Source organism: Perca fluviatilis, chromosome 6, assembly GCF_010015445.1.
Source record: "Perca fluviatilis chromosome 6, GENO_Pfluv_1.0, whole genome shotgun sequence".
In the NCBI taxonomy this organism is placed as follows: Eukaryota; Metazoa; Chordata; class Actinopteri; order Perciformes; family Percidae; genus Perca; species Perca fluviatilis.
In genome coordinates this window covers 9,286,284-9,856,952 of record NC_053117.1, presented here as the reverse complement: position 1 = coordinate 9,856,952, position 570,669 = coordinate 9,286,284, and the positions used below count along the sequence as shown (strand labels likewise).

At 41.2% G+C, this 570,669-nt stretch overlaps 2 protein-coding genes, 1 long non-coding RNA gene and 2 pseudogenes across 5 annotated transcripts; 3 read left to right on the top strand and 2 right to left on the bottom strand.

Annotated features, from left to right (window-relative positions):
• The first annotated feature begins 86,399 nt into the window (after positions 1 to 86,399).
• zmat4a (zinc finger, matrin-type 4a) lies at positions 86,400 to 363,945 on the top strand. Of its 3 annotated transcripts, none has more exons than XM_039804092.1 (7): positions 86,400 to 86,629; positions 139,777 to 139,878; positions 179,808 to 179,897; positions 248,519 to 248,675; positions 275,231 to 275,452; positions 319,205 to 319,301; positions 363,712 to 363,945. In XM_039804092.1, exons 1-7 carry the CDS (start codon positions 86,543 to 86,545, stop codon positions 363,737 to 363,739), a joined length of 783 nt encoding a protein of 260 aa, XP_039660026.1. In that variant the 5' UTR covers positions 86,400 to 86,542; the 3' UTR covers positions 363,740 to 363,945. The 3 variants fall into 3 exon arrangements, with proteins under 3 accessions (XP_039660026.1, XP_039660025.1, XP_039660029.1); XM_039804091.1 differs by lacking the exon at positions 86,400 to 86,629 and adding an exon at positions 87,179 to 87,202; XM_039804095.1 differs by lacking the exon at positions 86,400 to 86,629 and adding an exon at positions 87,288 to 87,356.
• A 10,759-nt stretch (positions 363,946 to 374,704) lies between these two features.
• On the top strand, positions 374,705 to 377,450 carry LOC120560050. Its single transcript, XR_005639410.1, has 5 exons — positions 374,705 to 375,106; positions 375,401 to 375,478; positions 375,724 to 375,801; positions 375,887 to 375,970; positions 376,117 to 377,450. It is a non-coding gene; the product is annotated as an uncharacterized LOC120560050 (long non-coding RNA).
• A 37,815-nt stretch (positions 377,451 to 415,265) lies between these two features.
• LOC120560497 lies at positions 415,266 to 416,698 on the bottom strand (annotated as a pseudogene).
• A 64,508-nt stretch (positions 416,699 to 481,206) lies between these two features.
• LOC120560494 (putative nuclease HARBI1) lies at positions 481,207 to 488,754 on the bottom strand. Its single transcript, XM_039803070.1, has 2 exons — positions 488,171 to 488,754; positions 481,207 to 481,798 (listed from the first exon to the last, which is right to left on the bottom strand). Exons 1-2 carry the CDS (start codon positions 488,752 to 488,754, stop codon positions 481,207 to 481,209), a joined length of 1,176 nt encoding a protein of 391 aa, XP_039659004.1.
• A 47,873-nt stretch (positions 488,755 to 536,627) lies between these two features.
• Positions 536,628 to 539,475, top strand: LOC120560493 (annotated as a pseudogene).
• Positions 539,476 to 570,669: the final 31,194 nt, after the last annotated feature.

Sequence of the window (570,669 nt, the reverse complement as noted above, 5' to 3'; positions counted from 1 at the left end):
TGTCTGTGTGCATGGGTCTGTGTTGTTTGTCCCTGTCTGTTTTGGACCTGCGCTGGGTTGGTTTGAGGGTGGGTAGGGGACTTGAGGGGGAATTTACATACTGTCTTGACTATACTTCGTTCACCATGGCCTCTGCTGTATGTCATGTGTTGTGAAAATTCAAATAAAAAAAGAGTTGGCAAAAAAAAGATCTGATGACTCGCTGTGGATCTTTCTCGTCAAGAAACTCAAAATTAGAAAAAGTTCTTGGGCCAAAAGTAGATTCTGGGAAGCAATGGTGCCTTCAAGTTGGGTCGTGTTTACTGTGTTCTTGAATTTTGACAGGAGTCTGTTTGAATGACCCATTGATGTGGTATTCACAAGTTTGGAGGGGGAAGTAGGATTTTTTTAATGGCTTCAAGATTAGATTTTAAAGGGTCAGTAATCATAGAAAAACACATTTTTCCACTCACGTTTAATGGTAAATAGCCATGTAAATGTTTTTTTGTTTTAGTTGCTCAGGACATTGTATCGGGCGCCTGGGTAGCTCACCTGGTAGAGCGCACGCCCATATACAGAGGTTAACTCCTCAAAGCAGCAGCCGTTCGACTCCAACCTGTGGCCCTTTGCTGCATGTCATTCCCCCTCTCTCTCCCCTTTCATATATTCAGTTGTCCAAAAAATAAAGGCCTAAAATGCCCCAAAAAATAATCAACAAAAAAAAATGTCATTGATGCTACTGGTAGCAACAATGTTCTCACGTGTTGCGTTGCATTATTCAACTTAAATATATGATCTTATAAGATATGTTTGAAGGCAGCAAAAACGGATTAGAAACCCAGTTACCTGCAACATGGCCAAGGTATCAGCCTTCTCCAAGAGAAATCTGGCTGAGGAAATCAGGTTTCTCTAATCCTCTACCAGGATTATTTCTCATAGGCTACATGATGTTTAAAAAAGCTGTTTCCTAGAGAAAGCCAACAGTAACCCAATTCCTTAAGTGCATGTAAACTGTTTAGGGAACCCATGAACTTAGTTTCAGCGTTTATGGGTGATTTATGTCAATGGAAAAAGCCCAAAAGTGTAATTGAGCAAAACTCTTGAATTTCTGTCACAATAGAGTGATGACAGAGCTGTAATGTGCCATAGATCCACAAATCCTTGAAGAATTCATTCTGTGGTCCATGCCTTAAAAAGACATTGCCCTACCACCAAAGGAATAAATGAAAGCGATGTTGGGAAATAAGCAGTTTGGCATTAAAATGAAAGCAAAGTTGTGGAGGTTGGATGGATGGAAATTCACTTTAAACTCTGATGATCTGCTTTTAATTCTAACCTTATGCTATGCTTTCTTCTGTGATTGAAGATTACAATTTTGGTGGGTTTTTCTCTTATTTAACCATGACCAGACGCTTACACAGCTAACTTTGAATAAATTGTAGCTGTCAAAACATAAACCACAACCCTAAAGTTGGATTTGACAGACCTATCACCTAGTTCCATCATCAGGTCAAAATTTACTTTTGCTAATTAGCAAAAGCTAGCATGCTATCACAATACACTAGGGATGTCCCGATTAGCTTTTTTGACCCACTGATCCGATCCGTTTTTTAAAATATTGAATATCTGCCGATACCGAGTCCCGATCCGATACTTGTATTTGCTCAGATACTAGAGCTGCACACCATTTTTTTTTTTAAATAACTAAGTAAACAAAGTTACTCAAATATGTCTTAAGCTTAATACATTTAACTTAGTGCAGCAAATGAGTCTTTTCTCTCAACACCAAAACAGTTCTCTTTAGGATCCCACCCCCAACGAAGTTCCCCGCTGGACAACGAAAACTACATTTAGTGATGCCTCTTGTGCTTAATAGTCAATATTTTAAACTAAACTTAGTGACGCCTCTTGCGCTTAATAGTCAATTTTAGATTTTCTTCTTGTGTTTACCGATGTCGGCTCCAGGGAATAACTGCATGAAAGCATGGTTTCCTGGTGGAATCACGGAAGAATTGTGGAGTAACCCGGATTTTCCCCCGGGCACGTCTTTGCTGCGTTACTGGCTCTGCCATGGTTTAGTTCCGTCCTACACCACGCGCCATACCACAATGGGAGCGTCTCACAAGCTTGATGCCCGACTCGCAGATTTTAATGTCTTTACAAGTACTGTACAGAACAGTCATGCGTTTTTTTAAGCTAGTATCTACCCTCATCTCCAAGCACTCCTGCAGTTAAACTCCATTCCAAACCATTATGTTTTTCCACTTCGAAGATGAATCTCTCGTCGTCTCGTGGTGTTGACATATACGATATTGGGGTGTGTCTTTTTTTGGTAAATTGACTGGATACTCTCGCTGTTTCACTTCCTGGCTGGCTGTCCTAACGGCCCGTGGCTCGTGTGAAAATAGACCTGGCGTGCCATGTTGATTTGAAAGTGCCGACATCCAGGCAGTCTGGCGGTGCTTTTGTGGCGCAGGACGTGTGTGATTAAAGGAGGCGATCACTACAAGCTGATGTACATGATCAGAGTAAAGTAAACGTGGTGAATGCTGATCCCCGATCAGTTAAAAAATGCCAAAATCGTCTCCGATCCGATACTATGATCGGGACATCCCTGCAATAAACCAGTGTTACTCACTGCACAGCTCGTGACCCTCATTGCGAGCCGCATGAGGCATTTACATTAATTTAAAATATGATAATGCAATACACATAATACCTATAATAGTCAATAAAGCAACACTATTGAGATAGATGGGCTACAAACATGGGGCTGTGGTTGGTTTTGCATGTGCATTTCAAAACTGCAGAAGCTAACGCTAGACTGGAGTTAAGGATTAGAGACCTACCTTTGTCACAGACTTCGGGCGAAGCGTTCTCCTCTGCGGCGTTCTCCTCTGCTCTGTGGCCAGCTCACAGTGTCAACACTCAGTTAACAGTTCATTTGTAGACAATTAAGACACGGACATACCATTAACACAACTTGGTTGGGAAATGTCACGACAGAAACGCAATCCTCTGTCTCTCAATGAGTCGGTTTTCACCGCAAAAGTGTCTGCTTCACTTCCACTTTTGCAGACTCTGTGACGCAGGTAAGCCACATCCAACCCAGCCCAGCGGCCAATAGAAACCAACAGGTGAATTATGAGGTGACCCTTTATTTTAACTCACTTGCCAGTTTTAGTGGCCCTCTGGAGCACGACTATGACGAAAGTGCTGTTGGAAAGTTAATAAACAGCAGGCTGGTGTTGGATAATTTTAGGAACTTAAAACAATATTACATGTACAGTGCATTGCACTATAAGCATGCAACCTTTTTCATGTGCATTTACTAAATTTCTAAATATTGCTACTTAAAGGGGAGGAAACTGTCACCAATCTGGCAACACTGCTCACTCATTAAAAATTAATGCATTCCCTTCAGGTAAATTGGTTCCTGGGTCCTCGTATTGTGCTTGCTGGCTCACTGTCATGGCGAACTGGGACACTTGATGGAACTGAGCCACTGTTAGACATTTGTTTTACATGTGCTTTTTCTGCTATGACAAGTCCACATTTCTGCCATGAAATAGATTGTATATGTATTGTATATTGAATTATGTAATGACGCAGACACCTAAGCATCATTTTAGAGTTCATTCATTTTACAAAATCTTATTAGACTTTGCCTAGAGCAGGAGAACCAGTATGGGACTGAAATTGGAATTCAACTAACAGATATAAGATCCTTTACTGAGCCCCAGGCTTTCAATTCATTTTGAAGAATATTCTCTTGATTGATTGAACTGAAAATAAATGGACTCCAATCCTGCCCCGTGGGTTGTATGCCTCATTTGTTTCAGACATACAGTAAGCATTGGAATACTTTACACAAGACAATGTTTGACACCATGTAAATCTGCATTGGTTTGGGTTCTTTTTTAACCTTTGTGTTGTCTTCCCGTCGACTATGCACTAGTTGTCCTCTCTGTTTTGCCAGTTTATAAAACATGAAGTATAAATTATCACCCAATTCTGTATTACATCTTCTTAGCCATATTCTTTCCAACCTATTACCACTAGTTTTACACTTATTTTTTTAATATATGGTCAAAGAAATTAATTTATAGAAAATTATACCTAATTTCTGAGTTAAAAAAAGCTTAAATTATTAATTATTTTGACTAACAGTTGAGATCAACAGGAACACATGTTGATGGGTTATCACAGACTGGTATAAGTCAAAGTTTAGTCAGGATACTGTTTTGAAACCATTTCAATCTTTTTAATGGCAGCAAATAATCACACTTGTCCTCCTGGGCCAAAATTGACCCGGTCTGTTTTGGCTATTTATAAAGCATAAAGTATAAATTATCACTCAATTCTGTTTTACACCTTCTAGACAACTTCATTCCAACTCATTACACTTATTTTTGGAATTTTTGTTGAATAAACATGAAATAATACCAAATTTGCAGGTAAAATATGCGTAAATTATGAATTATTTTCGTTTTAGTTAAGATCAGATGAATCTATGTTTGTAGATAATCACTGACTGGTATTTGTCAGGATATGGTTTTAAAACCATTTTATTATTTTTAATGACAGGCAATAATCACACCTGCTGTCTTCCCAGGTAAAAAGTGACTTGGTCTGCTTTGCTTGTTTATAAAGCATAGACAATTATAATTAATCACTCAATTCTGTGTTATTGCTTTTATCCAACTTCATTCCAACGCATCACAACTAGTTTTATACTTATTCCTTTCTATGTATGGTCAACAGACCTCATTTACATGAAATTATACCTAATTTCTGAGTAAAATGAGTTGAGATCATTAGTTGTTTTGGATTAATGGCTGGTATGTGACAATTATTATATCCCCAGGTTAAAATTAACTGTCAAACAACGGAGAGCTAACAAAAGGAAAAAACTAATTTTACGGAAAATTGTCTTGTATCCATTTAGGAAAAGACACGTCAAAGGTGTTATAACAAGTTTACAAAGTGGTAGTTTGAAGTTGTGTCTGTGTGTGTGTGTGTGTGTGTGTGTGTGTGTGTGTATGTAAATTTTTTATGTCAGGACCAAGGTTATAATCGTTAACGAAAACGAACGAAATAACAAACTACGTGGGAAAAAACATTGTCGTTAACTGAAATAAAAATAAAAACGAGGCATTACAAAAAAACGATAACTAAACTAAAACTGTAATGTCTGTTTGCAAAGCTAACTAAAATGAAACAAAATTATCGAATAAATGTCCTTAGTTTTCGTCTCTGTCAATGTCTTTCACAGAGCAAATAACGTTATGGGCTCTATTTTAACGATCTGAAACGCAAGTATCAAACGCCAAACACAAGTAGCTTTGTGTGCGGATCTCGGGCGCTGTTGCTATTATACCAGCGGGATAAATGAGTCTTGCGCCCGACGCAAATCTAAAATGGGTTGGTCTGAAGTAGCTAGGTGTGGTTTGGGCGTAACGTGCAATAAGAGCTAGGTCATCTAGCTAGGCAGAGCGTCATCTCACATTCCCTTTAAGAGCAGGCGCGCTTGTTCCATGGCAGATTGCTATTATGACGGCGGATTTGCCTGGCGCACGCCAGCAGGAGCTGTCCGGGATGCAGCAAAGTAATAAATGCCCGTCTTGACCGGGTGGCGATGTTGCTGCGGCCTCTCGGGCGCATCTCCACAGTCTGGAGAGGATTGCTGCAGCCATGGAGTGTGGGCCTCCAAACGCACCACTTGCTCCTGTTGTGTCCCTTCCTCCTCCCCCAACTCCATCTCCGTCCACCCGCTCCACCAGGAGCGCATTGCCACTCCCGGATCAGATCCCGCCAGAGTGTCCAATCCCGCCGTAGTTCAACATCACGTCTCCTTAAGTCCTCTAATATTTCCTCATTTATGTCATCAACACATCCATGATTCATGGAAATGTTGTGTAAAACACAACAAGCCACAAAGAATGCTGCGACTTTCTGAGGACTGTACTGTAAAGTGCCTCCTGACCGATCCAAACACCTGAAGCGCATTTTCAGTAATATTTTTCCTTGTAATTATGTATGGCTTGCAAAAATGGGAATTGCTGCGTCCGTGTAGATAAGAGAAGCAAAGTGTATGCGCGTTGTGCACATGCTCCATTATGGCCAAGCATGCGCCCCTAAAATAGCATCTGAATAACGCGCCACCAAAGAACGTTTGCACCGGAACACGCCTCCTCTTTTCGCTGAACCGCCCCCGGGAGCGCAAATACATTCCCTAATTTACCGACGTGCGTCTGTGGAGTGAAAAGTCCGCTGTGCGTCGGGTGCAAAATAGGAATGATACATGCATCGGTGTACAAAGGCAATTGCGCTGAGTGCAAGATAGGGCCCTATATCTTTCAAAGTTGACATTTCCGAACATTGACCTGTTTTATTCAGTCTATGCCATAGACATATATAGTTTCCGACTGGGAACCCAGAAATTCCGACATTCCACGTCAAAATGAACACAACATAGTCCATGCCCCTCGCCTGGCATCATAGCGGTACTGAAAGTTGGAAGAAAGCGGCAGAGTTCCATTTGATTATGACTGTGTCAGATAAAAGCAAGTGGCTCGCAGTGGAAGGTGGTAAAATATGTGGACAATTTATTAAAGGGAAAAATCCCACGAATTTGAAAGTACATTTAAAGAAGCGTGCACAAGGAGGCTGACCTAGCTTACCTTAACAAGCAGTGACAGGGCAAGGATAACGCAAAGCCCCCTTCCCCCGAAACAGAAGCTAATTTAACCCCGGTACAGGGCATGGATGTATGGGGCCAGACAGCATGACGGAGACAACCGCAGGACAGAGAACAAGGAGGGCTTTCACCAGCGACCCGATAGCTGCTGATTAGTAAATACGCATGAACACTAAAAGCGTGAGGAAGCGTGGGTTAATATGTGTATTGATACTGGGATGTCTACACAACTGTGTGAGTCGATTGACTTCAAAAAGTTCAAAACACCAGTTTATGTATGTCTTCTTTAGTCTGTTGGCTATTTAGGTTTTTTCCTGGCACAGTTACTAACACATTTGCACTTACTGCTGCGTCTTGTGTAGATTGTTTAGATACAGTATCTCACAAAAGTGAGTACACCCCTCACATTTTAGTAAATATTTCATTATATCTTTTAATGGGACAACACTGAATAAATTACACTTTGCTACAATAAAGTATTAAGTGTACAGCTTGTATAACAGTGTAAATGTGCTGTCCCCTCAAAATAACTCAACACACAGCCATTCATGTCTAAACAGCTGGCAACAAAAGTGAGTACACCCCCATGTTAAATTCCCATAGAGGCAGGCAGATTTTTATTTTTAAAGGCCAGTTATTTCATGGATCCAGGATACTATGCATCCTGATCAAGTTCCCTTGACCTTTGGAATTAAAATAGCCCCACATCATCACATGCCCTTCACCATACCTAGAGATTGGCATGGGGCACTTTCCATAAAATCATCTCTCAATGCAAATCAAACCAGCTATTAGGCTAACCGACATAAAACCATGCCAATCTCTTGGTATGGTGAAGGGTATGTGATGATGTGGGTCTATTTGAATTCCAAAGGCCAAGGGAACTTTATCAGGATGCATAGTATCCTGGATCCATGAAATAACTGGCCTTTTAAAAATAAAAATCTGCCTGCCTCTATGGGAATTTAACATAGGGGTGTATTGATTTTGTTGCCAGCGGTTTAGACATTAATGGCGTGTGTTGAGTTATTTTGAGGGGACAGCACATTTACACTGTTATACAAGCTGTACACAGTGTAATTTCTTCAGTGTTGTCCCATTAAAAGATATAATGAAATATTTACAAACGTGAGGGGTGTACTCACTTTTGTGAGATACTGTATTACTGCTCATCATCATATGTACATTTTATGTACTGGTGTTATTGTTGAATACATTGTTAATACATATTTCTAAAATTGTATGATGTTTTTGTTGAGTTATTATTACACAATACGTTTTTCTGACCTTTTTGAATCTTGCCCCCAACAAATAACCCATATTACAAAAAAAGACTAAAACTAATAAAAACTAAACTAAAACTAAGCATTTTCAAAAAATAAAAACTAAACTAGCAAACCCGCTTTTAAAACTAATTAAAACTAAACTGAATTTGAAAACAAAAAGCCAAAACGAAATAAAAATAAAAAGTAATGAAAAATCCAAAACTATAATAACCTTGGTCAGGACAGCTCAATAGTGTGATATATTGCAGGTCTCAGCTCTGTGTGTGTGTGTGTGTGTGTGTGTGTGTGTGTGCGCGTGTGCGCATGTTCATCTGCTGAAAATCATAATGATCCATTGCCCAATTTCAGTGTGTGTGTGTGTGCGCGTATTTCCATGTGTGATCCAATAATGTGATCCATTACATGAGGTAGTTCTCAGCTGCTGTTTGTATGAATGCGTTTGTGGAGGTGGGTGTGTATGTGTGTACGTGTGTGGGTGTTTGTGTGTCTCCGCATGTGCATTCATGTGTGTGTTCATCTCCTGTAAAGCGCAATAGTGCCGCATTGCACCACAAACGAAATGAAAATAGTGATCATTAATTTTACTTGCGAAGAATGTCATTGGGAACCACCCATGTTATTTTTGGTTAATTTGGTAAAATAAATCCATATTTCTGATAAAGAAACTTTGAAAACGGGTCAAATTTGACCCGAAGACAACACAAATGTTAAGCAAAATATATAACACAGAAAGCTTTTCAGCATTTAACTGTTGAAAAACTAGAGTTGGCTGGTATGCTAGGTTACAGTAGAAATAGAGGAATGCCGGTGGGAACCCTGGACAGCAGGGTGAAGTGAAGAATGAGTCTGGAGAAAAGAATGTCTTGTGTTTCACTGGCCCTGAATGGGAGATTGAACTGCTATTTGTCCAAGCCTGCAGGGCTCATAATGAACGACATGGTGTTTCTGTTACGGCAACAGTATCAGGTCATAGATCAGCAGTGTCAGCAAAAACATTACTGACTGGGCTTCAACTGAGACGAGTTTTTGAAAGCTGAAACCAATAACAGGGTTTTAATACTGAAGCTGCTGAAAGTAAATGTTAACATTTTGAAATTGTACAGACATTTCAGTGAAAAAAACTCCAATGCTGCTTTTAAAGAAGGAAATGTCCATCAAATCGATGGAGAGAAAAGTCTAACTGGCTGATGTCTGGAATTTAATGAGAGGTCAACATCGACATGCTGATATCAGGCTAAACACAGAGTGAGAAAAACTAGCAGGAGTTGGATGTGATGTGGAACTGGTGTGATTCAGATGTATCCCAGGATGGATTTTGTGCCAATAGTAGCTCACCACAGAGAACATTTTCCATCCTTTCACTGGTGTAGCCTGACGTCGGAGAGGGAAACCCCGCATAAAATCACCGTTCCTACCTTAAAGGCTGACATTAATCTTAATTATGGGAAGGCATGGCACACATCACAGTACGTAGAGTCAAAGGGGTGTAGGCTATATAAGGACAGGGCTTTTTATGTGGAAAAAAAAACATGTTTTATGGTCCTTTACAGTTCTACTACACTTAAAGGACAATTCCGGCGCAAAATGAACCAAGGGGTTAATAACAGATGTGTACCCACTCGATTGTTCTCTTGGACATGTTTTCATGCTATGACATTTCCGAACATTGACCTGTTTTATTCAGTCTATGCCATAGACATATATAGTTTCCGACTGGGAACCCAGAAATTCCGACATTCCACGTCAAAATGAACACAACATAGTCCATGCCCCTCGCCTGGCATCATAGCGGTACTGAAAGTTGGAAGAAAGCGGCAGAGTTCCATTTGATTATGACTGTGTCAGATAAAAGCAAGTGGCTCGCAGTGGAAGGTGGTAAAATATGTGGACAATTTATTAAAGGGAAAAATCCCATGAATTTGAAAGTACATTTAAAGAAGCGTGCACAAGGAGGCTGACCTAGCTTACCTTAACAAGCAGTGACAGGGCAAGGATAACGCAAAGCCCCCTTCCCCCGAAACAGAAGCTAATTTAACCCCGGTACAGGGCATGGATGTATGGGGCCAGATAGCATGACGGAGACAACCGCAGGACAGAGAACAAGGAGGGCTTTCACCAGCGACCCGATAGCTGCTGGGACACACATCACAGTACGTAGAGTCAAAGGGGTGTAGGCTATATAAGGACAGGGCTTTTTATGTGGGAAAAAAAACATGTTTTATGGTCCTTTACAGTTCTACTACACTTAAAGGACAATTCCGGCGCAAAATGAACCAAGGGGTTAATAACAGATGTGTACCCACTCGATTGTTCTCTTGGACATGTTTTCATGCTAATCGAATGTGTTTGTAGCTTGAAAGAAGCTAGCGCGGACCGCTGATTAGCTTACAACGCTAGTATTCGGGGCAGAGGGAGTAAAAACAGATTGCTATTTTGTACCACTACAAAGGCTCAAAATATCACCAAACTTCAACGGTGGCATAATGAGGGTCCCTACAGGTTAACCGAAGCATTGAGAACTTTGTGTACAGACAGTTTAAAAAAAGATAGATTATAAAGACGATGGCTGGCGATGCAAACTAAAATCAAAAGCAATTTGCTCAATATATCCGAAATAATCGCACCAATGTAAAACATAACTTGTCTAGTGTAGCTACTTACTCAGTGGATAATTGTCCATCTGGTCCCTCCGGTCTGGGTCGCTTTCTCCAATTTATTTTCGGGACATGGAAAAAAGTTTCAAGTACAGCCCTGTTTGTTGTAAAATCTTCAGACTGTACAAAACACAGCGTCTCTTGGGTGTCGCGACGCAACAGGTCCCACTCCGTGCAACATAGACACTGCTGTCCGGTGGCCATAGCTTCACAATGTCCGCAGGTACACCACCAGTTTCCCGAAGTACGAGGCTGTGTGGCGGCATTGACTACCGGTAGCTCTCTCTCTCGTAGCCCTTTCACGGAGCTCCCGCAGCTCTTCATTCAATAAACTGTCTGTACACTTACAATGTTCTCAATGCTTCGGTTAACATTTAGGGACCCTCATTATGCTATCGTTGAAGTTTGGTGACGTTTTGAGCCTTTTTAGTGGTATAAAATAGCGATTTGTTTTTACTTTCCCTGTGCCCCGAATACTAGCGTTGTAAGCTAACCAGCGGTCCGCGCTAGCTTCTTTGAAGCTACAAACACATTTGATTAGCATGAAAACATGTCCCAGAGAACGATCGAATGGGTACACATCTGTTATTAACCCCTAGGTTTGTTTTGCGCCGGAATTGTCCTTTAATTTCAGACGTACTTTTTATCCTACTACATGTACTGTATTTGACAGCTAGTTAATAGTGTTTTGTAGTTACTAGATAAACTATCTAGTTAAACTATCCAACAGTATTTAAATTATTCAATGAATAGTCACTCACACATTTTGGGAAACAACCTTATTCACATTCTTGCCGAGAGTGAGATGACAAGATTGATACCACTCTTTTTCATTCAAGAAGGCCTGAACAGTCTGAGGGGCTGGCATGGGGCTCCCTCTAGTGCTACATGAGAGCCAGTGTCACAGCATTGATCATGCAGTTTACAGTTTTTCTCAATTGTTATGGCGATAATACTGGTACTTGAGACACATGTCCCAACCCCCTGAACCAATTCTGTTATAATACAAGCACATTTCCTGCAATACACTCAGATTGCAGTTCTAAACCACACTTTTTCAAAACACTACACACAATTCTCTACATTTGGCACTATCTTCTTAAATAACATCTTATTTACATCAACATCTTGTGTTCACATGCAACACACTGCCAATTAAAACTGCAAGCCTTAAATGTCCTACTATCCACTCTGACTCCTCACATGGGCAAACACACGTTGCACAATTGTTCAATTAGCAATCAGAGCTTTAGCAATACAGTTTTTCTTCATTGCTAAGACACATTTCCTGAAACCCTCACCCATTTTCTCAAAACTGTAAACACAAAACCAAATTCTCAAACTATATTCACAAAACACCTGACTCTGCTGGCAAAATCAAACAATGCTTTCTGATCATACACACAGCCAGTCAATAACTAAACACTACAGATCATTTATTAGACATTACCTCAACGATTCGAGAACACAGTGTCCAGGGCATGTCACAGAAAAAAATTGTTTATTTCATACAGTAAACACATTTTGCAATGAAAACAAAAAGTACATCACAACTTGTACAGTGAATATCTTGTACACTGAAAGTAGTGCAAGATACAAATACAATATTAAATGTCTGTTTACAGTATTAGGCACCCGTAGAACAATACAGTAGTCGTACTGTAAAAGGCCAAAGAACAAAGGAAACAAAATGAAAAGCACATGACAGTACACTAAAAAAATACTGTCAAAATCAGACATCAACATTCAATGCTCCTGTGCCACCTGTGCACTGGCTTATATGCTCTACGATTGGTTTGATCACCTCATTGGAAATGTGTACAATTTTGAGTCATGTGTAAACGATGACAACTGTGTTGTAGTTGTGTTTAACTTGTGCTGCCCGTGTTAACCATTTTGCAATACATTAGTGCATCACAGTGTGAATTGTTTTAGCGAGCGAGAATGTGTTTGGAGTTTTGCGAGAAGAGTGATTGATTTCGACAAATGGGTTTAGGCCACTGAGCATTTGGTTCAGAGAATGGGGTTTAGGGTTAGTTTTTTTCCCCCGATTGCTTACACACTTAAATCAAAAGTATTACACAATTATCAAAATTAAAAAAAAAAAAATTTTAAACAAAAAAACAAATACCATGAGGTGTCATAACTCAAATTACAATCTGGTTTAAGCACTATCAAAATGCAGCAGGTAAGTTCACCTGCCTTCAACCAAAATTAAAGGATTCAGAGGAAGGAGGGAGGGTGAAAGGGGAATCCACAGAGAAGGAGAAGGAGGTAGAGGAAGAGGTACTCCTCATTCAGGCCATGGAGGACGCCTGTGAACAGGTTGACTTGCAGCTGTGCAAGGATAGATTCGACATTCAAGACGGTTCTTCCCACGTTGTCTTGCCAATGAGGATAGATCGCCTGTGATGTTGATGAAATTCTCTGACCAGAGCCGGTTAGGCGAAGAAATAATGTCTAGTATTTTCTGTACTTTTTTAGATCTTTTGTTTTTGTTTGTTGTTTTTTCTGTAATTATGACCTGTACTGGATACTGCATTTTATGTTTGTCTGTTGTTTTGCTGAGCTAATGAAAATAAAGTCCACTTTCTAGCTTTTTCAGGAGCTTTCAACCACAACTAACGGTCTCAGTTTAAAGAACTCCATCTGCTGAGGAAGAGATTCAGTTAAACATATGGAAAATAACTAGGACCTCATGTTAGGATTTTATTGTTTGTTAAAATACCATTTCCAGGGTCAACAATAAACATTCATGCTCAAGTATGCAGTTGATTTCATACCAGTTCTCAAATAAGTTCTCCAAAGATTTAAAAAAAGAAAACCAATTCCATTATATTGGGGTGTAATACACATCTGTTTAATTTCCTAAACAAAAAAAGTTTATAATTATCACCATGATATGAGTGGTTATTGAAGGGAAATAAAAAAAAGACCTGTTTTAACAAAGTCTAAAGAAGATGAGAAGGAATTTGAGGTTATATAAATCTGTGTTTTTTTTATTTTTTTTTATAAAAATGACACTACACGATTACTTCCTTAAATAATTTGGATTTATCAGATTACATTTTGCCACAGGGAAAATACAGAAGTGATAGAAAGTTGACACAATTTCAATTTAGTGCTTTTTTTGGCTAACAACTGATCCACAATGTGGTAAACCCAAACAGGCCAAGGCTCTGGGCAGCTTAAACCAAATTATAAAATGATTCTCACATACTGCCTGACCTCAGGTCTGGTCTCTGGATACCAGCCTTTTCTTCACTCAGGCCAGGAGAGGATGAGGTGAGATGCTGTTGGACATTTACACTGATATTCAATTATTTGCTTGGCAGCACAGCAGGTTCCTTATTCCCCATTTGCTCCACGCCGGGATGCCAAGACAAACATGCAGCTGCCTGGCAGTTCTCCATCTCTGTGGGCTCGACTGGCGTACGACCGGCAACCCCCCACCAACTCTCCCAGCCTTCCCTGAGAGGTGACGGCCATGTGTGTTCACAGTGTGCTTCATTTTCTTTTCCCTCAGGTTAGGTTATGGCTTTTTCTCTGCCTACTGGAATCTTGTTTTAAATGGAAACAGTCCTGATTGCCTGCCTGTGGTTGTTGGAAAGGGGTGGCAGTGGTTTGGGTTGAAATGCTATCAAATGATGTGTGGAGGGGTGAACCCTGATGTATTTTCCCTCCTTTTCTCTTTCCTTCCTACCTGTTTCCATTCATCTGAAGAGAAGTGAAATAAAATAAACTGACATACATTGACTTCATATCAGGTAATAAATAAAATAAGTTTTTTTTAAATATATCTTTTTGTTTATTTTGTAATTTTAATAAAGTGCCTATATTTCTAGGTACGGACAAATTCATTTGAAGGTACAATCAGCAATCAAAGTGTTATTCTAAGCACCGTATAAACTGATTGACAGGTTCAACTACAAAATCTAAGTTATTCATGTTTTTGTCCTGTCTTGGGGCAGGGGTTGATGCATAGACAGTATAAGTGGAGCCAAAACATCAAAATAGCTGTTTTATTCACTTTAAAGCTTTAACTTTTTGATATTAATGAACGTCCGTTACATTCAAGCCATTGCCAAATGAGTTGCTACAAAGCTAATGAAGACTATCAGCTCCACACAACTCTCTCTGTATTTCTCAGTATGGCTGTGTTCAGAAGATTGGGTCGTCCAGTGACTTTCCCGTGCAGAAGCTCGAGTTAAGATAATTACCTTTTCTGAAGAGTCCATCATACTTTTTGAAATCCTCCGTGTCGCAACTGCGTGGAGGAAGGGTGGGGGCGCGTGCGCGATCACGGAAGGCTGCATCATGTGGACGCACCGACAGTGTTGTTGTCATTAATTAGAATTCCTCATGAGGGCGACAAACTATGCACTATAGCTTTAAACAAAAAACAAAACAAAACAAAGTATTCACTTTAAACATTGGTTAAAGTTAATCTTTTTTCTAATACACATGATGCTGAGTCAATCAATTAGTCATGATAAAAAAAAATGATGTATTTTTCCACAAGTCCACTATGTTAGCAGTTTTAAAGTTAGTTAGCTTGTTTGGTAGCTTGATGGATAGTTAATTAGCTAACATTAGCTTGCTCATTCCACTAGGGTTGTGTTGAAGTTAAAAAGTTTAAACACAATGTACTTGCTAGATCTAATCAAATAACTACACTGATTAGCATTGGTCTGGCTCACACCGTCTGTAGCTTCTAAAGAATTAATTAGGTCATTGCTGTTATTTAGCATAAATGTAAAAGCGCTGGAAGACTTATTGTTTAAACAAGAACCAGAGCCATTGAGAGCCATCCCCTGTCGAGCCAGACGTGATTAAGACAAAGAACGAGTATTGCTGTAGTTTGGAAACAATTGACACCGTCTCGATAAGAACCATGTGACCGGGAGTAGCCTCAAGACATTGATTGGGAACATACACCTTTCTTTTGAGAGACATCTGACCAATAGGGGAAGATTTTATTTGAGGAACGACCCAGGTTTAGGGAATAAATGTGTGATCCGGGGAATGTCTCAGGACTACAAGCCTGGGTCCCGACAAGGGCACAAGGTTCTGTAGTCCACTGTTTACAGTGTATTGTTTGTCATGTCGCATGGCTGCTAACTTGTGTCCCGACAGGGGAAGCATGTTTGCAGTCTGATGCTGGTAGTGTTTTATGTTTTATGTTTATTTGTGCCTTGACTGTCGTTTTCATGTTGTTTTTATTAAACCTCTTGCTTAACTTTCAATCCGAACCTAGCCTCTCCTTCGTCCTCAGAAATCTAAGAACACGTCATTTTAGTGAAATCTTAACAGTTGAAACAATTCCTTGAATAACTCGAATAATTCGATTACAAAAAATCCTCGAAGCAAAATTCTTTGCCTCGAAGCTTCATTAAATCAATGTAATTAAGGTTGTACGGCTCACTGTGTTTCCGCACGGAGGATTATTACTAGCGCACAAGAGGTTTGCGCTTCTGCGGACACAACACAAGCACAGACAGTATATAAACACAAGACTGATGGCCCAGATTACAAATGAAGGAAGACGAAAATAGCGAGGGTCTAAGAGAAGAGACAGGCGAGAGAAAACGACAGAAAGTTTGGGATCATTTTAAGCTGCAAACATGCTGCTACATTATCTCTGTAACAAACATCCAGTGTACTCATCCATTCCACGGAGCGAACCCGACACGAGGTAGCTAACGTCTGCTGCTCTCTGTTTACACAAATAGCCCACAGCATGCTACTCTGCTAATGGCGATGTTTTACACAACTAGCCTACAGCATGCTACTCTGCTAATAGCGATGTTTTACACAACTAGCCTACAGCATGCTACTCTGCTAATAGCGATGTTTTACCAAGCTAAAACAAAAGCTGTCTGTTTATTAATTTGCTTCTAATCTTTGGAAACTTAGCTGCTGCCGGAAACAAACCGGAAACAAACCGGAAACAAACCCAGTGTGGTATATTAGATCGAGCACTCGGTGCTCGACTACGTTGCACTGTCAGTGTTGTTACAGTGTGCTCGGGAAGTGTTTACTGCCCCCTGTTGGTTGGAGTCATGTACAAGTAAAGACGTGCTCGTACTGCAGCCTTGCCTCCGTGTGTATTATTAAATACATTAATAGCAGTCTAACCCACGAACAGTAATACTAAAGTAGTATGTGCGTAAAGCTACAACATGGTGTCAGAAGATGGTGTTACGGAGCAAGCCGAGGACAGTACTGTGAGCAAGCTTATTGAAAGTTAGCAAGCTAGCTAACAGACGGCGCGAACATGGAGCAATTCAAACCACCGTCACCGCTGATACTCACCGGCAACATAGCTGAGAAATGGCGCAGATGGGAGCAACGGTTTCGGCTGTATATGGTCGCTTCAGGTGCGTTGACCTCAGAAGAGACGGTCAAAGTGGCCATTCTCCTTCACACTGTTGGCGAAGAGGCACTAGAAGTGTACAACACACTCACAATTACCGCAGCCGGGGACAACGCAACGATGGAGGAAGTTCTTAAAGCATTCAAAGATTACTGCAGCCCACAAAAGAACGTTGTTTTCGAGCGTCACCAATTTTGGTCACACACAATGTCAACAGGAATAGCGGTGGACAGATTCATCACGGAGCTGCGCCAGAAGAGCAAAGATTGTGAGTTTGGTCGAAATGAAGATGACATGATTAGGGATAAATTAGTCTTCAACATAAATGACACTCGTCTAAAAGAGAGACTGCTACGTGATAATGAGCTCACTCTGCACAAGGCCATAGACATTTGTAGATCTGCAGAGCTTGCAAAAACACAAATACAGGCAATGCAGACTCCTGTCGCTCACGACACCTCAGTGGATGCATTAAGGAAAGCGACAGGGCAAACACGAACGGGTAGCTGGAACAAATGCAAAACAAGCATCAAAAAGCAAGCAACAATTGTCTGCCATAAATGTGGAAACAAGCATGAGCCTCGTCAGTGCCCAGCTTATGGAGCAGTGTGTCACAAATGTGGAAAAAACAACCATTTCTCGAAGGTATGTAGAGCTGGCACTGAAAAAAGCAGCAGCAGCTATAAGACAAAAACTGTAAATAATATAGAGAGTGAAGTGGATTCTTTATACATTGGCATGGTTCATAATGACGACAAAGAAACAGCACGCCAACCAAAAGGCACTGTGTGGCATGAAACAGCCATACTCCGAGGAGTAGCGATTAATTTCAAGCTCGACACAGGTGCCGATGCAAACGTGCTTCCCATGTCCATGTATCGGCAGCTACCAGGTCCCATGCAGATGAGGCCCACACAGACTGTGTTGATTGCCTTCGGTGGAGCCCGTGTGCCCGCAGATGGTGTTGTGTCTCTAAATTGCCAGACAACCAGAAGTGAAGCAGTGCTAGACTTCCATGTGACTAGCCAGGCAGACAAGCCAATTCTGGGCGGAGACGCATGTGAGGAGCTGCAGCTGGTGAAAAGGGTCGAGGCACTCACAGTAAAGTTGCCGCAGCCAGGTAAACCACCATCCACCCAAGAGGAGCTGATAGAAAGGTACGCAGATGTTTTCACAGGACTGGGTGAGTTTCCTGGAGTCCACCACATACACATTGACCCAACCGCCACACCTGTGATTCATGCCTGCAGAAACGTACCCCTCTCTATCATGGACTCACTGAAAGTGACACTGAAAGACTTACAGAAAAGGAAGGTGATAACACCTGTCAATGAGCCAACAGAATGGGTGAACAGTCTTGTTGCTACAAAGAAAAAGAACGGTGCTCTAAGGGTGTGTTTGGACCCTTGCGACCTGAATCAGGCAGTCAAACGCCAGCACTACTCCATCCCTACTCCTGAAGATGTGCGCAGCAGACTAGCTGGGAAATCCATCTTCTCCATCCTAGACGAAAAGGATGGATACTGGCAGATCAAGCTAGATGAGCCATCGTCAAAGCTATGCACCTTCAACACGCCGTGGGGTCGGTTCCGCTTCCTCAGACTCCCTTTCGGGATCAAGTCTGCCAGCGAGGTGTTCCAACAAAAGAACTGTGAGACCTTTGGCGATATCCCAGGTGTGTACATCATAGCTGATGACATGATAATTGCAGCGTCATCAGAGCAGGAGCATGATGTAATCCTGCAGAAAGTGATGGAGAGAGCAAAGGCAGCAAAGGTGAAGTTTAAGTCGACACAGTAAGATATATGGGGCATGTCATCACGGCAGCAGGCCAGAGGGCTGACGACACAAAGATTAAAGCGATTGTTGACATGCCAGCCCCAGAAGACAAACAAAGTCTCCAACGCCTGCTGGGAATGACAAAATTCCTAGCGCAATACATACCAAATGAAGCCTCACTCACGGCGCCCCTCAGACAGCTGCTTAAGAAGGATGTAGCGTGGCAATGGTGCTCACACCACAGCGCAGCGCTATAGACACTGAAATCTACCCTCACGCAAGCTCCAGTGCTGAGGTATTATGATCACAAGAAGCCACTAACGCTACAAGCGGACTCCTCAAAAGATGGACTGGGGGCCTGTCTGCTGCAGGAAGGTCGCCCAGTGTGCTATGCCTCACGAGCGCTCACAGACACTGAGAAAAGGTACGCACAAATAGAAAAAGAGTTGCTCGCCATAATGTTAGCCTCTGGAGGTCATCGTGCGCAAGCCGCTAAGCAAAGCACCAGCACGGCTGCAAGGAATGCTGCTACAACTGCAGAGGTATGATGTCAACGTCACATACAAACCAGGCAAGCACATGCACATTGCTGACACCCTCTCACGTGCTACAGCGAGCAGGGACGGTGAAAATGTTGACGAAAACCCCTGTGATGAGAGAGTTGTGTATACCTTGGACGCCACGGACGCCCTGAGTGAGGAAACGCTCATACAACTGAAAGAGGCAACCGCAGCAGACGGCGTGTTACAAGCTGTGTGTGAAAAACACACAAAAGGTTGGCCTACGAAGAAGCGTAGCCTAGACAGGAAACTACACAGCTACTGGCCGATGCGGCAAAACATCAGCATACAAAACGACATTGTAATGGTCGGAGACAAAATCGTCATACCCCAGAGCTTCAGGAGAGTGATTTTGGAGAAGCTGCACCTCGCACACCAAGGAGTACAGCGCACAAAAGCCAAAGCACGGAAAGTCCTCTACTGGCCTGGCATGGCACGAGATATAGAGACAATGGTGGAGAAATGTGTGCAGTGCCAGCAGCTACAGCCCAAACATCAGGCAGAGCCGCTTGTCCCACATCAAGTTCCAGACCTGCCATGGATGAAAGTCGGAGCTGACATCTTCGAGCTGAATGGTCAGTCGTATCTTCTGTTAGTCGATTACCTGACCAAATATCCTGAAGTGCTCAATATACCTGATAAAACGGCTTACACAGTAATTCAGAAAATGAAGTCAGTTTTCGCCAGGTACGGGATCCCCAGAGAGCTAGTGAGTGATCATGTCCCATTCGCCAGCTATGAAATGAAGTCATTTGCAGCTTCATGGGACTTCAAACTCACACATTCTAGCCCAGGTTTTCCCTCTTCTAATGGAATGGCTGAACGGGCCATAAAGACTGTAAAACATGCACTGAAGAAAGCCATGCAGACCGGCACTGATCCACATCTGGTGTTGTTGTCATTGAGGAACACACCCGTGACAGGACTGAACATGTCACCGGCGCAGATGTTGATGGGAAGAATCCTGCGGAGCACGCTTCCGCGCTCCAGTGCCGTGCTGAAACAGTCTACACCGCATCATATTCGCGACAGAATACAGGACCTACAGTCACGCCAAAAGCAACACTACGACCAGCATGCAAAGCCACTGCCGGCGTTGACCTCGGGTGACACCGTAAACATGCAGACACGGCGTGGTTGGGAGCCTGCAGTTGTCATCCGACAGAGAGATGAACCACGCTCCTACACCGTGCAGACACCGGCAGGAAGGATGCTCAGGAGGAACAGACGACATCTGAGGAAGATACACCCGAGTCTCTTCAGAGACGCTCGTTTTGATCAACATTTGGACTCTGAGGAACAAACTTCTCAGACGCGTGGGTCAGATGAACCACCACAAGACCCACCTTCACAAGATCCTTCCCCTGTGATCGAGGACAGCAGACCTACATGCTACACCAGAGCTGGTAGGGCGGTCAGACGCCCTGCCAGGTACAGAGACTGATCTCACGGACATCTCATGTTGTTATTCCATAAGTGTGCCTTGAGGGGTTTTAAAAAAATTAAATAAATAAATAAATAAAAAAATAGACACTAAGAGTAACACACACCTACAGTTGAAAGTATGGGGGTAAAGAAGTGTTCAACTTGAAATGTTTTATGAATGTTCAAAATGTTTATATCTCTTACCCAACAGAACGCTGAACAGAAAAGTGGTTTGCTGTGATTAATTGGAAGCCATTGTTTCATGGAAATCGTGCTTTATTGATCATTGAAATATGCAAGTTGACAAGTGGTATGTTTAATGTTGATACACCTGAGTTGATGGCTAAAAGTTTAGGTAGCTGATTTCATGCACCACTTTCCAGTCTTGGAAAAGAGGGATGTGGTATATTAGATCGAGCACTCGGTCCTCGACTACGTTGCACTGTCAGTGTTGTTACAGTGTGCTCGGGAAGTGTTTACTGCCCCCTGTTGGTTGGAGTCATGTACAAGTAAAGACGTGCTCGTACTGCAGCCTTGCCTCCGTGTGTATTATTAAATACATTAATAGCAGTCTAACCCACGAACAGTAATACTAAAGTAGTATGTGCGTAAAGCTACAACACCCGCATGGCTACTTGATATGCACGTGAATGACTATCATGCATTGTTTATTCTTTCTCCTCACCATAGATATGGCTATGCTCCTCCCTGTGTATCAGGCTTCTGAAAACGTGTCCCCCAGAACAGTGTAGTTGAATGGCCCTGTAAGCTTCGTACGGTCACATTTACCTTCAGGTCAGTGAACAGCTCTTTTGCATATCCAGTGTAAAGAGCCAGAGGCAAGAATGGGAATGGGGTGAAAAATATTAACATTTGGGCCACCAAAAATGTACTATTGTAATGTATTTTTTTTTAAGGGTCTTGGAATTTGGCAATACAAAATGTTGCTTTTTCTAAAAAAGGAAACCAGTTGTCATGGATTGCACAGGAGTCAGACTGGTGGTAAGTGAAGCGTAGCTTTAAGCCTGCTACAGACGGCAGGATAATTAGGCCGATTTTAGCCCCGATTCACCCCTCCCGACAATCTTATGGATGCTCCGATTATCGTAAAATAAATCGGATCAGATATTCCTGCCGTGTGTGGTGTGTTAAGACTGCTCTCGTCTGCTCGGAAGGACGTGGGGACCGCTCCGATCTCAAATCGGGGATATCCAACATGTTGGATTTTTTTGGCCCGATTTCTCCTCGTGTGTGGTGTCCCCCGGGGACAAACGAGCACGCAGCCTGTGGACTGTGGCATACAATAAAGTCGATGGGCATAACTACATCCACAACTGCAGTCCACCAGAGTACATGGAAACGAATATATGAACGTGTATTTCAACGATAATTAATCTGTGTAGTACGTAACAACATTTCTATGAGAAAAAACAAAACTCACTTCCATATCATGATGTAGCTGAGTATAGTCCATGCTCGCGTTGTCTCCACTTCTTTGACCATCGCCTTTTCTTTTGATAACGTTTTTTTTCGGTTAAAAACAAACTACAAACTATCGCCACTGCATCCGCCATGATTGTTTACTCTGGAGTCGCGTTTGATCTCGAGGGATTTTGCGAGATTTCCCGTCTGACCTGGGAATGCTCGGCAGTCAAATCGGTTCGTGTGTCATGTGTTGATTTTGCCGTGTGCTGCGCACCACACACTGTACGACCAAAAACTGTTTTTTTTTTTTTAAATCGCCGTGTGTAGGGTCTCTCAGGATTGGAAAATCGGCCGACAATTTTTAAATCGTCCTTTGTGAACCAGGCTTTATTTGCAAAAATCCAACAGATAGCACAGATAGCACAGATGACATGAAGGAGTCTAAGGGCTAGATTTATCAAGCCGTTTGCGCTAATTGGTCGCAAAGACGGACGTAACCGATGCGGGCTATTTACAAACAGGGCGCACTTGGGTAAAATCGCAGATTGTCTGCCACATGAGCGAGAAGAGACAAGTTGCGCTTTCAATATGCGTTCGTGGGAAGGTTGTGGGGAAAGTGGGAGTTCCACCCAAAAAGGTGGGAGTATAAGCGCAAAGTCCCCCTAATTATATATTTCGTGGTATTTACAAAGACGAGCGAGCCTCTATTCTGTGGGGGAAATTCTCCGCCTCTTAAAAGCAGGTCTAAACCAGCTGCAATCGAGTTTCCTCGTAGACCTTTATGCCGCTGGTGAAATGGCAACAGTAATTTGAGCAAGTCGAAGACATAGGCGATGCTGAAAATATTTTTAAACACAAGAATCACACTTTGTCAGTGAATACAACATCATTTAGCGTTACAGATCAAGCAGCCATGCAATATTAGAGTTACTGGAAGAAATCAAAGATGAAATTGAATCTCCCACTCAGCGTTCACATCCCATTCCAGCAGTTGTTAAACTCCTCCCTACATTACAAATATTGGCATCAGGATCATTTCAAACAGTCATAGCATCAGCAGTGGGAATATCGCAGTCTGCACTCAGCCATATCATAGCACAAGTACCGCTTTGCTACAGCGCAATTTACGGTATAGTGGGCGGAGAAAGACGCTGATTGCCTGATGGGTGTCAGGGTTGATAAATACTACGCAAAATGTGGAAGCATAGCGTGCGCTATTACCGAACTCGCGCAAACTGCGCTAGTGTTAGTAACTCTAGCCCTAAGTGTCTTGTAGAGACGAGACCAGACAATGAGTGAATGAGCCTGTGCTCCATATAAAGGTGGTGGACTAATGAAGTGCAGGTGGTTAACTGATGACGTGGCCTGATGAGGTGCAGGTGTGAGTGATCAGTGGCCTGATGAAGTGCAGGTGTGTGTGATCAGTAGTGAGGAGAGAGTGAACAGATGAGTGGAGTGAATGATGGTGAATGTGAATGAGTGGGAGGAGTGACCGTGCGTTCATGGACATCGGAAAAACGTTTTTCCGAGTGAAAACGTCACCATTCACGTAACTTCCTGTGGGAGTCAGAGGTGGGAAACTCGGGCTGGATTTTGATAACCGAGTTTCCCAGTTGGTGACGTGTTGTTGACAACTGACGTTTGATATAGGCGACTTTGGTTCACTGAACATTTTTCACTGACAATAAACTGTTTATTGTGGACAAACGCCTCTGCCAAGAAACATACACAGACATAACCTGTTTAAAATTATTCATAAATAGGCCTAAGTATAAAAAAAAAAAACAATCTTTTGTTATTGTGGCCTCCATGTTTTCACACACCTGATGCTCTGGGGTACAGCCAACCGTTGGTGGCAGTCAAAAAGTTGTTATGCCAAACGCCAATATAACAGAAGAAGAAGAACACGCATCCCGACCATGTGAACGCTGCCAGTCGGAAAAACAACGTAACCAGGGGGGCGGTGCCTGTTATTCCGAGTTGGCATGAACGCAGCATGAGTGCTGGTGATGGTGGGACCCTGACACCTGTTTTTTGTATACAAGCGACAGGTTTCCTTTTTTTTAGTAAACAGCAATAATAAATATTTACTATTGCTGTTTACTAAGTATTTCTTACTAAGTATTTCTTATCCGATTACTCGATTAATCGATGGAATAATCGGTAGAATATTCGATTACTAAAATAATCGATAGCTGCAGCCCTACATTCCACCCAACCTGCTTTCACTACAAACAGAAAATGAGCCTAACAAAGTTCTCACTCATCTGGCCAGAGCATTGTGCTTTCCTACTCTGTGACAAGAGTGTGTGAATGAAACAAGAAGTTTTTAAACTTTACTAATTTAGCGGCCGCCCAGCTGGCTTGTTAGTTAGCTTGCTTGCTAGGAGGCTCAGTTCTCAGTTCAGCATCATCTGTATAGAAAAGAATCACTTCATCCAATGTTTAAAGTGAATAAGATAGCTTTGCCAGCCTACTTACTGGAGTTCCACAACTACACATATCCTGTTACAAGAAAAACTCTGGCTGTATTTGTGTCCCCTTCAATAAATGCTCTTAAGAAATTTTGTTTATTCTCCACCCCATCTGTTAGATGAAATGTATGCCCATGAATGTCAAATAAAGTTTTGAAAAAGATGGTTGCTGTCATTTTATGTAGTTCTTATTATGCTGATGTTTGTTCAAAATTTAATTGTTCTGATAAGTTTGGTTTTAGTTATTTGAGGCTGTAAAAACTAGGGGTGGGAAAAAAAATCAAAAATCATATGTATTGTGATTTTTTTTGGCGATGATTTTAGCAATCGATTATATTCCTTTTTTTAAAAGAATGATTCACCTAAATATTTCTGTTCATAAGGTAGGCTACCACTGATGGCGACTATTTCATATCCATTTCCAGCATGACAGACCGAAAGTAGAAAATGCAGAAAATACATTTTATGTACTTCTTTACAAATGTGTCAGACTGACTGACTGATATGTGATGTGCATTCTTTATAGAAAACAATTTGTTTTTAGAAATGTCTCATGATATATTGTCGCTAGAATTATTATTTTCAACTTTTGTTTTTGTTAAAGAAGGAAAAATTGCAATATTCAAAACTATCAAATCGCAATACCTCTAGAATTGCAATTCAAATCAAATCAGCGAATCGGGAAAAAAGCATATCGTCCCAGCCCTAGTAAAAGTCATGATTGACAGCTGTGATTGACTCGCGATTGGTCAAGCAGGTGTATGGGCCCTATCACTACTGCGCAGACTCTGGCTCCACAATTACAAGATGACAGCGCCCATATCCAGGATATTTTGGTATTTTTCTACCTGGATCCTCTTTTTTATTTGCAATGTAATCATATCATAGCATCACTAATTTTGTCCACTAAAAGTACTGTTTTTGCCATTGACAGGCTCAGATTGTTATTATAAGTGTCTAACAACATTATGAAAAGGTTCCCTACAGACCTTTTTGTTAAAGAGCAAGGGGGCTTTTTCACCTGCCTCATTTTGCTTGACATCAATCCCCGCCCGGACCATGACGATAGCAAAGCTGATTTAGCCTCTCGTTTCACATTAGATTATAGAAACGGATGTAGGCTAAACACAAACGACATTTCATGCAACAACAGTGAACTGTAATTGGGCCCGTGTACTTTTTCGTTCATTTGATTTCCGATTTTGAAACGAAAAGAGTGGTTCGGAAGTAACGTAAGACTGCTCCGGTGAAAGCCTTGTTTTCATGAACTTCTGGGGCTAGCTGCTAACTAGCTCAGAAAGCTAACATCGAATTGCAGGCAGGTTGCTAATTAGCCAATGCTAAAAAGTATGGAAGTACTAGTTTCCCCTGCTTTCTATCAATATTCCTCGGTATTGTCTCTTGGTGTAGTTTGGTAACATGCTCGTAGACATGTAAATTAACTGTTGGCGTGCTAGCTAAGTCAGCGGTCAACACCTTTTATATTGTAACGTGAAAGCTCAGGCTGCGTTAGCTTCAGCTAAACCACAGCAGCAACTTGCACTACCCCGTTAAAATGCAACTTCAACCCTCAGATACAACGGTAATCACGTAGCGATTTTACTGTATCTAGACATCTGTATTTGTGTTCGACCTTTTGAAATACTTAGATTAGGTGTGTTGCTGTGTAAGTAATATCCGAGGAGCATCTCACATGATTGTGAATTCTACTGATCCAGACTGAGAAACCATTTAAAGACTCAGGAACCCTTTGCAGGTGTTTTGGATTAATTAGCTGATTAGAGTGGGACACTTTGAGCCTACAATATTGAACCTTTTCACAATATTCAAATTTTCTGAGGGTTTTCATAAACTGTGAGCCATAATCATCAAAATTATAACAAATACAGGCTTGAAATATCTCGCTTTGCATGTAATAAGTCTATATAATATATTAGTTATACCTTTTAAGTTGAATTACTGAAATAAATGAACTTTTCCACGATATTCTAATTTTTCGAGCTTCACCGTATGCTTCTGGTTCACCTGTTAATAAAGCAAAATTGCCCCTTTGTACACATGGTTTTAATGGAGAATTAATTCTTGCTGTTAATATGAAAGTCCATAACGAAACAACACACCATTCTACTTTTGAGGGCTAAATTAAAGGAAATATGGCTCGTTTTCCGTTTGAACACATTGTCATCAATATTAACAAGCTTTAAAATGACCCATTTTTCAAATTTGGATATTTCAAAATCAGAAATCAAATGAACGAAAAAGTACACAGGACCAATTACAGTAACTAAATGAAAACTTAACTGTTGCATGAAATGTCGTTTGTGTTTAGCCTACATCATCAGTTTCTATCTAATGTGAAACAAGAGGCTATATCAGCTTTGCTACTAGGCTCTTTTTTTTTCAAAAAACTTTATTATTCAAGTACAGATACATAAACACATTGAAAACATTAAATTCCCCGCAGGCTGCAGCGAGATACACTTGAAAACAATAGCAACAAACATGAACCGTGGAGCTTTACCTTTAAACATACTGAGTGCTTTGCCATGGTAAGTAACCTTACTACCAAAAGGACACACTTCTGGACCAATGAGGGGACTAATTTTTTCCTGTGTACATTAAAGGACCTAAATATCCTTAGAAGCATGGATGGCAGGAAAACCAGGAATGCCGAGCTCTTTAAAAAAAGTCACCGGAAAGTTGCACAAAGCGGAATACAACCGCAGCGTCCAACACATTCAACATGGTGGAAACATTTTTCAAATGCAGGAAAACCAACTAAGTTAGCAGCAACAGTCCTGCAAACTGCCCACACAAAGACTTATTGGAAGAGCTGCTTGGACACAGACCAGTGGCCTGAGCATAGGCCTTCAAGGTAATCTACTTTACTTGAGTTGCACTTTTAGACTTCCAAGCTAGTACTGTTATAATGCATGACGTTTTTTTTTTTTACATAAACCATTAGATGACTATTTGCGCTATTATATTATTTCGCCTACAACATTTAGTTGTAACTTTTCTGGAGAGTTCTAAGTGTGAGAGGCTTTTGTCCAATCTCTTTTTGTGCCTTCCAGACAGTATGCAGGAGGACAACAACAACATCCAAGATGTTCTGTGTCTCTTCTTGAGGAGCCTGCTAGAAACCCATTGGAGGACGACACATTTGAATAATCTGGGTCATGAGCAAGCACTCCTCAACCAAGTCGTGTCTCACCTCCCCCCTCTTTGTCTGGTAAATTGGAGGACAATTTTTCCCATCTTGCATTTTTAAAAGCATGAAACCTACCGCTGTGCTCATGACTTTTGGCTGGGGGTTTATTCACCATTTAGTGTCTAAAATAACAAGGAGCACCAAGCACTTATTGTTATTATCTTTCTGTCTGCACAAGTTTCACTGTCCTCTGCAGGAAGTAGAAGACCATGGCCCGCTGCTGACATTTCCTGGACAGGATGGAGTAGATCCAGAACAGTTTTATGCAGCAGTTCCAACAGAGCGAGGAAAGTCAGGAGCGGCTAGTGAACAATATTATTGACACTAATGCACAAATTTTCACTGATCTTATGGAGGAAATCCACAGCATCTGGCCTCCAGTTGCTCAGCCCCCCCCCACCTACACGAGATATGAATATCCCAGACATAGCCACCACCAACATTTGATCAGGATATATCTTTTAACGCCCACTTAAAACAAATCTCAAGAACAGCCTTTTTTCACCTGTGTAACATTGCCAAAATTAGGCACATCCTGTCTCAAAACGATGCTGAAAAACTAATCCATGCATTTGTTACTTCAAGGCTGGACTATTGTAATTCCCTATTATCAGGTTGCTCAAATAAGTCCCTTAAGACTTTCCAGCTGATCCAGAATGCTGCAGAACGTTTGCTGACAAGAACTAAGAAAAGAGGTCATATTTCTCCTTTATTAGCTTCTCTGCATTGGCTTCCTTTAAAATCCAGGATTGAATTTAAAATCCTTCTCCTGACTTACAAAGCTCTAAATGGTCAGGCACCATCATAGAGCTCATAGTACCTTATATTCCCACTAGAGCACTGCGTTCCCAGAATGCAGAGTTACTTGTGGTTCATAGTTTCTAAAAGGCAGACACCGTCACCACATTTACGAGTAAACTTAAAACTCTCCTCTTTGATAAAGCTTATAGTTAGGGAGTGAGGAGTTGCAGAGTTCGCCTAGACCGGCAGGGGAGGGTGTATCACTACAGACACGGCACCCCTTCTCTTCTCTGCTTCTCTTCATAGTCATCAGATTTCATCCACCAACCCCAGGTTTGCCTTGGACCAGCTCTTAGTTATGCTGTTATAGTTTTAGTCTGCCGGGGGACTTTAACCTACTAAGCTCCTCTCTCCTCTCTTGTTCCATCTGTGTGCATTCTTGTCCCAGAAATGCTTGTTACTAACTTAGCTCGGGGTAGCTTATTCCCCGGAGTCCTTATGTTTTTTCACCCTGCAGTTTTCCTTGGATTAGGGTGGCACCTAAATCATGGTTGCAGCTGTCACCGTAGTCCTGCTGCTATGCCCTGCTATGCCCTGCAGTGCCCTGCAGTGCCCTGCAGTGCCCTGCTACGCCATGAACTACTACAACTACTATTTCTAATCATAGTTCCATTATCTTTATTGTGACTATAATTGCCACTGTTCATCACACCCCCAACCGGCAGCGTCAGACACCGCCTACCAAGAGACTTAGTCTGTCCGAGGTTTTCCCTAAAAGGAAGTTTTCCTCACCACTCGAGGTTTCTTCCTAAAGGGAGTTTTTCCTCGCCACTGTCCCACTAAATGCTTGCTCTTGGGGGAATTATGGGAATTGTTGTGTCTTTGTAAATTATAGAGTGTGGTCTAGACCTACTCTATCTGTGAAGTGTCTTGAGATAATTCTTGTTATGATTTGATACTATAAATAAAATTGAATTATCACAACATGTGATTGAACACTTGAGATATTGGACTTGGTTTTTCCTTTTAAGTTTTTACATTTGCACTGAACCGAAAATGCACGTTTTCATTGTCACAATAAAAGACTGAAAATAAGATTGATACTTTGTTTATAATGAGTTAAACATTTAGAACTCTGACAGCCGTGAGTGCTGAGTGAGCAGGTACGAGTAGTGAGTTGTCATCTATGGAAAAAGATGGATAAAGAAAAAAGCTGTCGTGAGCTAAAAATTGAAAACGAAAGAGGGAAAAGGAGATGGCATGTCAAGGGATGTGACAGCAGCTAAATAACTGGATGGTGAAAGGTAGGATTTAAAGTGTGAAATCTGTGCTTGGAGCCGTGTAAATATTCATGTTAACAGACTTGTTAGCGTTTGCTAACACTGGGAATGTAGCAGCCAAATGGGGGTTTATGGCTAGCTCACAACATGCAAAACCGAGATGCTGAGCTGAAAACTGGAAAATATAAGGTAGCATGTACAATAAATGACAAGAATCTGGAAAACATAACTAATGCAATAACTCTGGTTTACCATGGAATCATGCATAGATTTGCTACCAAACTTGGAGGCTTGCAAATATTTATGTTAACAGACTTCTCAGACTAGCTAGTGTTTGCTAACACTAGCAGCTAAAGTGGGGTTTACGGCTAGCTTAATGCAAATCAATGTTGCTACATTTAGATTTTAGTTAAACCCTATGGTACCAATCCCATGAATGACCTATCTCAATTTTATATCAAAATTTAGTTTTTTGCTGCATACCCCTCTGACACTGGGTAGTTGCGCCTCTGCTCGAGGTCATGGTGCAAAAGACCCAAGGGTGAAATTACTCCGAATCATCCCTTTAAGAGTCTTTGTCTTCAATAGTGTTCTCCGTGTGGTAGCATGTGGTTTGCAGCGTCAGCCTGCAGCATGCTGTCTCAGTGATTGTCTCCCTCCGAAAACTCAATCTGAAACTCATCTTAAAACGTAACACAAGAAATACGCACTAGTCCAGAACAAAGGACCTTCTTCTTGTATTTACTTTCTTGCTCCCGCACCAGACACAACTGACCAATAAGCAGAGTGAACGTTCCTGCGTGGTTTGTAATGATGCATTTTGGTTCACTTGGAATTTTCTATGCGTGATATGAAACTGAACCAAGGAGAAATTGCTCGGCATAATGTAACAAGAATGTAAGGGGCTTGTACATTTTTATTTGTTGTATTTAACACACACACACATATATTTATTTATTTATAATATACATACACAGTAAATAGGCTATATATAGCCTTTATAGCAGGGGTCATCCACTACATTTTTCCAAGGGCCAGAACTTTTCTAAGCAGACACACACTCCGGGGGCCAGACTTTCAAATAAAGAAAATAAAATGTATTTATACCTAATATATATTTGGATATTTTCACTTTCTTACTAAATTAATGCAGTTTTTTTTTTACATGTATTAGTGTAAGCAAACTCCTAAAAAACATGGAAAATCCATAATGATAACTGGTTCCTTAACTAAAAAATGATCTCAGATTAGGAGGCAGTTCACTGAGGAGTGATGGTTAAAGGGGTGATAGAATGATTATATAGGGTATTTTACACTGTTCCTTAAGGTCTCCTAATGGGGTATGTAACATTGGTTGGGCTGAAAATTGCCCGAATGATATTTTATTAGGCCCTTAACTACCCTGTGAATATGGCTCTATTTGGAACAAGAGCTTTTCTTCCAAATATGGTATGCTCATGAATATTCAGAATGAGCTACGCGCTGATTGGTTTGAGCAAACTACATAGAAACACATGGGAGACTCTCATATTAAAGACACTGCAAAGTTATACATTGTTTATCGGGCTATTTCGTTATTAAATTCACTTCTGATACTTTTTTAAGCGAGAAATCAACTATATAAAGCTCAAATATGGGCCGTTTTACGAAAATTTATGTCTAATTGCAAATTTGGTAAGACTGTGTGTCGGAGTTCAGCCGCCGGTGCTGCCTCTTCGCCCGGCCTGCCTTCCTTCACAGACCCCGGCCTGCTATGAGGTACTTGGAGCTCGGTCACGGCTGCAGCCCACAGCAGGGACTACCAACACCGCTGCCCTGACAGAGATCCAGGGCCTTCAACTCCCCTCTTCCTGCTAGCTAAATGGCCCGTTGGGTGAGAGTGGAGAGTGAGAGCCCGGCCAGCGGAGCTTGTTACACCAGCAATCTGTTACCACATGTTACACACACATGTCACGCCACTTATACAAAATCTAATTAAAGGTCTTATAAAGCTAACAACGGTGTCCGATTTCAAGTTAATGAATATTTGTGAAGACAAAGTGTTTTGTTAGCTGTGACTGTCCCTTCAATCCTAGCTATGTGTAGCTACAAACCACGGATAGTTAGCTTCCTTTTCGCCTTAATTCGATTATATTTACAGTTTGAATTTCGTCACGCCACTTACACAAAATCTAACTATATGTCTTATAAACCTAACAACAGTGTCCGATTTCAATTTAATGAATATTTGTGAAAACTAGGTGTTTCGTTAGCTCACTGTCCCTTCAAACCCTAGCTGTGTAGCTACAAACCACCCACGGATAGTTAGCTTCCTTTTCGCCTTAATTGGATTATATTTAGAGTTTGAATTTCGTCACGCCACTTACACAACATCTAAATATATGTCTTATAAACCTAACAACGGTGTCCGATTTCAATTTAATGAATATTTGTGAAAACTAGGTGTTTCGTTAGCTGCGACTGTCCCTTCAATCTTAGCTATGTGTAGCTACAAACCACGGATAGTTAGCTAGCTTCCTTTTCGCCTTAATTCGATTATATTTACAGTTTGAATTTCGTCACGCCACTTACACAAAATCTAACTATATGTCTTATAAAGCTAACAACGGTGTCCGATTTCAAGTTAATGAATATTTGTGAAGACAAAGTGTTTCGTTAGCTGCGACTGTCCCTTCAATCCTAGCTATGTGTAGCTACAAACCACGGATAGTTAGCTTCCTTTTCGCCTTAATTCGATTATATTTACAGTTTGAATTTCGTCACGCCACTTACACAAAATCTAACTATATGTCTTATAAAGCTAACAACGGTGTCCGATTTCAAGTTAATGAATATTTGTGAAGAGTAGGTGTTTCGTTAGCTGTGACTGTCCCTTCAATCCTAGCTACAAATCACGGATAGTTAGCTTCCTTTTCGCCTTAATTTGAGTATATTTACAGTTTGAATTTCGTCACGCCACTTATACAACATCTCCCTAAAGGTTTTATAAAGCTAACAACGGTGGATTTCTAAGAAGGAATTCTAAGAGGAGGCTAGCTAGCTCTCATTGATAGAGCTACATTCAGCCGCAGGCTCTATCAATGAGACTCGTGGACAAGCGGCGTTTATTTCCCCAATAGTTTGTTTAAATAACTCAACACATTATGATTACACACATTAAAAGATTAACTGGAACCTGTGGTAACAGATTGCTGGCGTAACAAGCTCGCTGACCGTGCTCTCACTCACACACACCGGCATTTAGCTAGCAGGAAGAGGGGAGCTGCAAGCCCTGGAGCTCTGTCAGAGCACCAGCGTTTAGTAGTCCATTATCCAAAAACCGGTGACTTTGCGCGGTATGGAGTGCTGTGGGCTGCCAGTCGTGACGGAGCTCCAAGTACCTCATAGCAGGCCGGGGTGTGTGAAGGAAGGCAGGTCGGGCGGCGAGGCAGCAACACAGGCAGCACCGGCAGCTGAATTCCGACACACAGTTGGACAAAATTTGCAATTAGCCATCCATTTTCGTAAAGTGGCCCATATTTGAGCCTTACATAGTTGATTTCTCGCATAAAAAAGTTTCAGAAGTGAATTTTGTAATGGAATAGCAGAGATATGCGCGACCTAGATTCTGAAGACTACCTGATCTCAGGTCAGTTGTGTAGCCTATGTAAATGTTGGGGCGTGACCGTTCTCTTAATACACCCATGGGCTGACAAAGGTTCCGGTTTTTGGGAGGTTGACGTCAACTTCCAGCTTTGTTGGGATTCGCCCGTTTTCAGCGGCAGTTTCAAAATATGAGATTTTCATAGTAAAGGGGTGTCAGTGGGACTTTGAGCTTCTATGTATGTCCTACTTACCCACCGAACTGTCGTTATTCAACTATGACAGGGTAAAATCGGTTTTGCATTCTATCACCCCTTTAAAGTCTGTGATTGTGGAAACATCGTTGTAGTATGCAGTGTCCTGATTGGTGGAAAATGCTTGCAGAAAGAAAAGCCTGTTGTCAGGTAAAAATGTCACTGTCAAAGAGCTTGAGGCTAAAGGTTGACATGGAAAATCGCAGCTTTAATGAAGAATGGACTGATTAGTAGTTCGTCCTGTGTGCCTCATTTGAATTGACACACCGGTCTATACAATGCTGTTACAAAAGAATACAACCGGCATCATCAGGAATGAAGAACGAGACATGACGATGACGTAATTCACGTGGATATTAAGTAGCCACATGCATTTGTTTTGGTCTCATAATACATCCATGGATTTACTGCTCCAGCGGAGAGGATGGTGTGTTTAGCCAGCAGCTAGGTTTACAAGAATTTGTCAAAAACATTCCTGGCAATCTAAGATTTTGGGCCCTATTTTAACGATCTGAAACTCAAGTATCAAACACCAAAGCAATGCAAGTAGCTTTGTGGGCGGATCTCCGGCGCTGTTGCTATGATACCGGCGGGATAAATGACTCTTGCGCCCGACGCAAATCTAAAATGGGTTGGTCTGAAGTAGCTATATTACTCATAGGTGTGGTTTGGGCATAATGTGCAATAACCCAATCCGAGCGTTATCTCGCATTCCCTTTAAAAGCTTGTTCCATGGCGGAATCCTATTATGATGGCGGATTTGCTAGGCGCACGCTCTTAATACATCCATGGGCGCACACCAGGAGCGGTTCACAGCCGAGGAGACCGATGTTTGCTATTGATTTCTCTTTTTGACAAAATGTAAATAAAGAAATGTCACAAAAACATACTTTCCGATGTTTTGGGCTCACTCTCACTGAATCACGAGGTTATGAATGCATGGTGATATTTTTGCAATGTAGTCTAACATTAGACCGGAATTACCTCACTTTCTGTCTCTCCTCTCCCATGCTGCTGCTGGGGCATTTGGGTCAAGTGGCATCGGCACATGCAGTTCAACATCACATCTCCTTAAGTCCTCTAATATTTCCTCATTTATGTCATCAACACATCCATAATTCATGGAAATGTTGTGTAAAACAAGGTCATATTTTTCATGACTGTGACCCATCTCACCCCAGTAACACCATCATAAAGTTCGCTGACGACACCACACTTGTCGGACTCATTTCAGGGGGAGATGAGTCGGCTTACAGAGCGGAGGTCCACAGATTGGTCACATGGTGCAAAGAAAATAACTTGTCTCTCAACACCGGGAAAACCAAAGAACTAATCATAGACTTCAGGAAGTGCCATGCCGACCACCTCCCTCTTTTTATCAACGGGTACTCTGTAGAGAGGGTTCACAGCTTTAAATTCCTGGGAATCCTCATCTCAGACCGACTCACATGGACGGATAATACCACGGCAGTGGTAAAGAAGGCACAACAGTGCCTGTATTTCCTCAGACAAACAACGACCTGTCTGAGAAGCTACTGGTACTCTTCTACTGCTCCTCCATAGAGAGCATCCTGATGTACTGTGTGACTGTGTGGTACGCTGGATGCTCTGTAGCAGAGAGTGATCAACACAGCACAGAAGATCATTGGTTGTCCTCTTCCCTCATTAGAGGAAATTGCCAACTTAAGAATGCTCTCAAAAGCCACCAAAATTACGCAAGACTGTTCTCACCCTGGTCACCCACTGTTTGAACTCTTGCCCTCAGGGAGACGCTACAGATGTCTAAAAACAAGGACTAGTAGATTTAGGAATAGCTTCTTTCCCGAAGCCATAACAGTCTTAAATTATGAAGCTAAACTTCTTAAACTTTTTTAACGATGCGGTTTGCACAGTTACTTTATCACTTTAGAATATTTATTAACCACTTAGTGTAAGAGTGGGCAAGTTGTGTTCTTATGCTTTTGTGTTATGGTTAGAATGTGCTGGTAGGAAAGACGTGATGGTACGAATGATGTGTGTGTGTGTAATGAATGTGTCGTGAGATTAGTTTCACACATATACTGTATGTTTTATAATGATGCACCTTGATGATTGTTTACATAGATACTGTATGTTTTATGTTTTCTATGATGTACCTTGATGAGTTTTACATAGATACTGTGGGCTAGATTTATCAAGCTGTTTGCGCCTGTTTCCAGGAGCTAATTGGTCGCAAAGACGGACGTAACCGATGCGGGCTATTTACAAACAGGGCGCACTTGGGTAAAATCGCAGATTGTCTGCCGCATGAGCGAGAAGAGACAAGTTGCGCTTTCAATATGCGTTCGTGGGAGGGTCGTGGGGAAAGTGGGAGTTCCACCCAAAAAGGTGGGAGGATAAGCGCAAAGTGCCCCTAATTATATATTCCGTGGTATTTACAAAGACTGTCAGTAAGAGCGCCTCTATTCTGCCGGGGGAAATTCTCCGCCTCTTAAAAGCAGGTCTAAACCAGCCGCGGTCGAGGTTTCCTCGTAGACCTTTATGCCGCTGGTGAAATGGCAACAGTAATTTGAGCAAGACGAAGACATAGGCGAAGGCTGAAAATATTTTTAAACACAAGAATCACACTTTGTCAGTGAACACAACATCATTTAGCGTTACGGATCAAGCAGCCATGCAATATTAGAGTTACTGGAAGAAATCAAAGATGAAATTGAATCTCCCACTCAGCGTTCACATCCCATTCCAGCAGTTGTTAAACTCCTCCCTACATTACAAATATTGGCATCAGGATCATTTCAAACAGTCATTGCATCAGCAGTGGGAATATCTCAGTCTGCACTCAGCCGTATCATAGCACAAGTACCGCTTTGCTACAGCGCAATTTACGGTATAGTGGGCGGAGAAAGACGCTGATTGCCTGATGGGTGTCAGGGTTGATAAATACTACGCAAAATGTGGAAGCATAGCGTGCGCTATTACCGAACTCGCATAAACGGACGCAGCGCAAACTGCGCTAGTGTTAGTAAATCTAGCCCTGTATGTTTTATAATGATGCACCTTACTAGAGTGGCTCTACAATCTCATTGTACGTAAATGCAATGACAATAAAGGCATTCATTCAACTGCGCCTCGCCTGTAAAGTGGACGAGAGCAGGCAGCAGCAGCAGGACAAAAATCCACGGTAAAGTCGGACAGTTTGCATCCTTTTCCATCAGCCTGAACAGGAAGTCACAGAAACACTCAAATCCTGTTAGGTCCGATTCCGATTTAAATTAAATGTTATCAGACCCATATATCAGCTTGTACACAGTCTCCAGCTGTTTTATAAAGACAAAAAAAGTCAAAATGCTGTAGCTGTAATCTGGTGCTGAAGTTAAAACACAACATACTGTAGATGATCCGTAATCTGAACAGATTTACTCTCTCTGACTTCTAAACGTAACTATCAGCCACACAGGTGTTCTTTACAGAATTTTAGGAATTGGAACGTCCTTCAACATGGCGCGCTGAGAATGATTCCTGGGTCACAAGATGGAGGATCAAGGAGTCGAGGAGGTACAAATTTGGGAATTGGGAAAGGCCCAGGGTGGTGGTGGTAAGAAAATATTTTTTTAATTGTAGAGAGGAAGATCTGAATGAGGGACTAATGGCAGGGAATAGGGATCCTGGGAAGAATGGAGATAATGAAGAACCGGGGTGGCGTGAGCGTAGGCTAAAGCGTGGCAGGCAGGCAGGCAGGGTAGCTCAGAGGCTAGGTGGTTGCTGACAGGTAGACAAGTAGGAAGACAGGCAGGCGGGTGATGATCCACTGTGGTTGAAAACAATCTGGCAAAGAATGGTTGAAGAGACGGGGTAGATATTCTGCAAGCTGATGAGCTGATGGAAGGCAGCTAAGCAGACTGGGAGAGGCGATGAGCTGATTGCAGACAGTTGTGTGCATGATGAGTTAGCCAGGAGGAGGAGGAAAGGAGACCACGCCCACACCAACACACACACAAACAAAACAAGAAGAGAGAGAGAGACAGACAGGGGAGCACTGGGAACATGAAAGGGAAACAAAAGGAAACACTATTAAGTCTTTTGGGGCTAAGCTTGATTTATGGTTGTGCGAATGCTCCACGCAGTGCTTTCGCCGTAGCCTACGTAAGTGGCTGGAAGTTCATACTTGTGCATTGGTGTGTGCGTCAGTCTCTTTAAGAAAATAGCAGGTGCATTGGTGTGTGCGTCAGTCTCTTTAAGAAAATAGCAGGGCTGGCATGTGTGTGTGTGTGTGTGTGTGTGTGTGGGGAGTATGTGGTAGAGAAAGTGAGAGAGTGACAGCGATTATATTCGGAGCGAGTAGCGACTTGAGGTATAGTGAGAGAAACAAAGGCTGTTTCTCAATCTCAAGAATGCAAAGAACGGACTTGTGTTCTTGGGGAGAACGTTCTTGCTGGTTGTTCTTGGAAGAATGAACTCGCAAGTTCACAGGCACAGAAAACGCTGTTAACAGTTTGAGACGATGCGTTCATGCTGGTTTTGCGCAGCACCCCCAGCACAGAGGCTACCTGCAGGGCTCCAAAATAACAGCTAGAAATAAAAACCACAACAATATAACCACTTATTCAACTTACTTATTCAAAAGAGTGGAATTTGATCCCTACTATTATTAGTGTATTAGTTTAAGTCAGTTTAAATTAAAAAAAGAAGTAGGCCTATGCACTGGCGTGTCCTAGGTGTCCCTATTAGTGTTATGTGGAATTATCATTTCGATATTATTGTAGTGCACTGTATATGCTCTGGGACAACAGATGGAAATTAGCAATTCAAATTATAAAGGTTGGTGTCTCCCCTCTAGTCTACATAGCATGTTACCACTTTATGTACAACTGTTCATTTATCATAAAGACTGAAACTCAACTTCTAATAAATCAGAAAACAAATACACCAAAAAAAGAAAAAAACTGCTGTGCTGTGGCTGTGTGTGTGTGTGTGTGTGTGTGTGTGTGTGTGTGTGTGTGTGTGTGTGTGTGTGTGTGTGTGTGTGTGTGTGTGTGTGTGTGTGTGTGTGTGTGTGAGTGAGATGGCCGGCCAGCGAGGTTGTCAAGCCCGCAGGCGCTTGTGGAGTTTAAAAGGCAGTTAACCACAGGTTCCCGTTAATCTTATGATGCACATGTGTTGTGATATTTAAACAAACGATCCGTCAATGGCAAAATAAAAGCCTCTTATTTACGAGACCGGTCTGAGAGACCTCCAGCTTACAGCGGGGTCTCCGAGCATGACTGTCCAAGCAACGAGCTAGCGGCCCCGGCAGGCGCTAGCTGGCTGTCGCGTCACTTTATGGAGCTTCTCAACACCGAAAACTTTGAAGCAAATTGTCAATTCGGCAACGATTTTCGCAAGACTGCCTACACTACTGGTCTAATGTTTTAGAACACCCCAATTGTTTTTGTTTTTTATTGAAATGTTAGCAGTTCAAGTCCAATGAATAGCTTGAAATGGTACAAAGGTAAGTGGTGAACTGCCTGAGGTTAAAAAAAAGTAAGGTTACCCAAAACTGAAAAATAATGTACATTTCAGTATTTTACAAAAAGGCCTTTTTCAGGGAACAAGAAATGGGTTAACAATGTAAAGCTGTTCTGCAGCAATGGAGGTTGATCAAGCTTTGAAAGTTGGTGCTACCAATTCCCACAGGTGTTCCAACTTGTCTGGATTACTTACAACCCCCTCTGTTTGTATAAAAGTATTGTTGGAACACACTGTGGTACCATACCCTCTTGAGCATTATTTGATTGAGTACCCAAGTTGGTTACTTGCAAAAACATTTGAGACACAGCCAGTAAAGTGATCCCGACTGTTTTTCGCTAACGCCGCCATGTTAACCCTGCTAACTGCTAACGTTACCGGAGGACCAGGCAAGCGGGCCACGGCTGTATACAACGTGTAGCCTGTTCAGCGGCCGTAGCCGACAACGGTGAGTTATTTTAAGCCCAAGAGACGGGGGCTGTAAATCGGTAGCGATTGTTGCTGTAATTCTAAGCCAATAAAGGTTATTTTTAGCGGTTCCTACCGTAGCTAATTTTTTTTTTTCCGTCGGGTGGAAAGGACAGCGAGGTTGTTGTGTCTTTAGCGGTTCCTACCGTAATTCTAAACCGAAAAAGTGTGTCTGTCAGTTGGGTACAGAGCTCCGCGTGAGCATGGACTTTTATGACAATATTGTGTACAATAAGTATGTCAATATAGCCAGCATCTAACGTTAGCTACTCCACTGTGCTGTGATGTAATGTCTGGCTATGTGAGACAAATCTAGCAACATTGTTGTGGATGCTGCAGTCTCAGCATGGCAACCTCCATGAACTTAGAGTCTGGGGAGGAGCGGGCGGGGGAGACAACCAGTATTTTGAATTTGTACAGCAGTAACTATTTTAAACACTAGTTGTCAGTATTACATATTGCACCTTTAAGGCCACAGCTATGACAAAGAAAACAAACAATAAGCTTTTCATGTTTTAATACTGATCTTTTTGTTTGGGTGTGGCAGCAATACGCTGTCGTAAAAGATATAAATAGAATAAATATTAAACATAATACTGTATATGAAGTTATAAAGTTAAACTTATATTTGCCTTGTGTGTTTTTAGTATATAATAGATATATATATACTAACTATATAACAAAAAATTAGAACATGCTTAAGTGCAACCATACAGTAAAAATATTTTAGTTTTTTATTATTTTCACAGCATTGGGGTATGTAGGAAGTAAAGCCACTTTTAACACAAGGGTTAAATATAGCAGGTCAACAGGCTTTTTCTTTAAAGGAATGCTTTAAAGACCCTCACATAGGATGAAGAAGGAAAAAAAATCGTGGAGATATAACATATATATATATATAGATATATAAATAGATATATACATATACATAGCATATAATAATGTACAGATTTAGTTTACCTCAATAAAAAGGCATGATCTGCTTGACTTGCATGTCTTGTGGCCAGACTACCTTAAGATGGTGCTGTTCTCTAGCGTTACTGAGGACACTGTCAAATGTATTCATCACCCAGCACCATAGCCAAAGACAGAATATTGCCCAATCCTTATATGTCTTATTGTATCTCATTGTTCATGCAAAAACGACATGAGAAAGAAAGGAAGTAGAGGGCCACCATTAAAGATAGAATCCTTTGAGGTTTGGATGGATTGTCCCAGGATTCATAGTTTATTCATCATCATGGATGAGGGTACGTGGAGGCCCCGGGTCCCAAGTGTCCGAGCGATTGATATGTTTAACTGTGGACTATTGATCTGTTGTTTATGGAGATGTGGTGGTTTCCCCTCTTCTCTTGACTGTACCCTCCCCAGAGGACCATTGATCCTCTAACAACAAGCCATTCTGCTGGGCGAATTGTTAATCAGCAGCTGCATGCTCACCACAAGTGGAGGGAATCTAGGGTTAGTCATTTCAAGTACATGAATCTAGATCAGGGCTCACCAACTGGCGGACTCTGGTCCAAAATTGGACTGTGAGAGGCTTCCATTTGGACCGCGAAGCCTTTCGACACAACTGGGAAATATATATAAATTATGTGTATTTATCTAGCTAGTCATTAAAGGAATTTTCAACAGGCTGAACGAGGCCCAATCTGTAGACCTGTATGGGTCCTGCGACCGCCTGCAACTGTTTTTGGCCGGTGTGCCTCATTTGCACGGACGGAGTCTGTTGCGATTGTCAAAAGTGGAAATATTAAACGGCACTATATGAAACTAGACACAGACACTTAGAGGAAACTTATCCACAGTAGTCTCAGGGGATGTGCCCTGTATTTGAGTGATCTACACGACTCCTGTCTCACTCGCTAAGAATGCAGCGGATTTTAGGACAACATAAAAATCTCTTTACCTATGGAGAAATGGTAAAGGAGTGCATATATTATTAGTGACAATGCCCAGCTTTTGGTATATCTGAGATTTACAATGCAGAGAGGAAAGAGTTTTGTGAGGACACCCTAGGTGTCACGGCTACAGCGCATACCAGGTGGTGAAGACATCAGGCCATAAAAGAACTGTTGACACAGAGAGGTATCAGCCTGAAAAATGTCCATGTGTCTGATCTTATGGATCTCATTTGTGATTTTTTTTTTAACCTAGGAAGTTTGTGCTTCTATCTTTAAGCGATTATTAAGCTCAGGTCAGCCTAAAAGAGCACTTTATTTAGTTTTCCTTTGAGGAGGTTTTCTTTTTATGGATTGAAATAGATATTCAAAAAACCAATTTAAATATGGTTAATGGCACTTTGTTTTTCATTTCATCAGCCTGTTTGAGTTTAGTAATGATTTTGCATTTTACCAAAAAGCTTTAACAAAGCAGCCTGAAAGACAGAATAGAGCAGTGTTCTATCCTTTTGTCAAGGTCCTCCCCAAAACATAAAACAAACAAAACTTAAAACTAAGAACATTGTAGTCTGCTTTGTTAAATAAAAATGTTGACTAAACTGATTCCTTTAGTATTTGTAGGTATCGAATTGTTCGGACCTCAGCAGGGGCGGAGGGTTGACTTACTGGACCTCTTGCAATTTAAGTTGAATACCCCTGATCTAGATGATTCAGGTTACTGCTTTCGTGGTTCAATGAGTCCTGAAGAATTGTTGTTGGTTTTATCAGCGTTAATTACAGAACAATACAGATAAGAGATGGATACATTTCACTAATAACTGGTTCATATCTTCTTTAAAGCTGAGGATTAATATGTGTGATATGAAAGGGATGCTCGGAATGACAGACTTACAAAATAATTATCAGACGACTCTGCAGTTCCCCTCAGCTCTATGAAGTGCTTAAGCGTCTTTCAGCTCATTGTTTTGGTTTTGCGAACCACAGCTTTTTTTTAGTAACTGTTTACTTTGCTCTAAACAAACTTGAATAAAGAAATGTGGTCGAAAGCCCCGGAAAAGGCAAATAAAGGGACATTGAGTTAAGATTTTTTTTGTGGGTCTAAAGAAATATTTATTGTTTTCACTAGTATTTCCACCTCCACCTCTTACTTCCATATTACTACCACTATCAATAAGCCATATAATAAAGCTCATTACATATTGCAGCTGTCGGGCAGAAACCGTGTATCTCCATGATTCATCATTTTAATTTATTTTCGTGAATCAAATGCTATTAGTCACCCTTTATGTCTGTCTGTGTGTTTTACAAATATTTAAACAGTGACGAGGCAGGAGACTTTGTCTAAGAAAAATAGTTTAATAAAATGTTTTTAAATTAGCTTTCATCATTTCCTGTAAAGCAGCGGTTTTGGACATACAAGGTTTTCGCTGAACAGTGACAATATGTGGAAGTGTCATCGATTGAATGATGCACTGGATTTAACTCTAGATCACCAGTTTTCCATTGACAACCAGTGAACTATTGATAAGTTCTCCAATTACTAACACTCTATAACTCTCATTAGTCACTATATAACTACATAACAACTGCATCATATTAATCATATCAGAGCTGAACAACAGTCACAGGCCGATATCAACTCTTTACAGCCTGACGTGGGTGTGTAACCCTTGTAATAAACCCAGGTGATTAATTTTAGTCGGACTAGAGGCAGTGAGAAGCTACTGGCTGTTTAGGCTGCTGGCAGCTTGTCCAACGCTAAAACCTTTGTCAAGAGAATTGAAGTTCCATGTTGCTGATAAGGAACGATCAGCCCTCTGTCATGGCTGAGAGCTAGGGGATTTTCCCTTTCTGCCTCAGTTATCTTCCTTTGAGGTTATAATGAGGTTAGCGAAGGATTTGATGAGTGGTTTTCGCCTGGCGTTGTTTTCTTCCCTCTCCTGTCATCCTGGCAGAGATACTGAGCTTTAATCCTTTTCTTGTTTTTTTTGTCTGTCTGGCAAGGTGAGGATAAGTGCAAGGTAACAGCCCGAGGATGATTTTGAGTAAATGTGATCCACTATCTCTTCTAGCAACAACAGCAATGCCACCACCATAAGAGGCAACTATAGGAAAAAATTATGCCAAAAGCAAATTTGGTGGCTGTAAAACCATTTAAGATATTTAACAGCACTTTATTAAAAGTTTGAAAGTGGCCTCTTTGTTATGTTACCTGACAATGTATTGTTTAGAGATTTCCGGAGGAGGGTATTGTATTTTTTTTTTTAAGTCAAGGGTAGGGTCCAAAGAAAATATTATAAACGATGGGAAGAGTCAGCCCCCCCCTCCCCACACCAATCATTTTTGTACAGTCCCTTACCACTTTCTCTGTCCCACTTACTGAAGTCGTAATCTGGGATGCAGGCTTAAAACAGTGGGCCATTTGCAGATTTGACCCGTGACTGGCCAGTCCCATTAGCAATGTACAATCTAGAGTGCTATAACCCAGCAGGGCCCACAGTATATTCTCCCAGAGCTGACAAACTGACTGATCAGCACTCAATTTCCTGCTCCCAATTTCACAGGGGCTTGACCACTTTCCACCAGCCTAGACAAACTCAGAAAAATAGCGCTCAGCCAGGTTTCCATTGATCACAGCACTTCTGCAGATGAAAACATCATGGTCTGTAACTCCAAAAAGGTCCATCCAAGCTAACCACTCTCACTGCGATTGCTTTAGGATTTAAAGGTGTCTGGATCAAGAGGAAATGAACTGAAAAGTGCAGCTGTGTCAGAAGGAAAAAATATATATAGGTGTTTAAAAAAGAAGGGGCCGCCCCCTATAAACAAAAAAAAAAAAAAAAAAAAAAAAAACAAAAAAAAAAACAAGACCCACTTTTTTGGTTGTTCACCCCCGCTTTTTTTTTTTTTTTTTTGCTGACATGAAACATGTCTATGGATGCCTGACCTAAGCTCTGTAGCGTAAAGCATAAAGCTGTGCCTCCACTGCACTAAATAACTAGCATGCAATGGCTCTGTTAGCACCCAAGCTCACATTCTTAGTGTGCTTGCAGTGTTGGTGAATTGAGCATCTGTGCATGCATGCTTTGGTGGAGTTGTTAGACATGTACAGTATGTTCCAGAACAATGTGGGATGAGGTTCAATGCCTTGCTAGAGGGCATTTGACCAGACTCTTGATGAATATTGGCTGCCGATGAGGATTAAATCTATGAAGTTGCCATCAGGCAACGTAGCTATGGGATAAGTGTCAGAAGTTTGATGGAATATTACTGTTGGCTCATAATTGCTGGCCAATGTTGATTTCCCTCCCTCTGTTTGAGGTGATGGAGGGGGGTTGTACTCTTGGCTTATGAAATATAGCTCCAGTAGCCAGCCGTACAGGCCCACGTAGTGCTGCTGGGAGATGATCTAGCATGTATTTCCTAATAAATCACCCCACTGTACTGAAGGCCCAATGTGGCAGAGGCTCCGCAGACACTGTACAGATGCCAACAACACAAGCCAGACAATGCAGGAAATGGATGCAGGAGATCATTGGATTCTTAAGTCTACCCATATCACTGAGTAATCCATCAAGCAAGGAGAGAGGGCAAATGTCATTTAAAATGTTAGTTACTGTTAGCTGGGTGTGGGCATGCTATGTTTGAGGCACAAGTGTTTGAAGGGATGAATACTTTTTCAAACCCACAGTTTTGGACAACACATTTGTGTTACCTTGCTACATACTGTATGATCAACTTAATGTGTGCTCTGGGGAAAAGTGGCCTGTGTGCACTACTCATACTTTTATAAACAAATGACTTGTTAAGGGAATTCTTGAATAACTCAAAGATAATTATCCCGTTCATCTGCAGTTCCCCTTAGCTCTATGGAGTGTTTTGTGTCTTTCATCCCATTATTAAGTTGTTTTTTTGTGGCCACCAAATGGTTCATTCTCACTGCTCCCATCAACCCAGCATCTAGCAGCAGTTAGCCTTTTTCAGTGAAAAAGCTCTGATGAACCCACTGTTGGGCCCAACCAGCAGTGGGTTAAACATTATCTTTTGGACAAAAGCCTCAGAGCATCTGCCTCTGAAAGATAAGACCATGCGGTCGTCCTTAACAAAGGAATAGGGGCCTACACGTAATCCTGACAGCCTGTGCACCAAACTCCTACAGGTTACCACGAGGAAAAAGGTCGCAAAATGGCCGGGGAAGCCGGAAGTTCTGAATTCCCATTCGCTGGCGGACCCTGAACGCCCCAGGGGTCCTTGTCCGGTGGCTGGAAGCAAAATTACGAATCCCACTATGGCCATGCCAAGACCCGCCCTACGGAGCAGCTCGATTGGTTGGGTTTAGGCATTTGACCTTGAGTGGTTAAGGTTAGGATAGCCGATTGGTCAGGGGATAGGACCTGTACAAATGGGGTTACGTTACCTTGCGTAAGCATGGGCGCCTGGGCAATAAATGCTATTGAAGGACGGGTCTTGGCGTGGCCATAGTGGGATTCGTAATATCGCCGCCCGGAACTATAAAACGTTCCGACAACCACCTCTCGTTGTCTTTCCACAGTGACGTCCATCACTACAAGGAGGCACCGGCGAACGTTCGTACTGTACTTTAAATTGCTTAATTTTCCGGACAAAGTGGACTATTGGATCCTGTAAAACATGCACCTCGAGTTTTCACCTCTGCAGAAGAGTACACCGTTTCTCTAGAAGAAAATCACACAGACACCGCCTTTTCTTAAACCGTCGACCTTTCCCACCACTGCCCTAGGAGGAATGGCTCGTTAATCATTGACGAATGATTAAATCGTTTCAGTTCATCGCGGAAAATCTATGGACAAAACGAACGGACTGCACACTAAGTAACTTTAAACTTTAAAGGCTTTATTGTTCTGGGCAGATGTGGGACATGTAGTGTGTTTATTAATGTGTATTAATCTGTGATCGAGACCGCCGTGTCCCAGTTTCGCTGTAAATGTATCATTTGATCACATTATGGTTGATATGTTGTGTTGAATAATGTAGCTTGTGTGAAACGGTAAATGCTACATTGCTGCTCCTTCCACCGAGTTTAGTTACTGCTCAGCAAGATAATAAGCTCCGTTGGTCCGTCTGACTCATGGATGTATTAAGAGAACTGGATACAGTTTTCGGGGGAAAGCCCCTTAGATTCCAGTGAGAGTGTTCAAAAGCGCATAAAGCAAACACGGAGCTCGGCTCTTCCGCATTGTTGGCCCATGACGTCGTGATGGACACGCGCACTAGCAACAATTTGTTTGTGTCCTATGTAGACTGACGGAGCTGTGTTTATCTCCGCGAAGAAATCAGCTGTTAGCAAACCAGAGTGTGTATAATAAACAATCCCCTCATTGACAAAGTCTCAGACTCTGCCCTAACATCACATTGGGCCAGAATCCTGAGTGAACAACAGGAGTGTTTATTTTCTGAGCCCAGAAAATCAAGACTCCAAGTGTTACTTTTCTCTCTAAGTGTGTTCTTTCTTTCTCCTCGCATGCTAACCACACACACACACATAAGCTTAGCTAATGGCTAAACCCTAGTCATGTGGTGTGTAACAAAGCTTCATACACACGCCATTTTGAACAGCCAGCTATTCAGGAGTAGCTATTTTCGTAGTCTTTGGGCTAAACTACAAAGAGCAGATCTTGACCGCGTGGCTTAGCTAACCACCAGGTCCCGTTCACCCCATCTTTTGTTCCTTCAAAGATACCAGATAAATTAATCAAATTAATTAAGATCGGTATTTTAAAGGGAACACCACCAATGAGACTGTTTCACAACTCAGTTATTGGTCCCTGATTCCAGGGTGGTGCCCCGTTTCGATTGTTTGTCAATTTGGTAAAGTTATGAATACACGTATTCATAATTTTAAAGGTCCAATATGTAATATTTGTACTGTAATAAATCCAAAAATGCCACACCAATGCCTCATCAGATATTAAGGAAACATGTTAAACTGAAATACTATCTTTTCTGACAACAATGCTAATGTCAGTATTTTTTCTTTTTGAAATTTACATTCCGTGACGGAATGTATGTTTATGTTTTGATCTGTGTGTTGTTATCAACTGCCCAGTTTGACAGCCAGGCCGGGTTGCCAGATATACCTGTAAAAACCGTAAACCCAGCGCGCTACAGCTGTAATGGTAGTACAGCCATGAAAGCAGCACACAAACAAACAGGATCAACGGAGATAGATTCTACCCGACCTAAAAAAAAGAAAACAGCATGTTTCTAACAGTTGCGTGACCAGAGACGTAACACCCCCCTGGTAAATATTGGAGATGTATTTGAAAGATGGAGACAGCTTGGATCCCAAAAGGACGCAGAATTGGCTTATTTCCTCGTGAACAGTTAAGCATAGCTTCAGGCTAATTTATCACAGCCACTAGGGACGGGCATTTTATGTCATTTCAACAATTGTGTACTCACATTGAATTATTTAGCTAGAGTACCCGAGTTGGTTACTCGCAAAAACAATTGAGACATAGCCAGTAAAGTGATCCCGACTTGTCCTGGCTAACGCCGCCATGCTAACCCTGTTAACTGCTAACGTTACCGGGAGTACCAGGCAAGCGGGCCATGGCTGTTTACAACGTGTAGTTCAGCGGCTGGAGCCGACAACGGTGAGTTATTTTAAGCCACGAGAGGGGGGCTGTAAATCGGGAAGAGAGGACTGTGAGATTGCAGTGTTTAGCGATTGTTGCCGTAATTCTAAGCCAATGAAGTGTGTTCCGTCGGCAAGATAGCTAGTGGTATTTTTAGCGTTTCGTATTGTAATTCTAAGCCGAGGAAGTGTGCCTGACTGGCGTGTGGAGAGGACGGTGAGGTTGTTGTGTTTTTAGCGGTTCATACTGTAATTTTAAGCCGAAAAAGTGTGTCTGTCAGTTGGTTACAGAGCCCGCCGCGGCGAGGCTTTTATGACTGTCAATATAGCCAGCATATAACGTTAGCTACCCCGCTATGCTGTGGAGTAATGTCTGGCTATGTGAGACTAGCATCTAACGTAAGCTACTCTGCTGTGCTGTGGAGTAATGTCTGGCTATGTGAGACTAGCATCTAACGTTAGCTACTCTGCTGTGCTGTGAAGTAATGTCTGGCTATGTGAGAACAGCGTCTAGCAACATTGTTGTGAATGCTGCAGTCTCAGCCTGGCAACCCCCGTGAACTTCAAGTCTGGGCAGGAGGGGGGAAACGACTCTCCAGTATTTTGAATTGGTAGTGCAGTAACTATTGTAACCGCTAGCTGCCAGTATTACATACAATATTACATATTGCACCTTTAATAATATTGATAAAACATCTTTGAAAATTTGCCAATAACTGAATCTGTACCCCCCCAATTCCCAACACCACTGTGAACCCACTCTGATGTTAAACTCTACTGAACGTATTGAACTTGGCCCCAAACACCCTGAAACAGATATAAAGATATCTTTAGATGGCATTGCCCTGGCCTCCAGCACAACCTTAAGAAATCTTTAATCAGGACAAGTCATTTTGCTACCACATTGAACAACCTTCAAGAACTGCCTTTTAAATCTGCGTAACATTGGAAAAAACAGGCACACCCTATCTCAAAAAGATTCCGAAAAACGAGTCCATGCATTTTTTTCCAGGCTGGATTATTGCAATACCTTATCAGGCTGTCCCAATAAGTCCCTTAAAATTTTTGTGTTGATCCAGAGTGCTGCAGCACAAGAACTAGGAAAAGAGATCATATTTCTCCCATATTAGCTGTTCTGCACTGGCTCCCTGTAAAATGCAGACTATAATTTAAAATGCTTCTCCTCACCTACAAAGCTCTTAGTGGTCACGCACCATCATATCTTAAAGAGCTTGAGAAGAGAACACTGCACTCCCAGAATGCAGGCTTACTTATGGTTTCAAAAGTACAACAACCAAGCTCCTCTCCTGTGGAATCATCTTCCAGTTTTGGTTCAGGAGGCAGACACCATCTAAGAGTAGGCTTAAAACTTTCCTTTTTTTATAAAGCTTATAGTTAGGGCAGCTCGGGCTTGCCTGAATTCAGGGTTTTCAACCTGGGGAGCGAAGTTCACGTCCTGGAAAAAACAGAAGACTTTCACGAGGGAAAAGCTTAAAAGACAACCCACTCCCCAAAATAGGTGAAAATAATCGTTCAGGGGGCTCAAAATATGTTCGGAAAAAAAGAACTGTGTCTAGTTGTGCTACACTCTGGGGTTAAAGAACACAACAGAAGCGTTAAAAAAAAAGATCTGATTTCACTGGTACTGGGATTCGGGTTTCCTTGCATATGTGGATCCCAGCCCCCTTTGGCTTGGACCCCTAATTAATAATAATAATCAATACCAGAAAAGGGTTTATTGCCACAATAAGTTACACTTATGTAGATTGCTATTTGTGAATGGTGCATACATAAACAAATAAACAAACATTAAATTATGTGAAATAAACAATACATACAGAAAAGAGTATATATAGTGCTCAGTATAAGTGAATACACCCATGCTAAAGTCGACAAAAAAAAGAGGAATAAAAAAAATCTTTTGGAAATTGATCTTAATGCCTTAATTAAAAAAATGAGGAAAAATTCAACAAATTTTCTTTGTGAATAAATTATGTATCGTAAATAAATAAATGTTCTTCCTTAAAATACAATAACAGTAAGTACACAACCATGTTAAATTCCCATAGAGGCAGGCAAATTTTTATTTATTTCATGGATCCAGGATACTATGCATCCTGATAAAGTTCCCTTGGCCTTTGGAATTAAAATAGCCCCACATCATCACATACCCTTCACCATACCTAGAGATTGGCATGGTTTTATTTCAGTTAGCCTAATAGCTGGTTTGATATGCAATGAGAGATGATTTTATGGAAAGTACCCCATGCCAATCTCTAGGTATGGTGGAAGGTATGTGATGTTATTTTAATTCCAAAGGCCAAGGGAACTTTATCAGGATGCATAGTATCCTGGATCCATGAAATAACTGGCCTTTAAACATAAAAATCTGCCTGCCTCTATGGGAATTTAACATAGGGATGTACTTACTTATGCCCCCTGTATTTTAAGGAAGAGCATTTATTTATTCACGATACATTATTCTTTCACAAAGAAAATTTGTGTCCTTAGTAGGATTGTTCCTCATTTTTTTAATTAATGCAATAAGATCAATTTCCAAAAGATGATTTTTTTATTCCTCTTTTAGTCAACTTTAGCATGGGTGTATTCACTTATGCTGAGAAAAGGGGGGGGGGGGTTAAGAGTCAGTGTCAGTGGGGGTCTGGGGCCTTGTTGGTGAGGCTGACTGCAGAGGGAAAGAAATTGTTTTTATGGCGTGAGGATGGAGGGGAGGGGTTCAAACAGTTTGTTTGTGGAGTGAAAGGGATCGGCTACAATCTTTCCTGCCTGCCTCAGTGTCCTGGAGGTCTACGGCTCCTGGAGAGATGGCAAATTGCAGCCAATCACCTTCTCAGCAGAGCAGATGATACACTGCACTCTGCCCTTTACCTTAGCAGTGGCAGCAGCGTACCAGATGGTGATGGAGCAGGTGAGGATGCACTCAGTGACTACGTTTACAAGCTGTCAATTTTCGGGTTATGGTCGGGTCACTATTCGGGTTTCTGAAACATTCGGATTAACCCATTTACATGCGTGAGCAGAGAGAGTTACTCCTGTATACATGGCATTTGTAATCAATTGGCAATATCTCGATGTAAACGGCGACGCACGGTTAGCGTCTGGTTGTACGGACAAACCCTGCTTCGCGTAACTTTTCGGTCACCTTCTTATAAATCTCACTATCTCGGTACTTTCTGCCGTCAACAAAAGACATTGGGCCCTATTTTAACGATCTGAAACGCATGTATGAAACGCCAAACGCAAGTAGCTTTGTGTGCGGATCTCGGGCTCTCTTGCTATTATACCGGCGGGATAAATGACTCTTGCGCCCGACGCAAATCTAAAATTGGTTGGTCTGAAGTAGCTAGGTGTGGTTTGGGTGTAACGTGAAAATAACCAATCAAAGTGTGGCAAAGTAATAAATGCCCGTCTTAGCCGGGTGGCGATGTTGCTGCGGCCCCTCGGGCGCATCTCCTCAAGTCTGGAGAGGATTCTGCAGCCATGGAACATGGGCCTCCAAATGCACCACCTGCACCTGTTGTGCCCCTTCCTCCTCCCCCCACTCCATCTCCGTCCACCCGCTCCATCAGGAGCGCATCGCGCATTACTCCCGGACCAGATTCCGCCGGACTGTCCAATCCCAACGTAGTTCAAAATCACGTCTCCTTAAGTCCTCTAATATTTCCTCATTTATGTCATCAACACATCCATGATTCATGGAAATGTGTAAAACACAACAAGCCACAAAGAATGCTGTGACTTTTTGAGGATTGTACTGTAAAATGCCTCCTGATCTATCCAATCACATGAAGCGCATTTTCAGTAATATTTTTCTTTGTAATTATGTATGGTTTTCAAAAATGGGAACTGCTGTAGATGAGATTATGTGCGCGTTGTGCACACGCTACATTATGGCCAAGTCACCTCTAAAATAGCATCTGAATAACGCGCTACTGACTTTAGACTAGCGCCACTGACTTTAGACCAGGTTTTTCCTGGTCAGTGGCGGAATTGTTTTCTGAAACTGCAAAATAGGACCACATAACGTTTGCGCCAGAACACGCCTCCTCTTTTCGCTGAACCGCCACCTGGAGCGCAAATACATTCCCTAATTTACCGACGTGCGTCTGTGGATGGAAAAGTCCGCTGTGCGTCGGGTGCAAAATAGGAATGATACATGCGTCGGTGTACAAAGGCAATTGCGCTGAGTGCAAGATAGGGCCCATTATATTCATGGTTTTCACCACACTAATGAAGAAATTGGTTTCCTCCTCGCTCCAAAAGTGTGGTGCTGTGCTGCGTCTCGCCATGTTTACCTCTACTTCTTGTTTACTTCCGGTATACTGTGCGCAGGTTTTCTGGCGCATACAAGAAGTTCCCCTACTCAAAAGACCAAGATTCCTTGCGAATAGAACATGCGCAGAACACAAATCAATGTTCCTTTTGATGGGGATATGCCGATACGCGTTTACATGACCAAAATGTCGGGTTAGAAAAGGGGTAACCCAGGGATCATTTTCAGGTTTTTAAAAACCGGAATATGAGCATATTCGGGGTTTTGCCGGTGTTTACATGGCCGTGCGCGACCGGGTTATTGCTAATATTCCGGTTATTGGCTGCATGTAAACGTAGTCAATGATGGCAATGTAGAAGTGCACCATCATTGTCTTTGACAGGTTGAATTTCTTCGGCTGCCGCATGAAGAACGTCCTCTGTGTCACGCCCCTGCCTGCCATGACTTCCTCTCTGTGAGTCTGGTGTGTGTGTGAATGTGTTTTTATTTTATTTCATCATTTGTTATGGCTGCCATGTGTTTGGTGTGTTTTTGTTTCCTGTCAATCTGTCACACCCCCCCTGGTTGATTCTCCCCACACCTGACACCCATTCCAAATCAGCGCACCTGCCATTCATCCACTTTCATCATCTGCCTTTAAAGACCAGTCTGACTTTCCTCTTCCTGCTGGATATTTGCTTACTACCAGTATGCTATTTCACCAGCCTTTGTTATTTGTTCGAGGTCTAGTTTCCTGTCCTTGTTCTGACCTGTCTGCTCCGTGTTCCAGAAATAACCCATCTTCAGAATCCACTGCCAGCCCAGCCATCTCCAGACCCAGCACCTCCACTACCTGCTCAGCCATCTGATGTTCAGCTCCCACTTGAGGTCCTGGGAGATGATGGAGCCCAGGAAGTGAAAGCACTCCACAGTGTTGACTGTGGAGTCACCCAGGGTGATGGGAGCAGGTGGGGCTGCTTCCTTCCTAAAGTCCACAACCATCTTTACTGTCATCAGAGCGTTTAGCTCCAGGTTGTTTTGACTGCACCAGGTCACCAGGTGGTCAATGAGAGTCCAATGAGAGTGGTGTCGTCTGCAAACTTCAGGAGCTTGACGGACTGGTGACTGGAGGTGCAGCTGTTGGTGTACAGGGAGAAGAGCAGAGGGGAAAGGACGCAGCCTTGAGGGTAACCGGTGCTGATGGTCAGAGAGTCACATACGTGTTTCCCCAGCTTCCTGTCAGCCACCTGCAGGTGGAGTCAGGCACATGCAGCTGGGACAGCTTGTCCTGCAGCAGTACCAGAAGGATGGTGTTTAAGGAAGAGCTGAAGTCCACAAACAGGATCCTGGCATATGTTCCTGAGAAGTCCAGGTGCCAGAGGAGGAAATGAAGAGCCATGTTGACTGTGTCATCTACAGAACTGTTGGCTCTATAGGTGAACTGCAGCGGGTTCAGGAGTGGGTCGTGAGAGTTTTAAGGTGAGCAAGAACAAGGCACTCAAAAGACTTAAATAATAATAATAATTCCCGTAACCTAAGTAAAGACATTTGTACCATAAATTGATTCAGAAAAAGCAACAAAATTCACCAGACTGCAGAAAATGTAGTGTTTGATACTCAAAATGTTATGGGGGAGGACCCTGAGACCCCCCCGGTTATTATGTGTGTCCCCCCCCAATGTTTAAAGAAAACCTACGCCCTTGCAAGCAACAATATTTGTTTCTAATCTTAACTAGTTTTGGTGCCTAAACGTAACGTCATTGCCGAATGACACTCACTTTTTGTTGGCTAAACTCAACTGCCACAGACCCCAAGAGGATCCGACAGCTCACAGTTTTCTGTAGCCGGCTCCCAGTAACCTTTTGTCAGCTAAATCTAACTGTAAAGACCGCTTAACTTAACTGTCAGATGGTCGCCTAATTTTGTAAGATATCATACGAATTGGTGTGCATAAGTTCTTATACGATATCAAACGAACCTGTATACAATACAAGTAATAGTGGTATCAATATTTGTAGTAGTAGATGTGGAAGAATGACAATCACAATAGTAGTACTGTAGGGGCAGCAGTAGAATAACTAATAATACAGGAAGTAGTAGTAGTAGCACTAGTGGTATAAGGGGATGTAGTACAGTAGTTGCAGTGGAAGCAGTAGTGATACTGCAGTATCAGTAATAGCAGTAGTTCTGTGTTATATTCTCTGTAACAGAGCACAGTACTGTAGTGAAGCACTGCCGGTTGCAGTCCTCATTTTTTGCATTTTACAGAATTGAATTCCCTAAGATGTTCCAGGTAGAGATGACTTAGACGTTCAGGTAAACACATTTATCACAGCAGCAAATAAATGTCTTTACTATTGATTCATGCAGCAAAAGTAAAAGCAAGCAACCTTGTCTTTACGGTCTGTCTCAGTATTAAAGTGTGTGTGTGTGTGTGTGTGTGTGTGTGTGTGTGTGTGTGTGTGTGTGTGTGTGTGTGTGTGTGTGTGTGTGTGTGTGTGTGTGTGTGTGTGTGTGTGTGTGTGTGTGTGTGTGTGTGTGTGTGTGTGTGTGTGTGTGTGTGTGTGTGTGTGTGTGTGTGTGTGTGTGTGTGTGTGTGTGTGTGTGGGGGGGGGGGGGGGGGGGGGGGGGGGGTGGGTGTGTGTGTGTGTGTGTGTGTGCCTGTCAGCATGTATATCTGTGAATGTGCCTGTTCATTTAATGAGTGCACCTAAGTGGAATGTGTTTGCATGTGTGTTGTCATGCAAACAGCTGCACCATGTTAAGCATAGTAAAGCAGTGTAATGGCTGGAAACATGCCAGGTGTGTTTATGCACATATTCACCAGCCTGTCTTTCTGTTCCTAGACCTGCACATTAAATATGGCACCGATATAAAAAGTTCTCTGTAAGAAGAGACACATAAATCTACCACAAAATGCCTTTAATGAAGATGAATGTACATAAAGTAAAAACATTTAAACTCCATTACCTAATGCCAATAAAAGACTGGGGATGATAAATTCCTCTGTGCAGCTGAGAAACTCATTCCTTTGTCTTTTAGCCTCCCTTAAAAACGTAGCCAAAAATCAATCAAGGCTGTTTTAAGAAGTGTGATCTGCGTTAACCCTTTGCCATTTTGACGGCCTGCCGGCAGGCCCATCTACCTTTTTGTCTTTCAGAAGCTATAGTGGGCTCATATTTGAAAAATGCAAGGGGGGAAAAAGGTTAGATATTTTGAACAAAGGACAAGGCTGTTCAAGTCACTGTCATGGGCTGTCATACACTCTCAAAGCAGGTTGGAGTCATAGCTCCCTCAGTAGTAGCCACAAGCTTCATATTGTGCGTATAGGGTGATGCCTGTGACGACCGGCAGACTCTCACCCTTGAGGGGGAAAAGATGGGAAGTGCACTGCCAAGGGATCCTTGACTCAGAGTTGCGTGTTTGGGCTGGCAGTCTTATTTTGGGCTCAGAGTGCACATCTTCAACATAGCAAAGGGCTTGACTCAGACCGTAGAGTCTGTATGACAGGATTACCAGATCCATCCTCTTAGACCAGCTACATCCTTCTCTGTCATGTCTTTTAGTTGAATAATTTCAGCTGCAGCTCAATGTTTTGCTTTTACAACCTTAATGTTTAGGTTCAATCTCACTGCTCTCGTCAACACGGTTTCCACTAGCAGCAGGCAGCTCCAGTGAAAATGCTCTGATATACCCACTGTACCTGCTCAGCACCAAACGGCAGACAAGTTGGAGACAAGATGGTGAATGTGTAGCATTTAGCAGCTAAAGAGACAGATATATAACTTGGTGTTGGTGGAGACCAAAGCAGCTAAAAGCAAAATAACTTCATTTTAATGTGGCTCTGTGTTTGCCATATGTGTAAATAAAAAAAGTGTCATCATAATATGTCAATGTTTACGGTTTGTTGCACTGCCCCCAAGTAGCCAAAAAATCAATCAAGGCTGTTTTAAGAAGTGTCATCTGAGTTAACCCTTCGCCATTTTGACAGCCTGCCGGCAGGCCCAACTGCCTTTTTTGTCTTTCAGAAGCTATAGTAGGCTCATATTTGAAAAATGCAATTCTTGCAGAAATCCTCAAATGTCAAACGTTTTTGATACCAAATCACAGCATGGATTTTCTATGGTGTTCCTCAAGGTCTTGGTGGCTTAACGTGGTATTTCTCACTTGAAAACCTTGACACACAGTGCTGAGCTGCATGTCAAATTAATCCTCAGGTTCCCAGCTTTCAAATGCTGTATACCACTTCTATGTGGTATACAGCTGTCCAACCCTACCCTTCTGAAAATATGTCCATTCAAGTATACAAATGTCACTGATGCATTGAAATTTCATGATGCAGTTGTACGCTAACACACTTTCCTTGTGGTATCCCTGTGAAGGCAAAACACTTAAGTTCACAGTGGGCAACACAGCAAGAGGCTAAAACTGGGCTACTGTACAAATGAACAAAAACGGCGTTTGAAAATGCAGCGAGAGAAAGCATGGTCATTTATGGAAATGATGATTTATCTAAAAACCTTTACAGACAATAGACAATTCCAAAATGATGAGTGGCAGTCTTAATAAAACACTAACAAAAAACACACACTGAGAAAAATGTTATGTTGAATTTACTTAATTTTATTATGGTAAGTGGTTGCACAAAATAAATTTATCTAAATCCAGATATATTTTATAAGTTGAGTGTACTTATATTTTGTAAGTTGAGTTTACTAATTTTCTTGTAGTAATTTTAGATTTTATATATATATATATATATATATATATATATATATATAGTGCATTCAGATCAATTTGATTGTTTAATTTCTACATACTAAAATTAAGTTGAATCAATTTATTTTATCTATTATACTATCTTTTATTTATATATATATAATAAAGCAAACCAAATATTGTCAACTCTTACTTTATTTTCTTGATCCAAGACAAAGAGATCCAAGAGATTTACACTCTCCCAAAAAAGAGTGCCAGTAATGTAACTCAGTGGTAACAATTTCTTACATTGCTATCTTATAACAAAATGTACTATCAACCATTATCATAAAAAGCAATGTACCATTCATAACAAAAAAAACAACAAATGTACCAGAATAGCTGGAAGACCCGATGTGAGATTACAATAAACTGCAAACCCGTACATTGAGTCAATATAATACCCAATTTTCCACAAAACAAGCATCTATTTCACCACTCACTTTGTTCTTTACTTTGCAACATATTCTAGAGCTGCATTTCACATTATATTAAATGTTATCACCCCCTAAACACACAATAACAATGCAGCTTAAAAGGGTTCACAATAGCAGCTGAAAAAAGCCTACAATCCAGCACTGATTTTGTTCTTTAGTCCAAGGACTTGGAGGAAACCCTTTTCCACCCATTTGCAAGAGCACAAAATCTACAAATAACAAAATACACCAGTACTATACATAACAAAAAATACTATAGTACCAGAACCATCCACAGCTGGGACACATCACACACTGAGGACCTGATGCTGAGATTAAAAAAAACAGCAAACACTTGGATACAAAGAATACCGTAATAGAAGAAAAGACCATAATATAGCAAAATAGATTATATGCTTAGCTGAGGTGCAAAATTGGTGTATCAATATGGAAACCGACTTACTGAATACATCGTGATGTACATGAAACATGTGACGTAAACGTCCACTGAAGCTTAAGTTCCTCCAAGAATAAGAAAAATAGTGGCAAATGAAAACAAAGGACGCTGTAACCTTCCTCACATTAATACATGAAACTAACAAAAATGTTATAATTCCACCATGTTTTCCACATGGTTCTCCATCGTTTGAACTTTGACCAGAGCTCTTTTAACATCTTGTTGTGTCCTCTTTTTATGCAATGGTTTAATGGCACAGTCACCACCAACTGTTTCTCTCAAGGCGCTTAACTTCTAATATTCATATGGCGGTAGTGGATTGATGGATGGATGAATTTTGTGCTCCTATTTCCAGGATTGCAATTTTTATTCGAGGAAAGCCTTTCACCATCCATTTGCAAGAGCATTTTCTGAATGAATTCATAGTAGTATTTCAGCTCTTTGGGGTAAGCCATGTTCAGTACATACATGACTCCCAGCCAGAGATGTATAGTCCAGGTGCCAGAAAGTAGAAATCCTGTCCAGCAGCTGTCCCAACCATCACTAAACCAGCTCCTCTACCAGGTAGATGAGCTCGTTAGTGAAAACACCTGTTCTAGATGTAGAGGCAGATCCAAAAACATGGCAGGATTTTTACTTTCTGGCACCTGGACTATACACCTCTGCTCCCAGCATCATTGCACATGCTTGGGCTACAGATCCAATGTTGTCCAGAATGATTACGCCTTCAACATAAATGCCAATGTCATCATGAGCTCCAATTTCTCCACCCTTCTTGTTGATGACATATATGCCCATGGTGGATTTCTGCAGGTCTCTCTGGATGTCATCTCCTTCAATGTCCTGTATATTTGAAGAAAATAGGGGAAAAAAAGAAAACATATTTATGTAATGGATTTTAATGACATAAAATTCAAAATTTCTTTATATTTACAAAATACATTTATGCTGGTCAGTAAAACTATTAATCTTTTTTGTACTTTTGTCAGTTAAATAAAGGTTCATGTGAATGACCAAATCACATTTTTGTTTTTATTGTATTGTGGAAAATATTTAATATTCAGTAGGAAACCAATGGGCTTGGAGCTGAGACCCAGAAGTCGGCTTGAGAGATGGACTAACACGTGGTTGGTTTTGGTCTTTTAATTGAACAATAATACAAATTCTTGAATGCACCAGGGTGTGTTTAGAAAATGGTACCTGCTTGCAACACTGTGCGGCAAGTTGTTGATTTTTATACAAATATTCTCAAACTTATGGCTACTTATAAAAGGTAAAAATGAATTTTTTAAAATTGATACTTGGGCAAATGGTCAGCGGTAATGTTAATGCCTTTGTCATCAACGGCTTAAAACATAAAAAACACCAGTATGATCCTTACGATCCTCTGTAGTGACACGTTTTAGTGGCTAGAGCATTTTTCAAGTTTTGCAGTAGTTGATTTAAATAAACAGCAGGCTTCCACACTATCATAGCTCTAGACCCCAAAACACGACAGCATGTAGACATTGACAGGACTACAGTTGCCATTGTTGTGGTGTCAACACACTTATTTTGTTATGCATCAGGTTTGTTTTTGTTTTTGGTGAGTGTCCCTTTAAATCACATTATGAAAGCTATTTTCTTCTAATAACTAGTGGGTTAGTGACATTAGGATCTTAAAACATTTTCTATAATACAAGACAGTACATGTGAGTGACAAATGCAATTACAATGACATGTCTTTACACTGCCACATAAACTAGACAAACCACAAAGAGAGAAAAGAGGACAAAAATCAAACATTAGTGATGGTGTTTTATAGTCACACCAGGATGATCTGCATCAACTTTGATTACATAAAGCCAAGCACTGTAAAGAAAACTAAGTATGTGTTTAATGTAACTCATAGTTTGGGCCAATGAATCTCACATTAAGTCAACAGAAATTTGACTCAAAGGATTAAGTGTGTACTGGTACTTTTTTCAGCAATAGCTCTTCTCTATGAATTATTTCTTTTTATCAAATCAGATCACTACAAACTAATTTGTGTCCAAGTCCACATTTTAATAGTACCTTTATTATTACTATATTACTATAAATTCATTTTATTTATAAATTTATTTATTTACTCCTGGACTATCTTCTTGCAAGTGTGTTATTTCTCTGATAAATTACTTTGGAGCATTTCAGAAATTACATCCAAATTTAATGCTTTCAAAGTTTTAGTAGATGCTACAAGCAGACAGACAGGACATGTCATGTAAAGACAGGGGGAGAATGAAGTTTATGGAAATTGTGTGTGTTATCTTCCCGTCAACCTTGAAAAAATTTTTTTTTACGTTTTTGATCGCTGACGGCGAAATAATCATTTAAATGTAAGTATCTTTAGTGTTTGCCGTACATGTGTTATCACCGTTAATGTTTTACATAAATGTAAAGCTAACGCTTTAATGCTGGTACAAATTGCTATAGTAATTAGGTAGATACACCCGAGCTAACGTTAAGCTAACTGAACCTATCATTAACATTAGGCTGTTAGCTAGCTAGCCGAGATTTAGAAATTGGTGTGTTTATCAGTTGTAGCTGCAGGGTGGGAGGTAACGCTGCACCTTATTTACTTCACTATAAACGTTACATGAAGGCTAAAATGTATGAGTAGTTTCTCATGTAAAAAGTATAACGTTTCATATAACGTTACGTTATAGCATTCATAATGGTAAACATATTTTTCTTGTGTTTGCTGTCTTTTAACAGGGACAAACGGAGGCGGTCACTGAGGATGTGAAAGCAAAAGACAAGCAGGGAGACAGAGGCCAAAGAGAGATTTTGAATAGATTATTTGCTAAAGCCTATTAGAGATTGGCATTCTGAAAATAAATGCATTAAATTAACTGGTTTGTCTGTGTCATTACGTTTTTGGGTGTGTATATAATATAATATATATATATATATTTCAATGTCTATTTCTAACTGAATAATTATATTCAGATGCTACCTGTTTCAATAACTTGTAAGGTATAGAAGCTCTAAAAAGACATTAACGAAACGTGTATCTTTATTATAACATTTATTCAAACATTACTATATACTGTACACAATATTCAACATGAAGCGACGACCAGACTCAGCTGCTGATGATGGTGTTGCTTCCAGACTGCAGACAGAAGGAAAAAGCTTTAGGTTAGTCCAGTAGTTATCCAACCTGTCCTGGTAAGATTATAATTGTATCACAAATATAAGTAAGCATACTATAACATTAAGGTACTTAATGTAACTGTGTAGTGGTCTCCATTATAGTATAACTGACAACTGTTGACCATTTAACACACTTACACCTTTACTGTGTGGGTGTTTATCAATGGAGTTATGACTTTTCATATGTTGGATGTAGGATGTAGCCTTGTAGCTTGTGTGTCTATAGTGCTATTTAACCTTTCTCACTTGCAGTTTACTGCATATCATACTGCCTGTGGTAGCTCATTAGCTGGTAGCGTTTACCTTGTAGTTGCTGATCATATTTTGCACCGCGTTTGTTTGAAAGAAGCTAGAAGCTACTGGACAATGAGCTAATGTTACATACATGCAGTCAACTACAAGCTAATGTAAACTGCTACTGTAAGCTTAATGTAATTAAGATGAATTAATGCAATTCTCCTTACCAGTTAAGTGTTATGACAACTACAAACATGAACTCCCACGAATTTTTTATTCATTGACATGGGATAAATAAGAGAAAACGACTATTGCTTACATTAAAGCCTATCAGTGTCGGTAACGTTACCTACCTTAGCACGTTGCAGCAAAGTTGCCGACAGAATATTCTCTTCCTGCAAGCAGACTGACGCTGATTCATATTCTCCATCTCAACAAAAAAAATTTAACAGCACAGTTCACAGTTCCACATCCATTTCGTCCAGTGTTTTGAAATGCAGCGCGGAAGTGAAGGCGGCGAAACATTTTCAATGACGCAAGCACGCAATGACGTGCACTTGCTAGCCTGTTCCAATGTACATGCTCTCCGAATGCTCAGGAGGAGCCTGGCCTAGCCTCTGAAGGATCCTTCTTTGGAAGGACTAGTCCTACCAAGGAAGGATCCTTGACATTGAGAAACGGCTTGTATGTAGTTAGTTATGAAGCATTTGCATGTCTCTACTTTGGAGGATATACTTTCAACCGCACCTTTACGTTTTAAGCGAGTCAGAAACAGTCCAAGACTAGCTGCTACCACACAGTGAAGAGGAGCTTTTTTTTTTCTTTTTTTTTTTTTTCCTTACCCGTATTCCGCGAAGACCTGCCTCTGATTGGCTAGTGTTCGTTGCCTTTGTTGTTTTGGTTAGTTAGGTTTAGGTAAGAAATGGGATGTCACAGTCGGAGCCAATCAGAGGCAGAGTAGGGGCGGGTCTTCGCGGAATACGGGTGTCAAAAAAATAGATACCTTCAAAGAAACGGTAAAGAGAAGGACCTGAGTATAACTTAAATGTTAATATTAAACACACGCAATATCAAGGTTGTTTGCTTACACAAACCCACGACTTTTATTTATTGTTTCCTCATGAAGCACAATGTGATGATTATTTTCGCTTTTATAAAATCTGCTCTTTCTATTTATAGCTGTATAAGAGAGGTTAGAGAGAATCGTATATTCAGGCACTTATCACTCGTTCTAGTCTCTCTGTCATTTTTGTGAGTCGCTTCCCAGCTTTTCAACGGTGTAGTACAACGTCCGCTGGGGCGTATTGCGTATACGGAGCTGATTTCAACTGCCAGTGTAAAGGCGCTTAGCCTGAAATTGCTGTTGCTGTGTCTGCCACTCCGTGTTGTGTTTTGAATTAGGCTAACGGTATTTCAGGCATGCACCTACCTAGGGCTGCCATTATGTAGAAGCATGAATGATTGCTTAATGTGCTGTTTGGGCACATTAAGCAACTTTACCGCGCCGTGATTTCACAGGTGTATTTTGTCTTTATGTTAACACACTGACAATATTAGAAAACATGCATACAGCAAGTTAGGAATAAAGTAGCTAGCTAGTCTACAAGCCCAGACAGCAGGAGAATGTGAAGCTACAATTAAACTGTCAATTAACATTAGTAAACCTGTTTATTCAATTTCCACAAACTAACAAATACGTCTAACAAGACAAACACTGAATTCACCATGCATTTAACTTGAGAGCTATAAAGTTAGCTTAAAATGTTAAGATACATCTGTTACACTCAAGTTAACTTACTACACAACCAGCTAGCTAAGCTAGTCGCTCTAACGTTAACAAATGTTAATTTATCAAAACACAAACTGATAGCATTGGCTAGTGTTAACAGAAACCTGTTCAAATAAAAAATATAACACACCAATGATTATATATTGCTTACTTACCGAAAATGCAGAGCTATGGATACAGCATTCAAGGAGGGGATAACGATCAATCCGGAGCCTTCAGAACAAAGTGGAGGCATGTGTCTGCATAAATTAAATTTTACATATTTTTTTCTAATTACTTTTAATTGACTGAAATTAACTTGTTTTAAAACAAGGGCAGTGCTTTTGAAAATTAATTAACAGAAATATGTAGGATTTAATAACACATTAAAATCTATTAAATAAACCAGACTAAAACATGTAACATTTACAAGGGGTCAGAATCAGTTTTTTCAGTGCAAGTATCAATGGTTTTAACACATTTTGCAAGATAATGACTTGAAGGATAAAGCCAGTGGAAATGTACCACAATCATGATGCAACAAACATGTCTTGTGGGGAGGTACAGTATATTGAAAAAAGAGTCATAAAGGTAGCATACATGCTCAGTAATGTCCGTTACACAGCAATCTAAAGTTTGCTAACATTAGCTTAACATTAGCGGTATGGCATGGTATGTAATGTAAACACTGGGGTGGCGTGCCTGCCTGGAGCAGATAACCATATATAGAAAACCCGGCCGGTCTATGACATGACACGGAGCCGAGGGTAGAAAAAACTGTTGAAACCTGAATGTTCACAACAGTGGGAATCTGAGGTTTTGGCTCACGGGGATTTCTTTTAAATATGTTTACCTCATTATTTGAAGCTTTGGTCACATTTTTGGTCACATAGTTGTCCTCCGGTGAAATTTCACCCATTTTCAAAAAGGTTTTATATCATAAATGTGGATTTCAACTAGCCTGACAAGCCGGACCCACATCAAGATGTTGAGTCTGGGAGCTCATCATTGGCAGGGCTCAATCCGAAGGGCGGGATAAACGGTTGTCTTTCAAATTCCCTCTGCACTCATAGCCGACCAGAGCAACGCTAGTTGATAGATTAAATTTTTGCCGTATCCGGTTCGGCAAAACTCCAAACACATCTTCCTACTTTCCTACTTTCCTACTCCAATTCATACAGAGTCACGGCCAAAGCTGATTCGAAGACCAGCAGCAGAAGCCATCTTCTTTGTTTTCAAGTAGCAGGGAATTCACACGGAACCGTCGCAACTCCCACCGACTCTATACACGATGTGATTGGCCTGACCAGAATTAGTTTTTTCCAGCTCGCAAGCCAACGAAGAGTTGCTAGACTGACCCTGGCTGCCACTAGGGTGCGTCTATATTTCTAGGCTAGGAAAAAAAAGTCAAATGGTGCAGAAAAAATTGACAAAAACATCGGAAAAAGTGACAAAAAAAACATGAAAAGTGACAAAAAACAACTAAATCTTTACCCAGAAAAACCAAAGGTTGCATGGTTGGCAGGGAACAGCACAAGGCTTAATATGAACATCCAACATTGTAATATTATAGATATGACAGCAAATACAGAAAAGCATATATGTCTCTTTTAAGCTTGGTTAGAAATTGTGATTTGAATACTTCAAAGCCATTGTTACTCATATAAATGAGTTGTTGGTGACAAAAGCCACAACTCTGTCAACAGCTGCAGACCTCCACTATGATCACCTGAAAGCTCTTCATTCATCCGTGAGCATGTACCTTTCAGCAAATTGTGTTTTGTGCTTGTTTTCTACTAAACCCCCAGTGCTTTTGTCTGCAAAAGCATATTGTCTCATAATTGCAATGTGTGTGAGTAATTGCCTGGTGTGCTCCTGTGATGAACCAGGCAATTTCGATGAAGCACTCAAAAATGGAGCATTAGAGTGATCCAACCATCTACTTCCGCTTACCATATCTGCCCATTTACCACAAGGGTCTGTGCAGAATATAAATCACAGGCCCTGCATTATTTAGAGGGTGTGAGACAGAGAAAGAGAGGATACAATCAAACTCACTAGTCAACTGTGACCCTGTGCGATCAGTCAGGCAGTGGTCTGTGTTACATTCAGGGATCTTATTGTAAAGGAGGGGAAACTGCTAACCTGCTACTATATTTGACCTATGTGATCCAGGTAATAATTAAGAACACAGACCATGACCTATGTCTTGTGCGTTGCAATTACCTTTTTCATTAACACGATGAGGAACCAATGAATATAGCTACAGTATCTGCAAAGTCAAAAAATATCCATGCTGAATGTTTCTGCAAAACACTTACTGGCAACTTATTTAATTTAATTCCTATAATATATGGTTGTAACAACTATAGCATTATAAACATTTGTATGTTTACAGTTGCACTTGGTTAAAGTGGGAAAGATGGGACATCTTGGTTAAATACTGAAAAACTGAACTGTGACTCGAAGCATGAGACACAAGGTGTTTACTGTTTCAGTATTTCAACAGCACCTCTTTCCCTATTTACCATGTCAGCTGGCACAACAGAGTAAGTTGACACATACAGGGTTGACGAACTTGGACTGGCCTCGGAGGGCACCGTGAGAATTCCCATTGGCCCGGGCCAGTGGATTGGCTCGGAGTGTCAAGCCAGTGTTAAAACTGAAAAATAATATGGTTAGGAGAAAAACAACCTGTGGCAACTAGGGGTGTGAATCTTCACTGTTGTCACGATTCAATTTGATTCAGATTATCCTGTCAACGATTTGATGATGCATCACAATGCGATCAAATTTATAATATATTGCTATACATGGTTTTCATCAACAAATTCAAGCAGTCAGATATATATGAACTTTTATTGTATCTGCTCTTAAAAAAGACACTTCCTGAATGTAGCGGCGTCTGAACACAGCAGAGAATAGACAAAAGGTAAAAACCAAAAAAGCAGCAAACGAAAAATGAACAAGTTCCATCAGTAGGCAATTGGTCTGTCACTGCATCAATGCAGAATCGTCCAAGTCCGCATCGCGATGCAATGATTAATTTCAAGACCCCTAGTGGCAACCACAAGTCACTAAGAACTGTATTAAAAAAACTTGATAACTAGAGAAATGTAACGCTGCCGGCTATAACATGCGGTTATATACAGTTAACGTGCGATCACATGCGAACGGGTTGTGTTGCAAGTAAAAGCCATTCAGTTTGAATATTGCATTTCAGTATGGAAGAAGGCGTTCGTTATGCCCATTACGCTATCAGAGCTCTTATTCGAAGGCTGAAGTGTTAAACTGCATTCTTTATATTCCGCAGGGGCAACTCCACTGAAGTCCAAAAAGTCTGTTTCTATAGAATGGGAAAATGACCCTACTTCTCACTTCATTTATTACCTCATGGAATTGAGACACATGTGACCCTAATCGCTAGTTCCAAGTCTTCTTCAATACAGGATGTTTTTAATTTAATAAATTATGCTCTCATTTATTTAAAAATTGATGATCAAGCAGGGGATGCTTTAGGGCATGGCTAGACGCCCACCTGTCAATCAGGTCAGATACTTAGCAATGCTAACCATGACACTGTGTACACTGTGTTTAGCTTAGCATAGCGCCATTGCAACCATAAACAACACTGGCTTGGCTCTTGTAAAAAATTCTCATATCCGGTTTAAAAAAAAAAACAAGGGGCTGTATCCTACCGCTGTTAACTGATGCTACCTGTGTTGCATTTTGGAATATCGCATTTTAACCATCAGGAAGTTTCAGGATATGGTCAGTAATAGTCATTCGGCAGAACAAAGAGTTGAAGATGATGCACGAGTAACGAGTCAAAATCGTTGTCCTCGTTGAAACCTCACCTTCATATGTGAATCTCTGCCAGTGGCGGCGCCAGAGATGTTCTTTTGCTGGACGTTTCAGTGAGGGTGCTCTGAAATTTTGAGTTTCCCTTGACACAAATAGGCTAACGTTACACACACTCGCGCAGATGCCCACCCACCTCCGCCGCGGAGAGTAAAGTTCTTGCATGGACCCCTATCAGCTGACTCACCCACTGTGCGATCCCCTGGTCTAATGTCATGTAGGCTACAGCAGGGTGACGTTAAGCATCCTCAGCAGCAATCACGGCCGTGGTCAGCTCATCTTCCTCCGGCTGCTTTTCTTCGTCCCGGTTGGTGACAAGTTCACCATATCTCTCAGTCTCATTTACAGATTTTGATAAAGTCTCCACACCTTGACGTTTAGGGAGTAAAAAACTAGCGTTAGACTCACTTCTCTAATCCTAAGTGCTCCAAATATTGAGCTCTTCTTCTTCTTTGTGAATACGTTACTGCGGAAGTAAGGTCAAAAGTTCAATGTGTGCTGCACCCATAGGCGAATACGATCACCTGTGTTTTTTAGCCTACAAATAATCGGTTTGTTTTATTAATGTATTTATTCATTTTTCAAATATAAATTATACTATTTACACATTAACGATTTTTTATTTATTTATAAATCAACCACAGCAATTTCTTGGGGGTGCTAAGGGGGTGCTATGGCAAACCTAGGGGTAGCTACAGCACCCCCTAGCCCCTCCCTGGCGCCGCCGCTGATCTCTGCTGTGATGTATGAGAACCTTAAGTGAAAGAAGATGATTAATTTGTCAGGGAAAGGTACACTGATATGAATGCATGTTCATGTGTTTGTGAGAACCTTGCTGGCTTATCCCCATTTTCCCTGCATCAGTGGAACTCATACTTCACCTGTCAGGATCTGTCATCTCCACTGCTGTCAAGTCAGTTCCCAGAGCCCATTGTCGGCAATGTCAGGCCTGTGTGTGTGTGTGTGTGTGTGTGTGTGTGTGTGTGTGTGTGTGTGTGTGTGTGTGTGTGTGTGTGTGTGTGTGTGTGTGTGTGTGTGTTAACGTAACACCATTGTGACAGGCTGATTTATTTTTTACAAAGAAATGAATAATGTCACCCAGTCCAACTCAATTCACATATAATGGATTCTCTGATCTAAAATCTATACTCTGAAATCTATATTTGACTAAAAAAATCAATCTAATGTCTTCTGGGAAACATTCTACTCAACAGGGTATACAACCTGCAGCAAAACCTCACCATCAGCCATGTCCACACTGTGCATATTTTACACCTTCATGGATCTGTACATAATGGATCATAAGCATTTTAAGTAGAGCTGCAAAGATTAATCAATTAGTTGTCAACTATTAAACTAAATGCCAACTATTTTGAAAGTCGATTAATTAGTGAGTTGTTTTTTTTTTATGAAAAAAAGTAAAAAAAAATCTTAAATGTGAATATTTTCTAGTTTCTTCACTCCTTTATGACAGTAAACTGAATATCGTTGAGTAGTGGACAAAACCAGAAATTTGAGGACATCATCATTTTTCACTATATTAACACTATATTAACTAACATTTTATAGACAAAACAACTAATCTATTATCGAGAAAGTAATCAACAGATTAATTGACAATAAAAATAAGCGTTGGTTGCGGCATTCATTTTAAATGTGACAACCTTGTCAATGATTACTTTTTAATTAAAGATGGTTAATTGCGCTGTGTGAGAGCTGTGAGTTGTGTTGCAGCTACAGCAGAAGTGTCCTGACACCCACTGTGCAAACAGATACACAAGGTTTACCCCCCCACACTGTGTGAGACCATCCAAATTACGAGGATAATATTACAAAGATGTTTAATTCTAAACAGATAATTTGGGGCTGATGTATGGAGTTATATTCCTATCTTTAATCAAGAGCGCATTCTTTCAATTTGAGAGCATTTCTCACTGATATTACGTTCAGATTTTGTAATAATTTCCCTCAAAACCTTGCTCTCACACTCAAATAGTCACTGCTCGCGCTTGGATTTGCTCTGCTTGTGCTCAAAGTTTGTGCTCGCGCTTGGATTTGCCCTGCTTGTGCTCAAAGTTTGTGCTCGCGCTTGGATTTGCTCTGCTTGCACTCAAACTTTCTGCTTGGACTCAGATATGTTGTTGTTTGGACAGATTTCCTGCTCTCAGCTTTGAACCTTCTCCTCGCACTCAGGCTGATTCTGCTCACTTGCAAAGTTTCTGCTCTCGGATTTCTCCTGCGCGCTTGGATTTTTTTGTGTTATAACCCTATCAAAAGTCAACAACCAATAGAATGCCAGCTGTAGTGTTGACCAATGAAATGATCCCAACCCCGTTGAGGGTGCGTTCACTTTACTTTAGAACGTCTGTTGAGGGCGACTGTAACCTGACTGTAACCGGCTGTAACCAAGTTTATATATCCCCGCGCCGTTTATAGCTTTATTATAAGTATATGTCAACAATGTGCACAGAATGGTCGATGCACTTTCACCTGCACCCGTCAGGAAACGGGAGAAAGCTTTGAAGTGGGACGTATGAAGTTATGTCCACAACTACGAGGGTGAGTAACATAACTTAAGCACCTAGCTAGCTAGCTAGCTAGCATATGGCCTAGCTTGATGTCCAGAAACAAATAGACGTGGTTTAATGTACCCAAACAATGATCAATGATTACCAAATTTCTCTCTCATATTGCTCATCATAACCACTGAAAACTGTCAAAAAAATCTAACCCAAAGTCCAATTATTATGGACGTTATGTGACTGATAACTGATTGATATCTGATTGATCATTGTTTAGGTACATTAAGTTACCACGTTAAGCTTTTTCACGTTAAGCGTTAGAATGTCCCGGCTGCTGTTGAGGGAAACTGTAGTCTATAACTTCCTGAGCGACTGATCCATTTTTGCCCCCTTTACATAATAAATATGGCTATGAAATGGAACATGAAATACATAAATGAGGCAATACATATATAGGCATTAGTCATTATAGTTCAATAGCCTAAATACATATGTTTTACTTATATTTATTTCCGGGGACTTTTATTTATTCCGTCTATTTATATGCACGTTATATTCAAAGGAAGTTTAGTTATCTCACAGGCTCAGACTAAAAGCAGCAGCAAGCCTGCCTGACATCAGTGCATAGCATATCACTGCAAAGTAAATAAAATATGAATAAATCACGAGCGCGTTAGATTCCCAGGTCAGCTAGAGCGGATAAGGCAGCTCTGCAGACGGACCAGAGTCAGTCAGCACCGGGGGAGCGAACCGCGGGGACCAAGCTCACAGGGCTGGTAGCTAGCTGCTAGCTAGCTGCAGCAGCTAATATTAGAATATTAGACCCAGCACCGGAGGTCTGATCCCCATGATTTAAAACGAAAATCAAATAACCATTTGTTTTTTAATACCTGTTTATGAAATGAAAATCAAATGAACGAAAAAGTACACGGACCCAGTCTGTTAAGTACAATTTCACCACTAATAAAACAGATCTAGAGATGATATGCTTTATTTGCAACTTAAATGTAATTTTTTTAATTAATACAAAGCAAACTGAGCAGAAAGAACAAGTATTTTGTTGGTTTGTTTCTCTTCTTCCAGGTGTGACTGAAGTACCCCTGTTGAGCTGCATCACAGCTGCACTATGTGCATGGACCTGTGCCAGTCAGCACATTACTCACCTGTGTGCAGAGGACAGGCAGCAGTAGCACAAACCAAGAAGGTTGGCAAGTCTGATAATAATGCAATTGTAAAAATAATAATAATATAATAGTAAAATCATGTTACATACACTTATGTTTCTTGCTTAAATTCACAGGGTGCACAACCAGGCCTGGGAGAGAATATTACTGATGTCCACAAAACCAAATCAGAGAAGGTAAGGTAAGATAGTAATGATGTTAAAGCAAGCTATGTACACCTAATATATTACGTGTTGATGTCTATGAATCTGTCTTTAATAGGAGCATACTATACAAAGACAACAGTGGAGAGTTCCTGGATCGGTCTGTCCTCAAAGTGCCAGAGATCTACAAGGACTTCACCCTTTTCTGCACCATCAGCGTATAATCAAAGTGATAAAAGAGAGAACAAATTATTGTTTTCTCTGTTGACATGAATAGGTGCCTGTAATGTCTGCCCATATATTCAGTCAATTCAATAAATGTTGATAAGTATCACTGATATTTCTTAAATCATTGTAGTTTTTCAGAGCAATAAGATACAGATTATTAAAACCATGTTCACATTTGCAACAAATTAAAACCCTGATCAAGGCAAATTGTTTTTTCATGTTCCATAACATTTATAAAAAAAAACAGTACAATTAAATTTACCAGAGCTGACACTTGGTAAATAGCTTTAATTTACCTTGTCAAAACAATGAGTAATTCATAACAAATTGCACAATATTTGACACAAAACCTTAAAAGTGTATGGTTCATACTACGGTGAAGCAGTACAATGTGCCTATAGGATTTACTGTAGCAGGAACATTGATATTGGCAAACAGATGACCCAGGTTCAGGTGAGTTTGTGAGCAGGGTTATGAATAAAGATAAGATAAGCCTAGTGTTCACAAGAGGGATGATTCAGGTATGGCAACACAAATTAAGAATAATTCAATTAAATAGGAGGTATGTACAACTAGTAGAAGATAAATTAACTATACAAGAGCAATTAAGGTAAAGTTATGAGGTGGCAAGCTAAAGTATAGTCAATAGCATGGAGTCAAGTCAACAGTGTACACCAGAATAATATATACTGTGATTAAGTAATGATACTTACTGTTGTCTGTACTAATATAACAACACAAAAAAATAATATAGTATTTGATGCAGTATGGAGAACAACCAAGTCCCATATGAACCCAAGAGACTTTAAGTGTAGCTGTTGATGTTCACTACAAACAAAACTTGCAGATGGTTGTAGTCTGTAGCCAGTCATACAGTAGGTAGATCTGGAGCAGATGGTTGTAGTCTGTAGCCAGCCATACAGCAGGTAGATCTGGAGTAGCAGGGTGAATTCTAGCTATCATGGGTTGGTGATATGACACACACAGATCAACAGGGGTCAAGCCCCTCAGCCCCACCTGGATGAAAAAAAAGTAAAACAAAATACTTGTTTTTTCAGTTCAGTTTGCTTTGTATTAATTAAACAAATAACTGCTATTTAAGGAGCAAATAAGAAACCATATCATTTCTAGATCTGTTTTTATTATAGTGATAAAATTGAACTTAACATTACAACGTTTTATACAGATTGCTATGAATCTATTTTCAAACTAATGTTATATGAAGGAATTGTCAGGTGTAGCAGGGAGGAGTAGGGAATAGTGGACCCAAAATGCAGAGGCAGGCAGGCAGGCAGGAGAATGTAGAGGTGGAGGGTTTAATAGTCCATAAAAAACAAGAGCAAAAAACCGGACACCGGGAGACGCGACAGGAACACACAAACACAAACAATGATCTGACACTGGACAAGGGGAACACCAAGACTAAATACACAGACTAATGAGATAACACAAGACAGGTGACACAAGGGCTGGGAAACAGGTGAAACACATTAGGCAGGGCAGAGCAATCAACAAAAGGAGGGAAACACAAGACAGGAAGTAAAGTGGACAAGACAAGACAGAAAACCAGAGACTTCAAAATAAAACAGTAAACAGAGCACAAAACAGACCACCAAAATAAGACAAGACACCAAAACCATAACAGTACCCCCCCCCAAGGGACAGATCCCAGATGTCCAAAAAAACAAGAAAGGAGCAAAAGACAAACCAGGGAGGGAGGAGGGGGCCCGGAGGAGGGACGACCCAAAAAGTCAAACTAAATCAACCCCGGAGGGGCGAGGAAGGCACTGGAGACACTCGGGGCAAGGGAAACAGAGAGAGGCCAGAGGGAAAAGAGAGTCCTGGGGCACGGAGAACAGGGAGTCCAGGAGCACAGGGAACAGAGAGTCCCGGGGGCACGGGGAAACACAGAGCACTGGGGGCACAGGGGGCCACAGAGAAGGCAGAATCCCACAGGCGACCGGCGACGAAGGCAGGATGCTTCAGGCGGCCGGCGACGAAGGCAGAACCCCTCAGACGGCCGAACAGAACGGTGAGGGTTCGAGGAGGAGGCCGTCTGCAACGGCGAATCCCCTCAGGAGGACGAACAGGACGGGGAAGTCTCCAGGCGCGCCGTGTGAATGCCATACCCTCTGGCGGCCGGCGCGGGCCGTACCCCTCATGGCCCGGCGGCGCAAGGCCGTACCCCTCCTGCGGCCGGGCGGCGGCGTCGCACCTCAGGAGGCCGGCCGGCCGCACTCCCCAGGAGGCCGAGGCGGCGGATCCCTCTGGAGGCCGGGCGAAGGCGATACCCTCATGGCCCGGCGGCGAAGGAGAGTCCCCTGTGCCGGGCGGCAGGAGAGTCCCCCTGGCCGGGCGGCGAAGGCGATACCCCTCAGGAGGCCGGGCGGCGGGCGAAGTCCCCTCTGGAGGCCGGGCGGCGAAGGCGATACCCCCGGCCTGGCGGGGCGGCGGCGCATACCCCTGGGCCGGGGCGGCGGGGCGATACCCCTCTGGCGGCCATGGCGGAGCCGATCCCTCTGGAGGCCATGGCGGAGCAGAACCCTCTGGAGGCCATGGCGGAGCAGAACCCTCTGGAGGCCATGGCGGAGCAGAACCCTCTGGAGGCCATGGCGGAGCTGACCCCTCTGGAGGCCATGGCGGAGCTGACCCCTCTGGAGGCCATGGCGGAGCTGACCCCTCTGGAGGCCATGGAGGGGCTGATCCCTCTGGAGGCCATGGAGGGGCTGATCCCTCTGGAGGCCATGGCGGTCCTGGGAACCGTGTCGGCAGGACCTCCACAGTCCCCTTAGAGGGCGTATGGCCCCCCCCCCAAAATTTTCCTGGGGAGGCTCCCCGGGATGATGTCCAGGACAGGCAATGAGGGCTTAAGAAGGGTGCTAGCTAGGTGGGGTTCAGGAAGGAGGCTAGCTAGCCTGGGCTCTGGGGAAATGCCAGCTAGGCTAGACTCTGGGGAGCCGCTACACGGCCGGGACTTTAGGAACTCTGGGGAGCCGCTACACGGCCGGGACTCTAGGAACTCTGGGGAGCCGCTACACGGCCGGGACTCTAGGAACTCTGGGGAGCCGCTATACGGCCGGGACTCTAGGAACCCTGGGGAGCCGCTACATGGCCGGGACTCTAGGAACTCTAGGAGACCAGAGGACTCTGAGACACTAGAGAGCTCGGGGAGCTCGGGGACACTAGGAAGCTCTGGGACACTAGAGGACTCTGGGACACTAGAGGACCCTGGGACACTAGAGGACCCTGGGACACTAGAGGACTCGGGGAACCTTGGGACACTAGAGGACTCGGGGAACCTAGGGACACTAGAGGACTCGGGGACACTAGAGGACTCGGGGAACCTAGGGACACTAGAGGACTCGGGGAACCTAGGGACACTAGAGGACTCGGGGACACTAGAGGACTCGGGGAACCGAGGGACACTAGAGGACTCGGGGACACTAGAGGACTCGGGGAACCTGGGGACACTAGAGGACTCGGGGACACTAGAGGACTCGGGGACACTAGAGGACTCGGGGACACTAGAGGACTCGGGGAAGCCGCTAGCTGGCCTGGAGGCGGGGGAGCCGCTAGCTGGCCTGGAGGCGGGGGAGCCGCTAGCTGGCCTGGAGGCGGGGGAGCCGCTAGCTAGCTGGGACTCTGGAAAGCCGCTAGCTAGCTGGGACTCTGGAAAGCCGCTAGCTAGCTGGGACTCAGGGTGGTTGCTAGCTAGTAGGGGTTCAAAGAAGCTGCTAACGAGCCCGGACTCAGGGGAACTGCTAGCTAGCGGGGAATCAGGGTGGTTGCTAGCTAGCTGCGAGTCAGGGGAGCTGCTAGCTAGCTGCGAGTCAGGGGAGCTGCTAGCTAGCTGCGAGTCAGGGGAGCTGCTAGCTAGCTGCGAATCAGGGGAGCTGCTAGCTAGATGGGAGTCAAGGGGGCCGCTACACGGCCGGGACTCAAGGAACTGTAGGGGGCTGCTAGCTGGCCTGGACTCAGGGGAGATGCTAGCTGGCCTGGACTCAGGGGAGATGCTAGCTGGCCTGGACTCAGGGGAGATGCTAGCTGGCCTGGACTCTGGGGAGATGCTAGCTGGCCTGGACTCTGGGGAGATGCTAGCTGGCCTGGACTCTGGGGAGATGCTAGCTGGCCTGGACTCTGGGGGAGATGCTAGCTGGCCTGGACTCTGGGGAGATGCTAGCTGGCCTGGACTCAGGGGAGATGCTAGCTGGCCTGGACTCTGGGGAGATGCTAGCTGGCCTGGACTCTGGGGAGATGCTAGCTGGCCTGGACTCTGGGGAGATGCTAGCTGGCCTGGACTCTGGGGAGATGCTAGCTGGCCTGGACTCTGGGGAGATGCTAGCTGGCCTGGACTCTGGGGAGATGCTAGCTGGCCTGGACTCTGGGGAGATGCTAGCTAGCTGCGAGTCGGGGGAGCTGCTAGCTAGCTGGGACTCTGGGAAGGGACCGAACATCAACCCACGGTAAGGAGAACTGCACGTCAGCCCAGGGTCAGCAGAGCTGCACGCCAGCCCGGGAACAGAAGGGTTGCACGTCGGCTCGGGAACAGAAGGGTTGCACGTCAGCTCGGGAACAGAAGTCTGTTCGTGGGCACTGGTCGGCCTGGGGACACTAGACAGCACTGGGAAAGACACAGAGCGAGGTTCAGGCTCACCGTTAGGAGACTCCAGGAAGTCTTGAATCCAGTCTGGGAGGGAGCTCCGGAGCCAGGGATGAGCGGAGGCGTCTCGGCGAGCAGCCTGGAGAACTGCCTCCTTGGCCTTCCGACCTCTGGTGAACCTCCACTCCCCAACAGCACAAATAAGCCTGCAGGTGAGGTCACTGAGGTCGTATTCCATTGTCTCTGCTGGGTCCAAGGTGGTCAGATCATTATGTCAGGTGTAGCAGGGAGGAGTAGGGAATAGTGGACCCAAAATGCAGAGGCAGGCAGGCAGGCAGGAGAATGTAGAGGTGGAGGGTTTAATAGTCCATAAAAAACAAGAGCAAAAAACCGGACACCGGGAGACGCGACAGGAACACACAAACACAAACAATGATCTGACACTGGACAAGGGGAACACCAAGACTAAATACACAGACTAATGAGATAACACAAGACAGGTGACACAAGGGCTGGGAAACAGGTGAAACACATTAGGCAGGGCAGAGCAATCAACAAAAGGAGGGAAACACAAGACAGGAAGTAAAGTGGACAAGACAAGACAGAAAACCAGAGACTTCAAAATAAAACAGGAAACAGAGCACAAAACAGACCACCAAAATAAGACAAGACACCAAAACCATAACAGGAATGAAGACTAAATTCTGATGAACAACACACAACAGTGATGCAAAAACTGACACAAACAATCCAGTTTCTTGTGTTCTTTCAGTTATATTACAGTTTATGTTTTACTACTGGCTCTAACATGAAATTAGCCAAATCCCAGGAACATGGTTAACCAAACGAGGAAAAAATACAAAGTAGGGTCATCACATATACACATACTGTCCGTCATATGTCGTTCAATCTAGCTAGCTATACAATAAAGAACATATATTTGTTTCTGGACATCAAGCTAGGCCATATGCTAGCTAGCTAGGTGCTTAAGTTATGTTACTCACCCTCGTAGTTGTGGACATAACTTCATACGTCCCACTTCAAAGCTTTCTCCCGTTTCCTGACGGGTGCAGGTGAAAGTGCGTCGACCATCCTGTGCACATTGTTGACATATACTTATAATAAAGCTATAAACGGCGCGGGGATATATAAACTTGGTGACAGTCAGGTTACAGTGCAGCCGCCCTCAACAGACGTTCTAAAGTAAAGTGAACGCACCCTCAACGGGGTTGGGATCATTTCATTGGTCAACACTACAGCTGGCATTCTATTGGTTGTTGACTTTTGATAGGGTTATAACACAAAAAAATCCAAGCGCGCAGGAAAAATCCGAGAGCAGAAACTTTGCAAGTGAGCAGAATCAGCCTGAGTGCGAGGAGAAGGTTCAAAGCTGAGAGCAGGAAATCTGTCCAAACAACAACATATCTGAGTCCAAGCAGAAAGTTTGAGTGCAAGCAGAGCAAATCCAAGCGCGAGCACAAACTTTGAGCACAAGCAGGGCAAATCCAAGCGCGAGCACAAACTTTGAGCACAAGCAGAGCAAATCCAAGCGCGAGCAGTGACTATTTGAGTGTGAGAGCAAGGTTTTGAGGGAAATTATTACAAAATCTGAACGTAATATCAGTGAGAAATGCTCTCAAATTGAAAGAATGCGCTCTTGATTAAAGATAGGAATATAACTCCATACTGATGATGCCTGGTGGGGATTTTGGCAACAATTTCTGTAGTTAGAATGTTATGTAACGCATGGTGTCATGCAGTGGCGTAAGGCAGTTACGATGGGCAACAGCGCAGGTTATTATGACGTGCCCTTGTGCACACTTGTTACTACTTATGAAACACACACAAACACACACACATTGAACAAAATCAACATACATATTACTCAGCGATCATCTTTGCATATCTGTATATAACAAAAATCATTATTATTAAAATAAACTATTCATTTCAGGGGTGCAAACGTATCACCTTTCAGCGAAAAATCGCCGTTTCAAATCCTAAATAGGTAATTTGTGTGATTCAATTGTAAATTGTGTCTAATATTTATTTTATGATGAAATACCTGCAAAACAGAAGCAGAAACTTTGCAAGTGAGCAGAATCAGCCTGAGTGCGAGGAGAAGGTTCAAAGCTGAGAGCAGGAAATCTGTCCAAACAACAACATATCTGAGTCCAAGCAGAAAGTTTGAGTGCAAGCAGAGCAAATCCAAGCGCGAGCACAAACTTTGAGCACAAGCAGGGCAAATCCAAGCGCGAGCACAAACTTTGAGCACAAGCAGAGCAAATCCAAGCGCGAGCAGTGACTATTTGAGTGTGAGAGCAAGGTTTTGAGGGAAATTATTACAAAATCTGAACGTAATATCAGTGAGAAATGCTCTCAAATTGAAAGAATGCGCTCTTGATTAAAGATAGGAATATAACTCCATACTGATGATGCCTGGTGGGGATTTTGGCAACAATTTCTGTAGTTAGAATGTTATGTAACGCATGGTGTCATGCAGTGGCGTAAGGCAGTTACGATGGGCAACAGCGCAGGTTATTATGACGTGCCCTTGTGCACACTTGTTACTACTTATGAAACACACACAAACACACACACATTGAACAAAATCAACATACATATTACTCAGCGATCATCTTTGCATATCTGTATATAACAAAAATCATTATTATTAAAATAAACTATTCATTTCAGGGGTGCAAACGTATCACCTTTCAGCGAAAAATCGCCGTTTCAAATCCTAAATAGGTAATTTGTGTGATTCAATTGTAAATTGTGTCTAATATTTATTTTATGATGAAATACCTGCAAAACATTTGGCATTCCCATCAGCCTCAGCTGTACTTTACGTTCAGTGCTAATAAGCTACTGTTAGCGTGCTACAATGCTAAACTAAAATGGTAGACCCCGTACCCCGTAAAAACTCCAGGGTTCCTTTGTACTCTGGAAGATAAAGATGTTGCCCTGCATTAATGCATTGCAATGCAATTAAATGTATTTAAAAATGCATTTCACAACTTTGCACATCTGAACTGCCATAGGTGAAGCGAGATGTAACTGGTGAGTATCTCTCTTCCCACACAAATCCTTGAAGATGTCAGTGAGCTAAAATAATGAGGAATTTTATCTTAATGTAAGACAGTTTTCTGTTTTCTGTCTATTTCATCTCATCACAAACAGATCACACATCTTGCAGTAGGGATGATGTAGCTGCACTTGGTTATTTCAGTTGCTACTAGTATAATGCCACTGCTACTACATTGCACATATATGTACATGTTGTTCATATTACATATTACATTTATTCTGCAATATATTTATTGTCCTGCCTATGCACCACCTGTCTATACTTTGTATATCACATTGCACTTTTCTGTGCTTTTTTTGCACTTCTGGTTGGACGCAAACTGCATTTCTCTATCTTTGTACTTGACAATAAAGTTGAATCTAATCTAATATAAATTGGCTGTGTGTGTGTGTGTGTGAACATATTGTCTCAATTATTTTTGCATGTAAATACAGTAAATGGATTCAGTCAGTGCCATGCCAATGCCACATAAAACCAGTCCATTAAAACAGTTACTTCTTTTAAAGATAAAATATGATGAGTAAGACTGGCTGGCTTACAGTATGTTCCTGCTTTCAGGGTCACAGTCAGTTTGATGCTGTGGTATTGGTTGGTTGCTAGGGGCTACGAGGCAGAGATTGACTGATGGTGGCTTAATGTGGCAGCTCAAACTGTAAAAAAGAAAAAGAGGAAAGACAGGAGCCAAAACAGCATGCCAGCTTTAGACAGACACGTGTGCTGCAGGCTGACACGGAGGCTCCCCACAACAAACTGAGCCAGGTTAGAAAAGCTAATTGCAGCTACCTGCTGTGTTTAGAATAATATAACCACATTGTAGAGCACTTGTTTGAACCTCTGGTAAAGAGCCACTGTCTAAGGAAACATGACTCCTGCTTCTTTTCTCAGGGAGCCTGGTGAAATGGTATTCTATTACCAGAGGCAGGGATTTCACCCATAAATCCTCAACCTTTATGAATGGCCTATATTTTGCTGCTCATGCTTCATAAGATATCCCTCAGTTAGTGATTTTGCACTCTTATTTCAATGGGAAATATCTGCAAAAAATCTTTGCATTTATGTACTTTGTTGCTAAGTACAGCAGTTTGTGACAATCTTTATTAAAAGTGTACTGTAAAATGCATTCAACTTGATGCAAATATGCAGCTAACGTGCTAAGCCTAGGAGGTGGGAATCTGATTTTGGAAACGATGTAAAAAGGGGGAAGAATTAATACTCAGTGCTCAGCTACAACCACTCCTCCATAATGCATATCATGAATATATTCCACAACCGAGTACTGAGTAATGAGATGCAAAGAAATCTACAAATGAACAAAAATAGATCATCTGGCCCTGACACATTTTCTCTTTCCACAGCTCCATTTGGTGGCCAACATGCAGCTGTGATGTGAGAGCTCTTACCCGCTGGAAGCATGGGTGGCACGGTGGCGAGACCAACTCTGTTCCTTACTAAAAGGTCACAGGTTTGATTCCCACAGCAGCCTGCGCATCAGTTATCCATCAGTAACCAGGGGTGTAGCGCTGCCACTTTTTTTCTCCAAGTGAGGAGTATTCTCAGGTTGCATAATCCAGTTGAAATTGATTTATTTTTTAAGCTCTTAAAGATCCAATAATCATTAAAGTGTATGTCATGTAAGAGAGACAATAAAAACAAATGGAATAGTCAAAGTTGTTATATTGACATTTAACATGTGTTAATTGATTCACAACGTCAACTTGCGTAACATGCAAGAAAACATTCCACCTTAAAAGTTGCAGGTAGCTGCTGGCGGTAGCTGCTGGCGGTAGCTGCTGGCGGTAGCCTTTGCGGCACAGGGAATTAAATATTTTTTTTTTCAGTCCATGGCTAGCTAACCGTTAACTAGTAAATATGATAAAGCAGCAAAACATCCATTCATTTTATAGTTATAGCTGACTAAAGTATGTACACTTCGTAGGAACAGAGGTTAAATAACCTTCGAAGTGAGCAACAATTTAACGAGTGCGCTCCGGTACTTAAACAAATAGCATGAGACCGCTGTCAGTTCCCCTGCCTAGCACCTATACCCGCTGGCTGACTGCAAGACACACTGGATGAATGCCAAAAATGTAAATGTGGCGCACAGAAGCCCAAAAAGGATGTGCCATGTTTCCTGTTGCAAACATAGCTTGTCGTGACAGTCCAACCATCTGGACCATGGGCCCTGTGCTCAAGGCCAGATGAAAGACATTTGCCCGCTCTTTTGTATATTTTCTTTTCTCCCCCTCCACCGAATGCAATTCTGTACTGACCTGATATTGTGACCTAGTTAAAATATTCAGCAGTGGGGATATTTAGCAAATTGCATTTGCACATAAATGTTGCCCTACAGCTATGCACCGCCTTTAAACCTCAACCCACATTCTGAAGTAGACCTTGAAGCAGGAGGTGCTGGGGGCATCTCTAGGAGCTTGTCTTCTAACTATCTATTTCATACTCTTTTGACTCATCCTGTTTATGTAGCATGACAGCTGCTGCGCTACCTGCACACCACAAAGATCAGTAGTCTAAATGGTCCGATGAGGAGCATGGTGCCTAAGGGCTAAATAATTAGTGGGTTATTCCCACCATAGTCTACACTACAGCGACTTAATTACTTCGCCCACTGATAAAGATTGTTGCAATAATTCACCCAAACAAAAACATTGTTACTTTGGTCATCCCTCCATCTAAACATCAGATTAACTTTGGAATTGGAACAGGTGGACCAGGCCACAGCAGGTAAATTTGCTTCCATCCATGGACAGTAAAACAAAATACATTTATATTAAATGCACATAATGGATGGACAAATATTGTTGAATGCAAAATATCTATGTATTTTACATGATCTCATATTGCAGGGAGACCAGGGACAGTTGTAACACTTTTTGCAATTTTTAGCATTACATCAAAAACCATTTACACTGGAATAACCAATTTGTTATATTATAAACTTATATTCTGTCAACTGCTGAAACAATGTATTTAAGTGGTTTTATGAAATATGTACATGTTGCAAAATTGATTTTAATACAGTCTCTCCACTGTTACTACCGTCCCAGTGTACAGAGACGGTTGTAACACATGTCAGAGACGATTGTAACATGTCTAAAATATACATAATTAATCAATGATATACTCAAAATGGAAAATATTATTTATCAGTCATGTTATTGTGACTATTCATTTCATGTTTTTAAAGCTACATTGTGTAAGAATTTCTCCCATCTAGCGGTGAAATTGTATATGACAACCAACTGAATATTACTTTCTAGCCCCTCCCATTCCGATTGTGTTTTAACTGCTATGGTGGCCGAACCCAAAATTAGCTCTTAGTATCGCAGCTGTTCTAGCCACTCCAATTGGTCTTGTTGCTTTGCCTGTTTTTTTTATTACATATCAATGAGCACATATTTGTGAAAGAACAACGTTTTTTTTTTGCTAAGAATCAACTCAAAAAATTACACAATGTAGGTTTAAGTAATGATTACCTTTTTTTCATACTACATGACAAAAAAAGAGGCGAAGCTGTCAAATTATAATTTGACACCCATTTCTCTCTGTTGTTGAGAATGTTTGAGTTCATGTTTAAACTTTTTTAATGTGTTCTACCCATTAAATCATTGACTATGCATTATAGTTGACATTAAACATTTAATTTGCAATGCACAGTGCACATTTTACTTTTAATGTGCACATTAAAGGGAAACTATGCAGGTTTTTTTTAGCTTAATTTACCCTTAACTTAAAGGGGAAATCCGATGTTAAATGGGTTTTAGATATGTTAAGTATGACCCTCAACCACAAGATTGAGGGATTTCCCCTTTAACAGCTTCAGAGTCATTGGAATGGTTATATGACTTTTTCTGGGGTGAATGGGGGCCGTCTCGCTTCCCCCTAGCGTCTGTGTGCGGAAAAACCAGCCATGCAACTTTGGACTGTGTAATGAAGGCAAATAAACAGCAAAGAAATTGCCAAAACTGCATAGTTTCCCTTTAATACCAATATCTGCAACTCTATCCCTAACCTTAGCTAGTTTTTAAAATATAAAGGAAACTTGGTTGGTGATACTGGGACGGTTGTAACGCCCCGTTACAATTATCCCAGTATCACCAACCATTTTTTTCATCTCATGTGAACTAGCTTGACTGCTAGTTTGACACTTTCTGACTGCTAGCCATTTCTATTTTTAGCTTACCAAACAGTGTTATTCTAATAATACTTGTTTGAATTCATAGACATTTGATCTTATAACAGCATCCAAAAAAGTACATCAGAAAGAAAAGTAATTGTTTTACCTCAAAAACAACCTTTGGTAGATAACGCCATCAGAAAGTTTCAAATGTGGTTCCCTTTTTTAGCAGGAATGGAGGGAAACTAACTGAGCATGAGCACAGTGAGTGTCATCACTCTAGGTTGTTTCTGATTGGAGGAATTCAAGGTGTTACAACCATCCCCTGTTACAACTGTCCCTGGTCTCCCCCACTACAATTTTGAAGATGTGACGATGCTTTATCAAAGACATCACAACAAGTTTGGAAGCCAATCATATATGTCACTTAGACAGGTGTGATGTGGAATCCTGCCACCTCCAAAACTCCTTGAATTAACTTTTCAGTGAAGTAGATGACACATTGTTTGGGTAAAATGACCACTTTGTTACGGTTAGGGAGCCATAGCAAACGTGTTTGCACTTTTTGTTGAAAACCTGTGTCAGTACATGACTGCTGACTGAAAGGATATTGATGCATGACAAGTACGAGGTGTGTGCCTCCTCATTATTGTGTATGAACAGGGGTGCAAATAATACAAATCTGTGGAACTTTGACCAAAGCTGCACTAACCTTGTGGCTATTTGGTTAATTGCTGCTTGACTGAAAGTTAGACTTCCTTGTGTTTCTGACTTTTCCAGAACTTTACTTAACAAATTGGTCTCATATCGAGACCAGACAAAAATGTGTTCACTTGGCGAAATATCAGCACTCAGATGCAGCTCCCAGTAAAAAACACAGTTTGAGTCTCTGAAATATACCGATCTACTGCTAGCTAATGTAAAGCTACTCCAGTATAACTGGCTGATGCAGACATACACAACTCCTGTTAAATTGAAAAAAAATACAACAGTAATATAGCTGACCTTTGTGTTAAATGCAATATGGCTAACATATGCCCTTATAACATTTATGTACTGTGTCTGGGAGTGTGACAAAATTAAAACATTCTGGAGGGAGGTGATCAATAAAACTTTTTTCATCTTGTCTGTGAACATTCCACTTCACTTATTTTGAATATGATGCCTGCAACATGTTCCAAAAAAGCTCTGTCAGGGGCATGTTTACCACTGTGTTACATCACCTTTCTTTTTAACAACACTCAATAAGCATTTGGGAACCGAGGACACTAATTGTTGAAGCTTTGTAGTTGGAATTCTTTCCCATTCTTGGTTGATGTAAGACTTCAGTGGCTCAACCATCCAGGGTTTTAAGTTGTCGTATTTTACGCTTCATAATACGCCTCACAATTTCAAAGGGAGACAGGTCTGGACTGCAGGCAGGCCAGTCTAGTACCCGCACTATTTAACTACGAAGCTGTTAGGGTTTCAGCATTTTGCATTGCATTTTGTTCTGTTTCTGTTGCCGGTTTGTAGTGTTCTGTATGTTTCCTGTTTTTTCTGTACTTTTCTGTTCCCTGCCTTATAGATTTATGCTGTTTTATGTATCCTGTGGACTGTGTTTTTTGTGGTGTATATCCCTGTTTGGATTGTGTATTTCAGTTTCCTGTTTTATTGTGATAGTCCTGGTTTTCTGTCTTGTCTTGTCCAATTTACTTCATGTGTTTTCCCTCCTTTGTTGATTGTCCTGCCCCGCCCTGATGTGCTTCACCTGTTGTTCTCACCTGTTCCTGATTTACTCATCCCCTCATGTATTTAGCCTCTGTGTTCCCGTTGTCTCTTGTTAGATCGTCTTGTGTCCATCCCTGTGACTTGTGTTTACTCCTGCCTGCGTTTAGCCCGTCAGTTTTTGATTTTGTGTGTGTTCCAGTCTTTGTGTTGCCGCCTTTTGTTACCCTGAGTTACATCCATCTCCTCCCTGCCTCTCTCTGCGTTTGAGTCCACATTCCCTGCTCCCACGTCACAGAAGCCACGCTGTTGTAACACGTGCAGAATGTGGCTTGGCATTGTCTTGCTGAAATAAGCAGGGACGTCCCTGAAAAACACATTGCTTGGATGACAACATAAGTTGCTCCAAAACTTGTATGTACCTTTCAGCATTAATGGAGCCTTCACAGATGTGCAAGTTACACATTACTTTTGCTGCTGAGTGATATGTAATTGCTTTTCCAATGACTAATGTGTAATGACTGAGAAATTGATTACAGTTTTCAAGTTATTTGCCCAACACTGGTCAACAAAATTATTTAGAGCAGCTAAACCTGTCCACTTAAGCCAACAAAACTTGACAAGAAAAGGCTGAGCATGTGGACCTTTATCCTGGAAAATAATTACAAACAAATACAATTGAAAGGTGGAATAAAAAAAAAAAAATTGTTGGAGAACTTTTGGTATTTAGTCATAATGTTCTGAGAAGGGAAAAGTGGGACATGTGATCTCAACATTTCCAAAATACTGGCAACTATTACTATTATTCAGGGGCGATTCTAGGATCAGACCTTTAGGGGGGCTCTGCCCCTAATGAGAATGTGACATGGATACAGTGCCTTGCAAAAGTCAGTAATTTCATTAGCTGATAATCTCTGAGCTAGCTGCTGAACAACAACGTCCGCTAACGTTTTTACCTAACCTGACACTTTATAAATCACAGTAATAACGATCAATTTGACACATTGTTCTAACATTCAGCAAATTTAGTTGCTTATGTTTCAATTTGGGTTCTAATCTGCGCCATGGAATTGCCAACTTCTTCTCCGGGGACTACCAACGTTAAACTTCACAACCGCGCTTCTGCTCTCCCTCTGATAGATTAGATAGACTCAGCCAAAGGCGGGAGTCTGGCACAACCCCCTCCGATTGGCCAAAACTATGTTTCTGTTAACCCTTTCCTTGACTGGGTGCATGGCATTGGCTACAGCCACCTATGATATCAAACCTGTGTTAAGCCCTTTGAACCTGTAATTGTTTGTCCTCTGTCACTAACAGACAAGTTTACAAACTCTCACTTGAAGCACCAAAATTGATTAAAATAAAAAAGGGCACTGAGATGAAATTTAGGGGGGATTGAGCCCCCCTAAAAAGTGTCTAAAATCACCCATGCTACTGCTGCTACTAATGAAACTGAATTAGGCTATGATAATAATAGGCTGATAATAATAATGAAATAGGTTAATAAAGGTAGGCTGCTAATACTAAATGCCTCTTCATTGTCATCATCGGTCCTTGCTCCGCTCTGTAGCCTATGTATGAATAGTTTGGGTGCAGACCATGACATTTGCTGATGTGAGCTACCACTTCCTGATCAGCCTCAAGTGAGTTGACGCGGCTGATAAGCGAGTGCGGCCAATGGGAGCGCAGCAGGGCGGAGAGCAGCGGCAGATTGTACTACAGTGGAGAACTGCCGCCAACAGTAGACGCGTATCCCGCTCTGTCTGTCGCTATTCAGCATCTTCTGGTTAATGGATTATACAGTTTCCCTCCAAGTGCAACATCAGCTGGCTGTGTTCCCGACACACTTCTGCCAGGGCTACAGTGTGGAGTTACAGGTACATTTATTTTTCGCATTTCTCTTCTCAGTCCCGTCTTCTTTTCTCCTTCTCTTGAGAAAGAGCGGTGCATGCGTGCAGAGGAGTGTGTGTGACTTTATGGAGATGCTTTACTGCGGGGGGGAGGCATGGTTGTCGTGTTGCATGCAGATTTTTTTTTTTTTTTCCTCTCCGAGATTCTTGTTGCGTTCCGCCGGGAGACGAAGCGGAGCCGCGGGGGTCGCTGCACGCGCGGTGCGGTACACATGGGGGTTTAAAAGTCAGCAGAGCAGCCTGGTGGAGGTTGACCTCACGTCTCATAAACAGGTCCCGCATGCTGGAGAGCGGCCGGTCTCTGACGGGGGGTCTGGCCGGGGACACCCCAGGGGATCCTTACGGAAGTCCCCCCGAGATAGGCTGTGACCAAGACAGAGATCAGAAATGTAGGCTAGTAGGTAGTCTATGTCTTTATACTCTTCCAATCAGAGATTTAACTTTCAGCAAACAGTGCTATTAAAAGTCCTGCATCCAAGAGGCAAACGCATCTGTAGGCTACAGTTGCCTTGGAAATCTGTTTCAGAATTTCAAAATAAGGTAAATTCTGCAGTCTGGCTTTTTTTGTTTTTGTTTTTTGTTATTCTACTGTGGACAAACAGTGACGAATATGAAGCAAAGTAACGATGTCAGCATCAACATCCCATCGGAGGTTGCTCTGCATGCAGGAGAACGGCTGGTCGATTCTCTCAAGGTGACATTTATATATATCTAAGTGGATTAGAAGCAGTGATGTAGCAGCTTCCTCACCTCTGTGGAACACTTTGCAGTGCTTGTTTACAGCTCATAGGTATCCTAATCATATGAACTGACATTGTGGGTCAACTTTTCCTTATTTTTATTTTTTTATATATATATATATTTGGTTGTAGACTGGAGGTCATAGTTTACCACCTTTTTTATGTAGGCTATCATCCTTAATGGAATGAATGGTCTATCTGTATAGCACACCAGAAGAGAAAGGACTCCTAATAGATAAGTTGCTGTGCTCTGGAAATATACATTGTTAAACATATTAGGGCTGCAACCAAGGAATATTTGCATTATTGAATAATGTGTCTTTTGTTGTCTTGATAAATTGATTCATTATTCTGTTGATAAAATGTTTAAGAATAGGGACAGCTCTAAAACGAAACGAAACAAAATCTAAATTCAGTTCTTTCTCTCTTTCCATCGTTTACTTGCCATTCAGGACTTCAGTGATCATTTCCTTGTACAGAAAAGCAAAAATAGAAACTACAGAACAGGGTTGTTAAAGTCTTTGCTTTGATGTCCCTCAGGTGGCTCTTACTAATTGGATGCAACGTTATTGCTTTGTTTTCCATGCACAGCCCAAATGTTTTTTTTTCCTTCTTTCTACCTAGTGGGATGTACACTTTGATATTATAAATTAGGGCTGCAATTTTATTATTATTATTATTATTATTATTATTATTATTATTAAATCAACAACATTATAACTAGAGATGTTCCGATCGGCTCTGATACTGCCTAAAACGCTGGTATCTGTATCGGGAAGTACTGGAGTTTATGCACCGATCCGATACCACGTAATAAAGCCCTAAAGAAAATCTACGTTAAAGTAGTTTATTTATGTTCTTTTTCTGTTATAACTGACTGTCAAACTGGATAATAAAAGAAAGTTCTGTGGCATTCATTGTTTGTGTTTGTTCGTGTTTCACAAAGAGTTTAACCTGAGCCAGACCGACAACAAAGATAGAAATAATATCCCATCCATACAGGTAGTATACAATTGTTAAAACATAATAAAATATATGACACACTGGTATCGGATCGGTACTCGGTATCGGCCGAGACGCAAGTTCAGGTATCGATTAATCAAGACATCAGTTCATCGTTTGGTCTGTAAAATGTCAGAACGTGGTGGACAATATCAACATTTAATTTTCCCATGGTCTTCAAATGTCTCGTTTTTGTCTGAGCAACAGTCCCAAACCCAAAGCTATTTAATTTACTACCATAAAGACCAAGAACACCTGTAAATACTCACATTCGAGGAGCTGGAGCCAGTGAGTGTTTGTCATTTCTGCTTAAAAATGACAATTAATTGATTATCAAAATGGTTGCTGATTAATTTTCTGTTAATTTTTTCAAGTTTGCTGTATTTCAATGTTTTCCTAGACTATCTGATTTCTCTAAGGAATGCAGCACCACTGTAAAACAAACCCCAAAATATGTGTAATCAGCAGATGCATAGAAATGTCTTTTGAATACAGTAGGCGTTACTTTGTTCAAACCGTAGATATTTCATTTTAAAACAAGCCCTCCTTTTTTCCTAAAGCACCAGTTTAACACATACTTAAGATCCAGATATGGATGATATGTTTTATTCTGCAGCCTCCAGCATGATGGAAAAGAATAATGCAGCATTTCACCAACCAGGCGCTCTGAGCTCCATCTCAATCTGCCTAATTTAAAATTGACTCTTTCCCCACCATCTCCTGCTGTAAACCACAAGATGGCTCCATTTTGGCACCATGGAAGCTTTCTCAAAATATTTGCCATGACACAAACCTGTCTCTATCACTTCAGCTCTCTTCTAAGACACCACATGAGAGTTTGTCACTAAATAGCAACACGTTACAAGCAGCCTCAGATAGTAAAGCTCCTTCATCGACCCTTTCTTTAATGATTTTCCTGCGTCTTTGCAGGCCCTCCAGTCATCTTTTCTATTTTCGAAAAATTTAAAGAGGGGAGCAAAAATCTCTTCCATTATTCCCCAGTCTGCTGTCTAGAATTTGCAATGCCTATAAATAAAAGACTTTGAAGCTCAGTGCTTCGATGTCCTCAATAATTGTTTGCTTTTGTAAAGTTAAAATTGCCCTGCTTCTTTGTTGCTTCCATCGTTTTCTTGCAGCAGTTGTTTGCTGTTCCATCTCCATTACTTCTTTTATAAAAGGTCAACTGAGATGGGTCTGAGGATTTTTATAAATAGCACACAAAGAAACAAACAGCTCCAATAATATAGGGTGAACACATTCATTTTGACGTAGTGTAGAAGTGGTTTTGAAGCAAACAATTGAGCAGAGTCGGCCGCATCACAGAGGGAAATGTGGGCTTCATCAAAGGTGATGAATTTTTTTCCCTCTAGTCTTTCATAACAGCAGAATGGCAAATGTTGGATTTGCAGAACATGCTTCTTTTTTTAAACTAACATGCAAACTGCTTTTTTCATTTGTAGTTTCTAAAAGAGATATCCAATGAAGCATCCAGAAAGTGACACCTATTCTGATTGACAGCCCGAGCATCAAATACACCATGACACTTAAGTGAAGTCATTGCTTGGCGAGCTAATAATTCAACTCACAAACCTGTGAATGAGTTTGAAGGTGCATTTTTATCACCAAATGATGACCAAAAAAAATCATGCTTAAATAAATTAATAAGGGAAATGACCCTTTAGTTTTAAAGGAGTCCGCCATTTAATATTACACTTATCCAAAGTTTGGTGAATTGAGCGAGATAGATAAAAAAAAAAAAAAAAGAATGGTAAAATTTGATGCAGCACATGCAGAGGTATCAGCTGAATCCAAATCCAGCCCTTGGACTTGCAGATTGAGGCCTGGCAAACGTTGATCAAATGTACTCGTAACGTGCCTGAAGTGCTCACTGTGATCACGTCAAGTCTTTAAAGGTCAGGAGGATATAAAATGCAGTATATGAGACGGGGCTTAAAAATCTCTATTGTTTCCATGGAAATGCAAGCAAGATCTAATTTCATTTTTGTTAGCTGGATATGAACCAACCCATAGAAATAGGATGAATACATTGAACTGTTTGCCATGGTCATTTGACTAGTTCAAAAGAAAATGGCACACTGTGCATTGACAATAGAAATAGAATGAGATAACACACTTCAGCGCTCACAGTTCTTCGCAATGGCAACAGTACACATAAAACTGGCCACCACTCTGATCCGTCCGCTCTACTATTCTACCGTTCTATTTCTATGCACTACGAAAGCCCTGAAAGGCAAGGGGGAAAAAAATGAATAGTATCTTCTATGTAGGAGTTACACTTTTACTTCTTTATTAGGCTGTTTTTAAGGGCAAGACAGCCGTGCTCAAGGCTTAGTGCATGATACAAAGTGAATTGAAAGTTCGGCAACATAAACACAAGCCTTCACCGTCTTAGTTAAGTAGAAATATCTGCTGTGTAAAACATAATGGAACTGTGTATAGCCCTGACTTAGGTTAAAACATTGTAGATGTATGAGCACATGGCTAATTAATATTCACTGCATGTAGTCTGATGACTCATTCATGTGAATATTAAGTAGCCATGTGTTCTGCTGGAAGAGAGAAAAAGTAACTCGTTGCCTGAGCAAGCTGCTGAGTTTGAAGAATTTGCTTACTAAGAAACAGTTAGACCCAATATCAGACAACTTTTGTTTCAATATGTTTGTAGCGACTCCCTATTTGTGCTGTATAATGGCAGGATGAGAGCAGACTGAAATATTGGTTCTCTATGTTTATGCCTGTGGAACAGATGTAGCCAAAGTATTGGCTTGCTCACCGGTAGTCTATTGAGTACCGGCACTTCTGATTTTTGTCCACATGAGTACCGTACTGCGCACCGCCACCTCCTAAGCACCCCTAAACACATAGCAGCTTAACACTGAGAAAACGGCGCTGAAAATTTCTGTGTTAACAAGGATAATTGTAGTGGATAAGCATATTATTGTAACCCTGATTGCTAGGCCACTGTGCCACCGCCCGAGACTGGAGGACACCTGTGATTCAGTGCGCAGCCCACAGATGGAGGATGATCCGTCTGCCCCGACAACCACCAAATCCCGCACACCAGACCAGCAAGCTGCGGCGATATGAAGTCGAGATTGCGCGCAGCAGGACAACATACTGTATTTTACTCTGTGCAACATATAAGCACGCGCTCCAAAACACTTTTAATTGATCTTCGACACACTTGCACAACTTATGCAATAAGAAAATACTCTTTTTATGTCTGTGTCTTAATCAGTTGCATGTTTTCTTACTAAAAGGAGCTGTACACACAACCTTATGACAGCTGAATATTTCATCACTGTACTGTATTTAATCAAAATAATAACAAAATAGCCATTTTCATTAGCCACAAAATAGTGGCTAATGAAAATGCTGCGTCACTTTGGAAAAACAATAGCCATAGTGGCTGGTGAGCCCTGAAATGAAATGCATACAAAAACACATTTCAAGTCATATATTACCAAGACAGGCATGTAAATATAAATATATATCCAAGACACATGCAATGATCATGTCATGCAACTGCATGTACAGGCCACTTTTGGTCCAATTCAGGGACTGCTTATAGGCTATAACATTAGTCATGTTTACTTCACCGCATGTTATGAATTTGAATTTAGCATAATCATTATAAAGGCCGTGCTACATTGGAATCAGTTGAAAGCCTCCTGCGTCTGAGATGCTAGGGGACTTTTTGCGTAAATAACTTGCCAAAGGCACGTGACCAAGTGTCGTTTTTGATGTGCTGGGAGTGAGACCTGTTAACAGTCAGCTAACAGGGCAGTAGTAAAGTAAACATGATTAATGTTATAGCCTATAAGCAGTCCCTGAATAGGACCAAAAGAGGTGCCGGTACTCTAATTCAGCAGCATCCAGCGATCTTTTTTCTCTCTTCCAGAGAACACATGGCTACTTAATATTCACTTGAATGATGTCATCACACTACATGCAATGAATATTAATTAGCCATGTGCTCTATAGCCTAAATACACTGTCTTACCCAAGTCGGTGCTATACACCGTTCCCTTATCTACGGTGGCCCTGAGAGGCCACAACACAAAACAATAAGACAACACATGCAAATAAACCACAGCACGCACTAATAAGACAACACGTGCAAATAAACCACAGCACGCACTAATAAGATGACACGTGCAAATAAACCACAGCACGCACTAATAAGACAACACGTGTAAATAAACCACAGCACGGAACAATAAGACAACACTTGCAAATAAACCACAGCACGCAACAATAAGACAACACGTGCAAATAAACTACAGCACGCAACAATAAGACAACACCTGCAAATAAACCACAGCACGCAACAATAAAACACGTGCAAATAAACCACAGCACGCAACAATAAGACAACACGTGCACATAAACCACAGCACGCACTAATAAGACAACACGTGCAAATAGCCCACACCACAACGGAAGTGTTTCCAGGGGACACTTTTAAGTGATGCACACGTGCCTCAACCATTGGCTTTCCGGTACATAGACAGACCAAGGGGGTAAGCTTCGCTTCAGAACTCGAACCTCCTATGGCGCCATTTTGACGCTACAAAGAGATGTTGGTGGCATTGATTCTTATGGCGCTTTTCCATTACATGGTACCTACTCGCCTCGACTCTACTCGCCTTTTTTGGTTTTCCATTACGAAAAAAAGTCCCTGGTACCTGCTAACAGGTACTTTTTTTAGTACCTCCTCAGTCGAGGTTCCAAGCGAGCTGAGGCGAGCGGAGAAGGTGACGTGAAACCCTGCAGGCTACAGATTGATCGGAAAGAATCATCACTGATCACTGCATTGCTAGCAACAGACGGCATTTTTAAATAGTTTAACCAGCGGTGTTTTTTTGCTGCCGGAGGCTCCACGCAGAGCTTTCTCCATAGCATACAAGTGGCCTGATGTTTATACTTGTGCGCTGGTGTGTGTCGAGTCGCCGTGTGTGTGTGGGGAGCTGGTGAGCGAGGGAGAAGTGAGAGAGTGCCGGCGATTAGCTCCGCAGCGAGTAGTGACTCTAGAGTCATATAGTGAGAGAAACAAAGTGTCTCCCCTGTTCTTTCTGACCACGGTGGGAAATCTGGAGCAGGAGAAGTTAACTATCTTGTTGATTTCATGTTGTTTACGGAGAAGGAGAACCAGGAAATGAGTCGGGAGGGAAATGCAACGCTACCAAGCCACGTCCACGGCAGTCGCTGTGGACGACCAGCCACGCTGAGGCGGTACTAAAATCTGCAATGGAAAAGGGACGTACAGTGCGCCGAGGCGAGTAGAGTAGGTACCATGTAATGGAAAAACGCCATTAATTTCCCACGAAGCTGATTGCGGTTATTCAGTTCAACTTTTCATCTCCAATCCTATCTGTATTAGTGAGAAGTTGTGCTGTCCTGAGTTGAAAGCCTATTTTACGGCTTTATTATCGAGTTAAGCCGCTGTCCATTTCTTAACGTTCTGAAATGAAAACAATTTTTGAGCTACTCAATTCCGAAAACTTTGAAACAAATTGTCAATTCGGCAATGATTTTCGCAAGATATTCGAAATCTAAAGAGTTCATTTCTCGCCTAAAACGTATTCAGAAGTGAATTTAGTGATGAATAAAATGGAAAATTGTTAAAATTGTACTGTTGTTGGTCTGTCTATGTACCGGAAAGCCAATGGTTGAGGCACGTGTGCATCACTTAAAAGTGTCCCCTGGAAACACTGTTGTGGTGTGGGCTATTTGCACGTGTTGTCTTATTAGTGCGTGCTGTGGTTTATTTGCACGTGTTGTCTTATTAGTGCGTGCTGTGGTTTATTTGCATGTGTTAGCCTATCTTATTAGTGCGTGGTGTGGTTTATTTGCATTAGTGCGTGCTGTGGTTTATTTTCATGTGTTGTCCTATTGTTGCATGCTGTGGCCTCTCAGGGCCACCGTACTTATCTTTTAAAGTAGACATTTTGAGTTAACTAAGAAGGTAAAACCTTTTTGTTCATGTTGCACTTGGCCGCACTTTCAATTCCCTTTTGTATCATGCAATAAGCTTTCAGCATGGCTATCTCGTCCTCAAAATAGCCTAATAAAGAACTAAAGGTTTATGTCCCAGAAGATACTATTGGTGACCAAAACCTAAGTTTAAGTCTACGTACTTATGTATGAGTTACACTTGGGTTTTGGGCCAACAACTCTTTCACCAGTAACGGAGCGAGTTGGAAAATCAAACTTTACCCGAACCCCGTGGGGAGGAGGGTCACAACACCATGGCCACCAGAAAAACTCAGCAAAGATTGTTCTTGCTCGGGCTTTAACTTCTGGATATTCGGCAGCGTTGCCACAACGGACCGAATAGCTTCGCTCGCATCTTTCTCCGCCGCCATCACGGAACTACTCAAACTAGCGCACGACCTCAACGTCATCGCTCTCAGCCACTCCCTATGTTCGCTGATTGGACCGCTAAAGATTTGACCGGAGAAAACCCAAAAATATACCGCAAACTCAGACTTAGTACTGAAGGAAATGAGTGGAAGTACGTAGGAGGGCGGAGCCAGGCTAAACAATCACTTGTCTGCAGAAATAAATACAGTATGTTGTTCTGCGATTATTGTTGTTACTTTCTTTCATGTTGTCTCGATTAAATTTGGGCATCAATGGTCTGCACCCCCAGCCAGCTCCCCTTGCAGACTTGATGAGATGTGGATTTGGACAGCCATAGCCACTCCAGGACTTCCCTGTGCCTGTTAGATCTGTAAGTCTGCAAGCGTGTGGAAGTCCAGACATTTGGATTCAGCCACTAGAGTCAGGGACGTACCATTCTGATACACAGGCTGGTATCGGTGCCGATACAGATACAGATCAAGCTATTGGCCAGGTCCATGTTAAATACAGTTTCTTTGTAAATATTATTATAAAATTCAGTGCTTTCACTATTAGGGCGCTATTTTAACAATCTGAAACGCAAGTATCAAACGCCAAACGCAAGTAGCTTTGTGTGCGGATCTCGGGCGCTGTTGCTATTATACCGCGGGGAAAAATGACTCTTGCGCCCGACGCAAATCTAAAATGGATTGGTCTGAAGTAGCTAGGTGTGGTTTGGGGGTAATGTGAAATAAACCTATCAGAGCGTCATCTCACATTCCCTTTAAGAGCAGGCGCGCTTGTTCCATGGCGGATTGCTATTATGACGGCGGATTTGCCTGGCGCACGCCAGCGGGAGCTGTCCGGGATGCGGAAAAGTAATAAATGCCCGTCTTGACCGGGTGGCGATGTTGCTGCGGCCTCTTGGGCGCATCTCCACAGTCTGGAGAGGATTGCTGCAGCCATGGAGCGTGGGCCTCCAAACGCACCACCTGCTCCTGTTGTGCCCCTTCCTCCTCCCCCAACTCCATCTCCGTCCACCCGCTCCACCAGGAGCGCATCGAACATTGCCACTCTAATATTTCCTTATGTCATCAACACATCCATGATTCATGGAAATGTTGTGTAAAACACAACAAGCCACAAAGAATGCTGCAACATTTTGAGGACTGTACTGTAAAGTGCCTGCTGATCTATCCAAACACATGAAGCGCATTTTCAGTAATATTTTCCCTTGTAATTATGTATGGTTTGCAAAAATGGGAACTGCTGCGTCCTTGTAGATGAGGTAAGCAAAGTGTATGCGCGTTGTGCACACGCTACATTATGGCCAAGCACACGCCCCTAAAATAGCATCTGAATAACGCGCTACTGACTTTAGACTAGCGCCACTGACTTTAGACAAGGTTTTTCCTGGTCAGTGGCGGAATTGTTTCTCAAACTGCAAAATAGCACTAGGGAACGTTTTAGCCGGAACACGCCTCCTCTTTTTGCTGAACCGCCCCCGGGAGCGCAAATTAGGGCTGGGCGATATGGCTGAAAACTGTATCACGATATAAGTGTTTCATATCGGTCGATATCGATAATTATTGATATTTTTTATGACCTATTTAAAATAAGGACCAGGAGAAAAATATATTAAATTTAAACATTTTTATTTTAAACTTAACCTTCCTCTGATTATAATCCCCTCAGTTATAAAAGCAGAAATGTCAACACAACCATGGAAATCACTCAAATAATTAAAATGTAAACATAAGTCTAAAATCACAGTGAAGAAAGAATAAGTAAGAACTGCTTAATAAGGTGTAATAAAATGGTGCAAAGTGTTAAATATAAACATAGAGAAACCTGAGAAGAACTATTTTCTGCAGGTTCAGTGCTAGGTTGGTAACCTGGCTTCTGGACAGTGCTCAGCACGTCTGCCTCCGTTATTTCTTTGTAGCGTTTAGTAAGGCGCTGATGCAGAGTACCTCTCCATGGCGGTCTGCTGCTTGTGCGGTGTAGCAGCTGCAGATGTTGGACGTTGCTGGCGAATACGGCTGTGCTCCAAAGTGTGAGCGCGGCTAAGGTGATAAAACAAGTTTGCGGTAGTGTTGGTGGGGACGACGGTCAGACTTATAAAATCCCCAAAACTGCCATACTGACTTTTCCTGTTTTATCAACAATTTCCTCGCTCGCTGCGGCACTCACTTTCCACTTATCGCTCCACGCCGCCGGTTCTGTTATTGTAGAATCCAACACGAGACAGCGATGTGGCGCAACCAAACATGATACTGTTACATGATTGGCTGTTAGAGTGTCACTCCCTACGTTGCTAGGTTACCAGAGAGTGAGTGCCTTTGTTCATGCAACCAAACTTGCTTTGCAACTTCTGGTTTCTTCCGAAGAAGAAAAAAACAATATATATAAAAAACAAGTTATCGAACGTTTTATCGAACGCATTTTCAATTGATATTGATTACGTGTCTATCGCGATACATATCGTTATCGTTTTATCGCCCAGCCCTAGCGCAAATACATTCCCTAATTTACCGACGTGCGTCTGTGGAGGGAAAAGTCCGCTGTGCGTCGGGTGCAAAATAGGAATGATACATGCGTCGGTGTACAAATCATTGCTGGCAGCTGACTCATGTTACTTTACATACTTAACTTTGATACTAATGAGTTTCATGTGTTGAAATAAAACAATTTTAAATTTGGGAAGAAGGGTAGAGCTGCAACCATAGACTGTACACACAGATGGACGACATGACATCTCCCCAAAAAGGAAGCCAAAACATCTTGATCGCCCGCTGGTGCCAAAAACCTGTTTAGTCTTCAATGTGAAAAGAGCTGAACGACTGTTTAAATAATATATAAAAATATAAAACACAAACAAAAAAGTGTTTAACAGACTTTGGTATACATTAAAGGGCTCTTCAACACTAGAATGGGTCCTTGATGGAAGAGTGTAATCAGGGTTGAGGATGTGAATCATTTTCCTGAATCAGTCATCCTCCACCATTGATAGTGGCCTCATGTCAGTTACCAGCATATTCAGGATACCATCAGTCAGAACAGCTGTTTGCTGTGGTGTGCAGATCTTCCTTACAACATAATCACTAATGTTGGGTTGTTTCTTTCTGAAGGGAGAGAGACAATATGAGTATGCATAGTAGCACAGTTTATGTGAAATTAGGGCTGCAACTAACTTTTATTGTTGATTAATCTGTTGATTATTTTCTCGTGATGAACGTTAGCCACTGACTCTGCACTTTTCTCCTTCTTTGTCAGCGTCATTATAAAATGATGTGTTTCTGCTATCATTTACATTTATTCAGTCACAGTGGGCCGTAGACTCAGTTCTTAGTGTAAATCTAAGTGTCTTTCAAACCCCATCCCACAACTTCGCTGGTTTTCTGTTCAAGTGGACCTATTATGCTTTGCATATTTTCTAACATATCTACATTGTTATAATGTGGGATTTTTATGTTAAACGTGGCCAAAACTCCAAATAATGAGGTAAACGTATTTTAGAGAAATCCCTGTGAGCTAAAACGTTCAGATTTTCAACAGTTTTTTCTACTCTTGGCTAAGTGTTAAGTAACTCTAAGCCGGACTTCTATGATTGGTCATCTGCTCTAGGTAGGCAGGACTGGAGTGTTTTTGTTTAAGCTACAGCTGTGTTAACATTGTCGCATGTAGCTACATGCTAACGGCAGTAAAATGTGTAATCTTGGCCCAATTTCGGGTCACATTACTGCTGAAACATTTCTGATTGGGTAGTGTTTTTGACTGTAGAAAGTGCTGCTTCATTCCATTACAATCTAACGTTTGGTAACTAGTGATAAATATTAAGTAGTTGCATGCTAACATGAGATAGCTTTAGTCTTGGCGGCCAATGCTGGTCATTTCTCCCCAATTTTGATCACTTTACTGCTTGGACATGTTCAGTTGTGTAGTATTTGGTTTTGAAGCCTTTATTGGTGATTTTTCACGGTATAAAGTCCTGCTATACACTCAGTTACAGTAGCTCCAGCTAGTGAAACAACAGCGGAGGCTGCGGAGGGGAGCGCAGATTCAAGGTAACACTCTGACCAGTCAGAGCACACTGGGCTTTGTCGGGAGGGGGGCTTGAAGAGACATACGCTCGAACAGAGCATCTCATACAGAGGGTGAATACAGGTGCAGCAGCGATGGCAGTATGAGAAAAATGAAATGTTATCATTAGCAGGTAAACACGATCTGGTACAAACACAAAATACAAGTATTATCCTGAAAATTCTATATAATAGTTGCCCTTTAAGCTGCAGTAAACCTGATATCATCAATCAACCAGACATAATAAAAATAAAAGTTTTACTAGGCTACGTATTACTTACTATGACATAGAAACCTCCTTACATCCTACTATAGATGAGTGAGAATATATCTTAATTGTTTAAGTCAATTACTGCCCATTAGAATGCAGTATAAGGGGGAAAGATGGTGAGAGAGAGAGAGAGAGAGAGAGAGAGAGATGTTTCAGAAGGAAGAAGTTGACTGTTGCAGTATTTACTGATCATCAATAGTGGTCAATAAAAGCCATAGATCACATTAAGACCTTTTAGTAATGATCCACACATTGAGGTAATGCTACAAAAAATGAATTGGACATTTCAGTGGTTGTATTTTAAGCTACAGGAGAACATATGTTATTTTGTATTCCCTGATCGGTGGTTGCTGCACCAAGAGAGTCTTTTAAATCTTAGACGGAGTCGATATATGGATCTACACACTTCATCTTACAGTCAAGTGCTTTGTGAATGAGAATTAGTGAGCCTTTTACCAGTACTTGGTATAATCTAAGAGATACTGAATTTACAGTCTCTTGCAACAGGTGTGTGCATAGGCTGTAATATTTCCTTGACAGCAGATGATTTTCATTTTGAATCATCCAGCTTGATGTTGTGCCTGCACTGCAAAGAATTGATCTAATTAGGCTGACCAGTGTCAGAATTTTATTATCACACCAACTCAACATTTGCTCTAAATGTCTGCTTTGGTTGAACACCAAGCCAATTATATTACTGAAGTGCAGGCCGTCTGCCCAGTGCACATGTTAATGTTTTCACTCAGCAGATCTGTGGACGGCGCTTAGGTCACACTGCATGGGAATAGGCCACTTAGCAGCAAACACAAAGTAACTGCTCATTGTTTTGACCTCAAGGCATGGCATTACAATTTGGCTTGCCTTTGCCTCCCCAAAGCCAAAGCAAAATGATAGAGACAGAATGGGAGGCAGATCAGTGCACAGGGCTCTGGGATAGGAAGTACAGTCTCTGCTATGTGAGTGTGTAGCTTCACTCATCCATCCAGTCTGGCTAATTTACCCTCCCCCCCAGGAGCAATGTTTGTGCCTCTCACTGGCCCCGGAGCACCAGCTGGGCAAAATGCTGCTGATGATAGAGGTAACAGTTTCCAAAGACCTTCCAGGTCACAGTGAGCACAGGGAGGCCAGACAGCTGCTCTCATCCTTATATCTGCAGCTTTTCCTTTCTTCCTTACTAAACCACCTACCAGCAGGTAGTCTCATTTGTGCTGAAGATAACATTTTCTTAGCCAGATTTATTAAAAGACATGCTAATACTGAACTGCAAAATGACATTATGTGACATTTAGTGATCTAAAAGTCAACTGAAACCAAAAGCCCCTGGGCAATGATGGTCTGTTGTTGACCCAAACAATTAAGTCAAATGTTCACAATAGAGATGAACAAGCTTGCCAGATAAGGTGGAGCAGAACTCCAACAGAAACCTGAAGGAAAAGTATAACATCACTATACCAAAATTAACTGTTGGCGGTCACGAGAAGGTGGTGTGGAAATTGATTAATTGCAATAATGGCGTAAAAAAAAAAAAAAAAAAAAAAGTATAGTGAGGAAAGCACAACTACTCCAACTTAAACGATTAAATGGTTTCAGGGTTTCCTCTAGGACGTTTTCCAGCAGCGGTGCTGAAGTGAGTTTTATTTTGCGCTGTGGGAAGATATTGTCTTCTGACTTGGACTAAGACACATATTTGTACACAGTTGTGGAAGTCAAATAATGTTTAGTAAAATGTTTTTAGACTTTTCAAGATCCTCCTGGGCTTCTGAAAAAAAGGTGAAGATTATTGATGTTACTAACGTTAATGTTAATTGCCGAAGAAGCAAACAGTATTAGCTAGGGATCTGCATCTTTGGTCTAAGGTCAATGTGATACATTAAAGATACACATGCAGTAACTACCAATGGGATACGATCTGATTCACCCCTTATTGCGAGGCAGTGCAATTCTGTGCGTATTAAAAGCATATTTAGTCTATGGAGAACAAGACGATCAGACAGGTTGCCCGATCAGTAACTGCTTTATTTGGAGGTAAAACTAAGTGCATCAGTAATGTTGCTCATAATAGGCTTTTTTTTCACAGCAGACATTTTGACATGTAGGGAAAGCACAGGTGTTACTAATGAACGATGGCTCAGTTAGTGTCCCAATAAGTCAAGACAGGAGCTGTGTTCGGAACCATTCCCTTATTCTCTCACTCACTATTCCCTATAGTGTTTATTAAATAGTGACCTATATAGGGAATGACCAAACGAGATTTCGGACACTACACTGACATTTTCTAAACATAGTTGCGTCAGTAGATGCGCCAATATGTGTGCCGGTTATTTGTGTGATGGAAGCAGCTGCGCCCAGTATCACGTAAACAAACCGAAACAAAAATGCTTATAATACGTCCCTGAAATACAAAACGTGCACTCAGGAGGATAGTCAAATGTTTTATATATATATATCGCATGTTAAATTTCTAATGCTTAGAAAAGCCTGGTCCATTTTTCCTTTTCAGTTTTTGCGGATCCTTCTGCTTCTTCTTCTCTGGGAAAACCGCACTGTATTGTGGTATACGGAAGAAAATGTAGGGAACATCGTATCAGAGACGGTTTAGAACCGAGACGCCCCAACTCAGAGTAGTTTCCTGTATCTGAGTCACTTGGGCTCCGCCACGGGCCACGCCTCTTTAGGAGACTAGCGGCAGTGATCGTAATCACGATCACGATTTTGGCTTCCCACGATCAAATTCACGTGATCGAGCGATATTTAAAATTATTCAATCTGTTGATAGAATGCTCTGTATCAAAGTTTTTTTCCAAAGCTCCGTATTCCATTGTCTGATCACGTGCCTCCATGAGCCAGTCAGAGTTGTTACCTGCACCGCGCAGCTTAGTTTCTAGATGTAGACAGTCACAGAGGACAGAGTAACGTGAGGAAAATTCCACAACCGATAGCCGGTCATAAGTCGGTCCCGAGGTTTACCAGTAAACGCAAAATTTTTGTCCCGTCTGTTGTTTTTCAGACAACCGCAGCGACCAGTGCTAGTTTGTGTCTGTTAGTTCATAGCTTTAGCGGCAGACTGTTGTACGTCCTGCTGTTGGAATCCTCTCCAGTGAAATTCAGTCACCCTACACCGTTTAGCTGTCAGCATTTTAGCTGTGTTTAATCCAGTTACTACTGTAGCTAACGGTAGGCTAATGTTACCTGCTGTATAAAGTGTTATTAGTGTTTACTGTAGCTAGCTAATGGTAGGTTAACGTTACCTGCTGTGTAACGTGTAATTAGTGTTTACTGTAGCTAGCTAATGGTAGGTTAACGTTACCTGTTGTGTAACGTGTTATTAGTGTTTACGAGCGTGACATGCAGACATTTTCTGTTGCCTCTAACGTTTGTTTTGGTGCATCAGAGCGCAACGCAGACATTTAAGTGGCACCGTAATCCGCGTTGCTATTTCACAACAGCTGAAATGGCATACTGCTTCATAGTATCCTTCAACAAAGGAGGAATGTAGCACAATATGGATGTGAAAGCAGTTATAATTAGCCTATGTGACAATAATATTAGTTTTGGTTAAAATCAACAAATAATCGTGATCTCAATATTGATCAAAATAATCGTGATTATCATTTTGGCCATAATCGTGCAGCCCTATGTGAGTGTATTGATTCCAATGGGAGAAGTGAACCTGAACACAGATTATGAGCGATTCTTTCACTCCATAGTCGCCAAAATATATATTGGACGAATTTTTCACAAGCCACATATCTCCAGAACATTCTGACACTTAAATTGCATTTTTCAGACGGACGAATCAGGAGAAAATTAACTTTGTTTGAGATCTGTTTCTGTGTCAGGACCAAACTCTTGCGAGATCTGGCAACACAGAGAAGCTAACGTTCGTGAATGCCCTAACAAAACTAATCTCCGTAATGCTAAATATGTCTTTTAGCTGTGTAAATATCTAACATTAGCAAAAGAACATAGTAATACATTATTTAAACACAACTTTTCATCCATCCAAACAATGTTCACTACACATTCAAACAAGGCCACGCCCCTTTAGGAGACAGGAAGTGTGTACCGTTTCATACCATTGGCACTGCTTGAAATGCGCTCTTTAGCATAGAGGTTCTTTGATTGTATACACTCAAATTAGCTGTGTATTGTGGGTATTTTCACGAGACGATACACACGATTGTATTCACGAGATGAGACGAGACAAGATTTTAACACTATTTTAAAGAAAACTTCATTTAAATATGACTGGAAAAATAGTCTTTACTCAGAGAACCAAGGTTACAACCTAACTAAGCATAGTAGCAGTACTAGCAGCAGTAAACAAGGAAGTAGACTGCTCTTGTATTGATTTATGACCATTTTAAGACGAGGGGAGAACATTTATCTTTGTTTAATATCATTAAAAGTAAATCAAGTTTTTGCTTTCTGCTTCTATTCTTTAAAAATAGACAGAGGAAGAGAGCGATCTGCGCGAGTCAGCGCCACATTGAACTGCACGCTGCAGTCCGCGTGTGTGTGTCGGGTGGGAGTGAGAGAGAGAGTGGCCGTACCCTCTAATGTTCTATGTTGGGTTTTACAGGCAGCTTTGTACAATTGCAACTCTGCTACCGCTCTGCAAAAGTGAACTCAGAGTCATCTTTGACTAATGTGCAGGGGATCTTCTATGCTAGTTTAGAGGTCCAAGCCAGACTCGTCTTCAAAGCCAGATGTATTATAAGACCAACCAGGTCAGACTCCGTCTGCTGGCGGCTGCTCTGCACTTACGGCCGATATCGCGAAACAATTTTTACCTTGACGAGAAGTCTCGTCACATTTTAATCTCGCGAGATCTCGTCACACCTCTAGTGGACTAAATAGTGAATGAAATTAACCGCTGAGAATTCGAACACCACTACAAAATGGCAAACACACTATATAGCGCACTATTTCTGTGATAGGGAACGGTTGCAAACACAGCTAGAGTGACTGTGAGCCAGCATGCAAAATCAGCTGCTAAATGGGATTCAGTCATCATTAATGGTATTAACTACACCTGTGCTTTTCCTGCCCCGACATGTTTAAGTGTCTTTCATGTAAAAGGACCGTTACTCATTCAATAAGAAAACCACGTGTGTGCACAACTACGGCTAATACAGTATCAGTTAAAATTTTAACGAAAAATTCAGTCTATAAAAATCTAATGGTTCAACTTAATTTTCTTTTCCAAAATACGCTAAAGTTTGGCTAAGCTGGGGGTTTGTTTAAAAGTCTGATCTTCTGACTGCTTGGGCCCTATCTTGCACTCGGCGCAATTGCCTTTGTACACCGACGCATGTATCATTCCTATTTTGCACCCGAACCACAGCGGACTTTTCCCTCCACAGACGCACGTCGGTAAATTAGGGAATGTATTTGCGCTCCTGGGGGCGGTTCAGCGAAAAGAGGAGGCGTGTTCCGGCGCAAACGTTACTTTGTGCTATTCTGCAGTTTCAGAAAACAATTCCGCCACTGACCAGGAAAAACCTGGTCTAAAGTCAGTGGCGCTAGTCTAAAGTCAGTAGCGCGTTATTCAGATGCTATTTTAGGGGCGCATGCTTGGCCATAATGTAGCGAACGACGCGCATACACTTCTCTCATCTACAGCAGTTCCCATTTTTGAAAACCATACATAATTACAAAGGAAAATATTACTGAAAATGCGCTTCATGTGTTTGGATAGATCAGGAGGCACTTACAGTCCTCAAAAAGTCGCAGCATTCTTTGTGGCTTGTTGTGTTTTACACATTTCCATGAATCATGGATGTGTTGATGACATAAATGAGGAAATATTAGAGGACTTAAGGAGACGTGATGTTGAACTACGGTGGGATTGGACACTCCGGCGGAATCTGGTCCGGGAGTAATGCGCGCGATCCCTCCTGATGGAAGCGGGTGGACGGAGATGGAGTGGGGGGAAGAGGAAGGGGCACAACAGGTGCAGGTGGTGCGTTTGGAGGCCCACGCTCCATGGCTGCAGCAATCCTCTCCAGACTTGAGGAGATGCGCCCGAGTGGCCGCAGCAACATCGCCACCCAGCCAAGACGGGCATTTATTACTTTGCCGCATCTCGCATCGGCAGCTCCCGCTGGCGTGCGCCAGGCAAATCCGTCGTCATAATAGCAATATATTATATAATATTTTTTTGTCCTATGTTTTTGTGTCCAAGTAACTGATGGGAACATGAATCTTTAACATTGGTCCAGTATTAAGCAAGAATGCTGCAGTAGGCAGCGGTGAAACAAGCTACACAAAAGTGCTTGTTTTGCCACTGACTGATCCCTTTAGAGATAGATTAAAACCTCTTTAAGGGCGCTGACACACCAGGCCAATTATCGGCCGTGGGACAGTCTGGCAAGGTCAGTGACTCAAATCTGTTCGGTGTGTCCCGTGCCATCGTCCGTCTGGGGGGCTGTCGGCATTCATTTTGGCCGACCTGAAATGTTCGGTCGGCGGCAGGGCAGTCGGGACTCACCCGGAAATGACAGGATGAGGTGACTAGAGTCTCTCAAAATCTGACGAAAATCTTTTAAACTGACCTTTGTTGAGCTGAAATGAACACAGATTCAGCAACTGCACGGCCTATTTCTCGCTTAAAATGTTTTCAGAAACATGTTTCAGTGAACTATTTTAGTACAATATGAGATCGTATTCTGAACAGCCGCCATGACAGTCTGGCTTTGAATTTCCGGAGAAAACAAACCCATGTGACGCGTTCGTCCAATCAGCTGCCGGTTTTCATTTCTTGGGCAACATTACAGATTAGCGCCGCCTGCTGTTATAGAGATGTATTACGTCTCGTCTCCTCTCGTCTTTTTGGTCTGTTCTTTGGCAGTTTTTTGGACCTCGAGGACACGACTGATCATATCGACGGGGTTTTCTGTCAACGGTCGGCCATCGGCTAAATGTGTCTACACCTTAAGACCTTTCTGTTTAACCAGAAACAGCTCTGAAGTCACTAGCACTAAACCCACCAGACTCCATTAAAAAAGCAAAACTTTTAGCGTGTATAGAGCCAACATATTTTCACATGTAATCAAGTATCGGTAAACTATGTGTTTATTTCAACCAAAACTAGAGTTGTGATGGTTGGAAAAGTGGAAAGACTATCCAAAACGGCTTTTCATAGTTTTATTTTGTTTCTGTCGACTTTAAATTAAATGTATTTTACGACGCTAAAATTACTGTTTATTTACATGGAGTCTGGTGTGTTTAAAAAAAGGATCTTACTCTTTAACAGAAAGGTCAACCTCCTTTGAAATCCTTTCCATAATGTTGTCATACACTAAGAATATTAATCTGAGCCTGTCAGTGGCAAAACGAGCACTTTTGTGAAGGATAATACAAGCTGAACAATTTCCCTATTAACCTACATTGTAGCTTGTTTTGCCGCTTCCGACTGCAGCGATCTTGCTTAATACTGGACCAATGTCAAAGATTGTTGTTCCCATCAGTCACTTAGACACAAAAACATAGGAAAATAGAGGTTGAAAAAAACGGCAGTTACAATTTAAGGCCTAAAATAACCAATTTTGGTATTTTAGTACTTAATATTTCTAAATCAATTTCTGACGTTCATGTCCAAGATCACTTTCGTTGCCCACTTTTCGCTAATTTCTTCTCCCCATTTCCAACTTCACCTTGTTATCTGGCAACTCAGACAAACACTCACAATAGGAAGTGGGCGTGTCTGGTATCCAAGCCGAAAAGGCAGCCAGAAGTTGTTATCGGGTAAATATGTCCAAAGCTTGTCATCATTATGGACCTGAATTTTATCGCGAATCCGTTATAGTGATAATTTTTTCGTCCAGCCCTAGCTGCATCGCTTCCTGATTTCCCAAACTAAGGAGTGGGCGTGAGGCCCAAATCACAGAACATGCGTGCGTTAATCAGGCAGGAATTTGCGTTAACTTGTTATTATTGCGTTAATTTTGACATAGCTCATTTTTAAATGTTTTCACATTGAAATAATCAAAGTTGGTGGCAACACATTAACTAGGGGCTGCATCAGTACAGTATAAAAAGTCAAATAATAAAATATTGGTATCAGCTTCAGTTAATACACCCTAAACTAATAGAGATGAAATATTGTGTATGACAGGTGCACGGGTGTTTCTGACACATGCTACAATAAGTCAAATTAGTCATCATATTCTGGTGACACAGTGATTCAACAGGCATGATACTGTAATTGCTTACCTTCATCTCTGTACTATAGGCTGTGTGGCTAATGACACATCAGTGTAGATGATTAGAAATAATTAACAAAGCCTGCCTTTTGCTTGCTCTGTTATGGCAGTTTGAGGCATAATCTCATTTTATTTCACCCAGGATTGTAGAGCGTATTATACTTAGCGCTACAGACAGTTTGAGACTTTTAGATGGCATCTTTTTCAGCCTGAGGATTCTTGCCTACACTGGGTTTTACATTTATATCTGGCCCAAGATAGCTGCATTGGATGTCCTCCAAAATTCATGACCGACATGCTCACTTCATTCCTTATCATCATTCACTGTCAGCAACAGGTCAGCAAAGATAACCATTGATTTAAAGTACAATTCTTGCCATTGTACCATCAGTGAGTGATTCTTTCTACTGTGCTGGGCATTTAAAACTCATTTATTGCACTTGAAGTTAGGCAAAATGAGAAGTAATGTAGGTGGTGTATAGGACTTATCCCCAATCTAAATAAATATGACTATGATGACCATGACCTCTGACTACTTAATCTTTACTGGCTGGATAGATTGCAAATTCTGTTTTGTATGCTTTTATTTGCCACACATCAACACAAAAACAATGGATGATCCATTGATTTTAGAAATATATATCTGCATCTACGGAGCTGCTCCAAAGAAGTTTCTTTTACAATTAGTTACATTTTCTCTTTCAGCACCAGGTTTGCAGAGACTGGCTAAACTGGAATATCTTCTCTAACAACATTCAGCATCATATGTAGTCACATATCACAATATCAATGTAATATCGATATATTGCCCAGCCCTAGCTTTATTGATACTTTACATTTCCTTGTCCACGTAGCTTGAATCTTGTTCTGCTTTTTTAAGATTCGTGCCTGCCTTGCCATATCGTCATTTGTCTTAGTTAGATGGTCATTCAGGAACACATTTGTCCCCCGCAGCTTCTTGGCCTGTCTCAGTAGTTCCGTTTTGGCTTTTCTATTTACAAAGCGTATTATAATGTTCGGCTTGGCGTTACTGTCCTTCCAAGCAATTGTGTGACATGCTGAAATCGTGTTTGTTTGTCTATTAATACTGTCACTTTCAAAGAATGGAATCGCTTGTTTTTCCAAGGACCCTAGCTCACTCGGTTTAGCTTCTTCACCTTTTTTTCTTATCTGTCACTCGACCGTTGGTTTGATTTTTTTGTCCACTTCATCAAGTCATCCATTCGAGTATATAGTTCCATGTCATCTACTTGTCTCTCCAGGTCAGTGCAACCAATGTAAAAAGTTAGTCTTGAGCCCCCCGCTTGTAACATTTGAAGTCAGGCACAGTCTGAACAGCCACCAATAACTCAGACTTCTTCAAGTGTCCTGAGAAATATGCAGACATGAGCCTTTTTTTAACAGGATCTCATTATGACTTTTACTGCATTGTGTGCTTCAGCAGTTTTTGTGACAGTCAGTGTGTCTACATGCACAGCAGTAATTGGGGTATACTCTTATGCCGGTTCTCCACGTATACATGAGCAAGGAAGAATGGGAAGAATGACGAAGTAACTCTAACTCCGGTACAGTAGGTGGCGCTCTGCCAACGCACAACTGGCTTTTTCTCCTATGGCAACATTACACCGATTGGCCTCTCAATTAATAAAATTTAACAACTTAATGTTTCATTTACACATTCTTGTCACAGCGTAGGAACGCAGTGTTCTCGCCAGATGACTGACAACTTGTTCGGCTCATTATATAATAAGTAACGTTAACCAGTGTCAGGTGGAATTAGCAAGCTAACTTTGTTAGCTAACTAACATTAACGTTAGCCACAGCTGGGGCTGCTCGGCCCCTCCACGTTTTTGCAGATACACAACGTTGACAGCCCCGGAGATGGTCAATCTGTTTAGCGATCTCCTGATGTCCGCCGCTGATGGACCGCAGGCTCCATGTTGCAGATGGCCCGCTAAATCAGCCATCGCTGTTTTGTTGTATGGTGTCATAGCAACAACTACGACTTCAAAAACCACTGCAGCGGAGTGGGGAGGGGCAGTTGAAGCAAGCGCAGACGCTTAAGCCGATCATAGCCCGGTTAAGGTGTATATATGGAGCAATAACCCGGTTACTGAAGGAGTTCTCTACCTCTGTTAACCGGGTTATTAGAACTCTAATTTTAACCGGTCTAATGTATTTACATGGCGTATTAGAAAACAGCGTATTGCCTTAACCCGAATATAATAATTTTTTTAAACTGCATGTGCACGCACTGAGTAATTCAAAGCCACGGCTTCTCAGCGCTTCCCTCTCAAGCTGATACTCCTAATGTGTGGGGCAACTATGATTAATTGTCAGCTTTACTACATGTAACTGCATATGGAATGAATGACCAACTTCTGATTTATGAGTTACCGCTATCATGCGTGTGTACTCATTAGGGCTGTGCAATTGAAGCAACACTATGTAACTGTTCCCACTTCGTTCACCCTACAGGTTGTCTCATTGGAACTACAGCTTGTGCTAACCGCCATTTCGGTCCCCCTACATATTGTCTCATTGGAACTACGGCTCACGCTACCTGCCACTTCGGTCCCCCTACAGGTTGTCTCATTGGAACTACGGCTCACGCTACCTGCCACTTCGGTCCCCCTACAGGTTGTCTCATTGGAACTACAGCTTGTGCTAACCGCCATTTCGGTCCCCCTACATATTGTCTCATTGGAACTACAGCTCACGCTACCTGCCACTTCGGTCCCCCAACAAGTTGTTCTCATTGGAACTACAGCTGTAGCTAAAAGTTACATAGTGTTGCTTGAATAAAATGTTTAATCGTGATTGTGATTTTGACTCCTAATGATCACAAAAATCTGCTTGTCATGCCACGCACTCGTCTGAAAACATGTGGGGACAGAGCTTTTAAGGCTATGGCGCCCAGACTCTGGAATGCTTTACCAACTAGCATTAGGTTTGCGGAGAATGTGGATTGTTTTAAGGGACAAGTGAAGACTCACTTGTTCAGGCTAGCTTTCGGGTAGCCTATGTCTTTTATTTATTTGAAAATTGATTCTGTTGTACTTGTATCTTATTCTATTGACTATTTTTACCATGTTTTATTGTTTATGCACATTGTAAAGCACTTTGTGACCTTGTCTGTGAAAAGCGCTGTATAAATAAATTTTACTTACTTACTTACAAAAACCGAGTAATCGAGAAAAACAATTTATTTGGACGTTACGCAGTGTTTCCGCTATATACATTCGGTCCAACACTGAAGGAGCGATTGCCGCCGCTACTTCAGTATTTAAAATAGCGTTATGGGCACTGACTTTGATGAATTTACTGTTTATCAGACACCAGATGAGAAAAGAAGCTAACGTTAGCTAACCCTGCAGTCCCTCTGCCTTTGACTCCCCGCTGCAGGAGACATTGTAGTCCCGACACCCTGTAACATTATTCACTTACTGTTTAAACCGTTTTCCAGGTTAGTGGGGGTGGTTCAAAACCAACATAAAATAACATAGTAATGTTCCCTCAGCATTTTGTTTTGTTGTTAAACTGTATGTAAAATGAGCGGTGACGTTAAATCACCTAATATAAATCAATCTTATCGTAATTTTTCCTCTACATTTGTTCCATGTATACATTATATGGTTGTGTATTAAAACTATAGTGTGTAGTTTCTGTCTTCCCCATGAGGAATTCTAAGTAATGACAACAAAGCTGTCGGCGCATCCACATGAAACAAGCCTTCCGTGATTGGGCACCACCCCCACCCCTCCTCCACGCATTTGCTAGTAGCCAAGGAGGACATGGAGGATTAAAAAAACATGGACTCTTCAGAAGAGATAATTATCTTCACTCGAGTCGCCGGCACCAGTTTCTGAACATAGACATACTGAAAAATACAGAGTGTTTTGTGGAGCTTATAGGCTTAATTAGCTTGGTATCAACTAATTTGGCAATGGCTTGAATGTAACGGACATTCATTCATATCAAAAAGTTACGCACTAAAGCTTTAAGTTGTTGAATGATCACTATGTAAAGAAAGAACGGAAGTTGTGCAAATAAACAGCAAGAAAAGTGAGTGACTCCTGATGAACTGATAACAAATAGCTGTGGTGCATTATGCAGTAAAAAAGCACAAAAAACACACAAAAGACACAATGACATTTGAAAATCAAGCAAAACTAGAAACATTGGTACAAAGTACAGATTGTAGCCTTGAATTTGACTTTTTTGCAGTGATGTCTTTGCTGCTGCTGCATATATTATACGTACAACAATAATCTATTTTTGACCTCATATTGCCCTGTAAGTGATAATTAATCCCTGTTTGTCTGCCACAGTTTTTAATAGTTTTTTTGACTTGAACGGATGGACAGAGATTCCTTCCTTTTTATAGATCGATTATAGATAGATGTAGGCTAAAAGGCTCATATTCTGTTTGGATTCTCTTCTCTCCACACATCATTTCCTGTCATTGAATTGCTGCCCAGTGCCCAGTGAATACTGATTCATCCATTTGGCAGGCGAGACACTCTATGGAAAGTGTACTTAAGAACATTTTTCAAAGCTCTGACACAGAGTGCTTCCTGTTCCACAATGTATCATTGCTAATCTGTGACTTTCCACTATATGTCTTGTAGTTATTTATTTTTGGCAAATTACTTAACTGTCATTCATAGACCTGTTTAGTACTGGTTAAATTAAAGTCTCTTTCTCATGAATTATATAAGATCCTCTATCTCCTAAATTCAGTAATGACCCAGTAAAGTGGGGCTGTAGGAGTGCTTTAGGATCAGAGGTGTATAAAGTACTAGAGAGCCATACTTGAGTAAAAGTACAAGTGCTCTATCAAAAAAGTGACTTGAGTAGAAGTTGAAGTGCTCTTTACGCACCCCACTTTAGTGGAAGTACTTAAGTATTCAAAAATGTTTGTACTTAAGTATTAAGTAAATAGTTTGTTTTAGAATTTACTACTCAAGTACTAAAAGTAAAAGTACAAGTATTGTGTTATGTAGTTATTAAAGAAAGCAGTCAAATTTTGAATATCATATTGTTGGAGTTCAACTTTTTACTTGGTATTAAGGCAGTACAAGCTGTACATTGCTGGATATGAAGGAAGTTTCTGAAATAAACCCCAAAAGGTACATTAATGTCACAGCTGTTATAACTACTATTATCTGATATAACAGTGGGTTATTAATCACTTGTCAACAAATACTAAAATAAAATGTGTGATGTAGTGGAAAGTTAGCAAGCTAGCAAAACGGTCAAACAGCTTCACATCACACGGTCAAATGGTTAACATTCAGTACTCACTGCAGACTGAAACAACTCAGGAATAGCTTAATCTGCTGCAACAATAACTAAATATAAAAAGTACAAACTTACATTGTCTCTGACTTCTGAACGGGCAACCGTAATTAAAAGAATGTAAGTTATATAATAACTTACGTAATTATCGTATGTAACTAAGGTAGCCGTAACTACACACACTGTAACCTACACAGTCTCCGTAGCGTGAGGCATTCACAACGGTAAGTAACAATGCAGCACATAAAAAATGTATCGGAATAAAAGTATTAAACTCATTGAAAATATGTACTCAAGTAAAAGTGGAAGTAGGAGAAAAAAATAATAATCCAGTAGAGTACAGATACAGCCTTTTAGTACTTAAGTACAGTAGTGAAGTAGTTCTACTTCGTTACTATACAGCTCTGTTTAGGATGACCTGACATCGGTGGAATGTTACCTCGATTTTAAAGTGTCTCGTTTTATCTAACTAACCCTAACCCTTTACATGTTTGTAGCTCAGTTATGTTCATGCATTTAAGTATGACATGACATCTTCCAGTGATGATGTTTCAGGTATAAGATGGCTGTTTACCATGGAGCCCCTGTCTTGGTTTCCACACATAACTGGCTGGCTGGTTGCTGCTACCTATCTAATGTGAAATTAACAGTGAAATTATGAATAAACTGAAAATGAAATGTATACTTGTTTCAATACGGACTTTGGGCTCAGTTTCTGTGAATCAGTGGTGCACTTGGTGTGGTACCAGTGTGGCCAGACATGCAAAGTGCAGTTATGGTAGAGTTGGAAACACTAAAATGCCTATTTTCCTCTCTTTTTAAAGGTCCAATGTGTAGGAATTTCTCCCATCTAGCGTTGAGATCATATATCGCAATCAACTCTCTCGCACCACGCAGTTCAAAGTACGTATTACAGCTACGGTAGTCTTCACACTTCAAAAAGCCGGTCTCTTTTCAATATCCTTTTTCTTTTTATGGGCAAAGAAGAAGACTCCTGTTCCTGAAATTTGGATTTTGAATACATGTTGTCCTCCATGTTTCCTTCTTCAAACTTGCCGGAGCTGGGAAGCTACGATACCCATTAGCAGCATTAGCAGCACCTGTGAGTTTATCATGCGACAGTGAAAATGCGAAAGCGAATGCAGTATGTCCTGTATGTCCCTTACCGGCTAACGTAGTTCAAGATGGCGCATAAATATGGAGTCTACCCCAGTTCATGCAAATGCAAATGTAAAATTTCAAGCCAAAAGGAATACTTTAAGTAATAATACTTAAGTACTTAAAGGAATATTTCACCGCTGGAAAGCTGAATATATCTTTAAATTGGGTCACTTATGTAGTAGAAATGTGAAAAAAAAATTGAAATTGGTGCCTTCTAGGCCGAGAAAAGCCAGAAAATGTGTTTTGGTCTTATATGGACCAAATCCCAGAATGCACCTGCTTCGTTGCTTTGAGTCCACTCCCAAGCCACGCCTACCGCTTGACAGACCCGGACAGACCGACAGAGGCATTCAACTCAACTCAAGCGTGTTTTATTGTCATTTCAACCATATACACGAAACAACGTCTCATCGTGACTCAAGTGGTGTTACACATTTAACATATATAAAAACGACCTTATATAAAAACGACATACGAAACAGGCTACATTTAGTACACACACTTTATAGGCTCCGTAAAGTTCAGCTAACGCATACTAACATTAGCGCTTGGTGGGCTGTAAACACCGAGCATAAACACAGCCGTGAATTAGTGTGTAATGTAGAATGGTCGGCATTTAACAGTCACAAACTCCACCAGCAGTTAGCAGTTAAATGGATACAAATCACCACATTTCTGCGCCACTCGGTGTTAACACAGCCCACCTCTTTTACCTGGCGACAGAGCATCTCTAGCTCGGAGGGCTAGCAGGCCTGGTAGCTGGACAGTCCGGTACACTATTCAGGCATGTTTCCACAACAAAAACACAACAGTCTCTGAACTCACGTTGGGAGTGTCGTTGAAGTTGGATGTAGTCCAGTTTGTGGTCTAAATGAGCAGAGCAGGATCTAATGAGCAAGCAGGATCCGTAAAGTTCAGCTAACGCATACTAGCATTGGTGTAGCTAAACACAGAGTGTAAACACAGGCGTGAATTAGCTAGAATGTCGAATGGTCGGCATTTAACAGTCACAAGCTCCAGCACAAGCTGTAGCAGTAGCAGTAGCAGTAGCAGTAGCTAGTTGGATTTTATTTCTACACCAGTCCACCTCCACGGGCCGGCGAGAGCAGCCTGGTAGCTGGATAGTCCCGGTTCCGGTACACTGTTGTTCAGGCATGTTTCCACAACAAAAACACAGCAGTCACTGAACTCACGTTGGGAGTTTCGTTGAAGGAGGATGTAATCGAGCTTGTTGTTTAATGAGCAGACACTTGCAAGCAGGATGGCTGGGACAGGTGGACAGCTAGCGTTAGCTTTCCACCTAGCCGATGAGGATGTCCCCTAGCCGGCTAGCGGCATGCTGACGCGAATACCGTCGCGGGGAAGGCGAAAGCTCACGTAGTGTGCCGAGTATTCCGTCTGTAATAACGTTTCCTCCATATTCTCCGATCTGTACCGATGTATCCCGGTGGTACACACGTCCGGTAGTTTGAATGCAGATAATTGTTGTAAATGTTTTCTGCTGAAAACAGAGAGCCTGTTTAGTGAAGATTCAAGATGGCTGATTCATTCGGAATACCTCGGCCAGACTCGGCAGTCCAACCCCCTGTGGGCGTGTTGAAAACATACGGAAGTAGATCCTACTACTGGCTGTAGTCCTTTGCCTCTGGCCCAAAAATCTTCCAATGACGCAAAAATCGTCATTTTACGTCATCGGAAGATTTTTTCCAGGCCCCAAATGCAGAAATCTCTCGTCTCAGGGGGACATGAGGAAGGGAGGCACGGTCATTCAGAAATACTATTGGGTTTCTACTGATACAAAGCTGAATGCTAAATCGGTGAAGTATCCCTTTAAGTTTGTGAACGGGCAACACAGATTTTGATAATGAACAACTAAACATGTTACACACGGTACCTTTAAAGCACTGTGTTCTGTGCTACAGCTCTCTTGACAGTTTAATGATGGAAAAAACAGCCTAGGACTGATTTGCTACAACAGATTCTCACAAAATGAATCTGAGGTCTCTGCATTGGAGGTGCTGAATCCCCCACTGAATTCAATAGCACTTTAAATTAACTAAGGAGGAGACACATTTGGTTTCTTATTGCTCTGGTTCTTGGAGATCATTGCTCAATGAAGAAACGGTCTAGTGTAGGGCTGGGTACCGAATGTCAATACTTTTATGGCACCGAAAAATTATTTATCTTTCGGTGCCAAATTTCGGTTCCAAAAGCGTTTAAGCGCGCAAGCACAAGCTTATCGGTCCTCTCTGCATATTTACACAGAGCGGCGCTCTGACCAACACACACAATTTTGATTCACAATTAAGGTGGAAAATAAAAGCTTTTTGTTGATGTTGAAATGGATTTTAAAACATATGGTATTGAAAAAAGTATCGTTAGGAACCGGCATCGAAACTGAGGTATCGAAATTGGCACCGGATCGAAAGATTTTGAACGATACCCAGCCCTAGTCTAGTGGTATTAGGCAGAGCCAGGCATATCTGCAAAGATAGTGTTGTGGTTTTAGCCAAGGTAGCAGTGGTCTGTAGGAATGGCAAAGTCAGTCGGCCAGTCCACCAGTTTGGTCCAGACTGAAATATCTTGACAACTGGATAAATTGCCATGAAATATTGTACCGTCATGGTTCCCAGAGGATGAATGCCAATGGCTTGTTTGATTCTCTGACTTTTTATTAGCAGCATAGACCTCATTTCTCCCATTGACGTCTGGAAAAATCTGTATATACAGAGTTTTAGACCATGCCTTAGGCTAACCAGCTACGACATGATTCATAAGCATACAACATTTGAGTGAAAAAACGAACAGAAAATCCCCAAAAAGTCAAAAGGTACAAGGAACTACTCATCCCATAAACCACCACGCACCACTGAATAAAATAGTCGAAGCCACAACAGCGAAAGAGCCTCTTGAACAACTTCCAATCCGACGACAGCCTTGCACACTTTTTCCTCCAAAACCTACTGATTTTTATGTAGTGAATGTACAGTTAATAGCAGTTCTTTCAGTAGTAATTGTGTAATGATTGATATGACTCATACAGTATGAAGGCTACAGTAGCCTAGCCAAAGTGAACGCATAATGTTAACTAACGTTACCAACCTCCCTGCAAAACTCAACACAACTTTGTAGGTCTTGTATCTCATGCTGGCCCTTACAAAACCCACAAGCTGAACCTCGGACACACTACATTCAATAACGTGACCCGATTTAAAGTGGTTTTCACCCCTTTGGACACTTGTTCTCGTCCTTGAAAAAAGCCATCATGGCAGCCAAGGAGATCATGATTGCACTGATAAGTCTACCGTGCACAAACGCAACACGTTTTTTTTCTTCTTCTTTTTCTTAAAGATCGTACAGTGGACAGTAACGTTACAGTAGCCTACACAGTACAGCAGCAAAGACTCTCACGGACTTCCGCAGGGTTTAGGGTTTAACCAAACCGTCACATGACATGAGTTCCACCAATCAGAGGCATCACTGTGGGATTGTGGGATTGTTTAGGATTGTGGGTAATGAAGTACTTATCCAAGACATCGCGAATAAAAGACATTTATTTCAAAACAAAGTTGGCGCCCCATGAACCTTTGGCGTCTATATGAGCATATACAATCACTTAGTCATGTCGTAGCTGGTTTTAAGTCTACCATCGACGGTTACGATTTTATGGCCTATACTCTAGTTGTCAAGGGAGAAATTGCATTGTATTTATTTTCTTCTGGAACTGTGGGCGGGACTGTTGAGCTCTATTAGCAGGTTGACTTATTTGGTTTTGAGTGACATATATCAACAGTGATTGGATAGTATACAAAAAATAAATTGGTATTGCCATTCATGGTCCCCAATAGGTGAATCCTCCAGTGAACACAATGTTTTTTTATTTTTAAACACAATGCACACTGGCAGGGAGAGGTATTTCAAAACTGGAGTTTCTCTCTTTGACCAATCATAAAAAAACAGCTCATACCTTGACTTTTTCAATACCATGAAAACTGTTACCGGCCCATGCCTAGTCTGGTCACACCTATGTTTCTGCCAAGACGAGGCGCTAAAAGATCACATTTCAGTAGCTGTGGGAGGGGGGAACAGCGCACACTTTTTGGATTCCTATAAGTTCATGTGTTTCTTGGGGCGATGAGTCAATATTTGGCATTTAGTCTCAAAAAGAAAACTGGGATTCCACCAGGCTCAGATGTGCCATGTTTCGGCTGTAACCGTGGTTTTGTTCCGTGCATGATACCACTCCGGGAGTGTTTCAGAAGAAGAATATGTTGCAGCTGTGTTTTCACACTATATCCCTAATTCAGATAGATATGGATAGGATTAAAATTTTGTGAATTTTAACCTTATCCATAAAAAGTGCAAACAGAGCTTTGAGCAGCCCCTTTTCTCTTTTATTGTTTTAACAAAAAATTATACTTCCTCTTTTAGAAAGCGAAATGGGCCTGTGACTGCCCTTCCAGTCGTTTAAATCTTGGCTTCAATGAAGTTAGTGCCATTCTCATGCACATGTGTAGATGCTCATTGATGAGCCTGGATCAGTACTTAGTTTTAGTATTGTTCATAGCGGAGAAAGCTGACTCACAGCTGTTAGTCTATCTAAACATGGTCAAGGTGATACTTTGGTTAGACCAGGGAGAACCGTCTCCGACAGTCTGTAGCAGGGTCAGTTACTTCATGCTTAATGCTGTCGTCTCTCTCACACTTCTCTTCGCTGTTGTTTCTCTTAAGCTGGCTCAATTGAGTGAAGCTATTGCCGTTTTAACTGGATAAGCTGCGCCTGCGGTCAATAGCTGCGACCGTCGGAAAAAAACTATGCTCTGTGAAGATTATAATTTATTCTGTTAATATTTATTATAACCCTAAAGCGTGATTTATGCTTCTGCGTTAAATCTACGGCGTGGCTACATATGTAGGTACATGGAGACATGGACCCTTCGCCGGACCCTACTGTGACAGTTTGTCTTTATCCGTTTCATGTTTTTCATGGGGTGCCAGCCAAGTCTCTCTCCTGACATCTTGGTTAACCTTTTATAGGGCACTCATTGAAATCTTTGGAAATTCTAAATTTTAACCTCAGAAAGCTAATGGGGGATGGTACAGGACATTTAAAAACAATATTTTTCAAGATCAATGAAGTTACCATATATGAGAACTTGACCGTCTAGGGTAAAAAAATTACAGAGAGTACATTTTAAAAAATATGAGAAAAACACACACAAACTGCAAGGAACATTTATTTAGAGACATCTCTGTTTTGAGGTACTGATACTGGCTTGACTGTCATACAAGAAAAATACGTATTCAACAAATACACATAACATTCAGTTCGGAACCGTTTCTGGAACCGATAACAAGCCCACTTGTTACAACAGTAACAGTCAAAATATTGCCAAATAAGAAGTAAATAAATAATAAAACTTCCACCTGACAATCAGGATCACATCATCACTGGTGGTGTAGTCACAGGTACCACGAGGGACAGCCTTCTTCTCCATCTCTTTGATGGGCCTGAGTGGAGCATTGCCAGTCCTGTTGTCCCTGGCTGTTCCTGTTCCACAATCTCTAGGCCACTAAAGTAATGGTCTGCAAAGATGGTTTTGGGGCTGGAGGAGGACATGGTGCTGGCCAAGACGGAGACTGTCTGGCTGGTGACACCCATGACTTGTTGTTCAGGTGTCAGTGGGACACCGTGGGCCTCAAGTGTAGTCTGCCCTTGGTATAGGATCAAGTCGTGATTGAAGCCATCCTGAGAAGCCCTGGCAAATAATTTAAAACCCCATTTGTCTGGCTTGGATTTTATGTACTGCCTCAGGTTGCCAGCAGTCTTGCCTTTGTAGGCAACCATTACCTCATCGACAGACAGGTCTCTGGCTCTCTTCTGAAGGCAGTGACCAGATAGTTGAAAAATGGCCGGACTTTGAAGAAGCGGTCATTGTTACCAGGGATCTGAGCATTGTTACTGAAGTGGACAACCCTCTTCAATAACATGAACTGCTTGGATGACATCAGGTTTGCAACTTGGGAGACCCTGGTCTCTATTGCCCAGTAATCATCAACGGAGGGCAGCTCAGCAATCCCCATGTAGATGAGTATAGCCACAAAGTTCATAATTTCATCCTCAGTGGTGGCAAAGGTGGTGTTGATGTTCATCTGGGTTGCATATAAATTGGTATATATAAATTCATGTTATGTGCGAGATTATTTCGCGACTGAAGTACCTGCTGAAATAATCAAATGGACTTTGGATGAAGTCAGGGGGAATGTGCTGGTATTCAGGCAGGGGTGGGTTTTCCAGGTCAACCTTCTTCCAGAGGGTTCGCCGGGGTTCTGGCTTCCTTTTGTTGGTGGGCCTCTTTGCTGTTGGTGCCGGCTCTTGATTGTCATCATTTTCGTCCTGGTGCTCGTTTTCATCCAGGTCCTCATCTACAAGCACCTCCACTGCAGGCCACACGCACTTCCTTTTGGCAGAAGGGCCATCAATGTCCTGGTTGTGAGTGGGTGGAAGGAAGTCGGGATCTGCCACATTGTTGTCTTCTTTCTCTGAGCTATCATCATCGCTGATGGCAGGGTTTACGGGAACAACAACGGTATACCTCTTCCCATAAAAGAGCCGAGCAGACAGCTGCAAAAGGAATATGATTTTAAGTCAATATTAAGCCAACTCTGATTTATTTGTTAAAGCGCCCATATTATACTCATTTTCACGTTCATAATTGTATTTTGAGGTTGTACCAGAATAGGTTTACATGGTTTAATTTTCAAAAAACACCATATTTTTGTTGTACTGCACATTGCTGCAGCTCCTCGTTTCACCCTGTGTGTTCAGGTCTCTGTTTTAGCTACAGAGTGAGACATCTCACTTCTGTACCATCTTTGTTGGCAGTCACACATGCACAGTAGCTAGGTAAGGATCACATCAGCTAGCTAGCTGTTTCTCTAACTTCAGTCAGTTGCAAGGCAGGATTAGCCGGGAGACTTCTTCTAAACGAGGGCACACTTCCAACTTTGCGTGGAATACCTGCAAAACAGGGACATGTAAGTAGTTTTTTTGTAGATTATGGTGAACTTGTGTGTGTTGTAGCAGTGTTTTGCCATTGAAAACAAGGTAGCATGCTAGCGGTTAAAATCAATTCACACAGTACTAGGCCTCACACTAACAATAAGCACCTGTGTATGCCATTTAACTATAATAAAAAAACATACATTCATAAGGTATATGTCTAAAAATGGACACTTGTGCCACTCATGCTAGTCTTAGGTGAACGGGGCATATGATCAAATATGGTGCATTTAGCGTTCAGCCAAACATTAAGCTAATTTTAAGAAATGCTATGCAAAAATAACAACAATCTCAATCTTTCAATCTAATCCGTTGAATGTGACGCGGCTATCCAGTAGAAGTAGACGAAAATCTTTCAAACTAACCTTTGTCGATCTGAAATGAAGACAGATTCAGCAACTGTATGCCGTATTTCTCGCTTTATGACATGACAGTGGCTTGAAATTCTCGAGCAACCCGACCCACGTGACACGTTCACCCAGTGAGCTGCCGGTCAGGGGCGTGGAGCATCAACCATGGACGTATGACGTCTCGACACCATGCTTCAGATGGATCTGTACTGTAATTTAACTGCTGCGCAACTGAGCTCTAGATCCGCCGACCCTGTGTACTGCCCTCCGTCCGTCTGGTTCCACTCAATCCTTATACATTGAAGTGCTCTCTCTAACTGATGCTCACTGGGACAGAATAAATTCATCAGTCTTGAAGGGGCGGTTCCGCTGGATTAGAACAGCTGATGCAACTGGTGATAACTTCCAAGTTGTCACAACGTGCACCTCTCAAAAAATTTAACCACTACCGTCATGGCGACAGCTTCTCATTTCCTGGTTCTCCTTCTCCATAAACAACATGAAATCAAGGAGAGGGTGAACTTTTCCTGCTACAGATTTCCCACTGTGATCAGAAAGCACTTTGTTTCTCTCACTATGAGTGTAGTTGGTACTTGCTCTGAAGCTAATCGCGTCACTCTCTCACTCGCTCTACCACACACACACACACACCAGCCCTGCAATAGATCGACGCACACACCAACGCACAAGTATAAACTTCAGGCCACTTATGTAGGCTACGCCGAAAGCTCTGTGGTGGAGCCTCTGCACAACCATAAATCAAGCTTTACCCTTCTTAGTCACTTGGAGATTGGTCACTGGTCAGGACATTTCTAATTCAGGGGGAAATGTCTCAACTAATAACACTTCTCCAGACTTTTCATCGAGTTTCATCATCAAGTCAAAATTTCACATATGTTGACACATATGACTGAATACCTGCAAAACTAATGACATTCCCATTGGCCTCACTGGTAAGCTGACAATAGCGTGTAATTTAAAGCACAGCTGTGCCTATGTACAACCTCAAAGAGCTGCTTGTGTGGCTGTGGATTCCAGTGATCTTTGAGCTGTGTTGTTTGATGTTGAATGAAACACCTTTTCTTTCATTCACACACAGTGAAGATGAAGAAAAGACTTGTGTGTGCTGCACAAAGGCTCACCATGCCATTACCAACAATCTGTTGGTGTGATGGACATTGAGGTGAAAATAGTATCAAAGTCAGTCTTCTTCGTCATGACAGCAACTGTGCATTGTGGTGATCAGAATTCCATATCTGAGCTGTCCTCAGTCAAAGGAGGACCTACCAGTATGAGTCCAATTGATCTATGTGGGTGTTTTTTTTTGTTTTTTTTATAGCTTTCCAGCTTAACAGCCACCCTGATTAATTACAACTGACCTTTTATAGCTGCTGGGCACTCACTGCTGTGACCTCCCATTCATCTCTGCACTCCTTCCCTCTCACTGTTTCATCAGCTTTTTCTATCCCCCCTCCAGCCTCGGGCTTCAAGCTTGCCTCGGCTGATTTGCTGGAGGCTCGTCATTGTCAAAGACAGATGGTAAACCATGTTGACTAGGTGTGAGAAACAAGCTGGCTTCCTGCTAATTTGATGATCCAATTAAAGCACTCTGAATTGTTTCCTCTATGACTTCTTTGTCCTGTTTCTCCTTCACCAAAGTGGCAGTACGACTTCTGTAATGAGCTCACGGTGCTGTGCTGAGAGAGCCTGAATGTAACAATGCAAAACAACAGCCGCTCTGATCAGATATTGATGATTGAATTGTGTAGAGAACCCCCTGTTGTTTTACAATGTGATGCCTTCCCTTATTCAATTACACTTGGTGAAATTTAATATTTTTCTTAGCATCTCATTTAGAAGAGAGTCAACCTTTTGCAATTACAGAGTTGTATCTGACAGTAAAATCCATTAGCTTAATGAATTGATCGCCAAGGAGAGTGGCATGTTAATTTAGTGAGCAGTGGTTGCTCTTCGGAGAGCTTTACTTCACACTGAGCAGGACTTGCTTTCCTTCCTGCGCTGCGGAGTGAGAGACACTTGGGGACAGTGATGCTGTCAAGTAAAGGGTTAAAATACCATTCTGGTGTATTGCAACTTGGGTCTTATTTTCGTAGTTATGACCATCGTTCCTTACCTTGCACAGCAGGTGCATATACAGGAACACACAAGAATAGTGGGTTCACACTAAAATCGTGTCAGGCTTCATGTAATGCATTTGTGTCCGAACCACCGTGGTTTGTAACAATCAGCGTTTGGAGAGGAGCTACTGGCATCAATGGGCATAGTTTAGGTGTGTTTGACAATACGAAGAGGCGACTGTTCAAGGTTCAACACCAATGGTGGCTCCTAAAGAGATTAGCACAGATGCTGCAATAGGTATCCATAATATCAGAACATGGAGAGTATTTCTTCATTGAAAGAAGAGCAAAGAACGGCACTGAAAGCTTTTCTCGATGGACAAGATATTTTTTCTCTGCTTCCGTCTGGCTTCTGCAAGATTCTGTCTAACAAACCATCTGGCGCGTCATGTTATTTCATTCCTGTTCTCAACAAGTTAATCGTTAAGTGCTGAGAATGCTTCAGGCTTCCAGCAATATTTCTAAGAAGTAGTCTGACAAAGCAAGACACATATGCTTATAAGAGCAGTACCAAGGTTGGCTAAAACTTATGTGGAAGAGAAAACAAAGGCTAACCGTAAATAAAACTAGCTAAATTGTCTACTGGAAACATCCATCACAGATTAGCACAGCCATTTGAGGTGTGCTCAGCTGCTTTTAGTAATTTAATACTTTATAATCATTGAATTCAAGATTTGAGGTGTAAAAGCAAAACAGGCTGTGCCAATCCCAAACAGTGTGGGCGTTCCTAAAACAAACTGTCCGTCTGACCCACTGCTTGTGTTGTTCTCTTTGCAAACACAAAATGGAGAAAACTAGTGAGCGGTGCTGAACAGATAATCATGACACCTAACCATCTGAATGGATAATTATAACACCTAACCATCTAACGCGTGGAAGCACAGGCTCTTTGGTGACTTCTGTCTTTTATTAAGTTAAGCTTTTATCTCAAGTGAGGGAGCTGAGACACTGCAAATTAATAAGAATTCTACAGTTTATTTTAGGATAGACTATGTAAGTCTGACACACTAGGCAGACGGCAAATAACTAGTGCCAATAAAGGCCAACTGTGGTGTTGCCATGCGTTGCCTGTGTCTTGGCCAAAACGCTGCAAGAAGTCTTCCTGCGGTGGTAAAGCGGAGGGACGGAGCAGCCCGCTGCAGATGGCTGGCTAGTTAGCTAGCTTGCTAATTCCACCCATCATGCCTTCATGCTACACTGGTTACAAAAAATGAGCCAAACAAAGTTGTCACTCATTTGGCGATAGCAATGTGCTTTTCTTATGCTGTGACAAGAGTGTGTGAATGAAACATTAAGTTGTTAAATATGACTAATTTGCTCACTGGCCGTCCGACTGGCTAGTTAGCTAGCTTGCTTGATAGGGGGCTTTGATGTCAGTCTAGCATCAACCACAGTGTAGCGGGAGATAGAGGTCTATGCTTTTTAAATGAAGTTTTACGATATAGGAGAATATTTTTTTTTTTGTATATTTTGTAATGTGTATGTAAATCTTTTAACACTAGCTCCGCCAGACACTAGGGGTTGCTAAGCCATCACACCCGAAGCCCAAGAGCATCTGTATCTTTATATATCCTTTTGTTTGGCTGATGGGCCATTAATAAATCATCTTTTTTCAACTCTATAGCGCTGCGTCAATCTCTATACAGCTCCCACACACCATAGACAGCCAGATAGTCTAACAGCTTAAACCCACACAAAAGTGGTAGACTCTTACTCCTCATTTCCACCAGATGCGTAACGTCTGCGGACCGGCTCCGCTGCGTGTCTGCTGCGTGCTCCGTGGTATTCAAACGTCATGGGCACTGGACAGGAAATTGACAACTGCGTCGGGCTTTGTGCTGCGCCGGGTGCAAGATAGGGCCCAAAGTCTCAAAGGTTATTATGAGCAACACCAGCAAAAACATTTTTCATTGGTTCTTTCTGATGTTTTGAGTTGTAAGCAGCATATTACTTCCAGCGTAAAACATAAAAGACTGGAAACAAATGGTATACTGTATATAATCATGATGCAAATTATTACATTTTCACTATTTTCATTTTCTAAAAATAAGTTTCTATATTCCATTCATTGCCTCAATGTGCAGTAAGGCCATCATTGCAAATCCATCAATTCAGCTATGGAGGACAAGGTGGACGAGAGTACCAACGTTAACCAGCGCTACTCAGCTGCTCAATCAGATTATTCCCTCTCACTGCCACTTCTGGGGAAAAAAACGCTGAGGGTTGACTAGTGGCAACGGTGCAGGACACACCGCAAAAACTAGGGCAACTGACACTCACCAGCTGCCAAACAAGCTAAATAATGATAAAACATTATAGGCTTTTTGTGCTGTAGTTAAGTTGAAGTTGGCTGCCTGTGCTGCATGTTTTCTCATTAGTCCCTGCCACACCAACAGGATACTGATTTGAAGCAGATCATCAGTACAAGGTCGTCAGTCAGTCATCCTCCATTCAGCTACTCAATCTCTGTGTGTTGTTTTCGTCAGAGGAGGGAGGAAAGATAAATTGTGTTATGGAGATGTATTGTGTTGGATACAACTCAATGTTTCGGCTACAGCATGGCGATGCATTATTGAGACATACTAGGGAAATAAACAAGCTGTTTGTATATTATCTGTTTATTTCACATTCGCAGGATCCGGGCAATTCAGGTGAAAATGCAAAGTTAACAATGAAACAACTGGGAATGAACCCTTCCTCTATCTGTGGGAAATACAATCTAAAATAAGAGTTATTTCCCAGGCTGCTGCTGCTGCGTCTCCTTGTGCTGCTGCTGATGCTTCTTTTTCAAAATTTAGGTTGATTAATCATTCATTTGCAGCATCTGTGTACCCTTGCTAAAAAAGGCATTGGGCCCAACACTGGCGCAAGCTGATAGAGCTCTCAACGCCGCTCATTTATGTTGTTTGTCCTGTAGAATCTGAACAGGAAACCACGCTGCTCTCGAATGATTACAAGACTGAGAAGGAGAACGGCGTCACTGATTTATTTATATTTCTCTTGTTCCGTAGCCTATTGTCTGCAGACACATTGCCCCCTGACATGTTTTATCCTTGACCAGTCAGTCTGGCTGTGGCCTGTGTGCTGCAGGGTAGAGAGCAAAAGTGCAGTTGGTCAGAGTTAGGGGTGGGGGAAAAAATCAATACAGCATAGTATCGCGATATTTTCTGTGGCAATACCGTATCGATACACAGACGGCAAGTATCGATCTATTATTATACAGTATATGTGTTGGTCAGTTTGTCTGCTTGACAATCCCATTTTGCAGCAATAACATTGAAATGAGATGAACAAAGAGAGAAATGCATATTTTTAGATGAACATTTTTTTGACAAAGTTTCCTTTTGGGGACAAATTTGAAGTTTATAAAGGTTATAAGGTTTATATAAGGTTATAAATTGCAATATATCGCAGAAAATTGCAATATGTTTAAAATGGCAATAATATTGTATTGTGACATAAGTATCGTGATGATATTGTATCGTGAGGCCTCTGGTGATTCCCACCCCTAGTCAGAGGTAGAGTACATCCTGATGTAACTCACTGCTGAGTAGGATTGGGCATTGAGAACAGGTTCCAAATTTAAACCGTTTCAAAAATTACGATTCCAATGGAATCCTTTTTTAATTGGAGTCACTTCCAGGCACTTGTGTTTCAGCCGTTGGAGCACAACAAGCGGTGCTCTAAAGTGTGGCTTTATTTTACATTGAAAAAGCCTGGTAAAACTGTAAATCACCATTGTATCAAAACAAAATTCCTCCTTCCAAGTTCCTCTTATCTGTATAATAAGAACATGACCCATTTCAACTCCACAATAAGAGCCGGAATTGAAAGGAATAATCGGAATTGCAATGCATGTCCTTATCAGCAAAGTGTTTAAGACATGGAGAGAAAACCTTGCTAAAAGTTTAGCCTTCTGCTAACTGTAGCTATGAGCTTTACCTGCAGCCGTGAGCTAGCCACAGCCTTGATCGTTTGGCTACAGTTAGCAGAAGGCTAAACTATTAGAGAGATAGAGAAAATGTTGCTAGTAGTTTAGCTTTCTGCTAACCTAAGCTGCAGCCACATGCCTTTGGCTATGATTAGAAGATGATTAAACTATTAGCAACATTTTCTCTCCATCTCTGAGAAAAAAATATTTACACATTTTTTCATTGCATTTATTGTCAGACTCTCTTTTAAACTCTCTTTTTGATAACTCAGTCTTCCTCTTTTGGGTTGTTTTGCTGTGTAGGCAGTTGTTGCCACGCTGAAATTTTTCTGCAGGATTTTCCGCCATTGAATCAGGCTTTCACTAGTATTGCATGCAAGACCTATGAATATCCACAGTGCTGTGTTAGCAATGTAGTTAGTGTTGACGAACTGACCGAAGAGCCGTTAATTAACCCGAGTCGTGTCACTGAACTGGGAGAATCGAGTGCCATACGTCAATGAACAGACTCACTCCTGTTTTTTTTTTTTAACCTCATTAGCACCTCCACTGGAGTGGTGGTAGAATCAATCAGGAAATGGGCTACCTTGAGCAACACGATTGGACCGAAAGAGTTGTTGAAGAGTTGTAGATTGGAGACCATGCACCAGGCTACTGAACGAGACCGAATGAAACCGTGCAACTGCTCGAGTCTAATGTAATCAAGCGGTGTCTTGGTTCTCGGCAAGTTTCAGTTATTAACAAAGCCTTGTTTCTAGTGCATCTTAGATGATTGTGTTCATGGCAATTCACACATTTTTGATGGGGATGTACATCACATACAAATGCACGTCACGTTATCTTGGTAATTATGTTAAGTTAAATGTTATAAAAGTGAATGTTGCAGGCTGCATGGTAGGTAGGCACGAGGAGGTAGGCTACTGAACGAGACTGAATGTAACCGTGCAACCGCTCAAGTCCAGTCTATACTCGAGTCTAATGTAATCAAACGGTGTCTAGGTTCTCAGCAAGATGGAGTTATCAACCAATCCCAGAAGCCTTTATTTCTCATGCATCTGAGATGATTGTGTACATAGAAATTCATAGGCTACATTACCGATGGATATCACATACAAATCGTCATGTGATCTTGGTAGTCATGTTAAGTTAAATGTTTGTTACATGGTAGGTAGGCTGTCACGAGGAGACCGCGCACCAGGCTACTGAACGAGACCGTAACCGTGCCTAATGTATGAGTCTATGTAATCAAACGGGTGTCTCGGTTCTCTGTAAATTTGAGTTATCAACCGATCCCAGAAGCCTTTATTTCTCGTGCATCTTAGAATTGTGTTCATGGAAATTCATAGGCTACATTACCAAGGGGAAAGTATCATATCACCTACAAATACAGGTAACGTTATCTTGGTTGTTATGTGAAGTTAAATGTTAGAAGTGAATGTTGCTACATGGTAGGTAGGCTGTCACGAGGAGACACCAGGCTACCGAATGTAACCGTGGCCAGTACGTGAGTCTAGTGTCGGTCAGTATGAGTGTATAAATAGTATGTCAGCCTATTTCAAAGACTTGGAGAGCAGGAAGTTTGCAGTTTGAGGCTACATGTCTTGGAGCGACTATGGCGGGGGAAGTAAACGCGCGATCACCAACCTCACTTGGAATTACATCTTACTGCCAAAGCTGCTAGAAACAAACTAACTCAAATCTTACGGACTACACCTTTAAGTCCATGTCAAGTCCGAGTCCAAATGAGAGACCGGCAAGACAGAGAGAAAAAAAAATCCTCTTCAACATTTACCTTACCTTTACTTACCTGTTCATAATTTATGTGATGTGAAAGACAGTATATATGCTATTTTAGGATGATCATTTTGCATTATTACTTGTAATGATCAAAAAGCAAAAGTGCAGAATAACAACACTGTTGACAGAATTAGGCCATATTATTTTAAGTAGAGCAATTTCACATAAAGCTAAAGTCCAACTTCACACTTCAGATGTTGAGTCTTTTTTATTCTGGTGTAACAAGAACATTCTGGACTGCCAATGGAAAATGTAACAAATAAGCAACACAGGTGTCACAAAAAATGTATATGTTCCAATTCTTGAACTTATTACTTGTCCTGAAGAATCCATAGTACAAAGCGCTTGCTGACAATGTGTCTGTGGCCCAAATGAAATGATTGATGCCTGATGATTGAGGTATATGACGCAGCCAGGCTTATACCAGGTGACCAATGTCACTGCCTGTTCTAAATAGAACATGTGGCGAGTCCAATGGCGAAGTCAAATCCCAGTGCAAATACCAACGTGTCCAAGACAAATCCGAGACGATAGAAAAACATCTTGGACTTCTACAGCACTGCCTCAAAGTTATAGCACACGTCACATCACTTAAAGCTGCACTATGGTCTAAACAAACAAAGTAACTGCTGTTATGTTAGATTTTAGTGCTGCATTTGATTTTCAGCCCAGCTGCGACCACCTTGATGATGAGTTATCTTTCCTCTAGAACACAGAAGGTCTTTTATAATGGTAGTCTATCAAATGACAGTAATTTAGCATGCGGTTTACTTTAAGGGAGTTGTTCGGGTCCACTTCTGTTTTAAATTTTTATTAATGACTTGTCCTATACAGTGAAAAATGCTGGTTTAACAATGTATGCTGATCATTGCACGTTATATTATGCAGCTACCACATGTCTTAAAGTATATCAAGGTAAGTCTGCAAATTGAAAGTTATTCATGATTGGATCTAAACAAATAAACTAGTCTTAAATATATAAAAAAACGAAGATATTGTTTTTGGATCATGACATAAATTGGCTTCCAAACCCAAACTGGAGTTATCTATATCTGGTGAACCTATCCAACAGGTTGACAAAGCTAAATTGCCTGGCATGGTTCTAGATAGTCACCTATCTTGGACTCTATGGACGATGTTGAGTGATGTATCCAAATCATTAATTTTATGTAATTTGGACTATTGCTCGGTTGTATGGTCATCTGCATCTAAAACAAATCTTGCAAAATGACAATTACAAGGGCTGCTAGAGGTGCTCTGTGAGAACTAGCACTTTGCAATCCAGCCTCTCTTGGCCCACCATTGAAGAAAGGATCTCCTTAAATACATGTTATACATATGGCTACATTTTTAAAGTTGTGTTATTAATTTAAATAAGCCAACATTTTTATTCAACCAAATTGTTTACTGTAATAATACGCATAGCCATAACACCAGATTTGCTAGTAATGGTCATATCGTTGTACCTAGCCTAAGGACTTGCTCATTGATAAAAACTGTTATGTATCGAACCATAACAAACTGGAATAATTTATCCTTTAATATCAGCATGATTAAATATAAATAATTTTTCAAAAAGTATATGCAGAGGCATCTGTCTGGTAACTGTATTATTGTGCGAACAGGTTTTAAATTGTGGGTTATTTATAATGTGTTAGTTACTGAGTGTGACTGTTTGATCTCTTGTTTAAGGTTACTGTACGTGTGCATGTTTGTGGGTGTACACCTGCATGTGTATGTAGGTGGGCGTGGATAAGTGTATTTCATATTGTGATTCAACATATATTCTTGCAATGTAATGTCTGTGATGTAATGGGTATGTATTGTGTGTCTAGTGTGGACCCCAGGAAGAGTAGCTGACTTGTACAACATCAGCTAATGGGGATCCTTTTAATAAGCAATAAACAATAACTGTTCAACTTTCAAATTCATCTATTTTCACTCATTTGTCCTTTACTTGAAGACTATGCTGTAATATGTCTCTCACGTATAATTGTTACTGCACCGTTAGCTCCTGACAGAAAACAACATGGAAGTAGCTCCAACCCAAAGAATGCATCATTTATATTAGGGCTGAACGATTAATTGCATTTGCAATAATATCGCAATATGTTAAAACGTGATTTCCTAATCGCAAAGGCTGCGATTTTATTCGGGCTCGAGTCCATACATGCAGTTAATGGATACAGGCACGCAGAACTGAAGGCTTGGTTAGCAACGATTAGCTCTGATTAGTGGTTAGCTCCGGTTATCTCCGGTTATCTCCGTTAAAAAGGAATGGAGGAGCTGCCACTGAGAGGGGTAACAACCAGAATCTGGTAAATGACGTTCGGGAAGCTTTTACAGCAGCGTGGCCGCGGTGTTTCAGTGGTTTTATTAGTACAGTTAATCCCACGGCAAGAGCACCAGCAACTAACGTAACGATAGCCTCTCTGAGCAACTGCAACGTTGATGGTGTCATGCACACGGAACGCAACTTCACGAGGGGGAGGGGCTGGAGGCAGTTCCTCTGTGTGTGTGTGTGTGTGTGTGTGTATGTATGTATATATATATATATATATATATATACACACACACTCACCTTAAAGATTATTAGGAACACCTGTAAGATTTCTCGTTAATGCAATTATCTAATCAGCCGATCACATGGCAGCTGCTTCAATGCATTTAGGGGTGTGGTCCAGGTCTAGACAATCTCCTGAACTCCAAACTGAATGTCAGAATGGGAATGAAAGGTGATCTAAGCAACTTTGAGCATGGCATGGTTGTTGGTGCCAGATGAGCTGGTCTGAGTATTTCACAATCTGCTCAGTTCCTGGGATTTTCATGCACAACCATTTCAATCAGGAGAGACTCTGTTGCAGATATGCAAACGTTTAATAGAAGAAAAACAAGTACACAGACATAAGTATTTGGAACGTATGTAGTTTTTTGGAGATTAGTCTCCATTGGAAGGGTATCTATACAATTCTGTGGTTTAGGAAAACCAAACACATCCCCCAATGGAGACCAGACACCGGTGGCGGCAAGGGAAGCCGGAGACGAACAAGAGCCGACAGCCAGGAGAGGACCGAGAATGCCGTCCAAGGCCGGGAGGAGAAAGGGGAGGAGGCGGGTCGCACTGAAGTCTGAAAACAACTGACAGAAGCAGGAGAGAAGACAGCTTTAAAACTCGGTAGTCAGCCGTGATTGGTTAGAACATTAGCGCCAGACTCTAAGTGGTTTACACCGTAACACCCACCAACCGAATCAAGGGTAATGCCGAGAAATTCCAGGCGGGTATCGGGACCAATAGTTTTAGCCTCCGACAGAGGCACGCCAAGTGACTGAAAACAAGCCCGGAGTTTGCCAAGGGACGAACCAGCACGATCCCGAGGAGGGTCAACGAGCAGAAAATCATCCAGCAAATGAAGCACGGTCGGCACCCCAACCCTGTTAAGCAGGATTCAACACAGAGCCTCCGATATGTGGTTGAAAATACACGGGCTACTCCGACACCCAAAAGTCAGCCGCACCCCGAAATAATACTTAGAATCCCATCTAACACCAAACAGAGGCCACTGGGAAGGATGAATGGGCACGATCTTGAAAGCGTCAGTGACATCAGCCTTAGAGAGCCAAGCCCCGTTACCAGCCACTTTAATCAGCCTGATGGCATTGTCAACAGTAGCGTAATGCAGAGAAAAAGATAGCAGCAGATATGAAGGAAAACGCAATTGGGGTACGTACAAACACCTTCATTAAAACTATTACAAATGGGAGTATAACTGGGATTATAAACCGGACGCCCACGGGAATCCACGCCAGGAACCGGAGTACTCTGAGAAGCCCGTCGCGCCGGACCAGCCCCGGCTACATCACGCTGAAACGCCACTCAAGGGCAGAGGGAGGCAAAATGGACGGCAACGCCGCAAGTCACACATGCCAACGCCGGGGAACCCCCCGCGACCAAGAGCAAAAGCTCAGTGTCAAGAATGGACCAGTTCAGGCGGACATTGGATCGGGCTATATACATAGCAGACTTCCTGGCAAAAGCCTTGTGGTACTGATAAAACACGTTCCTACCATTCCTCTAATTAAGATCAGCGATGAGCGTCAGATCCGCATCAAACGCTTGTCTCCGGTCCGGATAAACAGAACAAATCACGTCCCGGTAGATCCCGAAAGCCACTAGAAACTGCCCGATCGACAGCTCTTTAGAAAGCCTGGGATCCGCTGATTTAAACACCGCAGAGAAGTTCCCCCCGGAGACTAGAGACCTATCGCACTCCGGTGACGGTAAAATAAGGCTCACTAAATTAATGTCCTCCCCCTGCAGAATTTTAGATCTCATCCGGGCCGAGACATTAGCAGCTTCGGAGACATAAGGCCTACCCATAGCAGACGAGGCCACGCTCGAAGCCAGGGAATACGAAACATCACCCGGGGCCGACACAGACGGCAGAGAAAAACTGGGTACAGGCAGGGCCGCAGAAGCCAACGCGGCATCAACAGTCACCGAAGCGCCGGCAGTCGTGGAGCCCTCCACAGCCAGCAGCCTCGCATCCAGAGACTGCATCAATCTGCCCAGAGCCTGTAGAGACTCGAGAATAAGGCCGGATTCAGAGGAACCACCAGGAACAGCAGCAGCAGCAGCAGGCCGGCGGGAAGACCCGCCACCGCGACGCTTCGGTGGGGCGCAGGGAGGAGTATCCGCCTTCCTGGTCCGCTTCCGACCACGAGCCGCCGCCGGTACAGCCAGCACGTCCCTCGGAGAGACACACGCAGCCACCTCCGCCAGCACCCGGACATCGGGCGAATCCAGCCCCGAAGCCGGAGTGATCCCACGAAGACGAAGATCCTGTAGCAAAGCCTCCGTCCCCTCCGAACGGGAACCGGGCATCCCAGCCAGGCGGGAGCTCCGGCGAACCCCATCCGGGGAATCGGCACCACCCACGGGAGAAACCCCCCGACCAGGATCCGGGACCCCCAAAGAACCCACACTTTTAGGCCCTTTAGTACCAGTTGGGCATCATTTAAATGCCACAGCCTATACCTGAGCATTGTTTCTGACCATGTCCATCCCTTTATGACCACCATGTATGTATTATTGATTGGTGTAAATCCTCCTTTTTCAACATTAATGTGGCAAAAACGAAAGAGATGTGCATTGACTTCAGAAGAAATCCCGCTGTCATTTCCCCGGTTGTAATGGACAATCAACCAGTTGAACTAGTGCAGCAGTACAAATATCTTGGGACTGTGATCGACAGTAAACTGTGCTTTGAGTCCCATGTTGATGCTGTGTGTAAAAAAGCACATCAGCGCATGTATTTTCTTCGTAAGCTTCGCAGTTTCAATGTCGACACTGTTTTTATGAAAATGTTCTACTCTTGTTTTATTGAATCAGTTCTTACTTTTACTTTTATTTGCTGGCACGGGTCACTTTCTATTAAAGAAAAAAATAGAATGCTAGGTATCGTGAAGGTGTGCAGCAAAATTGCGGGCACACCGTTGGATGGCCTTCATGACCTATATAAGGCCAGATCTTTGAAAAAGGCGAGAGCCATCCTGGCTGATTCGAGTCATCCCTTGTGGGGTGAATTTATGTTGCTACCCTCCGGGCGTAGATATAGTCTGCCGCGATGCAGGACGAAGAGATTTAAAAGATCATTCATCCCTGCTGTTATCCCCATTGTTAATAGTATCCTGTGAATCCAAATTTTAATTATGTTATACTGTTGTTGTGTTTCTTTGTTGCTGTTTTGTATTTGTTATTTGTTACTGCTGGCTGTAATGCAAATTGCACCTCGGGGATAATAAAGTGACCCTTAACCTTAACCTTAATGTACCCACCCTCTGATGGCTGCTTCCAGCAGGTTAATGCACCATGTCACAAAGCTCGAATCATTTCAAATTGGTTTCTTGAACATGACATTGAGTTCACTGTACTAAAATGGCTCCCACAGTCACCAGATTTCAACCCAATAGAACATCCTTGGGATGTGGTGGAACTGGAGCTTCATGCCCTGGATGTGCATCCTACAAATCTCCATCAACTGCAAGATGCTATCCTATCAATATGGGCCAACATTTCTAAAGAATGCTTCCAGCATCTTGTTGAATCAATGCCACCAAGAATGAAGGCAGTTCTGAAGGCGAAAGGGGGTCAAACACGGTCTTAGTAGGGTGTTCCTAATAATCCTTTAGGTGAGTGTGTGTGTGTGTGTGTGTGTGTGTGTGTGTGTGTGTGTGTGTTTATATATATATATATATATATATATATATATAATATTATATTTTTACTTATTTAACTGTATAGTAAAGTTCAAAGACAGTGTTTAAAAAGTGCAATCCACATGTTTACATATGTTTATAGTAGTAAATAATAATCTAAATACTAGTAATTGTGGTAAAGCCACATATTTGACTTTATTGTATGACAACAGAGGCTCTAATGCACTTAATGTCAGAAATATGTTGGCGTATCCACAAACAGAAGTCTGCATTTATGAAAAGATATTAAAGCGTGTTGCAGTTTGTCATTCTGTGCAGTGCCTCAACTACCACCTATGTGTGTGAAGATTTAATGGTCACATTTTGTTTGGAAAACATTTGAAAGCATCATTTGTATGCAAAACTGAACAAACAAAATGTAGCATTAGCTCTAAAAACTATTTTCTACTCCTTATTTCATCTCGGTTCTCAGTGAAGACTATTCAAACTTGGAGAGAGTCTGCTTTTATACCCACATGACCTCAGTTCTCATCTGTCCTGCTGCTTCTAAAGAAGACGTGCCTGTGTAAATGAGGATGAGTTGAGCATGACTGCTTCCAAATATGAAATGTGAACCCCTAATGCTGGAAGCCGGGCTAAATTAGTAATAGAAAGCAGAGATGGCTCAGCTGTGTCTGTGGAAATGGAAATAACAGCTTTTAGCAGTCGTCTCTCTCTCCGAATCCCCTTTTCTCCAACACAGCAACAAGTTCAGCCATATATTTGAATGCATTTCCAGGAAAAACACTTTCAGCTTGATCTGTTGTTGTTATTTATTTATCATCCTAAAATATAATTTTGACTTGATGGCCTTAAAGTTTTAGTGGAATGTTTGATACATAATGTTTTTTTCTGACTCATTGCTCAGCCTCTGTCACTAACTAAAATGCTTTAGGTAATGAAATATTGATTTACACCCATGAAAGAATGACATTAGATTATTGTTTACTTTCTCTATTACATCTTGGTTGGTTTGTCTTAGCTCCCTACAGACCTACAAAGCAAGACTGTGTGACAGTAACAACAAAAATGAGATTGCTTTTTTTGTATGCTGTAGATAGTAAATCTTGTGGACATAACTTTAATACCAATTTCCATTTCAGCACTTATTTGGTTATTGAATGAGGTCAAGCGTGGTTCAGACTTGCAGTTTTAATAAAATTACAAATTTTACCTACATTTGCAGGCAAGGGATTCAACACAGTACCCAAACATCTCACATTTTAGGCTTTCGGAAACTTTCTGAAATTAATAAAAACTAGTGTGAATGGGCTGATTGCCTGGCTTGTGGTATTGCTGCTTGTAGCTTTCTCCAGAACCATTGTACCCAAAAATAACTTAGAGAAAGACCACATAACAACCCAACTGGGTACTACTGACTTGCTGCGTACTTCTACTTCAGAGGAAAACAACGTTACTCACAAAACACCGCAATTTTTCCAGGTTTTTATTGAAATTTATGCAGTGCAATGTCTTATTGTACTCTGAAATGAAAGAATAGAACAAATAAATAATTGAAGTTAAAAAATAAATCTTGGAATCATTTTATAAAACAAAATTAATTCTAAACTTTTTTCAGTGTAGTCCCCTTTGGCAGATATAACAGCTGAACACACTCGTGGCATTCTTTCTACAATGGAAATCAAATAATCTTCAGAAAGTTCTTCCCAACTCTGTTGCAGAAGTTCCCATAAATGTGTGGCACTTGTAGGTTGCTTTGCTTTCACTTTTCTGTCCAGTTCATCCCAAAGCAGCTCAATGGGGTTTAAGTCTGGTGACTGTGCTGGCCACTCCATGTTTTTAAGCTTACCATCTTGTTCTTTTTTCCCTAAGGTAATTCTGGCATAGCTTGGACTTATGTTTTGGGTCATTATCTTGCTGTAGGATGAACCCCTGACCAACTAGGCACATACCAGAGGGTACTGCATGGCGCTGCAAAATGCTGTGGTAGCCGTTTTGGTTCAGGGTGCCTTTCACTCTGTACAAATCACCGACCCTGGATCCAGCAAAACAGCCCCAGACCATCACGCTTCCTCGTCCATGTTTGACAGTTGATGTCACACACTGAGGAACCATCCTTTCGCCTACTCGACGGCGTACAAAACTCCTGCGTGATGAACCGAAGATTTCAAATTTTGATTCATCAGTCTATAACACCTTCTTCCAGTCTTCAGTAGTCCATTGGCAGTGTTTGTTGGCCCAGGCAAGCCTCTTTTTCTTATTCTGACGTCTTAGCAATGGCTTTCTTGCTGCAACTCGACCTATCAAACCTGCAGCTCGAAGTCTTCTCTTTACAGTTGAAACTGAGACTTGCTTATTACGACCACTATTAAGCTGTGCCTATCACGCAAGCTGTTGACTCTCAGAAACTTGTCTTCTGATTCTGTTTCTAAGTGCCTTTTGATGATGAAGAATACTGTACTCACTGACACCTTGATTTTCTTTGCAATTTCTCTGTAGGAAAGACCAACATTCTTAAGTGTTATGATGGTCTGTCTTTCTTCCATTGTTAATTGCCTTTTTCCCACCATTTCTATGGCAACACACTACTTTCTGCAGTACAATACTGTTCAAATAATGCTCAGGAGGGTATGGTACCACAGTGTGTTCCAACAATACTTTTATACAAACAGAGGGGGTTGTAAGTAATCCAGACAAGTTGGAACACCTGTGGGAATTGGTAGGACCAACTTTCAAAGCTTGATCAACCTCCATTGCTGCAGAACAGCTTTACATTGTTTATCCAAAAGGCCTTTTTGTAAAATTCTGAAATGTACATTATTTTTCAGTTTTGGGTAACCTTACTTTTTTTTTAACCTCAGGCAGTTCACCACTTACCTTTGTACCATTTCAAGCTATTCATTGGACTTGAACTGCTAAAAGTTCAATAAAAAACTAGAAAACTAAAATGTTTGACCAGTAGTGTATACCTTTTTTGTGCATGTTATAGGTTTACAAACTGCTTCAAACAGCTCTATTGTAGTCCAGACTTTACTTCCATGATGAACGTGCATCACTTTGTAAACACATTATAATGCTTGCCTAGCTGCTAGTATGGCACGCCCTCATACTCTGCTTCTGACTGGCTGGTAGTCCTGACCTAGGTATTGCACATGTGCGACTCTCAACAAAGATGGAATAGAAGTAAGATGCCTCACTCTGTAGCTAAAACAGAGAGCTCAACACACAGGGTGAAAAGAGAAGCTGCAGCAATGCCTAGAAATCTAGACGCACTAAATGTAATTTGCAGCCAGGGGGTCTAGCAACTCTCCGTTGGCTTGCGAGCTGGTTAAATCCAAACTCCGGCAGGGCCAATCACATTGTGTATAGAGTCGGAGGGCAGGTTTATGGCTGCTGCTGCTGGGAACAGCGGTCTTTCGAATTGTCTTTGGTCGCGACTCTGGAAGACTTGGAGTTAAGCTTTTCTTTGAGAAAAGAACAAAGAATGGCACCGAAATCATTCTTAAAAAGGAAGATGTGTTCAGAGTTTTGCCAACCGGATACGCCAAAAGTTTAATCTATCAACTAGCTCTGCTACCTTCTTCGTTGCTCTGCTTGGTTGTAGCGCTATCCTATTGCGTGCAGAGAGAATTTGACAGACAACCGTTTATCCCGCCCCTCGGATTGAGCCCTGTCAATGGTGAGTTACCAGACCCAACATCTTGATGTGCGTCTGGCTTGTCAGGCTAGCAATGTGCAATACAACAAAAAAATATGGTGTTTTTTGAAAATTAAACTATGTAAACCTATTCTGATATAACCTCTAAATACGATTATGAACCTGAAAATTAGCATAATATGCGCACTTTAAATTAGATTTAAAAGCTCCATCTTGAACATATGATAGGTAAATTAAAGTACATTGTGATGATATATGGCCTCTTCTCACTTGAAGTAAACAATTGAATGCAGGACTTCTTCTATCACTGCCAACACAAACATTCCCAGTTAGAGAAAGGATGAAAAGTAAAGCGATAATTGTTAACAAATTTAACACTTCAGCAGAGGTATTCATTCCCAGACAGGCTTAGTAGCTTGACTGCGCTGTTCCTGAAAAAAACAATGTTAACCGCAGTCAATGAGCTCGCTGCTATACAGAGGCTCGTACAACAGCGTGCTGTGTGTGACGTCTTTTGCGCCTGCGGGTCATTTCAGTTTCACAGTTCATTTACATGTCGCGTGTCAAAACTACACCAAAACTGTATTATCAAAACTGATATTGCTTCATTGGGTCCTCAGCAATACACTCGCCAAGTGTGAAGTTAGATTGGATGAAGTGTTCTCGAGATATTTATAAGACACCGGACATGCGCACACACAGAGGCGCCTCGCTTTATACTTAGATGTCATGCCTTTTCTGTTTTAAACTGGTCAGCACTGCATGTTCAGATCATTGCCACAAAGTGTGTCCAGGTCAGTAACCATGTCTGTGTTTGTCTTTTTCTCCAGATGAAGTCAACAGAGGTGGACCAAGGGCTTTTCACAGACAGCTACTGCAAAGTGTGCAGCGCTCAGCTCATCTCCGAATCCCAGAGGGTTGCCCATTATGAGGTGAAAGCGCCCCCTCACATTACCTTACATGACTCTGATACACTACACTCTATTGTAATGAATGAAAGGCTTAGGGTCGTGCTGTTTTGGCTGTCCCCCTGGAGACACTTGGCTGATCTATCCACCTGAGCCCTGCAGCTGACATTCTGCCAACAAACACAACACACCTGAGTTTTTTTTCTTAGTAGACAGCTATAATGGAAATGAAGAAATAATTGCAGTAAAAACTGAACTTAATATATAATTTAAGGTATGCATGCATCATTTTTAAAACATATGCATGCATTTTTTTAAAGGTGCCATGTATGGCTTTTTAACAGCAATACATAATTGCCATATTATGTTTATTGACTCATTACAGTAAACAAGCAAAGCCATTTACATGGTGTTGTACCATGCTGTCAGATCTTGATTGTATAGCAAATTGAGAAAGTGTGTAAATGTACAGGCTGCAAACATGACAGATAGTCCAGCAGTGTGCAGCCAAAAGTACTTTGTAATACACACATATTTACACAAGAATAATCAAGTCTGAACCATATTACGTGTGTGTTTTGTGGCCATTTTTCCTGACAAATGGCTTTCCGGTTACTTCAATGCTATGCAGTTGCAGCATCAAATGTTGGTATTTATTAACATACAGTAGCATTACTTTGTAACATGATGTGATTGTTTTTTTTCAGTAATGAGTATTGTAAGGAATCGCAATTTTATATTCAGTAATTACAGGGTGGCAGCTCACAAGGGTTCGCAGCTCTTCCTGTCCTTGTATTGAAGTGTCCATGAGGAAGACACTGAGCCCCAGTTCAGTTAAGCCTGATGGTTGAGCCAGTGCCTTGCATGGTAGCTCACTGGTATTGGTCTGTCAGTGTTTGTGTGTGTGAATATGAATTGTAATGGTCTTTGGTAAAAAAAATTATAAATGGAGCCCAACAGTTACCAATCCCAGTAAAGCTTATTTGCTGTTTTATCAGGAGTTAGATGGGTTGATATCAATTATGTCCAGTGTTCAGTGGACAGACTGAAGTTAGTCTCTAACAAAAGAAAAGAGATCCCTCCCACTTATTTACATGTTGTCTTATTAGCTTCTAACAGTGTTGCCAACTTGGCAACTTTGTCGACTTTTCAGACACTCTTTTCAAACTTTTCAAACTGACCAGCGACAAATTCAGCAACTTATTTAGAACAATTAATATAGCACATGTCATGAAACACACGGATGCTTTACACAAATAATGTTACAGGGGGACAAGGGCAAAGAAAATAGCAAGCCAACACAAACGGACTAAAAGGAATAAAAATGTCCGCGCTAAATGGAAGCAGGACGTAATTTAATGCGGGCTACTGACGTACAACCACATCAAGCATTTTAAAGTTATTTTATGAATGAAATAGACATATTACATACCTGAGGGCCAATTCGGGGTCGGTTTTGAATAATTTATAATCCCATAATTGTCTCTCATCTGTTAAAGTGTGTGACTCGCGTTATCACCCGTTGTCTTTCACTTTCCCAACGTTACCCTTTGTTGTAATCCTATTCCATTGTTAACAAAGAAATCTGTGACCCATCAGAATGTGTTGTTGTAGTGCCATCTACCTGCCACAAATCGGGAAAAAAATCGGACCCGGGCAGAGGCTTTACTAAAAACTATATGAAAATAGCTGTCACGGGGAGGCAAAGCTTCAACAAATCCATTCATGTATGTATAATAATTTAAGTCAATACTTGGACATGTCCCTGACTTTATTAAGTATATATTAGGGATGGAACAATATGCTTTTGTCCCGATTCGATTCTTTCACGATACATGGGTTCCGATTCGATTTCTATTGCGATTTTAATTTATTCTGATTCTAGAAGTTTTGTGATTCGATTATATTGAGCATTGCGATTTTCTTTTCCTTCTTTTAAAAATCAAAAGTTGAATAATACACTTCTAGAGACAATATATCATGAGACATTTCTAAAAACGCCAAAAAGAATGCACATCACCTGTCAGTCAGTGGGTCTGAGATTTATTTCATTTCAAGAAGTACATAACATGTAATTTCTGCATTTTCTGCTTTCGGTCTGTTTTGCTGGAAATGGATATGATGTAGTCAGCAGTACCGAATAAACAGATACAAATATTTAGGTCAGTCATCGGTAAAAAAATTGAAGAATGTCGATTGTTGGGAAAATAATCGATTATAAAAATCCTCACAAAAAAATAACGATACATACACGAATCAAGTTTTTCTCCCTCCCCTAGTATATACACATGTACATGTATGTAAATGATCCTTTCTAGAAGGTTTGCACTAGTTGTATATCTGCGTATACCACCATCTGATTCAGCTTGACACACAAAAACCAAACGAGCGACCCTGGTCAGCTACCTCAAGGGCAGTTTGAGTTAAGCAGCCAGTTGGTTTCCTTCCCTCATGTTTTGTCATGTTGTCAGGTAGTGGACCTTTTTTGTCTCTGCAAATGCTGCCGCTCACTCACTGTCAATTTGAGTTACAAGACCGGTGAGTCTGACTGCACTCCTGCATGCTGTCGGACATCTGCAGTAACAGGAGTTGAAGGGACTCATATGAACACTGTGGTCCACTCTTAAGTATTACACGGCTGCTTGTTTTTTTTTCTCCTTTTGAGACCGGAAGAAAATTATTTGAGTCAGTTTAGCATTTTTATAGATTTTTTTGTTGTTCCTGATAGAGAGCAGGTTGCTGTTGAGGTGAAATCTCATCAAAGAGAAATCAAGTTTTATTGATTCTATTTGACAGTGTCACTTTGTTGAAAGTTTGCGTTACTTTGTCTTTGAGTCAACTTTTCTTTTGCAACTCTTGACAAGTCAAACGGTATTTCTTGCAGGGCGCTGTGCTCACTGTGGTGCTGTGGAGTGCTATTTAAAGTAGTCCTAAGTGTCCACGGGTAACAGGAGAACTCCTTTGTTGTACAGGGTGTCTGCAGGAGACAGGAAGTGGACTGCACCAATCCAAATCAAATATTCATTTTGTTATTGTGTGGTGAATGCTGAATAAAGCACTCGGCCTGTTGCCTCCTGGAGACCGGGCATATCGGGATTCTGTTTTAGCACAGTTAGGGTCTAATGCATTGTGACATGTTTGGGTCATGGTGACGACAGCAAGTACAAAAAAAAAACTGATGGGAATAAAGGACGTGCAAACTTTTCTTTTCCATCCAATAGAGGAGGTCATTTTGCACTTCAGAAGATGATGTTCCAGTTTTATTCGCACAGATTTGTCTATAATTATTCCCTGTTGTGCTGTGCTTGATTGAATGTGCTTGTGTGGTTATTTTGTTGCAATAGCTGAAAGTAGAAAATGGCTGCAGTACGAAGTATGAATCTTGATATCTGGAATGGGGGAAAAAAATGATTGTATTTATTCCTTAAATCAAATGGATACATTTTTTTAAGGCTTTATTCCTTATCCCCCCATCAGTTTAAATATTTTTGGGAGACTGGTCATCCAACTCACACTAACGCGGTGATCTCTGATCTAGTCCCTTTAAATTTTAATACATGGCTTTACTTAAATCTTAAACTCCAAAGTTAAAGCAGTCCTTGGGTGACAGTAGAGACAGAAGATATAATTGATCTTTAAACCTTCTTTTCAACACATCAAAGCCAGTGCTCTTCTGCAAAGCGGATCAGAGCCGTCTCTGGTTTTACAGTTCAAAGACTCGTGTGGCTCATGTTAATATATGCATCCGTCTCTTTTTGCATGTGTACTGGATTGGGTGCGCTGTAGCCTCTCTTGACAGAATGCCCTGCTCCAAGCGCTGCAGGAGAGCCTCTTTTAAATCACTGCCTGTCACTTTACAGAATAAATAGAATGGGGAGTGACCTGGGAGCGAGGTTTGGGAGTAGAATGGGGAGTGACCTGGGAGCGAGGTTTGGGAGTAGTAATGTGTGTGTGCTGGCAGAACATGTGCTTTTTCAATTTGTGCACGAAAAAAACTAAGCAGAACAGCCAACATTTTATAAAAAAGCCAATATATTACAAAAAAGTGTTTTCCCTGGGCTGATGTGGAAAACGTTGTGATGAAAGCTCATGGAAACGGTTTTTGCTACTCAGAGAAAGTAGAATGAATAGTGACACAGGAGTAGTCCTTCAGCTAGGTTCGGGAGTAGTAATATGATGGTGGAATACTAATGTCGGGGAATCATTTTCAAATACATGGCAGTTTCTAAAAGCAACGGACTGTACAATACCTCTTTCTCTTATTTAAGTCAAAATCATCTAAGAATTTATCAACACTGATAGAAAGGATTACTGCGAGCCAATTAGTTATTCAGTTAGCTATTGTATGTAGCTTGGGTGTTTTTTTTCATGTTTCAGGGGGATCATGTATCCTATTTCTACGTTTTTTTTTTCTCTCGAATGAGGTCAAGAAATAAGACCATCCACACGCTGTGGAGTGGAGGAGGGTCTGGCTAGTCCACATAGCATTCTGGGATGGGAGAAAAACTTGTTCTGGTTTATTGGCATTTCTTTTAACCAATCACATTCGTCATGGGCGATGCTAAGCTCCGCACGGAGTCGCGGAGTTGTTCCTCACACTATTACTCTGCTGTGGTTCTCAGGTAAGATGTCAGAATGTTTAGTCAGGTTTACCATTGGATTACAGTAATACAGACTCTAGTTCATTTAGGTAATTGAAACAACTTTTATATGCTGTGTTGGTCTGCATCATTGTGAAAACATAGGTGAGTGTGGCTCCAAAATGAAAGTGATATCAAGATCCCAATTTTTTTCTGGAAACAGTTCAAACTGTGTCGTAATAGGGCTATGCAATAAATAGAATTAATCAAATTACAGACGATGAATCCTTTCCAGACCATAAAGGCATAGAAAACTTGTTTTCTCAATCAGCTTTTTACAATGAGTGATAGGGTTCCACATGATCACACCATTTTCCTCAAAAGTTCGAACAGTTGCATAGACAGTATATAATGGACCAACAGACCCCGTTGCTCTGGATGGAGACCAGTGAAGGCTATTAGAAGCACTTTTCCGGTGATGGCCAGCTTTACTGCGCAGCCTCCAACTGAGAGAATGTGACGTGAGCAACGTGTCTGAAAGTTGGAAGTCTTCTGGTAGCTGCGCCAAGAGAAATCTCAATCATTCCCAATCTTACAGAGACGGAGAGTGTACGTAAATGTAAGGAGATAACATGGGCACAGGCTAATTATTGCTAACGAAAATGCTAGTTAACATTAGTAATTAATCCTAAACAGCTCATGTAAGCCAAACTGCCTGCAAGCTTATCCTGTACTATACGGTAATTCCTCTACTATGTGACACAATCGTTAGCCTATTTTTACAAAAACGTCTGCTACGGAGCCATAACGTGAGGTACAAGGTAATGGAGCCTTTTATACATTGTTGTGTTTCTTTAGAAATAAACAACTTACAAATAGAGTCTTTAAACGCTTCAGATGTAAAGTTATTCGCAGTCAAGTGACCTAAAAACAAAATGGCGGTCAGCAGAATGCTAACAGGAGGTGATGGCCAGGTAGCAACAAAATGGCGCCATAGATGGCTCGAGTTCTGAAGCGAAGCTTACCCCCTTGAACAGTTGTAGTTATTTCACTTGAGAGATTTCTGTATTTGAGCCTTTCTATGTGCTCTCTACACTGGTTTGAAGTAGGCAGGGCTCAGTTGAAAAAAAGCTGATGTCCTGTACTGTACTTCCGTGCACCAATCACAATTTAGCAACATTTGAACTAAAATGTCAGTTGTGGGTTGTTTGCTTATGTTGCCAGGCCAATGGGTCCGTGTACTTTTTCGTTCATTCATTATTCTATAGACCCTTTGCACGTGACGTCACATTCTACTCCCGCGAATTATGAACGCCATGACGGACGGCGGAAGAGCTATTCTGTAGACAGACGGCAAGTCAAACGAGAACGTGTTCGCTGCTTATATACTGTGTATGGTTCGCTGTTCTTGTTCTCACGAGTCACATACACAATCTGCAGAGTAATCCTCACCAACACAAGCATGTGTATGTATTGCCTTTCTGTTTTAAATGACTGATAAATAATAATAATAAAACTTCCTCACCCAGCTAGCTGCCGTGCTAACCAGCTGTTCCTGCTAACAGGTCCCACATAACTATCATCGGTTATTCACTGACCTACACATCCCAAAAAGTAAGCCGTTCCCTTGATCATTTAACTTAACACGCATACAAAAAATATTGGTTAAATTAAAGATGACATGGCACGGAAACTAGCTTCAAAAAGGCCAAACAACTGAATTAAATGCGGGTCTGCGGAGCTCCTACCCCGGTTAGCCGACCAGCTAGCTGTCGAAATATCCACCGATCAACAGCGAATAGAATCACAGATAAGACGATGGCTAGATGTTACATTATGTGTGGTTAATACTGATCATAGACACTCCGTGATTTACTGCATGGATTAGCGTGTGATGAATTATTTCCCAGAGCTGGGATACATTCAGGCATCCATTAGAGAGTTGCATCGGCTCAGCCAGTGAACAACGGCACGTGCCTGTAGCTAGCTTGCCCTGCTAGCTGATAGCCGTTAGCTGCTAGCTGCCGTCCTGTGAGTGTATTCAGACAGGCTTCTGTGATAATCATCCCAATAACAATCCACGGTGGTGTGGCTATGTCCTCCAGGACGGCTGGGTTGTCACGTATTGAAGTGTATTCCCCCCTAAAAAAAAAAAACAGTAGTGTGGTAGTAGCTGCTAGTTGTAGCAAGAAAAGGTAAACAGTAGTGTGCCGATCGGAGCGTAGTGTGTGAAGAGTGAAGAGCAGATTTGTTTACAAGGGAAGAAGCTTGGAGTAACGTAACTGTGGAGAATATAGCAGATATACAACACACAGAAGAGCCTTTTGAGTTATATGGTCATCCTTATTTATTCGAATCAGAGTATACAGACGAAGAACTAGCCTCAAGAGTTGGAAAGAACGAGACAGACAGAGGGGCAACAGGCAGATGAACTTGCTGCTCCAAGCGCAAGCTAAAGCTAGCCTTCAGTAACTGGAAGACATAGCCACACCACCACCGCTCCATGGATTGTTATTGGGATGATTATCACAGAAGCCTGGCTGACGACACTCACCGGACGGCAGCTAACGGCTAACGGCTAACGGCTAGCGGGGCAAGCTAGATACCGGCAGGATCGAGACAGGGACCAGGGTAGGTGAATTTAAACAATGTCTGAAGAAGCCATGAAGAAGAAGATAGTATAATTATTATTATTACATTTTATTTAGTGTTATTTATTTGAAACTAATGAAACTTTCCGCTCGTCTACTACACTATTTAGCTTGTGCTTCCGGTGATTCTGCCGTCCGTCATGGGGTCGTCACGTGGTCGTGGTCACGTGTTTGCAAGGGGTCTATTTCGGAGGTCACATGGGAAATGAAAAATAAGTGATATATGAATTTTTACACTTCTGTATCACTTGTTAAATGGAAGTCAATGTCATGTTTTCATCTGTTTTAGGGATTGAAAATAAAATACTGAACCATTCAACAAAAGAAAAAATAATTTAAAAAAAAGCCATTTTGAACCGCGTTTGGGTCTATTTTTGACCTACTGTATGTTTTTGAAAACCAGACCCCGACATGACGTGGAGGGGTCTTGCTTCCCACTGAAGGTACTTCTTTTCCCAATAATGACCACCGTTCTATACATTATCCCCTTATTATACAGCTACTTGACAAAAGACAGAAACTTCACATAACATGTTTTTTTCATTACCATTTTTCTTGACCTCTGCTGAGAAACAAAGTTTGCCAAAAGCTACTTGCCAAAATGTAAACATTAACTTCACCTAATGTAAAAAATGTTTGTTACTGTTTTGCTCTCTGCTGATAAATAAAAACATTCTTTGGAACAAAGCTTACGTGATTCAAAAAGGTATTTTTTTCTTGACAGTGCTCAATTATACAGCACAATGGTCAATTATTCAAAAAGGTCTGACCTCCGAACATTGGTAAGGCAGATCAAGTGAACAGAGTATTTTACAGGATAACGAAGAGCACCACTAACAATAACAAAACAAAGTGTTTAATCCACCTTAATTATCTCCTCTAAAGCATTCAAGGCCTCAGAAGGGCCAGACACCTCCACAATGTTGATGGCAAAGTTGTCTGCCCTACACCTAACACACTGAGTGATTGATGCATGATTTGCATCCGATTATGGCTCTGCAGCATTTTGAGAGATCGGTTCCTTCACTGGCCCTGCAAGACAGAGATGAGAAGTACTTAGACACAGAGTTGCACCTGAAATTATTCTAATTATCATTATTGCAAATTATTTTTAAGCAAAACATGAATACTGGTACTCTCTGAGCAATATACTGTATTCATATAGAGATGCAGCCAAAATGCCACTTCAAATGACTACTGCAATGTCAAATTATTTAGCCACTGCATGACAAGTGTCTTTAGTACTTGCTGCGTATTGATATCCACGCAGCAGGTCTGGGAGTGCTCCTAAGAATTATTAGAACATACTTCGATAGCCTCCAGTTCACTTACTTTAGATTTGTATGGATTGTTATAAATGGTTAAATATTTTCTCTTAGGTTTTCCAAATTTATGAATGAATCAATCTTCCCCTTCATATCCTGCAAGTTTCAGTGCCAGAGAAAGCAAAGCATCACCTAACCATTTTCCAAGCTTGACTTTAGACAGTGGACTTCTGTGTATGCTTCTTTCTTCCCCTCCTGACACACTACTATTACATAGGCCCAATCAGAAAAGAATCCTGAACAAAAACCATGTATATGAATCAAAGAACTTTGGGGATTTTCTTCTGTGGAATTATGAAACAAAACTTGATTTTTTGAGCTAACTGGCTTGGTCTGGAGCAGGGGTCACCAACACGGTGCCCGCGGGCACCAGGTAGCCCCCAAGGACCACATGAGTAGCCCTCAGGCCTGTTCTAAAAATGAAAATTGAATATTGATATTATCTGTTATCAGTCATTGTTGATAATTATTGTGAGAAATCATTAACACGATCAGTGTCTTCACATAGATGAGTATCATTAATCATTAATAATCATATAACTAAAGGCAAACTGAGCAAATTTGTTATTTCAGAAGAGTGTATCAAACTGGTAGCCATTCATATGACTCAATACCCATGAAGTAGCTCTTAGTTTCAAAAAGGTTGGTGACCCCTGGAGGATAAAAAACTAATGAAGAAGTGCAATATGTTAAAAGCAAAGTGTGTGTCATGCACTAGGGCTGTTTTGCTCCCTCTAGCAGTGGAAACCAGTAGCATGTGAGGGAGTAGAGGAATCTAGAGGTAGAGGAATCTATTCAAATATTATGAAAGATTTAAGAAAACCTATAACCCATAGAAACCAGGATGTAATACAGTCAACCCCTCATGGTCTTTTTCCATGAGAAATGGATTACTATTTCTCAGGAACAAGACTAAGCCCTGGTGTGTGGCTAACATTTCCAGTAGGCAATAACAGTAAAAGAGTGCTCTTCTTAGTACAAAAGACATCATCTTAAACCCTTTATTGTCATAAAGGGTTTGAATAATGTTGATACTGCAGTAGTGATTAAAAGTGGCATTTTGGTGGTATTTTGTATTGAATTTGGAAAAAAAAAAAACATCTGTTTGCTTTAAGGAACACGACAACTTTTAGGGGAAGTAGCTTTAATTGTCTTGCGCCAGTTACCATAATTAGGTGTAACCGGTCCTTTCTGGTGTTGTGTTTAGCATTACTCAACTTTTCCTGCCCCAACTTTTCTGAGACATGTTGCTGTCATCAAATTTAAAATGAACAATACATATCCCCAAAAAACAATGACATTTTTCAGTTTTACCTAACCAACAAATGCAACTCTACATACCTCGGATATGATTTTGACTGTGTGGCCTTTGGGGGTAGGTCTGCTGTTGCGGATGAAGTGGTGGCACTGGCACCTTGATGAGCAAATGTGAAGCACGGTGATGGGGTGATAGTTGCAGGGCTTCGGAGGCTGCCCCATGCACCTCATATTGTTCTCTGGGCACCAAATCTGCTAAAATACTCATTGCCTGAGGGGAACACCACCATGTTGGAGGCATCTGTTAGGAACACAGTCGGTGGTGACACCTAAAATTTAATAAAACATAAACATCACCGTACGTTCAGTTTAGTGTCCCAAATTCTCTGTTGGAGTTTATACTATAATTGTAATGATTTTGTTCAAAACATTAAACAACCACATGTATAGTTTGATGCTGTGCTTTGTAATGCCCCTGCTCATAAAGTCATCTTTGTTGTGTGGCTAATGTGCAAAACGAAAAAAAGTCATGCTGGGCCGAGTTTAACCAAGGCCACTGGGTGTTTGGTGCCGTGGAAGGCCACAGTGCCACAAATGTTGCCCGCAGCACCCTGACACCATTGAAGAGACACGAGAAGATATAGCTACATTGTTCCTGCACACAACAACAATGTCACTAATTAGGCCTAAATTCACATTAAAGCACCTGCTGCTTAACAACAGAGCTCTTCTTATCATCATCATACCTGTCTGTCTTAGTTTTTGTGGCGCATGAATAACCGAGAGGGCTGGGAGATGTGGGAACAACATGATTCTGCACTTATTAATTCCATTTACAACACAATTTATGAAGTTGTTTAAAATGTTGTTCAATCTCATGTATTTTCTCCTATTTTCCGTAACATAACATCTTGCCTACAATTATATCTAGAGGGAAAGCCACATTGTGGCTATGCAAATTGTGAACGAGAGCGATGCTAGCTAGCATTCATGTTAGCAAATATTAGCAAATGTGGTCTTAGAAAAAAAGGGTTTTACAACAACAGAAAAAAACGTATTTCAAACCTTACCTGGAAAATCATTCCAATTTTATTGGTGGTCATGTCTTCTTATCGGAGGCTGACCCGTTTTGGCCCTTTAAACAACATGTAATAAATCTGATCCATGATATGGTTGTGGATATGAATGCGTACGACGGTGTAATTTACTTCGCACGACGGTGTAATTTACTTCAGGGTAAAGATAGGATCAGTCAAATGCAATACAATAGACGAACAAATAAATATTACAAATAAAAAAACGATCGGAAATGTTGTCCAATTTTCTAATACTATTATTTGATGACAACAGTACATTTGAAAAACAAAATACAGCCATTTCTGCTTTTTTTCTTTTAAACAAAAAACCAAGCTGCACCCTTTTTTAAATTTCATCTTTCATTCCGAAATAGAATAATGAATGAACGAAAAGGTACACGGACCCAATGGAATGTTTTTTCCAACCTTTAGTAATCAGTATTGAATAGGGGATGGGTCCGTGTACTTTTTCGTTCATTCGATTTTCATTTCATAAACAGGTATTAAAAAACAAAAAACGAATGGTTATTTGATTTTCGTTTTAAAACATGACATTTGAAATTGAAATACAATGCGTTTTTTCTTTTTCATTGTCGAAATGGGATGGGAGAAATTTAAAATATGCTGTGATTTTCATTTTCTATTTTATATAACAAAAATAAAATCACTCAAACAGAAACGAAAAAAGGCTTGTTTTTTTATATTCAGAGACCGGATGTTGTCATTTCCAAGGCAACAGCGCCAGCCTATAGCCTACCAGTGTTCAGCCCAGGCCAAAATTACTTTGGAAACCTAGCTAGCTATACTCTTGATAATCCTTGGGGGGAATTTTATTTCATAATGTCACATGTATTTATTACCCTCTCTCCCTGCCTCCCTGTCTCTACCCACCGCAGACAACTTCGCCCGAAGAGAGTTGAACCAGCGGAGCAAATAGACTTTCGGTTCACGGCTGTAACGTTACCGTTACGCCACCGTTAACAATCCCAGCAAACTTTCTGTTGCTGCCGTTAAGCTTGCTGATCTGGCAGAGAGTCACCGGGGGTTCGGGATCAGATCATAGGGATCAGACCTCCAGTGCTGGGTCTAATATTCTAATATTAGCTGCTGCTGCAGCTAGCTAGCAGCTAGCCACCAGCCCTGTGACCTCGGTCCCCGCGGTTCGCTCCCCGGGACTGACTCTGGCGTTACCCGCTCTATGATCAATGAGCAATGATCAAGGATTACCAAATTTCTCTCTCATATTGCTCCTCATAACCACTGAAAAACTAAAAAATCTAACCCAAAGTACAATTATTATGGACGTTAGCTGACATTAAGGGTTTCTGCTTCATTAAGGGAAATTGTAAGGAAAAAGCTTAACGTGGTTAACCATTAAGCTTTTTCACGTTAAGCGATTTTTTGATCACTGTTTATAAACAGTGATCAAAAAATCTAACACAAAGTCGTTATGGACGTTATCTGACTGATAACTGACTGATATTTGATTGATCATTGTTTAGGTACATTAAAGTTAAGCTTTTTCACGTTAAGCGTTTTAGAATGTCCCAGCTGCAGCTGAGGGAATCTGTAGCCTATAACTTCCGTTTTTTGCCCCCCTTTACATAAATATACATATGGCTATGAAATAGATCATGAAATACAGGCTTTAGTCATAATACTTCAATAGCCTAAATACATGTATGTTTTACTATGTATTTCGAGGGACTTTTATTTATTCCATCTATTTATATGCACGTTATATTTAAGGGAAGTTTGGTTATCTCACAGACTCAGACTAAAAGCAGCAGCAAGCCTGCCTGACATCAGTGCATCATAGCATATCACTATCTGCAAATAAAATAAAAAATGAATAAATCACGAGCGCGGCAGATTCCCAGCTCAGCTAGAGCGGGTAACGCAGCTCTGCAGACGGACCAGAGTCAGTCAACACCGGGGAGCGAACCGTGGGGACCGAGGTCACAGGGCTGGTGGCTAGCTGCTAGCTAGCTGCAACAGCAGCTAATATTATAATAGACCCAGCACCGGAGGTCAGATCCCCATGATCTGATCCCGAACCGCCGGTGACTCTGCCAGATCAGCAACAGAAAGTTTGCTGGGATTGTTAACGGTGGCGTAACGGTAACGTTGCAGCCGTGAACCGAAAGTCTGTTTCCTCAGCTGGTTCAATTGGGGAGAAGTTGTCTGCGGCAGGTAGAGACAGAGAGTCAGAGGGAGGCAGGGAGAGAGGGGAATAAATACATGTGACATTATGAAATAAAATTCCCCCCCAAGCATTATCAAGAGCACAGGTTTCCAAAGTAATTTTAGCCTGGGCTGAAAGCAACACTGGTAGACTATGCTGGCGCTGTTGCCTTGGAAATGACAACATCCGGTCTCTGAATATGAAAAAAAAACCTTTTTTCATTTCTATTTCCGAGTGATTTTATTTTTGTTATATGAAATAGAAAATGAAAATCACAGCATATTTTTAATTTCTCCCATCCCCTTTTGACCATGAAAAGGAAAAAAATGCCTTGTATTTCAATTTCAATTGTTGTATTTTAAAACGAAAATCAAATAACCATTCGTTTTTTGTTTTTTAAGTCTGTTTATGAAATGAAAATCGAATGAACGAAAAAGTACACGGACCGGGATGGAACGGTTCAAGTAAAACATTTTAACCGTTCGGTCCGCTATAGTGACAGCATATATGTATATAGATTTTAGATAAAAAGGCTTGCACAGAAATAAACTTAAAGGTCCCATGGCATGAAAATGTCACTTTATGAGTTTTATGTTTTTTTAACATTAATATGCGTTCCCCCAGGGAAATGGCGATAGGTGTAAACCGAGCCCTGGGTATCCTGCTCTGCCTATGAGAAAATGAAAGCTCAGATGGGCCGATCTGGAATCTTGCTCCTTATGAGGTCATAAGGAGCAAGGTTACCTCCCCTTTTTCTGCTTTGCCCGCGCAGGGAATTTGGCCCACCCATGAGAGAGAGACATCATGGCTTTCAAACGAGCAAAGTGGCAGTTGTTCAAGGCCACACCCCCACTCTCCACCTTGACCCCCCCTCATAAAAGAGACTTCAGATACAGTATTAGGGGACCACTAAGGACTATATAAAAGCATCCAAAGAGCAGCTGGCAGTTTTCTATTCCTGTAAATGTGACAATTTATTGCGATACATATGTATTTTCGGTCTATACCCTCCAGTTTAATATTTCTTGTATACGCATGTATACATTAGGGTCATTTGGAGACTTTTTTTCTGGAACTGGAGTTTTTGAATCGTGTTCATCATTTCGGGAAATATGCTTATTGGCTTTCAGGTGGAGCGTAAGATGAGACACCACTGTCATGTCTGTACATTATATGTCAAGTTACAGTCAGCAGCTGAGCTTCACATCCAACTCCCAGCAAGAAAGGAAATTTCCCAAAATGTTGATCTGTTCTTTAAATAGTGAGAGTGGTTCAACAGTCATATTAAGGTCACATTTTGTTATGTAATATGTATGATATAATAGCAGCAGTATAGTGTTGTGGACTGGCAGGTGACATGAAATGTCTTACATTTTACTGTTTACCAAAAAAGAGTTGCCGTTATGACAGAAATTATGTTGCTGACCGATTGGAAATATTGTTAATGTATGAAAAGAAACTTTTTCTAACAACTGGTAAAAATAAATGTGAAACTACACATGCTGGCCACGTAGGAAAATACCTCCCTGTATATTCCACCCTTGTCCTGGGTGTTTTGTTTGCTGTATTCCCACATTCCAGCAGTCCACTCAGGCTGCTGAATATGTATGAAGCTTTAGATGTGTGGAGGAGCCCACAGGGCCTAATAACTGCACTTGGCTCTGGCGATATCATCTGCCCTCAACGATGCCTGGATGACTGTCTCATCCTCAGTTTTCCCCATTTCCAAACACTTTGTGATTAGCATTGTTTCTGGCCTCTGTGTGTCATTCAAGGTAGTCTCAAATTGCCAGGACTATCTCCACAGCGCTTTGGAGTAAGTTCTGGCTACACCATAGATACATTCTGGGATAAGAGGAAAAATCGCTCTGGGTTGTTTGCATTTCTTTAAGCCAATCACAATAGCCTTGGGTGAAGCTAAGTGGCATGACAGTGGCTGCCGCAAAAGAGAACGACACAAAATATTTAATTAAGTTAACTGTTCATGCAATACAGTAACGTGAGCTACTTGAATTAGCTGTATTGATGGTTAAATGTAATCTGCTCATACCAGTGTAGCCCCATGTGTAACTGTTAATTCGTCCATAGCAATCGGAATATATACTTGTAGAAATATCCTCACAATATGCATATTTTGAATGCACATACACATAAAGAGAAAACAAATGTAACATTTTTATCACTTTTTATTTATTCCAAGGTAACCATAGAAGGCTTTTAAGTTAACATTTTATAAACCCTAAGCTTTTACAGCTGCCTCCGCTCACATCTGCTCAATGCCAGCTCGTAGAATGTGGGTGTAGGAAAGTGTGTCAGTTATTGACGAGCTAATCTGCATTTTCCATGCCCGCTCTGTTTGACCTTTACAAATATTGATTTTCGAAGGAGAGGATTAGTGAAGCACCGTAACTCAGTATGAGTACTAGTAGTTGCTTCCTGGTTCAGATTGTATCACTCTAAACAGACACAAAGAGGTATTTTTTTCAAGAGTGAAGAAAATAAATGTCTTTTTGAATTTAAGAATTTCTCCCCAACATGTAACTTTACACAAGCACTCAGCAAACATTTTTTTTTTTTTTTTAAGATAATTTTTTGGGGCTTTTTTAAACTTTATTATTTATTAGTGGATAGACAGGGAAAGGGGGAGAGAGAGAGAGAGATGACTGCTGCAAAGGACTCAGCCTACATGGGGTTAGCTAGAGGTCACCCCAATATATATTATAAGAAATGTATACTTACACAGCAGACTGACACTTCCTGAAGTTGCAGCGCTAGCGTTTTCTTTTTTTTGCAGCCCTGCTGCAGTCTGTCATAATTGAACGTGTTTGTCAGATAAAGAAAGAAACTAATTTCCATGATCCCTTTATAATTACTTCTCATGCATCATTAGCCCAGTGAGGTCTCCTAATAGTTTCAGCAGGTCGGTCAGAGAGTTTATAGATGCTTATGTCTGCGTCTGCAAGAGTGATGTCCACACTGCGCCCATCGATCATTTCCTGTCATTCCCATACGCTTTGGAGTTAATGGGATGGAAATATTTGCCATTTCTAGTGCTGACAGAATATAATCTACAGTAATGAAATGAGACGGAATCATCATGGTGCCTCTGATAATTGAAGAGGCTGGAAAGGGCTGTTCCAAAGAGCCTTTAGTGTGATCAGTGCAGACTGTAACACATAATCAACAGTAAAGCTACGTTGCCTTTAAATAAAAGTCCTCATTAAATTAAAATGAAAAAAAGACAAACCTCCTCAGGAATCTGTCTCCACGCCATGTGCTAGGAATAAAGTAATTAAAATGCTTCCAAACATGTTGGCACAAAGAAAAGTGGCCCAAAGCTTCTTGTGTAAGCAAAAACTGCACCGCTGAGATGCTTAGTCCTTTTTATTTAGTTCACTCAAATGCAGCGGCGTTTACACAGTTTAATTATGAGCCTGTCTCGCCGGGAAACAGAGGGGTTATTAATGGAAATAGTCCTGAGAGATCAGTTGTTAGTCTGCCCTTTAAAAAGTGGCCTTAGTGAGTGAGAGAGAGAGTGTGTGTGAGAGAGAGAGATAGGTGAAACAGTCCTTTCGGCTTTTGAAAGATGATTAAACGAGTTTTAAACAGCCCGGAATCGTTCTGACAGGGAGGCGATTAGCAGATGAAGCGTGTCAAATTTAAAGAGTGTGAGATTCCACTTGCACTTAGATTGAATTCTTTCACAGTTTCGGCATGACTCAGCTCATAATCCCAGGCATGATTTTAATTTGAATATAACACTCCCACCTCCCCTTTCCCTGTTCCTCGCCACATGTGCTTCGAGCCCTGTGAGGCACAAATTCAAAACAAGCCACATTTTCAACATTGTGAATCTTGCCTTTGGTGGCGTGGTAAAAAGGGATTTGTGGGACGCTATGATCATTTTGTGCATTACCTCTGCAAAACATTTAATGAGAAAATTGTAGTCATTAAGACATTTTACAGGCTTTGATCGAGCTATGTTGGTTTAGGTTTGCAAGACATATTTGTAGGACACATTTTGATGTTTTATTTAAATTTAGTAAATAACAATTGCCTATGCACATATGCAATTGTGTTATTGGTGATGGTGTGTGGTGGTGTAGAAAATGAAAACCTCAACAGAGAAATGAAAATGAAATACATCCTCATAGGTCCAAGATCCTCATAGGTCCAAGTCCAAGGGGGAGAAACCGTTGTTTGGAGAAAAAAAAATTATTTGGATTTTATCTACCTGGATGGGGCGCCCAAGTAGAACCATGGGAAACACTGAATTAGTGAGCTTTAGAGCTGCATGTAAACAAATTTGTAAACTAAAAAAGATTTAGGCTTTCAAAAAAGTCAGAATTCTCGCAGAACTCAAATACATTTTTTCACATGTGGCCCTAATCCTCTTCCATAGAGCTCCGTCCATGGCAATGGTCTGTTATACTTAGCAACAGACCGAAATTATACAGAAATAACAGACCGTAAAGTGATAGACCAATCAGAATCAAGTATTCAACCAAGCTATGTAATAAATAAAGGTAGCGCCATATATTATATGAATAAAAGAACTAAATGTAATCCCAAAATACACCCACGTAAATGTGAATATTATTCTTCATTCAAACTACTCCAAGAAGTACAATTTACTTTAAAAAATAAATAAAAAGTACAAGTAACTACCGTCTGGAGCCAAGCCCAGATGGAGGGCACATCAGCGAGGGCCTGGTGGCTGGGTTTGCCACGGAGCCCGGCTAGGCACAGCCCGAAGAAGCAACGTGGCACCTCCCTCTCCATCCCATGGGCCCACCACCTGTGAGAGGAACCGCTGGGGTCGGGTGCGCTGCCACACGGGTGGCAGTGAAGGTCAGGAGCCTCGACGGACCAGACCCTGGTAGCAGAGGCTGGCTCTGTGGGGGAAGGAGCCGGAATTTGCGCGGGAGGTGGAGCACTACCAATTAGATCTGGTGGGGCTTACCTCTACACGGTTCTAGAACCATACTCCTGGAGAGGGGTTGGACTTTTTTCTTCTCCGGAGTTGCCCAAGGTGTGAGGCGCCGGGCGGGTGTGGGGATACTCATAAGCCCCTGGCTGAGCGCCGCTACGTTGGAGTTTACCCCGTTGGAGTTTACCCCGTTGGAGTTTACCCCGTTGGACGAGAGGGTCGCCTCCCTACACCTGCGGGTTGTGGGGAGGGGGGGGAAACTCTGACTGTTGTTTGTGCATATGCACCAAACAAAAGTTCGGAGTATTTGGCCTTCTTGGAGACCTTGAATGGAGTCCTGCATGGGGCTCCAGTGGAGGACTCCATAGTTCTGCTGGGGGACTTCAATGCGCACGTGGGCGATGATGGAGACACATGGAGAGGCGTGATTGGGAGGAACAGCCTCCCTGATCTAAACCCGAGTGGTTGTTTGTTGTTGGACTTCGGTGCTAGTCATGGGTTGTCTATAACGAACACCATGTTCGAACATACGGATGCTCATAAGTGTGCTTGGTACCAGAGCGGAGGATGGGGGCATTGAACCCGAGTGGACAGTGTTCAAAGTTTCCATTGCTGAAGATGCGGCGGGGTCTTAGGGTCTTAGGTGCCTCACCAGTGGACACCGGTGGTCAGGGAAGCCGTCCGACTGAAGGAGTCTTTCTGGGATATGTTATCCCAGAGGACTCAGAGGCAGTTGCAGGGTACTGAAGGGCTGCAGCCTCTGCCGTGAAAAAGGCAAAGCAGCGGGTGTTAGAAAAGTTTGGAGAAGACATGGAGACTGACTTTCGGTCGGCACCAAAGTGCTTCTGGAAAACCGTTCGCCACCTCAGGAGGGGTAAGCGGGGAACCATCCAATCTGTGTACAGTAAGGATGGGACGCTGTTGACCTCAACTGAGGAGTTAATAGGGCGGTAGAAGGAGCACTTTGAGGAACTCCTAAATCCAACTAATACAATGTTAGAGGCATAGCTGGAGAATGATGGGGAATTGTCATCGATTTCCCTGGTGGAAGTCGCTGAGGTAGTCAAACAACTCCACAGTGGCAAAGACCCGGGGATTGATGAGATCCGTCCAGAAATGCTGAAAGCTCTGGGTGTGGAGGGGCTTGTCTTGGTTGACACGCCTCTTCAACACTATTGTGGAAGTCTTGGACAGTGCCAAAGGAGTGGCAGACCGGGGTGGTGGTTCCCCTGTTCAAAAAGGGGGACCAGAGGGTGTGTGCCAATTACAGGGGTATCACACTTCTCAGCCTCCCTGGTAAAGTCTACTCCAAGGTGCTGGAAAGGAGGGTTCGGCCGATAGTCGATCCTCGGGTTGAAGAGGAACAATGCGGATTCCGTCCTTGTCGTGGAACAATGGACCAGATCTTCACTCTTGCAAGGATCCTGGAGGGAGCCTGGAACTATGCCCATCCGGGCTACATGTGTTTTGTGGATCTGGAGAAGGTGTATGACCGGGTTCCCCGGGAGATACTGTGGGAGGTGCTGCTGGAGTATGGGGTGAGGGGGTCTCTTCTCAGGGCCATCCAATCTCTGTATTACCAAAGCGAGAGCTGCCTCCGGGTTCTCGGCAGTAAGTCGGACTCATTTTAGGTGAGGGTTGGCTTTGTCACCAATCCTGTTTGTAATATTTATGGACAGGATATCGAGGCGTAGTCGAGGTGGGGAGGGGTTACAGTTTGGTGAGCTGGGGATCTCACCACTGCTCTTTGCAGATGATGTGGTCTTGATGGCATCATCGGCCTGTGACCTTCAGCACTCACTGGATCGGTTCGCAGCTGAGTGTGAAGCGGCTGGGGTGAGGATCAGCACCTCTAAATCTGAGGAGATGGAGTGCCTACTCCAGGTAGGGAATGAGTCCTTACCCCAAGTGAAGGAGTTCAAATACCTTGGGGTCTTGTTCGCGAGTGAGGGGACATTGGAGCGGCAGATTGGTCTGAGAATCGACGCAGTGGGGGCAGTATTACATTCAATTTATCGCACCGTTGTGACAAAAAGAGAGCTGAGCCAGAAGGCAAAGCTCTCGATCTACCAGTCAGTTTTCGTTCCTACCCTCACCTATGGTCATGAAGGCTGTGTCATGACCGAAAGAACGAGATCCAGGGTACAAGCGGCCGAAATGGGAGGGTGGCTGGCGTCTCCCTTAGAGATAGGGTGAGAAGCACAGTCATCCGTGAGGAGCTTGGAGTAGAATCGCTGCTCCTTTGCGTCAAAAGGAGCCAGTTGAGGTTGTTCGGGCATCTGGTAAGGATGCCCCCTGGGCGCCTCTCTAGGGAGGTGTTCCAGGCACGTCCAGCTGGCAGGCCTCAGGGAAGACCCAGGACTAGGTGGAGGGATTATATCTCCAACCTTTGGGAAGTTTGGGGTCCCCTGCTGGAGCTGCTGCCCCAACCCTGGAGAGGCAGACAAAGATGGATGGATGGATGGAAGTAACTACCCACCTCTCAAAAAGCATTAAGTGTGAAAATTGAAATAATTATATTTTATGGGCTTTAATCAAGGTTTTGTGTAGGTTTGTAAGGACAGGTTGTTATCATATAGAGTATAAGAAGAAATGAGTCTCCTTTGTATTGCAGCACTCACACCCTATTTGCATTAGTCCAACTTTCATGAGAAATCATCTTGAAATCTACTGATGGAAAGAAGAACAAAAGCATTTCTACGTTCTGGGGAATTGAAATAAGCTATAATATTGTGAGCTGTCAAAAAAGAAAGTCAGTAGAGTGAAAAGTCCTCAGGCTTAGCGGGGAGAATTGTGCTTGAAACGCCCACAGAATCATAATATATTTACTATATAAATCTGTTTCTGACAGTTCATTGTTTCTTAGAAATATCTAAACCTAACTGCAGCTTTCATGGCATGGTCATGGGTAGACAGGTACAAGCAGACCTGTAAGTGTTTATCATCCACACATTGACAGGCTTGTTCTGTTTCTTTAGCTCTGCAGGTGACATTGTCAGTACAAAAAGTACAACTGAGGCAACAAGAACATCTGTATGATGTCATTTCTCTGGAAGCCAGTAAAATAGCTGCATTTGTGCTTTCTAATATGGGATGTTGTACAAAGCAGACGGGCCTGTTCTCTTTGATCTCTGAGTTTTTTTGTTTTTTTTTGCCGTCAATACTGTATTTCTAGTGGGAGTTTGAGAATTGACTGCATGGCCTACTTTCGTGACAGTGTTCTGTCAGCTGTCTCAGGGTTTGTTCCCTGCATTGTTTACCGATCTCTGCTCAACAGGGTTTAGCTAATGTAAAAGCCCAGTCATCTTCCAGTGGGCTGTCTCAGTCTAGAAATGGTTAAACCTTATAAAGGCAATAAAAGATTATGAATCTATCTAGTAATCATCTGAGATTTCATATTTGTTGTTAAATGCAATGAAGTGGCAGGGCTGCTGTTTATTCACATCAGACTGTCAATAGTAAATAATGAAGTTGGTTCCTGTTTGAGAAACAAATTGAACTTTCATTTATGCTCTGATTGCATTTGCTTGTGTTAGTATGAGCCAGCTGAAGTGTGGTGTATTTCCAATAGCGAATAGGTTGGCATGTATTAGCGTGACAAATGCAAGGCTACAGGGAAAAATGATTTGAAATGAGAGGTGTTGTATAATATTTCAGAATATAAGTTTGTGGATAAACTCCGTGAGATGCATAATTTTCAAGGGGGTCATCCGACTCAAAAATGTGGAAATTAACAGATAAAAATAAATACATAAATAATAGTAATGGTAATACAATGAATAATCTTACCAACGCAAAACAATCAGCATCATTACATCAACAAGGGTACAAGAATACATAAGGGCTCTCCTACAATGCAAACACACACACGCACGTACGCACACAGGCATGCACACACACACACACACACACACACACACACACACACACACACACACACACACACACACACACACGTCTGCACAAAACTAAAAAGAAATAAAGTAAATGAACACTGCCAAACAAAATAGCATTATGTCAAAGTACTGAGTTTACCTATGAACAATTTTTTTTATAAAAACAAGTTAAATACAATCCAAAAAAAACAGCAAATATAGTTGCGGTAAAGAAGCAAAGAAGTCATGATAGATAGTATACTGGTGAGAAGAGTGCAGGCTGGGAATATATCTATTCCCACTGGAGCTCAGCAGGAGCATGGATGCTCCTATACCCAGATACTTCCATTAGTCCTCCACCATTTCTCATTTCATGTACATTATACGGACTGAAACTGGCAGTGAAACCATTTTGAACTTTAATACAGCACAAATCCTGTAAGGGTTTCCTTCTGTGTATTCCGGCTTGTCTGTGATGATCTGTGCCATCCAAAGGGATGAAAGGAGAAAAAAAACATCTAAAGCTTTCTCTGGATAGACCTCTTGCCCCCTGCCGTTTAGGAGACATTTAGAAGACATGCATTTCACCAATGTTTTTACGACAAGTTTAGAAAATATAACTCCCAAGAGTCATGTGCAAACCGGCCTGCCATTCATGAGTCATTCCCCAGTTTATATGATTTCAAATCATTTTAAAAGCAGAAATATTGAGTAATTTGTTCAGATGTGTGTAAATCTATTTGAATGGGTATCCAAATACATTTGAAAAGTTAGAAATGCAAGTGTTGATTCATCATGCATTTGGGCAAATATGGTGAAAACGGTAGTCTCGTGAAATTGGTCTATTTTTACATAAAACTCCAAACTTGCATTGGTTGATTCATATTAACCACATGTAAACAGTGCAACTCAACATTAAGATATTTTTTATATGCACACAGTTGCCTCATCCAGCAAGACATGGAGCAACATTAACATTCATTTAGAGTTGTGTTTGTGTCCACCTAATGAATGTAGGTCCAATATTCACTAGAGCTGTAACAATTCAAAACTTTGCTGTACAATTAATCGTCTCAGAAATAATTGTGATTAACAATATAATTGTCTCTTTTGGTCAAATTTGAACAAATATTTATTTATTAATTATTTTTTTAAATAAATTAAAATTATAAACAAATCCCAGCATACATCTTTTGGTTATATATCACTGTCATGTGACCCGGATATGTAATAACGCATATACACAGCCTATGAAGTAAACCATGCCTCCTTAAAAAAAAAAATCTTTATTCTGTTTCCCCCCTTGTCAATTTTGTTGACGTGTATAGGATCAAGTGCCAACAACTAGAAGAGAAATACAACAAAGAAACAAAGAAATGGCGATTATGTAAAAAAATTGACAATTAGACAATTATGTAATAATTGTTACAGGCCTAATATTCACTCTCCATCTAGCCTCGGTCTAGTCTCCACTAACTCAAGAAAGAATCTGGCTATTTAACAGTTATATGCTCCACTGAATTCACCAGCTAGTCGCTAACTTTGTCTGTCTGCTGTTTGGTGTTGAGGCAGGTCAGAACTTTATTGCAGATACCATTCAGTGACTGTGTAACAAAACAGTAAAGTTGCAAGTCATAAAACAGAAACAATAAGCTGAAGGAAGCTAAAATGCTCCGTAAAGCTGAGGGGAGCAGAGTTGGGTAAAATTATCTGTAGGTTTGTCACTAGTGACACCTTTCTCATTACCCATAGTCATTTGATCAATTTTTAATATGAAAATATTGATCGATTCAGCTTTGAGATGTAATAAATCTTTCCTGTATTCCCCAGGCTATAGATTGTTTAAAGAAAATTTAAAAAAATTATAATTTAATGACGTGTAGGGGCATTTGTTACCTCTTTTTCACATTAAGGACCCCTAAACTAACACAAATTAGACCACGGACCCCCATCTGAATAAGACTTTGTCCCAGGGTCCCCTACCTGATACAATTTTTGCTTTTTAGATGTTTTATTACAGAAAATGAATGAAACTCATGAGTAAAATAGTCATACAATCTGTCATTGTGTTACTAATGGATGGAATTATAGTGTAAATAAACGATTCCCCTTTTTGGGGGGGATCCTGGGGACCCCTGGAACCCCTTCAAGGACACCTGGTGGTCCCCAGACCCCACTTTGAGAACCACTGCTCTGGAGTATGGTGTTGGATTTTGGATTGTGACCAACTTGAGTTCAGTGTTCAGGGCTACTTCAGCATGAACCACCAACTACATTTAAATATATAATATGTAATATTTCCCCATAAAAATGTCTAAAAATGACTATACCTATGTTATATATTTTGATGGGTTGTGTACTTACATTCTCCAAAATGTTTCCAACAATGTTCAAACCTAGATGAATCTGTAATTTTAATCAAGGACACAGACGATGTCATTTGGTCGCCAATGGCGTCTTATAACCGCTCTAGTGGCTCTAACTTCTGGTGAAACAGTGTTTTTTCATTAAAAAGTTTTTTTTTTTTTACTGTTGACTGAACTGAACTGAACAACACACCAGACTATTACTGCATCGGGTGGCAGTAGATAGCATATGAAAATAGCAGATTTTACACTGCTAAGCAGTTAGTTGTTTGATAGTTGTAAGCTGCTTTCAGCCTGGCTGTGTATGGTGTGTAGGGGCTGCTTATGGAACACATGGAGAGGGAGAGTGATGACACGTTAATTGTCCATCAGCGCGAACAAACAAGCGCTTGGGCGTCAGACGTGGAGGTTACCACTAAAGTGCTTGGTGGTTCTAGTGATGAAGCTCAGCGCAAATTCTTTCAGGAAGACGTCATTAACCCAATCACTACTCATTCTTAAATCAAATCAGCTGTTCAAGAAGTGACGCTGTCAGTTAACCAATCAGACTTGGCCATGAGATTCAAGGGCCAATCACAGCCTTACAACTCTGCTTTAAATCTGTTCTCTCCTTGTGCTGTCAAGCTGTCGTTTCAGGCAAAGCGGTCGACCCTCCTACTCCCCTGCCACCTCCGGTCGTTGTGTTTCTCCCAGCTGACCGCTCCGTTGCCTCTTCGGTCCGGTCTCTGGTCTCTTCGCCGCCGCCACCAGTGTCTGGGCTCCATCAGGGGGTTATGTTCCTATTCCCTACCCCTTTAAGAAGATTATTAATTCGATGGAGTCCAATCAATATCAATTCAAGTTCAATATCATACAGTTGTACAATAAATATCTTTGCATATCTGCAAATGAAGTCTCTCCTGATTGAATTAGCAATAAGGACAACAACTCCTATGATCCCATGCTACCTCAGAACGTCATCAAGAAGTCCAACTTTTGTTAGTATTTTGATTGAGAGACCCCATAGCAGCTTAAAATAACATATTGTACTGTTAATGGCCAACCCACTCTAGCACCTGAGCCACCGCACTTAAAGATTATTATTTTGGCAGTTTGTCTTTCTTTGACAGTTTATAGCAGATATTGATGGTAATAGGTGAGAAGAGATAAGCTAGCATCTGCTCCAGCCAGAATCAGTCTGGGAGGTTGTGATATATATACTACAGCTATATGTAGTTGTTACATCCCAAAATGCACAGCCCAGGGGAAATGGGGAGCAACAACAAATATTAAAGAAAGAAAGAAAGAAAACAGAACGACTCGTACTGTTAAACAGTTTATTTAAACGTAAAGTCCACTAGTAACACAAGACAACCGCCCTAAAAGAAAGACGGTGAAAAACAACCGGTCAAACTAAACAAGACTCTGACCCAACCAATAACGCTATCCCTCCACTGTGGGAGCAATGACAAAACAAATAGCACTACACAGCTCTGGATCACGAGAGAAACGACACAGCTTGACACAGCTTGACCACCTGGCCCACCGGCCCGCGTCTGCTCCTCCTTGCAGCTTTACGTTAGTACCCCTGGTTACTGAGGCGCTGCAGGTGTGCCTGACCTGTCAGGTGAAGGGGGCGGTACCTGGATCAGGACACAAGAGAGCAGAGGGAAAACACACGTAACAGTAGTACTAGTGTTTTATATTAGTAATAAGTTGTATCAGTACTCAGTGCCAGGCACGGCGCCAGGATTCCAGATTTGGATGGGCCATTTGTTATATTATATATATTATATGTGCTTACATAATTTAATTAAACATACTATTTATATGTTGTTGCATTGTAAAAAGTTTCGGTGCAAAGGACGGACCTATACGCGATCGCTCTCCTTGGTTCTGCCCAAAAGAAGAGCGCTTTGGAATCTCCATTACGCACCATACCTGGCTGTGCTATAGCGCATCTCTCCTAACCTAAGCCCTATAGACTGTAAAAGTGGTCAGGAATCTAATATTTCCCCAAAACATAGTTTAGTTCTGCTCGTATAACATGAGGCCGAATATTTCACAATTCTTTTCAACTGTTTTAAGTTTTCAACAATATACAGATCAACAACACTGCCCGACAGTTTCAATCAATACTCGGTCACAGAACATGTTCATTGACAACGTCATCTGTCATGTAAAACACGACTCAAGTTATTTCCTTACTTTAGTGTGATGATTCATGTTATAAACATGTTTAACAAAAATAAATAAATCGCATTAATAGCCCTAAAGCATTATTGGCCATAACAAGAGAAAACCATGAGGGAACAACAACTTGACAACAGTAACAAGCTGTTATAGAAATAGAACTGCGCCTGCAGCTTCTGTAGCGGGTTATGAATTGATTATTTTAATCCATATATCTCATATAACGACATAATACAATACAGGCAGAGTAGCCACATACCTTACTGTTATCCTCTGGCGGTCCTACACAGTTAAACTCAGCAGAAGAAGTGACCGGATACTTTAGCACTGGTTGAGTTGCGGGCTCATTCACGGAAGACCGATCCACAGGGTTATATGCATAGGGGCTATATCATCCACTCGCGAGGCAGAGGCAAAGGCATTAGCACCGGCGCTGGTCGCACTAGCCGCGCTGGCCGCGCTAGCCGCATTAGCATCCTGCGGTGGCCGAGACAAAGATGTGCTAGGCGTTGTGGATCTCAGTTCTCCTTCATCTCCTGGTTGCAGCGATGACTCTGAGACCGTTCGTGCACGTTTAAGGTACCTAAACAACGACTGTTACAACCTTGTCCTTTTCTGGAAATGATTTTCACACTCTCAGATCACTGGGAGCTAGCCTAGCATACCGACAAGCTACATCCGATCCGAACCTCACTGTCTGCTGTACTTGCGCAGAAACATAAAAATAGACATGACCAGTTTTTTTAAATTGTTTTTGAAAACTAAACATTTAGACAATTTTAGCACAAATTATGAGATTATTTGCCGATTTTTAATAATTCTTCACCAAATTATAATATATTAATTAATTCATGTTTTTTGAGGAAATGTTTTGGGTGGGCCTGTTTTGGGTGGGCCCATAACGCCGTGCCTGCTCAGTGCTGGCATGATTTACCAATGAATTCTGACATGTGAAAGTGACAGTGGAGCTGCATGGTGTCAGATTGATTTCTTATGAAGCACCTCTCTGAAACCATCTGAGGGGGTCTTACTGCGTTTACATGCACAGCAGGAACCAGGGTATGGTCCTACCCCAGTTACGTGAATAACCGGGTTATGTCAATTCACATGAGTATACATGAGCGAGGAAGAATGGGAAGAATGACAGGTGTTACTCTACCTCTGGTACAGTAGGTGGCGCTCTGACAATGCACAACTGGATTTTTCTCCTGTTTCAACTGTGTCAAAATCAAACTGACCGGCAACTGAATTAGTAAACCTTATGTTTCATTCACTGATTTGCCGAGACACAGCATTGACAGCCCTGGAGACAATCTGTTTAGCTCCCCAATAGAAATATATATATATATATTTATAGATAGAAATATATATATATATATATATGTATATTTCTATGTCCCCTTCTAGTTTTAGTGGCTTGTTGAACATTTAACTGATTTCTACTTTCTGTAATTCCGTTATTGTTGTTCGTGATATGAAGGTTTTTAGTTTCTAACCTCAATCCTGTTGTAATGTTACTGTTGTACTTCTGTTGTAAACCTGTGTGTTTGGGATTCTGCGTGTGTGTGTATTTTTTAATACGAGTTCTCATAGTTGTGTGTCTGATACTATGTAGCCAACACCAGCCCAACAATGAAGCGTACTGATGTTTTCTAGATATTCTTTCAATCATAAACACATTACAAACATTATACGTATACCGTATTAACTATACATATTATTGATTAAAATATTACTGACGTAAAACCTTTGGCATAAGAATGTGAGCTAAAAGCGTTACAGCTATCCATTTAAAACCTTAATGTCAGAAGCTAATGTTAGCCAACAGCGATATATTCAAACATCAACTTCCTCAATGTTAAATCAACTACATCCCATATCACTACACATAATCCTAAAACAAATCAAATCACACAATACTAAATGTTTACTGTTCCAGCTAGCTTAATTATCAAATCATAAAAGCTTTATATTGCAGAGCCTTTTGTCCTTCTGTACTCACGTCTCACGTACTTACTTTTAGTTGCAAGATCCCTATTCCGCCGGTAAAGGGCGCCAAAATATAAGTTGCAAAATTAAGAAATGCAACTATTAAACTACTAATTAAAAAGGCACTCATAAAATAAAATCTTGCAGGAAGTGGTAACTTTATTAATAGACCTTCTTAAGAGTTATTACCATGTTATATTTTAACTTGTAAAGTTGGCAGAAACTCTTTGGGTGATAAACGCGTTGGGTAAATGTTATAAAATTGTAATTGAGGGCGCCATGGTAGCTGGGTTAAGGCACCAACCATAAACCAAGCAACTGGCCAGGAACCTTTGTCGCATTTCATTCCCCATCTCTCTCTCCCCTAATTGCCCATTATCTCTCTACTGTGCTATTAGATAAAGACATAGAAATGAAATGCCTATAAATAATATATAAAAATAATAATAAGCAAGACTAATAGTCTACAGCCATGCTAGCAGCTCTGTGAGGCTGTACTTGAGCTAAGTGTCACATCACCATGCTAACACGCTTACAATGATAATGCTAGCATGTTGATGTTTAGCAGATGTAATGTTTACCATGTTCACCATGTTGATTTAGCTTGTGAGATGCTTAAACTTTCTAATGGTTTGAGGCTGATGGGAACGTCATTAGTTTTGTAGGTATTTGGTCATAAACAAAAGTATTAGAATGAAATTTTGATGCTAGATGAAAAGTTAGGAGATGTCAATCTATGTCATAGTTTTTTTGAGATAGTTCATGCTAAACTACATATGTCACCCTCCTAGTGGTGCTAGAGGAAAAGTCTGGGATTTACCAAAGTCAGTAGGATTCATCCTCTGTGGGCTTTAAATGTCTGAGCAGAATTCGATAACAATCCATCCCGTAGTTATGAGATATTTCAGTGTGGACAAAAGTGGTGGATTGACAGATCAACATTGCCATAAAAATATTTTATTCTAGTCTAAGTGCTCAAATAAACGGTATGTGAAGAGTGGTTTCTTCACAGCTGTATTCGGAGGTAGCCAATTTGTGGAAATCAATCATGTGCTACTCATGCCTTTTACCAGGTAAATGTGCTGCAGGTTGCTGATGTTAGGCAACAGTTGAACCATTCTCTCTACTCAGCTGCTTTGTTTTGAGAAGCTTTAGAAGAACTTTGCTTCTTTCTGTGCTGGACGCGTCAAATCCTTGGAGGTCTTTCTGAGTAAACATACTGTAATCCCCCCACAAAACCCTGCATGAGCCTGCTGTTTTGATGTAAACGAGTGATGATTCATGAGATAATGCCTGTACGAGTGTGGACTGTGGTGCTTTTCCCATGGTTGCATGCAGTAGAGAGCTTTGTTAGAGACTGGAGGGGGCACAGCAACAGTAGTCGTAATTATAACGCAGAGCCCTGGGCTGACTGGTAAGCAGAGAATCTCTGTGCCTGAATCATCCATGGGCAGTTGAGTAAGACAGCCCGGGTCCTGAGCTTACCTGACTTCAGTCAACTGTTTTTGTCTGACTTTCTATAATTAGAGGTCTCACTGAGGCTGCCATCACACAGCCAGTCTATTCCAAGTCACAAAACACTCAGGGCTGTTTTCGTAGAATACTCCAAAAATTACCACGGAGTAGCGAGGTGCATCTGAGTTGTATAACGGGCATCAACATGAGGCAGTTAGAGTGCTGTGATGACCGGAGACAGTACTAAAAATGGTGCACAGGACAGGCAAGCTTTTGGACTTCAAATGAAATAGAAACTCATTTAACCTTTATTTATCCTCGAGAGATTATTTAGGGGCGCCCCTTATTTTCAATGTCAAAAATAAAAAGACAAATACAGAACAACACAGAAAGTACAATCATAAGAAATATAGAAAAACAATAAAACATTGAGAATTGGAAAAACTTTTGATAAATAAATTAGGATAATAGGGATGCAAAAGAAAATACAATTATATAAAGCAGTTACAAGTAGAAGTTTGCAGGTTTAGAACCAGATTTCTAAATTAGAGGCACAATTGAGTTGATTTTAAGAAAGTGCTGTAATTTGTTCTAGGAACCGGGTGCACTTAAACTAAAAGCAGTTTTCAGACCAAAATATCTGACTTGTTGGCAAAACAGGCAAGTTAGAAAGTCTTTTAAAGGACCATTCCAGTGGTTTTGCATATGTATGCCAAATGCTACTTTCTGCATCCTCCTTCCATTAGTCCATTAGTCAGCACTCTTTTGTGCATACCTGTGAATAAACAACGTGAAACAGGAATGCTTTTTTATTTCACTCCAGTGAACCTATGAACCTTCAACCATTGGACGATCAAGGTCGGGTCAGGACAATTGTACCATATTAATCCCACCTGTCACCCTCTGCACACCTACAGTAGTGTATATACGCTACTCACCCAGATGTGCACCTTCTTCAACTGGCAAAGAAAGACGCAAGCTATGATTGGTCAGGATCCAACATGTATTCTGCCATGTCTCTTGGCAAAGTCCCTAATCTGACACAGTGATCAAAAGACAAGCATATTGTGTAGTCTGATCCTGGCATTACGGTCTTGATGTCTTGTTTTGATATATTGAGCCCTGAAATTACCAAGTGAAATTATTACACACACACTAGCAGATTTTTTCTTTCTTTCTTCATATAAGCCCTTTTTAATTTGAATATGAGTTAAAAAAATAAGAAAGAAAATAATTTCAACTGGCTTTATTGTTTGTTTTTTCTATTTACAATTTTGCATTTATATCATTGCACCAACTACTATGTGGTCTTAAGATATTGTAAAGTAAGACCCTTAACAACGCCTCAAATGCCTCAAATCGAAATTGTGGCGATATTGTAGGGTTGACAATTGGTGCTTTCACAAAATATGCACACAATAAGATTTTTGATAAATAATCACCCGTAATGTTTATAGTAAAGACAAGTAATAGAACAGCTAGAATAGTCTGGTAAGTTCAGAAAATTACATCACTTAAATAAAAGATATCAATATCGATACCTTTTATCAAATTGCTTCAAAGTCTTCATATATTATATGAGTCTGGACAGACATGGATCCAACTTGACTGGTTGGTGGAGGCATACAACTGCAAGGCTGTAATTCTAGTTATTAGTATAAACAGTGTGGTTATTGGTCATTGTTTGATGCCTGACCCTGATCATCAGCTTTGACTTTAAAAGATCCAATGGCATGACATTTTCACTTTATGAGGTTTTTTAACATTAATATGCGTTCCCCCAGCCTGCCTATGGTCCCCCAGTGGCTAGAAACGGCGATAGGTATAAACCGAGCCCTGGGTATCCTGCTCTGCCTTTGAGAAAATGAAATCTCACATGGGCCGATCTGGAATCTCCTCCTTATGAGCTCATAAGGAGCAAGGTTACTCCCATTTCTCTGCTTTGCCCGCCCAGAGAATTTGGTCCACCCATGAGAGAGAGATATCATGGCTTTTAGACGAGCAAAGTGGCAGTTGGTCAAAGCCACACCCCCATCCTCCACCTTGCCCCCTCCTCTCTCCTCCTCAATAGCTACAGACACAGAAATGGCACATACTAAGGAAAGTTCATTGTGGGACTGGCTCTAGTGGCTATAATTCTGCACCAAGGCTGAATTATGGGAAAGAGACTTCAGATACAGTATTAGGGGACCACTAAGGTCTATATAAAAGCATCCAAAGAGAACCATGTCATGGGACCTTTAACCTTATTCCAACATGACTCAATAATTCTTTTATGTATCATCACAGATGAAGAACAATCAGGCCCTGTTTCTTTGTACTGTATACAAAAAAAACATTGTACGGTGCTTCATAGTGCACATAATAAAAGTATTTGCATTGTGTTTTTATTTTCCTTCATTACATGACATCATTGATACTAATGCTGCCCTGATTCACATTCATACCAGGGCCTGCCCAGAAGAGCTGCAGCCTGCTGCTGACAGCTACTAAACAGCTACAATGGAGCTGTGTGGGGTTAAGTTCTGTGCTTTAGAGCACCTGGCTGGCAGCTGTTTAGATGGAACGAATGCACACTTATCCACTTTCTACTAGACTTTCTACCACACTACTGCCTCCTCCACATATTTATATCACTGGAGATCCGTTGTAAGTAGGGTCCGTTTTTGTTATTTCACACTAGAAACAAGGTTAGTTTTAGTTGCATGTAGTTTAACAGTTTCCTTTGGGAGTTCCTCTGGGAGTATTTGACCTTTGTCCTCCACAGTACCAACCCTGGCCTGGGGAGGGGCATGTCTGAGCCCACACTAGTGCTGATTAGCTCACTGATGTGGTAGTATTGCAGTATGGATTTTTCTTCAGCCCTGATCGTGTCAATCGTGCACTTAGCCTCACTCTCATACAATCACGTCCCACAATGTGCCAGTTTCAATATAGTTCTGTTTTCAGGGGTCATTTTTTATAATCACAGTCCTCAGACAATCAGCTGAAACAAGCAGCTATAAGTAGGATTGGGCATCGAGAACCGGTTCCAATTTGGAATCTTTTCAAATATTATGATTCCAATGAAGTGTTTCTTTATTGGAATCGTTTGGAAAATATGGTTTTGAATCCGATTTTTACAATTTTAACAGGTTTACAAATTTAACATGCACAAGTTTGGGTTTCCTTAGCGGCAAGGCGTTGTGTTGCAGCCATGGAGCACAGTAAGCGGCACTCTAAAGTGTAGCTGAAAAAGCCTGGTAAAACTTTAAATCACCAGTGAATCAAAATAAAAATGTCCTCTTATCTGTGAAATAAGCATGTGACCCGTTTTCAACTCCACCCCTCAAAGAATCGGAATCGAGAATCGATAAGAACCAGAATCAAATGGAAGAATCAGAATTGGAATCAGAATTGTTAAAATCAAAATGATGCCCAACCTAAGTCAGCAGTATACACAGATTCACACTAATAACCTACAGGCTCCCATCAGTTAAATGTATCCTTCATTAGTCAGCGCCTCACAAGTGCATATGTCTTCTCACTAGTGTACCTGCACAGTGTTGCCTGCTGTTATTCTCAGTCACTTGGGCCCATTCACTCCAAATCACATATACCTTACAAACCGCCAGGCCACTTTCCAAACACACTGTCCTATCTTTAAATGCATTGTTCCTGTCTCCCAGTCAATTAGTTCCCGTTCTCTTTAGTATGGCATAAAAATCAACATGCAGCGACTAACTTGTTAAAGTACACACAATAAATTGCTCCATCATACATGATAGTAAACTGGACATCTTTGGGAACATGTAAAGAAAACACTTTCTTTCAACATTTTATTACATTTCATAGACAAAACAATCGGTTAAGTGCGAAAATCATCGGCGAATTAATCATTAATGTAATAATAAAAATAATCGTCAGTTGCAGCCCTACAATGATAATCCAATTTGGTTTTAATTTTGTCAGATATTTGCTATCATTGGCCAGTAATGTAGTTGGAAAAGATGGATCAGTTTCTACAAGACTAAAAGTCTACAGCCATAGCAGCCACTCTGTGTGTGTGGTTGTTAAGGGCCGTCCGCACCAAGAACGATAACTATAACCATAACTATAACTATAACAGTGTGAGCATCCACACTGCTGAACGATAACGTTCTGCAACCAGCGATGTCAAGCACGCACTGCACGCTCCAGCTGATAATTATACATGATATACAGCAGACGTTGCAACGTATGATTACGTCTGTATTAATATCCTACATATTTGTGAATTCGGGTTCATTTTATGAACCAAAAAAGTCTGACTGGCGGTCCACGGGGCGCCAACACCGCTGCCTTCTCCAGGAAACAGCGGCGCACAGAGCCCGGGATGAGAGTGGGCAGGCGGTTTCCAGTTTTAAACTCAGATGGATTGTGATTGGCTGTCAGTGTTTCTATGTTGTCTAGAGACATGTAGATATACTTACACATTAATGTGTATACCAAATTGTATGGTTATCCATCCAATAGTTGTTGAGACATTTCACTAAAAACCACAAAGTAAGCTATTTTTTGCATGTAACGGAGCTCAACTATCTCTCAATAGTACGCTGCTTGTTTTACAGTTATGAAAGATGCATGCAGTAGTACAGGTTGACATTTAGTACAGTACAGTGGGAGGATGCAACGGGGGACCTGCTGGCAAAAACTAGTTTTGGATATAAACTCCCACATGAATGACATCAGCTTTCCAAATGCACACTTTGATTAAATTTTCAAATGAGCCAATTATGGAACTAGTCATAACTTTTTTTGAAACTTCTTTTTCTAGAAAAATAGAGACCACACCGGTTACATATTGGCTGCTGTAAACAATAACAGCATACAATTGTCTCCTGTCACTTATTGGCTATAGTTAAACACACCTCACAAACACAGTGAGACCCTGTATGCACAAAGAAGCATGGAGAGTGACCAAAACACATTAGGTTGCTATTCTATATACATGATGTAAGAAGAGTTGTCATGTTGACAATTGTAGGTTTTGTTGTAGACTGTAAAACTTTATGATTTGACATATTATGATGCTTACAGGGATGACGGGATGAACTCTTACAGTACATGCTCTAACAGAGGTGTTATAGATGTTCCCCTGTAGGATGGTCTTGTGTGTCCTCATTCAATGAACCATTTGTACAGTTACGAAAAGTAATGCACTGTAATTTGTATATATTCCGTGTATGTATTACAGTATGCACCACGGTAACTACAGCTGTATAAGAGCGCGAAGATCCATGTAGGCAGAAGGGCGGGGTGAATGGATGGGTCCTAGTCCATATCCACGACCTTCCACTTCAGGGATTGTTCAGGTTCCGCTGGAAATTCCACCGGATGTATTTCATTTTTGACGGATGTCCGTTACCTTCTGCTTTCTTCGTGTTTTAATTTTAAACTGTCGATTTCTGAGGACCGTGGTCAACTGCTCCTCATGTCTCTGCAGAGTATGTTGAATCTGAGTTTTCTATTGCATGTCTAAAACAGCTTTTGAACGTACACTTTCCACCAAAACAAGTTCTTTCTCAAGGCTATTTTGCAGAGGTGCTGTTGCTCCATGTGGCGCATAGCGCCAGCCAAGATGATTTTGATTGGTTTAAAGAAATGCCAATAAACCAGAGCACCTTTTTTTCTCCCATCCCGGAATGCTGTGTGGACTAGTCAGACCCTCCTCCGTAGCTCCATGGAGGGAGGTCTGGCAATTCGAGATGAGATGGGTCCTAAAACAAAGGGTTTTAAAGTTGGGGAGCGGAGTTTGTGTTCCAGGAGTACTACGTAAGGGGCTGGTGTTTTAATCCAAACCACAATCTTTTTTCTTATCTTAACTAATTATTTTGGTGCCTAAATGCAGGACAGTCACCTTTTGTCGGGTAAACTCAACTGCACCGGCCGCTGAAACGACCATAACCTCACAGTGCCCCTTACCTAGCTTACAGTAAGATCTCCTTTTTCATTCTTTTCTAACCTTTTTTTGGCTAAATCTAACTGTAAAGACTGCTAAAAGTAACTGTCATGTGAGCAGTCGTCACATAATTCAGTAGGATATCATATAAATTGTTGTGCATAGGTTTTTCATACAATATCATATAAACCCGTTCGTGAGAATGAGTTGCCTCGTTCAGGATTCCTTTGGGAAGCTTCCGCACTTCTCAATCCTATCTCATCCCAGAAAAAGTAGGAGCATCGGAACATCCTGAATGACGGAGGACCCAATCAAGTTCTGGGTCCAGGATATCAAAGATTTAAGAGTGAGCAACGATCAAGTAAGGAGACTTGCATGTACCCTGTAGGAAAATGTATGGTTTATGGTGGAGTTTGTGCCAGATTATTTCTTGCTCCCGGGAGCAAGCAAGCCACTAAACCTGGCTGGTAAATAATCTGGCAAATGAGTCCCCGTAATGCCACAGCCATTTTTATTTATTAATTTACCAAACAAGATATAAGGTGTTAATTAGTAAGTTTAAGAGGTGCTGGTTGGTTGATTTTGTTAACTTTTGACAGAGCCAGGGTGGCTGCTTCCAAAACTGAATATTCTGACCACCCACAATATCAAACTATTCCTTTAATGTGCAGCACTTAGTCCAAGACAGATCTACAGTAGCAGACTCCCTGGATATGTTAACATTGCCTTGACTTTGGGCAGAGTGCAAAAACCAATCGTAATTGCATATACAATAATATATAATCACAATTAAAGTAATAAATAAGTTGAATTTTAAATGTGCAAATATGAAGGCCAATATACACAATAGCCCTATTTCTGCAATGTCCACTGTAAGATGGTGAAGTGGAACATTTCTATCCAGTTTGGAGATGGAGTGTTTGCTCTGCAGAAACCCAAATAGCTCTCTGCTGCAAAGAATAGATGTCACCTCAGTGTCTAAAAAGGTACTTTAGGATGACATAACAAATAATGCGTTTGGGAACTAGTGCAATTGTTTGCACGTTTAAAAAAAAAAAGCACTGATATGATTTCCGGTGGTGAATCAAAGCCCAGCCTGCGGCAAATGGTGTCCCTGTGGTAGCTATTGGCAGTGACCTCACAGGAAATGTTAAACTGTGATCAATTGTCTTGTCCCTGTGCACCATGATGTGGGAAAGCATTTTATATATTTCATATCATTATCTCTTATCCCATGGCAAAAGAGATCAAAAAATCATATTTTTAGCACAGGAACAAACCATTTGAACAGTACAAAGCTGACTGCCATTGCTCAAAGAAAACGTTATTTTATCGTTATATTCTGGCTATTAAGTGGTAGGTAGGGGAAAGAATCTGAATTTCAAATGCTCTTATTTTTCTTCTTCTCTGTTCATACAGAGTATGAAACATCTCTGCTAAAGCAAGCATGTTATATTCAACGGGTAATGAAATATGAACTTTACATTCCCAAAATACAAGTAGAAAAGACTGGTGTTTTATATAAAGGCAAAAAAATGCTTTGTTCTTGTTCATTTGAACGAAATGTCTCATAATCAATGCAGGATTACTTGTTTAAAATAAACTGTGTTAATTAAAAGTATAGTCAGTTTAATGCTATGTATTCTTCATGCTTTTCAAACTGGGTCATTTCTTTCCTCAAAGAAGCAGCAGAGCTCACGTTGCGGTATCTCTGCCAAAACAAACAGACAGGCACGACAAATAGATTCCTGCAGCCTCACTCTCAGCCCAGGCAAGGGCGAGGCAAGATTGGTTCGTCTGTCATGCCCTTGTGAAGAGATGCCGGTGTCTGTCCTTCTGCGTGACAGAGAAACACACCGGGCACCTGTCCACACTCCTACATGCCTCACTAGACACTATCTTGTAACTATAAACTCTCATCTGTGGCTTCCCCCTGACGATTGGTACAATGACAATATCACGGAAGCTTTCCCCTCCTCTTTCTGTATCACTTCTCTTGACATGCAAAGCCTCTCCCTGTGAAGCAGAATAATGTTCAGATAAACTAATCTGTCCTTCCAAATCCTGTCGTGGCTGTACAATCAGATCCTGGGGGATCGATGGTCTGCTGGTAAAAAAAGGCTCTTGCTTCACCCTCAGTGAGCCGAGCACTCATTATCAATTAAACCCCTTGGCAGGGAGTGGCAGTGTGCACTTCATTTGACAGTCTTTTTCTGTTATTAATGGGACCTCTACCTGGCACAAACGGATGAAAGATCTTTGAAAAAGGAGAGTGTATTGGAAAGGGCAAGAAAGGCAAAGGGCCATGTTCAGGTAGAGCAAAGATTCTCTATAACTCAAGATCCAGTTGTATAAAACGGTCCACACTTCCTGTCTCCTAAACAGGCGTGGCCTCGTTTGAAAGTATAGTGAACGTTGTGTGGATGATAAAGTTATATTTGCATAATTTACTAATACTTTACTTTGTTAACATTAGATATTTACAAAACTAAAATCCATATTTAGCAGTACGAAAATTAGTTCTCAAACTTAAGTGGAGGTGTCTGAGTTGCCAGATTTCATGAGAGTTTGTTCCTGAGACAGAAACAGGTCTGGAACAAAGTTAATTTTCTCCTAATGTGTCTGTGTAAAAAAAAAAAAATAGTTTCAGAATATTCAGGAGATATGTGGCTTGTTCAAAAGGTGTCCAATATTTACTTCGATGATTATGGGCCTAAATAACCGGTCATAACCTGTGTTCACGTTTACTTCTCCCATTGGAATGAATACAATCAGGACCTGCCGCTAGTCTCCTAAAGAGGTGTGGCCGTGGCAAAAACCCACGTGACACAGATACAGGAAACTACTCTGAGTTGGGGCATCACGATTCTGAACTGTCTCTGGGTAGAAGGTAGAGTAAATAATGTGTGACTTTTTCAAATAATTTCCATTACAGACAGTGTGTAGGCACTAAACAAGTTTTTCATTACAATATCAATAGTACATGACGGTGATTACCCAGTGTTTATACTCCGCAGCAACAGGGTACTGACTCCACCAGCCTTACACATACTAACAGGTAAAATCACAAAAGGATTGCGCAGATTTGTGGCCCACTAAACCTGCACGAAAAAGACAAAAAGAAATGTCATGTGTAATTCTCAAAGCAACTGCAAAGGGTGAAAGTCACCCCTAACTGCGCTGCCAAGCAGATATATGGCGTCTCGGTGCTCCCCTGCTATTTGTATGTATATGATGCATAGATTTGGCACTAAATTGGCCAAATGAGCCTCATCGCAAAAACAGTCAAATTCATGACGATCAGCAATCAATTCAATTTAATTTACAGTGTCAAATCATAACAGAGGTTATCTCAGGACACATATAGAGCAGGTCTAGATTAGAGTTGTCAATCTTCCTCTATAATACCATTCAAATTCCAGTTGTTATTTTTTTTTTTTATATTCAAATAATATTCAAATAATTAATGCTCAAATGCAGCATGTTGTTAATATGGCCTTGAAGGGGACCTACGTCATGGTGAAACTGAGACTAGCTGTTTCTGTCCGCTTTTGTTGCTAAACAGGTAGTGTACAGTGGGTTTTTAGAGCTGTTTCGATGAAAACAGCTGCCTGCTGTGTTTAAAAAAAGACACAATAAGAACAGCGAGAGTTAACCAAAACAGTAAAGTTGTGGAATAGACAGCTAAACAGTGAGCTGAAACTCACTTTAAAGCTGAGCGGAGCTGCAGATTCAGGTGATAATTCTCTGTAGGTTTGTCATTACTGTAAAAGCGACTTTCATAGTGTCACATAGTTTTTCCAGTCATTTGATACAAAAATATGAAATATAGGGCCTTTAAAAACCTTGATTTTGTGAAGTGGGTTCAATATAAAAATCTACTCTCCCTTGGACCCTGCCCCCTTGCTCTCAATGTAGCTAACATAGTTATGGTTCTGTGTGAAATGTGCCAGGGAGGAGTGAGGGAGGGCATGGCAAATGATTATTAAAACATACTTTAATTGTGGCATGTATGCTCTATAAAGTGCCTTCTAATACATTCAAGAAAAAAACACAACACAGTTGTTTGATTGACAACTGTGGAGAGACATCATCACCGGGAAACATCAAAACAAGAATCTACCACTTAAATGACTTTATTACTAACTTTTTTGTCCTTCTCTCTCCTTCAGAGTCGGAAACACGCCAACAAAGTCCGGCTGTATTACATGCTACATCCTGTGGATGGAGGCTGCCCTGCCAAGAAGCTCAGAACAGACAATGTGAGTCCTGTGTGAATTATGCATCTTCTTGTCCGCAAAGTTTCATCTCAGTGTCAGTAATCACTGAGAAACATGCACACATCAAACCACTGAACTCCACACTCATATGGAAACCTTTAATATTAATGGATTTTCCTCCTTTCCCAAAAGCTGCCTGACCACCCCCTCCCCCTTCCCACACACACACACACTCACACACACACACACATTTTCAGACCAATGAACAATGCAACAGTGATGTTGCTGTGGTTTGATGCTAAGGGATGCCAACCGTTCATTAAATACAAAGACACATTGTGAGGTGTCTGGCCCTCTCAGCCCTCCCTGTCATGCAAATTGGAAGTACATGACATGTTTAAGAGACACAATTATGTGGCCTGTCACTCCCTGCTCAATAAGTGTTTGGGTGGTGATGTGTGTTGTTTGGTTCTGTTCCTCTGTGCCTCCACTGGGGAAAGACTAAAACAAGGTTTTTTACATCCACTTTGCTGCCCCCGCAAGCATCACAATGTTGAGATTACATGGTGCATGTTGAGATTAAAGTGCACATATTATGCTTTTTGGACTTTTCCCTTTCCTTTGATTGTGTTCTATATATCTTTTTTTTGTGCGTGTTAGTTTACAAAGTGAAGAAGCCCAAAGTCCACCCCAAAGGGACTTACCATCTCCAACAGAAAACATTGTTCACAAACTGCTCCACACAGCTCTTTTGTAGTCCAGCCTTCCGTGACAAATGTCTGCTCTGCCTTTGAGAAAATGAAAGCTCAGATGGGCCAATCTGGAATCTTCTCCTTATGAGGTCATAAGGACCAAGGTTACCTCCCCTTTCTCTGCTTTGCCCGCCCAGAGAATTTGGCCCACCCATGAGAAAGAGAGAGACATCATGGCTTTAAAATGAGCAAAGTGGCAGTTGGTCAAGGCCACACCCCCACCCTCCACCTTGCCCCCCCCCCTCTCCTCAATAGCTACAGACACAGAAATGGCACATACTAAGGAAAGCTTGTTGTGGGACTGGCTCTAGTGGATGTAATTCTGCACCAAGGCTGAATTTCGGGAAAGAGACTTCAGATACAGTATTAGGGGACCACAAAGGCCTATATAAAAGAGACTTCAGATACAGTATTAGGGGACCACTAAGGTCTATATAAAAGAGACTTCAGATACAGTATAAGGCGGCGCTGCATTTGAGAAAATGTTGCGCGTCAAGAAGCTGGCCGATGCCCAGCTTTATGCAAATGAATCGCGTTGAACGCGACGCGACTATCCAGTAGAAGTAGACGAAAATCTTTCAAACTAACCTTTGTTGATCTAAAATGAAGACAGATTCAGCAACTGCATGGCCTATTTCTCACTTAAAATGTTTTCAGAAACACATTTCGGTGAACTATTTTTGTAAAATACGAGATTGTATTCTCAACAAGCCGCCATGACACTCTGTTGAAATTCTTGAGTAGCTACACCCACGTCACGAATTCGTCCAATCAGCTGCTGGTTAGGGGCGTGGAGCATCAACCATGGCTGTATGACGTCGCGACACCACGCTTCAGTCGTGTCGGACATATGGATCTGTACCGTTACTTTACTGCATCCTGGACAGCTCCCGTTGGCGTGCGCCAGGCAAATCCGCCATCATAATAGCAATCCGCCATGGAAAAAGAGCACCTGCTCTTAAAGGGAATGTGAGATGACGCTCTGATTGGTTATTTTCACTTTACGCCCAAACCACACCTAGCTACTTCAGACCAACCCATTTTAGATTTGTGTCGGGCGCAAGAGTCATTTATCCCGCCGGTATCATAGCAACAGCGCCCGAGATCCGCCCACAAAGCTACTTGTGTTTTGCGTTTCACACTTGCGTTTCAGATCGTTAAAATAGGGCCCTTAAGGTTGGCATGGTGTGATGGAGGAGGTGAGGAGAGGCTGGAGTGGATGGACTCTGGTCTCCACTTTGATAACTGGGAGTTTGCCAGCTGTCAGTCTGGAAATCTGGGCTTCTGAACCAGATAAGGACACATCATCCAGTCTTGCTATTCTGTCTCTGTTTCACTGTACATTTTGATCCCCTCTAACCAATCACTCTATACTCTGCCTCTGTCTTTTTTTTTTTTGTTCTCATCTCCTCATCAGCCCTCTGTGTGCCCTGGTCACACGCCTCTGCTCACCTGTTTTTCCACCATTCCCTTTCCTCTTGCCCCTTATTTTTCTTTTCCTTCCTTTCCTCTATTGTGTGTTCCTTTCTCTCTATTTTCCTATCATTTCATTTTACCTACCTTTCATTTTCTTCCCCTTCCTCTACTTTCCCCTCCTTTTTATTTCCATTCCTTTCCTTTTCTTTCCTTCACTTTCCTCTCATTTCCACTGTTCTTTCCTGTCCTACCCTTTCCTGTACTTTCTTTTCCTTTCCATTACTTTCCTATTCTTTCCTTTGCTCTCCTCTACTTCGCTTGTTCAACTTTTCTAGCCTTTCCTTTCCTCTTCTTTTCTTTTCTATACTTAAATCTATGTTCCACTGTCCATTACATTACTATCTTAATCCTTTCCTCTACTTTTCTTTTATTTCATTTCCACAAATTTTCTGTAATTTCCTTTCCTATCCTTTGTTATCCTATCCTTTCATTTCCTTTACTGTCCTTTCCCTCTATCCCTTTGATTCTCTATACCCCTCATCCATTTTATCCTCTACGGTTGCATTGTTTTTCCCCTCCCTTTCATCCCCTCTCCCCTCATCCTGTCCTTCTTGTTCTTCCCCTGTCATAACCGTTCTCCTCCTCTTCTGCATTACCTGCTTTTATTTTCATTCATCATTTTTTTCCAAACCTTCCATTTCCATCTTTATCTTATCTGTCTCTTCCTTATCTTAGTTCTCCTCCTCCTCTCACACTTCACATCATGTTCCCCTTTTCCTTTCTTCTTCTCTTCCTGTACGTTTCCCATCTTTTCTCTTCACTGCTCTTCTCCCCTCTCCTCATTTTCCTTTCCGCACATTTCTACAAAAGGTCTTTCTGTTTCTTTGATTTGATTTTTGCAATCTCTGTGACAGAGAAGTCTTGTACTCTATCTCCTTCACACTGAAACCATGTGGGATCAGAGTGATGAGACTCGAATGTAGGAACATGGTCGTCTCACCTCATCATTCTTTCACTCTCCTTATGCTTCCTATTAGAGGTTAGATCGGGCCCAAAAAATCAAACCCGACCCTACCCGAGCCCGTGTACATTGTGTACCGACACATTAACTATAATTATGAGCCCGAGCCCAATTTAAACTGACGTTCTCAACTACAATTCTGAGTTGTTTGAACTACAGAAAGAATTATCTTAATGAATAATGCAACAAGGACGAAGCATGTAAACTGCGCTGTTTGTTTATTCAGAATGGAATGGATTGCAAATGGATCCGAATGAAGAAACGTAAAAAAAAACTCTGGGTAGAGGTGGGTATATACAGTAGAGGTGAACTCCTTGACGCAGCGGCCATGGGTTCGACTCAGACCGTGCTGCATGTTGTTCCCCCTCTCTCCCCCTTCATGTCTTCAGCTGTCCTATACAAATAAAAGGCCTAAAATGCCCAAAAATAATGTTTAAGAAAATAAAAATTTGTTTAGTGTTTAAAGTTTAAAGCTATAGTGCGTATTTTCTGCCGCCCCCATGAGGAATTCTAAGTAAGGTTATCGGCGTGTCCACATGATACAAGCCTTGCCAGACCGAAGCCCCCTCCCCCCCCGGCTTGAATGTAACCAACGTTCATTAAAGGTCCCATGACATGGTGCTCTTTGGATGCTTTTATATAGACCTTAGTGGTCCCCTAATACTGTATCTGAAGTCTCTTTTATATAGTCCTTAGTGGTCCCCTAATACTGTATCTGAAGTCTCTTTTATATAGACCTTAGTGGTCCCCTAATACTGTACCTGAAGTCTCTTTTATATACCCTTAGTGGTCCCCTAATACTGTATCTGAAGTCTCTTTTATATAGACCTTAGTGGTCCCCTAATACTGTATCTGAAGTCTCTTTTATATAGGCCTTAGTGGTCCCCTAATAGTGTATCTGAAGTCTCTTTTATATAGACCTTAGTGGTCCCCTAATACTGTATCTGAAGTCTCTTTCCCGAAATTCAGCCTTGGTGCAGAATTACAGCCACTAGAGCCAGTCCCACAACAAGTTTTCCTTAGGATGTGCCATTTCTGTGTCTGTAGCTATTGAGGAGGAGGAAAGAAGGGGGGGGGGGCAAGGTGGAGGGTGGGGGTTTGGCCTTGACCAACTGCCACTTTGCTCGTTTGAAAGCCATGATGTCTCTCTCTCTCATGGGTGGGCCAAATTCTCTGGGCGGGCAAACCAGAGAAAGGGGAGGTAGCCCATCTGAGCTTTCATTTTCTCAAAGGCAGAGCAGGATACCCAGGGATCGGTTTACACATATCACCATTTCTAGCCACTCAGGGACCATAGGCAGGCTGGGGGAAACTCATATTAATGTTACAAAACCTCAAAGTGACATTTTCATACCATCGGACCTTTTAATATCAAGAAGTTACAAATTAAAGCTTTAATGTTCATACCAAAATAACTACATCATGATGATGATTTGTGTAGTCATGTTTTGTCAGGTCTGTCCGCAGGAACAGAAGCACGTTTCAAAAATCTTCTAGGGGTTTAGTGGACATAATACCCCTCTTTCCTGTTAGGCTTTTAATATGAAAATCTGCCGGAAGTTGTGACGGTAGTGATTGGGAAAAAACCTAGGAAGGAAGTTTTGTATTACCCTCCCATTAAGTTAAGGGAAAGTCAAAGTAACTATATTACGTATATAACTATATAACCTATAACCTTTAGTATACAATATGGGTCAAGCACCACAAACACTGGATCCTACAGCTTCCATAATGCAACTCAGTAGTGTCTTTTATAACATCATCAGGGTTATTTTTTTAAACATTGGAGGGCTGTCTTCAAAACCACAGAAGACATTATACAACTGTGTTAAAACTCATTGTGAAGACTAAACTGAAGGTCATGTGTAAAATTAGTGGGGTGCCCCTTTAAGTAAACATTTAGGAGTACACTTAGCAATATATGCTTAATCTAGAGTGTTACATTATTATATTATTTTAATGTTGTTTCTGTGTTGGACCCAGTCAAATGTCAAAATGTTAATTTGCCTCTGAAATGTCAAAAAGGCAAAGTATAAAGTAGCACAGAATGGGAATGCTTAAACAAAGTAAAAGCCCCTTTAAAACTTTTAAAGTACAACAGTGAGTATGTTTACATGCACACCAATATTCCACTATTATTCCGAATATGACAATATTCCAAATTTGATACAGGACATGTAAACAGCATATTCCAGTTGGATATTTCAAATAAAAACTTTTTACGTATATAGCATTTTCCCGATTAAGAGGTGGGATATTGCGGTATTATTGAGGTTTTAGAAGCATTCTTTGGACAGGTATACAGCGCATTTGGAATATCCGTCTCATTCACTGTTCTTACCGCAGTTTACAGCCTCTTGCCTGTTTACGGCTTATAGTCAGCTCTGTGCATTGCTACAAACCAACCAGCCAACAGTTTGCAGGACTGCACACCCGATAAGAAGGAGAAACACAGCAACTTTTAAACATTATCAAAGACTTGGATATCAGTAGGTTTTTGGATATGCCCACACATCGCTACGACGACCTTTTCAAGTAGCTGCTTGAAGGAAGGAAAGAGGGACGCTGTGTTCACACGGTCCAACAAGTCCGCCAACACTGCAAAACTTTGAAAAAAATCGTATTTTGCACGGCTACATGTAAACAGGAATATTAGTTGAATATTCACTCTCATTAGCCATGTAAACAGCTTAGTCGGAATATCTTCTTTTTCGGAATAAGGGCAAAAAACTGAATATTATGTGCGTCTAAACGTAGTTTGTTTGTTTATATAGTTACTTTCCACCATAATGGGACATGAAACTCCACAGTAAATATTCATGGTTAAACATATTCATGCAGAATCATTCAGAACTTGGCCAATGGCCTCAGGTGGAAACAGTTATATATGTTTAATTTTTCCTCTGTGGCCTATACTATTACTACTTTGTATAACTGCTCTCAGTAACAACGCTGTTTGTATTTTGTGTATGGCTGTCAGGTAGAATGTGTGTCTGCTTTGTACTGGCTGTGTTAACAGGGACTGCAGGGTAATTGGTTTCTACATGGATTCAGCTGTTTTTCCAGAATCACTGTACATACTGCAGCATCACTGAGCAGGGGAGTTAACAGGAAAGGGCTCTAGTCGAGTGTTTGATGCTAGTTCATGTGAGGTGACCTTGATGGCTTGTATCATCTAAAGGCCTTGGTGTGGGGGAGGGTTGAGCTCAGTGTTTCTGTGCAAATCTATGATTTAAAAGGTCTGGGAGCTGCTTTAATCTTTTTAGAGTGAGAATAAGCTTTGAAAGGGTATGGCAGCAACATAAAGATCAGGTGGTTGACAAATGGGATGATTAATTAATACAAATGACTCCTTCTATTCACAACTTATTTTCAGTTCTGTTTTGAAGTAATATCCTAGCTCCTGGTGTCACAGATTAAAGGAGATCTTTTATATACTATATTTCCGGATCTTCGGAGTCTCTGCATCTGTGCTCTGCTGTCCAGCCTGTGCTCACAAAAGGCATATGAATAATACGACAATTTGTTAAGTAATTTTATGTGGTATAACATACTTTTTTTGCTTTTCGCGTATCATTTTATGCCATCGCACCGGGTTTTCAACTGTAATACCCATCCACGTCAATATACACACTCAGAGCCACTACTCCGGAAGTGAGGAGACAGGGGGTTTTGCTGTATAAGACCGTGACAATCCTTGTAGCGAGGAAGTCAGGTCAGCATATGGGTCCCAAAACACATAGTCTGGATCGACAACGGTTCATTTACCGGATAGTTCCCGCGCCGCCGGATGTTCCGCCGGATGTCTCTCCCCTTCCACTTTCTTTGTGTTGCCGTTCTAAACTCTGGTCGCTTTGGGAAACAACAACAACCTCCGAGCTAGCAAGCTACACACTGAAAATGGCAAGTTCTGAAGAAAATTTAGATTGTGCATATGGGAAAGGCCTGTATGGTTCTTTTGGGGAATGATTGTTAAGATTTACAAAGAATATGTTTAAGGCATTTACTCTCTAACTGGGACGTTTTGGGGCCTATTGGCAGGGAATTGCGATGGACAAAATACACATGGTGATACACTTGTAAGAGCAAATTACATTTAAACATGTATCCAGCTAATTTAAATAGCTGATGTTACTGTGTTGTGTAAACAGTTAATTAGGGCCCGAGCGCCGACAGCGGCGAAGGCCCTATTGAAACTGAAGGAATTATTAGGGCCCGAGCGCCGACAGCGGCGAAGGCCCTATTGAAACTGAAGGAATCATTAGGGCCCGAGCGCCGACAGCGGCGAAGGCCCTATTGAAACTGAAGGAATTATTCTTTCTTTCTTTCTTTCTTTCTTTCTTTCTTTCTTTCTTTCTTTCTTTCTTCTATTATTTTCCCGTCAAATGAATTGGCTTTTTGAGGGGCTTAATATATTCAAAAACTCACCAAATTTGGCGGTCGCATCAAGTCTGGTGAAAACTTACGTATTTTAAGGGTTTCGGGAATAGGCGCACAAAAATGGCTCGCTAGCGCCCCCTAGAAAGTTAAGAAAATTGAGCCCCTGCAGTGCGTTTAACGTAGACTCACGAAACTTGGTACACATATGTAACATGTCAAGATGTACAAAAAACGTCATTACAGCCATACCCTAAACCCAACAGGAAGTCCGCCATTTTGATCTCAAAGTTCGAAATTAGTGCGATTTTGGCCATTTCCACATGTCGTACTTTAACGAACTCCTCCTAGAGATTTCATCCGATCAACTTCAAACTCGGTCTGTACCATCTTAAGATGTTAAAGATGAAAAGTTGTTAAAAGAAAAACTTTTCGTCATAGGACGTGGCCGTGGCGGCCATTTTGTGCGCGCGTTCGCGCGCCAAACAGGAAGTGGGTGTAACTTCGAGTGTACCGTTGCCGATTACCTCGAAACTTTTCAGGATTCATAAGACTCCTACCCTGAGGACAAATAAAGGCCGATATTTACTTAAAGTCATAGCGCCCCCTAGTGGCAACAGGAAGTAGCCCTAAAAGTCAAGGTGCTATACTTTAACGAACTCCTCCTAGAGATTTCATCCGATGGACTTCAAACTTGGTCTGTACCATCCCAACACTTTACGATGAAAAGTTATTAAAGAAAAACTTTTCGTCAGACGGTGTGGGCGTGGCGTGGCGGCCATTTTGAGTGTTTAGCGATGAAAAAAGAAGTTGCTGTAACTTGAGTGTACGTTGTTGTATCTGCCCGGAATTTCTCACGATGGACAAGGGTCCAGGCCTGAGGACACCTACAGGCCAAAATTGACTTTTGGTCATAGCGCCCCCTCTGGCAACATGAAATGTGCCTTATATGACAAACATCATCCGATTTGCATGAAACTCAGAATGTGTGGTCTACTTGTGGCAAGTAGCTCAGGCCACGTCCCCTTTCATAACATTTGAACCGTTTAAGGTAGAGTCTTGTGTGAGGTGTCATTGAACTCAGCAGAGAGTTCCTTCTTTATTGGTGATGGTTTGGCCCGCCCCCTATGCATAAGCCACGCCCCCTTTCATAACATTTGAACCGTTTAAGGTATACCCTTGTGTGAGGTATCATTGAACTCAGCAGAGACTTCCTTCTTCATTGGTGATGGTTTGGCCCACCCCCTATGTTCAAGCCACGCCCCCTTTTATTACTAATGGCCCAATTGATGTAAACACTTGGGTGAGGTATCATTGAACTCAGCAGAGACTTCCTTCTTCATTGGTGATGGTTTGGCCCGCCCCTTATGTTGGAGCCACGCCCCCTTTAATATATGCTGACCCATTTAAGATAGAGTCTTGTGTGAGGTATCATTCATCTCAGCAGAGGCATCGTTTTTATTTGGTGATGGTTGGACCCGCCCCCTATGCTTTAGCCACGCCCCCTTTCACAGCTAATGAACCGTATGACGTAGAGTCTTGTGTGAGCTATCGTTGAACTCGGCGGGGAGTTCCCTTTTCATTGGTGACGGTTTGCGGCGTCCGAGTGCCGCGCAAATGCACGGTCGCAAGGAGCGGCGTCCGCCGGTAACCCCGACGCGCACCGAGGCGCGAGGGCCCGATCCATCGCTGCTCGCAGCTTTAATTCTTTCTTTCTTTCTTTCTTTCTATCACTGAATGTATTCTTTAGGAAATTTAAACACATTGCTGTTGCATTCAGTGCTTCCTGCTGTTACTTGAGAAGCTACTAACAAAACTTTTTGTTTTGTAAATTATCAGGACAACTGGGTGCTGGGTTGTAGTAACACATTGTAACACTGACATATAAAGACCTGTATGTGATCTGCTCTGAGCCTCCTCTTTACCTAATTGAGGACTTCTCATGCATAATTAAATTATCGCACATTAAATGCAGAAATGATGATCTCTAAATCATTATCACTTCATTTCTTTGTGGTGCAGCTATAAACTTAAGGCAAGCTTTCCAAGTTCATGACCTCAGAATAATTTCCTCCCTTTATATCAGGTTGATGCATTCCTTTCAACTTCAATATACACAAAATGCATTGTTATAAATCATGACATACAGTATGATTATTTACAATTATTTGTTTCATAGTTGATTCCCATGAATATAACCAGACTAAGGGTAGGGGGCCATGCTTCATTACCTTTACTTGATTGTGCATTTCAGCTAAGCTTCCAGACTGCTGAAGATGTGGACTTGTAGCAGCTGTGGACATGTTTCCCTAATCGTTCTTGACAGATAAATTAAAGTGTAAAGGAGAACACAACTAATAGGATTAAGTCAATGACCATATAGTCTGTGACCCTATTCAATAAATCAGCCTGTATTAAATTTGCCTCAGGATGTATTTTGTCTCAGCTGATGTGTTAGTCATATCTACAGCTTACATATCCCAGGATAAAGTTTGCTATAGCTAGAACCAACAAAACCAGAGCTATTTTAAAGCTCCCATATTGTAAAAAGTGATATTTCTGTGTTTTTAAAATAATTATAAAGCAGGTCTAGGTTATCATTGCTGTGTCACAACTATGCTATGTATACAGTACAGGCCAAAAAATTGGACACACCTCATTCATCCGTTTCCTTTATTTTCATGACTATTTACATTGTAGATTCTCACTGAAGGCATCAAAACTATGAATGAACAAATTATGTACTTAACAAAAAAGTGTGAAATAACTGAAAACATGTCTTATATTTTAGATTCCTCAAAGTAGCCACCCTTTGCTTTTTTTGATAGCACTGCAAACCCTTGGTGTTCTCTCAATGAGCTTCATGAGGTAGTCACCTGAAATGGTTTTCACTTCACAGGTGTGCCTTGTCAGGGTTAATTAGTGGAATTTCTTTCCCTTATTAATGGGGTTGGGACCATCAGTTGTGTTGTGCAGAAGTCAGGTTGATACACAGCCGACAGCCCTATTTGACAACTGTTAGAATACATATTATGGCAAGAACCAATCAGCTATGAAAAGAGAAACGAGTGGCCATCATTACTTTAACAAATGAAGGTCAGTCAGTCCGGAAAATTGTGAAAACTTTGAATATGTCCCCAAGTGCAGTCGCAAAAACCATCAAGCGCTACAACAAAACTGGCTCACATGAGGACCGCCCCAGAAAAGGAAGACCAAGAGTCACCTCTGCTGCTGAGTTCATCCGAGTCACCAGCCTCAGAAATCGCAAGTTAACAGCAGCTCAGATTAGAGACCAGATGAATGCCACACAGAGTTCTAGCAGCAGACACATCTCTAGAACAACTGTTAAGAGGAGACTGCGCGAATCAGGCTTTCATGGTCAAGTAGCTGCTAGGAAGCCACTGCTAAGGAGAGGCAACAAGCAGAAGAGATTTGTTTGGGCCAAGAAACACAAGGAATGGACATTAGACCAGTGGAAATCTGTGTTTTGGTCTGATGAGTCCAAATTTGAGATCTTTGGTTCCAACCGCTGTGTCTTTGTGCGACGCAGAAAAGGTGAACGGATGGATTCTACATGCCTGGTTCCCACCGTGAAGCATGGAGGAGGAGGTGTGATGGTGTGGGGGTGCTTTGCTGGTGACACTGTTGGGAATTTATACAAAATTGAAAGCATACTGAACCAGCATGGCTACCACAGCATCCTGCAGCGACATGCCATCCCATTCGGTTTGCGTTTAGTTGGACCATCATTTATTTTTCAACAGGACAATGACCCCAAACACACCTCCAGGCTGTGTGAGGGCTATTTGACCAAGAAGGAGAGTGCTGCGCCAGATGACCTGGCCTCCACAGTCACTGGACCTGAACCCAATCGAGATGGTTTGGGGTGAGCTGGACCGCAGAGTGAAGGCAAAACTGCCAACAAGTGCTAAGCATCTCTGGGAACTCCTTCAAGACTGAAGCTGGTTGTGCAAAGCAGTAATCAGAGCAAAGGGTGGCTACTTTGAAGAAACTAGAATATAAGACATGTTTTCAGTTATTTCACACTTTTTTGTTAAGTAGATAATTCCATATGTGTTCATTCATAGTTTTGATGCCTTCAGTGAGAATCTACAATGTAAATAGTCATGAAAATAAAGGAAACGCATTGAATGAGAAGGTGTGTCCAAACTTTTGGCCTGTACTGTAGGTAGAAATTGCTGCTACAGTGCCGTTATAGTTATTCCCCTAGTTATTCCCCGGCTGAAATGACAGTACAGAGATTCAAAGAGTTCAGATGTGGAAGACCTCGACACACTGACCAATCAGAGCAGACTGGGCCTTTTCGGGAGGGGGGTTTAGAGAGACGGGTGCTAAAACGGAGCGTTTCAGACAGAGGGTGAATACAGGTATATTCAGACAGACAGTATGAGAAAAATGTTTTTTTAACATTAAAACATGTAAAATGTTCTAGTAGGAAGCCCAAACACCTATTAAAACTACAATAAAGTGAATATCATTAAATATAAAAGCCTTGTGCCTATGTTTAATTCAATGCAAATGCTGCAACTTCAGGATTTTTTCTTGTCCGTTTTACTCAGTTCTATCCTAAAAAAATAATAACTATCAAGTTTACTTCTGTGACTGCAGTGGTAAACAGTAAACATGTCTTTATTAGGCATCCACCAAACTCGTCTTCAGCCACAGTACTTTCCATGTGACACCCATTGTTGACAGTGAATGTATTGCTTGTAACGAGATGTCATCCACCAGGACAGCAGCCTTCAAATCTGTCCATAGAGACATGCTCCCATCTGCGTATCACATATCAATTGCCGACTTCAGCTCGCTAATAGGCACATGGACCTCTGTAGTATGGGGACAGAAAAATCTATGGGTTGTGCAGCTTGATACAGAATCAAGAGTGATAGCCAAGGGAGGGATTTGTAACTGATAGAGCATCTCCTCTGAGCCTCAATGCTAATCAAATTAAATAAACCTTGGGGCTAATATCTGTTCCAGGGGAGACAGACGGCTCCCGTTTCATTGGGAAGGGAATGAGGGGGTGTGTGGGAGTTGTGAGTTTGGGGGTTTACTATCCTTAGCTGTTTTCTGCTACAGTTGCTCAGCTTCCCCTCTGAGAGTTCACTATCTGCAGCCTCCTGATCTGTCATGTGTCATTTATTATACTGTATATTTGGATAATGTATGAGTACAGTTTTATACCCAATATTTGACATTGCATACAGTAACGTTTGAAAACAAAGCCACAGAGCATTCACATAAATAAATGTATTTATAACTGCAATATCCATAGTTAAATTTAAGTATTGCATTTAGCACTTCTTTTTACAGAATGTGGGTCAGTCACGGAGGGACATATTTGTTCCGCTGATGTTAGGGCCTCAAGGATGTCTACTGGTCAGTTGGTTGGCTGCTATCAAATTTGCTTTGGCCTGTATGAAGTTACAAAATGGGAAAGTTTTCAGGTATTCATGGTTTCAGAAGTAATGGTCCCAGGTAATTTTCTGCATTGATAATGACAATGACTTGTAGTTGGAGGACTTTCAAGGCTTTGATGAACAAAAAATGAGCAAAGGTGTTAGAAAATCTTTGGTTTTGGACAAAGGTGCAGAGATGGATACCATATATGGAAAATCCCCCTCTTGTATTCCTGCTGGAGCACTATGTTGCATACCATAACCAGAAACGACCGTACGATTCTACAAAACCCCAGATTGCATTTTTTACATTTTTAGCCATGGTTCCCAATCACTTTGGTCTTCAATGAAATATGTCAATAACTGTTTGATGGATTGCAATGAATTTTCTTGGTCCCCAGAGGATCAGTCGTACTGACTTTGCTGAACCCGACCTTTCATCTAGCACTACCAGCAGGTTGACATTTATGGTTTTGAGTGAAATATCTCAACAACCATTGGATTGCCATGGAATTTGGTACAATCACAGTGTTTCCCACAGATTAGGAAAAAAAACTGAGGAGGACATGGAGTTGGATGCTGTCCTCCTCTCCTACTTCAATGCCTAATGAATCTATGTCTTTCTCTCCCCTGTCTTTCACTGGTTGAAGCCTGAACATATTGTAAACAAATGATTAACATAACTAATTACACTGGTCGGAATGTTCAGCTCTGTTTCAGACTGATACCTCCGGTTCAGACTGGTCCTCATCCTCAACGCGTGCCTTTTTCAGTCATGGAAAATAGTTTTAAATACTCATCTGGATTGAAGCAGCAATCAGTGTAAGAGTAAAACATGACAACATTATTTATAATACATTTATTTAATTCACAGCTGCTATATAATGTTTTGACCTCGACAACCCAACTGCATTTTACCGCAAACTTGCGACTAGTTAACTTTCTAAAGCAGGCGCAATCGCTTGTTTGCTAAGAGTCGGCTCTGTGATTGTGAATGTGTGATTGTGAAAAGGTGTTCACGAGATACCAACCTTTCGTGAACTTGTGAATTTCGCCAGCAGTCTTCTCTCCTTGATGGAGACAGACGCTGAGTGCACGGTGGGCTCGATAGTGTTTTAAGCCTCCAACGTCGCCTTACAGGCAGCTAACCCTCACTGTAACCTTAAACATAACCTTGCCGCGCTGCCTGAAAGTCGACATTGGGGGCTTAAAACACCAAACACCGCACGGTGGGAGGAGTTGTGTGTGTGTATGTGAGCGAGACACAAGTGACAGAGAGACAGAGGAGAGCAGGGAAAGGAAATGCAGAAGAACGTGTTTTAAATAGCGTTTAAAAAACAAATGAAAACGCAATGTGTGGCGGCCGGTATCGTTAGTGAGGCTCACCGCCACACAATAGTCTATGTGTGGGAAACACTGAATCCTTCATGTCCTCTGCAGGATAAATTGTGATTGTGGCCTGACTTTAATCCAAAACGATTAACATCTTACTTTGCACGGCAGCTGAGAATATTTATTTAATATATAAGCCTAGGAGGAAGGGGAACCTGTACTGTTAAAGTTTCTGTGCTTTGTCTGCTTTGTCTGTAATTTTCTTCTCTTATCCACTCAGAACACAACATCAGACCTGCCAACCTGTACGCATTTTGCGTAGTAGATACGCATTTTGACATCAAAAACGGTCTCATCAAAATACGATTTGTCACTTTAAACTACGCGAAAATCAGGAAACTGCTTTGAGTTGACTCGTTGACGTGCGGTAGCCGTCTCAGTCTAACTTGATGATAGTAGGCAGCTAAAATGTATGGCTAAAACAGCGACAAGCATGCTGGAAAAAAATAACTAAAGAGTTTGACCAATCACAGCGTCGGGTTCCTTCCTCTAATGTCAGGCGGGGATATCGGCTACTGATAGTAAAACGAAAGCATCAGATGCAAGTGTTATTCCTCCCTCATTCCCGTTTGGTTGGTTTTCCCCATATATCTATTCAATTCAATTTTATTTATAGTATCAAATCATAACATAAGTTATCTCGAGACACTTTACAGATAGAGTAGGTCTAGACCACACTCTATAATTTACAAAGCCCCAACAATTCCAACAATTCCCTCAAGAGCAAGCAGTGCGACAGTGGCGAGGAAAAACTCCCTCTTGGGAAGAAACCTCGGACAGACCCAGGCTCTTGGTGGTGTGTCGACGAGCCGGTTGGGGTGTGATGAACAGTGGCGATAGTAGTCACATTAATAATGGAACAGTGACTGGATGTAGCGGGAAGCTGCAGGGTTCAGCAGGACGCAGCATGACATTGCAGGGCATCGCTGAGCTCAGCAGGGAGTGCAGCAGGACCACGGCGACAGCTGCAACCAGGGTCTTGGTGCCAACGTTCTCCAAGGAAATACGCTGGGGGAAAAAAAAGCATAAGGACTCCGGGGAGTAAACTCCCCAGAAGCTAGGATTAGTAACAAGCATTTCTGGGGCGGGCTGCACACAAATAGTAATAGTAATAGTAACAGTAATAGAAACAGTAATAGAAAGGGAGAGGAGAGAGCAGCTCAGTGTGTCAAAGGAAGGAAGTCCCCCGGCAGTCTAGGACTATAACAGCGTAACTATAACAGGTAACTAAGAGAGACAGGTCATAAGGAGAGGTAGCTTTTTCGGGCTTAGAACTCTCCCCCCTGCCGGATCTGGCTTGGCTGGCCTGCCTCCCTCTACTTTGTTATGTATTATTAATCTAACAATTATGAAGAGAAGCAGTTGGGCCAGTTAGGTGAACACTGCAACTCCTCACTCCCCTAACTATAAGCTTTATCAAATAGGAGAGTTTTAAGTTCATTCTTGAATGAGGTGACAGTTTCTGCCCCGAACCCAGATCGGGAGCTGGTTCCATAGGAGAGGAGCCTGATAACTTAAGGCTCTAGCTCCCATTCTACTTTTAGAGACTCTGGGTACCACCAGTAACTCTGCATTCTGGGGCGCAGTGTTCTAGTGGGACAATAGGGTATTAGGAGCTCTTCTAGATATTGATGTTGTTGCTAGACCATTTAGAGCTTTGTAGGTCAAGAGAAGGACTTTAAACTCAATCCTGGATTCAACAGGAAGCCAATGCAGAGAAGCTAATACAGGAGAAATATGATCTCTTTTCTTAGTTCTTGTGAGAACACGCGCTGCAGCATTCTGGATCAGCTGGAGAGTCTTAAGAGACTTATTTGAGCAACCTGACAGTAGGGAATTACAATAGTCCAGCCGTAGCACGAGTAACAAATGCATGGACTAGTTTTTCAGCGTCGTTTTGAGACAGGATATTCCTAATTTTGGCAATGTTACGAAGATGAAAAAAGGCTGTTCTTGAGGTTTGTTTTAGATTGGCATTAAAGGATATATCCTGATCAAAGATAACTCCTAAATTTCTAACAGTGGTGCTGGAGGCCAGGGCAACACCATCCAGAGTAGCTATATCTCTAGATAATGAAGTGCGAGGTGTTTAGGGCCCAGCACAATAACTTCAGTTTTGTTAGGGTTTAACATCAGAAAATTATAGGTCATCCAGGATTTTAAATCCTTAATGCACTCTTGAAATTTTGCTAGCTGACTGGTTTCGTCTGGTTTGATTGACAAGTATAATTGGGTGTCATCCGCATAACAGTGAAAGTTAATTGAGTGTTTTCTAATAATATTGCCTAGAGGAAGCATATATAAGGAGAATAGAATTGGTCCAAGCACTGAGCCTTGAGGAACCCCATGGCTAACTTTAGCGCATTTGGAGGATTTATCATTAACATTCACAAATTGAGATCGATCAGAGAAATAGGACCTAAACCAACTCAGAGCAATTCCTTTAATGCCAACCAAGTGTTCCAATCTCTGTAACAGGATTGAATGGTCAATTGTGTCAAATGCAGCACTAAGATCTAGTAAAACAAGAATGGAGACAAGACCTTTGTCTGCAGCAGTTAAAAGGTCGTTAGTAATTTTCACCAGTGCCGCTTCTGTGCTATGATTCTTTCTAAATCCTGATTGAAAGTCATCAAATAAACTGTTGCTATGTAGAAAATCGCATAACTGATTAGCAACCACCTTCTCAAGGATCTTGGATAGAAAAGGAAGGTTAGATATAGGTCTATAGTTTGCTAAGACCTCAGGATCCAGGGTGGTTGGTTTTCAGAAGAGGTTTTATCACAGCTACTTTAAATGACTGTGGTACATAACCTGTTAATAGAGACATATTGATCATATCTAGTAATGAGGTGTTAACCACAGGTAATGCTTCTTTGAGTAGTCTCGTGGGATGGGGTCCAAGAGACAGGTAGATGGCTGTTAGCTGAGGATATCTTTAACATTAATTGTTGAAGATCTATAGGATAAAAGCAGTCTAAGTATATGTCGAGACTAGTCTTTATTTCTAACGACTTTCGTTTAAAGGTGAACCGTTAGAAGTTGAGTGTAAAAGGTGATGAATTTTATCTCTAATTGTTGTAATTTTATCATTGAAGAAGCTCATGAAGTCATCACTACTCAGAGCTAGAGGAATAGATGGCTCAGTAGAGCTGTGGCTATCTGTCAGCCTGGCGACCGTGCTGAAAAGAAACCTTGGGTTGTTCTTGTTTTCTTCTATTAGTGATGAGTAATAGTCTGATCTGGCCTTTCTTAGGGCCTTCCTATAGGTTTTGAGACTTTCTTGCCAATCCAAACGGGATTCTTCCACCTTGGTGGAACGCCACTTACATTCGGAGGTTTCGCGAGATTTGTTTTAATTTGCCGAAGTTTGGGAGTTATACCAAGGTGCTAGTTTCCTTTGCTTCATCATCTTCTTTTTCAGGGGAGCCGAAGGTTATCTAGACGTCCGTAGGCATGTCGTAATACCGTCTACAAATGCATCAATTTGAGAGGGACTGAGGTTAACATACAGGTCCTCTGTTATGTTAAGGCATGACATAGAGTCGAATGCTGTTGGAATATCTTCTTTAAATTTAGCTATAGCACTGTCAGATAAGCATCTGGTGTAGGAGCTTTTATCTAATTTAATATAATCAGGTAGTAAGAATTCGAAAGTGATTAAAGAATGATCTGATAATACCAAATTCTGCGAAAATATTATTAAATCCTCAATTTCAATACCATATGCCAGCACAAGGTCGAGGGTGTGGTTAAAACAGGCGTCGCGCCTTGTGCACACTCTGACTGAAACCGATTGAATCCAGTAATGAGTTGAAAGCAGTACTAAGGCTGTCATTGTCAACGTCCACATGGATATTAAAATCACCTACAAGAAGTACTTGGTCTGATTTAAGGACTAAACATGATAAAAACTCTGAGAATTCAGATAAAAATTCAGAATACGGACCTGGAGCCCTGTAAATAACAACGAATATAATTGGCTGTAATGTTTTCCATTTTGGATGTTGAAGATTAAGAACAAGACTTTCAAATGAGTTATAATGTAATTTAGGTTTAGGAGTAATTAGCAGGCTTGCATCAAAGATGGCTGCAACTTCCTCGGCCCCTCCGCCTGAGCCTCTAGGAATTTGAGTATTAATATGGCTGGGAGGAGTGGCTTCATTTAGACTAACATAGTCTTCATGGCCCAGCCAGGTTTCAGTAAGACAAAATAAATCAATTTTATTGTCTGATATCAACTCGTTTACCAGTACTGCTTTAGAAGACAGAGATCTAATATTTAATAGTCCACATCTAATTTTCCTATTTTGTTCTATTGCATTAGTTTTAATTCCAATTAGGTTGTTAAGTATAGCGCATCTTTTGTTTACCTTTGATTTAACCGATCTGAGCCGGGGGACAGACACCGTGCTTATTAGACCATGAGTGGGCGACTGCTCCAACGGAAGCACAGAGGGGCGCGTAGCACTGCACCTCTGATTACTAATATCAAACTTGGGTTGTCATGGTTTATGTCTGATAAACTCGTTCAGATTTTTTGATATGAGAGCGGCACCGTCCCAGGTGGGATGAATGCCGTCTCTCTCAATCAGACCAGGCTTTCCCCAGACCATTATCACACCATTATCTATGGGTTTCCCCAAGGGAGGACAGGGCTTGCAAAGGTAAACTGATTTGATGTAGAAAGGTGAAATTGTGAAATGAATTCATTTACGTAGCCTACCTGTCAACTTTGGAGAAATATTATTTATTTATATTCTTATTAATAAAGCCTTGCGTTTATAAAGTCTTGGATTTCGTTACAAAGGTCTTATATTGTTTTGCCTTTCCTATGATTAAGTTCATACCGTAACAAAATTAACTGTTACTAATGTAGGCTAATTAAAAACTGACCGGAGCCCGTCACTGGACGCACCGGACCGAGGCACAAAGTAAACACTCCTCTCTGACCGGTACCGGGGGGTTAGCGGTTAAACTGAGCGGAGGATGTGCGGTACGTGTCGGTGTCTGTCGGACCTTGGCTGGCCGCTCGGTACCTTCAGACAAAGCTCAAGCTAACAGGCTAACGGCTTATTAGCTAGCCAAACACCGAGCGGTAACATCTGCAAACATTGGCTCTGTGAGCGCATTAATCTGCTCGGTGTGCGTTTTATAACAAACGGAGCGAGCAGCCGCCGGACTCTAACATCTGTTGATCCGTGCAGGACTTCACTGTGAGCGGACTGTTTAGAGACGATGTGACCGGCAGGTAACGTCAAAGGTTATCTGCTACTGTAGCAGAGCTGCAAGGAAACGATGAACTGAGCTGTGTGTTTTCAGTGTTAAACACTGCTGCAGGTATCCATGCACGACTGTTGTTGGTGATTTCCAGAGGTGGAAGACTTACTCAGATTATGTATTGCAGTAAAAGTAGAAAAAACTGTGTTATAGAGTTACAAATTACTTGTCAGTTACAAGTCCTGCATTCAACATCTTCCCTATGTAATAGTACAAAAGTATTATCAAAATATACTTAAAGTACCAAAAGTAAAAGTGCTCATTATGCAGTGTAATTTATTTTATTGGATTATATTATGATCCAATTAATTGTATTGAATATGACCGATAAGTTAAATAAAATGTTTTATTTAATTCAAGTAGCCTACTTGAACATAATTATTTTCTAGGGTTTAAAATGTATACAGATTGGACACTTAATGGCACATTTATTCCACGTGTGTGCCGCCGTGTTCGTGAACCAGATCTTCGACAATAAATCAGTAAGTTGCTACTCCAAAAAGGTTGGCAGATCTGCAACATAAAAACTAGCTTGAATATTATTATCCATTTATCTAATATCCTAAATTTGGGGTAAATATATTGTGTAACTGAATACTAAATAATAATCCCTTAAAAGGAACATTCCGACTTACTGGGACTTTAGCTTATTCACCGTAACCCCCAGAGTTAGACAAGTCGATACATACCCTTCTCATCTCTGTGCGTGCTGTAACGCTGTCTGACGCCCCCAGCGCTGGCTCGGGATCCTGGAGGTAACCCGTTCCAACTAGCCTACTGCTCCGAATAAGTGACAAAATAACGCCAACATGTTCCTGTTTACATAGTTACATAGTCACAGCGTGTACAAATAATTCTAACTGGGAGATAAGAAACTAACCTAACAAACAAAAGAGCAAAAACAAATGACAAAAGACTTACCTCCCTAACTAACCAAAAAACAGGAGAAAACAAAATTAACACGCCTGGGGCTCCACCCTTACCAAACAAACAAAATCTAAACCAAAGTTACAACAAGTGTGGCCGGTTGGGAGATTAGGAGGACGAGGAATGCCTGCTGCCCACCGACGGCCGCCATCTTGGCTCCTTATATGAGGGTAGTATCCTCAGCTGCAGCCAATCACTGGGACGGGCCTGAACTTCTCCACCAATAACCTCCGGGCTATGGCACACACCTATTTGCATACGAAATGGAAAAAAAACAAAACACGGGGCACACACACACACACACACACACACACACACACACACACACACACACACACACACAGCAGACCAACGAAATATGACCACAGTCATAACACCCCCACACCCAAGAATTAAACCCACCCCTAAAAAGGTTTAATTCCTAGACGTCTGAGGAACATCTAGACAAAGCGTCTGCTATCACATTCTCTGTACCCTTTTTGTGGTGAATCTGCAAATTAAAATCTTGCAGAAGTAGAGACCAGCGCATAAGCCGCTGGTTAGAATTGCGCATATGTGCGAGGAAAACTAAGGGGTTGTGGTCGGTAAACACTTGTACAGGCTGTGAGCTAGACCCAAGATAAACTTCAAAGTATTGCAAGGCGAGTAGAAGGGCGAGAGCTTCCTTCTCAATAGTGCTATAATTAAGCTGGTGCTTATTAAACTTTCTTGAGAAGTAACAAACAGAATGGTCAATAGTTTGATCGTCCTCCTGCAAAAGCACTGCACCCGCGCCGCACGCAATGGCGTCAACCTCTAATTTGAAGGGTTGCGTAAAGCAAGGCGCAGCGAGAACAGGTGCGTTACATAGTAACGCCTTGGCAGACTCGAAGGCAGCCTGACAAGAGGGGGACCAAACAAAAGGTTTCAAAGGACTTACAAGACCCGTGAGAGGAGCCACCACATCAGAAAAGTTTCGACAAAAATCACGATAATATCCACACATTCCAAGGAAACGGCGCAACGCTTTCTTGGACTGTGGGACAGGGAAATCAATAATCGCCTGCACTTTTTCAGCCAAAGGACGAACCTGCCCCTGACCTACCTGTTTACCCAAATAGGTAACAGTGGTCCTACCAAAGTCACATTTAGCGAGGTTAAGAGTGAGGGAGGCCTCTACATCATCTAAGTAAGCTTCGCAATGTTCGATGCCAGATAACACGGTACGCATTAACCGCTGGAAAGTGGCGGGTGCATTACGCAACCCAAAAGGCATAACGGTATACTGGAGGAAAGTGTCGGGTGTGACAAAAGCTGATATCTCGGAGGCCCGTGGTGTTAAAGGAACTTGCCAGTAACCTTTTAACAGGTCCAGATTTGTCACATATTTGGCGGAGCCTGCACGGTCTAAGCAATCCTCCATCCTGGGGAGCGGAAATGAATCGGGTTTAGTAACTGCATTTACTTTTCGGTAATCGTTACAAAAACGAGAAGTATTGTCTGGTTTCGGAACCAAAACACAGGGAGAGCTCCACGCACTAGTAGTGGGAACAGCTAATCCATGCTCAACCAGATAACTCACCTCCTGCTGCATCATAGCCCTTTTTGTCGGATTTACTCTATACGCATGTTGCTTAATAGGTTTGTGGCCCTCCACGTCAATGTCATGGTACAGGATAGATGTTTGACTAGGATGGTCAGAGAAAAGCAACAGGTTATCCTCAATCAACTGTATAATATCCGCACGGGCCGAATCAGACAGATGGAACAAAAAACCCTCCAAGTTACTCAGTACCTCTGAATTTCTCAAACGAGCGGACGGCATCAAACCACTTTTCTCTGCCAAACCATCATCAGCCAGACTGTACTGAGGAAGAGCAGCGGACACGGACATCACGGGCGCAGCAGGAGATGGCGGGGAATCACTCACCCTGGAAAAGTAATGTTTCAACAGGTTAATATGACATACTCTAGATTTCCTTTTGAAGCCCTGAATGACATAGTCTGTGTCACTAATTTTCCTCTCCACCGTATATGGACCCGAAAACCGAGACTGCAAACTGGATCCAAGTAACGGAAGCAGCACCAAAACCTTTTCCCCTGGTTGGAACACACGGAACACACACTTTTTGTCATGACGACGTTTCATTTTGGTTTGACTTTGTGCCAAGTTGTCACAGGCTAACTGACACACATGATTGAGACGCTCACAAAAAGAACTGTCATAATCCAGCACATTATGCTCAGTTTTTGGAGACTCCAACAACCACTTTTCTTTAAGGAGTCGAAGGGGACCGCGCACAGTATGGCCAAAAACCAAATCACAAGGACTGAAACCTAAAAACTCCTGAGGAGTTTCACGCACGGCAAACAATAGAAGAGAGAGGCCCTCATCCCACTCTCTGTTCGACTCAAGACATAACTTACGCAATACTTAGGCTTGCACCTCTAGCTGTCTGTTTTTGGTCTCTACCTCCTTTATTTGGAGGGCTATGCGGAGATCCTCTGTGGTCATGTTACCCATGAGAGGATCCGTGACCGGCTGAAGTTCAACACCCGCAGCGAACATGCCAGCAGCCCCCGCTGCTTTCACCTCCGCCATCGGTGCGTCACCCGCAGCAGCAACAGCCACGTCAGCAGCAGATTCAGGTAGGACGCCCTGCTCCACCAACTCCGCACACAGCAACTGTTTAAGCTCCGCTTTATTGGTACTGTAAGACACATGTACATCGTAATACTTTGCCAACATCAACAGGTCTTTTTTCTTGCATGTTTCGATTTTAGCCAAAGAAGGACTAGCCACAAAATCATCCAGTGAAAACTCCATAATTCCCCCCACACACCAAAAAAACGCCAACCAGAACAAACAAACACCTACCAACCGAACGAACCCGGAAACAAAGCGCGACAACAAGATGGAACGAGCCCCCATTCATGTTACGCCCCAGTCTAGGGGTGCCTAGGACATGGAACATGGAAAGGCCCCATCTTCCCCGTCTCCCAAGTAGCCACAAACAAGTATTCGTTTAAATGACAACAAACTTATTTATTTTACAAAGAGAAATGATATTTACACAAAATAGATATATGATTAGACCTCAGGGTGAGCTACCAAAACAACAAACAAAACAATTCGAACTGGGAGATAAGAAACTAACCTAACAAACAAAAGAGCAAAACAAATGACAAAAGACTTACCTCCCTAACTAACCAAAAAACAGGAGAAAACAAGATTAACACGCCTGGGGCTCCACCCTTACCAAACAAACAAAATCTAAACCAAAGTTACAACAAGTGTGGCCGGTTGGGAGATTAAGAGGACGAGGAATGCCTGCTGCCCACCGACGGCCGCCATCTTGGCTCCTTATATGAGGGTAGTATCCTCAGCTGCAGCCAATCACTGGGACGGGCCTGAACTTCTCCACCAATAACCTCCGGGCTATGGCACACACCTATTTGCATACGAAATGGAACAAAAGAAAAAACACAGGGCACACACACACACACACACACACACACACACAGCAGACCAACGAAATATGACCACAGTCATAACACAAGGTCACTATGCTTTTACTATCTAGTAATTGTTGACTCTATTACTCCTACTCTCTGCTCCTCACCACAGGGCTTCAGGTGCTGCGAGCAAATCACTCAGCCCAAGTAGCAGAAGTAGCAGTGCTTCGCCTTTCTGAGAATATAGTTCCCAGTTTGTATACGGTTAGAAGACGGCTGTGTCTCATATGACCTTGTTATTTGTACACCCTGTGACTATACAAATCACAACATGTAAATAGGAAAATGTTGGCGATATTTTGTCACTTATTCGGAGCAGTAGGCTAGTTGGAACCGGTTACCTCCAGGATCTGACGATTAAAGTTAGGGGAAGATTGTGGTTACGTGGTGAGCCAGATGGCAGCCTGCTACACAAGGGCCACAGACTTTGAACAACAACCCCTTTGCTTCTCTGCTAAAATCTCCTTCTTATCTAACTTAAACATGAACACGAGTCTTGTTCTGCACCTTAGCTTGTTTAACAGGCGACCAAACAAACATTACCCGGATGTAGGCTACAGCGCAAGTTTACTTTGTCTCTCGTTACCTACAGAGTAACTATCAGGGCACAACTCCAGACCGAGTAAAGTTCACTAACGGGTTTATTCCAAAAACAGGTAACAGTGTCCAAATCAAAATCCAAGGGTGAGGTCCAAAAAACAGGCACAAGTCAGGAAAGGCAGAGGTAAAAAAATCGCTAGGCTAAAGACAGAGTCAAAACAGGCAACAGGTAAAAAAACTCACTAGAAAAACCCACCTGAATGCTGGAATGTAGACACTAAGGTTCTAGACAAACTGGCAACTAAAGCTTGTGAGAAGGGGGGTATATATTCTAATACCCCATTTACACGTATGTGGTTGTTTTGAAAAACGGAGACATTTCCCTTCGTTTGTGCCCTTCATTTACACGCAAACAGAGAATGCGCCTCTGAAAACGATTCTTTCTAAAAAACAACGGCCAGAGTGGACATTTTGGAAAACTTCGTTTGCAAGTTTGCATGTAAGCTGAGACAAACTGAGGTTTAGGCAGCCGAGGTTACAGGTTTGGCATGCTCTTGACGGCAATGACGTCATATATACACGGGTACATGTAAATGAACAGTCTTTTATTCGTCGTTCCATTCAGGCACTCAACTCAGCTAAGAGGAGGTGATAGCCCTTGCTTATATATATATATATATATATATATATATATATATATTTATATATATATTTTAATTACCCCTGTATTTATTTATCTTTATTATTATTATTATCTATTGCTTGAGTTTTTATAGTTATTTTTACTTTCATTATGTCTCCAACACAACTCTGCTACTATACTGCTACTTTTCATTCTTTAACTCAGGCTAAAGCTGCTGTTTTTATTGCTGTTTTTGTGTTAATTGTTGTTTGGTTTGTGTTGTATATTATCATGTGATGTCTTCCTGCTGCATACAAATTGCCCTACTGGGACAAAGAATAAACTGAACTGAACTGAACACTTTTCTGAAAACTGACAGTTATTTTTGAAAACGGAGAGGTTGAAATGTCCGTTTATGAACAGGGATGCAGGGAGACAATTAGACACAAGTGAAACACATTAGGGTGGGGCAGGTGATCACACAGATGGGAAAGTAGACAAAGACCGGAAGTGAAGTGACCTGGAATGAGAGACGGAGTGAATTTCAAAATAAAACGGAAGAGACAAATATAATAAAGAAAACAAACATGACATAGACATGGGTGTGAAACGTGACAGTAACGCAGTAACTTTTTTTCTTTCTTTTAATAATACAAAACTATTAACAGTACTGGTAAATAAAGAAAACACACTGACATTATGTTTGACTACAGAAGGGATGACTAAATGTGATTTCAATTGGACTTTAGAAAAACTTCTAAACCACCCTATTGTACATTAAATGTGGTTTGGCTTTTGAAGGATGACAACATTTGTGATCAAACCAGGGACAGCCTTACACATTGTTTCATCTTGGTTTTTTCAAGTGTCACAATACATTTATGTCGAGTCTGCAGTCTGACCTTAGGCTCTTGGTAAAAGGGCACATTGCCTCGATGGGGGAGGGCTCCACTTAAACAACACAGATGTGATGCGACCAGGCTGTGCTTAAAAGGTGGCAATGTCTAAAAATACACTCACCAGCACTGCCTCCAGAGACTGGGGGAGTGTGTACGGCCTGGCATGGCCAGCCGTCTGGACCTGGATGAGCTGATGGCATCTGACAACTGTACATGCTGCTGGTCATGCTAGTCGCTATTATAACCTGCTCTTATGCGGGGAGGGAGTGTCAGTCAAATAGTATGTTCTTGGGGTTTTGTAGTTTTGAGGCCTAAAATGGTTAAATAGCATGTTTTATGATTACGGACTCTGGTTAAGGCAGATTTTTGGACCAATCTGGTTAGGTTGAGATGATATTCAGATATACAGAAGCTGCTGAACACAATTACATTCACGTAATATTTTGTTTAAAAAATAAAAGAAACCTGGGAAACAAACAATGAGTAAACATAAACCTGTTCCATACAGGTTTATGTTTATTCATTGTTTAGCTCCCATTGTTTCTCTTGCAGTTTTGCCTGTTTGCCTGTTCAGCCTGTGGTTTTTACTCTACTGAGTGGTTTCTAATTTGTTATTGTAGTTCATTCAGTCTTCTGGCCAAATGTATAGACAGCAGCTGAATTCAATCCAAGCATTCTTATGCAAATGATCGGATATCAGATTTGGATAGCTGTATGAGAATTGCACGTCAGCTTTATGTCCTCAGTATGCAAAACAGTTTGAACATTCGCTTAAGATAGAAAGGCTTTTTGTCGGTAACTCATGTGCTCATGTGTGAATTTGTATATTATACATGTAGTGAAATGATGAGCGTGTTAATCGATTAATAAATGGACAGAAAAATCATCGGACAAATTTTATACTGTCAGTCATTCCATGTAATATCAAAGTAAATTGAACACCTTTAGATTTTTTGACTTTTAAATTTTTTTTAAATTGTCAAGACATTACATTGTGTTTTGGGAATGATTGTTGAGTAATCTTGTAATGAACACCAAAATAAAGGCTACGTAATAAAATGTTTAACACCACAGTCTTCAACTGTGTTGTGTTTGTGTATGGAGTTATATTCCTATCTTTAATCAAGAGCGCATTCTTTCAATTTGAGAGCATTTCTCACTGATATTACGTTCAGATTTTGTAATAATTTCCCTCAAAACCTTGCTCTCACACTCAAATAGTCACTGCTCGCGCTTGGATTTGCTCTGCTTGTGCTCAAAGTTTGTGCTCGCGCTTGGATTTGCTCTGCTTGTGCTCAAAGTTTGTGCTTGCGCTTGGATTTGCTCTGCTTGCACTCAAACTTTCTGCTTGGACTCAGATATGTTGTTGTTTGGACAGATTTCCTGCTCTCAGCTTTGAACCTTCTCCTCGCACTCAGGCTGATTCTGCTCACTTGCAAAGTTTCTGCTCCGGATTTCTCCTGGCGGCTCTTGGATTTTTTTTGTGTTATAACCCTATCAAAAGTCAACAACCAATAGAATGCCAGCTGTAGTGTTGACCAATGAAATGATCCCAACCCCGTTGAGGGTGCGTTCACTTTACTTTAGAACGTCTGTTGAGGGCGGCGGCACTGTAACCTGACTGTAACCAAGTTTATATATCCCCACCGTGTTATAGCTTTATTATAAGTATATGTCAACAATGTGCACATAATGGTCGACGCACTTTCACCTGCACCCATCAGGAAACGGGAGAAAGCTTTGAAGTGGGACGTATGAAGTTATGTCCACAACTACGAGGGTGAGTAACATAACTTAAGCACCTAGCTAGCTAGCTAGCATATGGCGCTAGCATATAGCCTAGCTTGATGTCCAGAAACAAATATATGTTCTTTATTGTATAGCTAGCTAGATTGAACGACATATGACGGACAGTATGTGTATATGTGATGACCCTACTTTGTATTTTTTCCTCGTTTGGTTAACCATGTTCCTGGGATTTGGCTAATTTCATGTTAGAGCCAGTAGTAAAACCTAAACTGTAATATAACTGAAAGAACACAAGAAACTGGATTGTTTGTGTCAGTTTTTGCATCACTGTTGTGTGTTGTTCATCAGAATTTAGTCTTCATTCCTTCATATAACATTAGTTTGAAAATAGATTCATAGCAATCTGTATAAAACGTTGTAATGTTAAGTTCAATTTTATCACTATAATAAAAACAGATCTAGAAATGACATGGTTTCCTATTTGCTCCTTAAATAGCAGTTATTTGTTTAATTAATATAAAGCAAACTGAACTGAAAAACAAGTATTTTGTTTTACTTTTTTTTCATCCAGGTGGGGCTGAGGGGTTTGACCCCTGTTGATCTGTGTGTGTCATATCACCAACCCATGATAGCTAGAATTCACCATGCTACTCCAGATCTACTTGCTGTATGGCTGGCTACAGACTACAACCATCTGCTCCAGATCTACTGTACGGCTGGCTACAGACTACAACCATCTGCTCCAGATCTACTGTATGACTGGCTACAGACTACAACCATCTGCTCCAGATCTACCTACTGTATGGCTGACTACAGACTACAACCATCTGCTCCACATCTACCTACTGTACGGCTGGCTACAGACTACAACCATCTGCTCCAGATCTACCTACTGTACGGCTGGCTACAGACTACAACCATCTGCTCCAGATCTACCTACTGTATGACTGGCTACAGACTACAACCATCTGCAAGTTTTGTTTGTAGTAAACATCATCAACAGCTGCACTTAAAGTCTCTTGGGTTCATATGGGACTTGGTTGTTCTCCATACTGCATCAAACACTATATTATTTTTTTGTGTTATATTAGTACAGACAACAGTAAGTATCATTACTTAATCACAGTATATATTATTCTGGTGTACACTGTTGACTTGACTCCATGCTATTGACTATACTTTAGCTTGCCACCTCATAACTTTACCTTAATTGCTCTTGTTTATCTTCTACTAGTTGTACATACCTCCTATTTAATTGAATTATTCTTAATTTGTGTTGCCATACCTGAATCATCCCTCTTGTGAACACTAGGCCTATCTTATCTTTATTCATAACCCTGCTCACAAACTCACCTGAACCTGGGTCATCTGTTTGCCAATATCAATGTTCCTGCTACAGTAAATCCTATAGGCACATTGTACTGCTTCACCGTAGTATGAACCATACACTTTTAAGGTTTTGTGTCAAATATTGTGCAATTTGTTATGAATTACTCATTGTTTTGACAAGGTAAATTAAAGCTATTTTCCAAGTGTCAGCTCTGGTAAATTTAATTGTACTGTTTTTTTTTATAAATGTTATGGAACATGAAAAAACAATTTGCCTTGATCAGGGTTTTAATTTGTTGCAAATGTGAACATGGTTTTAATAATCTGTATCTTATTGCTCTGAAAAACTACAATGATTTAAGAAATATCAGTGATACTTATCAACATTTATTGAATTGATTGAATATATGGGCAGACATTACAGGCACCTATTCATGTCAACAGAGAAAACAATTTGTTCTCTCTTTTATCACTTTGATTATACACTGATGGTGCAGAAAAGTCCTTGTAGATCTCTGGCACTTTGAGGACAGACCGATCCAGGAACTCTCCACTGTTGTCTTTGTATAGTATGCTCCTATTAAAGACAGATTCATAGACATCAACACGTAATATATTAGGTGTACATAGCTTGCTTTAACATCATTACTATCTTACCTTACCTTCTCTGATTTGGTTTTGTGGACATCAGCAATTTTCTCTCCCAGGCCTGGTTGTGCACCCTGTGAATTTAAGCAAGAAACATAAATGATAAGTGTATGTAACATGATTTTACTATTATATTATTATTATTTTTACAATTGCATTATTATCAGACTTGCCAACCTTATTGGTTTGTGCTACTGCTGCCTGTCCTCTGCACACAGGTGAGTAATGTGCTGACTGGCACAGGTCCATGCACATAGTGCAGCTGTGATGCAGCTCAACAGGGGTACTTCAGTCACACCTGGAAGAAGAGAAACAAACCAACAAAATACTTGTTCTTTCTGCTCAGTTTGCTTTGTATTAACTAAAAAAATAACATTTAAGTTGCAAATAAAGCATATCATCTCTAGATCCTATTTATTAGTGGTGAAATTGTACTTAACAGACTGGGTCCGTGTACTTTTTCGTTCATTTGATTTTCATTTCATAAACAGGTATTAAAAAACAAATGGTTATTTGATTTTCGTTTTAAATCATGGGGATCAGACCTCCGGTGCTGGGTCTAATATTCTAATATTAGCTGCTGCAGCTAGCTAGCAGCTAGCTACCAGCCCTGTGAGCTTGGCCCCCCGTGAAGCGCTTCCCCGGTGCTGACTGACTCTGGTCCGTCTGCAGAGCTGCGTTACCCGCTCTAGCTGACCTGGGAATCTACCGCGCTCGTGATTTATTCATATTTTATTTACTTTGCAGTGATATGCTATGCACTGATGTCAGGCAGGCTTGCTGCTGCTTTTAGTCTGAGCCTGTGAGATAACTTCCTTTGAATATAACGTGCATATAAATAGACGGAATAAATAAAAGTCCCCGCAAATAAATCTAAGTAAAACATATGTATTTAGGCTATTGAACTATAATGACTAATGCCTATATATGTATTGCCTCATTTATGTATTTCATGTTCCATTTCATAGCCATATTTATTATGTAAAGGGGGCAAAAATGGACGATCAGTTGCTCAGGAAGTTATAGACTACAGTTTCCCTCAACAGCAGCCGGGACATTCTAACGCTTAACGTGAACAAGCTTAACGTGGTAACTTAATGTACCTAAACAATGATCAATCAGATATCAATCAGTTATCAGACACATAACGTCCATAATAATTGTACTTTGGGTTAGATTTTTTTGACTGTTTTCAGTGGTTATGAGGAGCAATATGAGAGAGAAATTTGGTGATCATTGTTTAGGTACATTAAACCACCTCTATTTGTTTCTGTACATCAAGCTAGGCCATATGCTAGCTAGCTAGCTAGGTGCTTAAGTTATGTTACTCACCCTCGTAGTTGTGGACATAACTTCATACGTCCCACTTCAAAGCTTTTTCCCGTTTCCTTACGGGTGCAGGTGAAAGTGCGTCGACCATTATGTGCACATTGTTGACATATACTTATAATAAAGCTATAAACGGCGCAGGGATATATAAACTTGGTTACAGTCAGGTTACAGTGCAGCCGCCCTCAACAGACGTTCTAAAGGAAAGTGAACGCACCCTCAACGGGGTTGGGATCATTTCATTGGTCAACACTACAGCTGGCATTCTATTGGTTGTTGACTTTTGACAGGGTTATAACACAAAAAAAATCCAAGCGCGCAGGAGAAATCCGAGAGCAGAAACTCTGCAAGTGAGCAGAATCGGCCTGAGTGCGAGGAGAAGGTTCAAAGCTGAGAGCAGGAAATCTGTCCAAACAACAACATATCTGAGTCCAAGCAGAAAGTTTGAGTGCAAGCAGAGCAAATCCAAGCGCGAGCACAAACTTTGAGCACAAGCAGAGCAAATCCAAGCGCGAGCACAAACTTTGAGCACAAGCAGAGCAAATCCAAGCGCGAGCAGTGACTATTTGAGTGTGAGAGCAAGGTTTTGAGGGAAATTATTACAAAATCTGAACGTAATATCGGTGAGAAATGCTCTCAAAATGAAAGAATGCGCTCTTGATTAAAGATAGGAATATAACTCCATATTTGTGTCCTTTTGTAAGAAAACATGCAACTGATTAAGAAACAGACTTAAAAAGAGTAGCTTCTTATTGCATAAGTGGTGCAGGGGTGTAGAAGATTTATTGAAAGTGGTTTGGAGCGAGCGCTCGCATGTCACTAAAGCAGAGTCAGCAGCTGGCACACGCCCTGAGTGAAGTTTTAAACAGTCTGTTGTCCTGAGTTAACCATCCATTCCGCTGGCCCTCACCAGCGGTCCAGCGGTCCAGCCAGAAATGAAACAAGATAAAAACAACACAAAAATAGAAATACAATTAAATAACTATATACACCTTTATATTATACAGATGTGTCCATGATGGATAATTGCACTGGCACAGGATAATCATATCCTTTACAACCAATGTGTTAAAATGTAATTGTTTACTAGTTAACTGTTTTCTTCATAGACCTACCCTCTCAATTTTGCTCTCAAAGTGCACCAGATTGATGCATTTGACTTTAAAATGTACAATGTCCAGGGGCATGCTCTCCTCAATTTTTCTTCCAGTAGAGCAAGCCCCTGGACCCCCATAGAGGGTAAAAATGTAGTAGTCTGTTTTTTTCATACTGCAATATATATGGCAGAAAAATAAAAATTGCAATTAATAACAATTGTCCTTTAATGTTTTATTAAAAACGTTTCCATTTCATGAACAGGATTTGTTATTCGTTAACCCACTTTGCAACAGCCTTGGTTTGAAAGTTGTGATTAACGTGCATTCCGGTTCACAGAGTAATGCAAAATGATGTGCTTTGTATCACTGTAGGAAACCACTGTAGTCAAACCTTATAGGCGACTGTTGGCGATCACCAAGAAAGGTATAGACACAGGTTTAGCTCACAGCTGAAACTCAAATATGCTTCTAATAACACCACCTCACAGAATGATATCCTCTTGGATGCTCACAATTGCCTTGGGGTGCCTTTAGCATAGATCCCTGAACATCCATTGAATCGATGCCTATGCTTTTATTAAAATTAAGAAATAAACTTGAAATGCAATTGACAGTTGAATGTAAACCAGGAGGGATTGATGTTTGATGAAATCCCCCTGCACAGATGCAACATGAGGCAAAACTTTTAATCAAGAAAACAACACTCCACTTTTACACTTTCACTCCCAGGAACCATCACAGCTCTTTTTCTGAACACAGGGGACATGCTTTTATTTGTCTCAGGATGTTGTATGAAAGTTTTTCCAAAGACACCTATTAAAACTGTTGGGAGTTTGCTTCGATTGTACATTAGATGCTTTGTGCTGCCTTATTCCCAGGTTTCTGCCCACGTCAATATGGTGATGGTAGTCATTGCAGTACGACAGCACAGGAGGAGACTTCATTCTGACACACAGCTGCATAAGTAGGGGCTAATGATGCCTACACAACATGGTATTGATTTGGTTTAGCATGGCTCAGGGCAGGCTATGTTCCTTATACAAGCCTGTTCATGCATATTACATACAATACAATGTTTGCTAACTGAATACATGAGCTTTTGACAAATAAGCTCTTTGATTAATGTACTGTTTTACTATGGGTACATTAATTCAATTCAATTTTATTTATAGTATCAAATCATAACAAGAGTTATCTCATGACACTTTACAGATAGAGTAGGTCTAGACCACGCTATAATATACAAGGACCCAACAATTCTAGTAATTCCCCCAAGAGCAAGCATTTAGTGCAACAGTGGCGAGGAAAACTCCCTTTAGGAAGAAACCTCGGACAGACCCAGGCTCTTGGTAGGCGATGTCTGACGGTGCCGGTTGGGGGTGTGATGAACAGTGGCAATAATAGTCACAATAAAGATAATGGAACAGTGACTAGAAATATTAGTTGTAGTAGTTCATGGCAAAGCAGGGCGTTACAGGACGTAGCAGGGCACAGCAGAGCATAGCAGGGCACTGCAGAGCGTAGCAGGGTGCAACAGGGCATAGCAGGGCGTGCAGCAGGACCACGGCGACAGCTGCAACCATGATTTTGGTTCCACCCTAATCCAAGGAAACATGCTGGACAAAAAAAACAAACACAAGGATTCCGGGGAATAAGCTTCCCAGAGCTAGGTTAGTAACAAGCATTTCTGGGACATGGATGCACACAAATGGAAAGAGAGAGGAGAGAGAAGCTCAGTGTGTCAAAGGAAGTCCCCCAGCAGTCTAAAACTATAACAGCATAATTAAGAGAGACAGGTTAAGGACAGTAGCCTGGTCGGGCTAGAACTCTCCCCAACCGGATCGGGCTGTACTGGCCTGCCTCCCTCTACTTTGATTATATTATTGATTATATGGTAAATTAATCTAACGACTATGATTAATTTACCAGCCGGTAAGCCCGGGCTAGGCGGATGCTGCAACTCCTCAATCCCTAACTATAAGCTTTATTGAAGAGGAGAGTTTTAAGTTTACTCTTAAATGTGGTGACGGTGTCTGCCCCCCGAACCCAGACTGGGAGCTGGTTCCACAGGAGAGGAGCCTGGTAGCTGAAGGCTCTGGCTCCCTTTTAGAGACTCTAGGAACCACAAGTAACTCTGCATTCTGGGAGTGCAGTGCTCTAGTGGGACAATAAGGTACTATGAGCTCTTCAAGATATGATCGTGCTTGACCATTTAGAGCTTTGTAGGTCAGGAGAAGGATTTTAAATTCAATCCTGGATTTTACAGGAAGCCAATGCAGAAAAGCTAATACAGGAGAAATATGATCTCTTTTCTTAGTTTTTGTCAGAACACGCGCTGGATCAGCTGGAGAGTCTTAAGGGTTTTATTTGAGCATCCTAATAATAAGGAATTACAATAGTCCAGCCTGGAAGTAACAAATACATGGACTAGTTTTTCAGCATCGTTTTGAGACAGGATGTTCCTAATTTTGGCAATGTTTTGAATGTGAAAAAAGGCTGTTCTTGACGTTTGTTTTAAGTAGGCGTTAAAGGATATATCCTGCTCAAAAGTAACTCCTAGATTTCTGAAAGTAGTGCTGGAGGCCAGGGCAATACCATCCAGAGTAGCTATATCTTTGATTTTTGATTTTTTATATCTCTTTCAGCACAATAACTTCAGAAAATTGTAGGTCATCCATGATTTTATATCTTTGATGCATGCTTGAAGTTTGGGTGTCATCTGCGTAACAATGAAAGTTAATTGAGTTTTTCCTAATAATATTGCCTAGATGAAGCATATATAAGGTAATTTTAGCGTGCCTGGAGGAATCTTCGTTAACATTAACAAATTGAGATTGATCAGAGAAATAGGACTTAAACCAGCTTAGTGTGATTCCTTTAATGCCAACTAAGTGTTCCAATCTCTGTAACAGGATGGCATGGTCAATAGTGTCGAATGCAGCACTAAGGTCTAATAAGACAAGTTCGGAGACGAGTCCTTTGTCTGAAGCAGTTAGAAGGTTGTTAGTAATTTTCACCAGTGCCATCTCTGTGCTATGATGCATTCTAAATCCTGACTGAAAGTCCTCAAATAAACTACTGCTATGTAGAAAGTCACATAACTGATTAGCGACTACCTTCTCAAGGATCTTGGAGAGAAAGGGGAGATTAGATATAGGTCTATAGTTGGCTAAGACCTCAGGATCGAGGGTGGTTTTTTTCAAAAGAGGTTTTATCACAGCTACTTTAAATGACTGCGATACATAACCTGTTAATAAAGAGATATTGATCATATCTAGTAATAAAGTGTTAACCATGCGTAAAGCTTCTTTCAGTAGCCTCGTTGGGATGGGGTCTAAGAGACAGGTAGATGGCTTAGCTGAAGAGACCTTTAACATTAATTGTTGAAGGTCTATAGGATAAAAGCAGTCTAAGTATATGTCAGGTCTTGTCGTTCTTTCTAGCGGTCCTGCGTTTAAAGGTGAACCGTTAGAAGTTGAGGGCAAAAGGTGATGAATTTTATCTCTTATTATTATTATATTATAATTTTTTCATTAAAGAAGCTCATGAAGTCGTCACTACTCAGAGATATAGGAATAGATGGCTCAATAGAGCTGTGACTCTGTGTCAGACGGCTACAGTGCTGAAAAGAAACCTTGGGTTGTTCTTATTTTCTTCTATTAGTGATGAGTAGTAGTCTGATCTGGCAGTTCTGAGGGCCTTCCTATATGTTTTCAGACAGTCTTGCCAATCTAAACGAAATTTTTCCAGTTTGGTGGAACGCCATTTACTTTCAAGTTTTCGCAAGGTTTGTTTTAATTTGTGAGTTTATGAGTTATACCAAGTTGCTAGTTTCCTTTGCTTCATCATCTTCTTTTTGAGAGGAGCAACAGAGTCTAAAGTAGTTCATAGCGAGGACGTAGCACCTTCTACAAAATTGTCAACTTGGGAGGGACTAAAATTAACATAAGAGTCCTCTGTTATATTAAGGAACGGCATTGAATTAAATGTTGTTAGAATCTCGTCCTTAAATTTAGCTATAGCACTGTCAGATAGGCATCTAGTGTAGAAGCTTTTATTTAATTTCGTATAGTCGAGTAGTAAGAATTCAAAAGTTATTAGAGAATGGTCGGATTCTAAAGGATTCTGCTGAAATACTATTAAAATTTCAATGCCATATGCCAGCACAAGGTCGAGGGTGTGGTTAAAACAGTGAGTGGCTTTATGCACACTCTGACCAAAACCAATTGAATCTAGTAGTAAGTTGAAAGCAATACTAAGGCTATCGTTGTCAACGTCCACATGGATATTAAAATCACCTACAATAAGTACTTTGTCTGATTTAAGGACTACGCATGATAAAAACTCAGAGAATTCAGATAAAAATTCAGAATATGGACCTGGAGCTCGGTAAACAACAACAAATATAATTGGCTGTAATGTTTTCCATGTTGGATGTTGAAGATTAAGAACAAGGCTTTCAACGAGTTATAATTTAGTTTAGGTTTAGGATTAATTAACAGGCTTGAATCAAAGATGGCTGCAACTCCCTCTCCTTGGCCAGAGCCTCGTGGAATTTGAGTATTATTATGACTGGCAGGAGTGGATTCATTTAGACTAACATATTCTTCATTGCACAGCCATGTTTCAGTAAGACAGAATAGATCAATTTGATTATCTGATATCAGATCGTTTACTAGTACTGCCTTAGAAGACAGAGATCTAAAATGTAATAGTCCACATCTCATTTTCCTATTCTGTTCCTTCATTGCAGTGTTAGTTTTAATTCCAATTAGGTTATTAAGTATAGCGCCTCTTTTGTTTACTTTTGATTTAACTGATCTGAGTTGGGGAACAGACACCTTGGTTTTTGGGACTATGAGTGGGGGACTGCTCCAACGGAAGCACAGAGAAACGCGTAACATTGCACCTCAGATTACTCATATCAACCTTGGGTTGTCATGATTTATGACAACACACATTTTTTACCCTGTTGGTTCAATTGTAGCATGGGCCATAATAAACTAAGAAGTTCACTTTTGAGAGAAATGTTGCTTATTAAAATCCTCACAGCAGCTGAAAGAAGGAAACCTGAAATATATTGTCCCCTACCTAGAATTGCTGTCAAAGAGCCCTTGAACAAAACATTTGATCCCATAACTGCTTCCATGGAGCTGGCCTGTTGCCAAACAGTAGAAGACTATTGTTGCAACAATGCTACATGTTGATGTATAGCAGGTACTGCATTGTGCCGTGTTTGCCATCTTAGTTAATTGTGGTAGCATGCTAAAATTAGCAAATTATCAGTAAACACAAAGTACAGCTGAGGCTTATAGGAATGTTATTAGTTTTTCGGTTATTTGATCATAAACTTAATTATTAGACGAATAAGAATTTTGACCTGATGATGATGTTATATTGAAAGTTAAGATAACCATAATTGTTCAAATGTATCATCTTGGGAGCATTGATGAAAGTCTGACATTGTCATGACATTCTATCCTGTAGCTTTCATCTAGGAACCATGAATTTGCACCAAATTCAATGTCAATCCATTGAGTAGATGTTGAGATATTTCACAGGATAAGTGAAGACTTTGATCTGGGAAAATGGGAAAAGTCAGGGGATCACCAAAGTCATTAGGATTCATCCTCTGGGGAAAAAGAGAGAGAGCAAAAGGCCGCCCAGACAAGAGTAAATCTTGGACTGGCAATTAGTCGTTGTCGATTGCTTCACAAACTAAAAGGCTGCAAGTCAGACGGCGAGCTGGCCATCTTGCTATTGGACTAGCAGTGGACCAGAAATATTAGCTTTCATGAGTAATGTAATCATAACAAATGCACGTGTACAGCTGTATATATTTTTGACAGCGTTGTTTAACTGAATTGCACTCTGAAATTGTAGGAGGTTACTTTAAAGTGAATATTTTCAGGATTACCTAAACCCTTTTTAATCTTAAACCTAAACCTTTCCGGCAGGACAACTGAAGCACTTCTACTCTGAAGATGTCCATGATTTCCTTAATACAAATTGTATTTGTTGTGCTAATCAACACACAATTTTTTATCCATTATAATTGGTTATAAGTACAGACATTTACAGTTGGTTGGCTGAGTCGGCATTTGCCTGTCTAGTATATTCAACTGCCAGTTTCCATTAAATCAGGCCTGCAGCGTGGCCACCCGATCCGAGAGATGGAGCAGTCGCACTGTAGATGGCACAGGTGTCCGGCGCTGCCTTGACTGAACAAGAAGTGACTGCAGTCTTATGCTTCGTTGCCTCAACCTCTCCTGGAGCAATATCAAACAGATTGCACACTTGGCGTGCAGACACTTACAGCAAGTACACGCATTTCTTATAGCATGCATGCACACTAAATCTGTAGTATGGTCAGAGATAACCAGGGATGGAAAAAAAGGCCTCTGTAGGTTTAAGTTAACTGTGGGGTCGCGTACAGAAAATTACAATTCTGTTCTATTATAGGAGTTGCTGCTTTAATATTGATGACCTTTAATATAAGGTAACATTTGCGTAAATATATGGTGGTATCACTGCAAAAAAAAAAAAAAAAAAAATAGTAACTGCTTTTACCCTTTAAATGTTGTAATTCTCACCTTTTGAGAACAAAAATTTGCAAATGCTTGCAATATTTGAGTACCGATACAGCAGAGTCAAGGGCATGAATTGGTACATATATGTCAGATACAGCAAAGGCGCACAACGCAACAAAAAAGTGAAACAAAATTGTAAACACATTTAGATAAATAGAGCCAGATGTTGAAATAACAAAGTGAACATTACGAAAGGTAACATGAATAAAACTTGAATACATTAACTCGTCCGTAAACATTATTTCTGCCTGAGTCATGTCAGATAGATTTTCATTGGAAATAAAGACTACAACGATCCCACGCTACTTCACTGAGGCGGCTTTTGTTTTGATTGAGACTTGGGCTGGGCAATATATCAATATTATATTGATATCGTGATATGGGACTAGATATCGTCTTGGATATCGTGATATCATATGGTAAGTGTTGTCTTTTCCTGGTTTTACAGGCAGCATTACAGTAAAGTGATGTCATTTTAAGAATTTTCCATACTGTTCTAGCTATTCTATTATTTGCCTTTAACCACTTAGTCATCATATCCACATTATTGATGATTAGATTCTAAATTCTTATTGTGAAAATATTTTGTTAAAGCACCAATTGTCAACCCTACGATACCATCGCAATATCAACATTAAAGGTATTTGGTCAATAATATCGTGAAATCTGATTTTCTCCATATGGCCCAGCCCTAATTGAGAGGGACACTATTGTTACAGATGGCTGTACCGTGTAGAGTATCTAGCCATGCAATCCAGTACTCACATTTGCCCATAATGTATGTATGTTATTTGCATATTTCTAGTACCAATTGTTCATCTCAGTTAAACAACATATGGTGGTACCACATGTGCGAAACATACTGTACTGTCTGCATCATGTATCTTTGTTTCCAAGCTTCATCGCAATATCATTACATTACATGACATTTAGCTGACGCTTTTATCCAAAGCGACTTACAATTGCTATATCGCACGCCTCTGGAGCAACTATGGGTTAAGTGTCTTGCTCAGGGACACATTGGTTGATGTATCGCAGTGGGAATCGAACCCAGGTCTCCAAAGGCATGTGTCATATCCACTGCGCCATCACCACACATCGACATTAAAAAGGTATTTGGTGAATAATATCGTGAAATGAGATTTTCTCCATATGGCCCAGCCCTAATTGAGAGGGACACACACACACACACACACACACACACACACACACACACACACACACACACACACTCCGATTGGTGGGGATTGCTGTGAACGAAATACACACTTTCGGCATGATGCCTGTGTTTGGCTTCGCCGCTGCTGCTCGTTCCTCGTCCCGTCTCATTTTGCTTGTTTCCTGTGCTATATTGCTACTGAGTTTGTCAACAAATGTGTCAACGGTGTGGGTGTACGATCGCCAAACATTGCTGCTGATCCGATCCTCCATGGGGGAGTGTGGTGACGGATGTACCTGGAGTGTTACGGGTGAGTTTGCAGCCCCGTTCGTCTGTCCGTCTGCATCGGCTGTCTGTATGCGGCATGGGAGAGGGCCTAATACGACCTACGAATAAACGGCAGAGAAAGCGAAGAAAAAGGGCAGGGAGGCAGGTTCAGCTGAAAAAACTCCGGAAGGTGGGGGTCTTTGACTCCAAGCCTTCATGTCTTCCCTGACACCCCCAGAGCTCTGGTCCCGGCGCCTTGGAGAAAACCTGCCTCTGGCCGCAGTGTGTGTTCCGTGCACCTGAGGTCGCTGCCGCAAGCCTCTCTCTCTGCTTCAGGTGCTCCTGCATCGCTCAGGATGGGATTAATAAATGCCCGTTCAATTGCAAACAAGTCTCTTTTGCTCAGTAATTTATTTACTTCCAAAAACATGGACTTTATGTTGTTCACGGAAACATGGCAACGGGATTTGGAATATTATCACTTGAATGAGCTCTGTCCTGTGGACTGTACTTTTATCAGCACCCCAAGACTCATGGGCCGAGGTGGAGGTCTTGCTGTGGTTTTTAAAAAACATTTCATCTGCCAGTCAATGAGCACTGGCACATACTCTTCCTTTGAACTACAGATTACTAAAGTTGGTCGTTCTATTACATTTTATTGTATTTTAATTTATCGGCCACCTGGGCCAGTGGCATCTTTTCTTAATGATTTTTCTGATTTCTTATCATCCACCATTAAGCTGGACAAAGTGATTATTGTTGGTGATTTTAATATTCATGTGGATGATGATACTTTGTAAATATCACTGAATCTTTTAATTTTACTCAGCATGTCTTGGGTCCTAAGCACAGCAAGAGACGTACGCTTGATCTTGTTTTTTCTCGTGGTTTAAACATTAATAATGTTTGCATCGAAGATGTATTTGTTAGTGATCACAAATGCATCTCATTTGATCTTGTTTGTAATAAGGATCCTGTGCCTGCTAAATGGGCATCCTGCTCACATTTGATTAACCAGCTTACTGTTGAGACATTTTCAGCCGCATTTGACTCAAGCTCGGTTTTTATTTCGAATGATGTGGATGCTTGTGCAGTCGTTTCATGAACATTGCACCCTGCTGTTGAACAAAGTGGCGCATCTTAAAATTAGAGAATTGTCCTCTGTTAATACATCCCGTGGATGAATGACGCCATTCGCAGCTTGAGGCGTGTCTGTCGGAGAACTGAGCGTTTATGGAAAGCGACTCAGCTCCAAGTCCATCGCCTGTATCTTAAAGAGCTCTTAATAGACGTAAATGAAATGATCAAGGAGGCTAGAGCCTCTTATTTTACTAGGCTGATATCTGCCTGTAAAAACAATCCTAAAGCTCTGTTTGAGATTATTAACAACATTGTTTCCCCTGCCAAGTGTGCTGTCCCTGTTTTTTCAAATGTTGACTGCAACCATTTTTTGTCTCATTTTGTAGACAAGGTTAGAGCTATCAGGGCAGGCATAGTACCATCAGCAAACCCCCATATTGTTACTCATCAGAGACTTTCAGTACTGGACTCCTTCTGTCCCTTGTCCCTGAATGACTTAATTAAGTTAGTGGGCTCGATGAAACCTTCCCAAAGCCCTGGTGATATTTTACTAACATCTTTACTTTTAAAATCCATACATCTACTTGGACTATGTTTGGTTTCAATTTTAAATGTATCTCTTAAGCTGGGCCAGGTCCCTAGCTGTTTTAAGCATGCTGTGTCCAGCCTATATTGAAAAAGAGCAATCTCGATGCAGCTTTGTTTAAAAACTACAGGCCTATTTCTAAATTGCCTTTTATTTCAAAAATCTTACAAAAGGTTGTTGCGAGCCAGCTAAATAAAGTTTTGGATTCTCATAATATCTTTGATAAGTTTCAGTCTGGCTTTCGAAAAAAACATTCAACTGAGACTACTCTCCTTAAAGTCTCTAATGATATTTTGATGGCTGCTGATGGGGGTAAATATTCTCTTCTGGTCCTACTAGATCTCAGTGCAGCGTTCGATACTGTTGATCATTGCACTCTGATTGATAGACTGAAAACAATTGTGGGCATTACCGGATCAGCTCTGGACTGGTTTTCTTCCTGTCTTTCAGACAGGAGCTTGTGTCTATGGGAACATACATGTCAGACTCTGCTCCTCTGTCTTGTGGTGTGCCCCAAGGTTCTGTGCTTGGCCCCTTGCTATTCAGTCTGTATATGCTTCCTCTTGGTAAGATTATTGGTAGTTTTGAAGATATATCTTACCATTGTTAAGATGATGATATCCAATTATCTTTATCTGTTAGCCCTGATAGGCTAGACAAATTTGCACAAAATTGCACAATTGTTTAGCCTCCATTAACAAATGTATGGCTGACAATTTCTTGCAATTAAATTCTGACAAAACTGAGGTGATGATCTTTGCCCCAGACAACATTACCCCTAGGATTAGGCAGGCCATTGGGACTCTATCATTCTCTGACTGTAATGCTGTGCGAAATCTGGGTGTCATTTTTGACAAATCTATGTGTTTTAACTAGTCTGTGGTTCGTTCCTGTTTGTTCCAGCTCAGGAACACTGCTAAGATTAGATCTGTGGTTTCTAAAAAAGAGATGGAGATGCTTGTTCATGCTTTTATTTCTTCACGTTTGGATTATTGCTTAAACAAATCTTCCATGGACAAACTGCAAGTTGTACAGAATGCAGCAGCAAGACTTTTATCTAAGACCAGCAGGAGGTCGCACATTACTCCTGTGCTTTAGGCTCTTCATTGGCTACCGATTGATTTTAGAGTGCATTTTCAAATTTTAACCATTACCTATAGAGCCTTACATGGCCAAGCTCCCTCGTACATGCAGGAACTATTGCGCGCACACACTCCTGGTCGCTGTCTGAGGTCTTCAAGCCAAGAACTTTTAACTGTTCCCAGAACACGTTTTAAAACAAGAGGTGATCGTGCTTTTTCTGTGGTGGCCCCAGGGCTCTGGAACTCTCTCCCTTTAGCCTTGAGAGCTTTGGATTCTTTGGAAACCTTAAGAAAACACCTGAAGACTCATCTTTTTAGACAAGCATTTAATTAGCAATATTAGCCATATAGCTTTGTATGTGTTGTTGTTTTTGTTTTTTTGTTTCACTGTAAAGCTCTTTGTGACCCTTCTCAGTGTTTCCTTTAAGATTTTTTTCAGCAGTGGGACGTTTTTTGGTGGAGCTGTTTGTAGGGCTGCAGCTATCGATTATTTTAGTAATCGAGTATTCTACCGATTATTTCATCGATTAATCGAGTAATCGGATAAGAAATACTTTTGTTTTATTGAAGAGCAATAATGAACAATAGTTTGGTTAAATGTTTGGAAAAAGCAAAATTTGTATTGCCTACATTGCTTACAATATCTTATCTCAAAAAACTAAACATATTAAGTGCATTTAAGTGCCATATTACATTGTTTTTAAAAGAATTATTTTTTCAAATTATATCAACCTCATACTAAGGCATACATTAAAACATACATAAACATTACCTTAAGTTGTGCAACTTAACTTTCAGAACTACACGTTTCAACCTGAGACTGATCTGTATATAGGCCAATATGTAAATATTAGTTATACTCAACCTATTTTCATTTATATATTTGATTACAATGCTACACAGCTCTGTTACACTTATGCTAGTAGATCGTTGATCAGCTGTTTCTCCGTGGAGAGAGAGAGAGAGAGAGAGAGAGAGAGAGAGAGAGAGAGAGAGAGAATGGTGCGCAACAATCAGCTGTTTTTCCGAAGGGATAGTCAACACGTCAGCTCTTTAGATCAAATTGTGGACACCACTATGTATTTTCTTGTCTTTGTTTTTGGTAGTTGTTGTGTTTGGTGTAGTTTCATCGTCCATACGACTATGATTTACTTTTGTCGGGTCCGCTTCAGTGATTAGGTTAGACTCAGTGTTTTCTGTTGAGATGCTGAAGCATTGACATTGTGCTATTATTGTGGTAAGCTAGTTTGATTTTGCAGTATGCACACTGTACAGAGTTTTCGTTTTAATTACGTTTGAACTGATTCCAAACTTTGGACACTTTCTGTCGTTTTCTCCAGCCTGTCTCTTCTCTTAGCCCCTCACTATCTACGCTCCGGCATGTGTTGCCAGCAGCAGACTGAGCAGCGTCTGGTGTGCGACAGTAATAATGATCCATGCGGAAACACCATCCGTCAGCGATACAACGTTGCTAACACTGATTTAACGAAGCTTCGAGGCAAGTCATTTTGTATCGAGGATTTTTTGTAATTGAATTATTCGAGTTATTCGAGGAATCGTTTCAGCCCTAGCTGTTTGTTTAATAGTTGACTCGGAAGAAAGTGTTGTTGACAATAAACATCAACACAACAGTATATGGAGTTAAACTGGATGGGCCCAATAACCTCTGAATAGTTCTACTTGTTGTTAAATTGCATTATGTCAGCAGGAAAATTGAAAAGGTAACCGCTACAACATTTTTTGTACAGCCCTATTTCTGATACTGTGGTGGCAGAAATTTTGCCATGGTGGGCCGCCACTACAAAATCAACATAGAAGAAACACTGCTTCTTGTCTGTGAAAGGTGCTATATAAATATTTTTATTTTATAGTTTACTTTACCTACTTCATTCCAGGTTGCTCCAAATAATTTAAAAAACCAAAGGTATGCACAGCCACTATGAACAAACAGAGGATAATAGGAAACCAGATTCAAAATCTTTGAAAACAATGAAAGCGTTATGGCTGTCTTTTGTATTGCTTCTCAAAAGGTTTCAATAAATAAAGATTATGCCTAGGACACAGAATACGATTTTTGATGATTTGGGTGTGAATACTGATTGGAACAAAGTGTGTTCAGTGTTGCCAACTTGGTAGTCTCGCTTTGCCAGACCCTCCTCCAAAGCGCGCTGGAGGATAGTCTGGCTACTCACCGGAGAAAAGCAGCGGTGCCGCTGCAAAATAGGCTCGGAAGGAACTTGTTTTGGTGGAACGTGTACGTTTAAAAGTTGTTTTAGTCATGCAACAGAATACTCTGATTGGACAGATAGTCTAGCTAGCTGTCTGGATTTACCCTGCAGAGATCTGAGGAGCAGTTAACCATTCCTCATAAATCGACCAGAGTTTATAATGCCAAGACAAAAAAAGCCCAAGGCAACGGATATGAATGAAATCCGGCGGTTTTTCCCGGCGGCAACGGAGCAATCCTGGAAGTGGAAGTCAACGATATAGAAAACCAACTTGGTGAGATTTAGTGACTTTTCCGACCCTTATAGGGACATTATTTCTGAAAAGCAACAAGCGACAAATTTTGCGACTTTAGACCATCAAGGGAAATGCAGAATACATCATATTGTAATTGATTTCCATGCATGCTTCTCAGAGTAATAACAGTACACGGATCTTCTGCCATGTGCACGGGCGTCTCTCCCTCTTCTTCTGCTCCAAACAGCAGGCAGTTAGCCGACACAGCCACCAAGCTTTATGCAAATGATACGTGGTGACATCACCAATATGCACATGAGCATATGATGTCATCTAGCGACTTTTAGAAACTGTTGAGTATCTATTACATTCCATTCTCTAAAATCTCTGAACAAAGTGTCTCTCACCTGTTTTAATTAGTATTATGAATTTGTGTCATACATTGTTACACTGTTTATCCTTTCTGAAGATTTATCTGCGTGAACCCATGGATGTATTAAGTGAACTGGAAACAACGTTCGTCACGAAGCCCCGTTCATTCCAATGAGAGTTGCTTAGTAGCGCATGATGCAGTCATGGAGCTAAAAAATACCTGGATCTTTCGCATTGACATTACGATGGACATGCTCACTAGCGACTGGTTTGTTGGAGTTGTAGCAATGCAGTGCATTCATGAGCTTGTTTCTTGTAGATATAGAAAAAAGTATACGCGGAGAACTTGCCGCGCTCACAAAGGTAAACGTTTGCTCTAAGCTCTTATATTTTTTGTATTTTTGCTTACTTGCCTTGATGCAACATTTTAGCCACATTTACCTTGAAACAATACTCTAAATCTCATCTGTATCATGTGACATGAAAAAAAGCAGTTAAATATCACTTTAAGTCTTAGCACTAGCAGGCACATGCATACAGACTGTACACACAAAGCTGATTAAACATAAAACATAAAGGCACCTCAGAGTGTTTCCCATGAACTGAAGTTTTAATCTTCTTCTGTTTGAAAAATGAACTAAGGAGAGGATGATCTAACTGTATTTTGCAGATTCTTTTAGTGTGTGTGTAGTGTCTCCACACTTCCATTTCTCTTCCAAAACTGGTTTACAATTTAAATGTCCTCTGAGCTTCTTTACAAAGGGGATACATGTGAATTGCTGCTCTGAGAGGGAGGTGGGCCATTATTCCCAGTAAAGGGCTGTGATTTAGCAAAAACCTCACCTCGCAGAAAGCAGAACCCAGCAGAGGTACAGTACAGATTGTGAGGGTAATGAATTATTTGAAAAAGGACCTTTCTAAAAAGGAGTTAAACAATGGCTATAGAAACAAAGCCATGTCCAGCTACAAGAAGGTGTGAGAGATATGACAATGTTCCTCCTCGATTAGACTGGAGCTTTGTGCAATCCCCACATCACATGGGACCGTATTTCTCATTTCCCCTGTGTAAAGTTTAAATCTTCAGAGTAATGTTAATATTCCACATTCACTGGCTTTCACAGTGGCCCTTTTCAAGAGAATAGAAGGGGATGATCAGCTAAAGAAGCTGGTTTGGAATTAAGGGTTTTGCAAGTTCAAATCTCAAATCAGCTGAAAAATGGGTCAGAAGAAGCAATTTAACAGCAAATGCTTCTAAAAGTTGCATTACAAATGCTCATTAGTCACACTAGACACATTGCAATTTTACAGTCATAGTTCTGTAATCTTTATAGGTACTATAATTCCCACTGTTCATCATACCAACTGCTATAATTATTATAAATCATATTTCTGTATATCTGTATCGTTTCTCTGTGTCCCAACCTAGCCTGTTCTCATTAACCATATGTTCGAAAAGAAAAGCACTGTAATTCGTATGATTCCCACGTTTTTTTTTTTTTTGCTGTGTGCACTGCATTGAGTGCTGCTGTACAAGAACTAGCTGCATACTGCTCACTTTTTCTTGCCTAAACTTAACCGTAATCGCCGCTGAAATGACCAACAGCTCTGTACAGGTGCTCTGTACACGGCTCACAGTCGGCTCACCTATTCTCGGGTGACTGATCCACCAACAACAATCGGCGGCTCGCAGTGCTCTGTACCAGGCGCACAGTCACCTATTCTTGGGTTGCTGAACAACCAACTACCTGATGGAGCACCACGACCAGCTGCTGGCGGTGCTCTGTAGCGGCTAACCCATCCACTAACCACCTCTGATACGACGAGCTGTGACGGAGCTCTGTAGCCGATGTCACATGCCCAGACCGGCGGTCACCTAGTTTTCATATGATATCATATGTTTTAGTGTGCATAACGTTTCGTACTTTATCATACGAACCCGTTCATGAGAATGCGTTGCCCAACCGGCAGTGGCCGATGGCCGCCCACCAAGAGCCAGGGTCTGTCCGAGGTTTCTGCCTGTTAAAAGGAAGTTTTCGCTTGCCACTGTTGCACCAAATGCTTGCTCCAGGGAAATTGTTGAGTCTTTGTAAATGATAGTGAGATTATAATGATAGTGTGTGGTTTAGACCTATACCCCGTTTACACGTACATGGTTATTTTGAAAAACGAAGACATTTCCCTTTCCCGTTTGTGCCCTTCGTGCCCACACAAATGGAGAATTCGCCTCTGAAAACGATTCTTTCTAAAAACTACGGTCAGAGCGGAGATTTTGGTAAACTTTGTTTGCACGTTTGCATGTAAACTGAGACAAACGGAGGTTTAGGCAGCCGAGGAAGTGAGGAAGAGAAGAGAGAGGAAGTGATTCGTTGCTGTTGTTGCTATTTTCAGGATTCTGATTGGCTAACGTGGGCTTGAGCTTCTCGTTACACCGCCACCTACAGGTTGGGCATGCTCTTGACGGTATTGACGGCATATATACCCGGGTACGTGTAAACGAACACTTTTCTAAAAACTGACAGCTGTGCACAATGTTATTTTTGAAAATGGAGAGGTTGAAATGTCCGTTTATGAAAATAGGCGGCCAAGTGTCCTGAGATAACTCCTGTTGTGATTTGACATTATAAATACAATGTAATTGAATATAATTGAATTACAGCAAGAAGTAATCATTTCATTTGGTCTGTGATGTTTTCCACCGAAGGATTCCAACAGAACCTGTGTTGCTCAATACAAAGGTTTGGGCTTGAATGTGTGGGGTTTCAATTTATGTGATTTAGAGAACAGTGCATTCTTCTCTTGCAGCCCCAGTGTGGGATTTAGTCTGATAAAATGGCTGAAATGGGAGGTAAACATAATGCAGTGTGTTGCTTTAAATAGTTATCCAAGTCATTTCCAAACTGTGAATTCATTTAGGAAACTGCCTGGACCTCATCATCAAGGTGAGGTGTGACTGCAACAATGGGAAACAAATTTAGGTGACTATGTCAGCTTCATATGGTTCATTAAAAGCGCTGAGCATGTAGCTACCCCAGCTGCACGTTTTGCTGAGTTGGCGTAACTGATAACAATATCCTCTGAGTCCCTCAGCTGGGTCATCCACAGTGAACCTGCTGTTCACAATTATGTTACGTGGTGAAAGGCTTAGATAGGGATGAGCAAGGAATTGTTTAACCTTGTGAAAAGACAAAGAAAGGTGGCAAATGTTGGATTACAACAAACATGTCGACTAATGGGCCTCATGCAAGAACATTTTTATATTTAGGGCCCAAGCGCCGACAGCGGCGAAGGCCCTATTGAAACTGAAGGAAGTATTGTTTCTATTCTATTCTTTTTCCCGTCAAATGAATTGCCTTTTTGAGGGGCTTAACATATTCAAAAACTCACCAAATTTGGCGGTCGCATCAAGTCTGGTGAAAATTTACGTATTTTAAGGGTTTCGGGAATAGGCGCACAAAAATGGCTCGCTAGCGCCCCCTACAAAGTTAAGAAAATTGAGCCCCTGCAGTGCGTTTAACGTAGACTCACGAAACTTGGTAGACATATGTAAAATGTCAAGATGTACAAAAAACGTCATTAGAGCCATACCCTAAACCCAACAGGAAGTCCGCCATTTTGATTTCAACGTTCGAAATTAGTGCGATTTTGGCCATTTCGGGTGAAGCCGGCCCCTATAATATGACCACGCCCACTTACTCAGGCCACGCCCCCTTTCATAACATTTGAACCGTTTAAGGTAGAGTCTTGTGTGAGGTGGCATTGAACTCAGCAGAGACTTTGTTTTTAATTGGTCATGGTTTGACACGCCCCCTATGCTTAAGCCCCGCCCCTTTCATAACATTTTAACTTTTTAAGGTATACCCTTTTGTGAGGTATCATTGAACTCAGCATAGACTTCTTTCTTCATTGGTGATGGTTTGGCCCGCCCCCATTGCTTAAGCCACGCCCCCTTTCATAACATTTGAACCGTTTCAGGTAGACCCTTGTATGAGGTATCACTGAACTCAGCAGAGAGTTCCTTCTTCATTACTGATGGTTTAGCCCGCCCCCTATGATTAAGCCACGCCCCCTTTCACAAATGCTGACCCATCTAAGGTAGAGTCTTGTGTGAGGTATCATTGAACTCAGCAGAGACTTCCTTTTTTATTGGTGATGGTTTGGCCCGTCCCCTATGCTTTAGCCATGCCCCCTTTCACAGCTAATGAACCATATGACGTAGAGTCTTGTGTGAGCTATCGTTGAACTCGGCAGGGAGTTCCCTTTTCATTGGTGACGATTTGCGGTGTCTGAGTGCCGCGCGAATGCACGGTCGCAAGGAGCGGTGTCCGCCGGTAACCCCGACGCGCGCAGAGGCACGAGGGCCCGTCCATCGCTGCTCGCAGCTTTAATCTTATCCTGAATCTGTCTTTTTCTGTGTGAGATGTCAGATTCAGCAAACTCTCTGAACTGCACAAATTTGTGGTAAATAATTGCTTGTGTTAACTTAAGATCTTGTCACACCATTTAAAACAGCAAAACTTTACTAAACTTTGTTTTGAATCATTTATTTATTTTGAGTCAAAGTCAGCTTTAACAAACTTTGACACCCATACTCTGCGGCACTGAACTAACCACTAACAAACCACCTTCACAGCACTGGGGGGCCTACACACTCTCACAGATAGTCTATATTCACAAGGACTATGGTTAACTGCTCCTCAAATCTCTGCAGGGTAAATCCAGACAGCTAGCTAGACTATCTGACCAATCTGAGTTTTCTGTTGCACGACTAAAAACAACTTTTGAACGTACACATGTTCCACCAAACAAGTTCCTTCCCAAAGCTATTTTGCAGCGGCACTGGGGCTCCGGGGCATTACGATTGTGATTGGTATAAAGAAATGCCAATAAACGCACGTTTATCTCCCATTCCGGAATGCTGTGTGACCCTCCTTCGTAGCGCTGTGGAGGAAGGTCTGGCAGTGTGAGATTATCTCACAGGTAACTCTGCTCTCGAAGTTGATTTTTGTTTGTGCGAATCAACCTGACTTTTGACAAGTTGGGGGCAGAAACCAAGGGAGGCACTGGCCCTCTGATTGGTCACTTTTAACGCAATCTCACCCACACAGGGCCTCCTTGTGAGAAAAGAAGACAAGTTTCTATCTTTACAACTGTACAATTGTCTTGACAATGTAGGGCAACATAGTGTGGTAAATAACGGAATGTTATTGTTTAAGTTTATTTCGTCCATTCTGTTGTTGTTGTGTTGTTATGTGCAATGCTTTTGAAATGCCCGGAAAGTAATTTCATGTAGGCCTATCGTTGCCGATGTACCCAAAGCTAATATTAGAGCTAGCCTTAGCTAACATGGCTATTCTTACCCCAGCCACTGTGCGAGTGGAAGTTCTATATGTTAATGAATAATATATGTTTGTGTGAAATAATATAATTTGCTTGTGAGCATGTTTTATCATGCTTGCTACATATGACATAAGTGTTTTGACATTAAGTTCAAATTCTTGCTGAAGTGGTGCTTAAAATGATTAAAATGGGTGGTGACCAAGGGGCTGTGGCGGTCATAGAGATGGACACCAAACGACATTCCATTATAAAGCGATCTTTCACTGGTCTATGACAAAATTGGTGATTGTAGTTCTCTTATATACTTATCTTACATACTCTATATGTCATTAAAAAGAAGTCATCTGTTGCAAGTGGTTCTTGCTTGAGGATCAAAGTCTTGTAAGCATTCAGGGTAGAAGGTGTAAAGCCACTTTTACTATCACTTTTTTCTTGTGACACACTTTCTAGGCGAGTCCAGATAGGGTCTATTTTCTGTCCCTGTTGGTACTGCTTGCCATTTAATTTGAAGGTCACTTTATTGTTCGTGGCTGAAGCAGCAGCAGCAGCAGCTGTGACCACTGTGCCAGCCCTGCTTAGCGCTTCCCTGTAAGCTATGTTGACAGCAATAGACTGCATTGTCCACATGCTATGTTGGGAGCAGGTCCTTTTTTTCCTTTGTTTTGCAGGGATACCCTTGCACTTGGCTGTCCTATTTCTTGCGAGTGTGCCTTAGGGGAGATGCACATGAATAGTGAGTGTTCCCTGATCTCCAGATTTAGCCCAGGCATAATATGGTGCTTAGCCAGGCCAGGATCATGCCAACTTGGTTTTCCATCACCCTCAATAAGAAGACATCAGCATTGGTTGCTGTTTATTTACAAATGTATACATTGCAATTATCCTAGTTATCTTAAACAGCTTATGGTACCCTTCTCCTCTACCTATCACTTGAGACACTCCACACAACTTTTTTTTTCTGTCCCTGCTGTACGTTTCTCAACAGCTAAGAAAGCCTTTAGCTTTAAAGCCCCCTCAGATTGGAATAATCTACCTGTAAATATTCGGTCCATTCTATCCCTCCAGTTCTTTAAAAATGCCCTGTTCTCTTATTACAGTACCAACTGTACCTGTCTTTAACCCTCTATAACACCATAACATAACATCTCTTCTAATATTATGAGTAGTATTCAGTTTCACTTTTACTTTGCCACAAACTTGATTATGACTGACTGACTTTTTTATTTTTTATTATTATTTTTATTTTATTTTAGTTATTAGTTTTTTGCTTGTTTTTGTTGTCTGTTTCTGTTTTACTGTTGTGTCTAATTATGGTTGTACTGTATATTCAATTATTAAGGACCCCCTCGAAAACGAGATGCATCTCAAGGGGTTACTCCTAATAAAGAAATTTTCAACAATTCAGTGCTTAGCCAGGCCAGGATCATGCCAATTCAGTCCAGGCTAACCGAAAGCCCAACGCTATTACGCGATGTTCATACACACAGAGTAGTCAGGATCCGGTATAGGAGACTGCACTACTCAGTATGCCACGATGTGCCCTGCTATGACATGAACTACAACAACTACCTTTGAAGTCACTGTTCCATTATCTTTAATGTGACTATTATTGCCACTGTTCATCACACCCCCATCCGGCCCCGTCAGACACCGCCTACCAAGAGTCTGGGTCTGCCGAGGTTTCTTCCTAAAAGGGAGTTTTTCCTCGCCACTGTCGCAACAGCCACTGCTAATGCTTGCTCTTGAGGGATTTACTGTAATTGTTGGGGCTTTGGAAATTATAGAGTGTGGTCTAGACCTACTTTATCTGTAAAGTGTCTTGAGATAACTGTTGTTATGATTTGATACTATAAATAAATTGAATTGAAAATAAATTGAATTATTACCTCAAGCAGTGCAGCTTGTTGATTTCAGGACTAGAAAGAAAATGTTGCATCCTAGATGCAACATTTTCAAGCTTGAGCATGTTGACGCTGAGGCATTTCTGATACAGTGACGCTGTCCGTTTATATTACGCCACAAATACAGGCAGGCAAAGGCACGCTGCTTCACTTAAAAGCAAGATGAAAATGTGCAGCCCAGTGCTGACAGCAAAGAGAATTTACTGCTTGCAAATCAAAAAGATTATTTTATTACGCCTCGCATGAATGGGAATGAGGCAGACCCACCCCCACCCCCCCGTCCCTATCTCTCTATCTCATTCCTCAAAATGCAATGTCTCTGTCTCTGTCTCCCTCTCAGTTACATATGCAGAGAAGTGCAGCACAGCAGTATATTCTGCCAATGCAGAATTCCGATTATTTCTCACTATTGTGTTATGATTACACATAAATATGAAGCACACCATATATGACTTCTACAATATGGCAGAGGTTGGATATGTTGTGTTTCAGACTCGTGGGTTTTCTGGAACCAAAAAGAAAGGAAAAAAATCAGAAATGCCTCCACATTCCTAAACTTCGATAATCATTTATTTAATCATTACAATTATACTTGCTCTACTCCGCTGTGCTGGAGCCACCCTCTATCCAAAATACAGTACACTGATACAGCTACTTTCTCACCGGCAGGTCTGTATATTACACGGTAATTGTCAATCTAGCAACTTACACCTACCTACCGCTTCATTAATTACATTTCCCTGCAATTAGCTCCTCGTTTATCCAGTTTTAATTAACCATGAAATTATGGTTCCTTCCTATTTGGAGGTGGTGTCTCATCTCCCGGTGTATTTTGGTCTCTTTCTGAATATATATCTGCTCATTATAATGACATTCTGCAATCCAGTGGCTCTTCTTCTGCTACCCTGGTAGCTGAAGAAAGGGTGTGTGTGTGTGTATAGTTAGTGAAGGACAAGGCCAAGGGTGGAACGAGGGGCTGTGTGTGTATGTGTGTGTGTGTGTGCGCGTGTGTGTCAGAATGACTCAGTGAGTGCAGCAGTGTTCTTCTGTTATCACACACTGTGGGAGGAAGAACTGTGTCTTTGTCTTCTCATTCTCACACACACACAAACACACACACACACACACACACACACACACACACACACACACAGTGGTGATCTGCACCAGATTACAGCTCACTACAAATAGCATTTCAGTAAAGCGTCCAATTTGAAATTGCAGCATGGGACCCCCGCTGGTGTAACACATCCACGCCCACACCGACTTTGTTTACGATGTGATTTTCTCAACTCAAAGGTATTTTATTCCTTGAATGTATTTTAAGGTTTTGTGTTATCAATTGTTTAGGACTAGAAGTAAAAGCATTTTAATCAACTTTCAGCTCCAGAAGTGTGCTGTTAGAAGTTTTCTGGAGATGCCAATTTTTGCAAGGGGAAAAATGCAGCTGTGCAGCAGTGATGAGTCTGTCAGAACCAACAACTCCAAAAGTCACAAATATAACTTTGATCACCCTCACATCTCCTTATAAAAGGTACTGCTCATGTCGAGGGTCCTCGGAGATACTTATTTCAACACGATCGTATTACCTTGGCTGGATGTGACCTCACAATGAACAATATCCTAACTTAATTACAACAGGTAAAATATTATATAAGATCTTAAAGTTGAAATATGGCAAAAAAGTTTGTACGCCTTTCTTCGGGGGCAAAAGTTGGTGTAATAAAATCAAAATGTGACAAAGTGCAATGGAAACATACCTACTTTATAAATCATGTACTGATTATTTACATGATTTATATGAAGCAAGTCATGCTTCATTTGTCATCACTGAAGAGATGAAAAATAGCAGGAGACGAAAACATCAGATCTTGAGCAATGAGGAGACTGTAACCTTTCTTTTTCAAATGAATACATGAAACAAACATGTATGTCATATTTCAGTAATGTTTTCTACATGGTTTTCCTTCGTTTGAGAATGGACTTCTGCTCTTTTAATAATGTCATCTCATTGTGTCCTCTTCTTCTGCAATGTTTTAATGGCACTCAGCTGGGGAATTAACACCTCCTAAATAATCACATAACAGTTTTGGATGGGAATACACAAACTGTGGTTTAAATTTGCTCTACATGAATGGAAACCTGACTTTAGTGAGACAACCGCGCAGCTCCTGAGATGCAACGTCCCAGGAAAAAGACAATCCTGTCCAAATATTTTTGCCCTCAATCATCTTGTGCTACATCTTAATTAATAACGCACAACTGTAAGTACAGAAAATGGAAAGAGGTGGAACAGTAAAGCCTTCTTCCTATCACCTACGTACGTAAAGCCATGACAAATCCTTAGATTGGTTGAGGTTTAATGTTTATTCTGCCATTGTGTCTCGACAGACAAAATATTGTGTAGTCTGGTGTCAGAACAGTAACAAGCAGGGTGCGATTTTGATGGGGGGGGATGCGTGGGATTTCCCCCCTTTTTGGTCTGTATATCCCATATACCTTTACCATAGACTGATTTTGAACCACTGTATCGTGAGCAGCAGTTGCTGGTTATATTTAGCCGCTACAGAGCTCCGGGACGCCGGCTACCAGCAGCAGTTGTTTAGCCGCCAATAGGTGACTGCGAGCCAGCTTTAGGCATCCCCAAATGACGGTCCTTTCAGGGTCCATGGAAGTTGAGTTTAGCCAGAAAAAGTGAGCGTCATGCGATAACGGTTAACTTTAGGCACCTATACGACTAGTAAAGTTTAGGAAAGAGCATTTCCTGTGTGAAAGTATTTTGTTTTCGCTGCAAAGTGAATTTGAAAGCGCCATGTTTTATGTTGACACCGCATTGTGCTATTTCATTTTGAGATTATTTTCCATTGGATATTGAAGTTCATAAATTGGTGTTATGGCATGGCTGGCTGAGTGGCACTATATCCATTGTATCGAAAGTGGGATTTAATTCTTGCATGTTTTTTGCATGATCAAAACACATCCCCCCTGCTTTTTTTCACAAATTGCACCCTGTTAACAGGTGTGTTTAATTTTCATAGCAAAGATCATTGGATTTAAAGAGCTCCTCGGACAAGGTATAAAGCACTTGGTACAAGGCTCAGAGTGTTCTTGTCCTATACAAGCTCACTAACACTTTTTCTAGATAATACATTGGCCAATTTGACTTTGACACAACCACCATACATACATACAATACAAAACACATTAAAAGGGATAGTTAGAGTATTTTAAAGTGGGGTTGTATGAGGTACTGATCCATCGTTGGTGTTGGATGGCGGTCAACACGTCTCCAGTTTGGAGAAATAGACCGGAGTACCAACACGGAATCAAAGCAATGTACTGCTGTGTATGGGGCAGCAGCAAAAACGTATTTAAGAAACTACAGAAACCGACCTACAGAAACCGACCTCCTTTTGCAAATGCACGTGTCGCCCCCTGCTGGAATTCGGATAGAATGCAGGTTTAAGGCACTTCTGCATTTGCAGCACTTCACCGAACCGGATGCTTTGTCCATTAATATTATACAGTCTATGGTAATACACTGACTATGAATAAGTACCTCATACAACCCCATTCCAAAATATCCAAACTATCTATTCAAGCAATTGCACATAATACAGCTATCATCCCCTTCTAAGTATATCCTCTGCCCTCAGCTTATTTGGAGACCTGGATGTCTGCTTACTGTGATTCAGAACCTCCCACACAATGCCATTGGTTTCCTCTTGGGAGAAGCTTTTGTCTTGGAGCCAAACAGTTCTCTTCTATCATGAAAAACCAGTCCACTGTGACATGAATTCAACACTAGGAAAAGGAGGGCAAGAGGTGATTTCTCCCACCTGTATTAAACTACTGCTTCAAATCCAACCCTGTTTGCAGGTTTCATCATCAAACCATTAATTAGCCTAATCACTAGCCTCATTAGTGTGTTACATGAAATATATTGTGGTTATAGACACTGTCATGTTGGCTTCATCAAGCTGAATGTTTAAGTGGGGTCTAGGTGAAAAGACACATGACCCGCCACTGGTATTGCTGGGTAACTAATGACGTGGAAAACACAATGACTTTAAAATGTCACCTGTGTTAATGTAGTTGACTTTTACAGATGTTTCCACATTCTACGTGACTGTATGCAAAGGCTTCCAAAGTAAACAAACATTTTGCACCACTGGAATTTAATCATGAGTCATGTCATCTACAAACAGGGCCTGTAGCTCAGTCAAAGTTTCTTTGATCCAGTGTATCAAAGCATAAACAACGCTGTTGTTTTTTTCCCCAATTTCATAGTTTCAGCAGAGCATTATGAACGTTACATTTCAGTAATTTAATGCATTTCTCTCTCCCCGCAGTTACACTGTTGTAACAAAATTGGACAGAAGCTTGGTTAAGTTGGGAATTGGTATGGGTACAGATTAAATTATTGTCAAAGATGTTTTATCAATATTAATAAAGTTATGAATATGTGTATTAATTGACAAACAGGGCACCACCCTGGAATCAGGGACCAATAACTGAGCTGTGTTCCTTTAAAATACAGATCTTAATTAATGTGATTAATTTATCTGGTATCTTTTGAAAGGAACAAAAGGGTGAAATTTGAGTACAGACCTGTTTAACCAGCTAATATAATACAATCACAAACAACTGCTATTTAAAGTGTAATAGAATTTATTTAACTTTGTAGTCCAGCCCCCTACTCCTGGTAGCTGACAATGGCGGGGAACACTGATTTTTCAACACGTGTTACAGGCATGGATGTATTAAGAGAACAGGCAATTAGGGACACAAACAGGCTGTTCAAAATGGCGCATGTATGAAGCTTTGTTACACACCACGTGGCTATGAGTTAGCAATTAGCTTATGTTTGTGTGTGTGTGTGTGTGTGTGTGTGTGTGCAACCCGGTCTCACGGCAGTTCGTGTAAATGTCAACGTTATTCTTAATCTATTGATACGTGTTCACAGAGACGTTTTTCTCGTTTTTTACGTGTAAATATCACGTTATTTTCTCGGGGAAAGGACGCCGGGAGGCGGCCGAAAAGGAAGCTCCATAAGCCGGGAGGCGCCCGCGAGGCGGCCCGCGAGGCGGCCCGCAAGGCGGCCCGCTGGGGACCCACCACAATAACGGGATGGCGGAGGCAATGGTCCTGTTCTCTCTCTCAGTACAGTAACTAAGTTCTCCACAGTTGTAGCAATTGGGAGAAGCAATTGTAGCGTAACAGTTCAATAAGCTACATTATTCAACACAACATCAACAATGTCCCGTGATCTAGGACTTTCACAGAAATAGATTGGACTCGGTTGTCCCAAATCAGATTAATAATCAAACGCGCACCAGTAGCAAAAGTATTTATCAATGCAGCTTTACTGACATGAATAAACACATTGGGCCCTATCTTGCACTCAGCGCAATTGCCTTTGTACACCGACGCATGTATCATTCCTATTTTGCACCCGACGCACAGCGGACTTTTCCCTCCACAGACGCACGTCGGTAAATTAGGGAATGTATTTGCGCTCCTGGGGGCGGTTCAGCGAAAAGAGGAGGCGTGTTCCGGCGCAAACGTTACTTTGTGCTATTCTGCAGTTTCAGAAAACAATTCCGCCACTGACCAGGAAAAACCTGGTCTAAAGTCAGTGGCGGCTCTAAAGTCAGTAGCGCGTTATTCAGATGCTATTTTAGGGGCGCATGCTTGGCCATAATGTAGCGTGTGCACAACGTGCATACACTTCTCTCATCTAAATGGATGCAGCAGTTCCCATTTTTGCAAACCATACATAATTACAAAGGAAAATATACTGAAAATGCGCTTCAGGTGTTTGGATAGGTCAGGAGGCACTTTACAGTACAGTCCTCAAAAAGTCGCAGCATTCTTTGTGGCTTGTTGTGTTTTACACAACATTTCCATGAATCATGGATGTGTTGATGACATAAATGAGGAAATATTAGAGGACTTAAGGAGACGTGATGTTGAACTACGGCGGGATCTTGTCTGGGAGTAATGCGCGATGCGCTCCTGATGGAGCGGGTGGACGGAGATGGAGTGGGGGGAAGAGGAAGGGGCACAACAGGTGCAGGTGGTGCGTTTGGAGGCCCACGCTCCATAGCTGCAGCAATGCTCTCCAGACTTGAGGAGATGCGCCCGAGTGGCCGCAGCCGCAGCAACATTGCCACCCGGACAAGACGGGCATTTATTACTTTGCCGCATCTCGCATCGGCAGCTCCCGCTGGCGTGCGCCAGGCAAATCCGCCGTCATAATAGCAATCCAACATGGAACAAGCGCCCTGCTCTTAAAGGGAATGTGAGATGACGCTCTGATTGGTTTATTGCACGTTACGCCCAAACCACACCTAGCTACTACCATTTTAGATTTGCGTCGGGCGCAAGAGTCATTTATCCCGCCGGTAAAATAGCAACAGCGGCCGAGATCCGCCCACAAAGCTACTTGCGTTTTGCGTTTCATACTTGTGTTTCAGATCGTTAAAATAGGGCCCTCTATGTTCTAAATCTGACCAGAACAACAGCCTTCAATCTTCCTAGTGTGCAGTCCGTTCATTTGGTCCAAAGACTTTCCACGGTAAACGGAACGAAATCCGAAATCACTCGTCAGTGATTTCAAGGAGAAAACTGTCTCTCCCCAGAGGGGCAGTAGGGAACAGTTCCAGTCGACTTGGGGAGAAAACGTTGTTTCCTCTTCTGCATATATGAAACACAATGCATGTTTCACAGGATCCAATAGTGCTTCACAGTTTAGCACAGACGCCTGCGTGCTCCATGCAGCAACAGGGTTTTAATGGAAGACAATGAGAAGATGTGTGCTCAGAGTATTTATTTCCCCAGTCACCGGATGCGCCGTTCAAAGTCTGCTGACCAATGGGAATTCAGAATGTTCTTGAAGGTGTGTGAACTACATGCCTGTAGTTCTTAGACTTCCGACTATTTGGGGGACTTTTTCATATGGGAGTGTGAAATCTCCAGGCTGTCATAATTACGTGTAGGACCCGATCTCTTTATCTGTGCCACGTTTCCTTTGTCTCAGAAAGCAGTCAGGCTGTGGAGTTGCCTGTAGGCTGCAGTTGGACATGTGTCTAAGGCACATGTTGACCCCATGTATCCCGTTGTTTAAAATCAGTTCTTTGTTTAAAATCAAGTTTAACACTACTGCTGGTCCCAACAGTTATCTCTGTGTACAGTATGTATACCAAAGTGGTGGCCTTGTCCAGTGGACTTGTCATGTTGTTTCATGGTGTAATGTAGAAAACAGTAGGTTAAGATAGATAGTTTTGCTAATAAATGGGATCAGTTTTGGACTGGAAAAGTGTACTTCCCAGTAAATGATTAATTTGTCAATTAAATGGAAATAACTTATTCAATTTCTTGCCAAGAGTTAGATGAGAAGATTGATACCACTCGCATGTCTGTCATGTAAATGAAGCTATAGCCTGTAATTGATTTGCTTAGGTTAGCATACAGACTGGAAGGAGCTAGCCTGGCTCTGTTCAAAGGTAAAAGAAGAAAAAAAAAAAAAAACATATAACCTCTATCAACCAACATGTTTAAAAATTAGTCCAGCACATAACCCCCCATAAAACCACAACTTTCTGTTTTTACACATTGGCTTTTGTTAGCTTTGGACAGAGCTAGGCTAGCTGTTTCCCCCAGTTTTCAGTCTTTATGCTAAGCTAAGTGTTTCCTGGCTCTAGCTTGCTTTAAGTAGTTTTTCTGATGAAAACAAAAATGAAATAATTAACACAGCAACTAAATTAAAAGTTTAACTAGAAAGACTTTTACTTGCAGTACAAATAAAGTGTGAGATAGATTTTTTCCCCCTTAAAAGAGCAAGAATTGCAAGATGACTGAGATATTTAACAAAATCTTAAATAGTTACAAGGCGACATTTGTGTCACCTTCTTTGGACCTAATCTTGCCTTCCTTCCTATACTGTCCTTTCTACAAGTTTCTCACTTTTTTGTTCTTATTTCACTGTTTTTGAAGTTTTTGATACTATTTTGACCTATTCTTGCCTTACTTCCTTCCCTCTTTCTACCATCTTTTTCCAAGTTTTAGTCTTTTTTTTTTACAGTTTTTGTCTCTTTTTCTCATTAGCATTTAAATGTTTTTTTTTTAATTACAAGGCTGTTGTTAAGTAAATCTATCGCTGACAGCGCTGTACTGTTCCTGTTTATATACACTTTTTTTCTACAGAAAATGATTAGCGCTGGTCAGGGGGTACTTGACTTAAGGAAACAATTCAAAAGGGGTACATTATTGAAAAGTTTAATAACCACTGCTCTAGACAGTAAAGAAAATGTTCTCTGTATAGACCACAGGCTAATGCAGTGAATACTGCTGTCTTATTGAAAGTGATTGAGTGGTGCTGAGAGTAATTAAGTAGTGCTGAAATCACCTATTGGTTTGTTTGAGCAGAGTAAAAAGCAAATGCTGTTTAAAAAGCTCTAAAATAAAGTCAGTGTAAACTGGCAGCTGTTGAGTCCCGGCTCACATCCAGCATTCTTAATGAGTACAAGCAGTGTAAAGAGGGCTTAAATCAGACGTTTGTATTTGTAATTAGTTTGGTTACTGTCCATATTATTTTTGACAAGAGCTAAATACGTGTGTGTTATTGTGTTAACTCTCAATTAGACCCCTATTAGTTAACAAATTAGTTAAATCAATCTTGATTACATTAGATTTTGATGTAACCTACATTAATTCAAGTTCATCTGCTCTTCTCTATGAAAGATATAAATATCAACTTTTAAAAGCCACATTTTAATTCAGGGGTGCAGTCACCTAATTGTTGCTTCGGAGGGCAATACCTAAAGGTGCTTTACAGTATACGATATTCAGAACATTAATATAGCAGCAGACAATTATTTGCTATGTTACGCTAGTTGGTCTGAGATTAATGCAGGCATGTGATTGGTGAGAAGCCAGATTCAACCTGGCCTTCATTTATTTATGTAACATTTACTATAAATTGACCATTCAATGCGATTCAATTCGAGCCTCAATGTGATTGGCTAAAATGTTTACTTTTTCCTCTTAGAGATTAGCCTGACAAGAACTCACCACTGACAGGGCTAGGGGGGGAATAAACGGGATAAACGGTTGTCTTTCAAATTCCCTCTGCACGCAATAGGATAGCGCTACAACCAGGCAGAGCAACGAAGAAGGTAGAGAAGTTAGTTGATAGATGAAACTTTTGCCGTATCCCGTTGGCAAAACTCTGAACACATCTTCCTTTTTTAAGAATGACTTCAGTGCCGTTCTTTGTTCTTTTCTCAAAGAAAAGCTTAACTCCAAGTCTTCCAGAAGAGTCTTTCCAAGTGTTCCCAGCAGCAGCAGCCGTAAGCCCCGCCCACCGACTCTATACACGATGTGATTGGCCTGACTATAGATTGTTTTTTCCAGCTCGCAAGTCAACAGAGAGTGCCTAGACCGCCTTGGCTGCAAAATAATTTTGCTGCCGCTAGGGTGCGTCTAGATTTCTAGGCTATTTAGAGATGCCAGGAAAAGCTGGCCTCCTTTAAAAGTATGTGCGCAGTGACGGAGGGGGCGCTGTTTCGCTCCACTAACTAAAGAAGAAATATAATGGAATGTTTTGATAAGGGAAAGGGCAAAACTCAGTAAAGACACAGTCGTGCCAATCATAAATTTAGTTTTTCTTCATAAGAATATTTTAATAGGAAGGCCATGCTTCCTTTGCTACTAGAGATTGGGACTCTTCTTCTGGGCACCATGGATGTCTGTACCAAATTTAATGGCAATCCATTCAATATTGTTCTATTTCTCAAGACTGGATCAAACCGTTTTTTACAACATTTTACAACAGCATCTAAAGAAGGAATTATGCTCCTACATAGAGACATGTTAAACCAGTTTTATTCAAACCGCTGAATCGGCATTTGTCATTAGAACACGCTCTGGCAAATTAAAAAAATAGCCTATTGCATTATTAATAAACCGTATTGATGGCACTACAGCAGAGTTACTAGGTAACCCTCTGAGGTCTAAGGGCATTTTCATATGTCTTCTTAAAAGTACCTTTTTAAGGTATTGCATATAGCTGATCCCCATGTGTTTCATATCAAAATGTTCAGAACAAACATTTTTTTATAGAGCAATGTGTAAAGAGATAATTTGGCACTAAAGCTTGAACGTTGATGTTGGCTTTTTGAAAGTCCTCAAATTTCTTTTGAAAACAAACCTTAACTTATGATGTGTTGTACGAATTGTTTCGGTGCCAAACAAATGTCTGAAATGAAATTTTGTAATTGCAGTAGCGTTGCTGTTTTATGAATCAAATTGCTTTTCTAGTAGCTTAGCTCTTTCATTGATCAAGTAGTGTGGTAGCGTCCACACAAGCTACATTTCCCCGAGCATTTTCTGAAGCTCAAGTGCAGAGAAGCTTTCTGCTGCGGTCTGAAATGAAACTGCTAAGGATCACTGACTATGTTTACATGCACATAATATTCCGTTTTTTGCCCTTATTCCGAAAAAGACAATATTCCGACTAAGCTGTTTACATGGCTAATGAAAGTGAATATTCCACTAATATTTTTTCAAAGTTAACCAGCGGTGGCAGACTTGTTGTGGACCATGCGAACACAGCGTCCCTCTTCCATTCCTTCAACCAGCTTCTTGAAAAGGTCAGCGTAGCAATGTTTGCAAATATCCAAAAACCTGTTGATATCCAAGTCTTTGACAATGTTTAAAATTAGCTATGTTTCTCCTTCTTATCGGGTCTCCAGCCTTGCAAACTGTTGGCTGGTTGGTTTGTGTACAGAAACCATAGCAACACACAGAGCTGACCATAAGCCTGCAGTGAAAACCCTGATTGAGATGCATATTCTGAATGCGCTGTATACATGTCCAAAGAATGCCTCTAAAATACGAAAAATACCGGAATATCCCACTTCTTATTCGGAAAATGCTGTATTCGGAAAAAGGCCTTATTGGGAACATGCAACCGGAATATGCTGTTTACATGACCTGTATCAAATTCGGAATATTGTCATATTTGGAATAATAGTGGAATATTGGTGTACATGTAAACGTAATGACTGACACAGATGTGTATGTCATGTACATGGATGTTTAAAAAAAAAATACCTTTGATGTAGTACTGTACTTTTGCAATGTTGCTGTAACTTAGCTTGCTTCATTTCTTTGGGGGGTAACTATAGTGTATTGAAGTAGGGATGGGCATTCGATTAAATTTTCTTAGTCGATCGTCGGGAGAATTAACGATCGACTTATCGATAAATCATTAATATTTTTATATTAAAATTAATTATTTATTTAACTTTTTATAAATTAAAAATGCAATGAAAATACAAAAATACAGCGTGTTTTTCCTCGATGAGATCTTAATTACAAGAAGAACAACTTGTGGCAGTTAAACTGGAGGTTATAGATATAGATTATAGATATATGCGCTGCGGTGCTCTGAAGCAGCAGAACCTGCAGCTGCGAGCCGGCGTTCTTAAACAGAGACCCTCGTTTGTTCCAAAATAATAAATAAAAAGAATCATGTTAAATAATAACTTAACCAAAAACATAATAATACTTAGCAGGGCTCCACACTAACTTTTTGCCTTGGTTGCACTGGTGCGCCTAACTTTTTTTATTTAGGTGCACCAGCACAAAATTTAGGTGCACCCAAATTTTTCCTTGCATCGCCGTAACGCTGAATGGCGATACACAATATATAGCTCTGTATTTTTTTTACAAAGTGGGTTAAATGTTCAGTTTTAAGTCAAAGCCACTTTTCACAAGCTCTTTTATTAAAACAGATTGTGATTAAAATAAAATGCAAAGACAGGGTTTCCTTTACCAGTTTGAAAATATACAGCTGCAACACATGTAAATGAAAGTTATCTAAAAATATAAATATATATATATATATATATATATATATATATATATATATATATCTGAGAAAGCTCCTTCATAAACTTTCAGCAACAATAACAGACTGATTAAAAGAGAAAGAGGACGCCCGGATAGCTCAGTTGGTAAATATAGAAGTTTGACTCCGACCTGCGCCCCTTTCCTTTATGTCATCCCCCCCTCTCTCTCTCCCTTTTCATGTCTTCAGCTTTCCTATCAAAATAAAGGCCGAAATCTTTAGAAAGAAAATAAAGAACGAGCGAAAGACCGAGGGAGTGCGATGGACTGAAGTGTATGCTAGGCTACTCAGAGAGTGACGGCTGACTCATTAGCGGCGTTACACCCGTCTTGTGTAGGCTATGAAATGTCTGTATCGTCACTGCGCTGCATTTTTATGAACTATGATCCAGCAGGCTCCGTCTTACACGCTATTACTCAACCAACTGAAGTTAGTTGCATTTAATAACTTCTAATGTGTTTTTCGCCGTGGCGGCCGCAATAACAGAGAGTTACCAGCGGAAACACTGGTACCAATACAGGTTTCCCTCTCATACTTAACAATATACAGCTGTGTTAATAACAATTAAAACTGTAGACAAATGTCGGGAGTTTGGATCAGCGGCGCTGTGTCTCTCCATGTTGCAGGTGAGCCGGCCGGTGTGTGAGTGAATGGGGGGGGGCTGCGCGGAGGAGAGATCCAAACACAGGCACGGCTTTACAGAAGGAATGGGTCATGTAACGCAACATTAAACCATATCCATATAAATGACATTGCTTCGTTAGTGGAGAGGCAGCGGATGCGAGGACGTTAGGTGCACCGGTGCGACCTAGGAAAAATCTTAGTCGCACCCTTACAAATTTTGGTCGCATTTGCGACCAAATTGGTCGCACTCTCGAGCCCTGCTTAGATCTGACGGGTTTTGTGAAAATGTAACTCAAAACTATCCAAGGACAAAGCCTAATAACAGTAGGCTAACTCAGATACAACTTCTCCACCAGTCTACTGATGTTTGTTGAGAAAGATAAGCATGTTGACACGATCTGGGGTCAGATGCAACCGCTACCTGGTGACCGTCAGTCCAGTCGCCGAAAACAGCTGCGTTGCCAGGATGCACAGATCCGCGCTAAATTGGCAAGCCCGGGGAACCTTATTCCGTTCTTTTCGTAGTGAGTTTCTACCAGTCTGGTGATGGTACGTCGTGACGAAATGTGATATACTGGTTCCAATATCCATGTCAATGAACTTGCAGGTCCCTTGGGTAATTTTCTCTGCTCGTTGTGCATCGCAGCTCCTCCGTGCTAACACCGAGTTTATGCTATGTTGAGACTGAGAGCAGGATGCACCGCGGGCGCCACCAACATTAACCAGGGTCGATACACTTTGTTTAGTGGTAGACTACATCATGTGAGTCGTGGCCGTGTTGTACTTATACACGGCATCTCAGTGTTTGCAGTGAACTAAGTCTTCTTCTTTTTTTTTTTTCTTTTTTTTTTTATCAAAATGGTCCCACACCACATTTAGCCGTGTCCTCTTCATGATTACTTTTGAAATCAAAAGGGAAACTCGCAGCCAGGTAACTGATTATGGAGTCAAATATTGCCCCCGGGTGGTCAAATGTTTAATTGCTGACACACTGTGAAATTAATTTAATTGCTTCAAGACTCACACTACGCAACGCAACCAGCATTAGTTTAATCGATAACACATTAACGTGATCGACGAAATTCTTAATAATAAATTATCAATCGAGTAATCATGCCCATCCCTATAGTGAAGCTTCAATTATCGTAGAGTACCTGGTAGCTTAGCAAACTACACTTTCCAAGTAGCTTGCCTAACACTGGTAATATCCAATTTGACAACGTGATTAACTACGCCGTGGGTTACACACAATAACACCGGGAACACACTGCAGGCGTAAGCGTATAGCAGCGTAGCGCAGCTATTTTTATTTCTGCGCCCATGTTATCCAATCTGTCCGGCGTAGGCCCACGCGCTGCAGCGATGGTTTCGGCATCTCCTCTATTTTTTTACGCGATACGCGACCAATGTCAAGCCAGGCAGGACATCACATACAGGAAGACCACAGTGCAGCCGGATATTTTACCAAAATAAACACATTTCAAAAAATAAAAGGGTTTACGGTGAGACACGCGGTCAGGCACGCGAACAGAGAGACGACGGACGGACAGTGACACACACACACACACACACACAAACACAGCCACATATAGGCTACAATTACCACAGTTTTCCCCACTCATCCTGTCTTTTTATATCATAGAGAGAGAGAGAGAGAGAGAGAGAGGAGAGAAGGTTTGTGACCGGCGCGTAAAATACGCGTCCAGTGTGAAAGGCCAGGCACATGATCAGGCACTTATTTAAGCTACGCGACACTTACGTGGGGCGGTGTGTTCCCAGTGGGGTTTGCAGCCCGTTCACATCGCTTTGTGTTGGTGCTGCTGTGTGTCTGTTTGACTGACATGGACACACATGCAGCAACAAGATGAAGCTCTGCATTCACACAAAACCCGGCAATGCGGCACCTTCCCGCAGGGTTGTGCAGAGGTGTGACTGTGGGCGTGTTTATTTGTGTTTGTTTTTCCAGTCACTGGTTTTAGTACGTAACCGAAAGCAATCAGAAAATAACTTTTTATTTCTCTGATTCACGGCTTTGTTCTTACCAGCACGGCTCGCTCTCTTTATTACCTCACTAGCTTTCTCAACCATTGCTTTTGTCTCTCTCTCTCTCTCTCTCTCTCTCTCTCTCTCTCTCCACAACTATGAATGCTGTGTTTACAGACACCAACGATAATGCTACTTAGTATACCTTAAATAAAATAAAAGATAAAAAGGGATCTTGAATCCAGAGACATTAGTTAGTGGCCTACAAAAAGCTACATTAGCAGAAACATATAAAAAGTCTGTAAAGTATGTATATCATGGAGGTGAATGGGCTCATTCTCTCTCTCTCTCTCTCGTTTGTCTCAAGCTGAGACAGTTCACCTGAAGAGACATGCACACACATTTCTCCACGCTCAGGCCTGCTGTTAATTTACTATATCTGGTAGAGTACACCAGTTGGAGGTACAGACATCTAAATGAGGTCATGGAGTTCACTTTCCTCTCCTCTTCCTTCACTCTGAATATCAGCCCTTTCTTGACCCAGCCTGCCTGGCGAGGCTCTGTTTTCCTCTCCTCCCTCTTACTTCTCAGCAAAAAACTGTAGCATCCGTCTCTCAGTGCGTGGCGGCTTGCTCTGTTTCCTCCACATTTTCTGAGAGTAATGGGTTTTGTTGCAGCTTGCACAGATGGAGGCTCAGAGAGTGGTCCACCATCAGCTGTATTGGGCCCACTATCATCCCTTAAAACACAGAGTCGACTCCATTTGCATCCCACTAGGATCTAAAGACTCTAGGCGATGGAGTGTTGCATCCCTCCCCTCATCTGAATCAGAAGTGGTAGAGATTAGTGATGTGTTCAATGTCCAGCTGCCTCGCTAGAACAGTATACCATGCTTTCTACATAATACATTTGATTGATTTGATCATGTTTTAAAAGCTCCCAACGATAAATAAATTACATATTGGATTCCGTGTTGTATCATTGATAAGATGTTACTGTGTTTTTTTAGGGCAGCGACAAGGGCGACGTGGACAAGAATAAGTGCTGCACGCTGTGTAACATGTCCTTCACCTCAGCAGTGGTGGCACAGTCACACTACCAGGGTAAAATCCACGCCAAGAGGCTAAAACTGCTGCTGGGGGAGCAGCCTGCCATCACAACCAAAGGTATAGCCCCTGTTCAAAATGCATTGTGGTTATAAATGATAAAGGAGCTACAGTACATGTATCCAAAGGGGATTTATTATTGAGAAGAAAAATAACAAAGGAATGAGATACAAGACGCCATATGTGTTGACAATGTTTGGCGGTGTTGTTATGTACGTGTGAAGTGAAGTAGAACCTGATTTTAAATAATTAAGTAGCTTTCAGTTCAGACTGAGAATGTGTTCTCCACACATCTCTGCTACTGTTGACTCTGAGCTTGTATTCTAACAAATACCATTGTCAATATCTGAAATATTATTGTCCAGTGTACATATTACTGTACAGTTGCACAAGTGCTCTGAAATGTCACATACACACAGAGGTGCTATACCTATACAGCAGCATGACCACTGGAGGAACACATTTACTGTAGTTATTCCAATAACTGAGCTTCTTTTGTGTACTTGTGTTTTGAGTAATTTCTTTGATATGATTGCTTAATACGTTTTGGCGTGAGAAGTGCACTATTAAATTCACACCTTGGGCGCCTGGGAGCTCACCTGTAAGAGCGTGCGCCCATATATAGAGGTTCACTCTAGAGCTGTAATCGGGCCTTAAAAGTTAGGCCCAACAAGGCCCGAGCCCGACAGAATTCGGCCTGAGCCCGACAAGTACATTTTGATTGACAGCTTTTTAAAAGCCCAAACCCATTTAAACTCCACCCATCCATCCATCCATCTTCGTCCGCTTATCCGGTGTCGGGTCGCGGGGGGAGCAGCTCCAGCAGGGGACCCCAAACTTCCCTTTCCCGAGCAAAATTAACCAGCTCCGACTGGGGGATCCCGAGGCGTTCCCAGGCCAGGTTGGAGATATAATCCCCCCACCTAGTCCTGGGTCTTCCCCGAGGCCTCCTCCCAGCATTTACAGCCCGACATTATTCAAATGTGCGCACGCACACAGCTCTTTTGCCTTTTGTCAAGAATGAGTCATTTATAATTTTTTTTACATCTTTTATTCATGACTAACTAGGCTATAGGCCACTTGGAAGTTGGAACAAAGAAATAAAGTAAGTCCTCCAGAGGCCAGCCTCCGTTTCACCTCCTCAAAAAAATTCACACCCTTAATTTGTACCTCCACATTCGTCATGAACTTTATCAAAGCTATACCAGCTCATGGAAGCAATTTTACATTATGATGATTTCCACTTTTAATTCTGATTCTGTTTATCGATTCCGTTTTTTTAGCAACTCTCGATTCCGATTCTTTGACGGTCTGCTTTTTTCACAGAAAACACGTTTATAAAAACTTCTACGCAATTCATATTCATTCATAGCTCTTGAATATGTGTGTGGCCAGGATGTTGTAGATTTTTGGGGGACAGTCGTCAGCAAAATGCTGACAAATGGGCAATGTGTAGGCTTCTAAAGCCCACATCCTCCACAACAGAGAAAGATAGTCAACAAAGTCTTGCTGATGCCAGATTATGTCGCTGATCTTTCTCAGACACGGTGTAATACTCCAACACAGGCTACATTTTCTTTCACTGTAAACAAACACACATGCGCACGGCACCCTTTGACCCCTTACAGTCCTGCTCACCATTATTGGCACCCATGAAGTTTAAGTACATAATGTGGAATATCTCCTGAAAAAAAATTTATTTGCATCGACGCATCACTAAATAAAATAAATTATGCAAATTATTTATGTTTATTTATATGTATTATATGTGCAAATTAATTAATGTAATGTGGAACTAATGTAATGCGGAACTACTGTTGGATACGAGGGTTCTAGGGGCACCTAAACTGTAGCCCCGCCTTAGCTCTGAAACTAGCCGAGCTCCTCCGCCTACATGCAGTTTTTTGTTAGGTCGACGGTCCAGTGAGCGAGATAGCAGCACGAATGGACGAGTATGGCGAGTGGTAGCGACCCACAAGAGTTCCCCGCCTCTTTAAGATCGCAAGTTTGGGAAAATTTCAAGACTGTATGGCTGCAGCCTGGAGCCTTGCCCTCCCGCCTGGTGCCGACCCCGCCTCGAAAACATCGGTCTTCGGGTCAGTTCCAGAAGTAGGCTACAGGTGAGAGAGTGGTGGATAAGACAAGGACTGTGTGTCGGCGTTGTTCAGCAGTTGTTGGGTATGTGAGTGGAAATACATCAAACATGCTAACGCATATCCGACGCCATCACCCAGATGTGCCAATCACTGGAACAAGACAAAAAAAACTGTCCAACTTCTCCTCCCTACAGTGCTTAACCAGCCTTTAGATACAAATAATTAAAGTTAAATTAAAGGGAGAAGAGCTTGGATGTTAAACAAGAGCGTATTCATTATTTTACCTACTGCTACCGGGTTTTGACTGGGAATATGACTGCTGGGTTTTCAGCGCATTCATGTGGAATTTCCAAGTGGGTCACTAGTCATGGTGAGAAGTTGTGAAGATTTAGTGAACAAGTGAACTAACATTTCATCTGGATCTGGATCAAGGTAAGGTATCACAACAAACGTCGACGTCATCCACAAGCGACAGCAGCCGGCGGGAAACAGGGAGGCGGAAGCTGCCTTCACTCTCCTACCCATCGGCTCTATAGCCTAGTTTCTTTTACATTAATATAGCGTTTTTAAAAAAACCATGTAGTAAGCATTTAGCTTCACGCTAAATTATTAAGACTAGATCAACCGGCTAAACCAACGCTAGCCCCATGGCTGCCTCTACACTTGGCGAGTCACCACTCCCACACAAAATTTCCTCATTTTTAAAAAACGCAAATAAAGAAATTGCTGACCTCAAGGAAGATGTTCGCCGACTCTCCAAGGACTTAAAGACCAAAGATGCTTTGTTAAGCGCCTGCTTGGACGTGACTCATAACCAGTCGCTCCGGATCTCATCGCTCACGGCGGCCTTTCAGAATACAGCGCTATGGGACCCAACCGCCAGCCAACACCTGTCTTCTTGCTCGACACCGGTCATCACACCGGTCATTAAGTCATCCTGGACTGAGGTGGTTCACGGCCAAAAGAGAGCCCCGAGTAGGGCTCCATCGCTTCCTGCCCTTAGCCTCTCCAACCGTTTCATCGCCCTGTCGGAATCTGACCTAGTAGTGGCCGATGTGGTTTGCCGGGCTAGCCCCGCTTCAAAGCCGACTGACCAGCCACCGTCACAGAAGAGGACCGCTACCCCGTGGCTACAGCTTCTGAGGGAAGCGGTAGCCAGATGATCCGGTGGCGTACACTGCCTGGACCGGCCACACGACAACGTTCCTCAAAAACAATCTCCCCAACCGAACGGTAAGCAGTCGTCCTCTTATTTTCCTTATCCATCTGTACCCGACATTGACTGTTTCGCTCCCGTCACCGGCCATCCCCCCCCCACTCCTCGTCCGCTCTTCCCCCCAACCACAGTAATTATCGGTGACTCCATCACCAGAGATTTAACGTTTCATAATGCTGTCACACACTGCTTTCCTGGAGCCAAAGTTGTGGATCTGACACCCTCATTCCCGACCTCTATTAAACGCATCGTGGTCCACTGTGGACACAACGACATGTCCTATCAGGAATCCGAACGCACAAAGAAAGAGTTTACCACACTCATTGAGGCTTTAAAAAGCACTGGGAAGTCGGTTTTTATCTCGGGCCCACTCCCATCTCTAGGTCGCGGATCCCGCCTCTTTAGCAGGCTACTTTCCCTTAACACCTGGCTCCAGCTTACATGCAGCATTCACAAGCTAGGTTTTATTGACAATTTTAATCTGTTGTGGAAACGTGGCTCCCTGTACAGCAGGGATGGGACCCATCCCAATACACGCGGAAACCAGGTGCTCCGTGAGAATTTGCACCACGCCTTGCACACTCAGAACTATGATTGACTGTGCTCCTCTGTGCTTGCTCCTTTGGAACAACCACCCGTTCATAATCCCATAACCACGGTGTCTGTTCCCCGACTGAGATCGATTAACATAAACAAAAGAGGTGCTATACTCAACAACCTAATTGGAATTAAAACAACCACTGCACTGACAGAACAGAATAGGAAAATCAAATGTGGACTATTAAACATTAGATCTCTGTCTTCTAAAGCAATATTGGTAAACGAATTGATATCAGATAACCAAATTCATTTATTTTTTCTCACCGAAACATGGCTGAGCCACGATGAATATGTTAGTCTAAATGAAGCCACTCCTCCCAGTCATAATAATACTCAAATTCCTAGAGGCTCAGGCCGAGGAGGGGGAGTTGCAGCCATATTCGACTCAAGCCTGTTAATTAATCCTAAACCTAAACTAAATTATAACTCGTTTGAAAGCCTTGTTCTTAATCTTCAACATCCAACGTTGAAAACAGTACAGCCAATTATATTTGTTGTTGTTTACCGCCCACCAGGTCCGTATTCTGAATTTTTATCTGAATTCTCTGAGTTCTTATCAAGCATAGTCCTTCAATCAGACAAAGTACTTATTCTAGGTGATTTTAATATCCATGTGGACGAGACAGCAATAGCCTTAGTACTGCTTTCAATTCACTACTAGATTCAATTGGTTTCAGCCAGAATGTGCATGAGGCCACGCACCGTTTTAACCACACCCTCGACCTTGTGCTAGAATATGGACTCAAAATTGAAGATTTAATAGTATTTGCGCAGAATCCTTTATTATCAGATCATTTTTTAATGACTTTCGAATTCCTATTACCAGACCATAAGAAATTAAATAAAAGTTTCTACACTAGATGCCTATCTGACAGTGCTATAACTAAATTTAAGGAAGATATTCCAACAGCACTTAACTCAATCAATGTCGTGCCTTAATATAACAGAGGACCTTTATGTTAACTTTAGTCCCTCCCAAACTGATAACTTTGTAGACGCTGCTACGGCCTGCCTACGGACAACTTTAGACTCGGTAGCTCCTCTCAAAAAGAAGACGATGAAGCAAAGGAAATTAGTTGGTAATTGGTATAAATCCCAAACTCGCAAATTAAAACAAATCTCACGAAAACTTGAAAGTAAATGGCGTTCCACTAAACTGGAAGAATCTCGTGTGGATTGGCAAGATAGTCTGAAAACCTATAGGAAGGCCCTCAGAATTGCCAGATCAGACTATTACTCAACACTAATAGAAGAAAATAAGAACAACCCAAGGTTTCTTTTCAGCACTGTAGCCAGGCTGACAGAGAGTCACAGCTCTACTGAGCCATCTATTCCTGTAGCTCTGAGTAGTGATGACTTCATGACCTTCTTTGATGATAAAATTATAACAATTAGAGATAAAATTCATCACCTTTCGCCCTCAACTTCTAACAGCTCACCATTGGGCGCAGGAGGACTGGAGAGAACGATAAGACTTGATACATACTTAAGCTGCTTTTATCCTATGGACCTTCAACAATTAATGTTAAAGGTCTCTTCAGCCAAGCCAACTACCTGTCTCTTAGACCCTATTCCAACGAGGCTATTTAAAGAAGCACTACCTGTGGTCAACACCACAATATTAAATACAATCAATATGTCTTTATTAACAAGTCATGTACCGCAGTCATTTAAAATAGCTGTGATAAAACCTATTCTGAAAAAACCTACCCTCGATGATTTTGATCAGGATATATCCTTCAATGCCCACTTAAAACAAACCTCAAGAACAGCCTTTTTCCATCTTCGTAACATTGCCAAAATTAGGAATATCCTGTCTCAAAATTATGCTGAAAAACTAGTCCATGGATTTGTTACTTCTAGACTAGACTACTGCAATTCCTTACTATCAGGTTGCTCAAATAAGTCCCTTAAGACTCTCCAGCTGATCCAGAATGCTGCAGCCCGTGTTCTGACGAGAACTAAGAGAAGAGATCATATTTCTCCTGTATGAGCTTCTCTGCATTGGCTTCCTGTGAAATCTAGGATCGAATTTAAAATCCTCCTCCTGACCTACAAAGCTCTAAATGGTCAAGCACCATCATACCTAGAAGAGCTCTTAGTACCTTATTGTCCTAGTAAACACTACGCTCCCAGAATGCAGAGCTACTTGTGGTTCCTAGAGTCTCTAAAAGTAGACTGGGGGCCAGAGCCTTCAGCTATCAGGCTCCGCTCCTGTGGAACCAGCTCCCAATTTGGGTTCGAGGGGCAGACACCGTCACCACATTTAAGAGTAAACTGAAAACCCTCCTCTTTGATAAAGCTTATAGTTAAGAAGTGAGGAGTTGCAGCGTCCGCCTAACCGGCCCATCTGCTCCTCTTCGTAGTCATCAGTTTTATTTATCATATAATCAATAATATAGCGAGAGTAGAGGGAGGCAGGCCAGTACAGCCCGATCCAGTTGGGGAGAGTTCTAGCCCGACCAGGCACCTCTCTTTAACCTGCCTCTCTTAGTTATGCTATTATAATTCTAGACTGCCGGGGAAGTTCCTTCCTTCCTATGACACACTGAGCTGCGCTCTCATCTCTGTTTTCACTTGTTTCCTTTTGTATGCATCCTGTCCCAGAAATGCTTGTTACTAACCTAGTCTTTATGTTTCTCTGCAAATTCCCGGCTGCGTCCGCCGCATCCACCCATGCTCTGCAGCGCCACGTCATATCCCGCAACGCCCTGCTGTGATGTTCATACGCACAGAGTAGTCAGGATCCGGTATAGGAGACTGCACTACTCAGTATGACACGATGTGCCCTGCTATGACATGAACTTCCATGATGACCTTCAAAGTCACTGTTCCATTATCTTTAATGTGACTATTATCGCCATCACACCCCCAACCGGCCCCGTCAGACACCGCCTACCAAGAGTCTGGGTCTGCCGAGGTTTCTTCCTAAAAGGGAGTTTTTCCTTGCCACTGCTAATGCTTGCTCTTGAGGCAATTACTGTAATTGTTGGGGGTTTGGAATTTATAGAGTGTGGTCTAGACCTACTCTATCTGTAAAGTGTCTTGAGATAACTCTTGTTATGATTTGATACTATAAATAAAATTGAATTGAATTGTTAAAAAAAGCAAATACAGGCTACTCTTTTTGCACTTGCAAAACTTTTAACGTTTACTTTAAGTTTTTATTTTTGTATTCCTCCTGAAAGTGACTGTATTTTGTGGTTGGATTGATCGCCTACATCTGGCTTCAGGTTGCACCAAAAATTTATTTTACTTGAACATTGCGGTGTTAAACACTTTTAATAAATAACTTTATTGAAATTTGTTTTGTGTAAATTGTTAATAATTGAGCAATGGGAAAAATAATCGAAAAATTAATCGTTAGATTAGTTGACTAATCGAAAAAATAATCGCTAGATTAATCGTTTAAAAAATAATCGTTTAGGACAGCCCTGAATGAGAATCACCTGTGATAAATTGTTTGTGCCCATGTGACAAGACTTAGCCAATGAATGATGACCTCCGTGTTTTAAAAAGCCACCTGTTATTCCCTGTTCCTTTGTCACAATGGTGAAGACAAAGGAGCTGTCTGAGGACATCCGAAGGGCTATTATTAGCAGACACAAGACTTCCAAAGGCCATGTCCAAAGACCTTGGTATCCCTGTTTCAACTGTGCGTAATATTATTAAGAAGTTTGCCAAGCATGGAACTGTCAAGAACCTCCCTGGACGTGGGGGGGAAGAGAAAAATTGATGAGAGAAGTCTTCGAAGGTTGGTGCAAATGGTGGAAAAAACACCACATCAAACATCCAAAGACCTGAAGGCCAACCTGGAACAGTCATGGTTTCAACAAGTACAATATGCTGCACACTAAACCAAACCGGGCTTCATGGGCAAAGGCCAAGGAAGACAGCATTGGTGAGGAAAAGACATGAAAAGGAACGACATATTTGCCAAAGAGTACCTGGACAAACCGCAATCCTTCTGGGAAAATGTTCTGTGGACAGATGAAACAAAAATAGAGCTTTTTGGCAATGCACACCAACAGTATGTTTACAACCGGCGCAATGAAGCCTACAAGGAAAAGAACACCCTACCAACAGTTAAGCATGGTGGAGGATCCATAATGCTGTGGGGCTGCTTTGCTGCATCTGGTACTGGAGGCCTTGACCGTATCACAGGAATCATGAAATCAGAGAATTAACAAGAGATTTTAGAGCGAAATGTCCTACCCGGTGTAAGAAAACTTGGTTTGAGTCAAAGATCATGGGTCCTCCAGCAAGACAAAGACCCAAAGCATGCATCCAAAAGCACACAGGAATGGTTGAAAAGGAAAAAATTTACTGTTTTGTATGGCCAGCAATGAGTCTTGATCTCAATGCGATTGAAAATCTTTGGGGTGAGCTGAAATCTGCTATTGGGGGAAAAGAACCCTGCAAAAGTCTAAGAGCTTGAAGAAATTGCAAAGAAAGAGTGGGAGAAAATACCAGCTGAGACGTGCAAGAAGCTTATAGATGGCTACAAGAAACGTTTGTCATCACTGCCAAAGGGTGTGTTTTTTCTGTTTCTTCTTTTCTTTTAAGATAATTTTTTTATTACATTTTTCATTTTAAACAATAACAGAACATACAAACACATCTGAACAAGAACAACCCCCCTCCCTCTGCGGTCTTGAGGAAAAGAAAAAATAAAAAAATAAACAAAAACAGAAATCACACCTTGCCTAGTCGCTCTCCTCTAGTTCATGTGGTGTTGAGGTCATTAGGACTGATATTCGATGACTTGGCTTTGTTAATCCTTGCTGTAGAGAGCTCAAGCATAACTATGTCCAGGAAGTACGCCAACCACTGTTTTATACAATGTGAGTGGGGGGGGGGGGATGCCAGCACTGAGCTATCATTTTCTTGGTTGCGGTTGAGCCGGCTAGCCAAATTTTCTTCTGTCTAGTGTAATTTAGAGTCGTCATTAAGTAACAAAACAATCGGGTCAGTAGGAATTCGACATCCTATCACATCAGATATAATTGATGTTGTTTTATTCCAAAACTCATGCACCTGATCACACTCCCAGACGTGATCAGGTACTCCCAGATGTGTAGGAAAGTTCCAGTTTGTTCAGGTTGACAGAACGTGCAATAGGGAGTAGGAATGCCTTTGGAGACATATCTCTTCTGAGGAGTCCAATATGTCCTATGACATATGTTGAAGTGGATCTGCTGGTGATTTGGGTTCTTGGAACAGTGGGAAATGTTGTCCCAAACTGTTTCCCAATTAAATACATTCCCCTCCGGGCTCAGCTCTCGCTCCCATTTCTTTAGTATTGGGAGTTCTCCTACGGATACTTGCATCAATTTAGTATAAATCCTGGACACCAATCCTCTCGCAGGAAAAAAAGCTGAAAGGCTCTATGGTACACTTTAAGGTTGGGGAAGGCCAGGCCTCCCGTGTTCGTGGTACGTTGCAAGGTAGAGTATTTTAGCCTAGGTTGTTTACTATTCAAAATATACTGCCAGATTACGGCATTGAGATTCTTCCAGAAATGTATTGGTGGGGTTAAGGGGATCATTGTACTTAAGAAGTTCACACGAGGAACTATGTTCATTTTAACCACAGCAATCCTGGACCGTAGCGATTCCGGCAGCGCAGACCAATTAGTCAGATCTCTTTGAACACTACTTAGTATAGTTTGATGGTTGTCCTGGACAACTCCATGCGTGGATGGTGATGCCCAAATATGTAATTTTGCTTTGGGTTGGTATTGTATCACTAATAGCTGATCTCACCTGTTTGTTGTTCAACAGGAGCAGATTAGATCTATTCCAAATGATTTTGTAGCCGGAGATTGAGCCAAATTTGTTAAAGATCTTAAGGATTTTTGGAACAGAGTCCTCAAGGTCAGATATGTACAGTAAAATATCATCTGCAAATAATGATATTGAGTTGATATTGGATTTAATCTGGACATTACATATTTTATTTTGCCTTATGGCCTGGGCTAACGGTTCAAGAGAGATTGCAAATAGCATGGGAGACAGCGGGCATCCCTGTCTCGAGCCCCGCGCGATGGGGAATGGCTGTGAGTGCAGGCCATTGGTTGAGAGTATGGCCGTGGGATTTGCATACAAAGTATGTACCATATCAATGAATTTGGCTCCCAAACCAAGCCTCTCTATTACTTGCCACAGGTAGTTCCATTCTAGGCGGTCAAAAGCCTTTTCCTTGTCCATTGATAAAACTGCTGCCGTTGTTGGGAAATTTCTGGCTTCTTCTATTATATGGAGTAATCTGCGTATATTGTCTGCAGCTTGAGGCTTTGGTATAAACCCTGATTGGTCGGGGTGGACTAGCTTCTCGATAAAGCGTTCTAGGCGTAGTGCCCAGACTTTGGAATAAAGCTTAATATCAGTCCCAATGAGGCTGATGGGCCTGTAATTTGAACACTCCGTAGGATCTTTGCCCTTTTTGTGTATGATCGAAATTAGTGCAGTGTTGGTTCGTCGATGAAAGGTGCCCCTCTCAAAGGCCGAGATTAAAGTTTGTGTAGTGTAATCGGTAGCGATGCTGTAATGCTATGTGGCAAGGAATCCCCCGACACTGTTTCTTGATTATAAAGGTTTATTCACATCCAAGAAATCAGCATCAATTTACAAGCCCTGCAGAGCTCGGAGAGGACCTGTTTTCCCAATTCTCCAGTGGTCACTCTGGCTTTCTTTGTTTGAACATATATTCTATACTGTATGTAACATAGATGGGGGAGGAAACAATACTTTGATCAATGGCTACAAGCCAACTGGCTCTGTCTTGGGGCCCCACTGATGACGCATGCCAGATGTTTCCAGAGAGGTGTCTTCTGAAAGTAGAGTAAAGTTCATACGAGGTCTCCTGTTGAATCTTAGATACCAGTCCTAAATGTTCAGATAAAGCTCAAATACATGTTATATAGAATGATCAGATAAAATAGGATGAAAATACACCTCATTTGTAAAATGATAGGTCCTAGTGTGTCAAAGAACTGTAGTAAGAGCTCCGATGGAATTCCATCCAACCCCAGTGTTTTCCCTTTTTTAGCCGTTTTAAGCGCTGATTTAAGTTCCTCTAACGTTATAGGTTGACCCAGTTGTTCTGCCTCCTCAAGAAGAGGCAGGTTTAGCTCTTTCAGGAACGTTTGGCACTGCGTCGGATCTGGATTGCAGGAGGATTCATACAGCTTTGAATAAAAGGATTGGAAAGTGGCAGTAATCTCCTAGGATTCATTGAGATACCTCGGTGCGTGCGGATGCTGTTGATAGTAGCTCTGGACTCGCTTTGTTTTAATTTCAGAGCTAGCAATTTGCTTGGTTTACAGCCTTTAAAATAATAATTTTGCCTCACTCTGTGCATTATGAATTCAGCTCTCCTTTTTAGCAAGTCATTTAGCTCTGCTCGACTTGTGACTAAAAGAGTATGTGTACTAGATTTAGAAAAACAAGTCTTTGGGGGACTGCTCTAACGTTCTTCCAACTCCTCAATCCTTGCCTCTCTCTTTTTCTTCAAATTTGCTGCAAAGGAAGATGTGAAATCTCTATTAAATCCTTTAGTGGCTTGCCAGATGTACACCGGGTCCAAAACTGAGCCAGTATTAATTGATATGAACTCCGCTAGTTTGGCTCCAAATTCTGTATTAAAAGCTGTGTTTTGGAGGGAATTAATAAGGGAATTATTAAATTGCCACCTTCTAGATTTTTCTCCCAACATATCAAAATGGAATGTGGTTATCAGTGCATTGTGGTCAAACAGGATTGCTGCTTCCATTGCTATTGTGTGGAACATTGCCTTAAGTACACTGGAGCACAAAAATGAATCAATGCGGGAGTGGGTGAGGTGACGTGTGAAAAAAAAGGTGTAATCCTTGCTAGTAGGATTGTGCATTCTCCATATATCTGTAAGATCGTGGGATTCCACAACTGCATTAAACATGTCTGATATGTGTTTTTGGGCTTTCGTGTGGCTGACCCCTGATCTATCCTGATTTAAGTCTAGTACCGCATTCATGTCTCCCCCATTAATTAGTGAGTATTCATTGAGATTAAGTAATTTATTTAGTAAGTTAGGCGTGGGAAAAAGCTTTCATCATATGTAGCCGGTGCATATACTGAGACAAAGGCTATTTTCCTACTCCTTATCTTAATACATATATAAGTTATCCTGCCTGAGTCTGTGCTACTTTTCATTTTAGTGGTGTGCATTTGAGTGTGCATCTCCGTGACAGCAAAACAATGGAGCCCTTGTTTCTGGTGTTAGATGCAGCAGCAACTTTGAAATATTTATTTTGTAGATGATTTACATCTCTTTTACGCTGCCCTCCTTCAGTCCGATGATCCGGACGTTATTTCTTCTCGATCTATCTTCCAGTTCAGCCAACTTCAGCTCAAATTTCCTCTGGTCATCAATACAGGCTTTCACCGTGTTTCTCATCTGTCTGTTGTCCTTCTGCGCCTCGTCTAGTCGCTGTATTAAATCTCTTACTGTAGTTGCCTGCCTCTCCAGCTCTGTCCTGATGTGTTGAAGCGAGGTGTCAATTTCTGCCAACGCCTACTTCACTGCGATGCAGACCGCTGACTGAAGCCCGCTTTGTTGCCTTTCCAGAACCCTGGCCATGGCCTCCTCCATACGTGTGTCCGTGTTAGCATCCAAAACCTCGCCATGCTAGCCGAGTTAGCAGAATTCTTTGCTCGGTCTGCTTTTTCGCTCCTGCAGGCATTACTCAAAGTTACCGTGGTAACAAATGCAAAGATTGACATAAAAAAAAAAAGAATAGACCTGTTTTTAAATGATAATACGGAGATGGGGCGAAGAGCCTCAGCCCTGAGCAGCCATGCGAGTCGTCGGTCACGTGATCTCCTCTTTCTGTTTCTTCTTTAAAATTACAATATGGAAGTTGAAAAAACAATTTTCTTTACTTTGGACCTCCAATAAAAAGATCCTGATGATATAAATTTGGTACATTTCCATTTATTTCTGAAGATATTGTAGAGGTTATGCAAAAAAATGAAAGGGGTGTCAATAATGGTGAGCAGGACTGTATGTCATACTTCGCCAACATCATATCCAGTCAGTGGCATCTTTCTCCAAAATAGCATTAGGAAATCAAATGAACGAAAAAGTACACAGGCCCAGTTACAGTAACTACATCAAAACTTCAATGTTGCTGCATGACATGTTTGTGTTAAGCCTACATCATCAGTTTCTATCATCTAATGTGAAACAAGAGGCTATATCAGCTTCGCTACCAGGCTGTTTTGGCTTCGCTACCAGGCTGTCTTGGCTTCGCTACCAGGCTTTCTTGGTCCATTCGAGTGTATGGGGAGTGATGTAAGCAACAACAACAAAAATGGCTGACTTGGATGTGGGCAGGGCTTGATGTCCTTCCCACAGGCTGCAGCGAGATGCTCCTCCACAAATCGGAAACATTAGCTGTGTTCAAAACCGTTCCCTCATTTACTCACTCACTATTACCTATACAGTATAGTATTTATTAAATAGTGACCTATATAGGGAATGACCGAGATTTCAAGTACTACACTGAAAACATCGTTGCATCAGTAGATGTGCCGGTTAATTGTGTGACAGAAGCGGCGCGCCCAGCATTTTGTAAACTAACAAAATTACTTATAATAAGTCCCTGAAACAAACTGAGCACTCAGGAGGATAGTAAAAGATTGTTCACAGTATATGTTGCATGTTAAACGTCCAATGTGTATAAACGAAAGCCTGGTCAATTTTTCCTATTCAGTTGTTGTATTCATAAATAAATAACGACATAGCAAATTGTTACAACTGAAAAAAATACATGATACATGGATTTGGTAAATGTGAAGCCTCAGCTACCAGCCCCTCTAAAGCTCAGCAACAACAAGTTTTTTTCTTGTTTTGTTATCTAGGACAGAGCTGTTTTTCTCTGTCTAGTTGACAGTAGTATTGCTGGAACAGGTCTGGTCATGTATTGTATATTGGAATAATGATTTTAATCACGTCCCTAGTTATTTTCAGGGTACCTATGCAACTCATCAACTAAAGATACTTTGCTTGTTAGATCAAAGAGAAATGATTACCATTTTGGATGGTCAGTTGCCAACTTACTGTGTCTGTTTCCAATTAGTCTCACTTTGCCAGACCTTCCTCCAGAGCACTGCGGAGGAGGGTCTGGCAAGTCCACATAGCATTCCCTGGATGGGAGAAAAATTTGCTCTGGTTTATTGGTATTTCTTTAAACCAATCACAATCTTCGTGGGTGGCGCTAAGCGCCGGACAGAGCCCCGGTGCCGCTGCAAAATAGCCTTGGGAATGAACTTGTTTTGGTGGAACACGTGTACGTTCAATAGTTGCAACAGAAAACTCAGACTGGTCTAGCTAGCTGTCTGGATTTACCCTGCAGAGATGTGAGGAACAGTTAACCATAGTCCTCGTGATTTGACCGGAGTATAGAATGCTAACACAAAGAAAGAGGAAGGTAACGGACATCCGAAAAGGACATCCGAAAAATGTGACATCCTGCGGAATTTCCGGCAGAACGAGAGCAATCCCGGAAGTGGAACGTCGTGGATATAGACTATCGTTACAGTTACCATTGTTGGTGTGGAAGGCCCTTTAATCTTGTTTATGAAAATGTTGCATGCCATGTACTTTGGGCCCAATTACAATTTACTAGCAGCCCAACAAGCTGGTGTGTTTGGCTGGTTTTTCCAAGTCTGTGTGTGCGTCTATGTGTGTGTTATTTAAACTTAATCACCAACTGCTCCTTACCTTCGGGTGATTGAGGTCTGCTGCTGTTGTAATGCACTGACAGCTGCTCACCTTGAATCTACTTACAAATTGGCAGTTGTGGGAGAATAATGAGCGAAGGCCACGGGAAAACAGTGAATGAGAAACATGGTAAACATTATATTTTCAGATTGAACACCTGAGTCTCACCTGAGAGAATTGTGAGCAGTGTGGATGTGAATAGATCAGCCTTGACCTTGGTTTGTTTACTGTGGCTTGTTGGTGCTCCAGTTGACCGAGTCATTTATATGCACTTCACAGGTTTGTATTTTACTTTTTGCTCAGCACTACTTTTCTTTTAATTTGTTTGAAGTTTTCTGTTGACTGATAAGCTTGTGCATTTCTATAGTGGTATTATCTGAAGTCGCCCATTCTGAATGTATCCCGCATTATACTGCCTCAGCCACTGCAGCCTTTTTCCCTTCTAAAGTGGTGGGATTTAATCGGTAGATTTGCACACAAAGCTCTTGTCTTTGAGTTAATGTTTGTTGTACAGATTCTTAAAATATTTGGCTGAAAAAAGAATAGAATAATACCTTTCACTGCAGCAGCACCAGAATAGCAGGACAGAATATGTGAAGTCTGCAGAGCTACTTCAGGCAGTATTTGCAGTGTTGCAGCCACAGGGAAACTTGTTTCTGTTCACCCAAAATGAAATAAATTACAATAAGAGCCTACATTTTGACCTGAATCAGCCAGAAATTTTCAGCATTTGTCGGCTGCACAATTGTCATGGCCTAAAGTGCTGCTGATTCTGCTTCCTGTGCTGCATTTACAACCTATCATCCACCTGTGGGGTGTCAGGGGGATTGCATTGATCTCTCTCTGCTCTTGTTTTGGCTGGTTGAAATATTTATGTTCTTGTGGAGGTATCCAAACAGAGCCTGACACCAACTGTTTTATTCTCAACAGTGTTCCTATTCAATTCATGGCTAAACTACTGAAGTGTGTGTATAAAAAGCAGCATACTGCCACAAGAGTAAGAAGCCCTTTTTGTTTTTTTTTCACAGGTTAGGAGATAAGAAATGTTGTTCGTTGTGTGGAATAACTGCTACCCCTTGGAAAGTAGGGTTGGGTACCAAAACACAGTGCTAATATGGCACCGGTGCCTAAACGACCAGTATCTTCCTGACCGAATTAGCAGCGGTCAGGAAGCAAAGTTTATTTGCTTTCCATGACCTGCACAGCGTACAGAGGTTCCTCCTCGGAGACAAAGTGAAAATATGAGAAATTGTTTTGTTTCCTGAGTTATACAAGGTCTGTAGGCAGAGGAGAGGGTGGTGAGTAGAAAGCCCAAAAGTATTGCATTGTAGGAAGAGATAACTGCATGGATTCAAAGCACTTTGATGCCCTCTCCTCACAGAATCTCCTTAAATTTATAACTTGGTTCACACTAAATAGGTCTACTTTGTACTCCCTATCTGTCTGCATACAAAGGCCATGCAAGGAGGGGATTTGGCTTTTAAACACAAATCAGTGGTCTAAACGTGTGCAGGTGAAATGACATATTGCACTTCAGCTGAGAAATAAAATGTTGCATCGTGGCACATGGAAACAACGTATTTCTTTCAACCTTAGAGCGAGTGAAAGGGAGGTGTTTGCTTTGCCCTACTGTATATTTGATTTTAAATAGATTTTTGGTCTTCTGATATTAAGTAGGTTGGTCACTGATGAGCAAAATCTTCAAACTAAATCTTCCTAAAGCACAAAACAGAGCAAGTGAAAGCTGAATGAATACAATGAATGAATGTGAATGAGCTTTAAATTGGCAGACGACAAAGCCAACACTATATTTACACAGAACGGCATAAAGTCCAAGCAGCAGAGCAATCACAAAGTGAAAACTCACAACTCATTTGTTTTAATTCCTCACCAATAAAGCCTTAACAAATGCTGCTCTGTAGTTTATACAATTTGCACTTTTAAAATGAAGTTTAAGTAAAGCTGCCTTTTTGAAATGTAAGCTTTTCATCCAGCAAGAGTGGTACGCATCTCCCAGGAAACAAACCTCAATTACTGTCTTAGAACATGTGACGGACAGGGACGCTATCTGAATCAGAATCACTTTAAATTCCAAGTGCTATAAAGGCATGAGAATCTTTGTGCAGACACATTCTTGCAACATACTGGCACATACTGAATTTGGTATAATACAGCCTTTAGATTTAAACACCTCAGCAACTACAGGGGTGCCAGTCTTCCAAACCTTTAATGAAACTTGCGTGACTTGACATTCTGTCCTGCACTGGGTTGGGCAACTACAGACAACCCATGAATGGATGTGTCTGTCTCTCTGTCCCCCCAATGACTCCCTCACCTGCATCCCATTCATTCAGCCTCCCAGTTTATATACTGACCCAGTTTCATTCACATTTCAAAATGAAATGTGCTTCTTGCCTTTGCTTTCTAGCTTCTGTATTCTGTTAACTCTTATCTTTTATCTGAAACCCCATACCTGTATATGTCATTTGTTACCTGCCTGTTTTAGGGGCCGTCCACACGGAAACGTTTTTGTGTGCAAACGCACGTTTTGCATCGTTTGGGTCGACTGTCCAGACAAATCCTGTAAACGCACTGCCTGAAAATGCACTTTTTTGAAACCTGGTCTCAGGGTGAAAAAAATCTTCGTATGGATGGTGAATACGAATACGACCCCGTATCGATGATGTCATCGCCACACCCCTCGACCTCTTACCGCACTAGTGCTATTGGACGCCGGTCACACGACTGCGGTGGTCTCCATGGTCAAACCAGCTCACTTCATCTAAATACTTTGTCTCTGCTCCCTGACACTTCCCTCTGCCCTGCCGGTCCTGGATTCTACACAAGATATATGGCTAACGTTATGCAGCCAACGTTAAACATCGCTTAAGTAGCTGATGCTGTATCAGCGACATAACGTTAACGTTAGCTGCTATGGCTGTTTATAAAGTGGAAGTAGACAATTTATCAACTAGCTAGCTAGCTAATATGTCTGCTTATCAACTCCTTGAACGGATTATGGTAACTTTTACCACGGTTTATTGTAGAAAGGCTACCGCCAGAAAACCGTAGATTATCAAAAAGACATCATTCATGGATCATTGATGTTTGTTTGACTGCCGATGTTAGCTAGCAAAGCTAACGTTAACGCGCTAACGTTAGCTCTGCTAGCTAGCGCGCTGCAATCATGTCCGATGGCAGACAGAATTGCAAAATAAAAAGCAATCCAACAGCACATTATACAATGTAAACAAAGACACGTTTTCTTGCGGCGGCCTTTATAAAATGAGCAGTGGTGAAAGTTATTATAGTCCATGGATGTATTAAGAGAGCGTTAGTCTAGCTAGCCATGTTATGATGGGAAGTGGAAGTGACAATGCTCTTCTTCTCCGTTTTTTTGGCAAATTTCTGTAGCAGAAACAACACCGCCTATAGGCCTGGCATATGAAGTAGCGTATTGAGTCATTTACAAATGGATTCGTTTGGACGCAACTATTCTTGAAACGAATCCAGGGAAGACGGGTAAAAAAAAGATCGTTTTGGTACGTGTGGACGTGGCCTTAACCTCTTTGGGACTTTGGATTTCCAGCCTGACCCTTTGGATTTGTTGGCCTGCCTGCATGTAGGCCAATATATACAGTTTCACCTTGGCAATACATTATTGAACTTATCCTGTCTGCCTGCTTTATTTGCGTTTGGGTCAAATTCTGCATTTCCCAAGTCGTGACACGGTGGTGTTATAGCCCCACCAAGAATTACATACAGAATCCTATCTGATTTCTTTTATTCTTACTCTTATTATGCTGTTTCCCCCATTCTCCAGCTGGTCCAGTTTGTAGTATATGATACTTGAAATTTAATTTCAAATTCCAGATGTCCTCATATATTTATGTATGTACTACAAATTCCATAGCCACACCAATAAACAATTAAGCTCAAGCAATAAAAAAAATCTCTGCCACTGCTTAACATTTACGTTTGGTTATTTTGACTGAGAGTAGAAAGAAGCTTTACAGTAATCCAAAATTAGCTGTAAAATGCCCACCTTGACCCAACCATTCATATAATTTTGAAAATATGTTTATTGCAGATCAACATTGGGATCAGACTGCATTTGTTCATACAAGCAACATTTTTTACATTTTCTTATTCTTACAAAATAACGATAACAATAAGCAGCAACCAAGAACTTACAACTGTAATTATTTGGCGGATCATGAATACAATAATGATGAAGCACCATAGTAAACAATGAGACTAAGAGACCAAAAAGTAAAACCAGGAGTCAAAGGCGATAAGAAAAATTCCCTTTGAAACCGCTAATGCTGCATTATCAATATAAGTGACCCCTCATCACTCCGTTTTCTCCCTCAGACCCCTTAAGTGTTCCAGGACCGGTCCCCATGCCCTATCAAACGCATTCTCCCTCCCTGCAATCATGAATCTGATCCTCTCTAAGTGGAGGACTTCACACAGCTCTCTCAACCACATCTCAAATGAAGGGGCAGCATCTGACTTCCAAAATTGCAATATAAGTTTTTTAGCCAGTACCGTACCCAGATACACTGGCCATTTGTCCCTGCCAGAGTTCAAAGCAATGTCATTTGTGGACCCCAGAATGGCCACAAGGGGGTTGGGTATCCACTGCTTGTTGAAGGCTTTTGAGTAGAAATCAAAAACAGAAGACCAGAATGAGTGGAGGTTAGGGCATGTCCAAAATTGGTGTATGAGGGTGCCCTCTTGGTTTTTACACTTATTACAAAATACAGATACGCTGGGATACATCTTGCTTACTTTTACTTTTGAGTAATGCAACCTGTGTATTACTTTAAATTGTATTAGATTATGTCTCGCATTCACTGAGCACCTATGAATGTTCATAAGACATGAACCATTCATATAATTTTAACTTTAAAACTCCTATTGCAAAATTAGGTTTTCTCAACCAAAACGGAAATGGAAGAAGTGTGAAAGATGCTGCATTGTAAGTCTGTTTGCTAGATTGCTTTAATCTCTCCTCCTTTTTACTGTGTGTGCGTGCGTGCGTGCGTGCGTGTGTGCGTGCGTGCGTGCATGCACACTCTGACTAACCATCTACAAGGCTGCCAGGCTGAAATGTGGCATGTGTACTGTCTTCTTGACTTGATGATGATAAATCAGGACCATCAGGCTTGGATGATTCATACCCTGGTGTACTGATGATTCTCCCAAAAAAATGTTCTTCTCACACATCAATGTCAAAAAAATTGTGAGACTTCAGGAAAAAGATACAATCCTCTCAGAGTGGTTTTTAGTGTGTTGTCAGTGCTTGGCACTGTGTGTCCAAAGCTCATGAATTCGACTGTGCAGCAATATAAGGCACAATTTTAGCTCGTTGCCGCTTAAACCTATAATAAAGAGAAGTGAGGGCCTTTTCACAGAGTTTAAAGTGTCCTTTGCGCAGCAGGTGCTGCACTGATTCGACACCATCTGCCTCTTGGCAATGGCAATGAGCCCCGCCTTCTGAACTCAGCTGAACCCTCGATCAAAGGAGATAGGGGCGTTAAACAGTATGCCTCTAATGTGAGGAAAGGGTTTTATTCCTTTATGTGCCTGCTGGGTTATCTATGGGACTGGAAAGCTATCGTGCAATAACGCAGCCCGATATGAATGAAGAGTCTGTCACCTTGTATTGAAAGTAAATACTTTAGGTAAAACTGGTGGGCTGCTAGACGAATGGCAGGGACACACTGTCGTAACATCAGTAAGAATATTAAATCAGTGTGATTACACTACGCTGGAGGAGGATACTGCATGGAGAGGTTGCACTGATGATGATAAATGATCTTTGCTTAGGTCTTGTAATCATTGGCTATTTCCTGTGTGTTTGCAGAAAAATATTTGCCAGAGTTTCTCTTCTATGTTTCTCATTTTCTCTTCAATCTCAACTTTTCGGAATCTTTAACCGAAGAGATTTGATTTCGTTTTTAAATGTTGTTTAAACTTAAAGCTTTAGTGTGTAACTTTTTGATATTAATGAACGTCCGTTACATTCAAGCCATTGCCACATAAGTTGCTACAAAGCTAATGAAGACTATCAGCTCCACACAACTCTCTCTGTATTTCTCAGTATGGCTATGTTCAAAAGATTGTGGCATCCGGTGTCTTTCCCACGCAGAAACTCAAGTAAAGATAATTACCTCTTCTGAAGAGTCCATCATGTTTTTTTAATCCTCCGTGTCTTCCTTGGCTACTAGCACCTGCGTGGAGCATTAATCAAGAGCATTGAGTAGCCAAAACAAAATCACAAAAAGTCATGCTTAGATATTGCAGACCTAATTTTACTGTTTTTTATTTATTTTTTTGGCTACTTGGAGGCAACAGAAACAACACAGCACTGACATATCATCAGCCTTTAAGTTGATATGGCAAACTTGTTAGCAAACAACTTGTTTGGGAGCAATATTAGCATTCATTTACATTTACCCTCTTTACCTCGGATTTCACCTACAACTCCAAGTCCTTTTTTTAAATCTTTATTTCTTGGAAACAGAACAAGATATCATTTTCTAGAGATACACAATACAAGCAAGGTACCCTTACATTTTCTCTCGACGTACATTGTGCAATATAAAACTCATATAAGAGAGAACACTTTAGCAAATATATTACAACTCCAAGTCCTGCCACCTGCAGAAGTTCTCCCATGACTCTGCAATGGTAAACGGCATCAGCGAGGATGTGGCTGGGTCGAGGGGCGTTGTGGACTCCTTCGTTAAGTGTTAGCTTAACATTAGCAAGACAAAGGAGTTTTTTGTGGACTTCAGCAGCCAAACAATAGCCTCGTGAGACCGTCCTGATCTTGCGAGCCCCAGTTTTCCACTCGCAGATCAGTCTGGCATCTTGAGATAGAGAAAATTTGGAGCCGTTCGCCAAACGAACGACCAATCAGCGTTGGTTTTGAGGCGGGTTTAGGTGGTGATAGACAGATGGTTTATCCAATCAGCTAACCAGTATTTTCAGACAGCGGTAGCCCTAATTCTGTTAGCTGCTCGCTAATGCTTTTTTCTCTTGGATCCTTCTTTTGGAATATGGGCCGGGAACCTGAAAGGGTGCCTTTTATTCGTAAATTCTCGTTACACAAACAGCAAATATCCTTTACCGACATGTTGCTTGCTTGCTGAGCTAACGAGCTATGCTTTGCCTGCAGCAGCAGGGGCTTGTGGTTGTATTTTCATACGCTTCCTTGATCTGATTGGTTGATTTGGCCCGTCAATCACCAACATAGGTGATAGACAGATGGTTTATCCAATCAGCTAACCATTATTTTCGCCCCTTCCCAAAAGTTCTCAGATGGATATGCCGAGCAAATGCGAAGCAATCCATCTGGCTGAGTCAGGTTAGCCAAACAATACCCCCTAAACCAAATTTCATCCATGGGGTGGATATGGACTGCACAAGACTACAATCTGGACGACAAGCAGGACTGGGCTAAGGACACTGAGGCTGGACAACAAGCAGCTAGGCTAAGAACACTGAAGCTGGACAAAAGCAGGACTAGGCTAAGAATACTGAGGCTGGACAACAAGCAGGACTGGGCTAAGGACACTGAGGCTGGACAACAAGCAGGAGTGGGCTAAGAACACTGAGGCTGTGTACAAGAAGTGCTAGAGCCGCCTCTATATCCTGCGGGGCCCGGGATCATTAATTGTCCTTGTACAATGCTGTGGACCCTGTTATTCTTCTGCTGTGTGCTGGGGCAACAGGGCAGGGACAGTTAACGCCAGCACAATCAACAAGCTCATCAGGAAGGCTGGCTCAGTCCTATGAGTGGAGCTTGATTATTTGGAGGTGGTGTCAGAGACGAGGATGTTGCGCAAGCTGCGAAGCGTCATGGACAATTACTTTCACCCTCTTCACCATCCTCCTGTGGCCAACAGACATTACAACTCATCCACCTCAGGTCGAGGTCTCGTGGCCTACACTGGATTTTTATAGTTTATTACAACTCAACTCCTTGCTGACTCACAGGACATAATGTGCAATAATGGGACATTAAAGGGAATATTTTGACATAATCATGAACAATCTGTAGTCTCGCACTGCCAGACCTTCCTCCACAGCGCTGCAGAGGAGGGTCTGGCTAGTCCACACAGCATTCTGGGATGGGAGAGAAACGTGCTCTCGTTTATTGGCATTTCTTTAAACCAGTCACAATCGTCATGGGCTAAATCTGTATTAACAATGAACTTACACTAACTACCTAAGATCTGGCACTGCACTAACACATATGTATATACATTTCTATATACATATATATAAACCAACAAGGACTCAGTGAGCTGATACTGTGATTTAGTTTTTGAACCTTTTAATTTGAAATTTTTTTAATTGAAAGTATTACAGAACTGTTCACTCTATGCAGATATGTTTATAGGTCACTACAAAGACTAACAAGTAATAACACCAGGCCAGTATTGTCAGGAGATGTGTAATGCGTTATATGTTTCATCATCTAAATGAGACAAGAGTTACATGAGTAGATTGATACCCTCACATGACATGTACAATAACTAGAAAGCTAGAGCCAGTAGTTGATACGTCGAGCTTACCCTCTCATTTCTACAAATTAGATCTATTTAAATATATAAAATTTCGACAAAGCTAGGTTAGCTGTTTCCCTCTGCTTTCATTCCCTATGCTAAACCGAGCTAATCTCCTTCAGGCACTAGCTCCATAGTTCGCTCAATACTGTTGTATTACTTTAAGTGGTGATTTTTCTAATCTAACTAAATTGAAGGAGTATGTGTCTGTCTGTCCTTTGTTTTTCTCGACGGTTCATCCGATCGACCTCTACACTTGGCAGCTGTATTTCTGAGTGACGACCCAAGGAAGTGCAGTGTTGAGTTTGAGCTCTTGAGATCTACGGGAAATATTTATTATGCATTATGTACACACTGTGTAGTGTATAGAGAGGGGACCCCTATTAATGGCATGCTTGGTACAGCTCGCTCTCCATCGCTTGCTACAGTACATTCAAGAACAGATGAAGAAAAATAAACTGGAAATGTTATATTGTAGCTAGTCTGGAATAACGGAAGTACATTTCAAGGATAATTGCTGGATGTCCCTCACCTTCCCATCTCTGCGCGTTGCCGTTCTCAAACTCTGTTCGCTTCGGGACACAAAAATATATTTTCGAGCAAGCAAGCTACATGCTAATAATGGCAGGTTTTGAAGAAAATTTGGATTGTGCAACAAGGCAGGCCTGCTTGGTTCTTTTGGGGAATAATTGTAAAGATTTACAAAGAATATGTTTATGGCATTTACTTTCTAACTGGGACATTTTGGGACCGATTGGTGGGGTTTTCTGTGGACGAAGTACACATGGCAATACAATAGTAAGAGAAAATGACCATGTATCCAGCTAATTTGAATAGCTCACGTTACTCTATTGTGTGTACAGTTAACTTAATTTTATATTTTATGTGGATATTTTAAATTGTGTTCAAATGTTCCACCAAAACAAAATCCTTCCCAAGAATATTTTGCAGAGCCATCGCCTCTGCGTCCAGAGCTTAGCACCACCCAAGACAGTTGTGATTGGTTTAAAGAAATGAAAACAACCCAGAGCATTTTTTTCTCCCATTCTAGAATGTATGTGTGGTGTAGCCAGACCTTCCTCCACAGCAATGTGGAGGAAGGTCTGGCAATGCAAGACTACATTGTAGCAAACTTAAACATTTCAAACATCAGCAATGTAACTTTCGGAACGAACGCTTTTGTTCCCGGAATTAGCGTGGTTACAAATAGCTAGCTGTTAGCAAGTGATGCATATTGTTAAGGGTCGCAATTATGTCATGGCAAATGTATTGTGTGAGCGGTTCTCGAGAAAGCTGCAAGCAGCAATACTCGAGGCCAAGCAATCATCCTGTTCTGAACGGGCACTGCAGTAGTAATAATAACAATAATAACAACAATACTTCTACTAATTATAATATTAATAATAACAATAATAATAAAAATAGTAAAAAGCAGCAAGTACAGTATAAAGTCAAGTTGTTGTTTGAAATCCTAATTGCCTTCTGTTTGTTTTTTATCATCCTCACAAAGTAAATATTTCACCTTCTTTGAGTTTTCCACAGCCTTTTAATATTCTCTTTTACATTCTGTCATCCCTTGCTCTGCTCTGCTAGGTAATTGCCTGACTGTTATTGTTCAAACCAAGAGCTGTGCTTTCAGGTTATGTCTCATATGCCAGAGGTGTCCAAACAGCTTTGATGGAGAATTGCACCTAGTTCTCTATATATGTCAATCTACCAACTGTAGTTTTCTCACTGACTAGCAAAAGAGCAGATGGAGCTCCTGCTGTGTGTGGGGCACCTTCAATCTGAAGTTTAGTAGGTAGGCATGTTATGCAATGGCTAGTTTTAGTCCTTGGATTTAGTTGCTGAAGTGTATGGCGGATGCACACACCTCTCTCTAAAAGCATCTTTCTGTTTGAGCTGGGCATTAAATCAAAAACAGCTCCTGGGCTTCTGTAGCTGACCTCTGACATTCTTGCACAGGGGACTACAGGGATTAAATTACACTGACAGTTTACATTGGCCTATTAGTTGGAAATGTCACCCTACAGTATAACTGCAAAGGCACAGATTCAAATCCTACATAATAGCCAGTTGCTGTGGATGAGAACATTTTAATGTAAAATATAATGCAAATGTAAACTCTGCTCTGCCTGGTGCTCAGCTCTGAATCATTGAAGGCTGAACCCACAGTATAAACAGAGCAAATTGCTGACAGTTAAGGTTCTATACATTCTCTCTCTCCCCTATGTTTTTCACTGGAGTTGCCACTTTGAAATGTTGACTGGTGTAATGGAACGTAATGGGACAACACTAAATGTTGACTTAGGGTGGGCCGAGCACTCAAGGGTTAAAACTGATTAAGTTCATAGCGTTGTTTTGTGTTGGGGAGCACTCAGTGCAACGCAGCACTCGCTCAGGGTTAATACAGTCATTCATGCATGAAGGGACAAGTGGGCAGCCACGAGGACAGCAGGCTTTTTAATCGGTTTGCCAAGTAGAATTTAGGTTTTCCTCTTCAGGCGCTTAATGGAGATAACAGCTTGTTATTCAGGGGGCTGCAGTAGCAGTCATTGTCACATTGCTGCTGATGAGTGCTCATTAAAACCTTTACATTGTTCTCTGTCTGCTGGCTACAAATCTCAACTTGTGTTTTTAGGTTGTGTTGACATGCCATTAGTAGTCTGCATTCTTGTTACAAATGTGTAAAATATGTATGTTTTAAAGCAGTACGCAGTAAAACTATTTTATTCTTAAGCAGTATTTTTCCTGCATAGAGAACTGAGAGGTGGCCATCTTCCTTAATTTCCATGTGAAAAATATAACACTGTCATATTCACATATCCTTTGCACGAGTTACATTGTATTAAATGGCCAACTGCAATTCTTAGAATGAAATAACTCAACCACGGTGCGAGGTGAAAAGACAGCATACGCTAGCAGGATGATAGTTAAGTAGCACTGGTCATTAAAAGTATAATTCACATCACAAACAACATCAATTTGGTTGGATGTTACGAACCCATCCTGGGGATCAGTATCAGGTTCGATCCAGGCATATTTTAATGGATCGGTGTTGGCTAAGATAAAGCCAATCAAAATCGGATTCTTCCTTTCCTGAACTCCTATTGTGTTTTGCCTGCTTATGTCGCAGTGCTGCTCTCTTTAATCACATCTGAGCTCTACAGTGCAAGCATTTTGCTTCATATGTGAGTGTGTGAATGTGAAAAATTATTTGGTCGCACTGGTGATTTACACAGTTTTTTACATCCGGGTTGGCATATAAAAAACAAGTCACTGAGGCACGTGTCTCTTTTTAAACCAGAAAAAATCCCTGCATATCCTCAATTGTGTGGTTTGTTTTTGTTCCGTCAGAGGCATCACCCAGTCCTGTCAAGAGCTCCCCAGAAACGTCTCCAATGACCTCCCCGCGACAGCGCCGCGACTCTGACCGCTACTGCCAGCTATGCAACGCCTGGTTCAACAACCCAGGCATGGCTCAGCAACATTATGATGGCAAAAAGCACAAGAAGAATGCTGCTAGAGCAGACCTGTTGGAGCAGCTGGGCAAGACCCTGGACATGGGAGAGATGAAAGGTACGGAGCACTGTTGAAGTCATGAAATACTTTTTAATTCTGACTGTTGTAGTCTTTTTTTATTGTTTAGTGATATGAAGTGCGTCAAAGGATTTGGTTGAAACTCTACTCTTTTACATGTATTGTTAGACTGCAAGGTGGCAACTTCTACGTTTAAATGTAGGATTTAAGTTGGAGCAGTTAGGCACCAAGAAAGTGCATGCATATATTGGTAGTGAGCCCCTTTTGATAAAAATAATTCTATTTGTCTTGTGAAAAAATGTCCGCCTGAAGTTAATTCTTTACCAAATCACAAGATCATGCGAGAATTGCGGGATCACATAGCAAACGGAAATCCATCTTGTCAGGCTTCAAGCAATGCGTTTGTGTTCGAAAAGCAGCGGAATGAACCAACCAGCGTCCGGTGAGGAGCTACTGGCAGCTACGGGCATGGTTCAGGTGTGTGTGACGGCCGTGACTATTCGTTAAAAACAACGATGGAGGACTTGATAGACAGATGGTTCATCCAATTACCTGCCAGGTATTTTTTTATGTTTCCAATGACGCCTTCTCAGATGGTTCTGTGTTAACAAACCATATGGCGTGCCAGGTTATCGGACAGGACAGGTGTCTCTGTTGTGACCTGTGTCAGACTCACACTAGAGTGACTGATGGAACAACCCAGTCTCATGGCAGTACGTGAAATGGTCACGTTATTGAATCTATTGATACATGTTCACGGGAACGTTTTTGTCGTGTTTTCCGTGGTGAGAAGCACGAAAATGTAAAGTAATGTATTTAAATGGGAAGCATATGTCGTGTTGTTTCCCCGTTAATCGTCCCGTTATTGTTGTGCGTTCCCTGCGGCCGTCTCCCGGCGTGTGAGGCGTCCTTTCCCCGTTGTTTTTTTCCTTAACCCAACCACCGCCATCCCGTTATTGTCGCGCGTCACCCACGGCCGTCTCCCAGTGTGTGAGGCTTCTTCCCCCGGGGTGTGGCATTTGCTTTCCCCGTTAATCTCCCTATAGACCACTTTGTGCTGACCACCATGAAAAAAACTGTCCCCGTGAACACGTATCAATAGATGTTGGCAACCGTGTTGGATGGAACAGCCGTGACAGGTGTTAAGTAATGACGCACAGTTATGTTGACCCCAGAGCTTCTCATCCACAGTACAATGTACTTCAATGGGAGAAGCCATCCATGATCATTATGGTTCAAGCCACAAGCTAGCTGAAGTGTCCTTGAGCAAGACCCTGACACCCTGCTGGCTCTTGGGGTGCTGCCATCAACTGACCCTAACTTTTGACCTGCCTGTTTTTGATAGTTTTGGGACACGTTTGGGACTATTCCAAAAATGATCCTAGGTGAAATTCCTCATTTGGAGGTGTATTAAGTTATATTAAGTTAGATTTGGCCACTTGGGGACAGTGTAACAAGCTGTAAATTCAACATTACAGTATCATATATTTTTTTAACAGCTGCATATTTACACACCCAGCAGCATTAGCATTCATTTTGAGTTATTTTTCTGCCCACCTGGCAAATATTATCCCAATATTTCCTCTCCTTCTGTCTCTGGTTTGGTCTTAAAATGTGCTAATGGTGCTAATATGTTAGCAAACAGCTCCCAATTTAGACAGCTATCAGACATGGAGCTACATTAGCATTCATTTGGAGTTGTGTTTCTGGCAATCTTTTTCATCTTTTTTTTGTTCCTCCTTTTTGATGTCATCAAACTCATAAGAAAAATATCTGTCTTTTTAGCTGCTAAATATGTCACTGTTTTCACCAGCTAGTTGTCTGTCCGCTGTTTGGGGCTGCAGTGAACAGTGTGGTTAATGAGAGCATTGAGACTGAACCAAAAACAGTGGGGGTTATAAGATCCAAAACAATGTGCTAAAAGATGCTGATGCTCTGTAGAGCCGAGGTGAGCTGCTGGTAATTCTCTGTGGGTTCTTTACGACGAGACTTTTACATTGTACATTAACTGTTCATTTGACGTAACAAATATCAGGGCAGCTTAGCAAGACTTATCATCATTTAATTTTGCTATTCTACCACTTGGTCGTTGTTAGAGAACAGGTAAAATGTTATGTGAAGGATGTTGAAAAGAAAACTCCCGCTCACTGTCTAACTTCATGTCTGACTTTTAGATTTTTAGGAAAAATGTGCCTAACAATGGTCTAGTACCAAAACGTTGCCTACTCTTAAAGTTTATATATTTCTGCAAGTTAGACAGTGAGCAGTAGTTTTCTTTGCAACTTTTGACCTGCTTGTCCCCCTCCGATGCACCTGTCTCACGTTGTAGATGTGTGAAGTATTTTTCTGTACTGATGTAAAGGATGTTTAAGTGGTAATTCTTGTCAGACACTGTAGCCAATGATGTGATGTGTAATAATGATTAGTGAGAGAGACCAGCATTACAAATAGAAATAATTCTGATCATTTGTGAGTCCTCGAACTGGAAGCCCTCTTGACTAGAGCTGTCAGCTTGATGCCTTCTGCAGTCCACTAGCATGTCACAAGCTGTTAATTTTACAGAAGAAGAGGAGGAGAGAACATTCTTGCTTATCCTCTCCCAGTCACAATATGTCAATAACAATTACACAATATTATTCCAGCTAGTGGAGGGCCGGCTGCCAGAAGAGCAGAGTGTGCCCAGAGGTATTGTAAAGGGTATTGGCGCGTGACTGCATCGAATGGGAGAAACAAGTCCTCACAGCTGATTGGACACGGACCCCTAACTCCAGGCCTGATTGGTGCTTTATAACCATAGGTGTGCTGTGGCTGGTTGAGGGCAAATTGAATGGTTGCAGTCAGTTCAGCTTTGTCATGTTGGCTATTGAGGTTACATGATGTCTATTTCAGGTACAATACATTTGGCCCATGGTTGAACAACATCACTACTCAGCATATATAGTTCATTATAGTATAGTTTTTTTTTTCTTTTAAGGAATTATATTAGACAAACAATGATATAATTTGTACAGAACTGAATGTGTTTGAGCATTTTAAACCCCACTCCAACAGAGTCCCAACCCAGTTGTACCATGTCTTTTGTTCAGTAATACATGAGATAAATCAGTATATGGATATGCATTTCTACATACATACACCCATATACATGTCCACATGTAGAGTATATCAATATACCAATATGAATACATTATTTGACTGTGCAAAGCTAATGCACTGTGTGGGAGCTTTTATTTAGACTCAGTTAAGGCTTACATTTTTATTTTTTTTAAGGTAGAATTCAGATGTATTTACTAGATTTATTCATTTACATGTTTAATGATATATTTTGTTGGTAGCGAAACATATAGATAAATGTATGAGGGGTATAAATAGCAGTAGATTTAATTAGTAGATGGTACATTTTAATTCAGAAAATGAAGCCAATTATTTTCTAGCAACTTATAATATATATGTATAATCCAAATACAGATATGAATAATACTAATAATGACATGAAGAGAAACACATTCAGATAGTAGCTTCTTGAACTCGTATCTTACACATCTAAATACAGTATACCGTAATCGGCCATGTAACCTTTTCAAGAAGTTAGGTAGGTAGTTCTTCATTGCATACACCAACATGTATGAGGGTTTATGTCCATTTAAGCAGAATAAGTCTTCTAGAAAAACAGATATTAGTAGCCAGAAAATTGTTATCTTAGAGCAAAATAAGATTTGCAAGAAGCTGTCATTTGCTTAAATTGATCACATCTACAATCAATCAATTATAAATTGTGCAAATTTTTACTTAGCAATATACGTCTATTTTAAAGCGCCTGAAAACTTTGTTTTAAATTATTAATCTTCAACTTTTTGAAGCCACAACACTGGGAAAAGTGGGTAAGATGGTTTGAGCGCTTCAGAGTGGCTAGCGACCTGGATAAGTCATCAGACACTAACCAGGTGAACACGCTAATATATTGCATGGGGGACGAGGCCGATGACGTGTTAAAAGGGCTAACATTAACTGCTGAACAGAAACTGGTATACAGCTCCGTCAAAGACGGCTTCACAAACTTTTTCATGCCGAAGAAAAATGTGATTTACCAACGAGCTAAATTTAACCAGTGAGCTCAGGGGCCATCCGAATCTGCAGACTCGTTTATAACTGCTTTATATGCACTGGCTGAAGATTGTGAGTATAAGGCACTGCGCAATGAACTGTTGAGAGACAGGATCATAGTAGGCATTAGAGACAATGTGCTTCCACAGAAAATGCAGATGGAGAGCAGGCTGGATCTGGCAAAATCCATTAATATGGTTAGACATTGGAGGACATTAAACGGCAACAAACAGATCTGAGAGGAGATGCTACACATGCTATTTAAACTACAGTGGATGCAGTGCACACTAGGAAAGCGAAACAGCAAGCCTGGAAAAATAAAAGACAGCCAGCTAAACAGTACAAAGACAAGCACGAAGCACAATCAGGAGCAGAGCATAAGTGTGGAAAGTCGCATGCTGAATTCCAGTGCCCAGCAAAGAATGCAGACTGCCACAACTGTGATAAGAGAGGGCATTATGGCAAAGTGTGCAAGTCTACCAAAAGTGTTAGTGCTGTCACAGAAGATGACGACATATTCCTGGGAACCATTGATGCAGTAGAACATGCATGGACAGTAGACTTACAAGTAAGGCATACTAATGTGAGGTTCAAGATTGATACAGGGGCCGACGTTACTGTCATACCAGAACAGGTGTACAGACAGATATGCAGAGGCACTGTATACAACCTCACCCAAAGGTAACAAACCACTGTTTGGGCCAGGCCGTGTACCTCTCTCTGTAGTGGGTGTAGCCAGAGAAATACTTAAATGTGGTGCTAAACGCAGAGGACATTTATGTAGTGAAGCACCTGAACACAGCTCTGCTGAGTAGACCCGCCTCTGTTAGCCTCAGACTGGTAGCCAGAGTAGATAGCATCGACTTGGACTCTGTAAAACAACAATACCCAAAGCTGTGCTGCAGGTTAGGTTTAGTACAGCGGCAGTACACAATTAAACTCAGACCAGATGCCAAGCCTGTGTCTTTGAAAGTGTCCTTGATGGGAAAAGTAAAGCAGGAACTCCAGCGCATGGAGCAGCTAGGAGTAATGTTAAAAAACCTCAAAGTGAAATTTTCATGCCATGGGACCTTTAATGTTAATCAACGACCACCAAGGTTGGTGGAATAAAAAGACGGCAAAAGTACAGGGTGTAACGTTAGTTCTGAAGAACAAGAGGTTGTCACTGCCGAAGCTAGCATTAGCCATCAGATCGGTCCTGCTAGTCGACACTGTAACCCAAAGCAAGGGTCTTCATCACAGGCGGCAGAACCAGGCGATCTTGGCATTGAGAAACCAATTCAAATTGTCCTGAAGACCTTTCCTGCATGCTTGTTCTCAGGCAAAAAAAATACTTTCAACAGTGCCTGGTATGGTAGCAGAAGCTGCCTGCAATACTTCATCCAGGCAGACGCTGCATTCTGCTACCCATGCAGAAAGTTCCTGAGCACCCTCCTCCGCTGTAGACTAAACCTTTCCGCTAAGTGGACTTTGCAATTGGAAGCATGCAGTCGAGACTGGGAGGTAATTGAGCTTAATGTTATACTACACGATTTAGGCTCTTTCTAAGTTGATGCTTTGCTGTTCAAGAGGCCTAATGCTTCTTTTTATTTTCTGTATTAGCCAGTTCTGCGCAATGGTAGGCTAGTTGTCCATGACTTACCTGTTTCAATACCAAATCAAATATGTTATACGTGTAGACCTGTATGAATTAATTCAATGCTCATTTGGAAGATAATTAAGATAATGTTACATAATGACATTTATTTAATTTGTGCCCCCCCAAAAACAATGGCATGCCCGTCCGTGAATTTGTGTCTGGCGCCGGGTCTGGTATCTGATAATCCTGTTGGCTTTCTTCCTGCACCACTGGGTGTAGAGGTCCCCCATGGATGGCAGCTCCGTCCCAATCATGTGCTGAGCAGTTCTCGACACACTCTGTAGAGCCTTATGGTTGAGGCGGTTCAACTGCCATACCAGGTGGTAATGCAGCCAGTCAGGATACTCTCGATGGTGCACAGAGTATCCTGGAGCCCATGTCGAACCTCCTCAGCCTGACTAGCAGTCTTTGTGACGGTGTTGTTGTGGTGAGTCCAGGTCAGGTCCTCGCTGATGTGAACCCCGAGCAACCTGAAGATGCTGACTCTCTCCCCCGTTGTACAGTTGATGGAGATACGGGTGTGTCCTACTATCTCTCACTTCTTCCTATAGTCTACAATCAGCTTCTTTCTTTTGCTGACGGCAAGAAGGAGGTTGTTGTCTTGAAACTCAGATGTCAGGGCTCTGACCTCCTCTCTTCAGGCTGTCTCCTCGGCAGCGGACTTTATGATAGTGTTGGAGTTAGCTGTGGTGCTACGTAAACAGAGTAAAGGGTAGTTAATCACAAAGCTTTTTTTTTTTTTTTTTGTTTAAGAGCTTTTCTTCCAAATATGGTATGCTCATGAATATTTAGATGAGCTGTGCGCTGATTGGTTGAGCGAATTGCCATACACACACATTAGAGACGCGCGCTGATTGGTTGAGCGAATCGCCATACACACACATTATAGACGCGACAGAATCTCATATTCCAGACACTGCAATGTTTCCTTACCAAATTCACTTCTGAGACTTTTTTATGCAAGAAATCAACTATATAAAGCTCAAATATGGGCCGTTTTACGAAAATTGATAACTAATTGCAAATTTGGTAAGACGTGTCGGACTTTAGGAGCTCTACACAGTCTGACGAGAAAGCGGCAGCCTGCTGGGCTCCATACACAGCTCCATACTGCACTACCGGGGCTCCGCAGCCAGCTGCTGGCATAACTATAATATATTTACGGTTTGAATTTCGTCACGCCACTTATATAACATCTACCCCAATGTCTTATAAAGCTAACCGTTGTGTCCGATTTGATTTTAAGCCATTTTTATGAACGCGAGGCATCTTTGTAGGACGAGCAGCTGCTACCTATATGTCCCATTCAATATAATGGGGAAATATCGCAGCTAGCTAGCTCCACTTTCGGCATAACTATAGTATATTTACAGTTTGAATTTCGTCACGCCACTTATATAACATCATTCCCCAATGTCATATAAAGCTAACCGTTGTGTCCAAATTGATTTTTGGGTAAAATTGCGTGGGTATTGAGCTCAATCGAGCTCACAGCAGGCCGGGGTCTGTGACGGAGGACAGGCAGGGCGGCGATGTAGCAACCCAGGCAGCACCGGCCGCTGAACTCCGACACATACATTTTCGTAAAATGGCCCATATTTGATTTCACGCATAAAAAAGTTTCAGAAGTGAATTTTGTAATGGAATAGCAGAGATCTGCCTGACCTAGATTCAGAAGACTACCTGATCTCAGGTCAGTTGTGTAGCCTATGTAAATGTTGGGGCGTGACCGTTCTCTTAATACACCCATGGGCGTGACAAAGGTACAGGTCTTGGGAGGTTGACGTCAACTTCCAGCTTTGTTGAGATTCGCCCGTTTTCAGCGGCAGTTTCAAAATATGAGATTTTCATAGTAAAGGGGTGTCAATGGGATTTTGAGCTTCTATGTATGTCCTATTGTCTGTCGTTATTCAACTATGACAGGGTAAAATCGTTTTTGCATTCTATCACCCCTTTAAGTCGCACAAACAGCTGACTTCAGACTTGACTTGCCACTCGACCCAAAAGATTTCAGACTTGATTCGGACTCGAGCTTCGAGACTCGTCAACATCCTGTTTTCATGCAATTATTGCTTTTTAAATCTAAATTCATTCATTTATTTCTATTTTCTTTTATTGGCGCATACGTTGGGGAAACGTATGCAGGCCGCATGTCCCCTGCCCTTTGCCATAATGTGCAACGTAAAGCATGGACTATGCCTATGTGTGCACACTCAAATAAATGCATTGACGATGGCGACACCAAGTCCTCCCGGAGTTGTGGCTTTTGTCATTTGGGGTCCAAGCCCGAGGCTGGAAGAATCGGCGGTAGCGAAGCTACGCCGTTCGCACAGCAGGGCTGTGGAACCCTATTGTTTTCCTAAGGTTTCTTATTATTCTTCCGCCGATAAAACACATGCTACAGCCTAAACCGTACATGGTGGGGGGGTGCCGTTTTCAGGACTGGTCCAGATCACTGCAAGGACCTCGGACAAAAAAATTCAGCCACTTACACCACTAGGTGGCGCTATAGCAGAAAAAACGCGTTTGGCCTTATAACTCCCACACCGTACACCCGATATTCAAAAACCATACATCTACGCGTTCACTGGATCCAGCTGAATATAAATAGGCGTGTTATAGGCCACGCACATTTCCGCCCCCTTTTATGCGTGAAAATCACGATTTATCGTAAACCTGCTTTTTCGTACTCCTCCTAGACCGATAGATCTGGATGAAACTTGGTACGTAGCCTCTCCAGACAGACCTGACAAAAAGTTATCAAAAGAATTTTTGTCAGATGAAAATTTCGTGAATTACGCACAACCAAATTTGTGTAGCTAGCTACGAAGAGACAAACATTGCCATATCTCGGCCAAAATAAATGGAATCATCGTGAATCTTTAGAATCTTGTTTGGCATGACCCCCTTATGGACAATGGGTCATGGACCTTACCTACCAAAAAATACACACATGCACCACTAGGTGGCGCTATAATGACGTAAAACGTGTTTTTGCCTATAACTCCCACAGTCTACATCGCAGATTAGAAACCCTTATATCCACATGTTCCTTGAATCCATCTGAGTCTGATGACATAGGCCTCGCCCATCTGCGCTAAGAAGTTTTTTCGCAATATCGCGCAATGCGCAAAACCAACGTTTCAAACTCGTCCTAGGCCGTGCAAGATATTGGTACGAAACTTGGCAGTTAGCATCTCCATACGGACCTGACCTAAAGTTATCAAAATAATTTAGCTATAGGGGGCGCTATAATGAACGTAGAGGCCTTTTGGCAAATAAGTCAATGCATTTAAATGGGAATAATTTGCAATGAAATATCTCTGCTACAGTAAACGCTATCATCACAAAACTTGAGATTATTGTTGGACATGCCACTCTGAGGCTCTCCACCAGATTTGGTGATGATCGCCCTTTAGGGGGCGCTATAATTGAGGTAGAAGTGTTTTGGCCTTTGATGCGATGAAGAGGAAATTTGCAATTGCAATTCACTACAGACTTTGGACCTCGCACTTGGTCAAATTTTCGGACTTTTGCCTCACCGCCATCGTGCTTTGGGTTCTCCTTTCGCGGGCTCCGCTTCCGTGGGCTCTTAGCGTCGTGAGGGGCGACTCGTGCCAGGGGGGACTGGCGCCGGGGAGGCTTGGACCCCGTTCATAACTGCTTGCAGTTCTAGTTATTACTGTTATTTTATTGTAAAGGCATGATCACTCTTCTGAAGTCAGCTTCTTGCAGGATTCTGCACCAAAGGCTCCTTTCTACCTCTCCACTAATGTGAAGCCATCCCTATCTTTGGCTTCATCTCTTTTGCTCTATGGCTGTGATGCACTGTGTAAGGAGGAAATGGATTTGCCAACATCAACACAGTCATGGAGAGGCTGAAAATGTCAGCATGCTAGCTGCACTATTCAGCAATTGAGCTAATTAGCTTTTCTCTCCGGCGATTATCAATTAGTAATGAAGTGGCAAATCATCCTATCAGGCAAAACCAGCTCTGTGAGCCTGTGGAGAAGAAAATGGGACCGCAGCAGGCATTGCGGGCAGCCAGGCAGTCGGGATAGAGAGGGGAGGCAGGGGATGCTGATGCTGCTGGAGAACGCATCCACCATTGCCTCTATTTGGAGCTCTTTTTTTCATCTTTGCATCTCTTAATTCTGTTCTCTTGCCATTCCCTCTCCCTGACCTCCAGCGTTGTACACCTCCCAACTTGCTGAAAAATGTGCAGTCTGACTCTGAAGATATGATGAAATATTCAACAGCTCCCATAAAGGAAGAGGTGTCGTCATCCAGGGGTCTGCATATTGTTGTTGTGTATCCAGCACTGTGCAACTATGAGAAAATATATCCTTATTTTGCAGCACACTGTAAAATTGATTATTCTGTTCTTAAAGTGGACCTATTATATAGCATTTTCAGGTTCATAATTGTATTTTGTGATTCTACCAGAACATGTTTACATGCTTTAATGTTAAAAAAACACATAATTTTTCTCAAACTGTACCTGCACCTGTATTCACCCTCTGTTAGAGCGCCTGTCTCTTCAAGCCCCCGTCCCGAAAAAGCCCAGTCTGCTCTGATTCGTCAGCGCCTGTAATGTGACCTGAAATTGGGGAGAAATGACCAAAATTGGCAGCCAAGATTACAGCTATCTGGTGTTAGCATGCAGCTACTTAATATTTAGCAGTAGGCTAACGTAAGATTGGAATGGAATGGAGCAGCACTTTCTACCATTAAAAATCGGATAAAGACGTCTAAACAAATTATTACACAATGGGACATGTTCCGGCAGTAATGTGACCTGAAATTGGGGAGAAATGACCAACACTGGCTGCCAAGATTACAGCTATCTGGCGTTAGCATGCAGCTACCGTAGTTAGCATTGAACACTAACAGAATATAGCAGCACTTTTCACCATCAAAAATCACAGATAAAGGCTTTTAAACCAAATACTACATAACTGGAAATGTTTCAGGAGTAATCTGACCCGTAACTGGGGACAGTTTAACAACAATGGCAGCCAAGATTACATTTTTTACTGTCGTTGGCATTCAGCTACATGGTACAATGTTAACACGGCAGTAGCTTAAAAAAACACTCCAGTAGTTCCTCCCTGGAGCAGTAGAAAAACTGTTGAAACCGGAGCTTTCAGAACAGTTGAAAATCTGATTGTTCACAGGGATTTCTCTGAAACACGTTTACCTCATTATTTAAAGTTTTGGCCATGTTTAACATGAAAATCCGACATTATAACATTATAGATATGACAGAAAATAAGGAAAAGCATAGTAAAAAATAGTTCCACTTTAAGTCATTTTGGTCTTTCACGTAATAATATGCAAATAACTGTTAAGTTTGCAAAGAGTCCATTACTCTTAGATCTGTTTGATTTAATTGTGTGATTAAAGTCTGTTCAAAGTGAATAGTGTAAAGAAGAAATGTTTTATTAACTGTAACAGTGAGAACTGTAATGTTTGCAGAGTTGTAAATAGGATGGAAAATGAATATGCAGTAGACAGTCCATTAAGACACTAATGTGGACAGATTGTTTAAGCACTTTTCCCTGGTTATCACTGCAGTGGATTTAAAAGAGATAATGTTGTCTTTTTCTCAAAGATAATTTTGTTAATTCTTCTAGAAATTAAGACAAATAGGGGAAGGGAAAGGTATTTTAAACATATTTTTCTAAACTTTTAGTTTTACTAGAGATGCACCGATCCAACTTTTTCTCTCCTTCCGAATCAGGGTATCTGCAGATAAAAAGTACTGATCCAATATCGGTGCTCATTACCCATATTTAAAATCTGTATGCATCACTTTATAAAACTAAACGCAATAACTGTGTTTTAATGTGGCTCGCATATTTCATGGCAGATACCTGATGCGCTTAATTGTCAATATCAGAACTGTTACCAGTCCAAAATATCCAATTTGTACATCCCTATTTCTTACACTGATGCATATAATTGTTACATTTTAGAGCACAGTACATCATTCAAATGTAAGCATTGCTGGATTAAGGGGCCAAAACAAATGCTGTTGGTCCCCTACTTAGCCTTTGGCATTTGTTATTCACGCTAAAAGTGCATCTTTTGCCGTTTGTTATTCACACTAAAAGTCTCCTTTAGCATCCGGACTCTTGACGTCACTTTTGAAGCTCTGGGTCGTGACATACTGACTGACAAGAACGGAACAGTTAGGTTTGGGAAAAGATCGTGGGTAGGGTTATAAAATGTGAGTTTATGGGACACGCAGGACAAGAACGGGACACGTACCCCGGGCTCCTGGGTGAAAGCGTTGTTTGACCCATCCACCACCCCAACCTACCTCCTTAAGGGGCATTCCGGTTTTTCATACTACTCGCTCCTGTTGTCGCTCTTAATACTACGTCATCATACAGCGCCGCGGTTGCGCTGCTGCTCTGCCCGGTGCATTCCATACACAAGCTGAAGGGTGCTTTTTTCATTGTATCTGACGCTGAGAGCCACTGCCCAAGCGTCCATATTTTATGAGTTGGGAGTGAGAACGGGTTGACATTTTTTCACCCTCTGTGCCTGTCGCCTCCAAGTATCCATCAAGTGCAGACAACACAGCAGCTGCTTTACTCAGAAGATCCAAACATCTCGGATATATGGCATACTGTCCTTGTTACAGACACTGTACACAACACATACTTGCAGCATTAGCAATGTTGGCATTTGTTACAGTTATCTTACCAGGGCTCGTACGGGTGCTTGAAATTCTTGAAAATGCTTGAATTTTGATGTTGTGTTTTCAAAGTGCTTGAATTTTGGATAAAATGCTTGAAATTGTAACTGTATTTCTTTCACAACAAATACCTATCTGACTGAATAGTTTGTTTATTAAATGGAGAAATAAAATGTTGGAGAGCCTAAAATTAAACCTGCTCGCTTGTGCATGTATGACTACGATCTGCCACCACGCCAAGACCCACCCTAGGAAGCAGCGCGATCGGTTGGGGTAAGGCATTTCACCTCGATTGGTTAAGGTTAGGATTGCTGATTGGTAAGGAGAAAGAACCTGTACAAATGGGTTTACATTACCTTGCGTAAGCATCATGGACACCTGGCTAATAAATGCTATTGAAGGGCGGGTCTTGGCGTGGCCATAGTGGGATTTGTAATTCGGCAGGTTGTCGTTTCAATGAATGTTGGCTGGAAGATGAAAAATACAAATTATGGATTTAACGGGGACAAACCCTACCAGTTGCCTCTTGTCAAGTCTGCAAAAAAGACGTGCAGCTTTTCACAATGGGTAAGTCTGCGCTCTTGAGTCACATGAAGTAAGTTTCAAGTAAGCCAAATGAAGTAGCCTACCAGGGCTCTCAAGTCTCATGCATTGGGCGTGAGACACACACATTTCAACCCATTCACACGCCACACCTTGTATTTCTCACGCAGAGAAATTACCAGGATAACGGCCACCAAGTTGCGCCGCTATTTTTTTAAACAGTGGAACAGGTAGAGGAATCTAGTGAGTTCCCCATAGAGTTCAGAACGCCCTGCCACCACCCGCCGCGCTACCATTGGGCATTTTAGGTAAGGGCCCGCCCATTTTGACCCAGGCCTATAGTGAGTAGTGAGTGATTTTAATTCTAGCAGTTCATCCAATAAGCAGCCCGAGGAAAGCTTTGAGTGAAAGCTTCTCAGCCAATCAGCGGCTTCTACCCCACGTGTGGACTATTAAGCCTGCCCACACCAAGGGGGTAAGCTTCGCTTCAGAAATCGAACCTCCTATGGCGCCATTTTGTTGCTACCTGGCCATCACCTCCCGTTAGCATTCCACTGACTAGCATTCATTTTGGCACCACTTGACAGCAATTAACTTTACATCTGAAGCGTTTAAAGACTCTATTTGTCCATTGTTATGGCTCCGTTGCAGACGTTTTTGTAAATATAGGCTAACGATTGTGTCACATAGTACCGTATAGTACAGGAGAAGCTTGCAGGCAGTTTCGACTTACATGAGCTGTTTAGGATTAATTACTAATGTTAACTAGCATTATAGTTAGCAATAATTAGCCTGTGCCCATGTTATCTCCTTACCTACACTCTCCGTCTCTGTAAGATTGGGAATGATTGAGATTTCTCTTGGCACAGCTACCAGAAGACTTACAACTTTCAGACACGTTGCTCACGTCACATTTACGCTGTCTCTCTCAGTTGGAGGCTGCGCAGTAAAGCTGGCCATCACCGGAAAAATGCTTCTAATAGCTAACGTTTGCGCGCAATGAGACAGACACAGACCGTAGCTATCATCAGCTAGCTAATATGAAACGCAAAGCGAAGCAAAGCAGCTTGTTTTCATTTAAATTCAGCAAGAAACGCTCCGAGGAGAAAGAGGAGGACATTTTAAGTAACGCGGTTACAAGTGAAGAGTTACCATTCTGCTCGGCCGCACTCTCCCCATCAAGTCCTCCCATAGCCACCCCCTCACACCAGCAAGGCAAGTAGTGTCTTAACATTATTAGTGTCTGGCTGTCTGAATGCAGGGGGAACCTGAATACATTTTTTTTGGCTTATTTTAATTGGCCCATCCAGTTTTCTGGAGGCCCACCTACAATCAAAATCCTGGCGCCACTAGTGCCTGCCACGCAACAGCTGAGTGAGTGCGGATTTCAAGTTGCGGCTTTCGTCGCTGTTTGTGACTTTGCCTGAGATTGAGTGACAAATGTACTTGCCCTGTTTATCTGGTTGCCATGACTTCGCGAGTGATGACATCCTGTCACTGTTCCAGTTGAGGGGAGAGAGAGCAGATGACAGTTCGCTTGAGTTCAGTAGAGCCTCTTAATACATCCATGAGTAGAGCACACGGCTTTGTAGAGTCGTGTAATTATGACTTTATATACATGTACATAGCGGAAACCCTGTTGTGCGTCTGCCCTATTTCTGATACTGTGGTGGCAGAAATCAACATAGAGGAAACACTGGGTAGCTTTTGCGCCTATTATTATTATTATTATTATTATAGCTACATGTTGAATCGGTTGCAGGGCTACTTTGACAGTTTTATATTTTTATAAAGATACCCATTTTATAATAGGCCTACCCATAATACTTTTATAACAATACCCATAATAATTTGGAATAGTTTTAGTTTTTACTTTCCTTTTATTTTTACTGCACAACCTCCCGGCCCCCATTGTGAAAACCTTTGGCCTAGGCTATTTCATTATATTTTATCCAGACAATGCATAGTATTAATTATTGCACACACACACACACCCCCCAAAAAAAAAAAAAAAAAAAAAAAAAAAAAAACAAAGAAATACTGAATTAAATTTAAAAAATATATATTTGTACGAATGTATGTGTCATTTATCAGATCAGACTCCGTCCCCACCCAAACCCCTGCCGCCAAAATCTCACTCAAAACTTGAGAGCCCTGAGCCTACTGTACACGTTAGCGTCAGTTAGCGCCTATTTGTTTATGCTAGTAACTTCTAGCTAGGAATTCACAGGCTAAGTGACAGAGTACAGTGTGATAATGTAATGTTAGTATTATGTCCTTTATGGCACGTTCATTTGTGGAATATACAGTGTACATAGCCAAAGTTACATCACAGTAACTGTAACGTTAACTACCCGCAAATTAAAACCTGCAAACCTTAGCCCAGTGCATAACAACAATCGTTGATTGCTGAACAGAAATCGTGTCAGATGGCGTGTCATACAAGTAGCCTACTGTAAGGTTGAGGATGGCCTTATGCAATATTTACACTGCTCTATTACAGTAGATAAATGTATGTCTTGGCAATGAAATACATTTTTTTTTCAATTAATATAGGCGATTTATCAGGCAGGTGCCGGTGCACCCGTCAATACCCACCAGGTCCAGATTTATTGCGGCACAGCTACGGCCATGACAGCTGTAGTGACGAGGACCCACAAGATCTCGCGAATTCACATAGAATAGAACCACAAAACCAACAAGAGTTTGTTTCCATCCAGAGGAGTAGAGGGGAAACAACTCTGTGCTGTGTTTTCAAGGTGTAGTGCAGGGAAATATGATCCACCGTGAGCACAGTGTATTTTATTTTGAAAATTAACCAGATGTTTATTTTGTTTCTGTGCTCGACTTCCTGTCCTGCACTATCTGCCATGTGCTGAATTGCTGCGGAGCTGTCCGGCGTCCAGCAAAAATAGAAGCTCTGTGTATCTGCTTCGGAGGGCTGTGGATCTCCGGAGCTGTGCCGGAGTCGGAATGCAGCTGTTCCGCAGTCAGTGGAAATACACACATTGACTTTAATGGAAACCTAATGACTCTGCCGCAGTTCCACAGCCGTTACGCAGCCGGTGGAAATTGGGGGTGAGGGTTAATGCCCGACGAGGTGTCCATTAATACCTGACAATGGACACCTCGAAGGGCATGAACCCGCTTGCAAAATAACATTTTTAAAACATTAGTTTATATTTTTATTTGTTTTACAATCGAAATCTAAAGTTTATCCAAACAATAACTCTGTTTCCCTGGTTACGCCTGACGGTTTGACTAATACCTGGAACAATCATTCCCATCCATTAGGTTCTTATGCAATGCAAACGTTGTTCACTCCCCCAGGAAATAGGAAGGACCTTAGATACGACTTGCCTCCCTTAGCAACCGGAGATATTTATATTGTCCGCTCAGCTGATAGAACCCTTCAGTTTAGCTATGAGCCAGAAAGCTAACGCTATGCTAGCAAGATCGAAAGTCAATAACATTGTGTACAGTTGGCAATCAGAAAAATAATTTGACAGTATGTTGAACAACAAGACAAGCTATGTCATTGTCCCAAAAACAATATAACAACTTTTACGAACAATTTCATCCGCGATGTCGGCCGCAGCGGCTCAGCCTGATGTAGCGAGCGAGCTGAACAGTGAACGGGATGTGAGATAACGTTATTGTCTGTGAAACAAAGTCAGTCCAGAGGGGATGTATAACTTACTTCTTGCAGCCGGTGTGTTTTAGCGCCATCCTGTGGTGTTCAGAGGACGAGTTGGAAATAACGGATCCACATTTCCTTTTTGATTTAATGTAGCGCATTCAATTAGAACAGTAAACAGTCAGTTTCACCGGAACTCCTTTAGTAGGTGTCCTACATCACTTTTTTATGGACACCCTGCAGCCAATCAGAATCGAGTATTCACCCAGACCATGGTATAAAGGTTGTTGTTGCACTTCCTCAGAATTTGTTCAAACCTTGTCTTTATCAAGAATGTGTCCCAAAACCAAGGCCTGTAAAATATTTCTGTTTTATATCCTGTCTTCATATTTTTAGCCCTTGAAATTACTTCAGTTTTACAGCCTGAAAATCACATTATCTGGGAAGCAATATTTGGACATTAATTCATAGGCAGCCCAGACTTTGTAGGGTGGAAGACAAACCTGTCAATATGACTTAACCATTCCAAGTTTCTACGGCATGCCCTAGATTTGGAAAAAAAGACTGACATTAAGGGTAGCATAAACTTTTTATGCAAAATCTAAGAGGGTGCACCAACTGTTTTCCTGGATTGTGACCCAGAATGACCCAGCTGCATGTCATTTGGCTCAAATCCTCCCACTCAGTGCTCCTCTCCATAGCTGTCTTGCTGTATGTTACGTTATGAACCATGAAGAGAGGGCGATAATTCAGGGTTAGTGAAGTGAACCTGTCAAATGATTTTGTTTGGGGTAATTGTTTTCACATTGACTCAGACAGGTTAGATAGCAAGCAAAGACATTTTGAACATTTTGAAAAATAAAACTTATGTTTTCCTTAAATATCTGATCCTTCTGCTATTACGAAAAACAATTTTGGGTGTTAGCATTATGTCTTTTAATGTGACAAAAACACATCATAATTTTGACTATGTATTGGTAAATATTTTACGGTGGTGTAAGGTGCTGGAAAAAGCTTTAAAATGGACCTTGAAAGTGCTTGAATTTGACCTTGGAAAAGGTGTACGAACCCTGGCTTACTCTTCAGAGCATTTTAACATGTCTGTCACACAGTCTAGAATGTGAGCTCAGCCAGGATGTAGTCTGGTGATGCATAATCATAGGGGAGTTCTATATAGCAAAAATTTATTTAACAATAGGCAAACTGAAAATGACAAACATTAAAAGCTAGAGCGGAACTTTTACACATAAATGAACGTCTGTTACATTCAAGCCCCTGCCAAATGAGTTCACACAATGCTGATTGAAGCCTAAATTATACTATGCATTCTGTTTGGACCAGAACTGTCTGCGCAAGTTTTTCTACAGAAGTTAGTGTGTCTGGTATCTAGGGCTGTAGCAATATGCGATATGAAACCAAAATCGCCACACTCAGATCTACAAACCTGTGAGAAGGCAGAATTGCGACACACCCCTTCCACCTCCCAGAGTTATCCTTCCTGTCCAGATCCAATGCTACCACATCTTTAAATTACTATTAGTATTAGTCGTTTTGGTGCCTTATTGCCCTTTTGTTGGATAAATTTTGCTAACTGTAAATAAGGCTCAAAGCGAAGGGGGAGGGGGGGAGATTTTCGTCATAAACACCGATAATGCTAACGGAGGTGTAACGTTACGAATGGCTGCTGTTCTGACTCGGGTGCCTGGGTCTGTTTCCCGATGGTTCAGTAAACTGCCGTTAGCGTCCTTAGCACCGGAGTTAAGTGCTGACCGGGTTTGGATTGCTGTAATGATAGTGGCTGGCTACTAGCTGGCTGGGGGCTGACTGTGGATGTGTACCCGGGCCAGGGCTGTTGTCAGCTCTCATCCCGACTGAAGCCTTGCAGCACCGGGAGAGTGAGGCAGACAGACAGGGGTGTGCTAGCTGGCTAAATTACCGTTAACGTTACTGATGAATTTGTGGGTTAGCCCAGAGTTGTTAACCGTGATCAAAACAATCATACTAAAAATAACTGAGCGTGTTGAACGAAGTTGTAATCTTATGTTACCCACCAAGAATTAGCTAACGTTATAGACCAAGCATTAGCATTAGCTACTTGTCAACCAGCACCTTTATAGTAAGCTAACCTTAAAGCAACACCAAAGCACTTTTCCTCTTCGGTGCCCATGCAGGTTTGAAGCGGAATTGTTCATTACTGTTACCATTATCATTATTCTTATGTCTCATTCGAACGAGTTAGAACCACTGAAACGATTTTGGAAACATTATTCTAAGGTACCAAAGAATCTTTGGTGTTATATCGATCGATATTGAAATCAATCAATATCAATAAATAAGGTCTCTGTTGTATTACTGTGTTGCTAAGTGGCATGTAATCAATGACAATACGATGCCATGTGGCAGAAAAAAAGTTGTATTATGTTTACTGAGTGTAACTCTCTTCCACCTCCTCTGGCTCTCTGATTGGTTACACTGTATGTCGGTTGGTAACACTTTATAATAACCATCGCTAATAAATGGTAAATTGATAGTTAATTAAACTTAAATTAATATTATTTTACTGTTAACTAACAACAAAATCATAATTAATCATGTTTACTAATTATTAGTTATGCTTTAATTTGTTATTTTAAAAGTTTGTTTCACATGAAAACATTTTATATATTAACTTTGTGTAAATTATTAAGAAATCGTTTGTGAATCGTCAGTAAACATAATTTGGATGTCTAGTGTAAAGTTGCATCTGATGAAAATAATACCTTGTTAATGGTTGATAAAGACTTTGTAAAGCATCTATAAACATTATTTAGCGCTATTATCAGTGCTCAAATAATAAAATAATCATCTCTTTTATAGATCACCAAATAAAGATCTAATGGGGCCAAATTAATGTTACTTGATGCTTTAAAACCACATCTATTCAAAATCAAAAAGTTTAAATTTATAGACAGTTTACAAAACAATTATTAACCACTGACAAAGTATTACCAATCTATCTGAAGTTATGAACTTATTATTGTATATGACACTAAACTAATGATAAAATAACATTAATTATAACATTACTAATAATGAGTAAACATTATAAATCATCATTTCATTGTCTTTTAACAGTAAAATACCTATTAACTAAAGAGCCGACAACGGTGAGTTATTTTAAGCCAAGAGAAGGGGGCTGTGAATCAGGAAGATATGACCGTGAGTTTGCAGTGTGTTTAGCGATTGTTGCCGTAATTCTAAGCCAATAAAGTGTGTTCAGTCAGGTGGAGAGGATGGCAAGATACTCTTATTTTTAGCAGTTCCTACCGTAATTCTAAGCCTAGGAAGTGTGTCTGTTCATCGGGTGGAGAGGACGGCGAGGTTGTTGTGTTTTTAGTGGGGTTTTTTTTATGATACATTTTTTATTTATTTTGTATTTTTTGAACACAACATATAGCACAAACAAACACAATCGAACAGGAACCAAAATCCTCACCCACCCCCCACGGTCTCGAGGAAAACAAAACAAACCAAAATACAAGAAGACAAAATAAAAATCACACCTTGCCTAGTCGCTCTACTCTAATTCTTGTGGTGTTGAGGTCACCAGGACCGATACCTGTGCTGCTGCGTTTTTCCATAGGTCTATAGTCGATGACTTGGCTTTGTTAATCCTTGCTGTAGAGAGCTCAAGCATAACTATGTCCAGGAAGTACACCAACCACTGTTTTATACAAGGCGATTGGGGGGGGGGGAGCCAGCACTGAGCTATCATTTTCTTGGTCGCGGTTGAGCCGGCTAGCCAAATCTTTCTCTGTCTCCCAAGCAGGTGTAATTTAGAGTAGTCATTAAGTAACAAAAAAATCAGGTCAGTAGGAATTTGACATCCTATCACATCAGATATTATTGATGTTTTATTCCAAAACCCCACGCACCTGTTCACACTCCCAGACCATGTGCAGTTCCTACTGTAATTCTATGACGAAAAAGTGTGTCTGTCAGTTGGGTACAGCGCTCCGTGTGAGCACAGGCTTCTATGACTGTCATTATAGCCAGCATCTAACGTTAGCTAACGTTACTCCACTGTGCTGTGCTGTGCTGTGAAGTAATGTCTGGCTATGTGAGACAAGCGTCAAGCAACATTGTTTTGGATGCTGCGGTCTCAGCCTGGCAACCTCCATGAACTTCGAGTCTGGGGTGGAGGGGGTGGCGGGGGAGATGACTCTCTCCAGTATTTTGAAATTGTACTGCAGTAACTATTTCAAACACTAGCTGTCAGTATTACATATTGCACCTTTAAGTGGTACTCCCTAGACACAAACACCTGGGTTTCCTGGGTTAAAGTCTTGTGTTTTCCCCCTAAACATCTCCCGGGACACAAACTCTGCTCCCCCGCTTGAAAGCCCTGTGTTTTTTAGGACCAGTCCATCCACCTCGACCTCCTCCCTGCGCAGATCTTTGCGGCAGTGAATGTGGGGCATACAGTAATAAATATGTGGAATAAATATGAATTACAGAGCATTACTTTTCATAGCTACATGTACGATTGGTTCATGAGAACAACCTGGAATAAAGTGCTTTATGTGATTGAATAAATTACAGGTTAGGTTTAATACTGAACCCCAAATCTATCTTTTTAGTTTCAAACATTCAGCTCCTTTAAGGTTGAAAGGTAAAATCATCCAGAGGAATTATTCTCGAGTCTGATTCTGGCACAGGCCTGGGTAATAAGGGGCACTGACTGTAGTTATCTTAAACTAGAGGAATACAAAGAGATGATTGCTACCTAATTCTGTTTATTGCACAGGGATATAATTGAAGTCATATAAGAGGCTGGAACATCAGACATCAACTCTTTAATCTTCCTACACTTTATCTTCATCCAGCAGCTAAAGGAAACAGGAGCTGCAGCCTCTGCATCTGTTCTGCTGAGTGAAAAACCATCCCAGGTTTACCCCGATACCTGACAGTGACAGACAACCAGACATCTGAATACCAGACAGCAGGCAGCCACCAGTTCATTAAATGGGCCAACTGCTTTTTATATCAAGGGTTAGGGTTTGGTTGACGTCAGAAACATTATTGTCGGTCTTTAGCTCAGCAATAACTTTGCATACGTGTGACATTATACACGCTCAAAGTTTTAGAGCTATATTAGCTCTGTCATTTTCTGTTTAGACTCTAGCAGAAAAAAAAAAATAAAATATGCCTGTATGTATATGCTGTCATTTCCCTTGTTTTATTAATCATTCTTACTTGGGCTGTGTACTTTACCTAATGTTATTTTCAACACCAGCAGACGTAAAATACATCCACTTGTCATCTCATTTCTTGCCAGAGAGGATAATATTATATTTTTAATCATGTTAAGTAGACAAGAGCTTAGAAGAAAATATATTCCCATTGGGATCAGCAATTCTGAATTCTATTTTCTGAGTTGTGTTGTAGCATATGTTTATTTTAATCTGAAGGAAAATCTGCAGTGTGACTTTTTGACTTCTTTACTATTTTGACAAGTGCAGCAATGTGAGATTGAACTAAAGATGACAGGGAAGACCCTTGATTGGACAGAGTGATATTGAAAGGATTTGCCAGACTAACTGAGCCTTTTCAAGATGATCCAATCTTTGTTGCAGCCTGTGTTACAGCTGCAAGTCAGTTTATTGGACAGAGCTTGAGTCTGTATGTTCTATACAGTGCAACAAGAGACAAATGCTACCTGTTTTTGGTGTGAGGGAATGGTCAGCTTTTCTTTAGTTTTACTTTTGTCTGTGACTCCCCTTTCCATGTAATGACAAATGACTTGAGTGATCCGAATAATGAGAAAAGACTTGAGTGATCGTTAAACGTACTGTATGTGATACAAAGAATATGGTGATGGATATTAAAACACTACTAAAGCGCTGATGTATATTTTACATTCTGCTGCCTGCAAAATATGTGTACAATATGTTTTCTGTTTCTTTTTCTTTGTCTTTTCGCAATTTGGGTATCGTAATTAACTTCTTTCCCCAGATTTTTTATGTACACCCAGGCTGACACCACATGTACACATAGTTTGACTTTTATCAAAGAAGCAGATATTTTCTAACACAGTTGTAAATCTCATGGACTCATGATTCAACTTAGAGAGTTTCATGCTGATCTAAGCCGTAGAAGAACCAGAACCAGGGGCTCAGATCTTCAAATCTGAAAATTGCCTACTTTCAAATTGTATCCCTTTCCTTGAATTACAACATTTGTTTCTGCTAGGTTTGGTGACAATATGTAAAAATTAATCAAAGTACAGGAAGGAAAACATTAACTCACTTAAACTCCATGCAGTGCTACAGCAGCTGTTTTCATTCCCATCCATTACCGTGGCTGTCAAAAGAACCGTCCATTATACATCATGCCTGCTCTGCGTCTGGTGTGTGTCTTGTTCAAACAGGCCCTGAAGATAGTATCAGGGTGAGCAACATACAGTATATCAACAAAGTGCTTCTCCTGGTGAGGACAGCTCCTCAGAGACGCAGAATGTATTCATGTTGAGAGCAATTTGTTTTTTAAATGTGCAACAAACACATTGTACACATGCTCTACAGTACATTAAACCATGCCGACAGTTTTGATGTCATTACTTAGAATTCCTCATGGGGGCGACAGAAACTACGCACTATAGCTTTAATGCTGTACTAAATTAGTTTCTTTACAACAACATGATATGACAAACCAAAGATTATGTATTATGTAAGCCTATCTCATACTGTCGTACCTGCATTTACAACTGGTTAAGTCTAATATTTTGTAGTCTCACATTGCCAGACCCTCCTCCACAGCGCTGCAAAGGAGGGTCTGGCTAGTCCACACAGCATTCTGGGATGGGAGAAAAACGTGCTCTGGTTAATTGGCATTTCTCTAAACCAATCACAATCGTCTTGAGCGGTGCTAAGTGTCGGAGGGAGCCATGGTGCCGCTGCAAAATAGCCTCGGGAAGGAACATGTTTTGGTGGAACGTGTACGTTCAAAGGTTGTTTTAGTCATGCAACATTAAACTCAGATTGGACAGATAGTCTAGCTTGCGGTCTGGATTTACCCTGAGGAGCAGTTAACCATAGTCCTCATAGTGTAAAATTACAACACAAAGAAAGCGGAAGGTAACGGATATCCGGCCCGAAAAGAGTGACATGCGGCGGAATTTCCAACTGCACTGGAGAAATCCCGGAAATGGAACGTCATGGATATATTTTTGCATGTTTCTGCCATTTTTTGGAAAGAACTACCCTTGTAATCTTTCAGTTGCTAAATACCTTAATAAGAGAGTGATGTCATCTCCTACCAATCTTGGTTTACCTTGGTTTTGATGAATAAAGTAAATAGTGGTAGTCAAGTGGTCACTTCAGCTCATAGCAATTGGAATCATATGTGATTGTTCCAAAAAAACAGATACAGAACAGAGAAGCAAAGAGAGCTAAGAACTAACACTGAGGTTTGAGCAGTCAGCTGGCTCAAGTCATTATCCAAATGTGGAATATTTTTATGAGAAGATACAAGAGAACTTTATGGAGTTTAGCATGCTTAGTATTTGCTAAGAGGGCTTGATTAATCTAAAGAAGTGCCGCTGTGTATTCTAGGAAATTCCGTATTGTTCTTTCTCAGTAAAATACAAGAGAAGGATAGTGGAAATTAGCAGCCATGGTGTTCATTTTCATAGTAAATGTCGAAATTTAGGTTATAATATTTAACTTGTGTCATGATTAAAGCAGCGCAAACCACTGTAAGAATCCGGTATCACCATTACAACAGTTGCTTATTTTGTAACAGTAGTGCAAAAAAGCAAAAATGTCTTTTATCATCTATAAATAAAACGTTTTCATCATAAGTCCAATTATACATATGCTACCACGTTTTAGGGACTGTTCGTTAGATTTGTTCATTGAAAGATTGGAGTTGGTTCAAAACGGGGGAGGCACGTCAAATCATTTTCTAAGCACAAGTTCTTTATTTTGGCAATAGACATCACTTAAATGTATGTATTTAATATTTTTTTTGTTACAAAATACATGTTTTATCCCCTGTACATGACAGGACTCACTAAACTTGGTATGTTTAGAGTGGTTTTGAACCAGTTAAAGGTCCCATGCCATGGTGCTCTTTGGATGCTTTTATATAGACCTTAGTGGTCCCCTAATACTGTATCTGAAGTCTCTTTCCCAAAATTCTGCCTTGGTGCAGAATAACAGCCACTAGAGCAAGTCCCACAATGAGCTTTCTTTAGTATGTGCCATTTCTGTGTCTGTAGCTATTGAGGTGGAGAGAGGGGGGAGCAAGGTGGAGGGTAAGGGTGTGGCCTTGACCAACTGCCACTTTGCTCGTTTGAAAGCCATGATGTATCTCTCTCATGGGTGGGCCAAATTCTCTGGGCGGGCAAAGCAGAGAAAGGGGAGGTAACCTTGTTCCTTATGACCTCATAAGGAACAAGATTCCAGATCGGCCCATCTGAGCTTTCATTTTCTCAAAAGGCAGAGTAGGATACCCAGGGCTCGGTTTATACCTATCACCATTTCTAGCCACTGGGGGACCACAGGCAGGCTGAGGGAACTCACATTAATGTTAAAAAAACTCATAAAGTGAAATTTTCATGCCATGGGACCTTTAATGTAGAACTTCACTTTTGTCTCCGACATTACAGTGAGCATGTGGTTATACAGAACTGTGAATAAATGGATCGCCAATCCAAAGTTATACAGCACACGGAAGATTGGTTTATTTTTAGCTGAGAACACTGACCCAAAACAAGTTCACCGGTTCACTCCTCAGTGGATTGGCCATGCATCTGAATCTGCTTTCACACTTAAATCATCCACCCACAGCCACCCAAATTAATTATTTTCACTCCCCTCTTACCAGTCCATGTAGGCTATTTTCAATTATGTATTGTATTGATGTACGGGTGTTTCTTTAACAATTAAATTTAATGACTAGAGAGGCTGCTTTCAGTAGCCTAATTCTAAACGTTGCAATGCGTTTAAGCTTCTGAAATAATAAATGAAGTTGCTGTGTGGGTAAATGTGCACAGCGTCTCTCTTAAGGGGGACACACAGCAGCTGTGCTCTCTGCTCTGTTCACATTTTAAATAATGTAATTCATATTTTTTTTCATTAATTATGTATTATTTCACCCACTCTCAACCCATCTGCTATTAATCAGAATGTTGATTTACATGACCTGACCTGACCTGCCCGATCAGCGGATTAACCACTATATGTATGTATATGTTGACACTGATGTCAATACAATCTGTAGGAATTTGTCTGTGTGTCATTGGTCTACCGGTTTGGCTAAATTTACTCCTGCCCGCAGTGTTGTGTATTTGTCCTCTCTTTTCTCCCCCTCGCGGCAAAAAAATCTTCCGGTCCACTCAGTCTTATTAAATGTTGCTTGTGTGATAGGAGGGATGGCTGCATGCATCCATATTCTACTGAAGTGGACACAGTTTTCTTTCGGTAACGCGATTATTTGTGAGGAGAATTTGTGTTTTGCCTAAGAAATTAGCTGTTTGTTTGGTAATAGCTCTCACTCCCTCTGTGCTGTTTTCTTGTTGCATTATCTGTACTAAAAGCATCTTATTTTTATTTCAGAGCTGGAATTGACATGGTTAACATTGCCAGTACTTAACAGTCCCTCCAGTATTTCACGGCCTTTTTTTGCGATTGTTGCGGTCCAAAATGCCTGATTTATCGGCAGCTTTTGTAAAAAATTGCGATAAAAGTTGCGATGTCGGTGTTTCCCACAGATTAGAAAGCAATTTGTCGCTACTGGCGGGATACTTGGGAATTCTTGTTGGATGCTGTCCTCCTCTCCTACTTCAATGCATAACAAATCTCTTTCTCTCCCTGACCCTGTCTTTCACTGGATGAAGCCTGAATATATTGTAAACAATTTAATAACATAACTAATTACACTGGTCAGAATGTTTAGCTCTGTTTCAGACTGATACCTCCGGTTCAGGCTGGTCCTCATCCTCAACATGTGCCTTTTTCAGTCGCGGAAAATACTTTTCAATACTCATCTGGATTGAAGCAGCAAACATTCAGTGTAAGAGTAAAAAAATGACATAACATTATTTATAAAACGTTCATTTGATTCACAGCTGCTACATATAGTGTTTTGACCTTGACAACCCAACTGCATTTTACCGCAAACTTGCGACTAGTTAACTTTCTAAAGCAGGCGCAATCGCTTGTTCGCTAAGAGTCGGGTCGGTGATTGTCAATTTGAATGTGTGATTGTGTAAAGATGTTCACGAGATAGATGCCAACCTTTCGTGAACAGCGTCCGTCTCCCTTGATGGAGACAGACGCTGAGTGCACAGTGGCCTCGATGGTGTTTTAAGCCTCCAACGTCGCCTTACAGGCAGCTAACCCTCACCTTAACCCTAAACATAACCATTGCCGCGCTGCCTGGAAGGCAACATTGAATGCTAATGTAACAGAGTTATTTAGTGATTCCACTTGCCAGGGTTTAATCATCCAATACCAAGAGGTTTTCTTGGCATTCTGTATTGTGGTTGGTCAGTGGGCGTCTCCTCTGTAGATATATGCCCTTGTACGTGATTTAGCAATGCCAGTGCACATGGAGTGTTGGATTGCACCCAGTCATAAGCACATTTTAATTGTTTCTTTTAATAATATTTCATTTACACACCATGTTGATATGATGATGCATAAATACTTCAGTAGAATGTAGTGACGGCTATGTATACCTAAAGTGCTGTATGAAATGCTTATCTCGGGCAATGTACAGAAAGTGCTGAGGTCATGCTAGCTAGCTTAGCCGGCTAGTTAGCGTAGCATGCTAGGTCGCTAATTTGCTTTTGTCCATCTGTAATTAGAATGACTGGGTGTGTACGCTGTGTCCTACGTGGCTGACCAGGATATAATTCTTTGTTTACCAGGTACATATTGTTTTGTTCACATATTTGTTCAATTTAATGTCGTGTTGTGATATTATATATGCCATTGTACATGATTTAGCAGGCCAATGCACGAGGAGTGTGCCCGTGAATGACTGGGTGTGTACGCTGTGTCCTACGTGGCTGACCAGGATATAATTCTTTGTTTACCAGAATAAATCCGACAAGATTGAGAAGCAAGTGTGAAGTCTTCAATTATACACAACGCAGAGATCACATCGGTTGCAATGGTGCCGTGACCGTGCTTCTGGAATCATCGCATTGCGGAGGATTCGCCTGTTCCAGAAGTCGGCTGGTGTTGCGTAGTAGGGAGTGAGTCGGCTCACCCGAGCGCATTTATCTGCCGGTAGCGCAGTACCATCTTTTGCAACCAGGGGGGATATTGTTTTATTTACCAGTGGTTTAATGACTGTTTTCTTACCTTGTTTGTTAAAATAGAGCTGTTTTGGTGATCTCTTACCTTTCTGGGGGAAGTTTGGGGTTTCTAATATAAGAAAATAATACAAATATATATATAAATAAAAAAAAAAAAAAAAATTTTTTTTTTTTTTTTTTTATTTTTTTTGGGAAAAAAAAATTATGATGTTATAATATAAATATTTTTGAAAAGACATGTCTTCTGTTGGAGGAGTATAGTGTTTTATACAAAAGAAAGTTATTGAAAGAGTGTTTAATTTTGTTTTTGACTTGCAAATAATATAACATTTTTCTTTGTGCCATATTATGGCGGGTTTAAATGGTTTTGGAAGGGGAAGAGGGACATTTTTGTGTACTCCAGTATCGTCCACTGTTAAGGGTACAGCCAGATTTCTGTCTGAACCAATCACATCTACACCCATGCCTGATCTTGAGAATATGTCAGTTGGCAATGATACTTACTATGTCCCTTCACGTTCAGTGGGAGTTGGTGCGACCAACACTGAGAATGAGGGGGCTTCTGTGAATCTGATAGCAGGCATAGCACAGCAGATTGGGTTCGCCATTGGTGAGAGCATTACCTCTCATATAGAGTCCAAGTTGCACAGCGGAGCGGGGCCTGATGTTGCAGGGCACACAAACAGCTTAGGTGGGGCAGGCCCTTCTCTGGTGAACTTAGTGGTGAAGTCTGACATTAAAGAGCCGGTGTGCTTTAAGGGTGATGATTCAGATATGTGCACAGTTCATGAATGGGAGACGGTTCTTACAACATACTTTTGGAAAACGGGGACTCCAGTTACTGAGCAAGCTGAGGAAGTGATGAGCAGACTCAGGGGGAGGGCACGGGAGGTAGTGAGAGTAGTGATGCGTAGTAACCCTTCACTCGATCTTTCTAATGGTCCAGCCCCTGTCTTTGATACACTAAAGCAGCATTTCAGTGACACAGTTTTCTCCACCATGCCATTAGCTGATTTTTATGCTACTTTGCCAGCCCCTAGCGAATGCCCTTTTGAGTATTGGTTGAGACTGAACAGGGCAATGGAGATGGCAGAAGACTGTTTAAAGAGACAAAACAAGATGATTGATAATCCGTCCTGTGAGCTCACTGCCATGTTCATCAGACATTGTCCCGACCCCGAACTGTCTCTCATATTCAGGTGTAAAGCTTCACAGCTTTGGACAGCAGCTGAGGTTCATGAAAAGCTGGTTGAACATAAGAAGGATCAGAGGTACTCACCTTATTCAAAGACGGCCCCTGCCATCACCTCGCTACGACAAGAGGTCAGTTCAACAGCTCATCCCACAGTTCCTGATGGCGTGCTTCACAATGAGGCCAGCCTAGCCTCCAGTTCAAATCAGGCGACTCAGGGGTCCGCTGGGCAGCTGGAGCACATCATTGCTAGGTTGGAGCGTCTTCTTGAGCAGAGACCGCAGCAGGCCCAGTTTCAGGTCAGGTCAAACCCTCATTTCCAGAGAGGCCGAAGGAACAGAGCCAGGCCTTTATTGGACTGTGAGGTGTGCGGGGATGTTGGCCATGATACCCGATTTCACTGTAGGGCCGACCATCTCTGCTTTCTGTGTTTTGCGCCTGATCACACAAGTGCAATATGCCCTAAGTCTACAGCCGTAAAGCCAACTGGCGTGGTGCCCACAGGACCAGCCACCCCATGTCAGGAAAACTAGAAGGCCAGCATTTGGAGGGGGTGAGTGTTGAGCCTGTTATTGATCCCCCAGTAATGAGAGACGATATTGAGTCGGTTTACGAGAGTGTATGTGAAGAGTTAAAATTAACGAGTCAAGTAATAATACAGAACACACAAAGACTGCACCCCCACGATGATCTCTTCTATGAAAAAGTATTACTTGATGGCAAAGTTGAAGTGAGGGCAATGCTGGACAGCGGATCGATGGCTTGTTCTTTAAGCTCCAAGATGTGGAACAGACTTTTGGAGGAGAGACTGTTAAAGAATCCTTCATTGGCACCTTCAGATGTAATTTTGATTGGGTGCGGTGGGTCAAGGACGAAGCCTCTAGGAGTGTGTGAGCTGGAGATGGAGGTGTACGGCTGTCGTGTGGCCGTCCCCACACTCGTCGTTGAAAACCAGTGGGATGACCTCATTGCTGGCAGTAACCTCTTGAGATATTTGATTCGCCAGTTGAAGATGTCCAGTAACTTGTGCGATGACATGTCCGCCTCTGAACACAGTGAAGCTGAGAAACACCAGCTTTTGAGTCTGATCGCTAACGTGGAGACGTGGGCCGGCAGTGATGTCCCTGACAAAGTTGGGACTGTAAGAATAAAAAGAGCTGTGACACTGGAGCCTCAAAGTGAGCACTTGGTCTGGGGCAGGCTGCAGAGTGTGGGAAATCTCTCAGTTGGCAGTGCTGTCATTGTAGAGCCCACCACCGCAAGGTCAAGACACAGGTCAGTTCTGGTTGGAAAGACAGTGGCCCTGCTGCACAGTGATGGATGGCTTCCCCTGAAGGTGATAAACCCCCTAGAGAAACATGTGATACTAAGACGTAATGCCAAGATAGCAGACGTATATCCCTGCATGGCATTGGAGGACTTTGACTGCTTTGATGTGAGTGACACCTCACAGCATTGTGTGCAGCAGCAGACACAGGAGACAGCTGACATATTGACTGAGAGGCGGGTTGTGTCAAGCCTGACATCTGATGCTTCTACCATAGCTAACAGCTGTCCCAGAAATGGCGGATCCAATGGACATGGAAGCAGTCCCAGCTCTGTCTTACGTGACTTAGGATTGGCAGACATAGATGTGGATTCATGTGATGTGTCTGCCTCCTGCAGAGAGACACTTGTTGACCTGTTGGTCCAGTACCAATCCATCTTCTCAAAGGATAAGTTGGACTGTGGAAAGGCTACGGGCTGCCTTCATAGAATTCGACTCAGTGACGAAAAGCCTTTTCGAATGCCATACCGACGCATTCCACCGAACCAATATGAAAAGCTCAGGCTGGCTTTAGATGAAATGGAGGAACGGGAGATCATACGGAAGTCCAGCAGTGACTATGCTTCACCCTTGGTCCTTGTCTGGAAGAAGTCTGGCGACCTAAGACTCTGTAATGACTTCCGTTGGATAAACGCTCGCACCATCAAAGACGCGCATCCCCTTCCTCACCAGGCTGACGCTTTGGCAGCACTGGGTGGCAACGCCTACTTTTCTACCATGGACCTCACCTCCGGCTACTATAATGTCGAGGTTCACGAGGATGACAGGAAGTTTACAGCCTTTTCATCGCCGTTTGGACTGTACGAGTATAACCGCCTGCAACAGTCCGGCGACATTTATGCGGATGATGCTCAACATCTTTGGGGATCAGAACTTCCTCAGCCTACTGTGCTACCTCGATGATGTCCTGGTGTTTGCACCCACTGAAGAACTGGCAATGGAACGCTTGCGGATGGTCTTTGAGCGCCTCAAGGTTCACAACCTGAAGCTCGCGCCAAAGAAGTGCAAATTCCTGCAGCGATCTGTGAAGTTCCTTGGGCATGTTATTAGCGCTGATGGCATTGCTACGGACCCTGAGAAGGTGAGGACCATTGCTGCTCTATCAGAAGAGGATCTCATGGAAGATGGTACAGCTACTCCATCGCAGCGGAAGATAAGGTCGTTCTGGGAATGGTGGTCTTCTATCAGCAGTTCATCGAGGGCTGTTCCTCAATAGCCAAACCGCTGTTTGGGCTGACGACTGGGAACAAGTCCCCTCGTACGAAGAGGAAAAAGTGTCGACCACTTCAGCGAACACTCACAGCTGCAGACTGGACTGAAGAGTGCAGCCGAGCTTTCCATCAGCTGACGCAAGCCTTACTGGATCAGGTTGTTTTGGCTCATCCAAATTTCAGTGAACCCTTCCTGCTCTCAGTGGATGCGTCCTGTAATGGGCTTGGTGCAGTGTTATCCCAGGTGCCTACAGGTGGCTCAACAGCAAGGCCGATTGCTTTCGGCAGCAAGTCACTCACCTATGCACAGTCCAAATATCCGGCACATCGATTGGAGTTTTTTGCAATGAAATGGGCTGTCTGCGACAAGTTTCATCATTGGCTGAGAGGACACCAGTTCACAGTGTGGACCGACAATAACCCGCTGACCTACATTCTGTCCAAGGCAAAACTAGACGCGTGCGAACAAAGATGGGTCGCCAAACTTGCACCGTTTCAGTTTGATATTAACTATATTCCGGGTGCCAAGAACGTTGTCGCAGATGCCCTGAGCCGAGAGCCCTTTGTCCGACCAAGTGCACTCCATCGTCTGACAAGGGTTTCATACAAAGAACTGCTGGGTGAAGCTGATGCTGTGCATACAGACAAGGTGCAAGATGTGTTCCGCTGGTCTAATCATCCATTTGACACAGCCTCTGATGTTGAGCCTGTTGTTGGTTGCCAGTGTGCATTTGTTTCCCAACCTGGTGCTCTGTCTGAACAGGAGGTGGCCACCGTTCTTCAGTCACACAAGCTGCTGGATGCTGATGTGGGTTCCCGTGCGCTGCTGCTGCCACAACTCCCGCAGGAGGTGATGCCATCAGAACCAGCTGGCGGAGGAGTGCTGTCTCATGAACAGCTGATGGATAAGCAGAGGGATGACCATGTCTTGAGCAGAGTGATCTTCTATGTGGAGAGGGGAAGGAGACCCTCAAGGAGGGAGCGTGCAAAGGAGTCAGTTGAAACACTCCGGTCGCTGAGAAGTTGGGAGAAGCTGGTGATGAAGAGAGGTGTGCTGTATCGCATATCAAAGAACAACATTACTAAGAGGAAGACTCACCTGTACGTGGTTCCTACTTCGCTGCAAGCAAAGGTCTTGGATGGAGTCCATGATGGGGCAGGTCATCAGGGCCAACAGCGGACTTTGTACCTGACCAGGCAACGTTTTTTCTGGCATGGCCTGGAAAAAGATGTTAAGGTTAATGTTGCAGGCGATGTGTGCTGAGCAAGACTCCTGAGCCAGCGGCCAGAGCACCATTAGAGAACATCATCACGACTGAGCCACTTGAGCTTGTTAGTATAGACTTCTGGTCTGCTGAAGATTCTGCAAACAAGTCATTGGATGTGCTCGTCGTCACCGATCACTTCACCAAGATGGCACATGCCTTTTTGTGTCCAAACCAGTCTGCCAAATCTGTGGCTCATCAGTTGTGGAATAACTATTTCTGTGTTTATGGCTTTCCAAGACGCATTCACTCAGATAGGGGGGCAAATTTTGAGAGTACTCTAATAGCTGAACTCTTGAGTCTTGCTGGTGTTGATAAGTCCCACACTACGCCCTACCATCCTATGGGCAATGGATGCTGCGAGAGGATGAACAGAACCTTGGGCAACATGATTCGGGCTCTACCCCCGAAAGCCAAACACAGATGGCCACAGGCACTTAAGTCCCTTACCTTTGCCTATAACTGCAGCATCCACGAGACAACAGGTTATGCACCGTTTCTGCTGATGTTCGGGAGGATACCAAGACTGCCCATCGACATGGCCTTCAGCACGGTTCTGGATAACCCTGAGGTCATGAACTATGACCAGTACGTCCAACACTTAAGGAGAGATTTAAAGGAGGCCATGGCAATAGCACAGACGGCAGCTATCAAGCAGTTAAAGAGACATGCTGATTTGTATGATCGTAAAGTTCGAGGCGCACCTGTGGAAGTTGGTGACCGTGTCTTGCTGGCCAACAAAGGAGAGCGGGGCAAGCGGAAAGTTGCTGACCGTTGGGAGAATGCTGTTTACCTGGTGGTTGGGATGAATGCTGACAGCCACACATACAAGATTCAGCATAGCGACACTGGCCAACAGAAAACAGTACACAGGAACTTGATAACGCCAGTCAACTTCCTACCCCTTCATGATGCTGTCTCTGCAGACGGGATGTCTGACATGTCTGAATCTGATGATCTGAGTGATGGCCGTGATGCTGAAGTAAACACAGATACTTCATCAAGAGGAGCTGAGTACAGGACGAGGGTCTGGGTCTCGGCATTGCCGTCTGAGGGGACCAGCGACATGGGCTTGGCTGATGATGGTCAGTCCTCCAATGCCCAGGATGTGGAGCATGAGGGGCCAGTTGAGATGCCACCCCTCCCCAATGACCCAACACCACCTGATGATCAGGATGAGGAGTTGCCTGCTCCTATTCTTGGGGCATCGCCATCCCGAGAGTCAACTCGGTTGGAGGTTCTCCAGATCATGGATGTTGACAATGTAGTGCCCGAGAATAATAACAGACCTGTCATTAACCGCGCACGCACGCCCATCCTCACGAGGCGACGTGCGGCTGTTTCACTCTCAGTTGGAGGCTCATTGAGTCGTGTCAGGTCGAGAGCAGGCCGGTTATTTAAGCCTGTATCGAGACTAGTTGAGATGATGAATCAAATGTTAGTTTAGACCCGGTATTGCTTAATTAAGAGTAGGGGTCTATCTGTAAGTTTCCTTTTTCTTATGGGCTAATACAATTTTTTTTCTTGTGTTTTTTATGGTACTATGATGATATCTTGAGTGGAGGAATGTCCTCCTGATGTTTTTATTTTTTTTATTTATTTTCTTTTGAAAAGTTTTATTTGCTACACCTTGTGTGATGGTTTTGATGTCACGGGGTGTTGATGAGAGGCTGGCGAGAAATGGGTCTCTGTGTGTTTTTGTTTGTAATTTGAGGTGATTGACATCCACAATGTGTACTTAACATGTAACAGGCATGTTTTACCTATGAAGGGTCAGGGGTTTGGCCGGCCTCTTTCTCTTTTAATTCTTGTGAAGAATGGTCTTTTGACTGGATTGCTTGTGGTTACTCTATAGCAGGGTCTGCACCCTCAGAACTGTTTTTTCTTTTTCTTTTTCTTTTGTTGTGGTTTTTATTCATTGTAGCCCACACGTGCCTCAGAGTTCTGTGTACCTGGTGTGTGTTCAACTTAATGGTCAGGTTGTTTTAGGGATGTTGTACATATTTGTTTTTTTTCCCATTTATTTATTTTTTTGTTGAGTGTGGACAAGTGGAATTCAGCAGGGGGGAATGTAACAGAGTTATTTAGTGATTCCACTTGCCAGGGTTTAATCATCCAATACCAAGAGGTTTTCTTGGCATTCTGTATTGTGGTTGGTCAGTGGGCGTCTCCTCTGTAGATATATGCCCTTGTACGTGATTTAGCAATGCCAGTGCACGAGGAGTGTGCCCGTGGTAGGTTGGATTGCACCCAGTCATAAGCACATTTTAATTGTTTCTTTTAATAATATTTCATTTACACACCATGTTGATATGATGATGCATAAATACTTCAGTAGAATGTAGTGACGGCTATGTATACCTAAAGTGCTGTATGAAATGCTTATCTCGGGCAATGTACAGAAAGTGCTGAGGTCATGCTAGCTAGCTTAGCCGGCTAGTTAGCGTAGCATGCTAGGTCGCTAATTTGCTTTTGTCCATCTGTAATTAGAATGACTGGGTGTGTACGCTGTGTCCTACGTGGCTGACCAGGATATAATTCTTTGTTTACCAGGTACATATTGTTTTGTTCACATATTTGTTCAATTTAATGTCGTGTTGTGATATTATATATGCCATTGTACATGATTTAGCAGGCCAGTGCACGAGGAGTGTGCCCGTGAATGACTGGGTGTGTACGCTGTGTCCTACGTGGCTGACCAGGATATAATTCTTTGTTTACCAGAATAAATCCGACAAGATTGAGAAGCAAGTGTGAAGTCTTCAATTATACACAACGCAGAGATCACATCGGTTGCACTAAAAACACCAAACACCACACGGTGGAAGGAGCTGTGTGTATATGTGTGTGTGTGTGTATGTGAGCAAGACGCAAGTGACAGAGAGACGAAGGAGAGCAGGGAAAGGAAATGCAGAAGAACGTGTTTTAAATAGCATTTAAAAAAAAAAAAAAAAAAGAATAACGAAACGCAATGTGCAGCTGCTGGTGTTGATAGTGAGGCGCACCGCCACACAATAGTGTAAGTAATATGTGTGGGAAACACTGGATGTCTTTTGTATGTTTGTTGTAATGAAGTTGCGGGAGACAGTGAAAGTTGCAAAAAAAGAAGCGATTTTCTTTTATTTTTTGCGGGGGAACTGTATGAGCAGCAGCAGCCCGCCACTGCAGACAGCCGACAGGATTGAAACAGCAGCTGCTAGTCAGTAGAGTGAAAAACCTAACAGCTTACATTGATGTTAAAATGTATACTGTATATACATAATGCAGGAAGGTCTGAAATGTTTTTCACGTTCTTTCGCTGTATGTTTTGTTGGTAAATGTGAGATGTTCAAGTCTCGTCTTCATATCAGAAACAAGCTGTCTCTCACTCCCGCTTGGTCAATGGCACTCAGAGTCACATTATACTGACGTAAAGTCTGGCACGTGGGACTGCTGGGATTGGTTGAAGTCGCGGGAAACTCCAGTTATTGGTCAAATTTGCGGAAAAGTTGAGGTGATTGGTCAAAATTGCGAGTCGCACCAAAGTCACAGTGATTGGTTGAATTTACGTGAATTTGCGTGATCGCGACATCGCGAAATCCTGGAGGGACTGACTTAAGGAGATCGCACAGTATGTTACACTGGTAGTTACATTTTTTCCCCATTCACTGTTAAATGTAATGGTTGGAAAAGGTCAGCCTTTGCCTTTTATTTTCTCTTATATGCCATTTGTGTGAATAAAATGCTTATTTATGATGGAGGGAGGATCATGCTTTTTTCTCCGAGTCACTCAGGGAAGGTCAAGGAAAATATTCGTAAAAAGTATTGCTTGTATGAACGAACTCTACTCAATGTCGACCAGCAATACACATTATCATTTTCGGCTGTCTGAACTTCTCATGGATTTTCTCATTATATTGATCACTTAAGCCCTAATCGCATGGGATAAGTATTACCTGGTGACCTCCAGTCATTTGTAATAATTGCGGAGGTTGTCTGTGATCTTAATCCCGTGCGAATCGGTCATGTCTGTAATTTGTAAAGTAATAATTCCCCCGCAAATGACCTACCATATTTCGCTGAAAACGGAGGTCCTGTAATAATATTAGTCCGGTGCGAATCGGCATCTCTGCTTTGTCCAGGATTTGGCGGGGCTTTTTGTTTTTCAAGGTACCTATTTCCTTCTTTTCGCCTTTTATCCATCTTTGGCGAAGAATGGAGGTGCGTTGGAGTGTTTTGACAGTATTTTGGGTGCTGGGTCGTAATGGCTATACATCATATACAATTTGCAGAAAGAGAAAGATGAAAACCACCACAAGTGCGAAGACAAAAGGAATGATTAGATGGCGATGGATGAAATGTATAGCAGCATGCGGTAAATATATTTTTTATGTTTGTATCATACATCTAGAGATAACGACAAGACATCTCCAAGCAATAGCTTATCAAAAATAATGCACAATCAAGCGAGGGGGCTCACTTCATAATTAGAGGTTAATGTTACAGATAAATCAAGCGTAAAGCTTGAGCTAATAGATTTTAACCTGGTGAAATGTTTTGTTTTATCCATCTAACCGGACCCTGCTTGACACCACCCGGAGAAAAAAGTGAGAGAAAGACAAAGCAGAGGTCGCAGTTCGGACGATGACTGACTACCCGGTTGAGTATTGTTGGTGTGTGTTGTTGTTGTTGTGTGCGTGTGTGCGTGTCCGAGATCTTACCACACACAAACAAGCACGTAGCAAAGCTCACCCACCCAGGTTTCAACTGTTGCTTAATGTCAGTAAATTCGAGTAAAATCACAGGCTTCGCTTATCCCGTTCGAATGCGCCAGATGACACTCAGACGTGGGGGGTAATTTATAATTCACACGAGGTCCCTAGATAATACTTATCCTGTGCGAATAGGGCTTTAGTTTCTTTTGATACCTTGTGCTGTTTGTCAGTGCTCACTCCAAAACTCAAAATTTAGACAGTAGTCTAGCCTGTCGAACACCCCAACAGGCAGATGTGATTTAGCACGTTGTCCCCCTCTTTCTCACTTCCTGTGCTTTCCAGCTCTTCCTTCTATAGAGCCCTGCAATTGCAGTTCTCAAGCTGTTGCTCTCGGCTGTGTGTTATATTTGCTACTCAGCCTGATCCTAAAATAGATCTATTAAAGCCTGGCTGATCAAGGTCCTCTTCAAGGGGAAACAAAAGGCAAAGTCTGCCCCCGTGCACACTAACATGTTCAATTTAAACACCTGATTGGACCACAAGAAGGCCAGCCATTTGTTAACAGCTAAAACCTGTTCTCATCAAGATATTACATCTCTACCTACTGCCCATTTCCAAACTGTGTCCAATTTCAGAGACCAATCTTATCCGTAATTTGCTGAGCATGACTGTTTAATTGCTTCAAGGGGTTGAAAACACTTTTGAGTGATGATTTTATTCTGAAAGTCCATTTCACAAAGCAATCCATTATGATATGTCCCGCGGTTGCAACTTACCAAACAATTTGTTTCATACCGACTCAGATTTAGCATATGCTCTTTAAGCCTGGGCGCCCTGCTGCAATCAGAGAGGGAATGAGCTAAACTTGCACCATCTGACTGGGGCAGATGGCTGCTGGTTAATTTAGCATGAACCCTGGACCTGCACCACCTTTTTCCCTGCTCATAAACAGTCCCAGAGGACTATACTGCTGATCAGTCATACTGCCACCATGTTCCCAGCCAACGGCTCAAGCTATAGGTCTCAATTAGCTGAGAGACCACCAGAGTTTTACTACGGAGCAAACAAAATAACTCAACTCAGCACCCCAATCTGTGGCTTATTGGCGAGTCAATGTAGAGGTGAGTGTGGAGGATCTTTTCAGTGTTTATGTCAGGTCTTTATTATCATTCTAAATGTAATACTTTCAATAATGCCCTATGCCACATGCCCCTTTAAATAAAACAGCACATGCCTTCAGTAACCAGGAGGAGTGGGTGCCAGTTAGTAGTAGCATTAGCTGCTAAGCTAGCATTACTTGCCTTGTGCTGACTGCTCCTACTGTACTGTAGTACTGTCAGTGCACACGTTGCCTATCGAAAATCCAACTGAGGTTTTTCTAAAGTTGGGTCGGATCTGTGGTTGATGTAGCCAGGACCGGTGCATGTACTTCTGCCGCTCTAGGAGAAAAACAAATATGCCACCCCTCAATTTGCAACGCACCATAGCAACGACACCCAAAGACCAATATGCCATACACATTATGCAAATGGATAGTGCAACGCCGGCTTGCTCAAAGTGTCAACAATAATGAAGAATGCATGACGCAATATGCAAGCGCGGATCCATAAATAACGCACAAAACAGGTCTGCATAATAACTCCAACAACCTGGTTCCAAATTATTTACAGCAGAGTCATGACTATATAGTTTTCCAAATAATCCAATTACAGCTCCTCAAACTAAATACAGTGCAAATCTCTCCACCACTTTCTCATATGCTTCAAATACCTAAACCAGAGAGCAAATGAAGCTTACTTTTCATCACGATTTTGCTTATCATCAATAATATTTTCTTGGCCGCCCTTGCAGACCTGCCAACATGTACGCATTTTTCTTACTCGGCACGCATTTTGACCCTTAAGTACGCTTGTACGATTCACTGCTCTCTAGGTACGCATTTTGTTGCATCTCGCATTTCGCCGGTTTCAGTTTCTATGCAATCTACATCTATGACGTTGATTCTGCCGCTAAGCTTCAGTTTACGTCGTATTTACCAAACCTGCAGTTCGATGTAACAAAGCATTAAGTAGCCTACTTGTACTATGATACGGCTGAGTGCAGACTGCGATACTCACCACTGCTGATGCTATGACTGTTTGAAACTCCCACTTTCCCCTTCACCCTCCTGTGAATGCATATGCATGACACGGAAAAACGCAATTTGCCATTTTCAGTCCCCGCGACAGGCAGGTTGCGCTTTTACATCAGTGCCGCCTGTTTGTATATACCTCGCCATGCCTTTACGCACATGTTGCGAAACAAATACGCCTGAAGTGGGCGCAAAAGCATCAGTACATTTTTTAAAAAAAAAAAAAAAAAAAAAAAAAAAAAAAAAAAAAAAAAAAAAAAAAAAAAAAAAAATAAAAATAAAAATTTATTTTATTATGTTTATTTATAATTAAATTAAATTTAAAAAAAAATAAAAAAAAAAAAAAAAAAATTTTAAAAAAATAAAAATAAAGAAAAAAAAAACCCTTTCCCCCATAAAAAAGGGGAGAGGGGGGTAAAAAATTTTTTTTAAAAAAAAAAAATTTTTTTTTTAAAAAAATAAAAAAAAAAAAAAAAAAAAAAAGAAGGGGAGAAGTTTTGTTTTTTTTTTTTTCTCCTTTTTTTGGTGTTGTTTTTTTTTTTTTTGTGGTGGGAAAAAGAGGAAAAAGAAAAAAGCCGAACAAGCAGTGTTCCGAACACAAGATGTTGCCCAGTGGAAAATGCCTGTAAGATCAAATGAAGATAAAAGACATCAGATAGCATTTTTCTCTGCATGCTTCAGCTCCACAACCTGTTTTCATTTCAACAATTCCAACCTAACCAAATATATGAGACTGCAGAGCACATTGTTCTTCTTCTGCATCCTCTTCTGAGCTGTCTCTTTTCTCGACTAAGGGATAAGTTAACCAAAACAAACGAGTCTCCAATGACTCACAGACAGTGCCTCAGAAAGGGAGCGGTACAGTTGATCGAGGGGAAGCACTGCAGAGGCCTGAAGGCTCCCAGTGCTTAATCACTCATGCAGGGCAGCGCCGTGTGGGAAGAACCGCAGGTGGCTGGCAGTGATGGATACCAGGACCGCTGTATAATCTTTCACCTTTTCAAAAATTATTTGAGAAGCAAGCTGTCAAAGGGCCACTGCAGAGCAGACCCTCATTGCCTGCTGCAGAACTTTAATGTCAGCTCATGACTGCATCTGGGGACGGCCTTGCAAAATTGAAATCTCACTCCTGGTGGCGGCAGACTGACAGAGTGGTTATTGTGCAGCTTATCAGGAGGAAAGTGAAAGAGAGAGATTTGCCTCTCTTTCTCTCTCTCTCTTTGTGGGGAATATTGCCCTCCATCAAAATGTTAGAAGAAAACAGCTGACATCAATATCTGAGAAATAAGTTGTTGGAAAAAGGAACATTTTCAACATTACCTGCCACTACCCTGAAAGAGGAAAATAACTATGAGTTTCAGCAGCTCATTCCTTGGTGTGATGGTTTAGAGTAACAATCATTCATGGGGGAAATTTGATAAAGAGGATATGGAAATGTAATTCAATGATTGTAGGATGACATTTATATTCTTTTGGCCTTTAGCTCTGAGGTGTAGTTATGAGTTAACTTAATTATGAGAGCAAGGCAATCATGATGGCCATTTTTCAAACCACAATAAGATTAGTACAACATGACAGCGATTACACAGGGTGCTCATAATTTGTAGCAACAGGGCGCTGACTCAATACAACCATTATCACAGACACTGAGGACGTTGTTGGTGCACGATTTAAAAAAAATGAGACAACTTTTAGATCCCAAATAAATCAGACACCTCAAGGTCTAGGCATCAACCCCTGGTTGAGACCCTGAGTATAAAGAGTAGGAGAGTAAAGATGGTGACTACTAGACGTACAGTGCTATGCTAATATGCCAGCTACTAAGAACTGTTGTTTTATATGCTGTTAAAGTAAACAGCACTTGTTGAATATTCCAGCGTTCTTCTATTCACTAGCCAACACTACACACACATTCATGTCCCCCTGGGGATGAATTGTAATAACTTTGATACAGTAATTGACTTTCTAGCACCATCATCACGTCAAAACTAATGGCATTTTCATTAGCCTTAGCTGTACTTTATGTTAAGCACATGTTAGCATGCTACAGGCTGTTCTCAAGAACCATACACATATAGCTACGAAAAGTTAAGCACTGAAATTCGTAAGCATTCCACGTTTTTTGTTTTTGCTGTATGCACCACAATTACTGCTGCTGTATAAGAACGCTGTGGACCGTGTAGGGAGGAGGTAGGGGTGGATGCCAGGGAGCGGAGTTCGCTTCCCGGGGAAAACAAAGAACTTTAACCCAGGAAATGCATGTTCCTTGGTAGTGTTTTAATCCAAACCATGATCTTTTTCCTGAACTTAACTAGTCATTTTGGTGCCTAAACTTAACCGCCATGTCCGCAGAAAAGACCGGCAGCTAGTGGTGCCCTGTACCTAGCTCAAAGCCCCATATTCTCAGGAAACTCAACTACCAATTGCCACTGATACGATGGAGCTCTGTAGCCGGCATCTGTACCCGGCTCAAAGCCTCCTATTCTCGGAAACTCAACTACCAACTGCCACTGATATGACGGGGCTCTGTAGCCAGTTTCACAGAGCTCTGTAGCGGCTAAACACAGCTAGCAACTGCCGCTCAGTGTCTTGAAGCCGGCCTCTGTAGCAGGCGTCACGTGACCAGCCGGCAGTCGCCTAGTTTCGTAGGATATCATACGTATCGGTGTGCATATATTTTCATACTATATCATAAGTAACCATTCATGAGAACACGTTGCATGCTAACATGCTAAACTAAGATGGTGAACATGGCAAACATTATACTTGCCTTACTTTAGCAGGTATAATGTTTAACTTGTCATTGTGAACATGTTAGTATGCTATTGTTCTAGCATGGGAGGAAAAGGTAAAAGATCTAAAAAAAATAAGCTGAAAAGTGCAGTGGATTTTAGATTTGACGTGCTTAAAATGTCTCTTTCCAACCTTAAATCGACTAACAGACATTACTGAACGAGTTTCCTCAACTGAGACTGCCGTGGAATCGCATGAGAAACAACTTGAAGAGCTGGAAGGGCGACATGATAGACTAGCGTCCCAATGTATGCTAAAACAGGCCAAGCTAGATGACCTGGAGGAACTACAAAGCCATTTGAATTTCCAAAAAAATCTATGTAAGGCAAAGGATGCTGGAGGCTTTGCTTTATCAAACTTTAAACTGTGTTATTGGGCTGCTCATTGGGGTGATTGCGAAGAAACTGTTTTTACACATGTGAAAAATGGACTCTGTGCCTTCATATGACCTGTGGCTGGGAGAAATGTCGAACACACTACATTTGGAAAGACTGAGATACTATAACGAAGATAGAGGAGATGTGTTTGATAAGGTATGGGACCCTGTACTGAGATTCTTTAAAGGGCACGCTGCGGATGTTTTGTAGTGTCTCACTGTGAATATATGTATATGGGTATGTTTGAACTTTTTTTGTCAATCTCTTTTTCTTGCACTCTTCGATGTCCACTTCTTGTCCTTTTGACAAGACATCTTTTTTGTTATTTCATTTTTGACCATGTTTGACCAAATTCTGATGTGCTTTGTTCCGTTTGTTTGTATTTGTATTGTTTTTCTTAGATATATCAAACAAACATTAATCTTCACATCATATAAAAAATTCTAGAAGACACTATTCTTGCTTCAAATTGAATAATTGCTAAAAATGTGTTCAGGTACATGCATACACAAAATATGCATATACATTTCTTTATCTGGAAGAAAATGAAAGCATCTTAAAGTGTCTCAAGTACTAGCTTTCCGATTCATCCGCGGAATTAATTTCCCTGGGTTTTGAAATGCATGAGATTTCATTGTCTGCCTAATTCAAATTGATTTTTTCCACTCCATCACCAACAGCATCTATCAGCTATGGTAATCTTTAAAACACAAGAAGGCTTACCTACAGAGACTGAAATGCATCTGCAGGGAGGAAATGTTTTTGCAGGTCTATCTAGGTTTAATTATGTGCAGTAGAGTGAAAATCATATTATTGTATAATCATGTGAAAATGATTTTGAAATGTGTTTTTGTTTGATTCCAGGTCTTAAACGGAGCTATACCTGTGAAGTCTGCAGCGTCACACTAAATTCGGTGGCACAGTATCATGCACATCTGCAGGGCTCAAAGCACCAAAACAAGTGAGTGGATCACACTACTGTTCACTCCAGCAACAGAGCTAAAAGTGGAAATCACTTTTAACTATGAATGCTGCCTTATTTTTGGCCCAAAATATGTTCTATTCTTTGCTTTGATCTGCATCCTTGAAATCCCCTGCTTCTTAAAGTGTAACTCTCGCCAAAATGCACCCTAGGGTCTTTTTGTGACCATACCCAAGTCAAACTATCATTTAAAAGCATGACTAGGATGGAATCACCACTTTTAAGATTGACCGTATTGTTGTTTTCAGTCAAATGGCCTTTTGAATGGGAGTGCCAGGGGCACTATTATGATCGCATCAAAATCGCTATTTTTAAAACACTAAGAAGGCTCGACACAACATGAAACTTTGCTGGAAGTATCACCAGCATGAACTCGAGCATTGAGAACATTGTTTGTGTACACAGAGTTTACTAAAAAAGGTTTTGAACAACTCACTTTAGCAGTTATTGTTTACGCTATCCGCTATCTTGCCAGTCAAAAAGTGTCGATCTCCGAATGTGAATGAACGGACTCCATAGGAGGAAATGTCATTCTTATATGAGGCTCCTTTTTCAACTACAAGGTCAATATTGTTTTTCACTAACGACAAAACAACAAATTATCCGTGCATTTATATGGAACTACGCTTTAGGAGCTTTCCATCTTTACTCTCCTCCCTGTTACGTTGCATTCGGAGATCGACACTTTTTGACTGGCAAGATGGTAGATAGCGTAAACAACAATGGCTAAAGTGAGTTGTTCAAAACCTTTAGTAAACTTTGTGTACACAAACAATGCTCTCAATGCTCAAGTTCATGTGTAGAGCCCCTATACTTCGAGCAAAGCCTTCTTAGTGTTTTAAAAATAGCGATTTTGATGCTATCATAGTAATGCCCCTAGCACTCCCATTCAAAAGGCCATTTGACCGAAAACGAGAATACAGTAAATCTTAAAAGTAGCGTTTCCGTCCTAATTATGCTTTTAAATGAAAGTTTGACTCGGGTATATTCACAAAAAGACCCTAGGTTGCATTTATGGCGAGAGTTACGCTTTAAGGAGGCCTTTGCACTTCAGATACAGTGCATTACACACTGGATGCATAAATAATGAGAATATTGTAGAGAGCTGCCTTGCTGAGACAGACATTTCAGATGGGCCCATTTCGCTGAGGGCATCTTGTGATTATTTTCCCCCATTCTAATTCTAGAAATTCTAAGGGAACAGTCTCTAATTGAGCCCTTTCCTGCTTTTGCACTAGCTAACTGTTGGTATCAACAAGCTCTTACAGTATACAGTATGTCTAGAAACCAGCTATAAAACAAAAGCTAATTTCAAACAGGCTACTTTTTCAAAGAGATTTAAAACATTCATTTATTTTTAATGAAATTATACAATACAACTTAACATAAAACCCTGCTAAGTTCAAGATGTCTAAAACACAAACAGGCAACCAAAAAGTCTGTCAGTCAAAAAGGACATAAAAATGTCCTAGTTCCTGGAATGGGATTCTTCCCAACCGCACCATAGGTCCACTCTGCCACACCTTCATCTCTCATACATTAAAACCACGTCAATTAAAAAGGTTCCGGTGCAGGCAATTGGGGGAATAATTAGTCATGTCAACGTAAAAATGTAAAAGTCACTAAAAAAAAGCATGTAATTGAAACCAAGGAGGATGAAAACACAACACATAAAAGCATGCATAAAACCACAGTAAATAAATATTACAGCAATTAAAAACACACTTTTGCTCTGTGACACTTTTGAAAATCAATAAAAAAAAAACATTACATGGTGCATGTCCTGGAATGAATACCCCCTGTTGGTCAGTTTCTGGCTGCACAAATCCTCAGGAATGCTGGCATCAGGAGACGTGACATGCCGTTTAACAGCCCCTTGCTTTAGTCACGGATTCCTGTGCAGTCTAGTTGGAACCAGTGGGTTTCCATGCAGATTCCATCCTGTCGCGCGCACACATGCACACGCACGCACACACATACACGCACACACATACAGGGAACTCAAACCACACGCGACCCTCAAGCCCCCGCCTCCCCCAACCTTCCTGATTTCATCCACATAGTGTCTTGGGTCTATTTAGGTCATTTGTTTAATGCCAGTTTACACGGACAGAATAAAGGCTTATCTGCTATACAACACTAATATTTTATGTGTCTGGTTTCCTTTATCTACAAGACTGAAAAAGAATAACACAAAGTCATTAACTGTCTATCTAAGCCTAAAAGGAATTGGTGTAGAGTGGAAATTGGAAAAAGTGTTTTAAAGCGCCCATATTATGCTCATTTTCAGGTTCATAACTGTATTTTAAGGTTGTACCAGAATAGGTTTACATGGTTTAATTTTCAAAAAACACCATATTTTTGTTGTATTGCACAGCTCTCTCTCACTGCTGCAGCTCCTCTTTTCACCTGGTTTCTGTTTTAGCTACAGAGTGAGACCTCTTTTCTTCTTCTTCTTCTTCTTCTTCTGTACTCGCACATGTGCAGTAGCTCAGATGTAGATCATGTCAGCTAGCTAACTCTAGAGGCAGTAAAAGAGAGCCTGTTTCTCCAACTTTGGTCAGTTACAAGGCAGGATTAGCCTTAGAGACTTCTAAATGAGGGCGCACATGTAAGTTGTTCTTTTGTAGATTATGGTGAATTTGTGTGTATTGTAGCAGTGCTTTGCAATTGAGAACGAGGTAGCATGCTAGCGTTAGCATTAGCATTAGCATGCTAACGCTACGAGCTAACGGTTGTGGTTAGCCAGCTTGTTTCGGATTGTGACGTCACAATCCGGGCCGATTTTGACCAGCTCACCCGCAGACTAAAGGCAGGACACATTCAGAAACCGTATCTCACATTTAAAACAGCATGGATGGATTTTTTTCAAAGTTTGTATGTGTGTGGAAGCACCAGAGACACAAAATAACACCCCAAATCCCAGAAAAAGTGTTTTTTTCATAATATGGGCACTTTAAAACAGAATCATGGTTTGAAAGAGGGTAATTTTCAAACAGCCAGTGGCACGATTTTTTACCAGGTCACAACTCACATGATTTGACAAACCAATTGAGGTGGTTTAATTTATTCGTCAACCGTCAATTTTGTTGGCAATTATAACATCTTCGGCAGATTTAATCAACTGCCAATTAACTAATTTATTCTTTGATTTGGCTGGCCTGGCTCTTGGCTGATCTTAATGCTGGTGTGCTATTTACACATGGCCAAAGACGTCTTTTCTTAGGAAAAAAAAAACACTGCATAATTTTCTTTTGTCACAGTCTTCAGTGATATGCCATCAGCTTTGCCCACAAAGTGCAATTTTTTAGAGGGCCAAAAATTCACTGATTATGTGTGTTTTCTGAATCTCCCCGCAGTTTATCCAAACACTTTAGAGCTATTACTGTAACAGAAGTTGAATGAGCCTGAGCGAATCTCCCAATGACCTCTTACTCCAGCTGTCACAGCATGCCACATTCTGATTGGCTGTTGTGCATGTTAAGTAATAGTTGGGTAATTAGGGCAAATGAAAAAAATGGTCACACAAAATAGTCATGTAATGTCTGCCCCAACAAAGGGGGTGGTTAAAATGTCCTATTATAATAGACTATATGAGACCATTTACCACACAGTCTGCACAAAACAATACTTATAAATAAATAATATATTAATATTTAAAATAATATAACAAAATAATAATAATGAATAATTATTCCAGAGGTTAAAAGAAAGTGAATATTGGACTTGAATTTGTTGGGTGGTTGGACACACAACTCCAAATGAAAGCTCATGTTGCTTCTTGTCTGTTGGATGTTTAATTAAGCAATTGTTTTCTAAAACATTGGCCACAATGACTTTCTGCAGTGATAATATGTCAATGTTGTTTAAAGCTGGTTGCAATGACCCCAAACGGCCAAAGAAATGTATTTAACACAGGTTTAAAGAAATGGGTTTGGAAAAAATACAACACAGAACACAATCTAAATTTATTATTTTATTAGATTATTTTCATGTAGAAGCAGGATAAATGTGTGGTTATGCTTTATGTAGACCACCAATACAAACATAGAACAAATTGAAATCACAATGGCAGTATTGGTCAAAACAATTGCAATTATTCTCACATATTTCAATCGTGGTCAATTGACATCTGCAGTTTAGGATGTTTACACTGGTGGTTACTTTTTGGGATATGTGTGTGTGTGTGTGTGTGTGTGTGTGTGTGTGTGTCTGTGTGTGTCTGTGTTTGTGCGTGTAGGTCTGATTATCTGACATCAATATGAAGTTGGTCACATTGATGTACTACAATACTGAAAACTAAGCCCCACAAGCTGCATGGCTATAGGGCTGTTTTTTGCTAAGATGAACCAAGGGCAGAAGAGCGATGAGGAACTTCAATTTTGACTCAAGAGGGGAACAAGTTCATGACAAGTGTACTAATGAGAAGTGTGATCGATACTCCTGTAATGAGCCAGCTACATGAGTACAATAACCCTAATGTTTAAACCCTCTGATTTGCTGCTGGCATTAAAAGCAGGAAACTCTAACCTAATTGACTTTGCCTTAAGATTTTCAGGTTTGATTTAACTTCATGGCAAATTTATCTCCTCTTTTTTCCCTTCTCACAGTTGGGTTCTGCTCTCTCCTCCTCAGTTTCCAAACCCGAAGTAGAGAAAATAAGTCTAATTCTCCACTCAGCAACTAACAACCAAGCACACATAATGCAATGCAAACAGACAAGCCGACAGGTGTAAATTAGATGAAGATGCAGTAGTTTCAAAATGCTAGTTTTCGACTTTTGATGCTTGGTATTTGATAATTAGTAAAAGAGCAACTGAACACTGCGTTTAACCTTTACCACGCCCACTTGGATTTTGGGGGGTCTACGGTGTCTGGATTTGCTCTGTAAAAGGGAAACATAAAGTCATTAACATGGAGCCAGGATCGATTGATAGTGTAATGAAGTGAGTATGTACTTGCATGTAATTCTTAGTTTCATATAACATGTTACTTATAAATCCACTTTATCATAAACATTCAAACCAGCAGTGCTATTTGTGCTTGTGCTAGTGAGCCATAACGGTTCCATAGGCCCCTTTCAATTTCAATTATAAAACTCTACTCTATGCCAACTCTAATCCCAAGTAAAATTCTACTCAAAATTCTGCTTCCGCAGAGGAGCAGGCAGGACTGTAACGTGACTGATGAAATGATCATCATCATCGATTGTTTAATTACATCAAATTGCATAAAAGAATTGCAAGAAATGGGCATTAGTGGTTTTTAATAATATCTACTAATACTGTGCATTTATCACCAAGTATGATTTTAGTTTTCCTATTGTTTTTGTGGTTAAAATTGTGACAGTGAACACGACTGTGCTGTCCGCAATGGCTGCCACACACACTGACTTCTCCAGTAACCTCACTCAGCACATTGTCACCACCTGCACAAATGGATTGTCTAAATTAGCAAACTCTGGAAATAAAGTTTCTCACACAATAGCCATGATTCACTGCGAAGAACCATTGATCAGCAGGCTCATTTCTATACATCAACCTGTATGAGGTGCTTTGCATTCACCATTTATGGTTGAATGTGTGAGAAAGGCATTGAAGGAGAGAAATTAAACAATATTTTCCGATTGTTTCACTGCAGTTACATTCTAAAGCAGGCGTCTTCAACGTTTTTTAGGCCAAGGACCCTTTAGCTGAAAGAGAGACAGAGCTGGGACCACCTACTACATATATTGTATAATACTATGCAGCATATTAAAGTTGGTGGAGGGCTATTCATACATTGTTTTTATGTTGTGTTATTTTTAAACATATATGAATGCACAGTGTTTCAAAATTATGTATATTTACAGACATTTTAATTTTTTAAACTAATTAGCAAACAATTATTTGGCGGCCTCCCCTGTGGTAACTCTGAGGACCCTGTTGACGATCCCTGTTCTAAAGCACAAACCAAAAAAACATCAAACACTCAACAGATGATTTACTGTGGAGACATTCTTAGTTTTCTTTTCATTCATTTTCATTTAATTTTCCTCCTTTGCATTTCATTCATTAAATCCAACGTGCAGTTGTGAATACAGTACTATGCAGCAGTAAATGTCGTCACAGTGGGACAATACCACTGGGGAGCCTGGGAGCTCAAAATTGAAGCATTATTACAAGGCTAAGAGGCGATACTAATCAAAGATGTTCAATCAAACTTAGTTTGCAAACTATGTTTTCCAAAAACATTGGAAAAGTAGCTAAGACATCTCTGTGAGAAACATTTATTCTCGGATTAATGGCCTGTACCAGTGGCCTCATCCATGCATGACCTTATGTCTAGAGGAATTAATCAATAGAGCCGTAGGTTCTCCAATATAATATATTAGATGCATACTGTAAATGAATATGGTGACTATTATATATCAGTTTAAGCCTTAAAACCTCTTTCCCAGAATAATGAGCGATACACCAATATCCCTGTGTTAATGTACACTGTGTTTTATAATATCTGAGAGCTGGAGACATCTGTTGTATAATGAAACTCAAATTAGTAATAATTGTGTTTTCATGGTTATAAAAACAGAGAACATATTTCCTAAGGATGTGTGAGCAAGATCTAAAATAACACGAATTAGCAACTTTGTTTAAACCTCGCAAATATTAATTTGCTTTTTAAAAGTTTTGTTTGGATATTTGTAAAGTGTCACTGAGGTCACCAGAATGCAAATGCAACTCTAAAGCAAGGCTTGTTGTATTAACAGTCTCCCTGCTTCATGTTAAATCATATAAATGTTTCGCATCAATTTCAATTGTCTTTTTTTGCATTTTTTTACTTGTTTAAGGTTTTATCGATAGGTCAACTCAAGCTGACAGTGTAATTATTGGGCCATCACCTCTTACCAGGATAGCCATCCATCAAGGACCACAAGGCTACGTGTGTGTGTGTATTCCGCCTACGTGCAGAGTACAGATGTGCATACTGATATGTGCTTTAGATCAAACCATTCTAATGGCTGCAGAGCTGATTAGCCACATATGCCCTAACTGCTGAAGCATGTGAATCTGGTTCAGATCATTTGACCAGTCTTATGTAAAGTACTTGAAAGCAATACTTGATTAAAAGTACAAGTATCTTACCAGAAAATTACTTTGGTAAAAGTTAAAGTCTCCTTTTAGAATATTATATTATATTACTTGAGTAAAATGATTAAAGTATCTGATATTTACTGTACTTAAGTATCAAAAGTAATTTTCTGATATTTAATGTACTTAAGTATTAGAAGTAAAAGTAACAAAAAACTTTGATTATGAACTTTATGACCAAAGGTGTGTAACGTTATCTTTATCGCTACTGTCGTCGGGGTGGTCATCGTCTGTTACCATGGCGGCAGAGCCTGCACCAGGTGCTTCCATGACACTTATCAGTCATTATGCTTCCTCCTCCTCTTCTTTAGTTTTAGCCTATGTTTTTTTTTTTGCCACTTGGCAACAAACAGGCATTAGGTCACCAACTGGAATGGAGGGTGCATTATATTGGCAATTTAGGAGCAATGATTCGCCAAACCTGCTTTTTTCCAGTGTAACAAATTTCTTCTGATTTTATTTTGAAGTAACGACTAACTAGATGCTTAGGGAAAATGTTGTGGAGTAAAAGTAAAAGTTTCCAGAAATATAAATAACGAAGTAAAATACAGATAGGTAAAAATTCTACTTAAGTACAGTAGTGAAGTATTTGTCCTTCGTTACATTACAACACTGCATTTGACACAGCAGTTGAAGGGTTAATTTCCAAAGCCCTGTGCAGTATAACTGTTGGTTATAGTCAGTGCTTTAAGATAACCATTTAGTATTATTACCCTTCCAAGTCTGACATCCATTTATCTGAGACTAATGTTGTAGAAAGGCAATGCGACAGCAAATGTATTGTTTTCCTCACTGTTGAGTTGTTTTCATGATCTTTGGGCCCTTGAACACTGTTACAAACTTGACTGTACTATACAATGTCAGATACACATCAGTGAAGATGAATCCCTCAGTTCTGAAAAACAGCTGAATGTATCGACCCTGCCAGCAGAAAGCCTGATAAATAACTTATGTGAAAGATTTCTTAGCATCCAGATTTGAGATTTCTAGTTGCTCTGGCATATTTTGACAGTAAACCACTCATTTGTAGAAATATTCAGGAAATGGTAAGTCATAGATAATTCATCTCCAGACATTTTGCTTCTGTCTGATAATAATTAGCCACCATGACTGATCTACACACTATAAATTGATGTGGTATATCATCAATTCATGAAATTCCTTTACTTAAAAAGGAGGTTGACATATTATGATCACTTTGTCCTGTTGTGATTTCACAGCTCTTGCAATAGAATATCTGTTAAAAGGTCAACAACCATTCTAGTATCTCTGAGAGGCTGGATTTAGGGTCATTTTTCATTCAATTAATTTATAGTATCAAATCATTACAAGAGTTATCTCAAGACACTTTACAGATAGAGTAGGACTAGACCACATTATAATTTACAAAGAGCCAACAATTCCAATAATTCCCCCAAGAGCAAGCATTTAGTGGAGAGGAAACACTTCCTTTTAGGCAGAAACCTTGAGTGGTGAGGAAAACTTCCTTTTAGGGAGAAACCTCAGACAGACCCAGGCCCTTGGTGGGCGGTGTCTGACGGTGCCGGTTGGGGGTACGATTAACAATGGCAATTATAGTAAAAATAAAGATATGGAACTATGACTAGAAATAGTAGTTGTAGTAGTTAATGGCGTAGCAGGGCACTGCAAGGCATAGCAGGATTTAGCAGGGCACTGCAGTGAGAGAGGAGCTCAGTGTGCCAAAGGATGTCCCCCGGCAGTCTAAAACTATAACAGCATAATTAAGAGGTGGTGCAAGACAAACCTGAGCAAGTTCTATAAGGGTTGGTAGATGAATCTGACAACTATGAAGAGAAGCAGAGAAGGTTGGGCTAGGCAAACGCTGCAACTCGTCACTCCTCAAAGAGAAGAGTTTTAAGTTTACTCTTAAATGTGGTGACGGTGTCTGCCTCCTGAACCCAGACTGGGAGCTGGTTCCACAGGAGAGGAGCCTAATAGCTGAAGGCTCTGGCTCCCATTCTACTTTTAGAGACTCTAGGAAGCACAAGTAACTCTGCATTCGTGGGAGCGCAGTGCTCTAGTGGGACAATAAGGTACTATGAGCTCTTCTAGATAGGATGGTGCTTGACCATTTAGAGCTTTGTAAGTCAGGAGAAGGATTTTTAATTCTATCCTGGATTTTACAGGAAGCCAATGCAGAGAAGCTAATACAGGAGAAATGTCTTTTCTTAGTTCTTGTCAGAACACATGCTGCTGCATTCTGGATCAGCTGGAGAGTCTTAAGGGACTTATTTGAGCAACCTGATAGGAAGGAATTACAGTAGTCCAGCCTTGAAGTAACAAATGCATGGACTAGGTTTTCAGCATCGTTTTGAGACAGGATGTGCCTAATTTTGGCAATGTTACGAAGGTGAAAAAAGGCTGTTCTTGAGGTTTGTTTTAAGTAGACATGGCCCGATACCAGTTTTTGCTTCCCGATACCTGAACTTGCATATCGGCCGATACCGAGTACCGATCCGATACCAGTGTGTCATATTTTATTATGTTTTAACAATTGTATACTACTATCCCTGTATGGATGTGATTTCTATCTTTGTGGTTAAACTCTTTGTAAAACATGAACAAACACAAACAATGAATGCCACAGAACTTTCTTTTATTATCCAGTTTTACAGTCAGTTATAACAGAAAAAGAACAAACTACTTTAACGTAGATTTTCTTTAGGGCTTTATTACTTGGTATCGGATCGGTGCATAAACTCCAGTACTTCCCGTTACCAGCGTTTTAGGCAGTATCGGAGCCAATACCGATACTGATATCGGTATATTGACCATGGACGTACTAGCTTGAGACATGGGGAATAAGCTTCTGCACTGTGATGGCATTCGAACTCCGCGCTGAGGTGTGCGAGAACGCCTTGATCCTGAAGAAAAACAAAAACAGCGTTGAAGCTCATTTAAATAGTTTTAAGACAGCTGCTCCTGCAATAATGTCAATAAGTGAGGTAGTAGAATTGCCAACTATGAAGAATGCAACTGATCATAGACTCACTGGATGAGGACGTCCGACCTTCTCTGCTCCCAGACTGTAATGGCATTCAAACTCCACGCTGAGGTGTGCGAGAACGGCTTTTCTTAGACATTAGGGGCGCCAAGGAAAAAAGGTTGGGAACCACTGTCTTAGTGGACATGAGGTTAAAAAAAATAAAAAATGTACTGACTTACTGGCTGACACTGGACTAAATGCTTCAGATGATTCAGACCTCGTGGGTGAACAGTGAAGCGTTGAACGAGAACATCCAGAAACTGAAAAAGGAACAGGAAGGAAGGTTGAAAGACTTTGTTTTAAGCCCACACTTAAAAATATTTTATATTCAATTTGCATTGTGAGCAAAGTAAAGTAGAATAAATAAAAACATAAAATTACTGTCTGAAGATGCAGGACTATCTGGTTGTCTAATAGCGGTGTTACCCCCAATTTCCACCAACTGTGGAATTAATAGGTTTCCTTTAAAATCAATGTGTGTATTTTCACTGACTGCGGAACGGCTGCATTCCGACTCCGTCCCAGGTCCGCAGCCCTCCGGAGCAGATACGCGGAGCTTCTATTTTTGCCGGATGCTGAGAGCTCCGCAGCAATTCAGCACAGGGTAGGTGCGGGACAGGAAGTCGAGCACAGAAACTAGATAAAAACATCTGGTTAATTTTCTAAATAAAAATACACCGTGCTCACGGTGGATCATATTTCCCTGCACTACACCTTGAAAATGTTATAATGAATGGAAACAAACTGTTGGGTTTTGTGGTTCTGTTTATAGAAACTACATCCTGTTATATTGCGCGATCATACGTGATTTCGCGAGATCTCGTGGGTCCTCGTGACTTCAGCTGTCAGTCATGGCCACCACCGTTGCGCAACAAATCCAGAGCTGGTGGGTATTGAAGGACGGTGGAGCACGGAGCCGACACTCAGCGGAGCTGATCTGCAGACGTTCTCCAGTTGGTGGAAGTCAGGAGTTGGCCAGTTCTGGGGGTGCAAATAACTGGAGAAGCATTGCATTTTGTCCTGTGGTTGTTAAAAGAAATTCCAAAACCAGAAGCATTACAGCAACTTAAATGACAGAAAAAATCAAATACTGCCAACCATTCCTTGAAATTTGATGACTGAATTATACCACTGGATGAGCCCAGCTAACTATATTTTACTCATCCCTATGTGAGAGCTTAATCTTTGGCGGAGGAACCGGAAGCACCACTGTATCCTCTTATTGAGGAGAACATGCACAATGAAAGTAATCACAGTAAAATAACTATGAATACTAATACAGTTTACACAGCCAACTTAATTTTACTGGCATTAAATATAACACAAACTGTACTCACCCTTTTTCTTATCTGGCAAGGACTCATCCTCCTCAGGAGACAAATCTGACCCTGCCAATATTATATTTGTCACATATGGGATAGTTTACATTATACGCTCATTGTTCAACACAAATAAATTACCTTTAACATAATCTTCAAATTTCCTTCTTTTCTTCATTCTCTTTTGACTGTGTCCTCTTCAGTTTGAGCTGAGGTCTAATTATATTTTTCACACTCCTGTGAAAATGAAGAATGAAAACAAACACTACTAGCAATAGTAATACGTATTATAGGATTTTAACTGAAAAATAAATTGTAAAAACATGCCAGAAATAACATTCAAAATATTTTTTGTTATCACCTGATGCCACTTTGACTTTAACAAATTCAAAGCACAACCAGTCCTTCTGTGGTTGTAAAAGGCGCTTATGTGCCACAGACACGTGTTTTTTAGAGGTCATTGCACCCCTTTGGTCGCTGTGTTGATCCAGTTCAATGGCAAAACTCCTTCCATCTGCTGCCCATTCACCACCCAAACAGCCTGTGCATATACCATTGCCTGAAACACAATTAGATTATTCAATTTAGAACTACACATTTCCTTTTCTACATGATGCAAGTGCACTACTATTTTGAATAACAGTAAATATTACAGACGTTATTGGTGTTCATTTCCTGAGCTCCATTCCATGGAGAGGAAAAAGGACATGCCCTTGTTCACAAGGGAGACAAGCAACCTTCCGGTAAAGGTCTTCAGATTGCAATAACTTAGTCTTTGTCAGTTTTCTTTGGACATAGACTATGTTCAATAGCCTTGACTCACATGGCTTCTTTTAAAAAAAAAAAAAAAAAAGGTCTTGTGTCCTTTTGGCTCAGCATATCAGATACCAAAGTTCCATCTTGCATTTTTTCCTTCACAAATGCAAAACCTTCATTTTGAAGCATAAAGCAGTAGTCTTTACCTTTTTTTTTTTTTTACATATATAAAAACATGACCTTGTCTCTTGATGCCTCTTTGCATTTTCAATCATCCGCTTGGTTACTTGAGCAATTGGATTGTGGCTATTTTTGACCAATTTTTGTATTACTTGCACATGATTTTCAAATGGGAAACATGAGATGTCATTTAGTGAACAGTTGAAGGGAGAATCATCTTCATGCAGATGCAACAGGCAGTGCACATTGTAGACTGCAAACATTTTTCCATAAAAGGTCATCATACCTTTTATGCAGATGAGAAGGAATTTATTAAACAAAAACTTACAACAACAAAAAAAGTGTCCAGAGGTTGGCAGGCAGGAACACTACACAAATCCAAACAGGTACAAAGACCAGGAGGCAAACCACAAACAACTAGCAGACAAAGACAACATAGAGACTAAATACACCAGGTAACGAGGACTAACGAGGGACAGGTGACACAACAGGTGAAACACACCAGGGCAATCTCAAGGGAGGGAAAACACTGGAAATAAAATAAGACAAGACAGAAACCCAGACCGTCAAAATAAAACAGGAAACAGAACATACAGACACACGGGAAAACAAGACAGGAACTACAGCTAGACAAGACAAGGGAGGAAACACGGGCTACAACAGAAAACAGAACAAATACACAACATTAACAGGAAACAAGAACAGAACCTCAAAACCAACAGAAACTCAAACCCAAAACCATGACAATTTTAGGAGTTCCTCAGCATATGCAATATATATGAACGTTGTGTGTTCTCATCAGAGCTCAGCAGGATTGACAGAGCCACTGTCAATGTCAAAAAATGAGAATACACTTGTTGAAAATTTCTTTATTAGGAGTAAGCCCTTGAGATGCACCATCTCATTTTCGAGATTTAACAATTGAATATACAGTACAATCATAATTAGACACAACAGTTGACAAAACAGAAACAGACAACAAAAACAAACAGAAAACAAAAACAAACAAAAGAAAATAAAATAATTAAAAAAAAAAACAGTCACTCAGTCATAATCAAGTTAGTGGCAAAGTGAAAATGAAACTGGATACTACTCATAATATTAGAAAGTTGTTATGGTGTTGTATTGACTTAAAGACAGGTACAGTTAGTACTGTAATAAGAGAACAGGGCATTTTTAAAGAAATGGAGAGATAGAATGGACCGAATATTTACAGGTAGATCATTCCACATTATACACTTCACTTGAAACTACATTTCGAAGAACAATTGATCCAGGATATAAAACAAACTGTCGCAATTCAGTGGCTTTCCATTCATCCAGTTCACTCAAACCCCTGGGCTGCCTTGCAAACTCACTTGGCATGGATCCATTCAGCTTGTTGAGTTTTTTGGAGCTCTCATCTTTTTGTCTTGCAGATAGCCGGCACACTTTCAGACACCGAGACAAAAAAAACTAGAACACGTTTTACTACTCCTAAACAAATCAAATGCACATAGTCTAACACAAAAGAGCTCATGCAAGGTATGCCTGCATCTATGCCTATATCTATAAGTGGGCTTTTTCTAGTCTGATGATCTTCATACAGTACTTGACTGAACTCCTCGTCTGTTCTTGCTCTAAAGTTCTCATGACAACTCTACCTTCCCACTAGCCTTTGGCCAAACACCTTTCACAGCTGAAGTACCCATTGTGGTTTTTTTATGCACTTTAAAAATGATCTTGCTGGTGCATCACATATAAAAGGCCTTAAGGCTGATAGCATAAACTTTATCTTCATACTCCATCCCAACAGCTTTGAGATTCCAAAACTCTTCCAAAATTTCTTTAACAAAATCGTCCAAAGGACTTGGCTTCGCTTTTCCACATAAAAGTGTAACAATGAAAGGATCAAATTTGTGAAACTGTGCCAATATGGGCCAAAATTGAACACTGATTTAAAAAGTGGTATGCCATCAATGTTCACACACAACTCAACAAGGTTTTGTGAAAAGGATCGGCACTGTGCAATCTTTAGTCTAATGCCTTGTTCTAAACCGTAATAAATGTATTGCCCATTACGTCTAGAAACAGTTTTGGGGGTTGCAAGGAGGGTGCATGCATCCTTTGGCAGCTGGTGCCCATGTCTACGTAGGATGCCTAGTAGCTCCTTCAATGACGTTTGAGTGGTTGAATTACTTGTTGACAAAATCCTTGAATCACAGCCAAGATCTGGTGTATTATTATCACTCTCAGTGTGTAAACTCAGGATTTCAGGCTCAGAGTCAGAGGATTCAACATGCTCTGTGTATCCATAATCAGATGCGTTATCTTGTACAAGTTCTTGAAGTCCATCACCATCACTTCAGTCACTTGGTACTGAAAGATGAATAGCAAGGTTGTCAACACTGTCCAACTGAGCAATGGCATTAACTTCTGCTTTTCTTTTTCTCCAACTAGGCCATATCTGCAACAGTAATATAATTGTATGTTGACATTATAGATTTTTAATGACTGAAAATGGGAATTGATTTATTTTTATTTTTAAGCATATAAACAAAAAGCTTAACAGTGATTGCAAAGAAACTAGAATCCAAAACCCAGAAATTGGTTAATCAACTTCTCAATAATTATTAGGAGGTACATTTCCGTGCAGACATCATGTAGATGATGCTTGCTACAATTTAAATAGTGTATTCCTGGATTCTCTCAAGAATCTCTCACATAGCTAACATCCCTTTGTTGATATAATAATATAATTGAGATCTAAGGAAAGGGAAAAAAATATAACATATTGCATATGTAGCTATGGCGAACTTCACCATTTAGCTAACAATGGGGTTTTGTGCTTGCTAGCTAGAAGAAAAAACACGAAACTAACCACGTTTACTTAGCCTAACGGCAACATTGTTTCAGCTAGGCAAGCTAGCTAGCTGAGGTAACCAGGCACAAACTAGTTTAGAAATAGCCTAACAAAAGCATCTGAGTATGTTTTGAAATTAATTGATCTGGCTACCTGCCTCGATGTATAACTACAAAATAATTAACAAACAGTTTAAAATAATTATTTACCTTAATGGCTTATTAATAGCCGCAGGAATCTCACACAGATAGCTAGCTAACTGTCCGACATCTAGGTTTGGTGTGTGTGGACACTCGTGGTAGCTAGTCGCATACTGTCTTAGCTAGCTATAGTTACATAATTTAATTCACGTTTACCATAAAAAAAAACGTCAGGTTTGGTTGAAATAAGGTAAACCTCTATAACGTTACACTTATTTTGTCATCATAGCTAATTATTTTGTCATAGCTACTTACTACACAGTAGCTTACAACGCCTTCGCTTTCTGGAGTGAAGAGTGAGTGATCTGGCTTGATGGGTGGAAAAATACAGATTGGCGCACCTCCTCATTGCTGCAGCTTCATCATGATCGCTCCAGTTTCAATGTATTTTTTTGTAACTTAGATGGAATATGTAAAACTCTGTAAAACGTTTTTCTCCATTATTTTAGCATGTTAACAGACTTATCCGGTCTTAGATTATCAGTTTAAAACGTGGTATATTTGACTTATTCTGTCTTAGATGATCAGATGAAAACACAGTCAAACAGTCCGGCTGAAACTACTTAGTTGAAATCACGTCGTAAAACAGTCCAAGGTGGACCGACTTATTTTCAACCATATTTCAACTTTGAAAGACGGTAATTGTTTACTGGGAAAATGCATGCCAATCCAGTAAATTGTTGTTAGAACATTTCAGTAAAAACCAAACATGTCAACCTCATAATGGTTGTAGAGGAAATATCAGCAGACCACCAACATCAGTAGCATCTTCTGGGAACCATAAATGTTTATACAAAATCCCATGGCAATCCATCTAATGAAGCTCAGCGCAAATTCTTTGAGGAAGACGTCATTAACCCAATCACTACGCATTCTTAAATCAAATCAGCTGTTTAGAAGTGACGCTTTCAGTTAAACCAATCAGACTTGGCCATGAAATTCAAGGGCCAATCACAGCCTTACAACTCTGCTTTAAATCTGTTCTCTCCTTGTGCTGTCAGCTGTCGTTTCAGGCAAGGCGCTCGAGCCTCCTCCTCACCTGCCGCCTCCGGTCTTCGTGTTTCTCCCGGCTGACCGCTCCGTCGCCTCTTCGGTCCGGTCTCCGGTCTCTTTCTCCGCCGCCACCAGTGTCTAAGCTCCATCGCGGGTTATGTTCCTGTTCTCTACCCCATTGAAAAATATTATTGATTCGATGGAGTCTAATCTCCAAAAGATTTTGTACATTTCATATTATACAGTCGTACAATAAATATTTTTTGCATATCTGCAAACAAAGTCTCTCCTGATTGAAATAGTTAAGATATTTCATCCAAAAGACCAAAGTGGTAGACAGATTTACCGAACAACATTGTCACCCAAAGAGCCATTGTGTTAGCTTCGCTAAAAAAACATAATAGGAAGGCTTTGTGTTTCATTTTCACTGCATGGTGTACTTTTAAGTCAATATGGTGGGGGCCAGGGAAGATGACAGTTATGTGTAGGGTACTCTGACTCATGCCGTGTCCTCAGCCATACCAGGCGAACATACAGTAATATGTATTGTTATCAGGCAAGTTAAACCCAGCTGGGTGTACTGTCTAACAGGAGCAGCAGGATTTATTCTGTTTATCCTGGCTGTTTACTCTATGCTCAGCCCAGAGACATGAAACAGGATGGCATATTGTAATGCCAGAGCCTGGATGCACGCCTACCTGTTTCTCTCTACAGTGCCTTGTGTCTCTTCTCCATGGCCCCAAACAGAACAAGTGCCTATACTCTGATCTGTCCACTATGACACACAGTGCTTACACACATGCCCCTTTCAGAAACAGGCCCGTGGCAAAACACAGGCAGGCATATAGATTCTCCAGTTCAATTCAGCTGCGTGACATTTCCTCCTGTTATTCTGCATTTGCTTATTCGCTTTGCCCAATTTACTAACAGTTTTATTTGTGAATCTGTAAAAACGCATCTTATATATACACTCTACATATTATAATTTGATAGTTTATAAAGAGGAATTTACTGCAATTACACACACACTACACTGTTTTAATCTAATATGTATATTATATTGCTTCAGGCCATAATGTAGGCAGATAAAATGTACGGAAAATCTAATTATATTGTTAAATAACATTTAAATACAGTTTGGATGGTCAAAATGCATGTTGGGTTTGCTAAGAGAGTTTGGATTTATGATCTATTTATATATCATATTTTTAAATCTATCTATCTATCTATCTATCTATCTATCTATGGTCCTGTCTGTGGGGTATACTATTTCAATCAGGAGAGACTTCCTTGCAAATATGAATAGATTTATTGTTACATGACCAAATTATGAAATGTACAAAGTCTATGGAGATTAGACTCGATCGTATCAAATATGTTTTAAAGGGGTAGGGAAACCCAGACATATCCCCCGATGGAGTCTAGACACTGGTGGTGCTGATGAAGATGCACAGGAAACCCAATCGAGAGCCCCAAGGGGAGGTCAGCTGACGAAGACCCAGGGAACATGGGTGAGACGACTGGTGGTTTGGAGGGGAGGAGGTGGGTCGCACTGTGATCCTGAAACGACAACTGACAACCGCAGAGAAGAGGCCAGATTTAAAACAGGATGTCATGCTGTGATTGCCTTGTGAAATGCATGGCTGAATGTGATTGGTTTAACTGAAAAGTGAATAGCTGAATCTGAAACAGCTGATCACTAGGAGTAATGAGAAAACGTTATTGAAGTCTTCCTGTAAGAACTTACGCTGAGCTCCATTTGTGGTTGGTTGACCCAATAATTATCTGTGACTTTTGTTTTATTTATGTCCCATTTCTATTTCAAAAGAGGAAACGTGCAGAGCGAGCAAAATTGATCGGATAGTCAAAGCTGGATGTACTTCTTCCTAGATAATACTAATACTAACAAATACTACATGCTTGATAAAGATAACTATACTATACAAAAATAAGAGCAAGCCCTTAACGTAGCTTTTTTTAACGATCTCATCTTTTAAAAAAACCCTCCTCCTGGAATAAAGATCCATCCCTCTCATGAATTCAAGATGAATTCATCTTTATCATCATTAGATTAGTTTTCAAAAATGGTAGTATATTTCTGTTATGAATAGAATCATAAATACCAAAAATGAAGCCCAAGTATTCGAAGCATTTTATTCTCTTTAGATGCAAAGCACGCAATGGAACTTGCTCACCCACAAATGCATATTGGTTCATAGCTTTGTCCTCGCTAATGATGATTAATACCAAAAAAAACAGCTAAAGTTAGTGCTTCACCTCTAAAACTAAACAGTCCTTTGCATGGAACAGGTTTTTCAAACAAAGTTGTTAATTTGTATTTTTATAGCTCTAGTCAAACGATAAAAAAAAGCTCTCTTCTGTTTGTCACACTCTAGCTCGAGGTGATTTGTCATCCAGCTGATGTTGAATACATTACTACGTCAAACTCTCATTGTCATTCAAGAACAGCAACAACCTGCTATCACAATCTTACATTTCCTTTTTCTCAGATTTCAAAATGACAACCGGTGAAAAAAAATCAAGACAGCATGTTAGTTTTTAGTGATTTCCCACCTATTGACTACAATTGGCAGCAACACTGCAGCAACCCAGCAGTGAAGAATTCCTTTGGGTGTCATTGAAAGGTCTATCCACAATCTTCATTTATTGTTCTCTCAGGCATGGCAGTCGATGCGAGAGGCTAGCCTGGGGAGCAGTCAGCCCCGTGAGGCTCACTCCTGCCTGCCACAAATCACCCATCACCACCAGCATGATTCTTCCCTCCCATTCAACCTATTTCAAACAAGTAAAACATGCGCATACAAATGATCACATCTTCAAAGCGCGAAAGAACGCTCTCTAATAAGCCTTGACAGTTTCCCTCATTGCAATTCAGAAAACATATTTCTGTTTAAAAGGAACCAAGATTCAGCTGGTAGCGTTTGTTATCTGTACAGTATGCAAAAAGCTGGTTCAGCTGTGATGGAGCTACAGTCTGCTGGGAAATTGACTGGTGCTTATTTAGACATGGAAACAAAATGGCCATTGGGGCATCCGCAAATATATATTGTGTCTTATTTTAAAGTCAAGCTTCTGGTAACATTTGCATTTCAAAATCCAATACAACATAACTGCAACAAGGCTGTCCCATGTCAAAGAGAAAACAGGCTTTCCTTGGACTCATTTTAGAGGACAAACTTCAGTCATCTGTTGTGTTTTTTATATTGAATACCATTTTTTTTTTTTATTCTTGCTTTTTACAGTATCTGCACAGGTTGGTAGTGTGTGGTTAAGACAAGGGGAATATAGTGGTTATGGCAAATAAGCTAGGGTTAAGGTATTGGAAGGGTTAGGCAACAAAAATACTTGATTGAGGTTTAGGAAAAGATCATGGTTACGGTTTACAGGATTTTATGTTGATAAGGCAGCTTACCCTTACTGCACATATTATGCCGACTATTAAGATGTGTTGCACAACGGGCAGTGTGCAATTTTGCTGGCTAGTGGCAGTATCTGCATGCAACGTGAGCATGTCCATGCAGAGTGATGCAATAGTCTGTGTCAATGTACATCATGTATGTGTGTATGCACTATGTTGTGTTGAATTTAAACAGAAGATATTATTTGTTTATCCAAGAAATCTTTTCCTCGGGACAATTAAATCTATTTTATCTTATCTTAACAAAAAGGACAAAATTAACTGCAGGTCTGTGACTGGACGCAAACTCACAACATATCACAAGTCACACAATAAGAAGCTCCCTCTCCATCTGTCACCATACAAAGGCAATTTGTCATCTAGAATGTGTTCAAATGTCTCTCTCTCACAACTCTCGTCAGTGATAATTCATCACAATCTAATATTTGTAATGTAATATTTACATTATGAATTGAAAAGTACAGCCTTAGTAATGTTTGTCTCTGCAAGGCTTGTGCCAGGAGCTGGTTAAATCAAATCATGAAGTGGTATGGCAGAATGTCTTATTCCCACAAATTAAGACCTGCATATAAAATTCTGGTCAGGTACGGACACTTGCTACCTACAGGGAATGACACAACACGGGAGTAAAGTCCTACACTGCTTCTTTTGCTTTGTGTGTGTGTGTGTGTGTGTGTGTGTGTGTGTTCAGTAGAAACCGTAGTTTTTTTTTTTTTTTAATAGTAGTATTTTCGAATAGCCGTGTTTCCCTCCCTCATGTCCCCCTGAGACGAGATTTCTCTGTATTGTGGGTCTGGAAAAAAGCCTCTGATGGCTTTTTTGCCCAGAGTCTGGACTACAGCGAGCTAGTTCCGCATGTTTTCAACCCGCTGTCACTGTGAAGCGAGTGTCAGCCATCATCACCGTGTCAGGAGCTAAGCTTCAGCTCTCTCTTTTCAGCAGCAAACTTTTACGACAATTATGTGCATTCAAACTACCGCACGTGTACCACCAGGATACATTGGTACAGATCGGAGAATATGCAGGAAACTTTATTACAGACGGAATACTCGACACACTACGTGAGCTTCGCCTGCTACAGAGACGCAGAACGAGGGCAGGAGTATGAGGTAGGTGGAAAGCTAACGTTAGCCGGCCACCTGTCTCATCCATCCTGCTGTGTGTCCACTCATTAGATAACAAACTGGACTACATCCAACTTCAACGAAACTCCCAGTTCAGCAACTGCTGTGTTTTTGGTTTTGTGGAAACATGGCTGAACAACAGTGTACTGGACTATGCAGCTACCAGGCCTGCTAGCCCTCTGAGCAGATGCTGCTCTATCGTGTAAGAATCGTGGAGGTGGGCTGTGTTAACACGGACAGGTGCAGAAATGCGGTGCTTATATCCAACTACTGCTCACCGCTGGTGGAGTTTGTGACTGTTAAATGCCGACCATTCTACATTCCACGCAAATTCACGGCTGTGTTTATACACGGTGTTTACATCCCACCAAGGGCTAATGCTTCCAATGCGTTAGCTGAACTTTACGGAGCCTATAATGTGTGTGCACTGAATGTAGCCTGTTGAAATGACAATAAAACACATTTGAGTTGACTTGACTGTCACACTGTCTATTATGTCTGTAAACGGTAGGCGTGGCTTGGGAGTGGAGTCGTAGGGAAGCGAAGCAAGTGCATTCTGGGAGTTGTTGTCTTTCATCCACATGAGCCAAAAATACATTTTCTGGCTTTTCTCGGTCTAGAAGGCACCAACTTAAAAAAAAAAAAATTCACATTTCTACTACATGACCCAATTTAATACATATTCATCTTTCCAGCGGTGAAGTATCCCTTTTAAAAAACAATCCTCGAATCAGTTTTCAACTGTATTATCTATCATTTCACCATGTGGGGAATTGGCAAATTGGCGCCCCTGCTTGCTGAGAAGGTAGCCTACCGTGCACACTGCACAGAGAAGCTGTGAGAAGGGGAAAGGGGAGCGGGGGACAGTTCACCTCTGGGTTGAACGGGTTGCTGGGCATAGGCGCCAATATCGCTGGTGCTCCACTAATACTGAGCACCCACAAAGCTGATCGCAGTTATGTGTCAGTTAAACTTTTCATCTCCAATCCTATCCTGAGTTGAAAGAGCCTACTTTACGGCTTTATTATCGAGTCGATAGGGGTGTGTGTTCGTGTCGGCCGTCTGAAATGCAAACATTTTTTGACAACTTTTTTTTTTTAAAGGGCATGCACCCATGAGCACCCACGGAGGCGCCTATGTTGCTTGGTCTCCCAAATGGAACGGTTCGCACAAGGGGGGGAACGGGGGATGATAAGGATCTATCGGAGATCTACCCCAACTTTTGGACTGCTCTCAGGATTGCCCTTACTCTGCCAGTCACTGTAGCTCAAGAAGAGAGGAGCTTTTCAAAACTAAAGTTGATCAAGTCATACCTGAGGTCAACCATGTCCCAGGAACGGTTCAGGTTCATCAGTATCAATCATTCAATAGGGGAGCAGATTTCATACGATAACATCATTGATGATTTTGCATCAAGGCCAGACAGGTCAGGTTTTAGTTTTAGTTTGTGTTTTCTGTTCTTAGTGCAGTAGTGTAATTACCGGGGATTTCCACTGGATGCGTAACCGCTGCGGACCGGCTCCGCTGCGTGTCTGCTGCGTGCTCCGCCGTCCGTCAATACCCACCGGGTCCGGATTTGTTGCGGAACGGCTGCGGCTGTAACTGACAGCTGTAGTCACGAGGACCCACAAGTTCTCGCAAATTCAGGTAGAATACAACCACAAAACCAACAACAGTTTGTTTCCATCCAGAGGAGTAGAGGGGAAACGACTCTGAGCTGTGTTTTCAAGGTGTAGTTCAGGGAAATATGATCTGCCGTGAGCACAGTGTATTTTATTTTGAAAATTAACCGGATATTTATTTTGTTTCTGTGCTCGACTTCCTGTCCCGCACTATCTGCCGTGTGCTGAATTGCTGCGGAGCTCTCCGTCGTCCGTCAAAAGTAGAAGCTCTGCGTATCTGCTGTGGAGGGCTGCGGACTGGGACGGAGTCGGGACGCAGATGTTCCGCAGTCTGTGGAAATACACACACTGACTTTAATGGAAACCTAATGACTCCGTCGACGTTCAGGAGACGTTCCCCATCCAGTGGAAATTGCCGGTTAGATTGTCTTTAGTGCGTTTTCACATGAAAAACGTGATGAAGGATTTGTGCTATTTAAATAATATAAATAAAAGAGAAAATTATATTTCTCAATTGCACAAATCCTTCATTAGAACATTTGAAAAACTTAAGAGAATCAAGTTATTTAAATATTGCAATTACAACAGGAAACACATTTTTTAAGTTGCACAATTTCCACCTCCAACATTATCAAAAGACAATGAACACAATTCTGCACAAAATATGACAGTATAACTTATAACTTTTCTTTTGGGGGTCAATGTAGAACAGCCACTGGTCGCACTCTCTCTGTCACTTCTGACTGAGGTGCAGCAGTGAGCCTATGGCCACATCATGTAGTGGGCCAGTGCCTTGCATGGCAGCTCTGCAACCATGTATGTGAGTGGGTAAATGAGAGGCAAATTTATCATCGGATGAGTTGAGCCTTGAGAAATAGTGTTTTTGAAATGATCCGTCAGTGGGAAGCTGTGGGAAATGACTTGGAGCCCCTGGGGTTTTGAGGGCGCTGGAGGGCTAAATATTGAGCATGTACAGTGCATTGTGTGGGCTAAAGCAGGGGGAATTTTCACTGCCTATATTTTTCCAGCACTCATCATCCATGTAATGGCTCTGTGATTTACAAGAATGCACAGCCGGAGCTCTGCGAATAGCTGGGCCATTTGTAAAACCTTGCACCCATTAGCTTCTCAGTCTAGGTATTTTACAAGCCACTTCATGTGTGTGAAGTAAGCAGCTCCCAGGCATGACAATCATCACGGGTTGGGACAAAGGAAGCAACACGACAGAGAGAGATTGTCATCTTATTATTCAGCCTCATTTTCCCAGTCATCAAGCCCATATTCCCCGGTGCACAGAAAAATTACCCAGGGACCCAGTTGGCAGGCAATTGTCAACCTCCAAGTGGGGCAAGTGCCTGTCAATTCACCTGCTTTCTCTTTCTCCCTCTTTCTTCTGATGTTCTCCCTGGGGACTATTCATACTGAGGCTAGATGATATGCCAACCCTTGTTCATTTAATCCCCATTTTATTCATTCAACGGAGGGTAATTACATATTCACTTTGTTCTGTGTTTTATTATTAGAAATCATTCTCGCTGTTGAAAAATGCGAGTTTGTATGTATAGCACAGGGTTTGAGCAAAAGCATGCATCGTGATAAACAATGCCTTAAAACAAAGTGTCCTGTCACTACAACCTCCCTGTGCCCAAATCCCCCATACAATCATGGACAAGATCAATGCTGTTCTCATTTTGAAGTAAGCCATCCCTGCGGCTCTTTGGGTGGAAATGTCGGTCAGTCGGTCGGCCAGTCCACCACTTTGGTCCAGACTGAAATATCTTATATATTGAATGGGTTGTATACACATTAATGGTTCTTCTAGCGCCACTATGAGCTTCACCTTTCGGGGCTTTGAGTAAAATGGCCCTCATTTACGGAACGAACATGCAACAGAAAACAAGCGTAAAACCGGCGTACGGTCATTTCCACATAAAGCTCTGCATTTATCAATAAGGACATGAGCAGAGGCTACGATCAAATCTCACCTCAAGTTTTAACTTGTGTACGCAAGTTTTCGAGTCAGTGTGGACTTGCGGTGCAGCATATAATCAATTTACAGGAGAAGGAGAAGTCATCAGTTGATCCATTATCAGCAATGGCAGAGCTGGCTCTTTTAGAAGTGTTGTGATGCGTGGAAGGTAGAGGACCCGAAATGCAGGTGGAGGCAGGCAGGCAGAAGGTGGTTTGAACTCAGGAATTTAATTTAACAAAAAGCGGCAGTACAAAGACTGGAAAACTCTAGTGATGTTACCCGTGAATCCCCTGCTTCGAGGCATGTATCGAAAACATGAACCAATTTGTAATGAAGCTTTGTATCGGAGCTTGATTCGTTTTGGGATAATCACGTGACCAGTGACGTCCGAAGCTTCGTTTCACACACACCCACGTGACTGCTTCGAAGTTGAATTCAAAAGCTGCGCGAGCAGCGCGACACGGGGCTGGGGTTGTTGCAGTAGGAGAGTCAACAGAGTCAGGAGAGTTAGTGAATAGAGAGATTATTATAGCCAGTAAGAAAGTGTTTAGCCAGTAGAAAGTTCATAGCGAGTAGCCTAGCTTATAGTGAGTAGAGGGTTTATAAAAGAGAGTTTAGAGCGCCTTCTGCACTGCCTATCTCACCTATTTGGCTGAGGAGACAATGTTGCTCTGCGCTATCGTGAGGCTAATCACTAATCGTAAAATGTGTAAGTACGTGCAATGTGTTCTTCATTCATTTCCCTCCCAAATTGATGTATTTGTTTTCAAACACAAGACAGTTCACAACCAAAATCCTAACTTTATAGTTCTGTTTTTTTTGGCGGAGAAGGCAATTACATTTTTATTTATGCAAGGTCCCACATAGGCTTAGTTATTTATGTCATTATTTATTTATCAATGAATTCATACTGAAAATGTATTCATCTTCAACTCTAAAGTACGTACGAGTTTAGATTCTCTGCCCAAGCCTGCCCGACTTTCGGGCCGGGCCGTTATTTTCCGCCAATATCCTGGGCCGAGCCGGGCCAGGCCCTTGATCAAGCTTTTGTGTTTTTTACTATAGCCTAATTGAGTGGGGAGAAAGCTATGTTATAATCAGAAATAAGAGAATTACCTTTGAGCAAGTTTGGAGGAAAGTCGGAGGTATGGAACCATTTTAAACAAGTCGTGGGCAGTGACAATACATATGTGTCGGCTTTGCTGAGTGCATTAAGTGCGGCACGCTGTCGCCTAGAACAGCAAATAAAACGGGGACTTGGATGACGAACAGACACATGAAGCAGGCTCGCCGTGGCAGAAAAGATGACAGTCAGCCTTCAACGTCCTCATTTGTTACTTCTCCAAGCGGGATGAGAGGCAAGCCCTCACAGAGAAATACGTATTTTTTTTTTACGTTTCTTCATTCGGATCCATTTGCGATCCGTTCCATTCTGAATAAACACAGCGCAGTTTACATGCCTAGTCCTTGTTGCATTATTCATTAAGACCATTTTAAACAGATTTCTGCAGTTCAAACAACTCTGAATTGTATGAGAATGTCAGTTATAACGGCCCACGTATTAAAAAAGTGTCGGGTTGAAATCGGGCTCATAATTCCAGTTAATGTGTCAGGCCCGGCTTGGACACAACGCGCATGGGCTCGGGTTGGGTCGGGCTTACTCTAAAGACATTCATGGCTAATAACTGTGAAACAGTTTGTGACACAATGCTATCCCTAACTTCACCACCAGATGTCCTCAGAGTTCTGAAGCTTCGAGTAGTGAACCTTTTTTCGATACAATTGGGTTGAAAGCTTCACTGCTTCAGAAAGCTTCAGTTCGCCATCACTAGAAAACTCACGAAGCGATGTATAAACTGACGGGCAGGAACACAAGACACAAGGGAGCAAAACACAAGTCACAGGGAAGAGCACCAGACGATCTAACAAGAGACAAAGGGAACACAGAGGCTAAATACATGAGGGGATGAGTAAATCAGGAACAGGTGAGACAACAGGTGAAACACATTAGGGTGGGGCAGGACAATCGACAAAGGAGGGAAAACACAGGAAGTAAATTGGACAAGACAAGACCGAAAACCAGACTATCAAAATAAAGGGAAACAGGAAAAACAGACAGAACACATGAAATCAACTGAACACAGAAACTTGACACAACACGAGACAACACAAGGGAGAACAGAGAACTCAGGAATCAACCAAAACCTACACAATTCAGAATAACCAACAAAAACAGGAAACATTACAAGACAGGAACAGAAAACTACAGAAAAAACATACCAACACAGGAAACCTACAGAAACCAATGATACCGGCAACAGAAATGAACAAACAGGTAACAGAAATGGCACAAAACACAAGGCAAAATGCTGAAACCATAACAAGAAGACCTCTATACGCCGGTACAACAGTGCACACGTACGCACACGGACCATGGTGGAGCGCTCCATCGGATTGATTAAGGGCAGATGGCTCTGTCTTGCATCACCGGGGGGGGGACCCTACTATAGACGGCAGAAAAAGTCTGGAACATTGTTTTAGCCTGTGGGTTTCTGCACAACATCGCGCAGGAAAACTGGGTGCCATAAATGTAGCGATGGAACCAGATGACCCGATGCCCAGAGAGCAGTGTCCAGCACAGCCCCTACTGGGGGCTATACCAAGGAGACAGGATATTATTCCTCGCTTTTAAAGGTTTTCATTTCTATTTTAAAGTGTCATTAATGGCCACAAGTAGTAGTTTTCCAGCCCCTCTGCTGTAAGGAGACAGGGTCAGGGTAGTGGTGGTCCAGCATGGGGGGCGGAGGACACGCGCGCTCCCTCACAGCTCGTGGTTGCCTGGCTCTGACTCATGAAAAAAACACGAGTAAAATAAAAGACACTGCATAAACTCCGTTACTATATGTTTATTTAAATATAGGTACACCATGTAGGCTTAAGAGATTGCAATATAAGCCTTTATATTACTATTAGGACTATAGCATACATATGTCAAGGATGTATAAATTAAATAAACTTCAGCTGGAGTCCGATTTACCACAGCAACACTGTTGACCGCATCAGTAATCTCTTTCCAATTCCGCATTCTTTCTACAGCCTTTAATACCAGTTTTCAGGCTGCCAAATAATACATACATTAGAGCAAATGAACCTGAGATATCATTGTTTCAATCTCCACCTCTGAAAAGTGCCGCTTCTTAGCCGGATTACGTCTCGCCATGTCGTAAATTGTATGGGAGAGGCCTCAAAACCAAGAATATATTGGGGCGTGAAATTTAAATTAGGATCGTTTCCAGCTGCTGCATTTATCAATGTACGACCATTCTTTCTTTTGTTTATTTTTTGGGGCATTTTTTCCCTTTATTAGATAGTGACAGTGGATAGACAGGAAAGGTGGGAGAGAGATGGGGGATGACACGCAGCAAAGAGCCACAGGTCGGACTCAAACCCAGGCCACTGCAAAGGACTGAGCCTACATGGGGCACACATTCTTACTGGGTGAGTTAGAGGTCGCCCCAATGTACGACCATTCTTACTTTGGTTGGTGTGATACGAATGTTTCATGAATTACACGTGAAGCCTGTTGTAAGATGATTTCTGCGCTCATATCTGCGCTTGTTTCTACGTTAGGTTGATAAATGAAGGCCAATATAGCTACAAATATTGGATGGATTGCTAGGAAATTCACTACACACATATATGCCCCCCCCCCCCCAGGATGAATTGTAATTGGTAATCTCTTAACTTTTCATCTAGCAACATCATCAGTTCAAAATTTCAAGTTGTCCAATATTTTGGTTTATGACCAAACACCTGCCAAACTAATGACATTCCCATCAGCCTCTGCTATACTTTGTGTTTAGTGCTAATTAACAAATGTCAGATAAGTACCCCCTGGTTACATGTTACAAGAACACAAACCATTAATTCTAACTCAAATTATAAATCAACAATCACATATAGCACAATCAAAAAAATGACCTGAGACACATGAGGGAGATAAAACTTCATCACCTTCCTGAGGGCTGAGTAGCACCTTATCCTGTATATAGCTCAGCTGCTAAGAGACTGAGAGCTGTCAGCAGGTTCACCTTACATGATTATCTGATAGTTAGTCTTGCAATGCCAGACCCTCCTCCACAGTGCCGTGGAGGAGGGTCTGGTTAGTCCACACAGCAATCCGGAATGGGAGAAAAAAAGTGCTCTGGTTTATCGTCATTTCTTTCAACCAGTCACAATCGTCTTAGGCGGTGCTAAGCGCAGAGTGAAGCCACGTTGCCGCTGCAAAATATCCTCCGAAAGGAACTTGTTTGGGTGGAACATGTGTACATTCAAAGTTGTTTTAGTCGTGCAACAGAAAACTCAGATTGGACAGATAGTCTAGCTAGCTGTCTGGATTTACCCTGCAGAGATTTGAGAAGCAGGGGCATTTTTCAGCCTTTATTTTGATAGGACAGCTGAAGACATGAAATGGGAGAGAGAGGGGGGTTTATTTATTTCAAGATGTTTATTTTCAGCATGTCTGCACTTTTAGTGAACGTAAATTGAAGGTAGATAGCAGCTTGTTTGGCCGCTGCCAATTGCAGCAGCCTTGCTTAATACTGAACCAATTTAAAAAATTGTTGTTCCCATCAGTCACTTAGACACAAAAAAAAATGGGAAAATAGGTTCCACGTTGAAAAATACCGAAGATACCATTTACAGTAATATTGTTTTGTAGCACTCACAGCTTGTTACGTTGTTGTTTATTGTCCCCCTTAGATTGAGCATTGACCCTCTAGAAAAGCACTACCGGGCCCATTCGACTCCCTCCTAGACCATCCTGACTCAAACATTGGATGCAGAAGACGTAAATGTGCATGGGTAGAAGGCTGTTATACTACACATCTTTAAGGCACTGAGATATAGTTTGTAAAAGCTTTTCTTTCTTTTTTCTATTCTTTTTCTATTGCAAGAAGTTAAAGTCCCTTTTTGTGCAGCAGAAATAAGCTTCAAAGTCCTCGGTTATGTCCTTCAGTAATAAGTGTGTGTGTGTGTGTGTGTGTGTGTGTGTGTGTGTGTGTGTGTGTGTGTGTTTTGGGTTCAACATATCTCCACCCAGGGCTGTAGTCTAGCGGTTTTAACGTATTCGGCCATGACCGGCGACCGGCGAGGTCAGTCTGACATATGCCGATTTCATGCCGGTCAACGCTACAATTAACTGACAACATAAGTTATACAAGTTACAGTTCTCAAGGACGCACGCACACACGGACGTGACAGCACAGTCCCTTTTTCCTTTCTCTCAACTTTTCCATCGTGTGTAGCGTGTACCCGCTCGCGGTGTGAAGCGCGTGTCCGTGCTATTCTCGCACATGTAGGGAACCTCGTGAATTAACCTGCAACATGCCAGCTCTTTGGAAATTCTTCAGCTTGTGTGCAGAAGATAACAAGTTTGCAATATGCAACCACCTGCAAGGAAAAAGTAGGGCGTGGAGGGACGACACCAAAAACCTTTATGTGAAGGAAATGCAAGTGACCACAGTGTGAACACATCCATGCCAAAGTCCACTTGAAAATGTGGTCACTACAATTCTTTTGTTCTCCCATACGGTTTGCATCAGGTGTAAAAACCAACTGTACCAAAACACGGAAATTGACTCCAACTATCTATGAGGTCCCAGGGACATTAATGCCAAATAGGCTGTTTCACAATTATTTTAAGAGCCATAGAAAAAACATGCTCTACATATCCCAACAAGTTCAGTTGAATAGCATAAATCATTAATTTCGCACCACATTTGTAATGTATCAAATGTGTTGTTCCAGTATTAGTAAAATTGATATGTATCTTCAGCCATTTGATAGTCATGCTATTATTTAATTGTATTTAATTCCATACTATTCTGTAAAAAATAAATTACGCCTATATGTGTGTGTGTGTGTGTGTGTATGTGTGTGTGTGTTAAACAACCACCCTTGAATTTTCCTTGAATTTATAAACACAACAAAGTACTCAGGAGGCATTTTTGCATGGTGGATTATTAAATGTAAATCTCTCCAGCACTCCAGTACTGTACAGTAAAATAGTTTTGGACAGGTGACTCCCTCCATACAGACGACACAGACAATCATAAGATGCAACATAGCCGAGCGAGGCTGTTTATCACGAAGAGGGAATTAACTTCAAAGGGATTTGAAAATGTCCATGTGGAATGTAGGCTCGAGGATGAATTATGCATGAAAAATGCTTCACTAGAGTAATGTGCTGACACAATTTGTCACACGCCACATGAATACATAAGTTGCAGAGTAGCCACGTTCGAAGAGTTGATGCAGCTAGGTGGTGTGGTTTCTCTGGGCTATTGGAGGTCATGCAGTTGTGTAACCAACACTGGCCACACGGTGAATTACTTATGAGACCCTTCTTTGGCTTAAGAGGAAGCTGAGAGCTTTGATATACAGTAGCTTTGAAAAATTTAACTCTTGACTTTAAATCTGTGTGTGTGTGTGTGTGTGTGTGTGTGTGTGTGTGTGTGTGTGTGTGTGTGTGTGTGTGTGTGTGTGTGTGTGTGTGTGTGTAGAGCGTAGATCAGTAGGATTTTAAGGCTGGGTTTGAGGCTATGTATCATCCCCAAGTGTCTTTAAAGCCTGTCCTGCTGTCAGTTTGGGGAGGATGCACATTTGAGCACTGACATTTTGACGGAAAGGAAGGGAACCAGCAGCAAGGATTTCAGATACTCAAAAGTCTGGTTTCTGAGTTCAACAACTAAATCTTTACTTGCCCCTAGCACCAAGAAGGCCGTACATTTCTCAATGCTCTCACTTGACTGATTAATCTATTCAAAGTGCTCATCAGTAGTAAATTGTAAGTGTCAGACGCCATGCTGTGCTGGAGAGGAATTTATTAAATAACTTCCTCTGTAATCCGGAGGTGGTTGCTGATGAAGATGTGAAGAGTCACCACACACATGTGCAACAGCATTAAATGTTTGGCCTACTGACCCACCATTGGCATTAAGTGTTTTTACATGCAAATAATTACCTTGCAATAGGTCCTTTTCAGGTTAAGGTCTTCTTTGAGTTCATCTGTTAACAAGAACATTTAACTTGCTATGGCGGAACATTACTGTTGCCATGAATCAACTAGTTAACGGGATATTCCTTCTCTCTCTCTGAGCAACAGTAGCTTAAGAAATGATAATCATTTTATTAAACACTGCCACTGTCACTCAGCATTTTGTTGACACCAAAGGTACTCATAAGTAGGGCTGGGCAATGTGGCCTAAAAATAAAATCCCTGATTTTTTTCCCAAAAAATCTGATTTAAGATTTAAATCGATTTTTTTCTCACCCTATTTAAAATCAATCTGCAGATGACAAAGAAATTGTTCAAAATAAGTTTTAACTTTATTTTGTTTTGACTCATATAAACACACACACGCACACACACATGGGGCTATATATTCAACAACAACAAAACGGATGTGTGAGATAAAGCTGTTTTCACACATACAGGTAGCTAATTCACTTCTCGTTCCTCGCTAAAAGTTCAAATCATTGTCATTGCGCAACCTTGCCCCTATTTTCACCTGTTGCTGAGTAACATACATTAACATCCCATGGTGTCTTGAATGTAGCATACCTGTAGCAAGCTCCTTCGTAGTAACTAGCTGTAAAAACAAATGTCAAAGAGGAGCTCCGTGTTACAGAGCGGCGATTGCTAGTTGTTTAAGCCGCTACAGACCTCCGTCACAGCTCGGTCGTATCAGCAGCATTTAGTAGATGTGTGTGTATATATATATATATATATATATATATATATATATATATATATATGTGTATTATAATCATTGACATATATAAAATGGACCAACAGAGCCCGTTGCTCTGGACGGAGACCACTGAAGGATATTAGAAGCACTTTTCCGGTGAGCGCTGAGCGTTGCTGCGCAGCCTCCAACTGAGAGAGACGAAGTAAATGTGACGTGAGCAACCTGTCTGAAAGTTGTAAGTCTTCTGGTAGCTGTGCCAAGAGAAATCGCAATCATCCCGAATCTTGCAGAGACGGAGAGCGTAGGTATATGTAAGGATATATAGGCACATGCTAATTATTGCTAACTAAAATGCTAGTTAACATTAGTAATTAAACCTAAACAGCTAATGTAAGTTAAAATTGCCTGCAAGATTCTCCTGTACTATACGGTAATTCCTCTACTATGCGACAGTAAGTCGCTTGGTTATGACACAATCGTTAGCCTATTTTTACAAAAACGTTTACTACGGAGCCATAATGTGAGGTACAAGGTAATGGAGCCTTTTATACATTGTCGTGTTTCTTTAGAAATAAACAATGGACAAATAGAGTCTTTAAACGCTTCAGATGTAAAGTGAAAGTGACGTCAAAATGAATGGCAGTCAATGGGATGCTAACGGTGGGTGATTGCTTTGTAGCATCAATATGGCACCATAGGAGGTTTGAGTTCTGAAGCGAAGCTTACCCCCTTGATTATAATTAATGTTAGTCCCTGTCGCTGCCATGTTGTTTGTGTATCTCTAAAGGCAAACGCACGAGGGTAGGGCTGAGCCTGTTCAGAGCTACAGGAGCCCAGAGGGGAGCGTCGGCGGATGTTAAGGAGAAAATCTATTTTCATTTAAACAAATCTACGTTAACTACACATTCGAGTCAATCGATAAAATCGATTTATCGCCCAGCCCTACTCATAAGGTTGTGCCAGGAAGTGAAAAATAGTGAACACAACCATGATAAAAGGGTATCCATCCTGCAGTAAATATATGGGATTTAACTAGGCATCTTAGTTTGCTTTCTAATATTGAGCTGACACAGACTGTAGTACTCAATACTTACTAGAATGCTGTTGTTCCACACACTGTTTCAAAGAGGCTTACAATTGGCATATCCTTCTGTCAGTCAACATATCATGTGGCCTGACTATCTGAACATATGTTTGAAATTTTTAACTGTTGTAACTAGTTATCAAACTTTCACCAGTGAAGAATTCAAGTAATACAGGAGAGAAAGACACTACTAATAAAAAACCTACAGCCGGTTTATTAAAAAGAAATATTACGTGCTTTCACGTGTGAACAGATTAACATACGATACATGCATTTGTCATGACTAATAATTGTATGATAATTTATTGGAAGAGCTTTGAGACGGCCTTCACTGAGGAGGGACAGAACAACTTCTGGTTCAGCCGAGGACCGAGGAGTCGAGGAGCTAAATAAGGAATAATAAATAAATAACAATAAATGAGGGCCATGGGATATCCCCAAAGTCTCTGGAAACTTTCCATCTTGACTTTTCTACGGAAGTCATCATGTTGAAGAAGGGCATTTCCATCTCAAGTGAATGCATCATAAAATAACACAAAACTGAATATCACAGTACATCAAAATAAAGAACGTACATGTCACTGTCAACATAAATGTAAAGGAATGTAGTAGTCACAGACAAGTGTTCACCATTTACAAGTTGCCTTTGGTTCATCTAACATTAGTCCCTACATCTTGGTTAACATCTGCTGTTAATAAGGGGTGAATTACACCTGCTTGTGGTATAAACTTATTTCTTGACTCGTAACTAACCTCTGTGGTCGGCGTATTTTTTACTTTTTACTCTTCTTCATAGCAGAACTCCCACACCACGTTCAAAAAGTAACACACATTGCTGATGCAACAGCCAGCTTTTCCTCACAAGAAAGACACACTAGGTGAAGAGGCTACACATCTGTGTGTGTGTGTGTGTGTGTGTGTGTGTGTGTGTGTGTGTGTGTGTGTGTGTGTGTGTGTGTGTGTGTGTGTGTGTGTGTGTGTTGTCTGTTAAAACGAACTGGTCTGCAACGTTCGGAAACCTGCCAGTTCACTATGGTTCACACCAATGCGACGAGACGAAACGGTGTATCATCTCCATAGCAACAACTCCTTGTACTTCTGTCTAACTTCCGACTTTCAAACGCTTTTATTAGCTGGATATATAATTTGTTGTGTCTAAATACCAGAGGGAAACCCTCTGGGCCTTCAAGGTATTCAGTTAAGGCCTAAGAAAAAAAGAAGTTAAGAATTTGTGTACTCTTAAATTATTTATTTGTTTTTATTCGCTGAAAAAATAGTCTAGATTATTGTTAACTTGGACTCACTTATTTTTGGCAAACAGTGGTTCAATGTAACGGTTGGGGAAATGGACCAATCATAATTTTTCTTCTGTTGGTATCTGGGTGAATCAGTGAACCATCCTGGCGAGGCAGGGCCTTCAGTAGCTGGACCGAAAGTCTGTGTAATGCAAGTGAATAGGGGCATGCATTTGATAGTGACAGGTGTCTTAACCAATCATATTTTGATGTGTTGTGGGAGGGATGATTTCCCCACATCTTCCGGGTGCGTTCGTGAATACCTTCCACTAGGTCTTAGTTGAAAAGTTGTCAGCGAGTGAGGAAGGAGACTTCATTCAACGATAGGAACAACAACAAACAAGTATTGATTAACAGTTAGAGCAGTAAATGGCGGCAGTTAGCGAAGAAGACTGTGTGGCTGGATTAACTTCATTTTCAAGATTGCCTTTTACGGAAAAACTTGAAATCATCCAGAAAGGCCAACAATCACCCACTTTGCCAGGATTACTGCAAACTAGCAAGAGCTAAGCAAGAGTTGTTGGACTACTTGCCAAGAGTATGATAGTGAGCTGAGATGCCACCTGTCAATATTTAAGTTTTTTAACTGGTACTGTACACCTAGCAAAATCCAGATTGACCTGAAGAGTGCCACTGCCAATGTGTTAAAGTGATGGTTCGGAGTAATTTCACCCTAGGGTCCTTTGCACCATGACCTCGAGCCAAACACCCCCCAAGAAGCTTTTTTCAGCTGGGTCGAACATTGGGAGAGTTAGCGTTATCAGCTGAATAGCTTAGCGCAGGGGCTAATGGACCCAGGTTTGTATCTCGTAAATGACCCCACTAATAATGCCCGAAATGATACCAAACTTCTACACTAGTACATATATGCACTCATAAAACGATGGATTGGAAAGTTTGTAAGTACACCAGAAGTTTATGTAACTAACACTTGCCTGCTGGCTTCTGCTCTCTGCTGTTGTTGTTGTTGTTGCTGCTGGCAGTTAGACGAGTGCTTAGGGACGTCTACAAATTACAACACCGAAAAGAGATACAACAAAAAATGTATTAACTTTTTTTTTTTTTAAAGTAAGTGCTGTAGTATAACTAGCAGGAGACAAGTTATAATTGAGGTAAGTTTGGAGACATTACCTTATTTAATCATTAAAATAAATATTTTTGTTGTATCTCTTTTCGGTGTTGTAATTTGTAGACGGACCTAAGCACTCAGTAGCAACAGCAGCAGCAGAGACGAGAAGCCAAAAGGCAAGTGTTATTTAAATACACTTCTGGTGTACTTACAAACTTTCCAATCCATCTTTTTATGAATGCATAATTTGTACTAGTGTAGAAGTTTGGTATCATTTCGGGCATTATTAGTGGGGTCATTTACGAGATACAAACGTGGGTCCATTAGCCCCTGCGCTAAGCTATTCAGCTGATAACGCTACTCTACGCCAACTCTCCCAATGTTCGACCCAGCTGAAAAAAGCTTCTGGGGGGTGTTTGGCTCGAGGTCATGGTGCAAAGGACCCTAGGGTGAAATTACTCTGAACCATCACTTTAAGGGATGCAGAGGGAAGAAGACACCATTTGTAGCGGTCATGGTTAATAAGACAAGCAACATGAGTAATGTTACAGCGTCACACCCACACACACACACACACAACCCCGGCACACAAGAGCGCAGTCCATGGTTCAAGAACAGCTCAACGATATTGCTTGTATAGTTACTCGGGCTCGTTACTTTTTTGCTGTGCTGTTTTTGTATTGCTCATATTTGTGATATTGTGTATTTGTAGAGAGAGAAACATTTGTTACATTTTGCTTATTTGATGAATTTTGCATGATTCTTGCAATTTTTGGGTGGCATCTTAATGATTGAAAGCACTTATTGTAAGTGGCTTTGTAAAAAGCGTCAGCTTAAAAATGAAATGTAAAGTAAGTGATAGTATTTTAACTGATATTGGTGGGTCGTACAATTCTGTTAACAGCTGTAACTGTTGTGCGTATGACTGTTAAGCTGTGATCTTTATAAGTAATAAGCTACGTGTTAAATTATATGACGACGACGATGATGATGATGATCATCATCATCATCATCATCATCATCATCATCATCATCATCATCATCATCATCATCATCTTCACTGTTGGCCACTAGGTGGGGATCTGACTTCAGTTTTAAGGCACCCTGATTGTCAAGTAGCCTATATATCTGTAACTGTGATTTTAGGTTGACCTGGCTTTGTTCAATTTTGTGTTCTAATTCTCGGCCTTGTTTGAATTAACGTAAGGTATTGTTCAGGCACATGAGTCAGTATGAAATGGATACATTTGCCATTTATTTTTCTATAACCAGCTTTGTGTTTCTGGTTTTCCAAAATGACCTTTGTATATTGTACACATAAATATTTGTATGGTCGTGAAGCTATTTAGGGCAAAGAAACTTTTAATAAACCTTTAATATACAAAATTTCAATGTGACATAGGGCTCTGGCTATTATTGTTATTGCTTTGTTTGATTGTTTTTTTTTGCCACGTGTCCTATTGAAGGCCCAGAGTACAGGACCACAGTTCGCCTCTGCTAAATATGAATGTGGAACGTTAATGATAGTGAGAAATGCTTGATTCAGTTGCATTTTGAGTGATAAATCGGTGAAAACGTTTTATTTCTCTGATTCACTGCTTTGATTAAATGCCGCTTAGCACTCCCTCTCTTCAGTCACTCTCTACATCCCTTGACCATATAACGTTTCCGTGCTTGCAGGCGGCTCGTTGAGCCTCCATCTAAATATCTGCTATTCCGACCAGCTGACAGTGAGCCCACTAGAGGTGAACAGGGACGAATACACTGACTGCTGAGTGATCAAACCTCTGACTGGGCAGCCACACTCACTACAGGCTATGTAGACACAAACAAGAAGAATGTACGCATAGCTCTCAAAGGTGGCGTGTAATCCAGCTGTAGGCTGTGAGATTGTTCACTGGTGTAATGAGGTGCTAAATTAGACAAATTCAACTCTGCTCCTGAGACCTTCACACTCAAGAACATATTTTAAAGCCTCTGAACACCCTCACAGGTGATTTCATTTATTCTGGCTGATTAGACTCTGCTCAGGTTGTAGGTGGGCCGGAGCTTAGATGGGAATTTATTACGTCACAAATTCCATCTACTAATAAGAATTATAAAGGTTTCATTTGTCCTGCCCTAACAGGTGCAACAAAACTAACAAGAGACTCAGGAAGATATCAATCAATCAATCAGATATCAGTCTTTACACACCCACACAGTCCTGGGAAGAGGTCCAATTAGCCAGGTTAATGAAAACACCTGTGTGCGTGTTCAGGGCCTTTAAATTGGGATTGCCAGCATCATCATTTTATTTAAAAAGAATTGTTGTAATGTAATGATCAGTGTTGGGAAGGATACTTTCAAAACGTATTTCGTTACAGAATACAGAATACATGCCCACAAATGTAATTTGTAACGTATTCTGTTACGTTACTCAATCTGAGTAACGTATTCTGAATACTTGGATTACTTCAGGATTACTTCCACATTGAATTGCGTTTTATAAGTGTAGGAATGCGGCTATCACATCCAGCTTACTAAACAGGCCTATAATGGTGTGTTCTTTTTATTCCAACTAGCTGAATGTGTACCTGAACAAGCAGATAGATTATTGTATTGGTAGTCCCGAACTGCATACTACAAAAATCTAACCGCAGTCTTGATACCACGAGCTAATTTTAGCTAACATTAGCTAGCATGTAAAACGGGGCTAGTCAGTCTTTAAACAGCTCTGGAGCTAGTAAATCAGCACGTAGGAGAATGTAAAGTCGCACGTCAACGTTAAAATAGCAAGGTGACCAGTAAAACTACAGCAGACGACTACACCTGGCTAATTAAAAAAAATAGCTTACTTTAAGATGCTTCTTCAGGTTGGAGGTGGAGTAATTTGGACGCTGAAAGCAGGTTGGTTGCTCTGCACAGTTATATTTCATTCTCCCTGTTCGTTCTTTAATGTGAAATGCTGTTTGAATTTCCAAGATAGAAACTTATTGCTGTCCTGGCTCTGTCGTGCCGGTTCCGACTCCATTGTGACTGATCACGCAAATAGCTATTTTTTTCGATTTCATATCGGGGCTTCTGGAAAATGCATAGAGTTGCCTTAATTTAGTCAGAGTGAATAAACTCGTGAAACAGAGAAGTATCGTCATGTAATCCATTGATTTCAACAATGTAACTGTATTCTAAATACCAACGATTTAAATTGTAACTGTAACGGAATACAGTTACTCATAATTTGTATATACGTAACGCCGTTACATGTATTCCGTTACTCCCCAACACTGGTAATGATGCCTTAAAAGGGTAAAATACACCATTTGAATAGAGCATTGTGCTGTATGTTTCATCTGGGGAATTATGAAAAGAGGGGATTCCATCCACCAATCCTGAATGCACTACGACAGGATTTACTGCAATACAAAGCGTAGGATTTAGTGTACATTTATAGATATGAATGACACCAGAAGTGAAGAGCACCTCAAATTAAAGCAGCATATAAAACGGAAGCAATTCATTACTGGTATTTTTAGTAATCTCCATTTCTTCCCTATTTAATGCTTTTTTTGTGAGATGTTCTCCAATACCTGTCCATGTTAATATCACACCAGCCCACTCTACATTTCCATTATAATGAAAGTGGAGAGAGAAAGATGACTTGTATGGTTATATGTAATAAATGGTGTCATAAGAATACCTATTGAATCTTCCATTATTATATATTGTGTCCTTTAGAAATGAGGTTCATACATAATTCATTAATCTTATACATGTAGATATATGCATGTAAATAATGTTTTTAAGCTTATTTTATCACTAGCAAAGGTAATAATTATGCATGGGTGTGTGTGCTGGAAGACATTTGACAGGTTTACTTTGTGGATACATTGTGTACACAGTGCTTTGTAAAGCAGTGTCTGATAGACAGAGTGCTGTAGATAAATTGCAAGGAGATGTGAGTGAAAGAAGGGATTAACCCTTGCGTTGTCTTCTCGCCGACCATGTCCTCTTGGGTCAAAATAGAAAATTAACACTTTTTTGACCCATTTTTTCACTACCACTACCACCAACTTCTAAACACTGTTTTACACTTATTTTTGGAATTCATGGTAAACCTTTTGTATATGAAATTATACCTAATTTTTCAGTTAAAATGCTGAATTTATGAATTATTTTGACTAATATTAGAGGAACCTATGTTGATGGATAATCAGAGACTTGTGTATGTCAAAGTTTAGTCAGTTATTTTTTTTTAAATGCTATAAAATTGAATAAAACACTCAAAATTCAATGAAAGTAGTGATCATGAATTGTACTTGCGAAGAGCGTTGTTGGAAACCATCCATGTAAATTTTCGTTAATTTGGTTAAAAAGAAACCCATATTTCTGATAACGAAAAATTAAGAGATTTTGAAAATGGGTTAAATTTGACCCGAGGACAAGTGAAGCTATGCTAGTAGCTAGTTCTGTATATACACGTCCAGCAGACACAGAGCAACATTAGCATTCATTATTTTTTGTCCACCTAGTCTTGCATTGCCAGACCTAAAGTATCTCTACAGTGCTGTGAAGTAAGGTCTGGCTACTCCACAGATACATTTTAGGATAAAAGGAAAAAACATTGCTATTTCAATTAGCTGGATACATGGTTAAATGTAATTTGCTCCTACCAGTGTATTGCTATGTGTACTTCGTCCACAGCAATCCTGCAAATCGTTCCCAAGTAGATAGTAAATGCCCTAAACATATTGATAGATCTTTACAATCATTCACCAAAAGAACTAAGCAGACCTGCCTTATTGCACGATCCAAATTATAATTTTTTTGTGTGCAGCTTGCTAGCTCGAAGTTTGTTGTTGTTTCCCAAGGGATTTTAACAATGGCAACACACAAAGAGAGCAAATTGGCAAAGACTGACATCATGTGCGAGATGTCAGGCTTTATCCTGAAAATGTATTTACATTGATCCAGACTACTGTAGTACTAAGTCCAATATTCACTCTTCTTTTAGCTCTGTTTTGGTCTCTACCAGCTCATAAGAAACATATCTGGCTCTTTGGCTGCTAAATGCTCCCCCATCATCATTAGCAGAGCGTTTTTATGAAACCAGCTGCCTGCTGGGAACAAGATTGATAAAGAATCATAACTAACAGTTTGGCTGTTAAGCCAAAATAATGAGCAGATGCTAAAAAACTGGGGGGGAAAAAGGGAAAGGGAAATTTCTCTGTTCTTCAGACAGTTCTCTGTGGTTGCATCACTGAGCAACTCCTTTCACATTACACAGCCATTTGACCCATTGCAATATAAAATACTGATTAGTGCAGCTTTAAGCTTCCAAGCACAGACCTGAATGAGCTTTCAGACAGAATCCTGGAAGTACAAACTTACAACTTAGCTGTAGCCTACATCATCATGACCATTTACACACAACATGGTATGTTTGTCTACACATTGATTTAAAATTCCATACATAGCAACATCAGCAAAATCTGAATCCAGCCAGAAAAATGCTCCTCACTTAAACAAGGGAAAACTACTGTAGGGCTCAGGACTTAAAGTTCATTCAAAAACATTGAAGTGGTTGGAGGGGCACCCATGTGCATACTGTACCTGACAGCTTTAATGGAGATAGAGAAAAGGCTGATGGAAACACTATAGAAAGCTGTGTAACCTGACAGCGTTGTCAGGAGCCCACTGTGCTCTTCAGTGTATCAGCATCTTGTCATTGAACTGACATTACAACACATAGCACATGCTCTTTTTTTTTAATCTGATACAGTACTTTGACAATTTGTGAGATTTTCATTCAATGGAAGTGGGATGCCAAAAAAGAAAACATTGTTTCCTCTGTGGTAAAACAGCTGCCATAGCTTTATTTTTCAGAAACACACGTGTCAGTGGTGTAAAAGCTAATAAATCTCCTTATAGAAAACATAAAGATATAAAAAGGATTGCAAAGTTCCCATCCAGCTTTAAATCTGTGGGATACATATGCATTTAAAGCAGGAAGTTGTGCAGAATAAAGTCAATAAAATTGGATTGAAAGCCATTTATTATGCTTTTTATGCCTCCTGCTATTTGTACGTATTTTGTTCTTAATACCTACATTTTTGTGAAAATCTTCCAAATGCTTGGTATCATTCTTAAAGTTTAGGGTTAGAACTAGATCTAGTAGCTAAATAAATGTCAGTACAGTAAATCAAAGCATTTTGTCGGTTTATGTCTGATTGTATATTCTGCTGCACTGGTGCGTTCTGCCACATTATGCTTTCCAGCAAAATAAGCATGACAAGTTGTTGTGTTGTAGTTGCATTGTCCTCACGGGATACACACAGCAGGATGCCCCTTTTACAGGGGAGACTGATTATTCTGCTGTTCACCTGAAGACAACATACAATTCCCCCCTGCAGTGACAGAGGAAACTGCATTGATTATGTGCAGTAAAAATAAAGCAACAAAAACAATGCTGTCAATCTGTCATGTATCCGCCGCCGGTTACGCTGTCACTGTGTATCCCCACTGGGGCACACTGCCGGTTTCTTTATGATTTATTTCCATCTGTGCTATTAAACCAAGGGAGCACTGGTGATCCTGTTTATACTGTCTATGAGATAGACAGCCATTGGCTTGTCTTGACACAGTCCTTAGTGGGTTGAGTGATTGAGCCTGCGAGTATATCAGTTCTGCTAGCCGAGGAGAGATGGGGACATCGATTGTGCCATGATTAACTGAGAAGATGAGGCCATCTGTTGGTCCAGGCTGCTGGACCGATACATGAAAGGCTTCCACTCACCTATTCAATCACACAACAACGGGGATTAGATGGCAACCTTTTGACACCGGGCGTCAGAGGAAAAGAAAAGAGCTTTGTTGAACATGTGGAACAAAACCCTTATAAAGCTCACAGGAAAAAAGGAAAAGGGGATTAGACTAGCGGATAAAACCTGCTGCAGTACTCTTTATCTCTACCTTGTTGATTACACAATTAGCATATTGCTGATACGTATAATAGTAATTATTATTATTCAAACCATCACAATAGCTCCAGGTATCATTTCTTGAGAATTGCTCTGCCCAAACTAATTACCTCTAAGAGTCATTTAGTTTTTTACGCTGTTATAATTGAGCCATGAAACTAACTGGCAACTTTCTTTCCCTTTGGGGTTATTGAATTTTAGTTTCCATGGAACAGTACAGTTTGCTGATTTATGCAGCCAAGCACCTGAAGCAGTTTGCCCAGACTGCAGAACAGCTCTATACCTTAAAAGTCAGCCCAAATGTTCTGCAATTGTCCCGTGAGTGTTACCTTAGGGGTACACCAGAGAGAGATTAACCCCTGCATGCAGACTCTGGCTAAAATGCCTTGCACACCAAATGTGAAAACATCAATCATTGATCTCAGGTTGAAATAAAAAGAGGGCATGCAGATGTACCATGCAAGGCTCAGTTACTTTGACCTGCGTTGCTGCTTGCGGCTCAAAAATTGATCAGTGTTCTATATTTTTGATTGTGTTACAAAAAGCGTTTTCTCATCTGACACCCTTCCAGAACCATTACAAATCACTGTTTCAAAGATAATGTGATCTGACACTACTATTTTTAAGATTTGGTTAGGTTTAGGCAGGAATACTTAACAAATACTTGGTGAGGGCTAGGGGAAAATTGTGATTTGGGTTCAAATATGTTTTCTTGACCCGGACATTTTCTTGACCCATCCCCAGGGAGGTCTAGGTGGATAGACCTACCCAACTGTTTGGCTCTATAACAATGTCCCACTTCTTACTCTTTTGGTCTGTACAGACAAGAGGTACGTGGAGACACAAACCTACGCCGGACTCTACGGCGTAGCCTGACAGCGTTGCATTTCCCCCTACTCATTTCCTGGTTGTCCTTCTCCATAAACAACATGAAATCAAGGAGAGGGTTAACTTTTCCTGCTCCAGATTTCCCACTGTGGTCAGAAAGAACAGGGGAGACACTTTGTTTCTCTCACTATGCCTCTAGAGTCACTACTCGCTCCAAAGCTAATCGCCGTCACTCTCTCACTTTCTCCCTCACTCTATCACCCACACACACACACATGCCGGCTCGACGCACACACCAACGCACAAGTATAAACATCGGGCCACTTACATAGGCTACGGCGAAAGCTCTGCTTGGAGCCTCCGCAGAACCATAAATCAAGCTTTAGGCTCTTACTTTTATCTGTTATGATTCAAATCCAACGGAGTAAGAAACAAGCTGCGTGACGATCAAACAGGTTGTAAACTGTAAAGACAAAAGTTCAGCCAGATTATCGGTAGGCCAAAGCCAGGTGGATGTTTTGGATCATCTGGCTGCTCATGTTAAGTGAGTGTTACTACATTCCCAGATCTCATCAACTAATTTACGGTTACAATATTATTGGAGGAATGATGAAGGGTGACCAAAACCACTACCACAGTTATTTTTGGCAAAATAGTACAAATCTATGTCATATTATTTGTGAATAAAGCTAATAAGACATAACATTTTTATAGAAATAATTTGCTTATTGCATAATTTAACTGTAAATATGAGACTTGCTGTGTATTACTGACAAACCTAACCCTTTCCTCTCTCTGTCTGTCTTTCTTCAACAGTCTGAAGAATCAAATATGTGTCCAGTGAGCGTGGGCGAAGATAAAAAAAAAAAAAAACTATTGGATTGATGTCAGACAAGCTGTGGTCAGCTTGCCCTGCTTTTTCTGCCTCTGCCCTGCTTCTGCTCTCCTCCACATCATTTCAATATCTCTCTCTCTCTCTCTCTCTCTCTCTCTCTCTCTCTCAGCCACCCTGGCGAGGAGGAAAATAAAGAGATTTTTTTTTTAACACTAGCACTGCATCAATTCTCTCACCTGTCGGTATACAGTACAGTTTAAACAGTTTCTCCATCATTGACCTTTGACATTCCACTGCAGCTGTGTTTTTATCCACTGATAGCATTAAAGTGGATCTTTCTAAAAATGCATTGGATGCTAGGTACTTGAGAATATAAGGGTTGTTTTTTTAACTCTTTTTGTTTGCTTTTACTTGAATGAAACAGAGCATATTTATTTGAAATCAAAGTAAAAGATACACATTATTTAGCATTGTGGGCTTTATCTATAACTCAATCATTCTCTTTGCCCTCAGATTCTGTATGGTACACAGTGCAACTCAACTCAATGCTTTTATTGCATACATGCTTGCATCTGAGCTAAATCCCCTTTGTGTCTTAAAGGGGTTGATGGCAATAATGACACCGGTCAGACTCTTAATATATGTTGTAATGGTATTATCTTCTACGGGCTTGACTTCTGTCTATGACTCTGGTCTAAATAAGGAACAGACGATCATTTTTAAAGCTTTTAAAGGATAATTCTGATAATTCCGTTGTATAGAGCAAAAATCGCAGTATCACATTTGTTTCCGTAGATTTAGCCAACATTCTTATCAGTAATAATAACATTGCACCCACCAGGTTATTGCTGAGATACGACAAGGCAAGAAACACAAGCAGTGCTCACCTCTGATTGTATACCTCCAAGTAAACTGGTTTAGATAATTTTTAAACTGCTGGCTTGTTTACAACCTGACTTATTGTTTTGTTGTAGCGAATGCACCATGCTCCCAGATCTCAGAAATTACTTTGTTGGAGACATTTGTTTGTTACCAAACACAAATTATGCCTAAAGCTAAAAGAAAATTATACTAAGAAATGGATTCCTCCCAATTTAAACAGATATGAGAAGACATGATGTCTTCCACAATTTTTTTCTTTTTCTTTTGCAGTACAAGCATACAGCCTACTGTATGTGGTCAGCATTATAGGTTTAGAAATATTTCCTCTGGTTAAGCTGCTTTCATTTCAGCATGGTCTTCATCTCAGGGAGGTGTTTAGTGAAATTGAACACTGCTGTTGAGAGTCAAACATTGACATGTACTGAGTCCATTCCACTACAGAGTCTTGTAGAATGTGTTGGTAGATAAGGTAAAATGGACTGAAACCATAACTGTTATGGTTTCACAAAAAGAATATTGATATTGTGGAGTGTTTTAAAGGGTAATTCAGCTTTATAGATATATATACTATATCTATCTATATATATCTCTCTCTCTATATATATATATATATATATATATATATATATATATATATATATATATATATATATCTTATTTTAAGCTTATGTAGCATTCGGTTTCTTACATGTCATGTTAAGAAATTAAAGATGTTGACTTTAAAGCCAGTGTTGTATAAATGAGAACTATGAGGAAAATTATAAATGAATAATAAATTACTGTTGTGGATCAGATTACTTTGTAACTGCTGTCTGTTTACAGTATAAGTGAATTCTTCCATTGTTATTTTCAGTGCTGTGTCAACTGCAGAACTGTGTTGTGATCAAAATTTAGCTTTGACTCATGTTGTTCGAGCACTTTATTTTGCAGAAACCTCAAAGTCTATTACAGCTCGAATCTCTTGAACGCAGAGCTAGAGATTTGTACTGTAGAGAAAGAGAAAAAAAAATCATCACAATCACATCATGGACTGAAAACAAACTGTTGCTGGCTGATGTCAGAGATGCGAGAGACGCCACCGCCGAGGACATTCACAATAATTTATAGAAATGTTTTTTTAATATTGCAATTAAGAAGTGCACGTATGATTTTTTTATTGCAAGTCAAAAAAAACTCCATGAAATGCTTTGGTCAGCCTGAGTAATACTATTTCTGTGCTAAGGTTGCTTTGGATCAGTCGTTTTTCCTTCATCACAGGAAGTCCACCTCTTACACACCCTCTAGTCCCCTTGTGCTCTATTGTGTCTGAGAAAAGAATAAAAGACATTTGCAACTACACCTACTCTGCTTTGTATCATATCGCTTTTATTTCTTGTCATTTACAATAATTACAGTAATAGCAAAATGTTTGTCTGTATAGTAAGTTATTATAATCATATATATATATATATATAATGTGTTTAACATGTTACACACCAAGATGGAAAAAGCAGATTAAAATCCCTACATGACATACCCCCCGAAAGAACCAAGCAAGCCTGCCTTGTTGCACGATCCAAATGTTCTTCATAACCATTTTCAGGGTGTAGCTTGCTAGCTCTAATTTTGTTGTTGTTTCCCGAAATGAACAGAGTTTTGCAAGGTGAGGGACATCCAGACTAACCTGATTGTAACAGAGACAGTTTGACTTCACATAATGCTCTACTTTGTAGTTGTCTGTACTATATATGGATCCAGGTCTGCATGAACAATCATTCTGATTGGCTGATGATGGCCACGATGTATGTAAAATACCTGTATATAAACCCTCTCCGGGAATGTTATGGCTTTGTACAATGATGCACTGCGTGACAAATGTAAGTAAGTCAGACTCATAACCAATGTGTTATGATCAATCATCGTGCCACTTATACAGTAGAGAGTCTTGCATTACCAGACCTTCCTCCACAGCTCTGCGGAGGAGGGGCTTGCTAGTCCACACATCATTTCGGGATGGGAGAAGAACGTGCTGTGATTTATTGGCATGGCTTTAAACCGATCACAATCGTCTTGGGCAGCGCTAAGCGCCGCACAGAGCCTCAGTGCCGCTGATAAATAGCCTTGGGAAGGAACTTGTTTTGGTGGAACGTGTGTACATTCAAAAGTTGTTTTAGGCGTGCAACAGAAAACTCAGATTGGACAGATAGTCTAGCTCCGGCGGCAACGGAGCAATTCCAGAAGTTGAAAGTGGTGGATATAGACTATGCAGTAGGTGAAATGTCATCCAAGTTTTGCAGGTTGGAGTAGATACAGTATGTGCACAAGAGGTGGGTTTTATGGTTTCAATCTTTTATCACAGCATATACTGTATAATTTTATATAGTGAAAAGCTATTCATATACCATGTAGAGATAAACAATGGGAATGCCTGGATAAGCCACTTAATTAAATACCTGAAAAATACAACATTCCAAAATACAACAGGGATTAAAGTTCACCATTCGCTACAATAGATTTCCATCAAGTGGATTCCAGAGATGCCATGTATAAGATAAGTGTTGATAAGCTAGAGTGCAGAACTTTGTTAGATTCAAGCCCTTGCCAAACGACTACACTGATAAGCCTATCACTGCCAGAGAAAAGTTCTCTGTATTTCTCAGTATACCAGAGTTGTGGTGTCTGGTGGCTGAAATGTGCACGGCCTAGTGTAGTGGTTCTTCATATTGTATTTTAAATTATTAGAGCAGCACTTGTCTTTTTTCTTCCCTGTCTAAACACTGTCCATCTTCTTCTTATTCCTCTCTCTTTCTCACATAAACAACTACATAGATCTTTTTTCTCCACAGACATTTCACAGGTGGAACTATTAACATTAACCACTTCCAATTCTGATCCTACAGTTATTGCAGTGCGTCAGTTAGTGATCAGTTAACCCTTTGTTTTAGAAATAAAAATGTCTGCTGTGAAAATGGTCAATTCAACTTCAGTTTCACTTCAGAATTTTCTCACAGATGCTAAAAACAATTGCAACTCCTGTGGAGCTCCTTACAATACATTTTCCATTGAAATGATACAGCAGAGTTGAGCTCTGTGTCCTGACCCATGAAGATAGATTATTCTAATTAAGCTATGCAGACGGCCCATCATGAAGCAAGACTCATTAATTTACTCTTTTAACATTTGAATATTAGAATGGAAATGGGAAAGGGTCTCAAACTGGTTTCTGCATGAGGAGGCGTGTAGGGAAAGAAGCCAGAGTGTTATTATCTGAGGGGTATCTGTACTGACCTCAGATTAATTTATCAATGACACTTCTAAATGTGAACAAATCATAAGTCTGCAAGGGTAAGTCTAGGACAGTATAATTTTACTGATACATTTTCGCAAACTAAGAGGACCAAGCTTTGTTGTGTAACTACACTTAATCCTAATGTCATGCTGTAGCCTCCTGACTGCCCAAATTATAGCTGATGTGTAGGTATCTTTTTGATCTGGTTTCCAAAGATGGAAACAGATCATCTCTAATGTTCTACCTGAGCATGATAAGCTTGAGGAAGTTGAGTTGTAGCCCGCAGGCTGGAAAACATCTGAGCCAGCGACATTTGTGGGGATTGGTGCATTTATTCTCTGCCTACAAAAGAAGGGGGTGGGGGGTTATTTTGAGGACTGGTGCTAAGGTGAGTATGGGATCTTTATTAATTTTCCCAGCTCTTAAACCCTCATGTGTAAACACTCCCAGCCTGTTTGAACCATGGGAGAGAACAAATGTAAGAGTTTAGAGAAGAATGCCTCGATCTGGGCCAGAATCCAACCAATCTGGAGCGAGTCCCCTATGTATTCTTAGTGTGTAGAAAATATGGGCAATTGCTCTTTTCCAGGACTGAGAGAATTAGGGAGAGATTTAAAGGTCCCATGGCATGAACATTTCACTTTCTGAGGTTTTTTAACATTAATATGAGTTCCCCCTAGCCTGCCTATGGTCACCCAGTAGCTTGAAATGGTGATAGGTGTAAACTGAGCTCTGGGTATCCTGCTCTGCCTTTGAGAAAATGAAAGCTCAGATGGGCTGATCTGGAATCTTCCCTATGTGTCGTCATAAGGAGAAAGGTTACCTCCCCTTTCTCTGCTTTGCCCGCCCAAAGAATTTGGCTCGCCCATGAGAAAGAGAGAGAACATCATGGCTTGCAAACGAGCGAAGCATGGCAGTTGGTCAAGGCCACACCCCAACCCTCCACCTTGCCCCCCACCCCCTCCTCCTCAATAGCATTTAAAGCTACAGACACCGAAATGGCACATGCAAAGGAAAGCTCATTGTGGGACTGGCTCTAGTAATGTAATTCTGTAATTCTGCATCAAGGCTGAATTTCGGGAAATATATATATATATATATATATATATATATATATATATATATATATATATATTTATGTCTCTTTCCCGATTTTTTTTTTTTTATATATATATATATATATATATATATATATATATATATATATGTATATATATATGTATATACATAGACAGGGCATGAAATTAACAACCGCCCACCCGCCAAATGCGGGTGAATTTTGCAATTGGCGGGTAACACTGTCAATCTACCTGCCATTTTGGCGGGTAGCCAATGAGAATTGAGTGATTCAGATGCGTAACTATCGGTAAGCAGGGTACGCGGTTGCTTACGGGCCTGGTCCAATCAGAGGCCCGCATCACTGGAAGACATTGATTGACAGCCAGGGCTCCCTATCGCGCAGCCACTGACCAAGCGGGAGTGAGAACGGGTCAAATTCATTTCCTTGTGTCTGTTATGAAGACAAGATGTGTGTGTGACTCGAACATCTCACATTTGCTGTACGTTTTGTACAGCGACCCAGATAGCAAAAAATATCCGCAGGGCTTCTTTTTGCCGCCGGCCCTAAACTGTCGGCTATAGGTGCGTCCCGCTGGCGGGGATGAAACGTTTGCCGCCGAATATATGGAGTTATATTCCTATCTTTAATCAAGAGCGCATTCTTTCAATTTGAGAGCATTTCTCACTGATATTACGTTCAGATTTTGTAATAATTTCCCTCAAAACCTTGCTCTCACACTCAAATAGTCACTGCTCGCGCTTGGATTTGCTCTGCTTGTGCTCAAAGTTTGTGTTCCGCGCTTGGATTTGCTCTGCTTGTGCTCAAAGTTTGTGCTCGCGCTTGGATTTGCTCTGCTTGCACTCAAACTTTCTGCTTGGAACTCAGATATGTTGTTGTTTGGACAGATTTCCTGCTCTCAGCTTTGAACCTTCTCCTCGCACTGGGGCTGATTCTGCTCACTTGCAAAGTTTCTGCTCTCGGATTTCTCCTGCGCGCTTGGATTTTTTGTGTTATAACCCTATCAAAAGTCAACAACCAATAGAATGCCAGCTGTAGTGTTGACCAATGAAATGATCCCAACCCTGTTGAGGGCGCGTTCACTTTACTTTAGAACGTCTGTTGAGGGCGGCTGCTCTGTAACCTGACTGTAACCAAGTTTATATATCCCCGCCCGTTTATAGCTTTATTATAAGTATATGTCAACAATGTGCCCAGAATGGTCGACGCACTTTCACCTGCACCCGTCAGGAAACTGGAGAAAGCTTTGAAGTGGGACGTATGAAGTTATGTCCACAACTACGAGGGTGAGTAACATAACTTACGCACCTAGCTAGCTAGCAGCATATGGCCTAGCTTGATGTCCAGAAACAAATAGAGGTGGTTTAATGTACCTAAACAATGATCAATGATTACCAAATTTCTCTCTCATATTGCTCCTCATAACCACTGAAAACTGTCAAAAAATCTAACCCAAAGTCCAATTATTATGGACGTTATGTGACTGATAACTGATTGATATCTGATTGATCATTGTTTAGGTACATTAAGTTACCACGTTAAGCTTTTCGTTAAACGCGTTAGAATGTCCCGGCGCGCTTGAGGGAAACTGTAGTCTATAACTTCCTGAGCGACCTGATCGTCCATTTTTGCCCCTTTACAATAAATATAAATATGGCTATGAAATGGAACATGAAATACATAAATGAGGCAATACATATATAGGCATTAGTCATTATAGTTCAATAGCCTAAATACATATGTTTTACTTATATTTATTTCCGGGGACTTTTATTTATTCCGTCTATTTATATGCACGTTATATTTCAAAGGAAGTTTAGTTATCTCACAGGCTCAGACTAAAAGCAGCAGCAAGCCTGCCTGACATCAGTGCATAGCATATCACTGCAAAGTAAATAAAATATGAATAAATCACGAAGTGTAGATTCCCAGGTCAACTAGAGCGGATAACGCAGCTCTGCAGACGGACCAGAGTCAGTCAGCACCGGGAGGAACCGACCGGGGCAAGCTCACAGGGCTGGTAGCGCTGCTAGCTAGCTGCAGCAGCTAATATTAGAATATTAGACCCAGCACCGGAGGTCTGATCCCCATGATTTAAAACGAAAATCAAATAACCATTTGTTTTTTAATACCTGTTTATGAAATGAAAATCAAATGAACGAAAAAGTACACGGACCCAGTCTGTTAAGTACAATTTCACCACTAATAAAACAGATCTAGAGATGATATGCTTTATTTGCAACTTAAATGTAATTTTTAAATTAATACAAAGCAAACTGAGCAGAAAGAAGAACTTTTTTTGTTGGTTTGTTTCTCTTCTTCCAAGTGTGACTTAAGTACCCGTTGAGCTGCATCACAGCTGCACTATGTGCATGGACCTGTGCCAGTCAGCACATCACTCACCTGTGTGCAGAGGACAGGCAGCAGTAGCACAAACCAAGAAGGTTGGCAAGTCTGATAATAATGCAATGCTATAAAATAATAATAATATAATAGTAAAATCATGTTACATACACTTATGTTTCTTGCTTAAATTCACAGGGTGCACAACCAGGCCTGGGAGAGAAAATTACTGATGTCCACAAAACCAAATCAGAGAAGGTAAGGTAAGATAGTAATGATGTTAAAGCAAGCTATGTACACCTAATATATTACGTGTTGATGTCTATGAATCTGTCTTTAATAGGAGCATACTATACAAAGACAACAGTGGAGAGTTCCTGGATCGGTCTGTCCTCAAAGTGCCAGAGATCTACAAGGACTTCACCCTTTTCTGCACCATCAGCGTATAATCAAAGTGATAAAAGAGAACAAATTATTGTTTTCTTTGTTGACATGAATAGGTGCCTGTAATGTCTGTCCATATATTCAATCAATTCAATAAATGTTGATAAGTATCACTGCTATTTCTTAAATCATTGTATAGTTACCGCAGCATTAAAGCCATACGATTATTAAAACCATGTTCACATTTGCAACAAATTAAAACCCTGATCAAGGCAAATTGTTTTTTCATGTTCCATAACATTTATAAAAAAAAAAAACAGTACAATTAAATTTACCAGAGCTGACACTTGGTAAATAGCTTTAATTTACCTTGTCAAAACAATGAGTAATTCATAACAAATTGCACAATATTTGACACAAAACCTTAAAAGTGTATGGTTCATACTACGGTGAAGCAGTACAATGTGCCTATAGGATTTACTGTAGCAGGAACATTGATATTGGCAAACAGATGACCCAGGTTCAGGTGAGTTTGTGAGCAGGGTTATGAATAAAGATAAGATAGGCCTAGTGTTCACAAGAGGGATGATTCAGGTATGGCAACACAAATTAAGAATAATTCAATTAAATAGGAGGTATGTACAACTAGTAGAAGATAAATTAACTATACAAGAGCAATTAAGGTAAAGTTTTGAGGTGGCAAGCTAAAGTATAGTCAATAGCATGGAGTCAAGTCAACAGTGTACACCAGAATAATATATACTGTGATTAAGTAATGATACTTACTGTTGTCTGTACTAATATAACACAAAAAAATAATAGTGTTTGATGCAGTATGGAGAACAACCAAGTCCCATATGAACCCAAGAGACTTTAAGTGCAGCTGTTGATGATGTTCACTACAAACAAAACTTGCAGATGGTTGTAGTCTGTAGCCAGTCATACAGTAGGTAGATCTGGAGCAGATGGTTGTAGTCTGTAGCAAGCCGTACAGCAGGTAGATCAGGAGCAGATGGTTGTAGTCTGTAGCCAGCCATACAGCAGGTAGATCAGGAGCAGATGGTTGTAGTCTGTAGCCAGCCATACAGCAGGTAGATCTGGAGTAGCAGGGTGAATTCTAGCTATCATGGGTTGGTGATATGACACACAGATCAACAGGGGTCAAACCCCTCAGCCCCACCTGGATGAAAAGAAAGTAAAACAAAATACTTGTTTTTTCAGTTCAATTTAAGGAGCAAATAAGAAACCATATCATTTCTAGATCTGTTTTTATTATAGTGATAAAATTGAACGTTTTATACAGATTGCTATGAATCTATTTTCAAACTAATGTTATATGAAGGAATGAAGACTAAATTCTGATGAACAACAAACAACAGTGATGCAAAACTGACACAAACAATCCAGTTTCTTGTGTTCTTTCAGTTATATTACAGTTTATGTTTTACTACTGGCTCTAACATAAATTAGCCAAATCCCAGGAACAATGGTTAACCAAACGGAAGGGAAAAATACAAAGTAGGGTCATCACATATACACACACTGTCCGACATATGTCGTTCAATCTAGCTAGCTATACAATAAAGAACATATATTTGTTTCTGGACATCAAGCTAGGCTATATGCTAGCGCCATATGCTAGCTAGCTAGCTAGGTGCTTAAGTTATGTTACTCACCCTCGTAGTTGTGGACATAACTTCATACGTCCCACTTCAAAGCTTTCTCCCGTTTCCTGACGGGTGCAGGTGAAAGCGCCGACCATTCTGTGCACATTGTTGACATATACTTATAATAAAGCTATAAACGGGCGCGGGGGGATATATAAACTTGGTTACAGTCAGGTTACAGTGCAGCGCGCCCTCAACAGACGTTCTAAAGTAAAGTGAACGCACCCTCAACGGGGTTGGGATCATTTCATTGGTCAACACTACAGCTGGCATTCTATTGGTTGTTGACTTTTGATAGGGTTATAACACAAAAAATCCAAGCGCCGCAGGAGAAATCCGAGACAGAAACTTTGCAAGTGAGCAGAATCAGCCTGAGTGCGAGGAGAAGGTTCAAAGCTGAGAGCAGGAAATCTGTCCAAACAACAACATATCTGAGTCCAAGCAGAAAGTTTGAGTGCAAGCAGAGCAAATCCAAGCGCGAGCACAAACTTTGAGCACAAGCAGAGCAAATCCTAGCGCGAGCAGTGACTATTTGAGTGTGAGAGCAAGGTTTTGAGGGAAATTATTACAAAATCTGAACGTAATATCAGTGAGAAATGCTCTCAAATTGAAAGAATGCGCTCTTGATTAAAGATAGGAATATAACTCCATAAATTACATCAAATAGTTTTTTTGCTCCAAAGCCATTAGGGTTTATAACAGATTCTTGACTTTTGATTCCATGATAAGGTATGATTTAGGAAATGATATTTAAATTACTTTGAAACTCTGAATCGATTATACAGTAATATATGTAAAATATATCGAATTATTTATATAAACTCCTGGTTTATTTCTTCAACCCAGTTTCTGGGTTATTTATGTTGGGTTAAAATCGTGGGTTATTTTTTCAGAGAGTAACCATTTCTGGGTTATAGGGTTGGCTTTCTCACTCTCTCTCTCTCTCAATGTATTTTTAATTATTATATTGTCATGTCAACATTTATAATATGAACAATCACACTTGTGTGTTGTGTACATTATGATAAAACAGTATCACCATTTGTAGGAGAAATAAATTGACACACCCTCTAAACATGGATATATTAACTAAGAAGTAGAAGAAATAAGTTCATATATTAAACCCTTGCTCCTATAACATACACATCAGTCTCCCAGAAATTCAGAAGAAGAGGAAGAAGAAACACCTCCTGCCCTCTCTACCCCCGTAGAAGAAGAACGCCCCCCACCCCCGCAGTTGTTGGAATTTTGAATTTTCTCACAACAGTCGTTGGAAATAACCGCCGCCGCTTCTATCCGTTTTGGCCTGTGCTTCGCGTGAAACTTCGCTGTATTCAAGGTAAGCGATTATTTTCACTGTTGATGTAACGTAAACTTTTCTGTGTCCATGTCCCCGTTGCTAGTTTAGCACCATTTGCTGAAATAAATGACCATGGCTTAGCTAGCTAGTTGCTACGTTGAGACTAGCGTTAGCCGTGGTAGCTAATTCTGTGGTTGGCATGTAGCCACGGCTATCGCGACGCAACACAATAATTGACTAATGTTTAGCTACCAGCTGTGCCGTGCTTATCATATTAAACAGTGCTCTACTGGTTGAAGTAGTGAGAGTTAGTTAAGAAGTGGGTCAAGTCTTCGAATTGTTGCTAACCTCTAGCTATATTGCTATGTTTTCTCCAGGTTATTTTGAATGGACAGCTTTGTCGCTGATAAGCTAACTGACTGGCGGCTGTCTGAGCTGACAGAGAATTTTAGAGGTGAGCATTTTACTCTTACTGCCCTGACATAATCTCTCTATACCTAGACATGTTTCTTTAATGGGGCTTGAATGTGTCGGTGGAAGATTTTGTGAAAGTCACAACTTCTTCGACAGTGGGGTATGCATATCCATATAACCCTTATAGTTAATGATACTTGTGCCTTGAAATTCAATGTCTCTGATATTTTCAGATTATCTTACTTTTGGAAATATTTAAATATCTGGAAATTTAAATCTGTAATGTCACTTGTTTGTTTATTTACTGAAAGTGTTTTTTTTTTTACATTTACAGGCCATCCACAAACATAAAAGAGGCCCTGGCGCTATCATTGGTTCAGACATTCCCTGAATGATGGATCAGAAATTGGCTGTGAGTTTAATTTTCTTTCTTTTTTCTTTTTTTACACACAAAGATGTGAATGCACTATAATAAGCAATGGTGTCTAATGAGATGAAGCGGTCATACGAGACATAATATAGTGTATGTGTACATGTATAATTTTCTTTAATTTTGCTTTTAACCCTTATTTCTCTTATCAGTACCTGATGTGTGTTATCTCTACTGCTAAACTTTTCTTCCAGGAAATATGGTATTTATTTATTTATTTTATGTAGATTTCCAGAGACTCCAGAATGAAAACCAAGCTCTGAGGGAGGAGAACCACACCCTGAGGGAAAGCAATGCACGAGCAGGTGAGAATATGCACTCTTTCTTAAATTTTACTTTTTTTGTGTGTAATTTAGGTTCAAAATTACCATATGCCTTTTCATTTTGTAGCTTCGGATGACAGCGGCTCACTTCAAGAGCAGGTGAAGCAAGTTGGGACAATGTTGAAGACGTTTGCTTGCACTTGGCAATCAGGTAAACTTGCAAACACCTGTGGTTGTTGGTTTAATTCCCACTGGGGCCACCTGAACATGTAGTAGACCTAGATATAAATGTCATAGTTTAGTAGTTGTGGGACCAGGACTGACTACTTTATTCTTTTATTCTGGGAACCCCTGTAGGTGCAGATCGGACCCTAATGCTGCGACGTCTTGGAGAGTTTGGCGATGTTGTGCGTAGCATGGACAACAAAATGGAAACTATGCAGCAACATTTCAGTGCCAATGTGTCTGTTGGAGAGCCACTGATGAGGCGGTCCAGGTTAACGTTACGCGTTACCTGAAAGCATCTGACCGTGAAGGCGGAAAAAGGCGCCGCACAGCTGAGAGGGACCCACAGCCGACCCCTTAAACCTAGGCTGACTACTGACACCCCCGCATCACTGACAACTGGAACACTTTCTTTATCCTGCAGTCAGTAACATCAAGAAGCCGGAAGTGCCAGACTACACTCACCCAATCCACACTATTCTCTGTGGAAATTATTTTTTCTTCTTTTTTTATTCCCCATGACCCTGCCTTGAGGGCAGCGCCTTGGATGGATATGGGATGGTGAGGTTGTTTGTCCTTTATACAGGCGCACGAGGGATCACTGAAGATATGCCCATTTTGCGCTGCCTCATTCTGGAGATCCCGTAGTCAGGCTTGAAAGACTGATTATCATTACTTAGACTGTCCCGCAATTCTTAGCCCACTACCCCACGCAGACCCCAACCACTCCACACGTTCTGATTGGCTGTGTTCTCTACAGCCAGATTTCCTGCTGTTAATTGTGTTTGTTCCCACTTGTTGTCATGTGTAAATTTAATGTCAAAATGTATATTACCTGGTATCCTGCACATTCTTTGATACCAAAGATCTCAATTACTTCCTATACAATTTGCTGCTTATTTCATTGTTACAGTGCTTAACTATTCTATTTATAAATATAGCTTGTAAATCCTAGATTATACCTCTAATACTTGATATCTGCTCATTATCTGTTCTGGTACCAAATATTTTACTTAACGTAACTTTAGTATTGGCTTATTTCATTCAGTCAGTGCTTAACAATGGTATTATAGTTTGTAAATCCTATTTCATACCTGTTACTTGCACATTAACTAGTACCAACATTCTACTTTCATTCCATCAGTGTGCTTAACTGTTATTCTATTAAAAATAGCTTGGAAATCCTATTTCACCAAATATTCTACTTACTCTGTTAACATTTGCTTTTTTCGTTTTGTCACAGTGCTTAACTTTTATTCTGTTGTTAAATAGAACTTGTAAATCCTTGTGTCACAAGTCAGCATTGCAGTTATGTATGTCTGTTCTACTACTGTTTTTACCTCAGTATGTATGTATGTGTAAATATATAATATATATGTGTGTGTATTTAAGTGATCTGACACGTCTTGTTTCAATGACAGTTACTGTACTTTGAAATGTGGAATTAAAACGCCAAATGGAAATTTGTCTGGTTTGATCAATCATTATTCTTGATAAACTGCATGCTATAAATATTAAATATAAATAAATGAATATATATATATACACACAATAACCGGCGGCAGATCGCTCGAAAATAGCGTTTGCCTCCGACGGGCCGCAGAATGGCCACCTTTGGTATAACGGCGGCGGAACGGCGGTTGTCCCGCGGGCCGGCCTCGGAACAAAGGCGGTAGGAAGGCGGCAGCCGCTTTTAAAAAGCGGCTGCCGCCGGCGCACGTGTTTGCGATTACGCCATTCTGACGCTTCTACTGCCTCTGGAGCACCGCCGGTGGTCCGCCGACTCATTGCTATCTGGGGAAAGACCGTCAAAACATTTCAGACCGGCCTGCCAACATGTATACATTTAACATCAATGTGCGCTGGAACGATTTTCACTCTTAAGTCTCTGAAAGTTGCTGCTGTTTCATCTTGTCAGCTGTCGGGCGGGCCTGTTGCTCCGTTTCCCCCGCGACTGACGCGCGCGCGCGCGCACACACACACACACACACACACACACACACACACACACACACACACACACACACACACACACACACAATCACACACGGTGGATGCAGGAAAAAACGCAGATGAGACCTACAGGATGACCTAAATTGAGGACAACTACGCTCGTTATTGTAAGTGCAATGATGAGTTAAAGTCTAATATGAAACTGTATGAATGTGTGTCCCAGCCCAGGATAGGAAATTAACTAACAATGTAAAGATCAACAAGCCACTGACAGATATGTTCATATTTGATTCATTCAATAAATTATTATTTTGTGTCTTAAATCCACCAGCCGTTTTCATATTATCATCATCCTAAGCCTTTTTGGTAAGGTTCCTAGAAAATCACAGCCCAGAGTAATTAATTAATAGTACTAATTATTATTCTCCCCAAAACAAGTTTCCTTTTTATTTATATTTTTTATTTTTAAGAACTATACAAAAAAAGTTGCAACTTTTTTGCAACAACTCATGTGTTATGGTCCACATTCACCAGTGTTTTTTTTGTTGTCGTTGGTGACGTTGGCATCCGATTCGCAGCTTCCGATTCGGCAGTTAAGGGGAAATTTAAGGGAAACTTAAAACTGTCCGATTCAGCAGGGAAACACGATTTACATTGCTGATCCTCCGTTTTTTTAACCTATTACTGTATTGAATGAGTGTTAGTCATTACGATAAATTATTAATTATCTCTAAAACACACTTTTAGATTTGTGAAAGCTTTATTGTCTTTATGAGAACACAATAAAAGTAGGTTTCACCGTTTTTTTTCATATGTAGACCACATTGGACCAGGTCTATATCAAAAACCGCAATACCTAGACTTGTCAAACCTGGACTAAATTATCCCAGAGAGTCTAAGGAGTCTTAAAAACACAGTTTGAGATTTGTGAAAGCTTCATTCTATTTGTGAAAATGCAATAAAGGGAGATTATACTGTTTTTATTTACACATAGACCACATTGGACCAGGTCCAGATCCAAAACCGCAATACCTAGACTTGTCAAACCTGGGCTAAATTATCCCAGAGAGTCTAAGGAGTCTTAAAAACACAGTTTGAGATTTGTGAAAGCTTCATTCTATTTGTGAAAATGCAATAAAGGGAGATTATACTGTTTTTTTTACACATAGACCACATTGGACCAGGTCTAGATCCAAAACTGCAATACCTAGACTTGTCAAACCTGGACTAAATTATCCCAGAGAGCCTAAGGAGTCTTAAAAACACAGTTTGAGATTTGTGAAAGCTTCATTCTATTTGTGAAAATGCAATAAAGGGAGATTATACTGTTTTTTGCATATGTAGACCACATCGGACCAGGTCTAGATCCAAAACTGCAATACCTAGACTTGTCAAACCTGGACTAAATTATCCCAGAGAGTCTAAGGAGTCTTAAAAACACAGTTTGAGATTTGTGAAAGCTTCATTCTATTTGTGAAAATGCAATAAAGGGAGATTATACTGTTTTCTTTTACACATAGACCACATTGGACCAGGTCCAGATCCAAAACCGCAATACCTAGACTTGTCAAACCTGGACTTAATTATCCCAGAGAGTCTAAGGAGTCTTAAAAACACAGTTTGAGATTTGTGAAAGCTTCATTCTATTTGTGAAAATGCAATAAAGGGAGATTATACTGTTTTCTTTACACATAGACCACATTGGACCAGGTCCAGATCCAAAACCGCAATACCTAGACTTGTCAAACCTGGACTAAATTATCCCAGAGAGTCTAAGGAGTCTTAAAAACACAGTTTGAGATTTGTGAAAGCTTCATTCTATTTGTGAAAATGCAATAAAGGGAGATTATACTGTTTTTTTTACACATAGACCACATTGGACCAGGTCTAGATCCAAAACTGCAATACCTAGACTTGTCAAACCTGGACTAAATTATCCCAGAGAGTCTAAGGAGTCTTAAAAACACAGTTTGAGATATGTGAAAGCTTCATTCTATTTGTGAAAATGCAATAAAGGGAGATTATACTGTTTTTTTTACACATAGACCACATTGGACCAGGTCCAGATCCAAAACCGCAATACCTAGACTTGTCAAACCTGGACTAAATTATCCCAGAGAGTCTAAGGAGTCTTAAAAACACAGTTTGAGATTTGTGAAAGCTTCATTATATTTGTGAAAATGCAATAAAGGGAGATTATACTGTTTTTTTTACACATAGACCACATTGGACCAGGTCCAGATCCAAAACCGCAATACCTAGACTTGTCAAACCTGGACTAAATTATCCCAGAGAGCCTAAGGAGTCTTAAAAACACAGTTTGAGATTTGTGAAAGCTTCATTCTATTTGTGAAAATGCAATAAAGGGAGATTATACTGTTTTTGCATATGTAGACCACATCGGACCAGGTCTAGATCCAAAACTGCAATACCTAGACTTGTCAAACCTGGACTAAATTATCCCAGAGAGCCTAAGGAGTCTTAAAAACACAGTTTGAGATTTGTGAAAGCTTCATTATATTTGTGAAAATGCAATAAAGGGAGATTATACTGTTTTCTTTTACACATAGACCACATTGGACCAGGTCCAGATCCAAAACCGCAATACCTAGACTTGTCAAACCTGGACTAAATTATCCCAGAGAGCCTAAGGAGTCTTAAAAACACAGTTTGAGATTTGTGAAAGCTTCATTCTATTTGTGAAAATGCAATAAAGGGAGATTATACTGTTTTTTTACACATGAACCACATTGGACCAGGTCCAGATCCAAAACCGCAATACCTAGACTTGTCAAACCTGGACTAAATTATCCCAGAGAGCCTAAGGAGTCTTAAAAACACAGTTTGAGATTTGTAAAAGCTTTATTCTATTTGTGAAAATGCAATAAAGGGAGATTATACTGTTTTTTGCATATGTAGACCACATCGGACCAGGTCTAGATCCAAAACTGCAATACCTAGACTTGTCAAACCTGGACTAAATTATCCCAGAGAGCCTAAGGAGTCTTAAAAACACAGTTTGAGATTTGTGAAAGCTTCATTCTATTTGTGAAAATGCAATAAAGGGAGATTATACTGTTTTCTTTTACACATAGACCACATTGGACCAGGTCCAGATCCAAAACCGCAATACCTAGACTTGTCAAACCTGGACTAAATTATCCCAGAGAGTCTAAGGAGTCTTAAAAACACAGTTTGAGATTTGTGAAAGCTTCATTCTATTTGTGAAAATGCAATAAAGGGAGATTATACTGTTTTTTTACACATAGACCACATTGGACCAGGTCCAGATCCAAAACCGCAATACCTAGACTTGTCAAACCTGGACTAAATTATCCCAGAGAGTCTAAGGAGTCTTAAAAACACAGTTTGAGATTTGTGAAAGCTTCATTCTATTTGTGAAAATGCAATAAAGGGAGATTATACTGTTTTGTTTACACATAGACCACATTGGACCAGGTCTAGATCCAAAACTGCAATACCTAGACTTGTCAAACCTGGACTAAATTATCCCAGAGAGTCTAAGGAGTCTTAAAAACACAGTTTGAGATATGTGAAAGCTTCATTCTATTTGTGAAAATGCAATAAAGGGAGATTATACTGTTTTTTTTACACATAGACCACATTGGACCAGGTCCAGATCCAAAACCGCAATACCTAGACTTGTCAAACCTGGACTTAATTATCCCAGAGAGCCTAAGGAGTCTTAAAAACACAGTTTGAGATTTGTGAAAGCTTCATTATATTTGTGAAAATGCAATAAAGGGAGATTATACTGTTTTTTTTACACATAGACCACATTGGACCAGGTCCAGATCCAAAACCGCAATACCTAGACTTGTCAAACCTGGACTAAATTATCCCAGAGAGCCTAAGGAGTCTTAAAAACACAGTTTGAGATTTGTGAAAGCTTCATTCTATTTGTGAAAATGCAATAAAGGGAGATTATACTGTTTTTTGCATATGTAGACCACATCGGACCAGGTCTAGATCCAAAACTGCAATACCTAGACTTGTCAAACCTGGACTAAATTATCCCAGAGAGTCTAAGGAGTCTTAAAAACACAGTTTGAGATTTGTGAAAGCTTCATTATATTTGTGAAAATGCAATAAAGGGAGATTATACTGTTTCTTTTACACATAGACCACATTGGACCAGGTCCAGATCCAAAACCGCAATACCTAGACTTGTCAAACCTGGACTAAATTATCCCAGAGAGCCTAAGGAGTCTTAAAAACACAGTTTGAGATTTGTGAAAGCTTCATTCTATTTGTGAAAATGCAATAAAGGGAGATTATACTGTTTTTTTTACACATAGACCACATTGGACCAGGTCCAGATCCAAAACCGCAATACCTAGACTTGTCAAACCTGGACTAAATTATCCCAGAGAGCCTAAGGAGTCTTAAAAACACAGTTTGAGATTTGTAAAAGCTTTATTCTATTTGTGAAAATGCAATAAAGGGAGATTATACTGTTTTTTGCATATGTAGACCACATCGGACCAGGTCTAGATCCAAAACTGCAATACCTAGACTTGTCAAACCTGGACTAAATTATCCCAGAGAGTCTAAGGAGTCTTAAAAACACAGTTTGAGATGTGAATTTATTCTATTTGTGAAAATGCCAATAAAGGGAGATTATACTATTTTTTAAAAGCATAAAGGAATTAATATAGCACAATTGGACCAGGTCTAGATCCAAAACCGCCAACCACTTGTCAAAACTGGACAAGAATTATTCCAGAGAGACTAACGAGTCTTAAATACATTTTTCAGATTAGTAATGCTTTTATAGCAGGTCTGCTGTTGCTAGTTGACATTCAACGTATAAGTCCACGTCTCTCCATGTCATTTCTTATCTCCATGAGCAGGTCTTCCTTCTCACTTCTCACAAGAAAAGTAGAAACAGTTATTTTTACCTTTTGGAAAACAATCAAAATATCTTCAAAGATTTGCCAATGGTTTAATTTACTCTTCAAATCCTTCTCCTTCAACATAATTGTTGTTCTCTCACCTTTCCTCCATCTGGCCCTGTTCAACCTCTCTTACTGCTTCTGCCAATGTCATTTTCCTCACCTTAGCCAAAGCTTGCACTGTGGCCTGTGTTAGAGGCAACATCATTTAGACATAGTGTGATTGGTTTTCATTTTATCTATAAATGAAGACATTTTTATTACAAAGCTTTTTGTCAGTTCTTATTCACAGTTATGAAATCTTGTTTGATTCTCACATCTGCCGCCATTTCAGACCCTGCCCTTCAACTTCTGCCCACCAGGTGTCCATTGTGTTCCTACTTTGCCAGTCACCTCACAACTGCCTGCACTCATGATCTTCATTGTCCTCGTAGCATTGCTAACATTTTGTTTTGACTAAATCTGCCTGCCTGCAAATCATGCCTGTCTTAACATTTTGCCTGTTTTTCTCTTTTTTGTGTCTGTGTTATGCCTGCCGACAAAGTAATCTCTGTGATGAATATTTGGGCTTTTTGAGTCTGTGAATATTTTTAAATTTCCTATCGTCTTACTGTCACTATTACAAAATTCCGCTACAACTTTTTGTTGCTATTTTAATGTAAACTACAGATATTATTGTTCCTAGTACATGTAGAGTCATTTTACTAATACCTAAAACTTCCTATGTATGTTTTTCTATGGTACTTCCTGCTTACCCCTTCCTGCTTTCAAAATGCCATTTGCATGTTGCCTTTGCCTCAATTCCCTTACGCTCCAATACACACTGGCTGCGTGGTGTGAGCGTGGCGTTTTTGTTGCATGTCAGTTGCATGGCGGCTCTGTGGATTTTTCTGTCTTTACACACCAGAAACTTGTCTGACGCGGCGCTGCAGCTGCTGCTGCTGCTAGCCTTGTCTGGACACATGTATCTTTCCCATAAACATAAAAGTCAATATATATACTGATTTCATTACAGCAAAGACAACGTCGGCAGTATTGATGGCAAAATAAGCTACAGAATATTTCCTTCTGTACTGGTACAATATTTTAAAATCGATAATTATTTATTTTTTTAAATTACATCTACATCTGTATTCATGTCAAAACCTAGAGACTTTCAAACATCAACATGTAATTTATTAATATGGTTTTGTGTAAAAGTTTCATAAACATATTTTACGATTCTATTTTGCCTGGAAAGGCTTCCAAAACGCTTGTGTGATGCGTGAACAATAAGCACCGGTTCTAGCATGCTATGGGTAGGTGGTGGTGTGAAATTGAGAAAAAAAGGTTATAACAAGTTAGTGTAAATATCGATACCAAGACATCTAATTTAGACTGCTGTTATTGCTTACTTTGCTTATTTTTCTTTTAATTACAAAAATATATTGCAATTACAATAATATATTTAAGATAGACTGCGCTACAGTAACATATTCTGACAGGTCATAGATTTCATTTTAACACCGGAAAAGCCTGTTAATGTATCCAGCCAAGTCAAGGGTGGCAGGAGATATCTTTATAAAGGCCTAATGGTATTTTAATTTTATTTGAGAAGTTATATGCTGTAGTTGTGGCAGATACTTAGTTATGATACTGGTGCAGGACCATCACAGAAAAGAAGGAAATTAAACGAAGAACAACTAAAGGCTAAAAAGGAAAGTGAAAGACAACGGTCAAAACTGAGTAAATTTCGGTTAGGCTTTCGACAGATGGAGACAATTACGGGATTGTAAATGATTGAAAAACGTAACTGAATTGGCCCTCAGGTATGTAATATGTATTTCATTAATAAAATAACTTTAGATTGCATGATGTGGTTGTCTGCCAGAAGCCAACATTAAATTACGCCCTCCTTCCATTTAGTGCGTTCGTAGAAATAGTTATTTTGCTTTTCCCTTATCCCCCTGTACTTGTGTAAACACGGTAATGCAAACTCGGCAATCTACAGTGGACAACACAGCACCATAAAGAAAAGACCTTTACGACAGCAGGTGTGGTGAAAATATTACCACTTTTGTCCAAAGTGGCTGCTAGAATCAACACAAACTGAAAGTAACATATATCCACTTTAAGTCATATAAAAAAATGTTTTCATGAATATAATGTGGAACTGCTGTGGACCTACCTCTGACAGCAACACATTTAGGATGTATTTGATCCTGTCAGAAGACACCATGGTGCACACTTTATCAGAGAGTATGTCACAGCTGTCAAGGAAGTTTGACAGGTATTTCACAATCCTGTCCAGCTGGGTTTCATCATCAAAGAAGATTGGGACCCAGCGTTCCCCAGAAGTAAAGTGGGGTTGCTCCCCACCTGAGACAATGGCCTATGAAGTATGAATAAAAAAAACGTAATAATTACTCAGTCCTGCCTCTTTTATGAGACAATACGGCTACAGTGGTTGGTTTCTAAACACCCTATACATCATTACCCTACTCCGTCACTTCCACTGACAGTAAAAGAGCAGAATACCCCAAATGTGGCTTGCTCACCACAGTGGACAAGCATGGCTTTACCAATTATTATTGTAACTCCCTTTAATTTCCAATTAACATTTACTGCTGCAGGTTGCTGTTGAAAGTGGGGGGCTGATGAGACTATGGCTAAAGCTTATACGATAGCCATTATACACTACATTGGTATCAAAGAGATTTTCCTCTGTTGTAGTAGTACGTTTTAAGCATGATGGATCTAGCAGAGGAAACCAAGCCTTATGTTAAAATAAATAATTCAGCAGATTACAACTTTATTACTGGATTAACATTAATGCAGTATCTGCATACAAACTGGCAATAGACGCAGTCAAAAATATATATTCATTTTTTAATTTGTGTTTTTGTGAGCACCCTTTCATATATTAGATTTTATTACATTGCTATAGATTATTAATCAATAAGATGAAGTGTATTGTCCTCAATTTGTCTTACTCGCTACAACGTTTTCATAAATACTTTCCATAGCAAGTGCAAAGTAAGGAGATGTAAAGGAATTCAGGTTCATAAGATTAACAGAAAAAGAGGCTTACCCTCAATGTTTCATCTGCACCCATGTGGTCCACAATGAACTCAACAAGCTCTTCATTTCTTTTGCGCCTGCCTTCAACAGTTTCTGCAGCTTTGTCCTAAAGCAAAGGAAATTACTTGAAATGATTTTTCTGGTAAGATAGGAAGACAGGACTGGAAGAAACCAACTATCACATATCATTGTAACCACATTGTTATGGAAGTCTTTCTGTCTTCGACATGAACTGCACTTATCTGTTGAATTTTGATGTAAAACTGAGAATTTGGTTTAGAATTCAAGCCTGTCTTGTCCTCCTAGTTATCCATGCTCGCTTACCCTGACCAAAAGAACGTGGCCAACACGGGATGTAGACCTAATTTTTTTTCTGATGGCTGTCTCTGTGATGACAGTGTCTCCTTTTCCAGGGTTGTGACATTCTTCAAGGCCATCATAGAAATGCCAGCTTTTATCCAAACCCAGTTTGTGAAATGCCACAAAGTGATTTGCAGCAGCAAGGTGATATGTCACAGCAGCTGGCTCGTACCTTTGCGACAAACAGTATTATACAATAATTGTTATATTAAAATAGCAATGAAAGCCAGTTCAACAAGTGAAAAACAAATTCACCACAGCCAATCACTTGATGTGTACTGTATGTAAATCTTACTTTCCACCCAGAATTGTCACCAGATGTGGCAAGGCTGTAGGATGCTGCTTTTGAGTTAGGTGCCCTTTGTGGATTACTGAGACCAGTAAAAGGCATGGCAGTCCATGCACAAAGTCACGCTGCAATGTTGATTCACTTTCAGAGCATGTTCCAAGACCCCTGTTGAGATAAAAGGAAGAAAGAAATTATTGGCCTAGTAAAATGAAATGTAAAATGAAATATCACAGTATATTATATTTGTACGAAATCCTGATCTCCCTTGATAGTGAGGCAGGTGTTTTAAAAGGCCATGTCTGGGTATGCAGCCCAGTGTCATGGCAGTTCGTGAAATGGTCATGTTCCCATTTCATGGTGACCACCACGAAATAAATGAGAAAAACGTGTCCCTGTACACGAATCAATAGATCAAAATAACGTGACCATTTCACAAACTGCCTTGAGACCGGGTTGGGGTATGGCTTGTAATAAGTAATGTCAAGTTGTAAATTAATTATGGGTGATATTGTCCTGTTGCCTACAATTGTTTAACAACTTCCCATGGTTTAGGTGCTGAATATTTAAAATTCAATCGCAGGTTATTGTTGGTCTTCAGACCTTGATCATTTTATATGAAATGTACATTTGTGGAACTGTTGCAGTTACATTTTAGATTCACTTCGATCTATAATTAAAGAATACTGTAATACTTTCCTGCAAAGGAACAACTTTTAGAGACTCATTGGCCCACTTGTCAATATCACTCTGCAAGTTTCCAAAATCTGCACATCTTGAAAGATAACAAAACATAATAAAAACCGATTAGTAAATTAACTTAAATATGAACAATCTGTAAGATGACTACTCATACCAAGATATGTTTTCTTTGTAGAAAAAATTATGCTATTGCTAACAAGTACATATTTGGTTACTGGGATATTCGATCATTTTCATAAAAAAATAAAAATAAAATACTTACATGATATCAACAGAGTTGTACCTCCTTTTTTCGACTGGACAAGCTGCATTCAGGCATTTCTGCACAATTTCAGTTGCGAGTAAGAATTCCAGTCGGCAAGCAACCATGTCTTCCTTAGTCCCAAATGCGTTCCAAAGCTTTCCTTTAAACCTTCCGATGGCGTTCATCCACAGTAACTTTCCCTGTGACCACTGTTTTTCTTCAAAAAGCTTATCAACCTGAAGCAAGGTAGAGATCCACGGATCAAGGTTTGCATTGGTCTGTGGTCATTTTTAATCCCTGGTCTCCTTTTGATTGCCAAATGAAGTGTGTACAGGAGGTTGTCAATGGTGCAAGTGTTGGTCATGGACACTGCTTGCTGTCCTATGATACCATTTCCTCCCCAATGTGGACAGCATCCCTTCAGTTTTTCTGGAATGTGTGTTGAGCTGGTGGTTGTTTTATGTTCAGCTACTCCTTTTTCTGTTTCAAGTACTCGGGCCTTTTTTGCCAGAGGAGGGGGGCTGAAGTACTTAGATGTTCTCTTCCGAGTTGTACTTCGCTTCTTCCATGTTTCCTCTTGTGATAGGGGAATTGTCTCTGGGCCTTCGGATTTCTGTTTGTTCTTCAATTTGGACTTCTTTGGAAGCATCTGTTTTGCCAATTGAATTCCTTTAAGTCTTCCCACTACAAACTCATGTTGTAGCTGGAGAAAATCCCCTGCTCTTCGGTGCAATTTTGATGATAATGTCACCATTTTTGTAGTGCGGAACCAGTTCTCAACAACAGCATTACTGTCCCGGGTTTTGTCAAGATTCTTCAGCATAAGACCTGTCCAAAGAGGAACCGTGCCAGCATAATGCATTATAATTTCAATTAGTGCCTCACAATAATGAGGATTTGGCTGGCCTGCTCCCTCTGTTTCATCCTCCTTCCCTGCTTCCTCCTGTGCTTTCCTGACGACCCCTTCAATAGGAGCAAAGAAAGGTGATGATCTTGCAAGAGATTTTGTGATGTCTTCAAAAGCCGTTTTTTTGTCATCATCTGCATTTTCAAACCTGATGTTGTCCATCTTCTGTGTCTGTATGGCATCATGCAGTGCTAAGAGATGTTCCTTACACCCCCTAGTGTCAGTCCTTGATGCAAATACATATACCATAGACCTTGCAATTGACAATATCAGATAAAATGCTGTTGCATTTTGAAGTAGGGCAAAACAGTACAAAAAAAACTGTTTACTTTCCTTTTTGCATTGCACCTTGGACAACTTCATACTTATTAACTTAAGCATGTGAGCAGCACAGAGATGTATTACGGTCAGCTGCAGTGGCTGCTGCTCTTGGCATACCTGAAAGCAAAGCTTTAGGTATTCTGGAACACTGATCATATTGAATGCCTGCACTACTGCATGGATAATGTCCAACTGAAATCAGTTTCAATTTTTTGAGGCTTCAAGTGTTTGTGTAAAAGTTTGAAGTAATCTCGACGAAGGCAGGATAACCAGTGGAGGATTGTTGCAGTGGTTTGATCTGATGTCAGCATTTCTGCCAAAGGAACCACAGTTTGGGTTGTAGACTGACATGGAATGCAAAGTGCATAGTAAAGTATTGACTGGCTGGATGGGTGAGGTTTCCCAACTACACTGCCAGTAGCATCCAAATAGAGTAAACAACTATTATTCTTTTGTAGGTCTTGAAGAATGTGCAGCTGGGACTCAGAATAGGAATGCACAACAAAGGGAGACATTGCAATATACTGGATGTTACTGTGCTTCATTTTGGAGCTAGGGTTGTCCACATCCTGCTTTAGCTGAAGCTCAAAGCACTCCATATACACATTCCTGTTCAAGCGATTGTCAAGATTCTTCTCACTTGATATTTTCTGAAGAACTCTGACGGACTTAACGTTGTTAAGGTTTCCTGCTAAAAGTGTATCTTCATCTGCACTGAAGAGTTGTTTGGTGTGGACATGCATGGGAGTAAATTCTCCAACTTTTCCTTTAAGTTTTTGGCGCTCTGGTTGCCGACAGTGCCGTGTATGCTGTTCATCACAACCATGTGAGACCTTGCCTTGGACTTGGACATTAATATTTATATCGCCTTGTGTGTCATTAGGATTTTCTGCAATTGACAGAAGATAGGTAGTACAGCCTTTGAATTTACAAATAGCCCTGCCCCTCCAATAAAGCCCTTTTTGCCTTTCGCTCGAACGCATTGCATTTTATTGCTTTTGAATGACAGGACACAATATTTGTTGACAGTGGCTATTTTATGACTGATAATGTCAGTCCAACCTTTCTTCAATACCCGGTATCCTTCCCTATGATCCGGTTGAATTACAGACCATTCCTCCCTCGTCAGGCTAACAGAAAACTCTAGGGGGCAAGATGGCAGTTCTCTTTCAAAGGACAACCTTCTCTTTATCTTGTCCTTCTGTCCAGAGTCATTGGCACCCGTGCTACAGGAAGGACAGTACCATGGTGATATGGCAGCAATGTCTTCCACGCTTTGGTAGCCAATACAAACAGGATGAAACCAATCCTTGCAGAGACTACACTGAGCATATGGCTCACTGGGATTATTTGGTTGATTGCAAACACAAAATAAGGTGTCATCTGAATCCTCAATGTCTAGTTGTGTTTCCTCTTCAACGTTTTCCTTTTCAACTAGTTCTGTCCCCTCATCAGTGTTTTCCTTTCCAACTAGTTCTGTCTCCTCTTGAACGTTTTCCTTTTCAACTAGTTCTGTCCCCTCATCAGTGTTTTCCTTTTCCAACTAGTTCTGTCTCGTCTTGAACGTTTTCCTTTTCAACTAGTTCTGTCCCCTCATCAGTGTTTTCCCTTTCCAACTAGTTCTGCCTCCTCGTCAACATTTTCCTTTCCAACTAGTTCTGTCTCCTCTTGAATGTTTTCCTTTTCAACTAGTTCTGTCCCCTCATCAGTGTTTTCCTTTTCAACTAGTTCTGTCTCGTCTTGAACGTTTTCCTTTTCAACTATTTTTTTTTTTTTTTTTTTTTTTTTTTTTTTTTTTTTTTTTTTTTTTTTTTTTTTTTTTTTTTTTTTTTTTTTTTTTTTTTTTTTTTTTTTTTTTTTTTTTTTTTTTTTTTTTTTTTTTTTTTTTTTTTTTTTTTTTTTTTTTTTTTTTTTTTTTTTTTTTTTTTTTTTTTTTTTTTTTTTTTTTTTTTTTTTTTTTTTTTCTTTTTTTTTTTTTTTTTTCCCTTTTTTTTTTTTCTTTTTTTTTTTTTTTTTTTTTTTTTTTTTTTTTTTTTTTTTTTTTTTTTTTTCTCCTTTTTTTTTTTTTTTTCTTTTTTTTTTTTTTTTTTTCTTTTTTTTTTTTTTTTTTTTTTTTTTTTTTTTTTTTCTTTTTTTTTTTTTTTTTTTTTTTTTTTTTTTTTTTTTTTTTTTTTTTTTTTTTTTTTTTTTTTTTTTTTTTCTTTTTTTTTTTTTTTTTTTTTTTTTTTTTTTTTTTTTTTTTTTTTTTTTTTTTTTTTTTTCTTTTTTTTCCTGTTATCATTATACTTTTGAAAAGCAACAACATTCTTTTTCTTCTGCCTCAATAGTGCTCTTGATCTGATTAACCTTCTGTCACTGTGCCATACAGTGTACAGCCACTTCTTTTTTTTAACAGACTTATCATTGAAAACTCTCCTTGCCAAGCTTTCCCATAAGGGGCTGTTCCAAGTGATTTTTTTTTTAAGATCTCCAAAAGCAGACAGTTCAGCAACTAGCTTGTCCTCTCCTCCTGACTGTGTCCATAAATCAGGACAGCCACGTCTTTGCCCTCTTCTTAATTTATCCATTTTTAATTCCTGACAAATTAAGGAAACATATTTATATAAATTGTTGACTGTATAAAAATTATACATACACTAATACATTGTAATTTCGACCTTGTAGCAATGCAATTTTCCAGTACTGTATTTTTTTATTTGTCTGACCAATGTATAATTATGATATTGTTCTTGTTTTTTGTAAATGTTCAATCTGTGTAATGCTGGATAGAAAGGTCTGTAGCAACACATTATGCAATAACAGCGCATTATGTAATAAAACATCCAAATATTATTTCAGTATGTAATAACACCCAATGCGGGTGTTATTACATAATGAAGTGAATGTAATAAAAACCCTCAAGGCAATATGTGAGAAATTTCTCCACATTTTGTAAATAATTCTTACGTAATGCAGCGGTGCTTATGAAATGTGTGGGTTGCACTATTTTGAATGAATATGTAATAATATAAATAATAATAATAATAATAATAATAGTAGTAATACTGATAATAATAACAAGAATAATAAGAATAATAATAGCACTTTATTAGAATAGATAGAATCTGAATAACTCCATGCACGCCATGCAGAGTAGTTTTTGTATTGTGTGGCAACAACATGATTAAGGCGTGGCCCGCGTGATTAAGGCGTGGCCGCGTGATTAAGGAGTGGCCCGCGTGGCCCCTACCGCGTGGTAAAGACATAAGTAAGTCATGGCCAGGGTCTGCATGAGATACACATTGTAGTATAGGCTACTTAGCATAGTTAAGAAAATATTATAGATCCAATACAAAACTGACAGAAGTGGGGACTGAGAGAAAAATGCACAATTCAAAGAGACTGCTATTTCAGCACCGCGGTCAGCGCACTTAAATCAAATCTAACTGCTATTTCAGCACAACGGTTAGCGCTAGGGAGTTATGAGGATAGAAAAAAGGGGGATGTATTTCTTTCATTTTACTAATACTGGATGCCGTCTCTCTTCTATATTTTGTTTTAAGCAAAGCTTAAAAAAAAAAAATCTACAAAATCTGTATCTTCAAAAAACTGCTGACATGTCAAATAACTACAGATATGTAGACGGGCTGTTTCCTGAATTGCTGTCAGTTACATCCAAATAAAACCCACTATCAACCCTAAATAAATGAGATTAAACACCAATAAGATCTAAAACCTACCAGGTGATTGCAGTCCAGGTGAAGCTGTGCAGTAGGCTACTGCACCATCATGGTTAAAAAGTTTGCTGATATCTTGCGAGTCCACGTGTTAAATGCTGGCTTCGAGTTTTCAATATCTATATGGCCACAAGATAATTAAGGCGTGGCCCGCGTGATTAAGGTGGTTAAGATTAAAGTGGTAAAGACATAACTAGGTTATGTCCCGGGCGTGTATGTATATACAGTGCCTTGCAAAAGTATTCGGCCCCCTTGAACTTTTCGACCTTTTGCCACATTTCAGGCCTTAAACATAAAGATATAAAACTGTAATTTTTTGTGAAGAATCAACAACACGTGGGTCCCAATTATGAAGTGGAACGAAATTCATTGGCTATTTCAAACTTTTTTAACAAATAAAAAACTGAAGAAGTGGGCGTGCAAAATTATTCAGCCCCTTTACTTTCAGTGCAGCAAACTCTCTCCAGAAGTTTCAGTGAGGATCTCTGAATGATCCAATGTTGACCTAAATGACTAATGATGATAAATAGAATCCAGCTGTGTGTAATCAAGTCTCCATATAAATGCACCTGCTCTGTGATAGTCTCAGATGTCCGTGTAAAGCGCAGAGAGCATCATGAAGAACAAGGAACACACCAGGCAGGTCCAAGATACTGTTGTGGAGAAGTTTAAAGCCGGATTTGAATACAAAAAGATTTCCCAAGCTTTAAACATCCCAAGGAGCACTGTGCAAGCGATAATATTGAAATGGAAGGAGTATCAGACCACTACAAATCTACGAAGACCCGGCCGTCCCTCTAAACTTTCAGCTCATACAATGAGAAGACTGATCAGAGATGCAGCCAAGAGGCCCATGATCACTCTGGATGAACTGCAGAGATCTACAGCTGGTAGGGAGACTCTGTCCATAGGACAACAATCAGTCGTTATACTGCACAAATCTGGCCTTTATGGAAGAGTGGCAAGAAGAAAGCCATTTCTTAAAGATATCCATAAAAGTGTCGTTTAAAGTTTGCCAAAAGCCACCTGGGAGACACACCAAACATGTGGAAGAAGGTGCTGTGGTCAGATGAAACCAAAATCAAACTTTTTGCCAACAAACAATGCAAAACGTTATGTTTGGCGTAAAAGCAACACAGCTCATCACCCTGAACACACCATCCCCACTGTCAAACATGGTGGTGGCAGCATCATGGTTTGGGCCTGCTTTTCTTCAGCAGGGACAGGGAAGATGGTTAAAATTGATGGGAAGATGGATGGAGCCAAATACAGGACCATTCTGGAAGAAAACCTGATGGAGTCTGCAAAAGACCTGAGACTGGGACGGAGATTTGTCTTCCAACAAGACAATGATCCAAAACATAAAGCAAAATCTACAATGGAATGGTTCACAAATAAACATATCCAGGTGTTAGAATGGCCAAGTCAAAGTCCAGACCTGAATCAATCGAGAATCTGTGGAAAGAACTGAAAACTGCTGTTCTACACGCTCTCCATCCAACCTCACTGAGCTCGAGCGTTTTGCAAGGAGGAATGGGCAAAAATGTCAATCTCCGATGTGCAAAACTGATAGAGACATACCCCAGCGACTTACAGCTGTAATCGCAGCAAAAGGTGGCGCTACAAAGTATTAACTTAAGGGGGCTGAATAATTTTGCGCTCAATATTTCAGTTTTTTATTTGTTTAAAAGGTTTGAAATATCCAATAAATTTCGTTCCACTTCATGATTGTGTCCCACTTGTTGTTGATTCTTCACAAAAAATTACAGTTTTATATCTTTATGTTTGAGGCATGAAATGTGGCAAAAGGTCGAAAAGTTCAAGGGGGCCGAATACTTTCGCAAGGCACTGTATATGTGTATTATTTATTTATTAATTTATTTATTATTTATATATATATATATATAGATAGATAGATAGATAGATAGATAGATAGATAGATAGATCAGGCCAAAAGTTTGGACACACCTTCTCATTCAATGCGTTTCCTTTTTATTTTCATGACTATTTACATTGTAGATTCTCACTGAAGGCATCAAAACTATGAATGAACACATATGGAATTATGTACTTAACAAAAAAGTGTGAAATAACTGAAAACATGTCTTATATTTTAGATTCTTCAAAGTAGCCACCCTTTGCTTTTTTATTAATAAGGGGAAAAATTCCACTAATTAACCCTGACAAAGCACACCTGTGAAGGTAAAACCATTTCAGGTGACTACCTCATGAAGCTCATTGAGAGAACACCAAGGGTTTGCAGAGTTATCAAAAAAGCAAAGGGTGGCTACTTTGAAGAATCTAAAATATAAGACATGTTTTCAGTTATTTCACACTTTTTTGTTAAGTACATAATTCCATATGTGTTCATTCATAGTTGTGATGCCTTCATTGAGAATCTACAATGTAAATAGTCATGAAAATAAAGAAACACATTGAATGAGAAGGTGTGTCCAAACGTTTGGCCTGTACTGTATATATATATATATACAGTGCCTTGCGAAAGTATTCGGCCCCCTTGAACTTTTCGACCTTTTGTCACATTTCAGGCCTCAAACATAAAGATATAAAACTGTAATTTTTTGTGAAGAATCAACAACAAGTGGGACACAATCATGAAGTGGAACGAAATTTATTGGATATTTCAAACCTTTTAAACAAATAAAAACTGAAATATTGGGCGTCAAAAATTATTCAGCCCCCTAAGTTAATACTTTGCCGCGCGCCACCTTTTGCGCGATTACAGCTGTAAGTCGCTGGGGTATGTCTCTATCAGTTTTGCACATCGAGAGACTGACAACATTTTGCCCATTCCTCCTTGCAAAACAGCTCGAGCTCAGTGAGTTGGGAAGGAGAGCGTTTGTGAACAGCAGTTTTCAGTTCTTTCCACAGATTCTAGATTGGATTCAGGTCTGAACTTTGACTTGGCCATTCTAACACCTGGATATGTTTATTTGTGAACCATTCCATTGTAGATTTTGCTTTATGTTTTGGATCATTGTCTTGTTGGAAGACAAATCTCCGTCCCGGTCTCAGGTCTTTGCAGACTCCATCAGGTTTTCTTCCAGAATGGTCCTGTATTTGGCTCCATCCATCTTCCCATCAATTTTAACCATCTTCCCTGTCCCTGCTGAAGGAAAAGCAGGCCCAAACCATGATGCTGCCACCACCATGTTTGACGTGGGGATGGTGTGTTCGGGGTGATGAGCTGTGTTGCTTTACGCCAAACATAACGTTTTGCATTGTTGCCAAAAAGTTCGATTTTGGTTTCATCTGACCACAGCACCTTCTTCCACGTTTGGTGTGTCTCCCAGGTGGCTTTTGGCAAACTTTAAACGATACTTTTATGGATATCTTTAAGAAATGGCTTTCTTCTTGCCACTCTTCCATAAAGGCCAGATTTGTGCAGTATACGACTGATTGTTGTCCTATGGACAGAGTCTCCCACCTCAGCTGTAGATCTCTGCAGTTCATCCAGAGTGATCATGGGCCTCTTGGCTGCATCTCTGATCAGTCTTCTCATTGTATGAGCTAAAAGTTTAGAGGGACGGCCCTTCGTAGATTTGTAGTGGTCTGATACTCCTTCCATTTCAATATTATCGCTTGCACAGTGCTCCTTGGGATGTTTAAAGCGTGGGAAATCTTTTTGTATCCAAATCCGGCTTTAAACTTCTCCACAACAGTATCTCGGACCTGCCTGGTGTGTTCCTTTTCTTCATGATGCTCTCTGCGCTACACGGACCTCTGAGACTATCACAGAGCAGGTGCATTTATACGGAGACTTGATTACACACAGCTGGATTCTATTTATCATCATTAGTCATTTAGGTCAACATTGGATCATTCAGAGATCCTCACTGAACTTCTGGAGAGAGTTTGCTGCACTGAAAGTAAAGGGGCTGAATAATTTTGCACGGCCCACTTTTTCGGTTTTTTATTGTTAAAAAGTTTGAAATAGCCAATGAATTTCGTTCCACTTCATAATTGGGACCCACTTGTTGTTGATTCTTCACAAAAAATTACAGTTTTATATCTTTATGTTTGAGGCCTGAAATGTGGCAAAAGGTCGAAACGTTCAAGGGGGCCGAATACTTTCGCAAGGCACTGTATATATAGAAATGCACAATTAGAATCTGTCTGCTAGTTCTGCACTTAAAACAATATAAGCAGTATAGAGTATAACACATAAATACAGTGGACCAGCCTCCTCTGATATATAACTGTGTAGATGTGGTTTGTCTGTGTATAGGCTCTGAACTTTGACAGATTAACAGACTCAAAAAGCCCAAATATTCATCACAGAGATTACTTTGTCGGCAGGCATAACACAGACACAAAAAAGAAAAACAGGCAAAATGTTAAGACAGGCATGATTTGCAGGCAGGCAGATTTAGTCAAAACAAAATGTTAGCAATGCTACGAGGACAATGAAGATCATGAGTGCAGGCAGTTGTGAGGTGACTGGCAAAGTAGGAACACAATGGACACCTGGTGGGCAGAAGTTGAAGGGCAGGGTCTGAAATGGCGGCAGATGTGAGAATCAAACAAGATTTCATAACTGTGAATAAGAACTGACAAAAAGCTTTGTAATAAAAATGTCTTCATTTATAGATAAAATGAAAACCAATCACACTATGTCTAAATGATGTTGCCTCTAACACAGGCCACAGTGCAAGCTTTGGCTAAGGTGAGGAAAATGACATTGGCAGAAGCAGTAAGAGAGGTTGAACAGGGCCAGATGGAGGAAAGGTGAGAGAACAACAAATATGTTGAAGGAGAAGGATTTGAAGAGTAAATTAAACCATTGGCAAATCTTTGAAGATATTTTGATTGTTTTCCAAAAGGTAAAAATAACTGTTTCTACTTTTCTTTTGAAGTGAGAAGGAAGACCTGCTCATGGAGATAAGAAATGACATGGAGAGACGTGGACTTATACGTTGAATGTCAACTAGCAACAGCAGACCTGCTATAAAAGCATTACTAATCTGAAAAATGTATTTAAGACTCGTTAGCCTCTCTGGAATAATTCTTGTCCAGTTTTGACAAGTGGTTGGCGGTTTTGGATCTGGACCTGGTCCAATGTGGTCTATGTGTAAAAAAAAACAGTATAATCTCCCTTTATTGCATTTTCACAAATAGAATGAAGCTTTCACAAATCTCAAACTGTGTTTTTAAGACTCCTTAGACTCTCTGGGATAATTTAGTCCAGGTTTGACAAGTCTAGGTATTGCGGTTTTGGATCTGGACCTGGTCCAATGTGGTCTATGTGTAAAAAAAACAGTATAATCTCCCTTTATTGCATTTTCACAAATAGAATGAAGCTTTCACAAATCTCAAACTGTATTTTTAAGACTCCTTAGGCTCTCTGGGATAATTTAGTCCAGGTTTGACAAGTCTAGGTATTGCAGTTTTGGATCTAGACCTGGTCCGATGTGGTCTACATATGCAAAAAACAGTATAATCTCCCTTTATTGCATTTTCACAAATAGAATGAAGCTTTCACAAATCTCAAACTGTGTTTTTAAGACTCCTTAGGCTCTCTGGGATAATTTAGTCCAGGTTTGACAAGTCTAGGTATTGCGGTTTTGGATCTGGACCTGGTCCAATGTGGTCTATGTGTAAAAAAACAGTATAATCTCCCTTTATTGCATTTTCACCAATAGAATGAAGCTTTCACAAATCTCAAACTGTGTTTTTAAGACTCCTTAGACTCTCTGGGATAATTTAGTCCAGGTTTGACAAGTCTAGGTATTGCGGTTTTGGATATAGACCTGGTCCAATGTGGTCTACATATGAAAAAAAACGGTGAAACCTACTTTTATTGTGTTCTCATAAAGACAATAAAGCTTTCACAAATCTAAAAGTGTGTTTTAGAGATAATTAATAATTTATCGTAATGACTAACACTCATTCAATACAGTAATAGGTTAAAAAAACGGAGGATCAGCAATGTAAATCGTGTTTCCCTGCTGAATCGGACAGTTTTAAGTTTCCCTTAAATTTCCCCTTAACTGCCGAATCGGAAGCTGCGAATCGGATGCCAACTTCAGCGTCGTGTTGTGGTGCGCGTAGGCTACTCCTGATTTTGTCAGTCCTCTCATCTCTTATATGCTGTGGCATAACGAGCCAACACCAGACCCCTATGCAGTATTATCAAGGCAGGCCCCCTTACTACAGCACGTGATTACTGCACAATGTCCACGAGTAGGCTACCATGAATAGGACAGGACAGGATCATCATAGAGACACAGCAAGTCCTGTTTTTCAAAAAAAAACTGTCTGGTGGTCAAAAAAGTAAACTTCATGCCCTGCACATAGATATAATAGTATCCAAAAAGCAGCATGTCATAGGACCTTTAAGGAGCTTTGCTAAAGCACTAAGTTTACAACCCAACGGAAAATGTGCAGTCTAATTATATTCCATACAGATACCATCTTCAGTTAAATAAATGTGCTGAAACATTATTTAGCTTATCTTAGATTGGGTTATATAAAATATGCGAAAAGTAAAATACAATATACATTGTTTTTAATGTATGCATTTTATGATTTTTAACCTGGTTAAAACCAGAACACATTTTGCTAACTATCTTCATGCTTATTACACCTACTCATGGACCTGAAACATAACAATTTTAATAGTGTTGCAACACAAAATAAATCCAAGAGAGCAGAAGCAGTCTGATTGTAAGGAGGACTGAAGCTAAAAGCAGAAAATCTGTCCGAACAACAATATATCTTGAGTCCCAGCACACAGTTTGAGCAGAAGCAGAGCAAATTTAAACCCGAACAGTGGCTGTGTGAGCAGTGTGAGGGCAGGGTTTGAGGTTAAGAATTACAAAATCTGAACATGAAATCATTGAGACATGCTCTCAAATTAAACAACCATGCTCTTGAATAAAAGTAGGAATAAAACTCCATTTCACGTCAGTGTCATGCTCACCTGCTGACAGCATTCATGCACCAAGCAGCAAGGCAGCACAGAAGCCTGGAAAGGCAAGGTGAGAAAGTGTGTTTTTGGGCAAAAAAAATAAAAAAAAGTATTTCCTACTTACGAGATGCTGGCTTTTTCCGTACGAGATAAACTTTTAGGCTTAATTACTCTGTTTTGAGAGAGACAAGTCGAGCAGTGTGAACGTAACGTATGATGAAATCATATGATGAGATTGCATGTTCCGACCTCGTTTGGCCTGTTTTGGTAGTTTGGATAATCGCTTGCAGGCACTGGGAATGGTTATTTTTAACATGTAAATGTCAAAACTTCTCTGGGTGCCTTGGAACTATACTGCAGTCTCTAACTGGATTATGTTGCATCAAGCCATTACATTTTGTGCAACCAGGAATTAATTATTTTCTCCGATCTAGAGACCTGCACCCGCATGTACATTTTACTCCCCCTCTACCAGTCCCTTGAGCTACCTTGATTTTTAAATGATATATTGTATTAATTCAGGCCTATGACAGACTTATGATTAGAGAGGCTGCTTTCAGTAATTGTAAAATTGTAATGTCACTGCAGTTAATATCGTGGGACATTTAAGTAACAAAACTGTAATTATAAACTTGACAGAGGAAAAATAACTAAACTTTTAGCTTCTGAAATAATCAATGAAGTTACGCTGCTGTTTCTGGTGCAAAATACGCACAGCTTCTCTCTAAATGGGGACGCACTTGCCAAACAACTAAGCTGGTTCTGCTCAGCAGAGAAAAGAGGAGGAACGGGGGTACAACAAGACTCTTATCTTGATGTCCCCCACTTTGTTATGGTAATAAAGTGGTACAGTAAGCCAAGTGTTCTCCCTCGGCACTTGACTTACAGGGTGGGATCAGAAAGAGCGCATTATAGGTGGATGCATTAAAGGCTGTCACAATCATTATCACGTTCCTGACGATCACCAACTTTAAAGGGGTGATAGAATGATTATATAGGGTTTTTCACACTGTTCCTTATGGTTTCCTAACCCAGTAAGCACACATACGTCGCCACGATGTATTGGCGATGTAATCAAAATGCGGCGGGGATACATAGTAGATTGCTCGTTTGCTCACTGGCACGACGTCCCCGGGACGTCGCTGCTCTATGTTTCAGCGACATGTAGCCGCTCTCTCCGCAACGTGTATACATATATATATATATATATATATATATATATATATATACATCGTTCCAACGTATTTCATACGTCGTACAGATGCACTCATATACATCGTTCCAACGTATTTCATACGTCGTACAGATGCACTCATATACATCGTTCCAACGTATTTCATACAGTACAGGCCAAAAGTTTGGACACACCTTCTCATTCAATGTGTTTCTTTATTTTCAGGACTATTTACATTGTAGATTCTCACTGAAGGCATCAAAACTATGAATGAACACATGTGGAATTATGTACTTAACAAAAAAGTGTGAAATAACTGAAAACATGTCTTATATTTTAGATTCCTCAAAGTAGCCACCCTTTGCTTTTTTTGATAACTCTGCAAACCCTTGGTGTTCTCTCAATGAGCTTCATGAGGTAGTCACCTGAAATGGTTTTCACTTCACAGGTGTGCTTTGTCAGGGTTAATTAGTGGAATTTTTTCCCTTAGTAATAAAAAGCAAAGGGTGGCTATTTGAAGAATCTAAAATATAAGACATGTTTTCAGTTATTTCACACTTTTTTGTTAAGTACATAATTCTATATGTGTTCATTCATAGTCTTGATGCCTTCAGTGAGAATCTACAATGTAAATAGTCATGAAAATAAATTAAAAAAACGCATTGAATGAGAAGGTGTGTCCAAACTTTTGGCCTGTACTGTACATCGTACAGATGCACTCATATACATCGTTCTAATGTATGTTATACGTCGTACAGATGCACTCATATACATCGTTCTAACCTATGTCATACATCGTAAAGATGCGGGCTCATATACATCGTCCCAACATCTGCTATACATCTTACAGATGCAGTCTCAGGTACATCTTCCTGACATCTGTTATACGTAGTACAGATGTCAGGAAGATGTGCCGATCAATTGATCCTGCATTAATCCATTTAACAAAACTGGTCAGTATAGGTCACACAAAATTACTTTAAATAAATTTAATATCTTTACTAAATTGAATTGCTAAAGTAAGATAGATAAACCATACACAATTACTTATAATAATACATTTTATTTATAAAGCGCTTTTCAGGGTACTCAAAAGACAATTTACACAAGTTCAAATCATTATAAAAAATAGCACACTGTAACACATTAAAAGCTATTCTTGTATGTAGCTAGATTTGGGGATAATATCCTACTGTGGTCTAAAGGGCTAATGTACACACTACCTTGTGTTGTCTTCCCGTCAACCTTGAAAAAAAAAAATTATTAAATTTTTCTTCAACACATTTTCGCGCTTATTTCTACGTCCCATATTTTCGGATATAAAAAAAAATTGAAAACGGGTCAACGCAAGGGTTAAAAGCTTAAACCAGTGTTTTTTAAAGTCTGAGACTGTGGGCTTCCCCTCAGGCAAAGAGCTGGGGCACGCACATTCCTGGGAACGGTGTGCAACGGCTTGAGTTATGTTTTCTCTCATTTGGTGGGTGTGTCTCTCGATTATTGGCTGTGTAAACGTCACTTTCTCAATTTTTTTATGCCTAAGGGATCATGGTAATGTTATTTGGCTAGTTTGGTTAGTTGGCTTCTCGTCTCTGCTGCTGCTGCTGCTACCGGCCGGCAGTAAGAGTGCTTAGGGCCGTCTACAAATTACAACACCGAAAAGAGATGCAACAAAAATATTTATTAATTTAACTTTTTTTTTTAAGTCTAGTTTTTAAGTAGGTTCTGTAGTGTAACTAGCAGGAGACAAGTTATTGAGGTAAGTTTGGAGACATTACCTTATTTTATCATTAAATTAATAAATATATTTGTTGCATTTGAATTTAACTAGTGAAACAAAAAAGCAAAGACACATCAACTAACAGTTTACTTTTTACAGTTTATTTGCTATAAACATGAAACGGAAAAGTACCAATTAAATTATTGTGATATTGATAATTGTATTGATCTAAAAGTCAAATGTGATTCAATATGTCCATCGAACGTGTTTAGTCCCTGTTAAAGCCGATTATAAACCGCTAATGTCAGTTTTAGCTATGTATCGTTAGCTAGGCTTATGGTCAATTTAGCTTCAGCAAAAAGTAAAACATAAAGTGAAGTGACAGTAACTACATTAAGCTAACGCTAGCTTGCCAGGTAAACTGTTTTTATTTTAAGTAATCAACGTTATATAAGGATATATCAGTAAGAAAATGATGGGAACTGTGCGTGTTAAAATCCACTAAGTAGGCAAGGAGAGGGTTTAAAAGTTTAACAAGTATTTATTTAAGTAAAATCATAAGAGCATAAACCTGTACACGGGTCCGAGTTGAGCAGGCACACAGGCTTCTCTCATCAGACTGAATTTTCTGGCTTATACATTAATTCATACTAAATATCAGTCTCTAAGAGCATTTTGATTTGTTTATTAAAAGTTGGAGGAGTACCGTGGTTTAGACTTAGCCTCCCCTGGTTGGTGCACAGACTGGTCCCAGTCTTTTGGCACACGCCCTCTTCATCAGTTGTTAGGCAGACTTTAGCTATGCTGATGGTCAGAAAGAACAATGCGCCACTGTTGTCCGTCAAAGATTGAGAAGTAACTTACTTTCATGGTCAAACTGATATCAAACTTATATTAACTTCGTTGCTGCACTCTTGTTGCTTTCTGACCACCGTCATACAGTGCTGCTTTCTGCACGTACAACAGTATCCTTTTCTCATTTTGCATGACTAAGCTGTCACAGTGCTCTTCCACTAAACACACTAAACACACAATACTATTCAACTATAATTTGTATCCTCATACAGCACAGCCAGCTTGACTGATTATTTTTATTTCTTACAGAACAGGTGACGATGCCCATTGGGGTGTTTTGAAGGCTAACGTTAGCCAACGAAAACGGGCACCATCTAATAACTGATGTTTTATGACCGTTGGCACTCCGAACCCCATTTTCAAAATCAGTTGTTAACCAGATTTAATGTCGAGTGTACAGAAACAAACCACATTCTTACCAGTTAAAATGTCCTAAAACAAATTTTACATAGTGTTATTTTGGTAATAAGCAGGGTAAAAATAAAACATTATAATCACAATGTAATAAGTACGAACATTAGCCTGCCATTAGACGGCCCCTGAACCTCTTCACCTTTTTTAAATAAGATTTAACGTTAGTTGGCAGATTAGCTAGCCAGCTAGCTAACACTACATGCCAAATTTACCTTGATATTTTGATTCTATAACAACTCTTCAGCTTTAAATGTTCCCTGTTGAGGTTCAGTTCCATTTAAGCCCAAACAAAATCAAATTAACCGATATGAGAAAAGTATGGTGCGGCACTCAGTTACTGTTAGCTAGCTAGCTAAAATTACCGTTAAGGGATATCGGGTAACGTTCAATTAGCTAGCTATCTAGCAGCCTAACGTTAGCTAATGTTACTGGCCTGTACTGCAACTGACATAGCTAGCTAACTCTAAATTTACATTCAGATTCAGTCAGATTAGTACATATTACTAGCTAGAGCACGGATATTTTAATTTTAAATTAATGTGAAAAAGGGCAGCTAGTGCGATGTTAGCCTGATCTAACGGCTCTTTTTTTATCTAACGGCTCTAAAGTTAGCTACTTTAAACCACGACATGGCGTAACTTAGCTAGCACATCTTGTTATTTGTCAGATGAACACCAACTTCCAAATGAAAAAACGTCGAAATATTTGTATTAACGTTACGTTAAGATGAAATAATGCTTACCATGGGGTTTGACAGCAGCAAAGAAGCAGTCTCCATCCTAACCCTTCGTAGACTGGTAACTTTTTTTCCTTCCTTTATTGACTGTGGCGTGAATATGTTGCTGGGCAGAATTCAGATTCACTGTCCATCACATCAGCAGTGTGTATGTACAGTAAAGACATCCAGACGCTCAATAAACGATGCTTCCAAATGACCCGTGAACAACTGAGGAACTTGTAATACATCTAACATACATACCGTATTTTCTGGACTATAAGTCGCTCCGGAGTATAAGTTGCATCAGTCAAAAAATGCGTCATGAAGAGGAAAAAAACATATATAAGTCGAACCAGACTATAAGTAGCATTTATTTAGAATAATTTTTTTTCTTCATCTGTCAACTACACAATAGCACACAGAACAACAGGCTGAATACAGTAGGTGTCCGGTATGTTAACATAACACATTAACAGTTATTGAACTATACAAAAGCACACAGAACAACTAGCTAACAGGGCGTGGAGCATGGACGTATTAAAAGGCGTGGAGACGTAACTGCACCGTTGACAAGCCCCTCCCGACTCCTTCCTCCAGCTTTGGCCATCTTGCTTTCAGCCCGCGATTAGCCAATTAGCTTTCTTTGTTTTCTTCATTGCAGTATGAGTCACCTTTTCACCAGTCCCTCACAAGTTTCTCGCTCATTTCAAACTTTCTTTCTGCTGCTCAATTACCGTTTTCTACCTGCAGTTTGTTATCTCTTTTCTTTCTCAGTTGTCTTTTGGAGTAGCATTCTAGTTGTCACAAGCCTAGAGCGCCCTCTCACGGCTGTAGACGGTAATGTTTTCAGTATGAATTAACATGTAAAAACATGTTAAATTATATATATTTTGATATATAAGTCGCACCTGACTATAAGTCGCAGGACCAGCCAAAGTAGGAAAAAAAGTGCGACTTATAGTCCGGAAAATACGGTAGTTAATACATTGCTGCGATGTATAGATTTCCATCATAATAAGACGCTCAGATGCTCATTAAACGACACTTCTAAATGACACGCGAACAACTGAGGAACTTGTAATGCATCTAACAGACATAGTTAATACGTTGCTGCGATGTATAGATTTCTATCATAATGTAAGGGATTTTATTGTGTAACCTCTCAGTTGAAGCTTAAGAGGCAAGGCAAGGAGAGCAAGGCAGCTTTATTTATATAGCACATTTCAGCAACAGGGCAATTCAAAGTGCTTTACATAAAACATGAAAGAGCATTCAGAAAACAATTAAAAAAATTTAAAAACATTCAAAGTCAAGAATAAAATGTACAGTGCAGTATAAGAATAAAAAAATTAAAAAAAACAGAGAAACATAAAAGACAAGAATAAAATTTACAGTGCAGTTTAAGCACTGTTAGGTAGGCACTGTTCTAGGTACTATTAAGCCCTGTTAGGCAATATTAGGTACTGTTAGGTAAAACATTAAAACAGTTAAACTTTTAAAAGCAGATAAAATAGGTTATTTAAAGAAAGGCAAGATCAAAAAGATAGGTCTTCAGCCTTGATTTAAAAGAACTGAGAGTTGAAGCGGACCTGCAGTTTTCTGGGAGTTTGTTCCAGATATGTAGAGCATAAAAACTGAACGCTACTTCCCCCTGTTTAGTTAGTTAAGAGGAAGTGTCGTGGAATTTTTCCAATGAAGCAGCAAGGTTTAGTGATATCCATGATAAAATCAAAACGAATGACTGTTTGAGAATTAAACCAAAGTTTGGTCTTTGAGTATTTACAAAACGAATGACTGTTTGAGAATTAAACCAAAGTTTGGTCTTTGAGTATTTATTTACATTTGCAAATGGAGAAATACAGTTTCACAAGTACCGCAGCACGTCTGAAAAAGTCTTCTAACCTAAAGTCTAAACATCCACACATCATATAGTAAAAACCTCTGTTAAGCCACCCCTCTAAACGTATCTCTTAGCATGGCCATAGTTGAAAAGAGGACATCATTACAGTCACACCATTGTCTCACCTTCCCCTCTGCTCTCTGTTCCTAACATTAGCCTAAACAACAGTTTATCTCAGGAGACAGAAACCTACGTAGTTCTCACTGTCGTAAATAGTCATCGGCCTTCTCCACTTCTATCTAAGCAAAAGACAACAATGTGAGAAGCTTCAGGCTAGTAAAACTAAATAACTCTCTAGGCTATAGTTCACGGTTGCCAACTATTTCACTTGGAGCCTTTTGAATCTACACATGAAGAAGCTAAATCTTGTGGCGTTATAAAACAATCATTAAACGAAATGGTTAAAATAAAATTTGCCACCACAGAAGTTATAGTAAACAGCTTTTTATTTTGACGGGAAAAAGAGAAGTGGAAAAAGCTTTGTATTTTCTGACCGTTGAGGAAAAATAATGTGAGACGTGCAGTGGCCCTTGTGCATTCCTGTGTTTTGGCCCTATTTGTAACAAGAGCTTTTCTTCCAAATATGGTATGTTCATGAATATTTAGATGAGCTGCGCGCTGATTGGTTTAGCGAATCGCCATACACACACATTAGAGACGCGCGCTGATTGGTTGAGCGAATAGCCATACACACACATTAGATACGCGCGCTGATTGGTTGAACGAATCCCCAATACACACACATTAGAGACGCGACAGAATCTCATATTCCAGACACTGTAATGTGTCGTTACCAAATTCACTTCTGAGACTTTTTTATGCGAGAAATCAACTATATAATGCTCAAATATGGGCCGTTTTACAAAAATTGATGGCTAATTGCAAATTTGGTAAGACGTGTCAGACTTTAGGAGCTCCACACAGTCTGACGAGAAAGCGGCAGACTGCTGGGCTCCATACCCAGCGCAAAGTCACCCTTTGTGGATCCTGCACTACCGGGGTTCCGCGGCCGGCTGCCAGCATAACTATAATATCTTTACGGTTTGAATTTTGTCACGCCACTTATATAACATCTACCCCAATGTCTTATAAAGCTAACCGTTGTGTCCGATTTGATTTTAAGGCATTTTTATGAACGCGAGGCGTCTTGTTAGGACGAGCAGCTAGCTAGCTAGCTATATGTCCCATTCAATACAATGGGAAACGATTGCAGCTAGCTAGCTACACTTTCGGAATAACTATAGTATATTTACAGTTTGAATTTTGTCACGCCACTTACATAACATCTACCCCAATGTCTTATAAAGCTTACCGTTGTGTCCGATTTGATTTTAAGGCATTTTTATGAACGTGAGGCGTCTTGTTAGGACAAGCATCTAGCTAGCAATATGTCCCATTCCATACAATGGGAAACTATAGTATATTTACAGTTAGAATTTCGTCCCGGCATGTATATTACAGGTTCCCCAAGGTCTTACAAAGCTTAGCTAACACTTGTCGGCTCTATCAATGAGACTCGCGGACAAGAGGCGTTTATTTCCCCGATTGTTTGTTTAAATAACTCAACACACATATCAGATTAACTGGAACCTGCGGTAAGAGATTGCGGGAGTAACAAGCTCGCTGGCCGCACTCTCAGTCACTCACTGGCCGGCCAATTACCAGGAAGAGGGGAGGGAGAACAGCGAGCTGCAGGCCCTGGAGCTCTATCAGGGCAGCGGCGTTTGGTAGTCCAGTCACCCAGAGAAGGGTGAGTTTGCGCGGGTATTTAGCACCGGGCTGCCGGCCGGGATGGAGCTCAATCGAGCTCACAGCAGGCCGGGGTCTGTGACGGAGGACAGGCAGGGCGGCGATGTAGCAACCCAGGCAGCACCGATCGCTGAACTCCGACACACAGTCGGACAAAATTTGCAATTAGCCATCAATTTTCGTAAAACGGCCCATATTTGAGCTGGTTGATTTCTCGCTTAAAAAGTTTCAGAAGTGAATTTTGTAATGGAATAGCAGAGCTCTGCGTGACCTAGATTCAGAAGACTACCTGATCTCAGGTCAGTTGTGTAGCCTATGTAAATGTTGGGGCGTGACCGTTCTCTTAATACATCCATGGGCGTGACAAAGGTACAGGTCTTGGGATGCTTATGTAAGCTTCCAGCTTTGTTGAGATTCACCCGTTTTCAGCGGCAGTTTCAAAATGTGAGATTTTCATAGTAAAGGGGTGTCAATGGGATTTTGAGCTTCTATGTACATGTCCTATTTACCCACCAAACTGATCAGTTTTGCATTCTATCACCCCTTTAATGAGGAAAATATTGCTATATAGTGCTATAATGCTATAGTGCTATAATAGTGCTGCAGTCCGCTGTGTCCCCATTATCAGGCTCCGTTTCAGTGCTATGGACAACGCCCCACCAACATAGACACACTACTGAACCCTACACACACACACACACACACACACACACACACACACACAGAGAGCGCTGTTCATAGTTCTGAAACAACAGCGAACAATAGTCATATAGGCTCTGGACATTTTTCTGAGCTATTGTCAATAAAACCCTATTCCTGATGTCAAAATACTGAGTGAAGTTTAAAAAGAATGAAGAACAGACACTTCACTACTCACTGTCATGTAATTGACGTGCATTATAATTAGCCATGTGGATTTATCAAAGGGGTGGGTTTGTCTCGGCCAGCAGCTGAGATTACAAAAGTTTGACTGACTGCATACAGACAGCTTTCGTTTTAGCTTGTTGGTAACAACTTGCAGAGTATTCTGCTGTGCTTTCATTAAATTGAGGCAGTGGATGAGACTGAATGCAGACAAAGCAGATTTAAATATCACTTTTCAACATGTTGATGCCTGCTGAACAAGTGTATTGATAAAGTATTGGCTTGTTACTCACAAAGGTTTAATTCACTTACTAGGCTGTACCGTTAGTTGTCATCTTCGCTTCACTGCGGCCCTGTTCGCTGACTATGGTCTGTGCGTGTATGGAGCTCAGATATTCCCGTTCAGAAGGCCGTACATCTTCCAAAATGCAAAGTTTGACTCCAAATGAATTATGCTTGAAGCTGCATGGTATTTTGTCTGATTTACCATGGGCGTTTCTACCAGTATGACCAAAACTAATCAGAATGTGACTAAAGATGCAAATACGGGGGTTTGGTTTGCACTGTGCCTTTGGATTGTTACCTGCTGTGACTGAGTAATGTGAAAAAAATCACATTATTTGGCAGTGGACTCATTTGAAAGTGGAAATTATAAGGTTTCTGTCAGTATTTTTTTCATGCTTATATGATTAAAAACTTGAAGATATTAATCTTAATACATGATAAATGTATCCTAATGTTGCTGACCCCAGAGGTTAATGATGTATAATTTTACTTACCCACAACCCATTTGCTATTAATCAGAATGTTAATTTTTATGAACTGAGCCAGTGTGTGTGTGTCCTGGTCCTGGCTGTGTGTGGTGTATTTGGCCTTCTAAATGACTCCCCTGCAAATTTGAGCTAGCCTACTTTATTAAGCACTGCAATGATAACTGTGTAAACCCTGCCTGATGGTTGGTATTTGAAATAGGTGTTTCAGTATGGTATCAGTAATGTTAGTCCAAAAAAACATGAATCAATCTCTCTTTATCTTCCTCGCTTACTCGTTTGCTGAGTGGGATTCTGGACCTTGTGGGCGGGCGCTACTATGAAATAGAACCCTGCCGGCGCCTATGCACTTCCATTATGTTTGACAGTGGACTTTTATAGTTACCTGAGAAGGTAAAACATGTTGTTCATGTTGCATTTGGCTTTCAATGCCCTTTGTGTCGGGCTCTAAGCGTTTCATTCTGCACAGCTGTCTAAACCCTAATTTCCACCAGGCGCGTCTGCGCTGCATTCCGGGCACATTGGATGCCCCGCGAGCAATCGCGGCCATTCAAGTCAATGTTCAAGGAAGCGTGCATGAAGCGACACTCCGCTCAGTTTGGAGAACCGGACAGGAAGTGAAACAGCGAGACTATGCAGTCAATTTACTAAAACACAAAAATAAATTTTTTATATATTATGTCCTACGTAAGAGAAAACATCCCGTATGTAGGAGATAAAACCATGTACGTACGAGATAAACTTTTGGTCTTGGCCAACATTGCCCCCAAAAACAAACAAAAGTTCACCTTCGCTCTCAGGGCTTCTGTAGTGCACGGAGGTTTTGGTGATCGTAGCAGAGTTGTATAGTGCAGTTTGTCCAGGAATAAACACTGCAGCTTCTCAATACGAAGTATAAAGAAGTTCCCATGCATCGCCTCCCAGCTGCTGGGCAAAAGTGAAAGGAGAGTCTGTGGGATCACAAACCGCAGCTGAGTGTGCTGCTCTCTGGCTCTATACAGAGTCACAGAACCTCTGCTCCGCCTAGGTTGCAAAATGTGGATACATTTATTTATTCAGGGCTTTTTATTGGGCATCATCCTCACATTTACGCGCATGTTGTTGAACAAATAACTACACGCTTCAGGTCGTGTTCACGCCCATGAGCAGAAAGCTGTATAGCAGGGCTCATCAACTACATTTTCCCGACTTTCAAATAAATAAAATAAAATGTATTTATACCTAATATGCCTATCCTTGTTTGATATTTTCACTTTCTTACTAAATTAATGTTATCTATTAGTGTGAACAGACTCCTAAACAATATGGGAAATCTATAATGATAACTAGGCTACTTAATGTGACTATATGTAACTTTTTAATGTGATTTTTCATACAATGGTCCTAAATTATCTGTGACAGCAAACGAGACAGTGAAAAGAACGCCATTTATATATAGTTTTTTAAGTAAAGCCTATTTGGCTTGGGATTGGGCATGGGTTAGATTTTTCCTGCACAGTCACAGAATGATTTGCGGCAGATAGACGGCAATACAGTAACACTTTCTGACGGGTCACAGATTTCTTTGTAACACCGGATAGCCTGTGTTAGCGTATCCAGCCTTTTGAGCCAGGTAAAAGGAAGCAGGAGATTTCTTTATACGGGCCTAACTGTATTTTAATGTTATTTTAGAAGTTATCTGCTGTAGTTATGGCTGATACTGGGGTAGGACCATCACAGAAAATAAATAAATTAAACGATGAAACAACTAAAAGCTAAAAAGGAAAGTGAAAGACAACGGGCGATAACGCGAGTCACACTCGGTCGGGCTTTAACAGATGAAGACAATTACGGGATTATAAATGATTTAAATCCCACCCCGAATCGGCCCTCAGGTATGTCATTTGTCTATTTCATTCATAAAATAACAATGCGCGATGTGGTTGTACGTCAGTATCCTACATTAATTACATCCCCCTTCCATTTAGCCCGGACGTTTTATTCCTTTTACTTCGTATTTGTGTTGGCTTACTATTTTCTTTGCCCTTGTCCCCCTGTAGAGTTACTTGTGTAAAGCGTCCATGGGTTTCATGAAATGCGCTTTATGGACTGACTAAGAATGGACTGATAAGTAGGCTAGCATTCGTTTTGCCAACGTTCAGTAATGCTAAACCTGTATGCCTCATTTGCAATGAAACAATTGCTGTTGCAAAAGAATACAACCGACATCATCATCAAGAAAAAATAAGCGAACATAATAATGACGTCATTCATGTGCATTTTAAGTAGCCACATGGATTTGTTTCGGTCTGATAATACATCCATGGATTTACCGCTCCAGCGAAGAGGATGGTGTGTAGTGTTGACGAACTGACCGAAGAGCCGGTTAATTAACCTGAGTCGTGTCACTGAACCGGGAGAATCGAGTACCATTCGTCAATGAACCGACTCACTCCTGTTTTTTTACCCAATTCGTGCCGGCAGCGCTTTGCTCAAGCTGAGTGCGATCGGTGTATGCTCTGTTGTGTGTGTGTGTGTGTGTGTGTGTGTCATAGACAGTATGTGTGTGTGTGTGTGTGTGTGTGTGTTTGTTGCTGGTCTTCTTCTGCTACTGTGTGTGTATTAATCTAGCTCATTAGCGCCCCCACTGGAGTGGTGGTAGAATCAATCAGGAAATGGGCTACCTCGGGCAGCACGATTGGACCGAAAGAGTTGATGAAGAGTTGTAGAAGAACAGTTGCGGTGAGAGCTACTCTGTATGACTGTTCTCGGTGACTGTTGACTCAATTACTGAATGCTGTACTACTAACATTGAAAGCCAATCCCATGAGCCATTGTGATGTATCAGTGCATCGAATACTCTGCGAATAAAAGGCTGTGATATGATTGTGCTCTTTAATTTAGCCTATGTTTGTGTTTACAAAATCACCACTTTGCAGTATTTTGTGCATGACAACTGTTTAATAATGCAGTGCACGGTATGTAAATGTCACGAGGTGACCGGTCCTGCACTAGAACGAGTTGAGAAGTTAAACTCTTGCCGAATGAGAATTAACGACATGTAAGGTAGCCTATGGTTTACCAATTCACAACTCCCATTAGGCAAGGCTAGGGAATATTTCCATCATGAGAAGCTTACAGATTTTGAACATAACATCACCAAGTATTGATAAAGTGTTTACCTTATCGGCTACCTTAATGTGTTTAGTTGTGCAATTTTGAGCACATAAAAAGTATACAGTCACAAGTGTATACAATACAAACAGGTCAAGTAAGCTAGAGAGATACAAAAAATAAAATAATAAAAAGAAAGAAAACAACTCAATTTACATGAAGCATTTGAAAAGTACAAATAGTGTGTGTGTTCTAACAGCCTTTTTATTACAGCAACAGGATATAGTAGAAATGTAGTGTTTGATGTGAATGGACAGCTCTATGAAGTTAGTGTTTTATTTTGGAATTTGGACTTCTGGATGTAAATTTGGTCAAAATTACAAGCAGGTTGATTAAATAAAATTGAGAGGTGACATTCGTGTCATAGTTAATGAAACCAAAAAGTAAATTTTCCCAGCACAGGGTAAATAAGATCAGCTAAGTATCGAGACAGTTTACTCCAGAGTAATTTAGTATGAGGGCGTAACCAAAATAAATGCACAAGAGTTTCTCTTTGATTCCCACAAAATGTACAGTTCACATTTTTTAGCTTCTGTAAATAGTGGTTGGTTGGGTAAAACCTATGATTCATTTTAAAAGAAATCTCTTTGACTTTATTAGTCAGAAAAAACTTCTGCGGCAGAAGCCAGACCTTGTCTCCAACAAAACTGGACCAGTGTTATAAAGAGGAGGGTACTAATGATGTCATGTTGGAAAAAGTTGACGAATTCTTTTGTTAATATTCTTACAGTGTGGAGAGAAGCAACTTCTACCAAGATCAGTATCAAGTACATTACTTAAAACAGGAAGATTACCATCAGTCTTAAAACCTCTATAAAGTGCAATTACACCTGTGGGGATAGCATCGAAAACAATCGAAAACTCCCTAGGAGTAACAGGGATACCATACTGCTGAAGAAATTCCGAATAAGAATAAAGTTGACCGTCTTGGTTAAATAATTGACTGACCAACAAAATATTGTTATCAAACCATTGTTTAAAGAAAATGTATCTATTTTCAAACAAAACATATTTATTGTTCCAAATATAAAATCTGTGGGGACTAAAATTATGTTTGAAGATTCAAGACAAGGCCAATAACATTTGTTTATGAAAAGAAGCAAGTTTGAGGGGAATTCTGTCAATATTATAGTTACAGAACAAAATAAAATTGAGACCACCTAACGAAGAAAATATGTAATGGGGAATAAAGTTACACAGAGAAGTTGGACACCTGAGGTATCGCCTGATCCAATTGATTGTAAATGAATAATTTAAAGTAGTAAAGTCCAAAAAGTTAAGGCCACATTTACAGTGCTCATTCATTAGAACATATTTTCTTACATAATGAGTGCAGTTTTTCCAAACAAAGTCAAAGAGAAGTTTGTCTATAGCTTTACAGGTGTAGGTATCAACACTAAGTGAAAGTGCAGATATCCCTTCAGCCTTTGAAAGTAAAACCCTGCGTCTTAATGATATATCTCTTAAAAGCCATTGATTCAATTTTGTTTTTGTTTTTTCAATAATAGGATTAAAATTAATTGAACATCTCTGGGAGTCATTCTTATCTATAGTAATACCTTAATACATTACAGGATTCTTTACTGGAATGTTCGCCACTAAGTCAGCATTACAATCTTTTATAGCTAACAGTTCACATTTATTTAGATTCAAACGAAGACCAGAGGCCCTAGAAAACAATTCTATAATACTAATAGCTAGAGGAACTTCTGAGCTATCCTTCAAAAACAATGTTGTATTATCAGCCAGCTGACTGATAATGATAGTTCTATCAGCAATAGTGATACCCTCTAGATTGCTTGATTTAAGGTAAGTACATAGAAGTTGGGCTGCAAGTAAGAAAAGATACAGTGATATAGGGCAACCTTGACGGATGCCCCGTTTTATATCAAATCTAGGAGAGGATCCATGTTTAAGCTTAATAGAACAATTAGCATTGTTGTATAAAGTTCTGATGGCATTGCAAAAGAATTCACCAATTGATTGTGCTTCATCAATAATTGATGGAAGTACTATTTTAATTATTTTAGCAAAGGGCTAATATTTTGTAATCATTATTTAGGAAAAAAATAGGGCGCCAGTTATCAATACAAAGTACATCTTTATGAGGTTTTGGAACTGGCCTCTACCTCAATGGGCTACAGAAGGAATGTGAACAAGGTAATACTTTACACCCTTGACAAAAATTATCTATGTTTGTAAAAAGTCATGCCACTTTATGTGATTTGATTAACCTCCAGAAAACTTGTAATGATTGTTTGTGGTGGAATTGTTTCAGGTGGAAACAGACTCAGTCAGGGCCCTTTACAAAAGGAGTCTCAAACTAGACTGTTCACTAAAGGAGCTGGACTGTGAGCTGAGGAGGCTCCAAATAAAAAAAATTAAATTGGAGATCAATCAGCTGGAAAAAAAACAGATCTCAGTATGTTAACTTATTTAATCAAGTAACCCTTTAGTGTGAACACCATGAATATTTATTAATATAACTTTCTCTTGCTCTCTTTTTCCTCCCTATAGCCACATGACCAATAAAACAGTTTGAGACCTATCTGCAGTGTGAATGTGTTTTTATTAAGTAAAATATTGTGTTGTGATTGCATCTCTGACAGCTGCGCAAGCTGGGTGGTCAAGTGTGATGGGGTCAATTTCATCTGGGAGAAGCTGGTTTTGTGGTGGTACTCGCTCCTTTCTGATAGTGGCTATATTGTGCAGAATGGCCCATGCAGCCACTATCTGTGATGCCCGCCTAAGGCAGTTGAAACGTGCCTTTAGGATGCCAAAGGTCATCTCGATCTTGACCCTGGTTTTACTGAGGGCCACATTGAAGCGGTTTTGTGGCCCTGTCTGAGGGTCAGGATAGGGGGTTAGCAAAAACCTCTGGCATGCATAACCCCTGTCTCCTACCAACAGGCCATCAAAAAGCCCTGTCATAGAACAGAAAATGGAAAAAAAAAAAATAACGTTTTGCTGTCACAATTAAAATAAACACTTTAACATATTTTGTACTGTACCAAATTTAACTTGCCTTCCTCAAAGTGCTGACACAACATAGACTCGTGGAAAATTCGTGAGTCATGCACTGAGCCAGGCCATTTAGAATCCAAGCTTGTGATCATGCGTTCATGATCACAAGTCATCTGCAGATGAAATCTGTTAGTTACTATTCATTTAACCCTTGTGTTGTCCTTTGGGTCACTGGGACCCGAAGGACAACACAAGGGTTAAAGATTTATTTAAATTGCAAATAAAAATCATCACATATATATATAGTAGCCCTACCTGAACATTAAGGCTGTGAAAGGACTTTCTGTTCACATAATCTGCCTCATGTTCTCCTAGAGCTGTGGAGATTGCAACATGTGTGCAGTCCATTGCTCCAATGACTCTAGGGAATCCTTTCATATGAAAAAAATAAAATAAAAAATAAAATATATATTAAAAACCATTCTTAACATGTAGCTACTGTAGACTTTTGTATAATACTTAAGTGCTCTAAGTGCAAGCTGCTTTTTAAAGGAAAAAAAAAGATTGTGAAAGGTTAAATTTGTTCATGTCACCCTATCAATATATCTTACCGGCAATTTTATAAAATCCCTCTTTTATGGACATGGTCGATAAATGTCCAGGGAACACAATGAAGCTATTTATGTACCCCTGCAGTGCGAGGACCACCTTGCGAATGGTTCAACAAACCGCGTTTTTCCCTAGGTTCACCGCATCACCGACCGCATACAAGTATGTAACACTTGCGAAGAAACGCAACGCAATACATACCATTTGCGGTACAGTAAGTGCATGGCTTCGACGAGACACATTTGTTATGTGCGGCTCAAGAAGTTAGCAAAGATAAGTTATTCCTTCCGCGGAATATCTGTATCTTTCATACAAGTATCAGGAAAGTCAAGGGGATTTTGTCTGTCCCTAAAAACTCTTTCTCTACAAAGTGCTCGTCTAACAATTTGCGCTGAGATGTCCACAGGATTTGGAAGAAAAGGTGAAGCCATTGCAATGATTGCGAGAACAGAAGCTGGGAATGAATTACGTCCCCTATATGTTTCTTTGTACGACTACCTTCGAAGTCACTGTTCCATTATCTTTAATGTGACTATTATTGCCGCTGTTCATCACACCCCCAACCGGCCCCGTCAGACACCGCCTACCAAGAGTCTGGGTCTGCCGAGGTTTCTTCCTAAAAGGGAGTTTTTCCTCGCCACTGTCGCAACAGCCACTGCTAATGCTTGCTCTTGAGGGAATTACTGTAATTGTTGGGGCTTTGGAAATTATAGAGTGTGGTCTAGACCTACTCTATCTGTAAAGTGTCTCGAGATAACTGTTGTTATGATTTGATACTATAAATAAATTGAATTGAATTAAATAGACCAAAGCAGGCGACGGTACAAAAAGTGGTAGGCAGTAATCGTTGTCAGGAGTAAGGCAAAAGCCAAAAAACACTGGAGAATACACAAGGGAAATAACACTGGAGAGTGACACTAAGTACAACTACAGTCTGGCAGAGGTTGAGTGAACATTGGGAGAATATATGCAGTGGGAACTAGGGATGACGATAACTAATAGGTGATGCACATTAGGGATGGGAAGGTAATCACACAGGCGGGAAAAACAGACAAAGAGGGGAAGACAAGTGACCTGTAATGACAACAAACAATACATTTCAAAATAAAACAGGAAGTCCAAGAACACAAAATAAGAGCAGAGCAGGAATGTGACAGTGGATAGGCCTCCATGAACACACTGCACTACTCTGTATAGACCCCATTAAAATGACCTTTTTTTTTTTTTTTTTAAATCTCTTTATTGTTTTTTCCAAGTTAGCGACATTTGCATATACAAAGTGTTGTACAGATAAGTGATAACAAAAAGGAGCTTCACACCCATTTACTGGACCTTCCACACACCTGTCTTCAGGTCCCTATATAGCCCACCCACAAAAAAGAAAACGAGAACCCAGCACTCACACACAAACACACCCACACACACCAGGACAAAAAAGACAGAATAGACAAATCCCCCCAAAAAATAAAAAATAATAACATAAAAAATAATTATACAAGAGGGGATGAAGGGGATTGGCTCAGGGCTCAGTTAAGACTGGTCCGTTTCTATCAGTTTCTTCATTGATATCTAATGTGTTGACATGGGCTAAAAAGGGATGCCAGAGTTTGTGGAATGTCTTAAGGGAACCTCTTAAAATACCTGATATTTTCAAGCCTTACACATTGCAGTACCTCAACAATCAATTTGTTACGTGTGGGAGGGGAGGAGCGGGTCCATTTAAGAATGATGAGCCTCCTAGCGAGAAGTGTGGAAATTGCAATCACCTGCTTTGCGGTTTTGGACGTGATGTGTGAGGGAGAGATTCCGAAGAGGGCGGAGAGGGGGTTGAGGGGTCTAGGACTGTGCTAATTGTACCAAATACTGCAGACCAGAAAGCTGATAACTTGGGACAGAGCAGAAACATGTGCATGTAGTCGGCAGGCGATTGATTACACCTGTTGCACTTATGAGTTCTATCGGGGTATATTCTAGCTAATCTTGCGTTCGTAAGGTGAGCTCTGTGTAGAATCTTGCACTGTATAAGGCTGTGTCTTGCGCATATCGAAGAGGAGTGTACACGGTCTAATGTCTGTTCCCATTGCTCATCTGCTAAAGTGTCATCAAGATCCTGGCTCCAAGTAGTCCTTAGGGCGTCCAAACAGTTTGAATTTGTTTGAAATTAGATTATAAAGAATTTATTAATCATAGAACCAAAATGGAAAAGGTTGTTTTGAATATAAAGAAATAGTGTGTCGAATTTGAAAGTAGCGGAATAGGTGGCTATTTGGAAGGTCAAACTTTGCCGATAAATCTGAAAAAGAATAGAAAATGCCATCAGCATAGAGGTCATTGATAGTTAGCAGACCCTTGTTTGACCAGATCTGGAAAGCTGGGTCCAAGCAAGAAAGAAGAAAGGAATGGTTATGAAGGACTGGAGCTAGGCCTGAAGAAGTATGTAGGCCAAACTGTCTCCTAAACTGATTCCAGACTTTAAGTGTGTTTCTCACTATTGGATTCAAGGGGAATTGCTTAATTGGAGGTGGCAGTTGGGAGCAGACCACCGACCAAAGCGAGAAATGCAAGGAGGAAGTTTCTATATGGGCCCACTAAGGCTGAGTGCTCTGAACTTTATTTGTGTTCCAGAATGTAAGTCTACTAATGTTGCAGGCCCAGTAGTAGCGACGAAAGTTTGGCAAAGCTAGTCCTCCCTTAGACATAGGGAGCTGCAGGACTGTTCTCCTAATGCGCGCACGCCCACCGCACCATAAAAAAGCGTGTGTTAACTGGTCTAGGGAAGAGAAAAAGGACTTACTTATAAGTATGGGAATGTGTTGGAAGGCATAAAAAAACTTGGGCAGTACTACCATTTTCAAAATATAAAATAAGTTTGTAGACAAATAGGTTCTCAAATCCTCTCGGCACGGAGCCATATGGCCAAGGGTTCGATAGCCAGGGCAAAAAGCAATGAGGACAAGGGGCAACCTTGATGTGTGCCACGAGATAATGAAAAAAGGCGGGATGTAATACCATTAACGTTTATTGAAGCAACAGGGGACGTTTAAAGGAGCCTAATCCAAGCTCAGGGCTGAGACTATAGTTATTAAGTATATAAAACAGGTAATTCCATTCAACACGATCAAAAGCTTTTTCAGCGTCCAGAGAGAGGACAATTTCTGGCGAATCGGTGGGAGGAGAAAAGATTATATTAAGCAACCTCCTGGTATTTAAAAATGAGTGCCTTCCAGAAATAAAACCGGTCTGATCAGGGTCTATCAGAGCTGGCATGATTTTTTTCAAGCGTCAGGCCAGAGCTTTAGCTAAAATCTTGAAGTCTACATTCAATAGTGAAATAGGCCTGTGACTGCTACAAAGAAGAGGGTCTTTGTCCTTTTTTAACAGTAAAGTAATAGAGGCCTCTTCAACATGGGTGGTAGGTGACCTTTCAATACCGCTTCATTGAAAACTCTGACCAAGTAAGGGCAAGTACAGAAGAAAAAGCTTTGTAAAATTCTGTAGTGTAGCCATCGGGTCCGGGCAATTTGTTACTTTGTAAGGATTTAATAGCTTCTTTTATTTCGGAGACAGTTAAGGGTGCACCAACAGTAGCAGCAAGCTCTTCATTAACCTGGGGATATATTAGATGATCAAGGGGGTTAGGACCTTCCCAGTCTTTAGAGGAGGACTCAGAAGAGTATTTAAATGCAATTAATGCTAGGCACTAGTCTAGAAGCACTGGCTGCTCGAGCGTGATATGCAAGCAGTTTGCCCGCCTTGTCTCCCTGTTCAAAAAATTGCTGTTTTCGTCTGCAGGAGTTACCTCTCGATCTTACCCGTTGATAATAAATTATATTAAGATTGAAGCTGGAGCCGCTTTTTATAAAGTACAGCATTGGCAGAATATTGAATGTCAAGTCTTTGGATATTGTCTGATATTTCTCTTAATTTTGCTTGCTCGGACTTCCTAAAGTAGGATACAAAAGACATAAGCCGTATATAAGCCTTAAAGGTCTCCCACAGTGGTTGCTACTGATGTCTGGCGTGTCATTAACGTTGAAGAAAAACTGAATTTGTGAAGAAAGAAAATCAGAGAATGGGAGCAAATGGGAGTTGAATCTCCAGAATTTAGAGTTCTGACTGCCGTGAGGAAAACTGACTTCTATGGAAGTAGGGGTGTGGTCAGATATCACTATGCTGTGGTAATCGCAGGAAATTACGTTTTTCAGAGGCCTTTTGTCAATTAAAAAATAGTCAATTCGTGAATAAGTGTGATGGTGTGCGAGAAGAACGAAAACAATTTTCCGGTAGGGAATTTGGTCCTCCAGGGATCTACTAGGCCCAGTTGTGCCGCATGGAACTTTAATGAGTTAGCTGATTTTGACAGAGCAAGTCGTGAGGTGGAAGATTTGTCAAGTTCAGTGTCCAGAATTTGATTGAAATCACCACCAAGAATGATATTATGATCATTGAGATTAGGAATAGCAGCAAAAGAAGTATTTATAAATTTCTCCTCATCCCAAGTCGGGGCATATATCGAGGCCAGGATCAACGGAGCATTTTGTAACTTGCCTGATACTATTGCATATCGGCCGTTGGGATCAGAAATAACAGTGGAGGGTTTGAAAGCAATGTCCCTGTGTATAATAATAGCCGCTCCTCTAGCCCTCTTGGAAAATCTAGAATGAAAGAAGTGGTCCATCCAGGGCTTTTAATACGTGAGATTTCAGAAGTGCGAAGGTGGGTCTCTTGTAAAAAGAGAATGTCCCCTTTAAGCTGCTGTAAGTGCGAAATTACCTTATTGGCTTTAGTGGTATTGTTTAAGCCTTTGACTTCCAAGAAATGAAACGTACCGCCCTACCACTCACTGACATGGCATCCTAAATTGTAGTGTAGCTAGTTGCCTGAGCTGGAAAAGAAAAAGGGGGGAGGGGGGGATAAAGACACACACACACATACACAAAAATATCCCTCCTGCGAACCTTACACATTTGTATCTCCTTAGATACATTCCTAAGTAGCAGAAAATTCTATCCCTTCCAGAAAAAAGAAAACTGCCATCCCAGAATAATAACCCAACTCCAACTTTATAAGAGAATGGAAAGAAAAAAAAAGAAAAACAGAACTCACAACTTTACTAAATGAAACATACACACCTATCTCAAAGGCACTAGGGTGTATAAATTAGGGGGTTCGTATCCCCATAAGACTATATCCATACATGCACAAAAGAACAGTACCCCTAAAGCAACATAGTGGATGTGCATTTAAATATTGTAAACATCAGTTAGCTGAGGTAATTAAAGTTTGCATTGGAGAATTGGAGAGCAAGTGCATAGTACTATAGGGCACCTCAGAGATCCAAGGCCACTGTAAATAACAGTAGTAACCGCTATAGAGAGAAAAATAAAACGAAAAGAAAAAGAAGCAATTACAGAAATGAAACATCTGCAGCCAGCTCTAGTTTAGAGGGATTACCCACTTCTCGGCGTCGTTCACGGATGATAGCCAAACTCTGTCGCCGTCCTCCGTCATGATCACTAGCCTAGCAGGGTAATGGAGGGCAGGCCTGAGTCCTCGTTGGTATTGCTTGGCCATGATGTCTCGATAGGCTGCCCGTTGTTTTTATTTTGCTTTGCAGCCTTAGAAGCCATATCTGCGAAGGTCATACGATGTTCACAAGTTATATAAATTTGTTGCAAAAGCTGGAAAAGGGAATACGGATTTTTAGAGATGAAAGTATATAAAAGGGCTTGGGAACGGGAGTCAAACGCGTCTACTACTCGTCCGCCATCTTGTCCTCTCCTAATATGACCATTGATCCAGTCACAAATCTATGGAGAGTGAAAAATAGATTTTACACTAAATGATGAGCTAAATTTTTTCCTTTCCTGCCTTGGTCTGATAACCTGTTATAACTGTAATCATTATTATTAAATAATGCTTTGTGACTTTAGTGTTACTTTGTGACCTAAACTAAAATTCAAGCTACATTGTAAAGGTGACTTTAGTGTAAAAATAAATACTACTTTATAAATAAGCTAACAAATAAATATGACTTCAAACAGTACATTTACTAACAATTACTATGTAGTTACCTAACAAGATGTCATGAAATGAGTCAAGTGTGTCAGTTATATAGTTAAAACTTATTTTTTTTACTCACCTTTCAACGCTGATTTCAACAGTCACATCCTCAAATGGCTTGAGGATGTTGCAGGGATTTTGTCCCACTCAGAGGGGTTGTGAGGCTGGGGTTCACCAATGCCAGTATTGTGATGATGGCATCCTTTCTGTCAATTACTTGTTGAAGCATGTAAAAAGTGGAATTCCACCTAGTAGCGACATCTTGCTTCAACTTCAGTGGTTCAAGGCCCATTTGTACTTGCATGGCTCGTAGCCTCTGTGATGCCACTGTGCTGCAGTGCACATATTCCACAATTGCTTTCACTTTGGTAAATACTTCTTGAATTGGCTTCAAGGCTTGTTTCACTATCAAGTTTATTGTATGGGCAAAGCAGGGCACATACTTCCAGCCAGCTACATTGATGGCTGCTCTAATGTTGCTGGCATTGTCTGACACGCAGGCCACCACTTTCCCTGTTATTTGCCATTCTGCAGCAATCCTCGTCAGCTCTGATGCCAGATTGTCAGCTGTGTGTCTTTCCGACATATGGAAACAGTCTAGCAATGTGGAATCGAGTCTGAAGCCTTCATCTATGTAGTGGCAGGTGACACTTGCAGTGTTCCTTGAGGTCCAACAGTCCACACAGCTGACACATTTGAGATTTTGTCTGCTACCGTACTCCTTATCTTATGGAACAGCTGTGGCATATGCGTCCCACATAGGGCCTTTCTGTTTGGCAGTGTAAGATGGGTCAAGAGCCTTTGCAAAGCCTTTGTCCTCAACTACAGAAAATGGTTGAAAATCAAGGACAATCATTTTCAACATCTCCTCATCCATTTTTTTCTGTCTGTTTGGCCCCAGTGCCCGATGGGCATACACCCCAATGGACTGCTGCTGGGGTCGCCGAGCCTCACGTCGAGCTGGTGCATTCTGTATTCAGAGGTAGGAGCCGCTGGGGCAGGGGCAGCATCGCCTGCAGGTTGGTCCTCCTGTCTTTGCTGAAGCAAAGCAGTTGGATGTTTGGTCTGCAGATTTCTTCTATAGTCAGAGGTTGAACCTCCATGACGTGACAATATACTTTTGCATATTGTACACTTTGCCTTGTGATGTCCTGCTTCTTCAAAACGCTCCCAAATGTTGCTTCTCTTCCGAGATGACATCTTGCTACTGACCAGTGTTACCAGATCACGCGAGACAAATAAGCATCCAGGCCTGGGAAAACAAGCCCAAAACAAGCGACTTTTTCTCCCCCCTGAGCTTCAGGACAATGACTACAATAGGGAGTTAAACCACCTTTTAACATTATTTAACATTAGAAAACTGATGGGATATCAAATATAGACTGATGTACCAAGAACATTATATAGGCTACACAGTAAACCTCTGATAATTAAAATGTGCACACACAAATAAATATCATCCTGAATTCACAAATTCTTTATTATTGCAGGAACTGCAGAAGATCCTATTTTTAAAAAACTATAACCCAGAAACATGAGAAATTATTGATTCAACCCGCGACGGGTTGAATCCATTCTTTTACTCCTTTCTCTTTCTCCCAGTCTTTGTTGGCAAAAAGAGGTTGGGCTGAAGTTCATTATTTCCAGAAGGGGTTTGGAGTTTGTGAACTTTTAACCCTCTGAAATTGGCTACAACATTGCTGATTGCTGAAATGTCAATCCAGTCTCCACATCACATTATGATACCAAATTAATAATAGCAATCTCATAAACCTAAAAGGCCTTTCATTTCTTTGTTTTTACACAAGTGGAAGTTGCAGGTGTTCAGAGTATTTCAGGAATAAAATATATTTACATACATACCAGTTTACTTTTTCCTTTTTTTAGCAGTGGGGGCAGGTCTGTCCGAACAACAACCGCAATGTGAGCGGCAGCATTATGTCGGCAGGATAATTTAAAAGGCAACTGCGACTACATTGTGCGTCTGTCCTATTTCTGATACCGTGGCGGCAGAAATTTTGCCATGGCGGGCCACCACTACAAAATCAACATAGAGGAAACACTGCATACAGTTTAGTGTTAGGCTACTCTTTCCATAGGTCTTTTCTGTGAGAAGTTATGTCATGTGTTTTACTGTGATTGTTTTGTGCTCAAAAGGGGTGGGGAATAAGCACTGATGTGTCTGCTAGTTGACCCTTATGACCTAAAGACCACTCCTTGCCTTGACTACAGTATCCATGGTACCCAGATTGACAGCTAATAAAGTTACTGCATTGCCTTCACTGATGGGCTGTCTGGGTCTCTGTGGCAAAAGGGGCTGGACAGAAGTTCACAAACTGACAGGGGGCTGGTCTGAATATGACCAAGATACTTTGTGCCTTGATTGTCAGTCAACATTTAAGTTCTTATATGCACTTTAAGAATAATGCAAGCCCAGCACACACACACCTAGGCTAGGCTACTTTATGCATAAGAACCAACATTAATTAACGTTAATCAATGTAATCAAACGGTGCCTATGGTTCTCGGTCAAATCCACACAATAGCGTTGGGAAAGAATTTGAACCTATACAGTACAAGTAGGCTACATGTAATGCAATGCAATCTTGTTAGTTACGTTCGATGTTAAGAAGGTAGGCTGTCACAAGGAGACCACGCACCATGCTACTGAACGAGACCAAATGTAACCGTGCAACCGCTAAAGACTAATTTAATCAAGCAGTGTCTTGGTTCTCGGCAAGTTTGAGTTATTAACCAAGGCTTGTTTCTAGCGCATCTTAGATGATTGTATTCATGGCAATTTACACATTATCGATGGGGAAGTACATCACATCCAAAGACACGTCATGTTATCTTGGAAGTTATGTTAAGTTAAATGTTAGAGTAGTGAATGTTGCAGGCTGCATTAGGCATTAGGCAGGCTGTCAAAAAGAGACCGCGCACCAGGCTACTGAACGAGACCGTAACCGAGGGTACTGCATGTGTCATGGTTTTGGGTTTGAGTTTCTGTTCGTTTTGAGGTTCTGTTCTTGTTTCTTGTTATTGTGTATTTGTTCTGTTTTCTGTTAGCCCGTGTTTCCTCCCTTGTCTTGTCTAGCTGTAGTTCCTGTCTTGTTTTCTCGTGTGTCTGTATGTTCTGTTTCCTGTTTTATTTTGACGGTCCGGGTTTCTGTCTTGTCTTGTCTGTTTTACTTCCTGTCCTGTGTTTTCCCACCTTTTGTGATTGTTCTTCCTAGCCCTAATGTGTTTCACCTGTTCCCCTCTCCTTGTGTCAGCTGTCTCTCGTTACCTCATTACCCTCTGTATTTAGTCTCCGTCTTTCCCTTGTCTGTTGTCAGATCATTGTACTGTTTTTCTGTTTTTGGAGTGTTTGTTTGTTAGTTACCTGTTTAGTCTCTGTGTTTTTGGTCCCTGTTATTCCCGTTTTTACTTTAACGTGTTTTTGGATTTTCCATGGCCTGCTGTTTTGCTGGACACCTTTTGTTTGTATTTAGTTATTCATTAAATATTCAAGCTCTACTCTGCCTGCTGCCTCTGCTTTTGGGTCTACCCTACTTCAGAACCTGACAGCATGAGTCTAATGTAATCAAACGGGTGTCTAGGTTCTCGGCAAGTTTGAGTTATCAACCAATCCCTTTATTTCTCGTGCATAGTGTTCATTTTGTCACCTATTTTTAGTCATTCACATATCTTTTTTTTGTTAGTCAACTTTTAGTCGACTAAAAGTCTCGTCATTTTAGTCGAGAAAACGAGCAGCCTACAACGACATGAAACGGGCACTCTTCACATCAGGCCTTGGACTTAACTAACTGGACTTTATTCAAACAATACTTACACCCACTCTCATCATGGGCTCAGGTATCCTTTTCCGTTCAATTTACTTATTTTACTGTTTTCTTTTATTGCTGTTTATGGTTATTTTAGGCACAAGTGTTGAAACAATCTGTGTGGCATGTAAATATTATAATTTTTTTCTTTTTTCCTTTTCTCTTTTATCCTGACAAATTCATTAGCCATACATTTAAATACTGATGTTATTACTTTTGCACAAAATGATTGGGAGTACCTCGAGCGAGAATAGAGTTAATCAAGTTAATCAAGATGCACTCCCGGAAGAACAGGGGAGATATGGTGAGCCTGCAGTTTTCCTCAGTTGGGGAGGCAAACATAGGCATTGATCTTATTTTGCTTTATTATGTTCTGTTGTTATCCTGGGTAATTGGGGGTTCTGTTAGGGTTGTCAGGGTATGGGGCTTGTGCATCCCTGCATTTCAAATCCATTTCAACAGTTTTATTAGCTTGTTTCCATCATTTTACTATGTATTTTTAAGTGGAAGCACCCTACTCTTCGGAGTGAATGCTAGGCTGTGGTGCGGCGGATCATTTATTCCCACAAACATTACTGATAGATCTAGTAGACCATGAACGGGACACAGGAAAGTAATCGGAGTACATGAGGGACAAATGTAATTTTTATTTCATGGAATGTCAAGGGTTTGAATGGACCTGTAAAGCGAGCTAGAATATTTGCACACCTTAAATTTCTAAAATGTGAAGTTGCTTTTTGCAAGAAACACACTTAATGGTTAAAGACCACATCACATTTAAAAAAAAACGTGGGTTGGCCAGATTTTTCACTCAAGTTTCAGCTCCAGGTCACGTGGCGCAGCAATCATAATTCATAAAAAAACACTCTTCAACGTCACAAACATTATATCTGACCCAAATGGCCGTTTTATTATTGTCTCAGGGTCCCTTTATCACAAACCTGTCCTGCAATTTCAATGAGAAATTCATAGAAAAAGTAATCTCATCCATACCTGATTTAAACTCACGCTCCCTAATTTTTGGAGGCGACCTGAACGTACAGTTAACCCTTCCTTGAACCGCTCCAGCCCAAAGTCTAAAATCCCCTCCAAAATGGCTAAAACATTATCATCGTTTATGAACCAAATTGTATGTTTTGACCCCTGGCGCTTTCGCTTCCCTCACAGTATTCTCTTTTTTTTCACGTTCACCATTCATATAGCAGAATTACTCCCCTTTGTTAAAATCATAGAATATTCAACCATAATTGAGTCCGACCATGCCCTAGTAATATTAGATCTTTCCTTTCCACTTAACTCCGCCGACCGGCCCCCATGGAGATTTGATACTGCACTACTGACAGACGAAGGATTCTACCAAATGATCTCGTCAGCCATTGATAATTTCCTAGAAACCAACAACAAGGATAATATCTCCCCCTCCTTGCTCTGGCAGACTCTTAAAGTGGTAATAAGGGGGGATATTATCTCTTACACATCTAGGGTGAAAAAAGCTAGGAAACAACAACTTCTTAGTTCAATACTTGACATAGACCGTCAATACTCTGCCTCTCCCACTCCAGAACTCTATAAAAATAAGCTGGATCTTCAAACCAAATGTTACTTGTTATCGTCAGACAGAACATATATTGCTGAAATCATGAGGCTTTGTTGAAAACGGGGAGCTTACTACAGACCCCTCGAAATCAACACTACTTTCAAGGCATTTTATTCAAAACTCCATACCTCGGAAGCACCTAGTGATGATATCGATATGCAAAACTTTTTTATGAATTTAAACGCCCCTGTTATCAGTCCCGCCCATAAAGCAGAACTTTCGAATAACAGAAATTTTAAATGTGATTTCGGCAATGCAAAGTGGCAGGGCCCCGGGTCCCAATGGATATCCAATTGAATTTTATAAAAAAAATTTGAACCAAATTAGCGCCACTTATTCTAGAAATGTATAATGATTCGCTGGGTACTAGGGCCCTGCCACAGACGCTGACTGAAGCATCCATAACACTTATACCGAAGCCTGGGAAGGATAGAACACAATGTGGAGCCCATTTCGTTGTTGAATAGTGACATTAAAATTTTAGCTAAGGCACTTGCCCGGCGTCTAGAATCAGTTACAGATGAGGTGATTTCCCCCGATCAAACAGGTTTCATGTCTGGTCGTCACTCCTTCTCCAACATCCGGAGCCTTCTTAATGTGATATATTCTCCTGCATCCGGGGGGGTACCAGAAGTGGTTATCTCCCTGGATGCAGAGAAGGCTTTTGACAGAGTGGAGTGCGCATACTTATTTGAATGTCTGCAGGCCTTTGGTTTTGGACCAGTTTTTATTGCCTGGATTAAACCTCTATATGCCTCACCAAAGGCATCAGTGGTCACGAATGGGAAGCGATATGAATTTTTTTCATTATCAAGAGGGACACGTCAGGGGTGCCCACTAAATCCACTTTTATTTGCACTCGCTATTGAGCCTCTGTCCATCATGCTAAAATCATCCTCGGAAATAATTGGAATTTCTAGATGGGGGAGGGAACACAAGGTGGCTCTGTATGCCGACGACTTACTGTTGTATGTGTCTGATCTGGTGCGGTGTGTTTCCCACATAGTCCAGGTGTTGCATAGATTTGGTATCTTTTCGGGATATAAGACTAACCTTACAAAAAGCGAGTGCTTCCCAGTGAACAACCTAGCTCTTGCAATTCCACAAAAGGACCTGCCATTCCACCTGGCTAAATCTGGCTTTAGATATTTAGGAATCAATATTACACGGACTTTCCCTAAACTATGCAAAGATAACTCCATACCCCTCATTGATAAAAAAAAAAAAGATTTACAGAATTGGAGGTCCATTAATCTTTTACTGGCTGGAAAGATCAACTGAATTAAAATGAACGTGTTAACCCGATTCCTCTATCTTTTTCAATGTCTCCCTATATTTCTCCCAAAATCCTTTTTTCAGTCCATTGATAAAATTATATCATCAGTCATTTGGGGGGTAAAGCCCCTAGAATACATAAAAGGCTTCTTCAGAGACATCGATCCCAGCGCAGACTGGGTTTACCAAATTTGCTTCACTATCACTGGGCGGCTAATGTTCAGAAAATCATATACTGGCTTCATGCTCCAAAGCTGTCATGGTGTGAAATAGAAAATGAGTCATGCATTTTGGTATCCCTTCCTGCCTTGGTTACTTCGAGTCTCCCTCTGTCTACTTCACCCTATACCTCTAACCCTGTTGTTATCGATACTTTACGAATTTGGTCACAGTTTTGAAACCACTTCAGTTTAAGAGATTTCTCTCATCTGGCTCCTATCTGTGATAATCATCTCTTTGTCTCACCTAGATTAGACAACACCTTTGCCCTGTGGAATAGACTTGGCCTCTCCAAATTTAAGGATCTCTACAGCGAAGGTGTATTCTCTACCTTTAGTCATCTCTCTCAAAAATTCAACCTCCCCGGCTCAAGTCGTTTCCGATATTTCCAGATCCAACACTTTCCGCAAAATCTAGATTCAAACTTCCCCAGTGCACCTCAACCTACTGCTATGGATGACATCTTCCAAATTCCCTTCAATTAAAAAGGCCTCATTGCGAGAATCTATTCCATCATATCATCTCTCGGAGACACCTCTCTCAATACAATTAAAGGGAAATGGGAGGAGGAACTTGGGGATGTAATACCTGAGGAATCCTGGACTGATGCTTTGAACAGAGTTAATAGTACTACGTCATGTGCGAGGCTAGGTGTAATTCAGTTTAAAGTCTTACACCGTACGTCGCCAAGTCTAGGCTGGCCAGAATTTATCCTGAAGCACATGAGAATTGTAGCAGATGTCATGTTGCCACGGCAACTTTAACACACATGTTCTGGTCATGTTCTTCCCTCTCGGATTACTGGTCAGAGGTCTTCAGAATACTTTCACGGGCATTATCCTTAAATTTGCCACTTAGTGCCTACTCTGCCATCTTCAGTATAGTGCCAGCTGACCGACTGATTATCATCAGTATCAACAAAGGACATTATAGCATTTTCAACTTTACTTGCCCACCGAAGTATATTGTTGCACTGGAAATCCCCCATACCACCCAGCACCTCCTTACTGTACGTACACACCGCCGCCGACTTGAGCTGCAAAGAAGCTCTGGCCGCCCTGTCAAGGACGCTTGTCAAAAAGTACGGGGAAGCTGTTTGACGCTTTGGCCGCTCTGACGTGGCAGCATTCTTCGATCATTTTCAACACACAATTGAAGACAAAGCACAAGCAGCCACTGCACGGCCAATACACTGACACTAGAAGCCTTTTGTAAATTACATATATAAGGACAGAATTTGTATTGTTTGTTGGTCGCAGCGGTGTCTGTTAGCAGTTAGCTTGCTCGTTAGCCGCTGAACCGCAGCAGAATGCAGGCAGAGCGAGCAGCCGGCAGCTGTTGATCCGTGCAGGAATTCACTGCGAGCGGACTGTTTAGAGGCCATGTGACGGCAGGTAACGTTAACTGGTCCCTATACGCAAACAACATCATATCATAAATGATACGGGAACCCAGCAACGGCGATTATGAGATTTCCCTCCATTTTCATGGAACTAATGTCTTGGTAGGAACAAAAGTTTACATCATATGTTTCTCCAGAATCAGCCAGCGAGAAGGACGTCTATATTCCGATTGGTTGCTGCCGTTTGCCACTGCTTGCCGCTGAACTGCGTCATAGCTCATTACCATAAAGTTGACCAAAGTTCAACTTTCTGATTGATGCTCTGGACGCTCAAAATGCCCAAAACATGACGCTGACAGATGTGACACTCTTTGCTGCAGCTGAGAGAAGCAAGCTTCCATTGAAAATGAATGACTTCCGGTATCTTTAGAAGCTCAAGTCGGCGGCGGTGTGTACGTACAGTTATGGATGAGTGACTAGATCCTGAGGGGTGACGCACAATGTCGCACAGCAAGCACGGTCTCATTTATTTTCAAGCTTTACTTTCAAATTAGCTGCTCCCACCCTTTTTCCTTTTCTTTTTGTTTAATTCTTCATACCTGTTGAACGATACCTTCACCTATTAATATCACAACCTTTCTCTATTTATCTACTTATTTATTCTCCTTAGACTGGGATGCACTGAATGTTGTAGGGTGGAGGGAGGGGTGGGTGGGTGGGGAGGGGGATTTGTATTTATGTATTCTGTGAAAAATCCAAAAGTATTGTCCTTCTATATAACTGTCTTTCTGTACCTTGTTCTCAATAAAAAGATAGTAAAAAAAAAGAGAACTCAATATATCTTAGTCAAGTTTTAGTCAAAACATTTGTCTTTTTTTAAATAAATTATTTCTGAGATTATTTCTGATAACCATTTCAGTCAAATAGTTATATAAAAATAAATTATATAAAGTTACATACATATCGAGCCTCTTCCTTATTTCACCAGTAAATTCCTGTTAAACAACAAAAAACAACCACTGAATAGGAAAATGGTATTTTACAATAACGTTGAACGCAGCACGAGGCTGGGGAAGCGAGTTTGAAGTGAACGCAACATACGTGTTGTTTTTCAGACAACGGCAGCTGTGGACTGTCGTACATCCCCCCTGTTGGAATCCTACACAGTGTCATTATTTTAACCGTGTTTACTCCAGCTGTTAGCTAACAGTAGGCTAATGTTACCTGCTGTCAGGTGTAGTGTTAACTAGCTAACGGTAGGCTAACGTTACCTGCTGCCAAGTATAGTGTTACAAGCATCCCGTGCAGCGATGTTTTGGTTGCCTCTAACGTCTGTTTAGGAGCATCAGAGAGAAGCGCAGGCATTTAGTGGCACCGAAATCTGCGGTGCTATTCGGTCCGGTAGATAACGGTTGTTAAGGCACTGGTCGGTGCCGTATTAGCACCGGGTCTCGGTACCCAACCATAATAACAGCTGAATATTCTATCTCATGATAATATAAGGTACTTTATTTGTCACATACACGTACATGTAGCGAAATTCATTCTCTGCATTTAACCCATCCCTCAAGGGAGCAGTGGGCAGCCAATGACAGCGCCCGGGGACCAACTCCAGATCTGAGCCAGTGCCTTGATCAAGGGCACTGATGGAAAAGTAGAGACGGTTGTAGACGAACATGAATAGAGATTTTATCTTAGTTTTTATTTTATGCCAAACATTTTAGTCTTGTCTTTTTTCATAAACAATAATTGCATGTTAATTTAGTCTAAGTCAGCGTTTTTGGACATTGGCGCAGTCTCGTCATCGTCATGGAAAAAAAGGTCGTTGACGAACATATTTAGTCTCGTCTGACGAATTTAACACTACTCATGCATCTTAGAGGATTGTGTACATAGGAATTCATAGGCTACATTACCAAGGTGGAAGTATTTTATCACATACAAATACACGTAATGTTATCTTGGTAGTTATGTTAAGTTAAATGTTAGAAGTGAATGTTGCTACATGGTAGGTAGGCTGTCACGAGGAGACTGTGTAACAGGCTACCGAATGTAACCGTGATCAGTGCATGAGTCTAGTGTAATTTGTGTATAAATAGTATGTCAGCCTTTTTCAGAGACATGGAGAGCAGGACATTTGCAGTTTGAGGCTACATGTCTTGGAGCCACTAAGGCGGGGGAAATAAACGCGTGATCACCCACCCTGGTTTACCTGGGTGCTGTCCATTGTGACTTAGATCTGCAATACCAAAACTAATTGGAATGTGAATAGAGATGCAATTACAGGGGGGTGGGTTTGGGTCTCTCCCTGTGGAATGTTAACTGCTCTGAATGTTCGAAATGCTAAATACGCTAAACGCATTTTTTCCTTTTCACATTTTCTCAATTCATTATTATTCTGCGGGCCGGACTGAAAGCTTTGGCGGACCAGATGTTGCCTGCCGGCCACTAGTTGACAACCGCTGCTGTATAGATTCAAATGAGAGCGTATCTCTTGCATGAGACGTGCAAGTGATGAATGCTTCTTCAACACTTGTGTTTTCTGCTACTAGCTGCTGTTACTCACTGGAATATGTGTCATGTTAGCTAACTAGAGCTAACATTGTCTACCAAAAAAACGTTCTGGAAATGCAAGGATGAGTGTTTTATACAAATTCACCTCTAAACAGTAGTTTTACAGGAGGGGGAAATTGTTTTAACATGACTTTAAAATCGACATCCACCGAGCCAAAGCTTATGTTAACAATAGTTAGCTCATTCTTGTTTCCTAACTGCATCGCGTGTTATAGGAGCTTAGCTGGGAGCTTCATGGAGAAAGGTAAAGTTTATGTTAGCTGCCTTACAGCTGTCAGAGTTAGCTTTGACTTCATATATTACCTTCTAATAGCTGTATTCTTAGTAACGTGACAATCTGCAAGAAAAAGGCTGCTCATAAATCACTAAAATAGTAGTGACAGCACCCTTTGGCTTAGTTATTAATGCTGGTAGCATCGTAGCTAACAGTATTTTTACTTAGCCAGCTAGTTTATGACATCGTTTCGGCTGTGCTTTCTAATGTGGCGAGGAGTGGAATATTTTAAATATACAAATACTGGGAGGGGAAACGAAAGACAACTAAGCGGAGTAAATTAGGGACCGACAATGCCACCTGGGGATCCCAAGATATGAAAACCAAATTCTAATGGACACAGGTTCAAAACTGATGAGGCAGAGACAATAGGTAAAACAGAACAAATGTTTTTATTAACAAAAATGATTTAAAAGAAGACAACTGTAACAATACTAAAAACTCCAATGAAATACATATAATAAACTCAAAACAGTGGGCTGGGGCTTCAGTGGGGGCAGACTACGGGTAAGGATACCCCGTCTCCCTAGTCTGGGAGGGAAACACTACAACAAAACATGCACTAAAAAGAGTCCCAGTGCTTACTTGCATGCAATGGGAGCGAGGTTCCAAACCGGGGCCTAGCCGCCTACCTGAGGACACCCAGGCCACGCCAGAAAACAAGGAAACAAAAGACACTCCTGAAACAAAGAATAAAAAATTAACAAAAACCAACAATTAGTAACTAAACAATCAGAATCAGAATCCGAATCAGAAAAGCTTTATTGCCAAGTATGTTTACACACACGAGGGATGTGTCTTGGTATCGTAAGTGCAAATCACATTAAAACATTAAAGCAACATGCACAAACACACCGAGTCGCCATATGCGGCGCCATCTCAACTCTCTCCTAACTCTCACAACAGATACAGCATGACATTGGGAGAGGAGAGGGAAATAAAAAAGCCGCTCTCAGACTATCCTCATAAAGATAAGAACAGTGTGGGAACAGGAAAAAACAACTCAGCACATAAGCACACAAGCAATACATTTGCACTGCTGCACACCACATAACAGTACATTTGCACTGCTGCACATAACACAACATAACAATATAACATGACACGCAGTGGGGGTGGGATGTTGGGTGCATCGGGATGGGGGTAATGGAGTAGAGGTAGTCCAGGACAGGCAAACAGACATCTGGTCCTGCAGCCAAACAAAGGCGCTGGCCCCAGACCTACCCGCCTGACTGGGGGAAGAAGCGGTGAAGGCGCTGGATAGGGGGCTGGGGTGGTTGCAAATCTTTTGTATGTCAAAATGTCGTGTATGTGTAGGCCTGTTAAGTCAAGCTACGTCTGGCCCCCGTAATCTGGTTTACTCAGTCCGCAACGATTGTCATGCGATACACAGCCGTTGTCATGCGGAGTCAGCCCTGAAACAGGACCCGCACGAGTCAACAATCAACAGGTGTCAGTGGGAGTCGGGTGGGGAAATGAAGAGTGTGCCTCGCTGTAGTGCTCCAGGGGAGTGAGTATTCAACACCGGCCTTGGCCAAGGCCAGCGCTGGTTCAGGAGCGGAAAAGATAAGGTTGGAATTTTTTTGTCTTGGGGCGGGAGCCGGCAGTTAGTCACCCCGACTTCTCTGAAATGTCCCCTCTGGTCTCCGTTAACGATCAAATTTCCTTGCCAAAACTGTGAGTTTCCCCAAGATGTTGTCCAGCTTGTCCAGAGCTGACTGTCTCTCCAAGATGGTATCCAATTTTGGGCCCATGATAATCACAGTATCCAATTTGTGGGCTCATGGAGTTCAGAGTCACAATTTGAGTTCCGACAGCTCTGCCCACAGCTTCAACCATGACGGGCAGCCTGGTAATTTGCTCTGTTTCCGTCTTCACTTTAATTTCTCGATAAACCAGGGCAATGCCTGAGCCAATCAGCAAAAGACCTGTTATCATGGTTCCGAAATGAAAATATCTTCAATGTCCTCCACGGAAAGAACCGCCAGACACGCGACCACCCCCCGCCCACCTCCCACGCGTTCCATCGTAGCCAGCCGTGAACGAACGCCCCGGCAGGGCAGTCAGGTTCCCCCGAACCCGAGCTTCTTGTCGAGAATATGGTGTCAATTGCGCTGAGAGACCAGTTAATCAAATCCATAATTCGTAGTTTAGGAGCAGTGCAGAGAGAGAGACTCTAAAAGTACAAGAAACAGCAGACAGCACAAGACAAGATAGCAAGCAGGGTAGGCCTGGGAGGGAGAGGGAGAAAAGCGACCGCCTTCGTTGAGAGCAGAAAGAGAAAAAAAGTAAAACAGTGGGCATTTCTCAATACCAAGAATGCAAAGAACGGACTTGTGTTCTTGGGCAGTTCACAAGCACAGAAAACGCTGTTTGAGATGATGCGTTCTTCCGGTTATTGCTCAACACTCCCAGCACAGAGGCTACCTGCAGGGCTCCAAAATACCAGCTAGCAATAAAAACCACAACAATATAACCACTTTGTATTAAAACAATCTCCGGACAAGAAAACCTTATAATGCTACAACTATTGCAATAATATTGAAAAATAAAACTAATTGAGCTTTCATTTTATTGTTTATTTTAGCTCAAACACCCCTTACTTATTCAAAAGAGTGGAACGCGATCCCTACTATTATTAGCATATAAGTTTAAGTCAGTTTAAATTAAACAAATAGGCATATGTACTGGTGTGTCCTATGTGTTCCTATTAGTGTTATGTGGAATTATCATTTCTATATTATTGTAGTGCACTGTATATGCCCAGGGAGATGGAAATTAGAAATTCAAATTATAAAGGTTGGTGTCTCCCCTTTAGTCTACATAACATGTTACCACTTTATGTACAACTGTTCATTTATCATAAAGACTGAAACTCAACTTCTAATAAATCAGAAAACAAATACACCAAAAATATGAACTAAATACAAAATACAATGTAGGATATAGCCTATGGCATAATTTAAACAAGTCTCCCAGGAGAAACGGGTATATCTCATAGACTAATAATATACAGTCTATCTATGGTATATCTCTCCTCTGCCTGCTGCGCTGTGTGTGTGTGTGTGTGTGTGTGTGTGTGTTGAGTTTAACTCCGAAAAGACAGTTAACCACGTGTTGTGATATTTAAACAAACGATCCGAAACGGCGAAATAAAATCCTCTTATTTACGGGACCGGTCTAAAAGACCTCCGTCTTACAGCGGGGTCTCCGTGTGTGACTGTCCGAGCGCCGAGCAAGCGGCCCCAGCAGGCGCAAGCTGGCGGCCGCGTCATTTTATGGAGCTCCGAAAACTCTGAAAACTTTGGAGCAAATTGTCAATTCGGCAAAGATTTTTGCAAGACTGCCTATATTCGAAATCTAAACCGTTCATTTCTCGCCTAAAATGTTCTCAGAAGTGAATTTAGTGATGAATAAGATGGCGAAAATTGTTTTTGGGCTGTCTATGTACTGGAAATCCAACCATCATTGAATGCCGAAATGAATGTTGGGATACAGGTGCTGCGAAGTTCAAGGGGTGATAGAATGAAAAACCGATTTTACCCTGTCATAGTATATAACGACAGTTCGGTGGGTAAATGGGACATACATAGAAGCTCAAAATCCCATTAACACCCCTTTACTATGAAAATCTCATATTTTGAAACTGCCGCTGAAAACGGGCGAATCTCAACAAAGCTAGTTGCTTGCGTAAGCATCTCAAAATCCGGAACCTTTGTCACAGCCATGGGTGTATTAAGAGAACGGTCACGCCCCAATATTTACATAGGCTACACAACTGACCTGAGATCAGGTAGTTTTCTGAATCTAGCTAGGTCACGCAGATCTCTGCTATTCCATTACAAAATTCACTTCTGAAACTTTTTTATGCGAGAAATCAACCATATAAAGCTCAAATATGGGCCACTTTACGAAAATGGAAAATGAATGTTCTTCCTTTTTTCCGACTGTGTGTCGGAGTTTAGCGCCCGGGTGCTGCCCGGGTTGCTACATCGCGCCTGACCGCAGTGTCAGCAACGAGCTTATTACGCCGCCAATCTTTTACCGCGGCCCGCAGGTTCCAGTTAATCTTATAATGGGTATGTGTGTTGAGTTATTTAAACAAACAATCGGGGAAATAAACGCCTCTTGTCCGCGAGTCTCATTGATAGAGCCGTCGTGAGATGGAGTCCATCAATGAGAGCTAGCTAGCCTCCTCCTAACTCTGACATTCACAAAAATACATTCAATTGAAATCCGAAATCGGACAAGTGTTAGCTAAGCTTTGTAAGACCTTGAGGAATCTGTAATAGTCATGCTGTGACGAAATTCAAACTGTAAATATAATTTAGTTATGGCGAAAGTGTAGCTAGCTAGCTGCGGTATTTCCCCATTGTAATGAATGGGACATATAGCAAGCAGCTGCTCGTCCTACAAAGACGCCTCGCGTTCATAAAAATGCCTTAAAATCAAATCGGACACAACGGTTAGCTTTATAAGACATTGGGGAATGATGTTATATAAGTGGCGTGACAAAATTCAAACCGTAAATATATTATAGTTATGCCGGCAGCTGGCCGCAGAGCCCAGGAGTGCAGTATCCACAAAGGGTGACTTTGCGCTGGGTATGGAGCTCAGCAGGCTGCCGCTTTCACGTCAGACTGTGTGGAGCTCCTAAAGTCCGACACGTCTTACCCAATTTGCAATTAGCCATCAATTTTTGTAAAACGGCCCATATTTCAGCTTTATATAGTTGATTTCTCGCTTAAAAAAGTCTCAGAAGTGAATTTGGTAATGAAACATTGCAGTGTCTGGAATATGAGATTCTGTCGCTTCTCTAATGTATGTGTATTGGGGATTCGCTCAACCAATCAGCGCGCGTCTCTAATGTGTGCGTATGGCAAGTCGCTCAACCAATCAGCGCGCAGCTCATCTAAATATTCATGACCATACCATATTTGGAAGAAAAGCTCTTGTTACAAATAGGACCAAAACACAGGGATGCATAAGGGCCAATAAAATATCAACCAGGCCATTTTAAGCCCAACCAATGTTATTATTATAATGTTACCCATTAGAGTTAGTGTAATTTTTTTAAATACTGTATTATATGTATTTTAATCAGTTCTTGGCGAAATGCGAACTTGTGTATTGGGACAGTACTTTGGCAACACAAGATGACGTTTCACAGGGACACAAGCACACAAGTCAATAAAAGAACACATATTGGGAAACGTCCATATACTCAAGTGAAATAACAGAAATATATTCAAAGTAAACAAACTTAAATAAACTAAAGAAAAGAAAAGGCAAACCTAACAAAAACAAAGTAAAGCAGAACAGCAACAGGTGAACCTAAAACACAAAAAGGCACGTTAGTTGGGGAAGGGGGGGACAACTTTAAATCACCAAGAAAGAATATGAGTCACCCTACTCACCACCTTCAGCAGGCAACCACCACCAGGGACCAGCAAAAGACTAAACTGAGCCAGCTGAGGGCTTTTATACTGCACTTGGGCAGGGGGAGGAGCTAAGGGAGGAGTTTACTTGACTACTGGAGTTGCATTCACAACACCTCACTGTGGTTCACTACAATCTACCCCCAGGTTTTCACTCACTGCCAAGGCCTAAACACAGCAGAACCACTAAGCACAGGCCTCAGAGAGTTCGTAGCCCCAATAGCACTACTCTCAGCAGCCTGTGGGAGGTGGTAAAGGTTTCAATTCAATTCAATTTTATTTATAGTATCAAATCATAACACTAGAGCTGTTTCTCAATGTCAAGGATCCTTCCTTGGTAGGACTAGTCCTTCCAAGGAAGGATCCTTCAGAGGCTAGGCCAGAGTCCTCCTTAGCATTCGGAGAACTAGTACAATGGAACAGGCTACCAAGTGCACGTCACTGCGTCATTACATCAGTGAAAAACCACGCCTTCGGCGCTGCAATTCAACAGTGGTCAACAATGGATGTGCTAATCATTTGTGTGCTGTACAGCATCTTTGCTGAGATGGAAATGGAGATGGTGAGGGAGCATCGGCGACAGGCTGCCCGCAGGAGGAGGAGATTAATTTGTCGCCACCTCTGCCGTCAAAGACGTGGGATGGTAAGTGACGTTAAACATGAATAAAGGGTGAATAAGTAACATTACACTAATAAGCTAACGTTTCAACGATTCAGCTTTTCTTTTTTTTTACAACCGCTATTATGTTATGTCAATACATTTTAAACTCGTGGGAGTTAACGTTATTTGTCATCACCGTATGGAGAAACATCTTAAATGCTATAGTAGTATATGGTTATACTTAACTACTAGCTATTACTTAGCTACTACTTATATTTAACGTTACTATTATTTTGCTGTTTTTAAAAGTAGTAACGTAGCTAGCTAACGTTAAGCTTATTGACTGTTCACGTTCTAGCTTTTAAAACTAATGCGGTGGCAAAATATTTGATCAACATGTGATGAACAACAAAAAGGATAGCTATATTAAGTAAGAATTACAAGGTGAACAGATGCTGTTAATGAACCAGTATAAGGGACCAGGTTTAACTCGGGGGCCCGAGCAAATCAGTTTTGAGACGATGTTGAGATGTTTAATATTTTAACAAACATTAAATAAATGGCAAAACTGAAATCAAACTTTAACCTTCCTCTATTCTTCATGTTGTGCAGGCTCGGCATTACTGTGCCATCAATGCCACAGTGCCAGTACTCCAGAGGTACTATGGTGGGGAGGACACCCGCCCAGACTTCAGGCTGGGAAGAGAGACCATTCAGCATCTGATGGCGATCCTGAAGACAGACAGGCAGCATGGGTGGGGGCCGACCCTGGAGACACTCGTGTTCCTGTTCTGGCTGGCAACCGGTTCAGCCTACCGAGTTGTCTCCAGGGTCTTCTGCATTCCCCTACCCACGGTGCACAGAGTGGTCCACAGGATGGTGGATGAGGTGGTGGGTGTCCTCCCCCATTTTGTGCACTTCCCCCGCACACAGGAGGAGCTCCAGGTGGTCGGGGATGGCTTTGGCCGGCTAGCTCATCACCGACCATTTGACAAGGCAGCAGGGGCAGTAGATGGCTGCCATATCCGAATCAAATGTCCTGGCGGCCCTGATGGTCACGACTACAATAACCGGAAACTGTTCCCGTCCGTGGTGCTCCAGGCAGTCTGTGACCATCAGGGTCGCTTCATGGACATCTTTGTGGGTTACCCAGGAAGCGTGCATGATGCACGCATCCTAAAGAACAGCCCCATCTACACTAGGGGAGTTACCCCCTCCACCTGGGTATTTCCTCCTAGCTGATGGTGGCTACCCATGTCTACAGGAACCCCTGGCCCTTATCACACCATATAAGAGGCCAGTGAGAGGCATGGCAGAGCAAAGGTTTAATTACCATCATTCCAGAGGTCGCTCAATCATTGAGCGTGCCTTTGGAATGATGAAAACCCGCTTCAGGTGCATCTTTTTAGAAGCACTTGAAGTACATCCAGTGTTTGTCCCTAAGGTAATAAATCACTGCAATATTTATATAATTCTTTTTTTTAATCAAATCATAATACCCTACTCAAAACAACTGCTAAAGTCACACTACATCTTCCGTGTTCATGTTTTTTTCTTATCTGAAAAAAGTATTGTCTGCTTTTGCTCTGCCTTGTGCACAGGTGGTGACGGCGTGTGTAATTTTACACAATATTTGTGTCGGTGTGGGGGACGAGCTGGAAGAGGCTGTGGAGGAGGAGGAGGACCAGCCACCTCTGGAGCGCGATGGTGGGGAGAGCCGGAGTGGCGCTGCTTGGCGGGCCGTGCTGACCAACGAGGTGTCTGCACTGCATGAGGCACCTCTGGACCACGATTATTTTTCCCAGGTGAATAATTATAAGTGTGGAAGTTGACACATCCAAGTACATAAAAGAAAATAAAGTTTTGTTTCAATGACTATTAAGATATAACATATTTCAAAGTTACCAGTTGACAATTATCCTTAAACTACTGTAACCAACATATGAAGTCATTTAACAACATCATTGGTAAACACCCATACACAGTCAAGAATGTACATTAAGTACATTTAATTTACCTTCTTGATACAATATTAAATATACTGCAACAGCAGGACTGATTGGATTACCACTTGACTAACCTAAACTTTCTTCTTCTGTCTGCAGCCTTGAAGCAATATAACTGCACCAGCAGCTGATAGCCGGTTCTTGTTGTATATAGTTGTAAATGTTTAAGTTGTTGTATATAGTTGTAGATATGAGAATGTTTGACTGTTTGAATTGTTTTGCTTCATGTATATAGTTGTCAATATTGAAATGTTTAAATAAATTTTTTTGTAACCAAGATGAAATGAAATGAAATATTTGTTGTAGCTTTGAATACCTAACCACAAAACGTTGTAAATAACGGTGAAGATATTTTTATTCAATACATTGTTTTAGGCTTCACATGCTAGTTATTTGTTACTTACCGAGTTGTTTCTATTGCAGTCTAAAGAACAATAATGTTTTTAAAGAACAGACATAAGAGTTTATATTAAATAATAAAAAAAGGGGCAAAGACAAAACCAGTTAAATTTAATTTATTTTTCCGCCAACCTCTCCAACAACAACAAAAAACGATTTGACCTCTCTCTGGCCTCTGCTTCCCTCCTCTCATCTGCCTCCCTCTGGTACTGGATGTCCTCCTTAATGAGTTTAAGGAATGGATCCTCTCTCTCCCCCTTCTCTTCTCTCCTCTGTTCCCTGCTGCATGTGCCTCTCTCCTCCTCATCTCTCCCTTCCTCTACCTCTTGTCCAGTGCTTGGCCCTGGTTTGTCCTCCTGGATCGAGGCAATAAGGCAGGGGGGTGAGACTGCCGCAGACTGCCCTAATGCCTCGTCCATGAGGGCAAACCAGGGCCAAGTTGCTGCCGTTGCCTTCCCCTCCTCTGTCCCCTGACCTGTGGCAGGACACTTGCATTCCTAAACAGTGAAGATCAAGAGGTTGTTGTGATGATTATTACTACTATTGTACACAACGCTGCATCTAAACTTACTGTCAGCAGGCCCAAGTCTGTCATGTTTACATCCAAGGCTAACTTCAAAAATCACAAGTTACATTAAGATGTGCATAAACAATTATGTCCATACATTAATACCCAAAAGTACAATCTCTCCCACCTTATACTTAGTTTTTAAGTTGTCCCACTTCTTTTTGGCCTGGGCGTGGGTGACCCTCCCTCCGATCCCCATCTTCTCAATCATAACCCTGTGTGAATGAGGGGGGGAATAAAAAAACAGATTACACAGCTATTACTTCTGAACATTAAACAATAGTGTAGCTTCTCACCGATATCCGTTCGCCGCGGTGTCCCTACCCCCGGTGAACAGCTCCCTGTTGTCTACACGGAGGCACAGGCTTCATAGGCTGAATTGAAGAATCCCTTATTCTTCAATACGGGGCAAGGGAAAAGCATCCATCCTTACTGTTCAAAAGTCTGTAGTCCACACACAACCGAAGGCTGCCATCTTTCTTTTTCACAAGCACAATGGGAAAGGCAAAGGGGCTACTACTTTCTCTGATGACCTGTGCATCCAAAAGTTGGGGAATGTGGGCTTTCGCCGCCTCGTACTCCGAAGGGGGAATACGCAGATATCGCTGGCGCACTGGCACGTCATCTAGTAATGAGATATCATGAGAAATGAGGTTAGTACAACCTAAATCTCCCTCATAGGCTGAAAATATCCCACTATATTTCTGCAGTAGCACCCCATCTTGACACTGCTCTTCCTGAGTGAGTGTGGCTAAATCAACTGCATTGATCTTATCCTGCACTAAACTTGTGGTAGTCTGTGAAAAGACAGTAGCTGCTACGCCCTCTTCTACAAGGTTATCAGGGGAGTACCTAGGACTGTACGAGGGTACAGTACAACTTCCTGGGCCCCAACGTTGACAATGGGGATATACACCGTCCCTTTACTCATGTGAACCAAAGCTTGAGATGCCAATAGTCCAGCAGGCAAGCCACTGCTAAGGGGTTCAAACAAAATCAGGTTTACCAGATGTGGCTGCCACCATTTTCATAGTACCCCCTGGGACTCGGCAAACCCTCCCCTCTTTTACCTTTACACAACCTGAACGTGCGGGGCTTTAGTTTGAACCCGCTGACACTGTTGAAGGTCCTGCTGAATGGGCATGGGAGCCTGTAACACAGAAGGTAGGTTAAATAGATTAGGCCAGTAACATTCTTTGATGTTAATTCCTAGTACACCTGGGACTGAGGGCTCCCTATGTGGAGTATCTTGGACAACCAACACCCCCCGCCTGGTGTTAGTTTTGCCACAAAGCTGCACATCCAACTCTAGATAGCCCACATATGGTATTGCTAACCCGTTAGCAGCGCTTAACCGTAGGCAATTACAGGACCGCAGTTTTTCAAGGTTCAAAATGCTGCAAAAAGAAACTCTCTGTCATTGTTGACACTATTGAGCCAGTGTCCATTAAGCAGGGGACCTGCACCCCTCCCATTAGTACAGAAATATTTGGACATACAGAAACCAAATCTTTTGTGAGTAGCAGCCAAATCTGAGCCAGAGGAGCACCCGCCTGAACTTTGGCTCAATAGTTCAGGGAGTGAAAGTTTCCCTGGTTTTGGGGAAGTCATGTGGCTACAGGAGCTGGCTGTGGCTGTATGGCAGCATAATCTTCTCTGCACTCTCGCAAAGTGAGCGTGTTTTTGACACCTCCTACAAATCACTGTTCTCTTACCATGCCCTGATTGAATTCTACGGCCCTCCGTAAGGGCTGTAAGGCTCTTACTAAGGTGGGTATAGCTGCTCTTGCTGGTTCCTGAGGATTTCCTTCAGTTCACTCAATTTCGAACTGAAGGATGAGTTACCTGGCCCCTGGTGGTTGGGCTGGTAGTCAAATGCATTGGGAACCAAGCAGCTTCTGCCCCTTGTGCCTCCAGGCATCCCTTCTTGTTCCCATCTAATGCCCTCAGTACGGACATCTATCAAGGTGGCGGTAGGGTGACCCCGGACAAACAGCTTGAGCTCTCTGCGAAGGGAACAATCAGACACATGCTCAACAAATTGATCTCTCAACAACACCTCCCTATTGAGTAAACCATGAGGGGATTTTTGTACAACCTTTTCCATCAAACACATTAATGCATGAGAAAACTCATGTAAGGTTTCACAGTCTTGTTTCCTTGAAAAGATGTCTTCCTGCAGAGACACATGATTTCGTACACCCATAAAGTTATTTTAATATTGACAGGACCTTGTTTGGATCTTCCCTGTCCCCTGGAGACAGATATTTAATTTCCTCCCTTGCTTCTCCCTCCAGGTGATCATAGATGAAGAGTGCTTGGTCCGCTGGAGACAGGTGGCGAGCTCGTATGCAGGCATGGACCTCTTCGATCCACTCCCCAATGCCTAATCCTGTCCTGCGCCTAAACAGTGGGCAATTCCTGTCCCTGGGGAGATAAATCAGTCTCTCAGTTACCGGGGCAGGAGCTGAGGAGGGTCCAGGAGCTGAAGAACTGGTTGATGCTATACTTGGCCCAGGCTGGTTAATCTCCTGTACCCGCCGCATCTGTTGGTTCTCAGTTTGCAGTTGAGTGATCAAGTCTCTTAACTGGGTGATCTCCTCCTCCATGACAAAACAAAACAAAAGGGGTGAGAGACAACTGGCTGTGCCGGGAGCTGCCCCTTACCTGGTGCTGTTCTGCCAAACAAACCTATACAATACAAATAAATGGGGTTGTGGAAAAAAAAAAAAAAAGCAAAACAAAATTACCAGTCTCTGCCTTCAGTAATCCTGCCGACAACGCCAAGTGTGGTGAGGAGTGGAATATTTTAAATATATAAATACTGGGAGGGGAAACTAAAGACACCTAAGCGGAGGAAATTAGGGACTGACAATGCCATCTGGGGACTTGCACCCCAAGATATGAAAACCAAATACTAATAAGGACACAGGTTCAAAACTGATGAGGCAGCGACAATAGGTAAAACAGAACAAATGTTTTTATTAACAAAAATGATTTAAAAGAAGACAACTGTAACAATACTAAAAACTCCAATGAAATACATATAATAAACTCAAAACAGTGGGCTGGGGCTTCAGTGGGGGCAGACTACGGGTAAGGATACCCAATCTCCCTAGTCTGGGAGGGAAACACTACAACAAAACATGCACTAAAAGAGTCCCAGTGCTTACTTGCATGCAATGGGAGCGAGGTTCCAACCCGGGGCCTAGCCGCCCACCTGAGGACACCCAGGCCACACCAGAAAACAAGGAAACAAAAGAAAGACACTCCTGAAACAAAGAATAAAAAATTAACAAAAACCATCAACACCATTAGTAACTAAACAATCTTAAAACATATAGTCAAGTGAAATAACAGAAATATATTCAAAGTAAACAAACTTAATAAATAAACTAAAGAAAAGAAAAGGCTAACCTAACAAAAACGAAGTAAAGCAGAACAGCAACAGGCACAAACAAACCTAAAACACAAAAAGGCACATGTTAGTTGGGGGGGGGGGGGACAACTTTAAATCACCAAGAAAGAATAAACATGAGTCACCCTACTCACCACCTTCAGCAGACAACCACCACCAGGGACCAGCAAAAGACTAAACTGAGCCAGCTGAGGGCTTTTATACTGCACCTGGGCAGGGGGAGGAGCTAAGGGAGGAGTTTTACTGGACTACTGGAGTTGCGTTCACCTCACTGTGGTTCACTACACTAACATGATGTCATTATGCTAACTGAGTACCGTTAACCTTTACAACAGAGCCGCTTCACTACACTTGTTAGATAATGTTTGATTACAGAGTTCTCTGTTGATTTGTGTTTGTCGCCGTGTGCTCGTGGTGGAAAATGAATGTAAACAAAGTTGCGTGCAATGCGCCATGACTTAGGTCTTAAGGCCAGGCTAATGTTAGAAGTCCCTCTAGTGGACAAAGTGTGTAACAACAACAACCACATGCTTATAGTGGCATTGACAAATCAGGATGACATATCATGTACTACTCTCACAGTCTCTCTCTCTCTCTCTCTCTCTCTCACACACGCACACACACCAGCAGTTAATGTCCAGCATCAGAATGCAACCATCTTTATCCTTTAATTATGCGCAGCGGCCAATTATGTTTGTCAGCAACAATGAAAACACAGACTGCTCAATTGAATACAAAGGCAAATGGCTTGCAGTCGGCATTAATTCAACCACACTTATCAATTCAATATTAAGCCCAAAATAGTTTCTGACTCACCAATCGGTAGATTATTTGTGCATAAAATCCATCCGCCGCTCTTTCCTCGTGAAGACGTCAATCACAGCGTGGTAAAACTCGTCTTCACGGGCCTTCAGTTTGCATAGGCTCTGGCTCTCAATTGCCAGAATGGCAAGGGCTGAAAGACGAGCTTGCCCAGTCCGGTTCCAGCTGTATGTTTTGATCTGTTTCAGGGTGGAAAATGTGCGCTCCACCGAAGCTGTAGTGGCTGGTATTGTCAAGACCAGTTGCAGCAACTTTGTTGCTTCAGGAACTGTTGCTTCCAAGTCACGTTCTTTTAAAAAGTCAAGAAGCTGTGTCTGTGATTTGCCCCTTAGTTCTTGTGAGCCATGCAACCCCACAAGATTACTTTTTACCCTGACAAAGTCAAAGCAGGGACGGACTGACAATCTGTGCATTCTGGAAAAATCCAGAACGGCCGTCCAACCGACGGCCATCAACATAAAAAAAGTCTATTAAAGCGATATTGACAGCCAACAGCAGGGGGCGCAAATACAATCACTTATATGCTACGTGTAAAAATTAAACTGAAGAAGTAGAGTAGGCCTACATCATTAGACGTGAGTTAATTTCCCATCAGCAATACTGGTAAGTGCCAGGAGCAGGAAACATTATAGGGTGCCTTTATCCCTATCTTAGCAAATTGCATAGTCAGCTCAACATGAGTGTGCATCATGATTATGAAAATGATCGTGCCATTTAGTGCTGTCAAACTTAACATATTTAATAATTTCTGTTAGGTTAATTTGAAACATTAAACACGTTAGAAATGAATCGCGGGTTGACTGCGATTTCACTTCGTTATATATGAGAGGTTGTAGTGAGCTCAGTTTTGCTGCTAGGATGAAGACTATGGTATTAAATTAAACAGGAAAACATCAGGAATGCATTGGTACCATTCTAAACGTGCTAACAAACAGGGAAGGGGGCTAAATAATTCATCAAATTTAACCAAAAGTTTAACCAAAAAATCCTTGCTTGCACTTTCTGTGAGTGCAGTTTTTCCTTGTCTTTCATATTTGTGTTTACAATTGTTTAACTGGCAAAGACCTGGGGCCTGTTTCACAAAACTAAGATAAGGGATTAAGCCGGGATTTAAGCCTTGACTCGGTTTCACGAAAGCGGAGGCACATAAATCACCATGAAGATTTATTCTGTGTAGCTAGCCTGCACCTGACCAGGCTAACAGTCAGGATTTATTTAATCCTGGAGCCTTTTCTGATCACCCAGCAGTGGTTTTATCCTATTGTTATCAGCCTGGGGTTAAAAAAAAAGGGGGTGTTTTTTTTTTTTTTTTTAGTATTTTTATTATTTAAAGTTGTGACCATTATTTCTTTTAATAATTATTCATGTGACAATCATTGTTACTGTTATATTGCTGTATGAAGACTGCTGTTCATATTGTTGTTAGAAGTTTGATGAATATATTATGGCAGTTGTTGAGATAATTAGAAAAGGCTGATAGAGTTGCCAAATGTGTTTTAAATTAATTCTGTTACTAAGGGCAATACATACAATGCTGTACATTTCTATAGTTGACCAATGCACCTTGAATTATTTTAGTTGATTCATTTCTTTTTAATTCTTTAACAATAAGGATCATGTTTGTTCCACTTCCATGTGCGTTGTATTTGGCATTCTTAGCACACAATTTGTGTTGTCCAGTAAACTGGGACTATACTTTGGGAAGATTGTACATTTTAAGAACATATCCTAATTGTACAATCCTCCCAAATTATAGTCTTAGTTCACTGGACCAGTAACTATCTAGTGTTGTAGGCTACTGTACATTCATGTAACAACAGGGAGAGGACACACCAATGGTTTTTGACCTTATATTTTGCTGGGGGGATGAATATTCTGTTCCATTCATGTTTACAGTGTGCATGGAATTTATGACTTAATTATCTTTATAGTTTCCAGATTTTACAGTCCAATTTCTTTAGTGTCTTTATTTCCCATGTCGATATATACAGGGAGCAAGGCATATAATATGTAGAAAAGGAAACTCTTCCTCTATAAAAAATTAAAAAAAACGAAGTGTGTGTGGCAGATAATAGCGGACCGATTGAATTATAGTCTAAAAATATACATTTATGAACTACTGCTCTTAGCTAAAAAAACATTCAATGGGTCACTGTCATTTGCAAAAACAAACAGTTGTACACTTAGCATTAAAAGCGAGCAGTGGAAGTTAATATGACTTAGGAAATTTATATATTAGCCCATTAGAGAGAGAGAGGAACAGAGTGAAAGAGATATTTCCGCATAATATTCTAGCGTTGTAGAAAATTGATCTTTATGGTAAATTTCCTGAGTAACATTATCTTCTGCTTACTTTTAAGGCAAAGAGTACAACTGTTGATTTGTGCAAATGATTAGTAGCCTAATCCTTGAATGGTATGATTATGAATGGTATGTTTCAATTCAGAGCAGTGGTCAGTAAATGTATATGTTTAGGCTACTTACGCATTCAGTCGGTCCGTGATACAAATAATGTGTTTCACTTCATCATACTTCCACAAGAAGCTACTGCTCACTCTGTATAAAGTATGTACAATGCGTATTTTCCATTTTGGCATCAGTAAATCTGGTGTCAAATCTGTGAGGAAAGCCGTGGACGCGCATCTATCTGAATTACTTCAGCCTGGATCGACCTAGTCGCTCCTCCTCATCCTGGCTTGGCCCTTCGTGAAACGCACCAAGCCAGGATGCACAGATTAGACTAGGTCAAGCCTCGCTTTATCAGTTATCCTGGATTTATATATTCTGCTTTTGTGAAACAGGCCCCTGGTGGTTGTTTGTGAAAGCTTCACAGACAAAATTGATAGGGCCTAGCCATTTTCATAATTTCACAGCCTTAATATTAATCAAATTGTAATATGACATTGAGAAAATATTAAATACAGTTGTCGGGATTGTCGCCGATTACTTTAAACATGGCATGTAGATATGGAAGGTAAAATAAAATCATTTGGACCAGCCTTGAATTGGAGCTCAACCTGGTTGCTGCTGCTCTAGGGATGCTGCATTTGACAGTCTCATCCAGGAGATAGGTGCGTTTGGATGATTTGCTAAAAAAAGCAGAAGTCCCTCAGCTGTCTTGAAAAAGGTTCTGCACTCTGGGATGCTTTTTGCGGACTGGGCTAGAACCAGATTCAATTTGTGTGCATAGCAATGCGTGAATATAGCTTCGGGCACCTTCTCTTTAACCTTTGCCTGCACCCCATTTAGCTCTGAGGCCATGACAGAGGCTAAATCATATGTCTGCGCAACCAGTTTATCGCACCAGATGTATTTCTCTAATTTGCCCAATACATACTGCGAAAGAGCTGCTGCTCTCCAGTCGTTGCTGACATCATCAAAGCCAAGAAAGGCTTCTTTTACTTTACCTCCACATACATAACGTACAACAACAGATATTTGGGCTTTGTCACATCAGTCGACTCGTCCACCTCCACAGCAACAAAGGAGACCACATTTATATCACTCCTAATGTCAGTGAGGAGCACATCTGCCACTGAGTTGATCAGATCATTTTGTATTCGGTTAGATGTTCCAGAAAATACAGTAGATGTATGTAGATGTCTTGCTAACCTCACGTCTCAGCTAGCACATCCAGCAACTCAATGTCATTGCCCCTATTGCTAGAGCTAGCGCTTTCATCATTGCCACAAAAAGCAAGGCCACATTTATAAGATCCTTCAATACCTCTCGGTTTTCCTTTACCTCCTTACCTTCATTGTGGTAGGTTATATTCAGCCTCCTTTGCTCGTCAAGTGCAAGGTTGATCCAAGATTTACCGAAGGTTTACAGCGTAATTTGACACTGGATGTGAGCTCATGTCTTTTCATGCTTGGTTAAAGCTGCGGGCAGGTTGTTCAAGTATCCTGTTGAAGTCCAAACAGTCTGATTCGTTGAAAAAAGCAGGCAGGGATAGCAGTACAGCAACTTACTGTTAGCACAGCCACATAGCCAATCTTTTCTTCCATACCAGTGTACAACAACAATCGGAAATGTTTTTGTCCCTTTTGCTGCAGTAGTCCATCTAAGGCTATGTTTACACGGAAACGATCTGAAGAGAAAACGCAAAAGTGGCGTTGCGTTATCACTTTTTATTCTGCGTTTAGACGAGCGTTATGGAGGGGAAATCTGCGTGCATATGGTGACGCAAAAGTGTGTGAAATTCGATGTAGTATGCACTCCAGGTGACTACCACCACCAAGGTACCCACCTGCGTAGAACCTTCCTTCTACTTCTCTCCTTAGTACCGCGAAACCAAAACATGCCGAAGCGAACAACAAAAGCTCGTCTGGAAAGACGAGGAGGTGGAGTTGCATGTTTGTCTGATGATGACCGGCACAATTGACCGTGATAAGCCACAACACAGCACCCACGGGAGCACTACCAATACCCTGAGCCTCGCGGCCCTTCAGCCGCTGCTTGAGAGCGAGAGGCAGCGGGCAGAGGAGGCTGAAGCAGACCCTCCTCTGCCCGCTGACTGCTGACCTCTGCCCGCTGCCACTCGCTCGCTCTCTCTCTCTCTTCATCCGTAACGTTGTCGCCTGCTCTGGCTCAAATGAATAGCCTACATATCGTCATCGAACTATAACAACCTTATCCACATTGTTGAAATCATTTAAATATTGAGCCATTACATTGAAATTCTAACAGGAGCCTATAATAATATATAATATATAATAATGTCTGTAGCCTACTCCGTAACAACAGACGCCTTTTTCTCGTCTCTCTCCACACCTCTGTCTTCAGACTTTTGCGTTTTTACCCTTTAGACGGTAACGCGACGGTGGAGCATTTTTAAGATTTCCACTCTGGAGGGTGGTTTCACTTTTTTGCGTTTTTAAGCCCCAAAAACGCCGTCGCCGTATAAACGAAAGGCACATCCGATAAAATATTTTTTCGTTTTCACCCGAGAGCGTCATCGTGTAAACAGGGCCTAAGGCTGGTGTAGACCTCCCTCTTGCTACTCCTCTTTTGAATTAAAATCGAGCTTGGAGACATTCCTCAACTCTGTGATATTGGCCGATGATGTCATTTTGACTTTGAATTTCGTGGGGATTACGCTTACAATGTAGCTGGTGTAATGACGTTAGCTGCGCAAATTTCCAGTAATATCTCGATTTTATTTGGTCCATGTTTGATATGTAATGGAGATGATTATTTTATGATATTTAATAAACATTTTTATGTTTGAATTTTGGCAGGGTAGGCACGTCTCTGTTGCCAAAGCGGCGTTCTTTTCATGAGGAGGTGCAAGCTTTTTTTTTTTTTTTGCTTTTTTAAAATTATTTTTATTATTTTCTAGTACCATTTATCATACAGACATACAGAACAAATTCCACAATACGTGCCAGGTAATGTCAAGTGGTGCATAGAACAGATGAACACAAATTGAACAACAACAAAAAAACAAGGAAAACAAAAGAAACAAACAAACAAATCACTCCTTGCCTTGTCGCTCTCCTCTAGTTCTTGTGGTGTTGAGGTCATTAGGTCTGATAGTTGATGATTTGGCTTTGTTACTCCTTGCTGTAGAGAGCTCAAGCATAACTATGTTTAGGAAATACGCTAACCACTGCTTTATATAAAGCGAGTGGGGGGGTGGGGGAGCCAGCGTTGAGCTATCATTTTCTTGGTTGCAGTTGAGCCAGCTAGCCAAATCTTCCTCTGTCTCTCAAGCAGGTGTAATTTAGAGTCATCATTAAGTAACAAAACAATCGGGTCAGTAGGGATTAGATATCCTATCACATCAGATAGTATTGATGTTGTTTTATGCCAGAACTCATGCACCTGTTCACACTCCCAGACCATATGTAGGAAAGTTCCAGTTTGTTCAGGTTGACAGAATGTACAATAGGGAGTGGGAATGGCTTTCGAGACATATCTCTTCTGAGGAGTCCGATGTGTCCTATGGCATATGTTGAAGTGGATATACTGGTGATTTAGGTTCTTGGAACAGAGGAAAATGTTGTCCCAAACTTCTCCCAATTAATTGTGTTCCCCTCAGGGCACAGCTCTCGTTCCCATTTATTTACTATTGGGAGTTCTCCTATGGATAGTTGCATCAGTTTAGCATAAATCTTGGACACTAATCCTCTCACAGGAAAATCAACAAACCATTTAATGATTGGGTGCGCCTCAAGACTGTTTCCCCATGGCACTCTATAACATTTTAGGGCTGATCTTAAGCGCAGATAAAAGTAGAAGGATGTGCTGGGGACCTCAAAACTACCTCTCAGGTCTTCAAAACGCAACATACCTTTCTCATTGAATAGCTGGTCTAAAGTATAAATACCTCTGTCACTCCACTGCTTACAAGCAAAGGGTTTGTTACCAGACAGTAATTGTGCATTGTGCCATATTGGGGTATTCAAATGCCAGTTATTGGTGTAGTGTAGTTGCTCCTCCACCTGTTTAAAGTTGGTCAGTGTGTTGGTGATAATAGGGCCATGAGCAAGCATACACTTTTTTGGACACACACCTGCCACTTGCAGGGGCGGCTGTGGCTCAGTGGTAGAGCGGTCGCCTGCCAATCGGAAGGTTTGTGTTTCAATCCCTGGCCCTGCAGTCCCATGTCAAAGTGTCCTTGGGCAAGACACTGAACCCCGAGTTGCCCCTGATGCTGTACATCGGAGTGTAAATGTGTGTCAATGTTTATCTGATGAGCAGGTGGCACCTTGTACAGCAGCCTTGGCCACCAGTGTGTGAATGGTGAATGGTTCCTATACTATGTAAAAGTGCTTTGAGTAGCGCTATATAAATACAGTCCCAACTATGTTTGCTAGCCGGGCTGAGCGCAAATTTACATCATACACGCACCAATATTTGAATGCAAGTCACATCTGCGTCCGGTGTTTACATCAGACGCGCAGTAGGTTACATGCGACATTGTGTAGGATATACAGTAGTGATTTGGTGGAGACGATGTTTCTGTCTTTGAATCAAAAGCGCAGTAGGTTACATGCGACATTGTGTACGATATACAGTAGTGATTTGGTGGAGACGATGTTTTTGTCTTTGAATCAAAAGAAAGCCTTGTTCCGTTTGTGGATCCATATGTGTTCGGTATTTACTTTTTTTCAGACACGTCAGCGCCGCGGCCACTCTTGCGCGTCAAAGATGAATCATGTTGTTTTTAATTTAGGCATTGATAGTGCTTCTTTATTATTAATGCATACATAAACATAAAATACATGTCACTTTATTCTTTGTTTGATTTGTTGTAGTTGTAGTGTTTGAAACCATGTATAATACTAATACAGTCACTTTACTTACGTTACATGTCATTCTGTGCACACATGCATCAGTGTTTCTGATCTTTATAAAACAAATGCAAGCCATTTAACTCCAAATTTACAGTAGTGTCATGATAATTGAGTCTTTATAGCTCTGTACTGATTGGTATATTCTTAACTCTGGCCCTAATTCAGCTATCTCTGCATAAAGAATATTTAGAGCTTATTGCATCAAACCACTAATGCTTCTTCTAGGACGAAATGAAATTCTCTGTCTGCATACAAAGTGGGTGAAAGTTATCACCGAAAGTAATGAGCATGAATCAATTTTTAATGGCACATTAATAAAATATTTTTTGCCTCATAATTTCCTGAGGCCGAAACGCAGCCTCCTTAAACTTCCCTGAAGCCGACTGCGAGCTTTGCTCTCATTACCAGAGCCAGTTTTACATATGATGTTCAGGGAATGCAGGCGTTTGCTGTATGGCTCTCCACACCTCACCAATAGTATACACACACAAATATGAAGACACATATTTAAATGTGTTCAGACATTTGATGACATGGATACACCAAAAAAAAAGACCTTAGGAAAAGTAAATCGCTCTCTCAGCTTATCAAAGATAACACATGAGAAGAAGCATGTAGTGGGAACATAAATATGAACTTATTTTCTCATGTTTAATCACCAACTGATTGCAGCATTATTACCTGCGTTGCTACAGGTTTATTGGCCTTTACAAGTGGTGCTGCTGGCTCCTTTCAATGTAATTTCTTTCTCTTTATCCATGGGTCTGGAAGTTCTGGAAAGAATCGATGTCTGTGTGGTTGTTGTTTTTACTTTTTTTGTTTGGCTATAATTTTAAAGCTTGTCAATTTTAAATAGGGTTCAGTTTACAGTATACATGAAGTTCTGTTCAGTTTCAGTACTGTACATCTTATACAAACAGTTTTCAGTACTGTACATCTTATACAAACAGTTGTATAATGACCTCTGTGGCACTGAAATAAAATTATTAAAAGCCTCAGAACTAACAAAAGACCTTGTGGTGTGATTGTATGCTATGTTGTTTCCAAGTGTAACATGTACAGAGATATACAGTAGATGTATTGTCAGCCTGAATCACAAACTGGGGATCTTACTGACAGATTTGTTTTCCATTTATTGTGCCTTTGATATGTGAGAATAAAAGTGCAATACTCTAAACAGTTACTGAATTCTACCATTTGGCGCTGCCAGTGATGGCCTTTTCACAGCAGACTTTTGACATCTCACAGTAGGAAAAGCACAGGTGTAATTAATAAATTCCATTTAGCTGCAGTTTCAGGGCCCTGGTTTTGCTCATGCTGATTCACTGCAGAGGTTGTATATGTCAGAGGTGTCCAACATACGGCCTCTGGGCCATAACCGGCCTGCCAAAGGGTCCAATCAGGCCAACTCAATGACTTTGCAAAGTGTCAAAATTGCAGGGAAGTAAATCATTCCGATTCCAAATTCACCACTTTAATCTCAGAGGATATCCAAGTTATTTTTCCGTAAATTTACGAGTTTTTTCTCAGAATATTAACCCTCTCTTCCGGGTCCGTAAGATAATTTTTTTTCCTACAATGGCCTTGGAACACTGTCGTAGCAGAAGCAACTTGCGTTTGCCAAAATCAAGCTGACAAGAAACTCTGTGGCAGATAACGTTTCTGATTTTTCTGGGATGGTTTACTGGTCTGGCCCACTTGAGATCAAATTAGGGGTATGTTGCCCATGAACTAAAATGAGTTTGACACCCCTGGTATAATTCAATTCAATTCAATTTTATTTATAGTATCAAATCATAACAGAGTTATCTCGAGACACTTTACAGATAGAGTAGGTGTAGACCACACTCTATAAATTCCCAAACCCCAACAATTACAGTAATTCCCTCAAGAGCAAGCATTAGCAGTGGCTATTGTGACAGTGGCAAGGAAAAACTCCCTTTTAGGAAGAAACCTCTGCAGACCCAGACTCTTGGTAGGCGGTGTCTGACGGGCCGGTTGGGGGTGTGATGAACAGTGGCAAATAATAGTCACATTAAAGATAATGGAACAGTGACTTCGAAGGTCATCGTGGAAGTTCATGTCAGTATAATATAATGTCAATATAAGTGAAGCCAAAACATCTCAATTGCCCCCTGGTGGCTGGCTGCAGTATAGGTTATAAATCCCGCCTCCTCCATGTTAGCGAATGGGACATGGACCAAACTAAAAGGTCAAAGTATATGTCAAATACATTTTTCCCAAAGATGGTTTTGGTCATTTTAGTTAGTCCTTATCACGCTGATGTCTGTTCTAATCATTTCGGTACTTAGTTATAAAAGTGAAACATCATGATTGGCAGCAGTTGTGATTGATTTGCAATTAGCTGAGTGTAGGGCCGGGACTTCTATACCGCAGCTCCACTGCACGATCACTACTGCGCAGACTCTGGTTAAAAAATTACAAGATGGCGGCGCCGGTATCTGCCATATTTTGGCTTAATTTACCAGGGAAGGTAAATCAGGGTACTTCAAGGTACATCTGACCAGCCTTCTACCTGACTTCATTGGTGCCTTCACATGTCACTGCATAAATCTTGTACATAGAAAAATTATAATGTTCTCGTTGATTTTAATAGCTGATATACATTTTATTTTAAAGCTCTGGATTAAAATACAGTAGGATAATCACATTAATAAAGACATTCTGATTATCTTAATCATTCTGATTATCTTAATCATAATGTTGTAGTTGGATGAATTTATAATGGTTTTCCACAGACAACAAGAACAATTACCTGTCAGTCAACTGATCTGCATGGCATGCATCATAATAAAGATGAAAAAACACTGATGGTCTGACTTTCACTTTTGTAATCAAAAGCAAATCAGCCCCATGCATTAGTCTGAATACCTAATTGTGCAATTTTAATTATAGACATAAAAGAAATAGAAAAAATACATGGCAACGGCACAATTTTGTTTTTACTCCTCCTACATGCATCGCCCACAGTAGATGCTGTCCTGGGGGTCTGGACCTGTCAGGATGGCTTAGCGTTGCAGGTGTACGTGTGTGAGGCAGGGTTGCCTGTCAGAGCAGTATTCCGGTGGCTGCATAACATGCCATAACAACTCCCACACAAGTGAGGGCTAGTAGCCCATGCACGGCACCCTGACCTCCTGAGCCCCTCAGGGACACACATAGTGTACAGTGTATACCCATACAGTACCTTTTCTTGAAAGTCCTTAGTCCTTGCAGACTTTTTCTTTTATAAGGGGCTAGAATATTAGGTCTTACGATTGATCATTAAAATGAGTTGTCCAGATCCCTATGCAGTTAGCCATAATAGCCATTCTAGGGGTCTACTCTCTGTTTACTTTCAGTCAGACTCAGAGACAAAAATAATACATGTACAAATCATCTTTATTTGGAAAGCTGACCTTGTTTCCAACCATCTCTAAGATGAAGGTGGCGAGTGCAAAGTTAGCTTGACCAACAGAATCACGATGGCCAGATTTATGGGAAATATGTCCGGTTGATATGTATTGCAATTTTCTAAACTGCAGTCTGTGAGGGTCAATTTAGGCCACACATTTTGAGTAAATCCCAAAGTCAGCATACTAACTCACAATGGCAATGCCAACACGCTGATGTTTAGCAAATTAGCATTTACATCATAAACAACGACTTTCGATTTTGACCTGATGATGTAAAGTTAAAGGACCACCAAAGTTATTTAAATTCATCCTAAAGATAATTAGTGTTGACGAACTGACCGAAAGAGCCGGTTAATTAACCCGACTCGTGTCACTGAACCGGGAGACTCGAGTGCCATATGTCAATGAACCAACTCACTCCTGTTTTTTACTTCATTCGTGCCGTTGTGTGTAGCTGTTATTCTTCTGCTACTGTGTGTGTAGTAATCTAGCTCATTAGCGCCCCCACTGGAGTGGTGGTGGTAGAATCAATCAGGAAATTAGCTACCTAGACCGCGCACCAGGCTACTAAACGAGACCGAATGTAACCGTGCAACTGGCCAGCCCGCTCGAGTCTAATGTAACCGTGCAACCGGCCGGCCCGCTCAAGTCTAATGTAATCAAGCGATGTCTTGGTTCTCGGCAAGTTTGAGTTATTAACCAAACTTGTTTCTGGTGCATCTTAGAGGATTGTGTTCATGGCAATTTACACATTATCGATGGGAAAGTACAGTACATCACATACCAATACACGTCATGTTATTTTGGTAGTTATGTTAAGTTAAATGTTAGAGAAGTGAATGTTGCTACGTGGTAGGTAGGCTGTCACGAGGAGACCGCGCACCAGGCTACTGAACGAGACCTTAAGGTCGATATTCAAACGGTGTCTATGTTCTCGGCAAGTTTGAGTTATCAACCGATCCCAGAAGCCTTTATTTCTCGTGAATCTTAGATGATTGTGTACATACAAATTCATAGACTACATTATCGATGGATATCATACAAATGCACGTCATGTTATCTTAGTAGTTATGTTAAGTTAAATGTTACGTGATAGGTAGGCTGTCACCAGGAGACCGTGCACCAGGCTACTGAAAGAGACCGTAAACGTGCCTAATTCATGATTATATGTAATCACGGGTGTCTAGGTTCTCGGCAAGTTTGAGTTACCGATAGCAGAAGCCTTTATGTCTCGCGCATTTTGGAATTGTGTTCATGGAAATTCATAGGCTACATTACCAAGGCGAAAGTATTATATCACATACAAATACACGTAATGTTATCTTGGTAGTTATGTTAAATTAAATGTTATCAGTGAATGTTGCTACATGGTAGGTAGGCTGTCATGAGGAGACCGCCCACCAGGGTACCGAATGTAACCGTGGCCAGTGTGTGAGTCTAGTGTTGGTTAGTATGAGTGTGTAAATAGTATGTCGAAACCGAATGTAACCGCAACCGCTCGAGTGTTCCGCGATGTCTTGGTTCCTGGCGGAGGAACGCGATCACCCCCCCCCCATCCCACCCGCCGCCGAGGGCACGCGAACCGGTGACCGTATCTATTAACTCGGTAGGCCAACCAACGACCGTCCGGTTGAACCGACTCACGTAAAAGAGTCGGTTGTCCCATCACTAAAGATAATCCCTCTTAATCTTTACTTATGACCCACTAGAAGTGTCTGGCGGTGTCTGTATCAGGTTGATTCATAACCTGTATAAGTGAAGCCTGGTGGCTGGCTGCAATAAAGGTCATAAATCCCGCCCCCTCCACATGGGACATGGGCCAAACTAAAAAGTAAAAATACATGTCAAATACATTTTTCCTAAAGATGGTTTCGGCCATTTTAGTTAGTTGTTATCACACTGAGGTTTGTTGAAGTGCTCACTCAGGGCTCTCAAGTCTTACGCATTGGGCTTGAGACACACGCATTTCAACCCGTTCACACGCTCACACGCCACACCTTGTATTTCTCACGCGGAAACATTACCAGGATAACGCCCACCAAGGTGCGCCACTATTTTTTAAACAGTTGAACAGTTAGAGGAATCATGTGCTACCGAACAGCCAATCAGAAAATAGCATTGCTGGATCCAACAACAAGGTTACATTCTGATTCCAACGACACATTGTGATTCACGCGCTCGCTCGATACATTGATTCAGATGCTCGCTGAATTAGCTACAGAAGAGGATAGCTGAGCTGTCACATTGATACACATCTCGCCAAAGTGGCTACAGATTGATTGACGTGAGAGAAGACCATAGCCTATGAGTACAGTAAGTAATCTCATCATTGCTGGGGAATATGTGTCCAGGCAGCTGGTATGTTAGCTAGTTAACAAACCATCCAGCAAATAGACGGTACCGTAGGGTGCATTGTCTGCCCTATTTCTGATACTGTGGTGGCAGAAATCAACATATTTGAAACACTGCTTTTGCGCCTATTATTATTATTATTATTATTATTATAGCTACATGTTGAATTGGCTGCAGGGCTACTCTGACAGTTTTATATTTGTATAAAGATACCCATTTTATAATAGGCCTACCCATAATACTTTTATAACAATACCCATAATAATTTGGATATTTTTAGTTTTTTCTTTCCTTTTATTTTTACCGCACAACCTCCCGGCCCCCATTGTGAAAACCTTTGGCCTAGGCTATTTCATTATATTTTATCCAGACAATGCATAGTATTAATTATTGCATTTGTCTATTTCTAAGATGTCAGGGAAGAGGCAAATGAGCATTCTTTCATGCTTCGCTCTGAAGGATCAGCTCTGTAAAAAGGTGGCCAAGACAGAGGAGGAGACTGTGGAGAAGACAGTAGTGGACGCAATAGATGAGGCAGTGGAGGACACAGTGGAGGAGACAGCTAGGGTGTCAGTAGAGGATGAGTCAGTGGAAGAGACTGTGGAGGACACCATAGTGGACACAGTGGAGAACCCACTGAAAACAGGGAAAAAGAGAGGATTAAGTGGAACAGCCACCTATAGATGTTCCTTTAAGAAGGAGTGGTCAACCCGATGGCCATTCATCACAATGGGAACCACCAGCTCCTTCTACTGGTGCTCAGTCTGCAGACAAGAGAAGTCATGTGCCCATAAAGGCGTGAGGGACATAAGCAGGCATGTAGAAGGCCAGGGACATTGAGACAAAGAACAGGTTCTAAAATCAGCCAGCAGTGTTGCACAGTTGTACACACCAGCAACTTCTGTTGGAGGCATGAGTGTACAAGAGGCCAAGGTACATAGCACAGGAAAACCAAAAGGCTGGTGGCATTGTTTGATGAATTGTATTTTCTTTCAAATTGTTATATTACTATTGTTATTATTATTATTGAAAACATATCTAATGTTTTATGAGTTATTTAATCATCTGTTTCTGTTGCAGACTAGGAGGGCTGAGTTGAAGGTTGCCGTTGCAATGGTGCAGCACAATGTTCCATTTGCCGTTGCTGACCATTTCAGCCCCTTGTACAAAGAATTTTTTAGAGACTCCTCCACGGCTCAGAGCTTTAAGAGCGCAAGCACCAAAACAACGTGCATCATAAATGAAGCAGTGGCACCTCATTTCAAGAAGGAACTGGTGATGAAGATGAGAGAGAATCCCTTCACAAATGATACTGGTATGAGTTTAACAACTACCAGTAATTTGTATTTTGTTATCCATTTCTACATGCATGATGCATACAGGCATGCATGAATGTGCATGTAATAATAATAATAATAAATTCAATTTATTATTATTATTATTACATGCACACTCATACAATTTTTGAACATGTTGGTTTAGTTTTAGTTTTGTTACAGGTCTAGAGAAGATGAATCCCCTCACAGTAAGAATATTTGACATCAACAAAGTTGTGCACAGATTCCTTGATATGTCAACAGGTTCTCACACCCAACTCGTAAAATAAGGACGTTTGGTCAGGAGCCTTTCTCGTTCTTATTGACGCTAAAAGTCTCCTTTACGCTACAAGTGAACGCGCTTGGTCGGCACTATTGCCGTCCCTTTGGGAGGAACGGGAAGTGAACGGTCGGCACTATTGCCGTCCCTTTGGGAGGAACGGGAAGTGAACGGTCGACACTATTGCCGTCCCTTTGGGAGGAACGGGACAGTTGGGTTTAGGAAAGGGTCGTGGGTGGGCGTACGGTTCCGTGACACGCAGGAAGAACGGGACGGTTGGGTTTAGGAAAGGGTCGTGGGTGGGCGTATGGTTCCGTGACACGCGGGAAGAACGGGACGGTTGGGTTTAGGAAAGGGTCGTGGGTGGGCGTACGGTTCCGTGACACACGGGAAGAACGGGACGGTTGGGTTTAGTAAATTTTTTTTTGATTTGTACAAATGTGTCATTTATCAGATCAGACCCCCGTCCCCACCCAAACCCCGCCGCCAAAATCTCACGCTAAACTCAGTTCAAAACTTGAGAGCCCTGTCACTGTTTTTTTTTTTTTAGTTATTTGATGCTATGAAAATAGGGTGAAACGTCATGATTGACAGCTATAATTGACTCATGATTGGTCAAGTGTGTGTTCAATACCGTGGCGCTACCGCCCGATTACTACTGTGCAGATTCTGTCTCCAAAATTGCAATATCCGGGATATCTTGATTTCACTTTTGTACAGTGGGAGGAAGTGGGTGCGCGTCAACCTCTTTATATATGCAGAGACCATGCCCTCTGCCTGTCATGTCATCTCTGTTTAAAAAAAAATTTGTTCAATATACCCTTCCTGGATTTACCTATCCAATGTCTGGGATTGTATGCCATTGCATGAAAAGCAGATTTCAAGCACCCTAGACACCAGTCACCAACAGGCTCTTGTTAATTCAGAAACAAATGTTGCCAATTCATAATTGATGCGCCTAAAGGGCAGCAGGATGGCGTGCCTCCCAATTACATTTAATCTCAAACCCCCAGAGAGCTTGAAAACATTACTGAATCCTTCAAGATAATTGTAATAGCAGAGCACCACCAAAAGGAGGAATTTAACCTTAAGCTGAGGATGATTTCTTTCTGCTGTGTCTCGTTATGAAAACTGTTCTTAGGAGATCCATCAAGTGGTCGATAGATTACTGTCACATTTTCTCATAACTGCAGACAAAGGCATGTAGATCACAATCCATTTTCTTCTGGTTATTTCTTTTGCAACAGGAGGATATTCAACAAGTTTGACTACATTGTGCTGGGCTGTATGTTGCATGTACAGTAGCATGCGATTGCCAGCTGCACCTTTAGGATAGTAATGTAATGTATGCCTCTTTTCAGGCCCTCCCATAAGCCAAGCAATACATTTTTAATTAGCATTTGCTTCTTTTTTAACTTCTTGCTTGATGGTTGTGTGTGTGTGTGTGTGTTTGTTTGTGTGTGTACGCTTGTGTGTGTTTGTGTGCTTGTGTGTGTGCGTGCGTGAGGTAGGCTGTGTTGTGACTACATGCAGCTTATCTGCATGCAAGTGCACATAAGAGAGACTCCAAGCCACACTTTTGACGTACTGACTTAATCAAAGATTCCTTGACTACACTCATTAGGCACAAGTCTATCCCATCTTGGCCCGTCTCGTACTTGCTCATTCCCCATGGGCAAGACAGAGGGCTGCCCATCTCACCTATGGTGAGATATAGATATATAGTGATGAGTGCTATGTACTCCTGTAACCTGTAGGAACACTCAAGTTTCAGATATTTAAGATATATGTAAAGAAGATAAAAACTGTAGAAAGAAATTGAAACTGATCTTTCTTCAAGAACTCACTGACCCCATCGACAACCCCGTAGCCCCTCAGGGCTGTGTAAAAACAATTAAAGCTGCAAGCAGCGTTGGACGGGCCCTCGCTCCTCTGCGCGCGCCGGGGTTACTGGCGGATACCGCTCCTTGCGACCATGCATTAGCGCCGCACTCAGACACTACACATTGTCAACAATGAAAAGGGAACTCCCTGCTGAGTTCAATGATACCTCACTCAAGACACTACATCCTACAGTTCATTAGCTGTGAAAGGGGGCGTGGCCAAAAGCATAGGGGTCGGGGCAAACCTTCACCAATAAAAAAGGAAGTCTCTGCTGAGTTCATTGATACCTCATAGTGTTGACGAACTGACTGAAGAGCCAGTTAATTAACCCGACTCGTGTCACTGAACCGGGAGACTCGAGTGCCATACATCAATGAACCGACTCACTCCTGTTTTTTTTTCTTTTACTTCATTCGTGCCGTTGTGTGTAGCTGGTATTCTTCTGCTACGGTGTGTGTAGTAATCTAGCTCATTAGCGCCTCCACTGGAGTGGTGGTGGTAGAATCAATCAGGAAATGAGCTACCTAGACCGCGCACCAGGCTACTGAACGAGACCGAATGTAACCGTGCAACCAGCCAGCCCGCTCGAGTCTAATGTAACCGTGCAACCGGCTGGCCCGCTTGAGTCTAATGTAACCGTGCACCATGCACATCATGTTATCTTAGTAGTTATGTTAAGTTAAATGTTTGTTACTTGATAGGTAGGCTGTCACCAGGAGACCGTGCACCAGGCTACTGAAAGAGACCATAACCGTGCCTAATTCATGATTCTATGTAATCATGGGTGTCTAGGTTCTCGGCAAGTTTGATTTACCGATTGCAGAAGCCTTTATGTCTCGTGCATTTTAGAATTGTATTCATGGAAATTCATAGGCTACATTACCAAGGGGAAAGTATTATATCACATACAAATACACGTAATGTTATCTTGGTTAAATGTTAGAAGTGAATGTTGCTACATGGTAGTTAGACTTTCATGAAGAGACCGCCCACCAGGGTACCGAATGTAACCGTGGCCAGTGCGTGAGTCTAGTGTCGGTCAGTATGAGTGTGTAAATAAAATGTCGAGACCGAATGTAACCACAACCGCTCGAGTCTTCCGTGGTGTCTTGGTTCCTGGCGGGGGAACGCGATCACCCCCCCCCCGCTGCTGAGGGCACGCGAACCGGTGACCGAATCTATTAACTCGGTAGGCCGACCAACGACCGTCCGGTTGAACAGACTCATGTAAAAGAGTCGGTTGTCCCATCACTAATACCTCATAAAAGACTCTACCTTAAACGGGTCACCAGTTATGAAAGGGGGCGTGGTATGGGCTGAAATATGTGCCACCAGAAACTGAATTTGAATCATTTATATTTGAATTTGAATTGCTAAACTTGAATAATTGCATTGAAAAACTGAATTTGAATCACATAATTTGAAATTGTATTGTTTAATTTTAATCATTGCATTGAAAAACTGAATCTGAAGTATAATTAGTATATATAATAGTATAATTTGAAATTGAATTTATTCGTTTGTAACTGAATTCCAATAAAATTTGATCTTCACTGAAACTTCAACTCTCTATATATCCTCACATTCAGTTCTCACTATTCAGATTCAGATCAGCAAATTCAATTTCAAGTTACTGAGACAGACATCCGGGTACTTGGAGGATGAAGGAAGAGCAATCGAGCGCAGATCGATAGGTAGAGTTCAGTGGCGCAGATTGAGAGCCGAAGTCCCGCCCCTTCTGGTGGACCTCATGGGACCTTAAGTCAGAAAAAATATGAACGGTACTGAACGGGGAGAGGCAAATTATTTTTTGATCCCGTTTGAATTGAGCCATGGATTACAAATATGATGTTCGTCAATTTAAAAGATAAGTTTTCAATCGAAGAAAGTCTCAGTTACCCGTAGGTTTGTCGTAGTACCACTTAGTTTTGTGTGAAACCGCTCAGTGGACTACATCTCCCGTTTCACACAATCTACGTCACCTAGCTTGATGCTTGGTTTGCTCACTAGCTAGCTAGCTTAGATCTGTTCCACAAAACATGTAACGTTATCTTAACTGCTGTGTTTTATCCAGTCAAGTGTTTTCAGCAGAGAAGCAAAAGAACAAGCAAGATCCTCTGCTCATTAGAGTAACGTTACATCCCCGGTACGATACACACAGACATCGGAGCTTCAGCGCGACGTCATCCATGAAGTTTGTAGTCTTTATAATTACGTATTTTCACAGTCTTATACTTCAACAGTTTAACAATAAAAGGAGACTTTCTTCGGTTGAAAAATAAAGTTTTAAATTGACGAACATCATATTTGTAATCCATGGCTCAATTCAAACTGGATCAAAAAATAATAATTATCCCTCCATTGACCTTTGTTCATATTTTTTCGAAAGATAGGTCCCATGGACCGGAAGTAGAAGGGCGTGACTTCAGCTCTCTATACACAGGACTCCTCTTCGGCCAGCACATACGTTTTGGAGCACAGCCTCGCCTTGACCCAGAGACTCATAGATAATATAATCTACCTGTTCACAATGTTCAAAAAAAATAGGGGGGGGTGTTGGAGGGGGGGGGGGAATAATTAAAATTTTTTTCAATTAAAAAAAAAAAAAAAAAAAAAAAAACAAAAAAGGCAACCTTGGGCAGCCCCACGGCAGGCAAAGTAGTGTGACTATCCAATTTTGAAAATTTGAATACATGTTAATTAATTTAAACATTTGAATTGCATTGGTTTACTTTGTACATCAGCAAGCCTGCAATACAATGTGATGTAAGAGCCAGTCCCCTGAGTTTATACAAGATGTTTCCACATTAAAACGCAAAATAGTAAATTATTATTTGAGTCTATTTTTAATCAACTCTAATATCTGATCGTTTGTCTCCTTCCTTAGAGCGTTTATATACATATTAAAGTTAGTTTTGTTTGTGATTTAAAAGTGTAGCTTTATCATCATGTGCAGTAACAAACAAAACAAAGAGACTAATTCCTATGTTTATAAAAAGAATATTTATTATCAGTTCACAGATCTGAGTCCAAACAGAAATTTCACCCTTCTGAACTAAGAGGTTTTGCTTCAAAGTGAAGTTTAAACAGACTGAAATGTCCAGGCTCCCTCCTCCACTATTCATTCATTTATTTCTGCATGTAGTTATTTATTTAAAGAGACTTAAAATCATGTTTCGTCGTCCACAGTCCGAGTCCCGCCAGACTCCCTTTAGGAAACCTGTGATTTAAACTTCAGCAGGCTGTGACAGTCCGCTCCGCTGAGTCCTGGTTCTAGTTCTCCCGGGCTTCCCTTCCCTCCAGCCGTCCCAGCAGTACGGCCCGGCCGCCGGCAAACGCAGTGGAACTTCCAGCCGAAATCTACATACAGGTCGTCCTGTCGTCTTTGGCCGGTCCAATCTGGATCAGCGGGGACCGGCGCAGCAGCGAGGCAAAGCGGTGTTCCTGCCCGGGGAAAGAGACGCTGCCGCCGGCCACGGAACTCTCCACCTTCCGCTGCCGCCGGAGCTCAGATTGCAGGTCCAAGGTGGCATATATATCATAAAACACATTCTCACCTGTGGACTGTTATCCCTTGCTGTTTTTTTTTGTCATTTCTTTCGTTCCAACATCCAAAAAAAGTTTGGCATCTTTAGTGCTAATCCTGCGCCACTGAACTCTACCTATTGATCTGCGCTCAATTGCTCTTCCTTCATCCTGCAAGTACCCGGATGTCTATTACGTTAGAGGAACTCAAATCAGCGTTAAAAACAGCTAAGAAAGGGAAAACACCGGGGTTGGATGGAATTCCATCAGAACTTTTACTACAGTACTTTGACACACTAGGACCTATCATTTTACAAACTTTAACCTCGGCCATAGAGAGGGGCACCTTCATCAACAAACCAACACTGCACTAATTTCAGTCATACACAAAAAGGGCAAAGATCCTACAGAGTGCTCGAACTACAGGCCTATCAGCCTCATTGGGACTGATATTAAGCTCTATTCCAAAGTCTTGGCGCTACGCCTAGAACGCTTCATTGAGAAGCTAGTCCACCCCGATCAATCAGGGTTTACACCAAAGCGTGAAGCTGCAGACAATATATGCAGATTACTCCATGTAATAGAAGAAGCTAAAAACCTTACAACGGCAGCATTTTTATCACTGGACGCAGAAAAGGATTTTGACCACCTAGAGTGGAACTACTTGTGGCAAGAAATGGAGAGGCTTGGTTTGGGAGCCAAATTCATTGACATGATACGTACTTTATATGTGAATCCCACAGCCATAGTCTCAACCAATGGCCTGCATTCACAGCCATTCCCCATCGCGCAGGGCTTGAGACAGGGTTGCCCACTATCTCCCATGCTATTTGCGATCTCTCTTGAACCGTTAGCCTAAGCCATAAGGCAAAATAAAATATGTAATGTCCAGATTATATCCAATAACAACTCAATATTGTTATTTGCAGATGATATTTTGCTGTACATATCTGACCTTAAGGACTCTGTTCCAAAAATTCTTAAGATCTTTAACGAATTTGGTGCAATCTCCGACTATAAAATCAATTGGAATAAATCTAATCTTCTTCTGTTGAACAACAGACAGGTGACATCAGCTATTAGTTATACAATACCAACCCAAAGCAAAATTACATATTTGGGCATCACCATTCACGCATCGCTACAGCGAGTTGTCCAGGACAACAATCAAACTATACTAAGTAGTGTTCAAAGGGAGCTTGCCAATTGTTCTGCGCTGCCGGCATCGCTACGGTCCAGGATTGCTGTGGTTAAAATGAATATAGTTCCTTGTGTGAATTTCTTAAGTATAATGATCCCCTTACCAATCAATTTCTGGAAGAAACTTGATACCGTAATTCAGCAGTATATTTGGAATGATAAACAACCCAGGCTAAAATACTCTACCCTGCAACGTACCACAAACATGGGAGGCCTGGCCCTCCCTAACCTTAAAGTGTACCACAGAGCCTTTCAGTTACGGGCCCTCAGAGTGTGGATGGACCCCTCATCTACAGTCCCATGGAGAGAAATAGAGCAAAACCTCACTGGAAGTCTAAGACTGCAAGACCTTGCCTTCACAAGTGTGTCCAAAAAAGTGTATCCTAGCCTATGGCCCTATTATCACCAACACATTTACCAACTTTAAACAGGTGGAGGAGCAACTACACTACACCAATAAGTGGCATTTGAACACCCCAATTTTTCACAACATACACTTACCGGCAATTTCCACTGGATGCGGAACGTCTGCGGAACGTCTCCGGAACGTCTCCGGAACGTCGACGGAGTCATTAGGTTTCCATTAAAGTCAATCTGTGTATTTCCACAGACTGCGGAACGTCTGCGTCCCGACTCCGTCCCAGTTCCGTCAGTCCGCAGCCCTCCGCAGCAGATACGCAGAGCTTCTATTTTTGACGGACGACGGAGAGCTCCGCAGCAATTCAGCACACGGCGGCTAGTGCGGGACAGGAAGTAGAGCACAGAAGCAAAATAAATATCCGGTTAATTTTCAAAATAAAATACACCGTGCTCACGGCGGATCATATTTCCCTGAACTACACCTTGAAAACACAGCTCAGAGTAGTTTCCCCTCTATTCCTCTGGATGGAAACAAACTGTTGTTGGTTTTGTGGTTGTATTCTACCTGAATTCGCGAGAACTTGTGGGTCCTCGTGACTACAGCTGTCAGTTACGGCCGCAGCCGTTCCGCAACAAATCCGGATCCGGTGGGTATTGACGGACGGCGGAGCACGCAGCAGACACGCAGCGGAGCCGGTCCGCAGCTGTTACGCATCCAGTGGAAATCCCCGGTTAATGTCTGGTAACAAACCTTTTGTTTATAACCAGTGGAGTGACAGAGGTATTTATACTTTAGACCAGCTATTCAATGATGAAGGTATGTCAAGTTTTGAAGACCTGAGAGCTAGCTTTGAGGTCCCTAGGACATCCTTCTTCCTTTATCTTCACTTAAGATCAGCCCTAAAATGTTATGGAGTACCATGGGGGAACAGTCTTGAGATGCACCCAATCATTAAATGGCTTGTTGATTCTCCTGTGAAAGGATTAGTCTGTCCTACAAAGGCTAAGAGCAGTATCTCCAATTTTTAAACTGCAGACTGCCCGTACTGCAGTCTGCCTTGGTTTCACTATGATACTGCAGTTTGCCTTTGTGTCAGCATAAACATTGTTGCAACTGCTAGCTAAGTGGCATGAGGGAGTCAACTGTATGCTATAAAACCTCTCAGAGAAGAAAGGAACTGTCAAAATGGCTTCACATTTACGTGGAAAAATGCTGGTGAAACTTGCCTTAAACCACAAGGCACCCAAAAGTGGTAAGTTTTAAACCTCTCAACCCTTTTTTTGTCAATTTTGTCTGCTCTTTCTAGCTAGCATTAACCTTTTACAGCATTGTGATAGCAAGCATACCTTGGAGAAGACCTTAGAGAAATTACCTTAAAGATCAAAATGAATGTGTAATACAGACAGCTAGTGTTTAAAATAGTTACTGCAGTAAAAATTCAAAATACTGGAGAGAGTCGTCTCCCCCCCCCCTTCCTCCCCAGCCTCGAAGTTCACAGAGGCTGAGACCGCAGCATCCACAACAATGTTGCTAGACGCTAGTCTCACATAGCCAGACATTACTTCACAGCACAGTGGAGTAGCTAACGTTAGATGCTGGCTATATTGACAGTCATAAAAGCCCAACTGTACCCAACTGACAGACACACTTTTTCGGCTTAGAATTACAGTAGGAACCGCCAAAAACCCCACAACCTCGCCGTCCTCTCCACACGCTAGACAGGCACACTTCCTCAGCTTAGAATTACAATAGGAACCGCTAAAAATACCACTACCTTGCCAACTGAACACACTTCATTGGCTTAGAATTGGCAACAATCGCTAAACAGACTGCAAACTCACAGTCTTCTCTTCCCAATGTACAGCCCCCCTCTTGTGGCTTAAAATAACTCACCATTGTCGGCTCCGGACGCTGAACTACACTTTGTAAACAGCCATGGGCTGCTTGCCTGGTAACGTTAGCAGTTAGCAGGGTTAGCATGGCGGCGTTAGCCAGGACCAGTCAGGATCACTTTACTGGCTGTGTCTCAATTGTTTTTGCGAGTAACCAACTTGGGTACTCTAGCTATATAATTCAATGTGAGTACACAAATGTTGAAATGACAAAAAATGCCTGTCCCTAGTAGCCGTGATAAATTAGCCTGAAGCTAATGCCTACCTGTTCAGATGGAAATAAGCCAACTCTGCGTCCTTTTGGGCTCTAAGCTGTCTCCATCTTTCAAATACATCTCCAATATTTACCAGGGGTTTGTTACGTCTCTGGTCACGCTCCGTTGATCCTGTTCGTTTGTTTGCTGCTTTCATGGCTGTACTAACGTTACAGCTGTAGCGTGCTGGGTTTACGTTTTTACAGGTAGCCTATATCTGGCAAGCCGGCCTGGCTGTCAAACTGGGCAGTTGATAACAACACACAGGCCAAAACACAAACAGAAATTCCGTCACAGAATATAAATTTCAAAAAGAAAAAATACTGACATTAGCATTGTTGTCAGAAAAGATAGTATTTCAGCTTAACATGTTTCCTTAATATCTGATGAGGCATTAGTGTCATTTTTGGATTTATTACAGTACATATATTACATATTGGACCTTTAGGTATGTTTTTATGTTTTGATTTTTATGTGATTGGACATATTCAAACATTACAGTCATAGGTGAGTTTAGTGTGTGTGTGTGTGTGTGTGTGTGTGTGTGTGTGTGTGTGTGTGTGTGTGTGTGTGTGTGAAGGGCATCCTGCACACACCGTTAGTTTCACAATAATAGTAAATTCATCAAAATTGTTTCACTCAATAATCATTCTTGCTGTAATTTTATATGGTACCATCAAAAATAACAATTACACTGTGATCCTCTTCCAGATAATGTCAAGAAACCAACTTTGTCTTTATTTGATGAACTGATGGGCCAGTCAAAAGCCATAGAACACACCATCTCCGAAAATGATGTCGCCCAGGAAGTTGGAGACAGTGCTGTGACAGGCGCATCTCTCTGTGTCACTCCAGATTTAGGAGTGGATGCTGAGGTGGGTCAGCCAGATCTTGTGGACGATGCTGAAGGGGATCAGTCAGATCTTGTAGACAATGCTATGTCTTATCTTCTTAATATCCTTGAGACAGAGGAAACCTTTCAGATTTATGATGTGACAGGGCAGTCCTTCTCTGACTTTGAAGATGATGCAGCCACCCACACTGCCTCCAGTGGAGATGAAAATGAACCCACCTACATTCCATATTAGGATAACACGGGTGATTAAGTGATTGTATCACCTGAGCCACCCAAGAAAAAGTCCAGAGTCAGCATTTCACCGCCAAAGGCAAGTGAGCGACCATCATTGTCATCAAAAAACTCAAAAGATTCCCCCTCTTGGTGTCCCATGTGACATAAACAGATGCACAAAGCAATGAATTTTCAACATCTCACATGATAGGCGCAAGGAAATACTTGATGCCTACTGGTCCACAAACTTCCATGAACGAAAATCATGGATTTTCAGCAGCATCTCGAAGCGGCAACAAAAAAGGACTCAAGGACCAGCCGCCGGAAAATGACATACTCTTACCACTTCAAAGACGAGAATGGACAATCCCATGAAGTTTACAAGCTGTTTTTCAAAGCAACCCTTGGATACCAATCCCAAAAATGATCGATTCATCACAACGGCTGTGCAGTCAGAGTCGCTTGACTCAGTTATGTCATCAAGGGATAGAAGAGGGATGCATGTCCCCTCAAACAAACTGAACTACGGCCCAATAAAAGGATCAAATAGAATCATATGGGCCCTCCATTAGCCACTACAGACGCCAACATGCTCTGAAACGAAGATACCTGGCAAGTAACATAACAGTCAAGTTCATGCATGAGGACTTCATAGAGAAAAATCCTGGCCTAAAATGTTCATATGAGGCTTACCGCAAAGTGGTTGGAGAATTAATAATAATAATAATAATAATAATAATAATAAATTGAATTTATATAGCGCTTTTCATGGACTCAAAGTCGCTTAAATTGAACATTAGTTTTACAAAACTAGGTGAAGAAGAGTGTGAGAAATGTGTTCGGATTGAAATTCATGCCAAAGCATTTGGTCTTGATCAAACATTCAAAGCTACACAGGCAGGGCTGAACAGACCATGGATGGGACTGCAGCTAGTGACAATGATGACATGGAAACAGACACAGACAAACAGTCCAGAACACCTTTTGCAGACAAAGTGTCAGTGGAACCACACATGAGCATGCCACTGACTGTCCTGAATGCATGGCATGGATAAAACACAAGAAAGCAGCGAACAGCGCTAGACGTCATTACAAGGAAGATTCTGGCAAGGACTGGCCAGATGACTGGTCTGTCCGGAGCGCTGATCTTCAGAAAGTGGTGATGCTACCAAGACTGCCAGGTAACAAGACTGCGATATTTACCAAAAGGCTGGTGGCATAGCACGAAACATTCGCAACAGTGGGCACGCAGTCAAAGCAGATGATCAAGAAGAAACAGACACTGTCAGTTGTGTGGCATGAGGGTATTGCTGGGCGCAATGCTGAAGAAATTGCATCTGCTTTCATTACAGCACTGACGCACCAAACAGATCGTGACATAAAACATGCAGTGATCTGGGCAGATAATTGCACTGCCCAGAACAAAAACTGGAGTCTATGGAGCAGCCTAATGACTCTTGTAAATAGTAAGATGACATCACTGGAGGAAATTCTTTGAACCTGGCCATACCTTTATGAGCGCTGACTCCATTCACCATGTATCACGCACACAGATGTATGGACACACAGATGCACAACTCAGGTACGTAAAATGTCACAAAAAACAGTTTATTGGAGACTCACTAAACTCACAAGCAGAAGTTTCCAAATCGGCAGGCAAACGGGGTAATCCAAAAAACAGGCAGAGGTCAAAATCCAGGGAAACAACTAATTCACAAACAGGACACTAGGAAAACGCTTGAAGGCTGAACACAAAGGAAGCAGACGATCTCGCACTGGGGTAAGGGAAAGACTGACCTTAAATACACAAAACAGGAGAGACAATGAGACACAGGTGTAGCACATTAGGGCGGGGACATGTAATCACAATGGAGGGAAAAAAGACAAACAGGAAGTAACTAAGAACACTAACAGAAACCTTCAAAATAAAACCGGACATGGAAAGAATCTACAACAATGAGAACCAAAACGTAAAACAATAACTTGACACAGGAGCAGGCATGACACCATGGGGTGGAACTTGGCATGAAAAGATGCCCTGGGGGGGAACTTTTTGACTTCGATGATTTTATCAGAGTCATCAAATACTCAAATCTACATACTGAAATCATCAGACTGGAGAACAAAAATGTCCTCGCTTGGAAGGGTCGGAGTCAGAGTAAGCTCACTCAGACTGTTTCGAAATTGGCTGAGATGGTTGAGATCCAGGCCAGGAGAGGCTCCAAGGATCTATTCTTCAAGACCTCCCATGACAATACTGAGCACTGTAAACTTGACTTCCTGAAGAAGAACTTAAAAAAGAAAAATTACAAATTCCAGCTTGCCTCCGTGAGAAAGACAAAGGAGTGTCCCTTACAAAGAAGGCAGACATCATCAAGAAGCTGATCCCTTTAATGCCAGAGAACCGAAGACGCTTCTGGAGGGAATTGTCTGAGACTGCTGATGAGGATGTTGAGGATGCAATGGACTGAAATTGTTGCAAAAATACTGCCTTTAGCATGGTCTGAGCTCTCCTGACACCATGTCCCATGTCCCCCCTCTCTCTCTCTCTCTCTCTCTCTCTCTCTCTCTCTCTCTCTCTCACACACACACACACTATGAACTTAAATCAAAACTTGATCACTATGATCGATGCAAAAATAGTTTCAGCCCTGGCTGACAATAAGTTATATCGTATTGTATGAAATTTTTTTGACATGATGAATTTGTTGTTCCCATTGTTTTGATTGATGTATTATTCCTTAGGCTTCAAGATGAGTTTATTGTGTTAGTGTGACATGAAAATGTGTTTTGACAGTGACTTCACGTCTGCCAAGTTAGTGTAACTACACCAAATGTTTGATTTTTTTTTAACAGTGATAGGACTTAACTCCAATAAAACATACATTAAAAGTTCAGTAGCTGTTCCCTAACAAGCTCATACTTCATTTATTGATATATTGATTCCCTGAATGATTAAACTTAAAGAAACTTCAATGACGAAATACAAATTTTATTTAATCAAAAGTCACATAATGAAAAGCGAGCACTGTGAAAGGTTTTGCCACAAACTCAAATGGCTTCTGTCCTGTATAACAAACTTATTCAGACCTAATAACTGTGGCATTTCTACCGGGAATACTAAATGCTGCAACACAAATTACGGTATAGATCCATATGTCCGACACGACTGAAGCGTGGTGTCGCGACGTCATACAGCCATGGTTGATGCTCCACGCCCCTGACCAGCAGCTGATTGGACGAATGCGTGACGTGGGTTTGGCTACTGTTGAGTTAAATAAAGTTGTAACAATGCTGCTTTTTATAACCATGTATGTTTTATGTTTTAAGTAATAAGTTGTATGCTGTAACCGGGTTATGAAAATAGGAATGAATGTATATAACTGCTAATGTCGAGACAGTCACCACCTTTTGTCTCTATTAACTATAGGTAAAGACAGACCCTTCCTCTCCCCCTCTCTTCCTGTCTTTGGTTAAATTGATTAGGTTAAAACCAACTATTATCATATAAAGAGAAACTTTCTGCCACACAGCAGGAAATAACGTTCTGCCTCTATCAGTCTCCAACCCCCTGGTACTTTATTCTGGGTTAGGACAATAGAATGTTAATTCCTGTAAACTTGTAAAGACTTGACATCTGCATGACATAACCTATTGATCTGTGGGTGCAAATGACCCCTAGGGGGCAGATTTTAGGGCATGTCCTTCCTAATTGGACAGTGAAGAAACCAACAAAACGCGTCCAACCTGTCACCATGCCAACAAAGAGCCTATGAGGAAGGCTCTTACTCACAAAGGAGAAAAGTAACCGCCCCTGGGATTGGAGGAATAAAGCAGGGGGGCAACCGTGGTTTGGGGCAAAAATAGATGTGGAAACTTAAGGGTTAAGCAACTATTTTCAAGGCCCGCTGCAGCGTAATTCTCTGTATTTTGACTTATCATTTTTATTAATAAATCTTTGTGTTAACCTTTCATTTTGGCCAAGCCTCTCCTTCAGAGATTCTGAAACAAATTTTACTCTACACTACTCGAGAATTTCAACAGACTGTCATGGCGGCTCGTTGAGAATACGATCTCGTATTTTACAAAAATAGTTCACCGAAATGTGTTTCTGAAAACATTTTAAGCGAGAAATAGGCCATGTAGTTGCTGAATCTGTCTTCATTTCAGATCAACAAAGGTTAGTTTGAAAGATTTCCGTCTACTTCTACTGGATAGTCGCGTTCAACGCGATTCATTTGCATAAAGCTGGGCATCGGCCAGCTTCTTGACGCGCAACATTTTCTCAAATGCAGCGCCGCCTTCCCGGAATGCTTTGCGTGCGCGTTGAAGTCGCTTGACGTCACCCATAGGAATAGAGCGGGGCGCGACGCGACAGAAGCGTCACACAGACAAGTGGATCTGCACCGTTATTTAAAAGTGGCAAGTAGGGTTGGGTACAGTTCACATTTTTAACGATATGATAACAGTACATGAAATTAGGTGTCGGTACCTAATGGTACCTTTTTCTGGTAATTTCTCTATGTAATAACAACACTTTTATTTCAGTTGTAATAATACTTCCAAACGCATTTATTCAATTTATTTAGAACATTTTGTTATTTATTTAGAACATTTTACACACCACACAAAATAAAACACCTCCCAAACCCGGGACGGGTAAAACCTATTAAATCAAATAATTATTCATTTCTTACACTGCACCGAAAATGTAATTCTTGTATTTGTATCTTATTCTATTTAAACCTGTTTTATTTTCATTACCATTTTAAATTGCTCATTATAATAATAATAATAATGACTAATGACTAAAAAATAGGACATTTAATATTTTATGTAAAGCACTTTGAATTGCCTTGTTGCTGAAATGTGCTATAGAAATAAAGTTGCCTTGTTACCAGGGCACTGTGAACACTGTTATGCCTGTCAGCTCATAGTCATAGTCACCAGGACATAGAGAATAACATTGTGCCTTCTGTCTCCGAATGTTAACTGTACCGCAATCTCGCCATTATATTTTTGAGCACAACATACAGAACAAACAAATACAATCGAACAGGAACCAAAACCCTCCCCCACCACTCACCCTCTGCGGTCTCGAGGAAAACAAAACAAACCAAAATATAAGAAAACAAAAATCACACCTTGCCTAGTCACTCTCTTTTAATTCTTGAGGTGTTGTGGTCATTAGGACCGATACCTGTGCTGCTGTGTTTCTCCATAGGTCTATAGTCGATGGCTTGGCTTTGTTAATCCTTGTTATAGAGAGCTCAAGCATAAATATGTCTAAGAATTACGCCAACCACTGTTTTATACAAAGCGAGTGGAGGGGAGCCAGCGTTGAGCTATCATTTTTTTTGGTTGCAGTTGAGCCAAATTTTCTTCTGTCTCCCAAGCAGGTGTAATTTAGAGTTGTCGTTAGGTAACAAAACAGTCGGGTCAGTAGGAATTCAACATCCTATCACATCAGATATTATTGCTGTTGTTTTATTCCAAAACTCATGCACCTGTTCGCACTCCCAGACCATGTGTAGGAAAGTTCCAGTTTGTTCAGGTTGACAGAACGTGCAATAGGGAGTCGGAATGACTTCAGAGACGTATCTCTTCTGAGGAGTCCAATATGTCCTATGGCATATGTTGAAGTGGATCTGCTGGTGATGTGGGTTCTTGGAACAGTGGGAAATGTCCCAAACTGTCTCCCAATTACGTTACCCTCAGGGCTCTGCTCTCGTTCCCATTTCTTTACTATTGGGAGTTCTCCTACGGATACTTCATCAGTTTAGCATAAATCTTGGACACTAATCCTCTCACAGGAGAATCAACAAGCCATTTAATGATTGGGTGCGCCTCAAGACTGTTCCCCCATGGCACTCCATTTTAGGGCTGAGCTTAAGCGAAGATAAAGGAAGAAGGATGTCCTAGGGACCTCAAAGCTAGCTCTCAGGTCTTCAAAACTTAACATAGCTTCCTCATTGATTAGCTGGTCTAAGGTATAAATACCTCTGTCACTCCACTGGTTACAAGTAAAGGGTTTGTTACCAGACATTAGGTGTGTATTGTGCCTTATTGGGGTATTCAAATGGCACTTATTGGTGTATCGTAGGTGCTCCACCACCTGTTTAAAGTTGGTCAGTGTGTTGGTGATAATAGGGCCATAGGCTAGCATACACTTTGCCAAATTACGTTATCAAGTTTCTTCCAGAAATGTATTGGTGGGGGTAAGGGGATCATTGTACTTAAGAAATTCACACGAGGAACTATGTTCATTTTAACAAAAGCAATCCTGGACCGTAGCGATGCTGGCAGCGCAGTCCAATTGGCCAGATCTCTTTGAACTTCCATAGTTGTCCTGGACAACTTACTGCGATGCATGAATGGTATAGTATCTCTAATAGCTGATGTCACATGTCTGTTGTTCAACAGATTAGATGTATTCCAATTGATTTTATAGCCGGAGATTCAGTCAAATTCATTAAAGATCTTAAGAATTTTTAGAACAGAGTCCTCAAGGTCAGAGATGTACAGCAAAATATCATCTGCAAATAACGATATTGAGTTGTTATTGGATTTAATCTGGACATTACATATTTTATGTTGCCTTATGGCTTGGGCTAACGGCTCAAGAGAGATCGCAAATAGCATGGGAGAAAGTGGGCATCCCTGTCTCGAGCCCTGTGCGATGGGGAATGGCTGTAAGTGCAGGCCATTGGTTGAGACTATGGCCATGGGGTTCGCATATAAAGTACGTACCATGTCAATGAATTTGGCTACCAAACAAAGCCTCTCCATTACTTGCCACAAGTAGTTCCATTCTAGGCGGTCAAAAGCTTTATCCGCGTCCAGTCATAGCTGCCATTGTTGTAAGGTTTTTGGCTTCTTCTATTACATGGAATAATCTGCGTATATTGTCTGCAGCGTGACGCTTTGGTATGAACCCTGATTGGTCGGGGTGGACTATCTTCTCAATAAAACGTTCTAGGCGTAGTGCCAAGACTTTGGAATAGAGCTTAATATCAGTCCCAATGAGGCTGATGGGCCTATAGTTTGAGCACTCCGTAGGATCTTTGGCCTTTTTATGTATGATCGAGATTAGTGCAGCGTTGGTTTGTTAATGAAAGGTGCCCCTCTCTATGGCCGAGGTTAAAGTTTGTAAAATGATAGGTCCTAGTGTGTCAAAGTACTGTAGTAAAAGTTCTGATGGAAATCCATCCAACCCCGGTGTTTTCCCTTTCTTAGCTGCTTTTAACACTGATTTAAATTCCTCTAATGTTATAGGTTGACCCAGTTCTTCTGCCTCATCTGGGTCAAGAAGAGGCAGGTTTAGCTCTTTCAGGAACGTTTGGCACGGATTGCAGGAGGATTCATACAACTTTGAATAAAAGGATTGGAAAGTGGCGGGGATATCTTTAGAATTCGTTGAGATATCTCGGTCCGTGTGGATGCTGTTAATAGAAGCCCTGGACTCATCTGGTTTCAATTTCAGAGCCAGAAATTTGCTTGGTTTGCAATCATTAAAATAGTAATTTTGCTTCACTCTATCCATTATGAATTCAGCTCTCCTCCTTAGCAAATCATTTAGCTCTGCTCGATTCGTGACTAAAAGAGTATGTGTAGATTTAGAAAAACACGTCTTTAGAGACTGCTCTAACGATTTACAACGTTCTTCCAACTCTTTCCTCCCTCTTTTTCTTCAAATTGACCGCAAAGGAAGATGTGAAATCTCTAATAAATCCTTTAGTGGCTTGCCAGATGTATGCCAGGTCTGGAACTGAGTCAATATTGAGTGATATAAACTCCGCCAGTTTGGCTCTAAACTCTGTATCAAAAGCTGTGTTTTGGAGAAGGGAAATATTAAATTGCCACCTTCTAGATTTTTCTCCTAACATATCAAAATGGAATGTGGTTATCAGCGCATTGTGATCAGACAGGATTGCTGGTTCTATTGGTATCGTGTGGAACATAGCCTTAAGTTCACTGGAGCATAAAAAATAATCAATGTGGGAGTGGGTGAGGTGACGTATGGAAAAAAAGATGTAATCCTTGCTAGTGCTGTAATATGGTGAGATTCCGGTGAAACTGCATTGAACATGTCCGATATGCGTTCTTGGACTTTCGTGTGGTTGACCCCTGATCTATCCTGATATAAATCTAGTACCGCATTCATGTCTACCCCATAATTAGTAAATAGTCATTGAGAGAAAGCAATTCATTGGTTAGGCGTGGGAAAAAGCTTTCATCATATGTAGCCAGTGTGTATACTGAAACGAAGGCTATTTTCATACTCCTTATCGTAGTACATATATAAAATATCCTGCCTGATAGGTCTTTACTGCTTTTGTCTACGGTGAGTGCGCATTTCCGTGACAGCAACACAATGGAGCCCTTGGTTTTGGTGTCGTCACTAGATGAAGTAGCAACTTCGAAATATTTATTTTATTTTATCTTTTACGTAAATGTGATTCTCGAATAAGCGCCACATCTATGTTCTTCCTTCTTAAATAGTCCAGGAATTTAGCTTTTTTGATCGGCCCGTTTAGCCCCCTGATGTTAACTGAAAGGATTGAAAGTTCAGCCATCTTCAAAGTGTACAGGTATACATGTCTCGAGTACCCTACCGGAATTCACTGATAAATTTGTAGCAAAGGGTGAGCTGTTAGATCTAAGCACAGTATGGTGAAAACATAAAAAATAAAATAAATCCCCTAGCCCTCCAAGACCGTAGACCCCCTTCCCCCTCTGTAAGATACGTTCGCCGCATCAAACGCAGCTCGCACAAAAACTCCAGCTCAAAACTGCCTTGCCTGTCTTAAGTCACAGGTTAACTTAAACAGGTCTAGTGCTTTCCTATATTAAAGCGCCCATATTATGCTCATTTTCAGGTTCATAATTGTATTTTAAGGTTGTACCAGAATAGGTTTACATGGTTTAATTTTCAAAAAACACCATATTGTTGTTGTACTGCACAGCTCTCTCTCACTGCTGCAGATCCTCTTTTCACCTGGTTTCTGTTTTAGCTACAGAGTGAGACCTCTTTTCTTCTTCTTCTTCTGTACTATCTTTGATTGCACTCGCACATGCTCAGTAGCTCAGATGTAGAGCATGTCAGCTAGCTAACTCTAGAGACAGTAAAAGAAAGCCTGTTTCTCCAACTTTGGTCAGTTACAAGGCAGGATTAGCTGGGAGACTTCTAAATGAGGGCGCACATGTAAGTAGTTCTTTTGTAGATTATGGTGAACTTGTGTGTGTTGTAGCAGTGCTTTGCTATTGAGAACGACATAGCATGCTAGCGTTAGCATTAGCGTTAGCATGCTAACGAGCTAACGGTTGTGGTTAGCCAGCTCATTTCGGACTGTGACGTCACAGTCCGAGGCCGATTTTGAACAGCTCACTAGGAGACTGAAAGCAGGACACATTCAGAAACCGTATCTCACTCAAAACAGCATGGATGGATTTTTTTGTGGAAGCACCAGAGACACAAAAGAACACCCCAAATCCCAGAAAAAGTGATTTTTTCATAATATGGGCACTTTAAGCATAAGCAACGTTACAAAAACTTAAAACTAAGTCCCAACCATCTATTAAGTTCTGAAATAAACTGTATGAAAAACAAATCAGCCATGTAGGAGTAGTAGACAGATTATAAAATGCAGTCTAATCAAATGCTCATTATAATTCGGCAAACACCGGACAAGAGGCCTCCACGCCGCCCTCCGGGCCCGATGACAGCTCCTGATCCGGTCGCGAAGCACCCCGCGCGGGCGCCACGTCCCCCTCCTCCATATCCAGATCTGGACAGAGCCTGTCCGCTTCCTCGGGAGCAGTGAATGTGAGCGTTCTCCCTCTGTGGTTTACTCTCAGAGATGCCGGATAAATAAGAAAGTTTGGGATGTCTTTAGCATGCAACCTAATCTGCACTCCTATAAATTCCTGGCACCGTTGGACGGTGAAAGCGCTGTAGTCAGGCTTAATGCGCAGTGTTGCGTTGGAATCAATCAGCGTGCGCGTAGTTGCACCCTTACCGTAGATCCTGTGCGCCCTGTCAATTTCAATGGTAGCCCTGTTCCGTAAGGAGGGTATCCATTTTGGCAACTGATTTTGCAAGAATCCAACTGGATCATCTTTTTCGCTGCCCTCTTTCAGTCCAATGATACGCACATTATTTATTCTCGATCTGTCCTTCAGTTCGGCCAACTTCAACTCCAATTTCTTCTGGTCATCGATATGGGCTTTCACCGTGTTTCTCATCTGTCTGATTAGTCTGTGTTAACACAGCCCACCTCCATGAGTCTTACGCTACAGAGCAGCATCTCTATCTGCTCAGAAGGCTAGCAGGCCTGGTAGCTGGACAGCTGAGTCCGGTACACTGTTGTTCAGCCATGTTTACACAAAAATAAAAACACAGCAGCCTCTGAACTCGCGTTGGGAGTTTCGTTGAAGTTGGATGTAGTCCAGTTTTTTGTCTAATGAGCGAACATTTGCAAGCAGCTATTTTTGTAAATACACCTTATAAAACCTGAACTACAACAAAGAGAATGGGCCTGGCCCGGTGACGACGAAGCTAGGTTAGCCTTTAGTAACGGGGTTTCTTTGTTCTATGAGTCCAGGCCTTGCAACAGTACAATAAAATGTGAAAACATTTTAGGTTTGGGGCGACCTCTATCTTACCCAGTAGAGCGTGTGCCCCATGTATTCCTTGGCAGTCGCCTGGGTTTGAATCCGACCTGCAGCCCTTTGCTGCGTGTCATCCCCTATCCCCCTCTTCTCTCTATATGCACTAATAAAATAAAAAAAAGCCCCAAAAAGAATCTTAAAAAAAACAAAAAGGCAAGAAACAGGCGATAACCAAATCTTGATTTAATATTTGACCAGCACCAACTAGTTTGACAGTTTAATTTGAGTTTTGTGAGCATGGTGGGTTGAGCTGGACAGGGAATGGCAGTTACTTTACGTTCAAGCATGACGATCCTCAGTCATCATCTTAAACCTGCCCCTCATGAGATAAACGTTTGTGATTGCCCTGTCCAGGTTCTCTTCGGCTGGAAATCTGTTTAAATCGGAGGGGTGCCAGACCTATCTGCCAGAGCAAATGAAACATGAGCTTAAAGATTCATCTGGTTTCCAAGCTAGTATCACACTGTTATCAAACTATTATTGAGTCTGAATCAAGTGCTACTGATAGAGGATGTTGTCAATTGTATAGATTGTAAAGCCCTTAGGCAAAATCGCCAATACACAGACACCCCCCTGGGACACTTGGCAAGAGAGTTACAATGTACTGTATTTTACTAGAGAACGTTCCATTCAAATTAGGTCATTTAATAAACGTAGTAGGCCTACTGCTACCGAGCTAATCTGTTTGCATGTTAACCCATCAAGGGTAATTCTGTGATAATAAAACTTACCAACCCGTTCTCATTCCGAACTCGTAAAATAAGTACGTTTGGGCAGTGTCCTTCAGGGACTGATGCGACGAAAAAGCCGCAGTTGGATGAGATTTAGCGAGTGGTATGTAAGGGGAAATTGCTGCATAAGGACGGTGGTTGGGGTGGCGGATGGGTAAAACACCGGACTTTCACTCAGGAGACTCGGGTTCGCGCCCCGCGTGTGGCGTTTTGTTTCCCATTCTCCGGCGTGTGTTTCCCGGCTTTTGAGGCGTCCTTTCCCCGTTGTTTTTCTTTTGTTTCCCCCGTCTATGGCGTTTTGTTTCCCCCTTCTACGGCGTGTGTTTCCCGGCTTTTGAGGCGTCCTTTCCCCGTTGTTTTTCTCCTAAACCCAACCTCCGCGATTCCGTTATTGTCGCGCTTCACCCGCTGTGTGTTTCCCGGCTTTTGAGGCGTCCTTTCCCCGTTGTTTTTCTCCTAAACCCAACCTCCGCGATTCCGTTCACCCGTCCCGACCAAGCGCGTCAAAAGCGACGAAAAAGGGATGGAAATAGTGGCGACCAAGCACGTTTACATGAGACGCTAAAGGAGACTTTTAACGTCAAATAAGAACGAGAAAGGCTCCTGACCGAACGTCCTTATTTTACGAGTTGGGTGTGAGAATGTGTTGAACTTACATGAAATGGAATGTAACTTATACTTAAGGAATATTAGGGAGGTTGGTATTTACTGTAAGTCTGTATTGGTATGCCTCTCAGTGAATCATATTGATAAGATACGGCATTGGCAATTTTAGACCCTTTTTAGGGGGGCTCAAGCCTATTGTGTCTATTATGTCTATTTTAGTGCTTCAAGCTAGAGTTTGTGAACTTGTCTGTTAGTGACAGAGGAAAAACAATGAACAAAAGGTTCAAAGGGCTTGAAACAGGTGTCACTGTCACCAATGCTATGCACCTGTTACCCTGTCAAGGAAAGGGTTAACAGAAACGTAGTTTTGGCAAATCGGAGGTGGTTGTACCAGACTCCCGCATTTGGCTGAGTCTCTATCTAATCTGTCAGAGGGACAGCAGAAGTGCAGTTGTACGTTTAACGTTGGTAGTTCCCAGAGACGAAGTAGGTAATTTCATGGCGCAGATTAAAACCCAAATTGAAAGGTAAACTAAAATTGCTGAATGTTAGAACATTGTGTGAAATTGGTCGATATTACTGTGACTTGTGAAGTGTCTGGTTTAGTTCCATCATAGTGTTAATAGTGTCAAAAGACGTTAGCTGACGTTGTTCAGTAGCTAGCTCAGAGATTATCGGCTAATGAAATTACTGATTTAGCAGGATTTTTTTTTTGCATGGCACTGTATCCGTGTGACATTGTCATTAGGGGCTGAGCCCCCCTAAAGGTCTGATCCTAGAATCGCCCCTGAGGTACGGCTTTGTCAAAACTCAATAGAGGTGAAAAAATAAAACAGCAATTCATTCCTACCTCAGGTTTTAAACAAATCTCCAGTTTATCCTTCGTAGAACAGCGCCCCCTTGCTGTTTTGTGCCATAAGGCAATCCTGCTGAAATCTAGCTCACTCTGCTATTTTGCCATCTAACATAAAATGCAATGTAGAGACCATTTAAGTATGCAAGTCGTGTGGTAGTCTATATTCTTGACCTTCCATTTGTGGGACTGCTCCGTTGCCAATGAAAAATCTGACGGATTTCACTCATTTAAGCTGGATCCGTTGCTTTGGGCTTCCTTTGTGTTAGCATTTTAAACTCCGGTCGATTTATGACGACTGTGGTTAACCTTTTCTCAGATCTCAGCAAGGTAAATCCAGACAGCTATCTGTCCAATCTGAGTTTTCTGTTGCATGACTAAACCAACTTTTATGTTCTACCAAAACAAGTTCCTTCCCGAGGCTATTTTGCAGCAGTACTGCAGCTTTTCCCAGTGCTTAGCACCGCCCAAGACGATTGTGATTGGTTTAAAGAAATGCCAATAAACCAGAGCACGTTTTCCTCCCATCCCCGAATGCTATGTGGAGTAGCCAGACCCTCCTCCAGCGCGCTTTGGAGGAGGGTCTGGCAAAGCGATACTAGTCGGGTGGTAATAATTTATTAATGTTAAAATTGCGCAAACTACGTTTCTCTCAAAGATAGTTTTGCTGCAATTTGAATTCCTCTGAAGTCAAGTAACTGCTTGCCTGGACAGTTACCCAAGGTCTGCCTGGCACAGTTACTGTCAGCATTCTGTCACTCAGCAGGTGGAGCTTTCTCCTTCCATTTCTGATGATGCTTTGTAAACTTTTACTAACTCTTTTAACAACTTTTACTGGATTGTCTATTTTTGAATGACAGTAAATTATTCCTATATCTGTCTGTGATATATGACCCTGCTGCAGAGCCTTTCAGTGAAACCATTTGATGTTTTTATTTTTTTTGCAACCGGACACAATTCTAATGTTCCAGGCTGTGTTAAGCAGAATTTCTGCTGCATTATTGAAGAGGACATTTCCTAAATACTGCTGTCTATGCAGCATGTACCCAAGGGGAGATTAATGGGCAAGTAGCCTATTGCCAGAGGAGAAATATTTTCATAGGTTTTTACTGCAATTTTTCTACAGCAGGTGACATTTCAGATGACACTGCATCAAACAAAGCCTTGATGAAATGGCATTCTACTCTAAATATGATGCCAGCAGTGGGCACATGCATTTGCTTGTGTGTGTGTGTGTGTGTGTGTGTGTGTGTGTGTGTGTACCCCAGTATTCAGGTTGAGAAAAATAATTCAAAAACACATCTAAATTACATTTGACATTACAGATGGAATTTAATTTACACAAACAAATCTCCTTCAGGCTTCACACTTTTGACAAAACTTTTAAATGGCTAAAATACATTTGCACAGACAATCAATATGATTCATGTGAGCTGAATTAATACAATCATCAACTCAACCAGTTTACAAGGCAGCTGTTCCAATGTGGCTGGACCATAACAGTACAAACATTTAGATATTGTTTTTACACAAGCACATAGCCATTGATTTCCCAGGTGAGACATTGTTTCATAAACTATATGTCACATTCCTCGGGTGATACAGTATAAAAGTGTAAATGATTCAGCAGATTGCCATCAAGTTTCCAATGCTATAATAAACTGTTGGTTGGTGGAAGTGCATTTTACATACAGGTTTACGTTGATGTGCTAATATTATTATTGAATTTAGCTATATAGGGCCACAATAAATATTAACAATATATAAGATATTAATATATAGAAGTATTCCAAGAGTTATTGGGACGGTGACAAAGAATCCTATGCTTCTCCTTCTCAGAGAATCAACCTAAATAACACTTGAAGTACGCCACCTTCAACAATTGGCCAAGTTAGCCAAATATTGTTTTTTTTTATTGTTTGACATAACTTCTGACAAAATACAAAAAAAGTCTGGCATTTATTAGTTTCTGACTCTGGCAAAACTAGGAAAAACAGTAAAATTCCCCAAAACTACTGACTTTTAAGTATCTCTTTAACCAAATCACACACATTTAGGGTATTCTATGTGATCTTATTTTAATACTTAATGTAATAACTAATGTAATATTTTTTCACTTTCATTCAGTGAGCCTCCCCTGAAACTGTGTTGAGGAACTAATAAGACCCCCCTCCCACTTTGAAAACCTCTACTTTAAAGGAAAGGGTAATCTTCTTTCAAGTCTGCTTTAATACAATACTTCCATGCCCATGCTTGCATTGAGACAGGGTTTTATTGCTTTGATCATTCATTCTGTTCATATAAGCCATTAAAGGAGCATATTGTTATGATATCAGTCTGTCTTTAGAGAAGTGACACAAATCAATATGAGCACCTAAACCACCATCACCAGCAGCAGCTGCAGCCTCCCCCACCTGCATCACCTCTCTGCCTTTACCAGGGAAAGAGACAGTCACAGGAAAGACAGTCTCCTCAACAACGCAGCATCTGCTGTGTGGGAGATTCACTGAGCAAGAGATTCATTGGAGAATTAATTTAGGAAGAAAAAAAGGAAAAGCTGAAGGCTTCAAGCGGCAAGTCACACGAGAGCACACTCTGAAAGAAAGACATTTAAAAAAAGAGTTTTGTTTTCCCCACAACACAGCTTTTTGTAAATACACCTTTTAAAGATATAGTGCGTTGTTTCTGTCGCCCCCATTTGGAATTCTAAGTAATGACAACAAAACAGTTGGCGCGTCCAAATGATACAAGCCTACCTACTTCAGGGGCAGTTGTTCAAAGGAAATCTGATGGGATTTTGGTTATCGGATTGGATCAAATCTTGAAAATGGGTTGTTAAAAAGGAAAAGAAGGATTCTGAAATCCAATTAGATTACGGAATCCAATCCTAGTTTTAATCTGGATCAAACCTTCAGTTTGTGTTGTTCAAAACTTGTCAGTAGGATTTGGATAACTTTGATCCAAAAAAACAGGATTATCCTGATCCCAACAGGGGGTAGGATTTGAAGGTGGATTCCAGGAAGAAAATGTAGTAAAACTTTAAAATTGGTCAACTAATACATTTGTATCAGTAGTGTATATACTTTTATTTATATTTTGCACTTGACTCGTGTAACCGTTGTAACAGTGATAAAGTAGATAATGTAGACATAGGCTACCAATTAAGCCGTTCAGTATAGTAAAAATAAATAATGATCTTGTCCCCATGAAATAATCCCCCAAACAGATTTCAATAACAAAAAATAATAATATATTCCATTTTTCTGTCATTCATGACCGTATATTAATTTCAAAGAAACAATCATCAGAGATGAGCCTGTCAAAATAATTTCTAACAATTGCATCCCTTACTATACGTCCAGTCAGTCCCTCATTCTGACAGAATGCCAGAGGTTGGTCTGGTTCTTCAACAGGCTCAGGTGCATCATAAACATCATCACAGAGAGGGACATTGCGCCTGGTAGCGATGTTGTGCAGGACGATACACGCAAGTATTATGTTGCATGCTCCCTGTGGTTCCACTCGCAAGTAGTTAAGACATGCAAAGCGTCTCTTCAGAACTCCATTTAAACGCTCAATTGCACATCTTGTTTTGCAATGAGCAGTGTTGAAGCGTGCCTGAGCAGGTGTGGTTGCTGCAAGAAAAGGAGTCATCAGCCATGGTAGGAGTGGATAGGCACTGTCTCCTAATATTATGCCATCCAGTCGGTTTGTTTGGAACTCTCTGTATAAAGCACTCTCTCTCAGGATACGTGCATCATGAACAGACCCAGGCCACTTCACGACACAGTTTGTGATGATGAGGTCAGCATCGCAGACAAGTTGGATGTTGATGCTGCGCCTCCCCTTTCGGTTGATGTACTCCCAATCCCTCTCATGAGGTGCTTGGATATGCACATGAGTGCAGTCAATAACCCCAATAGTATTGGGCATGTTCCCCAAAAGAAAAAACTTGTGCTTTGTCTGGGCAATCTGGACATCCTTTGGAAGTGAAACAAACTGATTGACCAGGCTGGCCAATGCAATTGACACAGCTTTCACTACATCATTCACAGTTGATTTGTCCACTCCTATATTGTCACCAACAACTTGGTAGAAAGTGCCAGACGCATAGAAGGGCAGACCAATGAGGACCTGTACTTCCACAGACAGACTGTGACTCCTTCGGGTTCTCCGTTGAAGGTTTGGCCTGACAAGGTCTGCAATGTACTCAATATCAGCATTCCCAAAGCGAAATCGATCATACAGTTCTTCAGTGGTGTATTGCTCCAGTTGTTGTGCACGCTCAACACACACCCTTTGACGGTATCCTCTTCCACCAAAACGGTGGTAGCGATGGACAGTACCTGCCATGTCAGTGCCTCTCTCTAAGTCCACTGGCTGAATATAAGATGGCTGTCAAATACCCACACCCAATTGGCTAACGTGCTGTGGCTTGTTTTCAATTAAGTCAATCATGCCCAAGGCCTATAAATACTATGTTCACTACAACAGATGAGGTGGAGCCATGGACTCAAAAGGACCTAATTCCACTGTTGCAGAAACCCATGCACTGCTGGAGGGTGTTAAGTGCCATTATGCCTCAATAGTAGGAAGCTCTGTTGTGGGTGGAATGGTGACTAACAAAAGGAAGAAAGACATTTGGGTTGAAATCACCCAGAATGTGAATGCAATGGGGTCTGGCCAGAAGAGGACCTTGGAGCAAGTGAAATTGAGATGGAAGAATCTGAGGGCCAGAGCAACAAAGGACCTTGCTGAAGCAAAAAACACCCAAACAGGCAACAAACCCTTTAAGAAAGGTGAATACACATATGTGGTTCTGGACATTATTGGAGGTGAGAACTCTAAAGCTCTGCACGGGATTCAAGGTGTTGTAGGGGATGGTGAGCCTACGATTGTAGAGGAAAATTAGCCATTCCCTCCTAATGCAGAGGAAACACTCATTCTGGATCTCAGCCCTATTATTGAAGAACAACCTGGATCCTCAATGGTAGAGCCAACAGTCACAGGAGCTCAGAAAAGAGGCTTAAAGCGTCCTTTGCCGAAGAATAATGATGATGCCTATGACTCACTTCTTAAACGAGAAACTGAAAGAGCAGAAGCACAGATACTCCTGGCAGAGGAACAAATCAAGCTGACCAAACTGCAGCAAACCAAAGCCAAACTTCAGAGCCGCCTCCTGAAAGCAGGGCTTGGAAATTCTGGTCTCTCCTTCTCAGATGAAGAAGAACTCTGAACATTCTTTATTTTGTTAACAATTGGACATTTAGCCTTTTTTATCTTTTTTATTAAAGACGTTTTCGGAATATCCACAATGTATTTGTTTGTGTTTTTTTATTTGTTGTGGCTCAGATGAGGGGTCATAAAATAAATTATGAATGGAAGTGGATGTTATTTTTGTGTTTTGTCTCTAAATAAAAAACACTTAAAGTGACCCCATGTTGGCTCTTATACCTGTTCTTTACATATCAGGTAGCCCACATTTTGATATGTTGTCCCATTTAGAGCACTTGTAATCCGGATTTGGTAATCTTAAAAACTGTCTATCTGGATAAGGGTGAGCCAATCCAATGTTGCTTTGAAAAACCGGCATAAAAGTAAGACCGATTACCTGATCCTGGATAGCAAAAAATGGGATTTCCAAATCCGGATAATTTTTATCCAGATTAAATGTTTTGAACAACTGGCCCCAGAAGAGGTAAAACGAAAACCAGTCAGTAAACTAAAAAAAAGAAGTTGCTGGATAGGACCTGGAACACACTGTCGTATACACCGATCCAGAGCATCCCAAACATGCTCAATGGGTGACATGTAGTCGCTGCAGGGCTTAATTTGAGCCGGAACATGTTCCGGCACCTCCGACGTTGGATCCGGCACCTCCTGTCTCACCAGGAAAAATGAATCGCCTAAATGAAAAAAATAAACTACGGTTTGTGTAGTGTTCAATGTTGTTAACTGTCTTGTTAGACTTTATTCCCCATTGAAGTTCCACAAAAATCTTGTGTTTGCATTTTCGATGCGTTTTGAGGTGAATTTTCAGGGTAAGACGGAGAGGGGAGAGTGACGGACGGAGGGGAGACGCTTCAACAGCGCGGCGCTGCACTTGTGCTGGTTGAGATTAGAGCTTAGATCGGGCCCAAAAAATCAAGGCCAACCCTACCCGAGCCCGTGCACGTTGTGTCCGAGCCCGGCCCGGCCCGACACATTACCTGGAATTATGAGCCCAAGCCCGATTTCAACCCGACACTTTTTTAATATGTGGGCCGTTATAACGGACGTTCACAACTACAATTCAGAGTGGTTTGAACTGCAGAAATCTGTTTAAAATGATCTTAATGAATAATGCAACAAGAGCGAAGCATGTAAACTGCGCTATTTTTTTATTCAGAATGGAATGGATTGCAAATGGATCCGAATGAAGAAACGTAAAAAAAAAAAAAAATTAAAAAAAATGCCCAACGCATTTCTCTGTGAGGACTTGCCTCGCCCTCAGGGGTAGCTTATGCTTGGAGAAGTAACAAAAGAGGACGCTGAAGGCTGACTATCATCTTTTCTGCCACAGTGAGCCTGCTTCATGTGTCTGTTCATCATCCAAGTCCCCGTTTTATCAGCTGTCATAGGCAAGTAGCATGCCGCACTTAGCCTAATGCACTCGACAAAGCCGACACATATGTTGTCACTGCCCACAACTTGTTTAAAATGGTTCCATACCTCCGACTTTCCTCCAAACTTGCTCAAAAGGTAATTCTCCTGTCTTTCTTTTTTTCTTTACATCCTCAAGCTCCATGTTGCACTTAAGCTCCACAATACAGGCCCGCAGCCCCGGTGTGATGCGTACGAGAGGAGGAAACTCAGCGCATGATACGTCTTGCATTTCAACATGGCATCATGACTTTGCGTAAATATATACGCCACTTTCATAAAGCCAAATGGCGTGTTTACGCCATTTGCAGCTATCCACGTGTATAATACACGCTGGAAACAGCTGATGTAAACAGACCCACCACGTGGCCTCGCCACATTGCGCGTTATCGCGAGAACGCGACGTACTATCGCGAGAACAACGTCACACGCCTGGCAAGAAAAAATAAATGGTTGAGTTTAGGAAAAGAACACAGGGAAAGGCTTTAGTAACAAAACAGTGACAAAAACACGGAAAATAACGACTAAAACACGCTTACGACAACAACAAATGGTTGGGTTTAGGAAAGAAACATTGGGTAAGGCTTATTAAAAACAAAAAAATCGCCACACGCGAGGCGCGAACCCAGCTCTCCCAGGTGAAAGTCCTGTGTTTTACCCATCCACCACCCAAACCTACCTCCTCACCCAATCCCCCGTTGCTTTATACCACTCGTTACGGCGGAAATGGACTCGCAATATAGGCCGATGGCGGCCGATTTGCGTTGATATACACGCAAAAATGCGATTATGCGTCTTCATAACACGCAAAAACAGAATACAAATTGGCGTGTCATACATACGCCAATTCATGAGATCAGTCTGTGCATTTTGTAACTGTAGTCCAACTTGTGTAACTTTTCGGACACATTTGTTACTTTGGCCTAAATAAAGCCTATATAGATAATATTTCTGATTATGGCATACCACCCAATTAGGCTAATAAAGTAATTATAAAAAAAAATGCTTGATCAAGGGCCCGGCCCGGCCCGAGGATAGTTGCGGAAAATAACGGCCCGGCTCGGGCAGAGAATCTAAACTATAGTTGAGATTGCTGTTATAGCCTCATTTCACTCGGGGAAAATGTCAAAAACACGTTTGCTTAACTTGTTCAAATACGCTGGCCCGTCGGATCCCAAAGAAGCAAAAACCGTTCCTGCCGATCAAGAATGTGGAGACCACGGTGGGTTTTTTGGTTAATTAAGTCCGATGGATAACTGCTGCTTGTGAAAACTTTTTTACATTTCGCACCGATGCAATGCATGTTCTGAAATAAAAATAAACATTGTCCTGATATACACACAGCATTGTTTAGATTTTTTTTAGTCAGAGAAGCTACTAGGCAGTGTCATTTTTATTTTTTTGTTCCGTTACCTCCAACCCCCGTTTTGAGTCGCCGGATCCACCCCCCCCCCCTCTGCGCTCTGGGACCTCCCACTTTACAAATTAAGCACTGAGTTGCTGGATATTGGCAGGCAACTCTAAAATGTGCAGTTTTACTGTATTGGGTGGGTCCGGGGGGGGGGGTCCGAAAACCAGTCAGTAAAAAAAAAAAGTTGCAGGCCTCAGATGTCGCAAGTTTTGAGGGAGCGTGCAATTGGCATGCTGACTGCAGGAATGTCCACCAGAGCTGTTGCCCGTGAATTGAATGTTCATTTCTCTACCATAAGCAGTCTCCAAAGGCGTTTCAGAGAATTTGGCAGTACATCCAACTGGCCTCAACACCGCAGACCTCGTGTAACCACAAGAGCCCAGGACCTCAATATCCAGCATCTTCACCTCCAAGATCGTCTGAGACCAGCCACCTGGACAGCTGCTGACAGGGCTCGAGAGTGCGACCAATTTGGTCGCAAATGCGACCAAAATTTGTAAGGGTGCGACTAAGATTTTTCCTAGGTCGCACCGGTGCACCTAACGTCCTCGCATCCGCTGCCTCTCCACTAACGGAGCGATGTTGTTTATATCGATATGGTTTAATGTTGCGTTACATGACCCATTCCTTCTGGAAAGCCGTGCCTGTGTTTGGATTTGGATCTCTCCTCCGCGCAGCCCCGCCCCCATTCACTCACACACCGGCCGGCTCACCTGCAACATGGAGAGACACAGCGCCGCTGGTCCAAACTCCCGACATTTGTCTACAGTATTAATTGTTATTAACACAGCTGTATATTGTTAAGTATGAGAGGGAAACCTGTATTGGTACCAGTGTTTCCGCTGGTAACTGCGGCCGCCACGGCGAAAAACACATTATTAAACTAACTTCAGTTCGTTGAGTAATAGCGTGTAAGACGGAGCATGCTGGATCATAGTTCATAAAAATGCAGCGCAGTGACGATACAGACATTTCATAGCCTACACAAGACGGGTGTAACGCCGCTAATGAGTCAGCCGTCACTCTCTGAGTAGCCTAGCACACGCTTCAGTCCATCGCACTCCCTCGGTCTTTCGGTCGTTCTTTTTTTTTTTCGGCCTTTATTTTGATAGGAAAGCTGAAGACATGAAAGGGGAGAGAGAGTGGGGGGATGACATGTACAGACATGAAAATCACTCACCTTTCGGCGAAATTCGCCGTTTTGAAACCAAAATAGGTGACCTACGTGAATCGTGTAGATTTGATGAGAAAATGTTTAAGAGGGGAGAGGGGGGGGTGTAAGTACTCGGGCCTGGTGCCGTATGACTATCATGATTTGTAAAAGCTATCTGAAGCCCAAACTGCCTTGATAAAGCTGTCTGTTTGGAATCAGCATGGCAGGTATTTAAACATCGGCCTTGTCCCAGAGTCTAGACGTCTAGCTATATGAAAAGATAAACAATGCCACATTTTTAATAAATGTAAATAAAGCAGCTAATATCAGCATGGACAAAATCATGAATGTACTAATTTGCTTTTTTGATGATGACCTGGCCAAAGTAGTAAATTTTAGTTTTCACAATGATTCATTGTAGGATTATATTATTGCAATATGTAAATCCACATTGACTCTTTATTTAATATATGGTTGGAAGAAGTACAAATGTATCCAAAACTTTTTAGTCTTTAAAAATTATGACTTTTATTATTGTGTAATGTCAGAAGGACTTTAACTGATTTGCCAGTCAAATTAACTTTAATGAGTGCATATTGAAATATTACTCTGTTGGTTGGCAAAAAATGCATCTCACAATGCATCAGATTGATGCTTTAAAATATGGAATATTTAAAATTTTCTTCTGGGGGGGCATGCCCCCGGACCCCCCTAGAGGGGTAATATCCTTCTCACCTTTTTCACCCCTGACCCGTTTTCATGCCTGTCATAAAAAAGGGCTGCAGGTCGGAGTCAAACCTCTATATTTACCAAATGAGCTATCCGGGCGTCCTCTCTCTCTTTTAATCAGTCTGTTATTGTTGTTGAAAGCTTATGAAGGAGCTTTCTCAGGCTATTTATTTTAGATAACTTTCATTTACATGTGTTGCAGCAGTATATTTTCAAACTGGTAAAGAAAACCCTGTCTTTGCATTTTATTTTAGTCACAATCTGTTTTAATAAAAGAGCTTGTGAAAAGTGGCTTTGACTTAAAACTGAACATTTAGCCCACTTTGTAAAAAAATACAGAGCTATATATCGTGTATCGCCTTTCAGCGTTACGGCGATGCGAGGAAAAATTTGGGTGCACCTAAATTTTGTGCTGGTGCACCTAAATAAAAAAAGTTAGGCGCACCAGTGCAACCAAGGCAAAAAGTTAGTGTGGAGCCCTGCACTATATAACTAGAAATTAAAAAGTCCGTAGCAACCCACCAAAGGAAAATTATGTTAAAAATACTATTACAATTAATATTTTCAAAAAATAAATTAAAAAAATGTCCGAATAGGAGCAGGATGATGTTTAAGCACCTGGTCTAGCCCATTCCACAAACTAACCCCAATTCAGTTAAAATGAGTATCCTGTCCGGTCGCGGGGGTAGCAGCTCCAGCAGGTAAGCGGACGAAGATGGATGGATGGATGAGTATCCTGTCCAAATTTTCCTTCCTTTTTCAATGTGTTCCTGTCTTTATCCCTAAATCCTTTTTTTTTTTTAAACTTGACAGGATTATTTTAGGGTTCATCTGGGGGGAAAAAAAGAGTCCAAGAATTCATAAAATATATCTCCAGAGACCAAAAAAGTTTTTTTTACTTCCGCTCCCATCGCCAAAAGGTATCATTTCATGTGGGCATGAGAGAATTTTTTCAGGACTTGGACTTGGGGGACCTTATGGGGGGGACATTCTTTCCCGAGTTGACTCTTCTTCTATGTGCGCCAAACATGGTCTAATTCAATGTAAAATCCTCCACCGCATTCACTGCACCAAACTCAGACTCTCAGTTTTACCTGGATGTTAATCGTATTTTCTTCCGTTCAGCGAGTAATAACAACGATCTTCTTAACTATCAACACTCTGATGAAAACAATGACTGATGACAGCGTGCTCTGTGTTTCCTAGTTCTAGAGAGATGTTCCGTCATTTCCGGTTTTCATTTTTTGGGCGATAATACAGATTAGCGCCGGCCTGCTGTTATGGAGACGTATTACGTCTCGCACACACGCAGAACATACGCTCAAGTCGGCATCGCTTTGGTGTGACTGATCAGTCCGACTGCCTTTTCTGCCAACGGTCAGAGCCTTACCTCTCAAGGATCACTGTGCCATGGACAGCACACGCTGTGGCGTCGCTGTAACCTCCACTCATAAACGTTTTTATAACTTTAAAGCATTAAATCTTCAAAATATACAGCCATGCGACACAACAATTGAAAGCTTAGCCTCTCGTGATTCAATTAAGCCCACACACAAAGCATAAGATGATTTATAGCAGTTATGCAACTGTTATAAAGTTAAAGAAAATAAAGAAATACAGCCATAGACTGCGCAGCTGGTGTCGAGAGTCGAGTGTGCATTCATACCTTTTTCTTTCTCCCTTTAGCCACAATGGGGATATTGTAACAAAAACTTTTTTTTTCCTACATCCCCAAGAGTCCAAGGAAATGGAATATCCATGTCTTTTTATCCAAATCTAGCTGTTTGCCTCACAATCTACGAGATACAAGACAGAATCACAATAAAAATACAAACACTACTTTGCTTCCGGGCTTTTCAAACACGTCTCTCTTCTCACGGAAGACGGCATCCATCTTATTCTCTGAAGCCGGAACAAGACCTCTCATAAGTCAATCCGTCCATGGGAGCCGGAGTTAGAACATTGGAAGCTAGGCATTCGATCTGGGTCACGCTGCATTCAATCGACATTTGCTTGAGCCAGTTACAATTCCATGGTACAAGACCCACCTATCATTTTAGCCAATGAGCAGAGGATTCCATAGACATATTTAAAAGGCGTTGAAATTTTAACCCTGTGATGGCTGGCTCTGTGTTTCAGCACAAACAGTGACTGTTTTCATGGGTTACATGCTGCCAGTCCGACATGACGCCACTCTGACATGCTTCTATTCAAACATACCGCTATTCTGACATGCTGCTATTCCCTAACCCTAACCATTAACCCTAATGGAAACAAAAATTGTCGGAGTGGTGGGATGTTTGAAAACAATGGAAGTGCCGTTTCTCCGACAATTACACGTCAATGTCGGAGTGGGGGTATGTCGGAATAGATGGCGGAACCCGTTTTCCTGCAGAGCACTCTCTGAGCAATTTATAATTACTTATTTCTATATTTTTATGTACATAGTTATCTCAAGTATGTGTGTGATTGATGTGGGTGTTGAAGTGTTGTATTTTGCAGTTTTTTGGCTTTTTTCTTTGCACTTTTCAAATGGAAATCAGAAAAACGCACAGACATCTGTAGAAAGAAATTCATATAAAATCAATTTTTCTCTTTGTGTGAGTCTTTTGGCTTTCTGTAGTAAGTTGAGACATGTGGATATGACCTTATGCTGTGTGTATCTCACTTAGATGTTTACAGCAGTGTATTTTAATCATTTTACAGATGTAGGACTTGGACGTAAATAAAGAACCTCCATTCTAGCCTCTTTAACTCTGTGTCACAAAGGCCTGAATGTCAAAGTATATGGGAGCTGTACCACCTTCAATTTGGGTATGAGGTTTAAACCAAAAAGCTTGGAAATTCAAGCGTTTCTAAAGAGTTTAAGAGAGATTCATGGCGAAGCCTCCTTCTCCTTCACAAGACCATCTTCGAACTCTTTTGAGGCAGTGATCTCAAGTGATCTCAAGCGAGGCATCACTTTCCTCCTGCCTGGCTGGATCCACCAAACTGCACTTCATGATCACTATCCTCGATGGCAGAGTCCTGAACCAGGGTTTCCTAATTTCTGTATGTGTCCTCAGTCACATCATTTGGGAAAGTGTCTACCTCTTCATCCAGAGCGACACGTGGAGAAGCATCCCTCTCATCCACGAGTCCCTCTTCCAGTTGAAGATGAGCGTGGCTGGATGCATCCATCTGCTCTTTATTGTCCATATTCTGGACGACAGAGTCCTGAACCAGGGTTGCCTCCTTTCTGTATGTTTCCTCCGTCACATCTTTTGGCATAAAGTCTACCTCTTTATCCAGAGCAACCCATGGAAAAGCCTTGCTCTCCTCCATGAGTCCCTCTTCCAGCTGAAAGTGAGCCTGGCTGGATGCATCAGTCTGCACTTCATGGTCCATATTCTGGATGTCACAGATGTAGAATTGTAATAGCTTTCATCATAGTCCATCAGCTTGAAGGACTTTGAGCACTTGTCAAACCTGTTAAAGATGGCTTCAACCATTAAATGGGCTTCTTTGGTGCAGGCAAAGAGCAGAAGAGTTTTAGAAACTCTTCCAAACTGGAAACTATGGAGTGATTTGTCGCCTTTCTACGAATATAGTTCCCAGTTTATATACGGTTAGAATATTAGTTAGTGTCTCATGTGACCTTGCTATTTGTACACGCTGTGACTATACAAATCACATCATATAAATAGGAACATGTTGGTGTTATTTTGTCACTTATTTGGAGCAGTAGGCTAGTTGGAACCGATTACCTTCAGGATCCGTGCTAGGCTAAGCTACCGGTGGGGCCGTCAGACAGAGTTACAACACGCACAGAGATGAGAAGGGTATGTATGGACTTATCTAACTCTGGGGGTTACGGTGAATAAGCTATTTTAGCACACCGACTTATAAGTCCCAATAAGTCGGTGTGTTCCTTTAAATATATTGGCCAAATTAAATGCTATAAGCGTGAAACTTAAGAATCTTGTTTGGCATGATCCTCTGAGCCTTTGTACCAAATTTGGTGAACTAGTACAGTTCCCATTGAAAATGGGCCTGTTTAGAATGGATCAATTGCTTGGCCTGTGGAATTGCTGCTTGTAGAATTCTTCAAAACCAAATTGTACCCCAAAATTACTTACAGAAGTATCCCAAACCACTTCATATGCAACTCCACTGTATACTCTACTGAATTACAGTGTAGGCTACGTCTACATCAGAGGAAGACATTATACTTCTATATTAACCTGACAGAGAAGGATGCAGATTCAGAACGTAATTACAAAATATTACAATTAAAATGTAGTAATCAGACATTAGCCTCATGGACTCATGGCAGTGCGCTACCCACCTGGCCCGTTATGAGAGCTAATCAGCACCTATCTGCGTTAATCAACCACCAGAACCGGACTGTGTGTGTGTGTGTGCGTGTGCGTGTGTGTGTGTGTGTGTTCTTGTTTAACTACATTCGTGGGGTCCAAAAACTGGGAATACAGTATACTTTTGGGGTCCGGACAGCTTTGTGGGGCCAAAATGCTGGACCCCACAACTTTAAAGGGCTGTTTGAGGGTTAAGACTTGGTTTTAGGATTAGGGTTAGAATTAGGTTATGGTTAGGGTGAGGGTAAGGGTTAAGGTTAGGCATTTAGTTGTGATGGTTAAGGTTAGGGTAAGGGGCTAGGGAATGCATTATGTCAATGACGGGTCCCCACAAAGATAGTGCCACGCACTTGTGTGTGTGTGTGTGTGTGTGTGTGTGTGTGTGTGTGTGTGTGTGTGTGTGTGCGTGCGTGCAGAGGGAGAGAGAGAGAGAGAGAGAGAGAGAGAGACAGACAGACGTCTCCTATGATCGTTAACAAATTTAACACTTCAGCAGAGGTGTTAGTGGCATGACGGTTAACGGTGAAGTATGGATTTGATTCACGGGGGTATTTTGGCAACTGTAATGTTATTAGTGTTGTAAATTAGCAGTAGACTTAATTGACCCTGCTGTGTCTGCCCGCATTGCACAGTGCTGTGAATGAACAAACCCCCCCGTTTGAAAAAATGTCATATAAATGGTTTGCCAGATTGGATGTCTATTCTAGACAATGGGGGGAAGAAGCTAAGAAGCTTTGTGCTGGGAAGAGACGTGTATGATGGACTTATGGTGTTGTCATTTATACATAGCTTTATTTGGTTTATTTTGTTACTATTTTGTTGAATGGTGTTGAATATTGTAGTGTTATGATTTGTGTCTGGGTGGGTGGTGTATGTTTTGTATTTTAAAAGAAAAACAGACTGATGAAAGGTTTGAAAGGTTAACAAATCTATAAAAATGCATTTTTATTAGTTTATTGATTATTTTTATGTTGGTTTTTAATAAAACAAAAATAGTTTGTATAATTCTCACCATAAATACTTTAAATATTCCTGTCTTGCATCAAAATCCTTGCTGAGATAAAGAAATATTTCAATTTGGAGGCTCTTGGGAGGGAATGATGGTAGACAGTTTAATAAAGAAGATTAAATGAAGTCACTATGATTCATTGAGAGCAGCAGTAACTGGAGAAGTCACAGTTGGCCGCCAGCATAGACTGCCTGTCTATTGAACTGACACTGGATACAGGACAGGACAGCTTTTGTACAGGCCTAGGCTGACACTGCTGCAGCGTGGAGCTTGGAGATGATCGACAGCGGGACAAAAAAACTCTCTCCTGGCCTGTCCCATCTCACTTCAGCAGATGAACACAACCTGATAGGGTTCAGAAAATACTTTGAGGGGGTGCTGCCTGATATCACCTAGCCAACCGCTCAGGCGATAGCAAGCGGGCTCAGATCCTGTTGACAAGAGGCTTTCATATCTTTCCTGGGGAGCACATGCAGCACTTCACATTTAACAAAGAAACAATACACACAGGCTCAGAAATGACTAGGCTCTATGTGCTATTTTGGGGATTTTATATATTTTTTTAAGTAACCAGGTAGTAGGGTGCAAATACAGTGTCTCACCAAATGCTGAGACATTAAATGAAACAAAGTGTTTGATGTAAAAGTTAGGATTGGGAAACAGGTCATTTGTTTGAGGTTTGGAGAGAGGGACTGCTGCAACCAACAAGGTTAGGGTCAGTGATCAGTATCAGTAGGCCACTTTTCGGTAGGTTTTCCAGCTTGTCTACTTTTACTATGAAGGTTATCGGTGAAAAGGCAAATTACACAACTGTCCTTGAAAAATATGTAAAACTCTATACAGCAAAGGGAATTTGTCAAATATAAAATGATGATTTTGAGAGGATCAAACTAAATAAGACTTGAATGATGCTAACTTTCTTCTTCAAAATATGGCACTATGCCCCTCATGAATGTTCATGCTAACAAAACTTCTAGTTAGCAGCTTTTAAAACTTACTTACAGTTGTATTCTTACTTAATTTCACCTCAGATTCTGTATATCAGTGGTTCCCAACCTTTTTTCCTTGGCGCCCCCCTACTTATGTCTAAGAAAAGCTGACCCCCGGAACCGAAGTTGAGGTAACTCTCGAGATAGGGCCTTAATTTATTTTTTTTTGATACAGGAGTTATCAGCACTTTTACGTTTCTCCGCCATGTTTAGTTAGCAGCAGACCTGATGACAGCAAGGGTCCCAGGTTAAGAGGTCTCGGAGGTTTGGCCTACTAAGTAGCCTGCCTACAATTTTCTGCGAGAACAAAAATGTATAGTTTTCATACAGACTTTTCTATACATTATATATTCTAGTGTATTATCATAATTTGTTTAACATGTGCAAATATTTTTTTTTTTACCTCAACCTCAAACCAGATAAAGACTTGCGCACCCCCTGTGATCTTTGCCGCCCCCCTGAGGGGTGCCCTGACCCCAGGTTGGGAACCACTGTTGTAAATGACAGGTTCACAATTTTTCAGTCTATATCTTAAAAGAAAAGGTACCCATATGAACATTGAAACAGTTTTTGCTTGCTGTAATCATTTCCTCTGTTCATAGACTACCGACCATTTAGAGATCCTTCCCTAATCAGCCATTAACGTAAGTGATATGGGACAAAATCCACACAGTACTCAACAAGTTTATCTGCAGCTAATATGAGACTTCAGCAGTCTGAGTTAGTCAAGTGGATATTTTACAAATGTGGGAAACCAGCTGATTTGAGCATATGGTCATGTGACCTGTTGCCAATCAGGAAGTGATAAAAAGCTCACCAGGTTCAATCATTAGTTCCTTACCTCTTGCTGAGCGCGCTGTGTTGTGTGGATTCTCCTGTTGTGCAGGTACAAAATGTTTGGCTGCGGTAACTTGAGCAGCAATCACAAGAACAGCTTAAGGTTGATTTATGATTTTGGTCCCACTAGGGTGATAGCCAGGCACAAGTTCCCATCCTTCACGGAGTGAACTGGAGCAAATTGACGGTAATGCCTATCAGCTGTTTTAGCCATATGTGGTAGCAATCAATGTTTCGGCTAAATGATATCCTTTTGTGTTGCTTATGCTACCGCAAGCCATGCGCTACTTTTTATTGAATATTTTTTTAACCTGTAGTTTCTTTAAAGTGTAGTTTCTTTGTATGTTTCAATTTACCACTGATGTGACTAATGAGCTGCTGTGGCTGTAGAGCTCTGGAAAATACTCCTTTGGAAATTCCTCCTCCTGCATTAACTGTGCTATAGGAGTTTGTGTCCTTGCAAAGTAGGCTTATATTTTACTTTTTTTTGTTTTTATTAATGTGATAATAAATTATTTGCAAGACACTAACTCTGTTCGTTTTCTCAAAGGGGCACCAGTCCAGTCACTGTTTTCTACGGTTATTTTACCATTTTGTTTCTTTTGGATGTTTGCCTTGGTTGATAAATATTTTGTGATTTAATTTACAAGTGGTCTGTAGATATATTTTTGATGGAAGTTTTGACATGGGTTGCTCTCCTCGATTTGTGTATATTCACAGATTGATCCTGTACAAGGCTGGGTCCGTGTCAAAACACTTCCTCCTCGTGGTGAGACTGCACTGGGTGACACACTGTTGCAGCGTGTATGTAGCCTCGACAGTGTGGATTTTGTAGTGACTTGCATGACATTTTGTAGTGACTCGTGTAGAAATAAGTGTCTCCCACGGAGTCGGTGCTGGGCCTTCTGTCTCCCATAGTCGTCTCCTGGAGTGGTGGGCGCGTGCTGACCTGACCTTCCTACTTTGAGGAGCGTAAGACCAACATGTATCTGCCTTCTAATCTTGCTATTTTAATTGGGATTCTTTTAAACTTTTTGTAATAAAACCAAACTTATTTTTGTACAATATTTGCCTCCTCTTAATTGTTCCTGTTGGTCACACTAATTAACATAGTAAAGGGTTCCTCCTGACCATCAATGGGAGGTAGCGTTGTCAGGTCTGAAAGGTTTTGTTGCTCCGGCACTACACAAATAGTCTTATTATACAGTTTTCTCTTTGTGTTTCCACAGACATGGTTTTCCTGTTCAGCTCCAGTAAAAGAAAAGTAACAAGACTAACTCTGTCCAGCTGTCTCAAATCTGTCCCAATTATCAAATGGATTTTAAAGGGATCAGTTTTTTGTCTTTGCAGCTACTAATGGCGGCAATGTTGTAGCTTAAACAACAAAGCTAAAAAGAATCCTGTATGAGAGAAGCACGTGACCGGGACCCGCAATGGTTGCAATATACTGAGCTCAAACACTCGGCTCCATTTTTCATTAAATAACCAGCTCTATTGCTTTATCTTCGACACCAAAACGTTTTGTCTGTCACGGTGACTCTGAAACTCCTGCAGGCACGAAAAAGCGGGTCTCGTCGTTGCCTGGGTTGTCTACTCGTTCAGAGAAATTCGCTAGCATGTTGGTGGCTAATGGAGTGGTGGCTAACGGAGCAGTTGATATGGACACGTTCTCTAACAATGGAGGTATTAATCGACAGAGTCAGCTACGTGGCTTAAATCTGTGATATATAGCACGGTGAAAGAAGTGCTGGAGTAATTTCACCCTAGGGTCCTTTGCACCATGACCTCGAGCCAAAAGGCTTGGTTTGGGGGCCAAATTCATTGACATGGTACGCACTTTATATGTGAATCCCATGGCCATAGTCTCAACCAATGGCTTGCACTCTCAGCCATTTCCCATTGAGCGGGGCTCGAGACAGGGATGCCTGCTCTCCCCCATGCTGTTTGCAATCTCTCTTGAACCATTAGCCCAAGCCATAAGGCAAAATAAAATATGTAATTTCCAGATTAAAGCCAATAGCAGCTCAATATCATTATTTAAGGATGATATTTTGTTGTACATTTCTGATCTTGAGGACTCTATTCCAAAATAATGTAAGATCTTCAACGAATTTGGCTCAATCTCTTGCTATAAAATTAACTGGAATAAATCTAATCTTCTTTTATTGAATAACCGGCATGTGGCTTCAGCCAGTAGTGTTACAATACCAACTGTAGAAATATATTGGGTTTAGAATAAGAATGTGCTGTAGCCTGGGATGGCCTCGCTGTCTCCTCCTGTCTGGCATGTGTAAGATAAGACGGGTTCAAATTTAGTGGAGCAAAAGTGCTCCTCATTTGTTTAATAAACAATTGGAACAGAATGCACCTAATGAAATCTCTTAAAGGAAGCGAGAAAATCTCTAGCGCGCAACTGCTCTATCTTCTCGGAGACAGAAAGTCTGAGTGGTATCCAACCAATTGGCGGCCCACACGCAATGGCGGAAGGAGGAACCTGAAGATGAATAAAAGAATAGGGAAAAGGAAGGTCCGGTGTCAGACCCGGAAAGACTATGTTGGTGGTTAGGGAGAGAAAGTCTCGAAGGAGCGGCTGATCCATATGCATATGAAAGATCTGTTTGCAATATCATTTTACTAAAGATTGTTATAGTTTAACTGAACGAATCCTGAGTATTCATTTCTTGGTCTGCCTTTCAACGAACACAATAAGTAAAGGGGAAACTTTGAGAAGTGACCGGTAGTTCTTAAAAGACTGGCTTTTTGAGCAAGAGTAGAATCGGCCGCTTTTTTTCCTACATGGTGACCCCCGACGTGAGGTAAAGACCAGGAAACCAACAGAAGCCAACCAGAACTTTTTGGCTGGACTTCACACACTCAGACTCTTCTCTCCGGATCCAAATGGTGCACCAAAATTAAAAGGTAAGAGAATTCCTGTTTTGTCTTTAAGAAAGACCAAAATTCTCACATTCGGACCTCAAAACTAAATTTCTTTTGGATCTGTGAGGGTAAGACATCTTGGGTTTTAATAAAAAATTGGGCTAACCAGTACTGTAAGTGATATTGCACGCAGAGACAGACGCCTCGAGTCAAGGAGTGTCGCCTGGGAAAAACTGAGAACGCCTCGAGTGAGGAGTGTCGTCCAGTTTAACTGAGATGCCTTGAGTGAGGAGTGTCGTCCAGTAAAAAGACACCTCGAGTGAGGAGTGTTGTCTAATAATAAATGTCCTGTGATTACAAAGTAAAGACATCTCGCGTAGAAAGAGCTGTCTAAAGCTGACTGGAAAACTGGGTTTCGAGATATGGTCTAAGAGGGACACCTGGTGGAGAATTGGTGTCATTATATAAAATAAAAATAAAAAATCAGAAGTGCATAAAGTAAATTGGGGACACGCAGTAAAGGTAAAAAACAAAAATGCAAAAGTGATCTCACAGGGCGATTTGCCCATAGCGATCCAGTCTCGAAAACCCAGGTGAAAAGCAGTGTACTAATGTGTTTGGCGTGATGATGTGAGCAGTCAGTGTATTCATTTGTGTGGCAAATGTTTATCTAGTTTGGGTTAGTAGACTGTTAGCGTGTTGGTTTAAAAATGGCTAGAGAGAGTACTCCTAGGAGACAGACGCGTAGGAGTTTTAATAAATTATATAGAAATAATATAATATAATAATCAACATACTTGGTGGGACAAAAACGCTAAGTAGTGGATCTAGAAAAGATAATAATATAAAATCCTCGGTATATTAAAGGGGGTAAATAATTATTGAGGAAAATAGTCAGGAAAGCTGACAGTGAAATCCAAAACGCAGGGAGAGTGTGAAGTGGGTCGCACAGCTGTGGACTGGATCAAATTACGCTTTGGGCGAAAATAGGGGAGTGAACTGTCTGTGACTGAGCGGCTGCAACACACACACACTCGGTTTTTCACTAAGGAGAAGTAGGGAAAACTTTATTGACAGAACCACACACACACACACACACACACACACACACACACACACACACACACACACACACACACACACACACACAAAAACACACACCCACCTGTTAAGATAGAGCACTAGAGGTGTAGACAGGACAACAGCCAGCGAGCAACTAGCTCAAATTTCACGCATACACACACACCCTCTCACCGAGAGAGGAGGAGTCCAAGAAGTTTTGAGCATACACATAGCGGTTTCACATACCACACACACACTCGCTTCATGCAATGAAGAAATGCTTTGCACTGATACACTGTTTGGTTTTTTTTACTATTAGGGACAATTGATAATGGGATATGTTTCCCATATCAGGTAACAAATTGGATAAATAGACGTCAAATTAGAAGTACTTAGGTTTGCTCTATAGGCCTAAAAAAAAAAAAATACTTTTATTCAGGATGATTTTTGGAACTATCAGACAGTGATTAGTATAGCTTTGGGTTGCAAACTAAATATAAAAATAAAATAAACATTTTTGTTTAATACTTTTATTGGTTATATTGAAACCAATACAGGTTGATATGAGATTTCAGCCTGAAAGCAGTTTTAATATCATACTCTAGTGAGTTCTTGGGTTGCTATATCACAAAGTGCTTAAAATTAAATTATTAATTAAGTTGAGGTTGAAAACATTTTATGTTGGTAATTCCCTTTTCTTTTAAAGAAATGATTATCATTTATATGTGCTGCGTTTTTGAGTCATGAGCTTATCATGCCTCAAATAGAAGGGATATAGTAGCAATAATAAATAAGGTGTTCACATCATTTTTTTATTTAAAAAATAAGAAGAAAATTTAGTTTTGTTTTGATTGACTTTCACTATTTGCAGGAACATAACCTTTAAAAGTAATCTAAAAGAACAGTTACAAAACCAAAATTTTTAGCACAATTTGTATGGATTTTATAGAGTTAAACCAGCATAAGGAAAATAAATGCTGTTTTATAGTATTTGATATTCGCTAAAATAAGTAGAACTTTTTTCAAGTGATAATATTGATAAAAAGAACAAATAATGCCTTTTTGGGAGTTCTGTTTTGTGCCACACAGCGCCTCATGTGTGTCGATCGGGTCCATCTCACTCCCCCTCCAGCTGCAGGACTGGTGAAAAAACTGTACCAGGAGATTGACCATCACAGCACCTCAGACCACAGCACAGCTAGACACGATAAAGGTTTGTGGTCTGGCGACAGTTCTCGGCCCAAAGGGAAAGGGATGGTGGACCAGTGCTAGGCGTCTGGTTGTGACTTCAGTATCTGGAGATGCACTGTGTCAAAACAAAGAGCCAGCAGCAAACCACACACCCTACCCAAAGCCTTGATGAGCATTGTGTGATGAACTAAGGACGCTGAAATAAGAAGGCTCCGGAGGGGTCAATCATATGACCCCGAGGCCTGCTTCACCAAAGAAAAAGACACTCAATCCTATCTGGATATACGGACCAGTAGACGGACTGAGAGAAGGAGGGGGGGAGCGAGAGACCGTTCTGCTCTGACACATCTGATGCACTGTGAAGTTAAGTAGCACACAGACTCACATTCTGAAAATACACACACTATTAGGAGAAGATAATTAGAAGTACTTATTTTTACTTTTAAGATAAATGTTCAGTTGGTGTGTCAGTAAATGTTTAAAGTACATTTCACTGTTCAAATTGGATTGATGAAAAGTTGATAAAATAATCCATTCAAAGACTTCCTAAAAAAAATAGAAAACCTTAAACTTTTTTTTTATTGTATTTTTTTTTTTTTTTTTTTTTTTTTTTTTTATTTTAATTTAAATTAAATTTAACACATTTTAATTAAAATCTAAATTTGTTTCTAAATGAAATGTTTAAATGTTGAACATTATGAGTAATGTACTTAGACAATGGTATACACCTATTAATTTAATATTCTCATATTTATGTGTACACAAAAAGTAAGATATAAGTTAAAGATAAATCTTATAAACGGTAAAAGATAATGTCACTTGAATACACTAAATTGATTGACTAAATATGATAGATATTGATAGATTTTATAGGAGTTAAATTTAACAGTTACTTTCAATCAGAAGTCAATTATATTGGACCTACTGCTTGCCTTTATTGGAGGGATATTTAAACGATAGTTTTCCTATTAATTAAGAAAGATGTTTTTTCCAAATGCCAAAAGCTGATGAAAATTGTGAGAATACAAAAGTAAATCTAAAAATCAATCAAAAATACAGTTGAGTAGAAATTTTAAAAATAAAGCTGACAAAGACAAAATATATTTTTTATATAATATATAATTTGTTTTCTGTCCCAGACCTCTAATCAATAGACTGATAGTAACGGCTTTATCAAAAGAGGGTGCTCCCCCGGCTTATCAGATGTTAGCCATGACAGAATCTACTCACCCTGCCAACTATGAGAACTATTTTGACGAGGCTGTCACTTCCTCCGATGAGGAGGAGGAAGGAGTATAGTCACGCTGGGTCTAAATTACTCACAATCACCACCCAGTGCCCCCCTCTCCCTGAGTCCCCGTTTCCTATCTCCAACTGTTTTTCTATCTTCTTATCTGCTGTCAGAGATTCCCTTCTTTGTTTCACAGATATTGCGCGGGGCTGAAAATCAGCCCATAGTCAATATAGCCTTAAGCAAGACATAGGGTTGAAGTATGATTTTACAATTTTTAATTAATTACAATAATTACAAAAGATGTTTGTTTGAAGTTTGCATGATACACAATGTTTAGGGATTTCCACAAAAATAATTGTAACCATTTGTATAGTCATAGAAAGAGCAATGGATTATGCAGCTTACATTAGGAGCTAAAATCTACATATAAGACCCACGCACCACACCGCTCTGACATATCTACTATCACAGTTAACTTTTGATTGCTTATTATTGATTACTAAATTGCCAGTAAGTCATACGTAGGTCTCGAAAGAGGGATCCCATTATTTTGTTTTACCAATATTAGGATTATGTTCCACAGCGTGTTGCTGTGGAAAAAGAGGGTGTAGAAATATATTGGGTTTAGAATAAGAATGTGCTGTAGCCTGGGATGGCCTCGCTGTCTCCTCCTGTCTGGCATGTGTAAGATAAGACGGGTTCAAATTTAGTGGAGCAAAAGTGCTCCTCATTTGTTTAATAAACAATTGGAACAGAATGCACCTAATGAAATCTCTTAAAGGAACAGACAATCTCTAGCGCGCAACTGCTCCATCTTCTCGGAGACAGAAAGTCTGAGTGGTATCCAACCAATTGGCGGCCCACACGCAATGGCGGAAGGAGGAACCTGAAGTTGAATAAAAGAATAGGGAAAAGGAAGGTCCTGTGTCAGACCCGGAAAGACTTTGTTGGTGGTTAGGGAGAGAAAGTCTTGAAAGAGCGGCTGATCCATATGCATATGAAAGATCTGTTTGCAATATCATTTTCAAGATTGTTATAGTTTAACTTAACGAATCCTGAGTATTCATTTCTTGGTCTGCCTTTCAACGAACAATAAGTAAAGGGGAAACTTTGAGAACTGACCGGTAGTTCTTAAAAGACTCTGGCTTTTTGAGCACGAGTAGAATCGGCCGCTTTTTTTCCTACACAACCCAAAGCAAAATTACATATTTGGGCATCACCATACACGCATCCCTACAGCGAGTTGTCCAGGACAACTATGAAACTATATTAAGTAGTATTTAAAGGGATCTGGCCAATTGGTCTTTCACTGCCGGCATCACTACGGTCCAGGATTGCTGTTGTTAAAATGAACAAAGTTCCTTGTGTGAATTTCTTAGGTACAATGATCCCCTTACCCCCACCGATAAATTTCTGGAAGAAACTTGATACCTTAATTTGGCAGTATATTTGGAATAATAAACAACCTAGGCTAAAATACTCTACCCTGCAAGGTACCACAAACATGGGATGCCTGACCCTCCCCAACCTTAAAGTGTAGTATGTAGTGTGGATGGACCCCTTGTCCCATGGAAAGAAATAGAGCAAAACCTCTGTAAAGGCAAGAACTTGCCAATAAGTGGGATTTGAACACCCCACTTTGTCACAACATACACTTAATATCTCGTAACAAACCTTTTGTTTATAACCAGTGGAGTGACAGAGGTATTTATACTCTAGACCAGCTATTCAATGATGAAGGTATGTTAAGTTTTGTAGACCTGAGAGCTAGCTTTGAGGTCCGTAGCACATCCTTCTTCCTTTATCTTCACTTAAAGTGATGGTTCGGAGTAATTTCACCCTAGGGTCCTTTGCACCATGACCTCGAGCCAAACACCCCCCCAGAAGCTTTTTTCAGCTGGGTCGAACATTGGGAGAGTTATTGTAGAGTAGCGTTATCAGCTGAATAGCTTAGCGCAGGGGCTAATGGACCCAGGTTTGTATCTCGTAAATGACCCCACTAATAATGTCTCTGCTGCTGCTGTTGCTACTGAGTGCTTAGGGCCGTATACAAATTACAACACCGAAAAGAGATACAACAAAAATATTTATTAATTTAATGATTAAATAAGGTAATGTCTTCAAACTTACCTCAATTATAACTTGTCTCCTGCTAGTTATACTACAGCAGTGGTTCCCAACCTGGGATCCGGGCACCCCCAGGGGGGGCGGCAAAGATCACAGGGGTGGCGCAAGTCTTTATCTGGTTTGAGGTTGAGGAAAAAAAAATATTTGCACGTTGTGTCATAACACATTAGAATATATAATGTATACAAAAGTCTGTATGAAAACTATATATTTTGTTGTATCCTGGTCTTTCCTGCTGCCACAGCATCACTATTTTATGAATGAAACATGGCGGAGAAACGTAAAAGTGCTGATAACTCCTCTGTATCAAAAAAGAAAGTAAGGCTCTATCTCGAGAGTTACCTCAACGTCGGGGGGGGGGGCCTCAGCTTTTCTTAGACATGAGTAGGGGGGGCGCCAAGGAAAAAAGGTTGGGAACCACTGTACTACAGCACTTACTTAAAAAAATAAAAATAAAAAATTCAATTAATAAATATTTTTGTTGTATCTCTTTTCGGTGTTGTGTTTGTACTAGTGTAGAAGTTTGGTATTATTTCGGGCATTATTAGTGGGGTCATTTACGAGATACAAACCTGGGTCCGTTAGCCCCTGCGCTAAGCTATTCAGCTGATAACGCTACTCTACGCTAACTCTCCCAATGTTCGACCTAGCTGAAAAAAGCTTCTGGGGGGGTATTTGGCTCGAGGTCATTGTGCAAAGGACCCTAGGGTGAAATTACTCCGAACCATCACTTTAAGATCAGCCATAAAATGTTATGAGTACCATGGGGGAACAGTCTTGAGGTGCACCCAATCATTAAATGGCTTGTTGATTCTCCAGTGAGAGGATTAGTGTCCAGGATGTATGCTAAACTGATGCAAGTATCTGTAGGAGAACTCCCAATACTAAAGAAATGGGAGCTCGGAGGGGAATGTAATTAATTGGGAGACAGTTTGGGACATTTCCCATTTCACCAGCAGATCCACTTCAACATATGTCGTAGGACATATTGGACCCCTCAGAAGAGATAAGTCTCTAAAACCATTCCTACTCCCTAGTGCATGTTATGCCAACCTGAACAAACTGGAACTTTCCTGCACATGGTCTGGGAGTGTGAACCGGTGCATAAGTTTTGGAATAAAAAATCAATAATATCTGATGTCATGTCGAATCCCTACTGACCTGATTGTTTTGTTACTTAATGATGACTATAAATTACAACTGCTTGGGAGACAGAAGAATATTTGGCTGGCTGGAGCAACTGCGATCCCCCCCCCCCCCACTCCCTTTGTATAAACAGTGGTTGGCATATTTTCTGGACATAGTTATGCTTGAGCTCTCTACAGCAAGGATTAACAAAGCCAAGTCATCAATTATAGACTTATGGAAAAATGCAGCAGCACAAGCATCAGTCCCAATGACCTCAACATCACAAGAATTAGAGGAGAGTGACTAGGCAAGGTGTGATTTTTGTTTTCTTGTATTTTGATTTGTTCCGTTTTCCTCGACACCACAGAGGGTGGGAGGGTTTTGGATCCTGTTCAATTGTATTTGTTTGTTCTGTATGTTGTGTATTCAAAAATAGATTATAAAAAAAATCATGTATTTTTTCCCAAATGTGCAGATAACGAAAATTCAGGCATAATATAAAAAAAAAAAAAAAATCTGCAAATAAATCCTCATAACTGAAAGCTAAAAGTGACATTTTACTGGGAACAATTTCTGTGCTTTTTAATACTGGTAGTTACAGGCAATTTAGCGTAAAACGTACAATTTGTAATTTTCTGCCCCTAGGGGTCTCTCAATCAAAACAACGGATGCATTTTCGGACTTTTGATGACGTGAAGTTGCGTGGAATTATGGGAGTTGTAGTTTTAATTGTTAAACAATATCGCCGATTACAATACATCCGTTCACGGACGAGTTTACCCATTCAAGTTTATTCACTTTACATTTAGTAACGGTTATTCATGTAATTCTAATAAAATAGCTGCAGTTTCCCAGGTAATTAAGTTTTTCTTGATTTGATTTGTATTAGGAGCTGACCAATACAAGCAAGCTAGCTAACATTAGCACGCAGCTAAAACCACACTATAACAATATATTTCACATGTCAATGCCACCCTTTGGAAGTTTTCAACACCGGGGCGAAAGGGTTTTGTAACGTTCCTTAACGGTGCTGAGAGACGCGTGTGGTGGATGGGGATGGCTGGGGAAACCTCCGGAGCGGCGAGGACGTTCAATGGCCGATGAATTGCCCTGTTGCTGAAATGTGCTATACAAATAAAGCTGCCTTGCCTAATTGTAAAGACAGCTTAACACAAAGGGGGAAGAAATTTGGCAGGTAGGAGATTTTCGGCACGAACACTGGTAACGCTAACTGAGACATATCGTTACAGATGGGCACTGTTCTGACTCGGGTGCCTGGGTCTGATATGGTCTGTTTCCCGATGGTTCATTAAACTGCTGTTAGCATTGTTAGTACCTGGCGCTGAAAGTAAAATGTATATGCAAAAGCATTAGATTTAATTTAAGTGGAGTTCCTGTTAGTGACCGATGGCGTGACGTGAAGACGTGACTCCGGGGGGCTCCTGCAGAAACTACTATCAGGGTGTTTTCTACCGCCGTGTTGTGTACAGATTTTGATATCTTAGAGCTTCTTTGATTGCATCAAGTGCAGTTATGCCTCCAAAACCCAGAAATACGGACAACCAGACGGCATCGAGAGCACGGCCTAATGCAAGGGCTACATCCCCGGCCCAGCGTGATCCTGTCGGACCGCTGCCTCACGACGGAGATGGCGTTAGCACCGCTAGCACCGTCACAGCTTAGAGTATGGCTTCTGCGGACTTTAAAGCCATTGCTCTCTGAAAGAGATGGTAGGCATTTTCAAGTCTGAGTTACAGATGGCTATGACTGAAAACTTATCCCAAATAAAGTCAGAATTGCAAAGTGTGAAAACGGAGCTGACGGCTAACCTAGCCGCTACAAAGTCTGACGTGGGTGAGCTAAGGGGGACTGTTAACTTGTCAACTTGCACAGACGACGTGGCGTACCTCAAGAGTAAAGTGGAGAACCTGTCTAATAAAGTTCTGGCTCTTGAGAATAAATGTGAAGATCTAGAAGGTAGATCGCGGCGCAATAACATCCGTATAATCGGGCTATCTGAGCAATGTGGCACGGTTACAGCGGCATCTACCTCCGCTCTGCTTAAGGAAGCGCTTAACTTGGATAAAGCACCTCTTATTGATCGTGCTCATCGATCCTTAAACCCCAAGCCCGGAGAGCGGCCGTGCCCCATAATAGCACGTTTACATTATTACGCAGACTGTGTTGACATCCTTCAACGTACCAGGACCCAGCAGCGGATCAAGATTGGGGACTCTCCATCTTTCCGGATCACACAGCCCGGACAGCGAGAGCACGTGCTGCCTTTAACGACGTCAGGAGGCAACTCAGGGACATTCCAGGCATACGGTATGGTCTGATATATCCTGCTCTCCTCCGGATCCCAACGAGTGGAGGGGTTACAAAGGATTTCACATCCCCTGGAGAGGCTGCTGTTTTTATCAAAACCCTTAAATAGTTAAAGCTGATTGAGTGCCACCTGCCTACAAAATGACTTTGAGACATAAGTAAGAGTGGCACAAATACTTTATTATCTTGATAAGCAAATATCTTTCTCAGGTTCACACACGTTGCACTGTTCTAGTTGAAAGTACACCCTGTAATTTAAGTTACGCATTGTATTATTGTTCTGCAGGAGCTCCTATTGAGTTTGGAGAAGTATGAAGATGACTGTCAGGTCTAATACACGGAGTTTAGTCGTTCTGCTAATGACTCCTAGTGGAGTCTGCACCGGTATCCTATAGTTTGTGGATGGGGTAATGGTAGGTGCGGGGGGAGGGGAGGTTTGGGTTTATCTACTATTTTTGTCCCCCCTTTTCTTTTCTTTTTTGTGTGTTAGAGGTCGGATTGTGGTTGCAGTTTCGGTTGTGATATAAACTACCGTATTTTCCGCACTATAAGGCGCACTTAAAAGCCTTTAATTTTCTCAAAAAACGACAGAGCGCCATATATATGGATCAACCTCTCAGATCACTGCCCCGTTGCTGTAACCTCGATAAAACTTCCACTCATTCGCGTTTTTATAACTTTAAAGCATTAAATATTCAAAATATACAGCCATGCGACACACCAATTGAAAGCTTAGCCTCTAATGATTAATTTAAGCCCACATACAAAGCATACGATGATTTATAGCAGTTACACAACTGTTACAAAGTAAACAATTTACAATAAAACAATTTAGCCATAATCTGCGCAGGTGTCGAGAGTGCATCCATACCTGATTTCGTTGTCCTTTCAGCAACAAAGTGGTATTTTGGCCAAAACTTGATTTTCATAAATCCACAAAAGTCCAAGGAAATGTAATATCCAAGCTTTATATTCCAAAACGATCTGTTCGCCTCACAATGTTGAAGTTTCTGGCTGAATCACAACGGAAAAACGCGTTTTCCATTTCCGCACTTGTCATCGTCGCTAGCTTCTCTGCCCAGCTTGCTACATGATCGACGTGGGCGTCATCGTATTCCCTAGCTTCTAAGCTTTCGATTGGTAGCTCATATTAGCCAATCCGTTCAGGTTTGCCTCTGATATGGCCAATGGAAGCGGACAAGCCGATGACAACATGCGCAGGGACCCGCCGTTGAGCGCGATACGCCATTTTCCGGACACTTAGATTTAAATGCTATAAGGAGGGAGTGAACGGAGTTGTCAGAACGCTTCATAAAGTTTGACTTTATCTGACGGTTTTGTTGACGTTCCCTTTAGCACAGCTCCATCTAGTGGATGCATAACGCAACCCCAGTCAAACGTTTGACTGCAGTATCTTCTATTCTATGCGCCTTATAATCCGGTGCGCCCTATATATGAAAAAAGTTCTAAAATAGGCCATTCATTGAAGGTGCGCCTTATAATCCGGTGCGCCTTATAGTGCGGAAAATACGGTAAACATGACAAGTATTAAAGCTTTAAATGAGAGATTTGTTAGTTGGAATATCAAGGGTTTGGGGAGTGCTGTCAAACGCTCAAAGGTGTTTTCTCATTTAAAGCGTTTAAAGCCTGATATTGTTTTTCTGCAGGACAACCACATGCAAAATAATGACCAGGCACGGTTGCCATGTCCCTGGGTTGCGGAGGTATTCCATTCCAGCTTCAATTCTAAGGCCAGAGGGGTTGCCATTCTGATTAGTAAATCAGTTCCGTTTACACAGACCACAATCATTTCTGACAAGGATGGCAGGTATTTGATCATTTTGGGGACTATATACCAGGTTCCAGTTTTACTGATCAATGTATATGCACCAAATTTTGACAATCCTAGTTTTTTAAATACTCTGTTTAAGAAACTACCATCATTAAAAGATGTATTCTTTATATTTGGCGGGGAATTGGGTTTTGAATTCTGAGCTAGACCGCTCTAAAGTCAGCTTGAATCAGTCACAAATGGCTAGAACTCTTAGTAGTTTTATGTCCAACAATGGCTACACTGACCCCTGGAGGATTTGTAACCCAACTGGCAGACAATAGTCCTTTTATTCACATGCACACCAGACATTTTTTTATTGATGCCAGACTGATGCCCAAAGTGACAGATAATTGTTATCATCCTATTATTATTTCAGACCATTCACCTTTAACCTTGGACATTCAGTTCTCGTCTGAATCTCGTTACCCCACCCACTTGAGATTTAACATATCTCTTTTGTCTGATGACAAATTTCATAAATTTATTATAAGCACAATTGAGGATTTTATATCTCTCAACCAATCTGAATCGGAACCCATTTCTAAGACCCTCCTGTGGGAATCTTTAAAGGCCTACTTACGGGGTCAGATTATTTCATTTTCTGCTCATTTGAAGAAATTACGAATGTCAACCATTCAAAAATTATCAGCCGATCTGGAATCTGTGGATCAACAGCTTGCCGCATCCACGTCTCCTGATTTATTAAGGCAGTGTGTGTTATTGAAAACAGAGTTAGACTTGATCACAACTAATGAGGCAGAGCGGTTACTTCTACATTCTCGGGCCAAATACTACGAATATGGGGACAAATCTGGAAGATTTTCTAGCTAATCAATTCAGGCTTCTATTAGCGTTCTTCTGAAAAAGGGCAAGAATCCCGAACTTTGTACTTCTTATTGACCTATCTCTTTGATGAAGGTCGATACCAAGGTTCTCGCGAAAGCTTTGGCACGTCGTCTAGAGAAGGTGCTTCCAACAATTATATCTCAGGAGCAGACAGGCTTCATAAAAGGACGTCAGCTTTTTTATAATGTCCGTACTTTATCTACTTGAAAGGAACCGCTGCCATTCCAGAAGTTGTAATCTCTGTTGACGCAGAAAAGACGTTCGACAGAGTTGAATGGAGTTATTTGTTTGCAGTTTTGACGAAATTTGGTTTTGGTAATGTTTTTACATCATGGATACGCCTTCTCTATACATCACCCTGCGTCCGTATCACAACTAATAATGTTCAATCTAGTTATTTTTCCTTAAATCGTGGCTGTAGACAAGGTTGTCCTTTGTCTCCCCTCCTCTTTACTCTTGCAATAGAGCCTCTGTCCATTTATTTGAGGTTTTTCCCCATCTTTAACGGCATTACGCGTTCCCGTGTCGAACTCAAACTTTCTTTATATGCTGATGATCTGCTATTGTATGTCACAAATCCTGTAGGGGCGTGCCCTGTTATCCTCTCTTTTTTCATAGATTCGGTTCATTTTCGTGTTATAAGATCAATGTCTTGAAGAGCAAATGTTACCCGGTCAATGCCCTAGCAATGCAGCTCAATCTGATATTCCCTTCAAACTGAGTCCTTCGGGATTTAAGTATCTGGGGGTTCATGTGACCAGGTCCTACAAATCTCTTTATGCTGTAAACTTTTCTCCCCTATTAACTGAGATTAAGGCTGATTTCCAAAGATGGGGTTCCCTCCCCCTTTCCCTGATTGGTAGAATTAACGTGGTTAAAATGAATGTCCTCCCAAAATTCCTGTTTCTGTTCCAGTGCCTACCTATATTTTTATCTAAAGGTTTTTTCAAAAGCATTGATTCAGTTATATATAATTTTCTGTGGAATGGTAAGACACCTAGAGTTGGGCTAAAAGTACTTCAGAATTGCAAATTTGATGGTGGCTTCTCTCTACCAAATTTCTGAGTTTATTATTGGGCTACGAACATAAACTATATTTTGGCTAAAATTGATCAACATACCTTGGTGTCATACCTTGATTGACTCCCTGATGAAGGCTTGTATGCCGAAACGCGTCGGAGTACTTTAAGATTTATGATGACCAAGCCATAAATAAAGGCTTAGTATTTTTCTAAAAGAGAGTGCCTTGGAGTTTCCTTATTGGTTTCTACATTATGATTATCCCATCTAAAGAGCACCTCAAGCTAATTTTTTGAGTCCAGGAAGCGCTCCGCTACAGACATTTCATATACCTTGGTGTCAGTTGGAAATACAATCATGTCCCTCGTCCTCTTTACTGGCAATACTGGCTGGCGTGGCTTTAGTCAACCCCTCTGGCTTTACTAGCAACCCAGTGGTCATTTCCAAATTAAAGATATGGTTTCAATTTAGGAAGCAGTTTAAATTTCTTACTCCCACCATATCAAGTCCATTGTTGAGGAATTATGCGTTCAAACCTGCACTTACTGACTCGATTTTCATTTTATGGCATGATAAGGGTCTGAAATGTTTTAAGGATTTTTATAAAGACAGGGTTTTTTTGTTCTTTCACCGATCTAACTAGCGAGTTCGGCCTCCCACCTTCACATCTTTTTAGGTATTTTCAAATTAGGAACCGTGTAAAACTTATTTCCTAATTTTCCACAAATCCCTCCTGAGCAGACATGGGGCAGTCTTTTACGATTTAATTTTTCACAAAGATCTTTAATTTCAAAAGTCTATGGTATTATCCAGTCCTATGATGACCATTTAACCACTAGGACGAAGGAGGCATGGGAGGAAGAGTTGGGTCTGGCCTTTGATGTTGACTGGAGGGACTCTGTTTTAAATGGTATTCACAAAGCCTCAATCGGGGGGGGGGCCCCCCCTTTTTAATTTTTTTTTTTTTTTCCCTTTTTTAAAACCCAACTATCACAAATTTTTCCTAATGCAATTGATATCTTTGACAGATGCTCTGGTTCGCCCTGTAATCTTGCACATATGTTTTTCTTTTGCCCAACTCTAGAAAATATCTGGCAAACTTATTTTGACACCATGTCTAAAGTGCTCCTCAAGACCATTGCTATTTCTCCGCATGTAGCCATTTTTGTCACTCCTCAAGAATACCACCGTTTTTCATCAGTGCAGTTAGAGGTCCTGTCTTTCACTTCCTTGATAGTGAGACGCCATCTCCTTAAGTGGAAAGCAACAAATGCCCCGTCCAACACACTGTGGATCACTGATGTCATGTCCTTTCTAAAACTGGAAAAAATAAGATACTCTAAACATGGTAATCTCGCCAATTCTACAATAAGTGGCAACCATTTATGCAATTTTTTCAAACTCCAACATGCACCATTTTTTAAATTTTTTTTATTTCAATTTATTTTATTTTATTAATGAAAAAAAAGGTAAACATTTTTAGAAAGTTGTATACAAATGTTAGTTATTGTTATTCAAGTGCCTTCACTGTTTGTGTGCAAACCAATAAATATATGAAACAGAAGATTTAAGTAACTTTAGATTCGTCGGACAATCACTCCGCTGCCATCATGTATATGAATGCTATGATTGCCTCACATTTTACTTATTGTTTGACTAGCTTTGCTCAGGCTAACAGTTATCACAGCTGTCAAATTTAAAATAGACAAAAACTTTTAAGTTGGGAAATATTATTGGTAAATAATGGTAAATATAGTAACCGAAACGAAGTACGACAAGATATCACCAATGCTGTAATATACTATTTGGCCAAAAATATGATGCCCATCCACACAGTGGAAAAAAAGGCTTCAAGAAGCTTCTGAATGAACTAGACAAATGGTACCAAATCCCATCCACGACCGACCTGCACTGTTAAAACTGTTACTTGGATCTAACTCAATAAAACTAAGACATGTTCCAACTACTTTTTGCAAGTTTAGTGAACAAACTGATGTTTTGAGGAAGGACAACTTAATAATATGCATTTCAATGTATACGAAAAGATTAAGTAGCATTTTCAGAAAAAGCGTGTGTGAATATTTTGAAACATCTTTAGTCAAACTGATCCGACCTACTGACCAGTTTTTAAAGTGCAGTTTAACAGCAGGGCTATTTTGTGTGTATAAAATATAAACTTTTTTTCACACGAGAAAGTATTACCTGCAGCATAGTATAAAACATGACAAACCACTACAACATCCTGAAAATGTCCAATGTATAATGATGTTGAACAGACAAAGAAAACAGCTGTTCACAAGTGCAGAGTGACAGTCATGTCTGAGTGCCTAGGCAAGGAGCTTGTTTTTCAGAGTCATGAACTTGGGGCTTGGTTTTGGGCGCAATGTGTCAAGTCCCACGACAAGTCTTTGAAACACCTCAAATGTTTTGGAAATAAGTTTGGATAATCAATTTATGGTGAAGTCCAATGAAATTAATTTTATTAAAGAAAATATTAAGTTACGAAAATATTCACACTTTTTACTTAATAACTCAAAAACATTTTTTTATTGGAATAAATATAGTTTTTAAAATGAAGTAATATGGACAATAGCACTGAACGACTTCTTACAGTGTGTGGTCCAGCTGCACCACGGAGCCGTACATAAGTCTCACTGTGCACTATATAACGCCCGAGTACGAACTCATCAGCAAATTCCTCCAGACTTCCTTCTTCCCTGAGGACCACAGAGGACAAAACATCTCCGTTGGCCTAAGGGATGCCCTGGATTCATGGGGGTTGCATCTACAGCATCAGGTGGTTATAACAACTGACAACGGGAGCAATGTAAAGAAGGCTGCGGAACTCAACAAATGGCTTTACTTAAGTAACATTTTCAATGCAGGACTTTTACTTGTAACAGAGTATTTCTACAGTGTGGTATTAGTACTTTTACTTAAAGAATCTGAATACTTATTCCACCACTGGTGATGACTTAGTGTTTATTTAGGAAAAAGTAATATTTTATCTTTTTGATTTTGTCTTTACTTAATTTAATCTTTAGAAAACACAATTAAAGATGATGCTTGCATTGACAAGGCTACAAAGTGGTGTAAAAGGATAGTGGGCCACTTTTCTCACAGCTGGAAGAAGAGGAGAGCTTTGACAGAGGCACAGAAGGAGCTCAACCTTCCAGAGCACACACTGGTGACAAGAACCACAGGCACTTGGTACCGACATGGCAGGACATTGACGTTCTTGAAGCCATCAACAATGCCCCGGGATCAGACAATCCCAGCCCCACCTCCATCAAAAAAGGCAAGAGGTTGCTGGGGAGTCTGCTGAAGAGCAGCACCATCACAACTGAGCTCAACAGCTACCTCCTCACCCCTTCCATTGATAGCAAAGATGATACCCTAGCCTGGTGGAAGTGTCACCAAGTGAGCTACCCAACTTTGAGCAAGCTGGCAAGATAGTATCTGTGTATCCCTCCAACTAGTTCACCGTCAGAGAGAATATTTAGTACAGGGGGAAACATTGTGACGGCTCATCGTTCACGGCTTAAACCAGCTATGGTTGACATGCTCGTCTTTTTGACTTGCAAACTGTAGTCTCTAAGGATATGTCCCTTTCTTATGCAGAAGGCTGCTCAGGTTCTGGTTCTGGCTCTTGTCATCTCACGTCTAGACTACTGCAACTCCCTTCTGGCTGGCCTGCCTGCAAGTGCCATCCAACCCCTGCAGCTCATTCAGAATGCAGCAGTTTGACTGGTCTTCAGCCTCTCCATGTTCTCTCACACTACACCACTCCTGCAATGTTTTACAGTAATAAACTGTTGTTATAAATTACAGTAGGTACACTGTAAAATTACAGTAAATAGCAGGTAAATGTAGCTGCCAGGTCTTTACTGTAATTTAACGGGGAAATGTGTTACAGTGTAGGTGCAGCCCAGTCTCATGGAAGTTCGTGTAAATGTGACGTTATTTCAATCTATTGATACGTGTTCACGGAGACGTTTTTGTCGGTTTTTACGTGGTGGACAACACGAAAATGTAAAGTAATGTATTTCAATGGGAAGCATATTTTGTGGCCACAGCACGAAATGGTAGGGAGGGATATAAAAAGCCGAAAATCCACGTAGGGAGGTTGGTCGGGGTGGTGGATGGGTCAAACAACACAGGACTTTCACCCGGGTGAGCGGGGATCGCGTCCCGCGCTTTGTTTCCCGGGGATGGCGTCCCTGCGTGTGGCGTTTTGTCCCGCGTGTTACTGTGGCGCCTCTCCTGGCGTTTAAGGCGCCCTTTCCCCGTAAGTTTTTTCCTAAACCTAACCTCCGCCATCCCGTTATTGTGGGGCGTCCCCAGCGGGCCGCCTCGCGGGCGCCTCCTGGCTTATGGAGCGACCTCTTCCCCGAGAAAATAACGTGACATTTACACGTAAAAAACGAGAAATACGTCTCCGTGAACACGTATCAATAGATTAAGAATAACGTGGACATTTACACGAACTGCCGTGAGACCGGGTTGGTAGGTGACCGTATCTTATCACACCACACATAATAATTTTGTCTCCTCAGCGGAGCGAATATCTTCAGTCGATGTTTAAGTCACAAGCTTCATATATACATCATGATTTGTCTGTCTGTTTTGCTTTTACACCAACTTTTCCACCTTAGCCAAGAGTAAAAGCTTTTTTTAAATATAATGTACTTACAAACCTTAACCTCGGACATAGAGAGGGGCACCTTTCATCAACAAACCAACACTAATGCACTAATTTCAGTCATACACAAAAAGGGCAAAGATCCTACGGAGTGCTCGAACTACAGGCCCATCAGCCTCATTGGGACTGATATTAAGCTCTATTCCAAAGTCTTGGCACTCCGCTTAGAACGTTTTATTGAGTAGCTAAATCCACCCCGACCAATCGGGTTTTATACCAAAGCGTCACTCTGCAGGCAATATACACAGATTATTCCATGTAATAGAAGAAGCCAAAAACCTTCCAACAACAGCAGCAGTTTTATCACTGGACGTAGCACTCTAGGTGGCTTTTGACCACCTAGAGTGGAACTACTTGTAGCATAGTAATGGAGAGGCTGGGTTTGGGAGCCAAATTCATTGACATGGTACGTACTTTATAAGCGAATCCCACACCCATAGTCTCAACCAATGGCCTGCATTCATTGACATGGTACGTACTTTATAAGCGAATCCCACACCCATAGTCTCAACCAATGGCCTGCATTCACAGCCATTCCCCATTGTGTGGGGCTCGAGACAGGGATGCTTGCTATCTTGCATGCTATTTGTGATAGCAAGCCTCCAGCATATCTTGTCCGGCTGTAAAATCGCTACAGATGGCGCCACGACCAGGTCCTGAGAAAGCTAGCCGAGGTGCTGGAGGGGCATCGACAGGGCAGCAAAGGGGTACCATCAGCAGAGAACCACAACCACATCAGCTTTGTCATGGAAGATGGGGGGAGAAATGCAAGAAAGCCAAGTACTCAGAGCTGGCTGCTGAGTGCCGGGAGGCTTGTTGGAAGACCAGTGGAGGTTGGATGCCGAGGCTACTTGGGGCTGTCAACCATATGCCTTCTGAGGGATGCAGGAGTGACCGGAGGGAACCTAAAGAAGGCAACCAAAGAGCTAGCGGAGGAGGCCGAGAAGGGGAGCTTTTGGCTCTGGCTGAGGAGGAAAGATATGAGCTGGGGAAAAAACAACTAACCCCAACAACAACAGCCGCAGACGGTAACACCTATCAGCTGCAGGGGGTGACAGGGAGACGTCCTTGTCACTGCTCCGCCACCAGGAGACGTCCCTGGATTAAAGGAGCGAAACGTTGATGAATGGTGGTTCCTGGCTGATGACCCTGCAGCTGACCCGTGAGCACCGGAGGAGGTGTGACCGGCAGCAATGCCTAGCAGGTATTCCATCTACCTGTACATTTCACTGAAGTTCTGGTAACCCAGTGACTACTGCGAACAGGGCAGTTGGAGTCCAGGGAAGACTGGAGGACAACCAGGAAAGACTGGATGACAGCAGGGAAAGACCGCACCGGGAGTGGGCGGCTAGTTACCCAACCCACTAGTACCTCAGAAGAGGTACACCCAAACCTTGACTACAAAGAACACTAAGAAAAATTAACCCGAAGGTCCTCCGAGAGGTGGGATGAAAGATGGGCACAGGACGGACCACATGGTAACGACGGCAATGGAAACGAACAATGAGATGAACACCAGAACTCTAGGAAATGAAGAGAATATCCTCAGGAAGTGTGCATGCAGATGGGAAAGAGTTACCACGTACCGTGGGTTGCAAATCCACCAGGGAAAGCGAAAGTGTGGGCAGAAGGGCCAACCGCAACCTTGCACTGCTTTAGCAGGTGAGACAAGAGGGACCGAAAGCCAGGTTGAAAACCACAGAGCCGATGGACCCAATGTTGCAGAAGGTAAAGATGTTGCAGAGGAAGATGGCCCACTGGTGGAGGGAGAGCCGCTACATGAGTACCAAGACCCAGTTGCCACCAACTCACACAGAGCCAAAAGCAGAGACCAAGAAACCAACTAGAAGAGGCAAGCTCAAATGGTCAAAGTCAAGCGAGACTTTGGCCAGTCGGGCCAAATAGCCCGGTTAAGGCAACTAACGCACAGTTCGCCACTGCCAAGACTCCTATTCACCACGCCAGATGGATCGCACACAAAATGGATATATATGCTACAAATACACACAGAACTGCTGCTTGATGATTATTCCCGAAGCCTGGCTGAACACACTCACTCATCCCAGACAGCAGCTAGCAGCTAACGGGGTAGGTGAATTTAAACAATGTCGTTTTAGCTAAGTGGGAGCTCTCGGCATTAGCTGCAGTAGCTCCGTGTTGCTACCACCGATTTTTGGCTTGTTTTTTTTACAAGTAACGCGTTACGTGGCATCACTGCATAGGACATATTGGACTCCTCGAAAGAGATACGTCTCTTAAAGTGATGGTTTGGAGTAATTTCACCCTAGGGTCCTTTGCACCATGACCTCGAGCCAAACACCCCCCCAGAAGCTTTTTTCACCTGGGTCTAACATTGGGAGAGTTAGCGTAGAGTAGCGTTAGCCGCTGAATAGCTTAGCGCAGAGGCTAATGGATCCGAAGTGTCTCTAACACATTCCCACTAATAATGCCCGAAATGATACCAAAGGTCTACACTAGTATATATAGGTTATGCACTTATAAAGATGGATTGTAAAGTTTGTAAGCGGCTACACCAGTTGTTGTACAAATAACACTTGCCTGCCGGCTTCTGCTCTCTGCTGTTGTTGTTGTTGCTGCTGTGAGCGAGTGCTTAGGGACATCTACAAATTACAACGCGAAAAGAGATGCAACAAAAATATTTTTAATTTAACTTATTTTTTAAAGTAAGTGCTGTAGTATAACTAGCAAGAGACAAGTAATAATTGAGGTAAGTTTGGAGACATTACCTTATTTAATCATTAAATTAATAAATATTTTTGTTGCATCTCTTTTCGGTGTTGTAATTTGTAGATGTCCCTAAGCACTCTTACTGCCCGGTAGTAACAGCAGCAGCAGAGAGCAGAAGCCAGCAGGCAAGTGTTATTTACATAAACTTCTGGTGTACTTACAAATTTTACAATCCATTATTTTATGAGTGCATAACCTATTTGTACTACTGTAGACGTTTGGTATCATTTCGGGCATTATTAGTGGGGTAATGTTAAGAGACACTTCGGATCCATTAGCCCCGCGCTAAGCTATTCAGCTGATAACGCTACGCTACGCTAACGCTCCCAATGTTCGACCCAGGTGAAAAAAGCTTCTGGGGGGGTGTTTGGCTCGAGATCATGGTGCAAAGGACCCTAGGGTGAAATTACTCCGAACCATCACTTTAAGTCATTCCTACTCCCTATTGCACACATTCTGTCAACCTGAACAAACTGGAACTTTCCTGCACATGGTCTGGGAGTGTGAACAGGTGCATGAGTTTTGGAATAAAACATCAATACGTGTGTCTGTGTATTGATCACATCCTATCTGATGTAATAGGATGTCGAACTCCTACTGACCTGATTTTTTTGTTACTTAATGACTACTCTAAATTACAGCTGCTTGGGAGACAGAAGAAAATTTGGCTAGCCGGCTCAACCGCAACCAAGAAAATGATAGCTCAGTGCTGCCCCCCCCCCCCACTCGCTTTGTATAAAACAGTGGTTGGTGTACTTCCTGGACATAGTTATGCTCGAGCTCTCTACAGCAAGGATTAACAAAGCCAGGTCATTGACTATAGACCTATAGAAAAACGCAGCAGCACAGGTATCGGTCCTAATAACCTCAACACCACAAAAATTAGAGGACTAGGCAAGGTGTGATTTTTGTTTTTTGTTTTGTTTTCCTCGAGACGGCAGAGGGTGGGGGGTGGGAGAGGGTTGGGTTCTTGTTCAAGTGAATTTATTTGTTCTGTATGTTGTATGTTTAAAATTTAAAAATAATAAAAAAGTATCAAAAAAATATACGTTTTTTTTATTTAAATTTACACTGTTTCGACTGCATTTTTCCTCAACCTGTTCAATGGAAGCACACTTATTGACATGATTCTATGTGATGTGAGACCTTTTTTAAACAAATCTTAAATGTTTCATGGATTACAGAGATTTTGACATGTAGAGGTTTTGTTTTTGAATATTAACTACTACTTACTATTTTCTTTGGTCACTTACAATATTTTGAGTGACTGTTGGTCCTTGAAAGTTGTTAGAACATTAATACAGATGGAAAGCAGGTTAGTGCCAGTGAGAAAACAGGCCTTCTTTTTCATTCCCATTCTATTTTTGCAGTTTCATTTTTAGCTGACAACAGTCCCATGAATTCTTGATGAGAAGTCTAGGTTTCCAGGGACCATTTCTCAAAGGAGACAACTAAATGGCAGAATTTATCTGTCGCCAGGATATGACCAATCACATCCAAAACAGCCAATATTCTCGCTGCATGTGAATATCTTTTGTGGAAAGATGGTGCTTGTGAATCAGATGTGAAAATTCAGCCAACTTAGATCTTTTTTAGTGACTTTTTTGCTTAATCTCTCTTTCCCCCTCTCTGAATTTTATAGCTGGAGTAGGACATTCTTCACCCACTTCCATGTGTTTTTATTAGCAAAATAAAGTGTGGTGTCTCCATGGAACCTTATTTTAAAGGATTCCTAATTGAACAAGTAGAGTCACCTCATACATTTAATACCATAAACTGTTACAGTGCACAACAGATGTTTTACCACATAACGCAAAAGACAAATCAAGTGTTTCACCAAATTGCATGTGGGTATTTTCCTACCTTAAACTCATTAATAAATATACAAATTATTACATTTTCAGCCTATTTTTTCCTTTAAAATATCCTTAATTTTAAATGTTTTTCATAAAAGCTTATCTTTCATGCCAGGAGGACTAAGTAGGTGTCACATGTTTTTTTTCAGTGGCTGTGTTGCGTGGGAACAGCTCTTCAGATATTCCCTTAATGTTAGTTATTTCATCAGGCCATCAATCGCCAGCTTTTAGATGCAAATAGAAATTCCAGCCACACACACACACAAGATGAAGATGACATGCAGCAAAAATGTGACCCAGTATCTCTCTGGGAAAACATAAAACACTCAGACTCATGAATGTGGAGATAACAGCCACACACACACACACACACACACACACACACACACACACACACACACACACACACACACACACACACACACACACAGTATTGCCATTAGATAATTCAAACAGTACTGACCACCCTGCTAGCCAATCAATAAGACCCAGAGCACGTAATTGTGTCATCAGCCGAGGCTGCAGTCACTGCTGTGATGTAATATTTAACCAGAATACACCTGGCTGCTTTTTACTTGGTTACTGAAAAGCTCAAATAAAATAGATACAGGAGGGGTTAAGTCACACCTTCAGCAGTGCTGCTGAGAAAGGGTGGATGACACTTTTCAGCCAATCTGGTGATTTACAGTTTTTCTTGATTGCTTTGACCTACTTAAAGAAACTGGGATCCACTTGGTTTTCATCATCACTGTCTCAGCAGAGCAGAAGACACCTCTTGCAAATGTGTTAACCCTTTCTCATTGGATTGACACATTTTCCCCACTCTTTTGCAGAACAGTTAACACGGACGTCATGCAAGCAGTCCAAACTCCATTGTTTTAGCTATGGTAACCAAACAGAAACCATCTGTTCCTAACTATTATAAACTACCTACGTCAGTATGAAATCACTGAAGCACCTTTTTGACACTCCTTCACACAAATCTTCAATTAGCAATCAGTCTGCAGGCCTTAAAGGTGCAGCATCTGTGTTGTTCTTTGCCAACACGGATGGAAGACATCAAAGGCAGATGAGAGGAAGAGGGGGTCTGAGGAAGAGGAGTCCAAGTGCGAGGTGGAGGTATAGTTGGAAGGGCTCAGGTTTCTGATGAAAGTCGGGCAACCGTTATTGATCACGTTATCAATCATGGCCTTTCACTTAGAGAGGCTGGACAAAGAGTCCAACCTGTTCTGAACAGAAACAGTCGCATTCATTGTCCGAATTTTGACAGGAAAACTGGTAATGTTGCTGTACAGTATATACAGAAATATCTTCAGTGATATACTTTATGTAATTGTTCCCTCATTCCCATTACATGTATTCTTTATAGAATCCAAAGGCTACATTCTCTGGTGGTAGAGGGAGAATTTTTAGTGCTGAGCAGGAGGCAGCCGTTGTGAACATGGTTGTGGCAAACAATGCCATAAGGCAGTGTGAATTCAGGGCAGCAGCGATTGCAGATCAGGGCATGTTTAGGAACATCAACAACGTGAGCGTGACCACCATTGACCGCATCCTAAGAAGGAACCATATGGCCATGAAGCAGCTCTATACAGTTCCATTTCAAAGGAACTCTGACGTTGTGAAGGAGGCCAGATGCAAATATGTGGAGGTAGCCAATATGTGGAGGTAAGGAAACATTACTACAGTATACTCTAATGCCTTGTCATATCATGCAGTTAGAGTCAACTGGAGTCACTTTTCATTGTAATTTTGCCTTTTTTTACTTGGAGAATAATTGAGCTTGAAGCTGAGGGTGCACATCATGTCTTCATTTATTTTGGGTACAGGGCCACTATCACAGTTCCAGGACAGAGGGGCGGCAACATCTCCAATGATTGTGTCCTATGCCATATCCCCACTATTGGCCCATACAATACCGAGCGCCTCATAACATTCCTGGATGCTCTTCATGACAGGCTGATCCCACCTGAGGAGAGAGGGCTGTTGAGGCCTGGCATGCCACTCTTCGTCATTATCTGGGAAAATGTGGCGTTCCACCACTCTCAATGAGTGGTTTTCAGTACACCCTTGGAGGAGGAGGATGATGATGGATGATGATGATGATGATGATGATGATGATTCAGTTCCTTCCAGCATATAGCCCATTTCTTTAATCCCATAGAGGAGTTCTTCAGTGCTTGGAGGTGGAAGGTTTATGATCAGTGTCCCTATGAGCAGATGCCCTTGCTGAATGCAATGACCCAAGAAATAGGTGCAGAGAAATGTCAAGGTTGGATAAGGCATGCAAGAAGATTTTTCCCTCTGTGCATTGCAAGAGAGGATATCGAATGTGATGTGGATGAGGCCATGTGGCCCCATTGTCAAGACAAAAGAGACTGAATATCAATAGTGGCTATTTCTTATACTCTACAGTAATAGATTTTTACTTTACTGTAATATATTTTATTTTGGTTTACATGTATTTTGTGTAATATTTACAGTATTTCAGTTTTCAGCCACAGTTTGAAAATAAGAATCGATGGAATCAATAAAATTTGCATCAAAGCATTTCTGATTCTGGATCCAATTCTTTGCAAGAAGGCAAATTTGACAACAAATGTCACTGGCATGAAAGCTACGTACAGTAATAGGCTACAATGACAAGCAATTGTCCACTGATTCGCACTGAGTGCTGTATTTTGTTGTCCACTGTGTAATGGTTGATTGGAAGAGCTCATACACTTGTTTGCAAGTTGTGTTGTTTGAAGGCAAAATTTGCTTTTGTTGCATATTTTAAATGTTAGAGCCTTTTGCAAACAAAATGTGTCATTTTGACAATGAGTGCCACTGTTTCGGCCTGTGTGTTAACGGTTTTGAAAAATGTGGAGTTTGAGTTGACCGCTGCATCAAAGCAATCAAAAACTTTCGTGACAAGAGAATCTCATTTATGTTAATTCCTGCTTATCGATAGTGGAGGAAGAAGTACTCCTTTACTTCAGTGAAAGTAACAATGCCACAGTGTACTCTGTCACAAGTACATGTAATGCATTCAAAATGTTACTTAAGTCCACTTCCGGGTTTTCTCCGGTGCCACCAGAAATTCTGCTGGATCATGCTCTCTCGCCTCTCTTTTGTCAGTTACCTTACGCTTTCTTTGAGTTGGAATTTTACAGTTTTTTCCAATTGCTAAAACACAATTTTGCAAACTAGTCTGGTTTTATCAAAATACTTAACACAATTCACAAAACCACACACCCAAACTGTAAAATACCTCATATCCTGCAAAATGAAGCACTGCAACCAAAACTACATATAGCATTATCAAAATCAAACTTTTGCACAACATGGCAAACACTCCATTCATATTACCAGATTTTTGTCTAACCAACTACACACTGTTGGGCATAATGAAAATCACTCTCATCTTTAGAATGCTTTGCCATAATACTAAAATAGTTCAAATTGTATAAAATTCGTCAGATTGTTCACATGCACAGACCTTATGTCATTGCATTTCTGTGCGTGATTTTCATTTTTATTATGTATTTGATATGTGTGTATATGTGTTTGTTGTGTTACTGTAAGGTTGTCTAAGCTACTGGATCCTAAAATTTCCTTCGGGATGAATAAAGTATCTATCTATCTATCTATCTGCAGATACACACACATGATGTTGAAACATTTGTTTTAATTTTTAACCAAACAAGTCAGTTCAAGATATGCACAGCAGATATATTTACATAGGACTGAACATAAATATGCTCACAACAAACCGTAAACTGAAAAAGAAAATTGCAGAAAAAAATATATAGAAAAAAAAAGAGGTGCTCACATGTGGTCTTTTTATAGTGCTTACTGTTTGGCCAGGTGGTGCATATGTTGGCCAATTAGCTCATGTAGTGTCATTTTGAATGGCAGTGTTTAGAAATGGCAGACTTTATGTCAGATTGTTGTGTCTTATGCAGAGAACAGTGTTCAGTGCATTTAAAAAGGGCCATTTCGAATTGCAAAATGTGTGTAAAGCAGAAAATGTGTTTAGACTTTTGGAGACTTGAGAAGAGGTTTTGCTCTCAGTGTGTCAGTTTAAATAATTGTGCTATGCATGTCATTTTAGTGTGTTAACAATTGGAAAAAACTGTAAACTCCGGTTGATTTATGAGGACTATGGTTAACTGCTTCTCAGATCTCTGCAGGCTAAATCCAGACCGCTGGCTAGACTATCTGTCCGTTATAAGTTTTCTGTTGCATGACTAAAACAACTTTTGAAAGTATACGTTCCACCAAAACAAGTTCCTTCCTGAGGCTATTTTGCAGAGGCACCGTGGCTCTGTCGGGCGCTTAGCGCCGCCCAAGACGATCATGATTGTTTGAAAGAAATGCCAATAAACATTTTTCTCCCATCCCGGAATGCTGTTTGGACTAGCCAGACCCTCCGCTGTGGAGGAAGGTCTGGCAAAGCGAGACTACTTCACTAGCTACAGTACAGGCCAAAAGTTTGGACACACCTTCTCCTTCAATGAGTTTCCTTTATTTTCATGACTATTTACATTGTAGATTCTCACTGAAGGCATCAAAACTATGAATGAACACACATGGAATTATGTACTTAACAAAAAAGTGTGAAATAACTGAAAACATGTCTTATATTTTAGATTCCTCAAAGTAGCCACCCTTTGCTTTTTTGATAGCACTGCAAACCCTTGGTGTTCTCTCAATGAGCTTTATGAGGTAGTCACCTGAAATGGTTTTCACTTCACAGGTGTGCCTTGTCAGGGTTAATTAGTGGAATTTTTTTCCTTTATTAATGGGGTTGGGACCAGACGTGTATAGTCCAGGTGCAAGACAGTAAAAATCCTGCCATGTTTTTGGATCTGCCTCTACATTTAGAACAGGTGTTTTCACTAACGAGCTCATCTACCTGGTAGAGGAGCTGGTTTAGTGATGGTTGGGACAGCTGCTGGACAGGATTTCTACTTTGCGAAAACTTTGAATGTGTCCCCAAGTGCAGTCGCAAAAACCATCAAGCGCTACAACGACACTGGCTCACATGAGGACCGCCCCAGAAAAGGAAGACCAAGAGTCACCTCTGCTGCTGAGGATAAATTAATCCGAGTCACCAGCCTCAGAAATCGCAAGTTGACAGCAGCTCAGATTAGAGACCAGATGAATGCCACACAGAGTTCTAGCAGCAGACACATCTCTAGAACAACTGTTAAGAGGAGACTGCGCGAATCAGGCCTTCATGGTCAAGTAGCTGCTAGGAAACCACTGCTAAGGAGAGGCAACAAGCAGAAGAGATTTGTTTGGGCCAAGACAAGGAATGGACATTAGACCAGTTGAAATCTGTGCTTTGGTCTGATGAGTCCAAATTTGAGATCTTAGGTTCCAACCGTTGTGTCTTGAAAAGGTGAACGGATGGATTCTACATGCCTGGTTCCCACTGTGAAGCATGGAGGAGGAGGTGTGATGGTGTGGGGGTGCTTTGCTGGTGACACTGTTGGGGATTTATTCAAAATTGAAGGCATACTGAACCAGCATGGCTACCACAGCATCTTGCAGCGACATGCCATCCCATCCGGTTTGCATTTAGTTGGACCATCATTTATTTTTCAACAGGACAATGACCCCAAATACACCTCCAGGCTGTGTAAGGGCTATTTGACCCAGAAGGAGAGTGATTGAGTGCTGCGCCAGATGACCTGGCCTCCACAGTCACTGGACCTGAACCCAATCGAGATTGTTTGGGGTGAGCTGGACCGCAGAGTGAAGACAAAAGGGCCAACAAGTGCTAAGCATCTCTGGGAAATCCTTCAAGACTGTTGGAAAACCATTTCAGGTGACTACCTCTTGAAGCTCATCAAGAGAATGCCAAGAGTGTGCAAAACAGTAATCAGAGCAAAGGATGGCTACTTTGAGGAATCTAAAATATAAGACATGTTTTCAGTTATTTCACACTTTTTTGTTAAGTACATAATTCCATATGTGTTCATTCATAGTTTTGATGCCTTCAGTGAGAATCTACAATGTAAATAGTCATGAAAATAAAGGAATGAGAAGGTGTGTCCAAACTTTTGGCCTGTACTGTAGGTATTAGTATCAAAGTACTCGTTGTGCAGATTGGCCCATTTCAGAGTGATTTAGATTCATTGTCCCAGATGGAGATTTGTTTTTACAGCCAGTACAACACAGAAACATACAGATGAAGACATAAAATCATACAGTACATAAAATATTCATAAATAAAGTCATGCCCCTTCCAGTATCCCAGCTCACATGGGTTGGGGAGGTGTGGGGCAACAGTCAGTGCTCTGAGTTTGCGTATGACATGGAGTCTTTGCTGGGATCGTTGATGGAGGGATTTAAGTGGGCCGAACGGCTTTCTGGCACCTTCAATTAATAAGTAAACTAATCTAATTGGCAGCTTCATACATCACTGATCCCTGTTAGTTTAACATAATGCAAAAATCCATTCCAGTGTTTCCCCTATTAATTCTCCTGCGCTGCTCTCTGATGCTCCAAAACAGATGTTAAAGGCAACAGAAGCATCACTGCATGTCATGCTAGTTAACCCTAACGTTACACTTGGCAGCGGGTAACGTTAGCCTACAGTTAGCTAGTAACTGGCTTAAACAGTCAAAATGCTGACAGCTAATCGGTGTAGTGTGAATGTATTTCATTGTAGTGGATTCCAACACCAGGACATAAAACAGTCTGCCGCTAAAGCTGTGAGCTATATGACACAAACTAGTACTTGGTCACTACTGTTGTTGGAAAAACAGCCAGCGCTGAGCTTTCATTTTCTTGGTCGCAGTTGATCCGGCTAGCCAAATTTTCTTCTGTCTCCCAAGTAGGTGCAATTTAGAGTAATCATTAAATAACAAAACAAATCGGGTCCGTAGGAAGTCAACATCCTATCACATCAGATGTTATTTATGTTGTTTTATTCCAAAACATATGCACCAGTTCACGCTCTCAGACCATTTGCAGAAAAGTTCCAGTTTGTTCAGGTTGGCAGAACGTGCACTAAGGAGTAGGAATGGCTTTAGAGAGGTATCTCTTCTGAGGGGTCCAATATGTCCTATGGCATATGTTGTGGATCTGCTGGTGATTTCAGTTTGGAAATGTTGTCCCAAACAGTCTCCCAATTAATTACGTTCCCCCTCAGGGCTCAGCTCCCGCTCCAATTTCTTTACTATTGGGAGTTCTCCTACAGAAACAGTTTAGCATACATCCTGGACAATACTGCCCTACAAAGCCAAAGAGCAGTATCTGCAAAAACGCAAAACTGAGAAAAGCAGCTTTTTGTGTTTCTTACACCAAGTATAAGCATGCAATTAAATTTAACAAAGGGTCCAATTAGATCAAAGGGAGGTGAATATTAAACATTTAGTTTTTTGACAGTCAGGCAAAATTTGGTAGTTTTATAAGCTATACTGCGCTTTGCATTACTGCGTATACTGGACTGTTTTTTTTAAATATAGCGCTTTTCTCAGGGATTTAATATAACAAAAAACAACAGTACAAAGACTGGAACACTCCCGAAACCACAAACTGATGGGCAAAACACAGGCAGGAGCAAACGCAAGTCACAGGAAAGAACACAAGACGATTAAACAAGAGACAAAGGGACACGCCCGCCGATAGGGAGGGACAAACGGGTCTGTTGTCCCGGGCCCACAGTAGGGGGGGGGGGCCAGAACTGGGGGCCCAGAACTGGGCCCTCATTAAATTATGGAATAATTGAAAAACATTTTTTTAAATAGGCCTATTTGTGGAAAAAATATGTAATATTTGAGTTACATAAAAGCTTTTTATTTGTTTTCTTCCTAATTGTCCTTGAAATAGTGGTCAAGAACCCCCCCACCCCCAACACGAAAATGGTTTGGCCACTTATCAAAAGTTGATGTTGTTTTCAGTAGATTTGAAGTTCAGTATGCTCAAAATGTCCGGTGAGCACAAGTCCGGTGCTCAGAAAAGGAAGGAAAAGAGAAGAAGAAAACAGAGGCCTTAGAGATTTTCTAAACAAATATTTTTAAAAAAAGGTGGTGACGGTGAAGCTGGAACTGTCAACGTAGAGCAAGGTAAAAAAACAGCGCAGCCAACGTTTACGAGCCATGCTACGTAAGCTAACAGGCCAGCTCTCATGTTAACGTCCATTAGCTTGTATAAAAGCCTGAGACAACACGTTCTCTTTTACAGAAAGAGTTGAGTTTGGTAGCTCCGTCAGAGAGGGTGAGACAGAGAGGAGAGAGATCCAGCTGCTGTCCGGGGACAGAGAGAGTGATGCGGGAGGGGCCCGCTGCCCCGCAACGGAGGGACAGAGTCAGGCTACCGGTGAGAGAGAGAGAGAGAGATGCGGGAGGGGCCCGCTGCCCTGTCGGAGAGTCTGAGCAGGATGGATCAGAGACTGATCACATTAATTTCAGTGAGAGATGTGAGGAGAGGAGAGGAAGAGCATAGGAGAGGAAGAGCATAGGAGAGGAGCAGGAGAGGAAAAGGAGAGGAGAGGACCAGGAGAGGAACAGGAGAGGAGAGGAACAGGAGAGGAAGAGCAGGGGAGAGGAAGAGCAAGGAAAAAGGAGAGATCTGGGCGCGGGGGGCCCATCTAAGCTTATCTCGTCCCGGGCCCAGGCAAGACTGTCAGCTGGCCTGCAAAGGGAACACAGAGGCTAAATACATGAGGTGATTAATGTGATGTATGGGACATTGTGTATTGAGTACCCCGTTCCACTAGTTGGCGCTGTGTCGCCACTGTTAGTGTGTTTATCTGAATGTACTAAGTGAATGAGTACGTTAGTAAAAAGATCGGTAGTTTTCCACTGAAACTCAACGTGTCCGTGTTGTCTCTATTAACAAGATTATCTGAAGTGAACCCACGACATAACATCATTGGCGACGAGGACGACTTTGGATTGCCGTTTGTTTGTTTTGTTCCCCCCACGGTATTGACTGTGTGTGAGGAAGAAAAAGGCGTTTGTGGCGCAGGGAGAATTGTGGCTAACAGAGGCTAATGAGCTCGCGAAACAGGGGAACTACTGCTAATGGAAGGAAATGGCACGACACGGATACATCGGGCAGATCTCTGCTTTCGAAGAGTCAGTGGAGCAGTGGACAGCCTACGTGGAAAGGTTTGAACATTTTGTAACAGCAAATGAGATTGAGGACGATAAAAAGTCAGCCGTTCTTCTCAGTGTAATGGGCGCTGCTACCTACGGACTATTGCGTAGCCTCGTAGCTCCTGACAAGCCAGGGCTAAAGTCATACGATGATATTGTTAGTGTTTTGCAGTCGCATTTTTCTCCGGCACCGATTGTCATTGCCGAGAGATTTCGCTTCCATAAACGAAACCAACAAGAGGGAGAATCAGTGAGCCAATACGTTGCAGTAATCAAACAGTTAGCAGAACACTGCGACTTTGGCACGCATTTGTTGGATGCACTGAGAGACAGACTCGTTTGTGGACTTAACACGGAGGCGATACAGAAAAGATTGCTGACCGAGACTGCACTCACTTGGAAAAAGGCTGTGGAAATAGCAGTAGCAATGGAGACGGTAGCAAAAGAAACGCACCAGCTAAGTAATGCACTAAAGATAAATGCACTGTCACTGACTAGCCAGCAACGCTACAAATGTGTGCGCTGTGGAAAAACGAATCACAAGGAGGCCGACTGCTATTACAAGGACCAAACATGTCACAGCTGCGGTAAGGAAGGCCACATATCGAGAATGTGTCGAAACAAAGAGCATGGAAATAAAGAAAGGAAAGTAAAACAAAAAGTGTTTACAAAGAAAAAGAAAAGTGGAGTGTACCACATGGATGCAAAAGAAATGTCCAGTAGTGAGGGTAGCACAACAGATGCAGAGCTAACACTAAACATGGTGGCTCAGAAAGGAAACCTTTCACACATGTGTGTTAAACCAAAGATTGAAGGAAAGACGATTCAAATGGAATTAGACACAAGCGCTGCAGTTTCTCTAATATCCAAAGAACTATATGACATACAGTTGTGTCATGTACCCGCTAAACGAATACTATACTGAAGACATACACTGGCGAGCTGATTTCACCGGAGGGGTCATCAAAGTCTTGGTAAAAATGAACAAGCAGAAGGCTAAGCTACCACTGTACGTGGTCAAAGGGCTTCACCACCGCTCTTTGGGCGGGAATGGCTGCGCGGAGAATACGGATTGACTGGCGGGAGATTAAGACAGTTCGTGAGGAGACTTTAGAAGCTGTGCTACAGAGGCAGCAAATGAAGTCTTTAAAAAGGAGCTGGGCACAATGAAAGGCATTAAAGGCGGCGCGCATAGCGGAACCGGCGTCATCAACCAGACAAGAGTCGTTCCCTATGCTCTGAGGCCCAAAAGTTGAAGCTGAGATTGATCGGCTGAGGGAACAGGGCATCATATCGCCTGTCAAGTTCAGCGACTGGGCAACACCCATCGTGCCAGTTGTGAAAAAGAATGGAGATGTTAGGATTTGCGGTGATTTCAAAGTGACAATCAACCCCGTTCTGCAGGTGGAGAAATATCCGATTCCTCGGATTGAGGATTTATTCGCATCACTGTCAGGGGGGCAGCATTTCAGTAAGCTGGACTTGTCTCACGCATATCTGCAAATGCCTGTGGAGGAAGACTCGCCAAATATCTCACCATAACAACATCAAAAGGGCTGTTCTGTTACAACAGACTTGCCTTTGGAATCACGTCGGCCCCAGCAATATTTCAGCGGGCCATGGACCAGGTTCTCCAGGGTCTTCCGAACGTCCACTGCTATTTGGACGATATTTTGGTAACTGGCCAAGACCGCCTTCAGCACTTGAAGAACTTGGACGCTGTCCTGGGACGCCTTGAAGAATTCGGCTTACGGGTCCAAAAGGAAAAATGTGAATTTTTCAAGGATTCACTGGAATACCTGGGCCATGTTATCGACGCCCATGGCCTGCACAAGTCACCAGAGAAAGTGAGGGCGATTGTGGAGGCTCCTGCACCGACGAATGTGAGTCAGCTTCGATCCTTTCTAGGGCTGATTAACTACTACGGCAGGTTCATTCCAAACTTGTCAACCATTCTTAGCCCACTCAACGCACTTTTGGGCAAAGGCAAACCATGGCGATGGACCTCAAAATGTGCAACAGCATTTCAGGTGGCCAAAGAACAGTTGTCCGCCAAAGTGTGCTTACCCATTACGACCCGCACTGCCCATCCGGCTGGCTTGTGATGCTTCACCATATGGGGTAGGTGCTGTAATTTCGCACATCTTTCCAGATGGACAAGAGAGGCCCATAGCTTTTGCATCACGGACCTTGAATAAAGCAGAACAAAAGTATGCACAGATTGAGCGTGAAGCTCTTGGCATTGTATTTGGTGTTCGGAAATTCCATCACTACCTATATGGTAGGAAGTTTACGCTCCTCACTGACCATCGCCCTCTGACCACAATTCTGAGTCCCTGCAAAGCAATACCATCTATGGCAGCCGCCAGAATGCAGCGGTGGGCTCTGCTGTTGGCTGCTCATGATTACAGTATCCAGTACAGAGAAGCCGCACGTCATGGCAATGCTGATGGGCTGTCCCGCCTGCCACGCCGCTCCAGTTAAGGAGAAACCCAACACTGTGGACAGTTTTCACATTAAACACTTGGAAATCTTACCCGTGAGCTGTAAAGAAATCTGCAGAGAGACCAGGACCGATCCTGTCCTTGCTCAAGTACTGGAAATGGTGTCCACAGGTCGTTTTCCGAGAGTTCAGCATGTGGACAGCACACTGGCACCATTCATCAGTAGGAAGGATGAACTGACTGTTCAGCAACAGTGCCTCATGTGGGGTATCCGTGTTGTCATCCCTCCTAAGCTGCGACCCAGAGTGTTGTCCGAGCTACACACGGGACACCCTGGTGTTGTCAAAATGAAAGCCGTCGCCCGCAGTTACATGTGGTGGCCAGGAATTGACGCTCAAATCGAACAAGTGTCGAAGACCTGCCAATCCTGCCAACTCACACAAAAAGCACCTGGACCATCGCCTCTCCATCCTTGGGCATGGCCAGGAGCTCCATGGCAGAAGGATTCATGTTGATTTTGCCGGTCCCTTCCAAGGCCATATGTTCATGGTGGTCGTGGGCCGCCCACTCAAATGGCCTGAAGTGCACTTGATGAGTTCTACCACGACTTCCAAGACCATACAGGTGCTGAGAGGGCTATTCAGTCGGTACGGGCCTCCCAGAGGTTTTGGTGAGCGATAATGGTCCCCAGTTTACATCAAAAGAATTCCGGACATTCATGAAGAACAACCGGGGTTAAGCACATACGCTCTGCGCCATTTCACCCCGCCACGAATGGCCTGGCAGAACGTTTTGTGCAAACATTCAAGCATTCATTGAAGTGCTCCAAAGGCACAATTTCAATCCAACACCGACTGGATGCATTCTTACTGTCGTATCGCAACACTCCGCACTCCACCACAAAAGAATCGCCATCCATGCTGTTCATGCATCGCAAGCTGCGTTCCCGACTCGACCTGATGAAGCCTAGCGTTGCAAGAACAGTGGAGAAAGCACAAGAAGAGCAGTGTGCTCGTCGACAGACACGTGCTAAGGCCAGGTCATTCAAAGTGGGTGACACAGTATTAGTGCGTGATTATGGGAGAGGAGAGAAGTGGACACCTGGAGTGGTTTCAGCTGAAACTGGTCCTGTGTCTTATACGATCAACGTGGGATCTTCGGAACACTGGAGACGGCATGCTGAACAGATGCTTGCTCGACATGCAGAGTTGGATGTTCCCGAGTCTTCGGAGTCTACTTCCATTGCACCAGATCTGCCTTTGTTGGAGAACACAGTTCCTGACCCAGCTATTCCATCTCCTGATCCAGTGAGTGTACAACCTATTCCGGTAACATCAGAGGTGGTCAACACACCACATCAAGAGACTGGTAAGCGATACCCATCTCGTGTCATTACGAAACCAGTTCGTTTTAGCCCTTAAGAAAATCCATAAGTTGTTTGACACATTTTTGGATAAGAGACTGTTACATTTGTGTTCATGTAGATTTAAGAGTCATGTCTCAAGAATAAGGGCATAATAATCCCTTGACTGACTCGGGGTTTGGGACAGTCTACTCCCTACCTCAAGTTTAGGTAACATTATACACGTTATAAAAAAAAATAGATATTTGTGTTCATGTTCATGGAGCACAACATTTAGTGGAGAGGAGATGTGATGTATGGGACATTGTGTATTGAGTACCCCGTTCCACTAGTTGGCGCTGTGTCGCCACTGTTAGTGTGTTTATCTGAATGTACTAAGTGAATGAGTACGTTAGTAAAAAGATCGGTAGTTTTCCACTGAAACTCAACGTGTCCGTGTTGTCTCTATTAACAAGATTATCTGAAGTGAACCCACGACATAACAATTAACAAATGAGGTACAGGTGATACAGCAGGTGAAACACATCAGGGCCGGGCAGGAAAATCAACAAAGGCGGGAAAATACAGAAAGTAAAGCTAGACATGACAAGACAGAAAACAGACTATCAAAAAAAAACAGGAAGCAGAACATAAACAGGGAAATGCACGACTAAATATACACTGACCATACACAAAACAGGATACATCAACACAACAGGGAACAGAAGTATACAGAATATACAAACAGGAAACATACAGAAATCAATAATACAGGCAACAGAAATGAACAAACCGGTAACAGAAATGTCCATAGCCATCACAACTCCGTCATTTATAAAAATGTATGTAAACATATGTAAACAAAATCAATTGGGTATTCTTGTAGACCTTCATGTCAAGCAATATTACATTGCTGCACACACAGTTATTAGATTCATATATTTTAATTGTATCACAAAAGTGCTGTCTTTTATGGCAATCATTAACGTATTGCTTTTATTTCAGTTTGGGAATAGGTCTTCACATGTAATTACAAACAGTTTAAAATAGTGTTAAAATCTCATCTTGTTGTCATAAACTCAATAACGAGTATCGTCTCGTGAGCTGTGTGTATGCCAAGTGTCTCATTATACCCCTATTATATATAAATTCAACACCCAATTTTCATTATTTCCCACCGCCTGAATCTAGGCAGGAGTCCTTATTAATGAGTCCCTATTTTGCCCAGAGCAGTACTAACCCGAAGGTTAAGAACAGCCGGTGGCAAATGTCACATCATTTTACTTTGCATCATTTAATGCTCTACCTAGCAGAAAAGTTGGAGCTCAACATACTTTTCTGTTATACCATCTGTTTGTGTTTATTTCACAGTCAGTAGAAGCTGACATAAAAATGAAGATGGTCTGAAGTGTCTATGACAAACAAGACTATAGTCTAAAGCCATTATAGTGGCTGTACCAAGGCACAGTGTTGCTTTTAGCTTTATGCTAATACTAGCATGCTAATTCTGTCATCAACAAAAGTACTGGACAAAGTGAAATTTTGACCTGATGATGGCGCTACATGAATGGGACATGACTGTCTGGTATTTTAGACAGATGGTGGTAACATGGCTAAACCTGAGGTAAAGCTATTGAAATAAATGTTCCATAATAGTTCATCGGGCTATGAATAAAAAGTGGAAGATGGGGATGCAATGGCAGGAGTCCAGATGAAAATAAGGGCGTTTTTACACCTATAGTTTGTTTGCTCTGGTCAGAATGAGTTGATGAGTTTGTTCCACCATTTCAAGCTGCTACAGTTTGCATGTTCTGTCACATCGCACATTGCAAAGCACACCTGACTACAGGAGTCATTTAGCTCTGACTTGGAGTACACAGTTGGTGCAGTTCGAGGTCAGATCAAGTTCTCACCATAACCTAATGGCCCCAGAGTTTGTTTTGACGTTAATGACCTATCGCCCTGACGTCTGTGGTTGCATAGTCTTTTGAACGTATTGTTCTGGCACACCTCAAAACCCTCACAACCCACTCCTAGACACCCTGCAGTTTGCCTACAGAGCCAACAGGTCTGTAGACGATGCAGTCAACACAGCTCTTCATTTCATCCTCCGGCACCTGGACTCCTCAGGAACCTACACCAGGATCCTGTTTGTGCTGCTTAAGATCCACAGTCAACACTATGGAGTCATTTCGCTTCCTGGGCTCCATCATCTCCCAGGAACTTCAGCTTCCTCATCAAAAAAAGCCCAGCAGAGGATGTACTTCCTGGGGCAGCTGAAGAAGTTCAACCTGTCAAAGACAATGATGGTGCACTTCTACACTGTCATCACTGAGTTCATCCTCACCTGCTCCATCACCATCTGGCATGCTGCTGCCACTGCTAAGGACAAGGGCAGAAGGGAAGGAATGTGGCCGACCACTCTCACCCAGGACACAAAATGTTAGAACCTTTCCCTTGGCAGACCAAAGCCTCACGACTTACAACCAGTTTCTTCCCCTCTGCATTCAGCCTCATTACCAAGAGCCTGTATACAATCCTCCTCTGTATCCTCTGTATTTGTAAGTTAGATACATTAGCAGGCATCCACTCTTTTGTCAAAGCTTTTTCCAAAACCAGTCCTTTTTATCTCAAAGCCTGTCTACTCACAGCGGGGGCACACTGAAACTTGAGTGGCCACGAGGGACTAGTTGTAGCCTGTGATCGTATAATTTCTAACGGTGGATAGGAAAAATTGTACAGTAATGACAAAAAAAAAAAAAAAAAAAAAAAAAAATAAATGACTTGAGCGGCTTTATTTACAGGGAGACAATTCCATTTTTTATTTCTGGGATCAATCAGTAAGTCCCATTTCAAACAGTTACTGAATCGTTTAGCATTAGAGCAGGATAAATATAATCACAAAGTCAAACAAATTACACGCTGCTTCTTATGTGCAGAAACATCAGCATCACCTCTGGTTTCATATTAGCATTTCACATCAGGTGAAGGTGTCTCCTTCTGATAATGAGATTAACGAAGCATTTACAGTTGTTATTCAGTTCATGCCCGCTATTCATCTATTCTTTCCATATCAGCAGCTTATTTTCAACTAGCAAGGGTTTCTATTTATTTATTTTTGTTTGATTGTATCTCACAAATAAGACATTGTGTTGTTCTGGGCATTGAAATGTCTTAATGTTTTAGTCTTTGTTTTTATAAGGGATTTTGCTACATATGGATTAAATTCATGTAATTATTTAAGTACTGCATTTAGTGTTTTAGCTTCAAATGTATGCACTTGCATGTGCAGCTGCATAGCCAGCGATGGATCTAGAAAGTTTTACATGGGATGTCAACAGCAGTGGGTGAGGTGCCCACATGAAAATATGTAATACCTTTGCAGATATGTGACAACAGAAAATAGCCAATAATTATTTTGTGTGTAACAGAAGTGGAATGTGTATAGAAAAATAAAAAACAAGGTCCAGATGGATCTGTAGCAGGAAGGGGATCCTGTCTCTCAGTCTTCACCTCTCTATCAGTAGCCAAGTTTCCAACCGAATTTCTAGAAAATCTGCAAAAGAAAATGCGAATGAATGTTTGTTACCCTCCACTACCACTACATGATTATTAGGAGTTGGTTCACAGATATAAGCAGTCTTGTATTAAGTACTTGAAAGCAATACTTGAGTTAAAGTACAATTATCATACCAGAAAATGACTTTGGTAGAAGTTTAACTCACCTTTTAGAATATTACTTGAGTAAAAGTGTTAAAGTATCTGATATTTACTGTACTTAAGTATCAAAAGTAATTTTCTGATATTAAATGTACTAATTATTAGAAGTAGAAGTAAATTAAAACTTTGATTCTGAACTTTATTGTGGCTTCCTAATAATAAAGCATAATATTTAGAGTTTCCACACCTTCTTAAACATCAAATTCAAACAACAGAATTTAAATCTTTTGTGAAAAAGAATCTTTCACTCCAACTTGCGAAAACATTTCTTGCAAGTAACGAGTAATGAAGATACTTACGGGAAATGTAGTGGAGTAAAAGTATGCATTTTATTTAGGAAATGTAGTGGAGTAAAAGTAAAACTTTCCAGAAATATAACAAACGAAGTACAGATACATGAAAATTCTACTTAAGTACAGTAAAAAAGTATTTGTTACAGTACAACACTGGAGATAAGCAGTAGATAGCGCCAATTCTCCTGTCAGAAAAGCATTAAACCATTGCAGAAGAGAGCGCAACAAGATGGCATAATTAAAAGAGCTATGTCGAACTGCAGGCGATGAAAAACAATATGGAAAACTCAATGGAAAGACACTTCTGTTCATTTCATTCCCCTTTCTCCACTCTCTCTCTGTTTATGAAACCACAAATGAGACAAGAATGAGCTTGCTTGCGCAAACTGCAGTCCTCCCGAGGACTAAAATCTTGCACTGATTTATTCACTTACTTGATTTAAATGGTGACATTTTGTATTTGTTAATCTATACATAATTATACAAGGAGTATATCATTTTATATGGGTTCACTAATGAGGAGTGTAGACTTCAGGGCTGTAGTCAACTCCACCTTTGTCGAGTCCAAGACAAGTCAAGAACAGGACTAGTCGAGACTGAGTCCAAAGAGGTTCGAGTACAAATTAAGACCCAGTCCAAATGAGTGACAGTCAAGACCAAGACGGAAAAAAAATCATCTTCAAGACCATTTACTTACCTGTTCATAATTTATGTGATGTGAGAGACAGTATATCTGCTTTTTTAGGATGATCACTTTGCAATATTACTTGTAATGATCAAAAAGCAAGTGCAGAGTAACAACAGTGTTGCATCAAATTAGGCCATATTATTTACTTTAAGTATAACAAATTAATTTAAGTGGTTGGGTACCGTTTGGGTTTTTTCTGATACCGGTGCTAAAACGATACTTTTAAAATGGTGCCGGTGCCTAAACGGTGCCTGAAACTGTGCCTGAACCGAAATATATAATATATTTATAATGTATATAATATAAAATATAAAAAAGGAGCACGAAACGACAGTTGGCGACATTAAAGAACGGCTTGTTTATTGCTAAGGCCATATGGTCAAAATTAAATGATTGATTAATAATGTAATAACAATAACTTACAATTACTTATTTCACCAATACATTGCTGGTAAACGACAAAAACCAGCACCAGATGGGAAAAGGGTATTTTACAATAACGTTGAATGCACCACAAGGCTGGCGAGTTTCAAGTAAACGCACCGTCTGTGTTGTTTTTCCGACAACAGCAGCTGTGGACTGTCATTTCCCGGTGTTGGAATCCTCTACAAGGAAATACAGTTTACACCGCTTAACGTAAGCTGTCAGCATTTTAACCATTGTGTTTAATCCAGCTACTAGCTAACGGTAACGTAGCACCCCGTGCAGCAATGCTTCTGAAAAAAAAAGTCAGGCACCGAAATTTTTTTTCTTATTCGGTCTGGTTACTATCGTTTACGTTGAAACCGGTGCCCTATTGGCACCGTGTTTTGGTACCCAACCCTACACTTAAGTCACATAAAGCTGAAGTGCCACTTTACATTATAGATGTTGAGTCTTTTTATTCTGGTGTAACAAGAACATTTTGGACTGCTAAGGGAAAAAGTAACAAATAACAAGCAACACAGGTGTCACTAAAAAAACTGACATGTTCACATTCTTGACCTTATTACTTGTCCTGAAGAATCCATAGTACAAAGTGTTGGCTGACATTGCATCTATTGCAAAAATTAAAATGACTGATGCCTAATGATTGAGGTATACGACGCAGCCAGGCATATATCAGGTGACCAATGTCAATGCCTGTTTTAGATTCAGTTAAATTAAATTTTATTTATAGCATCAAATCATAACAAGAGTTATCTCAAGACACTTTACAGATATATATAAATATATAATATATAAATTTACAAAGACCCAACAATTCCAGTAATTCCCCCAAGCATTAATGACGAAGAAAAACTCTCTTTTAGGGAGAAACCTCGGGTGTTGAGGAAAACTTCTTTTTAGGGAGAAACCTCAGACAGACCTAGGATCTTGGTAGGCAGTGTCTGATGGTGCCAGTTGGGGGTGTGATGAACAGTGGCAATAATAGTCACAATAAAGATAATGCAACTATGACTAGAAATAGTAGTTGTAGTAGTTTCTTGGACATGGATGCACACAGATGGAAAAAGAGAGGACCTCAGTGTGTAAAAGGAAGTCCTAATATACTAATAACTAATATAATTTTTAGTTCCTCAGATATTCTAGGAATGTTGAGATTATCAAAAAACGCGGAGTGGGTATCAGTCGTGGCCTTATATTCAGAGCGATATAGCTTTTCATAGAAATTTCTAAACGCTTTATTAATTTCCATCGGATCTACAATCATATTTCCATTTTCATCCTCAATATTAGTAATTGCTCTTTCTGATTCTTGTTGTTTTATAAGCCAAGCAAGAAGTCTGCCTGGTTTTTCTCCCTGATCGTAAAATTTCTGCTTTAATCTTAATAAATTGGCCGCTGCTTTTTCATGTGATATTTCATTATATTGGGTTCTTAACAATAGCAATTCTTTTAAAACACTATCAGTATTTTGGCCTGCTTGTGAACTTTTTCCCTCAAGTAAGCAAATTTTTGTTTCAAGTGTTTTAATTTTTTCCTGTTTCTCTTTTGTCTTCCTACTCGTATAGCTTATAATTTGTCCTTGTATAAAGGCCTTAAAGGCTTCCCATCTGATTATAGCTGATGTTTGGGTGGTGTTATGTTCAAAATAGTAATCAATTTGTTCCCCTAAGAACTCAAGAATGTTTTTATCTTGCATCCAGTGCATTTGAAATTTCCATTTAGTACGATTATGAATAAACTTTGGTTCAACATATGTCAAAGATACAAGAGCATGATCTGATATAAGAATACTACTGTATTGACAATTCCTGATACATGAAATTAGTTCAGCTGATATCAGAAAGTAAGCTATTCTTGAGTATCCTTTAGAAGTACTCAACCAGCATGAATATTCCCTTTTTATTGGGTTTTGAGCACTCCATATCTTCACCAGGTTGAGTTCTTTTATAAAATGTTGTAAACTTTCCTAGACCTTACATGAGTGTTATCGATACCAGATGCAAAACACAATTGAAATCACCTGCCACAATGTGTTTTCCGGGCATTGTGGAGATTCTCAAAAATAAATCATTATAAAAATCTGCGTTATCATCGTTAGGTCCATATACATTAACCAGATTAATCCGGGTTGATAGGATATTTCCCTGTACAATCAAAAATCTACCTTTGGGGTCTTTAGTTATTTTATCAATGCGCAAAGGGATAGACTTATGTATCATAGTTATAACTCCTCTGGAATTAGAATAGTAAGCTGCAGACAGTACCTGACCTGGCCATCTATGCTTAATTTTGATTATCTCCTGATCTAGCATGTGTGTTTCCTGTAGGAACACAATTTTGGCTCTTAGCTGTTTTATTCTACCTATTACTTGTTTTATTTTGGCAAGTTTACATAGGCCTCTACAATTCCAAGATACACATTCAATCAGAACGTCTGTCATTTGTTATAATGTCATGGTTAACAAAAAGAGAGGTAAATTACCTTATAGTTCAAAAATAGCAGTACAAATATAAAGGGTACCATTTGGAATAAATCCAAAAAATAAAAGAAAAGGAAGAGAGCGACCCACCCATAACCCAAGCCTGACTCACTAGAACATACAGGCTCCCCCAAACCCCTAAATAACTTCCCACCATTATCGGGAATAGGTCCACGCTATACTGAGGAACTATTCTCCTGTAAACCAAAACTCAGCTCAATTGCTTGTCTATGTACAAAAACTAAAGTTTATCTATCAACTGAAAATAAAATGTGCGCCATGCATGTAGTATTCAGCACTCACTTAAGAAGCAACTAATTGCATTTTAAAGAGAAACCAGAAGAAAAAACAAAATAAAATATATCTTTAAACAGGTCTTATTAATACTTTATACTAGTATTTTAAGAGAACCACGTCTGTAAATAGGACGATGTCAAGTTTCCAGCGGAATTAGGCCCTACATTCCCCTTAGTTTCCAGCAGCCACATCTAAAGAGATTATAAGTTCAATAAGAGTCCTCATCAAGACGCATTTAATTTAGTCATCTTCAGTCACTGGCTCCAGTTTCTTGATGTACTTTTCACGTCCGCTGGTGTATTGAAGACGACAGGAGCCGTGCGGGGTATATTACCCGGTGTTTGTCCAGACCGAGTTTCCGCAGCCGCTTCCTCACGCCGTCGTAGCTCCTCTGTTGCTTATACACCTCTGTTGGCAGGTCAGGAAGAAATCTTATTTTGTTGTTTTGGTACATCACCTCTTTCTGTATCTGTGCGGCTTTCAAGATATTTTCTCTGTCCTTGTAGTTTAAACACTTGATGATGATGGTTCTCGGATACGTGGTGGAGCTCTGGCTCACTGGTATGCAGTGCGCTCTCTCCAAAACCGGTGGCGTTATCTTCAGAGTATCCGCTATCCACTTTTCCATAAAGGAGCAGGTGTCATTGCCTTCTACTTTCTCGGGTATGCCCAGTACACGTAGGTTATTGCGTCTACTCCTCCCTTCTAAATCTTCGACTTTGTTAGTGAGGTTTTTTGTCTTGCTCTCAAGTTTTCCGATAGTTCCTTGCAGGGTGTGTATCTCGTCTTCTGCCATAGATATCAGCAATTCGGCCTCCGTGATGCGCCCACTACAGTCTTTAATGTCCGTTTGGACAATTCTTATTTCCGTCAGTACACCATAAATTTTTGTGTTAAAGTCTTGTTTGAATGAGGTTATGGCAAGCATGAGGTCCTTTGTTGAAGAATTGTCCATATTTATAACTTGTTCGGCGTCCACGGAAACAGCAGCGTGTGCCTGCTCCGGTGAGCATGGCTCCCCTTCAGCTAGCTCCTGGCCTGCATCCTTACAGCTCTCCATCGTTTGCTTCTCCTTAGCCGCTTTTTTGGCATGTTTGAAGTAGTTTACTCTTACGCTTACAGTTTTGTCTCTTTATATGACTTCTCTCTGGAATATTATGCAGGATTTATTGAAAAGCAACTGAGCACGAGAAAACGCAACTGCTCACCATGCCGCTATAACCGGAAGTCCGTAACAGTTAATTTTGTTACGGTATGAACTTAATCCTAGGAAAGGCAAAACATGTATAAGACCTTTTGTAACGAAATCCAAGACTTTGTATACCAAATGCAAGGCTTTATTAATAATAATATAAATAATATTTCTCCAAAGTTGACAGGTAGGCTACGTAAATTAATTAATTTCACCTTTCTACATCAAATTTGTTTACCTTTGTAAGCACCGTCCTCCCTTGGGTAAACCCATAGATATACGGGGGAAACCAACCAAACTAAACGGGAATGAGGGAGGAATAACACTTGCATCTTGCATCTTGCTTTCATTTTACTATCAGTAGCCGATATCCCCGCTTGACATTAGAGGAAGGAACCCGACACTGTGATTGGTCAAACTCTTATTCTTTAGTTTTTTTTCCAGCATGCTCGTGGCTGCTACGCTGTTTTAGCTGCATACTACCATTAGACTGAGACGGTTACTGCGCGTCAACGAGTGAACTCAAAGCAGTGACCTGATTTTCGCGTAGTTTAAAGTGCCAAATCGTATCACCATATTTTGATGTCAAAATGCGTATCTACTACGCAAAATGCGTACAGGTTGGCAGGTCTGCTTTAGCCAGATGATATTAGATGAGTGTAGTATTTGGATTTTGCTATAGAGAGGGAAACCTTATAGTGCAGAATGTGGTTGTCATACATGTCCTTTATGTACAACTAGTCTCCTTTTTTTGTAGAGATGTTCCAGGCTGCGTCCTTTTACTTTTAACTGACGTAGAGCTGGTGTGTACCATGGGGCAGAATACGTAAAAGAAACGGTCCGGATTTTCAGAGGAGCGAGAGTGTTCAAGGGATTATTGAAGTCCATCATTGTACTGTGAAACCAGGTCGTCAGTGTTGGCTGATTTGTCTATGGGGAGATTTTTAATTCCAACAGAGAGAGCCTGTAGATCAATGTTCTTGATGTTTCGAAATTAATGAATATTAAAATGATGGTTCGGAGTAATTTCACCCTAGGGTCCTTTGCACCATGACCTCGAACCAAGCACCCCCCCCAGAAGCTTTTTTCACCTGGGTCGAACATTGGGAGAGTTAGCGTAGAGTAGCGTTATCAGCTGAATAGCTTCGTGCAGGGGCTAATGGACCTACGTTTTTTATCTCGTAAGTTACCCCACTAATAATGCCCGAAATGATACCAAACTTCTACACTAGTACAAATAGGTTATGCACTCATAAAATGATGGATTGGAAAGTTTGTAAGTACACCAGAAGTTTATGAACACTTGCCTGCTCTCTTCTGCTAGCTGCTGCTGCTACCTGCAGTAAGACAAGTGCTTAGGGCACACAAATTACAACACCGAAAAGAGATACAACAAAAATATTTATTAATTTAATGATTAAATAAGGTAATGTCTCCAAACTTACCTCAATTATTACTTGTATCCTGCTAGTTATACTACAGCACTTACTTAAAAAAAAAGTGAAATTAATAAATATTTTTGTTGTATCTCTTTTCGGTGTTGTAATTTGCAGACGTCCCTAAGCACTCGTCTAACTGCAGGTAGCAGCAGCAGCTAGCAGAAGAGAGCAGGCAAGTGTTCATAAACTTCTGGTGTACTTAAAGCGCCCATATTATGCTCATTTTCAGGTTCATAACTGTATTTTAAGGTTGTACCAGAATAGGTTTACATGGTTTAATTTTCAAAAAACACCATATTGTTGTTGTACTGCACAGCTCTCTCTCACTGCTGCAGATCCTCTTTTCACCTGGTTTCTGTTTTAGCTACAGAGTGAGACCTCTTTTCATCTTCTTCTTCTGTACTATCTTTGTTTGCACTCGCACATGCGCAGTAGCTCAGATGTAGAGCATGTCAGCTAGCTAACTCTAGAGACAGTAAAAGAAAGCCTGTTTCTCCAACTTTGGTCAGTTACAAGGCAGGGTTAGCTGGGAGACTTCTAAATGAGGGCGCACATGTAAGTAGTTCTTTTGTAGATTATGGTGAACTTGTGTGTGTTGTAGCAGTGCTTTGCTATTGAGAACGACGTAGCATGCTAGCGTTAGCGTTAGCCGGCTAACGCTACGAGCTAACGGTTGTGGTTAGCCAGCTCATTTCGGACTGTGACGTCACAGTCCGAGGCTGATTTTGAACAGCTCACCCGGAGACTGAAAGCAGGACACATTCAGAAACCGTATCTCACTCAAAACAGCATGGATGGATTTTTTTCAAAGTTTGTATGTGTCTGGAAGCACCAGAGACACAAAAGAACACCCCAAATCCCAGAAAAAGTGTTTTTTTCATAATATGGGCACTTTAATAACTATTTGTACTAGTGTAGAAGTTTGGTATCATTTCGGGCATTATTAGTAGGGTAACTTACAAGATTAAAAAACGTGGGTCCATTAGCCCCTGCGCTAAGCTATTCAGCTGATAACGCTACTCTACGCTAATTCTCCCAATGTTCGACCCAGGTGAAAAAAGCTTCTGAGGGGGTGTTTGGCTCGAGGTCATGGTGCAAAGGACCACGGAGGATAACTCCGAACCATCACTTTAAAATCACCCAAAATTATGAAATTAGGGGACATGGAGCAGACAGATGTTAAAAAGGAAGAAAAATCTGTTAAAAGAAGTACCAATGTTGGACTTGGGTGGGCGATAGATAGTGGCTAATATAGTAGGGACTGGCCCACTAATCTGTAGGACTATGGATTCAAATAAGTTGGAGGGAGGGACGGTAACACTGGACACTCTCCATTTGTCATTGTAGAGCATTGCAACCCCTCCCCCTGACGCGTGGGATTGACAGGGGTAAACAAAACCAGGTGGTACAGCCTCGTTGAGCTGTGTATAATCATTCTGCCGATGCATGGTTACAGTCAGGCACAAGAAATCAAGTTTTTTGTCCTGTAGAAGATCGTAAATCAGGGGACCCTTGTTAGTGAGCAAGCAGATGTTGAACAGCTCCACGGAGACACTGCTGTGGCCAAGATTAGCGCTAGCTGACCTGGCTATGTTAGCTAGCACACCGTGATCAACAACACGGTGGTGCTTTCTCGGAGGACGAGGTGACGATGACCAGAAGGATTTTACTGGCTTTGTGTCATCGATGTTGAATCTGGACCCACGGTGGATATATTTACGCCGCTGATGACGAGCCAAATCCGGGTGAAGATATAACACCGAGGCTGGGTCGGACAGGTGGAGTTTGTATCTGGAGAAGTTCATCTACTGAGTCATGGATAATTGATGAAACAGGATCAAATATGAATGAGAGAGTGATCCAGACAAGGACACTCCATAGAAACGATCTGTTGATCACTATTGTTCATTCAAACGCCAGCGGCCGGAAACAACAGCAGGTAGTGGAGTCGAGGCTGCGAGCTCCAGTCACCAAGGATGAAGGTAATTAACAGACAATTTTTGCAGGTTAATCCATCAAAGTTAGTTGTCAAGTTGCTGAGTGTGTAACCATATAATCTCTACTCAGTTTGCGACAAGAAGCAGTAGTAGTAGCAGAAAACACAAATTTGAGGGAGAAAGCAGCGGCAGCCAGTCGTGCCAGCGTTCACTTACGTCCGTCAGTTCCATCCGTCAGTAGTCATTTTCATCATCCTGTCATCGTGAGTAATTTGATCCAGATGACACATTACAGTCAATTGATTTCCACAGATGATCATACTAGTATTGATCATGTCTACATGTTATCAAAGAAATTGAATCATATGCATGTAATCCAATATATTGTTAAACCTTTATTATCCAAGCCATAACTGATTAAACTCAAGTAAAATGAATGTGTGACTCAGTTTTGTCTATTTATTTATTTTTGGGGCTTTGTATGGCCTTTAAACGACAGGATACCTTGAAGATAGTAAAGGGGAGAGAGAGGAGGGACGACATGCAGCAAAGAGCCGCAGGTCGGATTCAAACCCGGGCCGCTGCCAAGGCCTCAGCCTACATGGGGTGCACACTCTACTGGGTGAGCTAGAGGTCGCCTCAGTTTTGTCTGTTTATAAGAACACATTGAACAGAATATTCATCTTCATCAGGTGGATGTCGTACTCTCCTTCATGCATTTATGCATTTCTATCTTTAAGGTAATTTCATATTTCTCAGCGAGAGACACGTGTCACTTTCAATCACTGCTGGGAGTCAGTGTTTCCTCTTTCAGCTCGTCCTTGTGCTGTATCCTTGCCCTCATAAATGACACATTCAACTTTATCTTATTTGAAATTTCAACCTGAATCCATTTCCCAGTTATAATTCTGCCCTCTTGTCAGAGGGTAATTTCATCAAGCATTCATAAAGACCAAAGGACATATTTCTTTCTGAGATGATTTATCAGCGGTGTGACACAAGGACACAAAAAAAAAACCTCTCACCAGCACAACACTAGCTGTGATGCACAAGGACATCCAATCAAAATCTGCTATCCATGCCACGCACTCGTCTGAAGACGTGGGGATAGAGCCTTTGAGGCTATGGCACCCAGACTCTGGAATGCTCTACCTACCAGCATTAGGTTTGCTGAGAATGTGGACTGTTTTAAGGGACAAGTGAAGACTCACTTGTTCAGGCTAGCTTTTGGGTAGCCTATGTCTTTTATTTATTTGATAATTGTTTCTGTTGTATTTGTATTTTATTCTATTGACTATTTTTACCATGTTTTTATTGTCTATGCACATTGTAAAGCACTTTGTGACCTTGTCTATGAAAAGCGCTGTATAAATAAAATTTACTTACTTACTTACATGCTGTGCCTTCGGTGGAAAAGCTGTAAAAATTATCTTTGAGTGATATCAGACATCCTTGAGGCTGTATCAAGGTGAAGTGAAGGGCTTTAGTATTTGGTCTACCGTCTACATCTTAGTCAACTGCCTTCGATTTCACATGCTGTGTGTTATTACTCTCTAAAGGCAAGCAAGTCACATTATCTGAAATCCCTACAATAAGGAGAAGATAAGTGATTGGAATGCTCATTTAAGCTAAATGAATGCTCCAGTAAATGGATGTCGATATTTATATGAGAATTAGAATCCCAATCTTGCCCACAGGCATAGAGTACTGTATCAACACAACACAGTCCACATATGAGTCAGTGTATTATGTGCAGGGTTGTGCAAATATCCTGTAGCAGATATTCTAGCTGCCATCATAAAGTTCCATGTGTGAACTGGTAGTGCTCCATATGGTTAGATACAGTATAAAGTAGCGATTAAAGCTGCAGTAATCAACATATTTAAATTAACTATGAATCAAATGATCATGTAAAATGTGAAATGAGTCACTTGTAATTAAAAATGCCCTCAATTCTAAGCATTTTAGCATCTTTTAGCACACTGTTTTGGTTTTCTGGCCCACAAACTCTTGAAAAAATTCCACCAGCATCCTGTTAGTGGCAAGTTAGCAACTAGCTGGTGAACATAGTGGAGCATTTGAGCAAAGGGGCCCAATTTAATTTAGTTTTTTTCCACCAAGAAGTTGGTGGTGAGGATCTCCTCCTTACAAAACAGGGCTATCATCGAGATTGACAGAGCACACAGAATGGGTACAATGACACGTACTCTGATTTTCAGGTGTTTGAGATATCAGGACCGCCAAGCAATCTTTCAGGGGTGAGACAAATACAGCAGGAAGGTCCGATTCGTGATTCCGAAGCAACACCATGCTTTGAGCCTGATTACAGTGCATTCACTGTACAGTAGGGTGACCATATTTTGATTTCCAAAAAAGAGGACACTTGGCCCGGCCTCGAGACAAAAATTCAGACAGGCTTAATTAATGGTTAATGAACATGCTTTATTATGCCTCGATGGTGCAAAAATAACTTCTGTAATAAAATAAAATCTGTAACAACCTGTAACAAAATAATATCTCTCTTTTAAAATAAATAAATAATATGAAATAATGTTCTAAATATGACCTCTTCTGTGTTAGAAAATCCAGCTACAACAAAATATGTCTTAATACCTTTTCAATGTAATAAGATAAATAATAAAGACACTAAAACATATATGCCAGCTTTGCACACGGTGCACTCCGCCTCCCACTAGTCCGGTCCCTACCGGGACGGTACGTGGGACATTTTTTTTTTTTTTGCAGTTCAACTGTTAAGGTGCACTAAGTCTTGTTTTATGGTTGTTATGGTTGCTCCACGCAGAGCTTTCGCCGTAGCCTGATGTTAATACTTGTGCGCTGGTGTGTGTGTCGAGCCGGCATGTCTGTGTGTGTGGGGAGTGGGTGATAGAGCGAGGAAGAATTAAGGGAGAGTGACGGTGAGCGAGTACGACTCTAGACTCATAGCGAGAGAAACAAAGTGTCTCCCCTGTGTTTTCTGACCACGGTGGGAAATCTTTAGCAGGAATCGCTGCAGCATTTTGTGTGCAATGCTGCTCCGCTGTCTGCTCTGGTCCCTGTGTATGTGCGCGTCGCAGAGCCGCCCACAAAGCAGTCTCAAACTTCCTTATTTCTCCGGCCACACTGAGATTAACTCACGGAGGGAGAGTGCTCACCTTCACTACAGCCAAGGATGCAGACGTTTTCTGTCCACACGGGCGCTCCACGGCTGGACCGGGTGCTGTTGTTGGCCGGAGGACGGCGGGGGGACTCCTCGTCTGATGCTGGAGCCGGCGGAGGGACCGGGGCTTACGCACTCAGCGGCTATGGACTAGCGCTATCTGGAGTACTGTACAAGTTTGATTCAAGAGCACTGTATGTAAGTTTTGGAACCAAGCTTTTACTCTTACTAGGCTGGTGTGGTTTTTGCATAACCTATTTCAGAACTTAATAGTTGGAAATATAGTATGTAAGTTTTGGAACCAAGCTTTAAATGAACAGTTAATTAGACTGGAAGAACATGATGAATGCAGACTATTCATCTTATAATCTTTATTACTCCTACTATGCTGGTGTGTTTTTCGCATAGCCCATTTCAGAACTTAATAGCTGGTTGAGACCTAGTTCTAAGATTTTTGTAACATTGTTCATGTTTAACATAAGAGTTCACTAGACCTGGGGAGGGGGGCAGTTTTGAGCTGGAGTTGTGTGTGAGCTGCGTTTGATGCGGCCACGTATCTTACAGACAGGGGAGGGGGTCTGCAGTCTCAGAGGGTTAGGGGATTTATTTTATTTTTTATGTTTTTACCACACTTTGCTTAGATCTAAATGTACACGTGTAAATTTTGAAGATGGCTGAGCTTTCAATCCTTTCAGTTAACATCAGGCGGCTAAACGGGCCGATCAAACAAGCTAAATTCCTGGACTATTTAAGAAGGAAGAACAGAGATGTGGAAGGAAGAAAGAGATGTCAATCATCTACAAAATAAATACTTCAAGGTTGCTGCCTCATCTAGTGATGACACCAAAACCAAGGGCTCCATTGTGTTGCTGTCGCGAAAATACGCACTCACCATAGACAAAAATAGTAAAGACCTATCAGGCAGGATATATTATCTATGTACCACGATAAGGAGTAGGAAAACAGCCTTTGTTTCGGTATACGCACCGTCTACATATGATGAAAGCTTTTTCCCGCGCCTAACCAATGAATTGCTTTATCTCAATGAATATTCACTAATTATAGGGGGAGACATGAATGCAGTACTAGATTTAAATCAGGATAGATCAGGGGTCAATCACACCAAACCCCCAAAACATATATCAGACATGTTTAAAGCAGTTGTGGAATCTCACCATCTTACAGATATGTTGAGGATGCACAACCCTACTAGCAAGGATTACACCTTCCTTTCCACACGTCACCTCACCCACTCCCACACTGATTATATTTTGTGCTCCAGTGAGCTTAAGGCAATGTTCCACATGATAGTAATAGAACTAGCAATTCTGTCTGATCACAATGCGCTGATAACCACATTCCATTGTGATATGTTAGGAGAAAGATCTAGAAAGTGGCAATTTAATAACTCCATTCTCCAGAACACAGCCTTCGATGCAGAATTTAGAGACCGACTGGCTGAGTTTATATCAATCAACACCGACTCAGTTTCTGACCCTAGGGTTCCGCTATCCATTCCGACATACCCCCACTCTGACATTGACGTTTAATAGTGGTGGCGCTTCCATTGTTTTCAAACGTCCCACCACTCCGACAATCTTTGTTTCCATTAGGGTTAGGGGCTAGGGTTAGGGAATAGCAGCATGTCGGAATAGTGGCATGTCGGAATAGCGGCATGTCTAAATAGAAGCATGTCGGAGTGGTGGCATGTCGGACTGGCAGCATGTAACCCTGACCCTGCACTTACCTGGCAGGCAACTAAAGGATTTATTAGAGATTTCACATTCCTTTGGGGTTAACTTGAAGAGGAAAAGAGAGGAATAACAAAGAGTTTGAATAACATTGTAAATATCTAGTGTTATGGTTTTGGTGTTGTCTTAGTTTGGTAGTCTTTTTTCTGTGTTGTGTTTTGCTCTGTTTCCTGTTTTATTTTGAAGTCCCTGTTTTTTTGTCTTGTCTTGTCCTATTTACTTCCTGTCTTGTGTTTCCCTCCTTTTTTGATTGCTCTGCCCAGCCTAATGTGTTTCACCTGTTTTCCAGCCCTTGTGTCACCTGTCTTGTTTTCTCATTAGTCTGTGTATTTAGTCTTTGTGTTTCCCCTTGTCCTTTGTCAGGTCATTTTGTGTGTTTGTTTGTTTGTACCCAACCGTGTTCAGTCCAGTCTCCTCGTCTGTGAGTTTTTGTCTTTTGTTTCTGTTACTGGAATTTTTGACTCCTTTTTTGTTGTTTGGACTCCTGCCTTAAATAAATCCTCCACTGCAAACGTCCTCCTGCCTGCCTGCCTGCCTGCTCTCTCCGCATTTTGGGTCCGCCATTCCCTACTCCTCCAAGCCACCCCTTAACATCTAGAGCAGTCTCTTAAAACATGTTTTTTTTTTAGTCACAAGTCGAACAGAGCTAAATGATCTGCTAAGGAGAGCTGAATTTATAATGCACAGAGTGAGGCAAAATTATTATTTTAATGGCTGTAAACCAAGCAAATTGCTTTCTCTGAAATTTAAACAAAGCGAATCCAGAGCTACTATCAACAGCATCCGCACAGACCGAGGTATCTCCACAAATCCTAAGGATATCAGCACACTTCAATCCTTCTTTTCAAATTTGTATGAGTCCTCCTGCAACTCAGATCCAACACAGTGCCAGGAGTTCCTAAAAGAGCTAAATCTGCCTCTTCTTGACCCAGAGGAGGCAGAAGAACTGGGTCAACCTATAACGTTAGAGGAACTTAGATCTGTATTAAAAACAGTTAAAGGGAAAACACCAGGGTTGGATGGAATTCCATCAAAGCTTCTTCTGCAGTGTGTTGACATATTAGGACCTACCATTTTGCAGGCTTTGACTTCGGCCATGGAGAGGGGTACTTTCCACCAACGAACCAACACTGTGCTGATCTCCGTTATGCCAAAGAAGGGCAAGGATCCTACAGATAGTTCGCATTGTGGGCCCATCAGCCTCATCGGGACTGATGGAGAGAAATGGAGCAAAACCTCACTGGAGGTGTAGGACTGCGGGACCTTGCCTTTACAGGTGTGTGTCCAAAAAAAGTGTATGCTAGCCTATGGTCCTATTGTCACCAACACACTGACAAACTTTTAACAGGTTGAGGAGCAAATATGCTACTCCAATAAGTGGCATTTGAACACCCCAATTTGGCACAACATACACTTAATGTCTGGTAACAAAACTTTTGTTTGTGACCAGTGGAGCGACGGAGGTAATTGTGCTCTGGACCAGCTATTCAATGATGAAGGTATGTTAAGTTCAATTCAATTTTATTTATAGTATCAAATGATAACAGATATATCTCAAGACACTTTACAGATAGAGTAGGTCTAGACCACACTCTATAATTTCCAAAGCCCCAACAATTACAGTAATTCCCCCAAGAGCAAGCATTAGCAGTGGCTGTTGCGACAGTGGCGAGGAGAAACTCCCTTTTAGGAAGAAACCTCGGCAGACCCAGACTCTTGGTAGGCGGTGTCTGACGGGGCCAGTTGGGGGTGTGATGAACATTGGCAATAATAGTCACATTAAAGATAATGGAACAGTGACTTTGAAGGTAGTCGTTGTAGTTCATGTCATAGCAGGGCACATCGTGTCATACTGAGTAGTGCAGTCTCCTATACCGGATCCTGACTACTCTGTGCGTATGAACATGGCAGCAGGGCGTTGCGGGATGTAACGTGGCACTGCAGAGCATGAGTGGATGCCGCGGACGCAGCAGGACGCGGCTGGGCATTGCAGGGAATCGCAGAGCTATGCTCTGTGATTCCCTGCAATGCAAGAAGAAACATAAGGACTCTGGGGATTAAACTCCCCAGAGCTAGGTTAGTAACAAGCAGTTATGGGACAGGATGCATACAAAAGGAAACAAATGAAAATTTCTCTGGTTTGATTGACAAGTATAATTGGGTGTCATCCGCATAACAGTGATAGTTAATTGAGTGTTTCCTAATAATATTACCAAGAGGAAGCATATATAAGGAGAATAGAATTGGTCCCAGCACTGAGCCTTGTGGAACGCCATGGTTAACTTTAGTTTACTTGGAGGATTTATCATTAACATTAACAAATTGAGATCGATCAGAGAAATAGGACTTAAACCAGCTTAGTGCGATTCCTTTAATGCCGACTAATTGTTCCAATCTCTGTAACAGGATTGTATGGTCAATAGTGTCAAATGCAAAACTAAGATCTAGTAAAACAAGCATGGAGACAAGTCCTTTGTCTGCAGCAGTTAGAACGTCGTTAGTAATTTTCACCAGTGCCGTCTCTGTGCTATGATGCTTTCTAAATCCTGATTGAAAGTCTTCAAATAAACTGTTGCTATGGAGAAAATCACATAACTGATTAGCAACTACCTTCTCAAGGATCTTGGAGAGAAAGGGAAGGTTAGATATAGGTCTATAGTTTGCTAAGACCTCAGGATCATGGACGACAAGAGAGTTATCTTGGAGGTGGAAAAACATAATAAACATCACAAACCCTTTTTATGAGGACAACGCCAGAAAAGAGAAGAAAGGCATGATGTTTAACTGCAGAAGTGCATGGAGTGAAAGGTAGATGCTTAATAAACATTTCTTCTCTGCTTGTGAGACACTCCTGTTGTGGCACGTGGCAGAGGATGGGACAAAATCACGGTGCAGCTGGCACGCAGCACAGACACGGCTGGTGGAAAATCCGGGTCAGTGTCCTGGAGACGTCCAGTTCCTGGAGAGATGGCAGATTGCAGCCAAACACTTTATCAGCATAGTGGATGATATGCTGCACTCCTCCTTCACCAGATGGTGATGGAGCAGGCAGGGCTGCCAACTCTCACGCAAACACACTCATTTGAATGTTTTCACACACACACGATTTCTCATGCTGAAGTGTCAACCCGGTCTGTCAAATACCTGAAAGATGAGTTTATCTATAGATCTACCTGTTGAGCCACTCATGATCGACTAGTCATGCTTTCAGAGATGGTGAGGGGGTTCAAGAGCGCTCCTTGTCTGTGGAATTTTTTAAATGTTCATTCAACATTAAATACAGACTCATCCGTCGCTTTGTGTCCACTCGCTCTGTAAAAATAGAGGTGAGCAGGGCGGCTGGTAAGTGTAGCAACTTCAGTTAATTTTAGTGGACTGGCTCTACTGTGGGCAGTGACGCATTGCATCCGTGCTCAACCTCTGATGAAGAGCAGCGTACAGCTACTTCTCTAAACTTTGTCAGAGACCAGAGACCCAAATGGGACTCTGTGTCTGTCAGACGGTCTGAATGAGATACTACCATATCAGCGGAGCAATAACATGCACAGCAGACTATATTACAACTCTCCAAATCTGAGAGAACAGTTAGTTATATTTTGAATGTGCACAAAGTTGTAAACATGAGCAGAAATCTTGCTGAAACACATTGTAATTGTAATTTATTTATTTGAACAGGGACAGTGCACAAAAAACATTAATAGATGTCTTGTGCCAGGTTGTAGCAAATTGCTAATTTCTGCCCGTAGTCCCTGGGCAGGTAGATGGCACATTAAAATACAAAGTATTTACAGTACAACATATAATACAGATACATAGAGTCATAAAAATCTAAAGTCATTATTGTCCCCGTATCCCACCCCAAACACACACAGTAATGTTACACATAAATTTACTGGTGGGAGCAAGTCTGATTAGTTAACAACTAATATTTGGTTAGCGTGAGAATGAGTAGAAGTTAGTGCATGAAATTAGTTCTGTAGGAAGAGTATTCCACTGATTTATTGCCACAAAGGAGAATGGTGTCCTCCCAAATGCAGATTTGCGTTGTGGAAGACTACATTCACCCCTTATGGCTGATCTACAAGCATTATGAATTATTTTAAAAATGAAGCAAACATTTGAGTGAAATATAACATTTTCAAATTTAGCATGCCATATTTAGTGAGAATATGACAATGATGGTAGTGACGAAGCTTTTTGTCATGAATCTTAAGGGGTCCTTTATATAAGGGTGAGGCTATTTGCACCCCTGGTACAATTAGCAGTGTATGCTATTTGTACCCTGGTGCAATTAGAAGAGCTATTCGTACCCTGGTGCAATTACAAATTAATGCTATTCGTACCCTGCCGGTGCACACAGCAATGTGTTCTAATAATACCCCATCTGGTACAAATATCAATGTATGCTATTTGCACCCCTGTGCAAATACACAGTACCTTGGCATATGGTAGTATTATCCATACTACTCATGTATTACAACTTTTTGGAATATTATCGCCCTGACATTCTTACCCTAACCATAACCAATCCCACTCCTCTTGCCTAAACCTAACCAACCCAACCAGAGCAGGCATATTCATGAGTCTTCCCCTACCATCCTGCCAAAAACATTTCACGTTCGCGGGCCCTGACTTGCGCAAGTGCACGCAAATTATCCAATCCAAAATACAAAAAATAAGAGTGCTTCACCGGGGAATCGAACTCCAGACTCCCTGACAAAAACCTCAGTGTTCTAACCGCTCACCTAGCAGTTCTTACAGAATGTTGTGCAGCTGTTTACCACTTGGTGTTCAAGCCTCGGTTGCTAGGTTACCATACTGTATACAAAAAAATAGGTACTAACTAACAAACTAACGGTTGTATGCTTTCACTGAAGACAGAAAGCGCAACTGTAGTATCCATTTTCCGCTAGAAATTCAATTGTTATAAACTTTAGAGATAAAACTTTCCTAATATGCCAGTTTCTGCGGTCATGGAAGATGAACGTCCGCCATGATTTCGGTGCACGCGAGCAACGTGTTTTTGTTGTTACGTCACAGGGTGTGAATAGCTCAGCTGTGTGGCCGAGGCTATTCGTACCGGGGGTGCAAATAGACACTCCGTTTATATAATGATTAAAGTGGCCTTATGGCTGTTTTACATGCCTGACCAACTTGAAATAAAATATAAAAAATGTGGAATAATCATTGCCTGGAGGTATATAATAGATGCCTCAACAGTAAGGGAATTTCTTATGTTTCTGTAGTTAGATAGATTAAATTTCAGTGTGTTGCCCTGCTTTTGAGATGTTTTTTAAAGCTGAGCGTTGGATCAAGGGTGACACCCAGATATTTGAATTGGTCCACATTTTTAATATTTGCCCATGTACAAAGATGTCAAGACACTCACTAAGTTTGCGCCTGTTTGTGAAAAACATTGTAGCATCTGAGCTATTGAAGTCCAGGGGTTTATAAATGAATTAAAATGATGTATGATTCACATGAATAAGTGCCTTATGCACATTTAAAGAGGTTACTTCCCCAACAAAAGACGCAAAAGAGGAGGAAAGAGTAAATTAGTAAATGTGTGTTGACTTAGCAGAGATAACATTAAATTAGAAAAAGAGAGAATAGTTGAAAGTAATGCCTGAGGGCCTTATTTTTCTATATTTTCAATTGTTTCCAACATAAATTGATGTAGAAAAGGGTAGAAATAGGTGCATAAAAATTCAGTGTTTAATGCTCAAAATTATGTCTCCTCACAAAATCTGGAAACAAAACCTATGCCATTGGGTTGCCAGGCCATGCAGCTGTGACTGGTCCAGATGTTTGTGCCAGCTCACCAGGGGGGCAGATATTGGGAAACTTTGGGCCACTATTGTGCTTCTCTAACCTCTGTGCATCTCTAAATGTCATCTAAAATGACGTTATTTAGCACCTAAATGTAATAGTCTTTCTTTTCCCAAAAAATTACATACAGTAAATGGGGCACAGGGGATGAGGGCCAAACATTACTGGCCCTTGGCACAAAAAAAGTTTGAGAAAGGCTGTGATATAACACATGCACAAAATGAGCCATGCTGTGTCTTTTGTCTTGCTGTTGGTATTTTTCAGTCTATTTTCTGCTGGACCTTGTGGTGGGGAAAGGCCTTGATTGAAGAATGAATTTCCCTCACTGCCTAATCTAATGAGGTTTGGTCTTTGGCAACCAGTCTCCCTGGTGTCCAAAAATGGTTATTTCTATTTATTTAGTTTTGAAGGATTATAATTTATGTAAATCAGTGGTTCTCATTCTTTAAAATGTCAGTGGTCCTAGTAGATCCTTTTGGTAGACCAATGTTAATTTAACTTTGGGACCCTGGTCCCTACACTGAGAACCACTGGTGTGTGTGTGTGTGTGTGTGTGTGTGTGTGTGTGCACCAGGTCACCTGATGGTCAAACGCCCACCTGTGGACAGACTCATTCCCACCAGGGATGAGTCCAATGATTCATGGATTTATTTATTTTCATCTTCTGTCCTCCATAACCCACTGTAAACACTTGATTAAATTTAAATTGAATGAATTTTACAATTCAGAAGCAATTGTTTGCAAATTAAATGTTTATTTCTATTTGTAATGTGCTAAGAAAAAAGTAAATGTATCTTGATTCAGTAAGTAACTCAGTAACTCACCCTGACATAGGATGAAAAGGTTTTATTTTTCACTGGCTTACCTACATACCAGATACTGTAAGTACTCTCTTTACATTACTTAGTCCCCACCACCCTGTGAAAAAGTCACTTGATAAGTTTTAGCAGTTGATGCTGACATTGACTTAATGATAATCAGGCTTAATGTCAACCTTCCTGTCATATGCATTCAAAGTGTCATAGCCACTGCTTCAAGGATAGTCACTGATGTCATTGATGTCATGTTTATTCGCATGAAGCCACTTATCATATGGCCAGAAAGAGAAAAGTTGCAAAAAACCATGCCAATGCAATTCAGGAAACATTTTGGGAAAGAAATGTGCTGTTATTATTGACTGTTTTGAGGTTTTTAATAGAACGTCCGTCTAACCTTATAGCCAGAGCAGAAACAAGGTCTTCCTACAAGCACCATGACACAGTTAAATTCTTGCATGCATGGGGAGGAAGAGTAAGTGACAAATACATAACTGAAAACTGTGGCTTTTTGGACAACATACTTCCTGGTGATCTAGTTCTTGCTGACTGTGGCTATTATATTCAGGCCACTTTAGGTTGTAGAATGGTTCATGTACAAATTCCAGCCTTCACTTGTGGAAAGTCACAGTTAGCTCCTGTTGACTAAAGGCCCGGACACATAGAGCCGATAATCGGCCGTTGGACAGTCTGGCGAGGTCAGTGACTCGAGTCTGTTCCGTGCCGTTGTCCATCCGAGGGGCTGTCGTCCTTCATTTTTGCCGATTTGACATGTATAATCGGCGGGGCGGGCACTGCTGGCAGTCAGACTCAAATGACCAGGGCATGAAGTTAACACCCTCCCACCCACCAAGTGCGGGTGAATTTTGCAATTGGCGGGTAACACTGTCAATCTAGCCTGAATCTAGCCAATGAGAATTGAGTGATTCAGATTGGTAAGCAGGGTACGTATAACATCAATGTATGCTGTAACGTTTTTTCACTCTAAAGTTGCTGCTGTTTCAATCTTGTCAGCTGTCTGCAGCGGGCAGGGCTGTTGCTCCGTTTCCCCTGCGACTGACGCGCACACACACACAAACCCACACACACAATCACTGTCACGTTTGTGTTTTGTTTTTGATTCGTTTTTGTTTCAGGTTATTTTCACATTCCTGTTTTATTGTGAAGGTTCCCTGTTGTTTGTTGTGTTGTCTGTTTACTTCCTGTTGTCAGTGATTGTTTATCCCCACCCTAATGTTTTGCACCTGTGTCTCATTGTCCTTTCTGTTTAGTGTATTTAAGTTCGGTCTTTCCCTTACCCCAGTGCGAGATTGTCTGCTTCCCCTGTGTACAGCCTTTGAGCGTTATTTCCTGAGGGTTGTTCCATAAAAGAAGCTTAGAAAATAAGCCAGGCTTATTTTGGTTAGTCAGACTTATTGTCTGTGAATTCTGTTTCATAAAGCAAACTTAAAATAGTTCAAACTCAGTTACCCTGGAAACTTATGCTGGGAAACTAGCCTGGTCCGGGGCAGGCTAACTGTCAGGCTAAGCCTGAGTTGATGCTTAACCAGAATACCGTTTTAACACTGACCCACTGGGAATGAGATATTACATCGGACTCTCTGGCATGCTGCCATTTTATTTCATGTAACCACTATCAGTCCAACAATGAAAGCAAATGCACTTTAAGAATAAATGTAGCCTAATACATTTGAACATACAAAAAGTGAAATAAATGTAAAGAAGTATAGGGAGGCCTACATTTTTTTAGTTGGTGTGATTTTTGTAATTAGGCTAATCAATTAAATGTCTATAAATAGGGAGCTCCACCCATGTAGAAGGACGCATAGTCATGGCGTCCCTTTCATTGATGAGGTGGTGGATGAGGGAGCAATGATCATACGCAGGGGGCATTTCAAAGAGAACGTACTTTCAGGGACAGGGCAGACCCATTGGCTTTTTCTGACAACTACCTGCATGAGCGGTATAGATTCTCGAGGGAAGGCATAATGTATATTTGCAGATTACTGAGGCCACACATTGCAAATAGCACCGCGGCAATAAAAGCTCACAGTCCCGCAGACTGTGTGCATTGCACTTCCGCTTTTTGCCAGCGGAATATTTTTGTACACAGTTGGAGATGCAGAGAATATCAGCAAAGCAACAGTTTGCCGCTCTGTAGCGAATGGTGTACCTGTCTTTAAAAGAATTACTCAATGTGTTCATCACCTTCCCTGGCCACAGAGCAATTCTCAGTATTAAACAGGCCTTTTATGGAATCGCTGGTAAGTTAAAATAAGAACTATATAGAAAATGGAAATTTTTATTGTCTTTTAATGTTAGGCATGCAATTGACAGACAAACACTTAACTTTTGTAGATTTCCCAAATGTTATCGGAGTTCTGGACTGCACCCACGCGCATAAAGCGCCCGTCTGGTCCGCATGAAGCAGACTTCGTTAATAGGAAATCATTACACAGCATCAATGTACAGGTACAGTCCCACTGAGATTATATTGTAGGCTAGAAGCGATTGTGCTTTACAATAAGCTGGGAACCAGTGTCCTATTCATTGCAAATGCATTAATCATATATATATATATACACACACACACACATATACATATATATATATATATATATATATATATATATATATATATATATATATATATACCAGTGTAGTGACCTAGGCCTACTTTTTTAATCATTTAGATGATTTGTGATGCTGATTGCATCATCACAAATGTAGAGGCAAAATGGCCTGGCTCAGTGCATGATTCCAGAATCTTTCGGGCCTCTTCTCTTTCCCACCAACTGGCACAAGGTATGTTAGTCACTTAACACAGCTTTTAAATACCTTCACCAAATTCAATGGTTACAATTTATGTTTTTTTTTTTTGAATCAGGTCAATTCTCAGGAGTTTTGCTGGGAGACAAGGGATATGCATGCCTGCCTTATCTCTTAACTCCCTATCAGGAGACGCAGACAGAGGCACAGCACAATTACAATGTTGCCCATGCCCGCACAAGAGGTCGTATAGAGATGGCATTTGGGCTCATCAAGTCAAGGTTCCAGTGCCTGAATTACCTCAGGGTGATTCCACAAAGGGCATGTGACATTGTAGTTGCATGTGTTGTGCTACATAACATTGCCTGTCTGAGGAGAGAGAGGCAACCAAGAATGGTTGTACAGGAAGACTGGGACATCGAAGGCACTTTTGATGACAATGAAATAGGCAGGGTTATAAGAGACCGTTATGCCAATAATTATTTTGGTTAACACAGTCCAAACTGTTCACTTTTCCCTTAAATTTAACAGACACACACAAGTCATCTTTTTTTTTTTTTTAGTTTGAAGCTGCCTGTTGGGGGTGAAAACATAAAATTAAATGTGGTCAAAAAACAAAAAGGTCATGTCATTGTTTTAAATATGCCAGTTCTACTTGCATTTTTCTCAAGCTGTTGGATTTCCAGCTCCAACTTTCTCATTTTTAGTTTTTTATATTGGATGTCGGTATCAATGGCCTCCATTTGTTTCAGGAGATACCGTTTGTAGACTCCCTTTATGTTCTCTGGGTTCTGTAGGAAGAGAGTTTTTTTTTTTTTTTTTTCTATTTTTTAGTCAATTTGAGCTAGTGCTTTTGGCACTTTTTTGTAATTTCTTACTCACTTCGTCACGTGGTCCCAGACTGAGAGGGCTCAAGGGTGTCAGCATCCTGTTGCCAATAATGTAAATACACATAATTTAGCACCTCAGAGGTAGGCTTTTAAATATATAATATGCAAATTTGTGCCTACCTCAGGCCTCCTTGAACATACTGACACAGTCTCCTCATCCTCCTCAACTGTAGATCAACCTAAAACCATTAAATAAACGCTGTTTAATGAATCACCACTTGACAATAAGTGCTTTAAACTCATACTGTCATACTCACTGGATTCAGCATGATGTCTGGTGGATCCAGAAAACACACAGAATTTGGCATCACTATAAAATAAAAAGATTTAGTTAGGAATGCAAGAATAAAAATAAATAAAATAAAACACCTTTTAAGTAGTGATCTCTTATATTAGATGGAATGGATCCAGATGCTGTTCCCCCCTCTATTCCCTCAATGACAGGCCTCCCTTTATTCAGGTCTAATGCCAGCTCCTCTGCAGGAGTAAAGTTGGCTGTTGGTGGCCCTCCCCCAGTGCCAGCAACCTCACTCTTCTTTTTGGCAGCTGCAATTGTGAAACATCATGAGACTGGACAGTTGGAACATCAAGCTGGCTATATGCTTAAGTACTTACATAGATTTATACTTTATAATTAATACTTACCATTCTGAACAATATTTTTATATTTTATTTTCACTTGCTGCCATGTTCTTTTTTCTTCACTTAATTTGCTGCTGTAAAAGTTACACACACACACACACACACACACATGTATTGTGACAAACATTTATTTTACTTCAATAAAATATAGAAATGTAAACCTACATTAATTGCTACTTACGCATTGAGACGATCAGCAATTTCCTGCCAGCCTTTCTCTCTCGTTTTATTAATCGCTGCAGTATTTCCTTTTTTTGTAATCATGTGTTTAAATTCTTCGTAAGATTCGAGAAGTAATTGTTGCTCAGTTGCTGTGAACATCGCTGCTCTCTCTTTTCCTTTAGTTGCCATGTTAAATTGATGAATCTATGCTCCACCATCAGGGCTTCTTAAGAATAGCGTGCACGCGCAATTATCTAGACTAGATAAACCTGGTTCAAATTAGTGAGATCGCGTGAACTTCAATTACCTTTTATGAAACCGCCTTAAGCCCCAACTGATTTGTTAGGTTAATTCAAGTCAGGTTTTGGAGTTTAATCCCCGCTTTTCTAAGCTTATTTTATGGAACAACCCTCTAGTGTGCTTATCTGTTTGTTTATTCCTTGGATTTTGACTTCTGCCTGTGGTTGGATTTTCCCTTTTGCCTGCCACTTTTGGATACCTTTGCCTGTGAGTTTATTCTGACTTTTTGCAATAAACATTTGCAAATACGTACCTGAGTTGTGTATTGTGGGTCCATACGTTTGTGTGCCTGATAATCACACACTGTGGATGCAGGAAAAAACGGAGCTGAGACCTACAGGATGACCTAAATTGAGGACAGCTACGCTCGTTATTGTAAGTGCAATGATAAGTTAAAGTCCAATAAGTACTTAATTAAACCGTATTAAACCGTCCCAGCCCAGGATAGGAAATTAACTAACAATGTAAAGATCAACAAGCCACTGACAGATATGTTCATATTTGATTCATTCAATAAATGATTATTTTGTGTCTTAAATCCACCAGCCATTTTCATATTATACCAACATCATCATCCTGAGCCTTTTTGGTAAGGTTTCTAGAAAATCTCAGCCCAGAGTATTTAATAGTAATAATTATTATTCTCCCCAAAACAAGTTTCCTATTTTTTTATTTTTAAGAACTATACAAAAAAAATTGCAACTTTTTTGCAACAACTCATGTGTTATGGTCCACATTCACCAGTGTTTTGTTGTTGTTGTGGTGCACGTAGGCTACTCCTGGGACCTATTCCATCAAGCAGGCTAAAGGCAAAGCCAAGCTTAAATGGCCAAGTCTGGCTAATATGAGTGAGAGTTCGGTTCCATCAAAGAGACTGAGATTAGCCCCAACTCAGTAACCATGGAAACTATGACTCTGGCTAAGCCTCAACCATGGCTAAGCCAGAACTGTGGCTCAGGTTTCCGTTCCATCAATCTGAGCCTCAACCCTGTTCCACCAAGGTGGCTAATGTGAATGCCAGCCAAGTAACCATGGTAACTTATGCTGCCGGGCAAACCTGGTCTGTAGCAGGCTAAAAGTGAAGCTTAGCACCATCTATGATCAAAGAATGTCCAATAGACAGAAACAGAGTCACACAACTGTCATGGAATGATAAAATATGTAAAACATAAAATATAATTTTTTTTTATTATTTATACTAATAATCATATTATCTATAAGTACATTAAAGAACATTATCACGAAAATAAAATAATAAAAAATAAGACACAAATAAATACAAAATTAAACTAATTAGCAAACAAAATATAATAAAAGGAAATTGAGGCATTGAAAATAAAAGATTGAATATGTACACCAAACCAATTAGATGTAAATGCCCTCCAATCTCCACCCCCACACACCCTCCTTGCCTCCTATTGGCTTGCAAAGCCAAAGCCAATTGAGGTCAATTGACAAAGACCAAGACATTTAAGCAGTGCATTCAAGAGAGGGAGAGTGACACAGAGAGACAAAGAGAAAGCGAGATTGAGTGAGACATTCCAACATGGCATGCCCATTCATTGACAACCCAGTGAATGAAGAGGCCCGGATAATTCAACGGGCCTTCCGACCACCACCAGCACCAAGGGTCTTCCAGGACAGGACCATCCCGTTGACCCACACAGATGCGTACCTGTGGAAGAGATACCGGTTCAGCAGGCAAAGCATTGTGTATTTATGCAGTTTGCTTGAACCACACATTATGAGGGTCACTCGCCGCAGCCAGTCTCTGACCACTGTGCAGTCAGTCTGTATTGCACTGCGGTTCTTTGCCAGCAGTACATTTCTCTACAGTGTTGGTGATGCTGAGAAGTTAAGCAAGGCAACTGTTTGCAGAGAGGTAACAATTATATGTACTCTATTCATTTGTGATTATCACATGAGGGTGTCCATGATGTCATATTGTCATAGGCCATGACTAATTGGAAACAGAGACAGATGGCAATGAAGTAATATACTTCTTTAAATAAAGTAATTTCCATATTTATCTTTCATATTTATACATTAAACATGACACAGAGCAAACACATTACAGGTAAGAGCAGTCTACCTGGCCCTGAAGCAGTTCCTTAACATCTACATCACCTTCCCTGGCCATCATGACCCACAGCGGATCAAGGAGACATTCTATGCAATTGCAGGTTTGTGACATTCAAATGCATTTGATGGAAAGTGTAAAGTGGCCCACAGGTTAATGATGTTGTACCTTCATTATTCCACATAGGCTTCCCCAATTTCCTTGGCTGCATTGATTGCAGCCATGTGAGAATTGTGGCCCCATATGGACCAGTGGAAAGAGATTATGTGGACCGGAGAAATCACCACAGTCTGAATGTACAGGTATGTAGCCTACTACTGAAGCCATGATTGTCCCAACAGTAGTCTCAAGCATAACTGAGTGTTACCCTACATGCTGACAGATCTGTGATGCCAATTATTTAATCACAAACATTGAGGCAAAATGGCCTGGG

Bases quoted from the DNA above. Each gene is read 5' to 3' on its own strand.
- zmat4a (XM_039804092.1), top strand. From the start codon at position 86,543: ATGGATTATACAGTTTCCCTCCAAGTGCAACATCAGCTGGCTGTGTTC. The intron at 86,630-139,776 runs GTACATTTATTT...CTTTTTCTCCAG, and splicing joins GCTACAGTGTGGAGTTACAG to ATGAAGTCAACAGAGGTGGA. The intron at 248,676-275,230 runs GTATAGCCCCTG...TTGTTCCGTCAG, and splicing joins GCCTGCCATCACAACCAAAG to AGGCATCACCCAGTCCTGTC.
- LOC120560494 (XM_039803070.1), bottom strand. From the start codon at position 488,754: ATGGCAGGTACTGTCCATCGCTACCACCGTTTTGGTGGAAGAGGATAC. The intron at 481,799-488,170 runs GTCTGTTCATGA...GTGTTAACACAG, and splicing joins TGTGTCGTGAAGTGGCCTGG to ACTAATCAGACAGATGAGAA.